Here is a 449,575-nt window from a genome sequence, read left to right as displayed (position 1 = left end):
ATGTCTCAGAGCTGGAAGGTGAACACCTGCCCATAAAGAGCTGAATGAACGCTTGATGATGATTTTGAGAGCCAAACAGCATAAAAATGGTTGTATATTCTGCTCTACCCAGGATTGTGAACGTGAGTAGAAGATGGCTTCTTGCTGGTGGTGTGCTAGGAGGCCTTATATATGGTATTAGAAAAAAACAAAATTAATTACATGCAAATATTTTTAAAACAGTATGTGAAGGTATGGCTCAACTAACATTTATCCAAAACATTTTGCATAATAATTGCTGGGCTTATTCCTCCTCCTCTGGAGCTGTAAAACCACTTGTAGACAATGGCGTTAGAAGCATCCTCGCATGAAAGCGCTGGGGGTGTGTGCGTGGAGGGAGGAACTTTAACCCTCATCAGTGTTTCAAAGCAAGCTGTAGCCACTGGTGCACTGCCCAGCTGTGTCCCTGGGCCCTTGGTGGTGTTCGGCCCTCTGGGTGAGCGCTGCTGAAAGCTCTCATTCAACGCTCTCGCTGCTCTGGTCGCCCCTACCCAACGCCAGTCCCGTGTCTGGGTGTAGGCTCTTGTTCTTCTTTGGCTGGCTCCGGGAACAATCCTCTGTGCGTTTCCACTGAGTGGGTTGTGAGTGTTTGACCTTTCCGCATTGTCACAAAATGCCCTGCATTATAGTTTGGTATTTTCCCTTTCTATAAACCCTTTTCTGTAAAAGGTTTCATTGTGTTTGCTAACCAGAGCGATCTTAGCTTGCCATTTTAATGCACAGACAGAGTTAACAATATTTGTACCAGGAAGCTTTTTCTACCCTCCTCATATTGCTGAAGGATTTATTATCTCTTACAGCCAATAGTTCATGGGCTTGTGTTATGAATGCTTGTTGTTTAGAATTTGTCACCACGAAAAGGCTAATTCCAGATGTGGCGCTGCAGATTTGCAATGTTGTGCAAAGCAGAAGTTATTTTTCATAATTATTAATATTGCTTTGGCCGCGGCCCAAAGGCAAGCCCTATCTGTGCATCACAAAATGACCCTGTGAAGACGAGCAAGATTCGTAATGACTTTGGTCAGTAGTTTGTTATCTGCCGTAAGTCATCTCGCGGACCAGCCAAGGGATTTCCATTTCTGTGAACAGAAAGCACCCGAGCACGAGGGACCTGGAAGAACAGGGTGTCCCCACCAGCATACCCAAGGTTTCCAGCCTTGTTACCAGTTCAGAAATCTGTACAGACTGTCTGGAAACAGGAAAAAACCCATGTGGTGACATATCATAAGGACACAAAGTGGTGGTGACATATAATATGGACACAAAGCGTTCTCTTCCTTTCAGATCACCCCTCTCTCCTCCTAACATTGGAGGATACTTGTCTGTTTTTTAAAAGCAACAACAACAAAAGGTCATGGTCAGAAGTGTTTCTGAAATGATTTTGTTTCGTATGCATTTGGGTAAATGAATTAAACCTAGGGCCACAAGAGCAAATGGTAAAAACTTTTTTTTAATCGGTATATATATATTCTTTTGTACTTTTGGTTAGAGCTACTGGGAGGTTTTATGGGAGGGCAGGGAGGAAAAAACTCAGAGGATTTTCATTTTTAACCCTGACCTTAAATATTGACCAGCTTCAACAAAGACTTCTAAAGGGGGATTGCTGACCTGGAATGGGATTTGCACACTTGTAGCTGAGCCTTTACCTCTGCTGATGGGAGCAACCGTGGTTTGCACTTATCCCTAAATGAACTCCGAAGGTAAATATTTCCATGGGGCAGTCCATAAAAGGGATTTTATTTATTTATTTTTGGAGAGAGCTAGTCTTGATGCTCTTTTAGGAAGATGAGGTGATAACTGAGCTACTGGAAAACTGAACCATTAGGAATCGATAGCAAGTCCTGACCTCCTTTGCAGAGCAAACCTCGTTGCTTTGAGTCGAGCTCCTTACGTGTGTCACCTTTCAGCCCTGTGCTGCTTTTCATATATCTGGTGGACAGCCCAGATCCAAGGAGGTCCCAAAGAGGGGAGCAGATGGAAGATGAGGGGCATTTGTGGTGTAGAAGGAAAAGCAGGTGTTGCTGCAGATCTTATGGTGGGAAATATAGCTGGGAGAACGTTTTCTGAGCGTCCCAGTGACTCCAGTGGTGTACAAGCTAATCACACCTGGGCAATTGTTTGGGGGCCCAACCACGGGGCATGTGGTTAAGTTGGTTAGCACTGCAAGTCCTCTCCTGTTCCAGCAGAGCGAAGGGGACCTCAGGAGCCTAAGGCAGGTCCCAACTTTCCAGGAGAAGTAGGAATATTTGTAGTGTTTGTGTGCTTACACATGCAGCAAAGTGTACGTGGCTCAGTGGAGCTTTGTTAGGTACTAAAAGCTGCTCGTGCTGCGCATGCTCAGGGGAAGCATCTTCCCAGCAAGCACAAAAACACTGCCTCTCCCTCCACGAGCTAGACGAAGGCAACAGCAGGTAGGATGAGGAGCACCTACCTGCTAAATAGGAGGAGGAATCTTGCGCTGGACACGACAGGCTACCCACGAAACGGGGGAGCTGTAATTCCCCTGACCCACTTGTTTTTGTTTTTCAGACCTTTGCGAGGATTTTCCTTTGGAGACATTCACCCTAATAAGATGTTTGTCATCATCTCACCTGTTCCTACTTGTTATTCCCTGTAACCCAACGAAGACCACAGGTTGCACGCCGGGGAGGTGGCCCTGGGGCTGAAGGCAGCTGAGCAGCTCTGGGCTAGCAGCAACCAGCCCCAAGCCCCCAGCAGCATTCACTCCCAGCTCTTTGCCTAATTTCTCATCCCCTGCCCTGGATTTTACTCCAGGGACCTGAGTTTCTTCTCTATACCCATCTCCTTCTCCAACTTTGCACCAAGCTGGACCGAAAGAGCAGCAGTTTCTATATGAACACACAATTAATCCCATATTTAAATCATGCCACTGTGACCTAGTGAATTATGCACGGGGCTGGATACCAGAAATCAATTGAGCTCTAATTCCCAGCCCTGGCATCGGCTCCCTGTGCGTATTGCTATAGGCAAGTTATTTCAGCACGCGCTTTCTATCTCCATTTCTTGCCTATAAATCGCACACGCTAACATTAGGTGACGCAGCAACATCACAGATGTACTGGGATATTTGGGTAGAAATGCACCGAATCACCGTGATGGATCCCACTTTAACACTGTGTACTGGGATCCTCGAATAAGATGTTTATTTAAAAATGCATCCACAGCAAACATTTACCAAGCTTACAGGATGTCTCAGGCTTTCTCTCATCTTAATAAAAGATAGAAAGTCTAGGGGAAGTATTTCAAATTATCATATGAAAGACAGATGAAGATGAAGGGAAGGTTTCAGAAAAGTAAAATAAGCAATAATTTTCGGTCTCAAAATACTAGTGCTAAATTATCACTCCCATGCAGTCCAGCGTGGTGGCAATTCAGAACTCCAGGGGTCCTTATCTCCCATTGCTCACGCAGAAACTATTGCATATATCATCATCGAGAGCAGAGCAAACACAGCCTGAGCTCGTTTGCATCGGTGAGAAGGGTGCTGTCGAGTGTGGGTGTCAGCAGGGCCTTCTGATTTTTGTTAGGTTTCATTTTCACCTTGAATGAAATGCATTTGAGAATGTCTCTGTGGAGTTAACATTGTTCTTTAGCAATGAATCGGTAATACACAACGAATGTAAGAATGATGGAGGGAAAAGGTAAGTATTGCAAAAGGTTACAAGCCTTTGAGGTTTTTTTTCTTAGCACCATTGGCTGGGTTCTTTGTCTCCTATCGGTGTCTCTTGCTACCAGCCTGGTGCCCATCACACCACGCTCACGAGCTGATCATTACACGTTGCAATTATTACCCACTAATGGATGAACTTGAAACACTGAGTGATTCTATTTATTTATTTATAATTTTTAAAAAAATGGAAATACCTGGTTGGAATCACTGTTTCCTGAATGGTTTCAAACGCCATCTGAGACAAGGTTCTGTTCAGCTGGTCTCCAGCGTGACATTTCCGTGGTTCAACATTTGTACAGCGTGGGAGAGCCAAAATGGGAGCTCATGAAAGGCCAAGTCTTTAAGCTGCTTAGGTGGCTACATGGAGCATCCCGGAAAAAGTACAGGGCAAGGAGGGAAGAATAATTTAGGTGGTTTAAATACCCTTAATTTTAATTAAGGATGGTGGCACTGAAATTTGGAATGCATTCAGCCTGATATCTTCCCTCTAATGAAGCACCCTTGGTGTGACTTCTGGGTTTGTTTCCTGTGTTGCTGAAGCTTTTGTGTTGTGTGGGGCTTGACACAAGTTGATTCATGAGCTGGACTGGCGGATCCAGGATGCAGATTTGGAGTGCTTTAAGCATATGCTAAATTTCCATTGCCGTTGGTGGAAATCAGGTTCTTTTGGGACTTTTCAAATTGGACACCTTCTCTGACTTAGGGTTTTATGCAGAAAGTTGAGGTGCAAGCAAAATCCACAGAGGAGCTGATAAATGTTGTGTCCCAGGTCTGCTGTGTTCTCTAACAGCCAGACCGTGGGGCCCCTTAATGCCGCCTTGGCGAAGTCGCTCTGTTTGCTCATCCTTTCCCTCTCTCCTGTCGTGGAAATGTCACTTTAACGTTTATGCGGACATAAACTTGTTCGCTGCAAGGTGATTCATGGGGTAGGACACGCCGCGCTCTCTTTGGTCTCTCGATGTTTCAGCCAACTGATAAATAATCAAGAACCTTGAATGTTCCTCTCTGTCCATCTGTCTCCTCGGAGCGCTTTGTTTGAACAGTGGTAATTTATTGGTGAGTGCATTAAAAGCCAATCGCTGTAATGTCACGAGCATGAATTACCACAGTATGTTCTGTCATTTGGGGGCTTTTTCAATGCCAGGCGTCAGCCTAATCCCAGTGTGTGCGTGTGTTTCATTGTTGTCATTTTGATCCTCTGCATTTTTAAGCACCCTAATTAAATATTAAGACTGAAAAATAAAAGTTTTAAATCTTCCAAAATCCAAGTGATGGGAGCTTTTTGGGCTAGGGGAAGTGGTGGGAAGGAACGTCCCTCTTTTCTTCCCTGAACTTTATAAGCTTAAGTCCAAACTTCTCAACCTTATACTTTTGTTATCATTATTTTCGGATTGTCCAGGTGAAAGCGAATGCAATGAACGTCTGCGGAGCCAGGTCCTTGAAGAATAGCTCTGCAAATTGGGATTTTCTCTCGGAAGGTCAGAGTCGCAGAGTCTCTGCTTAAGTTGGCCTCCCCTCCCTTCCCCTCCTGGCAATGACTGCATGTCAAATGATTGCACTCTTGAACCGTGAACTCCAAGGCCTGCACTCCCACTGCTGCTTGGCAGGAAGAAGAAATGATTTTCTGTATGGAATTAAGTAGCCTCCTCTCTTTCTCTGATTTTAAAAATATATTTTTTTAAAGATTATTCTACTTTTGAAGTTAGCACTGCTCCCTGTGAGGCTGGCAGTTTCCAAAAACAATTAGAAAAGAGACCCTTGAAGGCAGGATCTCGACAATCTTGCAAAAGATATAATTTTAATCTCATAGACTGTCTTGGCACACTGGGTGAAAACAGGCTTTGTCCCTGGGATGAAAAATGATGGGTTTAAAGCCAAATTCTATCTTGCAGTGATTATGGAACAGGCTAAAGTGCCATGGAAAGCATGCCTAAATTGGCTGTCTTAATCCATGGTCTAAAATCAACTGTAAAATTCAGGGAAGAGGAGAAATCCTCCATTTGTACGTACATCATCTGCCTGCATGTCCCACCCACCTTGACCTGCATTACATCTTTGTGGACACAAAGCTGGGACCGAAGGTTTCAGGTGCTCACCCCCCCTGGTGGCTTCTCCTTCCTCCTGTGTAACCTTGGCCCACTGCCTTTCCTGGCATCTGTGGACATCCAGCACCTGCTCCCAACCTCTCTTTATATATTTATATTTTTAAATATATAAAATGTTTACACACACACAGACCTTCATTGCCCACTTGCTTCTGATGTGCAGCCTCCCCCCTTCTGCAGGCAGATGTCTTCAGGTCGGACGTCCCATCCTGCCCATCTCATTACCCTGCTGTCTCCCCATCCTCTATGCTACCTTGCTACCTATGTACCTATGCTACACCTCTGGGTGCTTTTAACCTGTGCTGAATTTCCGCCATGCCTCGTCTGTTTGAGCTGCCCAGCCCTCAGAGGTGGGGTGCTGGGACCCTACTGTCCCTGTGGGAAGCAGGAGGTTTTGCAAAGTGCGTTACTGCCGGCTTTCAGCCAAATGCTTGGCCATGGATTTAGAGGTTTGCAAAGTTGACTCAGGAGAGAAACCCTAGGGAACTGCTGGCTTTGATGGTGCTGTATTTATTTCCATAAGGAGCACAGAGAGTCAGTTCCTAGGTGGCCAGGAGGAATCCGACACAGGAAATTTCACAGATTGAATCTCCAGGTTCTGTCAGCACCCCGACCCCAGACCCCTGTCTCACTGGGTTTGCTGTCTGTCCCTTTGCCCCCTAACAAAGGGGCTGCTTCAGCTGCCAGGCTCAGGTTTGGTCTGCCCATCCATCCTGAAGTTTATGCCTCAGTAACGAGTGAACGTGGGGTCTGGCATGTATTATAAACCCGTAAATCTCTTCTGAGTTAACAAGGGGACGGGGGGAGTCCTATCCGAGGGCTGGGCTGGCGCTTCAGGGGAGCAGCCTCTGCTTGCGGGCTGTCGGTCACCCTGAGGGCATGCCAGTGGCTTCAATTTAGCCCAAATTTTGTGTTGTCTTTTTAATAATTTATTTATTTTTTAAGATAAGCTCCCACACAGCTCTGTCATTGACTACGTGGGCACAAACAATTCAGAGCTTCGCTGTTGTGGCTAGACCAGTTTACTGACGTCTGGTACCTTGATTTAGGAGCTGATGTGCCCAGGCACAGCTCGTCAAGCAGGGGATTAGTTTTCCCCGTCTTTGCATACACGCAGCTGTGCCGAAGACGACGCCGTGGGTGAGGGAGCGATGCTGTGATAAAGAGAAGCTTTTAATTTGTTTTGTCTGCAACCCGAAGTCAGGCCCCGTGGCTGCCATGTCAGCCCAATGGGCCTGCTGGCTTGGTCACTGCCGTGAGGCCTGGCGGCGCGTATGCTCAGCGAGCGCCCTTCTCTGTGGCTTCAGGGAGGGCATCTCGGGGAGGGGTGGGATTTGCTGGGAGATCTGATGGTGCTCGTCATTTCTGCTTGCCAGGGACACAAAATCTGGTGTGTCCTGGATTTGAGAGGGCACGAGGCAGTGCAAGTCACACAAATACGATGCACCCATCCTACCGGGGCGGTTTGCGCTGAGGGAAATCGCACCTCTCTTCTGCTGAGGCAGCAAACGTGCAGAATTGGTATATGACTTACTGAAAATAATGTGAAATGTGGATCTGATTCCAGTCAGAAAACCTGGACAACCTTTGTGCCAGGTCAGAGCATTTATCAGTGGCCTGCACGATTTTGCTCGCTCCGCCTCAAGCTCTGGGTTCCCCCCATGCTGAAGCAGTTTCGTGGGAGAGGTGTTGTCCTATCTCCTGCTCCAGAAGAGATATCTGAGCTTCTTGGTCATGAGAGGAAACCTGGACAACTCCTCTAGCCCTCTGCTTCCTAACTCAGAAAAAGCTGAGGCTGCTCGGGGAGCTGAAGCACAGAAAGCCTCCTTTGCGGGTCCCAACGGGCACGTACATGACAGCGATGCGAACCCACGCGGGCCTGCTGAGGCGACAGCGTTTCTGAGCACAGTTGCAAAACTCCAGACAGCTGGGTAATTACAGAGGCAAAAATTATGTGCTTCTGTCCCTTCAGGAGCCTCAGGTTATAAATGTTTTGTGGATTGCACTCTTGTACGTGAATGGCCAAACTCTGCACAGCTCTCCTTAGGTTCCTTGTGCCTTCAGTGGGCCCAGACCTGGGACACCGCATGGGCAGGCTGCTTTAGTTTTGAATTAAGTTCTCCAAAGAAATGCTAGTTCTCCCGTATCCTTGTCACAGGCCCATCCAAGCTCAGCATGAGGGAAGCTACCCAGGCAGTGACTCAGCAGTGCTTCCTAAAGTTAAAAGGAAAATAAAAGTCACGCTTCATGGAAAATAAACCTCCGTAATTCAGGTCTCCGGCACCACCTGGTCTTCCATCTTCTCCCTAACCTCTTACAGGATAACATTTCCCATGCTGATTGTATTGGTGTAGCACGGAGTGATGTACAGTCAGAGGCTAATCTTTTTGTGATTGAATATTAGATTCTTCATTTCAAGAGGCTCTTACAAACAGCTTTTCGTCAGGCTGATGGAAGGTGTTGGGGCTGGAAAGGAACTTGAGGGAAAAATACATCTCTTCTTTCTGAAGGGATCTCTCCTTTCTGAAAAAACAGCAGTGTGTACCAGCCTGGTTCATCTCCCTCATCCTTAAGGGATTCAGATCTTCCTCTGCCATCTCCTGGAAGAGAGGCTGGGTTTTGTCTGAGCTGCTGTCTAGGGAATAGCATGGGATTTAGGATGTTCATGGGAACATTTATCCAAAGGGTCAGTGTGGGAAAGGGTCTTTGCTTTGAGACCTTACAGTTAAGGCTCTTGTTGGGAACTTGGGAGCTGAAGGAGGCAGTGACCAAAAAACATTTTTCTGTTGTTTGTGTGCAGGTCATGTTTGTGTTTAATGCAGGTGTTAGTCTCGGCCTTCAAGAAAGGAGGACTTGGCCAAAATTCCTGAGGAGATGGAGCTGCTTCTGTGCAGTTGTGGGTGAGGAGCCTCCGAGAGAGGAGAGACTGCAGTCCTGTCCCTGTGTCCAACATCTTCCACTGGCTTGGCCTGAAGTCACTTTCTCCTCTGTGTGTGTGTGTTTTTGGGGAATGCTTTCCATTCCCTCTCTGAATTGTCCCGAACTCCTTCTGTCTGTTGGAGGTGAGGCAGATTCTGGATTCACTCCCTGTGGTACAAAAGCTTCAAAACAAAACACATCAGCTAATTGTGAGAGCTGAAATTGTTTATGGACCTGGCCTTCGAAGTCAGAGCCTCAAAAGTCTTTAAGTACCTTTGGGGATCCACGCGCAGGATACCATGGTGATGAGAATAATATTTGGAATTCAAGTCTTTTCTGCTGTGCTTCAGCAGCTGGAATGGGCAAGCAGCTGATTATGACCATAACAGAAATCATGCCAAAACCCTACACACGCACAGTTTGGAGCGTTGGCTTTTTAATCAGACATATAAAACTCTTGTTATCTTTCTTAAGCCCTGCTGGAAACAAAATTTGGAAGGAAAGCTCCTGTTCAATATTCAACGTCCCTGTGCAATCTGAATCTTTACCGATAGAGCTACCTTTCAGAGAAAGTCCTTGCTAAAGGAGGAGAGACTAGAATGTAAATTATTTTCTTGATATGTCTATCTGGGGCATGCATATACATCCACCAAGAAAAAATATCTGAAAATGCAAATGATTCCTACTACAGATCCATACCAACAATGCTGGAATTAGGCCAAACCTGCCACTGTTTGATTTAGGTTTTATAAAATCAGAGCTCTAGGGACAACCTGAAAGCTTAGGGTGCTTTGTTTCTCAGATAAAACCATCCAGATCTATTAGCAGACCGTGGTAATTGTCAACACAGCACTATTGTGGTAGCACCGACAATATTTGGGGACAGATGATGCTTTTCAAAGGAAGCACCTAGGCACCACCACATGTTCACATGTTCATGGATAGATATATACAGATTTCCTCCGCCTAAGTTTTTAGCTGGCCAGATGCAAGGCAGCTCTGCTACCAATGGTTTATAATGGAATTAGTGCGTGACTCTCCGGGCTGATACATCCAACAACTCACAGGACTCTCTGCAGGATGATATCAGATTTGGGACCAGCTCATGATCAGCCAGATCATAGCACAAGTCTATCAGTCCCAGCCACGTGGGATTCAGCTGAGCAAATAAACTCGTTGTCTAGTCTTGCTTTGGCACCCCAGAGAAATTGGCACGTTCAAGGCGTGATTCATCTTGCCCTAAAGCTGATATCTAAAATAGGTCAGATGAGCGTGCTGTAAAAGTGCCTGTTCCTCTTCGCGGTTGTGAAGGAGACGAGGCTCAGTAAGCTGCAGATGTCCCCAGTGTGGATGTCTTGAATTAGGCAAGATGAATCCTGCTGAATCTATGCTCTGTTTTTTTTTTAAATACCACGTGTGATGGATACTCGGGTCTCAGATTGGAAGTACAAGCCCCCCAAAAAAGCTGAGGACAATGTCCTCAGGGGCCCTCAAAGAAACGCATTTGTGCTTAGCTCAGGTTTAACCCAGAGCCCTGAGGTACCTTTGCCTAATATTTAGTGCCTGTAAGTTACCAGACACTTCTGTGTTTGGTTCTCTCTATCACTTTCATTCACAGATTTAACAGCTGTTCTTACAGATTTCCCCCATCACTTTAAAATAATTGGGATCAGGTAGCATAAACATTTCCCATGTAAGACTTGTAACGATGAAAATAGGATGTTGTTCCAAATTCCTATTTTTCCCCCTTTGTTTTGTATCAGTCCATAGCAGTGGAATTGTACCACAGCTAACACAGCTAAGAAGAGACGATCTTTTGAGTAGTTTGGTACGTCATGAGCATAGATTTCTGATCAATTTGCACTAACAGCTATGGAAAGCAATAAAACAAGCCGGATCTTTTCTGTCTCTTTCTCTTTCTTACATTTGAAAAAATAAATCTGAACAGCGACATAAGTGAGCCTTGTATAATTACTCTTCCATTTATATTTCTAGACTTGTCAATCTGGCAAGCATCACAGAGCAGGATTAAAAGCTTTCTCCTTCTCTCTCAATCAGAGATTTCATTTGCTTCCGCGTTGTACAGTAAATATAATCAGTTTGGCAGGAGATGGTTTTGTTTTCTGAAATGGTGGCTTCCTAGGCAAGGGAGTGCTTATTAGCAGCCTGGAGAGGGAGTCAGATGAAATGAGCACCCAGCACAGGGTGCTTCTACTACAGCCCTAAGGAGATCGTGTGGGGCTGGATTCAAAATGGGGTGCCTGGGAACGTGTCTCCCCTGCAGGAAACCCAAGGGTCTCTATTCCCTGTTGGCTGCACGGGGATTTGGGACTTTAGGGAGCTGCATTTAGGTACGCTCTGGGTGGGGACGGGACGATGCCATGATTCAGCTGGGGGTTACTGGGCTGAGGGCAGGAGATCCGAGCACACAAATCAACCTGAACTCCTTTTTTCTCCCCAAAAGTGAGGTCTCTGGGAAGCTCCTCCAGCCAGACACAGTCCATGGGCAGGACAGAGGAAATCCCTCATCTTTTGCCATGGGCTCAGCCCCATTTTGGCGGGGAGGGGAGGTGCTGTGGGACAGTGGGGGGGCATGCTTAGTGGAGCTGGGGCTCAGCGCCCACTGGTGAGAACCACACGTGTTTGGGGTGCTTTGGAGGGGAGGAATTTTCAAGCAACGAACAGTTGTGCTTTGGGTGCTTGGATATCTCTGAGTCTAGACAGCAGCAGAGCAGGGAGTTTTTACTGTTGTTTTCTGAGCAGGTAAGCACCTGAATTCCACTTGCAGCTCGTTTCAGTTGTCTTGTCCTTTTTGCACAGGCTTGCAGGCTCTGTGCCTCAATTTCCAATGCAAAATAAAAAAAAAAAAAAAGGAATTGGAAACACTTCGGTTGATCCTTGACAACAGCTAGTATGTAAATGCAGACTTACACTGTCTCTCAGTACAAAGCAGCCCTTAGTGCTTAACTTTCTAACTTTCACATGGTCAGAACTGCAGATATGCCAGTACTTCAATACTTTCGCTGATTGCTCTGCTTCCCAATTCCATCTGTGGATCAGTGAGAGATGTCAGGTTTCATGCAGTGTAAGTCCTTTGCCAAGCCTTCATTAAACAAAAAGCAAACCTCACCCTAAGCCCCACATAAGTTTTTTTTCTTTTTTTTTTCTTTTTTTCTATATCTTTCCCAACTTGTTTAATCCCTTTACAAGAACAGAGTGTAATTTTTATTTTTATTTTATTTTTTACCTCCTGACTGCAAAACTCAGCCTAAGTATTGATGCATCTGTTTTTTGTCTTGTCACCACTAATAAATATTCTGCAGCGGGACTTTTGGCTGACAGTTGTGACGAGGAGCTGGAGTGCAGTGGAAATAGGGGATCTTCTGTGGCCACACTCACAGCTGGGGAGGGCTGCATGGCCCCAGTGGAGATCTGGCCCCAGAGGAGATCTGGTCCCTGGTCCTGAAGCCGTACAGGGAATCTGCCTGCTAAAGGCGAAGCCATTTTACAGCCTGCGTTTAGTTAGCGTGATGGGTTCTTACAGCTGACATCAGGGCTCTGCAGCATCCTACAAGGCACTGAAGGAACTCATAATTAAGAGCAACCCTGCTGCATCGAGCATGTAGTTGAAATGGAAAACAGAGAAAACGGGCAGGAGAGGCCGCGACGCATGGAAAAGCAAACTGGTTTTCAGTGACGGTGAGGTTGTTAGCGCTTAGCTGCTGCCGGTATTGGAAGGAGACAAACCAGTGCTTGAAGTGGGGACCTCTGGAGCCCTCGTCTCCTGGAAAGCAAGCTTTAACGAGCCGGGGGGCGAGCGGGGAGGAGAGCAGCAGCGAGCATCCCGCCCAGGGAGGCGTGCAAGCTGCTGCACGGCCCCGCAACCAGCCAAGAGCAGAGCGAGCCAAGGCGCCAGCCCGGGAGCCAAGCGCAGCTCCAGCTGCCACTTTTGGGGAAGGAGGAGGAGGAGGAGGAGGAGGGGAGGGGGGGATGGACTCGACGACTTCGCCGCGCTTGGCACTCGAGCCCGACAGCCCGGCCAAGCGTGCCCCTGGAGTGCCCGTAGCGGTAGGCAGCGCTTCTGAAGCAGATAGATAAAGAGGTTGTACGGGGACCACTTCCCACACAGCAATTAACAGGAAGAGACGGCACCGAGTGAATATTTCAATTGCACGTACAGGAGGTGCCAATATGTTTTGCTGTTCTGCGATTGTGTTCTGTGGGCGCCAGCAGGGCTGTTACAGTGAAGGGTCTGTTCAGTTGGCATTTCCACTGGAAACCTAATCTTTGAAAGGGGTTATAATTCGGCCGTTTTTAATTAACGAGGGGATTAAACTTGGCACGCGGGCACTCGAGGGCTGTTTGTTGCTGTTTTAATTTATTTTTTTTTAATTCAATCTGCTAGGCCCATCTCAAACAACATTCTTTGTTTCCACTTACTGGGGTTGACTTCAAATATCTCCGTGCATATGTGTGTGCCCGTACCTATATGTAAGGGAAATGATTTACCAAGGGGAAGGATGGCAGCGGGGTGGATGAGTGGGTTGCTGAAGTACACCCCATTCCCGGGGCTGCTGTAATTCACACCAGCTACGTGCTGAAACAGGGTATGCAGAAGAAGTTGCAAATTTTTTGCTGAATCTCAGACCAGAATTTGGTCCTCTTGGGACACAGAGTTTTTTTCAGACTTAAGCGTTATTCTTTTACACAGTATTTTAATAAATAAATGTTAGTAGCTCACAGCTTCCAAAAGAACCAGGCAGCTTGTTAGTAAGTCATTATTAGAATATATAAAGTCTTGTAAATACTACGACACTATAAATAGTTACATATCACAGACTACATCATTCTAAAACCCCAAAGTTATATAGCGCCATAAGTCTCTTGGTATTCCTTATGCAGTCTTCTCTTATACAAGTTTCTCTTTTTTTTTCCTCTGCACCATCTTTAAAAACAGGCTTTTGAAAGAGCATTTATAATTTCTAACAGATATTTACACTGACTTGCAGAATGCTGACTTTCGTGCTGGAAGGAATGAGAGAGACCCTGCTATGCCAGTATCACTCTTAAGAGCTGCTTTTTTCCTAACTCGTTTCAAATAGGTGTTTAAAACCTGCCTTTAATGATGTAGATTCCACCTTGTAAGAAAAATCTATTCTTTTTCTCTGCTATCTTAACCACTGAGATTCCTGTTCTCTGCTATCTCAACCACTGAGATTCACTGATTAATATCTAAGCCGAATCTCCCCCTTTTTAACTTAGTCCCTTTTATTCTTGTCCTATATGCCCAGGAACTGGAGAACAGATTGTTCCTTGCCTTTTCATGGCGCTCTTTGCAAGTAGAGGGCTGTTGCCTTGTCTATCAGCAGTTCCTGCTGCCGTGGGCTTTCCAGCTTGTCCAACAGACCATATTTTCTAGACCTCTGAAAATCTGTCTATCTTTGCAAAAATTTGTCTTTTCTCTTTCTAACCAGACTGGCCTTCTGGGAGTGCTGAAGGTTTTGAGTGGTGTCTCAGCAGTGACCTCACCACTGCCCTTTTGAGCTCAGCAATGTTCCTGCACCTCTCAGGCCCTCTGCTTTTTCATGAATGGGTTTTAAGCATTGCAGATGACCACATTTCACAGAGTATGAAACATGAACTCTCCAGGTAGAATGACCACATCACTGTTTTTGTACGAGGGCTTCATAACCCTGCTGGCAAACACCCGACTGGAAGGCTCTGCAAATGGCTGGAGCTGAACCTTTGAGGTGGTGGCTGGTGGGTCCCGGGTTGCTCACGAGACTGCAGAGCTCTGTGGTGAGCAGTGGGATAATGGTGAAGTGTAAATCTCTCAGGCCCTATAGGCCCTAGTGAAAAGCCTGCATGCCATGTGAATCACTTGAGCAGGGCCTACTCCTCACAACAGGGGCATACTCTGGTCTCACCAAAAGGCACCTCTGGGATCAGGAAGTCAACAGCTTTGTCTCGTCCTCATCCACAATCTCTGGCCAGCTTCAGGAGTTGCTGAGCTCATGGGGTAACTGCCGTGAAAAATTTCTGTCTGTCTGTCATGCCTGCCAGGCTGCTGGACTGCAGCCATCCCTTTTGAGGGCTGTCTTCATCCTGCAGCTGCTCTCCTATCTCTGGGAAGGGGTAAAATGGAAATCTGCAATGTGAAGCAGGTGAGTTACTAAGAACGAGTTGCCTTTTGATTTCTAGCATTCGGGGAGGGATTCACCCTTATGTGACACCTATGTTTAAGTGTCTTTGTGTATGGTGTATGGTTAAGTCTTTACACTCACACTATTTTCAGCAGAGATGAAGTCAATCTAGAGACCAGCACAGTAGATGAGGCAGTCGGGGTTTGGTTTCTTTGACCAAATGCAGGTGTCAGTCCAGAAGAGCAGAGGCCTTCCTTAGGACCTGTATCCTATCTGCCAGCCCTGTGCCAGCCTTACCTTTCAGTGGTGCTGACTTGCTTCATGGTCTTCACTGGATCGGATGGGAGCACAGGCACCAAAATCACAATGTCCCTCAAATCAGGTGCCTCAGAGGTGAGAGGCATTGCAGACATCAACCCACCACCTTCCTTGTTTTTCAAATAATACATCCCGAATACATGGGGCTTGGAGAATGCTTTGCTTAAATCTACAGTGAAAACATTTTAGGTCCAACATACTGCTACGTTTGTTTCTGGTGACTTTTATAGTCCTGCTTTGACAGCAGCCCCTCTACCTGGCATGTTTCCAGACTCAGCTTTCGACCAGTCGCTGAGCTGCTATATGAGGCCAAAGGCATAGGAATGGAAGAAACCTGTGTATTTTGCTCCAGCCCCTGCAACCTTCTGTGGCCACACCGCAGTCTGGGGGCTCGCTTTAACTGGTGGCCTCCTGAGGAAACCGAGGAAAGGTTTTTCGTGTGTGTGTGTGCAATGCAGTCACCACGGGGCTACGATTACTTTTGGCAGTACAAACTCCTGCTAGACCCGTTTCACTCAGTTTAGTGATGGCACAACACCCAGAAGTCCAGGGCACTGGTCAATAAATAGTATCGGCTTTGTTATACTCTCTGGATGGAAAAACTCCTTGGGGCTTTTTGGTTCCTTTCTAAAGATGAAAATTGGGTGGAAGGTGAAGGGCAAGAGCATGTGGTTCTCCTTCCTGGCAGGGCAGGGCAGAGGGCTGTTCCTTATTTTGGGATTTTAGGAAGGGCATTATTGCAGGGAGTGTGGCATTTTGCATGGGCTGGGGGTTGGTTTTCTCCTACAAGTTGCTTTGCCCCAGGGCAACGAGGATGCTGTTTGAAGGGGTACAGCAATCACTGTTCCCCGGTGTGATGGGTTTGTCATCTGTGGTAGTGCTGCTCCCGGGGTATGCATGTTTGTCAGCTGAAATTTTTCTGCAGTTTCCTTGACAGGAGCAGCGAGTGACACACATTCCCTGGGGAGATATTTCCACTTTTTTATGATTCTTCAGGCTTCTGTGACATTTCCCAAGTCCAGTTGTTGGAGCCTCAGGTTCAAGCCTCTACACCGCCCTGGACAATATCCCAGCAGAGGTAATTTGGCCCTTCAACCTTCAGCAGTGAATACATTGACTGCATGGTGTGCACAGTGTGGGAGTGGGATTCTTGTGTAAAACCCTAAAACCCACAGTGGAAACCTGTCATTGGGTGCTCAGTGGCACCACGTTCAGCATCATTTTTCATTCCTGTAAATCCCAACAATGACTTGAAAATGAAGATTAAAAAGAAAATCAAAACCACTTTTCAGGTAGAGATATATATAGACCTGAAATTTTTAAGTTTTGCTGATACATAAAATACATTCATACAAGTCCAGGAATGTTGGTTTTTAGGAAAAGCAACATTTAACTGAGTTTCTTGGTAAACTCATGGTAGTTGACAGCACTGAGCAGCAAACACAAACTGCATAAAAACAGTTGATTTTCTGACTGTGTTAACATTGTTTACACTTCTGTGGCCTGAATAATGACACATAATTGCAAAATCTTTGGTCAGCTGTGAAAATTTAGTTGAAGTAATTCTTGCAGTAACTACCTGGGCTGTAGAGGTCTGTGATGACTCTTGCTGAGAGCAAGAGCTGTTGATGGACAGAGTATGGAGTCTCCTCCATACTTGTAATGGTGAAAAGAGAGGGGAAGTGTGGTGGTTTTACCCAGCTGGGCAGCTAAACTCCACCACAACTGCTCTCTCACTCCCCCTCCTCCTCATAGGAAATTGAGGAGAAAATACGATGGAAAGGGTTCAGGAGTTGAGATAAGGACAGGGAGATCACTCACCAGTTATCATTGCAGGAAAAACAGATTCAGCATAGGGAGATTAATATAATTTATTGCCTGCTGTTAGCAGACTAGAGCAGTGAGAAACTAAAAGCAAACTAAAACCACCTTCCCCCCCATGTACCCCTTCTACATCCTCCCCCCGAGCAGCGCAGGGGAACGGAGAATGGGGGCTGCGGTCAGTCCCTGATGCTTCGTCCCCACTCCTTCACGGTCCCTCTCTGCCCCTGCTCCACGTGGGGTCCCTCCCACGGGATGCCGTCCTTCCCCAACTGAGCCTGCGGGGGCTGCCCACAGGCAGCAGCTCTTCAAGAACTGCTCCCACACACGGGGTCCATCCCCCAGGAGCAAACTGCTCCAGCACGGGTCCCCCACGGGCAGCAGCTCCCCCCAGACCCGCTGCTCCTGCGTGGGCTCCTCTCCACGGGCTGCAGCTCCGGCCCGGGGCCTGCTCCTGCGGGGGCTCTCCATGGGCCGCAGCCTCCTCCAGGCCACATCCACCTGCTCCACCGGGGGCTCCTCCACGGGCTGCAGCGTGGAGATCTGCTCCGTGTGGGACCCATGGGTGCAGGGGGACAGCCTGCTCCACCAGGGGCCTCTCCACAGGCCGCAGGGGAAGTGCTGCTCCACTTTTTGAGTGTAAGTTAGTTCCTGCTCATCCTCCCCAGTGTGCAGCCCTGAAGGTAGCTCACTCCTGGGGTCTCTTCTCAGCTCCTCTCTTGACTCCACCAAGTCTGGCTTTCTTTGTCCTACTGGGTCCTCTATTTCCATCAGACCTCACAACCTGATATCTTCCCATGCTCCACTCCAAACTGGGATGGGGTTAATCAGGACCTTCGTATTTCTGGCCAAATGAATAGGGAATGGTCTCAGGTACCTGACATTTGTCACTGACTGTGAAGGGCACCAGATGGGGCATCTATGTACCCTAAGAAGCAATTTCTCTGGCTGGGAACCATGTTGCTAATTGTTTTTTTTTAAAAGCCCTTAGAACTGGTGAGAAACGCTGTGTACCTTCATCTGTTTTGCTGTCTTCTTCTGGAGGGATGCCACAAGGAGCAAGGCAGTAAAGAGGCTACTTTGAAACCATGCAGGTTCAACCTGCACCTTGACTCCTAGCGCTCATGGTGCTGAACTGGGCTGATTTGGAAGATATTTAAGGAAACAGAACCAGGAGGAAAATCATGGCTTGGTTATATGCCAACCGCTATGCAAAAAGGAATATCTTATCTCATTATTATTGTTGTTGTTTGTTACTATTATCATTTGACCAAGAGCCAACTATGTCCTCTCATTATGTTGTTACAATCAACATTTTCCCTGTGCGCAGCAATCTTCAACCTGGGAAAGATAAGGAAATTTTGATAAAGATATGCTGATAAAGTTGTTAATTAGTTGCTCATCTTTAAAAATACGGCAGCAGGCAACTGCAGAGATCTCTTTGTTGCAGGACATTGTAGGCTGAAATGTGTAGATGCTGATTTCCTCTGCAGGGATCTCACAATATGCTAATTTGTCCTTGCAGCAGGGCTCATTTTTTTAAGGTCTTTGCCACTCTATTTCGCAAATCTGTTATGTCAAATTATGATCAGTTATACAAGCACAAGTGGCAGGCCTCCACCAACATATATGTGTATGTGTGTGTCTGTGCATGTTCATATATATATAAACAAATAAACTCACAGATGTGTGTATCTATGCATTTACATACATAAATTTGCATATGCATGTATATATTATAATAAAACAGTTACATTATTTTATAAAATTAAATGTTACTTTTTTATAGTATGTGCATACACACATGAAATTTGAAATCTCTAGGAGCTCAATATGTGAATGGCTAATTGAACTTGGAGTTCTAGGGAACTTTTTTTTCTTTCTGTTTCTCTTATTTCACTTTAAATATTTTCTAGTCTTTATTCAACACATGCAGTTTGCAAGCTTAAGTTGTGTGCTTGCCTATGCATTTTCCTACCACTGCCATATGAAGTCTCAATATAATTTACTTTCACTAGCTATCATTTGTCATTTTAAATAGTTACACAATAATGTGGTTAGTTCATATGAGAAATGATGTTTGCTCTAAATTTGGCTGCGGTTGTGATATGGCTGTTAATGTTTTCATTAGCTGGACACCCACAAGCTGAACAGACAGGTGGCAAGTTTATTTTTTAAACTTCCCTTTTAACCACTCCACCCACCAAATTACAATCCCAAAAAGTCGCATGGAAAATTTTCAACACATTCACTGGGCTTTCTATGCTCATTTCCAGCATAATTTCATCGAGATGAAGGAGAGAGGCTGAAATTTTCAATCTTTCTGTTAAAAAAAAAAAAAATCAAATTGTTTTTTTCAGGTACTGAGAACTAAAAATATTCCTTACTAATTGAAAACCATCAAAAACAGAGCTGAAATACTACATTGTGGTATTTTGTGGTACACCATATTTCCACAGCAGAAGAGTTTACCAGCTAGAGCTGTTTCTTCCCTGCTCTTCAGGCTCCTGGGGTGATTGAAAACATGTTTTTAGGGCATTTCAAGAACATGTTTTGGAAAAGCAGCCATGACATCTACCATTAAAAAGACAAACAAACAAGCAAAATATTTTTATAACTTTTTAAAAATTCAAATTGTTTCAAGTCTCCTTTTCTGTCCTGTTTTTGCTGTGGTTACTCTCCTCAAGAAGCAGATGTGGCAGAAGGAAAAGATTTGCATATTTTTTCCTTCTTTTCATCCCAAAACCTGTAACACAGTTGTGAATCACACTGAAAAGGACTCTCGGTTTTTAGTATTGAAGCCCAAGCCAAACAATAATTCATAATTATGTTCTTCCTAGGTCTGTCCTGAGCAAGAACAAACAACCTTTCCTAGCAAGGCCAGCTCAGTTCCTGCTCAGAGTCTGAGATCACACAGAAGCTTTATTATCAACCTGACAACATTCTTCAATCTGGGGTCTTAATGTTTCATATGACAATAGAAAATTAAAAGGTTGCATTCAGAAAACCTCAGAAAAGGAAACATTAAGTTATTTTGAGCTATGGGGGATGCTCTTCTGCTTTTTTTTTTTTTTTTTTAAATTGTATTTTCTGATTCCAACCTTTTTGATGGATTTGACTCAAATCTGCAAAGTGTCATTGCTTTGCCTGCTGCTGAACTTTCTGGGGAACAACCCGTCCCTGCTAAGCTTGTGGGCTGGCGGAGGGAATGGAGGGGGTTGTGCATGCAAAGATTTGGGGCCGGGGGGTTCGTGTTTGCGGGGCCATCGTGAGTTCAGCAAAGGTTGGCCGTGACCTAGAGCAGTTGCCAACTCATCTGTCACAGATGTATGAAGAGCTGGTGGTGACATTTTTCATCTGTCAGGAAACATGCTATCCCAAATGTCACAGGTCATATAAAAATATTTATTTATTTATTCACTAGCTGTTTCTCATTTGCTATTGCAATGGCCGGGGATATTGAAGCTCTTCCTGCCATACCCAGCTCCCTTTGACCCAAGATTAGCTTAAATCTGGCCACTGGGTTCTGCTTTTTACAACCAGGAAATGTAACAGCACTTTCCTAAATGAGGAGGGAAGGAATGAGCCTCAGAGGCCATCCAGGTCCCATACACAAAATTCATGCCAAGCTGGCTTGGGTCAACAGCACCCACAGGGAGCTCAAGGTGCCCCAGGCAACCTGCTAGAGGCCATCATAACCTTGCCCTGGGCTACAAGGGCTAGAGCTGCCCTGAACATTTTCTCTCCACAACTACCTGAAAAGGAGGTTGCAGTGAGGAGGGTGTTGGTCTCTTTTCTCAGGTAACAAGTGACAGGACATGAGGCAATGGTCTCAAGTTGTGCCAGGGGAAGTTTAGATTGGACATTTCTTCATGGAGACAATGATCAAGCATTGGAACGGGCTGCCCAGGGAAGTGGTGGAGGTATTTAAGAGATGCGTGGATGTGGCACTAAGTTTAGTGTTGGGAATTGTTAGGTCAGGCTGATGGCTGGACCTGATGATCTTGGAGTTCTTTTCCAACTTAAATGATTCTATGATTCTGTTTCTCACTTTGGCAGGAACAGAAAATTGGGTCTTTGTGCTTCAGAGGTCGCTATTTCTGTACCCATTGCAAATGAACTTGTTATTACAAACAAACAAATTCAGCTAAAATAACCCGTCCTTACACGGAGTTGCCCTCTCCAGGAGCCTGACCCTCCCTGAAGACATGGAAGCTGTGGGAATATGTCCCATCCATCGACAGCTTGTTAGTGATGTGACAAGTGGTGCTGCAGTTTCTATAGCATCAGAGCAGCATGGGGGAAGATAAATGCTGGAGCACGGGGCGGGGGTTGCAGAAGCCCTGGCTAGAATTTGGATGGGGATGGGACAAGACTATTTAGATGCAAGACAAACAAGAGATGCTCTGGGGAACTGTAGATGAGATGGGAGAGTTGATATCAGTGAGGGAAAGGTAGTTAATAAGTTATAACTTATGAGGCTTCCAGTGACAAAGGCAAGAGGGGTTTCTGGATGAAAAGAGAGTTATTTGACCAAAGGGGAAAGGGACGAGAACACATGCCAGGGGGAGCAGCAGTAGGTGCTCTGGAAATGCCTCCCTCTGCCTGCTGGGCCACAGCTGCCTGCCTGACAGGTCAGCTGCTGGCTCGCACCGAATTCCCTGCTGCTTCTGCTGCATAAATATTCCCACCTCCACTTCACCACAGGCTCCTTCCTTTTTGATTGACTGGTGGGCTGTCCGTTCTTCAGATCACCTTGTCCACCAGTTCCTACCCACCAGCCTGCTTGTAGGCACGTTCATTGCTTCAATCCCCACCGTTTTCCCCTCATTCTCCTGAGATATTTTGCCAGCCCTGGCTAGCCCTGGTTTGCCAAATCCTGACTCTGTTCTCACAATGCTATCGCACTTCATGTCTTCTCTAACTAATCAGGCCCCATCCTTGCATTCTCTGTGATCAAGGACGGGCAGATGGGCACTGAAGGCCACCCTGTGTCCCTGCTGGCTGGGCTGAAGGGGCCAGGACATGCCGGTTTACTTTCAGCATGTGTATGTGTGTGTAGAGGTGAAACCCACCGTAACTGTTCATTCTGCCTCTTTGTTTTAATTCTGATACAGCTAAAAGGAGAATCCAACCTTTCTTGGCCTCCATCGGTCAGGCTGGCCTCTCCTAAGAGCCAAACTCTGCCCCAGAAAGCCAATTCAATATAAAGTCTGTGTTTGCTGATTACCTTAGACATCTAAAACACAAACTTTAGCTAGGCAACCCTCTGCCCTTCTCTCCCCATTCCCCTGACCTGGGAGCTGAGCCCACCTCTTCTCCAGGACAGAGGAGATGGGCACCTTCATACCATCAGAAAACCTACTGCAAATCATGGCAATGCTCAGCAGCCCCAAAAGTCGGCGTGAAGGCAGCTCCCTCCCTCCCTGTGGCTGTTGCATCCCATGGGGGTGCTTCCCCTGCCGGGCTGGGTGCACTAGCGTGGCTGTACCCCCACTTGGGCTCAGCTGAAGAGGGAGATGGGAATGCCATTTGTGTCTCGTGTTGAGGGGTCTCTTTTAGCCCCAACTGGTTCCCTTTTGTAGGAGATTTTGTACATGAAGCTCCATCAGAGGATAAAAATCGATGCCTTTTAGTGTGTTTCCTGCACATGCACTCAACAGCTGAAGCTTCATTGCGGGGTGATGTGGCAGAGAGCCTGGACAGGAGCCCTTCTCTTGTGGTGTAACCCTGGCAGGCAGCTCATCTGCTCATTCCCTCTCCTGAGGTGGGATGGGGGAGAGAATCGGAAAGGTAAAAATGCAAGAACTCATGGGTTGAGACAAAGACAGATTACTAGGTAAAGTAAAAGCTGTGTGTGCAAGCAAAGTAAAACAAGGAATTCATTCACTTCTTCCCTTCGGCAGGCAGGTGTCAGCCACTTCCAGGAAAGCAGCGCCAATCACATGTAATGGTTTCTTGGGGAGACAAATGCCATCACTCCCAATGTCCTCCCCCTTCCTCCTTCTTTACCCAGCTTTTATTGCTAGGCATGACACCACTTGGTATGGGATGTCCCTTTGGTCAGCCTGGGCCGGCTGTCCTGGCTGTGTCCCCTCCCAGCTCCTGGTGCACCCCCAGCCTCCTCGCTGGCAGGGCAGCACGAGAAGCAGAAGAGTCCTTGGCTCTGTGTAAGCACTGCTCTGCACAACTGAAACATTTGTGTGTTATCACCACTACTTCCATCAAAAGTCCAAAATACAGCATCATACAAACCTCTGTGAAGAAAACCACCCTGGGGACCCCCACAGCCACTGCACGCAGCTCAGGCTCTCATGTGCACAGAGCAGGGACATGTTCTGGCAAACAACTCTTACTCATTGATTATGCAGACCAGTTGTTTCTGCAGATCTACGCAGCAGCTAGGTGAAGGGCAGAAGATATTTTTATCAGTTCTGGTGATGTGCTGTTTCTCCAGAGGGTTCCCCTGTGCAACATGCAGAAGCTCAAGGCTGGCGGGTGGGTAAGGTTTGTCTCCTCACAGGCCTCAAATTGGATGTTTAAAGATCCTAGAAATCCTGGCCAAAGGGTTCAAGCTGTGACGTTCAGTTATGTTAAGAGGGATCTTAGCATATTTAAAACTGATCCGGCTGTGCACGCTGTTCACAGATAAGAGGTCTTTTCCCTGGGCAATGGCACATGAGATTCCATGGGGTGGACGGGTATTGCCTGGGTCACTAAAGGTGTTTTTGCTGTTGTCTTCAGGCAACATGAGCTCTGCCACACTGGCTGAAAGCTGCCTAGCAAAGGATGTCTTTAATCTGTGCTACATTACCATGGTCATATGGCTTTGGCTGGTTTGAGGCATGAACAGCATGATATCAAGGCAGCCCACAGAGTCGAGGACTCTATGGAGCTGGCTGTATCTGTGAGGCTGAGGGAGAAATGAGTCCTCTGGCTCCAGATTTGCATAATGGCTTTTACACCTTTAAAGAAAACGGGTTGTATGTGCCAGGAAACTCTCCTTAGCTACCTTTTGGGTGAACTAATGAATGCCAACTACACAAACTATGAACCATTTTCTCATTTGTTTTCTATCTAAGCCTGAGACAATTATAATCATAAACAAGAACGAAACATCAGATAAAGCCCTGCTTTCATGCCTGGTAGCCTAGGTGGAAGCACAGCTCAACCTGCTGAGAGTCCTTCACAAGAGAAAGTGTGGAAACACCATGAGAAAGTTGGGATTCAATCAAAGAGACAAGGTAGGATTTGGGAGGACTAGGTTAGCCACTGGCCCCCTGAGAGCTTTGAGAAAAATCAGGCCATCTTGGTCTTTGCTGGTTCTTTCCACTCTGCCCAACTCTTTTATTTGGACTCCAGTTTGTTTGGGATACGGAGTATCTCTCCCCATCCATTTACACAGTGTCTTGGGGCTCTTACTCTTATAAGCAGCATTTCCATTGCGCTGAAAACACTGCAAGTCTGGGAATATTTTCTGAAGTGGATCAACTGTAAAACTAAACTGCTGTATTTCACAGTGAATCATAGAATATGCTGAATTGGAAGGGACCCACAAGGATTTTTGTATCCAACTTCTGACTCCACACACGACCACCCAAAAATCAGGCCATGTGTCTGAGTGCGTTGTCCAAACACTTCTTGAACTCTGTCAAGCTCGGTGCCGTGACCACCGGCCTGGGGAGCCTGTCCCAGTGCCCGACCACCCCTGGGTGCAGAACCTTTCCCTAACCCCCAGCCTGACCCTCCCCTGTCCCAGCTCCATGCCGTTCCCTCGGGTCCTGTCGCTGTCCCCAGAGAGCAGAGCTCAGCGCCTGCCCCTCCGCTCCCCTCGTGAGGGAGCTGCAGGCCGCCATGAGGCCTCCCCTCGGCCTGCTCTGCTCTGGGCTGAACGCACCAAGGGCCCTCAGCCGCTCCTCATACGTCCTCCCCTCTAGACCCTGCATCATCTTCACCATCTTCATAGCCCTCCTTTGGCCACTCTGCAATAGTTTATGTCTTCCTTATATTGTGGCACCCAAAACTGCACACAGTGCTCGTGGTGAGGCTGCACCAGTGCAGAGCAGGGCGGGACAATCACTTCCCTCAAATAATAAGCCCCTCAAATATTTAATTTTAACTTGGTCAAAACAATTTTACTTTGAACCATTTTCTAATTGAAAGAGGTCAGTCCTTTTAAAATCGCTTTTCACATGTAAATTTTTTTTTTTTTTTTTTAACATTTGTATAAAAATAATTTCAGGTTAGGGAAATTGCCTTGGTTGAGTTTCAACACCACTCTGCTACTGTTTCTGTTGTATTTTGACCCAGGAACTGCTGCTTGCTTTGGCAGTGGGTGGCTGGTTGCCAGTTGTGTTCTCATCCTGCAAGTGGCTGAATTTTAGTAGTGGAGTGAGAGATACCCAGTAGCCATTAAAGTCAACGTTCATCAGCAGTTACCTTATTATAGTGGTTTAGAGAGTGCAATTTTCGTTTCTTGAAGAAGAAACTGCAGTAATCCTGTGTCTCTTCTATCATATGAGAGTATACTGGAGCTTCCATTAATCACTGTAAGTTGCTGAGAGATCATAGGCAGAAAAGCACTTGAAAGAGCAAATACTCTTAACATTACAAACTTAAACAGGAAAAACTCAAAATTGCTGTAAAAAAAAATCAACTTCAGAATCAGGAGGTATAATTATTGTACGCTGCTTGCAACTGGGATCTCATGGATGAAAAAGATGCACAGATTCAGGCTGTCTTGGCTTGCTGTGTTTGCTCCATTGCTCTCTCTTCATTCAAGTCAATGTAATCCAAGATACACTACCATGAAGACATCAAAAGTTGCACTCTAGTCAAAACTGACCAAATCCAAATCCTCATCTAAATATACATTTTCAGATCTGGGCAGCAATACTGCAAAATGCCAGTGTGAGGGAAGTTTGAAAATCAACAAAGACACAGGAGAAAAACTAAGTTTTCCTAAATTGCCTGATAATCCATACTTGGAAATATTTTTCCTTTAGCATGTGCTTCCCAGTTGCAGAGTAACAATGGGTACTTGGGAAAAGATCAGTGATAGGATAATGGGAGACAACAGTATAAAAACTATATCCTTTGTAAGTCAAATAAATAGATCCTTTATGCTGCATTGGCCCTGGGAGGGGGATGTGTCATGCCTCTTACTCATGCACCTGCACATTAAACTTTTTATTACAGGGGCATTTTCCAACTGTCCAAAAGAAGACAGGAATCTGTAGGCAGGATGGGAACTCCTGAGCTGAGTTGTCTTTTTTCTAGGTGAAGAGGAAGGACAATATCTGGAGGCTCAATGTCTCCTTTCAAGACTGTGTGTTCAAAATTCATGGCCCAATAAATGTAAAATCCCAGTGGGTGCAGGTGGGTCTTTTTTTTCCTTTCTTTTTAATTCCTGTCTCCTTATTTATTGGCTGATCCTCCCTTAAATGGGTTTGTTATTCTGAAGAATCTGCTAAATAGGTTTGTGCAAAAAACTTTGGATTCAGATCCTGCGGCGTCACTGAGTGCCAGGCACCAAGCACAAAATACAACGTTTGTGCTGTGTCATCGGCTTCCTCTGTCACTGGGTATTATTGTTTCTCCATGGCTGGATGCTTCTATCTTTTAAAGCAGAACAATCAGGAATAAAGAATGCCAAATGAGAAATGAAGTATGAAGGACAAATATTTCAATTTCTGCACAAATAACCTGTCCTTGCTAGCCTTGGATGACGGTCTATGTGCAAAAAAAAAAAAAGCCCTTATCGAAGGACATGAATGAACAAAACACTGATTGTATGTTTATTTATGCAAAAAAAAAAAATAATAAAGAGAGAAAAGCCTACAAGTCCAGAAATGATCACTGTCTTATCTAATTTGATGTCCTCTGTAGGAATCCCATTGCTTCCACCCTATTTCCTGTTTGAGGCTTTGTCAGGTTTCAACTTCCCATCATGACTGGTTCAACCATGCAAACGAATTCCTAGAGCTCGGCGTGACATTTCACTTTACAAAGATTACACTGGTAAGTCAGAAGAACTTAAAAGATTGTGTCTGTGCCAGGATGTAAGCTTGAGCACTGGTTTTGTGTGTTCAGCGTGGCAGTGGTGGCCTGTCCTATAAAGATCCAAGCCTTTTCAGAGATTCTAGGTTAGTCACCCTGGGTCATCAAGAATATTAAATGCCTTTGCCTCTGTGCTTTGGAGTGCCTGCTGACAGTTCATTACAGGAGACAAAAAGATCTGTCTGTAGCTCTGATTAATTAAGAATTTACTGCCACATCCTTATGCACTAAGTGCCAATGACAGTCAACATAATATGTGGTTAGTTTATGACATTGATTTTCCTTGTCATCTATGAATAGCCAGAAATAAGCTTAAAAAATGAAACAATGTTCACAATAATTAAATAACACTCAAGTAGAAGCCAGTAGCTATATGACTCTGCTTCTGTTGGACTGGGTGTTGTCAGTTATGTAAATGCAAGTGCTGCTGGTTCCGGAAGTCCTTTGTAAAGACATCTATTGCTTTTACTTTTGTCACAAAAGGTATAATATGGACACATCTGGAACAACTAGTCTAAAGCATGGTTTTACCTTGCTCCCAGGCACAGGAGGATGCTTCTGAATGCTGCACTACAGAGTCATATTTGAACCAAGCTCTTGGCTGGAAACAGAACACATTTCTGCTTTCTACATTTATTAGCCAAATGTGTGAAAAGATTTTTCATGTTTTAATTCACTCTGCATTAACCGTGTGTTCATATTTCTGACCCTTGGGCCACATCCCGCCTTAGTGATTCTTCAAAGAATGAAGTATGAGTAAAACATACTTCTACTTTAAAAAAGGCGGACATAAGACCAGCATGTTCTTACCTGTGTAAGCCTGGATACTTCCTGGGTGTTAAGAGTTATGGTTTCTGGCTGGGGAAGAGCATGCAGTTTTCCTACCATCAGTCTTGCTGCACTAGCAGAACTTAATCCTTTTCTATCTTCTGCATCATCCAAAAGAATTGATCATTAATTTCTAATTGTAGGACACACAGTATAATCCCACTGCCGTCAGAGTGTGCTCTTGCTTATCGATGTGTAACCTCCAGGAGACACTTTATTACTCTTGATGGATGAGCCTGGAAGAGCTCATCTTGACTTTCAGATCCTAAGCTGCATTTACAACCTCGGAAGATGAGAATCTGGAGGAGAAACATTTTACTAGTAAACAGAGTGAATGAACATACAATAAACTACTGAGACACAGTAATCCCAGAAACCCATGACACTATTAATAATGGGTCCTTTTCAAAGTGAAGCCACACTTCATGCCCCAAAGCCTCTGGAATTATGTTTGGGTAAGCTGCAGACATCACATTCCTTGGAGGGCAATAGCTTGTGTCTTCTATTTTTCTGATGCCACTTGTATTTTTTCCTTTATCAGAGATGGATACACTTCCCTTAAGACTCCTCATTTAAGTAACTTCAATCTTTTCCACTTTATAGTTATTGATCTTCTGAACAGGATGGATTTCCTGGTTGGCGGAAAATTTTAGGTTTCGGTCTTTAGTTTTTGTTCTTAGGAAGGATGAAAGGAGGACTTCAGAAAAATTTCCTGATGAGAGAGAGTGTGATTATGTGTACATGTAAATATACAAGTTCGACTTCCCACCTATTCTAGCTTTATATATGGTGGGTAACAGAGTAACTTAGCTGTGTGGAATAAAACCCATGCTCAAGTGGGGTCCTATGTAGTTTTCCTCAAAAATACTTTAATGTCCTCTGCCTCCTTAAACACCTATTGTAGGTGTCATTTAACAAAATGACCAAGTAATGAAATGTCTACCAGTGCTTGTGAGCAAAGTTCGTGGCACCCAAAACTCATTAGGAGAAGCCTTGCATATCCATCCTGGAATTTTCAGTGACTACTCCTGCTCCCTGCATATCCTGAGACCAGTCAGATTTGCAGCTGATGTAAAAGACTTTTCTTCTGTCACAGGTGGAGCTCTGCCCTATCCTTGTGAATGAGGACCTGCTGTGGCATACTTTTCTATGCTCAAGCTCCTGGCTTTAATGGTCAATGCAGAATTTTGAGCCTAATCTGTTACATTCATGGCAAGTGATCTAAACACATTTGGGAGCTACCTATCTGCAGTGAGTTTTCTCAAGCACTATTTGAACTTAAGAACCAAATCCCAGACTCAAATATCATGGCTTAGAAAATGCACAAGAGATGTCCCCTCCCCATGCAGGCAGAGCTGTGACCAAGGGTTGAATTGTCCTTCCCTGGGAGGAGGCATGTCAGCCCCAAGGCATTCATCCCTGCAGTACTGGTACTGCAATGCCCACATCCCATCTGAGGGTGTGCAGTGTTATCTTCTGCTGCTGTTGAGTCACCTGCTCAGAGCTTACAGCTGGACATCGGTCTACTGCTGTGGTTGTCAGTCTAGCAATTTTCAGTGCTTTGCCATACTGCATTTGTGAAAACTTACCTTTCTGCTTTTCAAGTGTTATTGGTTATAATGCAAGTTGTATTGCAGCTGGAACTGTAAGAGACTCATAAGGCTTTTTTATTTCATTTTTATTTTGTAAGATTTGGGGGTTGAGTGGATACTACATTATGCCATTATTATAGCTTCAATATTGCTGTTTTTCTTTAACTTGTATTGTTTATTATGCACGCATTGAAGCACAAATGTGGAACAAATGAATCTGATATCAAATTAATGCTGCGATCAGGTTTCCCCCCCTTCCCTCTTTAGTTGCCATAACAATCTGTGATCTTGAAGCAACAATAAAATTAGAATTGCATTAAAGGTGTTTACACCATGTACTCTCCGTCTCCCATTATTGTTTTTCACTGTAATAAAAGCATTGAGTGTTTGCTTTGGAAGAGAATACTGTTAGAGCTCTTGCCTTGCCACGTCCCACATTACTTTTTTGCAGCCATTCAAGTTGTTTGTTTTGGGGAGAGGGAAGGCAGGAGGGAGGGCTGGAGCTTTTGGAGGAGGGGAGATTATGTTTATAGTTTTGAAGATAATTTTTGTCTTTTACTTCTAGGGAGTAATTTTGGCCATGCTACCTTTGGATATCAGAACTTCAAAGAAAAGCATCTCCGTTGGCTTTTAAACATGTTGCAAATATCCCCTCCTTCTACTGTGGTGGAAAGTACATCCCTTAGCTCTTCCCATTACTGACAAAAAGGAAAATAAATCAACATGTGTGCAAGGAAGAGATTTCATCAGCACATATGTGCGCATGTGCGTGGGTGCATGTGTGTATAAATGTACGTATATGGTGTAATTAACTCCCCCTCCCCGTGACTGCATAGGCTTCTGCCCCTGGGGACTGGATGAAAGGAAAAAAACATGACAGATGTTAGTCATATTGCCTAGTGCATGACTTGAAAGTGCTCTGGTGGCTCAGCAATGAACGTTATGGAAAAACATTTATGGAACAAAGAGGCTGTTATCTCAGTATCTTGCCTGTGCCGGGCATCTCGGAGCCCCTTTACTGCTGCTCTTATCCAGACTGGCGCATTATTCCTTGCTGTGACATCTTTCTGTGCAGCCTTTCTAGATAATCCTTGTGATAAATCTTCCTTCAGAAAAATGGGAGTTTTTCATTTTTAAATACATAACGTGATCACCATATGCTGAGGCCAGACTTGAACAGAAATACCATGAGAAGATTTTCCTTCTCCATCCACTAAGCCTGCTGTTCTCATACGTAAACCATCCTTTGATTTTCTTTTATTTTTTGTTAGTTTAGCCTCTGTTAGGAGCACAAGATCCATCTATTTATTAACATTTTTTGTGATTATTACCCTGATCAATCTGAATGTAAGTTGTCCAGACAGAAGCTAATTCTAAAACCTTTCTTGGCTGGCACTAACACATCCTTGAATTCTTCAGATTCTGTGCAGCACAGAAAATTGTTGCATTGGGCACAGGGATGTGGAGGGCATGACAGAAGGAAAGAAAATTCTATGTAGGAATGGAGAGAGGAATGTCATAAATCTCTGGAGACGAGATGTCCCCAGAGTTGGGCTCACTGACTCCAATTCTAAAGATCAAAGAGTGGTGGATTAAGTAATGCATATTTTGCAGTGGCATGCTAGGTAGGAATTGCCTAAAAGCTCACAGCATCGTAGTACAGTTTTAATTGGAAAGGACCTCAAGAGGTCCTGGTCCAATCTGCTGCTATGGTCTGGGCCAACTTTAATGTTAGATCAGGTTGCTCAGGGCCATAGCTAGTCAAATTTTGAATGTCTCCAAGGATGAGGATTCTACCTCCCCTCAGGACCCCTGTTCCAGTACGTAGCTGCTTTCAGGATGAGCTTTTCCTTCCTTGTATATAATTGGAATTGTCTTTGCAGCAGATTCTTGTGCCCACTTTGTCCATGTAGCTTTTTCCTTTTGTTGTATGCCCTTGACAAACGTCTGACTCCATCTTTCTTATACCATCTGTTAGGCAGTTGAGAAGGACATAAAGTTCTTCTTCCCCTTCCCCTGAATCAAACTCTTCTCCAGAAGGAACAAAGCCACCTCTTCAGCCTTACCTCACACATCATGTGCTCTGCCTTTCCCATCATCTTGGACTGTCACCTCAGTGGATTCACTCCAGTTCTCTGATCTTTCTCTCTTTCATTGGTGGCCCAAAAACTGGTACTGTGCCCAAAAGCTACTGTGGCCTCACAAGAATGAAGTAAGTGAGTAATCAGTTCCTCTGATGGGCTGGTAGGACAAAGGAGATGCTCTGGGTGGGATATGTCTCATATTGATACTGCAGAGCCTTTTGAAGCTGCTGCCAGTGGCCTGTGGAAGTGATGGCCTTAGGCCTGTTCTCACTGTGTAAAATTCATATCGATCCAGGCAAAAATCTGTAGTTGTCTCAAAACGGGTCCAAAGATTAAGTGAAGTTGTGTGGTGGCTTTTAATCTTCATCGTTGCCTGTCAGGATGAGGGCCAAGGTGGTTTGGGGCAGTTGGGAGTCCTGCTGCCTCTTACAGTTCTGGTCCTGTTATGGTTATGCTCACTCCATGATGCTACAAGCATGCTCGTTGACTGTAGGATGTTGACTGTAGGATGTAGGATGTTGACTGTTGAATGGAGTCTCTTAGAGAAGGCTTTTGGGCATAGCTGCCATGATAATTCAGTGTAGGCTCAGGAAACAAGACCAGGCTGTTCTTCAATGCAATTCTACCAGGCTTTACACCTCAGACATCCCTTTATTCCCTGCTCCAGGGCACTCAACGCACCCTCAGCATTGTGCTGTGTAGTTGTATAGCCGGAACTGCTTGGGAAATATGCACTGGCGACCCCTTCCACTCGAACGTTTGAGGGCCATAAGGCACCACACTGGAAAACTAGATCGAGATGCAGACCGGTGTGCACAATGGCCCACTTGTTCTACAGGCTGCTATCCCAATCAGTTTGGATATGAGGTAGTTGGCCTCGAGTTTCTGAGAGGAGGTGAAATGAGGGCGCTTTGCTGTGTCCAGTGATGTAGTAATACGGCCAAGAGAGTTATGTTTGAGTCTTGCTTAATACTAATATTGTAACCATGTCAGTAGAGCTCTGTGGTCAAGAAAAGTCTCACCAGCTTTTGTCTGGGGAATGGAGATCCTTGCAGATGAGTCTCTACTCCCTTCAAGACCTGAAATTGCATCCTTCTATGTTGTATCCAACTTCTTGGAGGTAATGTGCGTGTCACAGTGAATGGCAGAGATGTGCATGGCCGTCACATTTCTAAGCTTCTGCCTTTCAGAGTAAAGGCTTTTGCCTTTTCAGAGTAAAGAACATTTGCTGTTATTGAGAAATCAAATAAAAACTATCTGAGAACTTGATTACCTTGCTCTTCAAATGATCCAAATCACAAGGTTTGCTGCTCCACTTTCATGTACTTGCTATTGTACTTGTGCTTTCCTTTGGGTGACTTAGTGCTACACAGAACAGCTTTGAGGGCACTCAAGTGATTTATAGCATGCTTTCTAGTTGAGGGCATGTATTTATCATGTTACAACAAACAAGTGATTAATAGTTGCCATAGTGATAATGAGAACTTGAAGTCTTTGGGCACTACAGAGTCAAACACAAGCCTTGGCACATCTTTGCTGCAAAGCAATCATGGTGGGGTCTTAAAAATAGAGGCTCAGGAACCAGCGTCACTTAGTAACACTTTAACACCCTATGGAGAAAACATTAAAAAATAATCATACGCTTATTTAGAAATGAAAAAAACAACCTACAAAACAGATGGGAAAGACTCACTACAGGTTTCTCACTGTAAAAAGGAATTTATTTTTTTTTTTTTGCAGAATATATTTCTTTCTCTTTTTTAATGCAATTGAAAGATGCTGCTTTTCCTCTGCTAACCTCTTCCTCTTCTTTCCCCTGGCACAACTTTGCTCACTGAAATGTTATATGGACAAAATCACAGCTTTCTGGGGTTCTGCCAATGTTTCTCTTTAATCCAACGCACATAGACATTTCTCGTCAAGTTTGCTTACTAACCAGCAACAACAAGTCTTTGCAAGGATGCACATATTTACCCACCATTATTTCTTGATATTCTGCAAAGGAAAATGTCATTCAGACATCTGTGGAGACACTACAGAATACGGGCAGTTTCTGCATCTTATGGCTGTTTGCTCAAGACCAGGTTGGCCACAAGAGTATTCAATAGCCTGAGCTGCACAATGCAATGGTCAAGGGGGAGTTAGAGGTGTGAGACCCAGGCCCGGCAGCCAGTAAAATAAATTTGGCCTAACATGCTCAAAATACTCCTCAAAAAACAGCACTGTGCAGGAAAACCTTTAACTTGGGTATCATCCACGAGTGTCAGTTTGCTGAAATATTTGGCCTTGAAATGAATACTTAGCAAAAGCAGAAAATAAAATGGTGAGGTCCAGACTGGCAAAGCCCCTCCTCTTCTACCTGATGCCTCCCAATATCATTTATAAGTGAGACTCTCATAACCTACAGGGAGAAATAGAGAGCAGACTTGTTGGCCATTAACTACTACAAAAAATAATTAAACGAGAGGGAAGGAATCTGAAACCACTGGGACATGAACAATCTTTGTTTTGTTTACCAGTACACTGAGAAATTTCAGCTGAGTATCTACAAGATGAGTTGACTGATTTATCCAGGAGATCAGATAAAGAGCAAGGCAGGAGGTATTCTGCCAAAATAAAGAACACGCACAATATTGTTTGGCATCAATGTACAGCTAATATCCTCCAGAGGGAGGGAGAAAAGTAAGCGATGAGAAACCTCCCCCTTGTGTTACTCCTCCATTTTTCCACCCTTGGGTTTTTTCCCTTTGAACAGCTCAGAAGCATCAAGGTCCTGTACTTTAAAATTGGTATAACATTATTTTTCTTCCTTCCTCAGCTTGTGTTTTCAGTAATCTGAAATCACTGTCAGCTCTTTGGAGTGCTGAATGTTTGAAGGTGCTGCCTCAGGCAGGGGGTCCTGACTTCTGCAGTGGTAAATTAAAGAAAAGAAAAGTTTCAGTGCTAGCAGATATCTCCATCAACTCACACAGCCATCAGGCACCCCAATCCATGGATGCCTCTACTTAGACAAATGTCTGATGGTTGCACCGATGCTGGCACGTGGCTCGGTCACTTTGAACTCACAAGAACCTTGTGTGTATGAGCCCCCATCTGCAGGTTACGTGTTCTCCACAGAGGGTGCACCAACAGATCAGATGTGTCAGTTCACAGCAGGAGAGGATCTGGTGCTCTGCCTTTCTAATTAGGTCACGAGAAACGTGATGCTCCAGCACCTCCGAGGGCTCAAGGTGACTAATTCAGCACCAGAGTGGGAATTGCTCCAGAGATGGTGCTGTGTCCCACAGATGTACTTCTACGCCTTGAACACAGTTAATGAAGTTATTAAGAGGAAGGAAAATTTTAGCCGTTTTGCTAAAATAGCTAAGTTGCAATGCCCTCAGACAGGTTGGAATCGGCATGCTTTGGGTCTGAAGGGACCTCAAAGCCGCCCCAGTGCCACCCCCTGCCATGGGCAGGGACACCTCCCCCCAGCCCAGGCTGCCCAAAGCCCCATCCAGCCTGGCCTTGGGCACTGCCAGGGATGGGGCAGCCACAGCTCCTCTGGGCAGCCTGGGCCAGGGCCTCACCAATCTCTAAGTAAAGAATTCTTCCTATTGTCACCCATTCCCCTCAATTAGATGTCTGCAGCACTAAAATATTGCACTGGTGTACGTAACAATGTTGTCCACTAATAACGGGCTTCACCCAAGTCGGAGTTTGCCACTCATTAGTTTCCTTGGTTGCCCACAGCCCACAGCCTAGTCTGGCTGAGAGCGCCACTTCATCTGCAGCCAGAATGGGCTTTATGAGTTGCCAAAATCATCCTGAGCCTTCACGTAAACAACAAATCTGTGTGCTATCTCTGATGTCTAAAATCTTAAAAAAAAAAAAGAAAAGGAAAAATGATCACTTCAGTGAGAAGGTTTTTGAATGAGTTTTTGTTCAATTAGCACGATTTGATTTATTGTTAGGTGAGCCCTCAAACACAATCTGTAATTACGGGCCTGCGACTGCAAAGCTAGAAGATTATGATGGTTAAACATATCAACAGTCTTTGCATGAGAAGGAAGTGATCAATGGAAAAAAAAAAAGTAGAGTTAACAAGAGATAAAAGGATTCAAGAGTGTGGCAGATAGGTTTGTACTAGGACATTCTGTAATGAAAGGAGACAGCACAGCAAATGAAAGTAGAAACCCTGATATTGCTCAGAGTAATATTAGAAATCTTAGATGTAGTTTTTACAAATAACTCTCATTTTAAGGGCTAGTGTGCGTCCTTTTCAGTCCCAAATTCACCTGCTGTGCTAATGCAGTGTCCTCTCACAGTCGCTGCTGAAAATTAATTACTTGAGTAACACGGACATATAAAAAAAAATCTTCAAACAGGTTTATAAAAAGAATTGTTTGCACTGAAGTGAAGTCGCCCACTGCATTTTAAGTTTCCAGCATGAATAAATCTCTTTGTGTTCTCATTTCGTGCTTTCTCACACACTGTGTCCCACCACCATGCCTAGAAGGTAGAGACAAATACAGCCTCTTGGGCTAGCTAACCTTGTCCCAGAAGGGTTACTCTTAAAGACCATTTTCTACTCTTTGCAATCATAAATCCCACAGGAGGAGAAACTTCCCATGCTCCCCCAGAGGCAGGCTTGCCCTCTATTACATTGCACTCTAAGGAAATATTTTTCTGATCTTCAGCCTTTATGTCTCACTTGCTTAATTCCTTCCCACTGCACCTAGTTAGACTCCCTTGTAAAAGCCTAAATAATTAATCACCTCCTTCATTCATTTCAAACACTTGTTGCATACAGAGCAGAGAGCAAGAATTACTCCGAGGAGGTAAAGGAATGGGAACTGGATGAGAGAGGACCAGTTGAGAGGCAAGAAGTGGGGAAAAAAGGATGCTCCAAGCATAAAATCCAAGCTGCTGGTAAGAGTAAAAGGGATACAGGAGCGCTACAGTGCCCTGTGGCTGATTCATGCTGCTTACTTTTGCATATTAATTTGGGAAGGCAAAACACAGCTCCTCATGGGGTCCTAAAGTGTTCTGCTCAGAAGAAGGCATCCTTTGAAGCCTGTCAGTCCGAAACACCAACAGCACGCAGCCGGGTCCCCAGGCATGGCTGGGCAACCGAACGTAAAATGGGGGCGGTGATGAACGCGCCAGACACGAGCCCTGCAGCCATTTAAATGCCCTGCAAGCCTTCGGCAGGCAAAAGCTGCTCAGAGGAAGGCAGTTCTGCCTGTGCACACAGGCAGGACTCAAGAGAGCTTCCAGCACTGATAGCAATGCTCCTCACAAGCTTGCTTTGCTTTCCCAGGAGCCCGTCAGGGGGTACGGATGGATTTTCCTGCACAAAATCTATTTTGAATTTTTTTTCCTTGTTCTCTCTGTATTTTGTTCCCTTAGACTTTGAAGACAAACCCTGAAGTGCATTCCTAGAGTACGAGGGCTCCTTCCCAGCAGAAGGCATGCTCCAGCACACCGTGTCCAGTTACCAGGAGCTGAACACCCATCAGGATGCCAAAGTCAGGGGGCTCAGCGCCAAGATCCCTTCCTCACCCTCATTTGATGGAGAACAAGCAGTTTCTTCAGATGGGTTAAAGCTCAAGCCAAGGTCTGACCCCCAGCTGGCGGTAGCTCTCTAGCTTTCCCAGTAGGTGTACAGGGATGCTCAATGAAGTGTCTCAGTTCGCTGAGCCTAAGCACTGGCCTCACAAAAGGTCTTATGTCTAAGTGGGCAATTTGGCACCAGTCCCCTAGGCTGAATTGCACAGCCCTGGGGACTGTAGGTGGGAAACACTTCTCTGCTGTACCAAGGAAAAAAGAATGGTTATCAAGTGGAGCAAGGAGATGGCTAACTGGCAATAGGAAACAATAAGGCCAAATGGGCTGAGGAAAAGGAGGCTGGAGGAGAAGAAAGAACAGTGAATGCCTCCTGCTGAGCCCGATTGCCCTCCATGCAGGGATACAATCCAGCTGCTTGGTGGTGTTTCTGTGAGGAGTGATTTTTTTTTTTATTTATTTGCACCTAGGAACATGACCTCTCCCCCAGGAGCTCTGCTCCACCGAGATTAAATTTATGGCTGACATCTGCCCCTGCGCCAGGCTCACGGAGGTGATTTATGGTAAAGAAATTGCATTCTGACCCATTGACAAGGCATTCTGCTGAGACGTTGAAGACATAAACAGTCAAATTGTGGTGTAAGTGTGGATACAATTTCAGTAGCTGTGAAAACACGCCTCGCAGCCCACCCTGCAGCCCTGTTGCTGTTGTTCAGAAGTTGGATGTGACTTGTGGGATAGCAGAAACACTAAAAGGGAGGCACACGGGCCTGGATGGGACAGTGCTAGGGTTTTCTTTTTGTTGGGAAACACGTTTTGGTACGTATGCGAGCTGTTTAGTAAGCATCCCTGGTCACAAAGGAGGTGCTAGGAAGGGGACAGGGAAGTGGGACCTCTCACATGGGAATGTTGTGGTGGCATTTGATTGTGTAAGGCCCATGAGGATGACTGTGGGATCCACTGGCTTGGCAGATGGTGTCTGGGGAAAAAAGAATAACTGAAAGCAGACCTGCCTATGCAATGTCATCTGCTGGGCTTTTTTCTCCTCCATCCATGGATAGCCATGGTTTGAGAGAGGAACCTGCAGTATGGGAAGGGGAAGAGAAAGGGCCAGTTATGGCCCCTTCCTTTCCCTGCACAAATGTTGGTCAAGGTCTTCTAGTCAGCTTGTTCTATCTGTTGCAACCAATAAGCCAAATAGGCAAAAAGCTGTACCTGCTAGAGAACAAACTCTGTTGCCTTTCTTGGCACTTTCTGGAGAGTCCTTGTCCTTTACTTTATTTCCATTTTCATAATCTGTTGCCTCAAACTGGACTTGTGTCAGGGTCAGCCACCTGTAGGAGGACAAGTACAAGCCAAGGCAATTTCAGTGTCCTTAGTTCATGCTGCTCCATACCCTATTTGTCAGGTTCGCAGATTGCACCAAACTGAGGGGGGACACCAAGGGCAGGACTGCCATTCAGAAGGACCTCAACAGTATGAAGGAAAGGGCCAGCAGGAGCCCTCTGAAATTCAAGAGGGACAAATGCAGAGATCTGCACCCGGGTAGGAGAAACTCATTGAAGTGACACAGGCTGGAGATGGACAGAGTGGGGAGTGGGTCCTGAAAAGGAGCTGGGGGTCCTGGTGGTCAGTGAGGTGACCATGAGCTAGCCAGCAATGTGCCCTGGCAGCAAAGAAAGCCAACAGCACCCTGGACTGCTTAAATAGAGCCGGGACATCAAGGGAAGTGATTATCCCTGCTCCACTAGACCCGTTTGGGGTCCCTCAGTGCCAGAAAGCTGGGAACAAGTGGAGGGAGCTCAGCAGAGGACCACCAGCATGGCCAGGGGGGCTGGAGCCTACCAGAAGAGGCTGAAGGAACTGGGCTTGTTCAGCCTGGAGCTGAACAGAGGTGGCTTCAGAGGCACCTAACAGCAGTCCCCAATATCTGTGAGGAGCTTATCAAGAAAATATAGCCTGACTTTATTCAGTGGTGCATGGCTGGAGGATGAGAAGCAAGGGAATTTATTTGAAACAAGAGTGGTTCAGTCCAGATAGCAGGAAAACATTGTCACCATCTGGACAGTCAAGGAGTGTAACAAATTGCCCAGCAAGGCTGTGAAATATTCTGCTTTTTATTTTATTATTTCTTTGAGCAGAAAGTTCCAGGGTTTGTTTCTCTTTTGTAATCTGGGGCTGGGGGATGCTCCAGTGTTTGGCACAATGATACGAGGTTCAGGGACCAAGACTGAAGTGGTACAAGATATGTGATAGTTTGGCCACATCTACACCCATATCTGTTGGGGTCGAGGAATACGTCTTCCTGTCCCCTTATCTTTATGGACTTTTTCTTTTTCCTGACTAATATTAATTTCTTCACCTTGTTTTTTATAGTCTGTGACAATCACCTAGGCAGCAGAGAGGGGCAGCAGCTGTGTGCCTGACGTGGTGACAGCCCCCAGACTCTGTAGAAAGCTTGCTCCGGACCAACAGCCTAATTTGTAACTCTTCAAAAAAAAAAAAAAAAAGACAAGAAAAAAAACAACAACACAAACTCCAGCAACTTAACCCAGGGAGTTTGTCCCACTTAATTTTAGGTCCTTCACTGAGATGGGAAGACCTCTGCTTCCTCCAGTCCCTGTGTGGGCAAAGAGGCACATCCAGGTGGCAAAGCAGATCACCTGAGCCTAGGTTAACTCTGGGGCAAGGGAGTGCTTCCTGGGGATCCCAGCATCAAAAGTCAAACAGGTTGAAACTAATGCCAGAGGTGCACTATAAATCATGTAAGTACAACTCTGTGGGCTCTGTCTCTTCTATCATGACGCTATTCTGCATAAATCCGTCCCTTGAAAAGCAGTCGCATTGCAGTTGGTCTTTTTTTCTGCACATCACCTGGGGCTCGTTTGTTAACAATAGGATTCAGTGAATTTCAGCTTCAGCCACCTACAGATGAGACCCCTAGAGTCCAATTTTGTTTTCTAAATGCAGGCATCAGTGCCATTTGAGTTGCCCTGGAGGATCCAACATGGCCAGGTTTAGGCAACTGAATAAAAGCCTGAAGGTGGAGTTCACCTCACAGACCCGTCCTTCTAAGCTTAGGGATCCTTAGCCTGGTATCAGGATGTCCCAGACTCATTTGCTGTTGCTTATGTTATTTAGAGACCTTTAAATGTCCTGGGCTATGCCACTTCAGAAGCTGCAGATGTTCTGTTTATCCTGCATTGTGTCTGCAAGCTCAACATGGATGTTTTGGAGACACTTCCAGTCTGACTGATGAATTGAGCCATAGTTGTCTACTTCAGGACAAGCAGAATAATTCTGTTTATTGTTGCCCAACACGAAAGCTAAACCCTTGGTGCACCTGTAAACACCTCAGGCTGGGTCTCTGAATGGGTGAGCCGTCTCCAAACCCTAGGCTAAGGTAGGGCTTGACTGAATTGCCAAAAAGAGATGCTGAGTGCCAGCTGTGATACCTCATCTGAGACACCCACGTGGGGCTGGCAGATGTGACAAAGGACCTAGAGGACACCCATGCCCTTCTGTTGCAGCACCTAGGGGTCCAGCAAGGTGTCCTTGGGTACTGGGAGTGCTATGTTATGCCTGTTCTAAGAAAACTGAATTTGCTCCTGTTCTCCTCTTACAGTCAATGGAAAATCAGCAGCACCTCCAGACAGCTCCTTCACTCCCTGGTCTTAGCCATGTCACATAGGATGGGATGAATTATCTTCAGGGTGAACTTGTGTTACCCTGGCTAGCAGAGATATCTATAGGGTTAAGCAGCGGCACATCTGCTTTGATGCTGCCCTGAGGATGTGGTTCCTGAACAGATATACTGATATCTCAGCCCCTTTACGGGCTACACCCAAGAGATACGATCAGGGACATGATCTGGTATCACTGTGGCCTGAAAGAGCACCTTTGCCTGTGGTAGAGCTTAAAACAGACATTGCCTTTCTCCTCTACTGCTGCTCATCCATTTGTATCATACTGCCTCTATAGCAAGACTGGTATCTTGTCAATTTGACTAGATCAGGCTTCTTCTGATTTCCACATGATCCCTTCTCCAATAGGTGCTGTGCATCCAGGTGTTCCCCAAGTGGTACTGGCTCTTAGCCTCTGTCTGCTGCAAAGCCACAGGGTTTTGAGTGACGCATGTGAGGAGTGACTGTATCGACTCATAGCATGATGGATGGATGGATGGATGGATGGATGGATGGATGAATGAGTGAAAAGGTATTTTACTTTCATCCATGCCTCCTACTGACTTTCCCCCCTACATTGTCAACTGTGTGGATGGTTTGCAGGGAAAGCTCAGAAGAACAAGGCAATTGCAAAAAAAATGACCCAGGACTTCTTTCAGTATGCTAAGTCGTTTTAGCATTGAACTTAGGTTTATGCGTATGGGAAAACTGTTAGTCATGATGCAGAAAAAGGGGAAGCATTAAAAAAATTCTTCTTTCACATACCTACATTTCAGGAGAATGATAAAGTGGTTTCTGGTCCAACTCTGTAACCATCTACTTAGCTACAACTGCTATTAAAGATAATATATTTTCAGGCAGGTAGCCCTGGGTACCTTGGACTGGGACAGAGCGCTCTGATTTGTTCATAAAAACCTTGAGGACTTTTTAAGCACACCAGCAGCATCCCAATCAACAAGGAACGTGCTGTTCTCATGCTCACATTCATAAAAGACAAGCAGGATGACCCAGCTCATGGCAGCCTAGTCTGACATTACGTTTTGGCAAAATAATGGAAATGCTGATATGGGTATAAAGGAATAGAAGGCATTAAAGACGAGGTAAACAATTAAAGCCAATCAACATGCTTTTTAGGGAGAAAAGGTTGTCAAACTCAATTTCGCTCTTTGATGTGATTGTAGGTTTTGGCTGATAAAAGTAATTGAAAAGACAGAATATACTCTGAGTTTTGTATGTTTGACAGCGCAGCAGATCCTGATTAAAAAATTAGCATTCTACCCTATCAATACAAGGCACATAAAATGGATTAAGAACTGGCTGACATGTCAACAAAGAAGCTGTCAAAGGGGAATCGCTATATGAGACTACTTTTCGGGGGGGTTCTGCAGGGATCAGTAATAAGTCTGAATGTTATTGAACATTTTCACTAATGACCTGAAAGTAAATATTAAAAATGCTGATAACATTGGAAAGTAATGAAGAGGACTAGGAGTTATACAAAAGTGCTCTTGGTATGGTTGTAAGCAAGCTTTTATGTCCAAGAACGAGCAAGCAGACCACACATGCAGGAACCTGGAACACAGTAAATCTGAGAGATTTAGGCATGCTAAAGAAGCAACCCAAAATAATTCTTCCAAGATGATATTTTGTGGCTTTTGAATGTTATTCTTTGCAAGGTCTGATGCAATCTCTGACTGTGTAATTCAGACGAGTAGGGATGAAATTTGTAATTTCTGCATATTGCATCACCTCATTGAAATAATGCCTCCAGCTCTGATATCTCAAATTTAGAAAGGATGTCAGGGAAAAAAAAATGAGAAAAAAAAAAAGAGAAAAAAAAGAAATTTGCGGCAATAAACAACAACAAAAAATATTCAGGGACCAAAAAGCCACTGTTATATGTAGATAACTCAAGAACATGATACATTTCTTTTCTGAAAAGAAGGGTTGAAAAGCAACTCGAGACCTGTGTGAGTGCCTTTGGGGGAAAATAGTAGATACAAAAGTGCTTTTTAATGTAGCAGGGCTGAGCAGAGGCAGAACCAACAGAGAAAACATTTGCAGAAGCAGGGACAGGGATTTGTAAGACCATGTGCCTCTGGGAAGCTGTGGACTTTTGCCCCAACTCTCAGTGGATTCAGGTTAAGGATGAAACCTTTTGATTATGTACATGTTGACTTGATCAAGTATAGGGTGAGGGGGAAAATATGTTGTCCTACATGTGAAAGGTGAGACTCGGTGAGACGAGACATATGGGGAGCAGCTGGGGGAACTGGGGTTCCTTAGTCTGGAGAAGAGGAGGCTCAGGACAGACCTTGTTGCTCTCTGCAACTACCTGAAAGGAAGGTGTGGGGACTGGGGGTTGGACTCTTCTCACAGGTAATTAGTGACAGGACTAGAGGGAATGGCCTCAAGTTGCACCAGGGGAGGTTTAGGTTGGATGTCAGGAAGAATTTCTTCACAGAAAGGGTAGTTAGGCATTGGAACAGGTTGCCCAAAGAAGTGGTGGAGTTGCCATCCCTGGAGGTGTTTAAGAGACGTGTGGTTCAATGGTTGAATTGGTAGTGTTAGGTGATGGTTGGGTTTTGTGCTCTTAAGGGTCTTTTCCCACCTCAATGATTCTATGTTTCTATTTGTTGGTCTGCTCTAACTCACTACTAAAAGGCATGGAGCTGTGAAACCTACAGTTTAGGGAGCTAATAAACCCACTACTGGGTTGACAGGACTTCACCTCTGGTCTTCCTTCTGCCTCCTTCCAAAATTCCCTCCCTCCAGCACCTCTGTTATCTCCTTCCTGTGGCACCATGCAACGTGGGTGAACCAAGAGTAAAATTTTGAAGTCATCAGTTGGAGGGACATGAGCCAGTGCTCAAGATTTTACCTGGTGTGTCTCCAGTCAGGTTTTCAGAAGGGAAAAGGCCAGCAAAGCTTGTACCAGAAGTCAGCCCTCTTCCAAACCAACGATATTTCCTTTTGCAATTGAGGCACGTACTGTGAGTGAGCTATCCCCAGAGCAGGCCGGGGAGGTGGGGACATCGCTCCCTGAAGCACTGCCTTCAGGAACAACTCACTAGGATTCAAATGCTTCTTTGTTTATGAAATAAGGTCCACCAGACCTATCACCAATTGTTTATGCTACAGAGCACACTCCCATTAATGCTAATGGTGCTTCGGAGCATAAATCCTTGCTAATTGATATAGGAATGTATCCCAGAAGACTTTACTTTACTACTGATTTAGCTGATAGATATAAATGTGTGAGAGGGAAATATTAGCATTCATGTAAAACAATTAGGTTATCAACAGGGACGAATGATTCAGAAAATGACTGCAACTTCCCACCTCCCTTTAATGGACAAAAAAGAAAGTCTGCTAACGAGGAAAATCAGAGGGAATACAAATATGAGCTAATCACTGCTATTACTTAATATTTGTTATACACCAGCAGCCCCTGTGAATCCAGCCCAGGTCCCCATCCGAGCTCAGTGTAGATGCAGGATGGAAAGGAGCATCCTGCTGCCTACCTTGGTCAGTCCTCCCCAGGGCTTTGCTGGGGAGCAGTATTTTGGGCTTACTCCTCTAACAAACCTGGCCACCCCATGTACAGCTCAATACCAGTTGCTAAATATGTATGAAGAGAGGAGAATGATACAAGCAGAGGGTAGATTTCCACAATTTAATTTTTTTTTCTTTTTTTTTTTTTTTTTTCAGATAATATAATGGCATATGAAAAGTGAGGCAGTAATGCAGTTCAAAAGAAAAAAAGAAAGCAACCCCCCAACCACTCTCCTGGATCTTTCTGCCAAAGGCTGACATTATTGAAAGTTTGCTAAATACAAGTAGTCCAGGCATTTCCATAAAAATCTGATTGTGCGAAACCTACAATTTTGTGGCAAATGTACAGCCATTGAAGGAATAAATTTTTCAGTGTACTCAACAGTTTTTGCTGTTAGACTCCCATTTAATTCATGGGTTTTGATGTGAAAATGTTCTCCTAAAAGAAGGCTCAGATACAGGATACAGTAAACCACTCATCTTCCACAAAAAGGTGCTTTGACCTCGAATGTTGAATCTGTGATTTTGAGCATACCAGGTTTCATTTTTTTAATCTAAACCTATCTAGAATCAGGAGGAAAAAAAGTCACATACCAAAAAGAAGTATATTATTGTTTGTGGAAGAAATATAGCATTGTTTCATTACATTTTCTGATTCACATATTTTAGCTATTTCATACCATTTTAGTGCAAAAGCAAGCATGTTTAGAAAAAGATAGAAAATTTCCGCATTTTAGTGTCTTTTGCTGCAAGTCACTGAATGGTAAGACTTTTTCTCCCCACAGACTAATTTTCAAGGTCTCAGTTATTAATGAAATATCAAGCGGATTATACAACATTTGCCTGGGTATGGCTAAAGACTGTATACCCAGTAAGATTTCATATAACAAAAAAGCGCCCAACCCTAGAAACATTTTTTTTTCCATTTAATGCTCATAAAATTTTACAGACAACAGAATCCTTTCTTAAGCTTTATTTAAGAAATCGAATACTATTATAGTTCAATATATATAAGACACATCCAGTATTGTGTTCCTGATAGCAAGTGCATAGATTTTGTTAAGATATCATTTTTTATATTTTAAAAATTTTTTTATTTGTTACTCAGTAGCAAGTTTCATGATCACACGAAGGGATATTCCCAGTGATTTTGCTAAGAGCATGAGAGAAAAAACAGAACACAGCAAAGTAGTGAAACTACAACAGAGATGAGGAACAAAAACAATCAGGCAAACTCTCAGTACAGTCGATTCCTGATAAGTGAATAATCTGATTGCTTGGTCACAATGCTTTATTCACTTATCAGGAATGATTCACACTACATTTTGTTAAACTGTTTTCCTTAGCCTAATACCTAAGAGTCACACTGGGCAAAGGCACACACACTCTGGCAGGCTATTCTTTAATCAGCAAGTCTTGTGACAGTTTGGTAATTTCCCATGGCGATACACATATAGCTAACAAAGAGACATTTTGCTAACACTGCAAGGTGCCTTACATAATTGAAATTAAAAGCATGCATTTAAGCAGGACAAACTGTTCAGCTGCATTGCTTTAAGGAACTCATTTTTCCCCATTGTTGAAATTTAAAAAAAAAAAAAAGGAAAAAAAACCTGTCTCTTTCAGCCCTGAGTATTCAAAAGAAACCCAACTATAGTATAAGTCTTTTACTCAGTTATATTTTTGGAAGAAAAGACCCCTCACAAAGCTCCAGTTTCTTTCCTAAGACCGAGTTTGGGGAAAAAATAAAATCAAGACATCTACAAGAACCTAGAAATCCCAGAGATCAACTCTGATTTATCGTTCATGCAAGTCCAGATTTACTCAACTGAATCCACTGGTGTCAACATAATCAGAACCAGAATCATGAACTCTAGAGGCGTAAAAGACCCAGGGCACAGCCTGACCATTGGGTTCTGCTCCCCTGCCTGGGCTGTCCTCTACAGGCTTCTGCGGTTTTCAGTTAAACTTAAAGAGTTGCAGGCAAGGCATTTGCTTGGACCCCTGACCCTACAAGACAATGTTCGAGCTTCTTTGGGATGCACTAAGGGACATGGTTTAGAGGTGGGACTCGGTAGGTCAGGCTGGTGGTTGGACTTGATGATCTTGAAGGTCTTTTCCTACCTAGATGATTCTAGGATTCTATCCCACACTTGTCACCTATTTGGCCTTTCGTGGAACCGGAAAAGTTTAGAACAAACAAAAACAAAAACCACCAAGGTTAAATAAATAAATAAATAAGCAACCAGGACAACTCACGAGCCACCTGAAAATTTCAAAACTCTTCCAAACACAGGAGCCAACGTCATGGCTGAAACCACACGGAAACACCCCGCGCGCCGTGCCCCCGTGCTGCGCGAGCCCTCGCCTGGGGTGGTGTCTGTGTGTGAGCCAAAGCCAGAGTGCCAGAAGGACCAGGGGAGAGGAGACACGAGGGAGGAGTGTCCATTGGGTCTCATAAGAGCACTTTTAAGTGGTCTTCGATTCCTGAGCATCACAGAAAGTGGGACAAAGGAAAGGGGAGTGGGCATATGGCTTGAATTCCAGAGAGCACTTGCCAGTGCTTCTCTCTCCTCCTTGGGTTTGTTTTTCTGTTTGTTTGGTTTTTGGCTTTGTTGGTTTTGTTTTCCCCTCTCCAAATTGTAAGCTTTGCATCTGTGATCAGACAGAGGAGAGAAGAGACTTTTGTAAACCAGAACAACATAGATATTTTTCTTTCACGGCTTTTATTTCATTGTGGTAGATATGGGGGAGAGCAGAGAGATTCTTGTGAGGAAAAAAAATATTATAGGAAATGGAAAAATAAAACAAAAAAGCTAAAAGCCAACTCTAGGAAAAAAAAAAAGTGCTATGGTATTTCTTTTGTCCCTTTTGAGATTTGTGTAATACTATTAGCCAGTGCTGAGAACGATCTGCTTTGCAAACCCACAGCAAAAAATATCACCCATTTGAACAACAGGGGATTTTTTTCATGTTTCCTTTTATTTTTTTATTTTTTTTTCTCTTTTTTAATTCTTCCACTGGCTTAAACAGGGTCTCCCTGTGCTTACTTGGATTTTATTTTTAAATTATTGTATGTATAACTGCCCGTAACAAGCTCGTTTACCTGGTAGGCTTTTGCAGGCTCTCATAGCCCTAGTTAAGCTGTGATTAGTTTCTAAGGAGTTTGACTAACACCATATGCCACCAGATTACTGTGCAGTCTGGAAGAAATCCCAAGGCTATATTTTCTTGAATGTTTCATACGCTTCTGCGAAGTAGCGGCAGAGTATTTTTTTGAATGACTAGGAAGAATTGATCACCATAATCCGCGTTTTGCAGACTGACTGAAATGTCAGCAAAAATCTTTTCACATGGCTTCTGATTTCTCTGTATGTTTGTGTGCATAAGCTTTTGCAGTTAGAAGACTAACAAAAGCTATCTTCCATATGACTTTGCAGGAAACTCATTTAAAATGCTTCCTGCTCAGACAGATTATCCAAGTGATAAGGCATGACTAGGGGGAAGGAGAGAGAAAAAAATATCAAAGAAACCATAACATGTCTAAAATGCACAAATCCTCTTTTGCCCCCCAATCAGATATTCACTTAGGTGGAATCGACTGTATCTTTTGTACACAACCAACAAATAGAGAAAAAAAAAAAAAAACAGGAACGTGAAACAGTGAGGTGTGTAGATGTATTACCAACACATAATGACCACCAACAATACAAGACACAAAGTAGAGAGACAAGTATTAGGAAAATGGTTTAATATTGGAGACAGAAGCAAAAAACTGCATCACACAATAACATACGTTACAAAAATAAGTCTGACTGTTTCAACTACACGGTTATGTTCACAATGAGGACAGAAGAATCAGAAAAAACTCTGATCTAAACAGCAAAAAAGCAAACCCCTAACGTTTTAACTAATACATTTATCCACGCAAAGTGACCGAGTACTCCTAATTCTAATTACCTTATTGTGTAACTGCACGATACAGAATAAAAAGTGAAACTTACCGCTTTTGTTAAGACAAAATTCTAAACACTAGATTATAAGCAAAGGGAAAAAAAGAAATCAAGCCAAAGTTTTTAATTCTCTAAACAAAACCAACTCTCTTTCTACCATCCAGAAATCAAACTTGAAAATCAGTCGTGATCGAGGGGGCCCACGAGAGTAAGCCACAAAAATTTCCATTTGTTTTTAATCTCCAGTATAAAAAGTTCCACTGGTACAAAATGCATAAGTACAGTCAGGTTGTAGAAATAGGAAAGCCTGCTTTTTTTTTTTTCTTGTTCTTTTTTTTTTTTTTTGGCTCAAATTCCATCAAACAACAAAATCCAAATGCATCAATAAAACAGAAACAATACTCAAATGGTCTTACAGTTTCCACTAGATTGCATTAACTTTGGCTTTTCTCAGACAATACTTAAAAACTAGTTTGTAATTCTAAACAAAATGATAGTATTATTAATCTACAAACAACAATTCTCACAGCACAAAAAAAACACAAATACATAGTTTTTTTTTCTTTTTTTTTTTTTTTGTATGACATTATCCAAAAAGGTAATGAAACTACAGGATATTTTTTCCTTTCGTTAATTAGCACTTAAGATAATAAAAACAGAAACAGTAAAATGATTCCAGAGTAGCACAAGCCAAGGAACTGTAACCCCTATGGTGAAAGAAAGATGAACTTGTTACTCCTTTGAGGACTGCCATTTCATCACAATTAGCTAATTTGTTTGAAAAAAAGCAACTAGTCTAGTCTTTTGATTAGAATTTTGTAAAGCAATTTCCCTTGTTTTTCTTCCTCTCTTATTAGGCCCTTGCACCCTTGCAGCTTTTTCCTTTCCATATTTTGAAAGAGAACTGGTAGATAATTTGTCTCCAAGGAGGTGTATGTTTGGGTTTTCATTTTTATATTTGATTTAAAAAATAAATAAATTTCAAGATGGACCCATCTCAGTTGCCTGGAAATCCTGAACTGTTCCTCCTCTTCCACTGCTAAGCCACTGTCTCGTGTAGCGTAATTTGGGGCAACCACCCGGGTCTGCGGCCGATACCAAATTACACTGCCCGATGACCAAAGACATCACCACTCTCACTAGGCTGGTAAACCCGCAGGACACACTAGGGCATCTAAAAAAGCTTTGGAAATTTATACGGTGGGTACAATGAGGATAAATTAGTGAAACAGTCTAAACAATCCAAATGATGATCTCATATTATATATATATGTACATATATATAATATAACGTACGTGAGATGATACTTTGAATATGCAAAATTGCTGCAAGTAGTACAAAATAGCCCTCAAAGGGTGTAGGAAGGCCCCAGCAGTAGTAAAAATGTGAGAAAAGTATAGATCACTTATTTATAAGTGCATGTGCTATAAGAAGGAAACTTTTTTGCATCACTAGAGGCTAGTCCTTTCCATCCCAGGGCTTTACATAAAGAAGCATTTAAGTTGGGGATGAGAGACAAGAGTGCACCAGCTGATGTTGTTCATATAGGGCTTCGTTTTTAATTTTAGGTGGCTTCGAATATAATCAGAAATAGGAAGAAGGTATGGCACTTTATCATCAGTAGCAGGTACTGCTGCTCACACGCATTGGATTGGCAATGAATTTGCTATACCGGTAGCAAAGAACCAAATTTGGTTGTTGGTCACTACATGTGCGGTAGAAATGTGATCTAATCAGACTTACAAGGCAGTGAAAGGGCTACCAGCATCTCTTTTCTGGTTCCTTACAGCTTCCTCCAGCAAACACCCACATCAGTCACATACGTATTCCCATGGACTACTTGTACGAGTAAAGTTACTCCTCTCTATACGAGTGTCTGCAGGAGTAAGCCAATATATTGCCGTTACAGATAATGGCAGATAACACCAAACATTACAGTGTATGTAAACTTTATCCATAAAAAGTAGTTTAACTGCAGTGCACGCTGAATTTTCACCCAGGAAGATCTAGTGCATCTGATTTAAGCAAAAGTTCATTTATTTAAATTACAAAAATATTTTTTTTTTCTCCTCACGGTTTTCAAATGGTGGATTTACCACTCCTTTCTGGGAGTGGTTCACACAATAGATAATTAAAGAATTGTTTTATTTTTCTTTTATTTTATTAATACTGAATAGCATATTCCAGCAGCATATTAAAAGCTCTTTAAGAAAAGACAAAATCCCCAAAATCTAAAAAGGAAAACCACAAGTTAATTACTGTTTTAAATAATTTTAGTTATAGATACAGAAGAAATTTAGACAGCAGTAAAATATTTTTGTCCTTCAGATCTGCCCTGTGCATTGTTCTGATTTCAACCATGTATTAAATAAACCACAAAAAACTAAGTATATATATATTTATAGATATAGATATATATATAAAAATAAACAGCAAAATGGTGAATGTATAAAAGGTATTAACACTCAAGACAGCTCTGGGTGGAAAGGGTTAAAAGTTCAAAACTTTCTCACCTTAGAGGTTTCCATACAATATGAAGAAAATACATTGTGAGGTTTGCTTTCACAGCATTGATGTGTGCAGAGTGGTTAAAAAAGTGAAACATGGGCACTTATACAATGTTTTACAAAAAACATCAAAGAGAAATAACAAACAATAACAATTTCAGGCAACAAGACCACAGGATAGCAAGTTAACAAACTTTTTAACCTCTTTTTCTTTAAATATTAGGGATTTATACAAAACACATAATAAAATACCCATGTTATCAAATTACTTCACACAAGAAACACACTGAAGCTCTAGGAAGAAAGTACCTTTGGAATTTGGCACTATAGTTTCACTGATTTTTTTTTCTTTAAAAGAAAAACCGATCACATTTTGCTGAACACAAACACATCTAAATTGTTCACAATAAAAAAATGACATCAATGCGTCACAAGCCAACACAAACTTATTCTGGAATATTTTTTAATTTTTCACATGAAATTCATTTTTTTAAGCAAACAACTTTTTTTTTTCTTTTTTTTGAATCTTGTTTTTGTTCTTGTTCTTCAAGTAAACCAATTTTAAACTTGTCTTTATAAACATAGAACACTTAAGACCATAAGACTCATGATGAAACCACAACTTAATTCACAGAAGCACCAACGTAACACATTTTACAGTAACCTTTCTTCTGTACATTGAAACAGTATAAAATATAGGTAATTTCATGTGCATTAAACCATGGATTGTCTAACTGTGAGTCAGTTCAGCAAAAGGTGACACAAGTAGGTAGCATTTGCCCTAAAACAGGGTAAATATTTTCTTATACTAATCTACAAAAAGTGGTTCTATATATATACTTTAATGAGAAAGTGAGCCACCTAAAATGGCCTTATCAAAAAACTTTACACTGCCTGAAAAATGTAAAAACTATTACAGACCTCTAGAGACTTAAAATCAGACAGTTTTATTTCTCAAACTGTTTTGGAAGTAGTCTGTTAGAAACCAACATTCTGTGCCTCTGGACACATATTGCTATTGTCACCAGTGACCAGGCAGAATGCCAATCCCTGTATAATACTTTCAAGTCTGTTTTTTTTTTTATTTTTTTTTTTACGAAATGAAAAAAAATAGAACAAAGGAAAAAAGAAAAACAAAAAAGGAAAGAAAGAAAAAACATTTTGCCACAGGTTGTTTTTAAATCCTATCATTAATTTATCTAATAATAAATTTCAGTCTTGCATGAATGCAGCAATGTTTTTTCACATTGACTTCCCAGAATTCATAGCTAGATGAGGTCACATGCAAATTTCAAAGGTCAAACTAGATCAAAGGTCAGTAGGAGAACCAAATATGATGTGAGGTCAGAAAGACATCAGAAACAATGACGGGACGATGAAACTTTTTTTTTTTTTTTGAGACGCCACAGGGACATGCTAGGCAAACGATGGGCTAACGGGCATGGAGATGTCTAGGGAAAAAACAAGGAAGAGGAAAAAAGTTACATAGAATCTATGCAGCACAAACAAAATCACTTTTATGGGTGCAGGAGAAAACTAATGCAAATCTTTTGTCAGTAGAGTCTATGAGCTGTTCACACAATTTGCATTAACTTACAATACTTGTCAACAACAGCACAATGGAACCCCAAAAGAATCCATCTGAAAGGAGTCAGAGAGAATGGATTCGTCTTTGGGGAGAAAAGAGAGGAAAGAACCAGTTTCTACAAATGTAACATAAAGGTACGGGGAGGGAAAAAAAGGTCAGACAACTGAACTTTAAACTAGGTAATGGAAACTACGAACAAAATAACCAGACAAATACAAACAAGAGGATAAAAGCATGAACTGTAAAGGGTGTAGGGTTCAACAGTGAAAAAGCGCCCATTCTTGGCACAATTACTCTAGAGACTACTTCAAAGGATCTAGCTAGCATAGAGAGCTGCTCTTTAGGTATCCAATAAGTTAACAATAGGCAATAAATAACTTCCATTATTTCTGAGGCAGTAAAAATTTTGTATAAAAATAGAAATGCTTTTTACAAATAAAATTTACAGGCCTGTGGCTTTCTTTTTTATTATTATTAAATTTATCTCTCAAGAAACATCAAGTATTGTCACTCATTTTATTTTATTTTATTTTTATTTTAAACCCTGTAGCTTTAGAAACAGATCTCTAAATCTTTTTTACATTAATCCTTTCCAAAAAAACAAGAACTTAAAAAAAAGTGAAATATAAAGACGACCAGTGTAAAATCAGACTAATATATAACAACACATTGTTTTGAACTGAAAAAAAAAACAAATCTTCTCAAAAAACAAGTTGATGTAGTGGAAAGACTTGTTTCAATTTTCTTGTTGCAAAATAAGTGCTTCAACTGGCATGAGGCCATTTTCTTTAACCTATAAACTGCTGGTGCCACCCTGGCAAAATAGGATCCAACCATAGAAAACAACTTTTATTGTGTGCTAATGGCACCAGGGTTCACAGAGTTAAATTGCACATTTTTTTTTTGTGTGTGTGTTGCTTTGAATTTCAAGACGTTTATTTGTTAAAAAGGAGATAAATTATGCTGCAAAACAAAATACAGTAACACAACTCAGTAATTACTTGGCAAGGAAATGGGAGCCAAGTGTAGTAAGGACAAGTGGGGAAATGGAAGTGGTAACTGTAAAAATAACTGTCTCTTGGTGAAGGTTGGCTATATGTTCTCTCTTAACCCCCCTGCAGAGGACAGGTTTGCTCATGGGACTTACCCTAAGAAAGCTAAAATAAGAGCAGTAAGCATCTGGGGTTAAGATCAGTAAGGTTTGCTGTCATTTTTGGAGCGTTTCAGCTGAACCTTCAAGCGTTTCATGCCAATCTGAAAGCCGTTCATAGCCTGGATAGCAGCTTGTGCAGAGACTGGATTGTCATAGCTAACAAAACCTACGAGACACAGAACGGAGGCGGGAGAGAAAGCGAACTGTAGGTTAGAACAAATTCCAGAAGGCTTTTTGTTAGGATTTTATTATTACTATTTATTTGACACATTTACCTCTCTTTCAATTATTTCTTTGATCACACTCCATAGCCCATTTCCTCGCCCTTTCCCTTCGCCTTCCCTTTTACCTTCATAATATTTCTTTCCTAGCTGGGATGCAGTTGGCCAGTTTTGGTGCAATGCAGTTTCCCAATCTGCTTTTTATCTACCTACCTTAGAGACTGTAGATATTTATTACTGTAACACTTTTCACTGTAATATCTACATATCTCCCAGCCTATTAGGAAGTACTATGAGGCCAGTCTGTACATGTGAAGATGAAACAGAACACCTGGTTACAGAAACAGAACCCAAACTTGGATGCCTGTATGCATTTGCACATCTGAATGTGAGTTCACGTGCACTGGTCCTGGGTGGTATTAAGCAGTCATCTCCTTGGGCCCAGACCGGGACAGTTGCAATATTAATATTTTGTATTTTTACAGCTCCTTCCAGTTCAAGATCTCAAGGTACATTAAATGTTAATTAATTCAGCCTCTTGGTCCCAAAAGGGGTATGCAAGGGTCGAAATTAAGCAACATCATAAAGACAAAGGCAGGGCTTGATGAGAACTCCAGATCTTCTGCTCCTCAGCTGCGAGCACTAACTAGGGGGATAATGCTTGCTCGGGTAATTCGGAATGGCTGGCCTGGCTCAGCTTTCTTTTCCCCCTGAGACAAAAAATGCTCTGCTCATAATGGACTCAAATCTCCCTGATTCTGGAAGCTCAAAATTCATTTTCATATCTGGGCCTCCCACTTGTAATTGCAAAGCTCGCCTAACTGCTGCTCTGCCTCTGCTCTGGCTAATTACTACTGCATTCCAGCCTGCTATTATGCATCGGCTTTGAAATGCTCCCTCTCCTTTCCACTTGAATTTGACTTAACACATATCCCTTCACCCTGTTAAAGCACGGCTCCCCCACACTGTTTTCAGTACTAACACGGGAGCTGCTCAGCTCCTGTCTTCTACCAGCTTTCTTCATTTGTGCTTAGTGCCTGCATCCCTTTCTGATTCATAACCTCTTTTTGCTGTCATTTTAACCTGCTCTTTTATGGCTCTTGCTTACCTCGCACTGCTGCCCTCTTCCTTCTTCAGTGTCAGAATGATACACTTTGCCCATTGTAAAGAAAAAAGCCTCTTAACAAGTCATTTGGTCCCTGTCTGCCCTCCCTCCTTCACAGACCTTCCCTATGGTTCACCTTAAATCGACTTCACCAAACTATTTACTTAAGACTCTTCTCTGACAATTCAGGCTCAATTCTGCTCCTTTCCACTCAAAAAGCCTCTCACTTAAATCTCTGTAGACCTTCTCCCGGCCAAAGCCAATATGCTTGATTCATGCTCTTCTGTGGTTGATTATTCATTACCTCCTTAAGGGATAATAAATATTCCTCCATATCTTCCTTGATTTTAGTAACTTGTCACTTCCTCACTTTCTTCACTTGATCATTTCCTCTGAATATTATTGCCATATCCTGAGGAACTTCATCACTCTCTTCCTTTCCTTCCCCTGTCTTCTTGTAGGAGATCTTATCTGTTCACACAACTCCAGTCGCTGACTTAGCACTGCACTCCTGTCTACTTCCATCAGCTCACAGATCTCAGCCTTGAGCTGTAAGATTTCCTCGGGGACAGAAAGAAAAAACAACCTACCACGAGTTAGAAGGCAGCCGTAGCACTTTCCGGGCAGATACTCCATAAACTCTATAAGCTACTCCTACCTACCTCGACAATTCAGTAGTTTCCTCTACAGCCTTCCTGACCTTCACATTGTTCTCTTGAGTGCATTCTGAATGGTTTTCTGCTACGAACGTCTCATCATCTTAGTTCCTTTTTATCTTAGCTAGTCATGGTGACCTGAAAGTTAAGCAACTGATCTAAACTAGTCATCAGGTGGCATCTGTGAATGGTGAATGAAGAGAAGCAAGCGCGCCCTGAGGTGGCTTTTCCGCCCACCTCTCATGTCACCAACTCAGACTCTCCCGTGCTGACAGACGAACAATTAGCTTAGGCTATGCTTACCTTCCAGGGGGATGTAATAAGTCACTTCATTCTATGTCTCTTTAATAGTTTCCTTGACTCAGCCACAAATTCAAACATACATCCTCTGTGCTGCATCAGTGGAATCAGCCTTTATCATTCAATTGTTATCCTGCTTCACAATTTGTCTCTATGCACAGAATGCTCCATCTACATTAGCCTGTTACACTTTCATCTTATCCCTTATCAAGAACCTTCACTTACAAAGCTTGTGAAGGAATATGACATTCTCTCCCTTTATTTGTTTCTGATTGCATCCATTCATCATTTTTTTTTTGTCTGAAATTTAAACCACAGGTTACATGGGGATGGGATGATGTTTCTTATCAATTTGCAAAGCCCCTGTCATGATGATTCTGATTTTTGTTTTAAATCTCTTGGTACCTCTGTAACCAGGATAAATATTTTTCATCATTTGAGTAGCAAATTTGTTATGAGGCAGACTGCATTTACGCTGGGATGTCACTGGGTTCCCCCTCCCCTGCCTTACTTTACTCTCTCATTTCTGTTATTGTAAGTTTTATGAAAGGCAAGAGAGAAGCTTAAAGAGTGAAACCCTTTGTCTGTGGAATCAACTAGAGCTCATAAGAGCTCATGAAAAAGTATTTCCACGGGTAGATGGACTGTCCTGTCATCCTCATTACCATTTAATCTCTTGAGCATTCAACTGAGCTGGACAAGAAAGCAAATAACACCAAAGCTCATTTTCTGCAAATAAAAGTAATTTTTCATTTTGAGAAGCAGTGTTACATAAAAGCTCATCACTGTGTATCACTACTCTGAGATTCACTTGGAACAAACCTTCCCATCCCAATTCAGCCAGTGGACGGCATTGGACGCTCTATTCACCTTTCTAGTGTTCAATCTCTTTTCATCTGCAGTTTGACTCCCAAAAAAGCCCAAACCAACCCAATCCAACAAAAAAGAAACAAACCCAGATTGCACCATGAGCAATGAGCATTAGTGGTACCAGTGAGAAATGGGTAATTCAGATGCACTATTGTCTCAGTTTTTGGGTGGGAATACAGAGAAAAAAAAAAAAGAAAGCTTTTTGAAACACAAGTTTGGGGCTGAAACGACAAATAGATGATTCTTGCCAATAAAGCTGAGGTGATGCATGCAGGGATACAGTATGTTAAACTAGCAGGATTAATCCTGGCTTTGCCTGTGATTAACAGAATCACACAGGTGCTGTTCACACCTACTGAATCAGAAAATCTCAACTTCCTCTGCCACTGCAGTACTTTTTGTTTTTAAAGCAGAACTCTCTCAACTGCTGGCAGAATACCTGGGGAGGAAGAACGAGAAATTGCTATGTTACTGAAACCTGACTAATGCCAAAAAGGCAGAGGACTCCTCCATCCATTGGGTGTTGACCCTTCTGTTTCCCCTCAAACAAGATAACCTCAGTTCATCATTCTAAGTTAGGTATTTGCGTCCCATAAACCCAGAGAAATGTGTAAGTAGGTAATCAAGCAGTAAAAGGAAACCCACAAAAAGCAAGTGTGGGAAGCGAGTTGATGAATTGAGCCGCCTGCCCAAACTAATCTACATTTTTTTCAGTAGTGATCACAATTGCTGCATTTCGATTAACACAGCTTGATTTGACATTTCATCAAGGTTCCTGGAGACCTCAACAGTGATTTTGTCACCCCAACACACTAACTGAACTGGCTCCAGATCAATAGGGAGTCCTTTTCAATTCCAGTTTTCAAATTTGCTATAGCCTCAGGGACTGTTTTAACGCATTGCAGAAACACGCTGGACTATATTAGTCTAAATATGAACAATTTTTTGTAAAGCTTAAACAGGGCCTAAAAAATAAAGAAAAATGCAGAAAGTATATCACAAGCTATCTGTAAAGTAAATTAACTTTTCAGGTGTACTAAGGGCTTGTCTTCAGGTGCAATACACTCAGATTGTGGTATGGCTTGAAGTCCTGTGCAGTACGTATTTCTGAGTAGCCTGATAAATGCTGCTCTTGGTTGGGTACTGTCTGTTTAGATAAATTCATCCCTTTCAAAATGGGTTGAAGCCCAATAGCTGTTCCTGAATGGACCTTGTGTAGACAAACACTGAGACAGACACATTTTAACAAAACCTAGATTAAAAAAAAAAAAGTAATGATATGCAAGCTAAGAAACATGTATTATGGTTAATGGGGACACTTGAAAATTAAGTGATGGTGCTGTGCAAAGAGCAACGTTTGTCAGTACAAAGGAGTTTTGGAAACTAAAGGGATTGTCTCGACTGGTTACTAATTTGTCATACATACAATACAGCTGCTTTCCTGTACTCTGGGAAAGAGTTGTCATTTCGCTGGAAGCCCCAGTATTTTAGATCAAACCTTACAAAACTTTTCTTTAAGAGATTCTGTCCTCCCAGACCCTTCTCACGTCTTGCATTAAGACCACAAATCATTAGACCAACGATCTAACAGGTTGCCACTCAGTCACCTTCTGTTTTCCACTCTGTTGAGGCACTGAACTGGTGCACCTATGTCATTTAAAGGACATCAGCCTACCTGACCAACCCTAGAACTTTTTTATACCAACATATCATCTTCTCCTCTGTTGCAGTCTAGTTTTCTGACAGCCTAAAGCGTTCCCAGGAAATCTTGACATTGATGCTCCCTTCATCCCCACCCTAAGGTAAGGGGAGATTCTACCTTTCATAATGCATTGGAGCCTGCCTGCAGCAGCTGTAGCTGCATATCTAGACATCAACTGTCTGTAAAACGTTCTGAACTACATGTACACACCATTCAAACACTAATTGCACAATCTTGTACTTAATTCAGAAGAAAGAAATTCCTGTAATGTAGAAGTAATGGGTTAAACATAGAGCATTTTTAAGTGGCTCAGCTATACAATAGAGAATAATTAGGTATCCATAATAAGGCAGCTTAATAGTATACTAAATGACATTCCCCCACATAGGGTGTAATTAGTTTCATGTACTTGACACATTCATGCGAGATGTCAGACTGGAAGATTATTATTGTTTTTTCACAGCCAATTTTTAGTTAGAACTAGTTTGCCTGTGCATCCTTCCACTCATTTGAGGATTAAGAGTCCATTATTTTGGGAATGAGATTCCAGTATGACATTTCTCACACTGCTGTTAATTTTCTTTCCTGACCCCTTTTCAGTGTGGTGCATGTGGTTTTTACTATTTGATTTATTAAATTTGACATACCAAAGCACTTGCTCAGATTGGTCTGTTTGTCAATGAAGACTTTAGCAGAGATAACATTTCCAAAAGGCATGAACATCTGCAGAATGTCCTGGTCTCCGAACTCCTGGGGGAGGTGGTAAATAAAGAGGTTTGCCCCTTCTGGACCTTTAGGAAAACAAAACAAAAGTACGGAAACAGCTATTACAAGAGCTACGTTTAATCTATTTTCCCATAATACTTACTGAAGGTGATGGTCAGAAAGCATTTCACTTTCCAACTTTGAAGGAAGAAAAGTAAATGGATCATCAAAGGAACAGAGCTGAAATGCAGCTCTTTAGAGTATCCTATCTCGCAAAGTGTTCACTTGATACCTCTTCTACAAAAGAAGTTAAACTGCAGCCTCTTTCTTCAATTTACACAAGTGTCTTTCAGGATAATTAAGGTTAGGAAAACAGGTACACAATGTATTACTCTCTCACAATACCCCAAGATCTGCCCAAAGAGCCCCCTGCTGCCTCAAACACCTGCATGGGTTTGCTGGTTTAATTATAGTTGCAGGAACTTACAGAAATGCAGTAAGCTGAACTCAGATTTGAGCATCGCAGATAAAACGGCAGGAGCTTGGTGGGGATGGGAATAAAAAGGGTAAGACAAAGCAAACCTTTTAACTTGGAAATTAGCAAAATCAGAGAGAGAAAGATACTAAGAACAAAATTTGTGTGGACTCGTTTCAGAATGCTTACAATTTTTAAATGTGAATTCCCCAGAGAAAGCTCTATCTCCCAGAAGAAACTTTGTAAAATAATCATTTTGAAAAGTTTAAAATAAAGTTTTTGGGTTGAAATTAAAGTGGCTTTACATAAATTTGAGTTTGAAAAGAAAGGTGTAAACTTGAAGCTACTTTGAATATTTTTCTTACAGCCGAAATTTGGGATACACATTACAAAGGCTATTTGCTTAAACACACCCCCCAGCAATAATAGCATTTTTTTTTTTAATCTCAGCTCAATTTTTCCCTTGCAGTAACATACTGGAAATAAGCCATGAATGTCTGAAAGAATATGATCTATGATGGAACCAGACGTGTGGCCTTCCCACACAGACAGCAAAAGCACAAGCAGTACACAAAGAGAACAAAAATTTCTGGTAAAAACACATCTAGAGTAACATGCTTGAGTATTCCCCTGCGTAAAGGAACCTACGTGTGTCTCAGATGTGATGTCTGTGGTTTTCTGGATCGGAGAGGAAAGCACACTAGATTTATGGATACCTTCTGCAAGAGTCACAAAGCCTCACCTCTCTTGTAACCAGGCTGGCTGCCCTCTCTCAGCCTGAAGGAAAGGGCTGCAATGTTTGCCCAACACAGGGGAAAAATGGCTTGGAAAAAAAATGTTTTTAGAAGAAACATTTTTTGAGAGAAAAAAAAAAAAGGAAAAAAAATCATCACCTGGAACTTATTTCTTCTTACCGCCAATAAACTATCCTTTCCAGAAAACAAAATTTCTTAAAATAGTAAGCAAAACTTACTTAACAATAGTTTACAGCATATGCATGAGGCAGTTCACTAAGCTTCAGCATTTAATATTGATATAGTATTTTTCTTTGGTACTTGGTTATCCTCAACCACTCCAGACTCTTCACCATGCCATCAGAAATCATGTTAAGAAACAAAAAATAGTTGTCAGTATTTAAAGATGGAATTTATTCACCTTAACGTAACCCCTTATTTACAGAAACAAGACATGTAACAGGCTGTGTTTTTAAAAAAGACCCAGCCAATTTATAAAATAAAAAATAAGTTTACACTTGATATGAACTGAAAAAAATAGTTAAAAAAATCAAACTGAATATCCACCGTGACCAATGACACCAGATAAACAATTTGGTTTTGGTGCCAGTCTATTGTCAGTGACCGAGTGAGTGAGATGAAAGACAAAAGCAGAGAACACAGCAAAATTTGAAAAAGAAGTTGATTAAAAAAATCATTTCATTTAATATAATCTGAGCTTTTAGCAGTAAACGATGTAACAAATTTAGAGAAAATAAACATTTTAACTCCACAGTGTCCCCATATAATAGCCAGCTGTGGGAATGCCAAATTTGTCTTCCTAGGAAACACCACATCCCATAGCAGTGCATGATACTATATTAAAAGAGGGTAAAAATCTTTCTCTTGAGGACATTACACTATGTTTATTTCCAAAGCTTATCCCTGGCAAGAGGAGTAGTGACAACACAGATACAATCTTAGAAAGCATGCAATATTCTCCCGTCCTCCTTGAATTAGCTGGAATTTAGGATGAGAGAAGGGAAAGCAGTAAAAACAGAAACGACACCCCAAAATGCCTGGGAAGTGTACAAGGGAATGGGAGAGGTGAAAAAGGGTAACCTCATTTTACTAAATATTTAGTAGCATTCATTTGTTCTTAGCAGCAACTTCCTGAGGTTTGTTTTGCTCTATTGGTGCAGGGAGAGGGGCAAACCCTTCGTTGTTCCTCTGCAAAACCCAGAATTAAGCAAAGAACCACTCAGTGCAAAGCCAGGTCTTGTCATTGACTCAAAAACTTAAACCTAATCAGATTAACTCCATCATCATGGAAAATGGAAACCATTAGAGAGTGTGAAAGATGGTCACCCATAACGGGATGCGTTTTGTTACTGGTGCTTTTTTGCTCAATGATGCTTTTATACCACAAAGAACGGTCAGGAAGGTATGGCTGGAAGGAGAGATCGTAAAAAAATGATTTACAGTAGAGGTTGAAAAAGTGAAGAACACCAATCAGGGCAGGAGAAAACGTGAACATCAAAGATGAGGCTACTCGAGGTCCTTCGCTGAGCCTCTGTGAAGAAATAGACCCAAGACACGGCTCTCGCTTGGCCAAGCATTGCTTATCCTGAGAAGGGCGAGTGCTTACCTTCCTTCTGGCTGCCCGCGGCGCTTTGTTGCTGCAACAAGCTCTGGCTGTACAAGGTGGGCAGCGCGGCCGCAGCGTACTGCTGGATTCCTGAGTAGGCCTGGGTGAGTGCGTCCATCGTGCCGGCCGTACCATTCGTCAAGCCTGTTGCGCCGAGTCCTCCGTTCAGGGCCGCCATACCTGAGAGCATTTGAGCAACTTTACAAAAAACCCAACAATAGAGAAAAGAAATTGCACTTGTTCATTAGTGCTTTCCGAAAGTTGTTGGTATTATATTGACACTGACAACGACGGCAGTGCATGCAGCTCGGCGCGTCACCAAATGGGACTGAAAACAAAGAAACACGACTCTGGCGTCAGGATCACTTTAGCACAACGGTTGCACAGTCAAACGGACTCGCATGCAGCCTGCTACTGGCAAGTACTACAGCTCGGTGCTCCCCAAACCCTCTCTGCCCACCGTCCTCAACACCCGTGCTTCTGCTGGGGATATCCAAGGCTGGGAGAGCAGGACTCCCCGACCTCCGTCCTTGCAATCTGGACACTTGGGAGAAAGCATTCTGTGAGAAATCCCACTCTCTCTGGCCAGGTCTTTATCAGCAGGACATGACCACATCATATCAGGGGTATTTTGCTTATGTGGAGTCAGCAGAGAACCCTGATTAACAGCTTTTTGGAATAACCCTCCATACAGTGATGAGCTTTGTCCCTTGGGTTTGCGGTTAGAAGATAGACTGCGATGCTGCGTGTTTCCATCCTCCTCCTCCAGCTACTCCTGTGAGGATGAACGGATAAACAGCAGCACATCTGGAGTGACTGCAAGTGCTTCATCCAATCCAGGCATCTTTCATGAAGAAACAAAAGCATTTGGTTCTAGCAATGTGTTCATTTACTCCTCACTGGAAGCAGAGTTGCTTAATTTTTTTTCTTTAAAGCAATTCTACATCCTGATAAATAACGGATTAATTTGACTGGGATGACCACCAAGGAGGAAGTTTCAGATTGGCTTGCTAGCTGTGCATAAAATGGCATCCCTTACCCATGCAAACAGTGCAGTCTGCAAAAGAATTCTGACAAACTCCTGGACTGTGTACAGCCTCTCTCCATTACTTCTGTGCATCCTTATGGCTCATAAGTGAGCCACATTAAAGTGAACGATGTTAATACTTTTTTTTTTTCCCCAGAAATTCCAGAAAAAGTGAATTTTCCCATTACAGTTACCTTGCTGGTCATGGGTAGCAGGATTCAGAGACCTGTTCATCGCCCACACCTCTGAGTAATGTCAGATGGAGAGTAAGTGCTCAGCAGGACTGAGAGGCCGCATTTTGTGCCCAACTAGCTATCCTGTGCTCATATTTTTTAGGTGAACAGCTCACAAACAACTTAATTGGGCTTAATCAGCCCCCTCAAGGTACACTAAAGCAGTCACCGGTAAAAGGGCGCATCTGGAACCACCTCTGACCATTTCTTACACACTGCCTGTGCAGAGTTTCTGTTGGCAAAAGGATGGGTAAAGAAGTGACTGGTAGAGTTGTATGGGAACCCCAAAAAGCTAGGAATATCGAAAAGAAAGAGAGAGCTTAATTTCAGACCAATAATAAAGGGGTTATGTGGAACTGGAGAAAAGTGAGGAAATTAAGCAGAGAACACTTTATAGTGAATTAACAATGGAATCTATTAGACTGGGAAACAGTCTTCTTCAAGGGAAGTGGCATAAACCTTACCACAGGAGTAATTTAGTGGTAGAAAGAATACTGGAGGGAATTATCCCGCATTGACAGAGGAGGATAAAGATGCTGACCTACTAGTTTTCTTCCATCTCTTATGTAGATTCAGAAAGTGTATTCCTGTGAGTCTCTGATAATCAGGACAATTGCTCAAGTGGCACCTTTCTAGCTCCACCAGAGTCTGCGCCAATTAAGAGAACTGTACTGCATAAATTATACCTTTTGATATTACTGTAATTTGTGTGACTAAACACTTGACAGAGATGTGATATTCTTAGCCTTTGCTTAATAAAATGTCTCGCACTTTGAAGATTTCTCTTTCCCCTCCACCCCACTTCAGAACTTTGCTGTATCCTGATAGGAGATACTGGCTGCCATGACTTCGAACAAAAACCTCTGTCAGAGCAGGGCCAGCTATTTCTTGTATAATGGTTCCAGATGTAAAACAAAACCTGCAAACCAGTATAGTTTGTGAAGCATCTTATAGCTAAAGGACAGGACATTCTGAAAATGAAGATTCAAGCTAATAGTGATAAAGCAGTAATTTGATGCTGAGCCTGACCCTAACCTACTCTGATGTTTCTGTACTGAGGTTTGTGTCATCGCTTGCACGTGTACACACAGCATTGACTGAAGTAAAGACCCTTGATAAAACAACTTGTATCTCTCCCTTTATTATAGTGTTGAAATAACTTGATAATAGAGGAAGTATTAGGATAACACGTTATCTTTTGTGAGTCGTCAGCCTATTAGATAAACACGCTTTGTGTTGCTGTGGGCAGCATCCTCCCTCTTCTTTCACCTAGAATCAATAGCCCCTTCCCACCAAATGATTTCAGATCAGCCAACAGATAGCCTCAGCTCACCGCCCTGCCTCTGGGAAGGGCACTGCTACTGCTACCACAGAGCATGTGTCTAAATATGCCTCCCTCCTGAGCAAAACAGATCTGCAGAAAGGTGTCAACATTTCTACTCTTCTCCCTTTTTATATTTTCATGAAATATGCAAGATCCACCTGCAGTTACACATCTCTGTCATCTCTGTATTTTCTCAACCAATGCACCTCAGTCTGATATTGAACTTTGATCTTTTACTCACTTGTGTGAAATAATTGTTTGGAGTTTCTCATCTGTGGCCTTCTACTTTTCCGAGTTACATAATACAGAAGAGACAATGCTTGGCAAGTCCAAAGGTCTCTGAAAGTGCCTTCCATGCACCCTCAAATCTGTCATGAACAGTTTTATCTCCGTTTTACAGATGTAAATATGGGGGTAGAAAGGCTAAGTGACTGCCCTGGTTTCACATACAGCTACTGTGTCATAGCTGTCCAGTATCCTAAATCCATGGTTTTCTTTCTTAATTACAAAGAACCTCTTCTACCCTCTTTATTATTTTTTCCTCATTATTCATAATTCTTTTTGTAAGTTACTTCATTTAAATTTACTTGCCGCAATGGAGACAGCCTAATGTTTTGTCATTTAACGTCTTAGATGCTTCAAGCACAAATAAAGATGACTGGGTGAATCCCAGCATGTACAACTGCTGCCGAACCCTTGGAGACAGTTGACTTACCATATTTCACTTTGCAGTTTAAGGTCTCCAGACATGTTTCTACAATGCTTCTCTCTACAATGAGAATGCTATTAGTTTCCAGAACCCAGCTTATTTTTCCTAGACACAGCCAGGATCCAGAAAGCAGACTAAGTGTCCTAGTGAGCTCAGCCTGGAGGACATTCTCCTTGTGAATCTCACATACCTGGACATGATTTCAACAGAATACCTCCTCCAAAACCTCTGCGTAAATCAATGCCTAAGCCCAGTGTCACCTCCTGATACATTTTGGGGTGATGCTCAGCATGGCTGGTGCTTTGGATCGTTCTTGTTAATTCCCCAGCTGGAAGCATGTCACTCAATTCCAGCTTTTCTGCACAATTACTCCAGGAACTTTCATGACAAAACAATGTTTGAATGCTTTTACTGGAGCGTTTGTGACCACAGCATACTGTGAAACATCAAATCCATTGAACTTGAGGTTTACTGAAGGCAGGCTCCTGGAGAGGTCTGAGTGTGAACAACTGGATCAGAAATAGTCACTAGGAAAAGAACTGGCTCATCATTAAAATAGACAGGGGAGGTTGTTAGCACTGGAACAATGCTTTGCTATCATTAGCATCACAAACAACTGAAATTGATAATCAGGGTCCTCTTTTGGAGAGGTACAGGTGCCACAACACAGCATATGAGGAAGCCGTTTTTACTCTTTAGACCTCTCTCATATATGTACATACTTATGTATATACATAGACTTAACCACATATATTTTTAAGTATGTGTGCTATATACATAGGGATATTCTAGGCACATACACACTCTGCATCCATAAAAACATCCATGAAGAAGATTTGGAACTGAAGCCATTGTTAGTACAAGTCCATGGAAGTAAAGGTGGCTTATAACAAGCCTGAATTTGGTACCGCGTTGTGAATACGTCATTAATACTTCAAATGGCACATGCAGGTAAGTTTGCACAAACAACACCTGAAAATACTTCTTGAGAAAATGTAAACTCTTTGCTTGCAGCCTAGCAATAAATGTTAAAAGGAACGCAAAAGAAGGATTCCCACGCAAAGTTAAGAGTTCATAGGTGATTCATTCTTGATGTTGATGAAGGGAATGTTATCTTGGAGTGCTCCAGTGTGCCTGGGTTCTTAGTACTTGTGGGAGGGAAGCAGTGGGATGCCATATGCCGCAGTTGATATTGTGACCTCTTATAAACCATGTAAAGCATAATGACTGTTTATCAGGGGAAGGACATTTAATGTTTTTTACTTATGGCAGTGTAGCCCTCTTACTAAGAGAGCTCATGAGAGGAGATAAGTTAGTTTTTCATGCATGCCTTTTTCAGCGGCATGCTTTAATGAGTTAGAATAAGAAAGGAAACACTGGGCATTTTAGGGCCTAATGTACTTACTTTTCTTGAATTGTTCTTAAGTCATATTTACTGTGAGGTTGTTTGCTTGTGTGAAATATGCATGTCCTTGCCAGAAGCAAGACCTGTTTTACACAAGGCCCCATGCAACCACTCATCATTGCTACATGGACAGCCATCAGCCCCCTTCCTTCCCAACTCCCAACGACAACCAGAGATCACAGAACAAAAAGATTGGGTGAGCAGCCAAGTAACAGTGACAAAAAGGACATCATGCAGAGCATCAGAGTGAGCAAGTGATACTGAGGAGGACATCCATTCCTGGGGGTACATTATGATGGGTCATGGACTGGCAATGACTAAGTAGATTCCTTGCATTGCTGAAGGAAATGCAAGGAACAACAGCAGCTAAAAAAAAAGGGAGGGGGAAAATGCAGCTGGACCAATCTCTTCCATTTCAGGCAAAGGTGAAGTCATCATAACAGAAACAATAAAAAATAAATTCTTCTTCAGGAAAATCTTGACCAAGGCTGAGAATGAGGAATAACGTTCTATCAACTATTGCCATCTACTTAGTTAGGGGATGTCAGGGTTCAAGATGTATTAGGATAGATGCCCATGCTCTGGTATTACAGCTGACTGACCGCACCCTTCTCTTATACTTGCAAATTAAAAGCCGAAGACTTGCCTTCATTTTAAAAGCAAGTATGCTGCTCTTAAGTCAATTTGATAATTCCTACAGACATTTTAATAGAACTATGTCTGTGGCAAACAGGCCTGTCTTACCATGACATTTCTGAATGAGGTTTTGTGTGTTGAGATGATATACCTGTTTTCAGACTCCCAAAATGAAAAAGGAGCCTCTCCTATAACATAGATAACCAGACACCCTGCTGACATTTCTTTTACCTTCCATTTGCCCTGCAAGAATAGGAGTCTTTTTGCAGGGACCCAAAAGACTTCACTTTGCAGAGCAAACTATGTGAAACTTTATTAAAGACTCCAGGACTGCATATGTACTATGAATGGAACTAGATCAACTTGACCCCCTTATTTTGCATATAGATTAAAAATAATTGTATCATCATTTTACAATTGGTAGTTTTTGTGAAATGATTATTGGGAAAGGCTGTCCACCACAGCAATAAATACTCACTGTTTACGGTACCTGCTAGTGCATTAATATTATTCAGTCCAACAGTGGCTCCAGCAAGTCCTTGGAGAGTACCCAGAGAAGTCAAAGAATTCATGGCCGCACCAGCTGTGGAATTAGCAGTTGATGCAGCCACTAAAAGGAAAAAAAGAAGGCCATATTTTAGTTATTTTAGTTGATCACAAAACCACACACTTACAATAATTTTGAGTGCAACAACAGGGCTACTTGCAAGAAAGAAAGAAAAAAAACATCAGACCAATAGACCAACCTTGCTCAAAATATTACTAGTATGGAAAATTCATGGAAAGTGTTGATGAGCCTCGAACGGAAAAGACTGGATGACAAAACTTAGCACTGTGCTATTTGCAAACATAATGCAGAAACAGTAAGATTGAGATCAGTCACTTTCTCAAAAGTTTGTCAATCAGCCTAGCATTCCAGAGGGATCAGCTAGTCGGCTGAGATATTGCCACCTTTTAATAACCGTCTTTGAAAATATAGTATTATTCATAATAATTTTGCTGCCATACATCAGCGTTTTGTTGTAGGCCCCTCAAGTGAAATTTGAATTATTCTGTAAGATACTACCCTCCTGTTATGGCTATAAGGCACCATATGAACACTATTTAGAGGCCTGAAGCTTACAAAAAGAAGAATTACATGCCAAACACAAAATGTAACTACTACCCAACTTATTGTGGGCTTTTAGGCTGGTCTACGTACGCAACTAGCCATGTATATGACCCCACAAATGGTATTGTATGCACCTCCAAAAGCTCTGCCAGAGGGGTGCTGAAGCTCAGGTGGATGAGAGGTGTTTGCTGCTATGATGCGGAGGGACTGCTGAGGGTGGGTGAGATGAATCCATCTAAAACTGTACGCTTAGGAAGAGAAAGACGCTTGTTCTCTTGTCATAGAAAAGTAATAAGGCACCTTAGAAATGCCTAGCATTTAGGATAGGTTGGATGAATAAGAATTGTGTGTTTCACCCATAGAGGAGCTTTGAATAACCAGTGTGGATTAAAAATTTAACCTACAGGTTGGTAAAGTTATACCATGTGAATCATACTCATAAAAGCTGTGGAAGCAGTTAGGTATTTAGCTTGTCTCCAGAGCCCTACTTTAATGTATCAATCATAAAGACTTCCTTACTTTTCCCTTAAAAAAATGCATTATCTACTGAAAAGTGAACATTCAAAATCAGTGTTCTGTTGATGATTTACTGGAGGCACGTCATGTCTACACCATGTTTTTTTGTTCCTACCCATTATGTAGCTGTTAAATGGTTAAGACCACCTTTATCTTGATGTTCTTTTGGGCTGTTGAACACACCAGATTGCCCAGCATGCCCTCAAGAAAGTGAAGTCGCTACAGTGTTCAGCTTCCAGTAAGGAAAGTAGAAAGCTAATTTTTAAAACTCTGTGGGTAAACTTCAAAGGCCTAATCTACAAAGAACCCACCTTTACAACCTCAAGACCCACCAAAGACAAGCCTTTCCTCTTACTGTGCCTCAAAGTCCAAAGGACTCTCTCGGTGTGGGTGAGGAGAGATTTCCAGACTCTGAAGGATTCCTTGTCCCCACTTCCACCACATCTGCAATGTTAACTTGAGTTTAAATGTTGCAGATAGAAGCAGCTTTGATTATTCAATCTCTCTCTGCAAGGCAATAAGCCAATAATGTCTTTAGTTAAAAAAAAAAAGGTAATCCAAGAAAGAAGTAAAAAACCCACTTTTGTCAGATAATGTGAACACCAGCAGAGAAGACAGAAAAAAAATCAAAGGGAATGAATATCAGTGAATTCCCTGTGACCAACATGGCTCTGTGTTTCTGTTCAAGTTCATTAACAGATCATTTAAATGAAGTACATAAACCTCAAATCTGAAGGATCTGATTGGTTATGACTGGGCTGACTCCCATCCATGTCTGTTTCAGAGGATTATTATCCTTTTCTCTTGAGGAAACACATATATTTAAGAAATGAGAGAAATGGGGGCTAGCAAATTGTTTGCCTGAAAATTACATTAAAGCTCTTGGGGGCAAATAACTCCTGTGAATGAGAGCCATACGCTTATGGATTGTCAACACATCTGTTGGAGAAGGCAGAAAAATCTGATTAAAACCTTCCCTCTTGCGCAGCCCACAGAGCGCATCGCAGAGGCTCTTATCATGGTCTCATTGCTCAAACACATGCTTTGGGGATGGCCAATATCTGGGGCCAACATCTCTTTTTTTTTTTTTCTTTTATTCTTTTCAAGTTTCTCTGTTCCATCAGACAAACACAGAGCAGGTGCCTCAGTGATTCTCCCATTTGAAGTTGCAATGCAGATTATTTAGCTTCCCTAAATAATGACTTGGCACATAATCAATGTAAAATACTCGTTGGAGAACTGAAGAACCTCAGAAATCAGAGTTTTGTTGTTGCGGCTATTTCTTCTGCTTAGCAGCTATCTGTCTCACAGATCCACTGGGACAATGTTTTTGCCTGTTTGGCTTATTATTTCTTTGAGGAAAAAGAAACTGAACAAATTGTGTGGTTTCCATTATCTTATTGAACATGGGCTGAACAGAAATGAAAGGAGCTCCTTTCATTAGGACACTTGTAAGCGATGGATCCAGCACCTTGCTGAATGAGGTATCCTGAGAGATTCCACACCAGTTACCTTCTCCTCTTTGACTGCATCCTGCGCATATAAAATGAAGATGAAGACAGTGATGAGCTAAAACATTATCATGAAGGGAGCCATAAGAGGACCAAGATTTAGAGAGAGATGAAAATCTGTCACAAAATGCTGCATAAAATCAATAGATGAAGCAATGGTATTCCTTGTCCCCCAGAAACTTATAGGGAGATGAAAAGAAGTCTTCAAGACTTTGAAAGTCTTACAAGACACATGTGGAGACTTAAGACAGCTGAAAGTTTTTACCTCATGAACTCCCAGAATATTTTGAAATTCATCTGAAGACAAGAACTATGTTTTCTCTGCCTTTTGTTCTTTCCTAGTTTCTTTCAACTAACAAGTTGTAATGTATACTGAACGAAAAGGGGAAAAAAAAGAAAAATCACATGCCTTGTGGTAACAGTAGATGACTGCACTACTTTGGGGGAACCTGGATATCTTTCTCATGTCAGCAAAGCTCTTGGGCTCCACAACTGCTCGGAGTAATGGCAAAGAAGTATAACACACTGTCTGAACAGTGTTATTCTATATTTATGGCTTTTAGTTGACCAGATGACAAAAATACATTGGATACCTACAGAATTTATGGATTGTTTTTACCAGGGTCCCTGCCACCATATAAATTAAAAGAAAACATTTCACAACGCCCTCCATCCTCGACACCAGAACATTGTTGTTCTGAATCGAATCACTTCGTAGTGGTGCTTAATAAACAGTAGACATCTGTCTCCATTTACGTAGACAGCTTGACGTGTGGACACGTAGTGCTGCTAGGAATCACCCTCTTTGTGCTACTGGTGCACCAGCATTTGGAGGAAAACACAAAAAAAAAGTGCAAATGACTTAGGCTTCTGGAGTCACTCCATATGGCACACCTTGAGCCCACAACATTTGGTATATTATTTTTCTCTTTATGTTGGAAATTTTATACTTGCTTCCTTAAAACCTATATATGTCAGAGACTTGATACGTTTCTGGGGTAGCATTAAGTGAATTACCTGATACTGAAGCTAGGGGGAGAGATTCAGCAGAGTGGACTCCAGCCTGATGAATTCTGGCTGAATATACAATAGTCAGAGAAGAACAGAGCTGCTCTTTATCTGTTGCACCTACCACTCCCTCATAATTTTAAGCCCTCGATAAACATCAGAACACGATGGATAGTGTTTTGTCTGCTCAAACGAACTTTTTCCTCTCTAATATCAGTCATTGGAATAAGCCAACAGCTTTCTCAAAGCCTGACTGTTGCTCAATCAGAGACTATTTGCCCTAATGAAGGAGTTATGGGGTTGAATCCTTTGGCCACTGTGAGAGTTCAGGCAAGATGTTCATCATATTCCCCACTGACGCTTAAATTCTATTAATATGTGAAAATAATATCACAGGATTGGAAAAAGAAGTCAGTTTAGATCTGTAATAGTAAGGAGTTGTCCTGTGACCCGTAGAAAAATATGCAGTTTCCTGCAGATATGCTGTGTGCTGGTCACCTGTTGTCTTCTCCAGCCAGGACACACAGAGAGACTTTACAGAACACTGTAGCATTTTCAACTGTGAAAGGTGAGAAGGTTAAAAATGTATATTTTACTATTAGAGACTAAAGTTTCTTCTTCACTGTTTCCTCTATTCCCACATTTCTGTGTCAGTCTCACAACTACTTCCCTCTTTTTTCTTCCAAGCTACTCAACTTTACTTTAATAAATAGCCAGACATCCCCAAATAATATAAATAATGTTATTGAGAAGCTGAGAAATGGAGGAGGGCATGCCACAGCCCTCCTCCCTAACACCCCAAATCCCTCCTGATCCCAGCCATTTGATCTTCCCATGCTTCCTCCCTTTAATTGATGAAATTTTTGCTACGAGACTCATTATGAATAATGAGACTTGGCCTTTGGTTAATATATTCTTTAACAGATCTCTCTTTGATATAGGAAATGTATTTTGATTTGGAGTGGATGCTGTACACAGGATAGATATTTATATTTAACTACCACTGTTGCTTTCATAGAGATTTTTAAGGCTGGAAATAGATTTTCATCTATTCTTCCTCAACATTTTAATTTCTGCATGTAACAGGTTACAGCACCTTTTAGGTCAGAGTTTTTTTTTTTTTTATTTCAAGAAATCTAAATGAGCAATGAGCTGTTTCCCTTTTTATATAAACAGCATTTCAACACAATTCCTACAAACTGCCAACCTAGAAAAACAACCAGTATTAGCATATAAACTTTTGGCCATTGTGTTGGCTAGCTTAAATCCACAGAGTCATAATGATTTACACCATCTGGATTTACATCAGCTGGAAAACCAGGTTCAGCATCTAGGAAAGGCAATGATGTGGAAATATTTCTTTGGCTTTGCTGTGCACACTGTGGATGGGATTAATTTCTCCATCGTTGGCAGTCTCATAGTTAGTTTGACCTATTCTAGTCAAAGCTATTCTTCTGGACTGTCTCTGAGGTTAAGATAACTCTAACCTCAATGCTCTACCTTTAGCTTTCTTTCTTAGGATGAGCTGAATTACCCTCTTGAAGTGCCCCTGAGTCCACTGACTAGGACGGTAGAGGCAACCTTAAACACGGGTAGACATAGGTGGACATAGACCCTACAGAGATGTAACATGATGGGGGGTGGATCCTGCCTTTCCTGTTGGCCATATGTTGTGTTACAGACCTGTGATCTTTAGGTGAGGGGTCTGCTTTTGTCCTGCATACAGAACTGATGCCAAACTACGCAAACACTGAAATTTCAGTGTAATCCCCTCCTTCAAATCTTGAGCTCATGGAATTGCCTGATGCTGGGTAATCCTGGGCTAGTATGCAAAGGATGTGCACTTTTCTGCAAACCCACCTGACCCGAAAAAGGAGCTAGACAGCAGAGACTTATGCAGTGCTACAGTACAGGTTACGTGAAGTATCATGGCCTTGCACGAGAGCACGCACACTGAGCTACTGCGTGCTGCCGCTGCCTTTCCCAGTTCTGCCTCAAACTTCTTGCGCTACTTTGGATAAAGCATTCACTATGTTTGTCGCATGACAGGGTTGATTCTGCTGCTTCCCATTTGCTGGCTTGTCTCTTAGAAGGCTGTAACTTGGAGGCACGGGTACATTTTTATCATCCCTATTTACTTCCTATGCTTAAGACCAAGGAGTATCCTTGACAGGGCTCCTAAGTATGAATACAAAACCCAAAGACCTGTGTTCATCTGTAGTACAGACTTCACGCAGTACAGACTTGTAGTAGAGACTTGGGTAAATATCCCACCCCCTCAGCCATGTCACTGGGCCAATTTATAAAATCCTACTCCCTGACAGAGGAGCCCAACTGGAGGGCCCAGCAAGGCTGCCTGGGCACTTGGTGATGAGACAAAATACTACATTAACACACCCTCTCACTGCTGCTCTGAATAAAAAGACCTATTTAAATTATACGTTTATTGCTATGATTTTGTAGCAGGATGGTTTAAAGTGTGTGTTAGACCACATTCTTTCCTTAATTTATTTGGTAAATATCTGAATAATAAAGAACTCCAATGACTTCTCAGCAAAGCCATATTCCACAGAAAAAAAAAGGGCTTCTTGGAAACTCCATACTATGTTCGCTAACTTGGCACTACTTTCTGGGTGGTAATATCAGTAGGCTGTGCACTCCTGCCATTCCTCTTTGCCTTGTCCTGCTCCATTCCTCCTCTTCCAGCACCAGCATACTGTCTGGAAATGAAACAGTCACACTGCTGGCCCGGGATTAAGGTATTAAAAATATAAGAGAGGCATTTCAAAGATTATAAGAGAGGTTTCTTTTTGGAAGCGTTGGTTTTAGGGCAGGACTACAAGAGAGAACGGGCAAAGAAAAGTAAGGGCAGCTTCCTCTCTGCCTGCTTGGAGGGTTGCTGTAGACCTTCACCCACTCCATCCATGTGAAGAGAAGAGCTAATGCTTCTGGAGCAGAATCAGCTTTCTGGTGCTGCAGGGCTTCAGGGCAGCTCCAAGATTGGCTTAACTAAGCTGGCACTTTCCAAATAGAGATTCACTACAATAACTATATCATTCCTGCTGACAGCTTTCCTTTAGGCAGCTCTCGGTTACACTCCACAATTGCCTGTCACTACCTAATGCACGGCACAACAGGAAGCTCAACATTTACTTTGATATCAGTTACCTGCTTATCTGCTTTCTGGTCACATCCTGCTTAGTCAGTTGTAGAAGATGTGCATATGTTAAAAAGCAAAGCGCACTGCTCAGCTGTGAAACACAACTTTGTTCTTGTTGTTTTACTTAATGGAGAGTTAAAATAATTTCAGTGTTGGAAGCACTTTGCTCCGGTTAAGATGATACAGTGGTGCACCAGGGATCAATACTACCCAAAAATTTAAGGTTCAGCATCTCTATGACTCTAAGCATGAGAAGCTGCAGAGAAAACAAGCTTTCTTTTGGGAGAGACTCCCGTCAAATTTGTATTGGCAGTTTTCTGAGTCCAGAGTCTTCTTTCTTGTCATGAACTGCAGTGTGTTTCTGATTCTCTGCTGCCTTCCTGAGCCCACTGACTCCAAAGTAATCTCTTTCAATGACACAGGCTGGGGATGGATGGGCTGGGGAGGAGCTCTGCTGAAAAAGATCTAAGGGTCCTGGTGCATGCCCTGGCAGCTAGGAAAGCCAACAGTGTCCTTGGTTGTATGGACAGGAGCAGAGCGAGGAGATCCAGCTGATTTTTCCTGTTAGTCAGCACTTGCTAGGTCTTATTTAAGTCCTACATCTAGTTTTGGGCTCCTGATTGCAAGGAAAACATTGATCAACTGAAGAGAGTTCAGTGGAAGGACACCAAGGTGGCTGAAGCACTCGTCCTGGAAGGACACGTTGAGGGGGTTGGCCTTGTTCAGGCTGAAGAGATGGCTTCAGGGCGTCCTAACAGCAGCCCCTCAGTACCTGCAAGGAGGTCATCAGGAAGACTGAGCTGTGTTGTTCACAGTAGTGTGTGGTAGGAGGGTGAGAGGTAAATTGAGACAAGAGAGGTTCAGTCTGAATATAGGGAAAACCCTTTCTCTCTGAAGTTGGTCAAGCATTGGAATAGATTACTCACGTTGCCCAGTCTGTGTCCTTGGAGGTTTTTAAGACCTGCCTGAATCAAGCTCTGAGCAGCCTGGTCTGACTTCACACTGACCCTGTTTTGAGTAGGGGGCTGGACTACAGATACTCTGAAGGACCTTCCAACCTCCATTATCTACAAAAAGTAGAACGGTGTAGCAGAAAAGCACAAAAAGTCAGGTAACACTGAGGCAGAATGAAAGAAAGCTGAAGAATGGATATGGGTTGGTAGAAAACTGAACAAGAGATCTGGCTTCTGTTTACAGCTCTGTTTACAGGAATAGAGGATGACTCTGAATATGCCACTTACCTCTCATCTGTGCTTATGATTCTAGTCTGCCCCAAGTATTTTGTGAGTAAACTGTCCATGGCTTGATCTACATTTAACTAAAGGAAGACCTGACCTTGCACAATTCCTTTGGATTTTAGATTCCTGTTAGTTTCCTTTAGATTTGGCAATGTGCAACAGAAAATAAAATTGTAGCAGAACAGAAAGAAAGGATTTTAAAAAATTATGAAAAGAGAATACATACAGTAAGAGAAGAAAATCAAAATTACGTTAATACTTCTAACATCTCCCCAGTCAGTGATGTAGAAGAAAGTAATGGTAAGAATTGGGGACAAATGGAAAAGAAATACTAATTCTAAGGAAAAAATCTTTAATTTTAGCAAGTTGAATTTAAATTTTTTTTTTGTTTACTACCCAAAATCTCTTGGGTAAACAGAATATTCTTTGTCCCTTTGTTAGTACAAGAGGGATAATAAAGCTAAGAGACAACACTGGCTGGATTTAAGGATAATCAGATTAAGGCTGTGTTTTCTGTTTCCTTTCTAAGCTTTAGTTGCAAAAACCAATGATGTTTGCAATGATGTCTTGCAAACTGCATCTAAACAATATGAACACTTGCTGGACCAAGTAAAGGACTAAGGATATTGGCCAAAGTTTGGTTGTGTTGTCTTTGCAAAGCTTCCAACTTTGTTCTGATCTATAACATCTTATTTTGGTTGTAGTACTCTCTTAAACAGAGAAAAATGGCACTCGGCTGTAGGAGTTTCTTGTGTAGCAGTGAATCTGGATCACCAGACTGGTGTAGACTGGTGTTCTGCAGGATTCTGGCCTGACCTGGTCTTGTTTAAGATGTTTAAGGTCAGTCACCTAAGGTGCATTAACCATAACTGGTTGGTTTAAGGAGATGGAGGCTATAAACTTCACTCCTACACATGAATTAACTATCTCCTATGGAAAAGAGAAGCAATTCATGCATAGGGATGATGGAGCTCATGAAATGAGCATCATAGACACGGGTATGGGGGAGAAGCAGGCAAGTCAATCACACCGCCCATGTGACATTGCTCTCAGGAATTTGCAGTTGTGTTTCTGTCTGAAATGAGCACACTCTACAGGCTCTGACTGCATAAGGAACATTTTAAAGGGGAAGAATAATTAACTGATGACAGAGGCATCATCATTATTAGATAATCACAACCCAGGGGCATTAACAAACGTTGAGTGTCTCTAATCCCATGGGGTCTAATTATTCTGTGATAATAACCACACCTCCAAGTTTTAATTTATTCTCATGGAGAATCGGGGGGAGGGAGGTAGAGGAAAGGGGGGCATTTTAATATTTTTGCTGAAAGAAGATGCGGTTGGCCTTTCAAAAGGGCTCATCAGTATTCTAATTTAACTAGTGCCTGTGATTGGCATTAAATTGTCTGCCCTTTACGGTGATCTCGAGCCAATCTGAGCATTCACCCTCATACAAACCGATGGTCTGCCAGTTGCTAACATAGCCCCAGCACCAGTTCTGCTTCTCGGGGCTATTTTTGGCAAAGGAGAGGTGGATTTTCCTGCTCCGGGGAGGTTAATTCTCTATCAGGTTCTCTGACAAACACAATGGCCACAGTGTGGAAAGACGAGTAAAAACTTGATCATTTTCTGGTATCTGGGAAGTGCTGTCTGACATGTCAAAAAGGAAGATTCTAGTAAGTTTAAGCGCTCTGCCTGTGCTTGGAAAGAATAAAATAAAAGTGACAGATGCTCTCCAGGGAAAGAGAACCAAAAAAGCAAGAGAGCAAGAAAGAGTCGGGGGAAACAAGAATGACATTATGGAGAGACATATACTAATATCACAGTCTTCCCTGAATAAGTCAATGTCCCTCTATTTCTTCATTACTCACAGGTGAATGATCCCTATGAAAGATTACTCATGTCTTCTCAGGGTGCAGGAAAAGAGAAACACTACTGAGGAATGGAAGAAGGGAGAAGAGCAGCCTCTCAATGTCTGATTGCATCTGTGTCATGCACATGCACATGCAATTGAGACTAAGCAAGAAAGAGGGGGATAAGGAGAGAAAAAGAAGAATCTTTCCCCATGGTGATCCTTTTGGCTGAAGGTGGCTTTCTGAAAACTGCTTTATGTTTCACAGCGCCCTGTGAGTGCATGCTCACACACAAGAAACAAACAAACAAACATAACCAACCCAAAACACAGAGAGGTGAACCAAGTCATTCAAATTCTTTGTAAAGACTTTGCTAAGGTTGCCAAGAACTGGAGACTTAATTTAGACTCCTAAATACCCACTCTTCAGGAGTGCATGGGTCACTGAAGGCTAAAGAAGCTCTCTGAGCTTGGGACAAGTGAAAATCAGGGTCACTTACGTTAAGCACTATGTCATTTATGCTAACACTTAGCTTCACATTTCTGATTGTCCTTAAATTACAGTGTTTACACTAAGCAACTTCCACAGCTCCCCAGAGGACGAGGAGAACACAGAGCAAACAAAAGCACTAAAGGTATGGTAGACAAAGCTATCGGCTGGCTACTTTTGTTGTCTTCTATTTTTCTGCTACACAAATTCTCTACAAACCTGTCTATCCAAAAGAAGCCCATTATTTTAGGAAACAAGGGATTACTTATTGGACATACCTGCATGAATCTATGCTGTTGTGTTTAAGAGTATATTTTCCTTTGAAAATATGAAGATGGAAAGAGAGACTAAAAAGCAAGTTAATATTTTGGGCCAGTTCCACACTGAAGCTTCTGTTTTGTTGAAATGCGTTATTTGGTGAAGACTATCCACCTCCTGTGTAAACTGAAAGTCATACATCTCATTTCAGTGCTGTGCCTGAAACACATTGTGCATTCTTGACAGCAGACCACAATGATAAATCTCTTTTGGTTGGGAAATACATTAAAGAGCAAGGGGAAGACAACAGGGCACAGTGGACTGGCTTGGGTTAAACTTCATAGCTGCCTGTTAGATATTTACAACTCTAACTGTAACTAAATGATATCAAACCAAACTGAAATCTCACAATACGAAGAAAACGAAGACTAATTACTGTGCATTTACGACTTTGTTTTACTCAGTGGGGCCAAGGGCCATGGCCTGTTTTCATTGAAGTACCACTGACTTCACATCAAAACCAGAATGTTATCATTTCTGTGGGGAACATCCAGCTGCGCTCTCAAGCTTATTCCTGCTATCTCGCACTTTTTGGAGTAAGCTATTGTCCAGGTGCTCACACCCCAGTGCTGCAGTGACCTCCGTGCAGAGCCACTTCAGCGTACAACCAGTTCTCAATCCCTTTCCAAAGAATTTCTGATCTGGAATTAATGACGCTCCACCTGAGGCCAGGGTCTCCTGCCTGCAGTACAGGTTCTGTGACACTGCTCCCAACAGGTCTGTGACAACTTTGACATACTTTCACCACTATGTAATAACAAACAACAACCTGTAGCATCTCTCCATAAAAAAGAGTTAGTGTCAGGAGAGCCCAGGCCTATAGTTCGAGGTAAGCCATGCTTTTGTTGTAAGAATAATCAAATCACACACACACAGGCAAGTTTCCATCCTAGTATGTGGGAGATGATACCCTGATTCATCTTCATTTTCACCTCTCTGATACATCTGTCTAAAGATCAGGTAGACAGTCCTTTGGAGGTGTTTGTCTTTCCAATGCTACAGGATGTGCCTAAAAGATTTGTTTAGTTCAGATACTTAGGAGTTCTATCCATGCTATCTTAGAATAGACATGAGATAAACTGATATATTGATATTTTGAAAAGTTCAGAATACACAGACAAAGGAGTTACAAGTCCAGAAAATGCATGGATAATAATTTCCATGGAGGAAGGGATTTTTAGCGGGGTGTGCAAGCACAACCTCATTGTAATACCATGACCCGGTGGGTAGTCATTCACCTTTGTAAACAATGGCACTTGAGGACTACCTGGTCTCATGCAAAAGTACTTTCCCAGCTCCTTTGCAGACCATTCATAAAGTCATATGCAGTTCAATGTGGCACTGGTTATTTTAATTCATATTGCATATTTTTGCTCTGTGAACAGCAAAGGCCATCAGTAAAGCAGTCAAGGGTTTCATTTATTTGGTTTTAAACTCATGCAGTTGTTGGAGATACTTGTGTTTGGCCAATACATAAAATAAATCAATGGCTCCATATTCAGTAAACTAGAACTTTTCAGACAATGCTGCAACAACATTCACAAACTCAAATTCCCACTATATTCCATAATCTATCCTGCCTCAGGAAAGTAGACTATGAGTATCTATGGACACAAGCACAATTCCCTAGGGTTGCAGGAGCAGTGCTGGCAGTAGTAAATGTTAAATAGTTGAAAGCTCCTTCAAGTACTTGAGTTTTGCTAAGATTTGGATTGTTTTCTAAATATTATGAGCTCCAGCATTTTCTTGGCTTGGATTTGCTGCCAGATATATAGCATATAAACTCACATATCTACCTGCGTAGCCAAGCTGATAGTATCATGTTTCTCTAGTAGAAAACAACTCTGAACGAGGTTAAAATACTACTTCCAACAAAAAGAGAAAAACAGCCTTCTTACAGATTGGGATTCTTGTGGACTAAAACAGAGATTAAGAGTCAGGTACAGACACACTTTCAAAATATAACATGTTACAAAGTGTTATTTGTATACTGCAAGCAAAGTAAATCCTGAAATGTGCTAAGGCAATGGATTTAATACTTTAGGATGATGATAATGTACTAATGTTTAAAAAACAAACACGTCGCCTGTTGAATTAGATCCTACTAATCCATGGTTTAGCACTGTACAATGTTTCCTAAAAAATACAACAACAAAAAACAACCCAAAGAATTAACCAGCGCGATGCTTCACTGAAAAATATGCACAGATTTCTGTCCTTCAACCATGGTGATTATGCAATTCTAAGGAAATAGAAAGGTATTTTTCTGTGCCAAAAATTCATCAGATGTTAATGTTTATTCCAAAGAAGAGGCAAGGAGCTTTTCAAAAATGTGTCTTCCTGCAGTTGTCGGGCAGCCTCACACTTCTCCACTGACAGGTTCTGCCCACTCTAAACCCAGCTGTTCAGTAACCAACCTTCCCTAAGATCCTTTAGGCTGAATTAATATACCCCCGCTCAGAAAACTCCTTGCTAGGAGAATATACATTGACCTGTTTTTTACGGGACAAATGTGCAAATGGGCAGTTCTGGTGGTTAATCAGTGGGCTGCCTGCTGCCACCTGCATCCTTCAGGTTCGTTTTTCCACCTGATCAGGGAGAGACACTGCTGTTCCAGGGATGCTCCATGAGAATTCATCATCCCTCTCCTCTCCTTCCACTGCACTGGGGCTCTGGTAGATTTTTAGCCACAACTCCTCTTTAGGCATTTTAGACATTTTGAAACATTATTAAGAATACAAATATAGGTCAAATTCATGCCCAGTCCCCTAGTTTTGGCTCCAATAAGTACGCTTGGATGCCTACTTAAAGGTGACCTAATTGTAAGATGGGCTTAGCACCAATGTATTTCTCCAAGAAGCAGCATCATCTCTGGGCACTAAGAGCAGTCACAATCAATTCATTTATTTAGAAGCCCAACTACGGACTCAGAAACTTAACACAAAGTGGGTAAGCCTGGCTGACACACAACAGTTCAGTAACATACTCTTTTCCGTCACAGACAGCAATCTCCCTGAACTATGAAGTTAAGTGTCAGGCACTGGGTGGTGGGCGTGCTAAGGCAAGATTTTCCTCCATGGCTTCCTTGCAAACACCTAGTTTGAAAAAACTGGTGTTGAGATCAGGGTTAAGACATTGATTGCTCTGTGCTCAGAGCACTAAGATAATGATGCTAATAATATAACTAGATTTAAGGGTAAAATTGAAAATCACACACTTGGGTTGTTTAAGCATCCATCTGTCTGAGGCATCTATTTAGTATGTACACTGTATATGTAAACCTTTATTTAAGATATGTGCTACATTTATCAACTTTTTTATCCTAAAAAATAACTAACATTATGCTAGGGAAATTTCCTATGTACTGAAAAACAAATTAAGCTTATTTTAAATGATTTTATAATTACAGAACCTGCATTAATTCCACATGAAATGGTACAAAAATAATCAATTTGTACTACAGTATAAAAAGTGCCATTCTGCATTTTAAACTGATCTTTTCTAACATGAAACATCTAGTCCAATTCATTCTTTAGCAAACTGTCAGACCTTCCTACACACCTACTGGTAAGGTTATTTTTGGATCATCCTGGAAGCAAATCACAGCTATCTCAGTGGGTGTACTGGCCTCTAACAAAATGTCACGGTGGCAGACTTGCACTGCTGATTGGAGAAAAACGTATTGTACTGAAGTGAACAAAAAGAGAATCTTCTAAGAATGATTATTTGAACATTCTCCACTGCTTCTCAGCTGAACCATGTTGTATATTCTATAAAATCTCTAACATTTCAACAATTGTGTTCACAACATGAATACCTTCAACTAACAAAGACAATTTTTATGATGTATTAGGGGGTAGACAAAATAATGAACCACGGATGCTAACTGTAAGTTATAATTCTCTGCTTTTAGCAGGGTTCAGAAAGGATGAATTAATTCTTTCAGGACAGACACTAATGGTAATCAGTTTTTCTTTCTTTCTTTCTTTCTTTCTTTCTTTCTTTCTTTCTTTCTTTCTTTCTTTCTTTCTTTCTTTCTTTCTTTCTTTCTTTCTTTCTTTCTTTCTTTCTTTCTTTCTTTCTCAGTTTATTCTATACTTCAGAGAGTTCCTTTTTATTTAGGGGGGCTGTTATACTCCAATGTCAGCATCTGTCTGAAAATGAGTATTTTTAGACTTTTGTGCTTAGGAGGACTTTTTTCAACATAAGAGTTAATGGGTAAATTCTGATATAATATGGCCAAAACTGGGCTTGATTTGAAGAGACTGTTAAAGAAAAAAGTCTTACTTTCTACACTGTACATATTTTTTGCACAAAGATTTCCTTTTTGGTTCACACAGCAGATAAACCTGAAAAGCTTTGTTACCGAAGCATGAATAGCTAGTTCAGCTGTGTGAATAAATAATAGTTTAGAGAATCAAATAATCATGAAAATGTCATGGAAAACCAAGGCTCCTAAGTCTGAAACTGAATTAGCTTCTGGTTTAGCAATTCTATCCCCCCACAGCTCAGAATTTACATTGAGTATGTTTATGCAGATAAATTTGGATGTATAATTAGATGTTTTGTCTCTTCATTTGCACATAGAAGAGCTTTCCTACTGGTTATTGAAAAAACATTTATGCATGAATTTTAAGAAGTAAAATTGAAACAAGCCCACAGAAGCAGTGGAATCTCCATTCTTGGAGATGTTCAGTCCTTGACTGAATGTAGAGTTCACCAACCTGCTCTAAGTGTTTCTGCCTTGAGCAGGAGCCCAAAGTAGAGACCTTGGGAAAAGACTCTTCCAGCCTGCGTGATTTTGTGACTCTCATGTTATGGCATTAAACAAGAAAAAATCTATGCAGTGATGGAAAAGGACAAGATGACAAAGTAAGTTGGTATCTAAAACCCAACTTCCATATTCTTATTCCTTTTTAGAGTGCAAAAAGTTTTTCTGCTGTTGCTTAATATCAGTTTGCAAAATGATCAGGAGCTTCATAGCTCTTGATATCAGGAAAGTATCAAGGCTGTACTATCCATGAAGACCAGAAAAAAATACTATCTGTGGGAAAATTAGGGTAATGGGTCAACTGAGGCAAAGGAAATGTCAGACTGTTAGAGACAGGTACCCTCATCCTGGGCTCATATGTCCGCCCTTCATGTCTACCTCTGGAGTAGCAGGCTCTCTGTGGGCTCTGTGCTAGTCCATGTGTTTGCAGGATGTGGAAAGGATGTTATCTGGAGGAGAGGACAAGGTTCCTGACACTCAGCTGAGATTTGTCCTGCCTAAATTACGAAATTTACAGTGCTAATATCTACACCTGAGGTAGTTCCTCCAAACTCCCTTCTGAGTTACTGGGAAATGCAAACTTCTGAGACCCAACCAAGGCAGAGTTGAGACAAACTGGCTCAGACAACGTACATGGCCGCATGGAGTTGGGTAAAAACTACCCCAAGGCCAAACCCTTACATTATGAAGTACTATAGCTACATGCCTTTAAAACAGGAAAGTATTGTAAGTAAGTGAAACGAAAAGAAATTGAAGAATTAATTAACTAAATAGAGGTGATTAAAGTAAATAAAAGAAACAATTATCATATCAAAATAAAAGACAAGGAAGATGATTAAATGAGTCTTCAAAAGACCCGTGAGAAACTCATGAAAGACATAATATGCATTTTACCTGGTTTTTATTCTTTCATGATTTCATTTTCATTTTTATTCACTACCATCTGATAATTGCAAGAAACAGTTACTTTAACCATGGGCAATTTAAACCATTTTAATTTTTTTCCAGGGCCAAGAGACAAAAGAACCTATTTATTGCCTGAGGGGATTTTTACTAAAATGAAAGCTTAATCTTTCATGTTTTTTTAAGCAAAGGCTTTTAAAAAATCATTTCTAACAATGCTGTAGGGAGAGACTTCCATGGGTATGCAAAATTGAAATTATAAATTTACAATTATAAAAAAATTAATAGTTTGGGGGATTGCATTGTCTCTGTTCTTTCTGAATGAATAGCGTTTCAAGCTTAAGAGAAAGTATTTAGCACATGGAGGAGAATGAGTGTCCTTAGACTCTCTGGCAGTCAAAGCTCTTTAGTAAGTATACAGAACATATGAGAGAAAGATCATTGGCATTTAATTTGTTTGGAGATATGTGACTGTATGAACCTTGAAGAAGGAGTTTCGTACAAATTGAACAGTTACTATTAGGTACTGAATATTTTTCTTTTCCTTGTTGATATATTGCCATTAGAAGCCAGCAGCAAAAATTGACATTCTCAAATATCAGATACCATGTTGGTTTCTCACCTCTTGGCCTGTTTTTCTGTGTTGCCAATGCACCAAAGTTGGTCTCACATCCATCCTCACCTTAGTAGTTTGATGTATTGAAGGTTGCTAATCTTATCTATGTAAAATTAAGCTGCCAGATGAATTTGAACTGACATAACCACAAGTTGGGGCTCTTATGACAGATGTCTACAAAGGACAAATCAAGAGCTCTTGGCCAAAGACAGATATAGGAGAGATATTCAGAGGTGATACAGTTACATATGGGTAAAAACATGGATGTAATTTATGTGATGTGGCTGCCATAGTTTAAGGCATATTAGAAATACATGCTCATGCCTATCCCTTTCAGTGCAGTATTTTGGCTTTAACAGAATCAAGAAAATGATTAAATTTAAGCATGTACTTTTGCACTCTCCTAAATTTGGGCAGCTTTCTGAACTGAGAAATATTAATTTAATACATTATCTGGAGAGACACAAACATTTCTTCCTGGGCTTAGCGAAGGCTTTGAAATCAGACAAAATAATTTACACTTACGAAACACAACAAACTGAAGTGTTCTATTAAAAGAAAACTAGACCAAAAAAATACCCACAAGTCTTCCAAACCTCCACAGACTGATAGGCAGATTTAAATGTTTTCTGCCAACATATTTCAAGTTCTAATGGAAATACTTTGAGCTACTATTGAAAGCTTTATTGAACTAAACTCAGTTTACATAGAACAGAGAAGAATCATTGAAGATATTATTCAGGTTTACAAAATATTTAATAGGGTGGAGAATGTGGAACAAGATAAGAAAGGTTAAACTGAAGGACATTTTAACAGGGATTGGTTTTAGGCTGGCTGTGCAACACAAACAGGTTAATGAACCTATTAGATACAGACTTTCTCTTGGGTATGCCAATCTATCTAATATTAAAAACCTTTGTGTACAGCTACTAACTCTCTATCAGACTTTCAAAAGCAATTGTCATTCTTAATACACTATTTCAGAGGCTAACCATCCATGATTTTTTGGAAAATACCGCATCTTCAATGTGTCAGCCAGAATCATTAATACCTTTGGAAAAACCTTGATATCTGTTCCAAGATGGCACCCTGAGCACTGCTACGCTGTTGTTATCTCAAACAAGTATCTGTCCAGCCCAGCCAAAACACCTTCCTAAGCATGTGCTTCTGCAGACTTGGACATTGCCTGATACCACTCATCTTTCCAGGCACTCAGGGGACTGGAGACCAACACAGCCAGGCTGGGTAAGGAGATTGTGTTGGAGAGAGAGAGAGAAAAAAACGTGGACCTTAACTGTGAATTCAAGTCCTGTGCTAACACGGCATAGCAAAGAGCACTGCAGAAACATGCTGCTGCCTGAGGATCTTGTGCCCCTTTGCTGTAGATGATAGGAAAGTTCACTTCCAGACCCTCCGTGCTGCAGTGCAGTACGTTTAGTTGTCCTGAGAAGTCTTGTCAGTGTAGCTCAAGAGATGCCGTGTATGCCTTGGGAGGACAGGCTACTCAGACATTTAACAGCTAAACTGCAGAGATATTACACAGCACACATGAAATGCAACATTTCCGCTTCTCTAAATGTGTGACATTTAGACAGGAGCAGCGCAGAAGCACTGACACTCAGACTACCCTTTTGCAATGTGTTAAGACCCAGCTCTGGGATGGAGAGAAGAGTTTGCTGATTTTTTTAAAAAAAAAAATAAATCATCCAAACAAAATCATTTTGACCCAACCTGCTCCTCAGAGCTGTTGTGGCTGATTATTTTTAGGTCGATATGAAGCTCACACCAGAAACAGGAAAATGCTGCACAAACTTACTATTTAGTCAAGCTGCCTTCCATTTAACCTCACCCCCAAACGAACAATAAAACTGTAATATAGCAGGAAGCATTGGCCAGCTTTAACACCCGGCAACACACTCAGTCCCAGTTCTATTGTGCAGTGAAGACTGTTTTCCTTACTGATGAGCTCAAACCGTCTGCCATGAATTACTTTTTCATGGGAAATAAATACACACTTAAACAAGATTAAACACAAATGTTCTTTAGTGGTGTCTAAAATAATACGAATGTTTTTTAGAACAGCAATAAACACACTTCATGATGCAAATAATTACACCCTGCAGCCTTTATGTAAAGATAAGTGGCCAGATTCTTGACTCAGCTTCTTCACTGTAAATCCAGAGTAACTACACTGAATCAACACCTCTCTCCATGGATTCTGGAGATACTGAAGTGGTACTGAGCCCTGGATCTGCCCTGTCTTAGTGGGAAGGGTTATGCATACATGGGAAGTGCATGGCTGAATGCCTACACAGTGGTAATGGAGGCACCACCACCTCTTAACCTGTCCCTCATTCCCCCATACGGTTTAGGGTAATGAAGTCAGATTTTGGAGTTCTTGAACATCTGATATCACTCCTTCAGGACCAGAAGAAATCTCTACAGAAAGCTCTACAGCTACAGCAAAGAAAAGAGAAGGATAAAAGAGAGGACTGCACAAAAATTCATGTTGGGTGAAGGCAATATTTGCATGATGGGCTCAAAGATCAGTCTCTTAGGGATTAAGAAGTGCCATCTCATTTGATCTTTCTGTTGGATGGGAAGGATTAGCACATGTTCTGAATTTCTTCTGAAAAGTTAAGATTAGCTTGAGTTTCCCATGCAATTGCAATTTTCATGTAGAGTTTTGCAAGATGGGTCTGTTAGGCTTTAATGACCCCTGAAATGAGTCTGGAACAGAGAATGTGGCCATGTTGGACATCTTGAACAATAAATTCTTTCCTTAAAAATAACAGCAATAAAAATGTATTCAGTTATTAAAAGGGTGTCCAAAATGTATATGATCACAGAACTTAGTCACAGCATGGAATCAGAGTTGTAACTATTTTCTTGCCATTTACTCTCATTTTTGTATTTTGAAAGCAAGCACGCTGCTCTTACCAGGACTTGTGAGGGCTCCCAGAGCACCAGTCGTTGTGGAGAGAGGATTTGCATTGGTGGTGGTAGCTGAGGTTTGGGCGGCGGCTGCTGCAGCTGCTAAAGTTGCCAAGTTCTGTAATTGTAAAGCGTTCATGCCTGCATGGAGAAACAATAGGGTTAATTAAAAGGTGCCATTCAAAAAAAAAGAAAAAAAGAAGAAAAAAAAGGCTGTTTTCAGTGGACTTGGAGCTTTGGGTGTAGCTTGCTAAGAGATTAACCACCTTTTAAAGTCCCCAAATAGCATCTCTCACCTTTCTGCCTTCGGAGTGGGAGAATATGGCAAGGGCACCAGCCTACAGTACAGGGAAATTAAATCTGGTTTGTGTCTCTTCTGTAAGGCAAGTGTGGAATTAAAAGTCATTTAAACTCTGTGTGAAGCCCAGGGGCAATACTATTCCCTAGCACAACAGGGGGTATGAAGAAGATAACTAACATTTAAAACACCTTCAAGATTGGGTCATATAATTGGGATGAATATAATTTGTTTCCTGTGTCTCCTCTGAAAGTATCTACGAAGACTACACTGTGCAGTAGCCAACAGTTGTGCTGATTTTTCTTTTGATGGTTCATTTCTAAAAACACATAGGAACTAAGAGCAGCGAATTAATATCAGACTGATGACAGAGCCATCACTGAAGTGGGGACATTTAGGCCATAAGCTCTGCCTTATGGTAACAAGTCCACTCAGTCATCTCTTACTTCATTATTTTAGAAGATGTGGGGGAGGTACACCCGCATTTCAGTGAGGACCTTCATGAAAAGCTTTCGTTTTAACAGCAAATGATTTAATTTAGATGGCAAGTAAAAAAGGACAAAAAATAAATGCAATTTATGTGAAACAGAAAAAAAAAAGATGAATAAGGAACAGCAAATGGCATTCATTTGACTTAAATCAGAGAGATGGAGGTCCCTTCAAAAGTACCTACCTTTTACCTTGGACTACACAAAGTACTTAGGCCCTTATTCTACACAGTACTGCTCCAGTACGAGACTAAAATGCAGACACAAGTTAGGGGCTAATGTTAACCAGACTGGATCCTGCTCAGGATCCTCTGAATAAGATGCAACTGTCCAAAATGGGCTTGGATGGCAGCAAGAGTTCATAATGTTGGTTTGGACCTGAGAGAGATCTCCACATGCTCTTTGAGCCCTCAGTAGAATTAAGTAAGTAGGCAAAAACCGTAAAACACTAAAACAGTTTCCTAATGTTCTTGTAGTCTAGATAATATAAGTATATACAAAAGGTTAGTTGGTAGGAAGAGCAATACCTTTTTTTAGACCAAGTGACAGAGCTGGGATGACTGCATGAGCTTTGGGAAACACTCAAAGAAGAGCTTGAGTGCCTGAAAACTTGTCCAATTTTTTGTTTTATTTTATTTTTTGAACATTAGCTTGTCTAACAAGAGATATTACTTCTTTCTGCATACTTTGTTTTTCATACCAGGGGAACCTAATAACAACTTGGAGAAGAAGGAAAAAAGAAAAAGAGGTCAAATATAATATCTTGTAAGCACGTTTGAGAAGAAAAAGAGATGAAATTGAGAGGTATTTTCTAGGAAATGAGAACTTCTGCAATAACAGAGACTGACAACACTTTCAAATGCATACATCTGAGACTCAGGTTGTGTACAACAAATGAGCTCCCCACAGAGCTGAATGTACAGGTATTCTCATTGTCCTGGCATTAGGAGCTCTGAGGTGAACCTTGATTTAAGAATCTATTTGTAAATAAAAGTGTGTATTTAAATACAGCTTGTTTCAACAGGAAGGTCCGGTTCAAGATGAGCATGCAGCATTGCTCTGGTTCTAACTTCTGTGCCTCAGTCAACTGCCTTGCATCAGCTCAGATGTCTGTACTTTAGAAAACATGGCACAACAACAACACTAGGAGTATGGTTTCAGTTCATTCAAGTCTTGCCACTTTGCAGTCTACATAACACACTTTGAGGAATTATGGGAAAGAAATGCTCTTTCAGGTTTCTTTTAGAAGCTAATGATCATAATAATTTTTTATTTTTTATTTTTTTTTGCAAACACTACCAACCCAAAATATTTTACAAGGCACAATAAAGCTACCCTAGTCACAAGTCACTACTAATCTAGACAATTAGGTGTAACTGCTAAATAATATGATCACAGGAAATCACTGCTGTTTTATCACTGCAGTGTTAAATCACTGTTGATCGGTCTTCTAACCCAGCTCTTACAAAGTGTAAGTGCTTAAAATATGAAGATGACTCTGAAATGGCAAAATGGTACACTAATTACATGGACATTTTATAAATACCGAAGAATTAGGCATTTGATACCCAAATGAATAGAACAAAACTGCTTTAAACATCTCAAATCTTGAACAAAGTCATCTTCAAAATCATAAGAAGTTGACTTTTTTAACCTTTGATTTTTACTGTGAGTCTAAATCTAATATAGGAGGTATATTTGGAACAATGTATTAACAAACATTTGTTAATATATCTCTGAAGACAAAGATGGTGTGGAACTTAAGAGTTTTCAATTCACTTTTCAGTGAAAAGGTGTAATTCAGATATTTTGCAAGCATTTTTTTTTTAAATTGCTTAGCTGACTCACTCACATGTTGACTATGCAAGAAGCCTGGTGTGTAAAATTCTCCTTTTTCATAAAAAAACAAAAACAAACAAACAAACAAACAAACAAAAAAAAACAAAAAAAAAACCTCTTTCTTTGATAGTAAAATTCTGCAGATTATTTCAAACTTCAGGAATAAACCTTTTAGGAATGAAGATAACTTAAAAGGTGTCTAGCTCTTTGCAAAAAAACCCACCACCACCACCACCACCGCCAGCAACAAAACGCAAGACAAAGTGGTCCTCAGAATGAGACATGGAATCCATTTTCATCCTGCATTGATATTTGGTCCTCATGGATCTTTTTCGTTCCTTTTTTATAAGAAGTATAAGTAATTCAGCAAAGTATATCCCGCAAACATTGCTGGTCTTCACAGAGGCCACTTTTCACGCCTTTCTGTAATGGACATTTGATAAAGTAGTGGGTTGCTCTTCACCATGGCAGCATGGTTTTCTATCACCCACTGGTAAGTGGTTCATCAGGAGGATCAGTCATAATCAGCTTATATTTATTCTATGGTGACGTTTCTACTTTGAACTTTTAAACAGCACGCACGGCAAGATTAAATAATAGTGAACGAAACATACAGAATGGTACAGGAGGAGAGACTGTAAAAGAGCTTCAGCCAAATGAAATCCCACATGCTTCTGGAAAATGCACAGACTTTTCTCCGAGCCTCAGTTTAGAAGCAAATGGATTTTGAAGCAATTTAATACTACTTTTTCTACTGCATTTGAAATGCATGGCTTTGTGCATGCATGCAAAGCTGCGTTAGGCTGTAGCAGCAGAGAGCCTACGAGCATACAGGGATGTGGAGCTGGAAGGCAGCCCACGCACACCGTACGGTGCTCAGCACAAGTACAGCGGGCAAGACAAGGCCAGCAGGCAGAGGAACAAACAACCGCTCTCGTTGGGCTTGCGAGCTGCTGTCACGCCTATATAGATGCAAAACTACCACCACCATTGCCTCATCCCACAAAAACACTTTTTCATAGAGCGACATTTCCTCTGGAAGCAAAAGAGGAATCTAACAACTTGAAGAAAGAGCTTCCACGCCAAAAAAAAGATTAACAAACGAGAGCTAGGCAGTGACGAAGTCGTCTCCCCACCCAGTCTGTTTGACTGGAGAGGTGACTAAAAGACACTGGCCCCAAACCAGCTCTGCAGATGTTATGGAGTGTCCGCTACAGAGCCTTTAGGAAAACAAAACAAAAACAAAAACAAACAAACAAACCAAACAAACAAAAAAGACCTGCTCGCTGTTGTCACACACGCATCAGAGAAGGACACCAAAGAACCCTGCTGTACCCCAAAGTGGCCGTCAGCCTGGGCTCAGAGCACATGCCCGTCATCCAGCGTGCTCTAGAGCTGATTGTGTTAGCCACTTTATCCTTAATATGCATCCTCTCCAGGATCCTCTGTTTGCTGAAACTTATAAAAAGTAAGTTCTGCCATCACTGCTTCACATTCCCTAGGTATTTTTTCATCTCTGCTTCCTCTTCGTTGGCTTTTCCCACCAACTTGTCAAGTGCATCAACATCCCGCTTGCTAGGACAAACTTGGAGGAGAGAAACCAAACGCTCTCAAGTCCCAGACCCAAAAAGCACTCTGCTTCAAATGAGGAGTTTGGATCAACTGCACTTCAGCCAAGGTATAGTTCTGTGGGACTAATCTGCTCTCTCATTCTCTTCTCTTTCACACACTGTCTTCACACATTTCCCATCCTACAGCTTTTTCAAAACAGTCCCAAATCCCGCAACAGAGCTGGACCAAAAATGAGTAGATTGTTTTTATTTGAAAGTGCTGCTCACTCAGCACATACACCTCTCTCTGAAGAAATGCAAATTGCTTAATGCTGAAGAACAGCCTCATAGGCAGTGCTGCACATGAAAAATGAAAATCCCCCTGTAGGAAAAAAAAACTTCTGGGTAAGGAATAACTCTTGATCTTCATGATAGAGATGATGTTGGGAATTAAAGCGAAATGATTAAAAAAAAAAACAGAATCACAATACAGTTTGATTCCATTTTTAATAACACGTATTTACCAATGTGCTATCAGCTTGGCAAATATTCAAGATTGCAACAAAATTCAACTTTCATTTTGTTATTTGGCAGATTAAAAAAAACAATTAAATTATGTACAAAACAGATGCACAGTATGCCTTGCTTGAAACTTAAGATTTAAAAAAAATTATTTATAAGGATAGGGGCATGAAAATTTAATTTAATGTTCACCTTAGGTAATTTTGTGTCTTATTGTTCAGAGCAATTACCATAAATCTACATATCAATAAGCAAGAACAGATGTCAGTTGTTACAAGTGCTTGCCAATCAGGCCTGTTAAAAAGTGACAGATGGATGGTGATAGAACATTCTCATAAGGCCTATTAGCACATTCGCAGGAAATTTTTGTAGTGCTGCACAGTCACAGATGCAGTTCTGTGAAAACACGGGGAAATTTGAGAGCACAAGATTTACATTTTACAACTTCTTGTGCTGCCTCCGATGCAAACTTTCATACAATGAAGCAATTTGCCTCATTTCAGTCACCGCAGTTTTTCTCCTGTGATAACTGTAAATTTGGAATTACTGGGTATTTGTAGAAGAGGTGACAGAATCACAAACCAGTCCTGAAGACTTCTTTGGTCTCATCAGATCTGGGTTTCCAAAACCACAAAGAAATTGTATAAGGAAATAGTCAAATTTGCTCTCTGAAAAAATGCCTAATATAGGAAAGCACCGATCACATTTTAGAGACAAGATATGCACCGAGAATTTCAAAATCAGTGGTAATTATCACAGACAAATCTGAATAGCTCAGAAGCAGTTTTCAATGGCTTGAAGTCTGCGGTTGCCTACCTTTTCTTTGGAAATTTTATCTGTCCCAATTGTTAAGATTCTGAATTAAATCCTGACTGCAGCTTAAAAAAATTCTCACAGAAAGTAAAATTCATCATCTCTGGGCCAAAAAGTAACCAGTTGCTAACACTGATATCAGCCATTCTGGATGCTTAATGGGGATAAATTCTTCTTGGACTGTGTCTGAAAGTGGGATGTTACCCCAGCAATATTCAGAGAATTAAAATGGACAGGAGACTGTTACCTCCAATAAATGCTCCAATAAAATATGCTCTGCCCGTACCTTTAGAAAAGCTGCTTACCTCAACAGTGCTTAAAGTATCCTGACCATGTAGTGTGTGATTTAGGAAAGCCCTTAAAATAACTTTTAAGTCCACATTTGATCTGCCTTGATAATCACGTTATTTAAGAGTACATGCTTAAATCCGACTGAAAGAACTACTAGTTGATTCACATAGGATTTCAGCCCATTTCCAAGCTACACAATCTCTTAACTCATTCCTGGCAAGCAAAGTGCTTTTCTCAATTGAAACTTTCCCACTCCTAGTGGGAGAGATTCATCTGGACTAACTTTGTGAGAATTAAAGTTACTTGTCCAGGCTATTGCTATAGTCAGGAAGGACAGAATGGGTGATTCATTCAACCTTAAACTAGGTAAGATTAACCCCAGCCCTTGGAAGGGTGACTTGCTACCCAGGAATGACTTCTCTTCATTGCCCTCTAGGGAGACTGGGTGTCTGATTTCCAAGCTGCTAAAGTTCAGTGAGATGACTTTCACCTGCAGAGGGGCCAAGGGAACAAAAAGCATCTCTTTCTTCTTTCATCATTTGTGGAAAGCCCAGCCAGAGCTACAGATCTTGTGCCCAGACCTGGCCAAACTCCATGTCATGTACTTTTACCATCTGAATAAGCACGTCTTGTAAGCCACCAAGCTTTGGTTTTCCTCTCAAGGTGCCTCTCCTTCTCCTGCGAGCAGGAGCTACGTGTGGATTGAGAACAGACTCACTTGCTTCAAATTCTGGCTGTCCAAAAAATGTTATAAATGGAATTGGTTAATTTATTATCTTAAAAAAAATGCAAATTGTATGGGTTAAATTAAGTAGGACTTTCTATGGAATTAGTGTTACAAAAGCTCAATGCTTTCAGTCCCTGAGGTCAACATTTTCAAAACTGGTAGTTATCTTTAAGAAACAGCTATTTCCCTTGAGCTGGAAAGAGTTTCTCACTGACCTTTACTTTTAATACGATATCCCTAAAGAGGTCATAGCAGGAGAAGCCCTCCTTCAGTATGGCTCTGCTGGAATGAAGCCACCACCGAGTCAGAGGATATAAAAGATCCTTGGGCCAATGCAGAAGTATAGAGCTTTTGTGCAGATGGCCCTGGCTTCCAACTGGTCCCTCCAGATCCACTGAGCCAATCCAACAATTAGAGGAAAATATTCAGAAAGCAGAACCTCGCAGAGTTTCTCTCACCCATCTGCTCCCACAGACTCTGCAACAGGAGGAAATCTGGCTTGGGTAGCAGAAGAAGGGTGAAATGAATTGAAAAGGACTCTGAATGGGCCAGAAGTTCAACTCAAAATGCAACCAAACTGTGAGAGAGTTTGGAATGGACTGGAACAAAAAAATACATTGGAAAAATATAAAAAGCCCCAGCTGTAGAGGGTTCAGAGGTCTGAAATCCAAAGCAAGAAAAGCCAAAAGCATGAATTCTTCTCCTGCATGACTTCAGGAAGTAAAATACACTGTCTGTCCACTGAAAAGAGTCCTTTTGTGTCTTTTATGAGTACTGTACATGTTTACGTGTCTTGACTGGTCACGTATATAGAAATATTCCTGTATAAGCAAATATTTATTCCTGTCAAAACATTTCATATTAATAGGCAATAGAAAATCTTCATAGATAATATACTTTTGGGCATTTTATTTTTTTTTACAGCCACCCAGCAGAGTATAAAACCTCCCTAAACCTCCCTTTTTTTACTGTTGGTATAGTACTTTCCAGGTTCTTCTTTAACAGGCAGGTTGGCTTGAATAGCTTCCATTTTTTTTTGGATCTGAGTCAAATTTAATGTAAATATTCAAATGACATCAATCACCTTTGAACTAAGCCTTCCATGCATTTTGTAAATTTGTATGTATTTGAGGAAGCAATCTTTTTTATTTATTTTTGCTTGAAATGGTTTTGCTGGTGCTGAATGTAGCTTGCATTGTCTTTTTAAAATAAGACAATCAAATCACATAATGTAATTCGTCCACATTATTAGCCTTCCCCAAAGACAAAGCACGGGCTAGACACCGAAGCTTGAGAGACATGTGAGAGAAAACATTGCCTTTAAATTAGCATTAGCAGATACTGTAGGCAGGGAGGAAAAACTATAAAATATATGCTCAGTGATGGCATGTGCTTGCATGTTCCACAAAGAACAATAAAGCAGCATTTGGCAAGGTAGGGTTAGCTCCTGTAGTCAAGACGAGGGGATTATTATAATAACAAAGCAGCCCTGCAAACTCTGCCAACTTATTTTTACCAGTCTTGACATATTAAATTGTTTTTTTTTTCAGCTTGACTCCTGAAATAAAATGATTTTACGAAAATCTCATTTTTCAATAAAAATTAGAAAATCTAAGCTGGGGAACTGAGTGTGGAACCCTAAGGCTTGGAAAGCTAAATGGCAAGCTACTACTTTTTGCCTCTCAAATCTAAATATCACAAATTGTAGTTAAGCCAGGTTCATGATTTACTTGGACTTCACACATGATTTATGAAAATAGGGCAAAGGCAACACTGAACATACAGTAGTGCCAGTGGGCTGCTACACCAAAAACAACATTCACTTCTGGAGCTCATGCTTTGTGTGTTTAATGTCTCTGTGTTAGTGAGTTCTTGAGACTAATCCCTGTGTTTCTTTGGATTGGATCCCCATCTTCCAAACAAACTCCAGTTCTCTTCAATTGAAAATACCTAAATGTGCCTTTCAATAAAACCGAAGAATCCCTGGTTTTGCCACATAAAATTTAACTAGTCTGAGGCATGGTATTAATGGAAAGGGAATTTAAAACTTCACACTGAAGACTAGTGTTTTTGCTCTGCTTGCAAAGAAAATTGCTTTGATTTAAGAAATAGTAACACAGAGGACTGCATAGTAAATCTTTTTTTTCACTTGCACAGCAGGCTGTGTGCTGTGTCCCTTCTGTTGTGTTCAGGGACACCATGAACTCTAGTAGTACAAATAAATACTTACAGATCTGGAGGTCCCCAGTTTTGGACAAGTGAATGAAACATCCTAATTTAGCAAACCGTGACTTCATTGGGACTTACTCACTGAAGAGGTGCTAGAGCCCTGGCATGGGCTAGGGCCCTGACATGTAAGTAAGAATGAAATCTCAACGGCTTCTGTGGCTTCTGATCAAACTTTTAGTGTCTGAATTCAGCGGTAAGCATACCCACTGACTTCAAAGACAAAAGTTTGACCCCTCAAACACACTGCACGTTTGAATAAATTCTTGCATGCAGAATCACCCAAGCATGCAGATGCTGTCATTGCTTATGTTGAGGAATGCCTAACCCTCCCCAGTAAATTCAGCACAAGAACAAGTACAAATATTTAACTGTAAACATATTTTTTTAGCTCAAAGAATGTGCAAGCTGTAATAATGGATCTTCTTAAGCACCTTACTCGATTTTGTCTAGACTTTAGTCTTCATCTTGACATGTTCTATTAATACGCAAGCCACATACAATATGAAAAATACATACTGGACTCATTTCATAAAATGAAATGTATACAGATTAAGTTAAAAAACTCTGGGCCTTTATGCTACTTTCTGGACTGTAGGGACAAACATTTAGGGATGGCTTCTGCAGGTAATGTGAGACCTTGCTGCAGACACAGGATCATTTTCTACTCCTTTCGTAAAACGTGACATACAAGTCTTTAATACAAGGTGCACAGCATAGCAGTACTGCAGATAAAGTCTGGGATAATTTATGATTTCTGAGGAGAGGACATGAACTCTTGGTCCTAATGATGAAATAGTGCTTAGTCTTTTGTGCTTTCATGTACAGCTTTAGCTTGGAGAGAAATTTAGTATCACTAATTTGACCTTCAACTTTAAGGTTGAAGAGTGGCATGTTTTGGCGAAAGAACGGAGTAAATTTAGAGCAGTTTTGATAACATGAATATAAGGTAAAAAAATATTTATTTTCCAGGAGAGGCAGTCAGTCAATAAATTATCCCTTATATGAGCCCATTAGGAATCTAATATTTTGTCAAGAAGTTATATCGCTCAAGTAAAAGCAATGCTGCTACGATTTCTTAAGATGATTTATTACTCTCAAGACCATATGATTTTCAGAGAATAAATCCCATCCTGGATTGAGAGCCCCTCCTCAAATTACTTGACTAAAATTCTTAGTTTCAACACAGTTTGAGACAAAGCTGAATCTACACTAACAGTGAGAAACAGGCAACAGAAAACTTCTAAGGTGCATATAATGCGATATATATCACATTATTTTTCCTCAGTGTCTCAATTCTTTCATTTTGCAGACCTAACCAAATATGAAAACATTAAACACAATCTCTGAGCTCAAAGCCACTTCCAAAACTGCCAAGTATAAAACTGTTACTGAACCGCTCTGTTCTGTTTATCATATTAAGATACATTTTTTTGATGAAAAAATGCTAGATTGCAAGTGTAACATAATAGAACCAGCAAGCACTGCCAGCAGGTCTGAGGAAGAGAGAATAATTCAGAGATATTGTCATCTGTAGGCCAATTTATATTGTCAGACAGCAGGTTCACATTAGTCTCTGATGTCACTGCAATAATGGCATAATATAACGATTGAGCAAAGAATACCTGTGGGGTATAGCTATACTGTGCGGTATATCTATACTTGTTAAAGTATTTCAGGATTCATTCAAAGCCAAACCAGAGAAGCAAAAGATCAGGATTAGAAGATAAGTGAGAAAATGCTGTTCATAAAGACTTCTGAATATTTTAGTCTTTGTTTTGTGATGATGAAGCAAGCACAATGTTGTATGCCATTGATTCAGTGGGTTCATGATTAAAATAAACTAATGTAGCAATTTGGGGGTTTTGTGTTTCCTTTTTTTTCCCCTCCTCTAACAAGAAAAAAGGCTTTTTAACAGTTTCTCGCGGCAGGCATAATGTGCATCTGTGCTCTGATTTACTGCACATGCTGCCTTCTCTAGCATCATGTTAAGTTAGGGTATCAGCATGGTAGGTCACACAGTGGGAGTGACCTTTTGCTAATCACTACACATCAGTTACTACTGGCACACAGCTCATTACTAAGAAACCCTCCAACTAGCTGGCTTTCAAATATGCTCACGCTTTGATTTTTTTTTCCTTTTCTTTCTTTCTTTTTTTTTCTTTCTTCCTTTCTTTTTCCCCCAGACTAAAGATTATACCTTTACATAAAAGCTTCTGTTGTGTAATTTTGTCAACTAGGGTTCCAAAGTCAAAAAGGCACACAGTTAATTTTCCATGATTATAAAAGGAGCCTGAAAATTCATACTAAAGGTAGGCCTGTAATCTTGGGTTTCATTAAAAAGGTCAGAACATTTTTACTCACCACCTATTATTAAAATGTTTGAGGGCTGCCATTAATTTGATTTTTCCGGACACAGAAATCTCACTGGAAATTAGAATGTAATCCTGCTGTTGCTTTACTGACACTTTTCATAGGGAAGGATACAGCTGCAGGGACTAAGAGCTCTCCTGCAATTTACAATTGGTTACTTTGGACAAATGGCAGGTGACTAATGCAAGACAAACTGTTTGCACAACCTGGGAGCAGTGGGTTTAATTTCAGTTTCTGAAAGAGGGGAGAAAGTGTTTCTATTGACGTTGAACTGCGAGCTGTCCCCTGCCAATACATCTGCCACATTTAATACACAACAACCCCCCAGCCGACAATGTGATTATTAGAGGTACAGAATTCAATAGCTTAAGAATACAAAACATAGCTGGAGCAAAATGAAATGCTTTTTAACTTACCGGCCATTTGCTGAATGCCGCTGAAGGCACCCAAGTTACTGGAGGAAGTTGCTTGCTGCAGAAGCTGCAAATTAACAACACAAAACAGCAATCTATCTGACATTAATGTAACAAATGAAGATAAAACTAAAATGAGCTATCATTTCACATTTGGAGTATTTATGCTTTCCTTTACATTTATATAGTCTCTTGCTTCCGTCTATTGTTGGAATGAACATCCCTAGAGTCAACGCTGTAAATCCATATTAATGTCTAATCTCTATTAAGAAACACACAGACACAAGGGAAACTCAATAACATTGCTGCTTTAAAACAATTAATCAATTTATTCTTTTTAACAACCAGGTGTTAAATCTATTTAAACCAACATAGCGTGACTAATTACAACCCTCTGTAGTCTAGTAGTTACTATAACTCATCTCTGTCAATCACGGTCCATTCTCCCCCACCCTCTTGAATTAATTTTTTTCTTTATTATCTATATGAATCAAGCACACAGATACTCATTAGACTGGTATTTGTATACAGCAATTTAGCCTACCTCAGTATTAATTAGCCTACCTCAATACTAATATATATTTTTAATTGCCAGGTAAATTGCTGTTTATCATTATATCACTGTACCAAAGCATTGTATGCATACAAATTATGTATTTATGCATATGCAGTACATATATGGATGCATCTATTCGTCTAGCTCAGAATCACCAGGAACTCCCCAAATTATCAAAAAGCTTCTCAACCAGTGCACGCAACTGCAGAGCCTCCCAAAACAGAGGCTCTCTCTCAGCTGTGCTGCAAAGGGAGACTTGGCAATCCAGGACCTAAGACACACGGCCATGCATTTCAGATTTCTCCAACAGGGGCAGCAGCTAGCACTTGTTTTTCATCTTACATACGGATCAAAGAAAATATCATTTTAAATTTATGAGAGACAAATTGCTTTCCTCTGCCATCTTCGCTTTCTGTAAAAGATAGTATGAATCACGCATGTTTAGCATTGATGGGACCATGCATTAAAGTAAAAGTAATTTCCAGATGAAAATATGTAAAATTAGAGGACTGAACCAGAACATCCAAGTTTAGAAGCCGCACCATATAAATACAGACTGTACAGTGTTCAGATGCCTATCTGTCCTTCCCTAAAGAATAACTTAATTTTTATCCCTGCTATAAAAAACAGAATCTAACGTTCAAAAGAACAATAAAACTAATGGAATCAAATTTTATTTTGTAGCGTGAGTAAACTTTAAGTGCTTGCCTTGGACAGCAGTGACACATTGAAATGTTTATTCAAATTCTGTTCCTTGTTATTTATTTTTAGACCATGCAATAAACATGCGGAGTTTTTTTTAGAAGACATGCTACATGTCCCGGAGGACACAGCACGTTATTGAAGGGAGTTTACTTCAGCTAGTTTTCATGGTTCTAAAATAAATACAGCATTATATAGCCATCGCCTCTGAAATGAACTTACAGCTAGGTATTGTGGTGTGAGTCCTCCAAGACCTGTGAGGTTTCCCCAAGTGGCAGTATTGAGCTGTTGCATCTGCTGTGCCAACTGCTGCTGCAAACGCCGCTGCTCCTTGTCCTTTTGGGTGTCAGCAAACTTCACCACGATTGGCGAAGAGCAGCCCTGTGGTTAGACAGATCGGGAAACAGAGGAGTTAAATCACACCGAGTCAACCCTGCATCGTGAGCTCAGCCATGTCCCCTAGGGCCACCAGCGATGGCACGACCTGACCGTTCGCCCTCTCTTTGTGATTGGCATATGTAGGACTGCAAGGACTAAGATTTTCAGCTTCGTAGGAAAAGAGGCCACGGAGAATTATTGATTCCCTAGTTCTTTTTAAAAAAGCACCTTTCCTCAGGCTCTATTCTCCTTCCAGCTATCAAAACTGCTGCCAGAGACAGCGAGTGTACCAGTCCTCTTTAATTAAGCTTCACAGCTGATGAGATGGACATGATGCTTTGTCTGCAGTCTGTTTTCAAGGCATTGCCAATGGGAGAGGTGTCCAACCTCCCTGCTGCCAGGGACCACACAGCCAACGCCGCCCTGCCACCATGGGCTGACTGTGCGGTCGTGCTCGGTGCAGCTGGCTCCTGTACCCTAAGTAAATAGGTCCAGATTTACTGCAGAGCCCATTATCAACGGGTCACTGGTCCTTTTCATATCAAGGACCTCGCATGAGCACGAAGGGCGATGCTGCTTGGACAATTCACCCACCTGCGGTCTGCTCCCTGGCACGCTTTGTATCAAACACCCTTAAGATGTGAACAAAGGGCAGGACGCAGACCAAAAGCGACTAGTTCTGGTGATAGCAGCCCATTCCTGATTGACACCATTCTTTTATTTCTTATCTGATTCTCCTAGTGCTTCTATGAGCCTCTTGTTTAATGATATGGGAGGGCTGCAAGATGCCTTAGGAAATAGGGAGGTTTTAAGAAAGAACCAGAGATCTGGTCTGCAGTCTACTCCTCACCCATGTCTGAGGGACTCATGAGAAGAAGTAGGAGGTTGTGGACTAGGTGGACTGTCGAGGGAAGCTAAATGTACAACCTTGGACTCCAGGTGGGGTAGTCCTGGGCAAAGTTGCTGTGAGAATGAGACATGTGAATGTGAATGATGTCTCCGCTACTTTTTTTCCCTGCTATCAAATGTTTTCACATTTTAACCTTTCAAGTCTGTTTTTTTTTTTTCTTCTCAAATCAAGGGAGCGAACTGCAATGATTCAGTTCTTCAAATTAACTCAAGCATTTGGTGAGTCACAGAACCTGCCAATCCATTCCACACTGTTTTCGAGCTACACAGGAGCCAATGAATAACTTCCCTCCACCACCTTGCTTTGTTATTCTAATTTCTTGTCTAACTTCAATCTGAACACAATGGTAGGAGTGAAAGATGACTCAAGTCCAAAAAACACAGCAGCATTTTAGCCAAAGTGTGTTGTGTAGGACGGGGTGCGGGGTTTTACTTAACCTCTGTCCGCTCTCACAACACTGTGAACATCTTGAGAAAAGTTCCTGTCCTCTACTATCTACAATGAGCAGCTGAGTACCTTTTCTTTGAAGAACCTCACACCGGGACAAATGATAAGAACATTCAAAATCAACAGATGAAATGATGAAATAAACCACAATAATAATATCTCTTTTATGAAGATCTCCCATCAACACTGTTCCTTTAGAATTATCTTAGAAAATCATCGCTTGCGATTTATTATTCCACCTCCAACTCCTTCCCTGCGTGTTTCATCGTAAAATTGTCTTTCAGTGTTTCAGGGAGGAAGAAAGGAGATACATACCACTCCAGCAATCAAATAAAGATTATGAAGCAGTCATCTTGTTACAGAATTACCTCTCTTCAGTGATTTTTATACTAATATTAAAAACAAGGCCCTTAAAAAAATAATAAAAAAAGGGATCTGGAGGTTGAAGGGTGTGAGAGAAAATTTTCTGGTTTAGCTAATAAAGAAGCAAGCTGTCCTGTATTTAATATGAACTTTGGTAGCATTGGGCTAAAAACAACCAGAACTTACTGACTGCTACCTAGGTGTACAGGAGAATCAAATTTATTTCCAGAGAAATAGAAATGAATTTTAAAGGAAGAAATATTTTATGGCTATTTCAGTTCTCAGTTCAGCAGCTCAGAAGTCAACACTACAGCTGACATCATATTTATGAATGCTTAAATGTCAGTAAATTGTATAAAAACAATATCTCTGCAATTTATGAATCTATAATTCATTTTTTCACTGTCTGCTCTATATTTCATCACTTCATCATTTTTGAGAGAGCAAACATTTTGAAGACTGAAATTATATGTAGCAAGTGGCTCTATATGAGAAAAGGGTTATTGTTGCATCAAATTTACTCCATGATAACAAATTAGTGTCTTCCACTGGTGCTGCATTTGAATGTCCTAAACAAACAAACAAAACCCACAGAAATGAGAGAGAAGAGCAGAAACCCAGAGCAGCAATTATGTTTTAAAAATCAGTTGATTTAACCAGGTCACAAAGTCAGATGCAAAAAGTAGTAAAAGAATTCATTATTTTAGGAGATGTCTTCATCTGGACATTAACATCCCCGTTGTTCTTTCTTAGCCCACTTTGAAAATACATCTTGGTCAATGATGCGTGCCAAGAAACAGAAAATAATGAAGTCAGAAAAAAAATTCTGCAGTAATTGAGTTGAGATGTGATTGTGTAATACACATTCTCCCCCCAGCCCACTTCTTTTTTTCATTAAATGTGAAATAAATGTGTCCAGGGACCACTGTTTCAGGCTGAGAGTCAAGATTTAACACTACGTAAGCTACGTTAACTTTTACCAGGAGAGCATTGGCAAAAAAAAGCAAAATTGTTTTGCTTAAAGAATGACTTCTGCTTTATGCTTTTGCATTTTCTATCTTGAGAGGAATGTCCCAGTACATACACAATGTGCACCTCCTCTCCTTATTCAATGGCTTGGCATCTGCACCCCGCACCCCATTTAGTGCCATTTTCTTCTCAACATCTCGTGTTGCCTTCATATTTTTCTTTGTGGTGGCAAGACAGTAGGTACAGACTCTGTTCAGTCCATCACCCATGAAGGCGGAGGGTGTACTGCTTCTCTCCAACAAGGGACTCTCAGCCTGAGCTCAACTGGCACAAAGACCCAGATGTTCAAAGTGCAAAATGTTTTGCCTTGCCAATTTGGGGATCTCACTGATGATGACTCTAAAGATGTTGAGATTCAAGAGTAACTATTCTACAGAACTAAAGTCAACAGGAGTATCATATCAAAATGCAGCCTCACTTGGAGTACGGCATTTAACAGAAGAACGGGAGAATTTGTCTGGGATGTATTATCTCTTTAATGTTAACATCTTCTGAGGCAGAGCTGTGTAAAATTCATTTTGCTAGACAGAAAAATACATTAAAACACATAGAAAAATAGAGGTAAAACACAATATTACCAAAAAAAAAAATTTTTTTTTTTTTTACCTGGAATCAAACCCAGCAAAATATATAGATCTGAATTAATGGAGCAGTGCATGGCAGACAAATTACTACGAGTATTATTTCAAAGACTCAAAGTGGCAGTTTTTTCACAATATAATGTCAGACTACATATATTGTATAGCATCAGCTTTCTAGTGAAGATAATTTCAATTATTCTCATCTCATTGGCAGATTCTCATCTAAAACTGTTTAGAGTCTAAAAATGCATTGCACTGAAAAAAAAACACATTGATTATAAAATAAGCTCAACCAAATTCAAACGTGATGTTTGGAAAGACAATAGCTTTGCAATGCCAGTATCATTACTTGTAGAATATGGGAAACAGTTAGTGACATTTTCATGCACTGCCTTCTTTTTTCTTTTTTCTTTTTTTTTTCCTTCTCCTCCTCTCTCCACCCTCCCACCCCTGCTCTCCCCCCTTGGCTCGTTACACAAAGCAGCTCAACGACATGACGCAATAATGATTGTTTAGCACCCAGCATGCTGTGGGAGACTAGAGCATTGCAAAGAAAAGTCACTGAGAAAAATCGAAAGGTCCTGGTGGAAAAAATAAATAAAAAGAAACAAGTGCACATAACATCAATGCCACCTCTGAGAAAAATCATCACTACACGAAGATACAGTATACATAATACAGTATAACATGCACTCTCCAATGATAAGCTAGAAGATCCAGAGTAAGTAAAGACTTAATACTTGTGCGGTTTTTTGTGCAAAATTCTGAAAGACCATGACAAAAATCACAGACTGACAAAAGTTTGAGATTGCCAGACAAGCTGTGGCATTCGATCACCACTCCAATGACCGGATCGTTAGCCTGCAGCTATATTCACATTAAGTGAACAGGTTTAAAGTTTTGTGTTGCTCATCATTATAAAATACGAGGCCGTAGAGGCAGTGTGGGAGGAGACAGAGCCCCTTGCTTGTGAGGGGCCAGCCACGACGGTGCTCTGCAGGAAGCTTCGGTATGCTCTGTCAACATTACCATTTTTATTGGCTATATGAAGGAGAAATTATATTAACTTAAAAAGAGATTCTATTTGCAGAAAAACACATGCACTAGTAACTCAGCGTGGCCACATTAAATCTCTTGAGCTTTTTCTCAGAGCAGCGCAAACCAGAACACTTAAAAATCTATTTAAAGGAAACTAAGAATTTTTTGGGGGGGAGGTAAGGGGGTGTTAATATTAAAGGTAATTTACTCATTAGATATACTCTGAGTATGAGTAAGGAGTGGTATTCACAGCATTTTTATTTTCTGCTGAATGCCACTGAAAACAGGACAAAGAGCCGTGGTTGGATACCACACGGCAACCTTATTGTGCATTTCCAGGTCATTAAGGAAAATAAGCTTGACACGGAGAGGCAGAGTGAGTTGGTAAAAAGTTTAAATCTGTGATTGTCATGTGTCTGATCTGGTCCAGGAGAGCATGGCTTTACCATTCGCAATCATTTGCACAAAGAAAACAAAGAAAGGGCAAATGATACAGTACTGTACCTCCATGGTCTGAGACTGGTGCATGGCTTTGATTGCATTCTGTGCCATTGCCCTTGTAGAAAATGTGACAAACGCACAGCCTGTGGGAACAAGGGGACAGGGAGCAGGAAAGACAAAAAACAACAAGACAAAAGGGTTGGACGCTTGTTAAACCAACACAGTCTACGAGAACGGCCACAAGACGACACTGTTCTCAGTAGTACATAAAAATAAACAACTTCTCTAGTTTATTTATCGACAGTGCTGACTTGCTAATCTGACCATAGATGAAAGAAAAAAAAATTAGGTGGGGATGGGTGAGGAGAAAGGGTTTCTTTCTTTAATTTGTTTTTTTATTTTCTTTGTTCTTTTTGTTTTGTTTTGTTTTCGTTTTGTTCTTTAGCCACAGGGTTTGAAATAAGTAAGGCTTTTATGCAGAGTTTGGATTGCGTAGTTTAGTCTCTTCAGGCCATGCATTAATAGTTGCTTGCTATGGCTTTTGTGTAGGTACATTTTGGATAGTGAATAAAGAACTGGCGTCACCAGCAGCTGAACTGAGAATTTAAAGGAGTCCATAATGTCACTTACATATTTCTGTGATGTGCCAAGAACAACCATACAAATAGGGATGAGAAAAACTCCACTGTATACTCTGCAACTAAGTGTGGAAAGACTCAGACAAAATTCAGTAATGTAGGTGGAATCTCAACATTTAAGAAAATAACATATTTAAAATAAAAATCTCTATTTTTTTTGTTTCTCAGAGTCCTAGGTACATGTATAATTCTTTGATCTATGAAAGCTACCACCAACTCGAACAATTCTGAAGCTATGTGCATGAATAACTAAAAAATCACTTTTCTCGCTTTATAGCCTTTTAAATCATAATGAAAAGCCAGTAGGCGAATGCCTGGGCTATTTTTCCACCCTTTTACTGTTGTCAGTCATACCTATACTAGGCATGGTACAGGTCAACTTTCTTAGTGCATGACTCACTGCCCTTTTGACTAATAAAAACACTGCCTTCTGAGATTTACATTTTATTCTTCATGCACCCTTGGGCATCTTAAAGAAAAAGACTGTGAAATTAATGCAGATTCAGGCTGATTTTGTAATAATACCATGGCACACTAAAAGCTTAGCTAAAGCAACACAGACTTATTTCACTTGTGATCTCTAATGACTTTAAAAGTGCATTGATTTTCAGCTCCCTTAGCCTTGCACAGTTTGAACTTAGGTTTCAGAGAATAATTTAGTGTTCCACTCAATTTCCTCAAAACATTATTATTATTACTACTTAAAAGATTTCCAAATGAAGCAAATCTAAGCACTGAGAGGCTAAAGCATATTGTCATTTTAGAGCTAATGCATGAAAGCTACATTCTGGCATCAAAAATATTATATTGTTGCCCCTGTGGCCAATGGGCAAAATAAACCATTTTGCAATCCAACAAGCAACAGATTGTTCGGTTTATGTAAATCAATTAGAGGCATAAAATACCTTTTCTTTTTGCTCCGTGTGTACCTGGTGAGATTATCAAGTCAAGACTGTATTCACATTTTAATCAAACAACAGTAAGAGAAAGCAATGCCTGATCATTACCCAAAAGCACTACATCTAGTCATGAAAATAAAGTCAATGCATTTTTGCATCATGCGGTAGTTTTTTCTCTTTAATGTAAAGGCCCTTGGTACAAGAAAACCTAAGCTGGCTTATGAACCTCTGGCTGATGGGTCACCATTATAAAATCAGAAGTCAGGATCCTTTTATGCAAACTTCACGGCAGTGTCATGACACATTACATGTTTCTCAGGTAATGTAAGAACTGATGATGTCTTACTGCTGTTTAGACACACTACATGTTGCTATACTACTGCTATTCAGCATCAATGTCCTGTCAAAGAAAATGATGTAACGAACAGCTTTCTGTACAGCATTCTAGACCAAATGTGCAGTAGAAGGGTAAATAAACTACAGTACCTCTGCTAGCTTCCATGTTGCTGCTGTGCATTAAAATTAAAGAGGCCCAAATTTACCATCAAAGTAATCTCTTTTAAAAAAAAACTCATTTCTGTTATTATCATTAACAGAGGAAATAACACGGAGGATTTTCATTTCTTGTCTTGATAATTCATAAGGGGATGAGCACAAATAGAGATATACTGGAGGGCAGGCAAGAAACCCCATAGAGCCTTGAATAATATTGTTCATAATGGTCAAGAAACTGCTTCATTCAATTCTTTCGCTCTCATTATCCAGGAGTGTGTACCATAGTGACAATTACTGAATGGAGGTTTAGAATGCATAAGAAGCATGTAAAATGTCAACAAAAATCAGTAAGACACAGTTTATGCATTTATCACAATTTCTACCCAGCAGTACTGCTGTAAGTAACTTACTGAGAGATGTTGCAATTAGCAGGTCTCAAAAGAAATGTGAATCAGCAGAGAAATAAAGCTGTACTCCTCTCAAGATAAAGCAGACTCACTCTTCCCTCCCTTAAGCTTTTTCTCTTTCTAACCACAAAGCTCAGCTGTTGGGGACTTTGCTACAGCAAAACCTCCCTCCTCATTGCCCAGCCCAAATTCATTTGCTTGGATCCCATTTTCCTTTGTTGTGGAGTGAAAAGACTTCCGTAGCAGATCTCTGCAAAGTGCTGTATAGCAAGCTACCTATTTAAAAGAAACTTGTTCTCTGGGCAAGGGGAATGCTTGATGAATGAGGTTATGCGGCTTGAATATGAGCATTTGGAAACAGCATTCCATGGAGAAGACAGGACTGCATTTTAATTGAGGTTTGCCAGCCAGAGGCTACAAGGTTAGGTCCCCTTGTTATCTCTGGTCAGCAAGCCATTTCCCACCGACGGACTGCCCATTTGCACAGCAAACACCTAATTTGCCTAAATAATCATGGTAAAAATTCACTAGACAACTTCATTTCTAAATTACTTGATAACCTAGACTTTCAGTTGTTACCATCAAGCACCCCAATTAGATGCTAGATAATTAAACCACCTTTCCAGACTAAAAGCTACATGCATTCATATTTAAAGGCAATTTTTTCAGCTATCAAACTTGGACACATGCTCAGTATTTGCATATGTTATGCATGCACATGTATTTTATTATGTATGAAACATGGGATCCTATATATTTTATTATGTGTGAAACTTGGGATCCTTTCCTTTTATGTCACACTGGAGAGAAGCTAAACCTAGATAACAGGATTCAGTCCACTTCATCGCCAGACTTGCACGTATAAGTTAGGTATTGAGAAAAGTTGTTCTTCTGAGATACTTGTATTTTCTGCCTCAGGTGACAGCAGCACCTTTAATTTTCTATATGGGGAACATATACACTTTAGGAGGATGTTTTCCTTGGGCATCTAGAATTTCATCAAAAGTCGGTGTCTGAGCACGCTGGGTTTTACTTGTTAAAGCTAGATGAGTTCTGGCGGCCCTGAACCATCCTGTACTCATCCTGGTTTCTGACGCGTTGGGAAAATGCTCTCTTTTCAGTATACTCCACTCTGTATCTCATGGATATAGGTGGTCTTTTGGGAACATGCCAGTAGCTTTAGGATTGTAAATCACAATTATAACAGGACAAGACTAATCAGATTTCATGCCTCGTAGTGCAAGGAAACAAGAAAGATTTCCATGGCCTCTCACCTCATCATATGAAACTCTGCATTAATTGTAGTGCCATGGGCCGAGCTCTTCTGCACCAACAGCTACAAGCAAACTGTTTCTGTTCTACCGTACCAAGTTCTGATACTTCAATTACTGCCCTGTTACTGGAGCTACGGAGCTCAGATTGGGAGCAAAAACCCAGAGAAGGCATATTTCTATAGCTAATGTATTGAAATTACTTCCTTTTATATCTATCTATCTATCTATCTATCTATAGATATATATAAATCTTTTGTAAATATGACTAATCTAAAAGTCACCTTGCAATTATTTATCACCTCTGGTTTCAAAATGTCAGGGATTACTAACAGGAGCAAAAGGGGATGGAGAAAAGAAGGCTGAGAGTTTTGGTTCTTTCTCTAAGGCTGCCTTCTCACCCCCTACAAGAGAGAGGTTGACTAGGGAAAGATTTCACCAAATAATTTCCTGCTACGGGCAGAATTGAAGGAGGGCACCCAGCTCCAGCACAGAGATTTTGAAGCATGTTATTGCATCTGCCATCTCAGCTAACGTAACGTCCAAACTCACAGGTTGGTCTTCTTTCCCCCCTAGAACTGAAAGAGAATTTTGAAAAGGCTGCAAAGTTAGAAAAGCTTCCTCCTTGAACCATGCCACCCCATAACTAGGGCTCGCTGCTCGAATTAATCTGAAATATTTGAAGATGCTCAGCGCTGCCCCATTTCAGTTCCTGCTTCACTCGGTTCTTCTCATCTCAGGCTTTCATACGCTGTTTTGAAATGTTCAGTTGGCAGTTCATGCACAGAGTAACATAACATCAATACCAGCGAGCTGCCAGTGAAGTAGAACATTTTTAACCACAGAAGCCTCAAGGTAAGGGGTCTGATTTCATACCTACACAAGAAACCTCCCAGATAAAACCACCATTGTCTACCAGAGGTTTAAAACCCCCAGATCTTCACTGAAGACAAAGGGAGATGCAAAACCCCTAGACATTTTGGAATCAGGCCTAGAGTTAAAAATGGGAGTTTAAGAAACACGCCTTTAAAGTTCTGGAGATGAAAGAAGGGCAGATGTAATCAATTAAAAACAAAAAAAAACAAAACAAAACAAAAAAACCAACAACCATACAGCGACCCCTCTAACGCAGAAGGCGGCTCAGGAGATTTTCCAAGGCATCCAAGCAATCGCAGTATTATGCATGGAGGCTGCGCAGCTGGTGGTGTAATGGTTGTGCTACAGCTTCCCAGTTTACCGTAATTGAGATTTTTCTTCACTTTCTGTGAAGAAACAATAGTGAAAAGCTGCAAAAATACTCTTGCAAGAGGCATTTGGGATCCTCTGAGATGAAAGTCTCTATTTAAGGAAAAGATAAGGCTCAAGTAAAAAGCTATGGAAATTAAGTGTGATAAAAATAAGTCCTAGCTGTGCTAAAATATTTCTAGCTGAGATTGCAAAGTAGACTTTCCCTTTTCTACACTGTGATACTATAGCATAGTCTGCAGGGAAGACCAGCCTGGGAGACAGCTTTCTAGTAAAAAAAGATCACACAAAAATATGTCTTAGTGGGTCACACACATTTCAGCTCCAAATGAAGACATCCAATAGTTTACTGTACAGACATTGGGTCATTAACTAGTGCTGAAGATATACAATGGCAGGTCTGGGAACAAGTGCAACAACTCTGCCCAAAGTCAAGTCTGTTGAAGAAGTCACAGTAAAGCTCTTTAGTTTATGCATGTCAGGCACATAAAGCCAACCGCAGGCACATCGTGAACGTGCCTTATCCCTTTGGCTTTACTGACTTTTCTCGACTGTTGACCAGATGACAAATTCTAGATAAATTCATGGTTTCCTCGCAGTGTTTCTAATTGGGCAGTCCATTAACCACCCGGCAAAGTACAGACTTCAGTAACTGGAATTTATGCAACCAAACGGGTTCCAAAGACCACATTCTCTACCGGTGCCTCGATGACCCTCCTGCTGGCATAAAAACTCGTGTATATTATTTCATTTCAGGCCTCCCTCTGAGCAGGGATTGCTGACAAGGTGCAGAAATGGAAACTGAGATATAGAGTTGCTGGCCTGGCCACAGGCCAGTTGAGACACTGGTCACTTGATGTGTTCGCTCCTTCACACCTTTTGAAACGTTTCACCAGGGGAAGAAGAAAATTAAATGTGCCACAATGACTGGGAAAATTAAAAAGTTACCATATTACAGTAAAAGAAATAAGGTAGGAAGGTGCTTCTGAAGAGCAAGAAAAAACACTGAACTTCCCCTGTGCTTGTTTCTCATCACTTACTGATGCAGAGGTCAAAAGGTGGCCCCTAATCCAGGCTGCTCCCATGGTGGCACTTCACCTTACTTGAGCTCAGAAAGGAGCAGTAATACCCATAAGGAAAAACAACCAGACATAAAGGCATAAAACATCCTCACCTACTCTACACTGCAAATAATTACGATGCAAATGCTAATTGTCTCTTATTCATTCATCAAGAAAACCCCCAAATCTGAAAGTCATGAATGGATTTTCATGGAATTAAATTGCCTGACCGTGGTATAACTCTCCATGCCATTTCTAACCTGCTTTTAAAGCAAACAAAGAAAAAAATATTGCTGTAACCAATGTGTCTAGAAATGTGCACTTGTCCCATGTGTCTGGTGTTAAAAAAAAACACAACACACAATTAGGAGCCTGGAAGGCGTAGGAATATATATTTGGAGCTTTTCCCCAATTTCCGTGGTACATCCAATTGTCTGTACATGTTATTAGCAGGTTTTCTTCAGAGCACGCTATTAACCCAGTCGAGTTGTTTCTGGTATCTCTTATATAAATCTGCACTTAGCAATACAGCCAAATAATTTGTTGCGTGGTGTTCCTGTGATAAGGATAAGAGGATTTTTTTTATCATCGTTATGGATGGTAATAATTCCTAGAGTGATACAGAGATATTGATCCACTGGTCTAAAAAAAAGCATCTTATAAAGCTAGAGGAGCATTGCTATCCTTGTTTTAAGGAAGGGGATAATACATGATGAAAAAATCAACTCACCTACAGACATATAGCACATTAGTAGCCCAGCTACAAATCAAACTTGGTTATTTCTGGCTAGTTTTGCACAGTCCAGCTACCATGGCATGGCCGTCTGTGTTGGCATCTGTGGTCATGTAGACATGTGCTGGAAGTCAGGAGGTCTGAAAGTTTCCTTAAGCCGTTCACAATAAGTGATTTAAAATCTTAATCATCTGAGGCAGTTCACTTCTGCTTTTTCATGATAATGAAGCTTAGCACATGATATCACAATCATGAATTTTTGTAAAGCATACTTAGCTCTTCAGAAAAAGTGCTGGATTAAACAACCCTGCAGGCTGAATCCTTCTCTTTGAATAATGAATATAGTACAGGCAGCTGCAAGCTTCTTTAGATAGTCCCGTGAACCCTGCTAAAGCGGAGGCCAGCCTCCATGTCTGTTCAGTCCCTGGCTTCTTTATCTCTACAGCCAACAGGGTAGTTTTATTTTTTTAATACTCTTCGCAGCTAGGAATTACTCTCTGCCAGCCAACTAATTTCACAGGGACTATCCCAGAGCCTTTGGAAGGCAGTGTGTTTTGGTTGCTGCCTATTTCTTGTAGCCGGTAGAATAAAACAAGTTATAAACTTGAGTTAAAGAGAAAATCTCACTTCCTTTAAAGTACACCGCTCCACCACTGGAGCTTTGTATCATCATTTTAGTCTCGTATTACAGATGAGTTTCAAACAGCTGACAATGGGAATTTGGAGTGGAAATGCTGATGGTACATTATCAGTAGTGACAGCAAGGGGTGCGACTTTAATATAAAGTTCTGTCAGCTCCTGGCTAGAAACTACAATAGGAACAACCAGTTCAACCTCTCTCTTTATCTTAACACTTACACTGCACCCATCACAAGTGTTACATATCTCTTGCTGCTGCAGAAAGGGATTTCGTCTTGCTACTGGAAGCATGTGGTACCCTACAACCCTACAGTAAAACCCTATGGGTTTACTGTTACCACGCTAGCAGTACGGATGCTGTTGTAGTGTAGACGTGACAGAAAAGTCAGCTGAAAGCTTTTTACTCTTCATTATGAGAGAAAAGAACGACAATAACAAAAAGTAGCAGCACAAACTAAAATTATTCTACTGAGCAGCGTAACCTGGAGCTATTCCTTGCAACTATCTGCTGGTAATAAGGATTATTTGCCTGAATCCTTCAATGAAGCTCGAAAGTTGGCATAAATACCAATGAATATATTTTTCAAGCTCTTTTCTTCCATGATACCATGATGCACATTCGTTATGCAATTGGAAAGAGATGCCAAACAGAGTTTATTGGACCATATTTCCATCTCACTGCTGTGAGCACTGTGAGTTCCCGAAGGCTCTGGCATCATGAGGACAGTGTTTTCCTAAGACAGTGACTATTTTTCATTCACCCCTCTGTGTCCGGGAGGGAAGCACATCTGAACTGGTGCTGGGAAAACAAATATTATTTGTGGCAAAGGGAACTAGCATCTTGAGAAACGGTAACATGAATTAAAACTCATTAAGTATCAGAACTCATTACTAAGATTTAACTCTATAATTCTCCTTCTTGCTTTAGCGAAGCAGCTTTTCACCCTGAGCTTTTTCAGCCGAGCTCCCTCTGCTGCAAATCTCCCTTAGCACTTTTCTTTTCAGCTCTGCAAAACCAACCATTTTTCCAACGCTTTGCCTTCTCTCATGGCGTGGTGATTTTGTGAAGCTGATAAACATCTGCCTGAAAACCTGGTTGGCACAGCTGAACTCATTTTCAAGTGTGAACATGGGTGTGTAGAAAGCAATTCAAGTTTAACAAGCCATGATGCATGAGGGCATGACAGAATATCAGTCATGATGGTGACCGAAATAAACCCGAGTAGCAGGGAGGATACAGCTCTGCTAAGACTACTGGTGTGTGACCTACATGGACTAAGATCTTCACCCTCCAGCAGGAGAGAGCAGCACGTTAACTCTATGGCTTTGCTGGCTGGCAGACGACACTGCTCTCCCTGATATATTAGCGACATGGCTTCAAAATCCCAGTTTCTGATTTTAATATTGCTATTTATGGAGGAACAAAACTACCCCACCACCCTTATTTACCCTATTTGAATTCATAGTTAGCTTTTCTATGCTTGTAGTATACCCAATGACTATTGAATAAAGGTAATAATGCAGTAGGGTTTCTACAGATCCCAGGTGAAGTCCATTTCTTTGCTGGATGATGCTGAAGAGTCAATTAATTCTTTTGGGGCTCAAAACATCTGATGCCCAGATCTTGTTATCATTTCAGCAGTTAGTTAGCTCTTTTCCCACTTGTGTCTTCCATCACCCCTTCTCTGTGCTGCTTACAAAGTGAAATCACTAAAAATCAGAAAGATTCGTTTTCCCTCAGTGTGGGGTCTAGCAGATAATGACAGTGGTGGACTTATCAGTTAACAGTCATTACTGAGCTGCAGCAACCAACCTCAGACCTTTCCCCTGGTCTTCCCCAAGGCAAAAACCGTGATCCTGATGCTCTACTTGCCTGAAGGGACTGCTGTATGCCAGCCCCCAAAGTTTTGGGATTGCAATCTAAGCATTCATAAATGTAAGAGCATAATCTTCTTTGGGCTTCCTATTTATTGTCAGAATAACTTGTCAACAAGCCCTTATTATTCAGAAGTAGTAGAGTATATGTTTCAAGCAGTGCTATGAAATATATAGCAATACATGCAACTTCCCCTGCTGAAATGTATAGGCTTTTAAAACGAGCTGGGCTGCACACAAAACAAAAACGTCTGTTTCTCAACCCCAGGCACAAATTGTTGCACAAAACACTGAGGATCCTACAGCCTACAGGAAGCAAATAGATCCAGAAGTAAAAAAAATAAATAGAGCTATATCTATATGTAAGATTGATACAATTATTTTTTCTGTGCCTTTTGAAAATGTAATAAAATGCATAAACTGTGCTATGTTTTTTTTTTAAAATTTATTTCTATTGAAATAGAAGTGATGTTCTTCATAGCTTCACGCTTAAAATTACTTTGCTCCCCATGCCATTACATGACAGCAGCTAGTACCCCAAAATCTTTTCCCACTGAAAGATGGGGCTGTCATGATGCCCTGTTCTACTCAGTGCCACCCAGCGCTGAGTTTATGGGAAGGTTCACAGTCCGAGGAATAATTTCAGATCCATGTACCATGGAGTTAATATGCAGTCTGTGTCATCAATATACATTTATTTTTCTTTTCAATATGTTTTCAGAGAGCCTTTCCTGAAAAGGCACTTCTGCATTCAGAAAGGGTCACCAGCTATTGAAGTCTGTGCTGCACTTCATTTTCAAAGTTCAGGTCAGCCGCTTGACCACTCTTGGTGGTGCCGCTTAGCACCTCTCCCCTGGTTTTCGGTTTGTGATAGAGGCACAAGCTCAAGAAGCTCTTTTTACAAAGTTTGGTCCAGGTAAAGCTTTCAGGTTCAAGCTAACCTCTTTGTTTCTGAGTTAGAGCAGACCTATGTTTTGCATATGTTTATAAAAAACACAGGAATTCAGGAGATAGTCGGCCAGTTCCCGTGACCCTGTACGTCTTCAAACAGTCATTTACAGTCCCTTTTTTTTTTTTTTTTGGCCTTATGGTACAAAGCAGAAATGGGGTCAGGGAAGGATCTTTGATTTTGTGAGAGCAGAAAACTGAGGGTGTGTTCTCAGGGTGCAAAGGAACCTTTCCAGCTGACAAACAGTGCGATAACACAAGTTAATATGTTGGCACCAAGACCTTTCTGACACTGGAAATAAAAGGTGATAATTTCAGTCACTGTGAAAAGTTCATGCGGATACCTTCATCACGTGGGACGTATTACGGCGTAACCTCTAGCTGCAGACAGCGGCTATGCCTACCCTGACTGTGACATATAGCTCCCAATTAGTGCTTAAGGAAAGAGACTTTACAGACTGCACACTCACCTCTGCTCAGCCCATCAGGTCCCCGAAGGATTCGGCATTCTTCTATCTGGCCGAACGGAGAAAACATCACCCTGATATCATTCTCATTACACTTCTTCGAAACCATTCCTATGAACAATTTTCTGTCTTCCACAGCTAGAAGATAAAAATAATGAATGAGCAAAGGCCATTTCATCTTTTTCCTGTGATCAATGCTTCATTACCACATCAAACCAAGCTCCAGTCATGTGAGTCTGGCTCTGTAACTGAAGACAAGTCCTAAGGCAAACACTTTATACTTACAACCTCCCTTCCCCCCCCTCCCACCCCCACCCAAAATCTCTCAGCTTTCTTTATCTCTCTGCCTTTTTTTTTAGTGGTGGTTGCTGTTTATATAACATATTAATTGGCTGCCTTAGTCATTCTGCGTATGTCTTCCCCATCACAGCTTCTAAGAGAAAAGCATCCTCTGTTAGAAAGAGTAAAGATATCTTTGCATAGATTTTAATTCAGATAAATTCCCTCACCTCCCTCACGTATGAAAGAAATCATGACAGGGGTGAAGGTGAAGAGGGGATTGTGCACGTAATGATATGAGCTAATGAAAAATATTCCTGAGAAATGTTTTGAGAGAGAGGCTCCTATCTTAGCTTTCAATTTCAACCAGCTTAATGCATGGCACTCAAAAGGCAGACGTGTAACCCACTGCTCTGGAAAAAGAAGACATTACATTTTCCTGCCTTTTTCGGAGTGATCCAGTCCTCTCCCCTCCAAGGGGACACAAGGCATATTCTAGGGCAGCACTTTAACAAGGGGGCTGCATAATGCTTTCCAAGAGCCAAACCCTTTGATTTGCAATGATGCTGAGTTTGCAAAAAAACAACAACAAAAAAAAACAACCCACAACCAAAACATGAAAAAGGTGCTTTACCTGACTTATTGATCGAATTTTTGCCTGTATTGTCGCCAAAATCAGCAAAAGCTACACTGCAGCAGCAGGACTCAGGCGGTCCTGCTAATCAAACTCAAATTTACAGGTCTAAAACTGCGGACTCGTGTCAAAAATGAAACAGGTTCAAACTTAAAGCTCTCTGGAAAGACTTAAAAACGTTAACACACCATCCCATCTATATTAAACCCCAAATCTAAGCGCTTATTATACAGTATATACACCAGTACTTTCTTCTTCTCTTGAAATGGCATGTAAATCCAATTCACTGTTAATGAGTAGACTGTCAGAGTTTGCAGGGATGCAAAAACAGAAGGAAAGCTTTACTCCAGAGAGGCTGCAGTGCACTTACTTATTTCTATTATTGTGCAAATTATTTTTGTAACGAAGTATTTTCATTTCTGGGCCTACAAAAAAAAATAATCTTCTGTTGCTCTCCAACCCTCTCTCCCTGTATTAGTACAAGTTTGTCAAATGGAAAAAATTGCAGCTGAGGAATAAGAAACTGCATCTATTTTCATAAGATTTTATTTGTGTTATACTTCAACACTTTAAGTGCATTTCATAATTTCAACAATAAAAAGAAGAGGTTCATGTTTATTGATCACAAGAGAGGTATTTGAAGTAATTTTTTCCTTAGAATTGTAGAGTTTAAAAAGTATTTGTAGCTTTTATACAGGCAAGCACCGAGACCAGGCATTTTTCAGAATCCAAACCAGAGACCAGCCCCTACAATCTCAGCTTCTTGCTTGAGAAGCTGGCAAGAAAATTGGTGTGAATTTAACACCCTGGAGAAGTTTTTTCTCGGCAGATTCCTCAAGTCTCAACATTTTCATTCACACTTTATATTGGGGTTCCGCTGGCAGGTTAACCCTTCAGGAAAGCTTAACAAACGACGAATGCATGGGATGAGCCAGGTATACAGAGATCAGCAGCTGAACAGTGGGATTGCAGATGAGGCTCGAAGTCGGGATTTATATATAAATAAATGCCTTTCAATGAAACTTTATACCTGATTCATAATACACAATTGGTTTTGGTGCTGCAAATAATTATTTTAAGGATGGTGAAACTGAATTGGCTTGCTCCCAGCCATGAGGAGTGTGTGGGTACTCACCTCTGCTGGTGAGAGGATACCTGTAAATTGGCTGCTTAAAAATCCTACGTCCCCTTGACTAATCTCTTCGAGGAAGGTCTGTGGCCTGCCTGCTCCCTCAACAACAGCCAAACACTATGGCCACGGCACAGGAAAGGGTATGACCAAGGGACTCAGCTGGGCTGCCAGGCACTTGTAAAGATTTCTCATGCTGCAAACCGAGATCAAGCTGGGGCAAGCCCAGGTGCCACCTCTTAACTTCTGCCTGCGTGTCAGCTAGTACCCAGGCAGTTAAAACGTGAGTTGATTTTAGGCTACCCAAAGAGTGACCAGACCCAGCTCTCTCTTAAAAACATCTGCTGGCCTTGTTGGACAAGTGCCTACCATGCAGTTCCAGAATAAGGAGCTGAAGGTCTTGCTTAGGTGCAAGGACAACGACTCAAACCAAAGAAATTCATTCAGAGATTCAAAAAAAATAATAAAAAAAAAAGAGATCTTTCACTGATGCAGGGATCCTCACCCTGCCCTACAAACCAAACAGAAGCCATCAGGGTGCCAAGGAGCCCCCGCCGCTTTTCTACCCCTCCAAAGCAAATGGGAAGTCTTTGTTTTAATTTTCCAAAGAGTAACAGATGACAAACTCCCCACCGGCCTCCTTCAGTTTCGCTAGTAAACCTATAAATATGCAATTGAACTAAGATGATTTGCAGGTTTTCAGCTTGAGGGTGATTTTATAGTAAATTAAACATCCAGCTCCCGTGTACTGTACATCTTAAAAATGCAGATTTCACAAAGAATGCTCAGAGTACAGAAAACATATTGATACGATGACGTGCCCTGCATTCAGTGCTATTAGTCAGTGCTGATCAGCGTTGAAGCTAAAGAAAATTTCTATTCTGTTTTGGCCAGGGGCCCAGCATAAAAAACATTTAAAGGGACAATTGTCAGGCTCAGAATGACATGTTTTCACTCCGTCTGATGGAACATCTGATATTATTAGGCTGAAATAGTTTTAAACTATGTATTCTCACGCAGAGAAAGGAATGCTTTTCTACTTGCTTAAGGCTGGCTGACAGGATTTGTTTCCGCATTTTTGGTCAGCCACTTCTCTCCTTTCTAAAAGGAATACTTCCCTGCCTTGCAGATGTGGTGCGAGAATCGAACAGACAATGGACTGCAAGAAGTATGGCTCAAGTGTATTTAGAGGTTAGCAGCCCCCCCGTTCGATCAGCCAGGCCTGCTGCCTTGCCTGTGCACAAACTGTAAAAAGAGGAGCTCGACATTAAGCCCATGCAACCCAACAAAGCGTGGAGACTGGAAAGGTGCTACCCACTGCTGGCTTCAGAAGGGACAGCAGTTTCTGAAGCTATGTCCCCCAACTATACTCGTCTAAAATTGACGTTTCCAGTCCTAGTCCCAGCTAAAACGTTATCTATTGGCTGTTACCAATGCCAAGAGGTCAGCTCCTCAAAAAAATCACCTCTCCTGGCACGACAGGACAGCTTGTTTCATGGGAGCCTCCTCCCTGCTTTGGACAATAATAGACGGGGCTGTAAACTTCCAGCTAACTCCCAACCCTAACATGCAGATGTCCTCAGCTCCAGCCTCAGGGATGAGAGGAATAAGTGAGCTCTGAGGGAGTGGAGAAAGCCTGGAAGCTGCGAGTGCTTTGGGCAATAAGAGCAGGGGAAGGAGAAAGCTGGGGGAAGGACAGCAGGGCACAGGGGACGGTATTTGTGTGCACATATTTCAGAAACGTTTCACTGCTGCTTGACAATTCTCTCTCCCACACTAGGGTTAGGTTTCAATAATTCAGAATCCTGAAACTAAATGCAAAATTTTTGGCAAGCATTTGATATCATTGCTTTCTGACTCTGTTCGTAGGCCTATTTGTAACTTCTGGCTGTTTTGCACCACTCTGGTGACCTGAAGGAGATACCACTGGCTGCAAATAACGAGCAGGATGAGATGGCTGAGTGCTCCGCACTGATGGAGCAGGAGAAGGCGGAAGGTCACACCGAACAAGGCCTGAATTTTTAGCTATGTGAAGGAAGGTGTGAAACTGCACAGCATCCTGAGCAAATAATTGTGGGATTCACTTCTAATCCTTCCAAACATGTAACAAATGCAGGTCAGCTCTGCTGCCCAGGCAGTTAGTGTGACATATCCAGTGCTGAACCTGCTGGATTTGAGGTGGGATTCTTCTGCCTGAATGTAGAAACTTTGTGTGACGAGCAGCAGACGCCTGTTTTATAGCAAAATGAGCTTTCCTAACTCCATCAAGACTATCTCTGTGATGAGTAGCAAGGGTGCCTCGGTATCATGCTTGAAGAGAGCTATGTCAGCCATCAGAAGCTGGCAGAGGTGAAGTCTGCTTCTGCTGGTGGGGGCTTCTTTCAAACCAGAGCCACCTGCCTTCTGACAGCACTACATTCAACTTGCAGAGTAACATCCTGAAGGCTCCAAATATTTCAGCTTTACTCATTTTGCTTCATTAATGAGCATTTTGCATGAGCATACCCCCATTTGTCAGTTTGCAGTCTGTATTAGATCAGTAGTGCTAACCCAGGAGAATAAAGGGGCAGGGATTTTTTCCTGCATGCTAGAAAAGAATTAAACCTTGTAACAATAATGGGAAATCTGCCCTAAGACTCAAAAAACTTTCCTTTTCTCTAACCCTAAATCCCCAAAATTATGTCCTGAAAAATCAGTTATTTCCCTTTATTATATATTTTGAGGGCTCCAGTCAGTTAAAGAGTGTGCTTTCCACCCAGAAGTTGCCTTCTCTTTTGAGCAAATCAAGAAATAGTTAATGTACAAATGGTAATATATTAATTTTTTTTTCATCCAAAAGGGAAGGGGGGAAAACAGACTTTTTATCCCTATTTGTAAGGCTGTGAAAAACCCTTGCGTACAATCTGTCAAAGTCACACCTGGATCTGGAGCTGCCTGCATTAATTATCAACTTTTCTATGTGTTAGTGCTAACATATGGCATTTAATTACTCCCTCCAAATTGGCAAAGTCGTGCCACATAGAATTTCAGAATTATTTCTTCAAGTTTTCACTAATCAAATAAATAAAAATAAATGATAGGATCACACAAATAACCCCTTGCTCCCCCCCCCCTTTTTTTTTTTAATGGAGAATTTTGTAATTTTCCCTGAAGTGTTGAAGCTTTGATCCATTTAAGAGTATGCTGTCCTCAGGATATGTGCCTGAAAGTATTGACAGTATTCAAATCCTGGTCCAAGAAACATTTAAGTATTTGCTAACTGCATCACGTTAATGGCCACTGACATCTTAGAGCCAAACGTGTTTGTGATTTTCTGCATTAGAGTGCAGGTGCCCCTTCTTTTTTGAAAATTGAAAAACAGCCTTAAGCAGCCAAGTTTTGTGAGTGATAACAGTTATCATGAATCAAGCAATGGTGGAGTCTTTGAAGTCTTGAAGCCATGCTTTTCTGGCAGGTATTCCTTAACTGAAACTTTGTAGATAGGTTAAAATAGCTACCAAGCAACATAAAAGTGGTCAGAGTAGACCTAACAGATGACTAGAACAGGGCACACTACAAAATTAATCATCTGAAAATCTTTCAGGGTGGTACATTTCTCAACAATAAAAGCCTTTTTGAGAATCCTCCAGGGCAGACAAATTAATTAGACCTAAAGGCAAGTCTTTCTCCATCAACTCTAGCTGCTAAAAGCTCAGTGAAACTGATTAAGCTTTGCTTCACCTGCACGAGCGAAGAGTTGGCTCAGACACATGAGCTATTGTTCTCCATCTTCAGCCCCGTACACAGGGATGAAATGGAGATGATTACATAGATCTATCAGCCACCCAGTTCCTACCCAGAAGAAAACAGACCTTCAGGTTGCTAATAAAGTCCTAGTACCACATAAGTGCCCAGGCACTTAGTCAAACATGCCCAGGAGCTGGCTCTTCCATAACTTTCTCCCAGTTCCCATGAGGTGAGCTTGGCCTTTTGTGTTAAGGTATAAGTTTGTAAAGTGATGCATAAAGACAGGAACAGTGATGAGGAATGAGGAGCATTCCATCCTAGCACTGCTGGGCTTGGTTGGTCATTCAGATCTTTTAGTAAGGGACTTTGGATGGGGAGGAGGCATCTTATTACACAGAAAATACTGTTCTTTGAAAACCTCTGTAAGATGAAGGAGACAACATCCCCTTCGCTCAGAGGGTGGTGAGGCACTGGAACAGGTTGCCCAGAGAGGTTGTGGATGCCCCATCCCTGGAGGTGTTCAAGGCCAGGTTGGATGAGGTCCTGAGCAACCTGATCTAGTGAGTGGTGTCCTTGTCTATGGGATCTTTAAGGTCCCTTCCAACCCAAGCCATTCTATGATTCTATGATTCCTGCCACTGAAAGCTGAACAGGTCTCTCCAGCCTTTCACAAGTGCGTGCGAGCCCAGAAGAACTGTAATGAGTGTTCAACCTCTCCCACATATCTTTCTACAAGCTATTCGGAAATCCTGAATAACAGAATTTCTTTAGCCTCTTTGAAACTTGAGAAACACCACTTCACCTATAAAATGTAGTGGGATCCTCCCATTACTCAGAAATCAAAGGGTTTCGAGCATTCCAAAAAAGCTCAAACACCATGGATCATGAAAACCAAGATTCCTTGTCATGCCTTCTTTCTTTTCCCCTTTGAACTTACCAATCTGGTTGAAGGGGTACAGTTTACACTTTGCTATTGGCACAAATAATATACCTCCTCAGATGGATAGCCTGAAGCATATGGGAAACACATGCCAAACAGGCCTCCACCTCCCGCGTGCTGCTGGTTTTTTTTCTATTTTGGCTCTTCAGGCTGCTTGCAAACTCTTGCCTCCTCCACAGATCCTACTCCTACGCCCCGTCCTTCTGAGGAGCTGTGCTATTGTTCCCACCATCATGGTGTCAGTTTGCCTTCTGTTTCCCCAGTCGTTAGAAACGAAGGGTTCACCACCCTCTGAACATGCCTACCAGAAGCATACACACTCTCCAGGAGTCTAAATTTAAAAAGGGTTTTAATTTGACAATGATGATTGCCTTTCATTTGTTGACATGTTTTTCTCAAAATACAAAGAAGTCAAGAAAAAAAAAAAAAGAAAACACCCAATCCCTCATGATTTTCATGCTAGAGATAGGCGCAAGAGAATACTCTGAAGATTAATAAGAGTATTCCCACAGTGCAGACTGGAGTATTATGTAGATAACCCCAGTCTAACAGCAGCAGCGAGGAGCTAATTTACCCTGCTTTGTAAGCGCTGCAGAGCAGGACAGGGTTTGCACAATTCCCCGTAGTGCTTTGCCAATATGTTCAATCTTCTTTAGGAAGAAAAATGAGGAATGACTAAGTAATTCCTTGGGAGTTTACTTCAGCCCCTTGGCTCTTACATTTCTAATTTGCCAATGAACTTGAGGTGAAATTTATTCTTGAAAAAAGAACCTGTGTAGGCTAAGTAGTTCAGAGGGTCCAGGCCAGTCTTCCTGTATCTTAGGGAAAACTTTGCCCACTGCAAGCACAATAAATACTAGGGAGTGAAATTTTGATTCCAGCAGCAGCTCTCACGTGCTACAGTCGTGACTGAAAAGTTTGGTCCTCCTGCTCATTTCCTTGGCCTCTCTTCTGAGCATTCGAAGAAAGCAACAAATTGCTGCTAAAACTCTGTTTGTTGACATCCCAAGAGAGGAAACACCACTCCCTTACAAATGGGTGATGGCTCAAATCTCCCATGCTTGTGGCCAGTTTTGTTTTGAAAGTTGTCATAATAGGAAACCTAGCATAATGTGAAGTTTTAGCTTCCTTCCAAACTTTTTAATCCTTGGAGAAGCCTGAAAATGGGATGCACTACAATTAGCACAAAAGAAGCCTTAAAAAAGCCTTGCGGAGAGATTTAGAGCCCAATCATAATTTACATTTGCAGGTATGTAGATCTCTAAGTGCACGGCTTCTGCCCTGATTACTAATTAATGAGGTGCAAAGATGCCTGTTGGAGGAACCAGCTCTGATTATGTGGGCCTTATGGGAAAAAGAAGCTCTTGCAATCTAAGAAGGCAGATGATATCTTTAACATATATTTTAGAAAATTACAGGAACAAATCAAGGGGCAAAATATACACATGTATATATTTTTAAAGAATCACACACAGCCAGGCTGCGTTACCATCCGATTATCTTATTTCCTTGAATATACAAACCTGGCATGTTTAATAGATTGAGAATGCTGTCTATTTTGCATGTCATATACATCCACTTAGGCAGTAACCTAGTATTCTGAACGGATATTACTGTCATTATAGCATTCATTTTACAATCGTTGAGAGGAATAAGTATACAGAGAGATGCAAGGTGGGTTTCCCAGTTCAGAACTAGGCATATCATTAAAACCTGAATTTGGTTCAGATTCAGAACAGCATCATTCTATAAAACGGACGTTTAGGCAAATATTTAAGGCCCATCAGCTGCTTACACTGTTTGATAACATTGGAATGTTTTTTGCTTCTTTTTTTTTTTTTCCTTTTCACCATTAAAATTTAATCTCCATCTTATCAATATTGGGTGCTCTTGGATCACCTCACTGCCAGGAGTGAACACAAGTGAACAGACATTTGTAGCAAGGTAGGCCATGACATACAGCAGATACAAGGGAAGATCATTTTTCTGAACATACCCTTCCTTCTTTAAAGCTGAGGATAAATGGGAGTTCAGAGCAGGTCAACATCTTTCCTGACCTGTCAGGTACAGGAAAACTGCCTCGTATAATTTTCAGCACACAAGGAGTAAAGCAAAAACTCTCACAATGTTTTGTTTGCTTTCGTGAAAAGAGAGTCACAATTAGGTAAAAATAAATTAAACACATACCATTGGACTTTTCACTATCTGCGGGTTTCATCTGAATAGGATGATGCATCTAAAAACAAAAATGAAAAAGAGTAAGGCAGGTTGGATAGTCATAAAAATCAAGAATCATGTTTTTAATGAGGGGCTAAAGGGATACATGATCAATATTAAACATGTTGAAATGATATAACTTCAAAATAACACCATATTATAGGCTTTTAAGAAATATAAAATGGTAAAGGAGCATTTTATAACCAGGAAGATTAAAAAAATAGATCATTGGGCCCACAGGACTCATATAAAACTTTAATTTGCCATATCTAGTTTCAGAAGACCTCTAAAGTTACAGCCCTCATTAGTTTATGGCATGCTTGGTTTCTGTTTTACCAACTTTTTTTCTTGAGCTCCACCACTGCCAAGACTGAGATGGAATTTTCAAGTAATTTAAGAGCTCGCAAGCATTTCAAACATACTCAAAGGAGTTTAGTTTGACAAATGAACTTTGCTTGTAATTAAAAAAACATGTGCTGATTCTTTCAGGACTGAAGAGGAAGACTTGTGCTTCCTATAATAGCTTCCTATAACTCTTTAGTATCTTTTTTTTTTTTCAATACATTATACATTCATTCATAAAGCTTTCATCACAACACTGTACAATTCTGGCTTCCATAAAAGCCATAAAAGCTCCTAACACTTTTTCCTTTTCAACCTCTTCCTCCATTTGTCTCCTTCTTATTGCAAAAGAAACCGTGTGTAGTGTGCTACGCTGTACATCTCATGGCATCTTACCCTCGCACACCCGAAATGGCGTTTCCTTGGCTTTCATTGCTAAATGAGGCTCCCCCCATCTTCAATTGTTGAAAATTCCAACAAAATTTTCACCAACAGCTTTCTGTTATTTCAGAAATAGAAACACCACAACAGCTGAGTCCTCTTTGGTTAGAGAGTGCATGCTTCTTCTATTGGACATTGGTTATAGTCAGCCATGGGTCCCCTGTGAAGGATTCAGGGGAATTTTATTATAGCTTCTCAAAATCCCTCGGAAAGGGCCCTGCATTGTTTTTCAATGGGGAAGATACTTAAGCCTGAAAACAAAAACAAAAACAAACAAACAAAAAAACCAGAAACCCAACTCTTATTTTTTTATCATTGGGCTCTGCAGAACTGCTGAGATTTGACTGCACAAACCTTAAGGTAGCAGCAGGGCCACTGCCTTTACTCCCTTCAGCAATTCTTCTCCATTTCACATGAACGTGTAAAAATCTGTGTTCTTTCTGCTTTTGTAACATCTATCAGTGCAGCAAAGCTGAGTATTGGCTGAAAATGTCAGCAGCAATTTCATGTTTTTTTATAAAAGACTATTATGACAAACATGATGTTGGAAAACAAAAACAGCTGAGCAGGAGAGAATATCCATGCACTCATATCAAATGCACTTTCAAAGCAGCACAGAAAACCAAATCTGCACTGTTTTTGGTGGAGTCACTTAACCTCCAGGGACGTAGCTGCTAGATTCTTTACTGAATATACAATATTGCTGTGAATATTTCCGTAAGATTTACTCAAAGTCCAGAATGCACTCTGGCCCTACAAATCAATGTATTCCTTGTGCTGCTTGCAAAATTCCCTACTGTGCCCTAAGGAAAAGGCAAAGCCACAAGGTTGATGTAGTCACCAGGATGCATAAATTTGCTTCAGTTTTAACAGTTCTGTTCTCTTTGAATCATTTGTTTCCAAGACAGACTTAAAGAGCCCTGCACTTGTCTGCCACCACTCTTATTTGATCTAATTTATATAAAAAAAAGAGACCTTATATTGTACTCTATCTTCTTTACCTAGTGCTTAACATTTATCCTGGCATCAACAATACACTGGGCACTGCAGGAGACTTTAAATTCATGGGAATGGGATGCAGCATTGTCCACTCAGCAAACAAAAGCTGAACAAGGAAAAAAGGTGCAACTTGCTCCAATGAGCAGTCCACTGCAGGTACTGGCATCTCAGCAGAGCCACAGGAAGGTGAAGAAATAAAGAAAACAAAATTGAGTTGTTTGGATGCATTGTAAGAGGGTGCAAATAAAGAAAAACTGAGGTAGGCAGACATATCTCCTAATACTAGAGGCCCAGGAGGATGTAGGATAATTTCTGATGACTACTAGAAGCATCACTTCTCAGTTCACTGTAAATTTGCAAATATGCAAGTTATAGAAAACCAACCCGAATCCAGGCCTTATATAGACAACGAATCTATCACTCTGCCTAGCTCCATTTTATGTCCCTAATTGGATATACTTTGAATAAATGCAATTTTAACAATGCTAAAAACCTTTCACTTTACAAACCTCTTGAACTAGAGACCTCTGGACGAAACTCATGTAAAGAAGTTATTTTTGCAGTACCACAGTCACCGTGTAAAGATCAGGGTTACCTGGTAAACACAGTTACCACATCAGAAATTATCCTCTTCTGTTTTGCATAATTACCTCAAGTTCATTAAGTCAGTAATCTGTTATGCTTGCAAAGAAAGAGGCATGATTTAACAAGATGTTCCAACTAGGAGTTGACCTGATTTCAAAGGTTCCTGCTGAAAACCCAGGGTCCAAATTCCCTTCTCACCAGCAAGTCTAAGTCAGGAGGAATGCCACCGTGCTTAACAGAATTATATCAGTGCAAAACTAATAAAAGATTCATATCAGGCCTGAAGGGTTTAAACCACAGAATAGCCATGGCAAAATGGATGTGATACACAAACATGGCTTCGGCAAAGAGGATGGTGGAAAAATACATTACTGACAGTTCCCTAACATGAGAGGGCTCGTGTTGAAGCTTGTTTAACCCTGACCATCACCAATTGATACGTTAACAACCTTTAACACTAGATTCAATAAAACATGCCATTTATAACCTGAAATGGGTTTTACAGAGTCACTGGTTCGCATCTCATTATTAAACTCATTGCTGACCTCTAGAGACAACTGCCGTGACAATACATATTATAAGCTCTCTACCCATAAAATATTTAGAAGTAGGTGTAAAAAGAAAGGAAGGAAAAAGGAAAGGAAAAAGGAAAGGAAAAAGGAAAGGAAAAAGGGAAGGAAAAAGGGAAGGAAAAAGGGAAGGGAAGGGAAGGGAAGGGAAGGGAAGGGAAGGGAAGGGAAGGGAAGGGAAGGGAAGGGAAGGGAAGGGAAGGGAAGGGAAGGGAAGGGAAGGGAAGGGAAGGGAAGGGAAGGGAAGGGAAGGGAAGGGAAGGGAAGGGAAGGGAAGGGAAGGGAAGGGAAGGGAAGGGAAGGGAAGGGAAGGGAAGGGAAGGGAAGGAAAAAAGGAAAAAAAGATGAATTATAAGGAGTGAAGTAAGTAAGAAAATTAAAGGGACAGAGACAAAGGCTAAGTAGGTACTATCCTTTCACTCCACAACAAGCAAAAGAGAAAATAATCTCTGTGTTTTATATCTTGCTTGTATAACTGTAGGCTATAAAATAATAAAATAGCTGTGCTTTCTGAGGCCCTCCAAAAGATTATAGATGATATAAACCTGTTTCAAATTAGATGCCACCCACTAGAATCATGTCATCTACTGAAATGAAGGATTTCATGTCTTATCAGAAAGCTGTTATTGTAGCTATACATCACAAAGCCGTACACTTATGGATCTCAAGGTAAGTGATTTCTTAGTATGTCATGTCATACAGAAAAACAGGAAACGCTTTTTTTCTGTGCTTGAAGAAAGCTCTGCCTATAAAAATACAGTATTTATGACTGCACATTTGCAATTAATAAATAGGAAGAAGTGAGAAAAGTAACTGCAGCAAATAATTTACAGACATTATCATCCTGCACTTGGACCTATAGTACAAGAGAAGAGCACAGCTCTCAGACAAGTTGTTTCTGAGGGTGGGCAGCCTCTCTAGCAAGCAACGTGCATGGGACTATCGCAACCAGACTGGAGAACGGGCTGTGAGGAACGATCCCTCCTTGGCAACATTTTAGAGAGCTCCACTGGATGCAGTTGTACAGCCTGTAACAGCCTGACTGAGCTTTCCTCACCCTTGTTTCACAATGAAGAGCAGGCAGATGTCTGCTGCCCAAGGCTGGCAGTGCCTTGCGGCAGTGCCGGTAGCCACAGAGGCTCCATGTGAGGCCTGTGCAGTAATGGAGGCCGCAGAAAACCTGAGGCCCTGTACGTCACTGCTGCTCTTTGGGCTCACCCCAGAGGTGCTGATGTGGTCCACAGGATAACAAAAATCTCAATGGGAAAGAAACGGTTGTAAAACACGAAATCCTGAATCCCCCTGAAATCAAAGGGAATCCATCTACTAGCTATGTTCAGGGTAGCAGTGGGACCAAGACATGGCCTATGACTACAATTGACTAGTTATGCCTTTTTTTCCCCTCTTTTTCCTGAGTACACCCCACTGTACGCAAATATAACTTCATCAGAGAAAAAAAAAAAACAACACAAAAAAAATAAACCTCTCAAAGGCACAGATCCTCTCCAGCTTTAGAGCCTCACAGTCATCTTTTGAACAATAATAATGCTACCTATTTACATTCTTGTCAAAACCATGTGACATCTGCATGGGAGAAAACAAGCCGGCTAAGAGTCTATTTCTGGCAAAAATATTGCAAGGAAATTAGATTAACCTGGGTGGAATTCTGTCTGGGAATTTGGAGTCTGTCGTGGTGATTAAGTCATCATTTCTGTCAGATTACTCTAATCGGCTGTCAAATACGATTCCACAACCCCATCTGTAACTTGGCATCCTCGTTATTCAGCCGATGTTACCTTCTGTATACAAAACAAACACCAAACAAGGAGGTGTGTGCAGCCTAGCATTTAGCAGAGTCATTAGCTGTGATTACTATTGTGTGCTTTCACGTTGCGCAACAACATCAGCTTACAGCTTCTTTTATTTATTCAGGGGATGTTGAAAATCAGGTGCAATCTTAAGCAGCGAGCGCTAGGGGTGAGCAGAGAAGAATTCTGCCCAGGCATGGCTGCTCACAGGACCAGCACGGGCTGAGTCACCATGGCCTTACCAAAGATTGCCTAAATCTCATTTCTCAGTTGTCAGCATGCTTGGTGGAAGGATGGGCACCTGCTTTCCACTCATTTTCTAAGGGGAAATGGGCGCTCAGATATTCTAGGTAGGCTAAAGACTACCTGCGAGCAGAAATTTCCACGAGGGAGGCAAGGTTTGTAGACTGAAGCAGTCAGCACTTTAAATGAACTGTATCAGTTGCTGCAAGAGGAGGTATTTTGTTATATATATGAATGTGGTTGTCTTACAGAGCACTGTGGTGATTAAAAAGCAGGAAATGCCTTTCAGTGAAAGCAAAGGAGCTGATGGGCCCAATTTGCTGCAGCTGTGTTGAGTCTGAAATTTGGGTGCCCTCAGCCCCTCAGAAACTCTGGCCATGTAATTAGACTATGAAAAATCATTATTTTATGATCCATTACAACAACACCTTCATGCACAATTACTACATCTGTTAGCAGCTTTGATTCCCCATTCCTGCTATTGCAGACTGCACAGGCCTCAGTGCACTCACATCGCTCCTCCTGCCTCAAGGGAAGTAAACCCTTGGTCAAGAAAAGACTCTGAATGTATATAAATCTGCTCGTGCCTTCACCCAGCTTAGCATGTCAGTCAGAATCTGTTGCCTAAAAGTCCTCTGAACACCAAGGGAGCTTAGGGAGCGTGTGGGGAGGATGTCATCCATGACTCCTCACAGGGGTTGTCTTAAAATTCCTCTCATCATCTTTCTACAATCCTTTAAAGCAGCCTGCAGATTGCTAGGGCTCTTAGGCCTCTTCAGACCTGTTTCCTTCTTCTCTTCTCTGTCATCTGCCATGGCTATATGTATCTAGCTGTGCCCCAGCTCAGTTTGTCCCTTACCTGTCACCCTCACAGACCACATCATAGGGAAACACAACACAAGCTCAACCTTCTCCCACGCAAAGGGTAAATCTGAAGAACTTGGGCTCCTCGGATAACATCCAAACCAAACAAACTGCAATAGCATTAAATGATGACAACTTGCATGCATCTTGTCATTTTTAGCACTTTGGGACTTGCTTTTTTCTAGCATCAATCATTGTTGAAGCCAAAGGGGACTTTCTTCACATTTTATACATCTCAGAGTTAAAGAGTGGTAGGAGAGATTGTGGAAGAGAGGAGAAGGTCCTTAACAGGACCCTAATATTCTTCTTACTATAAATCTATGGACTTTTGGGAACCAACAGGAAAACGAAAGCTGAAGAAAATATTAAGGAGCAGCAGGAGCAGGCTAAGAGCACAGAGAAAGAAAAGTGCCTAAAGAGGCACCGGCACTGAGAGAGTGGGGAAAATGTACGTGCTTTGCCTAACCCTAGTCTGAGAATGAATTTGAAGTCTTCTCCATGCTACTGATCCAATCAGTGAATGAAGCTGAATTAGACCAATAGTGCAAGGAAACTAAGAAGCCAAACCTCTACCTGACAGGTTCCTGAGCACCTTCACTGAGTCTGGAAGTCAGGAAGGAAAGTATCGAACAACCAAAAGACTGTGGGGGAAGAAGAGGAAATGGTTCACAAGCACCAGAGAATTAAACAATTGTCAGTGTCTTCAGAGATCATTATTTTTCTGGATTATTATGTGCAGACACCTCTGCCTCCCAGCCCCCCATTTCAGCTCTCGGCTCCCAAGTTTTTCAGTAGGGTCCTTTTGGAGGAGCTCTTGAGCATATTTCTCACATCACTTCAACAGCAACTTGTTTTGCTTTTTTAAAGCCTTGTGACTCACAAGTAATGCAAGTTTCCCAGAAGTGAAAGAGGTGTATTTTCCTATCACGGAGAACTGTTTAGAATGACTTCTCTGGGGTCAGACTACTGTGAATTATACAGTCAATATCTGGCTACAGCTTCAGGGGCTTCTCCGGGAACCAAGGACAGTCTCTTAGGCCAAATAAATACTACTGAATAGAAGAGGCAAGGGATTGATCTCTGACTCTTAAGAGAAGTTGTGTGGCACAGCTTGCTTTTGCACAGCTATACTTCTCCTTCCTCTCAAAGTAGGATGTCTTTGTCCACACTGCCTAGTGGGAATAGTGCCCATCCCACCTTATTCCCCCAAACATGACCACACATTAGCGGGGAAAGTATTAACTGTCTCTGAGACCAATGCCATGGTATGCTTGCTTTACTAGAACAGACAGAGCTTTAGATTCCCAGTACTGGTTTAAGTCATTTGCCTTAGTTTATTCATGGGTAAAAGGAGATTAAACGTGGATCCATCATGTAGTCTAACAAATAAATGCAAAGCAGTAGCTGTAACTGCCTGAGCGATGGTGTAGACAGAAGATTGTTTGCTGTCATTCTTTCATAAATCCCAATTTAAGGGATTTAAACCATGTTAGGTATTTATATGATTTTAGTAGTAGAAGAATGTGGTCTGTTACTTGGCCTCCTAGATTACTGTCAGACATATATATATGTGTATTTTGGAGAGAGAGGGAGAGAGGGAGGAAGAGAGGGAGAGAGAGAAGCAGAAGAAAATGAATATTGCTGGTGAGTGCCAAATATAGTTCATGCGGTAATGCATAACATCATTATTTTCTATTTAGAGCACAGAAAGAAGCATATAGCTTGCTTAAAACAAGTTGTTTCTTTTACAGGAGAACAGTGAAACTGCTGAAATTCAATGACTTTTGGAAGTTTTCCAAGCCAGTCATTTTGCAATCCACCACATTCCATTTCTTAAATGCAAGTTAAATCGAACATTAGCTAACATTGACTAAAAACAATGGTACACTTTAAAATAAATATAATATTCTAACAATTCCTTCCATAGTCACCCCCACATCCTGGTGCTCCTTCCGTCCGTTTACTAATTAGCCAGTAACACTCTGTCTTCTTTAAAAGCTGTACCCTCTTATAGAAATGAAAAAGTTGGCAGTCTTAGAAGTGACAACTTCACTTCGTAATGTACAAATAACTACTCTTGCTCTGTTAGCAGTTCTACTCCATTTATTTAATTCCTTCAGTTCTTACCACCCACACAAATGGCAACGATTCCAGGACACATGTGAGCCAAGCAGAGTGGAGATAAGGAAGGGGAGGTATGACAAAATTTCTCCCTTCAAAAATCACATGGAAACCAAAGTGATTAACTATCTTTTCTTTAAACAAATGAGCCTTTACAGAACCTATTCAATCCTAAAAATAGACATTAAGTGGGATTCTATATCTTGTTGGGAATAATGCCTTGGGGATATTTTGTATCATCCATGCTTAAAAAGCAAACCCATTAGACATCTGAGCAAAACACCAGATATTATTTTAACAGCAAGAGTTATCCATCTCATCTGTAGCAGCAATAACTTTTGTTGACATTTTGCCAATTGAAGTTTGCATGCCAGCGTGGTTTTTTTTTTTCCTTTGCATTAAACCGATAAGGCATAGAAAGATAACAAAGTGTCTCCATGACATTAATTGACTGAGTTTTAACACCCATTGAAGGTAGCTGCGAGAAGCCAAATTACTGTCCACGTTTCTGAGCAGAAAATGAAGCGCGGTGAAGCGGCGATCCACCCGGAGTCACGCAGCGCAACACGGTGTGGACCGGAATGAAGGGAGGCAGCCGTGCTGGCCTCACTGCAGCAGAGCCCGAGCTCCTCATGCTGTAATTGATTTCTCCTCCTAACACAACGGCGAGGTGCTTGCTGCTGCTATCTCTTTCTAGCAGAAAGGAAGATGATGGGAGAAAAAAAAAAAAACACACCACAGAGGCTATATGTGATTCATCTACAGTTATTCTGCAACTTAAGCTAAATCTCTCAAGCCAAAATCTTGTGGTTTTATCATCAGGTATAGGTAAGGCAATAACGAGGGGGTGTACACCATCAAGCTTTTTATTTTTACGGCACTCCCTAGATATCCTACCCAAAAAGTAACATAAGAACCTGAAGCAGTGATCCAGTATAGCTGGGGGAACCAAATACCAGCCAGGCTTTCGTGGTCTGAGGATCAGAGCTAATAACTAACACTGCCTTGCACTGCATTGTGTGGATTTGCCCAACATGACTTAAGATGCCAGGACTCAGTTCCCAGAATGACACAAACCTTAAAGTCAACGTCTCACTGGACATGACTCAAGTGTTCTGAAGCCGTACTTTCTTCCATCTCCCTACTCAGGCTTTGGAATGCTTTCCAGAAGTCAACAGAGGGTTGAGACTTAAAAAGGAGTACTTTTCCTTAAAAACTAAGAGCAACACACCTCCACCCCCAATATTAATATTTGGAAAACAGAAACAGAGCAAAGCCCAGACATGGTACCTATTAGCTCACCGTCTATGAAAGGTCTTCCCACCTCCCAGCTTCTGAATGGGAATGAAGCAGAGGCCCCTAAATTGCCCCAGGTGGGGAGGCAGCACAGCAGAAGCTGTGCTTACTTGAGTGGTCTGGAGAGACACATTTCACTTTTCTTCTCCTAGCACAAGTCAAATCCTCTGCTTAGAATGCACTGGCTCTCATTGCTCGGGGACTTTTGCCCTTCTCAGTTATGACTCCAGTACCTTTGAAGACTCAAGATGATGTTGCTGCAGGCTTTCAATTTCGACTTTCTAAATTTCGATCTTAAAAAACCTCTCCTGCTGCCGCATGGATACCTTCAAGTAGCTCAGGCTGTGGACACTATTTTAGGGTGCTAATGTTTGAGTTTGGTCCACATGAAAACCCTCCCTTTCCACATAAATCCCACTGATTCCACATAAACACTGAGGATGACATTTAGAAACTTACCCAGGAAAGAAAGCAATTCTCCACCCCCTTCTCCTCCTATCCAGAAAACAATCCCAAACAAAATCAAAATGAAATAAATTATCTTTTAGGCTACTGATGACCATGAGGAAATTTAGTTTAAATGAAAGGTTTTTAAAAACATGCAATGTCTTTTGTAATGCAAAACAAACTCAGCTGTGACTGAGGGCATGGCTGCCAGGATATGAAATGCTTGTTTTGCAGAACTTTTATTTTAAGATTTATGCTGTTCTGTGCTTGCATGTACTGTCTCCTCTGTGAACTATGCTCTGGGAAAACACCATGTGATTATGCTCAGCAATATCCTCTACCTTTGCCAAGATGAAATTCAGGAAATAACCCTTTAAAGGGAATGACCAGGGATAGCAGAGTCGCAGAAAGGCAAGAAAGCAAAGTCAGGGGCTCCTCCATTTCTTTTACAACATTATCTCATTCCCAGTTATCTTCTCCATTTTTGGCTTTCATTCAATAGGAGAGAAACCAGCTTCAACCACTCCCTCAGTTTCACATCACAGATTTTTCTGTTTGTTTACCAAGTGTATCTTCTGCCTGACTCTTTCTGCAGCGTATAAGGTCACCTTGATCCAACAACATGCTTGGTCTCCTCTTCTGACAGAAACTAGAGTCTATTATTTGGTACAAAACTCAAATTCTAGGCTATGGGATTTTTTTATGCAAAGCTTTTTTAAAGTTCTTGCTGGAAAGCTTTCATATTTGCATTACAATGTAACAGCAAGAACATCTTATAGTTAAAAAGTATGAATGAGGTAAGTCTAAAATAAGCCCCAAAAGCATCCAAATTATAACTTCTATTGAAATACTACCTTTTAAATTAAAGCAAAGGGTACAATTTATAGAGAGAGTTGGCACCGATGATGTGGGGCTGCTGCAGTTTTCACTTAGAAAAGGCACAGAATAGTTCTGAGTCCAGAATACTCTTTTATTCACAATTTCCACCTCTCCCGCAGTCAGTCAGTTGGTCAAATTTCTCCCTGTTACCGAGCACAAACTAATCCAGAATTCTTCAAAGATCAGATATGAGCCCTAAACTACTTGATAACATGCACACCTATTTAAATACGGCAGAAAATAGCCAAAGCATTCAGGTAGAAAAGTGATTTTGAATGAAGATGTCAAAAATCCTCCTTTCCTGACTGAGATCAGCTGGGGTAAATATTACAGCTTTATTGTTAAACCAGTGGAGCCATAATATTTTACGCCAAATGAGGACATGGCTCATAAATTCTATTTAAGCTGTCCATGAGCTGAAGTTACAGGAATTTTCCACAACTATCCAGTATCAGCATCCAAATAAAAGCTCTCAATGTTATGCCAATACTCTGCAGTGGTGAAATAATCTGGCTGTGGAGATAGACTGAAAGAGATAGCTCGATATTTGATCCTCCTATGAAAACAACATTGCTGCAGTCTCCAGCAGCAAGCACGCACACACATTGTCCATATGAAAATATGAATATCCAGTTGTGTATATATACACAATTACAAACTGCAGTAAGAATACCCTGTTCAGTAACCATGTAATTTTGAACCACCCTTTGTATGAACTCATTCTCTTCAGTTTTTCAGCATCTATACAGCTAAGGTACTTTGCCAGTGCTTTCTTCAGGGTAAAGAAAATATTTTTTACTCATATTAAGCATGTAGTACACATTCATAATGCTAATCCTAAGGAATTATAATGTATTTAAATATTTCTCTCAATAGGTGCTTGGGAAGTTAAATAAACAAAAAATTAAATGGGCAACATTAGCAGCAACATATATTTTTGAAGAATGAGTCAGTTCCAGCTGGCTGTGGTATTTGGACAGAGCTATGATTATGCTCTCATTAGTAAAAGGGACAGTATCAGGAACAATAAGGCCAAAATCAACCTGCCTCCACCCATTTGCAAAGCTCTGTATTAGCATCTGACCCTATATATGACCCTTAATGCATTTTCTAGAAATTGGGCCCCTGATTCCCTAGGAAAAAAAACACACAAAAAACACAACAGTGTGCTTCACCTAGTGACTATAAATGCCAGTAAGTGAAAAGCTTATTCTTTATACTGCCTTTCTACTCAATTAGAAGCTTTCTCTGCATTATGCCCCAGGAGTAACATCTTCATGCACAACTTGCCTAAAGGTCAACGAAATCTCTTCGCGGAGATGGCTTCGGGTGGAACAGCTGGAGGCCAAGGACAGCTATCAGGAAGGTCCTCTGGTAAAACCAGCCGAGCTAAAAGCTCTTACATCATGCATCGTACCTGCTCCAAAGGTAGCATTTTCAGCTACTGGGAAGTCTTGAACTCCCGGTTTCTGTGTGTATGCTATTTTTTTCTGAATGGGGTTAATTCATCCTGAGGGCTGTTGTGACTTGGTGAGCCTAGCAGGGGGTAATGAAAGCACAGGGAAGGACGGCATGGATGCAGAAAAAACAAACATCCACCAAGTCACACCCTCTATTTCTGGCTCTCATGTCAACAAGGAAGAAGACGAGTGCCAGATATGAGAGCTGTTAGTTATCATGCCCCTTTTAAACTGGGATAAATCCATGTTTTCTTTGCAAAATGGATGGGGTCACTAGAGGCAAGGGGCATGCTTGCTTGAGCAACCTTACAGAGTCCTCCAGACATGAACATATAAGCACAGCATTTAGACTGACTGTAGTTATTACTTACTAGTAGCTTTCTTTTTGGTTAATCATACGTTTTTGTACAAACAGGGGGATTCTATGTTAAGACAAGCATAGCAATTTCTTTCACTTCTTAGCAAATGCAGAAATGAGAGATGAAAAAAATTCAGTAACTCATCTGGAATGACTTAATGTCAGTAGAGGATTATTGCCTATCATATATTTTCTAATTCTTTCCTACCCCAAATGCCTCTAAGGACTAGGATTTAACTTTGTTTCATTTAGAAGATTATTCTAATTGGAGAGATACTGCTTTTCCCGATACTTGATCTAAGTTTTATTTCACCTCTTATGACTGTAAATCCTCAATTCTGTGTACAATCAACAATAATTCCCATTTGTCATCGGCATTTGGGCAGTACAAACACTTGGCCCTGAAGGAAATAAATGCACCAGCTACATCCATGCTGCCGGGGATGCTTGGCAAGATACTCCCGCAACAGCATTTATCCTCTGTGTTTTTCTTGCAATATTTGAAATGAACATACTGTATAATAACACTGCACATTTTCCTCTAAGGTATTGTCATGAATCTGCCACAAAATAATATTAGTCGCTGTCTGGTGGATACTTGCTCAAGTGATGGTCTACCACACAAACTACGTTCAATCATTTGAGCCATTCACGGCTGAATGGAAATACAAAGGTATCACGTACCTCCATTCTCTACAGGAGGCTGTAATCCCATGGAGAGATGCTGGCATCGGTAAAGAACACTAGAGTGTTTTGTTTATTTTCACGGTGGAATTACAAGCTTCTCTTATGGAGGTACCTGTTTTTCAGTTCTTAGTTAAAAACTAATCTTATTCTCTGATTACTGTCTTATTTTCCCCAATCTTATTTTCTACAACTCACTATGTTCTCTATCTTGAAATCAATGATAAGGCTCTACTTATACTTTTTAAAAGATCGTTACAGACTTCCAATTATCCCTTTCAAACATGAGCTCCTTTCTTTTCTTTCTTTCTTTTTTTTTTTCCCCGTGTTTCTCCTTCAGAAGAGAAAATTTCCACTCATTGCAACAGATTCTTGTAATGGTTGCAAGTGGAACTGGGCGAGTGTTCCTAGCATGAATGACAGAGGCAATGTATTCATGAGATTCCCTGATACATTGCAAATTCCATTTGCAAAGAAGCAAAGTTGCTTATTCTAACCCTCGCTTGCGTATCCTGCCCCCCTCCTGCGACGGGAGATAGCCCATCTCTGAGTTACAATAGGGCGAGAGCGGGGATTGACTGCAGACTGCTTTAATGCCACTCTTAATGACAACTTGTGAAGATTAGGAAGTTGTCAAAATCAGATATCAGCAAAAGCTCCGGCTTGCTTTGTGAAGTCAGTCTGAATTAATTAATGGGTAGCTTTCCTTTGATATTACTTTGATATTTAGCTGCAGCTGGATAAAAATCAACCACAAAGGAAACTACATTTTGTTTACCACTGCTTAAAACTCTGTTTAGTCCAATGTTTTTTTCTTTTGCAGTTTTTGCCTTTTTAACTTTGCTGGCACAATGCAACAGCAATAGGCTTTTGTTAATAACTGGAGTTTGGTGGCATATTTTTCAATGACTGCTCCTACTTGCCTCTGAAGGTATTCGGGCTATATTCTAAGAGCAAAGCCATTACTGATTTCAGCAAAGCTGCAGGTAAAAGGATGTACTGTTCCGAAAGTAAGCCAAACATTAGCCTTGCCCAGTCTTCTACTGCTTTTGCATTGGAAAGCTATATAACACTAATGATATTTGCTCTCTGTTTCAGAGGGTGCTGATGACTTGCTCCATGCACCGACAGCCTGAAATACAGGCTCTGCAGTTGGGGTAGTTTCCCTCCGAACTTTTCAGGGTATGAATTCACAGCATATTTTAGTGTACCTCAAGGTTTTGGATGCCTACCACCACAATCAGCTGAGCATGTCTGCATAACGAAGAGGTGCCTGCACCCAAAAGAATCCCTGTGTGCTTTCTAGACTGGAAAAAGGAGAAAGGATTGCTCTGCACACCACAGGCTAACAGCAGACAAAGCAGTGGCTCTTCCAGCTAAGAAGATGAAGATAATAATTCCTTTAGGAGAATGAGCAAAAAATCAGTTATCTTTCTGGGTCTGCAAAGAGTATTTTTAGTTAGGCAGAATTTAATTGCCCAAAGTATGCAATAAGCGGGAGGCTCAGTCAAGCTACCCTGTTTCACTTGCTTTCCCAGGAAGTATTATAGGGTTCCTACGACCACGAAGAAGATAGAACCTATATTTTTCCCTCTCGTTCCATGTTTGGCACATACAAGAGCATGGTGCATCTAAACTGCATGGTTCATTACCCAACTAAGATGAGAGAAAACTAGATAAGGAAGCCTTAGCTCCTGGTACCTCCATGGGATTACAGCACTAAACGAGAAAACATTTCAACCCAATGCATGGAGCCACAGACCACGCAGCACAGGTCTTTGGAAGAAGCAGCGCAGCTCACGGGGTTGGATCCAACAGCAGAAAGGATGCTGAACAAACAATCTTGCTGTTATAAACATGCCATGAAGCTCTGTCTCTTTAGTCATAACATAATTCAGATCCGTGGGCACCAAACATTGCTATCAAGGCAGGTAAATGGCATCCAAGGGCATCTCTAATGATGTTACTTCCTGACGCCTGCTACATTGTTTATGATTTGCCTTTCTAATTTCATTCTTGTAGGAGTAGTCAGACAGCTAGGAAGGCTCCCTGAACTATTTTTTCATTACAAAGACAATTTTAATGGCTTGTGTCATGGTGCTAATGAGGCTGACTGAAGCACCTGTACTTTCTGTTTTGGATAACAGAAAACAGCTAGCACTAGCAGTAGGGTAAATAACTGTTTAAGAGAGAGCCTGGGCTATTATCCTCAGCCAAGCATCCCACCTAAATCCCGGTGAGCTTTGCAATACTCTGGAGTATGCTGGTGATGGCCTCTCAATTTCATTCAGAGTTTTCCATTCCCAAGCGCACAGCAACAGGTTCTCCAGTCACTGGTTTTTGGGAACCCAGCTTGAAACTGATATCCTGTGAATAGATACTCCAGCCTCACTGAAAAGCAGGTTAAGATGTTCTAAGTTGGCCATTAAAATCCAGAGGTATTGCAAAGTGTTGACTTCAACTGTCCGGAGTTATGGAAATTAGAGGTAAAGTAGTGCCACATGTCAGAGCAAGTTGGCCTTTTAGGGATGGGCTTCACATCAGGGAAACTTGCTGAGGTTAAGCCAGCATTATGAGTTACTTCGTTTCCATCCCAACAGTATTATACTGCAAAGCTGAAAAAAAAAAAAAAAAAAAAGCCCAAACTACTCCAAAACAGCTATCTAAAAAAGCTAGGTTGCATCTAACTGCATTTGCAGCTGGGCTAATGTGCTCTTGCTTCCCAGCAGATCTGCTACACCAGGAAAATGCAACCATCTGATTTGAATGTCCAGGATCTGAAGTATCTCACTGTGCAGCTCTTCATCCTCCTGACGTACCCCAAGGGCTACATCGGGGCATCACCCCACAATTTAGATGCCTTCCCCCTGTACTTCAGGTCGACGGACATTCCTGCCAGATTATTACTTGACACACTTCCCTATTCAGGGCAAGTGTCTTCCAAACCTTGGAAGCTTTTCCAAATAATAAAAATCCTTATTAGAGCATGAACTCATATCCAGACATCACAATTCTTGAGTCACTACTCTCAGTACTAGGCAACCAAGCGCTTTTACTTGCTTCCTCTCAGTCCCATGAGATTTTAATACTTTCATGCACAGTGAAACGGCTTCAACAGGAGGGATGGTGACCTCCAATCTCAGCTGAGTCCAGTGGTGATGGTTCTGTTAGGTCATTTAAAGTTAAATCCTTACAACAAGTAAGCCAGAGTGGATGTGCACTGCATTCTCCTGCATGCCAGAAAGGTATCCTAATGATCAGGCTGTGAGAGAAGGTGAATCTGGCCCCCATCCTTCACTGAGAACAAGGGGCTATAATTATGAATGAAATGGTCTGCTCGATTTAGAGAAGCTGTTCTCACTTAGCCAACACGCACCTCTCCCTGTGCCCGCACAACACCTATCATTTGGCCATTCAGCTGCAAGGTCAGCTACTTACAGGGATTTCATTATGCTCCCGTCAATTTGTCAGTTTTTACCATTTTAGGCAAAACTGAATGCAGGGCTGGTGCTATGTCCTGTTTCACAACAATGGTAGGCGCAAACCCAACATTTCCACTAAGGTGTTTGAATTTAGTGTAAATAGTGATTTTTCATTTAAATGGCAAAGTCGGTGCAACTTATCTTTGGGGGACAGAGGTGGCAGTGATGTATTTGCATAATAAAAATAACTTCTGAGCTGAACAAAAATTAAGTATCGTTTGGGTAGTATTTTAAAGGAAGAAACAGGCCAGATTCACTTTCTCAACATCATTCAGTGGTGTCTTATAGCCCAGTTCCTCGAAATAGACGCTCCCTGGGAATTCTCCACTTTCCCATCTGCTTATTTTTATCATTTAAACGCTTCTACACTTTTCAGATCCTTCATTAAACAGCATTTGGCCATGCTATATGGGTACTGAATTAGTTTAATTTGTCATCATAAATCAATCACTCCAAACCCTTAACTAACTTAATTACTCTCTGAATTCCCTTTCTGTTTGTCAAAATCTCTCAAAGTCACTGATATCTCATATTCAGGCTATTATTCAAGTTGTATTGGATGATTACCTTTTTATTACAGGTAATTTTTACATAATGTTCATACAGTACTGACAACTCATAAGGCCTAAAGCAGAGAAGCAGACTGGTTATTAAAACGCTATTCCAGAAAGGAGTGTGCAATAATATTCATTAGAAATGAGCAGAACTCATGAAGGAAAATGAGAATCAGAAATATACGGGTTTCTTTTTTTGCTAGACAATTCACTTGTTTTATCAGCAGGTGAATGTGGATCCAAACAAAGCCGTTATGGATGCCTGCATTTTGGAATGGATTATTCTGATTATGCTGAAGGTTAAATAACCTGATAACCCGAGAGAGATTCCTCTTCCATTTTACAACCCCTTACGCCAAATGCACATGGAGGGGGCATGGTATTGCCTTTGCCCATCTACAGGATACCGACAGCAGGGCAAACAAGAAGACAGCCTGAGCTTTACACCCAACGAGAAATGTGAGCTGCCCTGCAGAGGCGAGGGGAAGCCCCACGGAGGCTGGCATCCTGCCGATGGACAGTCAGCCTGCAGCAGGGCAGGGGGAAGCCTCTTGTGAAAGGGCACCTGAACTGGCCAATGGCCTAAATTCCTCTTTAAAATATAGTTTCACTTATTTTGCGCCCCTAAATGGACCCCGAGGTTTCTTTCAGCTAGCACACGATGCTTAGGGAAATGTTCCCTCTAAGGCAGTCCTGTTTCCTTAGCACGTAAAGGGCATTTTATAAAGCCAGTAGTGATTCTTATAATGTAAAAAATGAAAGTCTTTTCCTTGACAACATCTGGCAAAAAGGAGGCCATTAATATTTTACAAGACAGTTAGATCCTACAAACTCCACCTTGCTGTTAAAATTTAAAGAGCTTTCTCAAAACTGTATTTCTCCATTGTTACATCCTTAATTAAATTGATTCATACAGCTAACGTTCTTATTTCATGCCAGAACTTCAATACAAAGGGCTTGCTGCTATTTGGAATATGTACATCCCACTTGAAATAAGAGCCACGTAAACTATTAGTCTGTTAAATGCACAGGAGTGCTGACACCTAAATCAGCGCAGGCTGTTCATTATTTTTGTGATAACCTCTGCTATGAGGATATAGGCAACAATATAGAGACAACAAATGATCTTTGTCATGTCAGGTGAAACTAACTGCAAATGCAAAACAGACTCCAAAGAGACTTAGGTCTTGATTTTAGAAAAGGATTCCAGTAGATTCCTGGTACTGAACAGATTCGTTCAAGGTCCATTTATTCAGCTGACAGGCTTCAAGAACCCGACCAACATATAGTACTCTTGTTACGTATCGGCATTTAGCCCTTTCCAGGAAATCCTACCCAATGCACTAGTTAGCCAAATAGAGCGGATTCTGTTTTTAATCTAGTATGTACATTAAAACCAAACCAAAAAACGTCAGTGTCACAAACACCTCTGAGAGCAGTCCCTGCATACAGCTCATCAAGGTTTGCCCTCTCCATAAAAGCCAATTTTCACTAAGCAGCATATTAGAGCATAGGGGGACTAAAATTATTACATCTAACTAAAGACAGAATAAATTTAGATGCGAAGAATTTATTGGACTATTTTTTTCAGGGAATAGAAGCTACACACCTCTAGCAAAGCCATGAGATTCTTAATGAAGATGAGACTAGTTAAGTCTTGGTTCTACACCTCATCCCAATTATTATAATCAAATTGAATTTTCCCCTTTTCTCCCCTCTGCCTTTTAAAACAAAATCCACACCAACTTTCACACCGTAAGAAGGCAACTGTAACTTGAATAACACAAACCACATCCCTATGAGCTAGGGTATGAGCTATGCGCTTGCATGCTTTATTTGAAAAGACACATCTGAAAATTCATGTTGTTCATTTACAAGACATAAAAGCCACTTGTGATGCCAGTACCAAGTAAACAGAAGAGAACTGTCCCTATTTCACTGATATGTATCATATATATCAATATGCGTGCATTTCTCTAACACTGCCTATCTTTTTCTCTGCCTAGTAGCAATGCTACTGTAACAAGTGATATCTAAATACACTTTTGGGGAAAGATAAAAGTTCCATTATATGACAAGGAATATTATGTCTAACAGAGAGATTATAATAATCATGAGTGAAAAGAAGATGTTTGATCCTGCTTATGCTGAAAGTTTTTAAAATTTATAAAAAAAATCTTTTAAATGAATTTTATCCTCAGGAAAATGATTAAAACAAGAAAAGCCTTGAGATGTCAGCTGGTGACATGTTTTTCTTCTTTATTTTCCTTTTTTGTTGTTGTTGCTGTGAAAAAAATCTGAGAGAATACAGCAAAGTGCATCATTAACTTCTTATTAATTTCATAATACAAAGGCAATTCAGTTAAAATAGTGGTGCTGCAACTTTAAATTACAGAACTAGCTTGGTATTTAATGAGAGATTTAGCACAGCAGGGTTTCTGTTAAATTAAGTTGTGCCTTCACATCACAGTGGGAAAACAGGTGTATATTGGTTTAGAATTATGGAAATGTTGACTAATTCCAAGGCTTGTAATCAAACAGCAAGGCACCCTGCAATATTTTTTTCCAAGATTCTGCATTAATCATTTTATGTCTGGTCTTATTTTCTTCATGTCCACTAAAAGGGTGCAGCTCAAAGGAGCAGATAAAGCGCTCGTGCTTTCATGTCTCTGTTACGGATGAGGTCCACGCAGAAAGCAGATACAGAAACAGCGCACTGCAGGCTTTGCTCAACTACCCACCTAAATTAAGCTGAACATGCAGAAGGGGGATAGGTTTCACTCTACAAAAGCACTTTTTTGGCTTCGTGAGTATCGATCCCCAACCTGCTTACTGAGCAACACGGAGCAGGTCTGCATTTAAGAAATGGAGAGGCAAAGACCGGAGAGAACCTGGCTGCAATCATTTAACGCACACAGTGCTGGGCCAGAGGTATCCCCGTCCCCAGGCCTGCAGCAGGATGGGTGATACCTACGTGCAGGCAAGGTGCAGCTGCTGTGGCATCCCTGCCCTAATTCTGTACCTCAAACCAGTAAACCACCTGCTTGTGCCCCTGATTTTTTTTTTCCTGGTCTATTCAGGGATGCTTCTTATCTGACTTATGGTTGTATACCAGCAAAAGCGGAAGGCACATATTCTTCTGTTTCCAGATACACCTTCTTACTGTACCTCCCACATAGCTTATCTTGTTTACTGGAAGCAAGATGATGCCTGAATAAACCTGATCCAAATTCACCCCTTGTAACCCCAACAGACAATTGCTTCCATTTGCTCTGAAAGAGACTGTTTCACACACGGGCTATCCGCTACCAATCCCTGCTAGCTCAGGGAAAGCTGCTTAGTGGGCCAGATCTAACAGCATGGAAATTGCTAAAATTCATAGAAGGAGAATCCTGCTCAAGTCAAGTGTTTTCAGCATGTGTGCCACAACTTCATAGCACGCATAAATGAAGTTATTTTGGGAATATACTGATGCAGCATAACAGTATCCCAATATATGCTGAATGTCAGCATACAGCACGTGCAAAATACAGAATCTGTTATATAACACATGCTGAATTGTTCCTGAAGTAATGGATCTGTATTTGAGTTGGTTCTCTTTATTAGAGATGTGTCTTTAAGAAGAAAGTATAAAAATTTATCTCCAAGTAAAATCTTAACATCCCTGGCAGTATCAGGAGTATTTTTAAAGGCCAGGCCCCAGAGTCATGGGAATGCAATTTTCACATTTCCTTAAAAGAAAAGTTTGCAGCCTCATGTTCAGTATGGAAAAACAGAGCTTGAAAAGAAACATTTTAAATGACAAAGAGTTAGAGGCAGCATTGGAAAAAAAAGGTTATATTTTTGAGCTTTATTAAAAAAAAATAAATAAAAGGTGCAGTAACCTCTTTAACTGCTGCATGCTCCTCAGCTATAAAGAAGCAGAGGAGAAAATGATGCCCTGCTCAAGTAAGAAGCTGTGCAGAGCTGAGCCAGCTTTGCCACCTGTACATGGGGAGCTCAGGGAAGGAGGCTGCCCCTCTGAGTCACCTGTGGGTTTATCCAAGACCTCAAAAAACAGAGCTGCTAGCTTGTGGGGCTCAGGGAAGAAGAGAGGAGCACCAGCAGCTCAGGACCACCTCTGCTGGAGTGTCCATCCCACCCAGCCAGCCTGCACAGCCACTTGACTGAAAGCCTGTTGGAGATGACTTGGGTTTGGAGAGCGGTTATACAACGAGTTGTGTTTGGAGAGCAGATATACAATGAGTTGGGTTAACTTCAACGTTAGCTGAATTAGGTTTGAGAGCGTTCATCCAAGGGCTTGGCATTTTCTAGCAGTGGGGATGGGAACCAACAAGTGGAGCTGCAGAACCAAAGGATGCTGTGATTCAACCCAAGCTCCAGAGGGGTCTCAAAAGCACTTTCCCTGAGGGGTCCCTCAGCACCTTTCTTTCTCTGTGAGGATAGCGCATCATCCCAAACACCCTTAAAAGCTGAGCCTGCCACTGCGAGTGGCAATGTGAATGTCAATTGACCCTTGCAAGAGCCAGATACTGGAAAAATTTACTCAAATCTGAAGTTGCACAATTGTTCTTTGATTCTCCTCTAAGCTGGATGGTCTCTGCAGATTTCCTCTCACCCCGTCCAGCATTTCCACTTGCAAATGACGGAGGAATCCCATTCTACCTCTGCGAATGAGCAGGGCTCATGGGGAACTATCCAACATACTTCTCCTCATTGGTCATTTCCATGACAGATGAGGTGACTTTCCTAATAGCAGTTGCATAAAGTGGGCCAGCCAGACATGACTTTTTCAAACAGGTAGTGACCAATTTCACATACAGCATGTAGGAGCTAAAGAAGATATTGGCCATATAACTGTCAGTCCAACCATTATTCTACTTATTTATAACAATGATGTATACTTTATTTTTTTGTGTGTAACCATACAAGCCATACATATAGTGGAACATTTGGCCTACATCAAGAGGGAATACATCCCTATCCCTTATATTTTTCCATTTCAATCCCCAAAGTATTTGGTTGCAACCAGCAGAACAAATTAAAACATTAGAACAAGAAGACTTCAGAGTTAAGTCATGCAATTACCAGTGATATCCTTTGCTCCAGACCTGTAACTCAAGTCTGAACTACTGCAGGATAACAAGCTACAGTTTGTAGGATTAGCCCAGTAACACAAGCACAACTGTGTTAAGCACCAGTGGGATGTATCAGTGGGAGCAGGGTGCTGAGCAGCGGCGGTGGCAGGAAGCAGGATGGCTCTGTGCAGGCAGCGATGTGGTGCTGCGCTCTGAGGTCCCCTGATGTGCAGCCACCAAGATAATGCAGGCAGTTGTTTAGAAACCATGTCTACAAAGGCTGCGTTTAATGAAGTTGGCTGTATTTTGTCTTTCTCTTCTCTCCCTTTTGAAACTAGAATCCCCAGTGGTGCAGTGTTTTTCTGCCATATGTTCCCCCCCCACCTCCTTTTCTTTAAAAAAAAAATAAAATTGGATCTACCTTGCACTTCAGTAACTGCCTCTAGTCAGCAGGAATCAGCACTATTTCCAGCCAAGGGACTTTCTACAGAAGAGCAACTGCCTTTGGAGATAATGCCATTGCTACAGGACTGGCACTGTTACAGGACAGGCCATCCGGCTTGTCACCCTCCCAAGAGACCAAGGTCATTTGGGGCACGAAGCAGCATCTCAAGCAAAAGGGTTATTTTCTGGCAATGAAATAATTAGGATCAAAAAGTAAATGTACTCACCCCAGGTAAAGTTTTAATATTGTGCAGTGCATTCTGTGCCTCAAGAGCAGCTTTTCTTGTATAAAATGTTACGAAACAACAACCTATAGAGAGAAATGAAAAGCTTTCAGAAATTAGTGAGTATGATTTGTGAGAGTACAATAGGGAGGCAGAAAAAACTGGTTGAACAACACATTATGAAAGCTGGAAATGTGAATTACCATGAGGCTGCCTGAATGACATGAATAAAAGAAAGCTTGTATGGTTTAAAATAAAAAGTCACCCCCTGTGCATTGCATCTATAGCACACCTACATTGTTAGTGAACTGTAATCACTTAGAAATTAAGTTAACTAAAATCCAATTGGCTTTGTACGGTGTAAATAAGGTTACATTTTTCTAAAGGCTCCCCATTACACTTTGAGTATAAGCAACATGGCAAGCTCAAACCAGCAGGAATTCATTCTTGCATCCCAGGCAGAAAATCAGGTTAAAGCAGGACCTCATTTAAAGGGCCTTGTATGTAAGGTTTGCTTTGCCTATATGTAAGGAGCTAAGGTTTGCTCCCCCCTTTCTGAAACCTGCTAAGACTGGAGGCAGGATGCCCATCTCAGTTGCAAGAGGGAAAATAAGCTGCAGGAGAATTTGCTGCAGGTGGGATAGCGGAGGTGGCTGGCAGCACGACGAGAGGCTCTCCTCACCCTGCTCCTGCCTAACCAGCTTCAGTTTCAGTACAGCAGCTTCAGTTGTCATAATCCCTCCTTTTCCCTTTGGCAGCACAGTCCAACTGAGCAGCATGTGGGATCGGACACAGGTTGCTGCTCTCTCTGTTGCAAAAGCAGCCAGTAAGCACTCCTGCAGCACACGCAGCCCAGGCAGCTCAACATCCACCCAGGGTGAGGCCAGGACTCAGGGACAGCTATAACATCATGGTGTGGGACAAAAATAAAAGGACAAGGAGCTGAGCTGCTGCAGTCTGTAACGGCTCTCAGGCTACGTCCCACTGCATGGTTTCCAGCACTGAAGTCTGTGAGGTTGCTGCTCCTTGGCATGCACGGGGCACGGAGAGAGCTTTCTGCAGGAGGACCTTGCATCCCCATTCCAGGTGGGGTCCTCTACACAATAACCCAGTTTGCAACTTCAATCTGACTTCCAGCTGGAGAGAAAACACCTTGAGAGCATCACCACAGCACTTCGGTGCGTAACACAAGGGAAATTCCCCCTGAAACAGCTCCCATCCAGCACAGCGTCAGTGTTACAGGCACACCCACGAAGCCTAACCCGCTGCTGCTCTGTCCGTAAGGGAAAGAGGCTGGGGCTGAATGCAGCCCCAGTGCTGTGGATGTGGGCAGCTCCTGCTTTGGAGCTATGTCACCCTAAGAAGCGGCACCCAAACTGCCCTGGAGCTCTGCGGTCAGGAGGCTTGGTGACCCAGCTGGTACGGGGACAGGGAAAACCTGCTGGGAGGCCGAAGTAAATACTGAGGTAAAAACTTACTTCACGGCAAACGAAACGATGGTGATTTCACTGCTGTATCAGCAAACAATCCTATTGTCTTAATCCTTGACAGAGATTTGTTGCAGCTCCAGGGAAATGCCCAAACCAAACAGTTAGTGGAAGAAACCTCAGCTCCCGAGCCTCGGCGCTGGCCTTCCCGCTCCCTTGGAGCGTGACACGGGTCGGACACTCTGTCCTTTGCTGGCAGCGGCTCCCTAGTGCTTATCAAGGTGAAACACCACGTCACCCCTGGCGTGCCAGCTTTTCCTCAGCCTCTCAGCATTGCCATAGCAGCAGAGGGGACCGAGGATAAAGCGTGCAGAGGAGGACACGGGCGAGGAAGCGTCTTTAGTGGCCGCATGGAGTGCGCTGACAGCACACCGTGGAAGGGCTCCATCCAGAACCCCCCCTCCGCTGCCTCCTGCTCGGCTCCAGCTGTGCACTGCTCTGTGAACGCTCCCTCTGGCTTTGCAGCAGGGCCGGTGACGACCATTACCTTTACAACAAGCGAAGGTAATCATGTATTCCCAGCTGGAATACGGTGAGTTTATCCCTTAACAGAAAAGCACTTGCAGGCAGCACAATACGCAGGCAGGAAGGTAATGCTGACTTAACACAGCTGGGAGAAACACTTCTCGTGGTGCCAACAGATTCCTTAAAATTTCACAGTTCACGAAAGAGAAGGTTTGATAATTATTTCAGTGAGCTGAACATTGTTCGATAGGGATGGCTATTACAGACAGCCACAGCCTGTAAGGGTTTGTGCTTCCTGTGAGTGCTTCTGAATCTTCTATTCCACTGGTAAACTCTGCACATTTTAATTATTCGAATCCAGAGTTAAAATGGGAAACAAATCAGAGTTTGCGACATTAAATAGCACAACTTTGAGAAAACAGCATGGCATATTTCTGTCCTGCCAGCTGGTTCCAAAGTCTACCATCTTCTACTACTGCCTCTGTATTTGTTTTATTAAATGTTTAGTATACAGTTTTTTAACCAGGAGAGAGGATTTTGAGGAAAAAATACCAAGTAGTAGTCGTGACCTTGCAATTGTGATGTCCTTACCATGGGTCTGAAGAGTTTTATTTTGGATTTGGGCTCTGTGGGCTTATTCTCATAGGACGTTTGGAAGCTTTGGGTTCGTCATTCTTGGCACCACTTGAAAGAACTGCAGTTGAAAGATGAATACCCCATGAAATACCCTTTAACTAGTCATGTTTGGGGAGCAATTGTGTAAGAGAGAAAAATGTCTCTGGGAATGAAGACTGGGAGAAAACAGCAGGAAACACACAGATGTTTCCAGCAGGTCAGCAGCCTGATATGGTGCCTTTTAAGCCCACAGATCGACACACCTGAAGATGCACACGGATAAAATCATTACCTGTACTCGTTTTGCTTGCATCTTATTAAACAAATACAATAAAACAATGGTTTGCCATGCTTTGGGGAGAGCATGGATGCGATCTGTGCACACTTGATTCTGAAGCTCTCTGACAAAGAGGTTGGGGTTGGACTGAAAAAAAAAGAAAATACGAAAATCCAGACCAGGAGAGGTGAACATGCGCACAGTCCCAGAGGAAATGCTAGAGCTTAGCCTATGGAGGTGCTCTCTGCCAAGGTACACACACCGCTGCAGCTCCAAAAAGCCAGCTTTGAAGATGCCTTAAGTGTAAAATCCCTTTGGCTCAGTACCACGTGCCACAGGAGAAAATACCGAGTTCAGTTGTTTCTGCAGAAATCCTGGAAGGGAAGACTGCTGTGTGAAAACACATGGTTCATGTGTGCTGTTGGGCTGGTAGCTGGGCCCTGCTGAAGGACGACTAGGACTCTTCCACTTACCCCAAGAAAATGCAATATTACCATAGACAAATCTGTGACAGCACTGGAAAATAAAAGTATATTTCCTATGAGAAAAGAAAAAAAACACAACAAAACACAACCCTCTTTCCAGCCCCCTGCACACATAATCATGGTTTCATCATCAGCAGACACAACAGCAGCTTGAACCCCAGCTAAACCTTTCTGACATCCAAATACCCAAAAGCCTGAGAGTGATAACCTTCTCCCCTCCTATTCAGGACTACTTATAAGGCGGATTGACTTGTGGACATGGTTCTGCCTATTCTCAGTCAGCCCAGTTTAACTCTGATTTAACTTCGTGTGGACTAGCTTCTTCTTGACTGAAGAAACGGGAGCTCATGCCTCCAAAGCACCAAATTCCCTTTGTTTTTGTACACTGGTTGTGCTTGAGTTGGATTTACTCGAGCATACTTTACTCCGTATTTACTCCAGCATACAACATCTCCGCTCTCTACCTAGAAAAAGTACTGAATGAATCATGCGGATCTCTACAGTCCCTTAAGGACATCCGCAACAACTTCGTGGCTATTCTGCCAGATGCTTGAACAGACTGAATGAAAGCTGCCACCCTGCACTGTACAGCAGCTGGTAGCAGCAAACGGGGGCCTGAGAAACAACGGTGGCGAGCAGCCCTACTTCTCAGCGCTTCTGGTGATAAAATGCTGCAGTGTAGACACTGCAATGCTCAACTTCAACACCTCATTAAAAAAAAAAAGGAGAAAGATCTCTTATCTCAGCTTGTTTTGTCTTTTTTTCTCTTTTTTTTTTTTTTCCAAAGGAAATTTAGTGCCAGAAAAAGACCTTGAGGTCCCAGCCACTGGGAGAGAGTTGACACATTCAATTCTCCATGACACATCCAATTCACAAGCCCCTGCTCAGGCTGCCAAAGGCACCAATTAGCACCAGTGGTGGAGATTTTATATCTTTTTTTTTTTTTTTTTTCAACAGAAACCTGTTTAGGAAAACACCAATGGGGGCAAACAGTCTCACGTATGGCTGGAAACAGCTTTACTTGAGTCACTGTCAAAGATGGCACCAACGGATTGCATGGGGATCGTTCAGCCCCAGCTTCACTAAAGCAACTGTTTAGAAGTTAGGGATGGAAAAAAGAAGGCAAACAGCAAGGACACTCACAACACCACATTCACATTTGATTTTCTGCTGACAGCGAACCTGGGCTTCTGAAGGATGTTTGTGCACATTGTGGAATTATGACAAAACACAGAGTTTTCACCAGGAAACTTCAAACAATGCCAGTCCTCCTATGAGCTCTTTTCAGAGAGCAGTTGGTGAACTCCTGCAAGTGGACTTCTCCTTCTGTGCGACTTCTTCACTGAATTAGGCATTGGTAAAACACTTATCCCCATCCACCCAGCAGCATGGACACACAGAGCTGTGTCAGTGCCTTCATGGGATCCCAGAATGGTTTGGGATGGAAGGGACCTCAAAGCCCATCCAGTTCCATTCAGGATTGGATTATATATGTTGTGGCAGGGTAAATAAACGCATACAAATCAGGTTTATAGCATCAAGACAATTTCATGTCATTACTAGCTAATGTGTCCCTAAAGAAACCAGCCCTGCATGCTGGGATGTGAGTTGAGCTGTAATGGTCTGGGCTTGCAAGTAGATGAATCCCAGAATGGTTTGGCTTGGAAGGGACCTCAAAGCCCCCCCAGTGCCACCCCCTGCCATGGGCAGGGACACCTCCCCCCAGCCCAGGCTGCCCCCAGCCCCATCCAGCCTGGCCTTGGGCACTGCCAGGGATGGGGCAGCCACAGCTCCTCTGGGCAGCCTGTCCCAGTGCCTCAGCACCCTCAGAGTGAAGAATTTCTTCCTAATGCCTAATCTAAATCTCCCCTCTTTTAGTTTAAAGCCATTCCCCTTGTCCTATCACTGTACTCCCTGATAAACAGCCTCTCCTCTTCGTTAGGTTGCAAGCTCCAGCGCAGACACCGCTAGGAGCTCATCCACGTCAGTATTTTTATCGCTTTCTCCCAATTCAAGCACAGACTAATTACTCCACGAGAACTGTTTACATCCCTAATTTTAAGCAGTGAACAAAAGGAAGCTCTCCTCCGCTCGGAGATGCGGCGGGCGCGCTCCTTGCTGGCTTTTAACGGCACTGGAATCTGTGTAAGAGGCTTAATCTCTCAGCCAGGATTTCATGCTTGAACGAATACGGCAACCTCCATCTTGCTTCGGGTGTGAAAACGTTCCTTACAGCTCCCAATACTGAATACACGGTTCCTAGTTTAAAGTTACCAGCAATTATATGCGTGCATCCATATGAGAAAATAACCCTCAGCCGTGGACGGGGATTAAGAGCTGCCGTTGCACGTGGTGCTCTGCGCTTCTGATTTGCTTGAAGAAAAACCTGCTGCAATTTCTTGAAAATTTAACTTTGGGGAGTTGAAAGAGAAAAGATACAGGTGAAAAAAAAAACACCACTCATATTCTTTGGCCTGATTTATGAGTTTTTATAGTTTTCAACTGTCAAAATTTGTCAGTTTGGATCTCTGCTGCATTGTGCATATTATCACCTGCCGCCAGTATCTGAACCCTAACCATAGGGTATAGAAATACAAGAGCTTATCAGTGCGTCTGCAAAGGCTGCGACAACTTAAAAGTATGAAATTTGCTTTACCTTCCAGACTAATAAAATAAACACTTCAAAACAGCTATAATGATTATCTGATGATTGAACTCTGTATTCTTTTAGCACGTAATGGAATCCTGGCAGACAAATTCAATTCAAAATACATTCACATTCAGGACATCAACAAAGTCATCATGTTGTGAATTGAAAATTCCTTTAAAGGCTGCGTTTGAATTCTAAGGGGCTGACAGATCAAGGGACTGAAGGCCCTGGAAGGCTAAATGAGTGAAGTCCCGCTATGTTTCTTTCTTTCTGTGAATGAAGCTCACTTTTGTGTGTGCATTTGCAAGCAGAACAGGTGCTGGCTTCATACAAGCTTGGAATCTCAATTGGGACAGTAGCTTCTTGTCAATCCCGCACAGTTCAAGCTAGTTTAAGTTAAGGAGGATTTCTTTTTCTTCTTTCCCCCCCCTCCAAATATTCCTTTCCTGATTTTCACATTACTCTTCCATGACCAAAATTTAAACATTACACCGCGATTTAACAGGGGTGCATTTCTAAAGGGTCTCTTGCATTCCAGATGTTCACCCCAACGCCGAAAGACGTGCTCGGTAAATCACAAGCAGCTGCCTGAGCAGCATGATGTGCAGCCAAACACGCCATGACCCACACTGTCATTTTCCAAAAGGCGACGGAGACATCAAAAATCCTCGCCCACCAAAGCCACTGAAAAGACCTATTGCTGCAGGAGCTCAGGTGCAGTTGGGCAACAAGAGTCTTTACATTCGTTAATTTTGGTGCAGCTCAATGGAAGCCTTGTCCAGTATTTATTCTGTATTATGGGTTTTCGTGCAATTAGCTAACCAGAGTGAAAGACACCATTCTACTGTTAGGAGAAGTGTTTCAAGCCTTAGAGATTCTGGTTTGGTGACTCCATACAAAAACTGAGAAAAAGATGAGCTGGCTGAATAGCAAATACAGACATTCTGACAAAGGAAAGCAAAACCTTTCCAGAAATAAAACTCTTAACCGTTTCTGCAATTCCACTGAACAGGAAAAGAAGGTGGCTAAGGCAGAGGGAGGCATTTTTGATTCCTACCTGCACCATCCTCTCGCTCTATTGTACAGGGAGTCACCTGAGAGCACGATGGCAATGCTTCACTCCTGAAGCAATCCCGGATAGAATTGCCATACGCTGCAGAAATCAACCTTTAACGATGCCGCCTCCCAATTAGCTCAGGTTTGCTAATAGTTCGATATAATTGGCACCCTGATGGAAACTGTATTACCAATCCTGTCACCAGCCAGGAACCCGAAATGCCACTCTAATGACAACACATATTAGAGCAATGCCACTTCTAATATTAATACGTTAGCCGCAGGTAGGCTGGGGCTCATATACCAGAAGGATTCACAAACAGGACATGCCAAATTCCACCCCGGGCTCTATTTTTTCGCCTGGTTATAACATCCAGGGCGGCAATAGAGCAGCCCCAGCGTGCCCCGAACCGCCCCTGTCGCATTATAGCACAACTGCTGCAGGCCTGGAGAAGCCCTGTAAATGGCCAATGAAAAATGATCCCACGGAGCTCAATTTTTTCAGCCCGTGCCTCGCAAGTTATGACGGCCTTTCTGTTAATTGGCCACAAGTCCTAGTTTGCTGTCAGCCTTCAGCTGCACCGGGGAGCTCTTTTGGAGGAGTCGCACTCTGTCATTCCCGTACCCTTGTGAATACAAATGCTCTCTATAAATGTCCTCTGCCTACAAAATGGAAGTATTTTTTTTTCTTTTCTTTTTTTTTTTTTTTTGACCTAGATTAAATCTGCTGAATTTTCAAGCCTTTTGGGAAAGCAGCTAAGAACTAATATGCACCGGTTCGTGTGCCACACCACTTCCCTGCCCATTATTATGTAAATTTTGACTAAAGTGCGACACAGATAGAAGAGATATCACGGGCAAAATTGCCAGAATCTGCTTTTCTTGCTCTCTGAAATAAGCCACTTATATTAAACAGTTTTAAGTGTCTAATAGCTGTAAAAGTATCGGAAGAATTTCAATGTCTATTTTTCATATAGGACAACGACAGCTGTTAGCAAATTCCTGAGCTCTCTCGCTGCCTGCGTAATGATTGGGAAGCGAGCGGCCAGCACGCCGGCACGGCACGTCGGGGCTCTCTGGTTTCCTTCTGAAGGACGGGGCCAACTTCCACATCTGCAGCTTGGGAATGCTCATTCCAAATTTGTAGTCGATAGTGATAAAGGAGGGGGAGGAAGCGGTTTCAGGATTGGATTATATATGTTGTGGCAGGGTAAATAAACGCATACAAATCAGGTTTATAGCATCAAGACAATTTCATGTCATTACTAGCTAATGTGTCCCTAAAGAAACCAGCCCTGCATGCTGGGATGTGAGTTAAGCTGTAATGGTCTGGGCTTGCAAGTAGATGAATCCCAGACTGGTTTGGCTTGGAAGGGACCTCAAAGCCCCCCCAGTGCCACCCCCTGCCATGGGCAGGGACACCTCCCCCCAGCCCAGGCTGCCCAAAGCCCCATCCAGCCTGGCCTTGGGCACTGCCAGGGATGGGGCAGCCACAGCTCCTCTGGGCAGCCTGGGCCAGGGCCTCACCGCCCTCAGAGTGAAGAATTTCTTCCTAATGTCTAATCTAAATCTCCCCTCTTTTAGTTTAAAACCACTCCCACTTGTCCTGTCATTATACTCCCTGACAAAGAGTCCCTCCCCAGCTTTCCGGTGGGACACCTTTGAGTACTGGAAAGCCACTATGAGGTCTCCCTGAAGCCTCCACTTCTCTAAGCTAAATAACCCCAACTCCTTCAGCCGGTCTTCATAGCAGAGGTGAGCAGTCGGTGGCATTGTACCCACACATCAGGATGGCATCAAGACCCGATCTGCTCTGTGAAACAGCCGGGTGCTGGAAGCACCACCAGCCTGGCCTGGACTCTTCCTCCTCTGCCACCCTTCCAAGCACCCAGCCAGTGTGCAACCCTTGGAGAGACATTTCTTGCGCAGTCCCAGGAGGAGGAAGGCCTTCTGCCAACACCACAGAAAATCTGAGCCATTGCTCAGTGCCTTTTATCCAGTTCATATTTGGTCTATTTACACTTCTAAATCTTGAAGATAGAACACAATTGGGATCTTATACATCTGTACGTACTGTTTACAAAAAAAAAAATCTGCTTGTAATAAAAACTTCTTGTTAGAGCTTTTTGAAAAAAAAAATATCTCAAGTAAGTAGGACAGCAGGGGAGAGGCCAAGGAGACGGCGCTCCAGTCTCCATTTCTGTGATGGGTCTGCCTTGGAATCTGTACTCCCCACTGGTACAGTATAGAAAACAATACACATAGGATAAACAAGAAATATTTTTGTTTTAATTGGAAATCATTCTAAACAAGGCCTGTCAATATCTGTGTATAAGGTATTACAAAGAAAAATGGGGGGGATATTTACATGAAGCTACAACACAATCACTTATTTCTCATGCTGCCTTATTTTTGTTTTCCCTTTACCTCCTCTTCTTCTTTTCCTTCATATTCTCACACTAATTCTCCTTAATGTTAAGTTCACGTTCTCCTCAACTTATATAGACCCTTACTCGTTTCTTCCCAGCAGCTGGTCACTGCTTCCTTTTTCTCCTTCCCCAGGTAACAACTATTGATTTAAAATTAGTGGCTTTGAAATGCAATAACATCCTCAGCCACTGTGCAAGTGAACTCCTAAGTTTGTCTATCTGCTAAATGTGTCTTTGGATACAGTACAAAAAGAGGATTCAGAGTGTAGATGCTAAAAAACCTGGAAATTAAAAATTAAGATGTCCTCCCTTTATTAATACATTCTTACAGCAGGTATCTAGAGTGACACTGTATTTCAGTTCAAAAAGACTCCGCAAAGATCATGTTTATAGAAATCAATGTAGACATGAACACATCTTTCTCAAATGACATTTCAAAAGCCCTACACTCTGGCCCTGATATTCACCGGTAGGAAATCAAACTTCATAGCGCACATCCCACTGTCACTGGATTTCCATGTATGTTTTCTTTAATTAGAATGCTCAAGAAAGATCACTGAAGAGTGGTTTTCCCAAAAAGACTCCCAGATCAATGCTGTGATTTAACCTCTAATTTTACTGCGACTCATGAGAAGCCATCCATCTACTAGTTCGGCTATGATGCAACTCTAGTGAAAATATTGAGAATAGCATAGCTTTACCAAACAATCCCTTTAAAATCTTCAAACCTTTGACTATCTAGAGAGTTAATTGCAATTTATAAGACTACATTGTTATTACAAAAACCTACACTGTGTATTTGAAATTATTTTCACTGGTTAAATGCCAATGACATCCTGAGCTGCATTAGGCAGAGCATTGCCAGCAGGTCGAGGGAGGTGATCCTTGTCATCTGCTCGGTAGTGCTGAGACACAGCTGGGGTACAAGAAAGACATGGACATACTGGGGAGAGGCCACGAAGATGATGGAGTGGAGCACCTCTCCTATGAGGACAGGCTGAGAAAGCTGGGACTGTCCAACTGGGAAAGAGAAGGGGGATCTTACCAATGTGCATACACAGATGACGGGGCGAGTGAAGAAGGTGGTGCCAGGATCTCCTTAGTGGTGCGCAATGACAGGCCAAGAGGCCATAAGCACAAATTCAAATGCAAGAAATTCCATTTAAACAAAAGGATAAACTTTTTTAATGTTAAGGTTGATCAAAAACCGGCACAGGTTACCCAGAGAGGTTGTGAGACTCCATCCTTGGCGATATTCAAAACCTGCCTGGATATGGCCCTGAGCAACCTGCTGTAGGCGACCCTGCTTTGAACAAGGGGGTTGGATGAGATGAAGCCCAGAGGTCCCTTCTGACCTCTGCCTGTCTGTGATTCTGTGAAATGGCAATGAAGGAATTTAAGTGGCTTTTCCACAATACCCTACTAACACAATACAACTCCTTCAGAAATATATTGCAGGCTTATTTAACTTCAGCAAACAACATCAGTTAAATTGCTGTTTTATTGTTGTACTCATCAGTTGGGAACTAGCTCTCATTCACAAGCAAATTTCACATACAAGTTTTTTTCATGGCAATAACACAGGAACTACTCTTTTCTTTACAAACAGAACCAGAGGCATTCAAATCTCAGCATGGTCCCTATTGCCACAGACACACAAGACAGTAAGAACATCTACTATCACATCTTGTTTTCAGCAATATAACAAGAAATGTATGAGTTCAGAAGCATTAAGATGCATTTTTAAGTTACATTTCATCCGGTCCTGTTGTATCTGCTACATCATGAAGTTTTCTTTAAATTCAATGCCTTCACTATTACAAGACCACCTAACCCACAGCACTGACAGCTCTGAAACCCTGCACTTCTGTCTTCTAAAGATGGTTTAGGTAAGGCCAAATCTAACAACACAAAGAGAAATGGTCCAGGGATAAAGAGTTATAAAAGAAGACAAGGAGTAGAAAGATTATTGGTGATACTTAATGAAAAAAACATTTAAAATGGAACAACACAAATAATCAATCCTATTCTTTACCCAGAAACTTGTTAAGAGGATGGTGGATGGGTTGGTTTCAACACTTGTTTGGATTTGGAAGTTTTGGTTATCGTTTTTGCAACAGAATCTAAACCTGACCTTGGATAATTCATTTCTAGGAAGAGAGTGTTGAAGTTCTTCTGAAAATAACGTTCAATGCCCATCTGAATCTTCAAATGCTTTTGAACAATCTGGCCTTTAATCTCCCTGTGCCCCAGCTTCTCCTTGTAAAATGGAAAGAATAAAATGTCCTGAGCTCAAAGAAATGCTGTGAAGAAACCATAAAAAAGAGAGAGAGAGAAAAAAAAAAGAGGTGAAAAGATACTGCAATAACAATGATGAGAGTAACAGCAGAGCACTGCTTGCAAGTGCGGCTTCTACTAACCAGCTACAGTCTGGCATGCTTCCTCCAAAAGTTTGCTTATAGGAAATGTAAGAAATCAATAGAAGACAGTCAAGTTGGCGTAGGGGGAACTTCAGCAGTTTGGAAAGAAATTCTAGCTTAAATATTGCCCTACAGTGAGCTTCATTCAACAGAGACCTGTTCTCCCCCAGCACCCAACACCACCTAACCCTGTACCTTACTGCATTTGCACAAAACACCTAATAGAGGCTCCAATCTCTGCTGGTTAAAAAACTTCCAAAGCCTCCACTGAGTCATGACTTGTTATAATATACACACTATTTTCAGGGAGCTAATTTTCATCAATTTGAAAACCTGTTTTCTTAAAAATGTGCAACTCTTCCCTGTCTTTATAACTCAGTTAAGTTATAATCCATTGTCTGAGTAAGTCATACTTCCTGTGCTGTTTGCCCAAGATGCTTGCAATTCGTTCTTGACTTCAACTTTATAAACGCTTACGTATCTCGTATTGATTCACAGACGTTCACAGTTCCACTCTCACAGGGTCAGAGCACATGTCAAATCTTTCCTGCATTGTGTACACCTTCAAGCAGCGTTTCATCTAAGGAGCTTCACTTTCCCTGAACTTGTTAGCAGTGACACATTTATTCCCCAATTAAGATTTTTTTTTTATATATATAATAACAAGAAAAGAAAAGAAACAGAAGAAATTTCTGGCAACTCTTCTATCTTTCTAGTTGGTTGAAACAATTTTATGCAGATGAAGATGCAACTCTACAGAGCCTTTGAACTTTAAGCAGCATCTTTACTTGGCTTTGAACTCTCAACAGGGCCCATGATCTTTCAAAGCAATATATTCTGCCTGTGGAAGCTTCAAACAAGGGGAAAAAGGCATGGTTAGAAAAAACTGCAAAATATGTTTTTTTTTTTCTTTTTTTTTTAAATACTTGATGCTCCTGGAAATAAATAAATAAAAAAACACAACTGAGTGGTATCTGAAGAAGTGTATTCGGCACTCAAGTGTTTCCCTAATTAATTGTTTAGATGAGTGCTAAAATAAATGCAGCAGCAGCAAAGATAAACAAACCACTTTAGTAATAAAGCCATATATTTGTGCAGACACAAAAATAAATGACAGCTCTTAATGAGCACAAGCAATGAGAACGAAGAACACACTTCATGTGGGGTATCTACGCTCGGAAAGCTCAAGCTCAAAGACATTTAAGAGGTATCTGGCAACAGCCTCCTGGCCCGACTCATGTTTGTTCCTTGTACAGCACGGAGGCTGATGCGGCACCTAGATTTGCACAGACTAATGGTGTAAAAATAAAAAGCATGCTGAAGAAGAATAACTGCTTCATCTTGCCTAGGCAGCCTCATAGGAACAAGAAAAGCACTCGTGGTGAGAGGGGTTGTTATCCCAGTTTATGGTTGTTATTATTTATTTTTGTCTGATGATTAACTAACATGAAATCAATGAAGGGAGATGCAGAGTACGTGTGTAATGCATATGCTTCCAAAATGAGAGAGAAAAGCTACGATGATTCATACAGTCTTTTCTTGTACTGGAAATGAACTAACGAAGGGGAAAAGTGTTATCGTACAGATCTAGGAAGGCATGTCTCAGAGAGGACAGTTTTAGGCTTCCACATGTAATTATTCCAAAGTTGTCTCTGGTCCTACCTGTACACTTCCAAGAATCAGGATTCCCATAATTCTCCCAGAAGACTATTTCACAAGCTCACAAGTGCTCATTTTAAAGGCACTATTGGTGGTAAGCACTCTCACCTTTGCTTAGCTTCACCTTGCTGTTTACTTCTTGAACCTTCCTAAACAACATGACTACTTTGCAATCTTTGTATAAATGACTCAGTAACCAAGCAAAACAGTCAAAACCCACGGGTTGTAAAATAAATAAGATATCCCCCCAGAAACCATACTACCAGTTATGTATGATTTGGAAAACTGGTTAAAAATCTATTCACCGATATTTAATATCTATCGAGGGAAGGGAATATTGAGTGTGGTGGATGACCCATGGGTCATGTCTTGAGTCCTCTAATTAATAGCACATCAGAGAAGTCCGAACAAGATGGTACCATGATACATAGACTCTAGGGCTCTCCAAAGACCTATATCTCAGATGCAGCATTTAATCAGATCAAGATTTAAAATAAATCTCCAGCAGCCTGTTTCCAAGTTATGACAAGAGAAGTACTTGGCTAGAAAGGTAAAGGCTGTATGAAATGATTGGCAACTGCTCAAGACAAGAAGAGAAAGGAGCAGAATGATTGGCAACTTAATCAGAAGGAGAAAGAAAAGTGGAAAAAAGGAACAAAAGGAGTTCCTAAACAGCTATGTGTTGGCTCCTGCGGCTGTCAAAGGTGGCCTTGAGCAGGCAGTGGCAGGAGAGCTTACATTGAAGCTTGTCTGCAAAGTAGATGAAACTATTCGGCGTTCCTTGGCATCAATAGCGTGCGGAGCCTGAATGTACCTAATCGTGTTTGGGGTAGCACGATTCTGTACAGTGTTCTCCACAGGTCACCATGGTAGCCACAGAAACACGTCCAAGGAAATATCACAGATGTGCAGCTTAAGGGTGCTTTGCTACCAAAAATTCATAGAGCTTTAGAGCAAAGTCCACAGTCTTATCTGAAAGCTTAAAAAAATACAAACTAAAAAGAAAAAAAAAATCCAAGGGGTCCTTGTACAGTATTTCATCTTCAGCCTCTGCTCCTTCTCTGACAAGAGGCTCTTTCTTTTAATCAGTGCTCATTTTGCATGAAAACCAACCTAAATCATCATAATATTTTGGTAGCAGTAACCTTTTTTTAATGTTACAGTATGCCCTTGTCTTTCATTCAACGTGTTATTATCTCTTACAGTATCTGAAGGAGAACTGAGGAAGGGTGTGGTAGAAGTAAGCTTGTCAAATGAGCTTTGCAACTACCAGTTTTTACCAGGAACAAGCATTGCTTGCTGTTTTCAAAGAAAACACACCCTAACCCATAGCTGGCTTGCATTTATCCCCTCAACAGAGGGGATAACAGAGAAACTGCAAACAGAGAAACTGCAAAATTATGTCCTAGAAATGTGAAGTTTCTTTCCCCGAATGAGATGGAACATGGGGGAATAAGGAGATTCTTGGAGGGAAGTCCTGGTAAGATCAGGATCCGTGTCTTGTGTAATGTGTTGGCTCCTAGTAAGCATTATTAAGGCAAATCTAAAGATACTGCCAAGCAATTCAAAATCCTCGATCAGACTGCAGCATTACTCACTCTTGCATTTTGTATGCAAGAAGAATAAACCTTAATGTGTAGCAAAATTATGTCTGAACCTGCATATTGCAAGTTTTCGCTGTAATGCATATCATAAGCTTTGACACAGAGATAACTAAGCGATTACTTGTCAACCTCCTCTCATTCCATCAGTCTTAAAAGATAGGATAAAAAAAGCTTTTCATGTGCAACAGCAGGCTTCAGATTAGTCCTGCGGAGTTATCAAAAATGTGGAACTAAATATCAGACAAGCCCAATTTAAAATGATGAAACACTTTTGAATTCTAAAACAATTAGGCTGATTTACAACATACGGCCTGATACACTGTAGGTTTCAATACTTTTGCTTTTTAAAAGGGGGAACGTATTTTTCATGCTACTCTTAAATTAGTGTCATCAAGATTTTTTTTTCTCCTGAATAATATTCAAGAGCAACTCTTACACCTCCTAAAGACGTTTGTGGAAGGTTCACATTTCAAAAGGCAAGACACACAGAGAAGTGAGTTAAAGATCCAGCAAAGGCAAAACCCCTGGCTACAGACAGCTAAAGAACAGCATCATTTCTTTTTTTCCATGGCTTTTCATTCATACCGTGGTACCAATTTACTAAGTTTTCATTCCTAGGTCCCTCATTTCTGCTGGTGAATCAAGGATTCTGGGGTGCTATGAAGATTACTCAGGTGCGGCTTGCAATTTTCTCCTTTATTCTTCATGATGGTTATTCCTACAAAACATGTGCATATTGACTACTCCTGATCCTACTGGCACTGAGATTTAAACAAACACTGACATTGACAATGCAGCTCTGGTTGATCGTGGTACTAAAAAATCAGCCACGTTTCAATATCCATTTGATTATAACCTGTGTTTTAAGTGACACAGAAGACTGGAGGAACTCTGCTTTCAGTTACAAGACAATACTAGTGATGGCAAAAATTGCTTAAAGCCTACTCTGAAGGATGTTTTGGCTCCTTTATCACAGAATACTGGAATTTAGAGGATAAAAGACGAAACAAAAGATTCAGGGCATTCATAACACTTTTAAGGCTTTCACTTTTGCAACACACATGGACAATGGATTTTAAATGAAAGTTCTGTTTCTCTATACTTAAGGGTATTAATATTTTAGTATGACTGCATCTGTGAATGAAGACATTCAAAAAGCCATTATGTTTTCAACTTAGGTTAATAATAAGGCTATTTTTCCACCCACTCTCTGGCACAGCCGTAATGTTCTTGGCCTCAAGTGGGAGGCAATGTGGAACAAGGATTAGCAAGATGGATGATATACAACATACAGTGCCAGTTCACATAAAATATTACTAGATTGGAAATGACTGTTTACTGTCTCAGTGATTACATGACCACTTTTTTTCCTTCCAAGGAACATACAGTATGTGGATCTCCTCTATGCCAATAAAGCTTAGTGCGTAGCACCTGGGTAATGACAAATTAATTTTTGAGCTAAGCCTGATGATGGGGTCAGCCAAAATCTTAGGCAGAGTTTATCCCCAGTACTATTTTACATGGCAGAAAATGCATCCCTCATACTCATCAGAATTATCACGGAACAGGGATTATAAAACAACCAACAGAAAATAAATAAAGAGGGGAGACCAAAATACCCCAAAAATGCTAGGACTGTGTGTGTTTACAGTACAATAATAAAACATGATTTTATTGGCGGGGGGGAAGGGATGGGAACAGCATCCCATGGTCCACTTCCAAATAAAATTGGACAAAACATTTAGGAATGCACTAAACGGAACAATTATGGATTTGGCAGACAAGAGACTGGATGAGCTAGAAGGTCTTTTTTTCAATTCAGATAGCTTTCCAAACCTGGGACCTTTGTATCCTGGAAGAGAAGATCTTTTGCCTGATCTAGAAAGTCAACTCTCTTGACGAAGACTGTAGCAGCCCAGCCACGAGCAGATGGGGCTGAGGGTCAGAGGGCTGAGCCCTGGTTCAGGAAGGCTTAAGGCTGCAGCACATTCAGGTAACATCATATCTCCAGCCACTGGGACATGGTTACCTCGAAACAGTGATCCTCTTACTGAAATTCACTTTGTAACCATGCCCATTTCACTGAGGCCTCGTAAAACAGGTATTTCCAAGTTTTATGTCCTGTCCAGGCATAAAATTTCTTATACCATGAAGTCAGTGCAAGTTGTTTGAATTATAAGCGCTCAGTAGTTCCCATCACTTGGACTTCTGGCCATAGCCACCGCCAAAATATCAGCAATACTTCAGAGTTGAAAAATGTTTTCTTTAATAATTTTAAGGAGAGAGCACTTTCATTTGAAAGAGAAACAGAAGTGTTTCAAAAGGGCAAAATTGTCTCATCCCCAAGCAGAGCTCCTCTGAAAGGGCTATTTGCAGAATCCAGACACTGCCATTTTCATGTAATAGTTTTATTGATTTAATAAAACATATAAACAGGCTGATATGCTTATCATGCCAGCTTTAGATGATCTATATTCACTGAGATACCTATTCCTACAAAAACAGTCTCACTGAAATTAATCTTCATGTGCACTCCTCCTTCTCCCATAAGTGAAGATCTAGGCGCTTCGAAAGGCACATTAGCTACTTCAATAAATAAGATGAGCAATTCTTGGTTTTCTTAACCACCCAGGGCCTAAGTGGATGATCTCTTTACATGCCCTGGATGACGAAAAAGACATTAAGTATTGGAATTTTTCCTGTTGAGTAGCCCAGTGAAGGAGAGCCAAGTTTTCAGTCTTGCTCTAGTTGTCATTTCCAGAGCATCAGAGTTTCCATGATCAGCGCATCCCACATTCAGGTCATCAAAGCCTCAGCACTGCACGCCCCGGACTTTTTTTCAGGGAGTTGTTCCAATGCTGTGATCAACTACCCGAAGTTTGAAAGTCTGCTCCTCTGACATGCTCAATTTGGCAGCTGTAGGAGAAGGGCTGTTAGATGAGAAAAAAATGGCACGAGTAGGCACATTCCCTTCTCCTACTCATTCTCTAATGATCTTTGTGCTATTTTCTTTGAAATCTTATTAAAAATTTCAGCCTTTAACAGTAAGATCAGCAAGAACAGATCCTTGCTTCAATAAAGATGCACAAAGCCCTTTTTGTTGAGGAGAAAGGTCCCAAACTCCAGCGTCTGCGCTCTGCAGCTTTCACAGCAGGCACGCTTTCCATCCATCTTGTTCGTTTGTGCCGTCAGTGTTTCAGGACAAAGATCATTTTAACAATCTGTTTGCAGAGCATATTGTACAATCTGTTAAGTGCATCTGCAATATGTACAGGAAATGGTACTAAGAGCATGTGGATGAGGCTGGAGCCCCCAGTTTTGGGTCTCTTTGTTATCTGTGGCGCATGGACCCTGACACACAGTGGAGGAGGCTGAGCTTCTGACTTGCATACAACGCCTCATGGGCACTCTCATCAAAGTCCAAATACTGTCAAAATTCCCAATAAAATAGTCAAATTTTGTCAAAATGGTCAAATAGTGAAAATTCCCTAAAAAAAAACCCACCATAATGCAGTCTATTTCAAGGGAGGTATTCAAAACTTAAAACCATGACCACACCAGTGGCACTATGGTGCCAAATTACCTTTTGCACTATCCTCCTTAGATGCAAAATGAAGCCATGGAACTTAGGGGGAAAGAGGAATAGTTCATGCCAGATGCTACCTAATGAACGCCCAATCATAAATGCTACACAGAAATGTATGAAAATTCCCTACTCTCTTTTCTAAACAGATTGTTCCCAAAAATCACGTCTGACCACAACAGTAATAATGTTTCTCATCCGTACTAAATATTTATCATGCTTTTGTTTTTAAGCCAGCAAGTACTTCTGACATTTGATGCACCACACATTGCACTCGCACTCCTTGCTGCACAGATTGTTATTCTCCTGCTTTACATGCTGATTTCTCTTTTGTGAACTGAGACGTTGAATATTTTCATGGGGGAAAAACAGATCAATGATTTTTTAAGAGAGCTAAACAATTCCATTTAATGAACATCAGTTGACATGGGCGATTACACTTTTTTCACACGCACAAAAAAAAAAAAACACAAAAAAAACCCCACAAAAACAAAGAGGAGATTGTAACTCCTTTGAATGGCATGTGCCCTACTGATTGTAGCAGAATGTCAACTGCATGCATAAACAGGGGTGGGTGAAGTTCAGGAGTGAAATGTGCATCAGTAGAATGTAAGATGCGTAGGTTAATAAAGACTTTTGCGATGTGATTTGGCCAACAAGAAATAAAGTAGCTTTAGAAACTGTTCCACAGTTTCCCGATTTGCATGGAAGAGTGGTTCAAAACTATTTTTATTCTTTTTGCTGAATGAGCAGAGAATAAAAGATTTTTTTTCTGAGATTTCACGTATTCACTTTTTAGAGTGCATATGAAAGGAAAATTAAATAACATCAAACATAAAGGAGATGCATACCTCAATATTTGTGCCATTAGAAAATATTTGGCAAAAATATCCAGTATATCATGTTTTCTCCTTAATGGTTAAAACATAAGAGCAGCGTAGGAAATCTGTGAATATCTTTATCACTGGCTCGAAGCACCTCTCTGGGTATGTCACTGTGTTTCCATGCATCTGAGCTTCCCGTTTATATAATGTGAATATGTTAACACGGCTTATTTGCATTTCTGCTTTTATGTAGGAAGTCACACAAAATACCCTCCCGGATGTCACCGTGGCATCTTTGTATAATGCAGGAGTGAGAATCCTGCGTTAATGGCAGCATTAAAAACACCAGCAGCATTACTGAACAAAACCCCTCCGCCATCCGGATCTGTTCCTGCTCTCATTAGCGGGGGACCACGTCGACCACCCCAACCCACTCCCGATGTACATATACACTGGGCTTCTTTTGTACATATACATATGGGCTTCTTTTTATGTACATATATGCTGGGCTTCTTTTCGTCGTCACTCCTGCAGCCGTCATCCACGCCAGCTATGCTTGAACTGGCAAGGCCACTTGCCCATGCCAAAAATCACACCTCATTAAGACACTTGGAAAACCATCTGTAACAGGAATCTCCATAAACAGCCCTCTTAAAAGGCTGGGTGATTACATGTCCTATACATACACCGCTATTTGTTCTTACCTTCAAGCTTATTCCTATTCAGCAATGCAGTGCAGAATATGCTTCAACTTTAATCACTTGCTGAAGTCGTCAGGGCTGTGTGCTTAGTTGAACAGGGGTCTTTATGAACCAAATATTATTCTTAGTAATAAGGAGACCTGGCAATACACTAGATGGAGCATTTGATAGCAAGTAACATTAATTCAATTAAATCCTCTTACAGCATACGCTCTCCAGCTAATGTAGTTTACAGTGAAATTTTCTCCTGCACTCATTTAAATATAATTGCTGCACTTATCTTGTCATGAGGAAATTTCTGAAGGTTACTTGTACTGTGCATGTGTAAACCTATAAGCTGTGCTGACCTTTAGTTGTGAGATTTTTTTGAACTACTTAGACTGCAGCATCTAAAATAATAATGATAATGATAATAATAATAATAATTCCCCACTTTCACACGGCACCTTTTAACTCAATAAATACCCGCGTGAGAACGAGCAACTAACAGCACAGAAAGGCACGCCAGCAGCTCAGGGCTGGAAAGGAAAGGTAACACCTGGAAATGTGGAGAATGTAAAGGCTGGGAGATGACACACTCTAAAAGCAGAATTTTAGTACGGCATTTTGTTCAATTCTGAAAATGATAAAGGGGTATGTTACTGAGATAATTTCGTATTTACCTCTTGCACAAGAAATGGTATTACTAAGAGCTCTGGGGCACACCAGCATTGTGCTGTGGTGACTCGTCCTGTCTGAACCAGAGAAGAAGCTACCAGGTCCTGATGTGAACCCAGCTACTGCCAAAACAACAGTTAGGGGGGTTGGTGGCACTCCCACGTGCTTTCCTGCAGGTCTGCCCCTCATATTCACCTGTGTTTTCCTGCATGACTCCCCCTCATATACTGGAAAGCAGCTGAAATGATTGACAAAACTGGAAGCTGATGTCAGTCCAAAAAAAAAAAAAACCAAACAACAACAAACACCACCATAAAACAACCAAACAATCCAAAAAAAGCAAAAAAAAATTGCTTTATGCATTATTACATAAAAAGAGGGAATGAATAATCTCACTCTCCCCATTTCCATCCTCTTGCTCCAACCCAACACCTACTGCATGAAGAACCATCACGGGATTTCGTATAGCTCTTAGGCACGTACCAGCTGACGTCAAGGGAGAACATGGGACAGCTAAGTATTTGAAAACTCGTAAATCAAGCATGGATAGAGGACGCTCTCAGTCAGGAGCAACATTTTCCTTTCCACAGATAGTTCCCCCCCCATGCTGGTGAAGTGAATTAAAATTGACACCCAGAAAAATCTAATTGAGCCGGAGACAACACACCACTTTGCACTATAGAAGCTGAAGCCCCAGCAGAATTACTCAGGTTAATACAGTCCATTTTTAATCTACAATGATTTTATATCCCATGATCTGCAAACAAAAAAGGAAGCCTATTGTTTTAATTGAGGGGGACGTGGGAAGAGCGGGAGCCAGCGCCTGTGTGTGTGCTACACGCTCGTTTTCTGACAGCAGTCCTCACCAGACCTGCTTAATACGTGGCCAAACCAATGCAGAGCTCACCTGGGCACTGCTAACACAACAAAATCTTTGCGTCGAAAGAGCTCAGGGATTCGAGCACTGAAAATGAAGGCAGCAGATTTGATTCAGGCACAGCAGAATGTTGTTGTCTGCCTGCTCCGAGTCACTCAACAATTTGGGGAAAAGTCCCCACAGCCCTCTGTACCTTATTTTTTTGCCAGCTGGTAAAAACAGAGTGATGATATTTGTCTCCCTTTGCAAAACACTCGAGAAGTGCAGCTGAAGCAGTGGTGCTGCTCCTTAAGGTGCTCATCCTTAGAGCCATGAAGTTGCAGGCAGTACCTTACATTAATCTACTCCCTATTGCAGTACAGCTCCCTAAAATTGCAATTGAAAGCATGACATCTTGAGCTACTAGGACGGTTTAATTGTTGCTTGAAACATAAATTTGCCCAGTTCAGTTAGGCAAATAAGAGACACGGTTTATTATAAAAAAATCTCCCACCTCTTTACAGCTCATCTTATTCTTCTGAAAGAATGCACGACTTGGACACAGTCATTATTTTAAATGAAAACCACGAGGTAGTAGACGCTGAAGTTTTTTTCCTCAAAAAATAATAACGAATTTATGCACCACAGAGTTTAATCTGCAGTGTGAAAGTCTAACGTCCCACTTAAAACTGCATACTCATGGGCTTAGATTAGACAGTAATTAGGTTCAGTGAAAACCTGAAAAGATCCACTGGAAACATTCAAATTTAATTTATTCACTAGCTTTTCTCAGAGTGTTTTTATAAGTAATTAGAAAGACACAGATTCCTGAAAATGCCTTTTTCACTGAGGTAGACAGAGCAGGAGATTTATATGGCATATTCAGCCTTCCACCCATAGCTCACTGGCTTGAGTTAAGCTCAAACCTGGTTTACAAGTCACTAACAGGCTTGATCCTTGGGGATTTATTTGCTAGTCTTTTGAAATAATATGCTGACGCTTACAGTGCACTATGGAATGGGCAGATGTCTGAAAAACCCAGTAATACTACAGCTGGCACTGCCCAGCCTTTCCTGGCATTCGTGCCACGAAAGTCTGACACGAAGCAGGTCATGGGTCCCACCAGCTCTGGACTGTCCTTTCTCCATCCTGCCCCAGCTGAAAGCGCAGGGTGGCAAGGTCCAGTGCAGTCAATTTGGGAGTAATAAACCAGAATTTAATTGACACTGCGAATTCTACACGTACATTCATTTTGTAACACATTTCAAAATAATGAAGAATAACAGATGTCCTCTCAAGGCTCTCCTATGGTTTGAAATTCATGTAGAGGATGAGGAAAATTGATGGCATGTTTATACTAAAACATTTTACATGCTCTTCAGCTTTTTACTGTGACCCATCATTGCAATATTTAAGTGGCTCTCACACCATCTCAGCAGTGACAGAGGAATTCCTCCTGTTCTAGAGTCTGCCGTTCCATCTTTTCACGAGCAAAACTTTTCACATTGTGGGTTTAAATTTTAGGTTTTTATTTATTTGTGCATACGTGTGGATGTGCACTTGTGTGTGACTTTTAGGGGGGTGACAGGAGCAGAATAAGAAAGCAACGAGATGGAAATGAGAGACTTGGAAGCTGCAGTGCAGCTGAAAGGCATGCTCATAAGGCTGCTCCACAATCACACTTCATTTTTAACACTGCTCAGTTGTCAAATGTTTTCTTCCTTTGAGCTCCATGCCAAAGCATATGAAGATTTCAGACTCATCCTCAAATCCTTTGCAAAAACCTCCTACTATGTCATGAGCAAATGGTGCAAACATTAGAATTGTATAGAATTAAAAACAATTTAAAACAAGGGAAGGGTTTTTTTTGGAAAGCATTGTTCTTTAACAAAACACACATCATGTTTCATGTGGTAAGCAGATAAATATTGTATGTTTATTCATTTAATAGAAAATTGGAACGGGAAAGAATTTCAGTGCCACAACAATGTCATAAAAGGATCCGAAACTCATGGATGTGAGCTTTAATATGCAACTGAAGAAACTGGATACCATAAATCGCAACCTGACATTGTCTTGCATTATTGCAGAGGTACATATTTTAAATGTAGGCACCAATCTGGAAAATATTTAAACACGTATGTGATTTTATGTCTGGGTATTATATCCATTGATTAATTCCTGTGTGCAAGTACGTGCATGACTTGACTTAGATTTGCTCCATGCATTACAATTTTTGCCTTTGAGATTATGTATTTGTGAGAGAGAGGTTTGGCATATTATTCAGATTCAACAATGAAATTTGATTAGCTGTTTTTTTTCAATTTTATTGAAAATTCAGGCTGTTTTACTGCCTCCCTATGTGTTCTTTCTGATGTAATGACGGCATTACTAAAAACAGATTACCCATTTATATTTTAAAAACATTTGGGATTTTTTTGTGACGTTCTAAAATATTCTGTATGTAAATACTGTATGGTGTGCTAAAGAAGTTAATATTATAACAAAGATTTGCCTGCCTTTTCTAGCTACTGTACAATATATTATTTTCTAGCTTTGTGTTAAAAACAGACACTATTATTTAAGCCCCTCAGTTCTCAATCATTAGCCTTCAATTGTTTTTAAAAATAATTAAAAGACAACCAGACACAACCTTTCCTTTCAGCTTTTATTTATTTTTTTTGTTTATCCTGAAGAATCAGAAAAATTGAACACACATTTTCAGCTGTGTTCCTGGCATTTTCAAAGGTATCTGGAAAGTGCTTGGATTTATTTCATGCTTGAATTGAAACTCAAGCATCCTTTTACTTAGCGTGCCTTTTCCCCAAGTGTTTATCAGATAGGAACATTAGAGATCTATTAAGAAAACCACAATTGATTATGAAGTCCTACTCTTCTAAGGGCTCATCTGCGTATGGGTTTTCTATCAATTTAACTAAACTGATTCATGTAGTTTATTCAGGTTTATGCACTTTTTTCAGCATAGATTTAATTAGCAGTGTGTTTATGCAGTTTTAACTTAATTTTGAAAATTCATATACAGTTGTAAATCATAGTTAAGCTGCAACAAAACTGTACAACCGACGAGCCCCAAAGCAATCTACTTTAATCCCTTAGAGATGTGTTATTTTTATTAATTTCTTACACCAACACCTAGAGTCCTCACTTCTGGACCAAGCTCCTACTGTGATAAATACTGCAAAAACAGGAAGATAAATGATGCCTAAAAATAAAGTTTAATTCTGTAGGGCTCCAGTCATTCACATGCTGTATATAGGAACTTGACAAACAAGGGTAAGGAAGGTTTCATGTTCTGTCTTCTTTAAATATCACAACCAAAACCACACGCTCTACCCAATCCCCCCAACTTCCTCTACTTTTCCTGTTTTGCAAGCACAACCTCCCCAAGTCCTGTTACAGTATGTGCACAAAAACCCTGCAGTACTTCTGCACAGGCTGACTAGATGGGCTTTGCTTTGCTGGGATACTTCTTGGTACTAAAAGTGGCTGACTTTCTTGCCGTAGTCAATGATGGGAACATACAGTGAGAATGATTTATGTGGACAACAGGTTTGCGGTCAAACATGCCATGGGACGTTATCCTCATCTGCTCCCTCTATTCAAAGCCATCCAAAAATACCAGGGGTCACCAGAAATCGCAGACCCTCTTCCAGCTGGGCATAGATAAGCCACTGTCACACAGCCCAGGCAGCCTGTCCTGCTTATGGGGTGAAACGGTGCTGGGATGTAGGGAGCAGTCATGTCCCATAAGCTCCAGGCACACTTTCGAAATACGAAATGGAAGCAAGAAAGGGAAAAGTTTCTTCAGGAACTTTCCTTGTAAGTGCTGCTTCTGGAAGACCATTCTCTACTCTGCATGTGGAAGAAGAAAGCTTGACTTAAGAAGTTTTTTTTTTCTTTTTTCCTTTTGGCCTGCTGTTTCTCAATCTTAAGTCTATGCTGTGCAGTCCTGGGGTTCAATATTAATTGAAAGAGCTGATCTATTCCTGCCTTCGGAATGCACTTCAACACGCTGCAGAAACTTCAATCATATCCCCTTATAACTTTTTCTTTCCAAACCAAGGTACAGTCCTGTATTCTTCCACAGATTTTCTCCTTTTAGCTTTCTTGTAAGTCAATGCTTGAAGCCCTTTACAAGTTAACCTTCTTAGACCTTTCACCGTAGCTTAACCCTTCCCGACTTCATACAAAATCACGCTGCTCTTCTCTGGACCTCTGCCCTTTTCTATAGAATGATGCTAAATATTGGTAACTGTAGTTTAAAACATGATCAAAAAAATCCTTCTTTAAGTGGTACGGTATTTCCTTGAAAGCTGTATTCAATGGTCCCATTTATATAGCTTCGCATTTTCAGTGCCTTTTTGACCACATGGATACAAAACATCATGTTAGTCCTTTTATGATATGTGCACTCTTCAAATCCTCTCCTGCTCTTGAATCTTTGAAAAATATACTCATTCAACACCCGTGTTCACTCAAAACTCAAATTTACTCTTGCTCATGGTTCGTTTTACCCGGCTGAGTCCCTTTGTATTGGATTGTTTGCTCCAGGTTATCAGGTGGCTTCTCCCCCATCCAGCCCCTTCTGCATGATCCAAAAAGTTGGATAACAACTTAGTGGTTCTCTCTGTCAAAGCCATTTACATAGAGAGTGAAAAAGTATCGATCTCCAATACCAGTCCCTGTGGTTCTCCAGTCATCAGCCCCTTTTTTTCCCCTGGCCCGTAACCTTTCCCCATTCTAATCTGCCCTCGATCATCTAACCAGCTCCTTTCTCCGTTTGAAAATGGGCCCTTCCCTGCTTCACCAGCAGCCGTATGTATTAGTCTCCTGTGTGACACTGTGTGAAATGCCCCTGGGAAATCCAGCTTGATTATATACACAATTTCACACCTGTCCACTTTCAGAAAAACCTCTTGAAAACTCCGGTAGATTTGTCGAATAAAAATTACTTTTTATAAAAATCAGCTCACACGTACAACATATTTTATAATGCTACTTATGACCCATATAAAATTCTAGAATTAAGTCTCTTTAAGGTTTCAATTTCAACACCCCAAGGTAAGAAACTGAAAAGTTGAAAGCTCCACTTTATCACTTGCTCTCCCTCCCTGTTGTACTTGCACCTAACAGCAGCGTCTGGCTTTTGCTAGTCTTTGTTGCGTGATACTTTATATGGCGTACATGGCACCTGCTAAAAAAAAAGCACTTTTTCATCTAGTGCATGAAAGACTTCAAGCCCAAGTTTATAACAGAAGATCACTCAGCTGTGATCACTAAAACTTAGTCTAAAAACATGCATGCATAAAGGCTGCAGGCCCCAGTCCTGCAGTTTTGACAGCATACGTGCTTGGGACACAATCATCAGATTGCAAAAGCTAAACAACAATCATGGGGACCTGTAAGAGCATTAAAAACTCGAAGCAAGTCAGTGGAAAATGTGTGGAAAAACCCTGACTCCCACAGTGCTGGCTGAAGGGAACTTTTAAAACAGTTTTGCAAAACACAATGCACTGAAATTACTTCTCGGAGCAAAGACACAGTGCAATCCGCTGAGTGGTGATGCAAGGGCAGGCAAGGAGCAGTTGGTTAACGCCTTTGCTGCTATTTGGTATGGTCAGGGCGGGTTTGTGTGCCAAGCTGAGTGTCACTGCTCTGGTCCCATGCAGGACTGCCCGAGTCCCCCCGTTTCCTCCTGCCCCAACTGAGAACAGGGCACTGAACAGGGGCCAGGGGTCTGTTGGAGTTGGGGAGCTGTTCCTCCTGCCTGCATTTGCAGGAGGATTTCTGAAGGGCTAACCTGTAGCCAAGCTGGTACCCAAAACAGCCAGATGACTTCTGCCTCTGATGTGCCTTGCCCATCCTGTCTCGCCTGGATGGAGCAGATGAACGCCTCATTATCAGATTCCTCTGCTCGCTTCCCGGTAGACTTAAATTACCATGTTAAATAGGATAATAATAAACACTGGCCTTTAACTACAGCACATCCTTGTTCACTCAGCATCCTCCCCCTAATCTGATAAAAGGTCTGTGAAGGGCTACCAGGAAAGAGGGAGGCAGTTGTTTCTTGGTGCCTTTCCCCTGCTTTCTGGCGTGAGATTGCTGCACGAGCAGGCTCGGCCTCATGCGGCTAGTTCAGGGGGCCTCGATCCCTGCAAGAATTAGCAGGTGTGGAAACAGAGGCAAGGTACAAAAACGACATCGCAGCTCTGACCCGAGACACTTCTGCTGCATCTCAGAGGGGAAAAGGAGCCCTGTGCCATCTGCCTGCTTCAGCACTGCAACTCCGAAAGAAACGCAGTAAGGGAAATGTTTCCAGCTTATGAAAGCAGCGGGGAAGGGGAGAAACCTTGGTGGCACTGGATTCTGCCTTCGCATCGAGCTTGCTGCATTTGAGGTCTTACAGAAGCTCTTTTTAATAACTACCCTGAAAAAGTCATCTATCCACCCAGAATAAATTATACAAAGGGAGCAAGCTGGACTGGGAACAGAGACAGCTGATCTGCTGAGACTTTGAATCGCCTTAGTCCTCAGAAGCTGAAAGTGCCATTTATTTCAGTGCTGCAAGATTTCCTGCCAATTTTTTTTTGTGTGTGTGTATTTAGTTTACCTAATCCCCTGGATTTCTCTTGCTGTAGAAAGAGGAAAAAGTCTTACAAAACAACAGGGGATAAACACGTAAAGTCAAATTACTTTGCTGAGCTCTTTCACACATCCGAAAAGAACCAGAGAACTGCAGGCTCTGGAAAGCAAGAGGAGTTTCTTACTTAAGGAGGATATTTGACCATCACCCATTGAAATGCAGCCATTTCTGTGGTATAAGATCCAATTAACGAAGCTGCACAGCAGCGGTATTTCTGTGGAAGTAATGTGGCTTTTCTCTATTTTTTTCCAAAATGAGTAAAACTTGGCTTTCTACCTCTCTTCCTCCTCTTCCTCCAGCTTCAACTTTGCGGAGCTGGCAAATAGTACAAGTAGGAAAGAAATGAAGTAGGCTGTCTGTCGTTGGAGGGTATGAAAGGCAGCCTTAATAACAGCGGGAGAGAGAGAAGCAGCCGATGGTTATTTTTGACAGAATCGGGAGAGACTCAGATTGCAGCTTCATAAACAGCTCATCAGAGAAAAAGCCTGTGCAAATTGGAGAAGCCCCCTTGGCCAAGGTAACAGAAATACACAGCCCTCATCTAGTACGAGAGAAATCTTTCGAAAATCAAAATGCCTTTCTTCAAAGAAAAGGACCAGCCCCGCGTGGCGTAGTAGCACTAACTTGCATTTTCATTGTTGTAGTTCATGCCTTCGAGAATATTAAGAAAAAAAAATATCTGAGTGATATCAGCCTGTGAATGTCCGGCATGACACACAACCATGGCCACGCAATGAAACGGGAGAAAGACTTTTCCGCTGCCACCCTGACCCAGCGTCCTCCTGACACACTGTTCCACGGCTGGAGGTGATGCAGAGACAGGGCGCAGGAAGCTGCTTTGGATTACCCCAATCCACCCACCTCAATTAAAATAGGAAAGGTTGTTTCGTGTGGCTGTTTGCACAGAAGGAGGGCACGGAATTCACCCACAGCCCCTGAAAAAAATCAAAACTCAGATTCATTTTAAAACCCTTTTACATGGTATAGGTGATGAATTTCTCATGCACCGTGACAACAAAAAGACTATCAAACATTTTTCAGGCCATTTTTTTTTGGTTTATAACGGAATCTTAATCTCTCACACAGAATCCTTTGTGCTACTGGATTAAGAAAATACAAATCGTTCCTAGTCAAGAGATACCCACACGAAACTCAAGAGGTTTCTATATCTGGCAACCTTGCTGGCAGCCTCAGCCAGGAGGAAGGACAGAGCCAGCATGGAGACACACTGCTCCAGAGCTTCCACAGGAAAGGCTGACCACCGGAGGAGCTCGCTGCTGTGTCAGGGAAATATAAGTCTGAAGGTTATTCTGTCTTTCTTGAGGATTAATTTCATTTGCTTATTAAAACATATAATGTCTGAACTGACATAAAAGCATCATCTCGGAGTAGCTGAAAAGAGTCTAAGCAAAAAAATACCAAAACAGCAACAAAACAACCCATACCCACCTTTCAAAATGAATATAGAATACGAGGACTTCATAAGCCTTCATAATTAGTCTACAATGGTTTGCATGACCTGTGTTTAATCCTTATGCCTTCCAGCTGCCTGACAGACAGGTACAACGTAATGGGAAACACCACAGAAACGGCAATCAATGACTTTCTTCTGTCTAACCACAGTATCATTCCCACTTCATTTACTGCTTAGTGGGAAGGCATTTCTGTGGCCCAGGAATCAGTTCTCTCTAAATGGGCGAGTCTCAAAGTTCATCATTTTAGTGGTTTAAACTAAGTAGGAGTTTGCTCATCCGTAGCAGCCTGGACTGCTGAAAATCCAGTTGCCTGACCTCTTAATACCGTCTTCTATCCAGCATTACAACAAAAAGACACTTGGTGAGGGCGCTGTGCTAACGTAGCAGGGGTGTGCATGCTTGGCTACATCAATTCTAGGGAATGGAGGGAGCTGAAAGCAGAACTGCATTGAAACACTGCAACACAAAATACCTTCTGCTTCTGTAGTACTGGTGGGAGAGAGTAGTCTGATACGGAACTTGGTAAGCAGCAAGGTATGGTAACATGAAGCCCTTCCCCGATGCTGGTGTGAAGCCAAGATTAAAAAAAACGTCCCTTTAACCAGAAGTGACACACATAGGCAAACCAAATATCAAAGCACGAGAACCCTTAAATTGGGGCAGCAAAGAGGAGACCACCGAGAAGATCCTCAGCCACGTACTGGGGCAAGGAGGAAATGCTGAGTCTGGGCAGCGCTTTGCACAAAAGCGCAGGAGCACCCGAGCTGTGCTGCATGCGACAGCAATCGCCTCTTGCTGAACTGGAAACCTCAGGAGTGCTGCTTTGCACCGGTAGCGAGCTGCTAGCCCACAAAATCGTTTTATGATATTCTCCATAAAGGTTTTTAGAAGCAGTGGTAGGAGAGGACTAAGAATGAATAACTACTGAGTAATCTCACAACGCCCGCACAGCTGGCTGTACCTCTGAGCTGTGCTAATTATTTGCAATGCTAGCAATAACTTAATACACGAAACTTGAAAATCCCAAAGTGTAAATGGAAGTATACTAGGTAGAGAGAAAAAGCATCGTGTGAAACAAAATATTCACTTTAAGTTTACGTGTAAGCCTATGCTATACTTACATAACTATAGTACACAGAATTGTCACATGCCTAAATATGCATAGACATACAGTTAAAGAAAGCAAAGGACAAATACTTTATACGTGAGCGAAAAACTGCAGAAAGAAAAAAAAAAAGCCTTTTCTTTTAGAAAAACACTAGTGCCAAAAATCAATCCTTTAACATGACTGCAAAAAAAAAAAAAAAAAAAAAAGAAATCAAATTTTCACAAAAGGGCAGGGTGACTGTTTTTTAATTTTTATTGCCTCTGGAGCAATGATGTAGCAAAAGCCCACTGCTACCCTTTCTCCCCTTCTGTATCCTGAAAATTATTCCCACCTGGGGTGCAAAGAGAGGAAACGAAAGGAAGTAGAAAATTATATTTTTCATGAGCTAATCCTGGGAAAGTGACCGTTCAGGTTTCCATGTCTCTTGGCAATAATAATTTAAACAGGGACGGCAATCTTTTGTTATTTTTTGCACAGTTGGAATGCTCGCTTCCAGATAACAGATATTTAAACTGCAATTTAAGAAGAAGAGGAAGACAGTAATCGATAGGTATTCAGGAGTTCTCTCCTCTTAGGACTGCTGCATAGCTCGACACAGTATGCTTCAAAACAGCCCAGATACAAACCTCTCTGGAAATCCTAAAACAAAGTGAGAGCATTGAAAAAAAAATCCCTGAAAGTAAACAAAGTACAACTACTGTACCTTTACTTTGGGGAGGGTTCTGACTTCTGTCTCGGAGAACATTAATCTGGTAGACAGCTCCGTAAGGCTCAAAAAGTTCTTTTAACTCTTTTTCCGACCATGAACGGGGAATCTGTCCAACAAACATCTTAATGGCATCTGGGTCTGGTTGGTCTGAATGATCCAAAGCTCCATTCATCTTGTTAGCTGTGCCGTTACTAGAAAGTGGAAAAGGAGATGAAAAGAAAAGGCAAGTTAGGAGACTACGCAGTTTTCATGTGCACTAGATGCAGAAGATGATGTCAATTGGCACACAGCAGAAAAAAAAATTGCTATTTAATTAATAGCATAAGTATTATGAACAAAAAACAACGCGATTACATTTTTCATTGAGTCTGGTTTTCTCTGCAGGCTGCTGCTTAATGTCATTATATAAGAAGAGAGCTGCACAATGCAGACTGGTACTTTTGCATTTTAAAGTGGAGGAGAGTTGCAACGAAGCGCAGATTTCTCTCCATGGCTGTTGTAAACAGAACTGCAGTGAATTCTCACTAAACTGGCTACTGGCAGAAATAAGACAGTGCTGGTGTGTGTGTGCGTGTTTTGTAATAAAGTCACATGAAAGGAATATGAAACACTTGGCAATCTGTCAGATGACTAATGCAAGATGCCAGCGATGAATTTGCAGATTGTGTGAAGCATCCATGTGTGCACCAAATTAGTATGATATTGCCTAGAATGGAAAACACTCCAGCTATGCGGCTGGTCGCTGCCGATTAGTTGCCTACGCTCTTTAAAAAGGAAAAAGCAGTCTGCAGAGTGCCAGTCCAAAGCACATTGTTTATTGCACCCTGGCACACAAAAAATGCACAATTCAAAAGGAGAAAGCAGTGGCAAGATTGCCTACTTCACTCCAAGAACTAAAATGCTGCTTCAGAAAGTTTTTCTCCATGAAAAGGACATTAAGTGTTTGAAATTTTTCACACCCCGTAAATTTCTACCCTATCTGATCTCCAGATGTCCGTCTAAGTTCAAAACAGCTCGACACTTTTGCTGGGGAAAAGCACTTAACCAAAAAACCCCTGCTCTGTGAGACATATGACATACTATGATTTAGGAAGAGTTGTACTTTTCTAAGGAAAACAAAACATTTTAAATACTGAACAGGAACACTGAATTAAAGAACAAATTAAAAAAACCTTGTGCCGCTATTGATTATTAAGGGCAACCATTGCAATTAATTCTTTGGCTAGAGATTCTGTAATGATGATCGTTTTTTGATGCTTAAATTTCAAGAAAGAACGCTAATGAGATGTGACTTTCAGAGTGCTCCTCCCATCTTCCCACCGGGGAAAGGGGTAAGAAGGTGTGCGTGCAGCAATGCTGAACGCTGCTCATCCCAAACTTCAGGCATCTCGGAGCCACCTGCCACTATGAAAAAAACTTGGCTTTAATTACAAGTTCTCCATTTGACAATTGGTCAGGGCGAGTGCCCACAGGAGGGCTTGAAGAGCCCCAAACCTGCACGACCAGACCCAAATAATATTACACACGTGAAAAAAGGAAATATAAGAATGGCAAGAAAAAAACATCTTTGTGTCATCACAGTTGTAACGTGCAAAGACAAATTATTTAGTCTTCCATGCTTCATCTCCTTGAAAGAACAACACACCTGAACATATTAATATGCTTATATAAACTTTTGCACTTTCCCTACTCACTGCAGGAAGGAGAAAATCATATTAAAGGCAGATTTTAAACCAACAACAAGAAGCTGGATCGCCACTTCTGAAGTGTCTTTAACACTGATCAACAGACAATGGGATTTATCACACTCATTTATTAGACAAAATTCCTATTGACCCTACTGGGAGCCTTGCCTGAATAAGAGACTGAAGGATTTGGCCCAGCCTTTTCTATTGTGTTTCATGCACAAATGCCCTCGCTTGTTTTACGCTTGCTCTTTGTTTGAAGATGCTCTACAGGTCCCAAGCACACCGATGCAGCCATCGTGATTTCTCCAGGCATTAAAAGCTCTATTTTCCACACATACCTAATACTTAACAGACAAAAAAAATCCCAAAATAACCCACACCCCAAACTCCAAGAGACAAAAAACCCCTGACTCACCTGAGTGATGCCCAATGGGAGCAACGTTCAAGACTTTCGGGGGTACTAGGCACCTATGTGGCATTTAGACCTCTGGAAAAACCACTCTGCCATTTGATTTCCTACTTGTTTATGTAAAACCCAGTGCATTAAACAACCTTCCTAGCAGGAAGAAAAAGTAAAATTGCAGCCCCATAGCTTAAAATAGCCAAGGAAAATGCTCATACACTCTTTTGGACCTGCAAAGACAAGGCTGAGCTGCGCAGCCACTGGCTTTGTCCTGTACTCAGGCAAGTATTTTCCTTCAGAAATCAGCTTCACTTTTCGCTTCATTTATTCTCTGCTTTGTTTACATTAAAAAATGAAATGAGTTCCTTTTCAAATTATGCCCTTCATCTAGTCTCTCTGTTGGATCTCTTCCTTAAGAAATCCACACATAATTACTATGTTAGCCCTAAATTACAGCAGAGGTCATATTTAATAAAGAACAAGTTTATTCCTTTGCTTATTCCTTTACCCACAGCACCTTTACCACCGAGAGCACTACAATTTCCATCACTAACAAGACAATTTGGAGGAAACCACAAAACCTAACACTTCTAACTGTTTACTCAGGTTAATTGCCCCATTACCATCAAGTTCCTGCTTTGAGCTTGAGGTTCAGGCACGGGTTAGATCTCTTCTAATTCAACACAACGCTTACGCACTTTCTTTACTTCGGGGGGGCAGAAGTGGAATTACATTGATCATATTCCTGAAATGTTTTATTGGGTAACGATGGTTAAACACCCTGACTGCAGGTGTAGGCTGCTGTGTGCAGTGACACAACGCTCCGGGGGACAGGCTGTGTCACTCACTGCCTGAATGAACTTGGGCAAGTCATTAAAACTTCTCCAGCTTTAATTCCACCATCCTCTGACAGCTCTGCCAATCCGCTAACTCCTGCAGATTTAGGAAAAAGCAAGCATAACTTAAGACTTTTCTCTATAATTCTTTCCTACCGCAGGGCTGAGCTGCCAACGTTTTGGGGGGGGGGATAAACAAGTTGAACCCGTGGAGAGGGCACAGCCGGCTCCTTGCTAAGTTACATTTCCTTTGACTTCAGTGCAAACAAAGGCTACCAAGCATCTCGGAGGAATGGTTCCCACCTCTATTGGGGTTTTAAGGAGTGCAACAGTGCTGTCACATCAATGACACCTGCAGGAGCATCCTTACCCAGTGCCGGCAGTAGCTATATGACTACAGCCCACTTGGACAAACCAAATAAGTGGATAAAACAATAGGGAGATAACAATGAAAAAAATATCAGATTATTTTGTATATTTTACAGATCTGCAGTGTACTCAAGGAACAGCAAACATAAAGCACACCTGCCTGACGGTTCAGCTATCACTGAGCTTCTTCAAGCGAGTGCAAAATCCAACCAATCAATATTTTTGATCCCCTCCCAACCAGTCTCTGCTAGAGATGAGTTCCGTTCTCCTCCCCCAGCCTTCATCTTCACCCGCTGGCAGGAGCTGCTCAGCACTATGACCTCTTAGCCGCCAGCAACCGTAGGGGTTTTGTTACTTCTCCCTGCCACCGCAATGCTCTCGGAGGAAGCAACTCCTTCCTTCCCCATCTCCCCCTCTCGCTTTACGCAGGAAATAACAACACAGAAGAGAAACGATGGGTGAAACTTTCCGAGAGGAGCCAAAGCAATCCTTGCAAAAGCTCAGGACTACTTCTTGAAAGCACGAGCACAGAGCTAGCTGCGGCTAGGGGACACTAATGAGAAGAGAATCCCTTGACAATTACTGTCAGTACCCAAATGATGACATATATATATGAAAAAAAAAAAAAAGAATTAGATTATGTGGCTTGCTGTCTCTACGCCGCAGCAACCCTTCCCTCTGTGGCCAATTTAGCCCATTGGACTCTGGGGTGACCCAGCACATCATCTTTGCTGACAAGGTGTCATCTGTATTGGAGAGAGCAGCCCGAGGGCAGAGATTAAGCCACTGAGTCGCTGGCTGCTTGTGGTCACTGCCAGAGCATCCTCTCTCTCAATTTGTGCCAATTTTCCTTCTAATAACCTAACTACCATTCCATCATTTCAGCAAGTTGACAGGGCCACTCCTTGAGGAGCCAGAGATTGTTTTAATATCGCTGCTGCTTAAGCGGGGGCCCCGGCAAAACCCACTGGATGCCTTCTCTGCCTCTCCCATTCATGTCTGTAATTACGGCCAAGCTGCTGAAGTGACCTGACCGCTACTGAGAGAGAGAGGCAGGCTTCAGAAACAAAGTCTGGATCAAGAGGGACCCTCTTAAATTCATCACTGTTAAGATCTTTGGCATTAATCCCAACTCACTCCCGTTCACAAACTAGGTGTCAAGCCAGGTGCTGAAAACCCGTTTTTATTGGGACTGAATGGGTTTGCATCACACCCGTGTTTTCAATCCCTTTGTAATCCTGTCCAGAACACTTCCCGTTCTTCTGTTTTGGTCAATTCCTCTCGCAGTCCTCACCCTACTTTAATGGCTTTGCTGTTTTGTTGGAGATTTGCCTTTTTCACGTCCGATGGTACGCGACCAAACAGCACATCCCTGGAAGAACATTTCATTCCTAAGCACCAAAACGACAACGACAACATGCTAAGGAACAGGCTGCAAGTGTAAAGCCCACTAAATCCAACCTAGCACGGAAACATCAAGGTTTTACAGCAACAGATATTTCCATCCGAGCTGCCAGGGTACCGCACGAGCTGACCGAAGGGACACCACCACTCCGACGGACTCCAACTGCTGGCAGAAGAGACAACGACCATCACCTTACCGTGCTTGAAAATCGTAACTGCTGGCTTACGAGCAAATTTTATCCGGAAGGACCCAAAAGGGCTTTATAAACTCATTGTTTAGAGAGGAATGGCTTCATCGTAAGGTGACAGACGGCAGCTGTTTAATGACATGGAGCATTATCGCACAACAATTTCAGCCAGGAAGGGTAGAACAATACCATACCCCATTGGAAACTGCAGGGGGTTGGGATTTAGAGACACAGAATGTAATTACCTAAATTGGATTTCGGCCAGCAAAATGAGGGCCAGAACCTCTGACAAAACAAAATGAGATAAAACAAAAAGAAGCCGTTCTATATTTTTAAGCCACAAATGACCAGGTCTCTGTGTTTTTTTGGGAAAAAAAAGTTAATATCCAGAAGCTTTCTGGCCCATCAGTGTTTTCACAGGGCAGTAGCTCAACAGCAGCTCAGAGGAAAGATGAAGTTTCATAAATCGTTAGCTGCTCCTGTGTCTTGTACAGGTTTTGGCACAACTATAAACCACTAGTAAGAATAACAATAATAATTATTAAGTTACACATATCCATACCGGCAGCTGCTGAATGACTCTGACATCGTGCCCGATTAATGCCGCAGCTCACAGCGGGACGAGTCCCGCACATGCAGCAATGCCTACAAAGTAATTTTCTCCAGGTTTCCCCGCGCCCAGAGGCAGGGTGACAACTTCTGGCGGCTGCACGACTTGCTCAGCTGGGTTTCTGCTACGCTAGAAGGCCAACTGCAATTTCAGGAGGGGTACCGAAACTCTGAGCTCAGACAACATTCTCTCTTACTCCGTCTTACAGACCCATAAAGCCTGAACAAAGAGCCGAGTAATTCTTCATCCATCCAGCAGAGAGCAACAGCACTTGCACGCACACACCACATGAACCACACGAACAATTCTCATGGCTTTTAATACCTGGCATCCAATGCGGAGATTTTATTCTTGTCAATAGCTAATAATACTCAAGTGCTCATGTAAGCCCTGAATGGTAAATGCAAAGATGTTTTTTCTCCCATTGCCTCCACGTCTGCAGAAATTATCTGTAAAAGCATAATGTTGCTTAAGACAATGGAGTCTTTTTTTTCTGCCTTGACAAGTGATCTAAATTTCACAGTCAGTTTTTTTCTGATGGAGTCGGTGTTTAGCTGTAGCTCAGGTTTGCTAACTCTCTCTGTATTTTGCCTCATACAAACCGTGGTAAAACGTTGGTCCCCTAGAAGGGACTGCTTGTGTCCTGATCAATTCCAAATTTAGTACATGTGATCCCTTTTATGCCTTAAACGCAACTTTTCCGTAGGGTGAGGAAGTAGCATCCTGTCACCGAGGAGGACTGATGTGAAAATATGAGGAAAAAAAAATCATTTTCCTACACTGAAATTTTTCTTGATGGGAAACACATTCCGGCTGGGAGAAGGAGAAGCAGAGGGAAGGCATCTCTCAAACAGCTGGGTCAGAATGCATGATGCTAAAAGTGACATGGGAAAAGTACTGAACCACACACATACAGCATCAGGAGAGAGCTGAATACACCTGAGGTACAACACATTATTCTTCAGAGATTCCTCATTAGTATTACAGGAAGGAATCAAGGATACGTATGGAAATCATAATAATAGCTATGTTAAAATGCAATTACCTTCTGCACTTGTGGCGCAGATTAGAGCACAGACACTCCTTTGTGCCAAGGCTTGTTGACTTCCTAAAATTAGCCCTGAGTTGTGCTCACCAAAGCTAACGAGGTCGTGTCTGTCCTGACCTGGCTACAACCTCCCCCAGGCTCACTGCTAACTATTTACCTCTAGAGGCCAGTGGCAGCTCCAGTGCTTGGCCTCTTGGTTGCTGCACCACCTCCATTCCAAAACACTTGGATTTGAGCCTGGGGTTGCAAACCGAATTGTGAACATCCTTTGCATATGTGTTTAAAACCAGCGGTAATGCTTCCTAGAACCGCAGAGTCAAGATGCAGTAACTCTGCAAAAGCTTTGCACATCTGCTATATCACACCTTCAGAAAAAACAAACAAACAAAAAAAACTCATAATCACAGATATCTTAAAAAAAATTGTATTCAGTGTAGTGGCTTCAAGCTGTCTCAACTCTTACTGCTAGTGTATGGACCTCTGTTTTAGCAGCAAATTATTTTTTGGAACATGCAGTAGTGCTTAGTGATATGCATGTGCTCCACATGGACAGAACTTACACAAATTAAAATATATATTTTATATTTAGACTACACACATGTATATACAGAGAGACAAGGGAAAGAATGAGTGCAGAAGGGAAGATAAACAGAGAGAGGAAGAGCTGTTTTTTCAAGTCCTCTATTTTGGAAACCAATTAAAATATCATTACTAGTTCATCCAATAGTGGCAGCAAACAATTAAACGCGCCATCTGTACAGGTCAGGACTGGGTAGTATCTTTCTGTTTATGCTGATAAAACTTATAATGGTCTACTTTCAGCATATTTAAATATTTGCCTATGCTAGCCTGTTGATTTTACTGAACTTAAACTAGAAGCCCAATGCTTGGTAAAGGATGGCTGCCCTTTAACAGCTGAAGAAAGCCAAACCCATCCCAACACTTACTTTCTTGGGTTTGACCCCCGTCTTGTTCAGGTGGAGGGATGAGGATCACTCATTTCTAAGGACACATGATAAGAATGATGAAAAATGCTTGGAGATCTGCACTGGCAGGCTGTGTATTAGGCCCAGCCTTTATCTTCCAGCCTTTCCTGCAGGCTTTGGGAACTAACTAATTCAAGGCTGGATGAGGTCCTCCAGGCATCACCATTCTGCTAGACAGCTCAGCTTAGGCAACCACCCAAGAAGTCAGTTTTGCTTCCTGAGCAGAATTTGCTCTGTACATTAAACCTGTAAACAAGCTTGGGTCTGTCTCCGTCAGGTGTAAGGTTGGTGCATTTCTAACTCTACGCAGCAGGAAAAAAAAAGTAACACAAGAGTTTGGACATTACCAATAAATACCAAAGGTGTGACGTTTGAATATCTGTTTTCTGTTGGCCAACTAACAGGTGGATGTCTGCACATCTGGCTTTGACGTGGACAGGTTAGCATTAAAAAAGGCTTCTTGTTTATCATTTTTCCATCTCTAAATTAATCTCTGTTATGATGAGAACCGTGGCAGTTCATCCCAACTACGATGCTCATGAGCAGCGACTGTGACTTTCTGTTCCACTTTTACTGTACCCCACACTGATGTTTCTCACTGTAATCTCCTTGGAGCAGAGGTTGTCCTTTTGTGCAAAATCTATGTTACGTTTAAATTGGACTCAAATTGCAAAGGGGCCCTCTCCACATTTCTGTAAGTTGGACAGGGCCAGAGAGAGAACTGAAGCACTTGCACAATGAAATTACAGTTTTGGGGCACCGACTGACACCATTTTTCCTATGAAGTAGAGTTTCAAGTGGCTGACTGCTCAATATTAATGGTGTGGATTATCAATGCTTTGCTTTACGCATATTTGCAGTGAAGAATACTTCTTTCTGTATGGCAAGAAACATTTATTGATGCTACTTTAAAAAAAAAAAAAAAAGGATTTGATTACAACCAAATGCTTATATATTTGTGACATGCCAACAACCACATTAGAATAGCACCAGGCTTTTAAAATTCAGGACACGTAGGACCATCTGTTTTCTTGTCAACAACATCAGTCTCTCTCTCCACACCTACTAATCAAAATGTACTAAGTTGCTACTCAACTTCCTCCTTCTTTTGCCCCCAGAAACATCAAAAGCAATAATGAAGGCTTAAAAAATATATATTTTTATGTAGTAATTAATGACGTGACAATTTCAGCATGACGTGACAATTTCACATAATTTTCAATTATGTGCAGGCTGGCAGTTACCTGCAAGTTCTTCTGTGGTTTGAAAGGACTTGCCTACTTCATGGCAAACCGTGTCCTGGAGCTGGGGAGGGATGGAGAAGATGGGAAGGAATCCTCCAGGCATTTGTTTGGAAACACAGCAGAGGTTTCAGTGTACTAAAACCAAACGATTATTGCAGGAAGTACTTTACAGCATGACATATTTTCAGCCTGGCACCCATGTGTGTACCCGCTTGTACCCGCTCGCTGCTGAGCTTCACGGAGCACAGAGAGCTGGTTCTGTAGGGCCCAAAAGCATAAGTCAAAAGAGAGGGAGGCCAACAGCTCGTGGCTGACAAGGCTGCTTTACCTAAATAGCTCCCTTAAAAAGGGAATGGAAGATCACAGCACTGCTCTTGTTAAGGGTCCTGCCAATTTCAGTTAGCTGGGCTTATATATAGGAGATCTGAAATAGACAATTAAAGCAAGCTGTGACATTCAATTTTCTTACTTAAAACAAAATATCCTATCAGGCTTGCTCTTAGTCCCCCCTTCTACAAATCAGAATATATGAAAAGATTATTGTCCAAAGTATGATGCAATTGTAATTTTAACAAGTTGAGCATCGTTATAGCAAAATCCCCCTCAGCTGATTTTTTTTTAAACCATTTCTTCATTTTTTTTTTTGACACCACATCTGGCATATAGAATACAGATGATCATTTGTTTATATATCTGTCTAAATGCCTTTTCCAAACACAGCCAGATGGAGCCTTTCAAAATCAAATTAATTTCAGATTAATTCACTCTGGACCCACTCCAGTTTCATGACTCTATGCTTTGAGGCACCATCTAAATTGATTTAGAGTCATGAACTTAGAGAGCTCAAGTCCTTAGGTATAGAAAAAAAAATCTTTCTTGCATACTGAAAGAGTCAGCAAATCAAGAGTCCGCAATCGTAAGTTTTTGCTGCTTCAAACAAACTCCCAAATCAATCTCAGAATGCATCAGTCTACATAATGCCAAAATCATCTATAAAAACCTCCATATTTCGCCCCCCAAAAACCACACCAGAATTTATATCATCAATGCTCTGACCTTCCTTGATGAGCCCAATAATTTATTGCTCTAATTAAAAAGCAAAATAAAAAAATGTTGCTCTAAACCTTGCAATAAGCAGCATAGAAAGACAGGAGACAGATAATAAAAATCTCCACTGCAATAGATTTATCTAAGGAACTATAAACAAATGTAGCCTGCAAACACTGTGGGCTTGCATACTGTCAATCCTCTATGGATGCCTTTATTATCTCACTTGTTTCAATTGCAATTTGGGTTTCCATGGAGATGTAACAGTCAACTCTGGAAAATTATAAGATAAATGTCAGGCAGTGATAACGGTGTTAATGAAGCTTCATTGACAAGCAGAACTATGCTTCAAATAATAGGCATATTTCTATTAGCATATGTATAACCTGTCCAGAAAAGGAAGAAAAAAAATCCCAACAACTGGGAAAGACAATATTAAAAAATTAAAATGAAACTGTTTATATATAAGACATGCAACACACAATGAAACATTGCATCTATGTGAAATGATGAATTCCTAACAAACAGAAGAGATGTTGGTTCGAAATTTAATTGCCTGATTCCTTTTGAAATTTCTGCACTCTGCCATCACGCTGAAAAAAGCGCTCGGCTGACATGCGCAGAGGCACTTCTGCATGGTGTGACACTTGTTTCCCTACAACGAGAGGCTGGAAGGATCTGCTTCACCAGGCACTTTGGATCACGCAATTTTCCAGTTCCCAAATACAGCTGCAGCGAGCTGGTGGAAAGATGCAGACCGCAGTGGAAACACAACCAGCATCTACACAAACACAGCTCTTGGGTGCTGGGCATGCTCAGGGCAGGGTGGTCAGCCCTCCGCATCTGGCTGCGTGCTGGGATTAATGGGATGCTGCTGGGGTGACTTGGTGGGCTCGCCTCCTACCTCTGCACCAAGTGAGCCAGGAGAAATCATATGGGGAAGCTGTCGACTGTCTGTGAAGGACTGTACCCGACTTTTTGCTTTCCTCACATGGAAAGGTTTCACCGAGCTGGAGGTCAAAGAGGTGACAAAGCTGTTTTCTGCAGCACGGAGGGAAACACAGAGCACTGAGCTTCGCTTCAATGAATCAAAGGTTTGATTTGGGCAGGTTGGGAACTTCCACAACTGGCCGGGGAAGGAGCCTGACCACTGCAGCACTTAAGGTTTAATTTAGGCTATTCACCAGGAGTCAGGAGGAGCAGGGCAGAAGTACAGCAATCCTGTCTCGGAAGTTTCTAGGACAATTTTTGCAGATGGATGAGATGTGCTAAGATATTCGCTGCCTATCCACTAAGAGGTGTTTCTGCTGGCTGGAGAGCCAAGAGGTGCTAGAGGTTGTTCCCATCTCTTCTCATCCCACTATCTGGCCTTTTTAACTCCTCAAGGTGGAGCCAATCTTGTTGTAAGAGTGAAGAGTCTTGGAAATCTGGGTTCTGGTATTAGCTGAGTGTTAGGTTACAGACAAAATGATGACACTGAAAATCAGAATCAAGCTTGGTTTAGTGGCAGAGAAGGGCGAAATCTTAAACCTACAAGCAAACGAAGAAGAAAATCTTTATCCCTCCCAAGGCTTGAGAATAAAGTATGTGGGCAGGCAAAACTTTGCGTATTGTGGGAAAGCTTTCAAATATTACTGGGATGAATAATCTTATGAAAATATAGCTCGACTGAACATCTACATGCAGAGCAGGAGGCAGGATGACTTTGCCATTTACATGGAAAATAAAGCAGGGGTGTGGGGTCAGGGGCAGATGGCTTTGCTCTTTTTCCTTTCCTCTCCACCGAACTCCTCTGTTCCTCCCACCTCTTCTAAATTCTGCCTGTTTAGTAAAGGAGACCATGAATGCTGTCTGGGAAATGCTTCCCCGTTCTTCAGAGTGGTGTATGGAAATCTTTGGTTAGGTATGAGGGGCAGAAAAGGGAGTGGGAAAAGTACCCAGCCTTTCTGTAGAGCAGAGCTCAGCTCTGATCAGATTGCTGGACAACCACGAAGTCAACAGGGATACATATTTCTTTCAAGTCATATTGCAGGGAAGTTAAAAAAAAAAACACCAACTTCCCTGTTTCTGAATCTTTTTTAATCACTCCTCTATATTACATACTAGAAAAACCTAAGAACCTCATTAGATTGCTACTGAAATGTCAATAGTTAGAAAGTGATTTTCCCCAATGATTTCCAACATACTTATAACTCTCTCTAGTGCTTTTTGGGAAAAAAACAAAAAACAAAAAAACTCTCTTTCTACTGGTTGTTGATTCTATGTTACACCATGAATACTCATACCAACTTCATGGAAGAGAGAATAATGAAATAACGAGGAGCTTGACTTCAACTGCAGCTGGGAAAATTTATATACTACTGCTAGCGTTGAATGTTGGTAAAACCAGGTCGCACCAGATGTACCACTACCAACACATGCAACGGTGATATGTGGATTACAGAAGAGGAAACTGGCTCCGAACCCAGAATACTAAGCAATTTTTAATGGAAAAAACACACTGTGTGTGCTGGGTGGAAAGCATAGCTTTGTACACAGGGCAAAATGGGCCACGCTGTCTCCATTTCGCCCCTGTTGAAACTTCTACATCCCACTGCAATATGTACACTACGCTCTTCAAAACAGGATTCTTTTTCCTTTGTATTTTTGGCTGCCAACATTTATACTTTAACACCTACAGAGAGAGCGGTTATGTAAATGCACTGACACACAATTAGTCAACAGAGAACATGAGCTCTAAGGTAAATCTTAGTTAAAGTACAAAATATTATTCAGTTTCTTATATTTACCCTAATATTACAAATAATTTATTTTGCTCCCCTGCATTACATGGCTACAATATTCTTTTAAGACTTACAAGAAAATAAACAATGACATGTAATTAGGAAAGGAGCAACTCCCCTTTTAAGAGCATCATTCAAAGAAATGAAAAACCTCAGAAAAACTGGTTTAAATTTTCCTAATAAACATACCATGAAAAATCCCAACATCACCACACCCTAACACACTTCCGAAATCATGTGGGAGTCATTTATGGGGACACTGCTGACTTCAAAGGCAGACCTTCATCTTCTCTGCACAAGCTGAGCAGTGGAAAACCATCCGAGCGGCTCTGAAGCCTCTTGCCAAACCGAAAGGCAAACACATCGTGAAACGTTGTCGAAAACTGTGTTTTTAAGGTCATAGCAAATACTTGCCGCAGGAGAAGTTTAAAAGGATAACTTCTTAATTGGATGTTTTGGACAGAAGCTTGTTCTAGTAGATTATTTATTCCCATGGAGGTTTTACTCACAAATGCAAAATGAATCCAGGTTTTGGGGGCTGGCTGGCACCCTTCCAGAAGAAATGGGAAAGGAGGAGATGGGAAAAATGGGAATAACATTCCCATCCCATTGGCCATCCCGTGACGTACAAAGCTTCTTAACTTCAGAAGCCTCGTGCACCAGCAAAGGCAGCTAAAGACTTGTGGATGTATTTTTAAGCTCCCTGTAACGTACTCGACCTGCAGAAACTTGGCCATCTCAGGTCTGGCTGGCCGTTAGCACCAGTGGGAAATGCAGTGTGATTTATAGAAATCTCTGTCATCACACCACAGGGTTAATTTCTGTCTTTCTTTTTTCTTTTTCCCTCCTCCCCCTGAAAGTAGAAAACTCTTATTTGCGATGACAAGTCTTTGGAAAGCCAGAGGATTAGTAACACCATGTGGTTCCCCAAGATCTCTAGCCCTTTTCCAACTGTTTTTCCATACAACCCCTCTCTGTACGGACATCGTCACTTTCTCTCAGCAGATGGAAAAAGGAAGAAACCTGCCCCGGGGCAGGCGGAGGCACCTGGACACTGCCGACGGGAGAACACAGAACCGAAGCTCGCAGGTGTCATTTGCTTGATAGGGGAAACACGGGGGAATCCAACGGGCAGAGATGGCATTTTAGTATAGTGCCATTTGTTTTAATGATCTGAGGTCTGAACCTGCTGGGTTTCTAAGTGAGAAAAATAGAGAAAAAACCTGAAGATTGAAGGTTTTCTTACTTTGGTGTAGCGCAGACAGGGATGTCTGTGCCTCGTGTCCAGGGGGTCTGTCAGCTGTGGACACCAAATGTGGAGTTTAGTCGAGCAACTTCAAATTCATCAAGAAGGGTACTACTAACTGCTTACTATAAGGCATATCCATCCTCATGCTATAACCATCCTACAGAGAAGACAAAAGCCTACAGAAGAACCAAACTGGGAAGTGTTGCTAATGGGAAAAAACAGAGGGCAACATAACAAAGAAACTGGTTTCTCAGCCACGCTCTTGTAAGTCTCTTCCCTTTGCTGTGCTCATTTCCCTCACCCTAGAAGAGGAGCATTATGTTCCCATCCCAGTGAAGTACCCTGAAACATTCAGAGGAAAGCACTACATGAACGTTGAACTGTTATATTATTAAAGACAAATAAACAAACCCGAAACCTTTCATGATATGCTTTTTTTTTTTTTTTAACTTCATGCAATTCTAATTTGTCTTTTAAAAGCAGTATTTGAAAATTATGCAACACGGCAGAAGTGAAGTACTTTTCAAAGCCTACTATTATTATTTGCGTTGCATGAGCATCTCTGAGGCCCCAAACAATGCTGGCTGCTTTTTAAGTAGCAGACCTAATTTTATTAGTAAGCCCAGATGTTTTCCCACTATTTTCATATGTTAGGAAACATGATGCACTCCCAGAGGACTTTAATAGGTGGTTAAGAAAAAGAAGAGGAGAAGGAGACACGGCACGTCTAAATTCACTTATCCTACAAAGTCAGGAATATTTAATCTATTGTTTTCTACCAAGTATCTTCATTAAGCAGCCCAACATCTTGAATGCTTCTTTACTTTCCTGTGTTTCCATCTCTCCGTGATTGGACTGAATGCCAAGACAGCTGACTGAAGTAGTTCATGCTTTATTAAAAATTGTCAGACAATCTGGGGGTTACCATCTAGAGTTTTCTGTCACAATGGGTATATGTTCCATGAAGTTTCAAGATGGATGGAACGCGAATCTGATGTGCCAGTTCACATCTGACATCACTCCAGATTTGTCAGTCACTTATCCAGTACACCTTCTGTTATCCTTTGCTATTCCACTTCCCCAGGGAAGTTGTCACAGCACTGAGCCTGCCGGAGTTCAAGAAGTGTTTGGACAATGCTCTCAGACACATGGCCTGATTTTTACTTATTTAGGTGGTCCTTTGGGGATCCAGGAGTTGGACTCGATGATCCTTGTGGGTCCCTTCCAACTCAGATACTCTAAGATTCTATTTATTTCAAAGATGCATTCTGGAGCAGAGTTGCATTAGGCTGAGACGCTAATTAAAACTACCTTGAAGTATTAGCAGCTATACAACATCTGATTGGTGTAAGAAAAATAGTTTGGATATGAAAATTGCTATCAGTTTTTACATAAAATAAATTATTTAATAAATTCTAATTGCCTGAGGGATTTTTACAAACAATGGGGATTAACAAATATAATGTATACATTTCTGTATTTAATAAACAGAAAAATCAACCTTGACAATGTACTTTTGCATATTTCAGAACAGATACGCAGCCCACATGGAAAAGGAAAGCGATTACAAGCTTTCCCTTATCCACATGGAGCTGTAAGAAGCTCAGAGTCAGCAAAGGCAGCGCACTTATGACAGCAGTGGACGTGCCACTGACAGCTACATCAAAACTATGCATCCTCGAGGAGTCATTAAGCCTAAATCACAGCTTGCGATTCCTAATCTTACACGGTCAATGGGTCTGTATTTCTTAAAGACGGGAATATTGGTGCAAGTAAGATTTCGACTTTCGGAGATCCGCTTTACTAGCTCAGTTCTACGAGTGCTGCAGAAATGTACACAAAGCTTTACAAATGACCTCATTTCTACCAGGAAAGGACAGCTCAGCTATGTTCTATATTTTCCTGAACTGAAAGGAAGGCCCCACAGCCAAACTGTCATGTCTAATCATTGTGTTGCTTGAGCGTGTTTAAAACAAACAACTTTTTTTTTTTTTTCCCCTTTAAAAAACAAAAGCCATGGAGCAATTGTAGTGTTTGAGAGAGCAGGAGCTGCACTTTCTAGCACATAACCATGACACCAGAAGAGCAGTTTTTCCCAGTTTGATGAATGAGCCTTATAGGGATACGGTTTCACCTCATTAATGATCTGAGCTGATTATTCCCTCCCCCCACTTTTCCTTTTAGGTCATGGATCAAATGTGACCCACTTTCCTTGAATGCTTTCCCACCATCTCTTTTTCCCATTAGAGTAGAAAGCCAGTTGCTAAGGACACATTACAAAGCCCCCACGCAACCACTAAATATCTCCCCGCCCCAAACACACACACTTTTCTTCTCCCCTGCCTTTCTGATATTTTCCCCCCTCTCAGCATCCACTCTGAACAAGATCCTGCTTTACATTCAGGAAAGCCAACAACTGCTTATAAGGACAAGCTTAGCACGAGAATAGGATTTTCTAATGACTACAGAGACTCCTGGGGCCCTTCATATTTAAAAAAATATAAAGGCAGCAGCCTTGGTTTTTAATTACTCCTAATTCTAAATCTCATGGCCTTAAACACAATAGCTCTTTCAACTCGGAAAAAAATGACACTAATCAGTAACAGAGTCCCCGGCGCAACCTGCTAGCCCTCTGATGGCATTGCAGTGTTTGCACTGTTCTGATTTTTCAAGGTTGACCAATGAGTCAGCAAAGCCACGATGACTTAAAAGCATTAGATCATGCAAGTAAAATGGCTTTTTTTCGCATACAGTGCTGGATGGGTTGCAATTAGCAAGGGGAATCAGGACAAGGCAAATATTGTAAGAGCAGGGAGAGACAAATAGGGAATTAAGGGAGATGGTGTTCATTTTGGAGCAAATGAGCCCCAGATGTTAAGGTATTTGGGGCTTAATACGGCGCCTCTCACTAGCCAGGTAAGGAATGTAATTAAAAAGCCTTAAGGTTCAATTGCTGAGGCTCAACAGAAAGTAAATGAAGATTTCATCCATCTGCCCTACTTCCCACAGAGTAGCCAACTAGTATTCCTGCTCGATGCAAACTTCTGTGAAACAGAAGATTGTTCCACGATACTTTCTAAGAAAACCCTTGGCCTGGGCATTTGTTAAAGAAGTCATTCCAAGTGTCTCATTTAAAATTTAAAGGTGAGGACATAACATTGCAGCAACTTGGATTTCCCTGAAGATTTCAATTTTCTGTGTCATTTATTACACTGCCCAGTACTGCACAATGCTGGCATTGATTTTGATAACCAATACCTCTGATCCTCAAGCAAGTAGATGAACACACTATGATGAATGCTTCCATTATATAGATGGACATTTAAGTTACAGCTACAGAATGGACAAGATGAGGATTTGGTCACAACCTGCATTTCTACCTCATACCACCTGTTCTTTTTCCACCGCACATCCAGAACATGCTTCCTCCTAACTCTTGTCCAGATGACAGAAATTATACCGTCAGTGGGATTATCCAGCCAGCAGGATGGTGAACCCGTATGTCGGAGCTGAATTGTACCACTGACAGCACAAAAAGATTAGTCACCAGGATCCAAACAAAATGAACCATAAATACAATTACTGTTGAACCACCAGTGATCAAACTAAGGATGCGTTTCCAGTAGTAGTGGTCTAAGGAAAAGCCTCCTGAAAAAAACTTAAATCCTGTTGATTGCCTGAGTTCCTGAACTCAGACCAAAATCTCCAGTTTTGGATTAAAGGAACAATGCCGTTAGCTTTATTTGAAGAACAGATTTTTACCCTCTATATTGACTGAGCTGCCCACCAGAAAGAGGACCCTGACATATGGCTGAAGCTGCCAAGAATCCCGAAGAGAGTCCCAAGTGCTCCTTACATGTACATGGAAAGGACAGGCCGGATCCGTAGGCAGAATTCAAGGGAAAAGGCATCATTTGTCCATCTGAAACAGGCAATCAAACTTACGTTTTCTAGACATTCAAATAACTTTTGATAACCTTGGCCAAATTTTCTTCTCCTTCATTGTATACCCTATTCCTCTACTTCCCTTTGTACTTGGTCTTTTTCCTACCACTCCTTTTTTCCTTTGTCCTTAAGACACTTTTTCTTCATGCTTAGTTTATTTGCTCTTGACTAAACTCATTATTCCACCAAAAATATATCAAACATATACAAACAAGGAAAGCTGCCAAGGTAACTGGCCCTCATTACTGTTTTTTCCTGGACAGTATTCTGAAAAACGGAGTAAGCAACGGCAACTTCAAAGTGTTTGAACACAGGACTCTTAGCATCATCTTCTATCATTTTCCAGCAGTTCAGATTCCCAACAGTTCTCTTCCAGTCCACAAGAACAAATGTGTTGTACACCGCTGACTTCTTTTTCTCTTTACTGTTTTTGTCAAAGTGCTTTCAAGCACCTGTGATATTCTACAGCCACCGCTGCTTGTTCCTTGCATGCTTAACTTATAAAGAACACACAAAGGTGGAGGAAAAACTCATCCTTAGCCCTTCCAGTAGCCAAGGCAGAGCTGTCCTCTGGGGTGCACTGGTTATCTGCTCACTGGATGATTTCTGAGAGACACTCCGCTGCCATTTCCTCCAGTCCCCAACAGTGGCTGAGCTCCCAGCAGAGCTCCTGTGCAAATCAAACACCGAGCAGATAGGCATCAATTTTCTCCCTCTGCTACAGTCTGGAAAAGAGATGTCACGCAGCAGCATTCAGCTGCTCCATTTTGGTGTTTAGTGTGCCTTGCATCATCATTTCAGTGGTATATGCAAGCAGTGACTGTTTTCCAAAGGCAGACACGGGGAGCCAGGTTACAGTGCAGTGAAGAATACCCATTACTGTAAATTAAAATCCTTAAACAAATCACCAGCAGTGAAACAATCTCTGCTTCAATTACGTGGTTAGCTGGCACATCAAGTCTTTTCTTGCTTTGGCCAGAAATCCTGAAGCCATGATTGATCTAATCTGTAATCATGTTGTTTATTTCAAATTAGAGATAATATAAAAAGCACAATATCGTGCATATATTCACAGCACCATTGCAGACATCCAAAAGGAAGTCTATTTTATCTTCACTGCTTTGCATTTTAACCTAATTTATTCCCTTTTGCAGTCTATGGTAAATACAATATTTGCTTTTAGAGTTCTGACTCTCCAGGGGTTAGCAAGGAAAAGTACTTAACACAGAGATTATCTTTCTGGCGTTGCACTGTACCAATGAAAATTGTTACATTAATGGGAGTATGCAGTCATATTCAAACACCATTAAGTACCTCTCCAGAAAACGGAGGGAAAAAGAGTGATGAACTACAGCATAGTTCTGCTTGGACTTGCAACTACGTTTGTGTTTCTCCCCCTTCCCCAAGCACAGGATTCCCCGGGAAGGAATTTCCAGCCTTTCTTCTTCTTGCTTTAACTCCTTCTAGCCTGTGCTATGAGCAAGAAGGAATATTAACACAAAGCAGGTTCGGAAGCACAGCCGCACACAACAGCTGATTCCCTGAATTGTAAGGTCAACAACTCGTACAAATCCTGCAGTAAAATTCTGCCAAATTCAAATTCAAATTGTAAGTTGAATATGGACTTGCATCATCGGGACCCAATTTCATACCTATAAACCCAAATCCTGTGCATGTCTGCATGCACAAATTGCTTTCAAAGAGACCAGGGCTTGCTACTTCATTCTGTTACACATTCCTCTTCTTCCCTGGGTTTAGGACTTACTTTAGCTGGTTCAAATCAGCCTAGGTCAGATGTATATCTGCTAATGAGTATTGGTAATTACGGTTTCAAACCACACAGCAGCAATCCAACACTTTCATGTTGCTGATCTCTCTCTAAATTTGTGTATGTGTTCAGAGCAATTTCTGAGTGTCCTGTTTGATTTAATTCCATTAAGATCTTCAAGGCTAAATTTACTGGCAAGAGTTCAAAATATCACTAAACATAGATTTTTCATGTCAGATTTTTGTCTTTTATTCTTTGAAAACCTTTGCAACGGTTTTGTATAATAGATTTTCATTTATCACAAAAAAAAAATAAAATTAGGAATGAATATACTGAGACTTCTGGGCTTTTGTATGTTGACATACATTAAAAAATGGAAAACACAACAGCTCTTAAATACTTATTTCATTGCTTACAAATACTACATCAAGCACACTGACCTGTGCTGAAGAGGTGGCTTAATTAGAAACCTTTACAAAACTTCCTTGGAAAAGCTCTAATCGTATCTTGGTTAACTTTTGGGAAGCATTTTGGGCAACATCAGCTATTTTACTGTTCCCTCCTATAAACTGGAGATATCTGTTTATCTCTGTCAAGTGCTTTAAAATAGCATGTGAGAGGATTGTGAGTGGTGCAGGTACAGAAGCTGTGCAGGAATGCAGCAAGAAATGCAGTCCTTTCCCCTAGATTTCAATTTAAGTAATTCATAGCAATCAGACAGGCCTCTCTGAGTAGGTCTGTTCAAATATAATTTCATTTCATTTGTATGTGTCTACTTCCCCCCACACAGTGTAGAAAATAAAGAAAAGAAAGCCTCAGCATGATCCTGAAATTAATTTTCATGATACGAGCAATTGAGTCCATCTACTAAGGTACTTATAATTACATTACACTGTTACTTGGGAGAAAAACGGCCAGCTATATTCTAAGAAAATATTAACCCCATCAGCCCAATCACAAATCACTACATTTAATGTATTCTTCCTTTTATTAACACTCACAAGGTGCCCATTAGAGGCACCTTCACTGCTATCCTAAATCACTTCTAATTAGGAGACTAGCAAAAACATGACAGAAATGTTATTTCACATCTTTGAGCGAAAGGCTCTTTGCTGTCCAAAAGACATACCAGCACTGGATGATTTAGTCCATGATTTTGTTTACTGCCTTCAGCTTTCATTAGTGTTAAAAGTGCTAAGATTGTTTCACTGACTGCTGAGATTTCCTAGGAGAAAACAAAAAAAAAACAACAAAAAAACCCACAACAAAACACGCTGATACTGAACTCTGTTCTACCTGCAACTGGCCAGAGAGGCAAAAAGGTCTGTGGGTGGCAGGCAGGGTGCAGTCACCCATGCCTTTGCTTTTCGGGTTGCATTATCACAGCCCTTGCTTCCTAGGGGAGGGAAGGTGAAAGGCACGGAAGCTGTGGCTGGTCTCCACACAGAGCCTGCAGGGATGGACACGTCTTGCTCCTGCCCTTCCATTGCACCCATCTCCCGAGCCAGGTTTCGCTCCGACTCAAGGCTTTCCATTCATCCCACATGCCTGCCATCCTGCAGCAAAATAAGCAGCAAATTTAAACACCTCAAGTGCCTGAACTGGTTATCTGGCTTCTGGTAAGGTGCCTCATTGAGGTTTGGTGTTCTAAAAAAATGACTGGAATCAACGCTTGATAAATTTTTAGTAAAACCTACTTTGCTCCCTGATTTTAGCTCTAAGCTTTTGACTGAGCTTTCAAAAAATACTAGGAACATTTCACATGAGTCAAACCTTCTAGCCGAAGAAAACAACTATTATTTCCTAAAACACTCGTCACTGCAAGGCTTTTACGAGTTTAATCCCATTCAGACACATATTAATACCCTCTCAAACTGAAATGAAAAAGTGAAATACGACAGAAGCATTTCACTAAGAAGAAGGACTTAAAATAATTATGCTGGTGTTTCACTCTTAGAGTTTTGTGTGCAAGGGCATGACAAGCCCCCGAGCAACCTGATCTAATTGGACCTGCTTCTGGTGAGGGGTTGGAGCAGATGACCCCGGAGGTCCAAACTTACCATAGCGCTCCTCTATTGCTCTGGACATCAGCATCCAGAAGAAAATTTACTGGACTTGGACAAAATGCTATAGGAAATATATTACATCTCCTCGAAGAAAACTCTGAAATACCAAGTTAAGAGTCATTACCCATCCTTTTTCAGTAGGACTTGATACCAATTTTTTTCGCAACACCATTTATTCCCTTAGAGGTGGCATTATGCATAAGTAAGGCCTGGCTCCTCAATCCACAAAAGGTAGCAATAGGAATGTTCTCTCCATCCCATCGCTAATTCTTCAGACCCAAACCATCTATCCATATCACAGGTGTAACATACAACTTCTGTTCAGAAGCTCTACACTTGTATTTTTAATTTGATATACATCGCTAAGGGATTATGTGGATTTATTATACAGCAACTGTACTGTGGTATTATGTTTTACTAGTGAAAATGCAAACATTATTCTGCTGAAAATATCTCTGTGCCATTCCACAATATTGTTATTAACATACACATACAACAATAAAAACTTATGGGCATTCACAAGCAGTTGTTATATCATTTATGAGACAATGATGAAGCTGTACACTATAATCGTAATTTGTCAAAATGGAAAAAAGGGTACAAATTAAACGAGAATCAATTATTTAAACTATGATGAGCTACCAAAAGAGTAGTTTTCCACCAAAATGATGCAACTGAGTAGATGCACATGGAAATCCTGAAATCAAAAAACCAAACACCAGTCAAATCCATCAATCTCCTAAACACAGGCATCTCCTCAGTATATGTTGGAATCAATGATTAAAAAAGTTGCATTTGAGCTAACATATTAGACACACAATTATATGTCAGAATATTGTAATGCTAGCCCTTGCTGCCCTGAAATCAGTGGGTCAGATAAAAAGGAAATCCAGATCCCCAAAGCCTCTCATTTTGATTGCAAACTAAAAACTTGACTTTCTCAACCTCCCTTTAGCTTTTGGTTACTTGTCAATACTTCACAAGAAATGACGAATGATTTCTAGAGCAAAAAGATTCCTCGAAGCCAGCAAGTAATGACCTATGCAATTTATTAGCTCTCTTTCACCTCTTTTTCTCTAGGGTTGGCCTTGAGCAGGAAAAACAACAAGCTGCCAGAGAATCTACACTTCTGCAGCCTGTGGAGTACAAGCGATTCAAGGGCCAGCCCATGCTTCAGTCCAGAAACAGCACCATAAGGGAATATGTTCCCTGGCCTGATCTTCTATTTGAGCAGCTTGGGAGCCAGGAAAACCATCGTACTGGCTGCATTCCTTCCGCACACAAGCAAAATGGACACCTCTTATGTATATACAAACAAAGAAGCCATTACAAAAAGTGTTTTCCAAATATCAGTTTGTAGTCTGGTTCCACTCAGAATATAAAGAACACTCCAAGAGGGGAAGGATATACCTTAGTTTTCAAAAAAAGAACAGTGCTGGTAACATATTTGCATTTAATCTGTTGCATAAATTTTAGAAACCTTGTTAGCACGATATCCAAATAAATATTTATTACTGTAGTAATCCTTCCCCTTGTTGTTGGTTAGCACGTAAACCCAAACAATAACTTAAAAAGACCTAAATTGTAAACGAGCATCTTAGCAGTTTACTATGCACTGAAACAAGTCAAGCAAAAAGCAATACAAATATCTGCCATCTGAACAAAAGGCTGGTGCAATTCACTTTGAAGATGCATCTCTCTTGGCTTCTGGAACACCGCTTTGCTCTTCTCTTCTTGGTCCCTAGCTGCCTCTTTGCCAAATGTAACACATATTTATAAGAGTTTAAAATAAGAAACAAAACACCACCAACAACCAACCAAACAAGCCAACATTGTGTAAGGGGGAGGACAAATAGTGGAGTTGGATGTAGCAGCTTGCTTTTACTGTCTCTTCGCTCTCGGGAAAATGCAATAGCGGCTTCTGAATATTAATTGAATAAGGAGCCATGCAAATTCCAGCTGTTGCCCATGCGACTGGGTTTGGAAGAAGTGTTTTTTCTCTGCCCTTCATTTCATTTCCGGACTTCCAGAGACTCTGCACATATGTAGCCCTGTAAGTGCACAATTTAATTCTGTAATCCATCTGTGAAACTCCAACTTCTCTGACTCCAGTGGCACATCAACATTATGGAAACTATAACTAGGATGAGAAACATTTAACGAGGCTCTCCTCCGCATGTTGTGGCTACATAGGGCAATAAAGGGACCAGGCTGCCAAGAGAAGAACATATGATTCAAACCCCATTTTTCTGGGACACGTTTATCCAAGTTTAGAGGCCGTGAGGCGAGATTACTGGGCAAGCGTGCTTCCTCTGATTTTCATGGGTTTTGCTACCGGGTTGTGTACTTAAACACATTCTACACACTTCAGCACAGGTCATCACTGTAGATGGCAGCCCTGTGCTACCTGTGCCCCGGAGCAGTGATGTTCAACAAAAGGGTTCATCTGGAAGGATGGGGAAGGCCATCACAGCTGGGGACCACTTACACCCAAACTCTTAGAAAAGTAGCAAATGATGACCTGCAGCTCAGTTTCAGAGGTCAAACTTGAGCGAGCATGAATTTGGAAGAGGTGCCACCACCTGTTTTATGAAAAAAAAAAAAAGGTCTTTTCAGTTGTTCCATGCTGAGTCCTCACATCACTGACCAGTTTTGACCTTACAGGACACACGGAAGTATCAATAAGTGCAATCAGGGAGGTCTTTAAAAAGATTTTTTAAATGACTAGGGTCTTTATCCTGTCACATTTTCTGGGCACCAGTACAATTTAATTTGATTTTAAACTGTACTGTTTGATGAAATGTCCTGTTCTTTAGTTCAGTGAAGTCAAGACACAATAAATGGATTTTTAATGGACGAAAGTTCAATTTCTCTGGCAGCAGAGGCACATGAGGAAAAGAGACACAATGTACAAATGATGCACTCCGTGCTGACTTTCGACCTCAACCATTTCATGACAGGTATAAAAATGAAGTACTGGGACTGGGGGGAGGAGAGAAGGAAAGGGAGAGAGCCTTGAATGGCAGCAATGCTAATAGCCAAGCAGCATACAAGTCATGTAGAAACAAACGTTGGTTTCGGGGCTACGACAGCAGCACAGCCAAAAGAGAGCTAAAAACCTTCTTTTTCTTTTCTTATCCTTCTTTTTACATATTAGCTACTATTTCTGTTCAATGTTGGACTTTCTACGGTAGTCTATGCAGCTCAGTAAAGTCAAGTCAGGTGTTTTAGGGGGATAAATATAGTAAAATTATTAGTCTCTGTATCATGTGAAGGAATCCTTAGAATACATGCAAATGACGCTTTTCTGCAGTGTATTTGTTCAGCAGGAAATGAGTTCACCATTAAAGACTCAGTTCAAGGCAGTGTTTCCTCAGTCCTGCTCGAGAAATGAATCAGGAAATAAAAATAACTCTGATGGTGCCCATATTTATCATTACTTGACTGAGCCAAATTAATTAAATAATGATTCTTTAATTGAAAATATGATGCGCTGTATCTAAAGCTCTGAAAGACCATTACGAATAATTTGGAAGCTCCAAAAATCCTTCAGAATCAATTAAATGATATTAAAATTGAATACAAATTAAAGACCAAAGCATCCATTCACGTATTTTTACTTCCGTTCATTCACTGATATCCAACTTAAAATCTCGAGTTGTTTGCCCAATACAGATTTTGTCTTTTAACATATAATATCAATAGATTGCTACTGCTTACTTCTGCTCAGTGGCTCTGGGATAGAAAATGGTATTTTCAGTGTTTTCCCAGAGAGGAGGAAAGCATCAGCATGTAAATATACCCCCACAAATGTTTGTATTTGAAGTACTCTCGCTGGATCTGCCAACAGAGGCCTTCACACAGACTTATCGCAGGGCAATATTTATCTCCCAGCTTCACCTAGCAGGGGACACAGCGCTGTTTCTGCCTTTGAACTGCACTCATCAGCTTAATTAACTGATTTCTCCTCACCCGTTGCTCTGGCCTGTCACTGTTCCTAATGCTCCTTTTGATTTCACCTGCTATGGGTGGCGCTTCTGCAAGGTTTTTGGGTTCACTGGTCAGCTCGGCAGCTCTGCATGCAATTGGTGCCATTTCTGACCTTCAAACAAGGCTGATTTGTTCTCAACGAACACGACAAAGGGTGTACGCAGCCTCTGGGAAGACAACCTGGGGGTCTGGTTTTGGCCTCTGGTTGGTTAGGCCACAAGGGATGTTGACATCTCCAATGGGTGCCAATGGATTTTGAGGCACCTTTTCATCAGGACTTCTTCATGGGAGAAGAAGTTTGCTGCCATATGAGGGTGCTGCAGATATCGGATCTGGAATGAACTGTGACTTTCTACAGCAAACATTTACAGCGTGAATACAATTTGGGGTGTCTTCTCATTGCCTTAATATCCCTGACTATCCAAGATCCTGCAGCTTCAAATGTCCCTACAGTAGCACCCCAATGTTCCTATAATTTGTGTTTGTTTAGGGGCCTGTTTTCACTAGTTGATCAAAAAGTTTTGGGGTTTTCAAACAGAAAACTCATATTTAGCCTTATACCTTCACTTCTCTACTAACAGCTCCTTCAAATGCTTACTGTACCCAACTGCGTTATACCCACAAATATAATGTTCCCTTTTCAGATGCATTCATTTGCATCTGGCGTTAAATGGCTTATAATGGAGCCATGTCATTCAAATGTTAACTGAAAATTATCATTCTTAATTATCTCTTACCTTTATAAATTTTTCAGGTCACCTCTCTTCTACTATGAAATGTAATCTGGATGCCTTGATTTTATTTACAACCAACAAGGTGCAGAAGATCTATGCATAAGCCCAGCCAATATTTTTATGAGGCTTGTTGCCTTCCCCTAGAGAAATTACTGAAGCTCTTTTAATGTTTACAACTGACTTCTTCACAGAAACAGTAATGTCTTTTCCCCTGAAGTCACAGCCAACAGCAACCTTTAAATTGCTGAGGGAAAGACATTTTGAGGCTGGAGAAACATTCTGCAGAAGGCACAAATCGCTGTCATCTTCAGAATAACTTAGTGTATCCCAGCCACAGAATGTTCAGTCCTGCACTACTACGAAAATATTATTTTAGGGACTTCCTCTGAACCTCTAGTCTAAAAATAAGTATTGATCTTGTAATGCGCACCGAAGAGTTCATAAAATAGGGATGCTATGAGAGTTTGGAGGAATGGTGACACTAAGAGATGCCCTTGCAGTGTTTCAGTAGCTCTGCTTCCAAGCAGAAAGAGAGGGCTACACAAAACAAACAAACAAAAAATCATTAGCTTAAATTACGCAGCGGGTCCTAAGGCACTTGTAGCCAGTATCATGCATGACCAGTGGTATTTCATACAAGTAACAAGTCTGAATGGATCCAATGAAACCACATTTTTCAGCGAATGTTAAAATAATCGTGCGACCACAGAGCACTCAAGCGAACTGTTATATTAATGAGAGGAAACCTCTTGTTTTTGCTTCACTACAGCAGTACTAAGAGCTCTGGTCTTGGGCAGCCTTATTATCAGGGGCTACCAGCAGACAGAGGAAACTCAGGAATATCAGAGGAGGCCACAGATTCTCAGAGGACCACCAGTCTTTGCTGCCATCCTTGATGAAAGGATCATCTGGAAGAAACACTGAGTAGCTCCCCCAAATCTGCACGTATTTACGCTTGATTTAGAAAAAGATTGCAGTGGAGTTTTGCTTCATTACTAGTTGTTGTGTTATTTCAGTTGAAAGATGATGGGTTTCTATAGCACTTAATTTAGAAAGCAAAAAACAGTAACACTGTACTGAATATTTCATCACCTTTAAAAATAACTACGTGAAAGAAAACCTGCTCATCATCACTTAGGCTTCAATGAGAAACAATTCCTGAAGAGCTTTAAACATTGTTTGTAATGCTATTATATTTTGCTTTATTCTTTTCAGCTCTGGGAGGAGTATGGGATTTGCATATCTAGGAAAAAGTAAAAGGAACAATGTACATAAGTTCCACAATTCAGTACTTCCCTTTTCTTTTAAGTGAGGAAGCGTTTCTTTTAGCATTAGCACAAGCATCAAATTCTACAGAAATTCTGCCAATGAGTACATTCCCCACTTCAAAAATGAAATATTGATGAAGATAAAGTGCATTTTTCTCCTAGTTGTAGGTTGCAAGCGTTCAGATCTTTAACATCTGCATTTCCCAAAAGAAGCAATTTTCTCTGGAATGTCAGATTTTGGTTACATGTTGTGCCATCTGAAACATTCAAAAGCACAGAACTGGATATATTCCACCACGGGGTTCTCCACACAGGCATACGTAGTTCAGACTTACATTCTCCCAATTCTAAATGAATACACTTAACCAAACAGCACGGATGTGGCTAACTGCTGGAAACATAACCTGAGATCCCAACCCAAGTAGTCTTTCAAGTGAACAGAGAATAAACCGAACTCACATCCTTGTCATGGACCTGACAGTGATCAGAATTAATCTTAGGATTTCTATCCACATTCATTCTAAATCTTGCTAGATATAGCCATCTATTGAAATAGCCATCCAAGAAAGGAAATTAAATAGAGAGATCTGCTTCTAAGCTGAAGCTCAGTGCCTATCCTAAATCAAATCTATATCTAAACTTTGCCCAGTTGTCTTACTCCTGTCTTACACTTAATCCCCAAAGGTAGCTGAGTTAGTCTCCCCCCTGCTCAGGTATTACATCTCAGAACAAAAGTTGACAGCCTTCCATGCATGAAAAATATTACTGTTTTAGCCTAGGAGATTATGTATAGAGCTTCTTAGAGGCAGTGAAAACTGGCTTTGGAGCTGCTACCATGAGGATGATGGAAAAGCACGTACAATTGGGAACCTTGATAAAGAGATACAGACCAAACCCATCAAACCTGGGATGCCATGAATGCCAGAGTCCTTCTCTTTCTTCTGCAATGCAGGGTAGGATTGAGTAGTTCAGATTCAACACCAAACACACGATCAGCCTGCATGCAAAACCACAAGCTTTAAAAAGCCAAGTGTCTACAGCCAAGTGCCTTCTGGAATTACAATAGTGAAGACCGTGATTGATCACACATTCTCCCAGCACAACTTCTGCCAACAACTTACCGAGATTAGAAAGTTGGAAAGAAATGTATGGAGGAATTGCTTTCTGGAGTCATCTTGAATTAATAAATAATAGGCACCTTTCTGAGATAGCTGTTTTAGGGCAGCATACAGCTGGATGAAAACTAGCTCCATGGTTCAATTTATTTACCATTAGTTTCTTTCTCTTTCTCTCTTTCTCTTTTTAAACTCTAACACACAATTTCAGACTACTGTGAAAGCCTCCTTAATTTTCCTCTGTATTGTGTAAAGCAGATGTCCTGCCTTCACAAACTGATTAGTAAGTGGTTTATATTATTGCAGTGGTTGTCATCATTATTGCAGAAATGTTGAGCAAGGCTGCTGTAGGCTGCTTTTGAAAATGTCTAGAATGACAGACCGTCTGTTTCAGAAGTGATACAGGTGTGCAAAACACACTTTCTGGTGAAGACAGACTAAATAACATTCCATGCTACAGCATGTCAAGTTTCAGGTAGAGGGATATCCTCCGTATCATGGCAGATAGAGTATAAAAAATAATGCACACACTGGACTGTGACTCGTAAGACCTGCGTCTTATTCGAGGCCTTGGCACGATACCAGAAATTTGGTCTTTGACAAGTCCTGTTGTTGTTTGGCAGACGTGGTATCCTAGTAGACCCTAATATATCCGAGGCAATCTTCTGCAGGACCCATTCTTTACCCGTAGGCTACAAGAGGACCATGGTAGATGAACACTTGAGAGAGCTGCAATTAGGTGGGGTGGATCTTGTCGTGAGACACACAGGCAGCATAAAATTTAAGTTAATTGTTTTTGTTCAAGAAGGTGAAGCGAAGTCTGCCTCTCTTATGTGTTTCTTCATCTAGCAACTGACCTTGATTGAGCTCTCTGAATACTACTGCAATAGAAATTAATGCTAATTATAGCTTTAAAAGATTAGATATGTTAAATCTGCTCCTAGATGTCCTGACAGCCATAAAAAGCAGAAAAAGAGGTGGACATTTAGCTGATTCTGAAGTCATACTTCACCCCTGGCTCATCCCATGCCTTATGGGATCCAAGCAGTTCCTCCTTGTCTATATCCAACAACTCTCCAACAAAATCAGAGTGCAATGGAGGTGACTACAAATGCTTATTTGCTGCAGGAACTCTGAACTACTACTGCAATCCTTGCAAAAACATAGTCATGCAGTTCCTGCATCTGCAGAAAAATAAAATATTCTAGCTTGCTGCATTCTGCTCACAAGTTGTGTAAAACTGAACAACTGATAAGTAAGGACTTTTTTCTTTTCTTTTTCCTTTTTCTTTTTTTTTCCTTCTTTAAACTTCAGATGAATGGTTCTTAAAGCAGGAAGAACTGACCTTTTCCCTTTTGTCAGCATGAAAATTTCATGACTGCAATGTTAAAGAGTGAGCCAGTGTCAGCACAGCTTCACAGAGTAATTTTGGTTGGAAGGGACATCTTGAGGTCACCTGGTCAAGCCACCCTCAGAACAGGGCCAACTAGATCACGGCACTCAGGGCTGTGCGGATTTTTCAGTATCTCCAAGGATGGAGACTTCACAATCCCTCTGGGTGCCTGCGATAGTGTTTGACCACCACGGTGAAAATCTTTTTCTTTGTATCTAAAGTATATTTGCATTTACCTCCTTACAACTCGTGTCCGTTGCCTCCTATGTCCTCTGTGCATCTCTGAACAAGTCTTGTCTAGATGTCTTTCTAACTTCTCAGTAAGTAGCTGAGAACAGCTTTAAGATTTCCCCTTTACCTTCTCTTCCAGGATACCAAACCCAGCTCTTTGAACCTCTCCTTGTACACCACATGCATCAGTCCCCAATCATCTTGGTGGCCCTCCACTGAACACCTTTCCAGTATGCTGATGTCTTTTACTGCGGAACCCAAAACTGGACAGTGTCTACATGTGGACTCATGGGTACCAAACAGAAGAATAATCATTTCTCTTGGCCAGTTGCCTACCCTTTTGATAGCACACTTCAGTACGTGGCTGTCCTTCCTTGCTGTAGGGGAACATTGTTGACTCCTGTGCAACTTTTTGCCCAGCAAGATCCTCCCCTGGGCTTTTTTCTGCAAAGCAAATGATACTCAAGTCCCATGGATGCACATGCATGCACAAAAGGTTTGACCAACTGCAATCACTGCTAGCATCAAAGCAAAGCAACAAGACCAGCAGCTAAACAGGTCTATAGGTCATTAAAAACAAACAACAACAACAAAACCAACAACGTTTTTTGCACCAAATACCCAACCCTCACACAGAACAGACACAATCCAATTATCTTGCCTTCAACTCTAATTTGACTCAGAAATACATAAACTCTATTTTTTTCCTTTCACTCGAGGACAATAGCATCAGAGCAAATTATTCTTTTTTTAAGACAAAGCAAGACACTCTTCATCTCTTACACAAAAGTGAATCAAAGGCCCAGACTCTGACACGCTCTCCATCTTTCCGATTTTCAAAGGACAAACACAGATCCAAGCTCAGCTTTTGCAATGATTCACTCATATCCAGCAAACCATTAGCAGAATTTTTATCTTAAAGCCTTTCAAAACTATTTAGAAAAAAGAGACAAAGTTTAAATTTTTTTTTTCTTCCTAAAATAGTTCAACAGAATTGTTATCTTGGGAGTCCAAGAAAGCTTTACAATGTAGAATCCCAATTTTTCTGCTACTACAGACAAATTGCTTCCCCATTTTAAAGATAAACTTTCCAGGTACAGACAAAACCAAGAGTAACCCTAGCTGCTATTCTGATCAGAAGAAAAACGGTCAAAATGTGTTAAAGCAAGCCAAATGAATGGAATCCTGCCAGCAAGCACTGGAAGACATCAAGAGCACAGTTGTTTACATCAGATTACAAATTTTCTTTAGGAAATCAAGCTATCAGTGAGAGCACAAAAACTACCTACATACTAATGAATCCAATAAGCATAAATATATACTTTGAAATATCCCCTGCTCAGTTGAATTTTATTTTTTTTGTACTTCGATTCAAGTTACAAAATTAAATCCATGAACCATCGCTGCTTTTCACTTCTGTTGTTAGCAGCTACCTGAGCTAAGTCTCAGGACTGAATACAACAGAAAGCCACTCCTAATACTTTTCCTAACCTAATTTGTTTCAAGATCAGCCTGTTCACAGATACACATATGCAAGTGTGTGCTCATGGTATAAAATATACAAAATATACACAAACAGCCATTTCCACAAAGAGCATACGCATTCTTGGCAGCCAAAATTCTTACCCTTTTCATTTAGGACCAGCAGAAAGCAGCCTTTTTCTAGACATCCTTCCACCTTTAAACATCATACCTTTAATAAAAAAAACCCTGAAATTTGAAGACTACTATAAAAAATTTTCAACATTTTCATTACCCTTTTGTTCCAAAAAGCACAAGCACTGAGACTAGACATTTCAGTGCAGCCATTAAAGCAGAATGCCTTTTGAGGCAGAATTCTATGAATGCACTCTGGCTTATAAAAAATGTATTAGATGATAGCTCTGAAAAAGGCTCTGAGGCGTAACATGGTCTATCATGTTGTGCATGCATGAGTTAGCTTTTACAAGATCAGAACCAGAAGCGAAGATGAATGCTATTCATTGTAAGCCCAAAGCTTTGGAAGTTCAGTATCGCAGTGCTTGGGGGTCAGTACTAGAGCTATTCAAAAAAGTACATTCTTTAGAGAATTGTCCATTTTTTTAAAGTGTTCGGCACAAATGTCCACCCTTGGTTCTCGATGGCATGAAGCTGGGGCTGCCACAGAAGAGCCGCACACGCCTGGCCGCTGCCTGGCTCCGCAGTCCCGCTCACCTTGGGTTGAATTTGTTACAGGAAGGTCAGTGGTGATCTTGTTAGTGGGTTTTAAAAAGTCAAATATCACTTAATGAAAAAAAGCAATGACTTGACAATGGGTGTAAAGAGGAACAATTCTGGCAAGGACTCATCCACTTACTGTCAAAGAAAATTACATACAATTTACTATTTTGACATTCTGGAGTGTGTTCGATGCATTATTAGGATTTGGAGGTCTTAAAGAGAAGCAATTCAAATGAACATTAAACTAAATGGATTTTCTTTGATGAAATAATGATAAATAATAACACAGATGACTTTGGTTGTTTGCAAAATAGCCTATTCATAGGCAGTTGCCCATATTATTTTGAAAATATCCCAAAGCTCAGGACAAACCTTTTTCAAATGTTAGCTCTACCCAGCTAACAAACAGTTGTTGTTATTATTACTCAATCTATTATATATGTTATGTGAAAGCATGCCTGAGCAACGCTGCACTGAATCCTGAGAAAATGTAAATTTCAAAAATTATCTCATGGTTTGCTACTGACTTCAAGCAACACAACACAGCGGCCGACAGAACGCGACGGGGCGATGTCCCCACGGATGCGCTCTCCTCGGACGTCTCTTCTGTGTTTTGCCTTCTAACCCAATTGCTCTTCTTTGCCACCAACCCGAAATGTCAGCTGCGACTTTCTGAGCAGCTCTGAGTAATGGGATCAGCTAATGTTCGGCACATGAAGAAATTCTGTATCCTTCTCCTCTCTAAAAATACCGCGGGCTGCCGCTGGAGCCACTCAGCAGTGACAAATAGCTGAGGGGACAAGCAGGTCTGTAAATTTACTTCGTATCTGACAGCACTTCAGTAGATATGGGTAATGGATCCTACTTACTCCAAACTACTGTATATTGCGAGGCGCTTTCCCACCGTGTGAATATATATGCTCAGTATGGGCTTCTTAATGATCGTGATTTTTTTCTTCCCCATTAAGTCAAGCTGATTACACATTAAAAAGCTGTTAGTAAATTTTGAAACATGTTACTAATTCCAGCAAAAAAGGCATGTTTGGTCTTCAAATGCACCTCCAAGCCTCTATCAGCGAAGGTCTCAATTGACTTCTAGGGATTTGCCTCGAGTGTTGAAAGTGCGCGCATCTTATAAATGCACACAGCTAATTATCTTCAATGGCTTCAGCTGATTCGAGCACTTAATACACAGGTCTGTCTTTCCTGGGTATGCAGCATTACAATTTTATTTCCTGAAGGTCACTTGATGACTTTTTGCAATTCTTTTTGAATGTGTGCGTTTTTAATACGGTCCCATTTCTGAATCTAGGAAAAGAGCATTTGACGAGACAAAGGGTATTTACTGCATATCTAGGGATCTCCAGATTGGCAATTATATCATAATTGTTTTTAAATTCTAAAAAAGGGGGTGGAGTGGGGAGGTAAGAGATAATTAAGTCACATGAACAGGACCCAAATTGCATTTGCTCTCAGTTTTGTTGTGCACAATATCAGTTTAATTGAATCATCTGTAATTCTTCTCACTTCTTTTTCCAGCCTGCAGGAACGCATACAAGACATTATGAATGAGAGGCTGGCTGGCAAATTTCTTGAGAACGGAGATTCCAAGTATCCATAGGATCTGCCAGAAAACAGCAGATATTATATATGTACATGTGTGTGTGAGCACCCAAATGTGCCAGGGAGGGTGGAGAAGAGGGAAGGCCCTTGGCAAATTGATGTCTGTCAGCTAGCGAACCTTGATTTCACTATTAATATGTCACGGTTCACCGCACAGAAGCTTTCAGCAAGCATCAGCTGTGCTCTGCACACACGCGGGCGGACACACACACACACACGGGCCGACTTCAGTCAAACCAGTCTGTCATCTTCAATGAATCACTGAAACAATGGAATGGGCAGAGTCTGTCCTAACTCAATTAGCAAGGCATTTTTTTCGGTAATAATTGATTTGAGTAACATTTGTTTCTGTGGTTTTTTAAAAGAGAAAATCTTCACAATTTAACTGGCTTTGGCTAATGGGAAAGAACCTCGGCTGATGCGAAATCAAATCATGCTTGCAGTTAACAGTGGAATTACAGACGGTAGATAGGGAAATAAGAGCAGCCCCTTATCCACGATCTTCTGAGTGCAAGCTGAAGGATTCCAGCATATCTGGGGGCTTCCCCACTTGGAACGCTATCCCTAAAAAACCCGCAGCACTCACTCTTAAAGACATTTGCCCTACATTTTCTTCTCCGTTACTTCTTTTTCCTTTGGTGCGTACATCCCCCAAACGTTTGTGCACATCCATACTAAATGGCCTTCATTAGCACAGTACTGGGGTGACTCATAAGCTTGATTCATTTATCTTGATGTTCCCCTTAGCAAGCGTAATTCTCCTTTTACAGATAGAGTGACCTGACCAAGGTAATAAAGTAGGTCCGTGGCAGAGGAGGGGAATTAATCTGTGTCTGCTGAGTCTCTTAATAGCCCTGTAACCACTGAACACTCTGACCCCATATCTTTCTATTACAGCTCATCTGCAGTGCATATATTCAGCTTTGGACTGTGGCTTTCTCCTTTCCCCAGAGAGTAAGCAGGAGCCCAATGAAGTCTTTAAAATAAGAAGTACACTTTCTTTCTCTTAAGAACCCTAATGATTCAAAGAATATTTTTACTTTTACTTTACTTTATTGTCTAAAATATTTTTGTTAATGTTTTTCAAGTTTTTTTTTCTTCTTTATTAATTAATTAATTTATTTTCTATTTGGTGATAAAGCTGTGAGGCTAGATTTTAGTCTCCTTTATACCCAGATGAATTCATAACAACCCCACAGGTTTCAGAAAATTTGACCCAGATTCAGCAACGCACAAAAGAAGAAGAGGTAACAGCTACCAGCTCTGCCAGCCTCACTGCCACAGGTAGATTAACATTGCTTCTGGCAATCCTAGAAAACTGCGCAGAGCCAAAGTCCACACCACAAATAGCTTCTGGGACAAAGGCTTATTGTAAGTGACACCTTTAATGATCTGGCTATTTATAGGCTTCAGACCCAGGACAAATGATAGATTCCTTGCCAGCTGCTTATACTCAGCTTTGCTTAGCATATGAAGAGGGAGGAGGAGAAGGTCTCAGCATATTTTCACCTTTAGCCTCTGCTATCAGTTCCTGAGCAAGGGCTACACGCTGAGCAAGCTGATGGTGAACGGGATGATGTGCAAAGCCTAGAAGCCTGCCAGGCATGCTGACAGGAGCACCAACAAGCTGCATTTGCAAAACAGGGATCCTGGAATGGGGTTTCAGTGGTGATAAGCACACCCAGCCCGGGCTAGATCCAGAGTGCTCAGCTCCCAGTTATCTGAAAGATGCAATCAGGTTATCAGAAGCGTTCACGCGCAAACAATCTCGACAAGATCAATCGAGTCTGCAGTTCAAAGTTGCTTATTTAGATGCCTAAATGCAAACTATCAAATGACAGGCTCTTTTGAAGTTGAAGCCTTTGAGTCTCGTTCCTTAACCCACAGAGAAATGATTTGACATTTCTTTAGTTGTAACAAGGGAGCTCAAGATGCAAAGACCAAACTCATGAATGCTTCTGCACTCTAAGCACCTTGAGGGCTGATTTGCACAGATAATCCAATCTATCAAACCCCTATGTGAAACTACTGCTGTTCTCTTAAATTCATGTGCAGAAAGTATTCCTCAGTTAGCAAAATACTGGCGAATATCCAGTTGTTTCATTAGGTGTGCCACAGGCTAGCAAGACCTCCAAAGATGTTACTGCAAACATTCTTGAACCAACCCATGGCATGGACAAAATTGGTCTTTGCAAGGAAAAACTACTAGAGTGAGTGGTAGTTGGAGAACAGCTGCAAAACAGGGCATTAAGTCTGTTTCACTGCAGTCAAAATGAACAAAGGCTTTTTGCTACACTCTAATACACACACATAATCTGACTCGCTGCATTAGAGTCTTTTGAAATCACGACCCTTCTGATAGGAGGCAACATTGCTCAGTAAGCAACATAGATGAGTCCAATATTAAAAAGGTACACTCCTCTGTCTTTAAACAACAGGAAATAATTTATCATTTTACTTAGCTTAATGATTTATACAGTGCCTAGGAGAATGGAAGTGATGGGCTCTGAACTCAATGTACATTCATATATGCATATATATATACAAATACATATACATTACACATGTGTACTTATGTATATTCACATCAGAACCCAGTTTCTAAATTTGGACAATAAAATCATTCTCTAAAATGACAGTCATCAAAATCTGTCAGAAAGATCTTAAGAAAAAGAAAAAAAAAGGATAAAAAGTCATTAGAGCTGGCTACAGTGCTAGCTTGACCTACCTTAGAAACTGGAAACAACCCTTAAATCCTCCAAAAGTTGAATAGCATTATCCTTTCTGGAGCAACATTTAACAAAAATTAAAGTTTAAATGGAGTTAGTACAATGATGGTGATGAGGCAAACGGTCGTAGTAGGTAGGATACACAGAATGCCAAAATAAAGCCAAACACGAAAAGAACTCAGCCCGTAACAAGCTAGTTAATATTTGCTTTTGGCTCTTTTTCAGCAGGCTGATGGAAATGCTGATACAGATCATTAATGCTCTTAAATTGTCATCATGGTAATGTCAGTAGTAGTGTATGAGCTTGTTTGATCATATCATCGTAAACCGCTACCGAAGCGTGCTGTACCTTTATTCTTTTTGGATGCCTGGTTTCATTCACCCATGACCACCTTTGTTCTTTTTGTAAATCATGACAAAGACAGATTGAGGGAGAATGAAACGAAGTCCAAAGACACACCTGCTGCATCGGAGCCTGGAAGAGTGTCAAAGAGAAGCTAGGCAAAGGGCCCTTACTGCAAAAATGATGCCAACCAAAGCCGCAATAAATACCTCCTTGCTCCCCTTTTCTGTCTCTGAAAACAGAGTAATGGGGTTCCCTGTGATTTACAGGTTTTACAGACTGCTGCAAAGGCTCAAAGTTTCACCCACGAAGAAAGAAAAAGTCAAGTCCAAGGGTGATCACTGGCTACCGAGTCCCTGGATGTTGTGGTGTGGCTGAAGCTCCTGCCATGTTCGGGGAGCCAAGGAGGCCAATTCCCAGCACTGGTTCGTGTCTGCACCAGGCTACACCACTGCACTCTGTCTGCTTCTGTGCTCCTGCAAACAGGGAGACAGAGCTCCCTGGGAGAGAAGGAGCACGTCTGGGAGAGATGCTCTCGGCCATATTGGCGAGAGCATGACAGCCAGGGCAACGAAGAAAAGAGAGGACTGTTGGGAAGAGCAGGCTACAGAAATGTTGGAAATATTAATTTTCCAGCAACCCAGAAAGCTACAACCTGTTGACTGAAAGAACCCAACCTGCAAGACTCATGGCGTAGAGTGGAGCTTGATTTATAGCCCCATTTGGTTTTGAGTCCATCTTGTTCGCTTATACCATTAAAAAACACCAAACACATATATATCTTTTTTTTTTTTTGATATAAAATTCAAAGTTCTTGGAATGTTTGCTTTAAACAGATAACCAGCAGATCCTGATTGACGTGGGCTCAAATCAGAGAGGCATTAACTCAGCACTGAACTCACTACGTGTCTATTGGCTGCCACCGACAGATGTATTTCACAGGTGTTTGGTTTTGCTCACCCATATCTAAGCAATTTCATGATTTAAAATCAAAGCTGATTGACTGAAACAAAAAGTTTGAAAAGGTCTCATTTTTCAAGCCTATTGCAGAAAAATACTTTGCCTTTTAGGAAGCAACTGGTAATATGCATAAATGATTTCCTCATTTCAGGAAGCGGTGAAATTTCAAAATGCTAAGAATTGCTTTTGATGGTCCAGAAGACACCCCTTCTAACCCCATACTCATTTATAACTGTAAAAGCCTTAATGAGTAAAGCACCACAATTCCCTGTTTTAACCTTCTTATCAGCATCCCTGAGTTGGGAATGCAAAAAGAACATCAGCTGGTTTCATCCGATGCCTAGGAAAGCTTCACCTCTGCAATACATTGCATTACATTTCATAACCATGTTCATTCACCATCTTCAAGCTCAAAGGTTAGCTATCTTCATTAGTCCTGGGAAGAACATCCATATTCACTTAACTGCCATCACACTCCACTCTGAGAAGCCCATTAATACTGCACAGCTGTATCTTAACTGTGGTTCCTCACTCTACTTAGACAAAATGATTGCTATGCTTTTAGTAGTTTCAGCATCTCTAGGATTGAAATATACAGTATAACTCCGGAGTTTCAAAGCAGAAGAAGCACTGCCATAACTTCAAAGATCCCATCAGAGAAACATCCAGCCATAACTCAAAAAACAGGCAGTCTTTGCATGCTGCTCAGAAGCCCTCATCACAAAATTCACCACCGGTGATGACACTAGCTGGTATTCAGCACAAAATTGGATGGGATGTAGAAGACAAAATCTGAAGGAAAGACAAGTAGAAAAGACATCAAATTTCTATTTTTCAAATTATAGGTTCTTTCTAACTGGCTGTGGAGAAAGAAGGGAAGCTGGCTGGCTGCCAGTTAGTGGTATAACCACTGCTTCATGACCAGTATTGGAGGCAGCAGAGGTAGATTTAGTGATTTGCCAGTATTATCTACTTCTGCCGCAGAATTTTGCACGCAAATTGCTTGCTCTGATCGTTACGTTCCTAGATTATTGTCACGATAACCGATCATTCTCCTTAAAACCTGAAGCAATTTCCCAGTTTACTCCTGATAGCAGTCCCACGACTCTGGTCTCAAAATCTCTTACTTGTTCTTGTAATGTTTCTTCTACTGGCTAGGACTATCCTGGAGAGTTGTTTGGCTAGAAGAGAGCAACTGAACTTGAATGAGCAGTCAACTGACGTAAGCTGTCTTGAGTAAATGACAAACCTCAATTTTATCAAAGTATTTCTCCAGAAATAAGTGTCCATTGCATAGATAGAGCCACCTCATCCACCCCAATCTGCATTGGAGCAGGGCACACCATACTCTTACTGCAGTCAGGGAACCTCTTGTTTGGGCCCTACTCTTGTTCCTTGCCTCTGCTTGAAGTTTAAGCTTTGCCAAGCTAAAACAAAAATATGTGTTGGGTCTGCTAGCTACGATAACCACAGGGAATCCTGTAGGTATGACCAACCTCAAGGAAAGTATACCAGAAATTACAACTCCGTGGATGATGCTGTAAGGAAGACAGAAAAAAAGATGGTGTAATTTGGATTGATATACTCTTCTCTAGACAGTTTGTTCCACTTTCTCTTTGAAGCGGCGAGCAACTAACTCATAACGTGAAAATGCTCCTGACTGCAGTGGAACAAGAGCTTCACCCTTGGCCTGGTCAAAGTGGCTGAAGCAAAGCTGTGAGCCACCACGCCTGGCAAGCAAGCCCCCCAGTTCCCTCAGCCTTTTGGGCTCAAGGCCAAACTGTTAATTTTACAAGAACAAAAGTAAAGATTATGTTCACATAATAATGGAACTAGCAGAAAAAGATAAAGGAAAATAAAGCGTGAAAGCCTTTTGACGCATGTCTGAGTAAACATGTTTTGTGGTAACATCACTATTATTTCCAAAAAGCTGTGAATTTAACTCTTCCAGCCCCACCAAAATTGGCAGAAAAAATAATGGCATTCCTCTTAAAGATTTATTCTTCACCGAGTTTAGTTAATACCTCGCGTACACTCCAGAACAGCATTCCCACTGCTGATGGTCAGAAAATGAGTGTGCTATATAATTGTTGTTTACTGTACACCGCTGCTCAGTAGAAGAATGGGAAATCTTGGGATTTAAAGAGGCTGGGCAGATTATAGCATGTTACCTGTTTTCTGACTGATTGGCAAAAGGTTATAATGGATTGCAGCAACATAAAAGATGCAATCAAGCAAATGAGGGCAGATGCTGGAATTAACGCCTTATACACCTTGAGATTTTAACCATCATTCATAAAAAAAAAAGGAACACAACATTATCTGAACATAAGTATAGCCTCAGTATACTTTGTTGGCAGTGACAGGCGAGATCAATATTGGAGACCAAATGCCAACAGTAAAAGGGTATGTCAGTCAGTATTTCACTGACTAACTGCCCTTATCTGAAGCTCTCATGCTTCACTGGGTGAAAATACAGCCATTGATCTTAGTGTCACAACTCAAATTCTTCATATATCAACTAGTTTTTTTCCTCTTTTTCAGCTGAATTTCTGGGCCACTATTTATTTTTATGATCAATATTTCTATCACTCTCCCAGGAACTACATTTTTATTATATTAACCTTTAAGCACAATTTTTAACATATCTGTTTGGTGTAATGTCACGTTTTTTAACTCAACATCTCTTTTCCAACAGTGTCAGAAGTACATCTGAAGTTCAGGCTTTTTCAAGCATTTGTGGCCAAACTGCTGTGATTTGAGGATAAAGCTGCCCAAAGCAGCACTCCTGAGGAGTTCTCCTGGGCTGTGGAGCTGTACTTCCAGGGACTGTTTTCCCTTCCAGGAATTCACAGCTGAGCTGTATTTTTTTTTTTTTTCTAAGAAAACAAGCTTTCCTAGTAATTGATCGGACTGCTTTATCTTAAAGAATGTAAGTGTTAGCAACTAGCAGGGAAAAAAAATCCATCCATGCAAATAGACCTACGTTTGTAAGTAAAAGAGATAGGTTGTTCTACTAAACAAAATCAAGTACTCGGAGGGGCTTTAAGGTATATAATGGGTGTGTATCAGGTTCCTGGCTTGTTTTATGGCCTTGGCTGATGCAGTTGAGCTCTCTGAGTTTCCCTTTTCCTGTTTGCAAAGCGGGGCTATGAAGGACAACCCACTTGCATTAGGTCCTTTGGATCTACAAATGAATGAAACCATATTCCAGAAGCTGTATGTGTATGACTGACCTACATTTAGTGTTTTGTGAGACTAACCGTTAATAAAGGAACTGAAGTTCAATGTTTTAAGATCTTTAAATAAAAGGCAGTAAATGGACAATAAAAAACATATATGGACATTATAAAGCATTAATATCTTAGGGAATAAGCCTTAAAGTAAGAATTTGGCGGAAATTATTAAGAAAAAACAAACCCAAGCTTTCTCCCTCTCTGTTAGAACAATGTAAAAGTCTCTCACTAAGCTCATTTATTTGGCTTAGTGAAAAATCCCAGAAAACTATTAGTCGTGTTATTAATGTCCATCTTGGAAGCAATATAAACAAGGTAATTCCTTGATTGTTCGACAAGGTGAAAGAAAATTCTGTCACTATGTGTTTTTTTCTGATCAAGAGCAATTTTCAATCTTCCTTTAAGTACTATCAGAAACAAAAATCAGCAAGAGACACTAAGTAATGCAGTCAAAGACTCTTTCATTTTATTTTTTTAATTATTATTATTTAAAGTTTCAGTGTATTACATTAGGGCTATAATTTTAACACAAAAGTCGATGTCTCCCAAAGGAAATTGTTCTACCCCAAAGTGTTTCATCAGTTATTGTGTTGCTCCGTCATTATCCAAATTGTCAAAGCAATTTCATTATAAATCCCACATAAAGTAGCACTAAGGGGTGATGGCAAAGTGGCTTTGGTCCCTGTAGGACCATCTCAAGAAAAATAATTTCAGGCAAATAGGAAACGATGCTTTGTTCTTGTTCTGCGGGAGGGAGGTTCGTCTTTTTGGCTATGGCTCCAAGACAGAAAAAAACCACACAAATGGGGACTGTTTAAGGCTGGGAAAACAGCACGCTATACACAAGTTAGTTCGCTTAGGCATCCCACAACAAGAGCTTAATGATAACAGGACTGACTGGAGCTAGATATGGTAATGAGGCTTAATTTCTCAGCTACAGAGAGCTCTTCAAGGGAAGAATGCAGTGGGAGGATGGGAGGGTAAAGAAGCGGGTGCCCACGCGCCTGCAGGCACAGACGAGAGGAGAGGGGTGTGCTTGTACATAAATAACCTCTCAACTACAGTCAGACTTTTTCTCTAGCTGTCCAAAATAGTGTATATAGCATACAGACTTCAGATCTGTTGGGTCCACTTTTTCCAAGGGAAGATAAAAGGTCCAGGTTAGAGGACAGCCTTTGTAGCAAGGAGAAGTCATGAAAATACTTATTTTTTAATTAATTCTACAAAATTAAAATACTAATTCCACAGCATCCTTGTACATAGGTGAAGAGGACAAACATATGGACATTATTTATTTTTAGAAACTTCTTTGGGAGATGAGGGGCAGAGAAGGGGACAATGTAAAAAGGAAGTACAAATAAATGAAAGGGAAAGAAGAACTCTACAGGTCAAGAAATACTCATAACCGTACTATGCACCAGAAAATTAAATCCTTAGAGAGCAAGCAGTTCAGAAGAAACTTAAAACATTTAGAATATACAAAGGCAATATACAATCATATTTTAGTTGATGAACACAGAGTCAGTAAAGTGGTCGGTGGCTGGAGAATCCTGATCCTATTTCTGGCTCTTAGGAATGGAAAATTACTTCATTTCCCTGTGCCACAACAAAACAACATGAAAAATGACTAGAGAACCACATAAGGGAATTTTTGAGGTTTAGTTAATATTTAATGAAGGGGTTGACATTCTTGTATGAACAACATCACAATAGCAACTCGTATTATTAAAACTAATTAAAGAATGATTTTATATAGCTAAACTACGCACTTCATGCAACTGTAGTTGCTATAGTTTACTCAAAAGATATCCATTGCTAAGTTTACAAATTACTCTAGTGAGCTCTTTTAAAATGTAAGGTTTTATTAAAATGTACTAAATCGGTTTGTCAGATTTCAGGCCATTACTACCAGTTATACACTGCTCCTAAAAATTCATTTTCTGGCAATGTTCCACGCTGCAGAAAGCCTCAAGACAAGATGAAATTTAAAGCAACTGGATCAATGAACACTAGATTCCTAAATGTGTTCTGCATTTCTGAAATCTCCGTGCCTTACCGTATGAGTCTCTCTGACCGTTTCCTGAATTCACATCCCACAATGCAGTCAGAGCATTTAAAACTATGATTAGGAATAGCACCGTATTAAAGATGTAACACACACCATCATCAGTGGTCACATTGGTATATAGAGCCATCTCATTACCCAATATTGCATAAATTGTAAAAATACATCTGTGTAAATGGACCACCTATAAAAATTAGTCTGATTTTGTCCCCTTCCATATACATATAGAAAAAAAAAAGATCTAAAATGGAGAGAGAACAAAAAAGTCTCATTTAAGAAGCTCTAAATTTTTCTCTTCTATTGTGCTGCGCTTTTTTGGATGCCAGAAGAGGAAACACCAACATCCTGATCATACTGTCCCTCAGCCCCTTGTATTTGCCAAAGTCAGAGTCACCCCAACAGAAAGAGGCTTCCAAAAGCTCCCACGGCACTAAAGAGAGCATGGCTGAGTCTTCAAGAAGCTGAGGATGAAAGATTAATATAATATTTTCCATCTTCCACCCAAGGCTGGTGGACATTTCATTTTGCCACAGAGACTGATCAAGAAAAGAGACCAAGACCCTTCTTCACCCCAGTTGTGGTGTACAGTTCCATGTGCCACTGCGCACAGAGGCTAACCTTCATGCAGCCTGCCTTTGCTTTCAGGTTACTTTTCCTGTTTACAGAGAGAAAGAAGAAGCACAAAACTAAAGACTAGATGGAAATCTTTTTCTGGACTGGGATGTCAGAACTGCATTCAACATTTTGCATATCAACCTCAATTTGGCTCTTGTTTTTGAGTCATTAGGACTTTCCTTCATCATGCTAAAGACCTCGGTACTTGGTATGGCCAACTCTGACATAAAGAGGAATAAATAAAATTTTAAAAAGCTGCACATTATAGCCATTATAGATGCCTTGTTGGTGATAGAGGGTTACCATGATTTCCTACGTGGCTACAGATTGCAGTATCTCTCCAAAAGATTTTCTGTCCATTGCTTTGGAGCAACTGCAAGCACCAGCTGATTCCCATCATTTACAGAAGCCAGAGAGCAGCACGATGAACAGAGTTTAAATACAGGATCCATTGAAGGAGAGGGAAAAAAAATCTAACCAGCTGACAGTGTTCATCAAGTTACTTCAGCTGATCCTTAAAAGCACAATTTTAAATGAAAAAGTAATGCATGCAGGCAATTAGATACCATGGAACGTGTGGCAGGTCACTAACCAAGAAGGAATTGCAGCGAACCAAGGAGACCAAGCAAAGACAGATTACAAAATATCAATAAAACTAACATGACTGTCATTATTGATGGGATTAACTCTCTCAGCCCAGCAGCAGCAGCAAAAGGGGAAGCTGATATTCTATTTACTGTCAACTTCCCATCTCTACTTGTCATATGAAATTGTTGTTTTGCCAATCTTTCTTTTTTTGCCGGGCAAAAATATTTTGAAGAAGCGAGAAACAATACTCCAGAAGGAAAAATCAATTCTGATGGTGGGGAGGACAGGCCTCTGTCATAGGTTATAAGAAAAGGACATTTAAAAATCTAGATATTTATATCATACGACACAAAGCAGTTTTATATACACATGACCATTCTGAGTTACTTTGTTGCACAGTTAAGGTGACAGCACGTGTTACCATTTTTGCTGAAGAGCAGGAAAGGTACTTACATTTAGGCCTGTGAAATATGCTGTCATCGAAGTTAGAAGGAAATATATTCAATTTCTATGACCACATTTTCACGAGTCTGCATTTCACGCACTCTAAGCAAAGGGTGAGCACATTGCAGTTCAGGGATTTCACTTCTCTGGTTTTTAGGTTCATTGAAAAGAAGCCCATAATGCTGGGGACAACTTTTTGTCAAGGGGGTCATTACATTTATTAAATTTCCTTTTTTAAAATAAACATGTATAAAACCTACTCTCATGCTTATATGTAAAAATCCTGTAATTTGGAGAATATGTTCTGAAAATCTACTTCTAAATGCAGAGCATGGAGAGGTATCACAAATCCCTTTAATTAGGTCTTACTTGCTTTTGAGTAACACATATGCCGGGTTTTCAATTGTGTTTTCTCTTATTGTTAGTACTTGTGAACACTTGTGGTTCATTGACTGAGCCTCATTACCCCTGGAGATTGTTTGTTCATCTATTTGTCAGAATTTAATTACTGGAGCACAACCACTGATATAACAACATACACACAAGAGCCTAATATTTTCTCTTCTCCGTCACCTACAGTAGTAGGTAGCTTTATTTCCCCTCTAGAAAATTTCTCTTAATCAACTTGTCACTGTGTAGAACACCACATTTCGTAAGCAAAGGAGGGGACTTTTAGAGAGACAAATACCATACTGGAACTGTCTCTGAAAATCTACCTTCTCAACTGAATAGCTGAAGACCTAAGCAGCTCATTGCCTTCTTATTCAGAAGTAGAAAGCCAATGGCTGCATTACACTTGCTGATTACAAAGTCTGTTGTCCAGTTGCATCGCTAAAGTGAAAAAACCCCTGCAAAATGCAAAGCAACACCAGCGGTGTCAAAGCAATTTCTTGGAGGCAAAAGCAATGTGCTAGACTGTCTGCTTGCCCTTCAACGGTAGTCTCTGCCCTTCATCCCCAAAGAAGAGTCCTTACAGAGTTCAGCTATGGAACACTTTCTGTGCAATTCTGGCATATCTACAGCTGCAAAGAAGACTCCTGACTGTACTTCTGCGTGATGCACCCGTATCTATAAATTCAAAAAACCACGAAAGTGAAGACTTGCTGCTTCAACTTCATTTTTTTTTAACCTGGGGAGAAAACCACCAGCACATACTTCATCTAGTTGTCACACAGACTGAGTTACTACCTGTAAAATATATATCACAGAAAGTGAGAACAAAATACGTAAGGATTTGCATAATGCGTTTCAACCACTGGAATGTGTTTAAGACCCGCATTTCCAGAGATTAGAGAAAGTATTCTAGAAAATGCCTCAAGAAACTATTTTCAAGTAAGCCTTCCTTCATAAGCACACAGTACAAAATATCAGTGTTAACCTTCCCCTCAAAAACATCCTCAACTAAAAAAAAAAAAAACAGTAATCTTGATAGAAATTAACCTCTAAAAAATTAATGATATTTCACAAGACAAAACCATCCTTTAGCTGAAATTCTGATTGTCTTCTAGGTAGGAAGATCCATTTTTTACTGTTAAACTATATTCAAGCTTACCATTGGAAATTCAGCTACAGTATTTTCACACGTCAACAGGGCAAAGCAAACCTTTTGGTATCACGAGACACTATACTTTATTATATACTTTATCTAGCATTTGTTGTGGAAATATGTCTTGAACAGAATCAAAACCAGCATCTTGTCCCTATTTTACAATCTCCATAAATGAGAATGGTCTCCTAGCATTGCTGTTTTAATGGCACTACTTAGCAGCATTCAAGGGTGTAGAGTAGGACTCAAGAGGCAGAGAATCCTATTTGAATGCATAATAAAGAAGCATCTGAAGTTTTACCAGGTTTATTAAATTGTTTATGGCTATTTCAATAGTAGCTGTTAAATTAACCATCCTAAAAAAGAGAGAAAAGAATAGGTAACAGTGGCTATTATCACACTTTTAATATGAGTCTAGTAATAAGCCTATGCTTTATTTTAAAAGCTCTGATTCTTGAAGTCACATTTATATGGACATCTTTGGCTTTCATTTTCATACAAAATGCCTGTTGAATAAAGCTTGAAGACATGAATTGTTCAGGTTCAGATATCAATAAGTAACTAAAAAGGATGCCACTATTAAAAAAAATTCTCAATTTCTAAGCGTCTGAAAATCTTGTGAAGGCTCATTCATGAATTTCAGAGTGGCTACACTGACATCACCACTTCAAAGCTTTCTTTTTCCCCATAAATCTAGACTACAAAAATTAATTTCCTGAATCTTCTGAGTCATTTCATTTAACAACTTAGGAAGACAAACAACACAGGCAGACCTTCCACTGCCCGCCACAGAGAGCAAAATTGTGCTGATAAACAAAACAATTATCAGGGCGTGCAGGAGGGATGGATTCAAAGAGCCACCTTTACTAGTGTTAAAAACACAATCAAGCTAATGACGGAGTAGCTGCCTGCATTACCTGCTCTTGCTGGCCAGGGGCAAACACAAGGATTCAACGCAATCCTCTGCAACTGGCCCAGCCGATCGATCCCCTTCTCCTGGTGACGAGCAAAGGGCACGGAGCACACACCGTGCATGGGCTGAGGGAGGGAAAAAGTGCCAAGGGGACACGGTGGGGTTACCTCGGATTTATTTTCTATCACAGAGGCAATAGAGCCATGGACCAGCAAAGGCTCGGTGCAATTGCACGCACACATTTGTCCACTCTGTGAGAGTTTTTCAGGGCTCATCTGTTTTCTCAGTAATTCAACCCGCATAGTTGTGTTTCTTCCCAAACAAAATGATGCAAACTGGAAACATTTTTAAAAATCCTCATCCACGACTAATTACTGATGCTGAAGATTAACATTCTGTGGCACTTCAGCTTTAGTTACTTTTCTTAATTAATGTCATATTTGCAAAGATCTGTAAAAACACTGTTTAGGTAAATGATGTGTGTTCATTAACTATTTAAATTCTGTGTCTTTTTTTATTTTATTTTGTATAAGTATTTGGAATGCCTCTCGCAATTCTTATGAAGAACCTTTCAAGCCTCAAGGGATCTGTAGGTGCTTAACAAAAAGGCCAAAATTTCATTAATTATCAGGACGAAAGGTGTTGGTGTCAGGCATGTTAAGAGCCCTTAACATCCACGTGTGCATGTATTTATAAATACGTATTGTGCATGCAAGGATCAATTTTTTCAAAGAAACAAATTACTGTTGCACTACACAGCAGCAACAGCTGAGTTGCAGAGCGCAGTAACAACACCTAAGCCGTTATTATTAGGACTGTGTGGCTAAGAGTGGCTTCCTTGCTCTGGGCAGGCAGACAAACCATTTCTGATACTCGTTTCCTCTACCACAGAGCACAGTTCATAAACTGAAGACTTCTTTTCTGGGCATGCAACGCAGAGCAATGTATTTAGTGGCATAAGCTTTTCTGATGTAAAGCTGAGGGATAAGGACACCGCTGGTGTAAGATGTAGTTTTGAAGACTATCCACCCAACGACAGTCCTAGGGTAGGTTTGCCTGATGCAGTTTTATCACATCTCTAAGCCATGGGCAACCCTCAGTATTTGTCCTGGCCTGCTCAACTTACAACCTCCTCCCATCTAACATTTCAATAACTACTTTGCTTGAGAATTTTAACAACAAGTATCACTATGGTCCCATCCAGGATAAGATGTCATTAAGTCTTGACTTCCTTACTCTGTTTTTTTTTTTTTAATAGCAAAACCATCTTTTTTTTGGGCCCTGTTCTAGCAATGCTTTTTATCTATTTTTATTTCATTTTATTTTTTATTTTTTACCACTGCCACAGTATACAGCACTGCATAAATCCTTGCAAAGGGAGAGGCTGTGCTGGGCATGAAGATGAGGTGACAAACCCCAGCTGGGAAACACGCTGTCAGGCAGGCTGGTTTTGAAGGCTGCGATGGGATGGTACTTGCTGCATTTGGGTCATGGAGCCCGACAGCGACCCCAGGCCTGGGGCATGCACCCAGCTGTGTGCAACTTGCATGCCAAACTGTACAACGGGTCTTCTCTATTTCTGAGGAAACAGAGGAGAAGCTGTTGGGGACCGAAGTGGGGACAGAGGAAATAAGTTACACTAGACAAGACCCTGAGTTTTTGTCAGCTCTCTTGAATTTCTGCATCATTGCAATAGTGAATGAAAAGTCTCCTACTGGTTGCCAAAAAAGCACCTATTTTAACAACACAATTTTAGGGCCAGATTCTCAGTCTAGATAGATGCTGGCTCCTAGAGTAAACCTACTTATCCTCCTGCACTACCACCAAAGAGAAAAAGAGCACCATGAGACTAAATAACTTCATAACTCACCTCCTATAGATTAGGAGTATCTTTAACAACAGCTTGTAAAACAAGCATCACCATGGGAGAGCCTGGGAAGCTGTCATGTGCCCCTGCTGTCTTCCCCCTTCAACTCACTTTGCTCTCTGAAGCTACCCAGCCACGGGGCTGGTTTACACCAGGGAGCTCAGGGATCACTGGCAGTATGCTTCTGGTTCCTCCGAGCTCAACAGCTACTCACGGATAAGCAAAGCAGCATCTCCTCAGCCTCCGGAGAGAGCTTCACCATCTGTGCTGGCCCTTGTCACCCACCTGCTCTTCCCAACCGGCCAGCTGCAAACCGGGCGATGTGGGTGGGAGGCAGCCAGTTCCCCTTGTCTTCCTTTAATGCCCTATTCTGACCGTAAGCCAAGCTTCATCCCATGCTGTTGTGTGTAATATATGTCACAACGCGGGTCCTACAGAGACTGCAAAAAGCAACAGCCACAAAAACCATGCTGGTGAGCAAAACTGATTGTATGCATATTTGTAGGACTGGGTCCATGCAGTTTAAGCCATAGCTACAAGTGAAAGAAAATTAGTGAAAATATGAATTAATATATAAGCATGCATAATTAAGAACAAACTTGCTGTCATAATTTTCAGCCTCCAGAAAACGTGGAAAACGCTCTATAGAGAAGGGGAAAATTGAGCACATCACTTGCAACCTTAAATGCTTTCCTAAATAGAAACAAAGGGACAGCAGTCACACTGAGATCTGTTTTAAAAGAAAGCAGAGCTTGTGCCTGACCTAAGCAAGCAGGGAGCCCCACATTGCCTGTTAATCAAAGAGAACCCAAGGAGAAAAAAAGGATAACTATAGGAATAAGGGATAGATGCAATGAATAACTTGAAAGATCAAAAGCATATCAAATTCTGTTATTACTTTTGCAGAAATATCAAAGCATAATTATGCTGTTTTCACATATCATTATTTGACTCTCTAGGGAATTAAAATGAACATAATTAATAAATAAAAAGTATCCATTTAAAACAGAAACATGGGGTACTTTTCTGCAACTGCAGGTAACTTGTTGCAGTACTTTCTGTGCCCTCATATATCATTTGTATCTTGAATATATTAACTTTGAGCTAGGCACAAAGAGTCACATTATTACCGGTCACATTGTAAAAGCAGACTCTGTACAAACACGCTGGATCACTCTGGCAGATACGTAGAAGACAGGCTGCAAAAATTCAAGTGCGGGATACAACACAGTACGAGGACTCTCCAATAAGGAGAACATTATTCAATTATGGTGTCTGCTTGTTTTCCTTTCCAATTTCCTTCCTTCTTTCACCTCTTCTACCAAAGCCCTCCGTGTGACACAGGGATGCTGTGGTTTAGCAGGATGTCATTGGCTCGGGCCCCTTTCTAACCGAGTACTAAGCACATCAAGGGACAGCCTTGACCAACCCAGGAGGCGACGTGCACCAAAAGAGATCACTTCAGCAAACCCACAAGACCATCACAGCATGTAAATAACGAACAGCATAGCATCGCTCTGATATCCTGCTCATAACCTCACATTGCACTAGAAAAGCCAAACAACACATCTGACCACAAAGCAGCACATTTGCAAATCAAAAATGGAAGCCTTAAACAAAAAAAATTAAAAACTCCTGTTTCCTACAGTCATCTGAACTATGCATGGTCCAGATGCCTCTTTCAGTATTGCAGTTGCTGCTTTCTTGAAAATCATGGGGAGGTCAGTTTGACAACTGCAAATACTCTACGGTTTCTTAAAATGACTCACAGGGGGTGGGGGCAGGGAGGAAACACGGGAAGGAAAGAAAAAAAGTTACACCAAATCTATCTAAATTTCTCGCAAATCTCTAAATACATTTTCTTCTGCTTATTGGTTCTACTTCCAACAATCCTATTCTACTTTCTACGTTACAATAATACTCTCTTCTTGCCATTAATATTGTGTTCAGTGAAATGCTAATATTTTTCAGTTCACTGTCAGAGAGAACTAAATCTACAGCAAGCTAATCTGCCATAAAGTCATGTTTTATACACATGACTACAAATTGAGTTTTACACTCCATGGAAAGCAATCTTCCATCTTTAAGGGTATCATGAGACACAGAATTAGATCTATTCTTCTGGCATTACTAAATCATAAGATGAAATATAATTTGACGTGCAAATGATATTGTAAACCCAAGGCAATGAAGCACTGAGAATGTTTTTAGTACTAAACTTACTTGTTTGCTTAGTATTAAGAGTCTTTTTGAGAAAATTAGTCTCTATTTATAATGGAAACAGCATTACATAAACTTTTTTTCCGTAACACAGGTCCTAGTCTAGAGATTGAGAGACTATACGCATTTATTTCTAAATTGGGCAACTAAGTTTAAACATGTGTTTCTCATCTCTTGAGCTCCGGAGATGTGAGCACTGGGAGTCTGTCACAACTACAACTTCTATTTCAGATACTCAAAGTAACATTTTTGAATCTGGATGTCATTTAGGGCTGCTTTCACTTGTCACGTTTCCAAACATCTTAAAAATAAACCAGTTAATGTATTTTTCTGTTTACACTGGGAACAGGTTTTGGTCACTTGATCTCGCAGAAGCAAACTTGGGAGTCAGTCGTTGTGCTCCCTGCAAAGAGTCCCTCCCCAGCTTTCCTGCAGCCCCTTCAGGCCCTGGCAGGCCGCTGGGAGGTCTCCCCGGAGCCTTCTCTTCTCCAGGCTGAACACCCCCAGCTCCCTCAGCCTGGCTCCACAGCAGAGGGGCTCCAGCCTCTGATCATCCTCGTGGCCTCCTCTGGACTCGCTCTGATACATCCCTGTCCTTGTGCTGGGCCCCAGAGCTGAACGCAGGCTCCAAGTGGGGTCTCAGAAGATCTCACCACTTCCTCCAACCGCTTCCTAAAAAAGCACTTGTTTGAGAAGAGGCATTCACTTGCAGCTTGCTGCACTGTCTAAGTGCAGGAAGTGGACAGACCATTGCCACTCTGCAGTTTATTAAACAGAAGAGAGACAGAGAAGTAACCAAGTTCACGTAGCTCAGAGCTGAGACTTAGCCAGAGGTAGAAAGATGGAAACAGGAACAGTATCAAAATGTCTCTTAAGCCATTTAAGGGTATATCATATTTTCCACCTGGTTAAGGTCTTTTTGTTGGTGGCCGACTACCACATCAATGATCAGGTGATCATGAGGAAAGGTGGCTTTTTGCATTAACTCCTGAAGAAGGGAATTACTATAAGGGCATGTAGTGATAGAACAAGGTGTAATGGCTTTAAACTAAAAGAAGATAGATTTAGATCAGATATTAGGGGAAAATTCTTCATTCAGAGAGTTTTGAGGCCCTGGCCCAGGCTGCCCAGAGGAGCTGTGGCTGCCCCATCCCTGGCAGTGCCCAAGGCCAGGCTGGATGGGGCTGGGGGCAGCCTGGGCTGGGGGGAGGTGTCCCTGCCCATGGCAGGGGGTGGCACTGGGGGGGTTTTGAGGTCCCTTCCAACCCAAACCATTCTGGGATTCTATTCTAAGAAACAATTCCTGCATTTTGATAATTTCCCCAACAGAAGATCAGGATGCTCCCACTTTTGGAGGTAATTGCAAGTGGCACCAACTAAAGATTGGTCCAAGCAAGAAAACCAGGCAGGCACCCTTTAGGTCACGAACTCAAGCTGCTCTCCACCATCAACTCCTCACTCCTTGGAGAAATCAGCCCACCAGCCGGGCAGGGCAGAAGATCAACCCCAAGTGCCTGCACATCACTTTGTGTCCATCTGCATGCTAGTTTTCAGACACAATAAGAAATCATGTCCGATGCCCATCAGTGTGTGTAGTTCTGCTGCACACATTGGCATTACTGGAATTGTATTGTACGGCATCCAAATCGCCAGCACGTTCCTTTTCGTGGAGAGGTAAAAGGGAAAACATCGCTCACTGAGACACGGAGGCACCTCATGGCCGACAACCACTTGGTGCAAACAGCTCTTTGATGTTTATATAATGTATGGCTTCAAGAACAAGCAAGTTCATTCTTTAATTAAGAGAAACACTTTGAACTTAAAATAATTCCTTTCATCAAAAGACTGTGGAACATTTTACAAAGACGGTGAAGTATTAATAGTATAGTTTTATACAGGGAGAAACTGAGGCCAAGGGAGATTAAGGGAGTTACTTGAATGTCTGTCAGACAGCTAGGAATAGCTCAGTTATCCTCAGTTATTCCAAAACCGTGCTTCAAACTACCCAAGTGCGCAGATATCAAAGAACATTTTCAAGCCAAAATTCACTGCTATTTGACACGTAGAGAGTTCTTTGGAGAGCTCTGAAGACAAATGTATCTAAACACAAACGCCAAGCCTACAAGATCCTGGATCCATCTAATCAAACTTAAAAGATGTTGAACATTTTCAATTTTTTTTTTTTTACTAAAACTTCCTGGGGGTAAAACTCATTCTTCATGTCTGTGCAAGGTACGTTGCCTGTGGGTATTATCAGTGTGTATGTATTTAGGAACAGAGAGACTGCACTGGAGTGCAAGGTAGTCTGTTAAAGGCCTGTGACACTTATAGGTACGTACTGCATTCACATGCAAAGGAATTAAAGAAACAGAATTGAGCGACGTGCAAAGCAGATCTTGGAAAGAGAAGTAGATCCAAAGTTCAGGTCGTTCTTGTTTTTAACTCTGGAAGATGACACATGTTCTCTTTTCTTTTAGATTTGAAGGAAAATACATCTTCAGAACTTTTTACACTGGGTGAAGGGGGGACGTGAACACGAAGAGAAAACCCACCCTAAAGCAGTTCAGTTGTTAGTCTTTTAAATTCTTTCTGCTCACATGAAATTGCTGTTTTGGTGCCCCAGGTCACAGAACAAAATCCTGGGTTTTTGAGAGAATTTGGACACACGGGGGGAGAGAAAAGAAAGGAGGCGAAATGGGGTTGCAGGCAAAGATGAGGGCAATCAGATCTCACGCTTTATACTGGATGAGAGGAAGGCTCACCTCTGAGTACAGCTTCACGCTTCTGAAACTTCAGTCAGCAGAACTTACTCTTAAACAGCAGGTTCGGGTCACTATCATTACGAACATATAAAAGGTACTAGTCTTCTTCTATGGAAAGATGTTCTTCTTTTCCCTCCCGTAACCCTGTTTATCCTTTTCTAATATCAACTGCATTCAAACCAGGATATTTTACATATTTTTTACAGTTAGTATGTCTCTTTTTTTTTCCCGCTTTGCACCATTAGCTTGAAGACAACCATCACACTTCGATCAGCAAGCTGAAGCACAGCCTGCAGTACAGGATCAACTATTAGAGCAGCTCTGCTATTCTTACCAAAAGGATCATACACATCGTTATTCTAAATACGATGTCTTTCTCAGATCCATTACGATGCGCTGGCGTATTTAAGGTGCAGTTGAGGAAAAAATGATAAACAGATCAGATCAGAGCTGTGGTTTCCTTTGATGATTTTGGCACTTTTCAAAGGAAAGCTTTGGGAAGAGCACAAGAAAAAGAGGGAATCAGTAGTATAAATTATGAATACTAAATTGTTTGGGATTCAGGATATTTCTCAGCTGCTTCTATTTTCCCCTGTCTACATTCCTTAAAGAGCATGCATGAAGGCTGCAGCTGCAGCCTCCTTTATCTCCCTGGCCAAAACTCTCAGGAAGAAAATCCCATCTACTTCAGGCTATAAATAAATGAATTCCTTGATTCAAATAGAGACATCATAACACTGGAAACCAAAAAAATAAAAAGCAAAAAAAAGAAAAAAAGCAAACCCAGAAAAGATGTCACCTTCTTTTCACAAATCTCTGTCCCACTCGTTTCAGTCCAGTTCATTGTTATTCATACCCATCCCTTTTCTATAAATATTTGTCTTGCATTTGTCAAGAATTATATTTAAAAAATGAAATTCTATTTGGGGTTTTACAGTACAGGAGGCTATTATATATACATTATCCTTATGTGCATGATTGGGGAGAATAGATGATTTGTGAAGTTATCTATTATGGGGAATAATCAAGATTAATGAGCCCTATGGCACTTGCTGAATGCCTCCAGAGATTTATTACTCAGGTTGTTCGTTTTTCTTGTTATGTTGGTGCTGTCAAGAGTCCTGTAACAAATGCAAACACAGACGTGTATTAATTGCAAATGTGGAACAAGGCTGCTGTGATGTTACTAAATGCTTGCAACTCTGCTGTTTCTACAGCAGCTTCACTGGCTGTACGATTTCTTATCTGCCACGTTTCTGGTGAATTTCCTATCTTGGCATACAACGCAAGTGATTTTAATGTATAGAAAGATAAGTGGGGATGGAGGGATTAAAGAGGAAAGGGAACTCTGTGTCCATCTTACTCTTAAGAAGGCAAGCTGCTCTGGGTGGAAGTGACAGATCCCTGGGCTTTTCCAGCAGCCAAGTCTGGAAGGTCAAATTTTATCATAGGTACATTTTACAGAACTAGACTTTTAAACCTCCAGTAACTGTGGCATAAAATACATTTCTCAGGAAACGTGAGCTCTATTTTGCTTTCAGATTTGTCTAAGGATGCCATTATAACACACATCTGTCAGGATGCTAATGCTGTTTCACCAGCTGGCATTCCTGTTTTTCCAGGGAGGTGTCAGCTGCCAGCAAACTCCGTGGTATCAACAGGAGGATCAGCGACCCCTGAGCCTATTAAGTTATTTAATAACAGCTCAATGTGTTCTTTTTCCTGTATGGGATCTCTTCATCAATTTCTTCAAGCTGAATACCTATCAGGCATCGCCACGCTTAGCATACACCGTTCATCCCGAATGGATAATATTAAATAATTTCAGAAATCCAAGAAAAGCTTTTGGAAAACAAACACACACCCACACACAGGGGGTGTATCGATGTTACCTTAAATATTCCCCGTGCTGAATATGGAGTTCAAGCAATGCAACACTGACCTAAATTAATGACAATGTAGTTTGTGGATTCCAGTGAAATACTGTGTATCTCAGTGCCACCCAGTCTGGGGCTTTACTCTTGCAGGAAACGATGGCTGTGCCAGCTTGCTTCATTTATACTGATGTGGACCGACACCTTTTCTCGTCAAACCTTCTCCCAGGGGATTTGCACAAGGGCCAGTTCCTAGCTGCAGACACTCACAGGTTTCTTTCATGCTCTCCGGTGTGAGTTCAGGCCAGAAGTTGTAGAGCTTTCATGTTTACGTATTCATATATAAAAACACATTTCTACCTCCCAGGCAGATGTTTTTCTGATTCACCATGCTGGCATAAACACAGAACGTGTGGGATGATGCTAATAGCTCAGCTCTATTAATGTACAGGAGGGTATAATAATGATAATAACATAGCAGCAAACAGTGATAGCATCCAAATACATTGAGCTCTTCCCTCTCAAAGTAGCACAGTATGTGAGGACCTGGAATGATCTGCCAAATCCTTCCTCAATGGAAAAGAAACAATTAAAAAGTTATTATTTAAGGCAAATTGGGTACAACTTCAGGGTCAGAAGTCACCATGTTAGAGTTCACCAAAATCTGGGAAGCCTACAGAAGAAAAAGATCCCAAGCTCTTTCATCATTCTTTTGTTTATTTTTACTTATATATTTTTATGGGCTTCTGATGAAGACAGGCTACTAGGTTAGGTGGATATTTAGTCTGGTCCTCTTAAGCTGTTCGTATGCCTTTACATATCCAGCCTGAAAGTTTGAACAGCTTTAAAAAATTATTTAATCCTCTTTTTTAGTCATATCTTAAGTTATAATGGATCATAGTTTGTCTAGTCGGCACTGCTCTTAGAATAGAAACCTGCTGTCTCTTACCTTGAAAATAATTTGCCATAAAAACTCAAATCCTTTCCTCTCTCTCTGTTCCCCACTCCTTACTTTCCTGACTCCATATTCAGAAGACAAACTTTTTTTTGGATGAGAAGTTACAGACTTTACAAAGGCAGAGTAAAGTATGTTTCTGAGGCACTACAGTAGTATTAGCAATAGTAACAACCACCCAAAAATGAGAAATGTAGCAAGTCCTTTGAAAGGACTGAACAGGATATCTTTCTCATTAAATAGTTATTTACTATTGCACCTGTTTTTCCTCTGATGAGAAATCAAATACAGAAGTTTGTTTCATTTAGGTCTGCGGTTTGTACCTAAATAATTTGCTATTCCTGAGGGAATGGAGCTGTGTTGGATTTAGAAATCCAAATTAGAGATTCAATCCTGACTACTAACCTGGTTTTATTCCTCTCTTAACATTACGGAAAAAATGCAAAACCCGGAGATATACAACAAGGAAATAATAGCATAGTCCCAAATGTTTTTTAAAAAGTCAGCTCAAAAGAGATGGGTATTTATTGGCAGATTTTTTTTTTTCTTAAGCAAAGCAAAACAAGGAAATATGTTATTAAACAGCTGGAGAATAGTGATGCAATTCTTTGCCTTTTGGTGTTCCTCTGCTTTACAATGCAACAAGTTTTCGTATACCCGCCACCCAGACTGATAGGTACTGTCTGAACAACAATTTCCCCATTTTCCTAAGTGTCAACCATTTGTAGCAGTAATCCTTACAACTTTAGAGAATAAGTTAATGTGACATGGCTATTGGAGAGAAAATTCAGACACATGCAAAAACAGAGACAATCAATTCTTATTTTTGCACGTGTGTTAGCAATTCAAGGGAAAATCTGTTGTATTTGTTAAGGAAAACTGACGCCTAGCAAGTCTCACTCCATGCATTAGCAGATTGCCAGTGGACTGTGGATGCTCAAAAGACTACTTCAGTCACAAGAGAGGCATCACTGAAAGGACAAGACGTCAGCAAGGCCGAACAGATACCCCAAGTCAAAGGCTAGAAGGAGAGCAAGAATCCCGTAAATTCCCACACTCTTCTTTAAAACATCTTCTTTCAAAGGCTTTTACAGAGTGAACAACTAGGTAATTCCAGACCAAGCTTCCTTGATAAAATGGTAAGGGAATATATACTGAACGAGCTTGTTTTTGTCTTCTCAATAGCTTCAAGTAGGCGTGTGAAGGTTCCTCTGAAGCCTTCTGAAGGTTCCTCTGAAGCCTCAGGCAATTCCAAAATACCAGAAGTCAGGCAGGCGGGGCAGAAGGCTGGCCTGGCTGACCAGGGATCTTCTACTGAAGCTTAGGCGAAAAAAGGAAGTGTATGGCTGCTGGAAGGAGGGTCAGGCGACGAGGAAGGAATACAGGGATGCTGCTCGTGTTTGTAGGGAGAAAATTCACATGGCCAAAGCCCAACTAGAGTTGAAGCTGGCCATGTCTGTGAGAGACAATAAAAAAGTTTTTTTAGATATGTGAACAGAAAAAGGAGAACTAAAGAAAACATAGGTCCACTACTTGATGGGGAAGGTCTCCTCACAAACAATGACATAGGCAAAGCAGAGACGTTTAATGCCTTCTTCCCCTCTGTCTTCAACACTGATGATGGGCTTCGGGACCCAGGGTGCCCTGAGCTGGAGGACCATGACGGTGGGAATGACAAACTCGCAACCGACCCTGAACGTGTGCGGGATTTGCTGCTCCACCTGGATCCATACAAGTCCATGGGTCCGGATGGGATTCATCCCAGGGTGCTTAAAGAGCTGGATGACGTCATTGAAGGACCTCTCTCAATTATTTTTCAACAATCTTAGGAATCTGGAGAGGTCCCAGTGGACTGGAAGCTGGGAAATGTTGTGCCAGTTTTCAAGAAGGGTAAGAAAGAAGACCCTAGCAATTACAGGCCTGTCAGTCTCACGTCAGTGCCTGGTAAAATTATGGAGAGGACGATCCTTGAAGTTATTGAAGCACACCTGGGGGACAATGCAGTCATTGGTCCCAGCCAACATGGGTTCATGAGGGGTAGGTCCTGCCTAACAAATTTGATTTCCTTTTATGATAAGATCACCCATCTAGTCGATTAAGGGAAACCAGCTGATGTGATTTTTTTGACACGCTTCAGCAAAGCTTTTGACACGGTTTCCCGTAGGATCCTACTGGACAAAACGTGCAGCATACAACTTAACAAAAACATCATACGATGGCTGAGCAATTGGCTGACGGGCAGGGCTCAAAGGGTTGTGGTAAATGGGGCCACATCTGGCTGGCGGATGGTCACTAGTGGGGTCCCCCAAGGCTCCATTTTAGGGCCAGTCCTCTTCAATGTTTTTATAAATGATTTGGATGTAGGACTAGAAGGTGTTTTGAGCAAATTTGCCGATGACACTAAACTTGGAGGAGCTGTGGACTCGGATGAGGGTGGAAAGGCCTTGCAGAGAGATCTGGACAGACTGGAGATCTGGGCGATCACCAACCACATGAGGTTTAACAAAAGCACGTGCCGGGTCCTGCACCTGGGATGGGGCAACCCTGGCTGTACGTACAGACTGGGCGACGAGACGCTGGAGAGCAGCCCCGCAGAGAGGGATCTGGGGGTTGTGGTTGACAGCAAGTCGAATATGAGCCAGCAGTGTGCCCTGGCAGCCAGGAGGGCCAACCGTATCCTGGGGTGCATCAAGCACTGCATCGCTAGTCGGTCGAGGGAAGTGATTGTCCTGCTCTACTCTGCGCTGGTGCGGCCTCACCTCGAGTACTATGTGCAGTTCTGGGCACCACAGTACAAAAAGGACATGAAACTGTTGGAGAGTGTCCAGAGGAGGGCGACGAAGATGGTGAAGGGCCTAGAGGGAAAGATGTATGAGGAGTGGCTGAGGTCACTGGGCCTGTTCAGCCTGGAGAAGAGGAGGCTGAGGGGGGACCTCATCGCAGTCTACAACTTCCTCACGAGGGGGAGTGAGAGGCAGGTGACCTATTCTCCGTAAACACCAGAGATAGGACCCCCAGGAATGGTGTTAAGCTGAGGCAGGGGAAGTTTAGGCTGGACATCAGGAAGAGGTTCTTCACTGAGAGGGTGGTCGCACACTGGAACAGGCTCCCCAGGGAAGCAGTCACTGCACCAAGCCTGTCTGAATTTAAGAAGCGATTGGACTGTGCACTTAGTCACATGGTCTAAACTTTTGGGTAGACCTGTGTGGTGCCAGGAGTTGGACTTGATGATCCTTATGGGTCCCTTCCAACTCAGGATATTCTATGATTCTATGATCCTCTTCTCTGGGCTGCAAAATGCCAGGTCCCTTGCACGGCACAACAGTGGGTAGACAACGAGCAATATGTGTAAGTTAAAAGAAGTGTATTTTGCTGGCTAGAAGGTAAAAACTTTTCCCTGTGAGGACAGTCAGTCAGCCATTGAAGCAGGCTGTCCAGAAAGACTCTACAGTCTCCATCTTCGGAGGTTTTCAAGACCTGACTGCATCGAGCCCTGAGCAATGTGATCCCATCTCACAGCTGACCCAGCTCTGAGCAGCCGTTAGGCTAGAGACCTCCCAGGGGACCTTCCAACTGGAGTTAGCACATGATCCTATTGCCACCAACAGCAGGAGCACTTAGCAATACTTTACATAAATGAGAACTGACAATGGAGACCTGAACTGACATCATGACGGGAAGACACTGAAATATCAGAGCGTATGTAAAAAGTGAATTCTGGGGCAGTACAACCTTATCTCATGCAGCACAGCAGCCGATCAGTCTTATGTGACAGGACAGAGAGTATCTAAGTCCTTAGGTTGCGATAAATTATGAACCATCTACACGCACAGGCAAAATATCACCAGAACATCTGAGACGTCACTGAGAAAACCTGTCCCCCTTCACTACAAATGATGATCTGCAGCAGTTAGGGATTGAGAATTTTGCTCTCTGGATATGGCAACATACTGGATGTAGAAATGAATGATGGGCAGTTTATCATGGCTGATGATGTAGGCATCCTTAGAAAGTAGATACTTGATTTCTTCGTACCAGAAAATGGAAGAAAAATCTCTATATCAGTTATACCTAATTGCAAACTCATCTCATAATTTAAACACACAGAAATTATTTCTGTTTACTATAACAGCTGATATTAAATATGCACAATAAAGACCATAAAGACAAGGTAATATGCATTTGAAAAGTTCCTACACAGTAGCACTCTCCACTCTGTAGGATATGCAATCAAATATACACGCCATAGCAGTGGACAGAACATTTAACAGACCCCTAAAGTCCTCTACAAGTTCAGTGCAGGATCTGTGAGCACCACTGAAGTCAACCATTTGCAGACCTCTTAGTTCTGCTTCTGTAAGGGAAGTTATTGCAGACAAAGAAAAACTCCACGAGTGAATGTTAAATGTGTAGCTGGGAACTACTTCCCATCCAAATATGGAGTCTAAATTATAAAAAACCTAGAAGAAAAGTTAATAACATGCAGCTGTTTGCCTGTTTAATTCCAAAGGCTCAATTCCACCTTTTCAGCACCTTAAAAACCTGGTAAAATGGTCAGACACCACAAGACAACTGATATAATGATGTGCTTCAAAATCCAAAAACTACCAGTGAATACCTCAAAATTACAAATCTTCTCCAAGCCACATGAGTCAACAGCATTAAAAAGAAATATTTTTTGGATTTTCTCAATGAGATTTCCCCAAAACCTAATCACCGTGACAGCCTCCATCTTTTTGACTACTTTAATACTTTCCCTACAATTCATACCCAATGACGGGGCTGCACAACTGGCAAGACGGACAAAGGAAAATGTAAAACACATGGCACTGAAAGCGTAGAAAGTCTGCACTTGTCAGAAGGGAGTTTTGTGCGATTCCAGAAAAAGACAAATAGCTGACATGAAGATTATTCATGTTATGCTCATGGGTTATTCAAACAGGCTTCTTTTCATACTAAGCTCTGAAGTTCGGAAATTTGTCATTTGTTATAATGTTTATAAGAACAACTGATGGTTAATTCTGCAGGCTGGCTAACTGCTGATATCTGCTTACTGTTTCATAGTGCTTAATGAAGTCGTATACATACATATATATATATATTACAGTTTAATGCAAAAAGCAAAAGCAAGCAGATAAAACCAGAGAATAGAGAGCCAACAGATGCAGAGGGACTATGCACACAGCCCAGTTGCTGGCAAATAGTCACATCCTAAATAAAGGTCTCCTTACCTTTTCTGCATATATTAAAAGGGATATATCCAAGACAAACTGGAATTATTTAACTACTTTCCAGACATGCCTAAGAACATTACCTAAAAGCATTATTTCACAGAGAAACATGGTTCATAAGACATCTAGTACTCATTTATTTTTTTGTGCTCCACTTGCATGCTGTGTATGTCTACGTATTTGTTTGTGCCCTACTTTCAGGCTGTACATTGCACTTTTTAGAGCAAACACTACACCGCTCAGGATGCTGCTTTCTCTTTTGACTTTGCCTTTTTTCTCCAGGCATTTTGAACACAGTAGTAAGACCACAATTCCTCTGTGTGACATCACCTACGTTTCACAGACAGAAAAATGGAGGCAGTAAAGCTCAGACTGATTTCACCTAGACCTCAGCAAGTGCCCCATTAGTAACCCAGCCACCCTCCCTTCCTTCTACAGTCAGTGAAGAGAAAAAGGAGACCAGACTGCCCTGCCAAGGACGCCTCCCTTTCCTTTGACATTAGAGGATTTTAGGGTCAACAGACTCCTCTTTCAGGGTCCATGAGGCATGGAGAGCACTAACCCTATTTCCTGCCCTTGATGCGCACAGATGCCACTGGGAAGAGTGGTGGCATCACCCAGACAGTTCTTCCGCCTGCTGAAAAATCTGACTTTGTCCTTGCAGGACTTTCTCCACTGACACACACTGCGACAAAATGACTATAAAATCTGTAAATACACCCCATAAGAGACAAAGTGCTAGGTCACTGGCAGATAAAGGAATAAAATCGGGACTCATCGCCCCGTCCCCTGTTTCAAATGCCAGATCATGTATTTTTTAAATCCTCTTTAGCTTCTATATTCATCTTCATGCCAAATGGTACGGTCTGACTGACATTTTTGACCTTTTATGTATAGGAAGCTATACAGAGAGAAACGGTGGGACAGTCATTTTAGTATACATTAAATCCCTAGTTCTTAAAATCATGGCTAGGACTGAGATCCCATATTAAGTCAGTTAAATAAGATTGTCAAAAACAAAAAAAAGAAAAAATACCTATTGGAAATCATGTCTTTTGTTTCAGTTGTTGGAGGAACAATTTTTTTTTTATCTGATCTTGCCCATTATTTAAAGGCAGTAAACATAATTCTCAATTTTCCCAGCAAAATTTATGATCTCTGTCATCATGTGGACAAAAGACGTTTCTTCTTTCTTTCAGGTGGCTCGAGAGGCAAAGAAGAAAAATTCCTAGAAAATGTCTGCCTACTACCAAAGGAAGAAAAAAAAAAGGTAAAAAAAAAAAAAAAGTGGACAATCCAAAGAGAAAAAGAATACTGCAGAAGTGTGGCAGAGCCTTAAAGGGTGGCTGAAGATTCAGAGCGAGAGCTTTGAGCCTGGTGCACACAGGTCAGTCAGCACTTTCAGAACCTGACACAGGTTTTTCTGGGGAGATGAAATAACTGCACAACGACACCGTGCCAGGCTCTGGCTGTTTCGTTAGAGAAAGAGCTGAAAAATATTTTGATCAAAGTTGTAGTTGTTTCCTCTATCTGCACTTGCTACAGCTACTGAAGTGCAGACTGCGAGCGGAAATTATTCTGGCTTCTCAAACCAGAAGCACTACGAAATTGGCTGGAAGCAGTAATAAATTTTGATGGTTTGGGGTGCTTTCCTGTCTTTTTTTTTTCTCCTTTTTTTTTTTTTCCTTCTTTTTGGCTTAAGTAAAATACAACCTACACCCACAGGCTGTGCTCAGCTTGAATTCAGCAGAGTAATAACATTTCTTACTTGTCTTAGAAGTACAACAAAACCCACAAACATCAACGCAACACTCTATGGAGGACCCCCGGGGCTTTTACCTCCGTCCATCGGTAAACTGAGGCATGGATTTAAAACTATAAAAGCCCTCTCTAAAGCCTTGTGAAATCCGCAGACGGAGCTGCAGTTTGGACACACCAGGCAGTTCTCTACCCTTCATCTTCCTGCAGGCTTCAGATCACAGGCAGCTTCCCAAAGGGTCATCCTTGGAAAGAGAAACTTGCATAGCATTTATTCATTTTTAGGCGTGGGGTCTTTGTATGCAATGACCAAGGCAAAAGGTTGCAGCTGATAGCTAGCCTATCACATCAAGCAATCTCTGAAATAATGACAGAAGTACTCAGAATTGGGACAACTTCACCCTGCATCCACTTCAGCACACCGGAGACAGAGCATCTGTCCTGGGGCGAGGTGGAATAGGCCCATCGTGCTGGAAATGCTGGTCCCAGCTTTCAGTGCTGTATAAAGCAGGGTTATCATGCTCTTCCCCCTCATCCCACCCTTTAAACACACGCAGTTCAATTTATTCAGCGCTCTGAACTCTACAGATAGGGACTTTATTCCTTTTGTCTATGGTGCCCAACACAATAGGACCTCAATCCTTTGTTGGAGCCCCTTAGAGCTACTGGAAAACAACAGCTTTAATCTGCTTTATCCAGTCCTAGTGAATGAAGCTTTAGAGGGTATTTTTTTTTGCCAGCTCTGCCAACTAGATACTTCATAAAGTGAAACAGAATCTCTGCTTCCTTCAGGGCACCTGCTTTCAATTACAGGAAACATACGGCACCTTCAGATTTTCAGCTTTCAACATCTGTGCTTTGCAGGTACAATTTGTTGCATTCAAATTACTGCTCAACCTGCAGACTGGTGCCTGGCTTTCAGGGGCACGCTCGAGAAACACTAGAGATGGACAGAAAGTAATGGCATTTGCAATCACTTTCTAATGACTGATTAATGACTGTTCTGAAGAAAATCCTTTAAGTTGTTCAGAAACCTCACCCTGCTTGTCTTGGGAGGTCCGTTCTGCCTCAGCATGATTAGAAACATCACCTCTCCTGTGTAGTAGATGTACATACTGATGTCGCTGTCTGCCAAATACACCAGCCTCACACCCTCTTCTAAAAGATATGCTACCATGAATACCTTTAAAAAGGAAAGGACTCTTTACTCTCACCTGGAGAACTGTGTCCAGTTCTGGGCTCCCCAGTACAAAAAGACAGGGATCTCCTGGAAAGAGTCCAGCGGAGGGCCACAAAGGTGATACCAGACCTGGAGCATCTTCCCTGTGAGGAAAGGCTGAGAGACCTGGCTCTGTTCAGCCTGGAGAAGAGAAGACTGAGGGGGAAATCTTACCAGCTGTGCAAATACCTGAAGTGTGGGAGACAGAGGGATTTGGCCAACCTCTTTTCAGCGGTCTGTGGGGACTGGGCAAGGGGCAATGGCCACAAAATGGAGCCCAGGAAGTTCCACCCCAACATGCAAAAGAACTTCTTCATGGTGAGGGTGACGGAGCCCTGGGACAGGCTGCCCAGGGAGGTTGTGGAGTCTCCTTCTCTGGAGATATTCAAGGCCCGTCTGGACGCCTACCTGGGCAGCCTGCTCTGGGGAACCTGCTTTGGCAGGGGGGTTGGACCCGATGATCTCTGGAGGTCCCTTCCAACCCCTACAATTCAGTGACTCTGTGTGAAAACTAACAGCCCTTTAAAACCAAGCAGTCACAGCTGGCCACTACGAAGGGATGAGACAGTGACAGCTGCGGGTTCGACTTCATTCTCTGCATTTGTAGCCCATCAGGTTTGATGCATCAGTCAGGTCTGTATAGGGGCTTTCACCCTCCCACCTTTGCCAGATAGCACTGGTCCATACAAAATGCACCAGGTCATCTGAGCAACCCCCCAGCATTCCTCCAGGCTGGCGCAGTAACACTTCACCACTGATGGCAGGAATCCCAGGTTAACCACAGCCTGCGGTGCTCTCTATATCTTTACATTCTCACTGCCAGCCTACTGGCTCCCGATTTCTACTGCCACCATGTCTCAGCTGGTGTTTGCCGAAATCACAAACTAAAATATAGCTTGGTGACTTGCTGGACTTAGGAAACACAAACCAGCAGACCCACAGGTCTGCTGACAAGGTAGAAAATGGTAAGAAGAAGTAGCAGAGCAAAAGTTGCACACTACTGCTAAAGGGAAAAACCAGGGGGAAACATTTTCTAATTCTAGACCTGCAAGAACATATTTTCATGGATGGATAGATGAGAGATCTGTGGTGGCACAGAACTCGTAGGAATACATTCCAGTCGGGTATCACCAGGATCAAACCCAGCTGGTTTTCTATACAGCGATAGCTACTGTAGTATTTAAGTGTTTACATTATTTATGTTTGCATTCTTTTATTAAATAATTGTAACTAAATTACATTATTTCCTATTTACTTACAAGGATCATCCTTCTGCTCAGTATAAGGAAGTATATTCTGCTCCAGAGGAATTTCACTGAACTGGCTTAAAATCACGAGAGGTCTGCTACGGAGGGATGTGCACCGAGTGCTCATCCCTCTCCCGTCCTCATGGCCCTAGCATCTTATGGGAGAGCAGTTAGGAACTTAGAAAAAATCAATTATTATATGTGGATAAATCATATCTTAAAAGAGGAGGGGAGAGATTTTTTAGATTAGAACAAACAGAAAAGGAAGCAAGGAATCACCTGATGTTGCTTACCTAATGTGAGGAAAATCCCCCAGATTACTGCCATACCAACCTTCACGAGCCTTCCAGGCCATCAGTCTTTTCTCTTAGAGCACAGCATTTTGTGCAGGTTCATATCACAGTAACGAGGAGAACATTACCAACCCACACTGTGGTAGTTCACTATGCTTTTTTAGCTGGATTTTGCTCTGAGCTTCTCCCTCCTGCAATTTTGCTTCAGGAGACAGGAGCAGTAGGATGGGATCCAGACTCGTCTTTGCATTCCAGGCAGGACACATCTCCTATGTTTGGTTCAGGACTTTTTCCGCTTTAATTATGTTTGCTCTTGAATGTAAGTTAAGTCACTGCTCAACCATTAACTGTGTTCTGCTATGGCATCTACCACTCTGTATTTGACTTCACTAAACGCCTTGTGTTTTGCCGTAAGTTTTTGATAAGTGTGTGTTTGCAGATTTTCATGACAGACTAATAACACCAAAGGAGGCTCCAGGAATGTTTTAAGTAAATATTATGTGTATATTTTCTCAACAGTGTCTGCCTACCATTACCTTCAGAGCTGCATAATCTTATCTAGAATATTTTTACATATTGTTTGCACTACCAGTGTGGTCCACACTACTAAGCAAACTATTATTTGATTAAAATACTATGCAGCACATAATTCCAGGACACACAGTCATGCAGCTCTGAAGAGGCAGCAGTCTCTATTTCTGTCTCGCAAAATCCTCCTTGCCATCATTAAATATTTCTTCATCAATCATAATGAAGACTGAGTAGATATAAACTGTTACCTAGGCCGGGAACTTTTTAAAGCTATTTTAAGAAACTATTTGTTTTTCTCCCTCTGCCTTCTCCCTTTTCCATTGTTATTGCCCATTTCAGCCAAAAATTTACAAAAGAGGATGGATGCCTGGAACGCAGGTCCAGCTGCAAATGATTTAAATGTGTAAGATCTTCAGAGCAGGCATCTTCTCTGACTGTGTCATGAAATGACAGAACATCGATATGGGGAAGATGCTCAAGCTTGGTGGAGAGCAGATGTTAGGCATCTTAACTTTTTCTAGTAATTTATTATATCGTCATCTTTTCGGCTGCCACCAGCAGATGGTTTAACAGTTTGGAGTGATAGCCGAATTGCAAAGAATTTAGTAGTGCCAGTGACATCACATTACATGGACGAGAACTGATTAGGGCATTATCTTCTCATCTGAAATATGAGAGTCGAATTCCATGCTCAGCCATAGACTTCCTGTGGACATGCCTCATTTGGGGTATAATAACTGTACGGTCTAAATGACATCGGTTGCCTGTATAGACCATACATGAAACAAATTTAAGCTAAGCTAGTTACCGGTAACAGCTGTGAAAGCAAGAGCTCTGAAACTCATCTGCTGTAGACAAATCTCTAATCTCTTTGGCTCAGATTTATTAAATCTGTGTGTCCAGGATTTCCTATTTAGCCTGTGAAGAGAAATAATCAATTTAGGGGGCAATTCAGACTTCAGGTGGACTAAAATGGAGGTAGCAATGTCTCTCCATTGGCTACAGAGGCATCCTAGGGCAACGGTAGATAAATACTATCTATCTGTAAAGGAGGATAACAGCTTTTTCACAGCAATATCATGGAGACAAATAGAATGCATATGGCTTAGAAGAATGGCAGCAATTATTTACCTCAGTTAGATCAACTTTCTTGTTTTCTGTTCAACCTGTCTGCTAAAAGTAAGCCAATATACAACTGTTGTGTAAAGGTGAAGCGTTCCTTTTCCGTTTCAGCTGTTTAAGGTGTTGATAGGAACCGAAGACCAGATAGGACATCCTGTGTCACCAAGATTGGTCCCTGGCCAGTACGGATAAACCCAAATAATGATCTCATTCATCACGTTCAAGGCCTGTAGCTCAGTAAACACTGTATTGCCACAGGCTTTGTGCTGAGCCTGCACAGCCTTGGAACCGAGGCACGCCAGGCTTGTCTGCACTTGTGTAGCCCAGCCTCGAGCTTTGTTTTAGCTGTGTTAGCTGTAGCAGCGGTTTTCCTTAATGACCAGGTGGTTAGTGCCTAATTTATTTTACTTTTGCTTATCTCCACATAATCCTGTGGGTTCACTGCAACTTTTATACAGACAGTAGTAACAAGTAGTCACGCGGTATAGTATGAAATATTTACGATGCCAGAATAATGACACGGTAAAGAGAAGCACAGACATGGTGTAACAGCCTCAGAAGAGGTGACATGACACAGTGCAGAGGAGCAGAGGCACAGGCTAGTATCAGGTGAGGCACAGAGTGACACTCAGGACCTCAGGGCTATAAAAAATCACCCCCAGTTAGCTGAAGAAATGCAAGCCTGCAGAAAGAAAAGGTATGGAAGGCATTGCATACATACTGTATTCAGGGCTAATGCGGTGTTGCAATCCAAAGAAGAGTGCAAGTTGTAAAAACACAAAAAAAGAAAATAAAACCAGCCTGAAGTAGAGCCTGGATTGAGGAAGAAGAAACCATTGACATCAGCATCACGCTGCTCATGGGATGGAGGAAGCAGAAGCCCTGACCACCTGCTATAACTGCTGCCCACCTCCAAAAATTAAGTCCCCTACCCAAGGGGAAAGGGTGAACAGAACACCCCAGAGAGGAGCAGATACTTGGAAACGTGTGTATATCAATTTTAAATGTATCAGCATTGAAGCTTTATTCCCCCGTAGCGGTATTCTTTTTTTTCTCTCAATAAGTAGACCTAGACTAGTTATAATTCTTTGATTACAGTGTTAAGATTCCAATTACATTAACAATATTTTTCTCGTTTTTACACAGATGGCACATTTCACCTAGCCTGTAAGAAGATTTTGAGAGTAATGAAGTTCAACATTATGCCTTTTGCTTTCACTCCTCCCACTAGACAGCCATTTCAAGAACTCGCATTCCCCCCTTCCCCCTAAAAAAACCCTTACTAATTTTCAGCATGAATACATCCAATTTATATGCATTACTGTCTTGTGCTCCTCTGTGCTTTCGATGCTTTCCTATGTCCCTGCACAGTGGTCATGTTCCTGTTGGGCATGGCAGAACCTAATCAAGACAAACTCTTTTTAGCCTCATCATGTGGGACAGTCCCTCTCGTCTGTTCTCATAGCAGGAACCCGAGCACAGAAATACAGATTATTAAAAAAGTTCAGCATTACCTTATCCCCCAGTTAAGATGAAAACTGTAGACATGACAATTTTATGCTAATTTCAAACATTTGGGTTTGCTAGGGTAGTTTTTGAGTAGTAACAAAGCGAGATGTAATAATACAACAATCATGATAATATGTTAATAGTTTTAATTGAAGTAATTTCTGTAGACAATAAGAATTATACCCTAATGTGTTAATTAATCTGATTAGGAAATGTTGTGAAAATGAGTATGTAAAATGATATCAGAGGATAGCAGGAAAGGCATGTTTTACAGAGATGGTGTTCCTCAGGGTAAGATTTGTAGACGTTAGCTCGCAAGGCTTCGGCAAGGTAAACAGCTGTTTTGATTTTAGTTATAATGAACATTAACTCTACTTCCCCATTTCTGCTTAATTAAACCTCTGACTCTTCAACCAATCAAGTGCAAACAGCAAAGGTAACGGACACTAATTGGGCCCTGTGCAATTTCAGCCTCATCTTACATCGAGTGGTCTGCCTCAACCACCAAAACTCCTGCAAAAATAAGGGACAAAAATCAACTCTCCTCTGCCAGCCTACCCAATGATTTCTTTACTAATCAAAGGCAAACCACATGTATGTAGCAGAAAGAACTGGATCGTACAAAAGCACTGCAGGATGTGCAAAGTGAAAATTTAAATTAAAAGCCTTTTTACTCTTGTCCATGTAGTCACTTCCTTATTTTTTTGTTATACCATTTAAAGCAAAAAGCATCCAAAACAAAGAAACCAACTCACAAAAGATTCTCAGCAATCCTCCTGAAGGACGGACAGACAGCATGTTCCTCTGCTTTTTGATTAATTTTACCTACCCCGAGAGAGGATCAGAATGGTGGCAGTATGAAGTTAAAAACCAAACAAAAGCACATTGAAGAGAAGGAAAGAAAACGGCCCGTAACGGCCATGTGTTTTTTAAAGGCAAGTGTAAAAAAACACAGGAGACAATAGAGAAAACCTCAAAAAACTATAGTGTTATGCTCTAACCGGCTTTGTAAGAGCACACGGTCTCCTGTACAAAATGTCCCCTCTTCCTTCCTACAACACGCGCCCGGCAGCCCTGAAGTGCCTTCATCTGAGAGGAACTGAGGGCTCGGTGTGACAGAGCGCAGGCTTCTCCCAGCTCACTTACAGAGGGGAAAAAAAAAAACAAAGAGGAACTTCTGCCCCTGAGGACAGCAGATAATTTCACATTATTCTGTTAATGGATCTTTAAGACAATCCGATGGATAGGATAAGAAAATTATTGAAATACCTCGCAGTCCTTCGGTCTGGAAGAGACAGCTGCACCCTCTCTTGAACCGTCTTACTTTATGAGCATGCTCGTGAAGGTTTCTGTCAGACCTACAACCTTTATCTGAGCTTCCTTTGTGGCTTAGTAATACAAAAAGCGTCGCCTAATCGTTACGCGTAAACCATTCGTTTGTTGGCGAACTTTTTTTCTGCAGCGAGCTCACCCTTTTGTAAATCTAATAGGCAAAAACTGGGGAAAAAAAATCCTGTTGTTCACTACAGACAGACAATAACCCTTAATACAAATACAGACGTCAACTTGTGGCACTGTAACAGTCGGTTGGGATTGACATGCACAAGGAGGTTCAGCTACGAAAGCACCATTTTGTAGCTCTCCGAAAGGAAGTGGTAAATGCTGTGCTCGATCTCCCTTCTTCATGGGAGGCTGCCTACCTAAGCCCTGAACTGAGAGCAGACCTTAAATATAAATCACTTAATTGCTCATTTTATTTGATACCCGAGTACTTCATGCTAATAAAGTTAAGCATTAAAGGATTACAATGTGACAAATTATACGCCCATCTCATAAAAGAAATATTACTGAAACAGAGTCAGATCTGAAAGGCTCTCGATAACGTAGAGCGTAAGTCTAATTTTAGCTGATTCCTCAATCACTGGAGAGCTTGCAGTGTACACAGCCAGCCCAGCTCAATCAACTGACTTTTATCTCTATGACTGCAGGTCACATTATCTCATGAATGAACTGTTATGTAGGTCAGTCAAGAGTCATCTTCTAATTGAATGCACGTTTCAGCCTTGGCATTTATGCTCTAGATATCAAGACTGTAGACAACTGGCGAAGGCAGAAGAAAATATTGAAGAAAGGAGCTGTGGTAATTAGCCTTTGTTTCAGACAACAAGCATGGAAACAGATGTTAGCAGAAGCTCGTAGACAGTTGTTTTCGTTTCAACTGGATTTAGTACAGGTGGAAAGTGTGGGAGCAACAGCTCGCTGGGGAGAGGCTTTGCTGGGTCGCAGATCAGATTTTAGCCACAAATCAAGTGCTGTCCTGCTAACGTACCTCGGCGTGGCCGGGAGGTATATCGGTCCCTGCTGAGGCATGTGCCAAATACGTATCTGCTTACTTGCAGTAACTGATACCACCAGGTCCTTTCATGCAGGCCACTGCCCAGCCATCGGGAAGGAATATTTTTGGTTGCTCCCAAGTCAAGGTGGATTTGAGACAATGGAAGTGAAAGTTCCCACTCAGCGTCAGTTTCCTCAGCAATACTTGTACTTACACATTTTAAAGAGAGAAGTCTTTGGGGAGACTTCCCTATATGATTCATGAACTGTTTATTCAACTTTGCAATCAGGAGACTGATGTAAAATACATTCGAGTTATATCTCCAGCAACATTTGGGTAAAATGAGGAGTATCAGACTGGAGATGCTCCAGGAAACTAAAGCAAGAGATTTACCACGCTACAGAAACACTTTTGATCAGAGACTTCATTTCATTTCCTGTTCAATCCAAGTTATTCTAATTTAGATGTAAAGGCAAAATTGCAACTGATTAAAATTGGGTCTGCAGCCGTTCCCGTATGAGGAAACGTGGGGCTCACAATCAGATAAAAGCCAAGCTGTCTAAAAGCGGTACTGCCTGTACGTCACACCCGTGACCCACACAGCTATTTACTAGTCGCTTTTCTGTTTTCAATTCTCAGAAACAATTCACGAAGGATTTTCTCTTCCCTTTGTGCTCCCTCGACTTTAAAAATCGTTTGCAGGACGCGAAGGGTTACAACTAGGGAAGTGAAAGCAAAATGCCCAAGGCGAAGTTTTCCTGTAGCCTGTGTACTGGTTGCATTTTCAGCTCCCGTGTCCTGACAGCTGCTGTCTTCAAGTGTGCTGCGACATGCCTCTTGCTGTTCTAGCAGTCTTTTTGTTCAGCTCCAAGCTTGCTTTTTAAGGCTTTAAAACATTGGTGCATGGGGGGTGAAGAAAGGGAGGTGAGATGCAGAAACTGTTATATGGGAGATAGCTTTTTGCCATCTTATGCCCCACCAACTTCAAAACAAAGAGTTTTTTAAAAGTACCGAAGTAACTAAAAAAATAAAAAGCACCAGAAAACCCTACCTAACACCCTTCCCATCTCCAATAAAGCCTTTGCTCCAGTGTTGTTCTCATCTCCCAGCAACAACCGCTTCGCACTCACGTAGCGTGATTCTTAGGAGGATGTGAAAGCAGTTACAAACATCTGTTAATTAAGTCTCGATTTGCATGTGAGATGGGTAATATACTAATTTTACAAATGGGTATGTTGAACCACACAACACTGGATAAAGCTGGCCAGCACAAGTACTTGAATACAAGCTAGAATGAGGGACACTCCGCTTCCTTGGTCTGGCTACTGCTCTTCTGAACAAAATAAAGGCTGCATAAGTGTGCCCGAGGTGCCGACGCCTTTTACTTTGCAAAAGACAAAGTCAGAATAATTTTCCAGAACATAAACACAGATATTCATCCAAAAACACATAAACTGGTTATTGATGAATAAATTGCATCAGGTTCAACTTGCAAGAAAGGGAATTAATGTCTTTTTAATGGCTGAACCAAGGGAAGGTCATTATACAGTGTTTTAATTCTAGTACATTAGTTTTGCATTTATACATTAGCAGTTAATGTGATAATGTCAAACTCACCACTAGTTGTGACATCATAAAAATAAACGCTGTTTTAGTATTCTTTTGGAAAAACAAAAAAACAAAACAAAACAAAAAAAAACAACAGAGCTGTTAATAAGCTCTCTTACTCCAGCCATTGGGAGAATGTTTGTCTTGCTGTATCAATTTTGCATGCAAGATCAAAACTATAACGGCAAGTCAACAGATGTGAAGAATGTAAATCTTTGGGAAAGTGCTCAATAAACAAAGGCAGAGAGATGTTTGCTGTTGTTGTTTTGTTGTTGTTGTTTTGTTTTTATTCTTTTCCAAATGGAACCTTTCTAACGCTCCCTGACCTGTAAATGCCACTTTAAATGAAATGCAGAAAATAAATTAATAGCAGAAGTAAAAACAAATCTAAAGTAAGCTTGAGGAAACAGCCTCTTCAGCAGAGATGTTATTTTTTGATTCTTCAAAAGACACAAGCAATGATCTGGCAATCAGCACTGTTATAGTAAGCCGATGCTGCTCAGAGCTAATTTTGGGCCGTGCAGGAACAGAATTCAGTGTGCTGGATCTCGTATGTGGACACTGTGTGTATCCTCTAAAGGCAAAGTATTCTCCTAGGATTAGCACTTACAGAAATGGAGTATTTCCCTGAAGATCACACCTAGAACTTCCTTTATAAGGCTTCTAAATCGAGACGGTTGTTTATCATGCTATTAAACTTGGTTGTGTGTGTAGTTGTGTTGTTTTTTTTTTTCCCCTTCTCTTCCTTTCTCTCTGTGGAATTAACATTTAGCAAAATGAAAGTTTCCTGAAGGTAATTACCTGGCTGCAATTCAAGGCATTCATAAAAATTACAGTTCCCTTTGGCAAGGGATTGCGCTGAGGGGAAGGAGCCACTGTCACAGGAGGGCGGATTCGAGATGCTCAGCCACCCAAGGACACGGCCCTGGCGGGGCTTTGCTGCAGCCCTTCCTCGTTCTTTTTTTCCTCTTGCTCCTCTTTCAGTGCTCTCCTCTTGTTTCCTATGAGTGTATTTGCATTTGACCCATTTTCTTTGCCCTCACGGGGCCGCAGGGGTCTGGCATAGGCCCTGTGTTTCGTGGTAGTTACATGCTGCCTCTTGGATTGATTTTTTTTTCCCCCCAGAGCTACGGCGTATCGTCTGCTGTGCAGATGATACCATGCTCGGTGCAGCTCGGCTGTTTACAAGTGCTGCGGTGCAGCTGGGGCTCAACACCTCTGCAGGCACGTGGCGGCAGAGGTCGAGCAATTTTGCTGAACCCTATCCTAGGGAAGAGGAGAAACCAAGCTAAAGGCTCTGCTTCCACCAGTAATCACGGTAGGACTTAGTTCCACCCTTGAAATTTTGTCTTCCCTGCAACTTTCATCTCTTCTCGGGCATGGACCATTGCACCGTTGCATCCATCCGGCTGAGCTTTGCTGTATTTAGACTAAGCCATTCAGAGTATTTTTACCACTGTGCTCAGGGCAGTCTGGAGCGATCCGAGCCAAGATTCCCAAACGTTCCTACAGCACAACCAGCAGTGACAAAGGTCTCATTGAAAACTGGGCTGACAAAAGAGTGGATCACACCTTATTTTCCTCGTCTTCAGATGGCTCCATCTGTGGACTTAGAATGGATCAGGTTTGAAGGGACCTTAAAGATCATCTAGTTAAACTAAGTTAGACTTCCCTACCATTGATTTTTGCTTCACTATATTGCTTTTCCCCAAATCCTTTTCTGTAACCCTCTAAGCTGTTCAAGGAAACCACATCAGTTTTTATTAAAGTTTACTTTCACATGATTTGCCTGCCCCATTTCCTTTCTCCATACCATTATAAAACCTACCTTCAGTAGACTAACTGCTTAGAGCTGTTTCATCTTTTCAAAAACCTCCCCAATCTCTTCTGAAACTTTATTAACTTTCTCTTTTCTGCCAGCTCCCCCTCCCCTTCCTCAGAGGAAGGTGCTCCTAGACTTACAGATGATAAAATAAAGTTGCACCTGTGGTTGGAGGGCTGAGTCCCTAGTCAGCATATCTGCACAGGTAAATGGAATATTTCAAGGATTTCTTCCTTTTCAACCGATATATGATGTCACTATTCCTTCTTTAGGCATTGAATCCATGTCCCTGTCGCACGGAAAGAGATTACACTAAGATTTCTGTCGGGGAAAAAAAAAAAAAGCAGCTGCCATCTTCACACTGCCCACTAAGCTATTCAATAAGCATTCAAATGGACAATATATAATAAGAGACCTTCTTTTTGGACAATTTATGCAATTATGAATATGTAAGTTATGTTCTCATATTCTGGGTTGACCTCTGCTTACTGCAGTGTTGACAAGGACACTCACACTCTAACTGCAAGTCATGATTTTGTTACAGCCAAAAAACCCACTAAAAACAAAATCAAAACTGAAAGAACACAACCAGGCTGAATGCAAAGAATCCTCGGGTTTTACTTAAACAAAAAAATAGAAACAGAAAGTGTTCAGCCCATGTGGCAACAGCAACAAAAATAATTAAAACTTGAAATAAATATCCTAAAGGTTTATGAATCTCAAGACAAATAAATATGTATCTGGTTGGGGTTTTAGGTTCTGCTATTTCACAAAAATCCTATTTTTTTCCAGTAAATATAAAGACTCTTACAGGCACAATATTATTTGTAATGACCTGAACTTAGCAGCACCTTCCAGTTTTGCACCTTACTTTACTCTATCACCGCTGAATGTTTTAATTCACTGGAAAATGTGAAAATTTTCCTTGCTTAACTCACTGTAAACTTAATCCAACACAAAGATTAGTGATAATAGCTGTTTTACGCTAAAATTTAAGAGAAGGAAAGTGTTCTAGTGGGAGTTACTAAAAATTGCATATTTTGCCCAGATTACTTTGCCTAGCTTTTAAATAATCAGCTTCAAGGAAATGTAGAATTGCCCCCGAGATGCCCCCAAAGGAAAGCCTGAGATGCTGTCGGCAGGGTCCCAGAGCACTTGCGTAATGATCAAGAAATGGATAGACTACATACAGCCATGACTCTCACTACTCGCTTTCTCCAATGTTGAGATAACCAAGATAGCTCATATTACATAAAGAAAAACAGAAAACAAGAGTCTAACAGGAAGGAGGATAAAACAAAATTATCCACATTTATCCCATCCAAAGCCAGCTTGCCCATATTTAGCCCTGGCTCCTTTTACTCTGAGTTTTGCATCTTAGTTATTTTGAATTGGGGAAAAGGCAGCTGGAAAAGAGATAAGAAAGGCATGAGAATGAAAGGTCTTACGACAACCTAGTTTGGCTTTGTACAAGGATCACGTTACATCGGAGAAATCAAGTGTAATGGCATGCGGTAGGGGCAGGTAAAGGCAGGAGCAGCACGGAGCACAGCTGTGATTTAATGCTTTCCTCTGCACGCTGGCAGTGGGGTTTCGTTATCAGCCTCGATTTGCTGATGATCAGAAACCTAAGCCAAACAGCAAAAATTTCCATCAATGAATATTTATAGGGCAAAAGGTTAACAAATCTGGAAAAGTGGGACTGAGCTCACAGCAGAACACAGCTGGGAAAAGAAATCTGGAAAAGCTGAGAAGGCTGAATTTTGATTCAGACCCAGTTCTGGAAACACGCAAAAATCTCTTGGACTTAAAATTCAGAGTGGAAACTGGAGGTAGCATGAGGACTGCAAGACAATACTTTTTTGGGGGGGGTAAAAATGAGATTACTGAATATCATATCAAGGACAGCAGTGGAGCAACACAGCAGAATCAGATTTTTAAGATGGTCCAAGCCTGAGAGGAGGTCAAGCACTGGTCACTTGCTGCCTCACAGCTTTGGTGAAGTCACCTGAGATGCTGAGCCTGCTGGAGCACTCGCTGAGAGCTTGCTGGACCTGCACTTCTCTGGTCGGACACCACCACTTCAGATTTAAAAAGCTACAATACTTTTAAAAGTATGAAAATTGAAAAAATATTGTAGACTTTTAACACGGCATTCAGCCTAAGACATTTTGTGAAGCGCAGAGATATTAACTGAATTTGTACATAATGATATTGCTAATTCTTTCCCATGACTGACAAATCACATACAGAACACAAAGATCAACTACAATAAAAGGAAAAGATTAACAAAAGGAAAAACTGATTAAAATGTTTTATCTGAGATTGGAAATCTATTGGAAATTAGTAGAGTGGTTTAAAAAAAATCCTACTTCAAGATTTTAAAGGTAGAATTTGAATAAAGAGCCCTGAAGTCTATAAAATCGTCCAGTTTTCAGGCCAAGACATTTGAATATTAATTAAAAAGGCAAAACTACATTTCTTCTTCAAGGTGTTTATGCATGTGAACTGAATACACACCTGACAGGACATACCACCATCACTTTTTTCCCCTCATCTCTCCTACCTGCTACTTTTAAGGCGTACGATCACATAGCAAAATAAGTAAATGGAAACACATATTTGTAAGAAGAGTTTTAAATGATGAGACTTAAACAGGAAGATTTACGCTCATACTGGACTTCGAATCTAAAAACTCAAAAACATGAAAGTAACTGAAAATTCAATTTGATTGTATTTTTAATACCGCACTGATAAGCCTGGTGGCTTTTCATTGTCCTGTAATTCCTGGTATACAATGACTGGTACTCCATGCTGCCTGAATACTGAGAGGTGAACACGAGTTCCAATTCGAGTTGTTAAACTTCTCAATTTTCAAACACTTGGGCATGTTGCCTAAATGCTATTATATTAAAGCAAGATTTAGGTTCTCATGGGAATTAAAATGATAGAATTGTAACCGTAAATAGCTGTATGATCAGGAGAAAAGTTGCATTGTAAACAAAAATAGAGGATTTCTGGGAGGGATGGGGAAGTACAAGCTGTTCACAAGTTTTCAGGTTCCCAAGATTTTGACGCAAAAATTTGCCATTTTGCAGAGTTTCTGCAAAAAATAAGACCTCCTGCCTGTAGTAATCTAACCCAATCTTCTCTTGCCATTTTTGCCAAGCTCTGCAGACCTTACAGCTTAAAATCAGAACACGCACGCAGTTGCAAACACCTGTGACATGGTGCAGTTGATGTCCATGCTGTAACGGAGTTTCCTATGCAAAGGCATGCAGCAGCACGAGACTCTCCTGACTCCACACCATGATAGCACTCACCTTTTTGCTCCTGAAACCTTAGGTTTATGGGGAAGAGCAGTTCCCAATTTACAGTACCTAGTAGGCCTAACCTGTAAGCTGATAAGACATGTTTGGAGCAAGGTTTTACCCAGGAAAATACTAATAGGTTGAAAACTAAAACTTTCTGGAGGCATGCACCAGGTCTTGCCTTCATCTGTCAGCAAGCTGGGAAGGTCTTGTGAGAGAGGACGGAGCAGGTGTTTTCTAGTTCTTGGTATTTTCCTGTTCTTTCAATGGGATTTTGAAAAAGAGAATGCCTTTGGCTAGCTGCAAGAAAGTCTCCGGCTTGCTCTTTAGGAAAGAGAAGGTTTGCCATTCACTGAGGTCAAGGCACGAGCAAGGCTGCCTCTCCCTGTACCTTCCTTACCGTAAGCATACAAAAGTGTGGGAAACCACATCCTGGGAAGAAATGCTGGAAAGGATTGAACAGAACTGTCACCTCTCATTGCATGGCACCGCCAATTTGAAAGAGACTCAAAAAGCAGGAAAAAAAGAAAACCAAAGCGCAGAAACAGAGGGAAATGGGAAGAACGGTGAATGTCTTTATTTTAAAACTCAAAGGTGAGGGCTTTAATATTTAAAGCATCACTCATCTTACCAACTTGTGTCCCCTCCAGTTAATGGAGAGCCAGGCAAGTCAAACTGCCCGCAGAGGGACAGCCGGCAAGTCCCCTGGACTGTCCCCTGCCTCCAGGGCCAGACCCTGCTGCCTCTTTACCAAATTTTTTCCCCATAGCCTGCACCCTAACTGAGAAGCGAGGTGAAACAGCAACGGAAAAGCTGTGGGGGGTTGCTCAGAAGGTGGCATTCGGCCTGACACATCAAGCCTCTCGAAGGGGAAAACACCCACGATAAAATCCAGTGAGTTCCACGTGCTTCAGCGTGTCCTGCTCCCCTGCACTCTGCCGTCTTTGGCTGCTCTTCATTCGAGCTGTAGCCCTCAGTTAAAAGGTGCCTTTGAATAAGAAGACTAGCTCACATCAGCAGTTAATTTTGCCTCATCTTAACAAACAAACAACTAAAAAACCCTACCTAAAACGTATGGACACGAAGGTTTTTCTGACTTGCATACCTTCGACAAATACTAATCTCACGCTGACTCCAACCCATCTGCTCCGAGTAGGGAGTTTTGTGCAAACCCAGCCTAATGTGCAGCAACACATCGAGAACAGGAGCGGAGCTTTTCCCCAGGTCTGGTCCTTTCGAAGAGGCTTTTCTCCCAAAACTAAATCAACATGCACACCCTCGGGTGGACACAACCTCTTGACTCAGCTTGAATGCTACTGCAGAAAACTTGGCTGTCTGCAAAAAAGACCTTATGTATGGTGGCTGATAAATAACCACGCGTTGAACATGGTCCAACAGCACAGCCAGGGACCCTGAGCAGGAGATGCAGCAGGAAAAGCAGGAAAAAAAAAAAGTAGCAAGTTTAATATTGAAGGTAGAATTTAGGATGTCTGTTTCAGTGAAGTCGCATTATATTTACGCGTTAGGTTTAACACATGATGTCAGGAAAGGTGTATTTCAAGAACTGCATGTAAAAATGAACAATGTGATTTAGTTTAATTGAAAGAGACAGGCAGGCGAATGCAAAGGGACACGACTAACAAGCAAATAAAGCATTCCTTGGTGCGGCAACGAAGAATATAAAGCAAAAAGCACCACCCCAAGCTGGCCTGCTGCATGCCTATCTCAGCAGACCCAGACAACAGCATCAGTCCTCGCTGGCAGCCCTTGGGACGTCCCTTTCCCCCCGTCTGTACCTAAAGAAAGCGGAGTAGGCACATGCAAGGTATGGCACCCACCTCCTCGTTGTGCTCGATACCCCTGCCTTTCAGCCTTCTGCAACCTCCCGCTCCTTGACCACAGGAAAACAGGAGTACGACACTCTGCGTATTTTTTTTTTCCCCGATAACAAAGTTTAGCACTTCTGAGAAACAGCCAGAATAATGTTGTTTCAGAAAGTGCAAGTAACGAGCAGTATCTTCCAGCAGGCCCGTAATAAGTTACACCCAGAATCCTATTTAGCAGTTTACATAATTCACAGTTTCTCTGGTTACATACTTTGTAAAATATGACATCCAGCTGGGAAAGTTGGTCAACTTTATTGTCGTATGGCCGTGGCTTGCTTTATATCATTTAAAGATCAATTAAAAACATATTTAAAAAAAACACTATAAGGCAGATATCTTCATATTTTCATGTCACACTCACATGCACTCATACAAAATACTCACTGTCATCCAAAAAGGAAAATAACTGTGCCTGAATGTAAACTGACTAATCAGTGTTAGGAATCAAGTAGAATTTTAAAACCTTGGAAAAAAAAGAACAATGACCAGATATGCTTAAATTAAAGCTATTTTGATGGTACAGTTTTTCAGATAAATGAAATTTAACCAGAATATGCTGTCAAATAACAGCTCTATATCCTGAGCAGTCAACATGATAGCAGTTTAAAAATACGACATATAGATATAGAGCCTTTCCTGGTATATATGCACTTAGCAAATATTAGAAAAATCAATCAGAATCAAAATGCAAACTCTCTGAAATGACTGGATGCCTCGTGCTATTCATTTCCAATCCTAATTGTTTGATTTCATTCATCAGGATTTATATATGCACCAGCACACTACTGAGGCAGCTGAAATTAAATACATCCCATTTTTTTTCCCCCAGAAAAGGAACGTACTTTAACAGTCATTCTATTGCAATGAGAGATATTAACAAACAATTCTGCTCCTAACTCCAGGTTATAATGTAAGTGGATCAATTGATCACTTGCAAAAGGCAACAAAAAGAAAGTTTTGCTTGCTGCTGAGGGCAAACCACATCTATAAAATCCTGACCAGGCTGCCCATTATTTTCAGTGGACATCCATTCAGTGTCTAAATGCTACCCGAACAAGTTGCCAACTGTTAGCTCAGATTTGTGGTCCGTGAGAAGTAAAAAAGTACCATTTCACCAGGCGCTAGGAAAGGCCAAGTAATGAACCTCCTTCTGTGCCGCACCAAAACTATGCTACAAAGGATTTTACCACCCACATAATAAGACATGCACAGAGCAAGAAACCAGAGGAAAATGTATGTATCACAAGAGTTACCTGGTCGTTATACACTGTTTTTCATGCCTAGCCCTCACAGCAGGTTACAAGTGTAAGCAGAATGATCTGTAACTGGAATAAGGTTAACCAGGGCAACAGGGAAAAGTCAGTGGCTTATTCCACTGGAAGAAAGAGCCTATAACATGCATTGCATTAATAAACAGTAGTATTTCCTTTGGAAAGGGTAAATTTGATATCCATGGGGGGGGTGGAGGTGGAGGTTTAATTAATTAGTGGGGTCAACCATCCTTCATTTCATGTGTGCACAATCCTAAGGTTTATATTTAAAGTTACATGCATGTGTCGTATATACACATAAGCCAGCAGTTTAGAGGGTAAAAATCAAAAATATAATGGGGAAAAAAAGTGTGTTCCATAACTCAAGCACTAAAATCACTACAAAAAGAGTAACAGCTCTGAAATATTTACGAGTCAACATTAATATCATTAGACTTCGAAGGGTATCACCTTCTCAGCACCAGCTTCTTGCGCTGATCATCTGCAGAGCGAGCACTCGCACCAGGTTGTTTGCAGGAGCTTCTTCCCAACCACATCAGCTCAAAACGAAACCCTTGAATTCTTTCAAAGCCATAAAATGCCCTTGCAGAGATCTGCTCTGCACCTTCCCGAGTCCACTCCTGGATTTCTCAGAAACTTTGTAAATAATTTAGCATTCCCATGGGGAGAATAGGAACGCTCTTTAAGAACAAGAAGATATTAAACACTAACAAGGAGATAAGAGGCTTCTGAACATGGAAGTTATATTATTTGCAGAGATGTCTCCCGGTTTTCACATACTCTGTTCTCCATATGTGACCACAAAGGGTAGAACTGCAGTAAACATTTAAACTGCATTGCATTATTGTGTATAATAAGAGCTTGACATTTTTATTTTCTCCAAGGAGAAGCACTGCCTATATGCTCTCTAGTGGATGAACAGGGTTTTTACAAGGTCCCTCCTTCTCCCTCCTTTAAATGTGATCAAATATGAATTGAAAGACTTTTATTCTGCCAGAATCCCAGTCCAAGGTTTTGTGTTTCTGTGGCAACAATGACACACTCACAACTGAAGCAGGGCAGAGAGCAGCTTCTCCTCAATCCCTCTACTGCTTCAGGTGCTATCTGTGCCAGGGAAGTGGGAACAATGCACAGCTCCCGACCTGGACCTTGGCAAGGACTAAGGGTAAATGGATTAGTGGGAAATTCTTTTAATCCACGTTTTGAAGCGTACCTTCCTGTCACTGGTCTCCATAGACGAAGTCTTTCTGAGGCAATCCCACCATCTCATGAGCTACTGTACCCTTTCAGACATCAATATCCTCTCCTCGCCTATCGAAATCCCAGGCTCCCGCGGGACGAAGGCACCCAGCAGCGTTCCACCCCCGGCTCCCTGCCTCGCACCACGCTTCTTTTCCCGGCCGCCCAGCAGTCCCAGCTGGAAGGGAAGAGGCTGTTTGCAGATTGTTTCCTAAAAAGACTTTGTTTTCCACACCGAAAGCATGCTGGGGAGGGATGCGAGGATAGGGCGACTCACAGATTTGACACAGCTACAAGCCACTGGGGCTCCAGAACAAACTCTGCACCCGCTTGCAGACAGACCTTTACTTTCGCAGAAAGAAAAGGAGCCAGGACTCGGGACCCTCAGATTTACAGGCCAATGCTAAGCACTGCTGCAAAATCCTTATCTTTGCTTTCAACCTTTTTAGGGTAAATCAAGACCTATAGGCTGTCAGGGTGATGATCTTTCATCAACACTAACTTAAAACGATCCGCCCTGAGAGATTGTCAGATTTTTCCCATTTTGGCAGAGGAATTGTGAGCTAGCTGTGACGCAGTGCTGTCCGCTCCCAGACAGCAGGTGCACAGGCTGAAAGAGCCCATTGTCCTTTAGATTAGGTGTATGCACCACTTCTTAAAAATTTATCAATCACTTAGCTTTTCAAGGGCTAAATTCCCAGTATAGCAGCAGGAATTACAGCCACTCTAGCCGAAGAGGAGAAGAGTTTGTTAGAGTTGGCAAAAGACAGAGAACCATATTATAAATTACTGTGGGAAAAGGCTGCTAATGCCCTCTCTGTGCAGGCTCGGTAGATACTACTCTCCCCATAGTCCACTTTTGTGGAAATTAAAGAAGTTCAGTCATTTGAACAGAAGATATAGGCTTCTGCTCATCTGAAAGCATTTTTTCCCACCTAGAGGGCATAATCACCAATTACATCTAGATAATATAAATTTAATTATTTTTATTGGCTAATACGGTCTCTATCAGCAAGGAAAGAAAACACACTTTCAGAACTATTATCAGAAATTAGCATGCTCGCAACAAACAGCTCATCCCTGTGAGATAAACCACTCCATGGGACGGTGCCTTCGAGCCAGCTGACGGAGGGCTCCTGCAGGAGGCTTTGACCATCAGTACAAAACCAAAACTGAAACAACAAAGAAAACCCTGATGTCCCTTTGTTCCTTCTCAACCCACCTTCTCTTTTCTCCTTCTCTTTCCTTCTCGACTCTGATTTCTGAATTTTTAAAAGTCTTTCAAATACATATACTTCTATATGCTGTGCATTTTGTATGCAGAAAACCATGCATCTCCTCCTTTTAAGCTTTTGAAATCCGACATCTTCATGGATCACCTTATGCAGGAACTTCAATTTTGCTTTCCTTTGAAATCTTTCATTAAAACAGAACATTTTAGAACTGCCTCTCTTTTCTGGTTTCTACTCACGGCACTGGAAAAGTGAGCAGCATCACATCACCTCGTCCCATCTCAGACGCCTGAAGTCCTGATGCCCCAGACTGTGCAAGTCTCACCGCAGGCTCCCTCTGATATCAAGGACCAGAAATGGGCACGTCAGGGACGTTGGTTTGGTTTGCAAGGAGCTGGACAGCCCTTGTGGGTGTCCCCTTCTCCCCCCCCACCCCGAGGGGAACAGAAGCACCCAAGGGTGCAACCCCAGATTCCTGAGTCGGCTGCTACTGTAGGGAGATGGTGTTTTGGCTGGAAAGGCGCACTAACAGGGCGCTTAGCTCTGCTAATTATCACCACAATATCAACCACATTAGCAAACAGGTGACAATATTGGTATTCAGCATCACTCACTGCCCTGCTGGCACCTCATACATGGGCAGGTCAGCCCGCAGTCTCTGCCCTCCTGCCTTTTTTGTTCGCACGACCTGTGGCAGCCAGGAGGAAAGTCTGCATGTACACCCATGCTGGAGATGCACCTCCAAAACCAGCACGGACAGCCCTGCATCCATTAAGTGTCAGTACCACCCGCTTTGTTTTCCATCCTCTTGCAAACACAGCCATCCATCAGGCTTGTCTTTTCTTTTCCCTGCAGGAAAACCTCTACCCTCTAAGGCAGAGGCAGAAACACGGATGCTGCAGTGTGACTTCCCTCAGGCTCCAACTTTTTCCCCTCTCTTTACCTTTCCCCAGCTCTGCCCAGAAGAGGTGAGCATCCAAAGCTGCAGCTTTCCCCCCAAAAAAAGACTGCTGGGGGAGCTGGGGCAGTTACATAAGGGCTGCAGCAGCCCAGGAAAGTTGACATCAGAGAGAGATGAGGCAAGAGCAGCAGTAGGAAAGCTCATCATGGAGCACGGATGCCTGTTGCAGAGGACCTGCTCCATAACCCTGTGCAGGGAAATGTCCAGATGATGCTGAAGGGTAGCTCACATTTCTCGTTTCTCTACAGGCAAGTGGCTGCTGGCCCTGTGCAAGGTGATGGGGCTCCCTTTCGACCCCTTGACTTGCCCAGAAAGCAGCCGCTGATCATCCATCAGCTCTGGGAAGCAGAGGGGGGAGGATGAGTGATGGGGGAGGCTGACAGCCCCTCTGAGACATGTCCTTGGCTCCTCTGCACACTGGTGAAATGGAGGAGATGAAGGGAAGCAGGCTGCACCTTGCTGTAGGAGCTGTGTTGCTCCTTAAGCATCCCTGAAGGCATCATTATATCTGTTGTCATTAGGGCTCTCCCTGCTCCGGGAAGGGAAAAGGTGGCTAACGACTACCATAGGAGGACATCCAAATAAGTGCTGTACCTCAGCACTGCACTCCAAGCTGTAGCTCGATCATTTGAAAACATGCAGACTGTCAATCCCCTATCACTTATCATTTTAATTGACTGCCATTTCACAAAACTCTCCCAACTTAGGAGTTTGCATTCTCTTTCCATTCTGCAAACCCATCACAAATCCTCTTGAGCTCTCTCCACTTTTCATATTCCTTCTCATTTTTTTTTTTTACTTTTATTTTTGACTTTGCATTTATTTTTCCAGAACCTCTCTGAAGATGAGCTGGAATTTGCTAGGCAGAAGCATGGCATGCATATTTGTATAGTACTGCCCACTTTCACAAGGGTCTACTTGTGAACAGCAATAAGAAAGAATGGCCATGGGGATTTTCTACTTTTTTTTTTTGTCTTTAATTTGGGAGCTCTTCTTTTTTAATCACGACATAGCTATCACAAACCCTGACAGGAGATTTATTTCCTCATCTGCATTACTGTCTCTGACCCTGCCCTTTCTTGCACCCTCAAACACATCCAGAACACCCGTTCTTGTCTTCTTGGCACATTCTTTGTGCTTAATCACTTCCAAGAAGTTCCTTTTCTATCACTCCCTCCCCTTCCACTCACTTGTTTTAGTATTTCTTTTCCAGTCACTCCCTCCCTTTCCACTCACTTGCTTTAGTATTTCTTTTCCAGGACTCTGGGATTCCTCAAACCGTTCCTTTTGGAGGGCAGCACCTCCTTGACTGATCTAAAATCCTTCCTGCAAACACACCTGCTGAACGGCTCCCATGAATTGTGCATCTCCTCCTGTGCCTCTGCGTGCCTGTTCTCCGATTCACCTACCCGGGAGCGCAGCCATCCCAGGCTTCAGCTGGGAACAAAGGAGAGAGAGGGAGGGAGGAACGCCTCCAGAGGATCGTTCTGAGCACCTAAGATTTAATGTAATAGAACTATTAATAATACATAAGAAAAGAATTATCCAGAGCTTTTTAGTCAGAAAAAATCTCCAGCCCAGGTCCCATCTGAATTGAAGAGAGATTTTTTTTTCTGGTCGCTGGGACATGAATTAGCACCAAGTACATAACCTACATTTCCAGTTGAACGTGCAGTGTTGCATACAGCCCTTGCCTGATGTTTTAGTTCCTTATCCCAACTATAATCATCTTAAGCTTGCACTGAGATGCACTTGTCATTTACTGCCCATCACATCAACTGACGACACTTTTTTTTATCCTGTTGCATTGTTCCCAGTCATTAACTCTGCCTCCAGTTTCGGTATTTATAGCCCTGAGAGCTGGATGGATGGCTTCTTTTCAGCACAGGCACCCAAACTGCACTTGCTGGTGTCTCTCCCTCTCCTCTTTTTAAGCACAATACGCATAGGGCTGAATTCTCCAAGTGGTGAGAGACAAAGTATTCAATGTGCCAGCTGGACCATGTCCTCAGCTGTGGAAGCAGTACTTGTATCATTAAATCGGGCATACAGTGAAATGCTTTGCTGAATCGATGCCTACCTGCCCAAAGCCGTAAGGCCCTGAGTCCTGTCTTTAAAAACTGATCTTAGCCCCACTCTTATTCACTTCGGTGCAACCTGAAAGTTTCCGCTGAACGCTAACTTATCTTTGCTCTCTCAAATGGTGTCTAATTCAAGCTTCTAATCTGTGCCTTTTTATCTTATTCGTTGCTCCCTGAATGTGGAATTCACTATCTATTTTCAAAAGGGAAATAAGTACTACCACTGTTTCCTAGACAACAGAAGAGCAAAATTAACTCTTCCCCCACCCCTCCCAAAACAGAGGCGGTGATATTGAATTTTGCTATCGGAATCATATTAAGGAAGAGCTACAGCTTAAAAAATGTATGGCAAAAAAAATGTGCCACGCTGCTATGTCATGAGAACATACCTTGCCTTTCACTCCATGTCCTTTCCAAAACAAAATACAATTAGCCTCAGCTACGGAATCCACAGACTCGTCTTTACTTACGATAATTAGAGCAGAGAAGAGAAATTCAAAAAATCTCACTCATTTAGCGTGGGTAAAAATCCCCGCTTTTTCAGCCGGGCACACAAACAGAATTCTGCAGCTCCTCAGCTTTGCGTGACATTTCAGTAGGCACTGGGATGACATTACAAATAACAGAGTTTGCAGAAAAACAAAGTGCAAATTAATCTGAATCTACTGTGCTAGTTTTTGGCATATTACAGGACTCCTGGCATACTTACAATACGCTCAAGGATATTCATCCAGCGGACTGGCTGAACCTTTTCACCTTTTGCTCCTAATCTAGAGTCCAGGGATGCCTCGTGCTGGGAAACCAGTACCTCCTTTTATATTGTTTCCTTGTAAAATTGGTGGACTGCTCAGTTTTGAGGCGACACAAAAGGGGAGAAAGCATTCTTAGACACCAATAAAACCAAACTATTTCAGCTTGTTTTATATTTCTGTTCTTTACGATTAGTTTTATGGAACACTGAGGATCTGGGGGTCTTTTTGTGGTTGTGTTTAGTAGCCTTTTGCCTAGGTTGTGCCCGTGCAATTTGAGTGCACCGTCTTATAGCCCCAAACCAGAGTAATTCACGAGATACTTCACAAAATGAATAGAATTGATTTCAGGGCATCATATATATTAACAACAGATGTGAAGAAGAGGTTTTTCTAAAACTCCAAGCACCACGCTAGTCCTCTGCAGGTCTGTATCATGGAACTGCACAGTCTGCAAGCCTACCATATAACCATAGCACGGTTTGTATAGCTCCTGGAAGATTTTAGAGTGAAATGTCTACAGGATAACAACACAGAGCATCTTGCAAACAACACGAGAAACACTTTAAATAGTCACCAAGTAAGTTCTCAAGTATACAGTTGCAGAGCATCGTATTATCTCCTGGCTTTCCCAGGAGTTGGTACCACATCATGTCCAGCATGAAGAAGAGAGATGACAAATAACTTGATCTGGATTTTTCCTCCCTCCCCCTCCACCAGTGTACACTGCAGCAATCCATCATGCCTCGAAGCCTTTTTCCCTTCACCAAAAAGGGAAATTGCCCTTGTTGAGTTGCATTGGTAAAGGAGGAGGGGAAAAAACAAGCATACATTGTAAAGACGGGGAGAAACAAAGGATTCTTGATGGTTTCCTACTCACAGAGTTCTAAAGACGTGCTTGGACACAGCACAGTCGCCCACACTAAACTGTATCACGCTGCTTGTACCTATACACTCACACGCACGCCTTCCAGCTCTCCAAGCTGCCCCAAATGTCAGACACATCCAGGGAGAGCCGCAGATAAGAATTGTAGACTTAAGAGTACAAGTCACAAAATGCATTATTTGGCTGTCAAACCAGGACTTGCTAAATTAATGAAGCATTTTAATTCCCAGATCAACAGAAGCAAAGTTAATTTTGTGAAAGTGTGCTAGATTCCAAACCTATTACTATTAAGACTAACTTAAACCTCATCTACATTCTTCAGGGAACAGGAGGGGAGAATAAACAGAGGTGAAATTAAGCACAAATGTGAAGTGGTATTTTTTTTTTTGACTGCAGTAATTTTGATGGAAGAAACTTAGAGGCCTGTTAGCACTAATTCCTAATAGACCGGTCCATTTTCCAGCAGCCTAGCTGATACCATTTTCTTTATGCACACTTTTTTTTTTTTTCGTTCTGCCCTTCAACAACCAGCAAATACTTTTGTTTTTGCAGGGGTTAAGCCTATATTTCCCAAATGATTATTTGCACTGTAGGAGCTGCTTAGATCTTTCATGGATCAGGGTCCCCAGAATTAGGTTTTGTATAAACACAGTACAAGGAAATGGTCTTTTCTCTAAAGACCTTGCACAGTCTAAGGTCTAAAATGAGTCTGAAATGAGAAGCAAATTTATTCAGTAAAAGGAGTTCAGGACAGAGCCAAGCTCTTGACTGTAAGCAGTTGGTCTGTGGACCATCTTCTATGACTGTGTTTGTGCACTGCAAAGCAGCCTTTGAACTGTGTAGCATGTTAATAACTAGTAAGATAACTCTACTAATCACCAGAGAAGTGCAGAACTCGATCTACAGGCTGCCTCTAAAGGAAGAGTAGTTGCTTTAAGTTAGCAAAGATGTGTACAGATCAGTTGGATGCCCTACGACAGTTGATATTTTGGGGCGGGAGTGGATGGGAACAACAGGGGATGAGGTTTACAAACAAAAAAGAATTAACGTGGGCTCTACAGGCCGGAAAGCATTTAATTTAGAAAATCAGATTTATCTCGCACTGTCCTTGTGAGTCTTAAGTTCAGGGGTTTCAAAAAGGGAGAGAAGGAAGGACCAGCTCGTTTCATCGTGGCACAGGAAAACAAACAAGTTGTCAGGTGGGGAATTTGGTTGATATAAAACCACCAGGGTTCAAGTTCCTCACTCAAATCAGGTCATTGTACACAGAGGCCCACTTAGTAGCTTGCCAGTTCATCCCGATCAGTCTCCGTTTTACCCGTTTCCACTGCTGAGTGAAGGACTATTCCTTGATAGAAATCTGCTGTACTTCTATTAAACCAACTGAGATAACAAAGACTTGACATTTTGCAAAGAAAAGGATTTTCACCTGAAGTTCCCCAAACCACATAAAGCTAAATCTCCATCCTCGCTTTCAGCTTTTGATTAAGAGTTTCTGAGACAGGCTTATATTCGGGATGCCGCTTTAGCTTTCTCTGATCCTATTGCTTTCAGCTCGTTGGCTTGGATGGAGTTGCTGAAAGCAACTCTAGGGCTCAGCCTGGACAAAGGGGTCATACGGGACCAGCCAAATAACAAGGCATTCTTCACCTAACTTGACTCACATCAAGACGGACTACACAAAGACAAACCTGATGGAAAAATCTGGTCTTGTTTTTCTGCGATGGAAGCGTCTCCTACCAGGCCCTTCAAAGGGAAAGGTTTAGTCCTTAGTAAATAAATACCTGACAAGATCGAGATTGGGGATTTTATAGAGTTTGATCCAGTGATTTCCCAAGGGAAAAGAGAACAGGAAATGAAAGTCTTCCAGGTGGCAGCCACAGAAGAGTTCTCTTATACTCCGTTAGACAAAGCTGGTTATAGGCACAGGAATGCAGTGCCCTAGGTTCTCTCTATAGACGCCAGAGAAAAAGCTCTTCAGGTGATACAGAGCATCAACATTCGGTTCCAACAGGACACCTCAGAACTGGAGCTTCTCATTCTCCACAGCTCATAGAGGAAGCCAAGGCAAATAATCTTTTTCTTAAATACCTCCAAAGACTCCAGGCTGGGTTGAAAAGATTGTTATGCATTAAGATGGGAACAGAGATTCAACTTTACTTTGTCTCAAGATCAAATTTTCTTACTTTACCAAGACATTGACACACTTCATAAAAACATTACGAGCTCCTCAGAGAAAAAGCACTAAGTTAAAACTAAACTGTCATTACTTCTATAGAAAATGAACACGAGGCTTTACAATGTATTTCTGTGCTTGCAAAAATGGGTAGGGAGACTAAAATAATTGGCCTGATTTTCAGTGTCTAACTTTAGACACCCAAAATTGAAAATGTAGGTCATGTGACAATCTCTACTATTTAAATCTCATATCCTGGATTACTGAAACACAAAGCCACCCTTTATTGTTCCTCTATTTGGGATGTTGAAATGAAAACTGTTCAGGGTAAGAAGCAGATCTCTCTATTAACATGTTCTCAAAACTGCATCATCAGATTCATCAGCGGTAGGAACTGAAGCAACTTTAAGCTCGGCGCATTTTGTTTTAGAGAATTAAACATTAAGAAAGGCCTCTGCACTCCTGGAAATGCAGAGCCTTTGCCAAGTTTATCAATACACAGAGGCAAAATTGCTGTCAACCTGACCTGGACAATCGCAAAGGGTTCATTATTCATGCTCATTCAATTTCTGGCCGTTTTGCTGAGACAAGGATGTTACTCAGTGCCAATTGAGATGGTGGTTTTGACATGGACACTTTCCCACTACAAACTGGACCACATCCACTAGCTTATTTCATGCACTGAACAGCTGTTGCAAGGGGAAAAAAACACTGATCCAAGCCAGTGTCCCAGAGGTAAAACAGCCTGTAAAGCGGAATGCTATTTAGATGTAATGTTTATAAAATTATGTTTCAATTTAAATGTTGGTTTGGGAATAGAGAAATACAAAGTCTCTGTTCAATCCTTTGTTTTCTAGCTTTGAAAATAGCAAAACTAATACTACTTTGGCCAAAAATAACCCACAACAACTAAACTTTACAAAGTAACTGCCTTCTCATGCAGTTTGGTATACAACCTTTTAAGCAAGGAGAGACTTTTCTGAATGTGTAACTACAGCACAAGGGAAAGGGGAAAAGGTTGCTAAGAGCATCCTTACTACGGTGAGTTTGAGCGGTACTCTTGAAACTGCTTTTACATTGAACTGTAACTTTTTAGTAGGGTATGCCATTGCTACTTGAACACATTCCCAACTATTTTTCATTGATTACATAATAAAGATATGTGACAGAATCTTGCAAACTTTTGCATTCTTTACTTTCCACCGTTATTCAAGTCAAGCGTCTTTATCGCTAAAGCTGTAGAATAAGCCTTATTTACTTTGGTTCATCTGTTTGCTCCCTAGGGAGAAAACTACAAATGCAATTAGAAATTAAAAAAAAAGAAAAAAAAAACTATTTTGCTCGCACTTTCTATGCATATTTAGACAACTTCTCAAGAATATAGCAGCCGGAAAATGGAAGAACGCACATTTCCTTCGAATTATTTATGTGATCCTACTCCTTGAACATAAACACTTTCTTCTTTACCCGTTTTTATTTATACAGTAGACCACCTGTTAAATTACACCAGCATCACAATACTTTCTTTCCAGGCGTCCAGGAACATCAGAGACACAAGAATACAACAATTCACAGCTTGCCTATTTACCTGGATTTCAGAAAAGTAAGTACACACGATGGCAGTGGAAAACACCCTCAACGAGTACTGTCATGCTTGCAAATGCCTACCCCGTTGTGCACAACCTTCTTACTGCTCTGGTTTTTGTACGCTTCGCTGGTCACTCAGACACAACTGCCATAGTAGCATCTGCTTTAAAATTATAGCTGAAGTTTTTCCCTTTTTGTGGGCTTTTAGGGATAAAGTACACCTGCGCAGCTGAGCTGCAGGAGTATTTATTTAGAAAGCATGTTAGGAAACTAGGACTTGCTGAAAGTAACTGGGACTTAGAAGCCCTGAAGTACTGTTCGAAAATGGGGTTGGGTCTCCTAGTTGGTTTCTGACCTCTGGGAAGCACAGCCTTTATCTATCTATGGTCACACATGGCTGTTAATTTCTGTACCACTTTGCAAGGGAAAGCCATGCAAGAATGCTTTAATTATCCATGCAGCATGTCGCATGCTTATATTAACAATGCCTTTACATCTGCAGCACAAAAATGGGAGGTGCACAGAGGTTCAGAAAAACTGTAGGTATTTATGTCACAGTATCAACCTAACAACAGCATGATTTTGGAAAATACAAATCACCACCTCCTCAAAAAAACACTCTGTTTCCTTTCTGGTGGCACCTGAACCTCATCTGAAAGGCTGCTGCCCCTTCTAAACTCGAAGACCCATGTATGACACAGTTTTAAATGGAAAGAGAAAAAACAACAACAACAACACAACACAAACCCAAACCCAACCCTAAAAGACATTCCCTCCTGCAGCCTCTGCCAGCTTGTTTATCTGCCTGTGCTTGGCAGAAAGTATCTGAAAAAATATGTGGCAAATAGCTATTGTGATCACGAACCAAAGCAAAATGAGTCCATCTGAGAGAGTGCAGGCTCAGAGGAGAGGGAACCAGCCATCTCCTGGCCTCCACCAATACCACTGAGTCTAGAGGCACAATTCAGGTGTGCTTCCAGTTCAGTTTTTCCTTTCCAACCTTCTTTTTTTTGGCTGTTCCTTAGCCTGTATGCTTGTTAGGACAGGAATTCATAGGTCTTTACAGTACCCTTCGACAGGGTGCAGAGGAAAAGGAGCCCACAGGCATGGTTTGGCTGTCAACATTCAAGTCAGCTCAGTGCCTCCAAGTGTTCCAGTTCCCGCTCTCCAAGGATAAGCTTCAGAAAATTAAAAGGAAAAAACTTCTGCTCTTGGCCATGACTGTACAGCAACTGCTGTAGCCCAAACCAAGCACGTAAGGATGTTTCTGCAAGTTGTCCGTTCTCAGATTCTCAAAGTGACAGATATTATTAAGCCAGGAGCTAAAGAGAAGCTAGAACAACCCAGGAGCAATAGATGCACAGGAACAGTCGAAATTCAGATGCTATTGGCAAGATTTTCTTTAAGTCTCATATAGTTACTTCCTTTCGAGCTGAATATTCATCTTCCACAAATATAAATATTCTCTTGCAATGCTATACTTGTTTAACATCCACCACTGTGTATTCTCCACCTATAACAATGAGACGGTGCAGTAAACAGCCCTGCTGCAGGAGAGAGGTTCAGTTTTAATACACGCAAATGAATTAAATTAGACGTAAGCAGGTTATGAAACAGTGAGAGAGCTGCCAAGAATCAAAGAAGAGATCGAATTTAACCATTATTAAAATGACAAAACTTGGGATCACCAACTGTAAACAATTTTCATCACCTAATTAAACAGCCCATTAGTGTTTTCAAAAGAGATGGTTGGCGGTGGCCACTCAGAAAAACACTGTTGACTTTGCAATGGTTTGTGCTCCAAGTTAATGGAGTTGATTTCCAGCACGCATTTCCCCTGTGCAATTCATCACAACCGCACCAAACCCTTTGTGCAATCCCAACACGAGCACGTATCGCCCGCCACGTGGGTCTGAAGCCTGCTGCTGTGTGGCACGAACACCTCGGGCACGCACTGCGCCGAAATCAAGGCGCTGCTCTTAACCTGAGCAGCCTTGCTGGATTAGGAGGATTACCTGCGTGTGCCGAGCTGTAGGCAGCACAGAAACATGGGCTGGGGTAGGGGCTGGGGCTGAGCAAGGGAAGAAACAAGGAGCCACCACTATGCACTGTATTGTATTTACATTCTTACATTGAGGTAAGCCATATACCTGTAAACGACACAGCAGAACCTAAACCATGTGCTTTAAAGATTCACTGCTGATGAAAAATGAAAAACTCTAGAGAAAAGTTCATTTTCATAAAGATTTTGATGTACGCCGAGTCCCCACAGTCGGGGCGTTTTGCATTTGGGAAGAACAATCCCATCCAAAGTTTCTCAGAGGTCTCCAACCACGTGGGCTTCACCAAGGCTCCCCAAACCTGTGTGCAATGCCTGTCACCCGCTGCAGCACCTTGCCAAATGCTTCAGAGAGAACCACGGCAGAAAAATCGAACACTGTGACTCCCTTCTGCACCAGCACCTGCGCCAGAAAGGCTGAGCTGAGCAAGCCCTGCCTGCAGCTTGAGCAAGACATCGCAACGGCTTTGCAGCTATCCAGAGAAAACGAGAAATTAAAGAGGGTGAGGATTTGTTGAGCTGTTCTAAATTATTGGGAGTCATTGTTTAGAACAGGCTCCTTTCTGTCTTTATCTCTCTTAAATAGAACTGTATCTGAAAATATATTTGTTTATGCAGATTGGACATCCTTCTCCTGTTTGAATTAGCACTATAAGTACATTCTGTATCAGTGCAGACATACTCGATGTATTTAATGTCAACATTGCTAGCAACGATGGAGATTGGAAATATTGCTCTGCTTGTTGGCCATGGAATAAATTTGCCAGACAGAATCAGTGTAGCTCTAGAGTTTAAATTAATGCAAGCAACACTGTTATCAGTAGTCTTTAGCCTGCCACTCTTAGCTTCTAACAGAAACATTTAGGAATAGGAAGCATTACATCTGGCTACAGCTGCATATTACATGGTCCATTGAGACTTAGATGCTGATGGCTGAACTGAATAACAAACAGCTGGGTATAAATGCAAAGATCAGGGAATCATAAGAAAACGCTTGTATAGTATCTTTGAAGCCTCAAACACAATGATACTGTATTAGTGCTATTAGCATTACAGAATAAAATAGCCTGAGGATTGGAGTTCAACTCCTCAGCGTGGGGAAGCAGTCACTTTAAGGCAGGTACCAGCAGATTCTTTTCTGACTGCTGTAGTATTTAGATTCACACCATGTATTATATTAAAAAGTTGGTTGTGAAACTAACAGGAATCTTCACGTCTGCAGTACCGGGTAAAAGTCAGCCTGCCCCGGGAGTTACGGGACATGATTCCTCTCCATCTTTGGGAAAGTGTTGGTGAAAATCTTCGAAAATTAACAAAGGTGATATTTTCAGTGCCATCAAAAATGTAGTGGCAAAGATCTGAAATGAGACACATTTCATTCAGTACAGGGACAAGCCAAAACAGTATTTCACTCCCCCATAGGGCTAAAGGCAGCCGAGAAGGGAAACCAAACCCAGAGCACTGGTGGGGGCACAGTGACAGGTCTTCCCTCCCATCCTCCTAGTGCCCAAAGAAACACAAGCTGCCCTTGGTATTCAGCAGCTTCCACTGAATGAGAAACGTGTTTAAAGAAGAACAAATGTGTGTTATTCGATTAAATCTACGCTACAGATTGCATGTTGCCAGGACTGACACTAGACACGACTATCTGACCTACGGAGCAACAGTACAGAGAGCGTCGCAAGACCTCTCTACGGCAACTGAAGAACAAAGACAAAGAATCCAAGTGTGGCAGAAGAGAAGGCCTAAAATTGCTACTAATTGGCATAAGGAAAGAAAAATGGCTTGTAGTTCCTTTTATATGAAAAAAACTGTTTGTTCAGTAAGTGAATGTGAGTCGTTTGGGACCTGTAAAATGTAGAAACCCATTTTCCTGCCGGGTTTGAACTCTACAAACCTACCTAACTGAGCATCCTACAATCCAAAGGGCACTTTGTTAAATCTCGTCCACCTATATCAGCTCTAGGAGAGAGAGTGATACCTAGGGAAGGAGATCAGCACGCAAGCTGAATGAATATGGGATATGATAAGAAAATTCAAGAACAGCTCTCCTGTAGCCCATTCAATACAGCACATCTCTCTCTCTGTTGAAGGTCTTCAACTCTACTGAATGTTCCTGTCTCAGGAAGACAGCCACCCACATTTCTGAAGTAGTTCAAAGACCAAAGAAATCTCCCTCTAAGACTTCCTGAAGACTTGAGGAGACAAAATTGTGATTCATCAGACAAGAAAGACTGAACAGTTTTGAGACTGCTTTCTGGATTCCAACAGGGAAAGTAATCTTCAGTAGGATGGTGGAGACTCTCTGCTGAGCAAGTGTAACACTGGGTGGTGTAGCAAGCAGAGAAAGAAATACTTTTCTAGCCTGCCAGAGGTAACAAACGAGGAAGGAAAAAAAGGAAGAAAAAAAGGATTCTTGAAAACGAAGAATAGTTTTATAGTTACTTTCTAGTTTTTGAGCCTCAGGTGTTGATGAAAAGGTATGAGGTGACACGGCACAGAAGCACACCATGCACAAGTGGGCAGAAACATAGAACCTTGAACCTCCACAGAAAATGATCATAAAATAATATCAAAGGTGGATTACTTTCACTAGTTAGCACACCATCACCCTTTCATCTACCCAGGTCTCGATACTATTATATAAAAAGATACTTCCGTCACGATGCCAAGACCAAAGTGGGTTTAACTTCAACAAAGAAAGTTCCTTCAATTTCTCTACTGGAAACAGCCTCTGCCAATGTTGAAGATAGCTCTGAGAATTCAGGAGCATTAAGGAGGGTAATGTACTTGAGCTTTGTTCTAATTACTTTTCTTAATAAGTTTTGCTGGACCACTAAGAATAGAAGCTGTCCTGGGAACTCCAGCACTCAATCACTGTGGTGTTCCTGGGCAGAGCTTGCTGCAATCAGGCAGCAGAACTTGGAGGCAGAATTATCACCTTGGGCAGCAAGTGCCCAAAGCACGTGGATCTAAATGCCCTTATTGTCACCTGGCTGTGATGTGAAATTGCCTAGAGCCCCTTCCACAGAAGGGTAGATGGCCATAAACAGGTGTGTATTGAGACTGGTATTATTTTGTTCAAATGATTTTTAAAATAGCTTAAAAAAAAAAAAAAGAAAAGGGAACCTAAAAAGGCTATGCAGAACATCCAAATTATCACTTTCCTTAGGATAATAAAAACCAGCCACAACCAAAGGATAGCAGTGGGAACACACTAATTTCAGTCCAGACTGTTTGTGCTACTGGCAATAAATTCATCGATCTACATGCATGCACTCATTACTTGCTCATGGATGTATAGGCATTAAGGATTGTCCCTTACTTATTTATTAGCATTCATGTGATCATTAAACATCTCTACCCGCACTCGTCAATGCGGTAAATCACAGAGCCCATAACTGTATGTGACTTTCTAGTCAAAAGCAGCCTGTGGTCATCTCCTCCGAGACAAATCCCACTTTCAGAGAGGATTCAAATGCCCAGTTTGTTGGGGGGGGGACATGACCCAAAACCACTCAAACTAAAACTCATTAGAGGAAAAAGAATGTGTGGGTGTTATTAACAGGCAACTGATATACGATGCTTCTATGAATTGCTGCTCCAAAAAGCATATTCAGGATTTTGTCCTAAAAGTTTTTGTTCAAGCTTCCAGTGCCTGCTTTACATAATTAGGAAATCAAGGCTATCTATCTCCTCTCCACCAGGTTATAACTCCTGTTTCTTCAGCTATTGAAATGCAAAATGGTAACATTTTGATATGGGGAAGAGGTACATTAGTTTACTTGCGCAAAGATTAAGTTGCAACGCTAGAAATCCTGTGTGCGCAGGAGAAAAACATGAAAAACTGCCTTTTCAGTGCCATTTTTCTCCTCCTGAAAACTCTAGCTGTTCCACAGCATGGTGTGGTAGGAAGTTACAACACCTATGATATGACTTATTTAATAAACCTCACCACCAACCATGAATAAAGTTTCAAATCCATGAAAATAGTATTATAAACAAGCAATTAACAGACTCTGACTTTATTTATATTTATCTCAATTACAAATTTTAATTTGACTAGTTTCAACTGCACGCTACTGGAAGTAACAGCACTAGCTTGAACATGGAAAGGTCAGAATTTTTAGTGAAGAAAAGCTCTAACACAGGCTAACAGTGCTGGTTTCCTGTATTTGAAGGCTACAGTACTGGGCCATATAGTTTGATTTTTATAAGCCTTATAATGAGGGTGGAGAGGATATACATTCCATTCTTCAGCTGCATTTTTGTTCCACAAAGACTGCAATTTTCAGTCTCTTGAAAATGTAATTATAGATAATGTTTGCATCAGTGGCAAGAACACAATGAGCACATGGGGCATGAAAACTCCACTCAAATCACATCCTCTTAGGTTACGAAGCTTGTCTTCTGCCAAGAGTAGAGGCATTTCAACAAGCTAATGTTCAGTATGAAAAGGATTGTTTTATACTAGCCCATACATACACTCTGCTTTTACTTTTTTTCCATTATTCTACTCTTTGTATAGGGCATCTACATAAACCGGAACAAAGATTAATTGGAGTTTCTCTGAAAATCTGCTGTCTATAAAAAATTTAAAATCTTTAACTAAGAACATAGAGGTATATCAGCACACCTTGTTCCAATGATCATGGCATTTTGCAGTTGCAAAACTGAATCAAGTTCAAATCAAAAAGATAGCAAGTGAAAAGATAGCAATGTTGCAAGAGGGGAGGTCGCTTTGAGATAAACTAACCAGGTTTGGGTTAGAAGTGGGATTGAAGACTGCTTCATAGCCAACACAACCAGCTCTTTTGATGGATTTCAGAAAGAAAAATCAAGCAAATTACTTTGTGATAAACTACAGATATCTGATATGAAAAAAAAAAATCCTGATAAGAAGAGTTCTGCATCATGCAAGTTAACTGCATCCCAAAGTAACACTGACTTGTTCTTCTACATTCAGAGTAACTACTCTTCTGCCTCGGTAGTAAATCGGAATAAGCCTGAGGCATAAGTGATCTTGATGCCGCTTTGGTGCTACTTTCAACATATTCATCCCTTAGAGCGCATTGAGCTCCTTGACTAAGACAATTAACCTGCTTTCTAAAGAAAACAAGAGCTTTACACACACACAGAAGATGCAAATTTGCACATCAAAACAAAGAACCCACGCAGTATCCCAAAATCTCAGAGGCACGAGGCAGGAGGGGGCAGGCAGACGCCGAGCTCGATGCTGCAAAGGATTCCTCAGCCAGCGTAGGAACAACGGAGGGTGGTCAGCAAGCAGAGAACCTCAGCTGAGAGCCCACACTTCCCCTGCAAGTCTTTTAACGCCATTAAACTTATTGACATAGTAGATCGAGATGACTTTTAAACTTTTAATTGAAAAAAAAAAAAGCATGTGTGGGGGATGAATGCCTTAAAAACCGCAAGGCCAACCAGGAGAACCCCAAATTATATAACTGTCAACCCTAACTTTCTCTCCATTTCATAAAGGGTTGTGATTCTTAGCAGCAGGAGCCAGCACTTGCACTAACTGGGAGTCCTAGCATGCAGCTACCAAAATGTTTGTCTTCCAGAAAGCCCGGGGAGAAGCATACACTTGCGTTTCGTAAGCAAGGAGGAGAATCAAACTTCAGCTCTTGTCACACTGAATATGCCCAATCAACATGAATTCTTTGTCTTTATTCGTACATGGTGCATTTGGATCACAGACACAGAGCGCTTGAAAATCAAAGGGAGCCTACCCATCGACTCCAGCAAGCCTTGGCTTCGGTCCTTAATTTATGCCTAAGAACCAGTCTTTCTGGAATCACACTCTCTGACCTGATTCCACTCATGCTAGCTGAGTTTTACCACCAGTTTCACTGCAAACAGAGTCAAGATCTTAAAGAAAGGGCCATGATCTACTAAAGCCTCTATATAACCTCCTGATGCATCATCTGACTTCCAGCTGCATGCATTCATTGCACAGAATACCATTCCCTCTAGTGATAAAGGTTTCACAAACACCTCACCATTGAAGCAACTAATAACACAGAAGTCTGTCACGGCTATAATTTGGGAGAATTCCTTAAAACGTGATTACACTGAAGTCCTACTGAGTTTAACCAGGTCTTCTTTCAACGCTCCGAATTGCTGGCTGAAACTCTCAGCTTATCATGTGGAATTAACAGATGCCCTTGAGAAAGGCACGTTACGTAGATCCAGCGATTTGCATTGAGTAAGTAGGGCAACTTGTGGTTGTGAGAAAAAACACATGATGATACAGGGGTTGGTTGACAACAGTTGCGTGAGACTGCTTTAAAAAAAAATGTGCTGTGAGAGCCTGCTAACAAAAGACCCACTATAAAAATGCAAGAAAACATACTTTGTCTAATGAAAATGTTGCTTTGACATCATATATGTCCATACTCCCAGAAGACCTGGAAAATCATAGTTAGGGGTGATAATTCCAGCATGTTGGGTCAGGGAGCGCTACCCAAAAAGGACGGCCATACTTCCAGGGAGTTTCAAGACACAAGCCACTAGCTGGAAACTAAGAACATAAAATTATTAAGCAGTTCTGTTATAAATTATAAGTGGTTCTCCAAGTTCAATAGGTTCGTCCTACCCCTTTTATCAAAGAAGGAAAATAAAGTACCTGCTTTGCAGATTTTTATAGGAACTTATTCCACCAGAGCAGCTGGGGAAGAAGCACAGAGGTGTTTGTTTGAATATTTAATGGGTGGTGATAACAGGGTGACCCACTGGTCACAGCAACCTTTCAGTGGTGGCTATGTGGAGATAGCAGAGCAGGGTGGTTCTTACCTTGCAAGGCAGAAAAAGGGGAAGGAAGGCTTCATGCAGGCATGCAACGTGAAGCAGAGGATGCTGAAGGCTCCCAGCATTTTAAGCAGATACCAGCAGGGCAAATTGCAAGTGTCAAGGACAGAAAAAAATATGACGAGGTGGTAAGAGGCTGCAAAAGAGTTTTAGCTATGTTGATGGATTTTTTCAAGTGCTAGATGCTAAGCTTTTTCACTGATTAAAAAAAAAAAAAAGTTTTTCAGTTAGATCTATGAGGTTTTTTCATTATTTACAGCATATTATAGGATTGGATAAAAGGGCTTTGTTTGCTGGTTCTTGGCGATGTGATTATTTGCTGTTAAATATTTACAGATTTTTTTGCCCAAAGAGTTTTGGGGAAGGATAGGGGAGTTGATTTATTTCCTTCTAAGTTTCCATGAAGCCTTCCAGGTTCACATTCAAAAATTATCAGCAGCAATTTTGCATTTTCTGGGATTTGAGGCTTTGCTGGGCTTAAAAATAAAATCTCTATTCCTGTTAAGACAAATGATGCTCCACTTTCTAAAAATAACATTAATTTTAAATAATGATTTTCTCTGCTAAGTTACCCTGAGTTTGTTTGCATCTTTTACGAAAATCTGCCTAAAAACATATCTTTCTCTCCTCATTTGCTGCCTGGGGGCCTGGCATCTCTCAGCTCCAAATTCACTCTGTACCTATGCCTTCAAATCCGACAGGAAAATCAGAGACCTGACAGACCGCAGTCAGCTGCAGTCCCCTCCGTTTCCTTTCCCACTCGCATAGAAACCAACAGCCTGGGGATGCTGAGAGACCTTCAAATCCTTCGAAGGCCAGTGAAGGAAAAAAGTCTAAGTATCCCCTGATGTGGAGGTGAGGACGGAGGGAGCAAAGAGGCACAGAAACAGCCAAAAAGTCTCCAGCTCCTGCAGAGCTTCCAGGTACCAATACGGGCATCTTTGCAAGCTGAAAATTGTTCCTTTCTGAATCCCTGCGTGTATCTCTCACTACGAGTAGCCTGCTGTTCCTGAACAAAGATGCACAGGCAACAGTGATGCTAAAGGACCTCTTCCCAAATCCAATAAACTGTACGCACAAGGGAAAAAGAACTGACCTAAAAGAGCCTGGACTGACACTTTGAAAACACAGACAGCAGTCAGTGCTTCTGAACGCTGCTCAGGCCAAACTAAGCCAGATTTCTGGCTGGAAAACAGTCCTCAGTCCTCTATGAATTACTGCATGTTTGCTCCAAAGGAAGGGTTTGCAGAACGAGTTGAAGAGTTGCTTCTGCCTCACGTCACTGTGATACCCAAGAACCCTAAGTCAATGTCTATATGTCTGTCGTTAACAGCCATTGCAGAGAAAGGCTCAGAAACACACAGAATCTGCCCCAACAACTTTATGCTCTCCAACAGTAGAGCAAGGCATGTAAAGCTTCATTCAACTCCAGTAAAACACTGCAGGAACAGCACAGACATGAGCATGGTAAGGAGAAGATATTAAAAGGCCGAGGACTTATTCTCCCCTGCCTTGACTTGATGATAAATAAATGCGGTCTAGCATGTGAGATACTAAGCTACACTTAAGCAGTAATGAAATCAGGCAAAGACAATTGTTTTAAAAGTCAGTAATACACTGTTGGGCTTCCTTCTACTATATCTGAGCCTAGCTACGAAGCTGCTGCATTTAGTGTTCTTTTTTTTTTTTTTTCCTCCACAGGCAGCGAACCAACTTAAAAGGAAAAGTTGTATTCTGTCTTCTGCAGCCAAATGATAGAGATGTATGTCAGTGAAAACTGGGAGCCCCTGAGGCACCGATATGAATCCTCCTCTCTGGCAAAGGGGAAAAGGCTCGTCAAGAACAAAAGAAACCCCCCACACCCGACCTGAGAGGTGTGAGCATCCCTCAAATGAATTAAAACTGACTACCTTCCAACATGATAGCAACTCACTGGGCTAGCAAGGTAGGACGGTATCTAAAAAAGTTGGTTGCCTCTTGTTTCTGCGTTGAAGCTCAGTCTGACGTGAGCAACGGGAAAAAGACTGCAAAAAAACAAACACATTTATACTATCACAATTCATAGTTCAGAGCTGGCCAGGCTGGCACTGGAAGCAAAGCAGAACATTTTGCATTCCTCACTTAAGCCAAGCTCCTGTAAAGCCATTGGAAGTTTGGCTTGAACACGGACTGCAGGCTATAGTCTGTAATAAAATATCAGATAATGTTGCTTTCCATGTCCAGAGACGTTGTTCTCTTTCTAAGAACTGCTTCACTTGTCCATGTATGTTTCCACGTCCTGCAAAATTAAGACTAATTGTATTTCTTCTTCTTCCCCCTGGTTGCCTCCCACTCAATACACATCTCCAGAAAGAGCTGGCAACTCTAAACCTGCCAGGGAACGCACAGCCAGTGCTCACGTGGCAATCCTAAAACTGCCCTGCTTGAAGGAAGAAGTTGCATTACACGTGTCAGTTTAGGACAAGGGGAACGATATTTGCATTATTCCCCCTGGAGAGATCATCTAGATTTGCGGCTATCCCTTAATTAGGCATTTAGGTTTTGCAGTAAAAATCTTTGAAATAGGCTCCAATCAGGACACTGTCAAGAATCAGTTTTAAAGACTAAATTATCCAAAAGAACTATGGATTTTCACAACAAAACTCAAAGTAATAGTCACTAAAATCTCCTGAACTTTCTCTTTTTTTCTTTTTTTTTTTTTTTTTGGACAGCAGAAGATAAAAGTAGTTTGGATAAGATAGCTAAAGTATGAAAAAAAAGGTTTCCAAGCAAGATTTTGGAAGAGTAAGTTTAAACTGAATTTTAAGAAATTAAAAGTTCATTTACTGGTTAATGAAATTATCAGTTTTTCTGTGTGTTCATACAGAAACTGCAGAAAAAATGATATTTTTTTCCCCTGAAAGATGTGATGAGGCAATCAAGTTTACTAAAAAGCATGGAGAAATCACATAAACACGCAGCCATCAACTTGGAATTGCTTTGTATGAATAACAGTTACCAAACAGCCTTTTCTTTAAGACATAGCCACCGGGCATGCAGCATGTTTGACAACGTTTCAGACTCCTAGTGCTTGTTCTACAATCCATCTCTGGTAAAATATTAAAAAAAATAAATAAAAATAAAAGCATTTATTGATAAAGGGCATAGCCAGATGTCTCTCTCGCTGACAATGAATTGCAGACAAAAGCTGAGAGATCCAGGCAACTGAATGAGCCAGAAAAAAAATAAATTAAAGAGAAGAACAGAATAGATTACTTGATTTTGTAGATTTTCAAATACAGTTATCCTCTGCCATAAGTTAATAACTTTCAATTACCTGGGCCTGTTTCAGGCAAATGAAGTGCACTTATCGTACGCCAGGCCACCCAGTACCACTGGACCGAGTGTCAGCGAGGTCTCCAGTCAATGGCACAACAAGTGGTGGGTCAAGCAAGCTGCAGACTTTAGATTTTATTTTTCATTTTTTGCATCTCTGAGCGAGTCAGTGGTGCAAAGCCACGGAGAAGCAAGAAATGGGAAAAGCGAGTGTGTATCAAACAAGGCGACAGCGTCACGCCTCTGGATTAAGAGGATGAAGGATCTTCATTATTTTTCAGGGTTATGAAACAAAAGATAGCTCTTGTCAGCTGTGACTTGCGATCAGTCTGGAACTGCTTCAAAGGACATCGATGTGGTAACAGAGCACAATAAAAGCCTGCTATAGCACAGGGCAGAAAGGCTCATGGTGTTGCTTCGGCAGGAACAGCTCCTCCTCCTGCCGGGGAGGTAACCAGCTACACACATGGGCTAGAGGGGTAGGTCTAACCCATACATCCACCCCAGTGTCTACAGGCCATTACATTTGGATGGCAAGAAACTGCAAAAGCTGTAGATTAGTGTTGCACTGAACTACCAGCACTGCTGGGAGATGGTCAGAGTTAGGCCTTCCCCCCAGAACTGTATTTGCTTTAGCGTGACAGCCTACGCTGAAAAAGGAAAAAAATAAGTCATCTGATTTTTTTTATTTAATACATTTTCACAAAAGATCAGTCGGCGCATTTCTGAAACAACTGTGACTGTAAACTTTAAAACCCCAGAGTAAGATCCGCAGAACAATTCGAGAAACGAACAGGGACACGAAAACAATAAAACTAAACACTCAGGCCACTGTTCCTCTTCGGGCGAAGCGAAGTGGCTCAACTTGTGCAGCACGACGGGGGTGGGGAAGAAAGGAGGTGAATTCCCCGCATACCTCTTCACAGATGGAGCATCCCCGGTGGCAGCGTGGAGAAGGATGAGCTGGGAACAGCTGGACCCGACGACTGCCTCCTCCCAGGGTGAGGAATCCTGCAGGGCTGGGGTGTGTCTCTGGATGGTCCTGAGCCACAATCCCTTCCCCTGGGGTGGGACAAGGTGCTGCCCCTTCTAGCAAGCAATGGGCGAGGTCACAACACAACGCCCAGGAGGCCAGGGTCCCTCACACCCATCTTGCACCAAGGCTTTTGAAGCATCGCCTTTGAACTTGGCTTCAAGCGCTGGCACCGCTTTATAGGCGAGGGGAGCCAAACGAGAGAAGCTGTCCCATAGCAGGGGCCAGACCCGAGATACTCAATCTTCTTCATCTGAGTTATACGACATGAGAAAATAGAGCTGTTCTCTTCAATTGCTTTTTTTTTTTTTTAATTTGTGTAAATCCAAAGGAAAAAAAAAATCACCAAACAGGCGCTATTGGTACAGTAGGCAACTCCTTTGTGAATTGGCTCATTTAGGCATTCATTTAAATACAGTAATTAAGATTTAACACAAAACAGAAGCTGCTTTCAGATGTCATTTTGAAGGCCAGATGATCTTCTCTTTATTAATATTATAATTTTAAACTATTGTCAGCTGATTTTTCAAGGATCAAGCTGTGAGCAAAGAGAATACACTGCTGAAGTGTGTCCTATTTATGTAATACAATCTCAATGAAAATGAGGAATTGATTATAAATCTGTGATACAGAGGATGGATAAACTGCACAACTAAATCTCAAGGTGCTTTATCTGGACGAGAAGAGAGAATTTATCGCTTCAGCATCTGCCATTCACCTATAATATTTAACGCCATATGGAAGAACACAACACCGTTTAAGGCAACATATTTCTGAAAACCTTTATGAGAAAGCCAGCAGCTTACTGCAAATGAAAAATGAAATCCTGGAGGGAACACAAGTGCTTCTATTCCTTTACATAGGAATGCAGAATGCAGGAATGCGGGCGAAAGCAATTAAAGTATGATGATTCTAAAGGGGAATAATTATTTCACAATTACTTGAGAACATTACATTTATTGCTCTAATTAGTTTTTATTTTCCAAATAGGCATTCTAGTTCTTGCATTTTTCTTGCACCTACGAAGGCTTTTTTCCTGTTTTCCCACCTCTTCGCTAAGGAAAGCTCAGCCTCACTCTATCTGTGCGTTTTGTATATTGTGACTTTAGCCTCTGGTTAACCTCGCCCTGCCACCAGTTTGTTTTAATCAAGGGGAGCCATGTCAGAAGATGCAATATGCTTTGCAATTATACGAACACACAAGAAACAATCCACTATAGGAAACACAGTTTGTAGAAATGAAAAGAAAAAAAAATAATCACCTCCCTGCTTTAGAAGGAAGGCTTTTTTTATGCTAAAGTTATAAGACAATGACTTTTCTCTAGAGGGCTGTGTCTTGCAAGATGTACTCCTTATGTTCCAGGAGTTTTTAAAAACTACAAAAATTTTGTACACCTTTCCCCTATATTAGTTGGGTGAAATATTTTTATATTAATCTATGAATTAATTATGAACTCTGAATAGTCCAAATGCTCATAAGATATCAAACATCCTAAAATGCCAATGAAATATTTAGACTTGTCAAAGTTTTTAAAGCAATCATAACTGATGATTAATTTGGATGATGAATACGTGTGGGGGAGGCTTAAAAAACCTGTGAGATCACATCATAGGAAGTGGAAGATATATTTAAATATTAATGTGCTAAGAGTTATTGTGGGTTAAATACTCAGTGCGACTCTAGTCAGCTACCAGGAAAGATGATGGGGAGAAGGACCCCTGAAAACATAACTGTTTAGTTGACAGCTGAAGATCTGTTTTCCCTCCTGAAGCTCTTTGTCAACAGTCGAGAAATTTCCTCTCCTTCGGCTTTGCTTTTTCTCAATAGTGACCCCAGGAATCTCTGTCCGCTAAGTGAACTAACAAGTCATAATACTTAACATAAAGCTACTGCTAAATCAAAGTTAGAATAAAACGCCAGTACAAGGGTGAGGCTATGGGCTCAGAAAACAGCTGATAGCTAGATACCCATTTTCACTTAGCAAATCAGGGTTTGACATTCTACATACAAAGAAACAGATAGCTGATAAATTATTTTTGACAGTATGTTGAGTTTTCCCTGCAGTGAAGTTTAAAAAAAAAAAAAAGTTAATTTTATTACCTCCACTTCATGCTGTAAAGGCTCTATTTTGCAGGGTTAGTGGGGGAAAGGAAAGGTTTGTTTGTTTGTTTCAAGTGCAAGAATGACCCGTTAACGATGACATCCCTTCTTTATTAAACAATGCATACAAAGAGCACTGAAGATTGATTTTCGCTGCCTTTTTAATCAGCATATTGCACATATATCTGATTTTGACTCATCTTGGAGAAAAGAGAGAGGAATTCAAAGACCAAGGACTTTTTATGCATAATTACCACAGAACCCAAGCAGTTGTATGCGGACTGCTTTAAGCCCTCTGACAAACGTACCACAGAATTTATTGACATTATGCCCATATAGGAACTATTAAAGTGAAATTTGAGTTTGTCTTGGTAGGAAAAAACACTGCTTCTCCTTAACATTAAAGATAATCCCAGGCACTGGAATGTGCATCACAAAACCGAAAGCCTTTGGTGGTATTGCAGAAATCAATGCAGGGGGTTACTATGGTGAGTGTTTAATCCTCAAAGCGACCACTTTACAACCATCCCCTTGGCATGTACAGGTAACTCGGTAAAATTACTAAGCAAATTACGATGAGCTCGCGTTTTGTAACTGTCCTTAGGAATCGTTAACCCTCTCCTGCCCTGCCCAAATACACACACATACACTTCCACTTCCATCTTTTCTTCATATGTGGTTCTTGCACACCAATAACACACGCAAGCTATGAATAACATTAAGCAATTTCTGATCTTTCAACCAGAGCACTAACCAAGCGGTCTCTTTGCAAGCATTTGTGACGGTTTGAGCATCCAGCTTGCCACCTGCCCTCAAGAGCGAAAGTTTACATTTCATATCCTAGAGTGTCTATTTTCCAATGCCATTCCAGAAATAATTTTTATTAGTAAAATTGCCATTCGGTTACTAATCGGTTATAGTAACACCAAGCGTATAGTTTACTTACACTGAATAACCATGCTCAAAGTACCTGATGGTCTGTTTTACTTATATTCATCTAGACAGCAGCAGCAAAGCAAGGAAGGCAGCAGCATTTGAGAGCAATTAGCTGTCTACCAGAGCTGAGAGTATTTTAACTTTGACAATTATCAAGCTAGCAGTTAACTTTCAAAATAGGTAGGAAAACTGAGATTTCTCATTCCCTGTTGCTTGTTCAAAGAATGGACGATATTGAAAATAACTCCCTTTACAAACAACTTTGGAATGTACAAACAATGGGAAACGTGATACTGCATGGTACCAATTTCCTAAAACATCTGATACGCCACTGGCATTAAAAAAAAAAAAAAAAAAAAATCTAGTTCCGCAAATATTCACTGTAAAACAGAAGAGGAGATTTCTACATGCATCTTGCTAATTGCCTCACTCTAAAATAGGAAATTCCTTTCTGCTAAAGGCTGAACCACACTATACTGTGTGGCTGGACCAGATGGCGAGGTTAAAAGTTTTGTGCATCATCATAACTTGGAGCATGCTCTCGGATGCACTCTCACACCGCAGAGCGCTGCTGGTGTCTGGCTGCACGTCTGGGGTGGGCCAGCGAAAGGGTACGGTGCGGACGTGCCCCTGACCCCTTATGCGTAATCAAACTGCATTCTCTTCAGCACTGATTAGTCCAGAGAGCTGGGGACCGGCAAATAAATGCACGTTGCCACTTGGCTAGAGGGACGAAATCATGTTTTAAACAGTGAATTACACAGTTTTAGAAAGGTGGCGAGGAACGCTTCCACTGAGAGCATTTAGTTTTAAGATTTTTTAGGGATGGATGCGCTGCTGGTTAATAGCAATTTAGCCTTGATATTAATTTGTATGCATGACACATGATCCCTTGAAATCATACATCTTCACAATTACTTAGATCAGCAGCAAAGCAAAGCTTTGTTAATGCAAGGAAGCAGCATTTCCAGAACATCACAACACGACCACTGAAGACGCAGGAGGTAAAGTTTTTTTTTTCCTTCAAGAAATTACAAAGTCCCCCCCCGGCAAAAAAAAAAAAAAAAAAAAAGAGAAACCAGCATCAAATCCTACAAGGATGTGCATGTGGAAGCAATACCCCCTAGTTTCATCATTCCACTCCGGTATTTAGAGATCCGCTTAAGAAGCTGACATATATCTGGAGTAATTTTTGTTTCTTTGGACACACATTAAGACCTGTGCCTGATGAACACTGACTGCATTTCAAGCTGTGTTAAAATGTATTATGGATGCCTCGCAAAGAAGAGGAGCGCAGAGACAGCATGCAGGAGCAAGAGTTTGACATGGTACTCCCCCCTCGAGGGGCAAGTTGGAGATAAAGTTATGTAAGCCTAAGTGACAACAGGGCATCATCAGATGCAGTTAATAATGCCTCTGAGCTTGGAGATGTTTGTTAGCAGTATCTTTTCTGACTGCCTGGAAGGACAGCAGGTAGAAAAGTCTAATCAGAGCCGAGAAGATGAAGGCAAGGGAAAGCTTGGCTGTGGCACGTCCCTACAGAGGGCTGCAAACCAAGCGATCTGAACGTTCAGCAGCAACTTTGCACCCCAGCATTCAAACCTACGTTATTTTTAAGCAAAAGGGGGGGAGACGCAGCACCTTTTCCAACTAAACCTAATTGACCGGTGCCAATAAAAAGCGCAGATCTTATGGGAGGGGGGAAACCAGCAGAGAACTCATTGAAATCCTGGGGTCACTAAACAGAGACAACGGGCAGCATCTACACAAACGCTCCGCTGTCCTCCAAGGACTGCAAAAAAAATTTAAGACATCCACAGTAAGTGGGTTCTCCCCCTGCCTCTTCTCCCTCTCTGCCACGCTTCCTAAACCTCAGCTGCCTGAACAACCGGCCGCTGCTGAACGCCTCTGCTCAGAGCGCTGCTGGAGCTGAGGGAAGCATCCCACCTGAGCAGAAAGTTTGCTGCCAGTCAGGGAGGTAATAAAAAAAAAAAGTCAGAACCGTCTCAGATCGGGGCTCGCAGGTGACGGTCTCCGCTGCACGCAGGGTTTTATTTACACTCGCAACTTAGGCACTGCCTCGGCCGGAACGGCTCCAGCGCCAGAGCCTCCTCGCTTCCTTCTCACGCAACCCAAACCACATTTGTCATCCCGACGAAAGAAGCAAAGGCAACAAAATAAAAGACAGCCCGGGCACTGTTAAAACGCAGCGCAGCAGCGCTCAGCCTTCGTACGTTTCAGCCAGCGAGCCTTTCCCCCCCCTCTCCCTAGCTTTTATTTTTCATACGAGGCTTAGGTTACCTGAAAACCCCTCTCAATTGGCAATGCCCAGGAGAATGATAACAGAAACTTTCAGATGGAGATTAACGGAGCAGAGGCAGGCCAGGGGGAATACTTTTATTTTTTTTTTATTTATTTATTTTCCGAAATTCCTGCGCTCGGCGCCTCCCGATAAATCTGATCAGCGGTCCAAGTGCACGTCAAGCAGCCGGCCTCATGTTAATTAACACTCTCCGCACCGGACGGGGGGGGGGGGGGGGGGTAGGTTTAAAAAAAAAAAAAAAAAAAAGGAAAAAAGCGCCCTGATTTCTGCCTGCCCTGACTTCCAGCTGACGCCGGTCCATCTCAACGTGGTCAAGAGGTTTTTATTCCGCCGGGGAGGGCAGGGCGCAGGGGGTCGCCGATCGCCTCTCCCACCCCCCACCCCGTTGCATCCGACACTTGGCCCCTCGGTCGCGACCTGCCCGCCCCTATCGCGACTCGTAACGCTGTCGGGATCCACGGGGGGGTGTGGGGGGGGTCGCAAAGAAACTGCGAGGGACTCGGGAGGGGATGCGGAGAGGGGGACGGAGCATTGAGGGGGGGGGGAGTCCCCGGCGGCGGCGGCAGCCCCCCGCCGCCACTTACATTCTGTCAGAGACCAGCAAGCGGCCGTCGACCATCATCTCCGGAAGGAAATCCAGCTTGAACGAAGAAGTCATGCTGGGCTCCGGGGCTCGCCGCGGCGGTCGTGGAGGGAAGGATGTGGCGGGGGCTCGCCGGATCCCACAACTGCGCCGGGCGGCGGAGAGGCAGGCACAGGTGCGGAGGCCTCCCCGCGGCAGCCGCCAGCCCCGGCAGTTGTCACATTTCTCTCCCCCTCTCTCGGTGCCTTTTTTTTTTTTTTTTTTTTTTTTTTTTTTTTTTCCGCCAATCCCCTCCGAAATCGACTGCTGAGGCAAGTGTCGGTGGAGCGCCAGGTGCTGAGCGGGGAGGCGGAGCCACCTCCCCGCCGCAGCTCCCCGGTTAACCCCCGAGGCCCCGGCGGGGCCCGCAGCCCCGGGGACAGGCCTAGCGGAGCCCCACCGCCCTGACCGGGGTCCCCGGGGGTCTCCTGGGGCTCCCCCTGTGCCCACGGGCAAAGTTTAGGAGGGGACGGTGGAGCAGGAGCTGCCCGGCGCCTCAGGGACGCTGCCCTCTTATCCCCCCCACCCCGGGTTTGAGGGGTTGCTGCCACAGCAAGCCTTGCCCTGGTGGAATTGGAGGTGCACACTGAGAGAAAGCCCTCTTCTTATTAAAGCCCTCTTCCTAAATTCCTAAATAAAACCCCCAAACCAACCCCGTGCGGTTGGTTTGTACGTACACCCTCGTCACCGTGGGCAGGTTTGGCGGGTGGAAGGCGCAGCCGCCTCGCCACGCTGAGGGCATGGGGAAGGTGTGAGGAGCTTTCTGTCCGAACCCCTACATTCAGACCTCGGCACCTATCAGACACCCAAACTGGCTGTACTGGCTCCTGAGAGATGGCGTAGTGACTATATCCCTGCCTGATCCAAAAAAAAAAAAAAAAAAAAGGGATTTAAATAGGTATCGGTGGAAAACCAGCACGTCTATAACCTGCCAAATGCCCGTTCCCAACCGTGCTGCGCTTGGGGTTGTCCGCAGTGAAGGCACAGGAGCGACAACACCAAGACGTACACAAAATTCCACACATACAAACAGCTGAGGCAGCCCCCCCACGCTACCGCCCCCTGAAAATCTGTATAAATTTTCCTCTGCATCTCCAAAACCTCCTTGCTTCAATAGAAAGCAGCTCCAGGCAAAAGAATATTAACATATTTGCAAAGATTACTGGATGATCTGAGCAGTCTAGACAGACAAAATGTTTATCTGCATTGTATTTGCTTCTCCTTCTGAATCTCTCTCCACATTTCATAATTCATTTGCTCCAGATAATCAATGCTCAAAAAAAGCAACAAACACTAATTAAACACTATGACACTTAAGCTTTTCAAATAGTATTCCGAAAAAAAAAATAACGCGACCAAGGCATAAATATGCTATAAATCAGAAGTTTTAAATTTTGACCAACATTGATTTGATAATAAAAATACAGGCTAGGCGAGTTTTCAGAGTCCAGTTTACTGCTCTGTTCAAGATACTTTTCCATTTTAAACAGTTAAAAGGAAGAAAAACCCCTCAGGCTGCTAAAATTTTTGCCTACTTTGCAAGTCTAAAGAAAGAGAAGGTTCACTTGGCCCTCAGTGTAATCCCCATAGGACAGCTGCAGTCCTGCACAGATATCTATAGTGTTATTTATCTGCTCCGTTCTATATGTTCACATACTGTCCTCATCACCACGGCACCTAAACATCTCTGTAGAGATGTACAAAGAAAAGCTATGACTCCCCTTTACTAAATTGATCGTGATTCTTCTCCGCCAGCCATCCGCCGCAGTGTAGGCCTACACAGAGGATAAAAAAAAAAAAAGTGCAAATTGGAAATAAAAGGAGAGACCAGCACAACTTTCTCCAGCTGGATTCAGCCACCTGGGTTTTGATCTGAGGCCTCCATGGTGGTTAATCCAGCCCAGAGCAGAGTTGGATTAACTTTCAATTTCGAAATCTTGCCACTGCAGAAGGGGCAGGTTTTAGCTCAGAAGAAATGCAGGCAGCTCACTGAGGATGAGGATATTCCCGCAAGCAAGAAGTCTCCACCCTCACTTCACCCCGCGTCGCTGGATCCATACCTCTCCATCATCATTTCCTTGGTACGCGCTAAATCTGAAGCACTTCAGTTTCACCAGCCACTTTTCAAGTCCCACTGCTCCTGACTGAAAAGTAAATTCACACTTTGCATAGGATGGAACCGACTGGGGGGCAGGGAGCATCACAAATAATTTTGCTAAAAATCCGAGTATGAGATTGTGAGATCTTTATAAATTTGCTCCATTTCACAAGGTGTAAGTGCTTAAAAATGCTTCATTAAAACGTATGTTCTTTTGAAATATTTATTTTCCTTTTAATTACATGTGAATTAGCTGGAAGAAGCTGTAGGGAAGCCCTCTTACTGACTTAAGCCTTCTCAGCAGTTTGTTAAATTCTAGCCTCAAATCCCTTGAGGGAATAGTGGATTCAAAGCAGCTTTTAATCATACTATAAGGAGGGTGAAGTAGTATGTAAGTAGGTCATAGAGAAAGCATTACAAGTGCATAGGTTATTGCTTTATTTAACAACTACAGTGTAACACACTTTTCAAAGCACATTTGCTTTTGCCATTTAAAAGTTAGAGGCAGGAACAGGGTCAAATGCAAAAAGGAACCCAGCCTATAAAAGATACTGAGATATGACTCGAGGAAAGTTTATAGGGAGAAACTGCATTCAAATAATATGGTTCTCAAACATAAATTATGTAGTGCCTACATATGAATTAACTCTTGAATGCAGAGGGCAAGCAGTGAAAAACAAAAACAAAAAAAAATTTGCATGTTTCGCACACTGTTACAGTCGTGGCTCTGTTATTTGTAATGGTAATGCCAGTTTCCTGACCGGCACAAAATAGCAACTTTTATTAAAAATGAAGGAACACTGCTGAGGTAAAAAATGAAAGCTTTGGTCCGTTACTACAGTACAGAGGGAAATGGGGAGGGGGAATAGCAAATGAAGCCGCATTAATTTTCACAGCATAAATCAGACAGTAGAGGTAAACAGGAACTTAGTGGAGCTGCATTATTGCTGTGCTACCACTGTCCACCAATATTAAGCACCTTCAGCTGGTGGAGCATATGGCAGTTTTGAGGAAGGAACCTGGAATTTGGAATCAGCAGTTTTGGGGGTTTAATCCTATTCCAGCTATAAATGTCGCCTCCTTGCCAACCTCCCCTCATTTCAGAGGCCCAGACCCCACTTGTCCCATGGTTGCACAGTTTACTCTCAGTGCCTCAGTTTCTCCATGCGTCTAACAAGGCAGACAAAGCATTTCCACCTCCTATTTACAGATTAGTCACCGTTCAAGCAGCTTTTCAAACCCACAGCACTAGATGCAGTTCTCCAAACAACCCAGTCTTTGAAAACAAACACCTCCTCAGAGCAGAAAAGCCCATGCGAAAAAGGTAGGGCTGGAGAAAGAGAAAGGCTACGCCAGGTCACTCCAAAGCGTATGAGCACCCTGACATCACTGCCTACCCTTCTCATCCAGCGAGTGACAAAGCAGGCACCCCCTCACTTGCAGGTACCGCAGCCAAATCCAGCTCACCTCTCCTCCCTTCTCCGGACCCGCTCTTCACCCCTTCCTTAATTGCCATTCTTTTAATCAGCGTGCCTCCCAGTATTGCACCAAGGAAATGCTGCTGTTGGAATCACTTCAAGGGAAAGTTTCCGAGTGACTTCACTCTCCACCGAGCCTGCAAGGCAGCACGAAGAGAGTTCAAATCCTCTGCTTTATTCCCCCCTAAGCCAATGAACATGCTCTGGATTCAGCTTATCTCTGGCATCAAAGCAAGTTTCTCGCAGAGGAGGCAGAATCAGAGCTCGGCGGCGGTGGTGTAAATTTGGAGCAGGCTCAAATGACTCCGGTAGAATCACTCAGGATCTTGCACTAATGTGAGGGGGGAAAAAGAAATCTGGTCCAGATAGCGCTGGTGAATGCAAATGAGGTGTTCGCTATCTTTCACAAAGAAATAATCTTCCAGGCAAACCATGAGCTGGAAAGGAGTACCATGGCTAATAGCAGAAAATAGAGCATCTTGTTTTGTGTGGTGGGACGTGAGCCTACCTGCCCAGCAGTAAGCCGGGAAGCCTATCAGCTTAACTTCTGCAGGGTCAAGAAAGGGGGAGAAAAAGAAAAGAAAAGCGCATGAGTACAAGCTGCACAAAGTTTCCGGGCAGAACTGCACAATGGTGTAAAAGCAGAAAGCAATTAAAGCAAAAAGCAGAAATTTCTTTGAGTGGCCAAAGAAATGGACCCAATTCTGCACTATTTTACTATTTGTGAAGATTTTGATTATTTGTAACAAGTCCATCTTTGCCAATTAGGTCTGGCATTGGAATAAAGTTTTGCATTATGAAGCCTTAACCTTTCAGTAAGGAATTTTTATTTGCCTTATGTTCTCACCTGAAACAAAACCAAACACATGACAGCCTTCCCTTCAGCATGGTTTGAGAAACACAACAATTTGCAAATAATCAAAAGCCTTTTAAAAGGAAAAATTAAATTATTGGCTACAACTTATCAATGAATGTTAAGTACAGAAATCTTAGTTGCTTGTGAGGTTTCCCCCCAGCTCTACAGGCTCTTGCAACTAATCAGTAATTTTCAGAAATAAACGTCATTTCAAATTAGCCCTGTAGAAAGGCACCTCAAATTAAGCATTTCTAGAGCCTTCACTTGAAGCACACTGATATTATGTAAACTTGGTTGCTATAGTAAAACTTCCCACTCACTTTTTCTTTTTTTTTTTTGCTATTTTATCCCACTGAAGAGGTGATTTCATCATACTGTGGGTATGAGGCCTTTGTTCCATTTTGCGGGTAATAACTCAATCTTTCCTGAAACAATTAGGCAGGATTTTGTGGCACAAGGCAGACACTCTGTGTTACAGAGGGCTTTTAAAAAAGTTTGGAGGAACAGCTGACTTTGTTAACCACATGCAAATACTTGCGTTGGTCAAACATGCCACCAGGGTCCGATCTTACTCAGTGCTCATGCTGAGCAGTGTTGATGCCAGCAGCAGCTGGTTGGTACCATTTGCTCCAGTCAGGCTCTCCGTGGCACACGTGTAAATAGCAACAAGTAAGTATCTGCAGGACCGAGCCTCATCGTCCTGTTATTTATTTACAGCCCTATAGAAGAGCATCGCTATTGATCCGTAGGTGTTGCCTTTGTGTAGCGCCTTTTGCGTATGTACACAAGACCAAGGCTTTTTTCAGCCCAGTTGCAACTTGACAACAAGTATTGACTTTTTTCCTTTTTTTTTTCTTTTTTTTTTTTTCTTTTATATTTTATGAACTAGTTTATCTTCTCACCTGATGACTGATTCCAGCACCAACCACAACTGAACAAGGAAAGAAATAGAGGTTCTGCATGCTTGGGGCCGATCTGATTTTGATCTCACACTATGGCCAAAAAAGCCACCTTTCCAGATAACCCTAGAAGAACAACCTACAGTTAAGGGAACTTAATATTATTGGATTTGGCTGTTATAGCATCTTCACGTGATGAACTATAATCTTGTATGACAGGATAGGAGGGATCACACATCTGGTGCTCATATGTGTGGAGCTCCATCCTCACGATGCTCAAAAGCCCTACTAATGCTTTCACAGGGCAGGGGAAAAAGCCCACCATAACCAAAAACCTCTTACCCCAGCCCAAATCCACACTAGGAGAGATAAAAATACTCTCATTTTATCATCACGTTGAGATTCCTGGAGGGTTTGGCCCAGCTCATGGGGCTGGTTGTTGTGAGAGATGCGGGATCAAGGAAGCAGGTGGTGAGCACGGGCTGGGTACAGCAAAAGGCTGGATCAGGAGGCAATGCTAGGGGCAGCACCCACTCCAAAAGAGATGGGCAAATGCAGGTGTGAAATTACAACAGGGCACCAGCAAGGCAAGAGGATGGATAAGGAACATCAAAAGGGACATGAAGCCAAAAGTAGAGTTATTTTTAAAACAAAATGTGAACATATCTGAGAGGTTTATTACAGTATCTAAATTAACCTGCTGCATCACACTTTTGACTAACTGCACGATCTTCGTAACATTAACCTCCATCTTCCTTCTCATTCACTTCTGCCATGTGTTTTACCTCCCTTTTCACTGCCAACAATTGGCTCTCACCTTACGCTCAATTTGCAACATCTTTAAGGTCTTTTTTTTCATTTGTTCGTGAAGTGCCTAGCACACATCTCAGTCCTCAGAAATAACAAACAATTGTCCTGATAATATGTAAAGTAACTGGCTTTGTTTGACATCATTATTTCCTGCAGACAGAACCCATTAAACCTCAGACACGAAGGAAGGAAAGAAAAGGCTCCTACAGCAACTGTAGGGCATTCAGACATGCAGAAAACTCCACATGCCTGTTTTGTTTGTTTGTTTGTTTGTTTTGTTGTTGTTTTTTCATAAATACACACTATGAATATTGCCACATGGGTGAGATCAGAAAGTCCATGTAGTCCATGCTCCCATCTCTGATAATGGCTTGTAATGGGTGCAAAGAGAAAGAGTATGAGTAGGGCAAGCGTACTGTCACCCTTTCCATCTTCCAGCAACCACTGGCTCGGGGACATAGCAAAGTCAAAGACTGAATCCAAACCAAGATGTTCAGGTTCACAATCACTGATTCAATTTTTCCTCGCTGAGTTCCCTCTCCAAAAGGAACATTTATAAAGTCAAATGTTTATTACTCCCAGAGCTGCCTGTTAAATGGGATGTTCTTAACAATTCCAGAGATTTGGGGCTCAGTGCAACAAATAGGAACATTGGCTTCCTGTTCTGAAGCAAGACATTAAAACCAGCTCAGTTTTTAACATAAAATGATTCCCTTCAGTAGAGTCACAATAATTCATCTGGAACTTTTACATCTATTTAATACACAAAAATGAGCAAACCATGAGGTTCCTAGGGCAGGCAACAAGTTTGGCATCCTTTTGTGGAAATGCCTCTTTAGAAAAAAATTTGGTCACTCTGAATTGCTATGTTCAGGCATGGGGGTTAACTAAGTTAAATGTACGTTCATGAGCCGTACACAGACAAATCTCCGTATGATTCATCTGAGCAGCACTGCAGAACACCTGATGTTGCCGATGCAGTTCTGTTAGTGTTTTGTTATTTTTAAAGGGGGTTATATAACCCTCTCATTAAAATTAAATGTGGGCTGAAATGATGCAGACAAATTCTCAAGCTTTAGAGTGAGCTTCTTCCTCACATTTTAGCTGAAAATAGGTAATTTTTTTAGGCAGAAGAAAAGGAAAATGAAAGCAAGAGATTATTACAGTTGAAAATAGGGTCTCCAAGAATTTAAGTTTTCTGATAATTCACCATTTCCTTTCTAGAGGGCCTCAATTCTTCAGATGCTGACCTGCAGCTTCCAGGGGAGAGCAGGTGCAGGATTTGAATCTTAAATTCACTCCACAGCACAGCTATCACATCATCCGCAGCTATCTACACTTGCAAGGTTCAATTTCCAGATGATCTACGTCAGGGTGCCCTTGCTTTTCTCTTCACTCCTCTATTTGTCTAAAAGGGATAGTAAATTCCCACATCCTCTCTCTGATTTTCTATCATTTTTTTTTCCCCTCCAGCCCTCTGCCCGTGACAGACTTTTGTCTGGCATCCTCAAAGGCTGCTCTTGAAGATGACCTGCTGATTTGCTGCCATGGGAACTCCAGAGCAAGGACAGCATTTCCCCCTCGCGCACCCAAGGGCACGTGCAACAGTTCCCAACACCACCTCTCCCCACGCGGCAAAAGTTTGCCCTCTGTTTCAGAAACCTTGCAGGGACATCAGAAGGCTGTGCCTTAAATAACAGGAGTGAGGCAGCCCCTCCGGCATCCGGCGCCTAGCAGCAGCCACTGCTGAATTATTCGGAGGAAGGTGAAGAAGTCTAATAGCGAATGTGAGCATGCAAATTGCTTTTCAGAACTAGTGGAGAAAAGCTTAGGCAGCAAAGCGTAAGACTCAAGAAAAACCCTCTCTAACGTAATGGCAGAAAGCATTATCTTTATATAAGTGCCACATTTAAAACTTCCTAAGCAATTTCATTGATAATCCTATTCCTCTGAATCAGAGTTAACCTAAAATTAGGTTATTCTACCAGAAGAGGGGACACAGGCTAGCACATCAGCCGCCAACTTCACTGCATGGACAGAGAAGCAAGTAATTTTCTCCGCTCCCCACCCTCCCAACACAATGTTGAGTGTTTTAATTGAAATACGAGGATCATTTTTACTTGGCTGCATTTTGCAGGGCAGCTTGTGATCCACACTGTGTCAGTCTTGTCAGTGCACTGGCAGGTTTACAGACCACGATACTTTCCTACAAGCACTGACTCCTAAGAGCCTAATCCAGTAATGTGGTCTTAATGCATAATATAATTTCATGAACCACCTAGAAAGTGAGTGCAAATTTGAGAGTCGATGCTTTCCAGAAATGTCAATTTAGCCATTATTTGAGAAACCCTGAAGATGTATCTGGCTGATATTAGCTCATGAAATGGTCACTGATCCTTAGGACAGTAGAGAGAATAAAGTTGTGAGTGAGAACAGCTAAAATCCTTTTTGCATCCTGCTCGAGCTCGTTACTACTCACATTACGTGAGTCTCAAGCCCAGAGTGAAAGATGAAAAAATTAAGGTCCAGATCAAAATTTACCCCAAATTTGCAAAAACTCCTGCCTAGACATTCACTCCTGCCCCCTTCTATCCCATAAAGAGAGTTAACCTTCAGTGCATCATTAACTTGCCAAGCCCAGTATTAAAGCGAATTAAATTGCCGTATTTGCTTCCGCTGCAGGGCGAAAAAACACAAAAGCAAAACAAACAACAACAACAAAAAAGCTGTATTTTTGCCACGACGAGAGTGTTAGAGGAAAAATCCAGTTTTTATTTCCTCTGTGAGGATGCCAGCAGTCCTGTTTCATAAACTCCAGCGATTCATCACTATCCCAGGCAGCCAATCATTCGGCAGGTCAAGTCGAAATGGGCTGTGGAGCCAGCAACTCCTGCTGCCCTGATAATGCATGTCATTCCAGGCATGGCGACATGCTTTCTCAACAGCTGCCATTTTCAGTTACCTTTTATACGGCTGACATACAAGTAAATGTGTTGGAAGCAGTAAAACAGTCATAGGGAAGCAGTTGCAAAGATAAATAGCACCTGCACGTGATAATCTCTAATGTCATTAGAGAGTGAAGAAGGATATGTTTTGAAACAGAATTTCTTTCTTCTAAAAACATCACTTTACTTCAGGGGCTTTACATGAGCGTGTGTGTGAAAGAGAGAGAGATTTATTCTTTTTTTTTTTTTTTCTACAGTGTGCTGAAATAAACATCCAGACATTCATCTTGGTTATAACCTAAATAGATATAACTAGAGGGAAAGGGGGAAAAAAGACAGAAAAAATACAAAAACAACTAGCCAGCATGAAAGAAAGCTTGCCACAATTCACTTGTGAGAAAAGATTTGACATAGCTAGATTTTCCTGAATTCAGTAACGCTCACTTTAAGAAGCACAACTGCTCTAATTAAGGGAGAAGAAAATGGTTTTCTTCTGTTGTATCTTTTCAGTCTTTATCCCTTACAATCTGCCTTAAATTTCATGAACTGCTTGTTCAATAACTGGTTTCTGAATTATATGTAGTTGAACACTTTTTTTTGTAGATAGAAACTGAGTGGGAGTTCTGGGGGCACAGGGCTATAGAAATAAACAGCCACAATGAACAAATGTTTAAACTTACATGCACACATAAGGGATACACACAGATGGATACCTGCATATTCGACAGACAGTTTACGTACACAGAACATGCAAAGACCCCATGCCTGCACACAAACGATTAAAAATAAAAAATAAAAACTCTTTCCAATAGCACTACTGGAACAAGATTTCAAATGCATAAGACTATCCATATTAATTTATGGTAATCTGTAAATGAATGCTGCAGAGACAGTACAGGTTATCCAAAATGGTACTTGCACTTAATGAGAAACTACCACAAAATATCATCAAGACAGATTTAGTTGCATCATCTAATACTCCCCAAATTAATATCATGCAAAACACAAAGTAGAAGCCATGCTTCCCCTTTGGAACAACTAGCTCTTCAACTGTCAAAGGAAAGCCAAGCCTTTCTCTCTATATAAAGTCCTCCTCAACATCTTGCTTTCAGATTTCATCAACTTAGGTGTTTTCAGGGCTGTAAGCAGTGAACTTTCCATCAGCGGCATCTTCAGCTAATTAACCCTCCTGATTACAATAATTAGTATTGATTCACTCCTGAATGACTTCTTAAGTATTCAAGCACAATCTACACTTGCAGTAAAACTTCTAGATATGAATATTAATTGAATGCTCTCCTTTGTTTTTCAGCCCCAAAGGTATAGTTTGCAATCTTATATACTTAAATTTGATAACAGAAACACTTCAGTTTTATTCTCATTTAACAAAGAGAATATTAACATGTTGATGTTAGAGATTGTGCTCCATGAATCTGGAAAAAAATACAGACAAAGACTCCAGGCTAATAAATATAGTTCACTCCCATTTCCTATGGCAGAATGGGAAGCCGGGTCCCAGGTTAACACCTTGCTCTGCCAGGTACAACCGAGGACAGTATTTCTTTTTGGCATTACACCTGCTCACTGCAAGAACAAATAACAACTCATGCACAGTCCGAATGAGCTCTCTTAGCACTGTTATAGAAACAGATGTTGCCAAGTTTGACAACTGCTAGGCACCACATTGCTTTGTGACTGGGTGAGATTCAGCACAGGTAACGCTAAGGACACCTGTGATGTTAATGCATGAGAGCTCTGAACCTATAGCCTCTCAAAAGCTGGCACTTTTGTTCAAGCATGCTACGGAACAGCTTATGTTACAGATTTGCTTCACCCTCTTTGATGTTAATAATAATTGTTATGGCTCAAAAAGCAATATTTCAGTAAATATGCATAGAAAGATTTTTTTTTTTTTTGGAGGAGGAGGGTTCACCCAGAATAATTCAAAAAATTAGTCTTTGATGTGAATGGCATGTCAGAAAATACCCTTGGAAAAGAACAAAGTAATTGACAATCCAAGACACAAACCTGTCTTGTATGTATTTTATGCAGCATTTCATCTGAAAACATAGGAGCTACTATAAGTTTAGTATGAACTCACCTGTGAGAAGAGCGCTTAGGAAAGAGTTTTAGTATTGAATAGTCCTTACAAGTGGAGGGTGGCTGTGCTGCCCAGGTGGCTCTGGGTGTCTGCTACAGGAGTGGCACCCACCCTGCTCTGGGCAGCCACCAACGGGGCATTTCCATGTCAGCGGGAGCGAGGTATTCACTTGGCTGCCACTCACAAAGGGCAGTGTCTGCTAGAAAGCACGGGCTACAGGCGGATAACTTGGTAAAGCATAACACACCCCAGTTCTGGCAGCCAAGAGCCGTTGTGAACTAGTTAATGTTTGGCTCCTGAGAAGTTCTCCCAAGAAAGTGAATTATTGCACGGTCCCATTATATTAAACACCAACCTTTCTCTCTTCTTGTTTATGCACGACACACAGCATGCAAGCACTACCTGATAATCCATAACCTCTAGGCTTCAAGAGTATTTTATGCGATATTACCTTTTTGTTCATGTAAACTCTTTTGTATTGATTTATACCATCTCAACACACAAGGGGAGATGAGACAACAATAGAAAAAAATGCAAAAAAAATAGCAAGTATTCAAGAGTCTCCCCATAAAACATTTTTTTGTTGAAAATACATGCTTTAGAAAGCTCTGAACCCCACCAATAAATCTTCACTTTTTTTTTTTTTTTTTTAAATTAAGGGGTCTTATAGCTCCCTGAACCTGTGTAAATCAAGCACTGGAATCCAGTTGGAAAAAAAAAATCATGAAACCCTTAAAATTAATTGACCCAAGCAAAAAATAAACCACTCTGATAACTATCCACCTGTTCTCTCAGAAAATTATTACAATTATTGCTAAAAGTGATGTATTTACTTAACGTGTAAACTACTTAAAGACTTCAAGCAGCTTCAGAAACTCCACGAGACTGATGACAATTCATTTTATTTAAGACATAAGCTGTTGTCCAAGAAACAACTCAAAAATTTTAAATAGCTTTGTAACAGTTTCTTTTCATAATGCATAATGTACGTGAGCATTTTTCCAAATGCAAAACAAAAATTGTTAACTGTTCTAATCCTAAACTATGGCTGTCTAAATAGATAGATAATTCATGAAATGTCATATGAATAATTTGTTAGATTTTGGGATAGGAATAGGAATCATCCAGGTAAATTATTCTGCCTGACCTTAAAATATGCTAATAGCTGGATTATAAAAAGGGAAAGTAGCATGGGCTCCCACTTTGAGATCTGATTTATCATTTTTATTGCATTTTCATTACCTAAACAAAATTAGAAACAGTATCTTCAAAACAGCAGTTAAAGTTGATATGATCAGGCATAAAATCATGCAAGGGCACATTTGGCAACTGTGTATTTGCCAGATTGACAGCAGTATTGTAAGCTTTCAGAATCAATAAGTTTTCTCTCCACAGTTAAAGGAGAGGTTGCTAGCAATAAATCTCCAACTTAATGCAATGGACATAATTGTAAGATGCAAACCTCCCCCTCCCTGCACTATTAGCAGCGGATCTCAAATGAAACAACCTTCACAAATTAGGTGATGGACTTCATATTCTACCGCGTATACAAAAAGATTAAGGGAAATGACAAAGGGGCTGAGAAAAGAAAAAACAAAAACAAAAACAAAAACAAAACCCACCCCACCGCCAGACATACATTAAGCTAGTTTGACAGCACCATTGTTCAGCTGTCCCATTGTCAGACCAAAAGATGTATTCAGTGCTATGATGTCTGCTAGCAAATAAACAAAAGACTACATTTTTCAAAGCAGGGTGCCAATTCCAGCATAATTCCGAGTGTGTGTGTGTGTGCGTGTGTGCGTGTGTCTGCGTGTGTGTGTGTCTCTGAAAAGAGTAGTCGATGCTGGCCCCCCGCTAAACCTTGGAACATTAAGAATATATGTGTAATCCCACATATGGGAGTATTTACATATTTTTAAAACATCTTCAAGTGGCGAGGACGAGGTAGAGCATTAATAACTATTTACATAGGCTAAGTGAAAATTAAAGTGGTATTTAGGGCACTAGCTCTAATATGGAGTCTCCCTGAGCTTTTTCCATGCTTATTCCATGCCCAGTGCATAATAATGAAGCAGGCAGAAACATTGCAAAGGAGGTGATAAAAGAAATACCAGCTCTCATTTAGGAAAAACAGATATAAATATATTATTATTTTTTGTCTTCTTGCCCTCTCCGTACATTTGTCGTCAGACGTGAAATGTGCGATTCTAACTAGTGAAACGCTCCTTGCACGCAGCAATGCCTGTCTTTTCCTTTAAATAGGGAAACTACTTAATACCCAGCACGGTTATAGTTGCAGCAGGCCCAGGCAACTCGAAAGCACGCGTTAAAACAAAGGAGACAACATACCTTAAAAGCAGCTCCTCATTTCTCATAGTAACAGCGGATTTGGGACAGCGCATGCTTTCTGCACCGATATTCTCAACAAAAGCCAGTTCAGAAGTGCGCTCAAACATCAATGCCACAGTAGCTACTCACTAATGGCTACTCTTTCTCTCTTTCTCTCTCTAGGCAGACGCTGAGTGGTGGAGCAAAGGGGCCCCTGCAGATTCACTAAGCAGAAATAATCCTCTCTGACAAGTTATGTTGTCTGGGCATATTTTACATTAATGCACTGTGCTGCCTATAGGGGTCTTGTTTGCGTTCACTCTAGCCTAGCTGGTGTTAGCTCTCTTAATTACCATCAAGAAAAAAAAAATAAAAAAATTAGTGACATCTTCCCCCCCTCTCCCCCCCCCCCAAAAAAAAAAAAAAATAACTGAAAGACAACAGGGAAAAATATATGGGTGAAGGAGGGGAGGCTTTTCCCCCCCTGGAAGGATGCATGCTTGATATGGATCTTTTGTTTGCCCTGTGAACTCGGTGAATACAGTGGCAAACAGATGCTGCGGCTCGCAAGGCTTGTGCACTTGAAGGGAATTGGGTTAGAGGCTCTTTCTGGGGCTTTGGAGTCGCAGCTGGAGCTCTTGTTCCCTGCCTCCTTCCCTTCCCCGTTCAAGGCTGAGTGGCTTTATGGGACCTGCCAGCTCACATCAGAGTGACTGGGAAGTATTAATGCAGGCACCTGGGGATCTTCTGCAAGTTTTCCGCTTATCTGGGCAATTTTAACCCCTCCAAAACACAAATCCTCTACGTTGCTTTATCAAGGCACTGAGTTTGTTTGAACCCAGTCCCATGCGCTTGGTTTGGCAGAGTTCTCACAGACAGGAAAGGGGCTGCATTATTCAATGATTTACTCACTTCCGATGTATGAAAGGAACTATAGCATGACTCTGATTTCAAGGAAACAGTCTTTTGGGCCCTAATTCAGAGATCCGCCATGTGATTTGTAGAAATTGGTCGTGGGCTTCCCAGTTGCCAGGGTAGTCAAAGAGAGGTTTATTTTCACATCTTGGTTTCGGCTTCTGGCGGTGAATGCAGCTACTTTGGGGGCAGGAAGATAGCTGGTGTTTTCTTTCTTTTTTTTTTTTTTTTTCTTTTTTTTTTCCTTTTTGTTTGTTTGCTTTCTTTCATTTTTGTTTGTTTTAAATCTACATCAGATGCTTGAGTTGGTGCTTAAAATGTCAACAAGACCTTGACGCTTTTTTCAGCCAAAGGCTTCTCTGCATCACTGACGCAGTAAAATACATCTTAACAATGATTGTCATTTTCTCTGAGGTCCTGTTCACGTAAGCACATGCAAAACTCAATGAACACAGTCATCGAAAAATGAAAGCTACTCAAAGAGCCCAGTAGGAGTCAAATACACTAAGCTTGAAATAGATCTGGACCTCAAATTTTGAATCCAAACTTTCGCAGACTTCCAGCTATATCTGTGGTTGGTCTGAACTTCTTTCCTACATTATATACCAGTGTCTTAAAATATACTGCTGTGATACCCTGATGCAGTGCTAACGCTTCTATTTCCTGAACAGAACTTCGCATTTAGGGGCTTGATCTTTCTGGTAAACTTGAGCCTGGGAATGAAGGCAAAGAGGGAGCAATCACCAGTATAAATATACTGATAGCAACTTCTTGCCTTCCAGATAGCAGCTGTAAACGTCTATTAAGGTCATAAATTGCAGCAGAAACGATCCTTTTGTTCTATGCTTCTCATTTAACACTGTGAGACCTTGGGATTAGTTTCAGTCATTCTGGTATAATATTTATCAAATGACCAAAAGACAAGTGACAAAAACAAAACTAGGTCTAATCTACTTGTAATGATGTAGAGAGAAAGAGATGAAGACAGTAGTTGGGGAAACATGGATATCATGAAGGACTGCAAGTCAAGAGAAGACGGGTTTCAGTTTGCTTCCCTTTTCATCTGCAAAACATGACTGGGATTCTAGTTGCTCTTGTAATAAAAAATAATAAATCATTTTAATGATTAGCAATTCAAACCAATGCCATGTTAAAATGTCATGTTCCAAGGTCAACTAAGACAACATAGCTTGTACTTCATGCTAAAAATATCTGAACAGTCATGGAAGGCGGCCAGGAAAATACTAAACCAACATGACAAATCCCATACCTCCTGCCCCAAATACTAAATCCATTACTACCATTTCAGGCATGGGCACCAGCACTCCAGATTCCTCCTCCTTCGCCGTTTGTCTTCGAATGACTTTTGAGCGGCGTAACTCACCGTGACGCCTGGGCTGCTCCAGACCTGTCTCATGCTCGTGAGACTGATGTATGAGCGATGTATGATGTATGACTGACTGTATGAGCGGAGGCAAATACCAGAGTATGCTCAAGAATACACATCTGAATGGGAAGTGTCAAACAGTCTGATAAACTGCTACAGTTTTCCAAAAATATGGCAAGTATCGGCATCTTAAGACACTACCAGCTGAGGGAACAAAGATTTCTTTTCAGGCTGGAGTAGAATGGCTCCCACAGAGCCCTTTGGTGGGGAATCAATGGGCTTCTGTTGGGCAGCTCCACGCAATTGCAAGTTCTCCATCGTTTCTGTACTTAGAAAGACGGCGGAGCAGCAGCAATAGGAAATAAAGTGAAGTATTAAGGAAGGACTCATCTACGGCCAAAGGAATAAATAAAGAAAAAGAAAATAAAATCCACAAAGCGGTAACACAGACAGACAAAAAGAACCTATGTTTTCTATCACACATAATGAAACGTCTGACAGAGCAACATCTGCAGAGGGATCAGAGCTGCTGAGGATGAGAAGGAATATGAGTATTATTTTTCAATTGTAAGATGTACTAAGCAGGAGTGCCTTTAAAATAATATGGCTTAAGGGAAGATTAAACCAGATGCACAGGGCTATCTGGCTTCTTTCAAGATGAAAGTCCAGCTGTGGAGTTTAAATTCAGCATTTAACACTAAAATTGATTGTAGATTCATAACTGGTATGTATATATTGCAGAATGTTCTACACAACTTACATGCAGTGGTGGACATTGGAAGTTTAATAGTTTTGTTGCCTTGTATTTAAAGTAAACCCAAGCCCTGTACACAGGGTGTATGAATTGCTGAACTAATTATGCAGGATTGCAAAACCTTTAAAGGCCCCAGGAATACCAACCATTTAGAGAGAAAATGATCAAAACTTATGTGGCAACCAGTAGTAATATTAATGATTTATATCAATTAAAAAACTGTCTTCTGCTCTCTTCTTCTACTTTAGAGTATTCTTTGACACTTTAGTTTGTCTACAAAATTTTTAAAGTATTCAGAAGTCCTAAACATAGTATTTTTTTTTCTATACTACGCAAGCAATACTGCCAGCCAAGCAACAAACTATACTTCATGGCAGAAAAATGGTGGACAAAAGTCCAGGACAACTGCCCAAAAATCATGAATGCCCAAAAATCATGAATGCAATCGTGAGAGCAATAGAAAGCCGTGATTCATTTTCCCATTTTACCACGTTCCCGTGTCAGATCTTATGCAAGCCAATTAACCTCTTGCTCACATCTACATCCTTAAAATGGAAAAACCCACTGAATTGCATAGAGCACCGTGACAATAAATATACGTAACACTAAGAGCTATTTAAAACAGTGTATTGTTGGGAGTCACACAAATACTTCTCACAGGAGGAGTCTATGTCCTGGTTATCTGTCGTTCTGTGTAGTTATTTAAGCTCAAATCAGTTGTTTTGTATGAAAAGCTACTCTTCTAATCTGATAGCATTTTACTGTTCTAGATGGTTAAATCCTACCGTTGAAGCTGAGCAATTAGTCTAAGCTAGTCATTTAGGGTTTCTCTATTGTCAGTGCAAAGATATTAGTTATCCTAAAGAGTATTAACATCTCTCTCCATTGACTACAAGGGGAGGAGATACCCAACTTTTAAATACATACATTAGGCAAGATGAATTCCACTTACATGCCAAAAACGAAGGCGAGAATTCTCATGTTTCTGCTTCAGCATCACCAGGCAGGACACATGCGTTGTGCTGGGACCACCCTGGTGCCCTAAGCACATCTGCCACTTCCAGATGTGGATGTACCCTGCCTTCAGGACACCTCCAGCGCTCAAGCTGAAGCTAAGCAGGGCTTCCAGGTCTGAAGGAGACCTATATGCTACACCCATGTAAAGTCTGAAGCAAAAAGAAAAATCACCCTCAGCTTCAGAAGTGGAACACATGGGGTCTTTCCAGTGTGCTTTGGGAGAGCAGACAGTTCGTTTAGGTGTCTCCTCTTGAAATCTCCTAGCAAAATGAGCAACTCATCACCTGCAGCTCTTAGGTTGTTAGAAATCTCTAAACGTAACTGGACAGTTTCACTGGTGAATGTGAGTAGCAAGAAACGGGCTATAACTCCATGGGTTATGTCTCATTAGGCATCACCTCTGCTCTTGAGGTTATTGCTTGTTTTAATCTAGAACAAATTATCATGTGTTTGTCTCAGTTTCCTCTTTTGACTTGTTTGTTGACACAGCCTTTAAGATAGCTGTATACGGGAGATAAAATTTGGTTGCAGACTTCAGCAATTTGACATTTTATCAGATCACTAATCACATGGTACTGGAGTCCTGCACTTGCTAGTTGTACTCTGCATGTACACCCAGGTCGATATGTTTCTTCACTGTTTGAGAATATGATAACCCAAGATACAGAGACACCATTTCTCACCAGTATGTATCTTAATACAATTTCATGGTAATACCATATTGATCAGTTGTAGGGGCAGCTGCACGTGTGCACTCCATGATGTCTTCAAGACAAATACTAACTTTATGCATTGTGTGTGTTAATCATAGCCACACTATCTGGGGGTGTCATCATGGTGTGCAGGAAAAGGAAAATTATTTTCAAGCTCATATAGTAAAGATGCAGCAAATCATAGTGGTTTTTTTTGTCTCTTTTTTTTTTTTTTTTAAGACATGCAATAAAAACAGTCTAACATTTGCTAGCACCTTCTTTTGTCTGTTTTGGCAGATCTTTTAGATTATATACCTAGCTTTCCTTTCTGAGTCATGGGGGTAGCAATTACTTACAGACCTACAAAATGCAGGTCAGTCTGGATGATGCAAAAGGTCTTTTCTAGTGTTACTTTTTCCACCTGGGAGCATCCAAGGAGCATCATGAAAATAAAATATCACAGACAGAAACCACATAAGTTCAAAATGTTGCGTAAATGCTGAAGATTAATATTTGGGCAGCAGCGAAATAAAAAGTTTCCTCTTTAAAGAGTAAGCGAGACTGGTATCCACTGCCTCTCTCCGTTAGAAAAGGTGTGTGCTGCCTCTCTCTAGCATTCAACAGTGCTGACTCAGAGCATCTCAGCATCTGGAAGACAGGGGAACCAGAAGGAACAAAATCCCCTATTTACTTAAATTACGTGCTCTGGTGCTTCCCCCACCCTCAACAAGGAAGGGGCAAAAATTGCAGCATATGCAAATCACAGATTCTAACACATAAACACACATCAGAGGGGGTTTTTTGTTTTGTTTTGTTTGTTTTTTAAGACAATACATCACTTGAAACAACTTACAACTGGCCAGGTTGTGACTGCAGACATGGCTACTCTACAAAGCAAATAATTTAGTTGGAAAGATCTACATGTCATAAGAACATCTGGCCGGCAACTAAGGGGAAGGAGGAGAAAGCTGATCAAAAGAGCAAAGAGAAACAGGGGAGGCAACAGAGCAGCAGATCTGAGAGAAAGAGAGAACGAACACAGCTGCTTATAGAATCATTTATTTTCTGCTTTAATTTAAAGTCTATTTAAGGTATAAGTAGAACCTGCTCTGTCTAAACAGGAATATTTTTATTTCAGACTTTCAGCAATGCCGAGATAATCACTTTTAGGTATGTCATGTGGAAAATCAAAGACTTTGTGTTCTTATGGGCACAATCTAAAGAAAGTGAACTTTCACAATATATACAAATGTATAAGCTGTGTATATGAACATGCATGAATGAATGCAAACAATGTTAATAATTACAGATGAGAATTTAATGGGTATTCATCCTCTCAAATTACAACTAAAAAAAAATCACATTTAAAAATTCTATCAAGCCTATTTTAAAATGATCTTATGGTGGTCTATGCAGAAGGATTGTTTCACGTAACTATGAACATTAGGAATGATTGTGGATATTTAAAAACAAGGTATCAGAAGACAGAACAATGTTCAGGAGAAACTGATGTACAAGTGAAAATGAAGTGGAGGTTTAACGTCTTGGATTTTGTATCCAGATGAGTGGATGCATCTACCAAGAGTAGAATGTGTGTGATGTGATAAGTGGACTTTACTCCAGTACGGTCCGACGTGAAATGTAGGCTTATTAGAACAACTCAGCATCCATGAATTTGCCTATAGAGATAGCTAATGTAGCATTGTCCTATATGGAAGGGAGAGCCACTGCAAGTATTATAGTTTGAATTAGGTGAAGTGATCTTTAGCTGCAAATATTGGCTGAGAACTCGATTCGTTACCTAATAATGCTGAGTTAGACTTTGAAGAAAGAGTATTTACAGATAACATATTTCCTTTTATATACTCTCCAAAGAGAAGGAAATGGATCAATTTCTATACAGTTGCCATAAAAATAAAATGAATAGCTACAAAATATTTTTATTATTTTATAAATAAATTAGTATAAACAGTTATTTCAGAAGCTTTCACCCTTCCTAATTAACTTTACTGCATGATAAAAAAATCATGTCACTTCTTTAATACTTTAAATTCACTACCTAATATTTTATATACAGAAGATGCTCTTTTCTTCTCTCTTTTTTTTTTTCTTTAAAAGTCTATTAGCATTGATTAAAAGGAAAGAGCTGGAATATAAATCTTCAGTTAGATTTACTACAGAATACATTTTTTGACCTTTCTCATGTCATCCAACACATGACAACTTTGTGCAAGATGTTAAAAAATGGTTAGTGATTTTTTAGTGATTCTAGTCCCCAGATTCATAGTTTTATAGGGTCTGTGGTTCAGAGTTAGGACATTAATTTGTGGGGAGGAAGAAATAAATCAGAACCCATGAAAACACCCTGTGGATGGAGGCATTTGAAACTCCCTGATGTAAAACCTGGCCAAACTGAGGTTCTGGGCTAAACAATTCCTCTAAAATTCCTCGAAAGGTATCAAGTTTGAATTTGCTTTTATTAGTCTGACATACACATTTAAAATGAAATACATATATTTTAGTAGTGAGATACCTAACCGGGGAAAGCATTGCTTAAAACCAAAATCTTTCTAAATTAATGGAGGCAGCATAAGAAGTGGCATAGATCTACTTGCAAAAAGCTCTCTCCTGTGAAAGGCAGACTGTTTCCACCAGCTTGAATGTTTTAGTGGAAGATACATGTATATCCTAAGCCACAGAGGGAGGAAGGCTTAAGCTAAACCAAGCTGTCTGATAAAGGTATGATCCCAGCTCACGAACATGAACAAACTGGATCCTAATTCTGAGTCCCAAGGTGAGCACACTTTGCATGACCAAACTCTTCATATAGCTGGTTCCTCCAGACATGCTTTGGCCTGATTAATCCTACTTAACTTTGGAAACTTAACAGAGAAGCCCGAGAGAGTAGTCACTCTTGGCTTCCTCCACAGTGAGCAGAAAAAGATGCATGTTTCCCCCTAATATTTCCAGTCCAGCTCACCAAGGAGCTCCCTTTGACTACATGGGAAGTGCAGGTGAACTAGTGTCAACCTCTGCATCTCAGTTAAGCACCATCAATAACTGGATGACAGGTCTCCATGTCTATCTTGTCCACAGATCCTGCTTCCACAAGAATATTTGGGTTATGGGTGCAGGCCTGGCAATGATGTTCTCTCTGGAAAAGGGTTGTGCAGTACTGCTCACACTTCTTTCTAACTTTGGTGTGGCAAAGATGCACATGTGGCACCTCCAAAGTGCCTTGATGTTACCCCTGGAGAAAACCAGGTAACAGAAAAGACTTTCTTTCAAACAATTTCCATGCCCTACAACTGATAAATGGTTTAATTCAAATAAAAAAGCATGAGAGCAACCACATATTATTTATCTCTCTCTTCCCCACAACCAAACACCAGCAGCTTCTCATTTTCCACAACTAGATGATCAGATACCAATTGCCAAAAGCAGTTTCTTAGTCTCCAGCAGTGGATTTCTTGCGATGCTTGCCATGTTGCTAGCACCAAACAAAGGTCCCTGAAGCCCCAGAAGGCTTATTGAAATGAAAAGGCAGTAGAGGCAAAAGCTGGAGAGTGAAAGGGGTGCACAAGGAAATAAGTCATTTGCAGATTCCTCCCATTTCAGAACTCAGTGAGGTGACACCGTGGAGCTGCACAGAGGCCCATGCTTTTGGGACATCTGCCTGTGTTCCTGAATTGTTTGGTGCAATGCATGGTCAGTGCCCACAGCCTTGTGGGACCCCATCCACATTCAGGTGGACACAGCCCTTCAGCACGAGCAATGTGCTAGACACTTCAGCAAAACCTGCGCTCTGATGCTTACAAGTGTCAAGAAATCTGCTAAAGCGTTTACATATTGTGACATTAAACGCTTGGTAACTCTCCACATCGTTCTGTACTTTCGGTGTTCTCAAATCCACATCATTCATCTGTCTTCTGCAAGGCCAACCCCTGCAAAATTTGCTGAGTGCACTTAACTCCAAATTAACACCCTGTAAAAGCAGTTCCTCCCTTCTTCTCATATGCCGTTATATGTAAAATCTACACCCAAAGTTAATTTCTTGCTGACCTTGTGCTGATTAATGCAAATTAAATTATATGCTAATTGCCCCAAATGGTTTGCATGCAGCCCAGAAATCAGTTCTTTTTGCTGGTGGTAAAACACATTTGTGATTTTTACACAATGGTTGCATTAAGTCATTGTTAGTCTTGCGGCATCTTCAAAAATCACACGTTTTTTGTAGCACCTTATAGAAAGCAAGAAAAAATAACCTAAAAAAGCATTATTATGTTCTGATCCAGTCTTGCAGAAACCTCACTTCGACCTCGTGGGAGGAATTTTATGGCTCGTTCGGAGCTCAAGCTCCAAGATGCATTTTACAAAACCTTGAGCCAGTTTTGTTAAACCCGTCACTCCCTAATCCCCTTGTGCTTGTCAGCAGAGTACACAGGCACTTGATTTTGGACGTCTGACTTGATAAAGGGTGGGGGAGGTAGGGAGGGAAACAGGGACTGCTATTTTAGATAGATCCTACAATATTCTTGCAATTCAAAAGAGAACAAGGAATTATTTCAAACTGTGTTACCTTGCAGAGAAGCTCATGGAAAGGGGCTGTGTACTGTGTTCCAGGGTATCGGTGTTTGGGCACCGAAGCTGAATCCCAGCCATCATACCTGATGTATGATGGTTTACTGGAGCTCTGTTTGGCACTTGGCATGGGGATCAAATGCAACAGCAGGTAGTGCTCAGCTCTTCAGCAGTCCCTGGAGAGGCTGCTGAAGTAAGTAGTCATATTCCCCTCCATACTTTATCCCAAAGTAGGTAAAGAAAATTATGCCCATTTTACAGAAAAATCTGTCACACAGAAACATGAATTAATCAAAATTATGCATGTGGCATGAGGCAGAGCTGAAAACAGATTTAGCTGAGAGAAGAGCAATGCACTCAGATAGCACTCCCAGCCGAGCGATCAAGTTTGGAAAGGATTTTTCTGCCCCATTCATGGGCAATAGATGCTCAGACCAAAAAGGCACAAACCAGCTACTCCACATGCCCCCAGCCACCCAAAATGTCCTAACCCCAGCAACAGAACATGAGATCCGACAACAAACAGTCCAACATCCACAATGCAAAAGGCCATAAGGGTTAGACTGTAGAAAGGACAAGGAGGCTGAAGACTCTCACCATTGTCATTCCTATTCTAGTCATCCAAAGACTGAACAAGTAGGAGGAACTGACAAAAAATGACGTATACAGATATGGCAAGCCTAAGATGACCTAATTCCTAAGAAGTGATTTTTTTTTTCTTTCTTTTGTTTTTAATAGTCTTTTCCTTTATCATTCTACTATTAATTGATGCTATTTCTCCCTTCCTTCTGTAACAGCCATGACCCTGTTTGGCCTGATTTTGGTAGCATACCTCCTTTCTTAGATATACTTGACTTTGACTTCTACTACAAACTGAGGCTGCCAAAATCCAGGCCACCCACACTACATAATCATGACAGCACAATTCACCCAGTTTTAAACACAAGTTCAAAGTCTATCTTAACAAAGCTTTATAACAGATACCTGACAACGTAAATTCCTCAATTCCGAGATGAAAATGTGACCATCACCACCATGAGCTCTGCTCCACAACACTGACCCTAAGGGGCTTGTGCTGTTGAGTAATAAAAGTATTATCCTTCCAAAGTCTCTCCTGAGCTGAGACTGTTGTGTCACATGCTGTTAAATTACATGTGATGGGTCTGTCGTTAGGATTACTCTGTAGGAGAGAGAGCTTGGAGGCTGCCAGATTCATTAAACATCTTCAGTGGGACTTCATGGCGGCCTTTCACTTACCCTGAACAAACAACAAACACACCCTTTGTGCTCAAGAACAAAGGCAGATTTTTGCACTTTTGTTTGATGTCAGTCACAACTCAAGATTAAAGCTTCTGCTCTGTGTATTTCAAAGTTGTCTTCCCCCCCCCCCCCCCCCCAAGCTGCTCCTCTGGCTGTTCACTAGGCACTTCAAAAAGGTTTACAGCTAAGAAACCCCAAACAGAACAATATTAATAACAATCAGCTTCAGAAGTGCTACATATTTTTGGCATTTGAATGCATTTCACTTGTAGATATGACTGAGGAAATGAAGTGCAGGAGTAACATATGCAGGAACTATGTTTTTCTTAATCACTTTGCATCAGTGATGCAAAACCAAATCATGGCTTCCCTTGCAGGCTCCATACTCTGATGCAAGTGAAAGATGGATGTTCACTGGTATATACAACAGATTGCTTGGTTTTGGATGCCTTTTCCGAAATCTGTAGTATATAACAGTGAACATCCGTCTTTCAGAAATGGCATCCAAAATCAAGCAGCCTGATATCTAGGAGAAGGTTACACCTCTTTTGTCACCTCAGGGACAACCCAACACACATTCCCATCTAAAAGGGCACCTTAGCAAGTGTCCACCTCCCACACGCTATTTTAAAATATCTGAAGTGGAATAAGGTGAGCTGCTACGAATGCTGCCAAAACAAAAGTAGGTATTGTCAAATTCAGGAAAGAAACAAGTGACAACCAGTGAATCAGAAATGCTCTCTGGCATGTGGCAAAGAGCACCCAGACTTAATGCTTCAATTGTCTGGGAAACTCTTCCTCCCCTTGGATCTGTAGGGAATAGTAATTTAAAGTCTCGTCTGTGTGGCAGAGGTTAGCAACCACATCTCTCAAAACGGCCTGACTTGATGACGTGGGGTCACTTGATCCAGCTTGACTCTTCCCAACTTGTGAAGAAGACAAATTTTTGCTGTGCTTGATTGTCCTTCTCCACACCCCCAGCTACAGAACTCAATTAGATAGAAAACATAACCTCTCACAGTAAGTGTCCTTGGAATATAAACTATATGAAGGGTCACATTCTGCTACCTGAAACCTTTAGTGCTGTCAAAGAATGGATGGAGCCACTCTGAATGTAAAAGCCTTTGACTTTGGCTGAGATATCAAACATTAGATGACAGAACCTGAAGGTGAGAAGGAGCCACAAGAACAAGTGACTGTTGGAAAATGCTTTTCAAAGCAGAGGACGGAGTGTTTCTATGGTTTATCTGTGCAAGAAGTTGAAGATTTTACTGCTGCTGTCTGTGAGCTCTCTTTGGATGTCTGCATGAGTCTGAATTTCTTATCTTTCTTATCATTCTAACATAATCCATTATGATGAAAAAAATGTCTTTCTTTTTCACTTACAATACTAGATTTTAGGAAATATGTACATGTGAGGTTTTTTTGTTGATTTTTTTCCCCTCTAATCGTTTTTCTACACTGCATTTGGAGCAGGTGCCTTCTGGGTTGTTCTCTATTGACACCATGCATGCCATATATTTATTTCTTCGGCAGTTGAGCCGTATAAATTGGTATATGCTTTCATCCAGGTGCCAGAGCATGGCTGAAGGAACACCACATAGAAATGCGTGTAGCGATCTGAAATGTGCCAAACCAGAGGTTAACAGAAGCACACATGTGTGGGTTTGATTTCTCATTTAAAGCCTTTTCTATTCCAGTCATGTTTAGAAGTGTTAAAATTGTCAACGAATTGTGATCTCCTGATGTCTGGAACTTCTTCAGGGGTCCAACACGTCTCTTATACAACTCTTTTGAGAAATACCATAGAAAGTTTTACACACTCAAGAGATACAGGCACGATTGGGCAAACCCTGTGATTTGGACATGATTTTTCCTTGCTAGTTCTTGTCTTGGTCCATCTGATGGCACCCATGTATCTTATTTAAAGCATTTAGGATTTCTGTAGATGCTATATAAAGAACAGGCTATGGAACATATTCCAAGTTCTTTATGTTTGACCAGTTACAAAGAAGACTGTAAATTTAACAGTTACTCAGAGGCCCACCTTGGTATACTTGTTTAGTAGTTTCAGTGTGAAGTGATCTAATTATTGCAAGCAGCAGTAAACATGGTTAAATCCTCAAATTCTTGTCAGCATACGCTCCGTTGGACATAAATTATGCAGAAAGCCTCACCAAAAGATATGAGCTGATGTGAATTGGTAGCACAGTGCTTTAATGCACAGCAGCCCCATCATTAATATTAGGTTTGCTTTAAATAATGAAACAAAAGTAAAAATGTTCCCCAGAGGACACAAAGCGTAAAGATGGAAAGTTGTAGTGTGTGTGTAGAAAGCTAGTTGTGTAGTTCAGAGCATCTTCTTAGGAGTTAATCAAGCAGCCAGGGGATGTGCTCAGAGGGGTTCTGTTCCACAGGAGCTTTACCATTCACTCCTTGATGTACTTCAATATTACAGCTGATCATGTTGAAGTTCATTGTTACAATCTAAGACAACATTACAATATACAGGTCATCCAAGCTCTGCAGATTTCTTACTGTACCAAAATGTCTTTATCTTCTTATTTCCAGTTCATAAAGCTACACCAGGAGGGAGAGAGGGAAAGATCCTACCTGCGAATGGTGCTGTTTTCCCCAAACAGCAGTTACAGATACTGTGCTAGGAAATGTGTCTAATCCCAAGTTGCCCACTGATGGCGACCCAGGGATGAGAGATGGTAAATGGAAGAAAGAAATGAGAACACTTAACATGAGGGTTGTATCCTGACAAAGTCAGGATGCAGCCAAGGAGCGATAGGTCTGGTGGGAAGGAAATACTCTGAGACCCCATCATTTAAATGTTTGCTGGGATGGAAGTACAGCAATACCAGTAGTGACAAGAAGTTTTCCAAGACCACATACTATTTCTCTCATTTGTTTCATCAGCTCTCATTGCTTCTACCCAACTGCACTGATAACCTATGACCATGATATGCAGAATAGATGAAAGCTAGCACTACAAACCCAAGTTTTGCCTAACTCCAGTGCTTGGGTGACATTCAAGGCTGTCCCAGTGGCTGTCCCTCCGGGCTAAAATACCCATGGCTAGGGGGCATTCAACTGCTCTCTGCTGCATGAACTCTCAGCGCTGAGAAGAAAAAGTTGCCAAGTTTATGTGCCTGGGCTGGAGCACAGTGCAAGGAAATATGCAGGCAATAGAAAGCACCGAAAGCTCAGTTCTTGGCCTCCATGCCAGACAGAATAAAAGACATCCCTTACTTTTCCAGAGCCTGCAATTCAGACACCACAAATCAGTTGGAGAAGTCAAGGGATTCTGGCCTCAAGGAAAGGGTTATCTAACATTTTATAATAGTAAAGAATCTATTTCATATTCTGCCTGGTATAGTTCAACTTCACTTCACTAAAAAGTTCTTTGAAGCCCTTGACCTCTACTTTCTGAAACAGAATAGCATGAAAACATACGTTCAAAACAGATTATGATATTCAGCTGCTCTTAGGAAATTCTCTATGCAGCACCAGTAGATCAAATTATTTTCATTATATCATTTGGTCACAAAGAATACTGACATAATTAGGGAGCTAAATAGCAACAGTTTCCTTCTGGTAAATTTGCTGTAGCTAATTTTGTTAATAAGACTGATAATTGTTTTACGCTCATTCAATATGTTAAGTTTACCTAATACTAAAACCAATCAGAACCTTTAAATTAATTTTTGTTTCATTTCTAAAGGAATCAATGTCATTATTAATCATAAAAGGAGTGCCGAGTCAGAGGATGATAAATCTCCTTTGGGCTTATTTGACTTTCATATTTATGGTTTGGATAAGGTTATTATGAAGGAATTTTCAAGAAATGATTGAGGAGGACAGGGAAGAGAGGGAGCTAGGAAATACTATGCTTGAATGCTATCCTGCTATTGACTTCAACAGAATGCATGCAAACAGTTTGATTTCTTTAAGTTCTGCAGATTTAAGCATGGCAAAAACGTGTTCAAAATAAAACAAATTGCTCGGAGTGCCAGGCTACAGAGCCCTAAGATGTACAATTTCCAAACCAATATGTTTGAGAGTGGATTTACAAGAAAACAGGAGAGGAAAAGATCTGGGGCATAGAACTGATGGGATTTTGCATGCCTGGCACTGGTGGTTTTGCTTTTAAAGCATTAGGAGAACATTCGCTCAGACTACAGTTGCCTTTGTTGCATTTCTAGCTTCACTGCAAAAACTTACAATATGGCAGCTATTTTAGCTACACTTCCACAACTCAATATATGATAATGTGGTGAAACGTCCTAGATAAATGTGTCCAATTTTCACAACGCCAGTGTTGCACACATTGCTTTTTACATGCTTTGACAGGATAAGGTCAATGCCCGTTGGCTGTGCAAAGAACAGAGAATGTCATCGGTGTTGCTATTGTCATAGTAACGTTCAGACCCGGCTTTGGGAGGTGGCAGTCGTTGGTCACCGTGCCGAGAAGCTGCACGCACACGCGCTCACTGTTAATTCTCTCTTAAAAGACAGGACACGCTGTGCTTGCAGGTTAAGTGCAGGACTGTATTTTACTGTTGCCTTGAAAGACAGACGTGGTAGGTTATGCTGAAATGTTGGTAATCAAAGGTTGCCTCCCAGAACTTATCACGCCTTCTGCTGAAGAGGATTTTAATAAAAGGTGAAAGCCACACATTGCTTGAATCAGGATCTGAATTTGGAAACCAACCAACAAAACCCAGGCACCCCTCAACACAATCCATCACAACTGGCCCCTGTAAAACACCAATATATGTTTTTTGAATTGATATGATGAAACACATTTACTGACAAAATACGGAAGATATAAACAATTAGAACAGAAATGACTTCAACATGGGTCTTACAAAAGCATCCTTTGTCTTTCATTGTAACTTTTAGGAGACAAATCTATCAAAGGAAAATGTTATGATAATGTATTACCATGCTGAGTTAATTGTCAATTGCAAGTTACTTAAGTGTACTTTAATGATATGTTTAAAGCCTTTTTTCAACTCTAATAGCTATTAATGGTAGCAAGAGAAAATGAAACCAATTTTCCCTAACTTAAAGTGGAGCTCTATTAAGCATAAGGGAACAAAATTCTAAATATAACAAATTGTTTAGGTATTCCAGCTAGCAGGAACCCACACTGTCCATATTTCAGTCTAGCTACATACTATTTTCCAGGCAGCACTTACATAACATCATGCAGTATCAAATATGTCAATGTTAGAGAAGTTGGATTCAGTTCTTCAAATGGTCTGAAATCATTCCCAAGGATCGAGATGCGTGAACAGAAAGGAGAATGACATTACTGCCCAAAGGATTAATTCAGTCTGAAAAACCAAGGGCCATTAAATACGGTTTTCGAAGATTGCTGTTTCCACAGATGGAGAATTTTGTTTCATGGATAGTTGACCCTATGACAACAAAGCCAAATATAACTTAACAAATCCTCCTAAAATTTGAGATGTCTACAGTTAATCTCAAGAAAATATTTTTGGGTGCCAGAAATTCCATCCCCAAATAATTTCCATTTGTTTCCATTGCTCTACTATGCTCTTCAACACAAACCTTCTTCCTGCCACCTAAATGAGTGGATTTTGCCAGTCTTGTGTCATTTAAAGGCATATTACTGTCTTGAATCATTTGTTGTGGCGTAAGTCAAGCAACATATCATTAACCAAGATGGTACCTACCACCCTGGAGATGCCATGAGTGTGAACAACTACTTGCCAGGTGTTTGCAGGCTTTTCTAGAAAAGACCTTCTTTCTTTTCTCATAAATCAATATAAATAAGATTAAATCTTTTAAGGGAAACAAGCACAGATGACAGCATGACATCTTCCACAGTCTCCCATGCTGGTCTTTTAAACCTGATAATTTTATTAAGGTGTTTAAGTGTCAAATAATTTCATAATAAAATACACTGAGAAAACTGTTAGCAATGTGAAAATCAGCCACTGTCAGTTGTTAAGGGTTCAGCAAGTTTTTTCTACATGACAAGAAAATCTGTACTTTCGTTACTGATTCGCTTCTTGCATTAATACTTTTGAAACAGAAGTGCCGATGAAACCTAATTCCTTGCTATTCCATTTTCATTAAGAAAAAAATTGTAAGTTGTCTCCTATATCTTGGGAACAAGGTACTCATTAGGAAAAGCTGTTTCACTCAATCATCGGGTTTCAATATGCTTAAATTAAGCTACTCTTAAATCTTACAACTAAATACTTTAATTCAGCAAAGTCAGTCAAAAGAGGGAGATTTTTAATGCCAGAGATGCTACAGTGTTAAATCTCCTTTGTGACTATTTTGTTGCACCAGATCCCAGAAATGGGGTATGAACCAAATGTAAACACGTGTTCTTGCTTATGAACTTATAAGCCTTTTTTTTTTTTTTGCTTATGTGGCATTTAAAAACAACCATATAGCATCAGACAATCTTCATAACCAAATGTCTTTACGTATACACATCTGAAAGAACATATGTTTGGTTGTTTGCTGCAGCCCTATAAACAAAAAACATAAATAGAAGCCTATGGTTTCGCTCTCTTATTTTTCCAAAGAACTTCCAATATGAAGTAAACTCTCCTGCATTTAAACAGTCTTGCCATGTGCATGCATAATGGCATATGCTGGAGGCAATTCTGCCTGGCTTAAACAGTAAATTGTGAACATGATTCCTACATGTAGGGACACAGTCATGTTTTTCAGGGGAAATAAGCCCCTTGTGTTGACTCTTGTGCGAACCGTTCATCAGCTCAGAAGAATGGAGTCCAGCAGTCAAGCACAAGACAGGAGCATTAGCTCCTGAATTGCCACATTGTATGGCTGGTCTCACCTGAGCGAGAATCTGAAACCTGGATGTTCGTATTTAAAATCTGATGGTATTGTTAACTAAACTTCCCAGACTCATTTGGACTGTTGCTGGGGTGAGGCTGCAAAAAAAAGGGGGTCAAAGCTCAAATGCCGCTTCCTACAGGAGCCTTTAGTAAAAGGGAAGGATTTATGCAATTTCAAGAACAACCAGAGTTCCCACTTACTCCTGTTTTCATCCTTAAGCCCTTGCCAAAAAGCTGCAGTTTTTGACTCGTAGAGTGAAGGCACAGTAGAGAGGAAGGAGGAAATTCAATGCTGTGTAAACAAATACTCTACCTGAAGGGGAATAAAAAAAAGCACCAAAACTGCAGTCAAATATTTACACTTCTGCAGATTCAGGCAAAACATCAAATCATGCTGTACTGTTAAGAGCCCTGTTCCCTTCCTCTCTATTCTTTCTTCATTGCCTCCTCCTGTATGTGCTTTTCAGCTGTTCCTCTCTGCATTGAGAGCTGCAGCTACAAGGAAAGATCCTCTACAAAGCTCTGGAGATAGAGCTGGGGATCTACCTGGTGTATGGGGCAACACCCACCCTGCTGAACCCTCCGTGAAATACATTTGTGAAATGATTTTAAAGAATAGATCCAAAATTTTTGGATCCCAAGTATTTTTTTTTAATCATCTAGGTATTTGAGATACACTTTATATCTTTTATATACACTTATATATACTTATATACTTTACATACACTTTATATATGTATCTTTTTATATATATCTTTTTTTTTTTTTTAATCATCTAGGTATTTGGGATACACCATCATTCCTATGGATTTTTTTGGTAAATTTTGTTTTGTGTGGAAAATTAAGCCCATATTTTTGGAGGTATATCAGGCAGTATTTCATCCTGGCATATACTGCAGAAAAGGCCTGGAAAGAAGATGCACAAAATAATACCCAAAGTGTTCTTAAGTTCATGCTGTCCACGTGATGATCACAGTAACACAAAGACTTCGCTGCTTGAGTCTGTCTACCACCTAATTTCATAGTAATTGCTCGTCAGTTGGGGAAAACATGAAGCAAACAATATGGTATTATTATTATTTTAACTCAAATCTATACTTCATGGTAACAGTATTAAACAATTCTTGACAGAAGATTACACACCCCTTGGCCAAATCAGCAGCAGTATTTTAAAATTGCCAAAAGAAGTAATTCAGGATATGTTTGGGGAAAATGAATGAGTAAACAAATATTTTCAGTTGTGTTTCATTACAATTCATTTATTTTCCTTATCTGTGCTACTTTAAAAACATCACCAAATAATTAAATCTCTCAAAAGAATATATTTAGAAGATTGTCACATAAGAAGATGACATCTTACAGAAAGGGACTTCTCTGTATATTCAGCTAATTGATAGTTTCCATACCACCAAGTCTGTCTGTGTGTTTTATTCTGAAACAAAAACTAATTTCGTAATAAGCAGCTAGGGCTAGAAATGAGTTTCAGTGGGTCACACTTAATCCCTTTTCATCTCCCACCAAATCAATCACTTGCTTCAAAAAATACTTAATTGCCAAAACAAAACAATTAGCAATATCAAACAAAGCATTTTCTTCCCACACTCTCCCTCTGGTTCATCAACATTCGTCTGCCTGCCTCACAGATTTTCAGATGCTCTGACTGTCCACTCCTGTTAAAGATCAATGAAAGCAGCAATCACTCAGAAGATCTGAAAAATCAGGACCAAATTGGGCAGCCGTAGTTAGTGGCTACTTCTGAATTACTGGGCATTTCAAAAGGGTTTCGCAGGAACTGTGTGCCGTGTTGCCATGCTTTAATCAAAACTATTTAAATCTTTTAATAATTTAAATGATCATATTACTTTTTTATTGTTGTTGTTATTGTTACGGTTATTATTATTAAGAAAAGGGGAAACTGCTTTAGCCTCAACAGAGAAGTCAGGGATGAAGTGGCTCTCAGAATGCTGCGCCGGATAGAAGAACCACAGACATATACTGAGTTTTTATTTTTATTTTTAAATATAATAGATTGGATTTCTTATGGAGCCCCAAGGGGCATAAAAGCAAAAAGGGACCGGTGACACCAGCTGCCCCACATGGCACACCCCGCAGATATTTCTCCTGATTCTCTCTCTCTGGCCCCATTCGGAGTCCTTCCCCCGCAGCATCCTTGGCTGCACCTGCGGCAGGAGCAGCTGGCAGCACAACACCCCAGATTCCTCTTTGCAGAGCTGAATAGCTTGCAAGAAGAAAGGGAGGCCACCTTCTCTGCTCCATCTGCAGCAGGGACGAGGTTACTGGGCTATATTTCATGTTGGCTTGAATGAGCTTACTCCTAGGAAGGGCACCAGCGCAACTTGGGGTCATATGGCGAAGTCCTGTGCTCAGGCTTTCCTATGAGTGTTTGAGCATGGCAAAGCAGAAAACCCTTGTCAACACTGAGATATATTATATACGGGCCCTGTTCCCACTCATACACATCTGCCCTCTGTGCCGCATACATAGTATGCAGGGAACTGAACATAGGTGTAAATTCCTTCCTCCAGCTGCTTTATATTCCAGGGAGAGATAAAAAGACTTTAATGCAAAAGATAATCACCCCTCTCATTCCCACACTCACGTGTGTATTACAAGTGCATGTGAACAACCTCCTGAGAAAAATGCGTACTGGATGCTTTATGTGTTGATCAGCTTTACTCTTACCACGCAGCAGCTTTACACCAGTGTCAGCAGTTATCTGGGATATATTAGTTTTATTAGTGCAGCCCCCATTGGCCCTACTCATGCACAAGAATCACCTCAAAGACCAAAGGGCCCACAATCTTCCTTAATTACATCAGTATAAATGAGATCAGAATGTGGTTCTGTTGCTTCATTTCCCAGCACACAGTTAGTGTCAGCTTAGGTAACTTTTCAAACAAGTGATTCTTCCGCAATGAAATTCAATGGATTTATTTAAGTTCAATAGATTTTAATATTATACTTGCAAGAAAGGAGCAGGTCTTTTTCTTCTGACGTGTTTTATTTGGCAGTAAATGGGCTGCCACACATCAATTACAGCAATGTAATCGATGTAATCTTTTCACCTTCTCCGGAAAAATAAAAAATGAACTAACAAGCAAAACCTCACCTCCCTCCCTAAAACCTCAGTTCCTGAACACAACCCCTTGAATTTATGTTCCCCCAATACTTCAAAGTTTCCCCAGGTATCCAGAGACTTCACTATCCATGAAACCTAAGGGAAATTATACAGTGATTGACTTCATAGTTATTGCAATTTGACATTGTGCTTCTCAACCTCTGGGGTCTCAATTCTTATTTGAATTACGCAGATTAAGTATAATGGCACTAATGAAATCACTGTCAGTTTATAGAGGTGTAAGATGGAGAATAGATCCTGCCCCAAAACCTAACCAGTACAAAACCATGATCCTATCAGCAAAGGCTGAGCTGCTTTCTGTACACTATTGTTATTTTGTAGATTACATTGCTTTCAAATTGCACAAACTCTTTTTTTTTTTTTTCAGTTTTACTAATTTAGCTGAACCTAAACATTTAGGCTGTAAATCTGTATCACTAAATATTCTCTGATTGCTTAAAATCAGATCGAGAACACGCATTACATTTTGAAGCTATTCTTAAATGAAATAAGAATAGTATTTATAACGCATCATCACACCTGATGGTTTATATAATGAAACTACTCATTACTTCGGATTTTCATGAAGTTAAAGAAAAAAAATCTAGTCAGTCTCCTCTTTTTGCTACCCATCCTAATTACTTAATACTTTCAATAGTCATTCCTTAGATCTTTTCATCCAACCTGTAGCAATGAGCAGCAAGGCAGCCCATATTAATCTCATTCAGGCATCACTTACTGCCACTTATATAATTGCATTCTAGACAAGCAAAAGGGTTTTGGAGTCTGAAAGTCATCAATATCTCATTTTTAACTGTGCTCCAGACATGAGGAGCATCACTGTACAGGGCGAAGAATAAAGCCAGCATTAGAAATAACAATTTGGCCTTTGGTCTGTTACAAACCCATCTCTACTGCAAGGTCTGATGTTCACTATAGCTCTAAAAATAGGTCTCTGAAGCATGAACCCCAATTAAAGAGCTGCAAAAAAGGAAAAAGAAAACCCACACCAGAGAATAGTTACTGCAGATTATTGGAGGTAGTAGTTTAGGAGTAAATCCAGCCCTGATAGAGTTCCAGCAAAATGGACATGCTCGAGGTGGCCCTGCTTGAGCAGTGGGCTTGGACCAGATAACTTCCAGAGGTCCCTTCCAAGCTCAGCCACTCTCTGATTCTGTGAAAATCAGCTGCATTTGTTCACTAAATCTCTGCATTCTGATAAAAATAGTACAATGAAGTTCCTATAGCTTACAAAATCCCTACATTTCATATTTTAAAAACTAGCTAGTAAGGGAGCAGTTCCCTACATTATACCTGACTCAGTCAAGTTTTACTTTCCCCCGTGCATGCTGACTTCATGCACTATGTTGGACTCTCCAGGCTACGATCCTGACAGCATCTCTAAATTCCACCAGGTGAGCGCACATGCCCATGGTCAAGCTGCTAATAACGTATGTGCCTGACTCAGGTCTCAGATCTGTGACTTCTTTGTAGGGCAGCTTCATGTCATAATCATACAAAGCATCTTTGAAACAGGTAGTGTTTTGAAGAAAGAGATTTGAATAATTAATTCTGTCTCTATAAGCCCCCCCCCCCCCCATCCCTTTGCAAATTAGCACATTATTTAGTGCTGCTGGAGCTCCAGCTTCCCTGGCCCCTCTCTTACACCATGCATGGGCAAGCCCCATGCCTCTGCACAGCCCTCCCCTTCTGTCTGCATCCTCAGAGCAGCAAGCAAGTTTGTTTTAGAAAGCCACAACAGTGGAAGAGCAATGCAATGAAATTTGAATGTTCAATTAACAGGCTGGGGAAGATTCACCAGCTTTTGGTCATATTCTTCCCGTGCCTATGCCTGCCTCTCTCCCCAAGACAGTAGGAGTCACCTGAAAGACATTGTTACGATATAAACCAGTTAGTACCTAAATCAAAAATAGCTTTTATTAGCTGTCATTTTAGAAGGATGCCATTTCAGCTGCTAGGTCTTACAAGGACCCTTATGTTTATGAATGTACTACAAAACCCTGAAACAATTTATGTTTATTTATGCCCAGAAGTTGCTATAAATAAATAAAAAATACTTCTAAGACATGCAACCACTTTTCTCCAGCAGCCTTCAAAAATCCTCAGTATTTTAATTGAAGATGCTTTTTTTTTTATTTTTTTTAAGCTGTATATGCAATTATTTTTGTAGAGTGGCACAAATGTAAGAGAAAGAAGTTGAAGGCAAAAATGTTTGCTCAGTTCAAACAGCATCGCATGATGCTACATTCAGGATGGCATGCCTTTGAAAAGGCACAGTCAGAAATCTGAAGGTTTCAGTATATTCTTCATCTAGTATCTGTTTTGGATAGGACTTACAAAAGCGACTTCACGCTTTGATCAGAGAGGTATATTTAGAAAGGACTACATGAGCCAAATGATTTTTCCAACAGATTCCTGCCTTGTTTTCTGTCCACTGACTATCCAAATCGGTCCTCAGATGGTGATAAATGAAGGGACTTGCTTTAAAAAGCAATAGCCCATCACTAATCAGATAAAACAAGAGATATTATTTATACTGTGCTCTCATAACTTCAGAGGCCTTGGTTTCTCAAAACACTGCACTCGTCTCTAAAGTTAGCGAGACTTAAACAAATGCTGACATGCTTTGCTGAAACATGGCCTTGAACCAACATTCAAATTAAAAAAAAAAAAAAAAAGAAAAAAAAAAAGTACAGAAGACACCAGGCACCCTTTGAGTTTTATTCCTACTTAATGGACAGGCAGGCGCAGGAATAGAAAAGGAACGGGATGGGAACGAGCAAGGCGTTGGGAATACGATTCAGAGATCTGTTGCCAACATCTTTTGTGATACTACTGGGCCCTGCTTATTTAAAAAAAAAAAAAAGGTATCTAAATCTATTATGGTAAGTAATGAACTCTGTCACACTACAATGACTAGAGGATGATCCTTGCAGAAACCAAAGGACTATATCTTACATTTTTTAATCAAATGGTGTGTGGTCTGACTACCATGTTATCCAGTTCTCCAGTGCCCGAAGTTGCACAGAGTATCTCGACTGCTGGGGATTTGCTGTCTGCACTCATATTGCTGACTGCTACAGCTTGCGAGGAGGACTTCCAACACAACAATAGCAATGATGAGAAGATGGTTGAATGAGATGGGGTCTTCAAAGAAGTCAATGTTGGTTTCTACTGACCAGAAAGTTAAAATTTCCCATCTACTTGAATGCAAACAGAATTAAATTGGCCTTAAGAGCATTGCAGAGACCTGATCTCGCCCATCAATCTTTGGATATATTTTTCTTTTGCTGTGTCTCCTTAGTCTTCAAATCCCCTGAATTCATGTAAAAACAGCTTTAAATGTGTTGTCTATTTTTTCCCCTTCAGTTTGTTTATTAATTTGTTTGTTTTTAAACCTTTTTAATAATCTTACTTAGCAAAATGAACAAGCCCCTAGAAACTTGTCTAAACAAATTAAAACACGGGTAAGAAATGTAAAAGCTAATGTACAAATAGTACCAAAAAGAAAAAAAATGTTCTCGCAGTCTGTGTTACAAGAAGAACTGAGAGCACTTTCAAACCATGTCTTGCACTGAAATAAAGCAGTGATTAATACATCAAAAAGCGTTCAGTTGCTCTGAAAATCAGACTATTTTAAAAATTATTTCTAATACTTACATCAATATCTTGGCACACGGAAATCACTTGAACTATTTATTTCAGTGGAGCAACATTCTGCAACAGCCTGAGGATGTGACCCGTACGAGGTCTATTATTTCATTTGGATTTAACCAGATAGAACAGCTTTCAAAGCGCATTACTTTAAAGGATGGTTTGATATGAACAGCCTAACTTTATTAGAGGCTCAGCTGATTCAGAGGCACAGAAATAAGGCAACTGAAAATCCCCCCCCCAGTTCTTGGATAACTTCAGTGCTGTATAGAAGCAGGAGGCTGATGAGATGCCGATAAGTAACAACTAGTGTTAGCGGAAGGAAATGGGTCCTGTACATTGTCATGAGCAGATTTTCTAGCTTTTTCATACACGGATATTAACATTCTAAATGAAAGCAGATTTGAAAGCCCAAACCACGGAAAACTCAAGTATTTACAAGTGCTGTAATCCTGATATTTAAAAAAAAAAGATGACTCCCTGCTCATCTCAAGCCTTCCCAAGCTTTCAAGACAGACTGGAGGAGAAGTTTCTTAGCTTCCCATTCCATCTACGTGCCCTTTGAAGCACCGCTGGGTATGGTTATTAAACAGTTCCCACCTTTAACAATCAAAAATCCAAAGGCCCATTAAATTGATAAAGTGAAAGACGACAACCTTAAGTGTGAAACATTAAAAAAAAAAAAAAAAAGTTGCACTCTTGACTAAAGCAGGCAGAGTTACTTACAGGGAAGGCTAATCCATTCGACCTGCTAAAGCTGTATTTCACATTTGATTAAAAACATGCCACTCTAAGTACACAGAAAAGGCTGGAAGATGACGGAGTTGGGCCACTGCTGCTCCAGCCAATATTTTCTGTGAACTTGTGGGGAACTGGCAGAAACATTAATCTTCTTTCCATCCCCTTTCCCCCCACCATTAAATCCGCTGCTAGGAAAACACTCCCTTGTGATGCCCATGGGGAAGACGTCCCTGCTGAGACAGGATAAAAGACTTACATGACTGTTACTAGCCTGTGTGGGTCCATCAGTGGCTCATATCCAGGAAAGCAATCTTATACTCTGTTGATCTGTGAAAGAGCCCTCTACAGATCGTAAGTGATGAGCGAGCCCCGTCTAGTTCCTGTTAGAAATGCACCTTTGCCAGATAAACATGCTACTGGGTTTCTGTGGCTGTAGTTTACTGGATGCTGCTATCACTGTGATCACAGAGAGGTGAAAAGATAGAAAGGATTGTGGACAAAAATAGAACAATTTTTTCTCTTTTTTTTTTCTTTTTTTTTTTTTTTTAAGAATGCTGTATGCATTCTTAATTCTCCTTTCAATCCCTTGGCGTTGTAGGACGTTAAATGCACTGGAAATTTAAATTGGCATCCAGCAACCAGATCACTGAAAAAAGAAATGCAGCAGACTAGAAAATGAAAGAAGAAGCCAAAAGGCAAAAAGAAGTCTAAGCAGAGCTCCTGGCATATTTCCCCTTTCTCTCCCCTGTTTTGCAAGTCACACTATTTTCTAATTTGCAAGGAAAGAAATTAACCTGTAACAGAATGTCACAGTCCCTGACACTCAACAGGGGTTTATAGCATTTAAGCCTCGGTAAAAATTAATCCTATCGTGTAAATAAGGTGGATTTTCTTAATGATATAACGGGGCCAGTTCCTTTTCTTGTATTAATTCTCCTGAGCAATGGAACCTATTTTACAGGCACTAGAGAAACTTTTCCCACCACTTGAAATAAGGCTTTTTCTTTTACTAATGGAGTGCATCTGGGTCACTTCATAATTTAACCCCTTGTTGTATTTCCAAGGCCTCACATCTCTCAATACGGTGTTGTACTGTACGTGTTTATTACCATGTAGTGTTGTCTCACTTGGAAAGTGAGAGTCATCAGTGTATTTTAAATATCTTGTCTTTATACTTTAGAGGGTGCATCTCAAAATTAAGAAAAGTTTTACATTCATTAGGCATACATTAGCAATGTCAAAAAAACAAACCAAGAGATCAGGAGGCTGTGGAGATTGCCTTGTCCTAAGACACTGTCCCATCTAGTCTGAAATTGGGTCGGTATCCCACTTAGAAAACACAGATCACCTATATACACCTTACTGCCTCCAAATGCCTTCAATCTGGTGCTTCTCTGAACAGGTAAGATTCTACCATTATACATATATTTATTTTTGAATGATGTTACTGGGAATGTGTATGACCAGGTACATCTGTAGTGAAAAAAAAATCAATCAAAAATATTAAAACCCCACATTCCTGGCATGAAAGAATAAGATTCAAATGTAAGGATCTCATGGTCATTCTGCACTGTTTCAGGAAAGCACTACATTTTTGCAGATTCTCAGAGCTGGAATAATCTAGCCTAGGGCAGAATCATCTTCTGCTTCACCCTGTTATTTAATTAGGCAAACATTAACAATGGGACCAAAGAAAGCAGCATCTGGGGAATCTCAAATATGTAAAACATGCCAGAACTGCAAAAATCTCTGTTGTAGGGCTTTAAAATACAACTAAAAGAATAAAGCCTTCATATGAAACCACCCTGAAAAAAAGCCAGCCTATGAGATCTTCTTCTCTTGTGTATGTCTGAAGTTAATGTCTAATAATTGTTTAAGGATCTATTGGACATAAAGTTATCACTGCTTGCAGGGATCAATGATACAGAAAAATGTCAGGTCTCATGACAGCAGTTATGACATCTTTTGGTGCTGTATGTTTTAGTCCCCAGTGGTACACTGTCTGCTGCAAAGGTCTTGATTTTAGGAGGTAGTCAAAAAAAATCTAAAAAAAGTTAAGACCTCCCCTTTTTTTCCATAAAATAATTAAATGATTGTGAGTGACATCCAAGATTCACTGAGCAAAACAGAGTTTTCAAAAGCACTTGGGTTGCTAAATCTTCTGAGAGGCTGAAATCTGTTGGTCGCGATTGGGGTGAGGGCCCCCTAAATGCAGTGCAATACTGTGGGATAAAGTCAGTGGAAGTAGTGTTTTGTTCTGAAGATGTGATGAACTAACAAAAACAGTGCAAAGGGAAACCAATGAACAAAACCGCTAAGGGGAAAGGGCAGGAATTATTCATTTTGATTGGCAGTGTTTCTTCTCATGAGATAAATTTAGCCCATTACATCCCACATCCCATTCTTTTTTTTTTTTTTAAATTTTACAAGGAGAAACAAAGGGGAAAAAAAGTTTTGCATCCTATTCTGATTGACTGTAGGCCTCTTGCATTCACAGCATCAACACATGAAGTTCCACCACTGCATATTATGAGATGAAAGATAACCGTGGGTTTCCCACATGCTACTTCAATATTATTCATAAAATCCTAGCTTCACCACTTCCCAGACAAACTGCATTGCAATACCTGAGATATCACTGGGTCTTTTTATGTAGTTTTCATTGCTCAATGATCATTTTCCTCTAGCTTGTAAAGATTATCTATGTGTTCATATTCCATAATTCTATCTTTCAGAGCTATAAGGAGTTTAATTTTGATTTTTTTGAAACCAACTTCATGAAATCTGTTTGACCATAAAAGCTAATTAGCAAAGATTCTCAGTGTTAATCATGTGCAATAGATTATAGCTGGAGGATGCAAAAAGTCCATTTCTTCCATAATAACTGCTGCATTTCATCATCACAAGCTACACAGCAATGCAAAGGTAATGGCATCTTTATTTTATTTTATTTTTTATGATGGGATTCATCAATACCATTATCCATTTTCAGATTTTATTTTTCCTAACATCTGCTAGTAATATACAAGGAAAGTCTCTGGAGAATTATACAATCGTTTTCAGATGCTAGTACACCGAAAATAAGGATTTTGAGATCCCAAGAAACATTAATGGCACGTAGCCTAATAATACAAACATTAGTTCCGTCTTTGACTTATTCACATTACAGGCATTTAAAAAGCCCTGCTAAAAGCAGTGTAAGGCAAGGCAGTTGGCTCTGTTCTTTGATGCAAGGGAACTTCTGTGTTCTGCAAGCAGCGTGGCCTGAGCAGAAAAGCTGGTTTGCTCCATTTGTGCCAGGCTGATGAACCAGCTTTCTAGGAACATTCAAGGAAGAAAAGCCCGAGGACAGCACGTGATACAGCTTGCATCCTCAGGGACAAACAAGTTTAAGCGGGTAATAGCAATATGATTCCTGTCTGACTTCCTGTCTGAAAGTAAAAACAAAGAATAATGCTGTATTGATCGCCATCCTTCCGTGGCTTGGATGGCCCTTGGTGACTTAAGGATCTAAAATCATCTAGTACTAGTTGACCTGAAACTGCCTTTCTCATTCATAAAGTCCAGCGCAGTCCAAATCTGCAAACTTTGGTGACCACCTTAGTACCGAGTAGGGAAAATTCTGGGAAGCTTCACTATCAGACAATTCACATGTTGCTTGCAATCAATTCTTTTTATTGTTTGATATTTCCAAAGTACCATCAGTGTTCTGCACCAGCAGGTAAAGGCAGGAAGAAAAGCTTCTTGTCACAAAGAGATTGCCATTTAGATACACTGTGTACTGACAAAGGAGAGTGTAATGGGAAGCAAAGAGTGAGCAGAGTAATTGAATGATGCATTTAAGCATACATTTTGTTATCTCTGTGGGGTTTTATGTTTGTTTTCTTCTTGACTTATTGAATTCGGTGTTCATACTTTTCAATCATTCATTAGCTAAACAGTTCTCTTGTGGTTTGCCTGGATTAGGAAATGAGGACTGGGACAAGCTAAAACTAGGAAAAAGGTGGATATTTTCTTAAGCGGAGGCAGCTCACATCACTCCTGGAACACCTCTCGCTACTTACTCATTAGCATTTACCACAGAGCTGCCTGATGGAAGCTATACTCTGCAGAATTAGTTTTTTTCTTAACACCAGTGAAGCCTGTACAGACAAGATGGTTTGCTGCAGACATTGCAAATTGGCCAGCCAAAACTCAGGCAACCAAATCATTAGGATTTGGAACATAAAGAGAATCTGGGCAAAATCTGCCTAATTAACTTGATAGATCATGGAAATGGGTGATCTTTTTAGCATCTCTCAGTCCATGAGAATTTATTCTGTGACACAGCATAATGGAAAGAATGAAGGGAAGGATTTTATTTTCTTCCCATAAGGAGTCAAAGGACAAATATGTACAATCTATTTTATATGATTTTAAACCTCTTCAAAGAACGTGTCCAAACCCGAACAACTAACTCCCCCCCTCACCCCGTAGCAATGTCCATTTCTCCCCATTGAGGAGTAAGCAATCCATCTAACCTATTTTAAATATCTACCTTGGAAAAAGTTATTTGAAAAACTTCCTGCTTTTCTCTGCTGACCTTAAAGGAAATGTAGAACAGCCAGCCCAGATGAGGGCATTTGCAGAGTTGATATCACTATGCAATTAGAATGCGTTGTTTAGGTTTAATCTAATGTCTCAATAAATATTCCATGGGAAACATGGACGAGCAAATGTTACAAGCTCAACAAACGCCAAATCTACACACAGCCTTTCCAGTGGAGGTATTTATTACTTATTCTGGGTAATATTAAATAAAAAATATTTCTGAGAGTGATTTTACCCCATTTTATCACAACAGTGTAAGTGAAACTTCTTAGCAAGGCAAGCAAAGATTAGTTGTATGTGGCACTTTTCTTCAATATCTAATACAGAAGAAAAATCTATTAAGAAATCTTAGGGGGATATCCTGAATTAGCAGACAAAGTTGTGCTTGTGACTGTGGACATTATAGTCTGTTGGGGCAATAATCATATCTTCCTGTGTGCTTGTCCCTTATGGGGAATAAAAATATCCCAACCCGTCAACCTAACTCTGGTCAGTTTTCACCACCCCATTATTAGAATTTTATTGCTAATGAAAACAAAATCTAAATTCTAAAAATATAACTACAGCATGCATTCAGGGTCTCCAAGAGCAGACTGAAATCTTGTTAGTCAATATTATTCCTTCCTGTTAGAGCAGAATTCTTCTGCCCTCAGAAATGTCAGCTCAGGTTCAGCTCTGACGTTTCGGCAGAACTACTAAGTAGCCCAAGCTACTTTTTCACATTACATTCAAGAAGCAAGAAGTTTTTAGGACAATACAGGTGATTTAGATACAGCTTAAAATGGAAGAAGATGAAGTCATCTACATTTATATTCACTGCTGATGTAAACCACAGTATGTAACATTTCCAGTTGCTACACAGAAATCTATCTGGACATTTGGTGTACTATCCTGGCCGTACTTTGTTTCAGGGGCCAATTATAACCAGCATCGTGATTGCCATTGTACACGATGAGGTCCTTAACTAGTGCATTACACTATATAAATGGGGAAAAACAAATTTAAAAAAATCCTAAACATTGTTAGATTTATATTTAGGATAACAGTGTCCTTTCAGCTATCCTTGCAACATTTTATTTCAGCTACATCCAGAAGTAAATCAGAAACCACAGCTATTAGAACATGTTTATCCAACAGGTTTGGGACCTCTTCTTGGAGAATCAATTTAATTAAGTATGAGGGATTTTAAAATCTCATAAATCTCATTTCATAACACTTTGTTGGTGCTTTTTTTTTTTTTTTTTTTCAGGGAGAGGAAAAAATAACTTGCAAAACAAGTATCCCACATTCTGAAAGCTCTTTTTGGAACATATGGTCTTATCCTTCAGAAATTATGAGTTCTCTTGACACAGGCTGTGACAATCAACTTGCATATGAAGTACTGCTATATTCTAATTACTCGGTTATGCCAGGCTTTTCAACAAAACTTTCCCAGAAGTTCCTGTCACTCAATTTTGAATGTGCATTCAGAGATTTGAAGCCTTAATGAGCCTTGATCAAATTAAGTAAAGCCCCCACCCAGCCACTGAAGACAATCCCTGCTAGCTATGCTGAGGGTTTTGGTGATAGCGAGCCCCAGGCAATGAATTCCAAGTCTAAGGTAACTTCCAGAGATTTCAGAAAGCTTCAACCTAGAAACAAAGTCTCCCATGGAAATGGCATCAGCACACTCCCATCTCCTAGGAACAGATGGATCCATCACATAAAGCTTTGTGAAATGAGAAACAAGCCAGACTGGAAGCGTGGTACCGTATTACAAACTCTGCTTGCATTTCCTCAACACCTTCCTATAAAAAGACTCATTATCGACATTATGTAAATACACTGCATTGGGGTCATCTGATAGTCTCTTAACTTAATAATGGAGTGAATTTGGCTGGTGTATTAGCTTATCTCTGGCCTGAGATGGGCTAGTCCACATGAGTAGCATTTTAAATCTAAATGTGAATTTAGCCTGAATGGAATTTGCATCTCTTTCACATCAACTCTGTACAACTGCAAATCCCATATTTTAAAGAGCTGCGCCCAGTCACTTTTCAGTGCACAGTTTCTGATTTTTTCATCTCTCTGCCCTTCCCTTTCTAAAATTGAAAGCTTCCTTTCCCAAGTATGCATAGAAAATAAGATATTTACCGTGATAAGCTCAGACAGCTCTCTTCAGCACAGCAAACTACCTAAAGCCTATACGGCACCCTAGTGAAATATAACTACAGTGTAGGGCTGGGCATAATAGGAATATGCCTCATTTCATAGGCTATGCCCTGGCCCATGGACTGTGGCTGCAAAACACAGTAGGCTTTTCTGCCTCTCTCCGAAAATCAGTGCAGCAAACAGGATCCACAGACCTTCATGGGTCAACAGACTCCAAACCTCCTGCTCTGCAAGGTGGAAGTAGATCCTCCGAACACACTGAGTGGATCAGCACAGAAATAATTCCAGCCCATGGCCAGATATCCATCCTGGGGACCTGCCAGACTTCCCACTCAGCCAATCCATTTTTAAAGACAGGGCCTTATTAGCACCTTACAGGTCTTGAATTACTTTGCTGAATCTTTCTAATGAGACAGCAATCTGTCCCAGGGTATTAGGGAAGTAAATGATAGATTTTTACTTTCTGATTGGATTTCACATGTGTATTCAAAGGTTAGGTGGATAACAGCAAGCTTGAGCACAGGAAAACTTACCCTGAGCAGCTGTAGGCTACAACACACGCAGAGACAGACTTGCAAATTCTGGCTTTTTGTCCTGGCAGAAAATGAGGATCTTTTTTTCTGCCCCGTAACAGGCAACAGCCACAGCATACACCTTCTGGTTTGATCAGACCCACGTATAACCTTCAGCCCTACATTTTAGAGCTTTCTGTAAATACTCACACCCAACCGAAACAAACTCTGAACACCTACACCACCTCTTTTTCTCTGATAAAAGACTCTAATGAAACCAGTTCTGCTGGGTGCATTTTTTAAATGCATTTTTCTAGTTTTGCTTCCCAATTTGCAAGCCATATCAAGAAATGACAATATCTTGCTCCCAGAAAGATAACTAAATATCTTTCACTGACCAAAATATTCATTAATGTCTAATGCTCAAAACCACACAACAGTTCTCACCTTACCATAGTTTTCACTACATCAGCCTCACTTCTGCAGCTTGCCAAATGCTACCACATATTGGGACCTGTACATCACTACACTTTCCCCTCTGTGTGTTATTTCCAAAAAGTGAGAAAAGTAACCCCAGGCTCCCTAAAACGATGGCAGAGACAACAGTGAGTCTTATCCCCCTCAACTTCCCCTGTCTGCAGCATGGACTTTTACATGGGAACCCTGTTGCGTAGGCACCCTTCAAGTCAACAGCGAAAACAGACAGTTTGGGAGAATGATTCATCTCACTCCAATATGGAGCTGTAAAGGACTGTGGGATGGATCCCTTCACCTGGGAGGGTGAGGAACAGTTTCAAAGCAAAGTTGGAATAACAAAAATCAGTGATGAGTCACACGAGCAGGGAACCACATGGAAACACAACTTATCTCCAAGGGAAATGAGGAAGTTTGGATTTTTCACTTCCTTACTAAAAAGTTTAGAATTTATATTTAAATTTTTGATTACATGCATTTCTCCTTTTTTTTTTTTTTTTTTTTTTTCCCCTGTGAACACTCCCCATAGAAAAATACAGTCAGAAATCCTCCATTCATGGATGCTCTGCAAAGCAAAAAACGCATCCTCAATGGCAACCATTTTATGTAAATCGCTACAGAAAGGTTGCACCGAAACTGAGAAACTTCTGCTAGAGGAGCACGGGCAGAACCTCAGCTGTCACCCCTCTTGAATGGTTTGGGTCGATATGGTCTTGACAGCTCCAAGAGCTGGGTCCTGCATGGGTTGTGTGCTTTGATTGTGCCCACAGGGCATAGTGGTTGAAGCATGTCTGAGCTGCTGCTCCTTGCAGAGCTGGTTGGGAGCCATGTGAGAGCATCCTGGTCCTCCAAAGGTGTCCCTGAGCCGTGACATTTGACCGAGTTCCTTTGGTCGATGAGTATAGTGTTTTGTGAAAAAAGACCATAAAAATCTTTCCTAGCCAACCATTTTCCCCTATCATCAAAAGGGCATTCAAAATACAAAACCAAAGTGCTCTTTCTGTACATGTTGGGTTTTTTTTTTTTGTTTGTTTGTTTTTCAGTGCAGCACTATGTCTTTCCTGAGCTCAAACACTTCTCCAGCTTTACCCAGTAAACTCCTGTCAGCTGAATGCTATCGTGTGGCTGTCCTGCTCTCTTCCCCAGTCATGGGAGCACAAGTCACAAGCTATGGTATTAATCCATGCAACCTCTGCCTAAACCTACAAGATCCACACAAGTTCTGCAAGAAGAAAACCACTAAAAAGCGGAGAAAACTCTCTGTGCCTTTGATACCCTCCATCAATCCAGCAACATTTAGATGACAACATATTGCATGCAGTCACAAAAGAACATACTTTAAATAGTAGACTTGTTACAAATTTGTAAACATAGCTAAGCAATGATAATACCTCCCTTCATGCTCGCTTTTGGAACAGCTGCTGTCACTGTTGCAGACCATCTGCAGATAGGAAAGCAACTTTGTGAATACCTCCAAAATCCCTCTGCTTAATGAGCAGGTAAGGAGGCACAATAAAAACCTGAGCAGCAGCAAGAGATGCTCCTGCTTGTCTGTTCCCACACTGCTAGCTCTTAGGACTAATTTCAAAGACTCGTTGATAAATTGGACCTGGGTTGGTTGAAGTCAACAGTTCCCAGGACTATGTTGCTGAGAACTGCCCTGCAGTTTGTGAAAGAATTTACATAAGCCCAAGAATGATACAGCCTAGTTCAACCACTCTCTTGACTCTTTAAAATTAGTTTAATTTTATTTTTTTAATATAAAGAACAGTCCTTTGCACCATCTGATGATGTCTCTAAAGATCTAAATTCACTGCCTGGCTTATTACTAAGTTTTCCTGAGCTTGGAAACAAAGTTTACCCTCTGGATTTTGATGCAGGGCAAGACCCTGATGGCTTCATGGGGAATTTGGCACAGATGAGCTCAAGGAAAGGGCTGGGATGTGTAGAAAAGTGCTTGTTGTATGGGCAGCAGGAGGCAGCTCCATGCGTAGGAGGTGAGAGAAGGCAGTACGCTGGGAGTGGGAGAAGGCTACAAAGAAAGTCAGCTCAGAGGAGAGAGTGTGGAACATAAGGAATATCACAGTGTGTGGGATGAGATGAGAACAGAGATGTAGGTTTTTAGAGAACTTTAAAACAATTATAGGTTTTTACCATGGGAGGTTCTGTTTGACTAGATCAGAGCTCTTGCTTCCTTGTTACGTGCCTGGAATTGAAGCTTTCTTTGAAAGAGCTTGCTAATACTATTCTATACTTTCAATTAACATTTTATTTAAATGTTTTAAGATAGCTTCCAGATACATTAAAGCCTTACTGATGAAATCTTGAATATAATTTACATATCTAAGCCACATTTGCATTCAATAACAAGACAGCTTTCCAGTATGGAGTGTGCCATCAATAGCCCCCATTACTTGTGTCTTCCTGAATTTCCCTAGCTGCAGCATTCACTTTGAATTCAAAAGACTGCAGATTTAGCTGAAAGAAAGGAGACAGCGATATTATCAGGGATCAGGTATCTTTTCCAAATTTTAGCTTGATACATCATATCAATTTTAACACATGTACTTAGTCCAGCCACAACTGGCATATCTTCAGGAGCTTCACAAGAGACACAAGTCTATTCTTTAATTTAGTATTCCTTTCTGTTAAAAAGAAAGGGAGCATTGTTCCTACAAATAAAACACAAAACGTCTGTATCTTTCCACAGTACATCTCCATGCTTCCCTCAGGGTTTTTTTCATTATAAAATCGTATCTCAGTTATCCAGACTCAGAATCATAAAACACGTACGGGTCCAGTAAGAGACACTGGTGATTGGAGTAGAGTTTTTGGAAAGGCACATTTTGAGAATTTCTGAATGTAAGGACTAGAAAAGATGGTGAGAGAGGCAAAAGATGACTGATGCATCATGTGCCTGAGAGCAGCAGCCCACCAGCGAGCACTACACGGGCAGTACTGGATACGGGCAAATCATCAACCAAGAGAATTGCCTCTGGTTACTCTGAGAGGTTCTTACACTGGAAGAATAATATTAAGGGTGGGCTTGGTGGAGGTTTGTTTGGTTTTGGTTTTGCTTTGGACATTCTGATTTCTCTCATCTTAGAGCTGATGCTTCAACATAAGATTTACGGAGACTATGAATCTCATAAGCCTTTAGAGAGTCACATGAAACTGGTTTTGATGCATGCAGAATGAAGGAAATAAGGGGAAAAAAGATTTTGTTGTTGCTGTTATTTATCAGTAATCAGTTTTGTGAACTCTCGCCATAGTTCTTTAAAGCTGTGTCTTGTCTTCCAGAATGGAGTTGATCCAAAACCTGTTTTGGGTTTTGGTTCATCAGAAGAAATCGTGACAGCTGAAATTTGGAAGAAAACTGAACATCTATATCTCTCAAAAGAGCAGAATATCAGAAGTCATAGAAGTTTTGAAAACCCTAGAAAAAGAGGCTATAAAGCATCTACTTACTGCTTGCATAGGGGAAGTGAGGATTTTCTTGCAGATATTTATTTCCAGATCTGTCTCTTCTAAACTTTGTCAGCTTGTCTGTCAAAGCAGCTAGTGAATAATGCCAGATGAACCATGGGCTTCCTCCTGAACAACAACTCTCATGCTGCCATAAAGATGCACAGCTTCTGCCACATATTTTTTATTGTCCAACACCCACTACCAAGGCTGTACAGCATTCCTGAACTTAAAAAAACATCACCTGCTAAAGACCAAAATTCAAAAGTCTGCATTAGAATAGCAAGCCAAACCTGACTGCCACTATTTCAGCACCTGCCTGAGCTCTGAATTTTTCAAATGGGTTAATATCTAAAATGTCTGTTATGTTCCTGCTTCTGTGAGAGAAACTCATGATGGGAATTTATTTCCCGTTATGTCACATTCACTACCTGATGGAACTGCTGAAGAAAGTCAGTCACTCACAAGACAAAATGGAAGGTAGAAGAAACAAGGCAGAATCTCTCACTGACTTGCTCTAAACTAAATAGCACCAAAAGAAAGTAGAACTGACAAAATTTTTCTCAGTCATTAAAGAAACTTTTTATTATTATTTTTTTTAATTTTACTTGTCGTGCATCGGACTCACTATTTTTACAGAAAAACTTCAAGGAAAATCTAAATTTTCAATTTATAAACTCTGAATTAATTCTACGATGTTCAGAGACAGTCTGGGGTTGTGGCATGAGTTCATGCATAGCTCTGTCAAATCATATCCACTTTAAACCACATCTCACCTTGCAAGTTTTGAAATAGAAGATATAAGGCACTGCTTTAACTGGGTGTTTTTCTTATATGATTTCTTCTCCCATTTCTACATGCACAATATTTTCCCAGGGGATACTACTTTTTTTAATCCCAGCTTCAACTGCTGAACTGATATTTCTACAGGCATTCTCTGTAACACAGAGGAAAAACCATCAGCACTGCATCCTTTCTGTAAGAAAAAGCCACAATGAAATGCCAATTAGAAGTTTCTGCTGCTATGCACTCACAGTGGTTTGAATACTTTCTTTGCAAGTTGGGGGCAGCTGTTGAACACACAGCTCTGGACTCCTTTGAAAAACAGGTCATGGGGTGGGGGCTAAAAGAAAAATCAATCAATCAATATATGAAGTACTTTCACTGCTATCATTTTCTGATTTTTTTTTTTTTTAAATCAGCCGGAACACTTGCAAGCTGCGTGTCACATTTCTTTGATTGCCACCTTTCTCTTCATCTTCCCACCACTCAGCACCGCAGCCTGCGCTTCAGTCGCCAAGTTTCTGCTGACGCCGTGACCAGCTGCTGCAGCGAGCCCGCAGCTCCGCTGGGGTCAGAGGTGCAATATCTGTGCTGTTATTAGAGAAATTACTCAGTGCAATTTCACAGTTCAGCAGAACAGACTTATTGCTTGTATGCACTGTGTGTGTGTGCCTTAACAAGCACTTAAAAGTTTTTCTGCTTCTGTTCCTTCGTGGAAACATCTATCTTTAACAGCTTTAGAAATGTTAGTGGGCAAGGTTTCTTTTTCTACTCAACTTTAATAAGGAATTACTACCTTGCGTTTAATAAGGTTTATAAGAGCTGGATTTCTGATCTCTGCTATAAATTCAGAAACAACAAAGTGAACTTTATGTTTTAGAGAAAAACTGAAGAAAGTAACAGGTGGCTTTTTGGTAACGTGATTAGTTTTATTATTACGTTCTAAATATTCAGTGTTAGCAGCAACCATCTATTCTTGTGAATGCCTTTCCAAATTCAATTGCTTTATCCAAGTTATCTCTGTTTATTTCTGCAAAGGCAGGGCCAGGGAAAAGCAAAGCTATTTCTGCAATACTTTATTTTATTTATTCAATACTTTATTTTGTTTATTCTCAATGAAAATGAGAAGGTCTTTTTTACAGCTGCACAGCCTGTAATGTCAGCTTCAAGCAATCAGCTAATAAAAAACCCTATAGTCACTTTGCAGGTTTAAAAAAAAAAAAAAAAAAGAAAGAAAAAAGAAAAAGAAGAAATCAATTCATGTTGTCACAGTCTATCTAGAGTCATATTGTCCCCAGCCATTGATACAGAATGAGAACATCTGGGGATTCAATTACTCATGACATGAATAATAATATTTCATTTTCGTTAAATAAAAGTTTTTAGTCGCAGGAACTTCTGCTTACTTCCCCATGTGATCCTGGAATGAAAGCTCACAGCACCTGAGACGCGGGAAGCTACAATCTCTTTGGCATCCACGGATGTATCAGTGCAGGTGCATCTGCACCCCCCAACAGAAAACCTTAATGAGGAAAATAATTTTTGAGCTTCTAGGTAAAAGATGGGCTCCTGAGCTCCAGGCCCTAGCAGATTTCCTAACTGCCACAACTGCCTTTTAAGAGCATGAATTAATAGCCTGCATCAGAAATATGGACTTGCCATTTGAATCTAAGTCTGTGACACCTGCAGCTGTCCAGTATGTTTGATTAACCTAAACCATCTATCTAAATAGTTTTAAGAGATATAAAGGACTTTTTATTATTATTATTTTATTTTAGGTTTCCAGTTTAAGATGAATCTCAGTTCATATGTTTCAAGAGAGTGCCACCAAAACTGAGTTTACAGCATGTAATTTTTTCTTAATCAGGTAGAGCTGCCTACAGTTTTATTGACAAAGTTGGGCTCAAATCAGATGATAGTCATTTTCCAGCAGTGAATGGGCAACAATATTCATGTTAACTTTGCAATGACTTGTGCAATCACACTGATATCTGTGGGACTATTCTCCAAAATGTAGCACACGAACAGTTGTGAGATGAGTATCTTAAAGTCTAGAAGGCAAATACTCAGAAAAGGCTGAAGGACAGTTCTACATTTTTTGTGCTAGGTGAAGCCTGGCACCTTGTTTTCTCCCCTCCTTTCTCCATGCCCATTCATTAAGAACAGATTATGGCAAACAGACATGATTTGCATCCCCTCTACAATATCATGGCTTTGCTGAAGCTTAAGTGTTCCCTGCAGGAAACAGTGCAAAAGCCTTAAAATTCCAAGGGTCGGAATGAAAAATATGTTCCATTATAGCCCAGCTAAGCGAAATGCCGCGCTGGCACTTCGCTGTTGTAGAAGTGCTGCGCAGAGCACAACTTGCAAAATACATCAGGAGAACATATAAAGAAAGTGGGGTAGGTCCTCAGTGGCTCTGAACTGGCAAAACATCATTGCTAGTAACAGTATCACAGCCCCACTATGAGATTGCTCTGAACACCTGAGATCAGGGCTCACAATTGTCTTCTGCTGACCACAAGAGCTTTAGGGACCGCCTGGTTATAATGGCAAGGCCCAGATGTAAAAATCTGCATCGCCTCATGGGAGGAATCTCAAGTCAGCACCCTCCAAAAATAAAAAACAGTCACCAATTACTGCTTGCAGGTCTTGTGTCTGGTTTTATGTAATGTATCTAGTCCCACTGCGATCATTGCCTTTTAAAAATGTTTAACATTTATGGACTCCAGTAAAAATGTTTTTAATATAATGTAGATGAAGTATAAACTGTTAACCTTGAACACTGGGGAAATGTGCTAGGGTTTTGGTGTTTTATTTTTTACACCTAAATACTTTAGTAAGGATTGTCTAAGTGTTACTAACATAGCAAATCTTTTGGAATCATTCAAATATTTCCAATTTTTGTAAATGATACAATATATGTTATTTCATAAGCAGAAGTGATGCTCGGAAGGCAGAGAATGTTGAAGAGAGAACTAAAACAGTGTCTTTGCTGTCCTAGGACTGTTGGTGCAGGTTTCCTGACATTGTCCCATCAATGTGTCTTACTACTGCCCTTTGGGGACCAACGCTAATGATCACACACACAAAAATCCTGTGTATCAGCAGCTCGTTTCTAACTCTTTACTAGATGTATGATATAAAGGTAAATACACAGACAAACTGGGGTGAGCAGCTGACTCACCAGAGGACCGTGCTGCCATCCAGAGGGACCCTGACAGGCTGGTGAGGAGGGCTGACAGGAACCTCATGAAGTTCCCCTGGTGAGGACGGCTGACAGGAACCTCATAAAATTCAACAAGAAGTGCAAAGTCCTGAACCTGGGGAGGAACAACCATAGGCACCAGGACATGCTGGGGGTACCCAGCTGGAAACAGCTCTGCAGAAGAGGATTTGGGGTCCTGGTAGAGCCCAAGTTGACCATGAGTCAGCAATGTGCCCTTGCTGTTAAGAAGGCTAAGAGTATTTTTGGCTGCATTAGGCAAAGTACTGACAGCAGGTCAAGAGAGGTGATCCTTCCCCTTTGGTGAGGCCACACCTGGAGTGCTGTGTCCAGTTCTGGGACCCCAGTAAAAGAAACACTTGTACATACTGGAAACAGTCCAGTGGCGGGCCACCAAGATGATCAAGGGACTGTAGCACCTCGCTATGAGGAGAGGCTGAGGGAGCTGGGACTGTTCAGCCTGGAGAAGAGGAAGATCAGGGGGATCTTATCAATGTCTATGAATGCCTGAAGGGAAGATGCAAAGAAGATGATGTCAGGCTATTGCCAGGATAAGAGGCAATGGGCACAAACTGGAACACAAGAGGTTTGGTCTGACATCCAAACATCAGGAGGCACAGCTTTCCTGTGTGGGTGACGGAGCCCTGGCACAGGCTGCCCAGAGAGGCTGTGGGGTCTCCTCCTTGGAGATCTCCAGAAGCCTCCTGGATGTGGTCCCAGAGGTCCCTTCCACCCTTAACCATTCTGTGATAAAACGCCAGATCAGTCACATGCCTAACCTACGCTGTAGCAAAAATACTAAGAGAAAGCTCCTCCATGTCAACAAAACACTCCTAAACCTCTGTTGCTGGGCTGTTTCTCCAGAAGCAGATGTGTATACACATTTTTTTCTTTTTTCCCCAAATGTATATTTACATCTCAACCTATTCCTAACAAGTTTCGTCCTTTCCACTGACTTTGTAAATAATGTTATTCTGATGATCTTAAGTGCTTAAACATCACTCAAACGAAGGGTACACACAAATGACTAACTTGGTGAATGAGTATTTTGAGTAGAAAATGAAGCTGGGGGAAGGATTTGTATTTTTAAGGTTGTCCCTTTTGCTGTTTCTTACATCGGATTGACCTCTCAAAACCCATCCATACCGGTCCCTTTCTCTATCTTCATTCAAGTTGCCATTCAAAGTCTCATTTTTTGAGCAAACCCAAGAAATACTATTCCTGTGTCAGTCAAATCTTCTCCCCACACCAATGTAAATTTAACTTAAACCAGTAAGATATTGCAGCGCTATTAAGTGGAACAGATAATGAACCTAAATAACTGCTCAATCTTATTAGTGTAGCCCTCATATACCTTCCGTTTTTCTTCAAGCCCTGCTGCTTAGCATTCATACTGCCTGATTTGAGACTAAAATTAGATTATAGGAATGCGTGCTTTTTACAAGAGGTCTTTTATTTGTTCCATAAAGTATTTAGCACTCTTTAGGCACTATATAAATAAAAATAATCACGATCTTGGAATTCACCTTCAGGAATGGAAATGAAGAGATCTGAGTCCTTTCATTTCTGCTGCACATTATCCTCATTGGGCACGTATGGATGGCAAGGCTTTGTAAGACAAGTTAAAAAGAAGCTTGGAAGTCTGGTAAAGGTGAATAACAGAAAAAAAAAGTAAAAAAAAAAGTGAATGTGTGTCTAGTTTCAGAATTTTACAATAGGGACAATAGGGATTAAAAATAAAAGCTCTACCTGACTTTTAAGATAAAGATCTGCTGTCAAATTTGTCAAATTCATTAATGTTTGTGAGAGATGCTAACGATTGCTGGTGAAAAATGGTGGTGGGTTCAAAAACCAGGTCATTGAGTAAAATCACTTACACTCATTTTAAGATGAAAAAGCTATGTATAATTAGGAGCCATTTCAACACTGTAAGCAGTGATTTCTGAAGGCTCTGCACATCGAAAACAGCTACCTGCCTTCTGGGTCAGAGCTGTATCAAGTCCAATAATCACTTTTTCTGACTTTCCCCCTCCTTCCCAGGGTCTATATTTAGGACTTAAGTACCAAATATTGAAAGTTTTCGAGGTTAAGGATGCCAATGTCCTCAAAACTCCAGTAGGCATCAGTTTATGTCATTTGCCGCTTTAACACTTCTAAAACTCAGTCTGCTAGGACTCACCTTAAATTAAAGCTATCATCAGGTGAAACATCTAGTCTACGCTATTCCCCCAGGCTCTGCTTTCAGACAGCAGAGAAAGAAAAACAATTCCCCAAGGTTACTCACCCTGTCCTGAGATAACGCACCTATTTCTCTTCATTTCTCCCCTGGTTCTTTAGACTGAGGACGCTTATGATCGCTAAATTTAGGCAATGTGAATCTTACAGTTAGTACCTTCATAATTTTTGAATGCAAGTCATCAGTAAGCACATATGGATAATCACCTCTATGCTCCTTAGACTCCTCTTAAGATTTTAAAAATATCTCTTCAGAAATGGATCAGATTGCACATAAGTGCATATTAAGATTAACATCGGCTGTAAAAAAATATATATATATTTCAAAAGGGAAGTAAAACGACAACAAAAATGCCGACAGCTACCAGAAGCAATAACTCCATGTCACATTTTCATTATATTAAAGCTTTACTTTAAAACAAAAATCAGAATAGTAAAGAGACAACACTTATGTTATTCTTTCAGAAAAGCAGATTCACTTATAATAATATCAAACCTGTTACTATCCCAAATAATTACTGTTGTTTATATTACTGCACCTCAGAAGGACCAAACAGCATCAGGGCATTCCTATACAACATGTATAATAGGCAGTCCTGCCTGCAGTACAGAAAAACAACTCAAAGGTTGGATGAAAGTATTATTTATAAATAAGCATCTGAGGCATAGAAAAAGGTCAAATGTAAGATTTTTTAGTGATTAGTTACATTTGAGTCTCAATTTAAAATAATGATTTTCTTCAGAAAGTGGCAGGCTTCGAAATTATGAAAAAACTGCTCTTTGAGACAGTTGACTCCAGAACATTAAATATTGAGGGTTGGAATCTTTTTCTTTTCTTTTTAATGATGTGGTTTCAGAAAAGATACAAGATGATATAATTTCCAAAGACTAACTCTGGTTAGCAGCATACAGTTTGACATTCAAGAGATTTTAATGTTATCAGCTACCACTGCCTGCCACCTGGGATGAGCAACATTTTCTTGACCTATTATTTATATGCCTTTAAATTAAATTGAGTTTTGAGAAGGGATTTGGAAGTAGAAAGCAGAATGTCTCCATTTGCAGAGGGGGTCACAAATGGACTACACCAAATCCCTGCTTTATATAAAGATGAATAAAACTTTAGCAAATCTTGTATCAATGTAAGGAAAATTCTGTTGTAGACCAGGAGAGAGAGACGTATAGTGTCAGTGGATGGGTGTTCAAGCCTGACATCACTAGCAAAGCAGCACTGGTGACATGAGCGGACATCCATCATATACGAAGCACAAGAAGAAAAAGGTATAACCTCATGTTCTCAGAGTGAGAGAAATTGCTAGACAGAAGAGCTCAACCAGAAGGGGAACAAAAGACCAGACAGAAACTAACCCCAGCTCCTTTGTCCCTGCAGTACTCGTGAAGATAGCAACTGATCTGGATTTAGTCCATACCCCTATTACTGTCAGAAAAAAAAAAAATCCTTTTCATTTCATAGTAATTAAAATGCTCATGGATGTTTTATTAACTCACTCTACAGAGCCACATAGATTTTATAATTCATCCAAGCACTTACAAGTAGTTACTTGGGTTAGGCTGTCAAGACAGAAATGATTCAAAACCTTGTGTACTTAGCTCCTTGGAAGACATATCATTCCCTAACACAATAGTATTAGAAAGACTGCTGACAGTTAGTGATCAAGAGATTTCATTTTGCTTGTCATATGGTGGGTTGTCAATTCTTCTTTTTCCCTTTAGGTAAAAGCTTAGTTGCATTAGATTTAAATAATGGTGAAGTTGCAGGTTAACATTTTTCAGAAGTACCAAAGTGACTTCAGTACTCAAATTCTATTTTGAAAACGCTGTAGACATGCAGGAACATGTCTCTACAGTAAATGAAACTTAGACACCATTAAACAGATCTATGGAAGAGTTAAGAATCAAGCATCAAATCAAGAGGGCTTAAAGTTTGTACCCTACTCCAGACCGCTGCCTTAAAATATATGAAGACTACAAATTATTATAAGAGAAGCTAACGATTTAAATTTCCACGCTGAATGTAACTTTTTGGCACATCAATTTATCCTCACTGTTATATTCTATTGCAGATTTCCTCCCACCCTTCCAAAAAAAAAAAAAAAATCAATAACAATTCTAAATGGCCTTTACCTCAAAATCCAAGTTTTACTGAGTTATGCTCAAGATTTAAGCAGGGGCTGCATAGATGATCTTTTTTTCTTCCTATGAAAAATATCTATGCAAATTATTTGTTGATTTTTTTATTTTTTAATCAGTAAATAAGAAAAGCCTGGAAGAGGAAGTGACCATTTAAACTTTAATCCCCCTGAGTAAAATGCAAAATTGAACAGCTACATAAAAAACGAAAAGTAAAACAAATTTTACTTCTGTTATCATTACTAACCTAGTATTAAGTAAATAAATAATCCATGTGGTTATTCTATATTTAAAATATTTGTTCTTCTTTAAATATAAAGTACCTTTCACAGAAACAAACAGAAGAGGCTAGAGACTGAAATCATTCCTTTGATATTGAAGCAGAGCGTTTTCTCATTTAAGCTCCAAACATCATCTCCCTTGTGCCCGCAGGGCTTTGCACTGTGCATGAGCACTCCACCTCACTATATTACATCTCCCCGGACATTGTACCGCTCCTCTCACTGGCTTGGCTCAAACACTGGTCTATGAAGGGGTGGTTGCTAGCTTGGTTATAACAAGTCTTTAGGAGCTTATCTTCATTCATTAATTGTTCTGCATCATGCATAATGGTTTTTTTCTCAATTTAAGGTATATATACTTTTAATAATCTCAGTTTGGTCTCCTATTGCATGTGCTGAGTATATAACGTGGAGAGCAAATACAGTTTGAAATAAGACTGCCATAGCAGCTATAGAACATCTAAAAGAAAAAAAAAATAGGCCAGACCTTTATTAAATTTTAAAGTATGCCTTCGCTACACTCTTGTAAAGATCCAAATAGGGTATTCAAATCTCTAGAGATCACCAGTATAATTTCTTTATCATGTTCCATTTAAAATTTAATTATGTAGTCTACAACAAGAAATATCTGAGTACTCTAAATAGGTCATGCAATGAACAACTTAATATTATTATAAAGTTTTCCTTGTGAAGATCCTTTCTTTGATGTGCTGTTGCACACAGAAAGCCTTTCTTCGAAAAAACAGTATACATTCACAGATATAATAATGTCATTTAATATAAAAATTGTAAGGCTTCTTTATCATATTTAAAGTTTAAATTTTCAATTCCTTCTCTAGTCAGAGCTTCTTAAAATCATCAGAAATAACTGGTAAATTAGAACTGACACAATATAATTGTAGAGAATATTGTTATATCTTTCTATAGGCAAAGTTAATCTATTAGGTTTCCTTCTAAATGATGCCCACTAACTCAAATTTTTCCACTTCTTCCTATGAATGAAACACGTTCTTCAGCTGCAAAAAGTAAGGTAATTTCTTCTTGCTTTTAGATAAAATCATTAGAAACCAATCAGCAGTATTTCATGGAAAATGGCTACACTAAAAATATAGTATACCGTTTTCCAAGACACTTTGTTATATTTGCTTTTTTATTTTTATTTTTTAAAAGCACATAAAGACCCTAATCTTGGTTACTATACAAGAGAAATCTTTGCCTGTAAATTCTGACTACTTACATAGCTTTCTGGTTACAACCCCTTAACTTCTCTTTAGTAAAACAACTATGTAAAATTCAGAACTTTGATTTTCTGCCCCCCCCCCCCTTTTTTTTTTAATGGCAACAACAACAAAGTAATTTCACCAGTGCCTAAATCTCTCTGGCTGGCAGACAAAATACTCCAAGTACAGACACAACTGCTCACACATGGCTTCCAATATGAAGACCCTTTCACCAGGTTTACAAATATTTGAAATGTGTTTGATCAATCTTGGGACATAAATATATCCATGAGCCATTACCGCCCTGAGAAAAGGCATCATGTTTGGCTGCATAAGTGAGAGCTGGATTTCTAGAAATACAATTTTTTTTTTTTTTTTTTTTTTGCCCCATTGGACCAAATACAACTAGCAGAGTAACTCTGGAAAAGTGGTTATTAATTTCATCATTTCAAGGTGCAGCAACTAAGATTTTATATGATATAAAGTAGCTTCAGAGTAGGGGTGTGGTAGGGAAGTTGTGGCATGGTAGGGAATATTAGTTTCACAGTTACAAATTAATAACAACAAAATGGTTCACTTAAAGTTTCAATGAAGAACATAAAATATTATATTAATACATCGTAAGAGAAGATTAAAAGCCCTAGTGAACGGCTTTCTTAGAGAAATGTGAATTTCTCTAAGGTGAATCCCAGGTGAATCCCAGAGAAGAGCTGAGGACCAGCCAACCTGCACACAGCTGTAAACATTTATTTTAAATCTAGACAAGATCATTGGTTTTAATATTTATAACATAATTACATTGCCTTGTGCACAGTGTTTGTACAATCTGATTTTTACTTGCGACATCTTGCCACAGTTGAAATTAAAGCCTTGTGGTAATAATTCAAAAAACACATTTAGGCAATCATTAATGGCAAGTATGAAACTGGATGTTTATTCTAGCACCTGGATCTCTCATTTTAACTTTAATTTAAATTGGAATTCATTTCAGCAGTACAAGGACTGCATGTTTCCAGTGTATTAGTCATATAATACCTAACCAATTAGGGGCATGTAGTCAAACTGGAAATATTTTAGCACTAAAACCAGTAAAAAACATTCCAGATCAAGGAGACAGATCAAGGAACGGCTACTCTGTTGAATCTCTATTTCCTTTTTCTTTGTGTTTGAAGAATTGTGATTCTTTTGCACAGAAAATGAATAAAATCTTGTTTTAGGTAGGCTTGGCAATTGGTCAGCACTTCAAATGCTTGGCAAAACTTCACAATCATATTTTTGCTTGCACAATCAAATGATGGTAAGTAATAAAAAGAATCTAATGAGTGAACAACCGATATAAATCAAACAAGTTTGTAGTCACAGAACAAGGTAATACATTACAGGGAGTGGGATAAACGTCACATTCAGTGGAAATCTGCATTTATGCAGCTTATCAATACAGATGAGTCAATGCCATGCAAACCTCATGAGGTTCAACAAGGCCAAGTGCAAGGCCCTGCACCTGGGCTGGGGCAATGCCAAGCACAAATCCAGGCTGAGTGGAGAATGGATGGAGAGTAGCCCAGAGGAGAAGGACCTGGGGGTTAACGAGAAGCTCAACACAAGCCAGCAATGTGCGCCTGCAGCCCAGAAATCCAACCGTGTGCTGGGCTGCACCAACACAGCGTGGGCAGCAGGGCAGGGAGGGGATTGTCCCCCTCTGCTCTGCTCTCGTCAGACCCCGCCTGGAGCCTGCGTTCAGCTCTGGGGCCCAGCACAAGGACAGGGATGTGTCAGAGCGAGTCCAGAGGAGGCCACGAGGATGATCAGAGGCTGCAGCCCCTCTGCTGTGGAGCCAGGCTGAGGGAGCTGGGGGTGTTCAGCCTGGAGAAGAGAAGGCTCCGGGGAGACCTCCCAGCGGCCTTCCCATACCTAAAGGGGGCTGCGGGAAAGCTGGGGAGGGACTTTTTGTGAGGGAATGTAGGGCTAGGACAAGGTGGAATAGCTTTAAACTAAAAGAGGGTAGATTTAAATTAGCTATAAGGAAGAAATTCTTCACTCTGAGGGCGGTGAGGCCCTGTCCCAGGCTGCCCAGAGGAGCTGTGGCTGCCCCATCCCTGGCAGTGCCCAAGGCCAGGCTGGATGGGGCTTTGGGCAGCCTGGGCTGGGGGGAGGTGTCCCTGCCCATGGCAGGGGGTGGCACTGGGTGGGCTTTGAGGTCCCTTCCCACCAAAACCATTCTGGGATTCTATGATTGAACTAATGAACCCCACACACTGTAAAGGTAGCCATTTTTTTCTGTCTTGGAAGCAGAAATAAGTCACATGTATTACTATGCTTAAAGAGAACTGACTTTTCTGCTGAATTATTCCTTTAACATTTACATGAACTACAACATTGCTATTTATCAAAGGATAAAAAACCACCCCAAACCATTACCTCATTAAAACCCTCCTGCACCTCACAGAGCAAAACTGGTGGCAGAAGATGCAAGAGGAATGAGAGAACCATTTCTTCTTGCTCACCAGGCATCTCTGTTACGTGACAGGGTACCATATCAGTTTTTTTTTTTTCCCTTCTCTCCACCCTTTTCTTTATCTGCATAATAACAGCATTTTAGCACACCCTCTGACAATATGTAGGCAGGTCTCTCTTCAAAAACCTCTGTCACAGCCTGGGAGTCACGTCTAGTTCTATTATTTTATGAAAAGCTTTCCCAGCATAGAAGAATTTGATCTAAGCTGTTCTTCTGCTTTCCAAATGAAAATGCCTTAAGATCACAGTACTTTTTTCTCCAACCTCCAAGTTTCCCTTCCTCACCCCTCTGGTGAAATTTAAAGCAAAAGCCATGCCACCTGCAGTGGGTATCATTGCACAGCTGGCAGAAAGCCACAGCTGGGATTTTTCTTTCTCAGGTACACAACGGAGCTAAGCCTCAAAACAACTTCAATGTGTTGCTGCCGTAAGCTGTGGAGTTTTGGTTGCTCCAATATTTCATGGTCATATTTTCTCTATGGCATGCATTACGTGTTCTCCTCCCGGCATCCACAGTTCTCAGCATCCCAGCAGTTTTCTTTAGGAAAAGGATCATGTTCTGGCTCAAAAGGTCACGCATCTTCCAGCAGCTGCCAGCCACTGATACCCACAGTCAGTTCAGAGCAACTTGCTTACCTTGGTAATGCTCCAGACAACTCTGTGGAAGTCTCTCTGAAAGACAAAAAGCAAGGAAAAATAAGTTTGTTCTTAAAGAAGCTACAAATTTTTAAAAGTACTTTTATACTACTTGTATTTTATAGGAGTGCAGGCCCATACACACAATTTTATACACAAATGTGTCATTTGTGGATGCAATGTCTGCATGATCATATATACAAGAATGTGAAAAACAGATGATGGTGTGTGATCTAAGGATTTCCTCAGAATAATGTTCTCAATTACTCATTTTTTAAGTGTAAAATTATCATTCCTTCAAATACCAGCACTGCATGATCCTGCATAGCTAAAATGCAGCACTGGGCCAATTTTCCAGTTGAAAAAGTTCCCTTTTTCAGTTCTGCAGCAATGAGGCATAAGACATTTATAATGATGTCGTGCGCTGAGAAAATGCTACATTAGTGTTAAACTTTCTTATCTTGGGTTTTAGGCAATAGTTATTTTCCATACATGTGTTTTTTGATCCATTTTACTTGTTTGAATATATTTTGTGGATGTGCAATATGTCTGGGGGGGAACAAAGTGTGAGATACTGAAGTGGGCTCATGTAACTGATACATCAAGTTAAAGCACAATTAAACGTTATTGTTACCTATGTACACAGTCCTTAAAACACATCCGAGATCTACCACCAATGTATGTCCTTGTGGTCCCTCTAAACACAGAATCATGGAATTATCATGGTTGGAAAAGACCTTCAAGATCATAAAATCCAACTATCAACCTGACCTGCCGAGAGTTTTGCTTCAAAAAGCACAGATCACAGTGGTGCTCTGCGGGTGCACTCAGAGCAATAAACAGAAAATAAAAAGACCTCTCACGCCCTTTTCTTGCACACCCAGTTCAGCAGCAGACCAACACATATATGAGCCCTTTCAGAAGTGCCAGCTCCCACCCAGCAAGGGCTGCCAGGTCAGTATTTAACAGGTGCCAGGAATGGACAAAGTCCATGATGTGAATAACATTAAAGATGAGAGCTGGAAGGAAAAGGAAGAGAATGGAAAGAGGAAGAAAATGAAATTAGAGTGGAGCAATACAGCCTTGGTTTCTACAGGGCATTTTGATGCAGCCATACATTTCAGGTATTTTTTCATTTAACTGTCCTGCACATTGGCATCAGATCACTTTATTTTCCAAGCCCTACTTATAAGTTAGGCATTGAAAAAAATTAATGTAACATTTTCTGGAAGCTATCAATGAACTGTATCACTAAATGGTTCCGACAGTCAAGAATTTTTTCCTGTCCACCTCTAATCACAGGTACCATCTCCTTTAATTTAAAGGTTTTTTGGGGAGGAAAGAACCCGGACTAAAAAGTAAGGCTAAGCATTTCTTTGTTTCTTCTTCTGAAGGGACTCCCTAGCCTTTAGCCACCTATTATCACTCAAATAACAGAATAGCACAAACCTTATTGCTCCAGGGTACGGGACCGCATTTTATGAAAGAGCAGTTGCTCATCCAGCTTAAAGAGACATCCATACGAATCACGAGTAGTGGCAAGAAGCAGAAGAATGTATGTTCAAAAGAGGACGTTAAACTGAAACTGCACTGCCAGCTTCTGAGCAGAGCAGTGAGTGATTGGTGCATCTAAATTTCTAAAGATTTTCATTTTTGTTAAATAACCCACTCTACAACAGATGCCAGCCTTATGAAAACAATTATTAAATAGTCGATATGGTGGTAAAAATGGGAATGTGATCAGAATCTTAAACAAAGATGTTGCAGACCTTTAGCATATACATTTTTAATGTAATTAATTGTGTTGCCAGTTTCACATTTCGGTAGATCAAATTCCAATTTTAAACAAAAATATGTAAGGTAACGATTTTTTGAAATACAGATCTAACTCAAATAAAACTCTGTAACTCACAAATAAAAGAGAAGTCTGATTACTTCCCAGCTATCTAAAGTTTTTACTGTTTCTCATCAACTCACCAACATTTAAACCATAAAAAACCCCCACAACTTTACAATAATAAGCTAAAAATATTATTTTCCTAGAAAACATACCCAATTATCTTTGCAACCTCACTGGAAATAAATCGTACGCTGACTGCTGAAGATGGTTAATGTCCACTGTTAGTGTACCATAAATATCAGGAATAGCAGCAACACTGCTCTATAAATATATTTCATGGGAGTTTAAAAAAGAAAATCTTATGGAGCAAATTAGTCATCAAGAATACCCTTAAAGTTTATTTAAAGATAATGGATACTCATTCTGCAACATTTCAAGAAACTGAAGCTAGACTTATACAACTAATGCTCAGATTCCCACTACTTCTAAGTGACACATACAAGGAACACAAGTGAAAAAAACAACTTGATATAAGACCACGTATTTTCATATATTGCCTATGACGTACAAGGACAACCTTTAAAGAGTGAAAATGGAAACCTAAATATTTCATCAGGACTGCTCCAAATCCCACTGAAATCAGTGCCAATGCAAATGGGATGAGCTAATGCACAACAGTGCTAAGGACAAGAGAGGACAAGGCTAAAGAGCCTGGAAAAGCTGTTAGGTAGATGGTGACATCATGAAGCACAGTCAGAGCATTTCCAGGAAGGTCATTTACAATTTTTCAGCATTATGCATACAGCTACATAGGACAGATCGGGGGCAGAATGGTCCAGACATATGGAAGGTAAAGATGTTGTTGAAGCCAGGAGGATGCCACGTGGGAGGTCTGCACCCCAATATGCTGCCCCATTGCATATGGCCTTCCAGAAATCAAACTGCACATTTTCAAATTGTTCACTAGATCTGCAATGAGCTTTGACTTATTGAAGATGCCCTGCACCCTCCAGAGAGGGCTACACATAGCTGTTCTCAAAAACCAGTAAGCCAGGGTGGGCGAACCAAATACTGTGCGCACACACACACACATTTTGTCATTTCTCTCCACAGGCTGAGAAATCCTTCCCGTAGGATCCAAGTAGGATGTGTACCAAAGCAGAAACGTATAAATATTTTAGTCAAAACCTTATACTGAAGTGGAAGTGGGAAGATCTGCATAAAGATCAGCAAACAGACTTTACTGCCTAATAGTCTTGTTGAGAGAAAGTTGCTCAGGAGAACTCTTCAGAATATTTGGAAAGTGTTGTGTTTGTATTAAATGTTTTGTTCTCTGAGAAATCATATGGTGCTCTTCTCTCAGAAGCTGACTGGCAGCTGTTGTTACCCACCTACATGCAGGGTTTGGCACAACACAGCTTGGTAGTTTTCACAGTACAACATTTTTGTCTGATTTAATGCGCTGTGCAGTGCTTCTGCAGAGATGTAAACTGAGGCACCAGAGACAGGGGAGGGGGCTTAAAAGGCGGCTGGGAAAATCTCTTGTGTATTCTGCTAGATGCATACCAGAAAGCTTGAGTTCAACTGATATGAGTCAGGACTATGCTTAGAAATAATTTTTGCTTCCTCAGAATCATGGCCCTTAGTGCTTTGGAAAGCCTTAGTTCTCCATCGAGAATGGTTTCTGTTCTGGAAAGAAAAGCATATAAATTCAAGCCAAGCAACGCATCAGGGTGCTAGGAAGGATGCAAATAGAAAGGCAGCAACACATCCCTCCGATTGTGTCAATGTTCTTCCTTTCTCCATCTCACACTTTGGGGAGAGGATAAAGCCCGCCTACAGCACATGAGGCATATGAGGATAAGGACATAAGGATAAGAGCAAAGCTGAAGAAGGGATCTGTATCGTGTGCAATAAAGAAAGCAGCACAAATGCAAGCAGAAAAAAAACAGATGCAGAATATGGGAGTCTTCCCACTTGTGAAGAGAAGTGTCCACGTCCTGTGGTCATGGCTGTAGGCATCCAAGCCTGCAGTCACTGTTTGAACCCAGAGGGTAAGAAGGTCCTGTCTCCTCAGGAATGAGTGACCACAGCACATTTTATTCTCTGGCATGTGCTGCAGAAGTTATTTCTTCCACTTACACTATTTTTCGATGAAGCACGAAACCAAACCAAACCAACAACAAAAAAACACTCATCCACCCACCAAAACAAAACAACAACAACAACAACAAAACAGAAAACATAGTTTAAGCTGATATCTGTGGTTTGGGTGAAACAAGTTGCACAAGCATTAACCATACCAGAGGGGATATATTGGTGAACAAAAATAAGTACAAGTTGAAGAGGAATAAGGTATTCTAGAAGATGACTTGAGAATTTATGTGTTTTCCCCAGGAATTTTCCACTGTGGACGTGGCTAGATAAGCCATGTGCGCTGGTAAGGTGCATGTAACAAATTGCAATAATGTTAATAACTAAGAAGTTCTACCTTGAATTATTTCCAAATGTTGCATAACCATGGAGCTCTTCTTTGTGTTGCCCAACAGGTAAATCCAATTTGCCAGAGCAAACAACACACCTGGTGGTTTTGACCACTCTTTCCTGAGTGTCTACACCCAGATGGGGAGCAGACACCGTAGCACCAACAGCCTGTCAACGCAACTCTCAGCGGGGCAAGAAAAGCAGGCTTAGAGAGGGCTCCACAACACACAGCTCAGCTAGTGTTGATGACTCCTATGACCACCAGCTCAAAGGGATGCATCCCATTAATTTCAATGGCTTTTAACCAGACCATCAATAAAGAGCTTTTTAAATTGTATGGGTATGTGTCTGCATGCACGCTGCTGCTGCATAGACATGCCTCAGTGATGCAGCAAGAGGAAGGATGGCTACTAATTGTCAGTATAAAGCAGAACTAAAGAAAGGTTTACAAAGGGAAATGAAAGATTTTCCACTTAAAACAGGGGAGAACAGCTGAAGAGGAACATTAAATTAGCTTTAAAAGGAAAGTTGTATCAGGAGGAATATAATTACTTGGCTGGAATTTCACCAAGACTTGGGAGTCAATGCCTCTACTCTTGCAGAAAACTGCCATGAGATTTTTAATGACCACAAATGGTCAGGACATTGATTTCACATTTCAGCTGAAAAATGGCACCTCCAAAGGCACATTGTTGTCTCTGCTCTTCCCCAAATCACATGGGGGAACTGTGTCCAAGCAGACTTGGAAGAATTAATAGTGCATATTGAAATACCATTATGAGACACAAGATATTTCACCCATCTTAAATTGGATAGTCTCTCAGCATTGTTAGGAGTGCATCAAAATAAACAAGCTCTGTTTGGATAAAACATGGGGTTTAATGTTCTGAAATTTTGAATGTAGTTTTGTTTTGTTTTCTTTACATAATATGCTTTTAGCATTTTTTTATTTTTTATTTTTTTAAAGAACCGTACCCTATGACCAGGGAGGATCAAAATGTTTGAGAAAGTTTCATATTTAGGAAAAATTAAAATATTCAAAAAAAAAAAGTATGCTACTCTCTTACACAATGCACAACAAATAAGTACACTGCAGTTTTAAAACTTCACACAGAGTTTAGCAAGCTAACAAGTATACATTTGCAGCAGAAATACTGCATAAACAGTCTCTGAATGTGCTATTTAAGTACAAGCTAAATACTCTTTTTTTAGGAAGTGATGTAACAAGTTCATATGTAAAAATCTATTTCTATACAAGCTGACATTCTGCAAGATTAGCTGAGTGAGATAAAGGACATGAGCAAACATGCTTGTTGTTTTCTCCCATGCTTATTTTTAAAAGCAGCATTTTTCACTATTCTAAATTTGCTACTTCTGAATTTTTCATTCCTCCTTAGGTAAGGATAGAAAGCTCTGTGTTTTCAGTGATGAGATCCTGTCACCAAAACAATGGAATTCCATGGTACATTCAACACACAAATAACACCTCAAATAGAACATGCCCTCTTCGTTGTGACTGTTTTATATGTTTCATAAAAATTTAGGTTTCACTTAAACATACCCTTGCCCAAACATCTATGAGGACAGCAATGTTTTAACTTGCAAATTGAAGAATAATTTGGATCATATTGTCACTCGTTACAATTCACTTACAAAAGCCAGCTAAGATCTTGGCCGCTTGGCTAAGTACACACCAAGGACAGCAGACGAGTGTCCCCCTCGCACAACTTCTGCTCCGATGTTAAAGAGCCAGACAAAAACTGATATGTAGAAGAAACGCAGCAGTATGCTCATTTTATAGATTGGTGATAGGGACACAGATAGGATACAATTTAGCCAGGGGCATGAGGGGGAAAAATGCCAGGGCAAAGAGAAGAAGAAGAAGAAAGATCCCATTTTGGTGCTTTGCTCCAAGGTCAGATCCTGCCATCAGGGATGTGCAGATCTCTGTCGCAGCACAGGGCCTGCTGTTGCTGTGTGTTTTCTCAGGGAAGCACTGCATTTTGAAAGTTGATGACATGGAAATGAAGGGAGGAGGCACCACGGGTGCAGAATTTGGCTCTCTGGGGCATGGGAAGCAGCAGGAGGAACGAGCAGGAGAAATCTGCCGTGATAACCGACTCCTACATCCTCGCCCTGTTAGTACAGGGAGAGAAAGAAGAGATGCACAGGCTCCTGCCTCAGGGAGCTGTAACAGCTTAGTGGGAGGAATATACCCTCACTCTCAATAAAATGAGAAGACCATCTAAAACAGCAGATGTTCCTCCCCGTATGCTCATTAAACTTAATGTGACCTGGCCGGGTAAAAAATTTTGCACACTGGGCATTTGGCTGACCTGTAGTTCATGTTACAGCTTCCACTCTCTGCAATGTTATACTTTGCCACCATCTCATCTCCGCTGTACAGAGAGGAAGGGAGGGGAATCACACCTGAAATCTCAGCGGTAATTTGCAGTTGTACTCAGTTATACAGATGTAGAACTGAAGGAGGAGTCTGGACTGCGTGTTAATTCTGCAGAAGTCGTATTTTCACAAAAATGCATGAGATATATGAAGAAAGATACAAATTATTTGAAAACTACAGATGGAGGTGGCCTAGATTCCTTCCTTAATTTCTAAACTGTTGTACAGGGCTGCAGTAAATGCCTTCTGATATTTAAGACTTTCTCATATTTGTGCAGGGCGTGGGGAACAGTTCAATGTGCCATTTACATAAGTGGCTTCTATCATGCAGCAGCTGTTGGTTGGGTCAAATGTTGATCTCTTCACTTTAATGATGAATGACAAAAAGAAAGACACACCCTAACAACTGTTTTCCATCTCCCACACCTCAGCCTCTCTCTCCAAATTTCACATGTTAGCAGCTCAAAACTTCAGGATTTCCTGATATTGCATGTTGTCACTAATAAACACAGATGTGAAGCCATTCAAGGAATTTGGAGGCTTTATTTAAAGTTATTTCAGAGAAGTAACCCAGAGAAGATGCCAAGCTTGAAAATGGCATCTCTTCCTGGTCTCCAAATACTTTACTGAATTAGAACAACTTGGATACTTCAGCTACTAAGTATTCAAGTACTTATTCATCTTCTTACCCAGTGCAAGCCTGGGAAGACATGTTTTGGGGAATATCTGAAGTTTTATGAAGCTGAAGGACTTTTGGTACAAAATGAGATGCTAAAATACAGGCATCTTAGAAGAATGAACATTCAGAAAGAGGGTAGGCTTGCTTTCTCAGTTTAATTAGCAGACAACATGGTTTCTACAGGATCTGCATTGGCAGCTACCAGAAACAAAAACAAACAAACAAACAAAAATAAAAATAAAAAAGAAAACCACAACTTTCCAGGAGCTTCTGACTTCCAGTTTTGAGAGCAGACACCTCTCGCTATTTTTTCACTCACAAGGCAGCATCAAGTGTCAGATATCTCACAAGGTTAGTCCTAGCTGAAGAGTCTCACAGAAGCAGGGATTTGGGGCATGGCCACATGCTGTGCCAGGGGCAGATGCAAGCTCCTCTGCCTACGCTCCCAGCTACGGAAATAGAAACCAGCTTCGAAAAATGCTGCAGCTGCCTTACCCCAGCTCCGAGGCAGCATCTGACAACTCTGGAAAAGCCTGCCTACGTTTTGGATGCTTATCTTTAACAGAGGTTTCACTGGATTCGGAAGCTACTGAAAGCAGCTCATCTGTACCTGGAACACCAGTGCTGCCAGCACTGCCAACATCTCCTTCAGACATCTGCCCGTATTGTCTTTTAATCCACCTGCTGATATAGTTACTGCCTTTCTCTCTGCTGGTTCGGCAAGGACTAACAGTTGCTCCTTTCTCTCCTGACATCTCCTCCTCGTGATCCAAAAACCAACAATGTCAGGTTGAAACATGGGATGGAATAGGAAAACATAGAAAAGACTCTGTGAACAAGCCTGCCAGACAGCAGCCTGTGTCCTATTAGCTGCAGTTCAAAACAGCCCTTACACTATTTCCATAAATACTGCAGAATCTTCTGGAGTATCTCATCGCAAACCACAACAGATGTTGGATGCTATCATTTCTTCATGCTTGTTCATTTGTTGTTCATCTGTTAGTTTTTGCCTTTTTCCCCTTGCCACTTGCCCGTATGCAGATCAGAAGTGTTCAAAAAAAATACGGTCAAGCTCTGCTCTTGTTGGTCCCTCTACTACTGCCCCAAATTAATGGTACAGGAGGAGTAAGGAGATAAAATCTAATCCGCTGCCTTATTTCTGACCTTAAAAGGACAACTTGAATTTATTTTTGACAGCCCTAAGCAGAGAGCAAAGCTGCAGAGCTGACCACTTTGGGAAGCCGACGTACACATGCACCAGTGTTCTCCAACGAGTTTGGTAATGTTACCGAACAAAATATCGACGGTATCGTAAAATTATTATTTCAAATGTTTTAAGGTGTATGCTAGCAATGAAATAAATGTACAAGCAAGTCCTTTTCTCCATAACCACATCCAAACCAGAAGATGTAAAGGTTGTTCTTTAATGGCACAAACTATTAGGCTGCAAATATATAGCAGGTACATCTATTAATCATCAGACCATTTATGTTCTGTAATTCCACCACAGTTAAATAACATGGACTACTAAGTACCTGAATCAGCTATTAGCAAGCATTCCTGCTCATTAAAACTCACTTATTTAGACTTTAGCAATGGTAAATGTAACCAGCCCTGGAGGAGTGTCACAGTGCTTGGAAATGGCACATTAAGCTTCATTTACCCAGATACACTCGCAGGCAGAGGGGGAAGGGAAAATACAGTGATGGTCCAGAGTGAAGCTCAGAAGCTTTTTGAAGCAGCATTAAGAAAATGACAAATCTTACAAAGAGAGCCATAAAGCTTCCTCAAGTACAACAGTTCTGCAAGGAGCTATTTATCATAGTTTGTTGAAAAGACTCCTACGTTTAATACTATTGGACTGTGAGAGCTGATTATTAAATGTAATTACAGAAGTAGCACGGAAATAATAGTTTATTGCAGTGCACAAGCAACACTGTATTAACAAAGAGGAGCGGGGAACATGTTCAGCATTCAGAATTGTATCATTAGCTTTTCTGGGAATGCATACACAAATGTATACACATTTAATTCCACATTAGCTTCTACTAACCAGAATTGTCCTTCAAGAATTTCCAATCAGGGTCAATGCATCCATCTATACTTCAATTGAGAAAACAGTAGCCGAAGTGGATTGCTATTTGGGTTTCAGCTCTTATCCCTTTGCTACTTAACACAGATTTATTAAAAAACACCCACAGCCTTCTGTCAAGAAATATTGCTCACATTTGCTTATTAGCAGCCCTGTAATAGATACATTTTTGCTGCAGTGCTGCCATTTGAAGTGAGTGCTTTATATAGAACATGGCAGTTATCAGGAGATTCTCCGTACATTAAAGCTTTTGAAACAAGTTTTGATTTCTTACAGATACCTGCAAGAAAGAGTTTAACTTCTAGTATACCTACATCTTCACATGCTTGCTTGTGCATCTAGCAATCCATTTTACCTCTTCTTTACATTGTAATCTAAATTACCCATTTCACCTGATTTCTTGATGCTGCTTTTTACTCAGAAATCTGCCTCTCACTTCTCATTCATCCCTGATCTTCTTGGAGAAACCCCTATTTTAAAGCACACAGTACTTTTGCAAAGCCTTCTCCTTTGGGATAGACATATATACTTTTTCCAAAGTACAAGGCTGACCAAACTTCATTCACATCCGGTGCTGCAGTTTGTGCAAGCCAGGGCAAAACCCAACCCTATCCCAACAGCCTAAAAGATCCCTTCTGGTCCACAAAGCTTAGGCTGAATTAACTCTGAAACCTGCTGCTGGCCCAAGACTGAAACATTTTGCAAAACTATGTTTTGGAAGGAAGGCATTCAGTGACAGATGGGTTTTATTTATTTTTGGGTAAAAGGAACAGCTTAAAACAGGTTGGGAACATCAAAGAGGATCCTGGCAAATCGAGACAAAACTGAAAGCATCTGAAGTACTCAAGAGATGCAGAAATTACCATCACAAGAACATGCACGCATTTGTCAATAATACGATGCACATTGACCCTCACTCTTTCAGCAATGATCTCTTTTGCAACACAAAATATAACCAGCAGTCTTGAAGCTCAGCAGCCTCCTTTAGGCGTCTGCATTCCCTCTTTAGTTCAGCACGTAACGATAACTAAATGTTTTACAGGTAAAACTGCAGCCAAAACCAGGAGCTGTGTGCACGTGTCTGGAAAAAGTTAAGTTGTAAATCAGGTGCAAAGAGATGAAACCAGAGCCTACCTTCAGGCATCCGCATCCCTAGATTTTGTTCAAAGCAGCATTTTCACATGGGCTAAAAACTCTTGGGTTACATTTTTGAGGGGTTTGAATCTAAAAACTCGCAGATAGATAGCTAACAAAGATTTTCAACCACGCTGCAAAATCCTTGGGAGTTTGGTGCTTGTTATGTTGAGATGCATAAAAAAAAATTCCACCAGCCATCTATCTGCATCAGTATATACACAAGGGCATTTGAGAAAATCTCTCCTGGTCACATCAGATCATTGGTGTAAAAGAAAACAAGTTTTTCTTTTGAGGGTTTTTGACTCATTTGAAACAGATATATCAGTGCAGAAGCACCTTCCCAGTGACAATTATCTCGCTACAATAGCCATAAAAATAAAACAAAATCAACACGGATGGAATCCAAAATAAGAGACCTAAATTATACGTAACTATATTCATAAAACTACACCTCTGTTCAAAGTTGTTCTGTACACTACACATATGCCAGGATCTCTTAATCCGCTGCTGATGTGCTGCATATTGCAGTCGTGTGCAATTACAGTTAGCTATAATTAAGAACAATTACAGCTTTTATTTCTCCACTTGTTCTTTAAAAAGCACAGTTGTAATAAAACTTTTTCCTCTCTCTCTCTCTTTTTTTAAAGGTGAATATAATTATACATCCCTATAACATCTCCAATAATTAGTTTGACTCAAGTTTCTTCTGGAACAATTTTCATTTTAACTGTCAGATCTGCCATCTATAGTCAATAGAAGACATTATAAAATATTCTATCATTAACCTTTTTTCACCTCATAAATCTGCAAAGGAACTTGAAGAAATTGAAGAATTCATTGCTTAAACGTTTAAAGGCCAAATTCAACTAACACCCCTTCCCCAACAATCCCTTCTTAATCACACTGAAACATTATTATTATTGTTATTATTATTATTACGTTAGCTAACTATAACAATAATAAATTAAAGCTGGGTATAAAAGGTATTTGGCATCTCTCTATATTTTATAGGCTACTTTCCAACCCTATTCTCATAAAAGAATCTCTCTGCTGTATCTTTGTTTAGAATCTACCCATGATTACTAACCATGCAGACTGCAGGGAAAAGTAATTAAGTTTAATAGAAGCCACCCTCATTTTTGAAGCTGCCCTCAATTTAAGCTATAGAAGGAGAGTAATTAAATTTAATGTGTGCCACAGCTCTTAAATGAAGATATGGCATGTAAAAATCTCCGTGTAACGCATCTTTTCCGAATGCTGCAAAATAAGTGTTGTGATGCGAAAAGATAGCGAACTGCTGCCACTAAGTCACGTTAGTTTTATTTTTCTGCTGCCTGTGTCTACCAAGGTCTGAAGTCTTTGGGTAGATTACAAGCAGTGTAATCTAAACCCTGGGAATTGGGAAACCTGTACTGGGATCACAGCCAAGCTGTTTCCTTATCCATCCTTTGCCCACTTTATCTGCTTTTAAATTAAGTTTAGAGGAAGCTTTTGTGGCAGGGTTCATGTTTTACTTGTTTTTTAACAGATGTAACAGGTTTCTGACTACAGCCACAAATCTTTTTATAGCACAGACACTGTTTGCCAAGAAGAGTCTTCCCCAAAGTTTCTGAACTACCAACCGGGACTAAAGAAGCACATTTCGAAGCACAGCCACAGATCTCCCATATGTGTATATATGCTTTCAATCTTCCTCAAGTCATCATCATCAGAAAGAAAAATAAAAAAGAGAAATTACTAAAGACTCAGATATTTTGCCTAGCAATGGTCTTTCTTAATAGTTTTATGAAGAAATACAAATTACAAAAGAGAGCTATTTCACTCTTGCAAAGATGAGCTTCATGAATGAGGAGCTCTGAGACAGCAAGAGGGGCATTTCCCTTCTTCAGCTCTCTATGTATAAATAAACTCTTCCTTGCAGAGAATCGCAGAAGTATCATTAACTGATTTAATATACATAGGAAATCTAGAACCTTGAATTACCTCATAAAGATGACTGCAACTAGTTGTTCAGAAGAAGGTTAAACTGAGATACTAAACTCAAAACTGGTTTATGGAAGTGGTCTGAAAAATGCAAGGCTCACAACCTCCTTCCAAGCAGCCTCGTCTCCTAAACAGAGATATGTACCTGTTGTAAGCACTGAGCAAAGCTTCTGCACCAAAACTGAGAGCAGACTTGAAAACCTGGGACAGAATTTCAAAAGCCTTCTGGTCCAAACGCTTCCTCCAATAAACAAGATAATGAAAAAAAAAGAAAAAAAAAGGAGAAAAGGAAAAAAAAAAAGGAACAGAAATGGAGAGAGAATAAATAGATCCTTTATTTCAATTTCGGACTCCACCACAGACCTGCTGTATACTTGCCCAAGAAGGGTGTTGAATTTTAGCAGTGTAGAGAATGGGTGCTCACATCCCAGGTGCACACCCTATGTAGCAGGAACCCGTACGTACAGCAACAAGATTCATACGTGTTTCACCTGGCTTTCATTTCCGTACCGAATTATCATAAGTGGACATTATCAATAGTAAACAGGAGGCAACCACAGTTTCATATCTGGCTGTCTCCCTGACAAAGCCCGCATCCCTCTGTTCAGGGACTACTCAATAGGCAGATCCATGCTTCAAGTCTTGAAGCCACTGCTAATATAAATTGCAAGCAATTTGGAAAGAGACTGCATTTGTAGTTATTTTTAGTTTCGTGAAAGAAAGAAGAGATTTGTTTATAGATATCAAGACAAAAAAGTTGGATTTGGGGGCTTTAAAGTAGCAAAATAGGGACAAAATTGCTGTTTAAAGTCTAATTTTTACTCAATTATATTTTAAAGTGATCCTACCAGATGCTGGAACTAAAGCAACATGATTTTGCTATATTTATAACTAAGCTGCAAAACATTTCAACATTTACAAAGAGAAGAAATCTCTCTGCTAATGCCAGGAGAAGAATAAGCTCAAATGGTATTGCACATGATGGCTCTTAATAGTTGGCACGAGGAGAGGAGAAACGTCTCTATAACAACAGTATCAAGGAAACTTGCAATGCAAATATCACATCATCAAAACAAGTAGGAGGGAAAAAAAAAAAGTCTTGCAGAGAGCATTAACATGAGGACATAATATCCACATGCTCCCAAATAGGATGGATATAAACCAGGGCAAGCTCTGGTCTCTTTTGTCTTTGCTCCTACTCCAAAGTCCCTCTTTCTATCCAAACTGCCTGCTGCTCATGCCTTCTGCTTCCTCTTAGGAAACAGTATCCTTTTGTTCCACATTTCCCAATCAATATTTTGGCCTTTCTGCTGTTGGCTACCAACATGAAGAATCCCACTGCTCCCTAATACAGCCTCAAAAGGACACCTGCCTTGCCCCAGGGGCTTCAGCAGAAATGTGGGTTGCGGATGGGCTGGCCAGAAGCTTAGGGGACAAAGTTAACCCAAGCATAAAACAAAACCTAGAGAGCCTCTCAATTCCCATCTGCAGTGATTGCTGGGCTTACAACACAACCTTCATCCCTCGTTGTCTCTTTAGAGGCTGTTGGTCTTGTAGGGTCTTGTCGCTGTTGCCAAGTGTTCAAAAGGTTGGTGGGACACAATACAGCCCACAGTGCTGGAGCAGTAAGGCTCCCTTGGGGCACCAGGACACGCCACTCAACTAGTTAAAAATTGAAACAGAGCAAACGGGAAATTTTTGAACAAATGCTCTGATATTATGGAGCACATGTTACAGCTGTAACCACCCACAGTTTCCTCCTACAGAACAGAAACACTGAAAGCAAAAGCCATTCACTGCAGAAGTTGAAAAATAACTGAAAAATGCAGCAGTAAGTATGAAATTAAAGCCTGTGGGTATTTCCTGAAAAAAGAAAAAAAAAGAAAGAAAAAAAAAAAAGGGGAAGTTTGCAGGACACAACGGAATAAGAAAACACAACCCTGCTTTACAAGTTCATGAGAAGTGCAGGACTGGGGCACAGGCCTATGGTAAATGTGTTCTTCACCCATTTCTTACTCATGAACAAAATCAGATTTTTACAGTAAAAAGGTGCAACGGTGGGTGGGATGGGAAAGACAGCCTCTTCTTTCCATTATTAAAAATCACTAAACTAGACAAAAATCTAGTTAACCTTACTTACAAATACTTCAAAATCTCTGAGGACAACAGAAGAAGCAAGAATTCAACATGCATTCAGCAGGGAAAAGGGCTGAGCCTTCTGAAATGCTCTTGGAAAAGAAGGGAAAAAAATATAAAAGCAAAACTACATGCTCTCTGCCATGGAGCTGATTTTTTTTTGTGTTCACTGCTTGCAGTGATCATTCAGCTTTTTGGATCAAAAAATCCTACTGATACCAATATGCGTGGTCAATCAGCAGGATATTCTGTTTCAAATTCGAGATCTGAAGTTATTTCTTTGATTCTTTTCAAAGGAGCAACAGAATTTTCCACTTTTCCCAGTGCCAATCAGGTTCAGGTAAATGTTACAGCTTCTGCAAGTGCCAATTAAAGACAATTATAACCTGGCTAACCTACCTTGTTGTTAAAATGCCTGGCACAACTCATTTGCTCATTGAGTGGCTATCTGTTGCTATCGCATTTACCCGAGTGGGAATATTCTCATCTAGATCTTCTAAAGCTATGCTGTTTGCTCGGATTAAAGAAGGCAAAAAAGGAGAAAGCTATATTCTCCTCTAGGGAAAAATACAGCAGTACAGGTGGATATATATACTGCCATGTTGGTCAATAATACCATTTGGTTACACAGCTTCCAACAGCATCATAATGCAGGTGTTTTTAGGAAAATTGAAGATTTATCTTTCTGGTGCTCAGAGCAACCATACCAATTTCACAAGCAAAAAAGTAGCAACGGTGAATAGAAGTGTTAGGGTTTCAAATACCCACGCTCTAGGGGGAATATACTGTATTTCAAACGGGTGTAAGGGACTCTTATGTATGAGATTTGACTTAAGTCATCACACCTCCATGACAGGTGGAAATTGGGTGCAAGTACAAGAGCTGTAAACAAATCAATGCCAAAGAGAAAAATTCTGAGAAATATAAAAATAGCTATCACTGCTTTAAAAGGAGTCTCAAACGCAGAAAATAGAAAGCTCCAACCCACCTGACCACAGTAAAGAGTATAAGTAATAACTCTCTCTACTTACATTATAATCATGATTTTATATATAAACACACACACAAATATATATACACACATACATTATGTTCTCTTTGAGCTAGAAGATACTTTTTTGTTTCATTTACAGACAGCACAGAGCACAGGTAGGACTTGGTGGCAATAGTGTAATTTTTTTTCAATGGAAAAAAAATAGTAATGCTTTGATACAAATATTTTATATATATATATATATATATATATATATCTTCATAGAAGTTCTACCCTATTGAAAATCCTTTCTTCTTTAGGTTTAAGATTTTATAGCAGGGACAAAAGGAGATTTTCTTAGCCAGGTGTAGATTTCTACATTTCCTCCAGCCGAGGCCCTCGAAAAGGGAGTGGTATCAGAGCAGCTCAGCCATCCCATCGTGAGGCTCAATGGTTTTCTGGATATTGGTTTATTGATGCCATGGGAAAGGCTCCTGAAATATGGAGGATATGGGAAGTGTGGAGTGGACTGGCATTATCTGAACAATTGGGCCATATCAGAGGAATGAGTTGTCACCACCTGAAATCATTAGAAAAGCCCTGATACCCAAGGGTGGCCACATTCCCTTACTTTTGTGAACCAGATTACCATCAGTGAAGTTCAAGTCAAAAGACAAACACCCAAAACAACAGCAACAAAAACAAACAAACAAAAAACAAACAAAAAAAACACCAAACATCCAACCAAAAAAGACCAACCCAAAACCAAAAAACACAAAAAAAAACACTGAAACCAAACCCCTGCCATTGCAACATGACCTTTTCATCTCACAGAATGCGTGTCAACTTAAATCTTATCAGCCTGACCCCAATCCATCCTATTTCCCGAATCTATGGAGCTCTTTGCAGCAGCCATTCCCACCCTGGGCTATGATCTCGTCAAGTCTCATAAGCAAAACAAGGCCAGGTCTGACCGGGACCATGGGAGACACCTCTGAGGGAACCCCAGATGCTTCAGAAAGCTCTTAATGGTGACTCAACTAAGTAATGCTCCTTGAGTTAATGCCAAATCCACACTCCGCAGCAATGCTGAGGCTATTAGGATCCTAAAAGCTTTGTATTTTAAATAGGAAGGAATAGAAATCAAAAACACTTTTACAAACTCTGGTGACGTTTCCCCCACACACAACAGTGACAGTTACATTATCATCTGCCAGCTACTGAAGTTCTCCCCTCAAGCTCCAATACCATCAACATGCACAAGGTTTTACACATACTTTCAAAAAAATAAAGGCAAAACCCAGCTGATGTTCTTGGTTTTCCCTTTTCATGGCTGATCCACACCTCTGTGTCTTTTGCTGGCAGAAATCTTGGTGATCAGAAATCACTGCCAGTAATGTGTCTTTTTAACTGCTATTTTAAAATCACTTCTAATCCAGTCTACAGCCAGTATTCAGTTCACAATCACTTCTTGCTTTTCAGTCCCCTTTTACATCACCTTCTTCTGCCCCTGATTGCTTTGGTCTGGCAATTTGGATCTGCCTATACACCTTTGCCTCCAGTCTCTTATTTTCACCTCCTTTACCATCAATAACTCAAATTCACTACAGTATTTTATCCATTGTACTGTTTTATTTTATTATTTTATTTTATTTTTTACTGCATCATACTGTTTCAAAAAGTCAAACTTTCCCCCAAATCACTTGGAATAGTTAATCTGAGGAATATGTAACAACCCAGCGCACAAGTTACTTGTATATTGCAATATTAAGCTATAGTCAATTGCCACTTCAATTACTTGTTAATACAGTTATGTCTACATGCCACAGAGTGCTGGGTACATGGTAGTTTTTGCCTAGACTGCACCTTCCCTCCTTTTTGGCAAGGGACAAGCGCACAGCATCCCAGACAATTAGAGTAAGCATAGAGCTGGTCCACAAGGAATGGTCAGTAGCTTCATGTAAGGTGCTCCATTATTGACTCAACACAGGTATTAGCTAGGCCTTTAATGGTACTAATCTTTCAGTGTTGTTCACTTGAAAGGTTCCTACTTTACTGACTTAAATAGGGAAGAAAAATAAATTAAGCTGGCTAGTATAACAGGTCTTCCACCTTCAAAACAGCTTTTAGCCGGGAAAGAAAAAAAAAAAAAGAAAAAGATTGGTTTTCAAAGTGATCCATGCACATCATAAATTCCTGTACTGTTTTAAAGTGTTTTCTACCCTAGCAAAGGCATGGATATGTCTTACTGAATTGTATGAAGAAAACCAACACGTGTGAATTGTAACTTTTTTAGCTATCACCATATAAGCACTACTTTGTTAGGTTTCTAATTGCAGACTTTCTGCTATTTTCTTTGATTATTATGTGTGATACATTCACAGGGATCTCAAAGAACAGTTGGAGCGCTACAATTATAGAAAGTGAGCTCTCTGAAATTTCATTACATATAGATTAACACCTCCAAACAGGCTCTATCTCACAGAATGGCAGCCAGAAGCAGAGAACAACAAAAAAGCAAATCCACAGATTTCAAACTGAAAAATCCCCTTGCCTTAGATTTCTTTTTAGTGTTGAACTCACATACATGAAAAATATATACCTTTGGACTTTTTTTTTTTTTAAATCAAGCTGTAGATCATCCTTTTACATATTAATTCCTCGCAAATAAATGGAAATTGTTCCAAGAGATGCACAAAACCAGATCATGCCCTTACCAGCCTGCCGTGGTTTCACTGGGCAAATCACCTACAAGTTCACAAAACTTCCAGTTCTGCTATAAGAGCTGAGAAACAGATTGTTGAATAACAGTATTAGCATTCACAGGCAGCTCCAGAAATTAGAGAGCCACACAGAGCGTTATTTAACTGCATATCCTTCCATGTCCCCTGGATGAAGTGACTACCAAGCTACAAAGAAATGCAATTAATCAGCGTGCACACACACGCGGAAGCAGCAGCACAGCCCATTTAAGCAGGGACACTTCCCTGTCCTCCCCTGCTTCAAAGTTGGTCCAGAAATAATAAGTGTATCCGAAGTGCACTGAGTTTCCCCAACTGCCACCTGTGTTCAGTGTAAGACTCCCACAGCTCACATCCACCTCTTGTCACCCCTATGGTGTGCTCAGGTAGAGAATTGTCCCCTTCCTGCTGCTAACAATCCATCTGAACGTAGAGGCAGAAGGAAGATGAGCAGGCTGGTGAGCAGCAGACCCAAAGTGGTCTCATTTCCTATTGATTTATGTCTCAAATTCCCTCCTGCATAGATGTCTGAATAGCAAATACAGGTGGGTCTTCTGACCTACGCTTGTAGAGAGTGCTTCTCTTATGTAATGCCCACTGATTTCAAGATACTGGTAGAAAATTAATATATCTGAGACCTCTGTGCCTGTTAAATTTGGTTAAAATATATTCACTGGTATTAAAAACAAACAAACAAACAAAAAAAACCACAGAGACAACAGAAGAAAAAAATGGGGTCTGTCAGACAATTCAACTCTGTAATCCTTGCTTCTTCAGGGAAAAAGATGGGTGGGAAGAAAGAAAAAAAAATGCAACTCAAAACCTGGGTCCCACAACATGACACAAAAAACTGCACACCACATTAATCATGTTTGGTCATTTACATGCAAACCTTTCACTGCGAGGGTCGAAGGATGCTGTAGATTTTACAGTGAGAGAGGGAAGCAAACCCAACCCAAATCCAAGAAGAGGAATTGAAGTAAACCAAAACCAGTTTTCAAATTCCACAGGAAAACCCAAAACTCAGCCTTGGCTGATACGATTCGGATCAAAGGGGAGGCCAGTCTACAATTAAAGTTTCAGGCTGACTATTACAGAATCATGAAATCATTTATGTTGGAAAAGACCTTCAAGATCATCAAGTCCAACCATCAACCTGACCTACTGAGTACCCACATCCCTTAGCGCCACATCCACACCTCTCTTAAATACCTCCAGGGATGGGGACTCCACCGCCTCCCTCAGCAGCCTGTTCCAACACTTGACCATCCTCTCTATGAAGAAATTCTTCCTGATGTCCAATCTAAACCTCCCCTGGCACAACCTGAGGCCATTTCCTTGTATCACTTGTCACCTGAGAAGAGACTGACACCCTCCTCGCTGCAACCTCCTTTCGAGTAGCTGTAGAGAGTGATGAGGTCTCCCCTCAACCTCTCCTCCAGACTAAACAACCTCAATTCCCTCAGTCACCCCTCATAACTCATTTTCTAGTCACTTCACCAGCTTCATTGCTCTTTCTCCATGTGCTTGAACAACTCAATATCCTTCTTGAAATGAGGGCCCAAAACTGACAGAAAGGGACAAATAAAGACTGTATCATCAAATGATGGAGACCATATAATCATCTATACAGAATATATAATCAAATATATTTTTAAAGCAGTTACTACAGGTTAACTGTGAACTCTACACACCCAGGATGGTCCAACTACTTTTTCTCTGGACTCAGAGCCACAGATCACCTCAGCTACCAAAACCCACCAGGAGCCTTTAATTTCTGTTCACTTCTATTAGAATTGACAGTCAGCCTTGCCAGATCCCAATCCCACTTCTTACCCAGGAAAGCTCTCAAGCACGTGGTTAAATTTAGGCATGTCAAACCCAAATGAAGGGAGAAAATGAAAGATGTTTACATACTTAAAAGTTCATAATGTCATTGAAGGGAAGAAAAAATATTTAAGGAAGAAAAAAAAATAGTGTTAATTCTGAGCTTGTCCATAAACATAGAATTGGTTACTTCAAATTTTAACATACAGCTGGGATGGATATAAACCATTACACTTAAACACATATAAATGTACACGTGCAATGGGCTAATGCATTACTCTTTCCACCTGCTGTGGACTTGAGCAGAGGACCCACGCTGCACACATGGTGCTGCACAAATCCTCCCAGCAGCAACAAAGCTGAACAGTGAGACTCAAGCACCATTTTGTGGTCACAGCAGATCAACAGGACTTTGTAAAAGCTTTGCTGCTGCTACAGAATTGAGAAAAAAAAAAAAAAAAGAAAATCGCGCTATTTGAAATCCAGGCTAGATCACTGAAAACCGCAAGAATCCATCCCAATTTTAAATAATTTGCTGAACAGCCTCAATTTGGCTTCGTATGCCTCAGTTGGCTGAGGAGCGACAGCTGGCTTTCAGCAGTGCTCGCAGTGTCCATGGGAGCTCTGCCTCCAAAGTGGCAGCATGGTGAGGCCCATCGTCCTCCTCAAAGCTGGCACCTGTGCTTCTAATGGATATGGTTTTGGGCAGGTAGATGAGATAAAACAATAAAGGAAAAAACAGTAAAGTGAATGCAGCACTGAGGACTTGATGTGCATTCATTAGCCATCAGAGTTCCCAGAGACAAAAGGATTGTCCCCATTACCCCACAGTGCTGGTGACCCAGCATCACATGAGCTTTGTATTACCATCTCCTGTATTTACTTCATTTGAGGGGATTCACCCCTCTCTTCCACTCACTGGTAGAGGAGAAACATCAATTCAGATATGTTAATAGAAAGAAAGATTTAAATTGTGCCTGTCTATGACTATGCTGCTAACTCCATAAATAACCTACAAATACTTAAGACATCTAAAAAAATTCCAGACTATATTTTGTACTTCTTTATTTCAGGGTAAAACTCTCAGAAGGAGAAGGTGAGCCCATACAAGCATATGTCTACCCAATACAAATACATACGGTATTCTCCTTCTAGATCAATCTCTAACTCTATTTGAACAGTGCAAATTATTTCAGCAAAGTATACATCGTTACAAACCACATTATGGGATTTCCTGTATACTTAAAGCTGGCCTCAAGACAAAATGTTCCCCGTATGTTCCTGCTTAGGCAGTTTGAAGTTAAGCTTTTATTTTATTTTATTTTTTCTCTCTCTCTTTTTTTTTTTATTTTAATTTATGCTTTGGTGTATGCATTCCTATCCTCCATCAGTGCAGCTGACACCATTTGTTGTGTTACATACACCAGCAGAAAGACCCCTGCCTATTATAGACCGCTGCCTACGTAGTATAACTGTTTATTATTCTCAATGCACAAAGTGCCAGCTAAATCAATAGTTCAAAAGCTTTGTTCAATTCAAATGGACTTTACAAAGTACTGCACCGTAATGAACACATGCAGTCAGACCGCTCCCCCAATTGCTTACATGACACAACTCTTATCACATAAAGCAATACAACCACCACATTTTTCTTACTATGCAGAGTCCCAGTTAAGTCAAGAATGAAATTATCCTATTAATCACTGATGAATAAGGTGTATTGGCAATGACGTATAACAAATAAAGTGATAAAAGAGAAATACAATTACAAAAATCCTCACAGGATTCACTCCCAATGCATTAGGTACCACGGCAATCTGAACCAGTCTCCGTCTTTCACTTGGCAAAACTTCCCCATATAAGTACTGTTGGTGCAATCTAGGTAGTTTGAAGAGCCATCAAGACAAATACTGTCTACTAAATTGCAATGAAACAGCAAATATGCTTCTCTCCTATGTCTAGGAGGACAATTGGGTCTCCCCCATATCCCCATTAATCTTCCTACATCACATGAATTGTGCTGTTGATTTGCATGATTTTTTATTGAATTACAACCAGGACCAGAAATACCCAGCACATATTTTGCTGGGCTTAGTGCTCGTATGAACACAAAACAGCAGCCACGCAAATGAGCGACATGTCCAACATGACTAGCGATTTGGTCAGTGGATCTTGTTTATAGAGATGACAGAACATCTTAGACTCTTCCCAGAATCTTTTTACACTGTTATCTGACCTTAATCCAGGTCCCAGTCAAACCCAATTTTTAAAGTAAAACAGGTCACTCAAGACTCAAAAAACTCAAGGGTTTGCTCAAAATTTTTTCAGGATATACTAAAATTCCATGCAAAATAAGAAGAATGATCACCAGAGCGCAATTTATCCTACTTTTTTTCCCTATTAGCAGAAATCTGTCAAAACGGGGCAATGACTCCAACTCTCCTAGAAAAGGTGGCAAAAGAGTTATCAGCCAGGGATGGTATTGTAAGTAGCAGCCTGCCCACTTTCAATCAATCAGATACTACTGGCAGAGCAATAAAGAAAGAGTGAGATAAGGAGGAAACATCTGTCAGGCAACATCCCAGACAGGGGAGAAAGAGGAGAAGCAGTCTGGGAGAAGAAGAGGATACAACAAAAAAATTACCAGCAAGTAATTTTCCTAGTGTTCTACATCCCTCTTCTCCCATCGTATGAATAGAAATTGGTCAGATAGCCCAGGTAGCAGTTTGCTATTTGAGCCAACATCTGGCTGAAAGGATTTTTTACTGACAGATCATGTCTGAGGAGCAACGCTTTGGCTGGTTTGACAGCTTTCAAGGCAGTTTCCCTGCACTTGAGCCACTTGAAGGAGTCATGACACTTCACATTTACAACTCTTGCATTAGATAGCAGCAGCCAAAGCTGATGTGCACAAACCGCAGCGGTCTTTCCACTAAAGAGAAAAAGACTTAAAGACTTTGGTCACTCCTAGCTGCACTTGTAGCACAAAAATAATTTTGCTCTTTACACTAAACTAAGCACAGGATAGGTGAAGTTCCATGCAGCCTCTGTGACAGCTGCATGGAAAATCAACTTATTGTCTTGAGCTTGTTGGGGATAGACACAGGGTGAACAGGCTGCTGAATGCAGATATTTGTTATGGTGAAATGTGCTGGGGGCAGGGGGCGTGGAGGTTCACATGTCCAGATACAGAGATTAAAGGTTGAGAGGTTAAGGAAAAAATGGTAAACTTCAATCTGATGTATGTGACAAAGATAAATGTGACAGAGAGTACACAAGCTACTAAGTGATTAACACTAATATTCTTTGCATTAACAAGCACACTGTACTCAAGTTTGTTTATTTGCGTAGGAAGGCATATATGACTAAACTTGCCACAGCACAGAAAGGGAAATCTGAAATTCATAGAACTGTGCTTGCTGCCTGTTCTTCTCCTTATCATTTTTCTTTTCTTTTGAGGAGTTATTATATTAAAAAAAAAACAATGCATTAAGTCATGTTGTCTGCTAAACTGGGGATAATATTACATTCATGTCCCTTACAACGTCTTCCTTCTAGCACTGGTCCTGCATCAAATGAGGAAAAACAAAATAAGTTAATCAGAAAAAAAAAAAACACCACATCAAGCCCAAATAAAATAAAACCCTACCCTGTCCATTGCTGATATATATATATATTTTTTTTAGGACACACTTAGGCTGACATCTCTTATGAGTATCACTCTGACCATTTATGCATACAAATAGACTAACCAAGAATTTTATTAAAATAAAATTTTAAGCTTCTAAGAAAACACTTTCAGGATCTTTGAAAATAGTAGTGTACAAGACATTTTAATTTCAAAATAGTCCAAAAAACCTCCATCCTAAATCAATTAAGTAAATCTAAAGTTAAACTGTCAGCTCACCCACACTGCAATTCAAAAGGAAAAACAAAACAAAATAAAGGGTTTCAAGCTAGGAGTGAATAAGACTTCAAGCTTACCCAGTTCAAAGTCATAAAATTTTCAAATGTATCTCAAATCCTTGGAAAGATGGGATACAGGGTTATCAGTTCCTTCACTTTCATTGCAAGTCCCACAGTAGCACTTAGCAGAATGCTTTTTTTGTTTATTTGACAAATAAGTTTCTATACCTCACATTAATGGAGAGGGAAAAACAAAACCCCAAACTTAACAGCTTTGTATACCTTCAAATATCTGAAACACCATTTTTCCATTTTTTTTTTTTTCTAAGGGCCTAAGTCATAACGTATTGATAGTAATCTCTTCAATACCTGGTCACCAGTGTTGGGATGAATGAAGTCGTGTCGTCATCCTGATAATGCCTGCTTTTCTTACCTTCATTTTTGCTGTGTCATTTTTTGGGGGATAAAAAGGTGTTCTTGTCGTGGATGTGGAAGGAAAGACAGCAGCTGGTTTTCAATGCAACAGCATCCCAGGGCTCATGAAAACACCTCTGGCTGTGGAACCACCCGCCCTGGACCTGAGCCATGTGGTACCCAGGCCCCAGCACAGTGCAGAACAGGTGATGCTTGCAGGAATTCAGCCACTTCCACCACCTATTTGCTGTTTCCTTAAGAGTTCTGTAGTGCAATAAATCACTACCTGCACCTTAAAACACTAATTCCTCAGAGCTTACTGGATATCAATGACTCCAATGTTTTCCACAACAGGGATTTGCACATTTCTCTGTTTTCCCCCAAAAACAGTAGTTGTGGAATTTAAAACCCATCCAGAGATCCTCCCTGCTCCATTCTGCACCCTCTCAGGGAGGAAGGAAGGCTGCATGGCAGCTAGGAGAGCCCCATGTCCATGTCCATAGGTCCTTCCTCCCCTCTTCAACCACCTTACGGGAAGTGACAGTATTTATTTTCCATTAGGAGGAAGTGCATTGCTGTGCATGGAAGGAATTAATTGCTGTCATTTGATTACCTAAAGGCTGACCACCTGTAGGTACAATCAGCATTGTTTTCCTCTCTTGATGTAAACAAGAAAGTAATTGAAAGCCTAATGTGCACCCAGCAGTATAAATAAAGAAAGACAAAAACCCCAAGCCTGTAGCAGCACACTTTGGCCTGTCTCCTTCTCTCCAGTTACTAGAGATAAAAGATTTAACTTTATAAAACAAAGGAGGAATTTTTACTAGCTGTGGTGATCTCGGTTACTAATTTTGGATTATGTTCTTGAATCTGTCTGAAGGTGCCCATCATTTTCAGAGTCCCTTTTAACCACAGGAAGTCACAAAATAACACCCCAGACCCCAGCCCTGTCTCTTCCTCACTGGCAGCTCACAAAGGCTGTGTGAAGGCTGTTGCCTGCATCCATTAAATGAGAAGTTCACAAGCTTTTAAAAAACTTTTATCTACTTTTTACAAAAGAAATTAAATTAGGGTCCCGATAAATTGTAAGTAACAGGAACTGTTTTGGGGCATTAGCCATGAAAAGCTGTATGAGCTGACACTGAAACATACTCTCTGTATTAAAAAAAATCAAGACTGAAAGGCTGGTAAGGTAAGAAACCCAGTTCCATTTCCTGGCTCCAGTCGTATAACCTGTCCTCCAATCAAGTTAAGTGGCAAATCTAAATGGCTGTTATGCCATTTACATGAAGGAGACCCATTTACGAAGAAAACACAGATTTTGCATAAAAATGCAGAAGTATTTACTGACAAGCTTTATTTATATGTGATGATTTCCTTAAATGAATAGAAAGAGCATCTCAGTACAAACATCCATCTACTGGACAACAAAGTTTCAGGGCAATGGGAGAACTGTGAAAACGTTTTCACATGGAGAGTTCCTGGGAAAAAGACAATGTGTCTGGATATGCAGATAATATCCGAGAACAGATTGGGTAACAGGAAAAAAAAAAAGGAGAAAAAACTTATTTTATTGTCTCATGAGTCAGCCAGATGGATAGAATCTCTCAACTTCTTCTGTTCTGCGCTTCTTGAGCCTTTCCTGCATCAAAAGGATCAGATTCCATTACAGGCACATGACTCAAAGTTTTTCAATACAGCAAATACAACAAGAAAACATGAAAGATAATTATTGTCCAGTTGGATGATGATTTGTTTTTGTAACAGTTTAGACTGGCCAGGCTGAAGCTATTTTTTTTCTTCAGGCAGCTAAGTCCTGGTGTACCAGTATACGGGGACGTGGTAGGAAGAGGGTGCTTTGTTTTGAGAGGAACACGCAGAGATACAAAATGAAGAATGAGAAAACCTTGTTCTGGAAAGATAAACAGAAAGTCATTGTCACCACATTTACACATTCCAGCGGGACATGAGAATTTTTGTTCCACACTAGTAACTGTTACAGCAACGTGCTCTACCCAGTGCTGCTGAGTTCTGGGCAACACAATGATAAAATTGTGAGCCAACTAGAGAGCCCAAAAGAGCAACAAGGATTGTCCAAGTTTCAGATGCTATGACCTGTATGTACCAAGGATGAACTGAAATACTACAGCACTAGGAAAGGCTGCTGTACTATGAAATAGGAATAGCAGCATCAGAAGGAGATAGCGGTTAAGTTTGGTGGCTTACTATGTGTAGGGAGGTATCCAAGATACCAACAAACTGCATGAGGAAGAGAATTAGTCATTACTCAGCTGTAGCTCAAAGATTTTCATGTTTTATAGATCATGGTTCAGAAAGAGTTGAAAAGTTACAGTAGGTACTAAATACATTTTGCTTCATCAGGGCGTAGGCATTTTCCCTGAAGTTCTCATATGGATTTGCAAAAAGGTCACATCCACCACACCGCTGAGAAAATTAACATGCATGGTAGCTGGATCTCTACTAAACTGCAAGAGCAAATTGCAAAATACTGATTAAGAGGAAAAGGAGAAGGAAGATGAATCCCCATTTGGGAATATTACCTAAATGATGGCTGAGATCTTAACATGCTGCAACATGCATAAGAACCACAGGTCAACAGCAAGTATTCTTCTTCTTCCATAGCTTACCCCCATAATTATCAAGGTGGTCTGATTACCACTAGTAACACAGATGAATACAGAGTCTATGACCTGAAAAACTCTTTCACAGCTGCTCAAGTAGTAGCCATGAATAGGACAGCTGTGTTATTACACGTGCTATGGCAAACACCTACATCATATCCCACCTAGCGTGACTGTTCACGCTTCCATCCAGTACTTCTCCTCCCACTAACATTATTTTTTTTTCCAGCTATTTTTCCTCAGCTGATTTATTTATCCCAAAGCCAGATCTCCTTTAACTAAAACAGAAACAAAAGAAAAATAATTTGGTTCTCCTGTTTCAACTGCTGCACATTCCAGTTTTTCTGAGGAAGGAGGAGAGAAAAAAACTGCTGTCATCTGCGAAAGGCAAGACACCTTACAGATAAGCACCACCTCCAACACGAAAAAGCATGGCTAAGTCCCTTACACTTTCTGGAAAACAATCTAGTGACAGGTCAGTGAATCAATTTTTACTTCACAGGGTCAATACTCAGCAGTGTAGGATTTGTCTGGGCTATCAGGTAGTTGATTAGATGCAGTGGTGATCACTGATGCTTAAGCTATTTACCTTTGAGTGACTGCTTAGGTAGAGAGCTGCAAATGCTCTCTTGTTGGAAAGAATCAAAGGCTATTTTTTTTTCCTCCCCTTCCTCCCCCCCCCCCCTTTTTTTTTTAATACCCTCCTGATGCCCTACACTTTGAACTTAGAATGAAAATGTTTCATATCTATTTTATATTTGAAATGCCTAAATGAAATATATTTTCATTCCCTTCAGGACTGGGAATTCAGATGGACAGAGCAAGGTAATATTTTAATAGACTGATTTAATTAGAAAAAAAAAGAAGAGCACAAACTCTGACGCATATTTTTATACGAATATATTCAAGTTTTACCTGACGTATCCCTATGGAGCTGCAAGGGTGTAGGCATCCCAGTTTAACAAATTGCACTATTACTTGGGTGCAAGTAGCACCCTCAAACAGTTCTGGGCTGCAGCCACTTTCTAAGCCAGACAAATTAAGGCCCAGGGAATGAAACGATTCTGCACAGATCACAGACACTCTTGTACCATTTAACATGGAAACCTGACCTTGTGTTCTGGCCTAGGAACATGAGCCAAGAATTTAAGAAGGGTTTGGTAAGGCTCTCAGCATGCAAGCTTACACGAAGGGACCCCTTCACCTTCAGGGCAGAACCGCTGTTTCAGGTAGAAGTGCGTGTCCAATTTATGCCAAGGTTGGTTACGCACAAATAAATGACCATTTTAGTTCCACGTATACGAACTGCAAAGAGTTTAACATAAAAAAGCGTGTTGATGGAAGGAAGAAGAGGAGACAAAGGCCATCCTGTAACACAAGGAAATGGAACAATTAAGTTTTACAAGCTCCTCTCCCCCCCGAACCCCCGTACCCTCCCATGATTAATGACCGTGTTTTACTTTCCTTAAGGAGTGGGCCCAAGGCTTGTGTATCAGTTTTTACAATCTGTTTTTAATGTGGAAAGATAATAACTGTGCAAAATGGAGCAGACTGTATAAAAATTCTCTCTGCAAATGTGATTACACATAAAACCCATAAAAATTGTACAAAGCGATAGATGAACCAAAACTGAACAGCTGTAGTTTTTCATTATTTTGGAACTGAGCAGAAAGAGTGTATGTATAGAGAATGACTCCAGTTTCTTTTTTTTTTTTTTTAATCTTCTGGACTTAATTGAATTATACATCTGCTGGGAATTTAAAATTTCAGAAGGAATATCACATTTCTGCTAAATTGAATTCTATATTGCTGAAATGAAGAACCGTCTGTGAAATATTAGCAATAAGGTTGATATATTTCAATAAACCCCTAGCAGTACAGTTCAAAATAATGTGGCACATTTTATATATATATATATATATATCAAGTTATTGCAACTAAGATCATTGGTAATCTCAAGTCATTTTTAGTCCTGAGAACAAATTAAATAAAGTATCGTGGCTTTTATGTTTACTTTAGGGATGATTTTAGACAAATACATTAATTTGACTTAACCACTTCCTGGCTGCTGCAGAACACTTCACGTACTCCTTGAGTCTATCCTGTAAACTGTTTTTACTTGCAAAGAAGCCAAACAACAAACCATTAAGTGCTGCAGTTCTAATGTAGTTGGATAATTCAATAATGTTTGAGGGAAACAATAAAAATAAAATGAACTTGAGCAACTCTCAACTGGTAGAGCACAAGGACAAAAATGAGAAGATGGATCTTTCAGGCTACACATTGTTTTGGCAATGATGTTAAGCACGATCACAAACTTTTATTGACAGAGTCCATCAATACCACAAGACCACAAGAAGATAAATAAAACTTAGAAGTTTTAAGGTAAGAGAAACATAATGCTGAAAAACAGAAGAAAGTGATTAAAACTGTGGTGGGAGATTAAATGCCTACTTCAGGTGACAGAAAGACTCTCCCAGCTCCACTTGAATCAAATGCTACATCCACTGCCGAAACTGCCCTAGCCTTTGGTGGCTCTCCACATCTGGTCACTTCAACCTACAAAAACCTCAAAGCTAATGGAATTCACACTATCTTGATAAACCAGACAGGTCTGAATGGCTTAGTTAAAATACTGCTGTTAACCAGCTCAACTTTGCAAGAGCATTTGCTGGGAGCAATGCCTGTGATTTCAGGGGGAGCTGTGCACAGGCTGTACCCCATGGTGCAGGAGGCTCCAGAGGAAACATCCCCAACGTGGGCATGTCTGCACCTGGGGCCGAAGTGCTTCTTTGGGACCATTCAGTACCTGACTTGATTCAACAGGTAGAGCAAGACGCACATCAAGCTATCATAAGATCTATAGTTATCAGCTGAGTAAATTCACCTCCTACCCTGCATACTGCTATCTGCATCCCCCATAACATATAGAAAACTGTTGAAAAACAAAACAAAACAAGAAAAAACCACCACACAAATGCCTCCCCCAAATGCCAGATTATCTGCAGTGCGTCAGTATGGCTGCTACAAAGAGCCTGAATTGCGACACATCTCATTAAATACCTTGGCCAAAACCCAGTTCTCTTATCATGTAGTGTGTTTAAATATGTCACTGAAAGAGTTATGTTTACTTGCTGAAGGAAAGGAAAACAAGTAACGTAAAATGTTGCCAACAATACTGTTAAACATGCCAATTTTTTTTCAAAAGGTCAAAAAAGCTTGCTAAATCCTCCCCGAAGACACACATACACCAAAGAGAAGAAATTGCTATTGCAACTGAACATCTTAATTAATAAACATTGATTGTGCTCATTGACTGCTGCAAATTGTATTAAATATTAACAACAACATTTTGTATATTTTATATTACTCATGAAAGTTTTATACCTTTGCCCTAGAGCAGCCATAGATTTTATGTAAGCTTGCAACAAAAGTGACAAACTATTAAGCAGCATGGAGCACTTCTATAAATACTAGCTGCACACTATTATATACTGATACAATGCCTTTACTTATATCTACCTGTACAGGAAGGTTCTTTTAAAAACTAACAGGCTTCAGGCCTTTCAATACAGCAATAACAACTCCTTCTGCAACTCACAGGTCATGCAGAAGCAGTCATTGGGTACTGATATTGCCACTGGGTACGTCATCTCTGTGATGCTAGCTCCGGGCTTCACTTTGCCTTGTCTACTGCTATATATATACATAAAATAGTGTGTACATATATATATATTAATAGTGTGTGCATGTATATATATAAAATAGTGTATTTTGTTTTATTTTTTAAATCAGAATTGTCTTAAACTACTGATGACTACACATCTGGTTACAGGCTGGAGATACGCACCTTTTGGTCACATTTCACAAAGGCACTGTGCTGTCCTTGGTTGGAGGATGATCATAAAAAGCACATACGGACAGCTGAAAGACCATGGGCCGCCCCATTCATAACAACAAAATATCTTCAATGGCCTTCAAAGAGGGGCAATTTCCAAACAAATATCATCATTTTAGACAGTGGCTTTACACCTCAATATTTTTCTTTAGAAGTCACCCGAAAGTATTTCTGCAAATAGAATGGCTTAATGCATCCACCTCTAGAAAGGAAGGTAGCAGATGTTTAGCAGTGTGCAGCCACGCTGTATGTACAGTTTACAACAAGCAAGAGTAGAAAAATACTGTAACTAATCCAAACTGCGGATTCTGCGGATCCACTGGGATCAGTGATAGGAGAATTATTATCCATTCTGGAACATTGCCAGGAAATTGCAAGTGCATGTGTGTGTGTGTCTCAGTGTGTTAGACACCCACCATCTTACCAAAACAGAAAGGAATTTTACTGATTACATGTGATCAGGCGTTAAAGCATTCACATCTCGGAGACTGACGGGTGAATGGAGTGTTCTTGATTCCATTATCTTGGCCTCTTTTAATGGCAACAATTGAAAAAGTTGTGTTGTCAACATGATTTTAGCATCTACAGTTCCAAAGGGGTAGTGTTAATGGAGAAATAGTGGCATCCAGGTTTTGTTAATTATACTGAAAAAGCAATTTAGAAGATGGGACATCTGCAGATGATGATACCTCATTTAAGACTCTCTTCAAAAAAGGAAGGTTTCCTCTTCTCTCTCCTCACGCCAACATCTCCCACCCCTAAAAAAAATCTCTTTTCTCTTCATCTGTCATTTAAAAAAAAAATCAGACTAAAGATTTCAAAACATACTAACCTGAGGAGAAAATTATATAAATTAAAGTTTTATTTAATGAGTGCAGATCAGAGTCGAAAGCATTTTCTTTCTCTTTAAGCAGAAAGCAATATAAGAACTTTGAAAATCAGAGATGAAAGCTTTTGAAAGGCCCAGGTAAACTACTCAAGGGACATTACTGACTTTGGATCTTGGCTTTAAATAAAATATAAGCTGGTCTCTTGTTTTAATCACACTCCCTATCACAGTACTAATTCTCCAGAAGTAATATTGTTGTGACATCCTCAGCAGCTATGTGCCAACCCTATGCCTTGGTGACCCGGGTCTGGTTCTGCAGAGCAGCACCTTGAGCACGTTTGAAATCCTGACTTTGGTACCAGGTGCCCAGCTGGTCTCCAGCACCAGCACTGCAGGCCACATGTGTCTGACTGCGTGTTTATGGTGACTAATGTGAGATTTAGTTCTCCTGCTCTTGACTTGAACATTGCATTAGGGGCCCTATTTTCTATCCAAACCACTGTTATCTGCAATGAGGAGAAGTGGGATCCCTCCCTTTAAAATTTTGGCAGAAACAATTACACATCACCTTTCCAATTAGTTATATCATTTTACAAGAGCACATGGGGGAGAAAGTAACATTTTTCTCATAACACCCCCCTCCCTCAAAGCCAGAAAAAAAAAAAGAGAAACACACAACAAAAGCCAACCACCACCAAAAAAAAAAAAAAAAATCCTGTGTTGACTTCTGCTACAATATTTATGATTCATTTTGTCTTTTACCTACTTCCACAAAAGTATTGGAAAATATATTACTCCCTACTGCTTGAGAACTGAAGGGGAACTGTTTCATATAAGCACATGTAGCAGACCAGAGGGCATGCTCATTCCTGGCAGAGAATTTGACAGGTTCAGTAAACTATTTATGTACCCATTCGCAACACCTCCAGACACAGACAGTGAACCACATGGATTCAACCATCTTTACTCCTGCCCTGTAAGTAAATTAAATCTGCATCTTGACCATGTTGCCTGGAAGAGGTTATTCAATTATTTACAGGGCAATAACAGGTAACTGCACTTTACAGCAGTTTGTAGACAGCTACTGTACAGTTTCGAACAAAGAAAATATGGACTGTGGCAGTCAGGATATATTAAAGAGCGGGGAAAAAAAAAAAAAGTTCTGCAAACCCAAAAGTCTTTCTAACTACATTTTTCTCCAAGGCTCCTCAAGTCCCCTCACAGCTATCCTTGTCATATATTTAGCAAAACATCTGAAAACAGGTTATCACTGGAATACCAACTGATCTCAGAATTTAAATTTGCCCAGCTTTATTCCTAAAGCCCGTTTTCATGGACTCAGTTTACCTCCCCAGTCTGTCCTTCCCCTGACACTGATCTCCATTTAGCTTCTGAATGTTTTCTTAAGTGTCAAGAGACATGGCTTTATGCAGTAGAAAGAAACTGAAATCCTGACCACGTCAGGAATGTTAGGAGTCTGAAAGAAACTGGCTGAAGTCATTTGAAGGATTGTCCTTTCATCAGCTGGATGAGGTTCCTTGGCCACTTGCCTTCTCCGTTTTCAACCTTCTCTAAAGCACAGTAGAAAAATCAGTTTTTGCCTTATATCGTCCATACTTTCCCACACCTGCTTTGCTCTATAACAGTATTTATCACCAGAAAATACTCTGGGACACAGTTTGCATGAAACATGTCAAATCCAGCTGTTATAGCTTTGCTAAGTCCGGTGGATGTCCACATGCACACATCCAAGCCACTGCGCCTCTACAGCGGCCAGCTGGAACTGGCCACACAGGGATTTGCAAAGTGCTTTGAAGAATTAACATGCTGGTATGGAACACAAGAATTACTCACATATTAGGGCAAAGGAAACTGAGAATACCCAAAGCCACAGGAGGAGCTGAAGGTCTCGGCTGGCTCTAAGCCCAGGATCCAGGGCAGGGAACCGAATCGCTCTAAACACGATTAGCACAGCCCTTGCTGACGAACGGGAGCAACTATTGCTTAATTTGAACAGCAAGTTGCAAGCACATTAGGAGTCCAGACATGGCTTTGGACTTTGCTAATAAGATGTATCCTTTGCTCTACATGACCACTAGGCAGTCAACACCATGCTATAACCACCGCCTTGCATATACTGCCAAGGGCTAGCTCATGTTTGGCTTTCACCAGCTAGCTCTGAAACGAGCCATTACGGACTTTGGCTTTCTTACCTGCAAATTTGCAGCTTTATACTCCTAAAAGTGCTGCTAGCTACTGTGAACTGTGGCTCTAGTTTTGATCACAGCAGTCTCAGCCCTGCACGTTGAGTCACCTGCCGTCTCTGTATAATGCATTTAATTAAGGGGAATTGTGTGAAAGTAAGAGCTGGAAAAAAATAAGTTGAATTTGCCCTAATTGCACATCAAAATAAAAAAATATGCTCATTGAAAGAAATCAATGTAAAAGCCCTTTCTCTGAAGAGTGAACATGGGGCTAAATCTTTGGGCTCATTTATTTCAATCAGGAAGAGAAATGATTGTTAAACAAAGTTCCCAAAGTTCATTTTTCTTCCACTTCCAGATAATATTTTCTCATTGCTAGATGAAGTTGTGCAGAGGGCTTTCACTTTTCTGTGTTTCCTTTCTTGGAGGGTTTATTTGCCGTTCAGAGAAAATTACCACTGGCAAGAAATTATTAGTTTACTGTTTGAGAAAAGGTTTCAAGAGTTTCCAGGGTGGGATAAGTCCCCTGCTCTTGCTGACCATGGAGGAAGCATCACCTTTTCTGCAGCACCACACCTTTACATACCTAAATTCTCATGAGCCTGGATTTTCTAGATATGTTAGTGACATCCAGGGTGGGTTACAAATTTTGAAGCAGTATTACAATTACTAAATGTACTCTATTTTCGTTTCCTTTGGTAAATCCCTTATGTCACATGAACCTTTCTCTCCCACCAAAAGAAAAAGCTTTCTGACACCAGCATTTGATTTGACAACAGGCCATGAGTTTTAATGAACATCCTGGTGCAGTATCTCAAAACTAACTGCAGTTGGGGTCCCTAAGCAGCTCCCATCATAACCAACTGCTTGCAAGTTTGCCAAACTCCAGCTGTTTGAGTTTATAATAAGGCTTCTTGGTTAAGCCAACTCTTTTTGTAGGAATCCAAGTTATGAATTCAAACTTTGCAGCCCTGGAAAAGGAAAACAAGCAGTTTTACATGATAATAATATACACTCTTATCCCAGAAACATGGTGGATAAAAACTAAAAACATAACTAAAAGGTGTGAAGGCTTCAGTGTAAAACCCACAATTTCTCCCTTTTCCTCCCTTTTCCCTCAGTATTAACAATATTAAGTTAAAGCATCTAATGCCCTTGAGGGGCATTATTTAGAAAAACTAAAATCATGCAACAGTTTATGAAATGAGTCATTAAAAACAGGTATCATACTACCTTTTTTCTTCAGTACACGATAAACAAAAAGTATTTAAGCTACATTCTTTTTATCAGTGTACAGCGTATCTCACTTAATAAGATATTCCCACTACTCTCGCAAGGTTCTCTATAGTGAGAAATCTCAATTCAGACTATTTAGGTATGATACTGGAAATAAGTGATGAAAACAGTAATGGATTGGGCATGGAAGTCTATGTGCAGCCACTAGATTTGAAATGACTACTGTTGAAGTAAGATTGCTTTATTTGCCTGGATTCACAGGACATGGTTAAGAGCGGGGTGGACTTACAGGTGTTAAACTAGCCACTGGCAATCTATCATGTGTCTTTAAACATATTTTTTTTACTGCATGCATGAAAAACATCATATAAATTGCTTTTATTTGACTTTTATTTTTCAGTGAAGATGTGGAAAGAGGATGATTAAGCAAGCAGTTTCCTCCTACATTTTCATTCCAAATTGTTTCCACGGGCTCAAGTCTCAAGTTACGTGTGCCGTTTTTGGCTGATCTAATGTTGGAGTAAGTAGATCTGTGCACCCCTCTCCACTCCCTGAAATACTAAACTTAGATGACAGGGCTTGAGATTATCTGGATGACTTAGATTCCTCTCCAGCTTCTGTCTTGCTTAGACAACAGTGATAATGTTCTTTTCTAGGACAGACTTACTACTTTGAGCCTCCAAAACCCATCACAGAAATGAATGTTTCAATCGAGTCCACGAAAAATGAGAAGTTTAGAGAAAAAGAATAAAACTTGTCTTCCAGTTTGTCTGGAACTTACTGCTTCAGTTCGCGTTCAGAGCGGTGAAGAAGGTGATGCTTCTCAAAATGCAAGACATTTTAAATCATTTCCTCTGTGGCTTGATCATAGATGCTCATTGTTATAAACATAATTACACAGCCTTGATAAACAGAAGCTGCATATCCATTAAGAAGTAGCTTAAGATTTTCAAACTTAACTTTTCCAATATATCAACATTGATTAGATTAGACCCCAAAAGAAAAAAAAAATTAAGAAATTTAATTTCCTTTCTTTAAATATACACAAGTACAAATTCCTTTTCAGATGGAAAGCAAGCAGCAGGTAAAAAGCAAAAAAGGGTGCTATTAAAGAATTCTGCATGAAAGTACTATCCCTTCTAAATCCTCCTGAGAGAAAAAAAAACAGAATATTTTATTTATAATTAGAAAATCCTGAAGAACATAAACAAAATATTATGAAATAATGGATTTTTGTAACTGAATGGTGAGCTCTTCAGTTCAGGAAATGAAAACTATTTCTTAATATTAAACTCCTGTGCTTATTCAGAGTATAACCACAGAAGCCCAACCCTAGTCCACTCTTTCATTTTCAAGCATCATATACGTTCTTTGCTCCATCAGGAGTGGTGTTCACTGCCTGTTCATGTACTTCCCACGTAGGTATCACAGCACCTTCCTCCTTCAAAATGGAGTATCTGTCTCAAATTAGCCCTCCAGGAAGGGACATAACTACCTGTAACAGATAAACTGGGCTCTTTTTATACCCAACACACATTCTTAGAAAACTCCTTCTGGCTACAAAAATCCCTCCTGAAAAACCACTTCTGACATAGGAACTATCACTTCTTAATAGGAAGATGTTGGCAGCTTCCTAACCTCCACAGATTTACTTATTTTAAAGACACCAAACTGCGTACTTGTGCTGGAAGTGCTCCTAAGTGACAAACATGATTAATCTCCAAAGACTCTCACCCTTCGCTTTTCAATGATTTCCTTATACTCATTGCAGTTTATTTTAATTAAATTGTTATATGGTCTGAATTTAGCTGTTTTTGTACAGAGCATAGCACAGTGGCAGATGGGTCTATCTGGGTTTTCTGAATCTAGCTGTTTACACAGGAATTTATAGAATGAGACAGTTTGCATATTTTCTCTGCTGTTTTTCTAAAGTGCCATGAAGAAAAAGAAAAAAAAAAAAACAAAATAAATATCTAATTTAAATAACAGTTTGGCAGAATACACAACTGCCAAATCAGCCTTTTTGTATTAAGCTGTCTTCAGGGAGTAGCTTTTTGTGACTGTGAATTACTGTTTTTAATATAAAAACATAATCGTGTTAGTTATTCGTACAAAGTTATTTAGCTTGTATGATACACCGTGTTTCAATCCAAGTACATTTTCCCTCATTTCCAAAACGCTTTGCTTCTACCTCGTCAATGGAAACAACGTAAGCTGTAGATAGAAATAAAAACATAAAGCACCCCCGGTCTATTCTTGTGGTTAAAGCACTCAGAGAACTGGACTCAGTAATATTTTGGAAAACAGACTGTATTCTGACTGAATTCACTCTAGCAGTGAAGTTAGTACCACATCAAGAATCTGCTTTCCTCTCTGCCATGCCCAAGCCCCATGAAAGTGCAAATGGATCATATTCTCATAATACCTAAATTATGATCATCCCATTTTTCTAACACCGAGCAGAAGCATCTAGATATTAAACAACTCTTCCAAGACCATGTGAGATGATTCTATCAGCCTGGGGTGCAATCCCCAACTCCTATGTCTTTACCCTGTTTCCTCTATTTATTAAATATGTTGTCTTATTAGGCAGATAAGCAACTAGGCTCTGGTCCTTAAATTTTATTTTATTTTTTTAAATTGCATTCAGCTTGCTGCAATCAACCTAACCAACCCTTTTCATTTACTACTAGAGGACTCATGAATGCTGGAAACAGTAAAAATACTTGGGACAACCCCTTCTCCTGTGCTAACCCTTGTGTCAGGCCACGTGTTAATAAATATAGAAGGGCTTCTTAGCATTCATACCAAAAGCATGGCATCACCTGATTTTCACTCAGCAAAAACACATAAATCAATCTAAAAAATAAATAACAAAGTATGCAAAGTATGCTGCATCTCAAGAATTTGGGCAAACAGGCATGATTCTTCTTGACTAGAGCATTTCGGAGACTTTTCTTGATCATAAACAGGTTTCTTTTATTTGCTTGTTCTGCACAGAGTGAAATGTTAAAACCAAACAATAGCACTGGCACAGATTGATATTAATTTTATTTTATTTATTTATTTCCTGATAACCTTGCAAGTCTCAGTGGCTAAATTAAGTTTTTTCATGCATAGTTGGATTCTCTTATACTGCTTCACAAAGCTATAATCCATCACCTGGCTGTAGTATAGACTTTAGACATCAGCATGTTTTTGTTGTTGTAGGTGGGGTTTTGTTTGTTTGTTTTGCTTTTAAACATAACAGTTCAGAGCAACTGCTGCCAGCAATCCAAAGAATGAGAAAACCCCCTCTGATTTTGGGAGCCCCAGGTCAGACCTGGGGAAGTGCTAATAGCTTCCATAGAAGAAGAAACAAAGTTCAAAGCCAATATTTGAATCAGATTCAAATCTTTAGATTAGAGAAGTTTGATTTAGTTCTTGTTCAGGCTTCAGACAGGTATGGAATATGTGTGTGTGTGTATTATATACATATACATATATATATATATATAACTTTCAGTTGCATCCAAGGTTGGAAATAAAAGAATTGTATCCACGTTAGGAAAACGTCTCCCAAAAAAGCAGACACTCCTGTCATGAGATGTCTCCTTGTACCTTAGTTTTGGCATGCCTGAATCTCATTTATTCACCTTCCATTGTGGGGAAAAAAAATAATAAAATAAAACCTAGTAACAGATACACCCTTTCTAATTTTTCTTCCTCAGCTTTCCAGATATGCTGCAGACAGACAGAGCAACTTGCAGAGGACAAGTCAGGTTTACCTAACCCTTCCATGTCTCACTTAGGGTAGTAAGAGGCATCCAAGAAAGATCTTTTCATTTACCCACATTTTTAAATTCTTCCCAAGTAGTAGAGACTGTTCACTGCTTTTGCTTGCCACCTAACAATAGCCAAAGTGACATGCTAGCTATAAGGCTAAGCAAATGTGATGTGAATAGCTTTTCAACTGTTCATTGTCTGAAAAAAAAGTTTGATACAGCAATTACAGTTGGAATTTTGCTCTGCGTCCTTTGCCTACATTTTTGTTACCGTGCCCTGTCTGATCTGAACGCTTTGAGCTCTCACGCTCTGGGATTTCAGGGTTCCTACCCATAATCACTTATAACTTCATGGAAGTCAGAAAGAATTGTGTTTGGCACAGGGAGGGTAACTTCTAAAATGGGATAGACAAGCCCAGCAAAGTTTGACCCTCGTGACCTCTCTTCATTTCCTTCTTCCATATCACTCACAAAGCTTTGTCCCAGCCCCTGAAAAACAGCATAGACACCTGCCTGCTTTTCAGCTGTGGTAGAAGCCATCAAAAATAGCCTGCATAGCTACGGAAAAGCCCTGGCTTTGTTTTGAAGTTGAATTTGAGCTAGTAAACGACTGACAGCTCTACAGCTGGAAGTTACTGATGGAGTCCTTCGTTGGTACATCACAGGCAGGCTGCAGAGAAACACTGGTTCTAACACAAGCAGCTAAAACACCAGCTTTTGGAGTAACCCATCCTTGGTCCATCTTCTGAGGTGCAGAGGCTTTTTTTTTTTTTTTTTTGTGATTATCAACCCCCAGGACAGAACATGTTTGATAAAACCTATTACTTCCAGGTTGGGATCTCACCACCCAGCCTCTGGAAAGTTGTCCCAGATCCATCAGTTTATGAAACGTCTGATGGCTAAACCCCTCCTGCCAGTGCTGCTTGTGCTTGATTCAAAGCAGGATGGTTGAATTTAAATGCTTTTTTTTTTTGCAATCAATCTCCCCAAACACCCCAAAGTACAAGTGTGTACTACTTTTTGAAATTGCTGCTAATGATTTGAAACCAAATGTTTGATAACTCGTACTGACCAAACTCTGTTTCCACCTATCTCTGATAACTTCCACCATTTAGCACTTGCACTGCTTCCTCACTTGCTGGGAAGGCAAATACAACATACAACACCTACCGCAGTTAACTTTGCTCAGCGTTTCATGAAGTCTCTCTTTAACCACTGTCTTCAGTGGAGCCCTCTAAGCAGCCTGAAATGTAGCAGTCCCCTTAAATTACTTTCAGGGTTTGTTCTACCAGGACGATTTCGTGGCAGCAACCAATAAAAAAGGGATATCTCTCATTCTCTTCAGATTTTGGCTCTGACAACTGGAATCAAGTCACCTTCAGCTGGCTGGCTTCCAAATCACTCTAAAATATGAGCAGGATGAATGACCGCGCATTGCCGAGAAGAGTAAAGAAGGTGCTGAGCTAATGCAGCGGTGCAACACTGGGGGCAAGCCACAGATATTTCCTAAGAGGTTTCCGAATATTTCCATAAATGCTCCTTCCTAGCTGGTGAGCCCATGGGCACGGGTACCAACGGGCCATGTGTGGGCAGCCTGTGCAATACCACAGGAGGTGCTATCTCGGCCGCGGGAAGTCCATCTTATGTGACAGCTACGTCACTTCTGTGCCGCATGCCTCTTTACACCTGATCACACTTGTTGACACATGTGCCAAAACGGAGCATTTGAATGGGTGAGGAAAAGGAAGAGGCCGAGTTCCTCTATTAGCAGGGCTGCCAAATTGACACGCTGCATTACAGCAGGAGCTCGAGAAGTCTTTCGCTGTGCATGTCCCAAGGATAAATAAAAATATATACATGTGTGTGTGCCGTGCAATTGCTGACACATATTGCACGTGCATGCCTGACTGAGAACGGCACTCAGAGCATCAAAGGTAGGGGTCACCTGGCACCAGAAAGCAAGTGAGAAGCCAGAAGCCCCCAGCATTTAGAAAGCCTGTTTGCTTCCATATCATTGTCAGAAGAGTGGCAACCAAAAACTGAGAGCATCATTTCCCTCAAGACACCTTTCACCGTGTCACCTGCAGTAGGTGACAGACGACTCTGCTACAGCTGGTAATTTGATTTCAGAAAGTGTCCTGCTCGTTCTCCCCCACCCCTGCTCACAAACATTCATTGTTTGTAGTTCGGTAACTTCCCAAATACCTAGGCTTTTATTAACATTGAGCAGCACAGTTGTGGTGCCTTTTACACAGAGAAGGTCATTGCTGTGGGTTCCACAGTTTTGCCCATTTGAGCAAACTTTCAGAAACATGACTGTCTGCAATGTTTTACCCAAAATATATCATCCTGGTCTCTTCTTTTGACTCATTTTCCAATCCCAAGCAGTATGTGTCACTTTAAAGACAAGCCAACTCCAGGGGCTGGTATTAACCAATACATTCAGCTTGGTTCTTTGCTGGGTGGTAAATTCCTTAGTTTCTCCACATATCAAGTTTCTTCATGAAAAACAGAACAAAAGGAAAAATTCCCCAAATTAACTAGTAATCTGTGGGCTTAAGATATTCAAGCCACAACTGCCAAAAATTTAAAACAATAAGTCATTTACTATCTTCTCCTCCTGAGCTTGGCAGAAGACCTTTTTGCTGTGCCACCCAAATGACTGGAAATGTAAAACTAAATTAAAGCAACTTTTCTTCCTTCCTCTCTCCAGATAAACATGTTCTTAGGAAATTTGCTTTTAGATATTACTAGTCCTCACCTTGCAGTAGTACTACAGATATAATTTAATCTGTAGATAGATTTTGCTAATATTAAAACAGAACAAAAACAAATCCAAGGTCTTTCAGTGCATTAAGCACTGATTGCCATGGCACAGGCAAAAATCACATATCTGTACAACAGATCTTGTTATTATTTAGAATCATGTTTTCTTTCGCTCAATGAATAAAAAAAAAGTTTTGGAACCAGAAATCCCACCTGATCTAAGGAATGCATATTGCACAGTAGCTCCATATTGTTCATCCTGCAGGGTGAAGGGAGTCTGGGACCGAGCTACAAAACTCCACATGTTAAATAAATAATAAGAGACAGTAGGAATATTTTTGGAACGCCAATATCTACTGGTCTAAAATGGGTACCAGATCTGACTGTGCTGAATGCTGCATAAAACACTAGAAGAGTCTCTATCGTTTGCAATTTAAATGGAAAGGAAGCAAAAATCTGGAAGAGGGCCAACAGCCAAAACAGAAAGGTGAACACACTTGCTATGTGCCACGTATCAGGCAGTGGGAGAACCATGCCTAGATGGAGCAAAGGCACCTACGATTTTAAATCATCCTTATTTATTAGATCATATATTGCTAAGACTGTTGTCTTATGAAAAGGAAAGACACATAATAACACCAGTGATGATTAAAAAAGAGAAATCCAGTTTGATATTCAGAGCCCAGGCTGAACATGCTTAGGTCCCAGTTAAAACAGGAACCTGGTGTTCCCTTATGTACTCAATTTCTTGCAGTATCCCAGTGAGATGTTTGAGTCATGCTATTTCACAGCTTCATTTTTCAAAGAACCTCAAGTAACTACAGTTTCTGGACACTAATACAGTAACATCACTGAAAATTTAGTGTGTGCACAAGGTGTTCCCACAGAGCAACTCATCATAAAGTTTTGAAGCAAGATATTTAACTTGGCCATCTTTTAAGAGGTGAATCCTTCACATCCTTAAGCATAAATAGTCTGGTTAGGTTTGCAGTTGGGAATCACCTCTGTTCATCCAAAATGAAAATCTGAAAGCAAACCCTTTTCCTATGGGAGACCCTCCCAGCAAAATTCAGAACTGTACACAAAGAGAAAATACTCTTTTCTCGTACTATTTTTCTTTGTGCACTGAGATATAAAGTAGTGTCAACCCCAGGCGTTTGGGTTAAAAAAAAAAAACAACAAAACAAACAGATTGAATTCAAGTCTATACCTCTTGGGGGAAAAAAAAAAGGCAACATTGTTTTCATGATGTTAACAAAATAGGTGAAGACAAAAACAAACACACACCTGAAATGCATTTAACAAGGAAATTTTACATGGAAAGGAAATGAGATTTACTCACAAAGGTTTAATCCAATCATACTATATATAAATGTATGTCAGGAAAATGCTGTCTTCAGGTATCTGATACACCTATATCAATCCCAAGGCTTAGCTGGTGCAGCAGGAGGGTGTGCTATAGCGTACCAATGTGTCCAAAAAGCTCTGAATATTTACTTTTAAAAACTCACAGTTGGCCATAAAGTTCATCTTTAAAAGACGTTACCAAAAAATTCACAGAAATAACAACGTGGCTTGTTAAAATTAAATACCCATGTGCAGCTTGGCACAAAACCTCATTCTGATTTCACTTCCATAGTACATAATTTGTTGTCAGATCCCTTTCTAATCTTACTTCAATAAAATATGCTTGACATCAAGATCCATATATGTTGCTTTCAATACTGCCTATAAACACGTCTCTCTGCTTTGCTTTAAATGGAACCTCAGGGTACAAAGCAATACAACACAAAAATAATTGTGCCACTTTATGGTTCTGAAAGCCATGCAACTTTAAAAGAACAGCTCAACAAATTGGAATGATAAAAACATCTTTATTACATACAATTTTAAGATATATATATTTTTAAATTCACGTCCTCATGATGAAAGAGCTAATGAAGAGATGAAAGGAAAACAGAGGTTATTTTCAGAGGATTAAAATGCTCAGCACGGCCTAGAGACAGCAATAATATAAAAATGTATGTCTAGGGACTTAGTAAATTCACCTAAACAGGCTGGCATCTGCATGAATGGAAACACAATTGCTTTTAATATCAAGCCGTCAGCCTATTGTGTTTCATAACGACAAAGGAAATTCAAACAAAACAAGAGAGTTGCTTTGTAATTGCAGGGGAAACACAGGCAAATGCTGCCTCCATTTTAGTCTGTGTAAAATTGCTGGAGTTTGCATTGCACAGGAGTCTTTTCCAAACCAAAGAAGTTCAAATATTAATTAAAAAAGATAAAATAAAAACACACAAAACAACCCCACAACCTAAGATGGACCTTTGAACTACTTGCCAGTAAGAGACATTTGTTCTATGCACTCCTGTGGTCAGAAGCTTACAGACACTAATCCTTTTTGCCTGAGCACCTTTTTTTTCAATCATTATGTTACTAGAGGTAAAAACCAAAGCCCACTCCAGAGGCCAGGGCCCTGGAGGAGAGGGTTTAGCTGAAAAGCATCAGCTAGAGGAGGAAGGATAACACTGCGTTTATTGCAGCAGGCTTTACTCCATGAGACCTGGATTACCGTTTTCATTTTTGACAGAGGATTTCCATGTCACTTTGGGCAAGGCACCTAATTATACCCATTCATATCACAGTAACAACTATTGTCTTTCTCTTCTGCCTCCTCCAGCCATATGCTAGCAGAGAAGGAGTGTGTGTAAGAGGGTGTACATATGCTGCCAAGCGCAACAAATCCCATCGTTCACCTCCAAGCCCCAATGTCACATTGCTGTGGTCAGCAACTTACATCTGCCTGTGTGCTTCTGGCCAGCAAAGGACAATTACTGAAATATGTGTCAAATAAACTTCTTCCTGTTTTTTGTTGCTTTATTCATTTTTCTCCTTTCTTTTTGAATGAAAAAAAAAAAAAGACACTCCCTCTCCCCCAAACATAAAAGAAAAATAACCCCCAAAACACAAACCATTCTTGAGAAAATTTCAGCTACAGCATTCAGTAACTAATCTCAGCTCTGGAGTCCACCTCTTATGTAGACAGCAGCAGGTCTCCCTGCCTCTCCTGTGGCTGACATGGCCGTATCTAGGCCCAGCACCATAGTACTGTGGGATTCCGGACACACCTCGTTGCCCTGCACACTCCCTTCAAGTGGGATGATTTCCCTCATTCACTTGCTATAGTGCATGAGCATCCTGCGTATCTTTTACAGTGGAATCAACTACATAGCAAACTTGGCAAAAATATATATATATCAGAAACTCAAAACAATCTGAAGTTTGATGCAAGGCGATGTTCTGTCCCTCCCTGACTTTTCTAAGGCATAATCAAACTCAAGTCCAACAGATACAATTATACAATTATGTGCCAATTGTCTGTGATTTTTCAGATGTGAGAGTCCCTTACTATGCAATCACCCTTTGAAGCACAGCTGAGATGTTTTGGCATCCGGCATCCCTCCAGAGCATTCGTAAATTGGTGGTACAACTCACCCTCACAGGTCCTGCCCCATTTATCAATAACTTGTAGCCAGCTACACAGAGGATCCCAGTTTTCCTTATCCCACTTGGGACAAAACTGCTCAAGAAACATTGATCAAATGTAGATGCGATAAAAGAAGCGACTCTGCCTCTTTCACCACAATCCTCTGTACTGTTTAAATTGAAATAACTCACATTTTCCATCTTACATTTTTTTTTTCCAAGAGAAAGCAGCAAGAGAATCATTGTTTTGGCCTCAAGGCATTCATCAAGCCCTCTCATTTCTTTCTGGAGTTCAGCAGAGTAGCCACTTTATCTGGTGTGTGATTGGATAGATTTTTTTTCCCCAGGAAGATACTTCATTTTAGTGTATATGGAAGGTATACTGCACATAGAAACCAGGGGAATAGAGTAGCAAGGCACTAAATCTATCTACTAAAGAACATTTATTCAAAGACAACCACAAGGCTCAATCTAATTGACAATTTCTGCTTGGGGCCTATGATTAAAATACGAAGGCTGCTGCAGGTAAGAACAGGAAAGAACTAGCATTGCCATTGGCAAGAGCTTGCACAATAGCTGTCATGACCAGCAGTTATCACCAATTTGATTTTAGCACCTAGTATTAATCAAGATGTAATGAAAAAAGGCTTCAACTCAACAGCAGGGCATAGCCCAGGGCAATAAGGGGTTTGGGAGAGAGTGCACAGTGGGGTAGGTGGTTACAAGTATCCTCTGGAATGTATGTTTGATATCCTAGACATGCATGTGTGAAATAGTCATTTTTTAACAACATGCTTTAGGCACATTAACCCATACAATATCTGTTGCTGTTTTCCATGACCTCATCAACCCAATGAGATTCTTCATAAATATTTTCTTCACTTAACGTCCCCTCTTTACAAAGGAAAAACAGTGGAAGTTAAGAGTTTGTTTCTGTGTCTTATGGGTTCCCCATCAATTCAACGCCTACAGACGACGACTACACTATGAACTTGGTGCGACTCAGAGCGCACCTGTCAGGAGGAATTCCAAAGCCTTGGAGAAAACTGTGGAAAATGGTTTCTTAACTTTCTGTAGTAAGATTCCAAGACCAACTATGCCTGTCACTCCTTATTCCAGCTTCAAGATATAGACTATTGTTTTACACCTACTTTGCTGTGTCTTTCCTGTGCAAAGTTAAGCCACTTAAAATACTTTATCATTTTTCCCGCTTTTTAAGAGCGGTTCACTTTTTAGAAAGAGCAGAACATCACATATATTCAAATTTGTCCTTAAAATTTGTTAGCTGCAAAATGTGTACACAAATAATCTGTATCAAAAGACAGTGTGGAAAGTTCATCTCCGTACTCACTAATGGATGCAACTATCTTCATTTATACACATTTTTGACAGAAACCACTTATGTCACAGGCTTGCTCCCCTTCTCCAAGGGCTCTCTTCCCATAGCTGACGATCTTTAACAGATTATTTGAGGAAAATGGGGTGGTGGTGCTGTAATTTGTGCCAAAGAGTACCAAAGAAAGCTAGATGATTAAAGTAAGCTTTGAGTTCAAAACAAAGTTTGCTATTTAATACCATATAAACTCATTCATATTCAAAAAACTAATTAGAAAATGCACAAAAGGTGTGTAATAAATCCTACCCACTCTTTACAGAGTACCGTTTAATTCAAGATATTACATATTTTATTTACGTTGTTGGGAAGTTGACTAGCATTGGAATGACAACCACAATCTCTGGAATATACTTATGATTATGTTGTTGCTTACAGTCCTGCAACCTACTATAAATACTATTTAAAGAATTACTATAATTCCACATCATCTTTGTGCCTGTATAGCATGTGCATGCATATGTATGCATGACATGTTTAAGGCTATAACATTTAGAAGCCAGAATTTGTTTTGTACTTTGAAAAGCATTCCATATCACCACTTAGGGAGTGTACTTACATATACAGGCTTAAATATCTGCTAACGTTGCAGCAGACCATTTACAGGGGTACAAGGTGTTATTTAGGAACTAAGAATATTCAGTTTTACTCTACTGGATCACCTCACACACCACATTCACCCTTTGGTTGCAAAATGTTAATGTCCCCTACAGGTAGGCTGCTGCTGGTCTGGGAAGGCTGGGCAAGATGCTGTGTTGGCCATGCTGTGCCACTGCTCACAGTAACGCATCTTGGCCATAACCATCTGTCATCGTTTTGGCTGGGATAGAGTAAATTCTCTTTGTAGAGATTTGTATGATGCTGTGTTTTGGATTTTTGATGGAAATAGAGGTGATAACACCCTCATGTTTTAGGTGTGCAGAGCAGTGCTTACACATAGCCAAGGACTCTTCTGCTTCTTGTGCTGCCCTGCCAGCGAGGAAGCTGGGGGTGCACCAGGAGCTGGGAGGGGACACAGCCAGGACAGCTGGCCCAGGCTGACCAAAGGCATGTCCTGTACCATGTGGTGTCATGTCTATTGATAAAAACTGGGTAAAGAGAGAGGAGGATGTTCAGAGTGATGGTGTTTGTCTTCCCAAGAAACCATTAAGTGTAATGAGCCCTGCTTTCCTGAACAGGAAGTTTTTGGCTGAACACCTTCCTGCTGATGAGCAGTGAAATAATTCTTTGTTTTGCTTTGCTTGTATGCACAGCTTTCGCTTTACCCAGTAAACTGTCTTTGCCTCAACCCACAAGATCTTGCACTTTTACCTTTCTGATTCTCTCCTCCATCCCCCCCGGGGAGAGGGAATGAGTGGCTGTGTGGGGCTAAGCTGCCTGCCAGGTTAAACCACAATGCCAGCCACTGTCTTGAGGCATCTCCCAACATTCATTGCCACCCCTCTCCCTCATAACCCAAACTTGACCCACATCCCACGTCTTTCCTCCAGTTGTGATCATTTTCTCCTTTCAGAGTCCTCTCTTGCTCTCCAAGACTACTTCTTTGTGGGAACCTGTCTTCTCAGCCTCCTCTTCTTTCTAGGCCCTGAAAGTGCCCATTTACCAATCAAAATAGTCATATGACCAGCCTGCTAATTGGTGAACCAGAGTTACATCTCTCTGTTAACAACAGGATTTAGGACATGCCACTTTGGTTTAGTTCAGCTGTTGACAAAATTTACAACCAGCCTGTACCAGTTGCAGATAGGAAGTACCAGGCTTCTGTTTGACAGAAAAGCTCAAATGTGGACATTCATACTGCCCCCATCCCAATTTTTTGTTGTCTTTTTTTCCCCCGCAACAGTTGTCAGACGTATTAACTCATCTCCTGCAAGCACCTCATTGCAAAGTCACATGGTTTGAAGCAAAGGAAAAGACAAAATCTATTTTGTATATGGATAGAACACTTGTTTACTGATAAGGATATGACTCTCTTATTTTTGTTAAGAGGTGTAAAGCAGGCATTAGTCTATTGATTTATGTGTATCAGCACTTGTATCAACTCACCCTCTGCTAGATAACTTGAGTTGCTGCTACATTTCACAAGAATCTCCACAAGGCAGCAAGCATAACTCATAAGCTAGATACATCCCTCCCCCCAAAATACCAAACACATTTAATCATGCCCACAAATATTAGCTTTAGCCTTATGTAAGCTTCGAATGAGCACACAACTCTTACTATCACTATTTGAAGTCTAAAACACTGGCATGATTCCCAGGTAAACCACTGTGATTTTGGAGAACACCAGGAAATTCAAGCGAAGCAGTAAAATTCAGCCTGCCCCAAAAAAGCAAATATGTTCCTTTGCCAAACAAAACTTCACAACAAAGTTAAACACAGTATTAGAAACAATTAAGATTCACAGAAAAGAAATGCTGAGAGAGGTTCAATAACCTAATCAAAGCATGTCTCCAAACCGGGGTTCTGTTTCCAAATATTTGATACACGAGCATGGAATCCTGTAACTGACAGGCTTCTGAGTCGAGTACGGTTAAATGCAGCTAGTACCACAAAGGAGATGCCTGCAACAAGAACTGGCTTAAAACATTCCCAACCAATGTCTCAATTTTAGACTGTGCAGCTCTGAAAAAAAAAATCCAGTGCTTGGGCTAGTCTCAGGATGCTGCCAGAAGGCTCTCTTAGGAGTTCAAATTCCAAAAAATGAGAGCATGAAAAATTTTTGAAGCACTAGCCATCATTTTTCCTGTCTCAGTGAGTGCCAGTGAGCAAGAGGATCATTGAAAACTTGGCTATAGACCTCTCATTTTCATTTTGTTTCTTTTAAACAAATAGTTCAGCCTAACAATCTCCAGGACAAACACAGCAAAACAAAAAAGATCCCCACCCAGCACTCTGACAATAAAGCCTTTGGTTTGGCTAAGTCTTCTTGGACATAAGTGGATTGTCTTCACACAATCTGGGGACATGCAACTAAGATTGATTACTCCTGGTATGAGGTCTTAAAAGTAAGAACTGCAAGCCATAAGCATGAGAATATAAAATCTTTTCCCAGTGTTTTCCTGAAGTGTCCTGTTGGAAATCTTCACAAGCTGATGTCTTCCGTGAAAGCTGGGCAGCAGTTTCTTTAATACGCATTAAAGGACATGAAAATTTTGCCCAGAGACAGGACAGATGCTTCTGCTTGAAGTCAGGAAACAAGAACTACTTGTATCACAAGTACTTTAGACTGATTTGAAAATACAGTATCACAGTTGAAGCAGAAGTCAACATTTGGTCTGAAGTTCACGGGGAATTCAGAGAGGTTTTTTCTGTTACTTTGCGAGGTCAGAAAAGTTCCTGTTCCAGAAACTTGTGGGCTGACAACTTCAAAAGAAATGTAGATCTCAAAGTAAGTCCTAAGATTCTGCAATAATCTTAGGGTGGAAATAAAGAAAGCCCCACCATGTGGTTTTCTATATTAAAGGAAAATACTACTAGCAAATTTGTACATTTTGATGTTCTGACTGAAAAGTTTATTGACTTTAAATGTCTTGGTGTACAAATGAGCATCTGTGCCTTTCCATGAATTTTTATAGACTAGAAATCCCCACTCACATAAGCATTTTTTTCCAGAATCCAAGGAATTTTATAACTATGAAAACTGACAATACTGGATTCATTCATTACCTTTGCTCCTACGGATTCCCCCATACTGGGATGATGGTCAACACTGTATTTCCCCATGATACAAATATCAAACTCTTAACAAAGATTATTCTTCCTCTCTGCCCCGTCCCCCCCTCAGCACCACCACACAGAACAAAGAATATGAGGTTTCATAGCTTGTATTGTTGCCCTCTTAAAAACAAAATGGAGAAAAGGAGAATTGTGCCCCCCCCCCCCCCCCAAAAAAAAGGGGGGGGGGGAGAGGAAAGACAAAAATAAACTATTTTCCAATCTTAACAGCCATGTTTATGTGCAGGTTGGATTTTATTTGATGCCAGAAACTTTGTATTTTTTCCAAGGAAGGGAAAGAGGGAACGTTCAAAATCAGCTATTTGGCAAAGAGAATGTAAAGCTGCAAAGAAGCAAGAATTTATTGGGGTAATTAAGTTAAGGATCATTCCTCAGATTAGATTCAATTTACCACAAGTGTAAAAAACACTCAAAGGTTCAACTCTAGTTTTGATGCTCATGTAACCGAACGCCTAACATTTGTCGAGCTAAGTTGACTATTATTGATTAAAAAAAAAAAGTTTTGGGTTGGAAGGGACTGTAACAATCATCTAGTTCCAACCCCCTGCCATGAGCAGGGACACCTCCCCCCAGCCCAGGCTGCCCAAAGCCCCATTCGGCCTGGCCTTGGGCACTGCCAGGGATGGGGCAGCCACAGCTCCTCTGGGCAGCCTGGGCCAGGGCCTCACCACCCTCACAGTGAAGATTTTCTTCCTTATATCTAATCTAAACCTAGCCTCTTTTAGCCATTCCCCCTTGTTCTACCACTACAGTCGCTGACCAAGAGTCCCCTTCCAGCCTTCCTGCAGCCCTCTTTAGGTACTAGAAGGAATGAACATCATGGTCCTTCCCCACTCTCCTTAGGGAGTAGATGTGTAAATGTAGTCACATACATATTATCTTAACCCCTCCCACCTCTTTTGAGCTTCTTGGCCAGCTTCAGAGACAGCTGGTAGAGGTGGCAGTCTCAAAAATACTAACTGCTTTTCCAAGCTTCATGGCAATAGGCAGTAAGCTAAAGACAGAGAGCCTATTAGGGGTGCTGCTTCAGAAAAGGATGCTTTTCATCCTCAAGAACCCCAAACAAAATAAAATCCACCCCATAGCAAATGAAATTAATAATACAAACCAAACAAACACAAAAAACCTGAAATCACCAGAAATACAGGAAAAAAAAAATTAACCAGGAAAACCTTTGTAAGTCTGATCCCACATTTGATTCAAGAAAAGAGTATTCAACTAAGGTGCACATTTAAAAAAAGTAAGCAAAACGAACAAACAGAAACAACATGCACACACCACAAAATTAAAAAAGAAAATGGGATTCCAATGGTTTCTATTTTTCCACAATAATTTTTCATCCTTAAAATGGAAAGGACATAGAGTAAAAAAAACCTAGAATTTCAAAGTAATAAAGTTTTTCTATTTAAGAAAATATCTTGGTTGAACTTACGGATCTTGCCACACAAAAGTAGAATTAAATGAAAATCAGAATAGGTCCAAGTTATACCAAGGCCAGCTGTGCACATAATGCTGTTTACTGTTTCTGTATTTTCAAGTGCACTATCCAACTTGAGAAAGTTTGCATTGCAACATACAAAAGATCTTACAATCTTGAAATCTTCAGGACCCTGTCTTTTCTGGCCAGCCTAATCTAATGCTTTACCTCAGTGCTATGCCTGAATTTATCTTTGATCATCAGTGCATCAAGCTCCCAGGAATTAAATGAGAATCTTGTTACATTAAAACAGTTGTTTATAATCAACCATGCACAAGCTGTTGGTATGGCTAGCTGCCACACAAATCAAGGTTAAAACAGACCAGACTTACAGCTGAAATACAACTAATATGACATTATTCTTTCAGACATTTGGTTAGGCTGACAAATTTGTAACACTGTAATTTACACAGTGTCCCTATGACATGTGGCAGTAATGCTATTGTGTACGGAGATTTTTTATCATGTGAAGGAGGGGGAGGAAATCTACATTTTCCTAATGCAAATCTTTCCCATAACAATTTCAGAATGCATGCTGGCTTGCAAAAGTATACAATTTACCTATCTGAGAGTACACGAAGTTCAAACAGTGATGGATAATTATTTTAATGCAATCCAAAATTACCCTGTAGAACTCATCGGTACAGAAAGTGGTTAAGATATCACATATAATACTGCTGCTAGATAAAACTATATTCTTCAGTAACACAAGACAGAATAAAATTTTCAAGCCTTTTTGATTGGTGCATTGCATCAGTAAAGTAAATACTGTTAGAATCCAGCATTAGGAAAGAAAATTCAATTAGTAGGATTTTAACACTCTTGTGTAACACAGGAACTGTCTCATGGGATCAGACAGGAGTTTGTTTTATATGACCTTCTATCCCTAAGGGGTACAAAAAGCCCACATGGATAGGGATATGTTCCCAAATAAGGAAAGATTCTTCTCAACTTCAGATAATAGTTGGCCAAAGCGTGGGGACTTAGATCCTTTCCCATCCATTTTAATCCTATCTAAGTGTAGATGCTCTCATCACCCATTAAAGTCATTTTATTTTCCTCCTCCCATTTCTAAGCATCTGGCCTCCATGGTATCCACTGGCACAGTATCCTACAAGCTAATTGTCACATGGGTTATTGGTTTCAAATATCTCACAAGATTCCCCCCCCCCCCCCCCCCCCCCCCCCAGCCTTTTGTGTTAGAACAAAATTCAAACAACAAAAGCCTAAATCACCATTTCTGAGAAGTGCTTATTATTCTGTGTAACTCTTTGCCTCCGTAATTAAACGCTCCTCATAAGGAAGTCCTTCTAGGTTTGAAATTATTAGCTAACTATTGCTGGAACCCCTCAGTTAAAGCATATTTTTATCATCTTCCTCGAGGAATTCAGAATTGGCTGCTACTACTGAGTAGATACAAAGCTACCATATATAGGTAACTACTCTGTTCCAGATCATCACATCTTAAGAAAGCATCATACATACTGATTATACAGCTTCCTCCCTGCAAAGCTGATTTTATTCCATAGTGTTACACCAGGCTTCCAGCTGCTGAAGAAATAAAAAATGCCCAGGGCTTTGCTGCTGAACTAATTCTGCTTTCCCATCCCACTTTCACCATGTAGATTTGTGCAAACTTCTTGTGTGGTCTGACTGCTGTTGTGTATTGTATGAACAAATGGGGGGAAAAAAAAAAGAAAAATGCAGAACTCATTTTTTCCTCCAAATTGTCATGTTTTGTGATGTTGCAACCTGGAATCCAGCATTTTTTCCATGTCCAAATCACAAGCTTTCTGTGTACATAGCTTGCTTTCATCAACGGAGATTGTATTTTCCTGCTGTTGTTCTAGCACGCATTTTCATATCTGCTTAAATTTAATCCATAACCCGAATTGCCAATACACAAGGAACAAATAACCCTGTAATAAGTTGCAGAGAGTTTAATAGGAAAACAAGGCAACGATTATTACTGTCAGATTAATACGGGCACACAGTACTTTCAAGCTAGGTTTCTATACATTACAGGACATTTTCTTAAAGGGTAACTATGATGTTTTTTCCATAAGTTAAATGTTTTTTTTTTTTTTCTCCTAGGATTTTTCTCCTATGATGCCAAGACAGTAAATATCTTTAACTGTAGCAAAAACAATTCTGTCAACTGTAACTTCTTATCTGCCTATAATAAGATAAAGTTGTGCCTCCTAGAACTGGACCTGCAACTTCATCCATGCTCATTCTCCTCATTTCCTCAACTCTACCGCACCAATGTGAACAACATGAATTTTCTTTGTAGTGAATCAAAGACTGTTTTTCTATTTTGTCGGTGTAAGAATAATTATTTATTCTTATTGTTGAACACTCTCCCATCTATGGCTATGCAGTATCCACAGATGAGAGAGAGAAGAAATGATGTAAAGTGGAATAACCACATCCCAGCCACATACTGTTAGGAAAATTCGGATTATATTTTACTATAGGAAATATTGCTAGAGAGGGTACATTTAAGTTAGGGGGATCTCTTAGCAGAACAGTAACTTGTTTTTCTCTGGGCTGAGGGGGGTGAAGAACTGTGACCTCTTTTAAATTCTATTTATATCACATAGACTTTTTCTCATAAGATGCAAGTAAAGACCTCAAAGTCCATGTAAAATAGATCTAGCCAGCTTTGAGGCATCACATAACGAGATTCTGGAGCTGCACTTCTAAGACCTGTGTACGCAGTGTAAACTCTCATTAACCACAGCTTATATGAATCTCAGCAAAGAGAACAAGTTACTGACCGCAGATGTAGCTGCAGTGCTCAGCAAACAACTGGGAGGTCTGAACTCATTGAAACAGCAGTCCCAGAGCTCTGTGAAGGAACCATGTTGCTCTGGGTTAAAAATGCAAACTGCTTTTTCAGAAATAAAAAAAAAAATCTCATCAAAAAAAAAAATCATGAAACCTTTAGCTCAAAAGGGTATCACAGAAATACTACTCTATGATACAGCAAGTTTGGTTTCCCCTACCACCACTTTTCAGTGATTTAAAGTTGGTATGCAACTTATATAGTGAGTTTACACAGCTTGTGTGCAAACTAGGATGTTATAGGTTTAAACTTATTAATAGATTATGCTAAATTTCTTAGTCTACTTGAATGCTAATTGAAAGAGCAAAGAACCAGGTCGTCTATTTCTTTTAAATAAAACATGGGGAAAATAACTAGAAAATTAAAACATAACGTAATCTTATTCCCAAGAGCTTTTCAGAGTCCAGAATTCAGACAGCGTAAAACTGGGCATCAACAGGCTGGAAGCAATTCATACAGATACGGCTCTGACCACAACATTTTTTTTCCCATTAGATCTAGAAATTTTCTGTATAAGAAAGATGTCAAGTCTTCTGCAAAACACATGGGTCCCAATTCTCAGTTAGTCTAAGCCAGTACATCTTGCTCAAAGGAGCTTTGTCAGTTCATGTCAGCTGGAAATCTAACCCCAAAAGTCACATAAAAGACCATGCCAATTAATTCCTGTTGGATTCAATGAGAGTTTACATCAGTGTTTAAATACTTGAGGCCTTTCATACCTTTCTCCCCCTTCCAAGCCTGTAATTCTTCCCAGGGCTCTGGCTACATAAACCCTTTATTTTGGCATGTCCAACCAAAACTTGACCCCGGTCAGCAGCATTCTGCAACTCTTGCCAAGACCAGCTTTTCCAACACGGGGAAGTCCAAGGGCTGTGGGGACTCCACCAGTCTCCACAATGACAGCTGCTGGCAGGACTGAAATTCTTCCTTAAAACCACAGAAGGGTAGAAAGGATGGCCAGCTGAAGGGCCACATTAGCAAACATGTCCAGCAGCTCTGCTGATGGGGTACGTAAATGGAGGCTCAAATACATAACATAGATCACACATTCCTTCTTGAAGGAATTCACATGGAAAGCCGAGCAAACCTCCCAAGGACTAGAAACCACTTCTGGTTAACATGCACTAAAACCTTGCTTGCTTCGAGCAAAGATTAATTACAATCTTAGAGGTTGAGAAGTGAAGTTATGTCCAGCTGACAAATGCTTGAAGGCAAATTTAGTTACTATTTGCAGAACCAGACAGTTTCAGATTGAAATCTGCCGACGTCTCCTGATTCAGAATGAGTCTAATGGGAGGTACAGTGTTGGGATGACAAGTGTACATTAACTCACTTGTATATTTACAACCTACTTTAATTTGGTGTGGAGACTGTTAGGTCCACACATTTTTCAGAACTGGAATATCCACAGCTTTAAAACACTCGCTTAGAGACCTTTCTATAGCACATCTGTTTTCTTTGGGACCAGGAAACAGAGAACCCTATTTAAAATTAAAAAAAAACTCAAAACCTAAACTCCCTCCTCTTTAACTTTAAAGCTAAAGTTTACTCCAGCCTTTCCCTAGTACCTTACAAACTCTTGTGTGGAATATACTTAATGAAGCTGTTCAAGAGAATGTCTTGCCACAAAAGTCTATAGATAAGATTACCAACCTGCTGATGTAGTAAGAATGTAGTCTGCAGTTCACGTATCTCCAGCTGAGAATCAGTCTTCCACTACTGAAGACTCTTGTAAAATAACCTGAACAAGGAACTTAATGTTCTAACAAGTCCAAATAATTGGTCTTTATAAAGCATAACCAACCACAGACAATTTAACTTGACATCTATTTAAAAAAAAAATCTAGCACAACAAGACAGATTTTTCCAATAATCTGAAATATACACATTCAATGAAAGAGAAACGGTACAATTATGAGAATCACTGGAGCCTCCCAATATTACTTTGTTTAGAAAATCTTCACTTTTAAATCTCAGTTTAAAAATAAAAAATTAAATAAAAATCAGTACCTGCTGATCAACAGGAGTCCAGTAAGAACAATGGTCTGCTAACATCAGCTAGGGACCGATTCAAGAACAAGTGCCCCAGAATGAATTGTCAGAACAAACTCTGTGCACAAGGGCTGCGTGAAGTTTCTCAGATGAAGAATAATAATAAAAATAATAATAAAAATAATAAAAAGCCTCTTCTGCTGAGAAATTGGGAAACACACACAATCAAGGAAAAATAATCTGAGAAAGTTACATATTAACACAATTTGTGTGAAGTTTTTTTTTTTTAAACAAATTTAGCGTGTAATCATTAGAAGCACGTTAAGAGGTTGGATGCTAACATTTAGGTTACACTAAAAATTTTTTTTAGTGCCAGAAAACATCCTTCAGAAGTAGTTGAGCTCCTGAAGTCAAAACATCTTCCTTGGGAGACACTGATACACATCAGACAGCATCCACAGGGAACAGTTAGAGAAGTTTCCTTACAGACAAGAAAATCTGATCTTTCTTAGGTCAAGCAAGAAACAAACAAACAAAATCTCCTGGATCTTGATGCAGGGACCCAGCAAGGGAGACTGCAAATCTCCCTAGTTCCTGCCTGTTCTGGTCCATAGTTGGTACAGCGCCTCATGATTAGCCATGGGTGCAGGAGATCCTTAACAGACCTCTCCTCAACAGACCGAAGCCCATTATTTAGACAATGCTGTAATAACTGCTAAAGAGGTTCACTGCTGTGATTACACCTGACGTGGACATAGAAGACAGTGGGGTATGCTACCAAACACTGGGAAAGTGCCATGTGATCTGTGTACCTCTGAACAAAGGTGATGAACCACAGGTGTATAGAAGTGCATTTACACTGGAGAAGGGGGGGGGGGGGGGGGGGGGGGGGGGGGGAAGAGAAAAAAGAAAAATTAAGGAGAGAAAAGAATGAATCTGTGAAAACTTATTTACCTGTGTAGCAGTGAGAGCAGAAAAAAAGCAGTTCTGCAGAGAAGGAGCCACATATCAAAGAAGAGATGAAACTTCGGGTGGGGGCAGGCACATTAATAAAGCAGAACAGCAACTGAGCTTACAAATTGTTATAAAGGGTTACTGGAACAAAAGTGTTTAAAAAAAGTAAATAAAACAACAAAACTAATTTGTCATTGGGTGAACCTCAGACAGAGCATTCAGTTCTGGTTTCCAGACTTCAGCCAGCTTCAGCCTAGCAATTTATTGGAAAAATAAAAAGCTGGTGCACGGAGGAAATTTCTGTGACTGTGAAGCTGCCTTGTGAAGGCAGAAATACTGAGAAAAGGGTTTTAGTAAGTGAGCATGAAATTACTTGCTCTCAAAAGAGTTAAATTCTAGTTTCATTTAAGAAAATAATGTTTTATGAAGGCAGGCACTAAAGAGCCCAGCCCAAGAGCGATCCCTCATTGCCGTAGGCTCTCTATGGACAGAACTGTAAGTCTCTAGAGCCACAAAAAAAAAAAATATAGATAAGACAGGTATTAATAACTCCATTTTACTGGTGGGAACTGAGGCACACAGAGATTAAGTAACTCATCCAAACTGACTCAGAGTCTAGGAAAGCTTGAAATTACAGCCTTATCTCTCAAAGCACAATCTAACATCTCCACTGTCCTTTGCGATCTACAGGTGATTTCCTCCTTATTTTAGTTCCACTGAATGCAGAACCAGACAAGCTTAAAATGTGCAATGGGTTAGTTGTAAATGACTTATGGAGACCCGCACGTTAGAACTCTCATTGACTTGTGAGGTGAAGGTGATGAAATGGTAGATGGAAGTCGATACGACTAAGTAATGTATGTAGGAAAGGAGCATCCTGCTTTTATCTGCATCCTGCAAAACGTACATCCTTGTAACCGTGTGTCACTAATCACCAGGCAGGAATTTAATTTTGCAGTACAATAGATGCAGAAAAAACATGACCTCCCCACCCTCCAGAGAAATAAACCTGAACTCAGCATCTCAAGGTCCTGCTTGTTTTGACTTGGACCAGATGGACCCAGAAGTCCCTTCCAACCTCAGCCATGTCAGGATTCTGTGAAAACACTTCAAGAAGCTACCATGTGTCCCAAAACATAGAAGCAAGACAAATTTACACTTATAAAAGAGCCCTTCCAACACATTGCTTTGTTAATGTAGATGCAACCAGTGGGTCAAGCTGCAAAATTTCTTTGCTTCAAGTTGTCATGGGTTCAAAGTTAAAAATGCAAAACCAGTGAGATAAATTCACGGAGGAATCATTCATCAAGAAAAGTCATCACTGCTGGCATAGGAAGTCCCTGAACTGCAAATTACTGGTGGCTGGGAGAATACAACTGCACACTTGGCATCCTACACTCTCGCTAAGCACCTGCATTACTGGCATGGTAATTTTATATTGCATGTGTTAGGGGTTAGGGCAATTTAAACAGTTAGGCAAAGGAATACAGAGGCAGTGATAAGTAAACCTCTTTGTGAAAGAACATTCATTTGAATTGGATGGTTAAATCCTCCGTGAAGCACCTGGAAGATTTAACAACTCATGTCCAAATGAACAAGATGTAATGAGCTTGTATACAGGCTTGATATGAAAAGTGGATTGTTTTTAGTAAAACAGTGGAGAATAACCTCTTATTGAAAAGAGCAATATTGAATTTTAATCAAGGGAAAAATAAAGATGAAAGAATAAATCAGCACAGGCTTAGAGAAGGACTAGATGACTTTCTCAGCCATCAACAATAAATGCTGAAGTGTGCTACATCTTAATCTGCTATTTTCTGTTATTTTTACTTTTTCAATCACCCCATATATGATGCCTTTCTACGAAGACGAAGAAAAAAATAGAAAACCAAACCAAGAAAAACTGCCAGTATTGTCCTCTGCAAAGTGCAGAGAAAGCACGGATACCAGAGATGAAAAAGTGATTAAAAACACATACTTCGATATAGCTGGCTCTCATTTTTTATCCCACTATTACTGAAGAGTTGCACATTCAAACTGAAAGCAGGGGAATCCCAACTACATTTTGCTGGTCATATTTTATATATTAGAGCTTAGTCACAACTTGCATCCTCCTGGTGATTCTCATCCACGTAATAACTTGGGACTTACCTGACCCTCACTAACATCCCTTTCAGTGCTATCTCGTACATGACCTATATTTGCAGAGCGGTTAGCTGGAAAACTATTTCTTAAATATGTTTTTAGTTATGACGAGATCCACACGCCCTCTTTTTGCGCCTTTTTTTTTTTAAGCAAGCATATTGTGGCAATTATGGAGCAATTAGTATTCTCCATTGACATCCAAAATTCCATTATCTGTATTTCGTGGTGGTGACGGAGTCCAGCATTATGTCCCTGGGCCAAACCTTCGGGGCTCTTTTGGTTTTGTTTCTGAGGAGTGGGTGGAGACAATATTGTTCAGGTCCTCAGAGTAAAGCATATGTGAAACCATTTTTCCCCCTTTCTGAACAGCAGTTTGCTGCTGGGGGGGGCATATACTAAACCAGTTTGCTCCAGTACTGAATACAACCGAGGATGCCTTACCGTATCTCAAGTTTTGCTGAGCTGGAAAGCCAGGAGCCGAAGCAGTAATAGGATTTGCAATGCTACAGTTCTCTCTGTTTACTGTTCTATGCCAACAATTAAATGTGAGCCATTGCATTTCTGAGCCACTTCTTTGCCATTCTGCAAATCTGAGACATTTCTGCCCTCTTTTCCAAGTTTGAACCCCTTGAAGCCATTTAACCCACCTTAATTCACAAATAATCAGAGGAGGGGGGTGTTGGATAAGGACTTTTTACCCCAACTAGCTTACAATACCAACACAACAAGGCTGAAATTACACCTCCTGCACTGACTTCCTAAGCATGGAAGGCACTTCTGTCCTTTTGGGGTGGTGTGTGTGGTGGGAAATGGCATTTTGGAGAGAACATTTGAATTGGTACATCCATCCTACACAGGACACGTTCCCAACTTCGTTAGCCAAGCTATATATTCCTGCTCAGTAGGACTTGTGAAATTTAGGTCATCTGCATGCAGAGCAGTACAGCAAGACTTTGCTGCTTCACAGGCTTTAACTTCTCCACTCATTTGAGTGAAAACTTCTACTTTTTGGATTTCACTATGAGGTCGAGAAGTCAAGTTAAAAACTATCCCCCTTCAGTCCCCCCAGCCCCAGCAATGAGCCATAGAAAGGTTACATACTTCTTCAGGGAGGAATGCAAATGGGTGTAAGGTCTTCCCTGTGTAGGTAACTCATGATTTATGGCACTGTAGTTAGTCTTGTTGGAGCCAAATTAAGGGATAGAAGCAACAGAGGAGACATGGCCTTGAGGGATTTTCTTTCTGTGCTTCTCCTTGCCAGGTTACTGCTCTACTCTAGCTGCTGTTGAGGTTCATAGCACAGGCGCTGGCTTCTGAAGCAGCAACCAAAGCCATCCCTGTCACATATGAGGATAAAAAACATGCCACAGAAGTACAGGGAGGATTTGGGACAGGGGTTAGAACAGCTGTTCTCTGTCTCTCCTGTGCCCTCAGGGGGCTAGATCCCACCTTCTGTAACCCTTCAGAGCCAGGTAAATGGGGTTTTTGTGTCCATGGAGGGCTGGTGAGCACAGACCATTTGTTGGTATGGCTCTGAAGTGTCTCAAAAAGGCCTGAAGTTTTGCCAGCCTCTCCTGACTCCAACAGACACCACTTATTCTGGTTACACTACAGAGAGTGACAAGGCATCTATGAGGGAAGATCCGGCAGAAGTGTGTTAATGTCAAAGAATAGGTGTTATGCTGGGAGCTTATTTGAAAAGAAACACGAGGGGAAAAAAAAAAAAAAAAAGATCTGAGCTCTCAAGAGATTTACTTTCCAATAACTTTAATATTCAGATCACTGAGAAGAAACCCAGTGAAAAAAATATTTTCTGAAGTGGGTTTTGTTGTTTTGCTCTGTACATTAACTGGCGTTCAGAGGCCCTAACGTGAATCCAGTGGGTGCCAAGACTTTCTGGAAAGTATTGTACCTCTTACCATCCTACCCCAGACAGAAACAACAGAAGAGGGAGGCCTGATGTAATATTATATACACACCATGCAACCATTTATTTGTTTTAATACCTCTGCCAGCTCTCCCAGTAAAATTATTTTACCCCCAGCCACGAGATCTGCCTTCCAGCTAAGCAGGTCTCAAATTGTGAGTGAGTCACAGAATAAATTACAGGGGGTGCACAAGACAAACAAAACGGGGAATTTGCCACCATGGGATACTACTCTCAAGCTGATTGCAGCATTTGCTGCTGCATTTCATTTGGATCTTACGGAATTACTTCATGTCACCTGAGCGGAACACACCTTTACTTTCTTGTAAAGAAGCTAAAATTTATAAGGAAAAGTAGAATTGGCTTTACAATTTAATAAATCACAAGCCATGAGCTGCATGTTGACTTCCAACTAATTTTTTTTTTTAAAACTATCACTATCATTTTACTTATACTGAATAGTGCCTCTTCCCACCTTTTAACACTCTGCATCCTGCAGCTGATCCGTACAGAGTTGCTGCTGCAATCATGCACAGTAACTACATAAAGAAGTGTCCAGTAAATCAATTTAATCACATCCCTGACCTACCCTGTGTCTGTAAAGCTCTAATCTCCAGGTTCACACACAAAGTTAGGAAATTTCTGTCATGCTGTAGGAAAGAGCACCAGGGAGATATTTCTGGTACAGTCATATAAACATGTCATTTTTCTAAGAAAACAGAATTCTTTGAGAGGGCAACAGTCTCTCCTCAAATCATCTCAACTTTCAAGTCCTCCATGTCATCCCTCCACTCAGCAAAAACCTGGTATCACCTGACTAGATCGGCAGAGGAATCAGAAGTTGTCTCAGAACGGGATAAACTTCACAAAGAATTCCTAGAATAGCTTTTTCTGGCGCACACATGCAGCAGACGACACATATGGCGCTCTGCAAAAGCACTTCCCTGGCATTCGCTCGGGATGACTCACAGGAGTCACTCCAGCTCAGATCACCCTAATATGACCACCCTTCCCTGATGACACTCAGACCGCTGAGCCTGCAGCACGCTAGCCTCTATGCTGAAGTTTAGGAAGTCAAACAGAATCTAGTCACCACGAGCTGACAGTCCTAAATGACTTAACAACAAAAAATAAAAATAAAATTAAAAAAAAAATCAAGAACTAAACTTGCAGTAAAACTGCTTAGCCAATTCTCACACCACAGACAAGCATTAAGGATTTTAGTCCACATTGCTATGCACAGGCTCTCTGAAGATGAAATTTCAACTTATGAGAAAAGAAAGTTCAGCACTCTGCAAATATGAGGAAAAAAACTCATAATGTAAGTAGACTTTATGGTTTGACTTTTGAGGGGTTGTTTTTCAGCTCATGACACATTAAGCTATTAAAAATGTTGCTGCAAGAAGCTCACATATACTTTAACATTTTATATATTATAAAAAACAACAAAACAATTCACACACCTCTTCAAAATCCTTGCAATTATTCGCTTAAAAAAAAAAAACTTTATTAGGTGCAGCTTCATGTTTTGTATAACAGTTGAGGGAAATAAGCTTTATATTTAACTAATTTTATAATTTAACCAACTACATTCACCACAGATGTTTCCAATGTTTCAGTGAAGTTTCTGTAAACCATCTGCAAACTTTTTACATGTCGAGATTCTCAATAGGCAAAGCCATGCAATTAGAACAGCATTAAACACGGACATTTGACACTGTAGAGTTTTCATATCTTCAGCAGGCAATAACAGTGGGTTCCCCCCCTTTCCTCCCCTCCCCTTATCATTTTTAGCATTTCGAGTTACTGTTCTTCACTGTTCAAAGAATAAATAGTAGTACTGAGGGGAAAAATCAGTAACAACTTTTCAGTATCAAATACATGCCTTAAAGGGACAACAAATTGGAAGTTTCAAACCCAAAATGAAACGAGCACTTTTTAAAAAATTTTGATTTTTATACCCCCACAAGCCTGGTCTCCCCAACTTTCACGCTGGTTTTTGCTCCCCTAAAGTTTCCCACCCATTCCCCTGCAAAGTACAGCGAGGAAAGCAGAGAGTTAATCCTGCAGTTTCAACTGGTGCGAGCCTTTACTATTAACTTGAATTTACAGAGCAATCTTGAAAAAAAAAAAAAAAAAGTCCACACTTCCTCACTGCACTGTAACACCGAGAAGTATATTTTTAAAATCTCCCTCGGGTCTCTCTAAACATCTGCTTAAAGGTTTGCTGTATCTTAAAAGGGCTCTAATTACCAGAAACTCCTCTCTTACTTAAGCCCAGGGCTCACATTTCGATTATAACTCAAGCTCCAGTTAATTTAGGACTAAACCAAAAAACGCCTGTACCAAACAGAAGAAAACATAGGCCTACCTTAAAACTTTCCAGCCTTTCAGAGGATCCAAGTCAGAGATTATAGACACCATTGTATTAATAATAACAATAAAAATAATAATAATAATAAAAAAAAGAAAACGGCAGGGCAGCCTAACCACAAAAGCAGCAAGTACTCTACTCAGTGTGGGAATGACAACAAACCCAGCACAGCTCTTCCTCCTTCTCAAGCTGATAAGCACTTGTCCCAGCTTCTCTCCACCCCCAAAATCAATCTTGTGCTATATTGCTTCACAGTCCCAGTTTCATTTCTCCACCACTACCTTTTAAAGCCCTTGTAATCTGCTCCAACTGATCAAATGTGACCTTTTTGTAGCCCACTTTATTCCAAGCACAGCCCTCAGTTAAATCTCTCTTTATTAACACCGTCCTTCTTGGCTTTCTTTTGGAACAAACACAGCTCAAGCTTGAAGCCTCCAGTCTTTGCCAGCAATCATTTACAGATTACTGCAAGCTGCAGTCTTCTCCTTTTGGGTATTTCTTCCACCTCTGAGGTTTGCTTTTATATTATTTTCTGGAAGTTGCTGGGGGTCTCCCTTTCCCCATTCTGTGCAGGTTTGAGTTTGACACTTTTAAAGGAGGGACTTTCGAATTGCAACTCCTCTCCCACCCTTCCCTCCTCCCCTTGACTTCACCCCAATCTATACACACCCCCTTTCCCCCGCCTCCCGAAAAAGCAGTTCACAACTCTATGAATACAGCATCATCTTTCCCTCCCTCTCTCTCTCTGTCTTTCAAATCTAATAGACTTGATGGATTTGTAAGCTGAAGCTGTGACTGAAAGCAGTCTAATTTACAGCAAGAGTGCTATTATGGTAGAATAATAAAAAGCCTAATAACGCAAAGACAGATATAACCTTAGGATGTTTGAAAGAGAAGGTGTCTATAAAATTCCATTAAATCCATTTCTTCTTTTTGTTGCTACTTAAAAAATAAATAGTAAAGCACCCTCCAGATCACCATAGTGATCTGAAAAGTTGTGTAACTGCTCTGCTAGTGTCTGTTTATTTAGAAAAATCTACATGATTGGCTTCTTTTGTGTTATTATAACAGTTTTTGACATTGATTTCCCTGCTTTTGAATATTTCTCTTCTGCATTTTTCCCTCTAAATATTTTCCATTCATCCTGTGAATGACTGCATCCTCTCCTTGAGCTCGACTAATTTTGTGGGATTTCTGGAAATTCCTAAATTAAAATTCAAGAAAAAAAAAAAAGGGCAAAACAGTGTCTTACAAAGTGTTCAGTCAGAACCAAACTACCCCAAACGACAGATACTTCCACTTTGCTATTTATAGCACAGGCATATGCTCCTAGTTCCTCCCTGCCATAGGTTCTTTTTTTTTTTAAAAAAACAAAACAAAACAAAACAACAACAACAACAACAAAACAGAAGTTAAAAGCAGCCCTCGTATGCTAAAACGAAGCAGTTATATGATGGTCACATAAAAATCTGGTAGTGTGTGACATCACACACTCAGGGAAACATAACAAAGTGCATAACAAAACATAATAAGCTTTGGAGACTGCATTAAGTCTCCCACCACCATCTCCTTTTGGTGTGCTAGAACTTGCGCTGTGCTTTCAGGGCTCCCTTTGCTGCTGCTGTATGCTGGTTTTGGCAGCCTGAACCTCCTCTTGCTGGTCTCCCCACGGTACAAAGGCAGCACAGAAGGTGACACTCCTCCAAAATGCCTTGTGACCATTTTGTCTGCCAGGCAGTAGCCAGGAGATAGTGGTTAGATAGAAATGATCATTTTAAACTACTTAGAAAATGCCTCCTTTGTTCAAAAGTCAATGCATCAACGGCCCTTTCTTTAGGAGGAACGTGCATTGAGTCCCCTCCTGCCTCTTTTCCTCTGGTGAAGTCCCTTGCTAAGCATATGAGACCATATCAGCAGATTGATTTAGCAAGTGAGGTCCCAGGTTCAGACATACAGATTTTATATCCTCCCCTGGGCAACAGCTTTGCTGTGTCTTGGAGGAGCGTGATAAGGATAAGGACATCAGGGACTGCTGATGGAGAGATTGCAGGTACAGATCTGGGGGTGGGAGGGTGGAGGAGAGTTTACAGATGCTCCACCTCTCTCTTAACAGCAGTTTGGCACAAGGTGATTTGGTCCACTTCAAGGATAAACCTTTCAACACTATGGGGCCATATATTTATTTACCTACAGCAGGCGGGTTAGATGTTGCCATGGAAAGTGAAATTCAGTTGCCACTTGTCATATATTTCTTTGAGGAACTGCTGAAACCTTCATTTTCAGCTTGGGAAACAATTAAAACAGATTTCCCAGTGTTTCCTCCTTTCTTCCCAAAGTTTGTAAGCCATCATTACTCAGGTTAACCCTTACTTGAGGCTGTGGAGGATGTAACTGGTTATAGTACCTTGCCTCTTCTCCTTCTTCAATGCCTTTCACAGAATCACAGAATTGTAGGGGTTGGAAGGGACCTTGAGAGATCATCAAGTCCAACAAACTTTCTTTCCCATTTGGTTGTTTTAGGGCCATGTATTTTCCCATATACACTTGTTATTGAATGTTTTCTGTCAATGACCAGGCACCAGGCTCAAAGTAGCAAAGTCTCCAAGCAGTCTACAAACAAACAAACAAACAACAACAACAAAAAAAATTCCCTGTTCTATCACGTCCCTTTGGGAAGTTTGGTTTGGGTCCTTGTCGCGTCTTATCTGGTTGCTGTTGCACATCAAGATGAGATGGGAGCAATGGTGTTCTACCTTTATATGCACTTAGGGATACAATGGTTTCAGTTTCTGTACTGGAGTAGGTGTGAGCTGCAAGGGTAAGAGGCCTTTACATCAAGGTTGGATGATTCTACACCCATAGCCTTCAAGGAGTAGACATGAGGTGAGACACAAGTTAGAGGACCACAGTTTCTCCTTGTGTAGGTGGAAAAAAGGCCAAGGGAAACATCTTGTCCCCTGTCACACTCTTCAGGCCAGTGCCAAACCTGTCCAGAACTCCACTGAGATGCAATGTTTCTTATCCTGTTCACCCAGAAACTCAAAGAACTATCTCCACTTCAAGAATTTTCTCTCTAACAAACATATCTTATACTTTCCATTTTCTTACCTTTCACTGACATCCCACAGAAAACCCTTCATTATTTTCTTCCAATGTATCTCTATGAAAACAATAAATTAGGGATAAAGATTCTTATTGCTTTACCATTTACAATTATTTATGGTTATTTTTATTGTTTTCAACTTAAATTTTTCATCCTTGGAAGGAAGGCCATGTCTCCATTTTGCTGGACCTGGCTGGCATTTTGCCAGACTTTCTACAACATTGAAGAAAGCAACCATAAGCTTTCTAAAAATAAAACTAGAAGATTAAGTTTAGCACAGAGAAACTTGTGTCAGGCAATGGATTTTCCAAAACAGCCTCACGTATTTCATAGAGCATGTAGCTATAGTAGGAGAAAACAAATAAAACAGAAACAGAAACTCACTCTAGAATTATTTTAACTCTTGTGCTTGGATTGCAGTACTCCCTCCCATCTTTTAGCTAAATGTTTTTTCTGTTGTGGTTAAGGACTTTGTCTTCAAAACTTTTATTTTATTCTTTAAGTGAAGAAATTTCCTGTGATCTTTAGCTTGTTTGCCAAGAAACAGGCAGCACATCTGTGAAATATTACTTAGGCAAATTTATTACAGTTAGCCAGAAGGCAACAGCTCTGAAAATTTCCTCTACCTGCTGAAATCCAGCCTATTGTATAACTTGGGTCTTTCATGCCATAACAAGTCCCACCAGTGAGAGTTTTGCAGTTCTCGGTTTATATGATAAAGTACAAGCTTTTCAAGATCTTGAGTCATGTTAAAGTAAATATATGTATACTTTTGAAAATGGTATTCGTATATACACGCACATACACAAAGGGATATCTAAGCAATGTCATCACCCTTAGTTTAGACAGCTGTGGAGCCAAAAAAGTTCCAGATCAGCCAGCTACAAACATTTGAAGGTCAAGTACAGGACAAAGCATTTAAAAAAGCATGAGCAATGATGGCTACTGAGCATTAGAAAGATGCTTTTATGTCACGAGATTTCTTTTTTAGCTGTTTCTTTATTACAAACTTATTGGGCTGAGGACTTCATAGAGTAGGGCAGGAAAATAAACCAAGTGTAGTAAGCAGTTTAGGCTGGTTATTTAATCCTCTTTCAAGGGTGTTATCTCATTCAAAAATATTTTAGGAGCCAAGGAAGGTCTGCCAAAGCACAACTTTTTGGTCAAGATACCCAACAGTCGGGTTATCAGGAAATAATAGGGAACTAAATAACTGCTAACATCTTCCCAACACATATTTTCCATTGCTCATCATCTCATCTCCATTGCTCTTTCATAAAAAGCAATATTACATTATTTGAAAGAAACACTGGTCTTGTACCAGGAAAACCTCACTGTCCCTGGGGAGGCTGTTGTTAAACAAAAGCTTATCTTTTAAAGAGTGGCCTCAAACTTCAGGGCTGCTGTTCTGGACTGATAAAGGCTCTTCTCCAGACTGTCTCATGCTGTCCCTCCCGCCAGCACTGCCACCCCCCTGCCTCTCCTCCCAGCGCCTAATGCCTGGCCTTTTAAGCAATGTAGTGACTAATTGAAAATGCATTCCAGTGCTTTACAAGCAGCTTTTCCTTTCCTGCTGACCAGCCAAATGTTTTAAAGTTGCCAAGATGTTGTTTAAACTTGGTAACTCAGGCACTTGTTCATGGCCTGGATGTGTGAAAAAATCTGTCTGAATTTAATAATTCTGTTGGAAAGAAAAAAAAAAAAAAGTCCCACTGCTAGAACCGGTATGAGTAAATCCAAGTATTACAAATCTTTAAAGCGAGTCTATTCTCCCCTGGTGAAATACATGATCTGGGAGACAAGAAATTGTAAGTCTTAAGTTTAAGAAATGCACAAAGTCATGCACCAGTGCTTGAACACAACCAGAGAAAAAGCAGTTACAAGCAGGCATAAATCCAAATGACAATTGCCCTTTGGGAAAGAGTACTGTAACCGAAACACCCCGGAGACAGTCAGTAATCGCTGATTCACAGCCAGTCAATGGCCAGAGTCTGGGATTCAGGGCATCTTATCACACAGAGCAACTTAGAAGTTGGCTTCCTCCAGCAGCTGCAGAGATTTAAGGGGTTTGTTTCTTTGCTGAACAGCAGGCTTGATTGTACAAAGCCTGCGCTTTAACAGTTAATCATTAATCTTAAATTACATAAATGTGTCTCATACTTATCGACTTCTCACTTTTACAAAGTCTACAGAGACAAACTTTCCAGAGATTTTTTTTTTTTATATGGATTGTGATTTTAATGGATTTTCAAGTACTTTCAGGTTTTGCTCATGACAAGTACTACAATAAAAAGCCTTATGAACAAAGATGTGTTTTGTGCTTATTCACCCAGCAGAAAATGACTATTACGGCATACTTTATTATGGGAGAAATGCTTTCCAGCCTCTCTGAAAAGACAGCCTTCCCCAAACTCCCGTCATCCTAATTGTTTTTAAGGTGTTTGTAGTTTACTTTAAACAGTATATGAGCCAAACATTTATGTCCTGTGCTAAATTTCTCTTTATTGGCTAGCAGGAGAGTTTCTTCATTCTGCAGATTCATAGGCAGAGCAAGAACACTTCTGTAGTCCAAGGCAGGGGTTGCCCTTCCTAACCCAAAGGAAAGAATGAAAGAAAAGAAAAGATCCTTGTACTTGCCAGACATTTTCAAAAAGAGCTACTTGCACACCCCAATCTGCTCCTTTCATTCCATTCGGGGGAGTCATGGGTCAAATTTGGTACAGAGGAAAATAGCAGCCGTTAACCCTTCTGGTACCACAGTAGCCTGAAATGGCAAAGCTGGCATTGTCTCTCTATTCATTTCCATTCTTTTGGTGTCAGGTCATACAGTGAGCAGCACCAAGAGGTAATTATGAATCCTTGTCAAAAGGTTATTGTTCAGGCTGCCTCCATAACACAGTCCAGAAAATAAAAACTTCGGTAATGACCTTAATAAGTGCTTTGTTATGAAGGCCATGTTTTCACATGGACCACAGCTGCATTTATACAGACTGAATTCCATCTCATGCAGCGTTGAAGTATAAATCTCAGAGTAATTTAATTATGCCGAATACATACTGTAAAATGTTTAGGGGAGGATTTCCAAAGACAAAAAGGACAACTAGTGCTCCCATATCCATGTATTTTGAATAGACTCTTTAAACATTTACCTCTGGTTTTCTATCCATTGCAGGAGTCCAGAGAAAAGGAAAGTTATTGGTAAGGGACTAGATGGAGATATTTAGCTAATTCCACTTAGTCTTCCTGACACTGAGAAAACTATTTTTTTTACATGTGTCCTACTTTCCCATCTGGGAGGGACAGATACCACCCTAGCAATTCACAGAGCAGAACATTAGGAACTTAGTAGAAGACAGAAAAATTGGCAGCTTTATGAAATTCCCTCCTTTCCAAGATTGTTTTAAGTCTAAATCAGCTGAAATACTAGTTCGTCATTCAGTGTAAAAGAACATGATCTGTTGAGACAGATGGTTTCTACTACCTCAAAAATTTAAGAGTTGCTGTAGCTAAGCTAGAAACCACTGAAGCTTTAAATAATGGTCACCTATACCATAGCCTTTACAAATAAAAAATAATTTCAAAGCTCCTAAGTCCTAGAGGGAAATAAGTGGAAAATAATGAGAGGGAATAATGATGAAATTAAGAAAATGTTAAAATAAATCTTTCATTTTTGAAATTTCATCCTTATGAAATGACAGTCGGGCATGTAATTTTGAAAGTACCAACCACAAACTCCTGCCTTGTACATAGAGCTTCTATCCTTTAAACAGAGAGGGGGGGGGGGGGGGGGGGAGGGGGAGGGGGAAGCGAGGGAGGGAGAGGGGACATCCCCAGTGATTGTATGCTTTGTTATTGACCTAAAGATGGTGACATGCAAGTAGGGAAAGAGAAAATGCTTTAGATGCCTGAGCAATCACATGCATATTTCATATGAAGGCATGGAAGAGCATCCTTTTTGCCTGTGTATGAACTGCATCAGCTCAGGCTGAGGTTGTATCTGATGTTGGCCAGGATTCAAGATTTTCTGGATTCACTAGAGATGACACAGTTTCATCTTCCCTTCCTATTACAAAAGCAGGGAGATAGGTCAAAAAAGGGAAAGACCACTTTTTGTCATAACAGCTGTCAGGAGATTTTTCTCTGCACAAAAACTAATTAAATGTCCTGAGTCTGGGCATGTAACTCTAATGGAGCTTTTGCATAAAGATGTTTATCTGTGTGCATACATACAAGCATCTACGAATCCATGTACAGGTGTGTCATATACCCACACAGAGCACCGTGGAGCACACTAAAATAATCTTTTGCTTTCCCTACGAAAAATACTCAACATGCTATCCTTGTGAAAGCAGTGCAAGAGAGAGTTTCATAGCAGTGTTATTTCATCACTAGAGGGTTGGAATTAAATTCAGGTCTAAAATGCAATTTATCCATTAAAAAAGTTACTAGAAAGTTATTTTCCTAATGAAGAGGTAAACAGAGAAAGCTCTCCTCTTCTCTCCTCTCCTCTCTTCTCCTCTCCTCTCCTCTCTCTTCTCCAATTATTTTCTCTTATCACATAAAAAAATATATATGGAAAAAAAGTACTATGTTTTTTTTTTCTTTCTATTTCTGAAGACTTCACTTTTTAAATAACGTGTCACATAAATGCTCATTCATTCCCATGCTGACTATTCCATTACTCCCTTAATCTCTTCATGCAAGTTTTATATCTTCAAAGCATTAATAACTAGGGTAGCCCAAATTAAATCATTTATATGTACAGCCCATATTCACACATGTAGTTTGTTTACAAAATATCCTTTTCTTCTGTTCAAAAATATTCAAAATCTCATGTCACATTTTTCTTTCTGACCTCATCTTCAGAAGTCACGGTAGTGATTTTTCTACTAGACAAGATCTGGGATGTGATTCCAATAAAGACAAGCACTGGTTCCCATGTTGAAAATAAAGCATTTTTATTACTTTTTAAACCTCAGGCATAAACATTCATTTCTTCATCTGAAAAAATCCAACCAATAAAGACTACAAAAACAGTTAGATTAACAGAAACAACTTTCTAGAATGCTACACTGCCCTCTAGATAGTGGATGTCTTGAAAATTGCATTTTTTATGGTTTGGCACATAGAGAAAAAAAGGAAAATATCCTTGTATTCTCATCTGGCAATTGGTATAGCCTCAGCAAACCAGTACTTCCCTGGAAGTTGCAGGAACTAAACATGGATGAGGTCCCAATGCCTGTGTCGGGCAGCTCTTGGGGTTCCCTTGGGAAATTCACATCACAGGTTCCTGGTGTGTCAGGCCAGAAGATAGCAGTGGATCATCATGTACAGTTCCTTAGATTTCACTGTTTCCCTGTCTGACAGAACTTGAAGAGGACCAAATTGCAAATCATGTTCATCTGTTCCACATCAGTCAGGAAGATAGTCTCCATCTGAGATCAGGAGGGGAAGATACTGCTGTTTTTCATAACAATTTGTTCAAATACTTTGTATTTATTTGTTTTGCAGCTTGTCTATAAATGACAAATTCTAGCTGTTGCTAATTATTCCTTATCCAGTAGTTTGAAACAGCTTTTGAGGAGTCAGTATTTTCCTCTTGCAGAAACAGGTACCTAGACACTTTCCAGGCTACTTTCAGATTCTGAAAACTTTTTTTTTTTTTTTTTCTGTTTGATATCAGATTCTTAGAAAGTAAAGATTAATTGAACTAATCGTGAACAGACCTAATTTTTCTGTGGAATGTTGGTTTTTTTTTAGTCTCCAATGGAATATTTATTTGGCTCCAGAAATGAAAAAAAGGTTGAAATCTTCCCAAACAGACTGAATTCTCTATTGCTAACTTAAAGAAAATGTTCTTTACTATTTGATATATTTTTTTCTCACTCAGAGGATGTTTCCAGACAACCCTATTTTCAAAATCAGATGCTGCATCTAAAATTCATGTTAGTTTTATGATGTTAGTAGTGGGTTCAGGCTTCACGTTGACATTATTGATGACAAAACTGAGCCTAATACATCTTCAAAAATGCAATCTTCCAGCTGAGGCCTGCTTTGAGATGTTAATTGGCCTGTGCTCAATCCATTAAATTGTGTTTTGCTGGTAATGAAGAGTCATAATCTTCCCTAGATTGCCAAGGCGCACGAACAGTAGAACCTAGGAGTACCAAAGCTGTGTTGTTATTTTTTCCTTGTAGTTTCATAAAAGAACGAAATGGATATTTTTGATGGAATTCCTGGTTTTCATGAATTACATTAATCAAAGTTTTTTCAGCCAAATGTTCTGTATCTTTTTTGTATTTTCCCTTTGATGACAGATTTAGAAGCCTGTGGGTATGTGGGGCAGCACACCTGCCCTTCTTGAATCCAAATAACATTAACATGACCACAGTCTGGTAAACAATATCTCCCTTTCAGTGCAGATTAACTTGGTCTACACATTTAAAATGATCTATTCCTCTGAGATGTTTCTAGCAACCTTATTTTTTAGTACATTTGAAACAAATGTCATCCTTAGATGATATGAGCAGATTATCCTTCTACATTTCAAATATAGAATCTATGTATTTATCACCTATGGGCTAGAAAAAACTATTGTCCACCTCTATCTTTTCTGAACTGCCATTAGTGACTTTAGTTATTAACGACCTATACCAGGAGTTTACATCCAGATGGTACTAATAACACTGTTGGTCTGGAAAGTGCTTTAAAAGAGTGCTCAGCCCAGCACACACGAGTGATGCCATTTTATATCCCCACCCATATGTGCCGAAAGTTTGCCAGCTCTTGCTGAAGCGAATTCCTCCTTCCCAGTTCCCATCTGGCTGCTCTCCCCAGCTGTCAGAGGTCAGAACCATTTTAGTGAAACCACCTGAACTGATATGTGTGTCACAGTTCAATCTCATGTCTGACCAAAACTTCGCCACTTGCTGAGGTGATCATCTCCGGGGCAGACACGTTCTGCAGCGGAGCGGGGGATTGAGACAGGCAGGGCTTTTTTCTAGCATCGAGGCCACTCGAAGCAGCCGAGGGAGCTGCCAGGACCCGGCAGCCCTCGCGAGGGAGGCTGACGAGGCGTAGGCAGAGCCAGCAGTGCCCCCTCCCCGGCCGTTCAAAAGCAGCCCCAAGGGAGCGCGAGCGACCAGGAGCGCGGCGACCAGGGCGGGCAAACGGGGCATGGCGCGTCAGAAGGGCATGGCGCGTCAGAAGGGCATGGCACGTCTGAAGGGCATGGCACGTCTGAAGGGCATGGCACGGCAGTTTGCGCAGGCAGCTCGTGCAGGCAGGGCGAGCAGGGAGGGCCCCTCGCCGCTCTTTTGCTGCGGTCTTTCCCTTCGGTACTTGTAACCTGCTTGCGAGCAACCTGGCCGTGGTATCAACCAGGCAGAAAACCATGGCCTCTGCATCTCTTGCGGCCTCTCCAGCCACAGTCACCGATGTGGCTACTCAGACGGAGGGCTCGGGGAAACACACCGCCGTCCAGGTCTTGGGCTGCAGTGTGTGCCCGAGTCTTCCGTTGGTATCCGACAGCAGCAGCGAGGGTTATGCCTGTGGGAGGTGTGCCCAGATTGAAGAGCTGCTCAGCCAGGTAGTGGAGCTTCGGGAGGAGGTGAGCAGGCTCAGGAGCATCAGGGAGTCAGAGAGGGAAATTGACTGGTGGAGGTGTACTCTACCCTCTCTGACACAGATTCACGAGCCTGCCACAGCACAGGTGTCTCCTGCTACACAGAAGACAAAAGTTCTCTCATCCCACCAGGCAGTAGGAGGAGACCTAGGCCAAGGGGAGGAATGGAGGCAGGTTCCTGTTCGGGGTGGTAGGTGAGCCCTGTCCCTGCCCACCTCACCTTCCCGTCTACTGTTATAACAGGTATGAGGGTCTAGAACACAACAGTCAGTCAGAACAACGAAGTAGACGAAAGCCCATCCCAGTTGGAGAGAATGCCTAAGGCAAGGCAACCTACCCCCCACATTGCTACATCATCTGTCAAAAAAGAAAGAAGGGTTATTGTCATGGGGGACTCCCTTTAGAAAAGGGACAGAGGGCCTGATATGCTGACCAGACCCAACCAGCAGGAAAGTCTGTTGCTTCCCTGGGTCTCAGGTGAGAGACTTTGCTAAGAAAGTCAAGCGCCTGGTATGGCCCACTGACTACTACCTGCTACTGGTCTTTCAGGCTGGTAATGATGAGGTAGCAATGAGAAGTCCGAGGGCGATCAAAAGGGACTTTAGGACTTTGGGGCGACTAAAAGGATCAGGGGCACAGGCTGTGTTTACCTCTGTCCTTCTGATAGGGGGGATTGATGCTGACAAGCAGACTCATCACATTAACATGTGGCTTTGGGACTGGTGCAGCCGGCAGAACGTTGGGTTTTTTGATCACGGGAAGGTCTACGCGACACCGGGCCTGCTGGCATCACATGGGATGCGCCTCTCTCAGAGAGGGGTGAGGATTTTTGCTCAGGAGTTGGCAGGGCTTTAAACTAGAGTCAAAGGGGGAAGGGGATAAAACCAGGCACGCCGGTGATGAGCTAAGGGATGGTGCACTAGAATCAGAGTGACTGTGTGCTAGTGAGGCACTTTGGTCAGCTACACAAGGTGCTGCATATAGGGAGGCGCATTTGAAGTGCTTCTACACAAACGCACGCAGTATGAGGAATAAAATGGATGAGCTAGAAGTCTTAGCCCAGTCCCACAGCTACGACATCATCGACATAAGCGAAACCTAGCGGGATGAGTCCTGTGGCTGGTGTGTTGCAATAGATGGTTACAGGCCCTTCAGGAGGGACAGGCAGGGTAGGCGAGGTGGCGGGGTGGTGATGTATGTGAAGCATGGGCTGGACTGTGTGGAACTTCAAGTTGGCGATGGCAAAGTTGAGATTAGGGTAAGGATTAAGGGATGAACAAATAAAGGGGATGTCGTTGTGGGAATCTGTGATGCCTCGAGATCAACTCCCCTTGTCCTTATGGGAGATTTCAACTTGCCAGACGTCAACTGGGATCACCACATGGCTGACATGAGCAAGTCCAGGAGGTTCATAAAGCACCTAGATGATAACTTCTTGGTGCAGGTGCTAAGGGAACCAACTAGGAAAGGTGCCCTCCTAGATCTGTTGCTGGAGAACAGAGAGGGTCTTGTGGGAGACGTGGCAATTGGCGGCTGTCTCAGTCATACTGACCATGAAGTGGTTGAGTTTAGAATTTATGGTGACAGAAGGAAAACTGCCACCAAAACTTCAGCCCTGGATATGGGGAAAGCAGACTTCAGGCTGCTCAGGGAACTAGTCAGCAAGGTCCCCTGGGAAACTGCTTTTGAAGGCATTGGTGTCCATCAGTGCTGGTCAATCTTTAAGTACTGCCTCCTAAAAGCACAAGATCAGGTGATTCCAAAATACCAGAAGTCAGGCAGGCGGGGCAGAAGGCCGGCCTGGCTGACCAGGGATCTTCTACTGGAGCTTAGGCGAAAAAAGGAAGTGTACGGCTGCTGGAAGGAGGGTCAGGCGACGAGGAAGGAATACAGGGATGCTGCTCGTGTTTGTAGGGAGAAAATTCACGTGGCCAAAGCCCAACTAGAGTTGAAGCTGGCCATGTCTTTGAGAGACAATAAAAAAGTGTTTTTAGATATGTGAACAGAAAAAGAACTAAAGAAAACATAGGTCCACTACTTGATGGGGAAGGTCTCCTCACAGACAATGACAGGCAAAGCAGAGACATGTAATGCCTTCTTCGCCTCTGTCTTCAACACTGATGATGGGCTTCGGGACCCAGGGGGCCCTGAGCTGGAGGACCATGACGGTGGGAATGACAAACTTGCAACCGACCCTGAACGTGTGTGGGATTTGCTGCTCCACCTGGATCCATACAAGTCCATAGGTCCCGGATGGAATTCATCCCAGGGTGCTTAAAGAGCTGGATGACGTCATTGCAGGACCTCTCTCAATTATTTTTCAACAATCTTGGGAATCTGGAGAGGTCCCAGTGGACTGGAAGCTGGGAAATGTTGTGCCAATTTTCAAGAAGGGTAAGAAAGAAGACCCTAGCAATTATAGGCCTGTCAGTCCCACGTCAGTGCCTGGTAAAATTATGGAGAGGACGATCCTTGAAGTTATTGAAGCACACCTGGGGGACAATGCAGTCATTGGTCCCAGCCAACATGGGTTAATGAGGGGTAGGTCCTGCCTAACAAATTTGATTTCCTTTTATGATAAGATCACCCATCTAGTCAATTAAGGGAAACCAGCTGATGTGATTTTTTTGACACACTTCAGCAAAGCTTTTGACACGGTTTCCCGTAGGATCCTACTGGACAAAATGTGCAGCATACAACTTAACAAAAACATCATACGATGGCTGAGCAATTGGCTGACGGGCAGGGCTCAAAGGGTTGTGGTAAATGGGGCCACATCTGGCTGGCGGATGGTCACTAGTGGGGTCCCCCAAGGCTCCATTTTAGGGCCAGTCCTCTTCAATGTTTTTATAAATGATTTGGATATAGGACTAGAATGGTGTTTTGAGCAAATTTGCCAACGACACCAAACTTGGAGGAGTTGCGCACTCAGATGAGGGTGGAAAGGCCTTGCAGAGAGATCTGGACAGATCGGAGAGCTGGGAGATCACCAGCCACATGAGGTTTAACAAAAGCAAGTGCCAGGTCCTGCACCTGGGACGGGACCACCTTGGCTGTACGTACAGACTGGGCAATGAGACACTGGAGAGCAGCCCCGCAGAGAGGGATCTGGGGGTTGTGGTTAACAGCAAGTCGAATATGAGCCAGCAGTGTGCCCTGGCAGCCAGGAGGGCCAACTGTATCCTGGGGTGCATCAAGCACAGCATCGCTAATCGGTCGAGGGAAGTGATTGTCCCGCTCTACTCTGCGCTGCTGCGGCCTCACCTCGAGTACTGTGTGCAGTTCTGGGCACCACAGTACAAAAAGGACATTAAACTGTTGGAGAGTGTCCAGAGGAGGGCGACGAAGATGGTGAAGGGCCTAGAGGGGAAGATGTATGAGGAGCGGCTGAGGTCACTGGGCCTGTTCAGCCTGGAGAAGAGGAGGCTGAGGGGGGGACCTCATTGCGGTCTACAGCTTCCTCAGGAGGGGGAGTGGAGGGGCAAGCGCCGACCTATTCTCTTTAATCACCAGTGATAGAACCTGCGGCAATGGTGTCAAGCTGAGGCAGGGGAGGTTTAGGCTGGACATCAGGAAGAGGTTCTTCACTGAGAGGGTGGTTGCACACTGGAACAGGCTCCCCAGGGAAGCAGTCACTGCACCAAGCCTGTCTGAATTTAAGAAGCAATTGGACTGTGCACTTAGTCACATGGTCTAAACTTTTGGGTAGGCCTGTGTGGTGCCAGGAGTTGGACTTGATGATCCTTATGGGTTCCTTCCAACTCGGGATACTCTATGATTCTATGATTCTGTTATGGAAATCTGTCTTGACCTGGGCAGAAAGACAGCTTTTGGATACCCAGAATTAAAAAGCTAGACTTAAGCATTAATATACTACATTTTTATTTTTATTTTATTTTATTATTTTATTTTATTTTATTTTATTTTATTTTATTTTATTTTATTTTATTTTATTTTATTTTATTTTATTTTATTTTATTTTATTTTATTTTATTTTATTTTATTTATTTTATTTTATTTTATTTTATTATTTTATTTTATTTATTTTATTTTTATTTTATTTTATTTTATTTTATTTTTATTTTATTTTATTTTATTTTATTTTATTTTATTTTATTTTTATTTTTATTTTATTTTATTTTTTAATTTCTGCTCCATAAACTGCTGTAAAACCTGGCACAGAACTGGAGAAATAGTAGCTGCAACTTCATCGGCCTTTGAATTTGGCAGAAAGGAGAGCTTTACCAAGATCAATGAAGTGTTGAGGATCATGATTTATTCTGGAGCTCGGCTCAGGGGAGGAGAAAAGGGAAGGTGCTCTAGCCTCTGCAAGCACTGCTTGTGGATTTATTGGGAGCTATCATCTAGAGATGAGAGATGAAATTCAGTGTGTATGGATACTCTTTGAAAGACTGCCAAAGGCTTTAGAAATAAGAACATAAATTGAAGGTGAACAAAACTGCAACTGAAACTATCTTCAGTAAATATAATTAAGAAAATAACCTAGTGAATGAAAAATGCATTGGATTTTTAGAAATTATATCATTTTCAATAATTCAAGAAAAGGGTTCCTACAGGCAGGAATTCCCAAATTAAAGAGTGATATAAGAACCACTTTCAAGTAAATGGTCTGTCCCAGAGCCAAACTGTTACTGCCTTACCAGCAACAGTACCAGTACGTGGCAATAAATGTTCAGAGTCCCCTGAGCTATAGCACTGTTGTTTTCTCCTGGCACACCTTCAGTTTCTTCCACTTGTTTGGAGTCCTGACAGGCACCCTCTGCCATGCTTTTAGCTTCTCTATGAAAATCTTATGTATTTTATATCTTTTCATCATCTAATTCTCTCTCTCTCTCTTTCTTCTTTTTTCATTGCTATATTTCTACATATCTATAATTACTGTCCATACCACTGAAATGGCATAAGCTTTTAGCCAAAGGTGTCCTCTTTCCTGACAGTGGAACGTTGATAATCTAATAAACTGTTAAAAAAGAACTTTCTATTTTCCAATCAGTTTCATTCATGATTTTTCTCTTTTGGAAAGTTTTCTCTTTTAAAGCACCAGTATGAGTGTGATTAGCAGGGATGTATTCAGTTTGCCGCACTGAATGTAATCATGTCATGATCATTCCTCCTTAGGCAACCGGTAGCTTCCAGTCTAGTGACAAATTCATCTTTATCCAACATAATGAAGTCCAAACCAGACTTTGTTTGCATTGAGCACAATATTGTTTATGTTTGAAACTACTTTCTTTTAAAAAACAAACAGAGAAATGGTCATTGATATTTTGCTACCAACTACACAGATACAGTAATGTCTCTGGAATTGAAGTCTCCACCACACCATGTTTCTTCTTCACACATTACTGATTGGTGCTTATGGAATAATGCATCTGGTTCTAAGGTTAGATTCGTGTCTTTCGTTTGAAATAATTGAGTGGAGCTGCCTTTATAGCACTGTTAGTTCTATCATTGATTGGTGTGTCCTTTCAGTCCCGCTAAAACAGATTCAAACAGTGGTTACAGTACAGAGCAGTGCCTCTTCTATGATCCTTATGGTCCATGATCCTGTGCACAGAACTCCACAGTACCTGACCCTGGGAAACTCCTATCTATCCATTAATTCCACAAATTATGTCCATTTCAAGAACTCTCTCTCTAGAAAGAGTATTTTGTGTTTTACATAGATTGATTTTTTCAGGCTCTTCTTTTTGAGCAACCTGGTGTGACCTGGCTTTGAGCAGGAGGTTTGACTAGAGAGCTCCTACTAGAGAGCTTTCCAACTTCAGTCAAGTATGATCCTAAAATATATTCCTTTCCATTCACTTTTTTTTTTTTTCAATACGCCATTTATAAATTGCTTATTAGTAGAGATATTATGCCTGATTATTCAAATCAACAGTTTTTCAGCAAGATAACTATCAGTTTTTTTCTACCTAAATTCCTAATTTCCTTTGATTTTAATTCACAGATCTAGCACTCACAAGTGAAAAATAAGACAATGTATATATTTCACATTAATTGATGCACAGGTTCATTTTTTTATCATTAATTTTCAGTTTGGACTGTGTGGCCTTCATAATACCATACTACATAAACTGGTTTAAGCCCTCTTGGCTGCTCCATCAACTATTCAACTGAAAAGTTAGTATTGTGCTGTATGGCTTATCAGCTGAGGGTCAGGCTGTGCTAAGCACAGACAGCTTTCAGCCAGCCTGGAGCACAGGTACGGCCATTCGGGAATGCGGTGAGACCGACCTCCCATATGTCTCAGTCAGTTTGTGGCTTCCACAGTTCTAGAAAACTGGCATTTCTCCAACAACAACAACAACAAAAAAAAACCACTAAAGTTTCTGCTGTACTTTTGCTGTAGCCAGCCAGAGCCCCCTCAATGTGCTCTGCTTTTCACTCTCCAGCTTGCCTTACGAAGTAGGGCTAACAGGGGGGCAACATCTGCTCCCCTGCATCCTTCTCAGGATCAAGGAGCAAGAGGTGGTGATGGGATTATAGAAAAAAACCAGTTGTGTAAGGCACGTGTTGTGCTCTTCTGAGGATTGTACAACAGCTGAGGCCTGGGGATCTGAGGGGATGAGTCATTTAAGCCAGACACAAACTTTCCCCCACCACCTCCCCACCTCACATGAAAGGGAAGAGGGTCGGAGCCAGACCATCTGGACAGCTCTGTGGGAGCGGAGGCCTGCAGAGAGGATTGGGCCGCCCGCAATGCCTAGCAGAAAACAAAGCAAAACATCTTGCTCTGCAGTCTTCCTAGAACACGCTCATCAACAGCTATCAGCTGATTTTATATCAATGAGTGTTTGCAATGCTTACCCCTTATTTCCACTCTCCAAATGGGAAAGAAAATTAAATTAAAGAAGGGGATGTTATGAAGGTGATTACATTGTGGAGAAGGTTCGTTGTGAAGAGGATGACAATACATTAAATCTGTGAGAATGTTTCAGAGACAGCGCCACACTGACATTTTACACAGCACTGCTTAGAAACTTCTGTAAGGATTCAAAGTGTTCTAGAGAGGTCACTCTACCTTACTATATTCACAAAATGTTTAGAAGTTAAACTTAAAATGAAAATTCATAGGGCAGGCAACTGAACAAACAAGGTAATATGTGACTGGAAAATGTAGATTTACAGAGTTATTGATTTTTAATGAAAATCTCAAGAAAATTTCTTCACTGATGAGATTTTTCTTGCTATACAAATCTTCCCTTGAACAAATTATTACAAAGCAGGCAAAATTAGGAGTTTTTCCTTTATTATTATACTAGAAATTTCCCAACTTTTATAGATTCCCCAGTTATTATTTTCCATTAGCCACATTACCCCATCTAACTACGTATATATAAAAATATAAATATAAATATAAATATAAATATAAATATAAATATAAATATAAATATAAATATAAATATAAATATAAATATAAATATAAATATAAATATAAATATAAATATAAATTAAATATAAATATAAATATAAATATAAATATATATTTTTTTCCCTAGGACCATTTCAGCATTTTATTGGTTTTGAATCACCTGGCAATAAAACACACAATGGAGAGAAATTTCCAATTGTTGTATATAGTTAAGTTATCTATTCAGGAATGTATGAATCTGTCTTATACTAAATATACCATTAAAAGACAAAAAATGGCTTAAAATTTCTGTTAGTGTTATCACACATGCTACCCCCAAAACTGGCATATTCTCTCATCTTCTACTATTGTATTGCCTATGGATACCGTTAAGGGAAGATTTATAGTAGCTGACAGAGTTAAGACAAAAACTGCTGGCTAAAACTACAAAGCATTCACTCCCTAAAAGAACAAAGATGCTTTCACAAAGCTTAAAAATAAATTACAGATTTTTTGGTTTATGCTTCCTATATTCATTTTTTCCAAATAGATGAATTTAAATAAAGGACCGTTGATTCTTCAAAATAATGATGTATACTTAATGAGACCAGCTTTGTTAATTTTACTTTTTGAGGCTCAGGTTTTATATAATGTATACTTTGTGGAAGTTTCAGTGGGATGTGACAACCATCATCAACCTGTTCCTTCTCATGAATTGCTGCAGAAAGTGTCTGTGTTGATAGAAAATGAAAGTACAAGTAACTTTTGAATCTCTTGATATTTACATTTTAATGGCAGGAAAATTGCATACAAATTAAAAATATTTTAATTACCTCTGAAATGATTGTTATTGAAAGGATTTTAAGATACTAGAAAGTTTGGAAGTTTTAGAATAAAGTGAATACATAGACTGGGAAAATTATATTTAGTGTCATAAAAATGTGTTTATCAAAGACACAACATTAGGGGAATCACATATAGCTAGCTTTTCTTCTAACACCCATGTTGAATTACCAAGTGGAGTGGGTTCCTGTTGTTCAAAATATCAAGAAATAAAAGTCCAAATATGTGTCATGATAGAGGCATTTTTTTTTTTTTTTTTAATTTGGCAGAAGTATAGGAAATGTGGAAGAGATGTCAATAGAGCTTGAAAGCCCCACAGTGAAGTTGGGCAATGGTACAATTCCAAATCTTAGTTTATTGATTAGCTCTGTAAAAATGAGGCCCTGATAACAAAAAGGGTATGTTACCTGTCCTCTGCCTATTGCAGTGCTGTAGCGATTCAAGCAAACTTAGTGCACAGATTTAAATATTTGTCTCTACAGCCCATTTGGATAAACAAGGAGCTCAGAGGATTTAGCTAACCCCCATCTGGTTACTTTAAAAGCAGAAGTACAAAAATATCAAAGTAACAGAAACAAAAAAACATTTTAACTTGTCTCCATCTGGCAATTTTAATAATGGAAATGCAAAGTTACAAAATGTGCTGGCTATCCAGGATTTGTACAAAACGAAAAATTCTGGTTAAAAACATTGAACAGTTTCCTGCACAAGACAGGTTAGCTAAGAGTTCAGCTGAGCTTTGACTAAAATCTTCCACGTGGCAGGAATCTAGGTCACAGTTTAGCAAAGTGTAGGAAAAGCCTGTTTTCTCCTAAATGCTGGGGCTTACAGCAATACATAAGTTACTGCCTTGTAAACCAACTTGAAAATAACAGCCCCAATTAGGGTTCACTAACATTAACATTAGGGCGCATTTCTTCTGGGGTGGTGACTACAGCTGAACAAGACTTCCAAAATACCTATTTCTACAACTGGTGATGTGACCATAATTTAAAATTTTAACACTCCATTGCATTCTCAGAAATGTTCTATTTTGGCTAATATATTTAGTAGTTGAAAGTGTTAAGGTTGCTCAGGAAGGGCCTGGTCAAATGCTTACTGAAAAGAGAAAAAACTTCAACTACATCAGTGGAATCCTATAGATCAGGCTTACATATGTATTAAGAAACTTGCATGTTAAGACCATCAGTGCTGCAACTTTTAAAGCAATATAATTTTGAAGTTAGTCCAAAACCTTTCCCTAGTGGGTTTGAAATAATTGTGGTTTGCAGGTTTGCATTTTTCTCCTTCTCATTTTTTTTTTCTTCCCACTTCTCCCTTTTGTTTTGTTTCACTTTGAATACTTCACAGTGTTTGTATTTTGAAAGCTGGCCTATTTTCCCTTACAAAGCAGCAGATTCAGTTTGTGGTATAAATGCTAAATCAGCATGTGTCAAACTTGTTAAACCTTTTTTATGCCGAGCCTTGAAGGACCTGATAAAATAAAGCTGTAAAGATATACATTTTAATAAAACATTATTCATGCACTGTTAGTCCACAAAATATCCTCATGTACTATATAGAAATGAAAAGCAACATTTTTCTGGCCTAAAGCTGACTTTTTATGACTCCCTTGGTAATTTTTCCATTCTTTAATACTATTTTATTTATTTATTTAACAATAAGCCTTCAGAAAGGGATGGCATTTTTCTTGACACGTTTGCATATGCAAACTGGCCTTTTACATCATCTATAGGAAAATTAATAGGGATATGGAAATCAGAAAGGTAACTGCTGGAAGCAATATATGCTGATAAAAAACTAGAGAGAACAGCTCTGTCAAGGGTGGAAGGGTGATTGTTTGGTTCAGACATTGGCCTGGGAGTTGGGAGACCTGGGTTTCCTTTCCTAATCTGCCTGATCCCCCTGAGTGATATCAGCCCTTTGTTTGCTCAATGGGAACGATAATATTTACATTCTCCCATTCTGTCATCTATTTAAATGAAAGCCAGCTTGAGACTCCTATTGTCTCTTATAGTGCTGGTACAGTGCCTAGCACAGTGACACAATAATTTCAGCCAATGTTTATAGATATTACCATAAGGTAAAACTATATGTTGGTCACACTTCCCTAGTGTGTGACCCTGTCCTCCTGCAAGTCTGAGAAAGAAATCCTTGAGACAAAGAGGACATTGGTGTTGGCTTGTGGACAAAGCCAAACCTTTGTGTGCTTAAACGCTGGAGCATGAGGGTTTATATTTCCCAATCTGTAAATCCTTTAATGAATCTGAGAGCCTTGGGTGTTCAAATACTGTCTGGGTTCTGTAGGCTTCCCTATGATATTGATGGATAGGTGTATTGTATTCAGTGGTAGATGTACAGCTAGCTCTTGCTCTCATTCAAGAAATCTCTTTTATTGGTGTGGTTTTCATTTAGTTGGACTCCATTCATGTTTGTGACTCACTTTTCTCTGTAAGCCATTCATTAAGCTGTATCAGAGGACATGAAGAGCACTGTGCTATTCTAAAAGATGTTGGTAAGAATTTCCAGGATTTGTGAATATAAAGACCTCTAGGACCTCCAGAGCATGTCCCCTGGAAATCTTCAGGTATTGGTTGTCCTACAAAGGACTCTCCACTAGAAGAGAAGCTACCATCAGTAGATCAAGCCCCAGTATATGCAAGCTTTTTTCCCACCGCCACAGCTACATGAAAATCAGTAAAACTTCCGTGGATCTTTGTAGCCTCTTATGCCCTGATGGTTCATGGTGTGGGTCACTGACTTGTTGTCTAATAGGGAAACAGACCCCAGATGTGTGACAGCCATGTGGACTTTTTTCAGAGTCTTTCAAGAATACAAACTAGTCGAAGGGTTGACCACAGCTCTTCAAAGATCTTGAATCTGGCCATGCTATTGCTGACTCAATGACCAGCAATCAAAGGCAACATCTGGATCAATAAGGAGTACTTCACGAACAAACAAAAACTTTCTTCTTTGAGTAAGAACCAATTGCCGTGCAAATATCAAGGGCTGTAGCTGGGTTCACTATACAACCATAAAAAATCATAAGGGCTGCAGGAGATAATAATCTTTAATACATCATGACAAAGTATCACTTTTTCTTATTAGGGGAAAAATGAGGTGCATGGAGAAAGACACAGAACTGCTGTTGGGAATGTAGTTTAGCTCCTCCACTCTAGGCATCGGTAGCACAAAGCAAGTTATTCTTTCTTTTTCTCCCCGTGACTGAGAGAATTTTTTCCTGTCTTGAAGGAGTCCCACTGTTCTTCCCTGCCTTCCACACCTGCTCTCTTCTTCCCTGTCTACAGAGCTACAAAGTAAAACAATAAACATTTTGAAGCACAAAAATTCTTGTAGTTTGGCTCCCTGTACTTGGAAGCTGATGAAATGAGAAGGAAGGATTTTTTTTTCCTTTTTTTCTAACTGAACCTCAAGTTCCTCATTCAGCTAATGAACCACTCAAATGTGAAGTTTAAATCTATATCTGACCATACTTAAAGGTATTTTAGACTGAGGATTTAATTGGAATTTTTGCCAAAAATGTGGACACCCAAGGAAAGTTATGGAGAATTGTGCAAAAGTAGGTAGGAAATTGTCCTAGGGTCTAGGAGGTGGGTTTTGCTGCACTAACATGCTGGGTGATTAATGCAAGCCACTTAACATCTCCTTACTCCCCCTTGCTGTGCCTTAGGTTCAGGAGGAACAATGACATTTTTCTCTTTTGTTCTGATTTGAAAGCTACTGATGAAAACTGCTACTTAAGGATTAGTTAGTAGCATGGAGAGGAAATTCTTGGGAAAAAAAAAAAAGAGTGAGAGAGAACAGTAAATATGCTTTTCAGACCAAATACATACCCCATTTTTTAAGACAGAAAAAAAAGTCTTTCTCAGAAAAATGACATTTCCAGAAAGAAAAAATTCTCAGCATCATTTTATTTTTTTTCACTGAAAGAACATCGATGGAAAATTTCCAGCAAAATCTGATAACAGATTAATTCCTTGTTTTGCTGAGCATACTTCTAGAATATGGTTATATTATTCACAAGCAAAGACAAACCTGAAAGGAATGACTGGTTGATTTCCCATATCCCTGTAAGTGAAGCTGTTATTACCTTTGCTGCTGCTCAGAAAAATCTCAACAGGTCATAACATTCCACTGTGTGCTTTAGACCTGAAGGCGCAAGGGAATTCACATTCATTTAATGATACTGCAGTACTGCCTCCATAAATCCCCTCAATGGGACAAGTTGTAGGCCTAGCTTGATGAGATAAAGATAGTGTTTTATACCAAGTTTTCAAGCTTCATTCTAAATAGTCATTGATTTTGTGGGTATACATCAGAATTTTACGTTCTTTTGGATATCATTGTCTACAATTTCATCCTTTACTTTAAAAAGAGCAGCAATTGACTGCCAACACCCAAAATACATCCTACTACATCCATCTACTGTGTTTTAGGATCTTTCTGTAATGCAATAAAGCACTTTTATTTCATATGAAGGATGATTTATACTGAAGTTAACGTCTTAAGTGTAACACATCCACACTGGGTAATGTTATCAGAGCATATATTTCTTCTCTAAGAGTCAATCTACTATCCAACTTGCTTTTGCAATGAATGTTTGCATAATGTAAAACAAGCACTTTGATACTAATAGAAATAAATGGCTGAAAGAACACAAAAAATTGAGAGCTTTTGCTTACTATTTAAATTCTTTCAAATAGCAGTGCTGTGTGAAATTTTAATGCACTCTCTCTGCAACAGTTAGATATTAAAATGGTCCAAAGATTAGAAAATCACTTAAAAATGTAATTAATACAGCAGCACAATTCTCTGTGGTCTGTAAGATACGATGCATTTAGTGTAGCAAATAAAACATAGCATAAGACAGTCATCCACGTGTATTATACATCTAATCCATTAAAATATGTATATAGATTTACTCTATTTGCCTTACAAACTTTGTATCTCCTGTCCTAGATATTAAAGAGTGATGTTGAATTTAATTTTATAGCTTCTTTGCTGCTGTTGGTTTTTCAGTTCATTTCTTTAGAAAATTCCTACAGTCTTAAACCAACAGTAACAAAGCTGACAATTAAATATAAGAATATACCCTGAAAAATTACTCTTAGTCATGTTTACAGGACTATAGGATCATACGAGAGTTCAAACAGGAAGAAATCTTAGGAGATCACATAGCTCAACCTCCTGCACAAAGCAAAGCCTGCAGTGGTTTACTTTTCCACACGCATTTAGGTTTTGGTGCCTAAATTATCATATTGATACTTGGTTAGAGGTTCATAACTGGGAAGATGTCCTTGCTCTCAACAACCAGCTGCGTCCTGTGCAAATATGTGCATTCGTGCTTTGAAATGATGGCATGTTTTCTTGGGGGTCTCAGCTTCTGAAGCCATTATTGTGTCTGACTGTTTCATGAAAGTTTTGCCAGAAAAAAGGTAGTTTCTGCCCCCCCTCCCTCCCCCCCCCCATTTCAAAGTAGGATTAGGAACTCAGTTATTAATCATTTCAAAACTGTGAACACTTTTGAAAGTGACAGTTGCCTGAATCTACTTAAAGACTGAGATGCTACCACATCAAAAAATGAAGTTCAGGGCAACAAGCCTTTAGTGAATGAATAACAGCTACCAGGAATATGACATGTCATCCTTGGATTTCCTCTTTTCAGTCCTATGCATAGATTTTCATGTTCTTAACACTTTCCGTATCTTTATACCCTTATATCCAGTTTCTGAGGTTGGTAAAGGAGAATCAAAATACAGAAAACATAGTTACTACAGTTTTGCTAACTCCTAGGCAAGAGTACTCTTATGAGTCCCAGGAAGACACTATGTCACTAAATTTTTAAAGTCACACTGGAGACTTCCAAAGTTTTTGTGATGTTGGTAAAGATCAAGGTCTCTGTAAACTGTATTGAAACTGAATCTTCAAACCTTGAAGGTATTTACTCAGGCCAAATAAACTTGCTAAAGAGAGAGCCTGGACACAGTGATAAACAATATGAAGTAGATAACTGCAAGATTAAGTCTAAGAACACAGCAGCCTAATCCCTTTTCATTAGACATTATGGAGATTAAAAAAAATATTTAAGAAAACTGTCTAGTAAGCAAAGAAGAAGCAAATGAATAATGGAAAACAAACAAACAAGTGGACTAGAAAATAGATGGTGATTGGGAAACCACAATAATTATATATTTAGAATTACTTTCTGGTACTTGCTGCCTCAATGTTATGAGTATGGTGAGAAAGTGATGGGGTGTTAGTGAGGAGTACAATTAAAAGGAAATCAGCAGAGCAAATGAAGTGCTCTACATGTTGGAGTTAGCACTCTGCAGGGAAGCAGAAAGCTGTGGTACTCAGAGCAGTGCGGTGACCTTACATTCAGTGACCGGTGGGAACGATCCAGTGGAGAGATGGAGCATTCTTGTCACACCTCTGCTTTCGTTCTGTTACCCAAAGCTATTAAAACCCTGACCACCCTGGTTGGCCCTTGTCACTGACCCTGCTGTTAGCAGGAGGTTGGACTAGATGAAGTCCTATGATCTGAGTATCCCAAGATAAAACCTGCTTGGACATCTCTGTGGGATAAAGGTTGCAACATGCATAAATGAACTGAGAGCTCACTAAAAGTTGCACCTGAACTAAAAAAAGAAGAAAGGGTGTGAGATAGACCGATGCTTGCCTAGCAAAATACATTGGTTGGCCTCTTTCTCTCTAACCATTTAGGTGCTTTCAGTCCTTAATTGTAATATGTTCAATGCAACACTGATTCTGTGTGAGCTGCTGTGCAATGGGCAAACAATATATTCCATTAAGGTGTCGGGGTCAATGATATGGATAATTAGCTAGCACTGTGGTTCAATACATTAATTCTCTGTGAAGTAGTAGTAAAATGTGTGTTGACTCTTGGTAACCTCAGTGTAGATGCTGCAACCTTGTAATAGATGTAGACGCAATAACCTGCGTGAGCTTGTCTACTTGAGATAAGGTGTTTCCTTAAATGATGATGATGAATGTTGCTCTTCTAGGAAGCCAGAGAGTGTCATTAAACTAGCTAATATTTTGCTGCCCTCCCATGTAGAGCAAGCATTGCTAAAGGGCAACAGTACTGCCAAACCCTTATAGGCTGGAACAGGGAATAAAGCAGAGAGAAAACAGGATGAAAAAAGTAGATAAAGGGCCTAAGGTGAATTCAGACCTAATACACAGTGCATGGAGTTGTTTTGTTTGCTTGCTTTTTCCCTTTCCTCAATAGAAGTAGTTCAATAGTTATATTTTTGAGCAGTGGACCCCCCTCCCTCCCCCAACCCTTCCCACACTCCTCTGTCACAAACAGAGTTCATCGTCTATCAATAAAAGCATTTCAGATCTCTCTAGAACCGGAGACACCAGGCAGAGTTATTAGTTCTACTCCAGCTTATTTTAAGGTGCCAGAGTTCAAAATGAAAACTCACAGATTGCTGGTAGGCATGCCAGAGCTAGCGAACTGCACAGAGCTATCCCCCCATCACTCTCTGCATCTATATAAACACAAACAAGCACTTACAAGGATATCAAATGGAGAATAAATGTCTGTGTGCAAAACATTTTTGTATGTGACAGGCCTTAGGAAACTACAGGGCAAATTCTCTGCTGATGTAATTAGCACAGGAACTCCATGGACCTGTACCAGTTCAGACACACAAGAGATTTGACCCTGTTACTTTATTTAGTGACACTTCGAGTGATTTAAAATTGTCGAGGCTGCATTGTTGTATTTCAACAAGTCACACCTTTAAACTCTGTTAATAACTTTTCCTCCTCAAAATATTGTGCAAGCAATTTCTTTCCTTTATGATTAAACCTAAGCCATGAAAGTAGATAATCTTTTAGTTATCTGTGTACCAGTTTATATACTGAAGAACAGCAACACCGTGTAGAGACTCTGAGGCACAATTATCCACTTAGTGAAGACAACTGCAACTAGGGGAAATGCAACAATCCTTTTGTATTGATACAAGAAAAATGTATTTTGATAAGAAATATAAACAGTGATGCTTCTTTCCTTGACACTCTAGGCATGTAGGAAGGTCTTGCTTCCTCATCTTAAACAAACAAGCAATACTAGCAGTGTTGTATAATGTTTTGTGAAATTAGGAGAACAGATTCATTCTTTGTTGATTTGGAAGACAGTATTCTTTACATGAAATCACTGGCATCTCAGTGCACATAGGTTTTCTTTGGTTTGACATCATGGCAAAGTCTCCAAATAACACCTTGGTTAACTCAGAAATTACGATAAATTCATATCTGATGCTATGAGTTTCCCTGAAAAGTAGAACCTGATGTCACTAGGTGAAACCTGCCTATATAAACATGCTTCAGGAAACAGTTGTTAATGACTAGTAAGCAGATTAAAATCAATCATATGGCTGGAAGGGAATAATTTCCCACTGTAGGCTCTGATGGTTGATAATGGTGCACAGTTACTAATGGAGGAGAAGGAAACCCTTTACCAGAATAGAAGCTTTTATTGTACAGAGAACTGGAAAGGTCTTCTAGAGTTCCAAACACACTACCTATTTCCGAGTGGTTCTCTATTGCTCTTCTGATGACTATACACCTGTCTCCAAGCCAGACTACTTGAGATGACAGGTAACCTCAAAAATTTCCAATTAAGGATATTCTAGGGCTTTGTTTCTGTCATCATTTTAGACCACAAAAATGATGTTGTGTGCTTATGTGATCTTGAATTCTAAAGCAGAGCACACTTCTGGTATACCATTATTTTTGTTAGCTTTTTAATATTCCCCTCTCATCTCTAACCAATCTAGTCATTCAGTTCCTATGTAATTGGAAAATAATATAAATTTGGAATTCTGTATTTCTACTAAGGAATGTCTCAAATTCATCTAACAATCCATGTTTAAAAAAAATCAGTAAAATCCTTTGTCTTTACCTAACAGCATTGTAAGTGTTAGAGTTGATTCCTTTCTTTCATGCTTATTTTCACCATTGAGGAGGGCTGAACAGGTCTTTCCTGTCTTGTTTGCAAAGTCACCTAGTTTTGGTTTGTTCACTAACTTATCCAGGAGTGTCTATAAGTATTTTGAATTATATTTGTTATTATTCTTCCCCTTTAATACTGTCAAAAGTTTCTCTGATTAAACTTTAACTAGAGAAAATCCTGTCATCTGCCAATGTCCTGCTTATCCATCGTGCACATCATTAACAAATGCATTCATCCTTGCAACTCTGAATAGCAAACCTTTGTGTACCATGATATTAATGTTTCAGAGAATTAAAGAAAGAGTGGGTGTAAAGAAAATCAAGGGGTCATTTTTTTGCCCCAGGCAGCATCAGCTTTCTCTGAACTATTCCTAACATATGTTTATCTAAACTGCTTTTAAAGTCTCCAGTGATGGAGATTCACAGCCTTCTCAGGCAATCTATTTCTGTGCTTAATTGTTCTTACCATTAAAAAATTCTTCCAGTGTCTAACATAAATATCCTTTTCTGCAATTTAGATCTCATTACTTTTTGTCACATACAAAATAGATATGTGGAACAATTCGATCTTTCCTTCTTTTCAGCAATCTTTTCTGTGTTTGAAGACTACTTTTCCTTTCTCTACTCAGTCCTCTCTTGAACAAGCAATCTCAGCTCTTTTATTTCTAATAGTTCATGTTTCTACACCCCTAATCACTCTGCTCTGTCTTTAGCTGACCCAAATCTTTCTTGAAATGTGATCTGCAGAGGGTACAGTGAGCTTCAACTATGGCCTCATTTATACCAAATAGAGCAGAAAGATTATGTCATGTATCTTAAAGATATTATTCCTGCTTGTACATTCCAGAATAGCATTTGGCTTTTCTGCAGAAGTGTCACTTTGCTGATTGTATTCATTTCAGGGATCCACTCTGATCATATTCACCATCATTGTTCTTTTCCAGCAGAGCTGCTGGTTAGTTCCCTTAAGTCATATGAGATGTTTCACCCTGTTTTTACACATTGTGAAGCTCATTCTGAATTCTCACTATCCCAAGCAGTTAGAACTCTTTTCAGTTACTTGGCATCTTCTATCTTAATAATTACACTTTATTTTCCTCTATAGTCCTTCAGTACACATTCCCAGACATTTCTCTGCCCATCTTACAGTAGTTCATTCTAGCCAATATTTCCCTTCCTTACTATGACAGTGTCAGGTGAGACATTGTCAAAAACCTCCCCGAAGTCAAGACATATAGCATCTACTGCTTTTGCCCTATATACAAAGCCTGTTACCCTGTCATAGGAGGAAATGAAGTTGATTTGACAAGATTTGTTTCTGACAAATCCATGTTGGCTGTCACTCATCTTTTTGTTATCTTCTAGGGGCTTACAAATTGTTTGCTTGGTTATTTGCTCCAGGATTTTTCTAGGAATTGAAGCTAAGCTGACAAATCTATCCTCCTTTTCCCACTTTTTAAAAGATAGGCACAATAATTGCACTTTCTAGTATTCTGGAACCTCCCCATAAGCTTTCCAAGATAACCAGTAACATCTCTGAGATTGTCTTGACAGCTCTCTTTCTTTGATAGTACTCACCTTCTGGTGGATACCGTGAGGCCCAGTGGCCATGGAAATATATAACTAACAGAAGTACTTTCCTTGCTTAGCCCTAGTTTTTCTCCTATGTTCATCCCTTTAATCATGCCATTTGATCACATCAATCTTTTTAGTGAAGACAGAAAGGAAACAAGCATTGGGCACTGTGGCTTGTTCTGCTGTTTCTGTCCATAGCTTTCCCACTCCATTTGGTAGCAAAACAAGTCTTTGCTTATTCTTCTTGGACTGCCTGATTGTATAAGAGTATATGCTCATACCACATCTGGATTCTGTCTCTGACCTGGATATTTTTGATATTTCTGATAAAGCTCATGAATATATATATATATATATATATATATATATATATATATATAATATTATTACATATATATATATAGAATATGTATGAATATATATCGAATATATATATATTCATGAGGTTTCGGACAAAAACTCTGAAAAAGCCAAAT

General features: G+C 40.9%; 1 protein-coding gene and 2 long non-coding RNA genes across 13 annotated transcripts; all 3 read right to left on the bottom strand.

Annotated features, from left to right (window-relative positions):
- Positions 1-45,342: 45,342 nt before the first annotated feature.
- On the bottom strand, positions 45,343-420,112 carry CELF2 (CUGBP Elav-like family member 2). 11 transcript variants are annotated; one of them, XM_013185426.3, is made up of 14 exons: positions 419,571-420,112; positions 355,283-355,318; positions 179,931-180,127; positions 148,216-148,298; positions 125,305-125,353; positions 116,413-116,547; positions 105,795-105,874; positions 100,767-100,925; positions 99,290-99,353; positions 87,753-87,887; positions 67,806-67,925; positions 61,982-62,179; positions 59,088-59,231; positions 45,343-53,752 (listed from the first exon to the last, which is right to left on the bottom strand). In XM_013185426.3, exons 1-14 carry the CDS (start codon positions 419,621-419,623, stop codon positions 53,625-53,627), a joined length of 1,581 nt encoding a protein of 526 aa, XP_013040880.1. In that variant the 5' UTR covers positions 419,624-420,112; the 3' UTR covers positions 45,343-53,624. The 11 variants fall into 11 exon arrangements, with proteins under 11 accessions (XP_013040880.1, XP_013040877.1, XP_013040881.1 ...); XM_013185423.3 differs by lacking the exons at positions 355,283-355,318; positions 419,571-420,112 and adding an exon at positions 306,051-306,319 and having other exon boundaries at positions 45,343-52,296; positions 53,581-53,752; XM_013185427.3 differs by lacking the exons at positions 355,283-355,318; positions 419,571-420,112 and adding an exon at positions 306,051-306,340 and having other exon boundaries at positions 45,343-52,296.
- Positions 128,725-148,209, bottom strand: LOC136791788 (uncharacterized). Its single transcript, XR_010834518.1, has 2 exons — positions 134,609-148,209; positions 128,725-133,999 (listed from the first exon to the last, which is right to left on the bottom strand). It is a non-coding gene; the product is annotated as an uncharacterized lncRNA (long non-coding RNA).
- LOC136791783 (uncharacterized) lies at positions 339,249-355,274 on the bottom strand. Its single transcript, XR_010834416.1, has 2 exons — positions 346,307-355,274; positions 339,249-346,268 (listed from the first exon to the last, which is right to left on the bottom strand). It is a non-coding gene; the product is annotated as an uncharacterized lncRNA (long non-coding RNA).
- Positions 420,113-449,575: the final 29,463 nt, after the last annotated feature.

This window comes from Anser cygnoides, chromosome 1, assembly GCF_040182565.1.
Source record: "Anser cygnoides isolate HZ-2024a breed goose chromosome 1, Taihu_goose_T2T_genome, whole genome shotgun sequence".
NCBI lineage: Eukaryota > Metazoa > Chordata > Aves > Anseriformes > Anatidae > Anser > Anser cygnoides.
Note: the sequence above shows the minus strand (reverse complement) of the source record. Positions and strands in the feature narration are given on the sequence as shown.

Bases quoted from the DNA above. Each gene is read 5' to 3' on its own strand.
- CELF2 (XM_013185423.3), bottom strand. From the start codon at position 306,157: ATGTTTGAGCGCACTTCTGAACTGGCTTTTGTTGAGAATATCGGTGCA. The intron at 100,926-105,794 runs GTACAGTACTGT...GTCTAACCACAG, and splicing joins ACCAGTCTCAGACCATGGAG to GGCTGCTCTTCGCCAATCGT. The intron at 67,926-87,752 runs GTAAGAGCAGCG...TTTTCCTTTTAG, and splicing joins GGGAGCCCTCACAAGTCCTG to TGGCTGCATCAACTGCTAAT.